General features: G+C 42.4%; 10 protein-coding genes and 1 long non-coding RNA gene across 41 annotated transcripts; 4 read left to right on the top strand and 7 right to left on the bottom strand.

Moving 5' to 3' along the window:
* Window positions 1-43,324: 43,324 nt before the first annotated feature.
* Window positions 43,325-69,985, bottom strand: LOC118237384 (matrix metalloproteinase-17-like). The gene is made up of 10 exons (XM_035436034.1): window positions 69,271-69,985; window positions 56,882-57,014; window positions 56,411-56,546; window positions 52,437-52,723; window positions 50,142-50,318; window positions 48,674-48,773; window positions 48,043-48,125; window positions 45,985-46,137; window positions 45,181-45,438; window positions 43,325-44,798 (listed from the first exon to the last, which is right to left on the bottom strand). Exons 1-10 carry the CDS (start codon window positions 69,415-69,417, stop codon window positions 44,476-44,478), a joined length of 1,797 nt encoding a protein of 598 aa, XP_035291925.1. The 5' UTR covers window positions 69,418-69,985; the 3' UTR covers window positions 43,325-44,475.
* Window positions 69,986-167,843: 97,858 nt separating this feature from the next.
* Window positions 167,844-221,424, bottom strand: adgrd1 (adhesion G protein-coupled receptor D1). Of its 4 annotated transcripts, XM_035436010.1 has the most exons (26): window positions 220,778-221,424; window positions 220,632-220,668; window positions 219,685-219,801; window positions 218,673-218,771; window positions 217,853-217,975; window positions 216,177-216,353; window positions 214,064-214,321; window positions 211,390-211,457; window positions 210,263-210,412; window positions 210,030-210,089; window positions 209,514-209,637; window positions 208,912-209,019; window positions 206,566-206,641; window positions 204,841-204,982; window positions 194,447-194,520; window positions 193,501-193,624; window positions 185,063-185,166; window positions 184,445-184,556; window positions 183,335-183,488; window positions 180,829-180,895; window positions 179,107-179,173; window positions 177,662-177,753; window positions 173,219-173,345; window positions 172,856-172,897; window positions 172,265-172,357; window positions 167,844-170,605 (listed from the first exon to the last, which is right to left on the bottom strand). In XM_035436010.1, exons 1-26 carry the CDS (start codon window positions 220,829-220,831, stop codon window positions 170,510-170,512), a joined length of 2,745 nt encoding a protein of 914 aa, XP_035291901.1. In that variant the 5' UTR covers window positions 220,832-221,424; the 3' UTR covers window positions 167,844-170,509. The 4 variants fall into 4 exon arrangements, with proteins under 4 accessions (XP_035291901.1, XP_035291902.1, XP_035291903.1 ...); XM_035436011.1 differs by lacking the exon at window positions 218,673-218,771 and having other exon boundaries at window positions 220,778-221,408; XM_035436012.1 differs by lacking the exon at window positions 218,673-218,771 and having other exon boundaries at window positions 219,709-219,801; window positions 220,778-221,408.
* Window positions 221,425-223,510: 2,086 nt separating this feature from the next.
* LOC118207101 (GTP-binding nuclear protein Ran-like) lies at window positions 223,511-230,008 on the bottom strand. The gene is made up of 7 exons (XM_035380401.1): window positions 229,914-230,008; window positions 228,317-228,372; window positions 227,669-227,753; window positions 226,183-226,308; window positions 225,413-225,600; window positions 224,943-225,113; window positions 223,511-223,926 (listed from the first exon to the last, which is right to left on the bottom strand). The coding sequence occupies exons 2-7, from the start codon at window positions 228,353-228,355 to the stop codon at window positions 223,882-223,884; spliced, it is 654 nt and encodes a 217-aa protein (XP_035236292.1). The 5' UTR covers window positions 228,356-228,372; window positions 229,914-230,008; the 3' UTR covers window positions 223,511-223,881.
* Window positions 230,009-231,729: 1,721 nt separating this feature from the next.
* On the top strand, window positions 231,730-246,003 carry stx2b (syntaxin 2b). 2 transcript variants are annotated; one of them, XM_035379517.1, is made up of 11 exons: window positions 231,730-232,102; window positions 233,604-233,678; window positions 233,781-233,880; window positions 236,881-236,955; window positions 237,923-237,996; window positions 238,520-238,628; window positions 241,129-241,202; window positions 241,434-241,571; window positions 242,401-242,511; window positions 243,100-243,220; window positions 244,079-244,163. In XM_035379517.1, the coding sequence occupies exons 1-10, from the start codon at window positions 232,073-232,075 to the stop codon at window positions 243,193-243,195; spliced, it is 882 nt and encodes a 293-aa protein (XP_035235408.1). In that variant the 5' UTR covers window positions 231,730-232,072; the 3' UTR covers window positions 243,196-243,220; window positions 244,079-244,163. The 2 variants fall into 2 exon arrangements, with proteins under 2 accessions (XP_035235408.1, XP_035235409.1); XM_035379518.1 differs by lacking the exon at window positions 243,100-243,220 and having other exon boundaries at window positions 231,734-232,102; window positions 244,079-246,003.
* A 6,586-nt stretch (window positions 246,004-252,589) lies between these two features.
* Window positions 252,590-372,066, top strand: rimbp2 (RIMS binding protein 2). Of its 22 annotated transcripts, XR_004761162.1 has the most exons (31): window positions 252,590-253,499; window positions 255,280-255,420; window positions 275,165-275,302; window positions 310,235-310,318; window positions 322,566-322,655; window positions 326,133-326,255; window positions 331,007-331,111; window positions 333,276-333,326; window positions 334,571-334,591; window positions 338,017-338,221; window positions 338,972-339,120; window positions 342,001-342,080; window positions 343,788-343,897; window positions 344,360-345,238; window positions 351,228-351,379; window positions 352,022-352,801; window positions 353,503-353,652; window positions 354,679-354,831; window positions 357,056-357,835; window positions 359,418-359,532; window positions 360,176-360,310; window positions 362,781-362,950; window positions 363,107-363,275; window positions 364,142-364,204; window positions 364,647-364,750; window positions 366,454-366,480; window positions 366,961-367,032; window positions 367,799-367,933; window positions 368,799-368,843; window positions 369,847-369,913; window positions 370,715-370,758. XR_004761162.1 is itself a non-coding variant. In XM_035378613.1 (30 exons), exons 1-29 carry the CDS (start codon window positions 253,401-253,403, stop codon window positions 369,886-369,888), a joined length of 5,322 nt encoding a protein of 1,773 aa, XP_035234504.1. In that variant the 5' UTR covers window positions 252,590-253,400; the 3' UTR covers window positions 369,889-369,913; window positions 370,715-370,845. The 22 variants fall into 22 exon arrangements, 17 of the variants coding, with proteins under 17 accessions (XP_035234504.1, XP_035234503.1, XP_035234505.1 ...); XM_035378613.1 differs by lacking the exon at window positions 368,799-368,843 and having other exon boundaries at window positions 370,715-370,845; XM_035378612.1 differs by lacking the exon at window positions 368,799-368,843 and having other exon boundaries at window positions 369,844-369,913; window positions 370,715-370,845.
* Window positions 372,067-373,001: 935 nt separating this feature from the next.
* Window positions 373,002-384,745, bottom strand: piwil1 (piwi-like RNA-mediated gene silencing 1). Of its 2 annotated transcripts, none has more exons than XM_035379192.1 (21): window positions 383,897-384,745; window positions 383,386-383,469; window positions 383,100-383,199; window positions 381,720-381,848; window positions 381,422-381,636; window positions 380,981-381,102; window positions 380,759-380,839; window positions 380,228-380,425; window positions 379,635-379,743; window positions 379,087-379,213; window positions 378,679-378,796; window positions 378,088-378,202; window positions 377,538-377,725; window positions 376,951-377,023; window positions 376,131-376,331; window positions 375,802-375,905; window positions 375,444-375,514; window positions 375,185-375,338; window positions 374,946-375,071; window positions 374,690-374,837; window positions 373,002-374,360 (listed from the first exon to the last, which is right to left on the bottom strand). In XM_035379192.1, exons 2-21 carry the CDS (start codon window positions 383,452-383,454, stop codon window positions 374,244-374,246), a joined length of 2,565 nt encoding a protein of 854 aa, XP_035235083.1. In that variant the 5' UTR covers window positions 383,455-383,469; window positions 383,897-384,745; the 3' UTR covers window positions 373,002-374,243. The 2 variants fall into 2 exon arrangements, with proteins under 2 accessions (XP_035235083.1, XP_035235082.1); XM_035379191.1 differs by having other exon boundaries at window positions 383,386-383,455; window positions 383,897-384,743.
* Window positions 384,293-511,102, top strand: LOC118206445 (transmembrane protein 132C). 3 transcript variants are annotated; one of them, XM_035379190.1, is made up of 10 exons: window positions 384,293-384,321; window positions 386,395-386,487; window positions 476,768-477,653; window positions 491,563-491,700; window positions 496,432-496,618; window positions 500,480-500,623; window positions 506,555-506,760; window positions 507,099-507,366; window positions 507,785-507,976; window positions 509,033-511,101. In XM_035379190.1, exons 3-10 carry the CDS (start codon window positions 476,818-476,820, stop codon window positions 510,305-510,307), a joined length of 3,246 nt encoding a protein of 1,081 aa, XP_035235081.1. In that variant the 5' UTR covers window positions 384,293-384,321; window positions 386,395-386,487; window positions 476,768-476,817; the 3' UTR covers window positions 510,308-511,101. The 3 variants fall into 3 exon arrangements, with proteins under 3 accessions (XP_035235081.1, XP_035235080.1, XP_035235079.1); XM_035379189.1 differs by lacking the exons at window positions 384,293-384,321; window positions 386,395-386,487 and adding an exon at window positions 463,196-463,565 and having other exon boundaries at window positions 509,033-511,102; XM_035379188.1 differs by lacking the exons at window positions 384,293-384,321; window positions 386,395-386,487 and adding an exon at window positions 463,196-464,053.
* On the bottom strand, window positions 391,085-394,553 carry LOC118206448. The gene is made up of 3 exons (XR_004761194.1): window positions 394,078-394,553; window positions 393,821-393,923; window positions 391,085-392,615 (listed from the first exon to the last, which is right to left on the bottom strand). It is a non-coding gene; the product is annotated as an uncharacterized LOC118206448 (long non-coding RNA).
* On the bottom strand, window positions 416,996-420,904 carry fzd10 (frizzled class receptor 10). Its single transcript, XM_035379193.1, has one exon. The coding sequence runs from the start codon at window positions 419,307-419,309 to the stop codon at window positions 417,555-417,557; it is 1,755 nt and encodes a 584-aa protein (XP_035235084.1). The 5' UTR covers window positions 419,310-420,904; the 3' UTR covers window positions 416,996-417,554.
* Window positions 511,103-514,790: 3,688 nt separating the features above from the next.
* Window positions 514,791-540,763, bottom strand: glt1d1 (glycosyltransferase 1 domain containing 1). 2 transcript variants are annotated; one of them, XM_035380006.1, is made up of 12 exons: window positions 540,322-540,757; window positions 539,883-540,034; window positions 538,182-538,287; window positions 535,947-535,998; window positions 534,095-534,131; window positions 532,982-533,038; window positions 525,653-525,751; window positions 525,446-525,495; window positions 519,996-520,039; window positions 519,476-519,596; window positions 518,181-518,279; window positions 514,791-515,544 (listed from the first exon to the last, which is right to left on the bottom strand). In XM_035380006.1, the coding sequence occupies exons 1-12, from the start codon at window positions 540,387-540,389 to the stop codon at window positions 515,398-515,400; spliced, it is 1,032 nt and encodes a 343-aa protein (XP_035235897.1). In that variant the 5' UTR covers window positions 540,390-540,757; the 3' UTR covers window positions 514,791-515,397. The 2 variants fall into 2 exon arrangements, with proteins under 2 accessions (XP_035235897.1, XP_035235898.1); XM_035380007.1 differs by lacking the exon at window positions 514,791-515,544 and adding an exon at window positions 515,551-516,690 and having other exon boundaries at window positions 540,322-540,763.
* A 317-nt stretch (window positions 540,764-541,080) lies between these two features.
* Window positions 541,081-574,973, top strand: slc15a4 (solute carrier family 15 member 4). Of its 2 annotated transcripts, none has more exons than XM_035379360.1 (9): window positions 541,081-541,294; window positions 542,017-542,640; window positions 545,060-545,355; window positions 546,305-546,446; window positions 546,675-546,761; window positions 550,074-550,257; window positions 555,825-555,983; window positions 561,123-561,281; window positions 572,056-574,973. In XM_035379360.1, the coding sequence occupies exons 2-9, from the start codon at window positions 542,065-542,067 to the stop codon at window positions 572,205-572,207; spliced, it is 1,755 nt and encodes a 584-aa protein (XP_035235251.1). In that variant the 5' UTR covers window positions 541,081-541,294; window positions 542,017-542,064; the 3' UTR covers window positions 572,208-574,973. The 2 variants fall into 2 exon arrangements, with proteins under 2 accessions (XP_035235251.1, XP_035235250.1); XM_035379359.1 differs by having other exon boundaries at window positions 541,081-541,639.
* The last annotated feature ends 1,743 nt before the right edge of the window (window positions 574,974-576,716 follow it).

Genomic DNA, 576,716 nt, shown 5'->3' with positions numbered 1-576,716 from the left:
ACAGACATGCAAGAATACAAAAGACATACATTTATTATATCAATAAATGGCACCATTGCTAAGGAAATAATGCTTAAAGTGAACTTGGGTTTTCCTAAAGCTTTAATCAGGTCAAAATGATCATAACCCATAAGCACACCAAAACGCCAGCTTAATGTTCAGCACACTGACACATTCCCTTTACAAATGATAGTTTATATGTATGTATACCTGTTTGTGTGGCAGTGGATAGACATAGGTAAACAGGTTATTCAAGTTTCCATCCAATCAGAGACTCCAGATTCAGACATTGGGATAAAATGCTGAATTTGAGTAAATATCCAGTGAATACTGAAACCGTGTTCTGAAACTTTCACATCTGCCCAGGCTGACAAGTGCAGTTCTGAATTAAAAATCCAAATTAAATCAAAACATAAGTCCTGGAGGCTCTCTGGGGCAGCCTGTAGGGCAGCCAACACTGAACTCTATGCAGATCCCCATGTGGCCAGATTCTTAGCTGTGATGCTTTCTGTACTGTAATACCTGCTTCATCTGTAACCCTCTCTGTGTCTCCCCTGTCTGGATAAAGTGGAAGAATATATAAGCAGAGCAGACTGTTCACGCTCCTTAAAAAAGCATATCAAATTAAATTGATATAGACATTGGAAACCACAAAAGCAGTTATGTTAATTGCTGCGCTGCCACTCTTGCACATTGTTTATGGATAACAATGTTGTTTAGGCACTCGTACAGTGACAATCTGAGCACAAACATTTCTCCACAAACAATCACGGCACAAAGTTTGCTCCTGTCAAAAATGCTCTGCCTAATACCACACCGCCTAAGCACATAAGCGTCTAGCCTCCCGAAACCTTACCTCCCGGTTCGAGAGCCAGAAAATGAGATTCGAAAGTTGACACAGCTTTCCTTTTTGGAGACACGAGGCAGTGCGGGCAGGAATCAGATCGAGCCATCTCGAATTGCATCTCATTTCGAGAGAGATACGGCCGAGAACAATGAATAAACCAGCTAGGCTGCAAACCACTGGGACATACATGACAGGCCTCTGAATCTCATTGGCTGCAACACAGCATTGATCCAGTTCTGATTAAGCCTGTCGAGTATTACAGGTGGTGGGCTGGGTGCCTCCGATTAAACAAGGCAGCATATCTGGGAACATCTGCCTGTAGCTGGGCCAGAGATGGGCTCCATTTTGAAAACAAAGCGTAAAAATTTAAAAGAAGATTCTTTCCATCTCACTCATGCATATCTTCAGTATAGTTCACAGCCCTACAGAGAGTCCTTGTGAGTTCTCTGGTATGAACAAGACAGCCAGCATCATTCTTTGTTAAGTTTTCTTATGATGTCTTAAATGCGTGAGAGTATGCATGAACTCTAAGAACTGGAGTTCTGCACTTTTTAAACTCTCACTGGTGAGTGATTTGTGTTTGTGATTTTTATTTTATTTTATTTTTTTCAGGTTCAAAGCCTGGAAGGGCATCATACCTGTCATGGTTTCAATGAGACTTGGAGGGAAAAAAAGTTGGTTGTGCAAGACAGTGCGGTGGCAGCAGATGAGCAAAATAGTTTCTTTGAAATGGAGGTGTTATATTCCTAATTCACACCAATCACAGGCACATATTACTCATACGTGCAGAATACTGTTGTGGCACCTTGTTTCAGCAGACTGGCTTTGTCTCTCTCTCCATCTCTGGTTTGCAGTCGGTGTATCTTCATAAAGCATTCAAAAGGAATGCATTCATTACAAAAGTATTGTTACAAAGCTATGCAAGTCACTTAAGATAAGAGTGCAAAGATGTATCATAAGTCAATAATTATTAAAATAAGGTGTTTATAGTAAGCGAATATTGTCTTTTAAATGGAGCACCTCTTCTGCACAGATTGACAAAAAAGTTTAAGGCTAATCTCTGAGAAGGCAGAATTGGAGTCCAAACTAAGTGGTATGAAGCATATCCTCGCAATACTATAACATGACATGACAACAATATAATTCAATGTGTCTACAATAAGACAAAACTCCACTCAGTTTTATTTTTACCTCTGTATGTTATTTATGCTTGCTAAACATATTTACACATGTTTAGAAAATATTTTTGAGGACAGTCAGGAAAGTCATTGTGTCATGTGTAGTGTGTAATAGGTCAAACCTACATAAGTCGACCGTATTCACTTTGCACTACAGAAGTTCATACATGCTGGATACATGCTGGATACTTTTACTGAGACCCCTTGAAAATAAATATGAAGTGCTTTTAACATTTCCCTTCCTTCCAGGTATGTAGGAGAAACATTTAAATGTTTTAACTAAATCCCTGGATTTTTTTGTGGCTTGGTGAACTAACCAAGCTCTGTTTAAGCTAACCGTGAGTCCAATCATCCAAACAGGATTTCTTATCACTGAGATCAGCAGAAATAATGGAGATGAACCCACGGCTGGAAAGAATGAGAAATTGATTATCCAGCTGAAGCACACCTGACTGGTCCTTGTGCTCTGATCGATCTGTGACTAATGCTGACGGACACAAGAGCTGATGCAGTCTGTGCAGTAATACAGAAGCAGTTTATATACACAGTGTTTCCATATTTTGTGCCAGTACTGCATATATTTCCAACATAAAGAGAGAAAAGTAAACGTTTTAGCTACTATAAAATCAGCTAAATAAAAATAAGCCAATCAATCATGAATGGTTGATTTTAATTCAAATTGAATTCCCACTATTATTAATTTCCGATTCAGTGATAAATATTTTTTTACTTGTGTGCTTTCTGATTATAATTGTGTAGTTTAGATTAGATTAAACTTTTTCAGACTGCGGGGGGGAAAAAGCCTCTCGCCTGAGTTCAGCTCACATCACTTTCTTTGGTCTGGAGGCTGACAGTGTCTTCTAATTTGCGATTAAATGCTTTCTCTTTATTTATTCTGTGTAGCATGCAATTTTGTTATCTTTGTTAGCATGTAAAGCTGAAACCACTTATCAGTGTTTCTAATACAGAATGTGTGGGGTTACAGCACTGTGATGTGAGATTACAAATAGCCTTTCTTTTTTAAGTTTTTGACCGATCAACAGATGTGGTGATTCCAATACTCATAAAAGGAATGTCACAATATCATGGGGCTTTGAGGTAATGCATTTTTCAAGTGTGATCTCTCAGATCTCTTTAATAATTTTCTTCAAAGATAAATAATGAGAATGGTTTTTGTTTTGACTGTCTCAAGACAGTCAAAACAAAACAACAGTCTTAAGCAGTTGAGACCTCCTTACAATCAAACATTTATTTTGAACATCCTGTACTCACACATGCATACAAACAACACATGCTGTTCCTCCTGTTGCTTTGTAACATGTTTAACATACTTTATATGAACACACACACACACACACACACACACACACACATAAGCCTACTGTTTCATTTTTTTCTGATCCATTTTGTCTAATGTGTAAAGGTAACAACAACAAAGACGAAAGACCATAGTGTAATCTAACATTCGCGGCAGGTTTATCTATTCTGCACAGATTGCTGCCAGGTGAAGCACCTGATTTGTATTAATGAAGGTGCTAATCACCCACAGCGTATTTGGATTGTTCCATGGATACAGTATCATAATTTACAGATGAGCTTTCCCATAGGTTTTTAACCATAACATTAGCAAACTAAAGTTTTTTGCAGACATAGCAAAGCCTCCATCAATGTCATGGTACTGATTATTTATATTTTGCAAACATATTTTGCGTGGTGTATGAATAAGACTGAAGTCCCTATGGACGTGCTGTAGTCATGTGTTTCTCTGAAAACAACAGATGGTGGAAATTTATTCTGAAAATCACTTATAATGTGAAATGCTTGTTTTAGTTAAATTGATAAATAATTCAGATAAACAAACCCAATGTCAGCTCCCAGTGCACAGCACACACCTCAAGCCCCCAAATATAGTGTCGTAAAGGGATACTATTTCTGAGCTATTTTATCACATCCAACTGTTCTATTTAAATCTGCTCTCGAAGGTTGACGCTTGGCCTTTTGAGTGTCTGATGGGCCAGTTCTGAGATGGCTAATTCATGCAATAAAGGTACTTACAGTAAGTGATAAGGAGATGAGGTGCCCATAATGAGTTCTTCTAAGTGCAGCCCAGACTCAGTATGTGGTAAGGGGGGGTTTGACATACCCCAGGGTTTCAATAAAAATACAAAGGTGGAATGAAGAAAGTGCAGAACCTTTCCCCTATTGGTGATTATGTTGGAAATCCAGTTTTTAAATAGACTTTAGCGTGATCAATGTAAATTGCACTGGGCCCTTCTAAATAAGAACTGACCTCCACTTTCACGTGACCTCTTCTGAAAATTGATCTTGGGAGAATAGCTCTGTTGTTGTTAAAAAATGGTCCGGATGTCTGACTTCCTGCTTTAAATAGCTGATGTTAATCTGATAACTCATCAGGAATGTTTCAAGCCATTTAAAACTTTTATTTTGCATATAGAACACAATGGAACATGAATAAGCTGTCAATGGCATCAATACAGTTGAGTGTTTTCCAGCTGTTGTCCACCGTTTACATTTGCTTTTGCAAAAAATAAAAAAATAAGCATGCAACAGATTGCAGTGCCTTTTATTCAGTCAGCACAGCTGAGTACCATAACGCACTGCAGACCAAATAAAATAAAGAGTAATGTTTAATCACAGTGAGAGGTCGTCCTGCTGGTGCAGCATAGCTGCAAATCACAGCGCTCTCTGCAAACTCCTTCTCACGGCAAGCTGGCCAGATGGTGAACACAAAAAAAAAAAAAAAAAAAAAAAAAAACTCAAACCCCATGCAACAAAAAAACAAAATGGTCACCTACTTTACCGACAAGCATAAAAGGCTTGCAGATAAATTTACCTCTGCTTTGTCATGCCCAGTTCTTCTGGGGGAGGTGTTCATTTGTGGAATCATACACTTTGCTGGTGCTTTGTGGGATTACTAATGAAATATAGCCATCTATATCACCAAATAGGGAATATGAGATGTTTAATGCATGAACCTTTGTGATGTTTGGACTCGATGTAGTTCATTCTACAGAACTCACTAACGATTATTTATTCCCTTTGTGATTAGTGAAGGGACAAAAACATTCAAAATAGTCACCAACTACCGAGGCACAGCAGATGTAATTTGAGCTGTCACAACAAAAACAGACTCAACCTTACTGTACTGTACATAAGTAAGCCCTTGCATTTTGCTATCATGCATTTCAAAAAATATCATATTCCAAGAAGACAGCTGGATGAAAAAAAGTGCAGAAAGCATATTTTATTGAGAACAGGCTCAATCATTGATGATTCATTTATGATAGTCCTCTGGCTATACTCCATCACTTAGATGTTCTTGTGTGTGTGAGAGAGTGTGTGTTCTTGAATGGAGGCCAGTGAAAAAGAAATATGCGGTGTGCACGGAACATCTCTTTAAAGCTGATAGCCTATAATTGATTATTTTAAATAAAAATGGCTAAATTCTTCTAAATTAAATCCCATTGGATGCTCATAAAGAAGCCAAAATTACTTTCATGAGCCCAGTGCGATCAATTCTAGATACTGTCTTTTACTATTGGAAAGAACAAACTTAGACTTAATTTAGAAATAATTGCTGTTACTTTTAACAATGTGCTCAGTTTGAATCGTCTCCAATTAGGCATTCCACCAAATTGTCACCAACAGTTGAAATATCACACTGTGTAGCAGCATAATTATTTTTGTTGAAAGACTTCAGTGTCACTTGCAAAGATATTTGCTTGGGTTGGCACAGTCCCAGGACTGCATGGAATTTATTTATTATTGATTTTATTGAGAGCTAAAAACTTATAAGGATGCTACAGGCATGATATCACTTCACCAAGGCAGTAAGTCGCAGAAATAAAATGAATATAAATAAACAATATAAACATAATAAAGAATATAAATGACAGAATTCCAAAGAGCCATAATCCCTCACTAGTATTGTCAGATGAGGGCAGAGGCGGTAGGCTATAGCTGACCGTAGACTGGTCAGTTCATATAACAAAGCAATGAGGTTAAACAGAGAGAATACAAAGATATTTTTCTGGCTGTAAAGTAATCTGCACGTATTTTTCTTTTTTCAGGAAGTATTGTACGTGACAATTTAGAATTTAGAAATATTAAGGCTTTAAAAACATAAAAATGCACCAGCACTGTTGCATAGCTTGTTCCGTTTTAATATTAGCTGCAATTTTCACGATCGCGTCCATGGCATGAGACATGAGACAAAATTACGTTTACATGTCATGTGAATTATTCCATTCCCAAGAGCATCGCCGTGGCAGCTCTTGCTCTTGGAGAGGACATTGGAGCGATCTGGGGTCACGCCTACTGGATAAGGGCACATGCACCAGGGTTGGGCCACTCATCAGCCCAAGTTTTTACAGTGTGCTTTGTTTTTGCAGAAGGCATCTGAGATGGGAATCGGCTCACCGACAGAGCATGAGGGAGGCAGCGAAGGGGGTGGGGTTAAGAGAAGCCTTTCACAAGCCCACTCTGCTTCATTCCCCCTTCACTGCCTCTCTCATGCTCTCTTGCTGTGCCCATTCCAGTCTCAGATGCCTACTGAGAACAGAAGCGCACTTCAAAGCCCAACCCTGATCTGTGTGCCCACTTATCTAGTAGGCGTAGCCCCATTTTTCTCCAATTTCCTCTCCCTGAGTGAGCCCCGCTACAGTCACATTCAGTTCCGTTCTTAATAGTGACTGGTCTGCACTCATCTGTGGGTGTAAAAAAAAAATCCATTGCTGATCCAGTCCTTTTGCTCGTGCAGAATTTCGCACAAAATTGATGTGCCATTTCATTGTTTAAACCAAGCCCGCAACATTCCTTTGCATAGCTATTATATGAGTTTATGATGCAGACGAATTGTGGAGCAGCCAGGTCTGTGCTGTTTAGGCAATCAGCAGGAGAATGCAATATGTATATACGTTGATTTATTTTCATTATTCATATTCCATCTCCTTCTCTATCCAACTCGTAAAGCGAGCGGCTGGCAAATTGTCCTCTCTGCAAATTGGCAAGACCCGACAGACGCGTGACACGGTGTTGGCAGAATCCTGAGACATTCTCAAAGAGCGGGGCTGTGGAACATTTTAATTTAACCTTGCCACGTGTTGCCATGGGGATCTCAGCCTTCACTATTGTGTTTATGAAGGAGAACAGCCACTGCGGTTTTGATAGTAAAAAAAATTTATTCATTGATTAATTGCCCATATTTTTTTCTACTGAATGTTTATATGTAATTGCAACCCACCTCATTGCTGAAATGTAATCACAAGTAGTGCACACACTAAAGCACGTGACTCCTGAAATACATGCAACCACTGAGTAGGGGAGAGCAGGGCAAAATCTAACAATGCAATGTAAAATGTGACAGTCTTTTTTGGGTAAATGCATCAAGCTTAAATGACTTATTTCAAGTTAAACATGCTTAGTTACCATCTCTTTGTCTCCAATGAACGACAGGAGAGTTTGATAAATATTTTTATAGATATTGCCAAAAGTCTGTTTTGTATTCATGCTAGCTCTTTTTTTTTTTTTTTTTTACCGGAAATGTTTTTCAGCAACTGCATTGTGTGTATGTCAAGGAATCCAAATGTATGTAATCATAAACAGTCTTTTTAGATCACATAGTTTTGATATAGCATGCTAACTTGCTGGGATTGCTAGCCAGGCAAAAGTGCAGACCCACCCCGCTGGGTTAAACCTAATGGGGTTGTTAGCCTGTTGTCAGTAGACTATTAATTAAACAATTGATTGGATTTGTTCAAATCAGACTGAATCTTCGTATATCATTCAACTTTAGCTTTAGGCTATTTGGCAACGTGACGTCGACTGATACAGCTGTTTGAATCGAACAGACATTAGACAGGAACTAGAGAATAATGTACTGTCTTCCGATAGATTTTCACTGATATAGGTAGGCCATCAAAAAATAAATTAAAAATTGCTTGTACCTTAACATTGAACGATATTGAATAGCCTTACTTTGTGTGAACTTTTAAAGCTATTAAGACTGCTAGGTATACCCTGCGCCACATTAGTTTTTACCCAGCCTCAGGGTTAAATGTAACATTTCACACTTGGTACTTTCAGTCAGATTGCTAGTGAATGGTATGTCCCAGAATTGTGGTGTGCAATCATAGCCAAGGGATGTAGGTTGTTTGTATTAAAAAATGATTAATCTATTTCCAGGAATATTTTCAGAATTGAGCCAAATATGAAAATCGTATTCATTTTAGAATCCACCAGCTGTGGGGTTCCAGCTGAGGCTGTGGAGCACTGTTCAGTGTGCAGGGAGTCCATCGGCTAGAGGAGTTCCTGATTGAGCGGTGAGGCAGAAGACCCTGCGGACTTAAACCTTGAAAAACGCCGTAGCCGACTGTTTGTCACCCTGCCAGCCTATTGACCACAGTCAGCACTAGTGCTGTCCATTTGAACTGAGAGGCACATCACTGTTTTAAGAACAGGTGACTCAGCATGATACTCCATTCCGCAGGCTCTGAACATGCTTCAATAAATACTTTTTTTTTTTTTAAATCTTCATTTTAAGCTGTTTACCCATTTATCTTATTTAAAGAGCAAAATTTGCCAATCCATTTAGACTTGGGTTTATCCGTTGCACTTTTAAGTAAACACTGTGCAGGAAAGTATATTAATACAGACTCACAATTTGCTTGATAATTGGTAAGCAGACATGTTAATGTGCCATTCTTCCAGAGGTTAGGGCTATAATGTGCTCAGCTTTTATTCATAATGAATTCGGGTTGCGTAGTTTGCTTGGGTTCTTGCTGAGGATGTAGTTCTGACAGAAGTGCAGACTCGTTGTGCACAAAGGAGGTCTTGGTCTAACAAATGCATGTCTTATTGTAATTCTTGGAATGAGAGAAAAGATTAATCTTGAATTCTGACTCAGTACTTCCCCATTCTCTATGCTAATGATTTTCAAAACATAAGGATTTAGGTACTTAATTTTTTAAAACAATCGGAATTACCTCCAGCTCCCTTAAGCTTAGGTGCTTAAAGCAGAATTAAAACACAGCAACGGCGGTCGGGGTATTTAGTGGTTATAAAACATATAAAAGTGTAATTTTCCACTTGTCTTTCACTTGCCTAGCCAATTTCCTCATACATCACTCCATCTTGTCTTCTGTATTGTTACCTGCAGACCACTTTCTCTTTGCCGGTGATTTTCCACTTCCTCCCACTCGATCTTTATCCACTTCTCCCCCTTGTCTCTGTCTGCTCCCTCAGGGATGAAGTATGGGACACAAAGCCCTCAATATCAGATTGAAAGAGTTCGGTCATGCTGTGCCATTCTGCACATACATCGCTCCATCTTGTCTTCTGTATTGTCTTCTGCACGTCTCACGACTTAGAATGCCCAGACTACTCACTGTGACAGTTAAATGGCACCTAAGTGCAGAAATATACTGCAGTATTTTAAAGTGGAAATAATTTGTACATTTTCCCATAGTGTGAAGTTTCTTGATAATATCATTTATTTCAGTATGTTTAAATAACTCAGTTATTCTCTTTTGGTTACGAATACAATTGCATTATAATACATTACATTACAGGCATTTGGCAGACGCTCTTATCCAGAGCGACGTAATTGCATTATATTGCTGAATACGGCCAGCTATCATAATTGAAAATAATATAACATCAAAGGATTATGAAAAATGATCAACAGAAAGAGTTAGGGTCACATCTCAATTTAAAATGCGAACAATATTTTAAGTAGTGAACAAAGCATGGCAGGTCTACCTCCTGGGTATTTCAATGGGTTTGAGAGCTGATTTGTTTAATTGCAGGGCTCTCATGCTGCGTCTTCTGTTCAGAAAACACAGGCACTTTATTTCTCAGTAAACCCTCACACCAAAATCAAAGGTTTTTATTGCATGAGAAATTTCAGGAGAAAACTTCCTGGTATTAAAGAGACTCGACTTTTTGTCTCTCAAATTACGTTTACTTTCTATTGGCTCACACAGTTGAGGTAGCTGGCGTAAACCACCTCCTCTTTGACAGAGTTGTCTATTTACATTTCCTTAAGCCGCACCTCTGCCTGTAATTTGTAGTGATGTTTTTTGTCATCAATGAGCTACATCAATTATCCAAAACAGTATACTAATCTGCTTACTCTCTGCTTAATTATGTATGCTATTTCCGTTTCTTACAGATCACACTCAAGGCCGTAATCATGCACAACTGATGGTACTTGCATTGCAATGCACACTGGACAGCCATTTATGATAACAGAAAGGACTGAAGTTGTCATCGTTTAGAGCACCAATTAACGCTGATTGTTATTGGTGAGGGGGAATGAGCCCTGTCGCAAGAATCATCGCTGCTGGGGAAGTGCACAGGGGTCGTATCAGTCCTGAGTCCTGAGCTCAGCTTTGTTTCCAAAGTCCACGGTCTTAATAAATGTGTCCTTGGTGGTTCATTTGCCCTTGGCAATGCTGCAATAGCAAACTGCCTAAACAATATACTTACTACCTTGAGAACCGAGTGGTGTCATGTCTGTCATTCCTCGGGGAAAAAACAAGCAAGTAAAAAAAAAAAAAAAAAACCCCTTAATGGTGCCTTTTTGCTTGACAGTTTTATAAGCCGTATATTTCAGCTCACTAGGGTCACACATTGACATTGCCCATTGAGGTATTTATGGACATCTCAACTGTCTCCCTTTACACACGCCTCCAGCCTTCCTGTATCACGCATTTTGAATGTTGCATCAATATTGCCCCCTGCATCAACATGGCATGGATGCACAGTACAGTACTTTGAAACAGGGGCAGAAAAACTTGGCTGTTAGCTGTGTCCCTTTGCAGTTATTTACTATGTTGTTCACAGCTGTCACTTATTGAAGACAGTTGTGGCTTCAGCTCTGTCCTCTCTTGCAATTAGCCATGTCGCTGTCTGTCAGCTACAGACTCTGTGCCTTGCTGCTGCTTCAACTCATTAGAAGTAAAAAACTTATTTTTCTTATTATTTTTCTTTCCTCAAACTCATTCCCAGGAGGGTCACAATGTCTGCTCGGTTTCTGACAATATTACCCTCCAAGAAAATTTGGTTTCACCACATTTCTGACAATGTATCTCCCCAAGAAAATGTGTTCCTTGCCTTAGAGTAAAAAAAGTTTGAGAAGCTTCTTTTTGAGAAGAACCTAAATCCAAAAATATATAAAGCTATCAGTAATGAACAGCATCATTTTAAAATGCATGCAGGAAGCTTGTGTGCTGGGACATTACATTAATAATTGAGTGAAGTATTGAATTTTGCAGGATAGGACACATTAAATTACTAACTTTTGATTCATTTCCTCCGCACAATACACATCACATTAGAGATAGAGGTCTGACATCGGTCAGTCATGAAGCAGTCCCAGCCAGCAAGTAACACCTTATTTTAACATTCCACCAATGTGAGGACCTCGCAACAACATTGTAACATTCTGAGACTTATCAGCAGTTTTTATGAGTGATGTATTAGAATGTACTATCGCCATGGAGTATCGTAAGTAAGTAAGTAAGTAAGTAGGCTTTTGGAAATAGGGAAGCCATTGCGTTCGCAAAGCACTGGCATCTTTTTCAAAAGCCTATAGCTGACTACCATTTCTGGTGTATTATTTATGCCCATAAGTACTGTGAGTAAACTACCTCTCTATGGAATTCAGGTAACAAGCTGTAAAGATTCAACAGGCCGGTTATGTAGAATAAATAATAGGTTTATTTGGAATATGGAACAAATAATTATAGGCAGTGTACAGATGAGTTATTTGTTTATTTCTCCATTGGTCTGAAGCTACTGAATTTTCATCTGTGTGTCTGTCTGCATATACCTCCATGAAGCATTTTATTGCTACACTGCATCAAGGAGATGTGTGGAATATTTCATTGACTGCGTTTAATGACTGTATTTGCAATTCCTGTCATTTGAATATATATATATATATATATATATATATATATATATATATATATATATAACAAATCCAGGCGATTGGAACAAAATACTAGGGAGGACTTTAACTTTCTGGACCTGGATTTTTCACCCCTGTTTGTGTCACTAGTTGGCTCAATGGTAATTCATTGTAGGTGGTTCTTTCGTGTTACATGTGACTTTATTCTACTCTGTTGCAGAGTCTCTATTCAAGCACCGTTCAGCCGTGGGTTTTGCATTGATTTCATACAGTTCATTCAGTTTCATTTAGGGCTTTCTGTTATGTAAATACTTATCACTGGACTAGCTGTTCTTTTGAAAAAATATTGACAAACGAGACAGGCTAGAACTTGTTTCTTGCATTCTTTATTCCGCAGTTGTTTTCTTTCTTCCCCTCTAAAGAAAAAAACAAATTCTAAAATGGCATTCTGTCAGACGTGATGAGACAACAAAACCATAATAATGGTAGTATTAAAAAAAAAAAGTGTTAGTCTGGCAACTTTTGTTTTGTATAAGCTCCTGATACAGTTTCAGTTGCTCATCTAGATTCCACTCAACATTCACTTCCTTGGCACTGGTTTGGAAATCTGCAGGTCTGCAGCTGAAGGTCAAGTGATACATAACATCTGCAGATTCAATTGCTCCAAATGTTTTTAAATGCATAAAGCTGAACCTCGCTTAAATTCAAATCAGGATGAGAAGGGGAAGCATTATGGGTGTGCCAAATGTAAAATGATTTAGCTTCAGTCTATTTAATATGCAACTGTTTCCATACTACATGAATCCTGCATGGATTTCAGTCCTACGTGAAAACCATGAGTTTACAAGAGATTCAGGAGAAAAGCGTGAACGTTTTTCAAAGGTAGAAAATTGGCTTACTGAAAGGTCAGGGGAAAGTAATGTTTTTTTGGACATCGTAATCATGGACTGTGCCTCAGGTGGACCCCTCAAAATGTTAAATAGTCCATGACTTAATTTATTGCGTAGCATGGATATTTGTATTAATACCGGATGGCTCAAATAAAATGTCATACCTGAGAGACCTGAAACAGGATCAAAATAAATGAGATGGTGACAAATGAAATTAAAGCAAGACACATGATAAGTGTTTCTCCATTGACTTTTTGTAATGTAATTATTATTTTGGTCAGTAATTATGCAGTTTTTAAGCAAGTTCCTTTAGGGGATGTGTACGTCACTTTTGTGTGTGTGTGTGTTTGTGTTCTGGTCTAACTTATCAAAGCTGACCTTTATGAAGAAAAAGAGTGAAGCATTTTTGATGTCAGTAGATCAGCAGACTTACAACCATTATGCTTCATAGGTTGTTAGTGTATCATAATGATTCAGGAAATGAGCTTGCAACTGTTAGGTTGTAGGTTAGATTCTCAGTTGGGGTAATGCTGTTGTGTACTTGAGCAAGGTACTTAACCTGAATCGCTTTAGTAAATACCCAATTGCATAATGAAAGCTGCAAGTTGCTCTGGATAATTTACATTTTATGATATGCGAGGCAGATTCTTTTCATTGTAAACAAGCCTGTGCAAAAAAAAAAAAAAAAAAAAAAAAAAAAATGGACAAAACTAAATTCTTACTAAAAACAAAAAGGTATACAATTATAGCACCCTTTTTTAAAATCATAAAATATGTATTTCAATGCATTTACCCCATGAGTGACAAGTCAGCTCTTTATGCCTGTCAAAAAAAGATGAGATTGCTGGAGAAAGAAACACTGTTTGACTCGTACACTTTTGTCTGTTTCATCATTTCAGTTTAAGTACTGAGCAGGACAAATGTGAGGTGACATTTCTGAGAGCAATCTATAATGGGGCTAAAAAAACGGTTATGTAATCGGGGAAATGGCAGTCCGCATAATACAGCTTCTGCATAATTCAAACTCCACGAAATGTACTGTCAGCTCCAAATTGGTGTTAATGGGTTTTTTTTTCTGATTCTTGTTGCTGTTTTGAGAGTGAGGAATTCACATTTATAAGTTGTGGGAAGCTGGAAAGCATGCTATCACACAAAAATGGCAGAAAGGAAACAAGACTCAAATAATGCTCCCATTATCTTGTACCTGTCATAAACCTGACATGGCAACTGTCTCAACTGTCTTTTGGCTGGTATTGATCCCGTCAAAAAACGATATCCATTTAATTTGCATAGAAGAGTGCTTAAAACACAACCCGAAAGCTGAGCAGAGAATTATTTAATGTTTTTTTAAATGTTGCATTACCTTTGTGAAATAGCAGATTGTGTCCCTGAAATCTGTCCTATGCATGTTAATCAAAAAAATGAAAGAAAAGGAAATAAATGTACTGTTGTTCAAAAGAGCCATGGCCTCAATTCAAAAGAGTAATTAACCTGGGAGGGTAGAGAAGGGGTTGGGACAGTGTCACCTCATTTCAATTTGAATTGTATGCATGCAACACAGAAAAAGTAAATTATCCCCTGAAATTATAAAATGATTCCCCAAGCAATGTGTAACATTGAAGAGTATGCAATTCTCAATATGAAGAAATACTGCTGCCCAATACTTTGTAGTACAACATCACCAAGAGATAAAATACCATGTTCTTTCACAAATGCCTACAAAAGATCAATAATTCAATACTGTACATCTCCCATGATCTGCATTAAATTATGTTTTACTGTATATATGTGTCAGAGACTGAGGCAACTGCACAGACATTTTAATTGCAGGTTATGTATTACCAAATATTGTGCCCCATTCCCACATTACCTTGGCTGCACAACAACCCCTCTGCTCCAAATTCCTTCTGTAGCTCACTCCTGCAAGCCCCTGACATATGTTGCTGTTATAATAAACTGGTATTTAAAACATGTCTTATTTGGCTAGGAACCTGACAAGCAGCAAAATAAACCATAAAATAGATAGGCACTGTCACCATGACCCATCTGGACCATTCTGTAACGTGTTATTAAAATAGTAATTACTAACATTTGTCCATTTTCCTGATTTTTTTTATTCCATTTCAGATATGCTGAACTGTCCTTCAAACTGCCTGTGTGCTAATCACCCGGGGAGCCCTGTCTGGAGTTTTGTTGCTAGACCAGAGTACACAGTGCTCACTTCTTTCTCCTCCACCATTATGGAAGCTTTCAAACAAGGCATGCTGGGACAGGAGACGCCTCAACCTCCAAGAATACTACCAAATCCTCCCATTTCCTATACACACAATCCCCTCCAACAACACTGAATCTTTTATTTACTGTTCTGGCAGAGGTACCCAGGTATGCATCAGCATATGCCTTTTCCTGGACATTATGAAAAGTAAAGCCACCGTCGAAGGGAACAACATTAAAAACGGATTGCGGCGATGGTAATACACTAATTGAATGTGAAGAGAGCCATATGCGAGTGGGGCAGTGTAAAAAGAATGTGACAAGCCCTGTTATCCCGTTTGCTGTGATTTAAAGACCAACAGAAAACAGAGGAGATACAGACAGGAGGGTGGTGAGACTCAAAAGGCTCTATTAAATCTCTTTCCGTAGTAGCGTTGGCTATGGACTCTGTAGCCTCAATTCCAAGAGCATACGTTTCCTTTTCTTGCACACCTCTTTGTGCTAGAATAATGATGTTGCAATTCCAGCAAGGACACCCAATGAGTTTGCCGATGTGACTGGAGGCGATGTAACTTGAAAGGGACATTTGGAGAGCGGAGGGGATGTGATTCGGTTAAAATGAAGGCGCTATGAAGGAAAGAAAGTTGAAAATGTGAAAATATAGGCCTTTTTGTCAACAAAGTGCTGCTGATGTGGTGAGTTTGGGAAAAAACTTCAACTTGTTTATTTTTCTTGATTTTCTAACAAGACACGGCCACACAGTATATAAAGACATGTCACCTCGGTAGGTTAGGTGAACCTGCCTGAACTGAGTGGGCATAACCAGAACTGAGTGGGCACCAGTCCCCAGAGAAACCGTTTCCATGGCCTCTGTAGCACAGCTCTCAAATAGGAAGCAATATTAAATGCAACAGCATATCTCTTAGTGAACATATTAAGACACATCTTGAAGTAACTCAAATTCAACATATACAACGACCATGAAAGCAACACAAAAACACTGAGATGGATATTCTAAATGGCTTAATGTCTAAATGGCCATCAGAAAAATCTTTAACATTTTTCTATTCTGATGTGCGGAAATCATGGCACTCTTACATTACATTTATTTGGCAGATGCTTTTATCAAAAGTGACGTACAATTAGTGCATACTGAAGGTCTTTGGAACAGCTACAAAACAGGTCCGATAAGGTACAATACTTATTATGTAACAGTTATTCATAGCCATGAACATATTAAGTCCAGCTCACACAGTAAAGCATAGGCTAGGTCAGAAAGTTATGGTACGTCAACCTAGGAGACATGACAACGAGCTAAAACATCGAGATAACAAGTGCAATATAAGTGCTGGATGGAGATACACGTCACAAGTGTAACATGAAAGTGCTCCAGGAACGAATTAGAAGGATTCAAATGATAAGAGCAGTCCTAGATGGGAATGCCCTGCAGAGTAGTGATAGTGAGTCCTGGTAGCTGCAGTCTGAATAGACGTTTTCTTCAGACCACAGCGAAAGATGGGCAATGACGGAGGGAGTTTGTTCCACGGCTGGTAAGCTAGGGTGGAGAAGCTCTGTAGTTGAGACGAGCAAAAACCTTTCACCCGGATGGCAGGGAGTGCAAGTCACCCTGCTGCAGCAGATTGGAGTAGTCAAGCTACTCTTGTTTTTACTTAATTTACTTACTTTCAGAATTTGTCAATTCAAACAATATTTCCTGCTGTGTTTCATTTTATTTATTTTACGTTTATAGCTTAACTTTGCAAGTAAATGCAAAGTTCCCTGAGAATGCAGGCTAATGTAAACACATCAGCATTTTACTTTGTATAGCATTTTCTCATTGAAAATTAACTACTCTCATTAAGCCTAACTGTTCAAGTAATTTACCTGTTGTTGGCCGAAATAAACAGGAGTAGGCCTGAACAATGCTTTTTCAGTTGGTCTTGGAGATCTCGCTCTGTCCCTGCACGCCAGTACGTTATGCTGTAAGGCACACTGGCACAGAGCACACCGTGACCATTTGTGGAAATTGGGTTTTTTCCAGGGTTGGGCTCAGTTCAGTTGTTATTAGTCTGGTTCGGGTTTGGTCTGGGGCATAGCTCTCTTGGGTTCGGTTTGGGCACAATTTTTTAAAATTTTTATTTTAGAGAAGGTATTGGTTTAGGCAGTGTTTAGCAATTTAGCAAGTACCATTTTAAAAACATTGTTTTACCAGTAGCAGCAAAATATGAACAATACCCAGTTAACCAATCAACACAGAGCATGTGAAAAAACAAATTCCCACCCAAAACACCTTGTTCAGCTCAAAAGTTGAGAAACCTACTTGATTTATGTATTTTTTAAAGCACATTACAATATTTCTTCCCCTAAAAGATGTCAACGTGTTTGGTAGACCTTGTGGGATAATATAAAATTGGCAAAAAAAAAGTATAAAAGGCTACTTTAAAAAATCTTTTTTTTTTTTTTTTTTTTTTTTAAAAAGACTTGAAACTTGACTTGGGGCATGTCCTGTAAGACTTGAGACGTGACTTGGACTTGCTCAAGATGACTTTAGCACAACTCTGGCAACTCTGCATATCCTTCCTTTCTAAGAACCATTTTCTCAGAGTGGTGCATGCACATAAATAATATCCACAAACGCACTTGCACAAAAACATGTACACACACTTCAAACAATGCCCCACACTAATCATTCTAAAGACCCTTCTTTTCTTCGCCTCAACAAGATGTCTAACTGCTTAATGTTGTTGATAGATCCCTGTGAATAATTGAATGGGCAGGCAGATTGCCTGTGTAGAATGCAGGAGGAAGGAAATGCCTCACGGATCTTTTCAAGGTCAATTTAAACAACCCAGTCAAGGTTCTCTGTGAGTGGTGCTTTAATTGCATGCTCTTGCCTTGTTCATTAAAAGGGTATCACTCAAGCTCTAGATCATAAGTGCCATATGAGGCATTTTCAAGTCCCAACACAACATCACCATCCTCGGACAGTATTGCTTTAATTGGGGGGTACAATAGATTGTGGAGCACATTGCCATTTCTTTCGTCATTTCATAATTAACAGGGTACATTTTACAGGCTTATTTTAATATGTTAAAACCACAGAAAAACAAGGAGGCAGAGGCAGGAGCCTTGTTTTAAAAAAAAAAAAACCTCTCAGACCATTCTCCATGCATTTGGGCCTCCTTCCAATTTCCAAAATTTGTGGAAATAAAATTACTTCTGTTGGAAGTCAAATAGAATGAGAAATAAGGAAAACAATAAGTCACCAAACACTTATTCTTTTTCAGATTCCACAGTTGTGTGTAAGCTGATAAGATTAAGATAAAGTTAATCAAGATAAGACACTGCATGACATACAAGCATGGTCAGATAAAGTAGTTCCCCTCCCAATTATGTTTTTACTTATTGATGTTGTTCACTCCCATCTTTCTCAGGCTCTGAAACATTCAATAAGCGTCACAAATTCCCGCACCGCAGAACTGATAAATGGCTGCGAGACTCATGCAGTTCCGGTACAGTAGCTCTAATTTTGAGCCTTCCCAATTGCCAGGAATCAATCCAATAACTCCCCTCCCCCCTCTTTGTTCATTTTTGTAAAGTACATTGCTTCAGCTGCCATTCACATTTTCATTAAAGAAGACCATCTTAATTAGCCAGCTCCTATCAGCAGGGCTCCATATATCAGTCTGACCTCTGCGACACATCTTCCCTACAAGTTATATGAAATCCACCCTTCTTATTCACCAACAGGAATAGCAGTGCACTGGCCATTCATCCAATTGTACAAGAAATTTGAAAGCTTCATAAAATGATCGTGGCTTCGAAATGGGGTTTCTGTAAAATCTACAATATTGGTTGCCTTTAAGATTACCCAGATACGATTTCAAGTAGATACATACAGGGGACAGGCAGGGACTTGAAATTGTAAGGTTGGGGCTGGCGAGCAACGTCAGAAGCGGACAATAAATCCACGGGGTGTCTAAAAGCGGACTGCGAACAGCAGTCAACCACTGAGCAAGGTAGGAGAAAGGAAAAAAGGGGAATAAACCCTGGCAAAAGGCCAAACAAAAGGCAATCCTCAAAAACAGGACGAAAGTCTCTTGACTGAGAACCAAACACAACACACACCCAAGTAGGCCAAGTAAGATCTCTCAGCTCAAGCCTGAGACTAGCTGGAGATAACTCTATCCACGAATGCCTTCTATGAAAAGTGATCACTCTCAAGTGCCCCGGTTGCTACGTGTTTAGCTCCCATACCAGATAGCCATCGAGTAAGTCACATCGAGCTCTCAAAATACCCAGAGCGTTACCAGCTGCTTGTACAATGCAAGAGCACCAAGCAGAGGGAGTGAGGTCCCTATAAAGGGTAGACTCCAGGTGGCCCGAATCAGCAATTAGCAGGTAATGAGTGAGCGAGGAGAATCTCCTCTGCTGCCACCCCGTGGCAGCACCACCGCAAGCACAGGCACATTACACTGTACTGCTTAGAATAAACTGAGAAAAACTCAGTTTTAGAAAAAATAATGATACACCCCATATTCTGGTATTGAATCCTGACCATGCAGTTACAAACTATGGATGTGCTATCACGTTATTAAGTACATTATGAAGTAAGTTATTAAGTTGTTTGTATTGTCTGTCTCATACCAAAAGGTGGTTTTTCTGTCAGATAAGGCAGTCGGCCTGTGCTAACTGTGCATGAAGTTTACCGCTCCGACACAATGACTGCGCAGCTCAGCTGGTGGACTGCGAAGCAAAAAGGAGTGGCTGCTGGGTATAAGTGCCTCAGATTAGAGAGTATGCTTGCAGCTTGATGTTTCAATACTGAGACAGTCTCATAAATACAATTAGTCTCTCTAAATTGGGACTAAAACCTTTGGAATAAATAACTGGTCAAAATAATCTCTAAGAAGCACACAAATGCAGCTATATCGTGGATGCTTTGGAACAAATTAGATATATTTGGCTAATTAGGTAAATGACCAACTCAGTTGCTGAACAGAATTTTAAAAAATCATTGCAGCCATCTTGAGAACAGAGAACAACACTAATGACTGAGTAATCTGTGTTTGTCTTGAGCATGTTTATTAGGTGAACTCTGCTATCATCATGTCCCTTTGTCTAAAACTGTGCCTGTTGTAACTAGTACCCACTGCCTGCCTTCCACTTTGCATGTCTTCTTTGACATTGTGGTGTGGGGATGGCTGGTTTAAGCAGCCACACCTGCCCTGGGTCAAGCTAATTAGACCTGGCCAATTGGATAATTGGTTAAGAATTAGATAATTGGCCAGGCTAATTGGACCCAGGAACAGGAGTGGCTGCACCTGTGCGCAGTGAGGTAATCACTGCGCACAGGTTAAATCTGCCATCCCCACCCACACAAGGAAGCTTCTCTGTCATGACAGTGTTTAAGATCTGCTCACTTGGCTGTAACATCTTGCCAAACCCTCGTCAATAAATGTGGACTATTTGAACATCTTCTTCCTGTGTCTCTGTGCTGGAGGGCCCCTAGGAAAGCCACTTCGGTGGCCTGTGGCAGGTGTGTTTGCCACAGACATTTACATGTCTAGCCTTCGAAACATCTCTTTTTGCATGAGAAAATGTGATTTAGCATGATCAGTCTTGAAGAATGCTAATTAAAGGCTAGAGAACAGGGCTTTTCTCCAGCTTCCATCAATGCGCATAATTGTTCTAAATAAAATATTCTGTCTCGCTGATTCAAATCAAAATGATGAAATATTCAGAAAGGAACACAGTCCCAAATATTCTGTGTCTCTGATTCAAATCAAAATTATGAAATATTCAGAAAGGAACATACTTCCAATCGACCACTTTCATAAAATCAATGCCCAGAGATGGTGGGATTAATAGAAAAGCCAAAAAGCCAGGACACAGTAGAACATTAATTTACCATTGAATTTATATAATATCCATAGTGTCCTTAGTCAACCAGTGAAGCAAAGTCTTCACTGTGTTAAAATGTACTAGATAGAGTTTCATAACAAAATAACTGATTGCCTATGGGGTAGTTATCTGTTCAATTTTCAGGCTTGGCATCTAGTTGTTAAGGAGCTCATTTGAATTACCTTAATGAAGCACTGTTCTCCCTTCATGTTTTACATTTTACCTTTTGCCATGAAATAAAAAAGTGTCAACACCTTGAAATGAGATTTGTGCTGTTTCCAGGGTCTTATTTGTCCAGACAGGAACTCCTTTGGATATAAGGATATAATACAACCCAGGGGTTACTTCCTTTTGGTATCAGCTCTTTTGTATAAAACTCAGTTTTGAAGTGCCCAAATACCAAGCGCATATTTTGTTCCTTATTTTGCATTGTGAAACAGTGCTAAGCCTTTTGCTGTGGCCTGAAGACTGAGCTGACAGTTTGCCACAGCTGAGGTAAGTCCATGTTCTGCCACTGTCATTTGGACAGTGTCACTGGCACACAATCCATACAGATACATCTTTTGTTGGATTTCTCTTTTTTTGCAAAAAATCTGTAAAACGCCGATAGAATTTTTTTTTTTAATATTTAAGATATAGGTTGTATTTCTATGATCAAAGGTAGAAACAGAAAATGAACAATCCTTTAATAAAGAAATACCTATTTCTTGTTTACTCATGTCATTTTAATATATTACATTTTAGTATTAATCAATAGAATTGCTGTTGGTGCAACCTTCCTTTATCAGATAAACAAGCAAGGTAAGACATGACAATAAAAAAGTATTTAATATGGCATGAAAACAAAAATGGGTGATGTTGTGGCTTTAAGTATACTTTATGCCAACTGCTAACCAATGAGGTGTGCTGTAAAGTTACTAACACATCCATGAAAGACAGAGGCATGATAAAACAACATATCAGCAGATCTGTTCTAGCAAGAATAATCCCCACAGGCAGGTAATTTCTATATCATAATTTTAAAGAATTTTCACCGTAAACCCCAAGATTAAAATGAAATTAGTTTTCCACTTGTTGCCATTAATTACAGACAAAATATGTCATTATCGGGTTGATTTTAATCCATTATCTGAGTGCTAATGTTTTTATGATAGCTGTTATCTGCCATTTGAGGCAAAAGGGAGAGGTTGTACTCAAAGGGCTCTTTTTGAATATTACAAGAATCTGTCGCTTCTGTATACACACCTGTGTCCCACAGCTGCTGTAAACACCAAGCAAAAATGCTAGCACCAACCTCAGGTCACCACCTCTGCAGACAGTGGGAGAGCTTTTATCTCCCAGTGCACAGGATAAGGCCACTATGGTGTTCAGATGCTGCATTTTGTTATGTTTAGTTATTCAGCAGCGAGGCACGCCTGGTATTAATTGTGTCTCCCTGGAAATCAATCACGGTAAGCAATGCGAGTCAAATGGAAATGGAATCACACCTTGAAGAATAATGGCACTAGTCATCAAAGTAAGGGAGAATTAATTTGCCTGATGCTGATGATAATCATCATCAATATTGTAATAAGGAAAATTAAATGTCTCACCTTCAAATCCCTCTGCCATATTAGCAGGAGGTTGATGGATGCCAGAATGCAGACCTTACTCAAAAAGTCATTTTGTTTATTTCACAATTATTCTATTCAAAGTCTAGTTTGAAATCTTACTTATGCACTAAAATGGCTTGCATGTGGAGCTACCTATTATGTGTTTGCATGCTTGCAGGTATGACATTATGCAGTACATTACTTATTTATTAATGTATTTAGTACGCCACCATCAGAAACAGCAGGATCTATCTGATATCTGCCTTGATTGAATACTTTCACCACTACTGAGGTACACTCTGCCATCCGGCATATAGGTCCCATTGTCACTTCTTTCATTTGGTACTCTCCTGTTCTGTGAGATAAAATACATTGCTTCACTTATCAGTGATGCCTATAGAGAAACTTGTGCATAATACATCTTCATTTACTCTTATTGCCTGCATTGTTCCGTTGTCCAAGACCAAGAGCCAACACCATATGACATCCAGTACAACAGATATTTACAGCTTTGTTTAAAATATTTATAAGTGTTGCTTGAGGACAACGCATGTTCTAAGGCATTAATAATATCAGAATAATCCTCTCTTTGAATTTGAAGATTAAGATAAATAAAAATACTGCCTGTAATTTACAACTAAATTCATTGCTGTTGGTCTTCGGCTAGATACAGATTATATCCAGCCCGAAGGGAGAGCACACACATCTTAAACCAAACTTGTTTTCTGCTATGTCAACCAATAATTTGTTTCCAGCTGTGTAGATAGGTGAACAGATGTGACAAGATATTTTTAAATTTTACATAGGGATTGGTCAGATGCAACAGCATTACCATATAGATTGTGTCGGTGTAATGTGGTCAAACCATAAGCTTGTAGTACACCAGTACTGAAAGCAAGGGATACAGCAATGAATAAAATGAACAGAAGGGGGGAGGGGGAATAAATATTATTAATGCTAACATGTGTTATCATGTGAGTTATAGTGAAAAAAGACATATCACTCTAGGGCTGCTGAATAAATTTTTTGTTACAATTCTCTAGAATACGGTCTCTCGTCTCCTATGGTATAATAAACAGATGACCCCCATTCCTGTTGGCATTCCTCATTCCTCATGAATTATTTACAGTGCTAAATGTTTAAAACCCAACAGCAGTGCATTGGAGTAAAGGATAGTGGAAACATGTGTACCAAACATACCAATTATGACAAAAGTCAACAACGAATTAATAAGAGCACCACCATGAATATTTTATCCACTTCTCTCTACTAAAAGACCCTATCCATCCATTATCTATACCCGCTTATCCTGGGCAGGGTCACAGGGGGGTGCTGGAGCCAATCCCAGCTTGCATTCAGCAAGAAGTCAAGCCACCAATCTATCATAGGGCATACTCTCCATTCACCCACACACACTCATATCTATGGGCAATTTAGAGTCTCTAATTAGCCTATCTGCATTACGTGCATGACTATGGACTGTGGGAGGGAACCAGAGTACCCGGAGGAAACCCACACAGACATGGGGAGAGCATGCAACCTCCACACAGAAAGGCCCAGGATTCGAACGCAGGACTTTCTTGCTGTGCGGCGACAGTGCTACCCACTGCACCACCGTGCTGCCCATCCTAAATTTGATTAATTTTAATGTATTAATTTACCTCTTTTACTTCAATTTCCAACCTGTATTCATATCACATCTGGGTCAAATGGGTATTTGAAACACTTTAACAATGTATATTTTCAATGAAATGGGACAAACCAAACTGTTATGAAATGATATGAAAGAATTGTGTGTGATACATTGATGTTTCTGAATACTTACAAACATTTTAATGGTATCAAATAATTATTTAGCCAGGCCAAATTAATTCTCATTATATCTGTGGACTTGTTTCCATGTGAAAACACTAAACAAAAGTATAGAAAAAATGAATATTAAAATGCATTAGACTCATCATATTTACATACATGCTGTAGTCTTATGGTGAGTCACTGAACACCTTATCTGCTATTATTATATCTCCCAAACCAAAGACTGTTTGACCTGTGGTGTGAAAAATTAAAGTAGTGTGATTCTCTGCCAATTATTTCTATTATGATTCGTGAACTGACCTGCAGCACCATCAAAGAAGCAATGAATATGTGTCAATTGGTTAGTTTTTTCTTCCCCAAATGCAACCATCACCTCCAACCCACATAGAAGCACATGCTGTGGATGTAGTGTATCGTACTGCATCACTGCTATGATCACATGATTTAGCTAGCCACTTTGATGTATTTATCGAAGCAAAATCCCTGGACTGCCTCTTGATGAACAAAACAATATGTTTTATGCAAAGCGGAGCAGACAGGATTCTGTCACAGACCTCAGATGTCAGTTTCCACTGGAATTAGCTTTGAACCTAAAGCTTCAACAGACTAAGACGTGTCAGCTTGGCTTCTTCTGAAGACCTTCGCTTTCTCAATCAAAAGGCATTTCATTGTTGTGAAGGGATGCAAAACGGTTTCTATTCTTAAATAAAGCTTGCCATTTTTTGTACTTTTTGTTGTTTCTCTTTTTTGCACGTGCTCTTACAGTATCTGTCAGCAGAATATTCACACAATTATACAAATATGGACGAGAAACAGAATGTCATTCTTATCTGTAGCCTTCAACCAGTAATTTACACCTGAATCTTAGCAAGTAACATCATATCATACGTCAACATGCTTCTTTTTGCCATTCCGGCAGGAAAAAGGATGGTAATTTCACTGTGATTTTATGATTGCATGATATAGATGACAGACCGTAACATATTCTTTACACAGTTATATACCGTTTTATTCCTCCTCATCCCACATTGTCACATTTATTTAGTTTGAAATACATGGGGAGCACCAAATAAAGAAGAAAATGTTAGGAATATATTTCTGTGGGATTTTATCCATTTACTTATTAATGAAAGCATGTGACAATTAAATCGGGGATAAATCTGCAGCATGGTTCAATATGGGGTTGAGATAACTGGAAAAAGTCAAAGCTGTCTTGTATTATTGGTCAAGGTTTAAGTGTGACTTTATATGCATGAACATATGACTGCGGCTGTATTCAAAAATCATAATGGAGATTGAATGTAATGATATCTTGCCAAGCTGCTGAGTCACTCAATCTCAGATATTGGCTTGTCACAGAATAGTGCTTTCGGTCAGCTACTTTGTTTGCATACATCATCACGAATTGAATCTTTGAAGACCCCCCCCCCCCCCCCCCCCCCAAAAAAAATAAGACAACAAACAGAAAGACGGTTCTCTGTTTTAGCGATAACACCAACAGCTGCCACCCTGCTTTGGGAAAACAGTGGAAGTGTTGGAATGATCTGCTTGGAACATGCTGAACTAAATTGTCTGTCCTCTGATGTGCATGGGGAGCAGCGGTGGAGGCCACACTCCATCGCTGCGGTTTCCGCTCCAAAGCTGGTGACCCATCGTCAGTCTGTCGAGAAGCTACGGCGGGTCCTCGAGCATCTGCCGGAGCCCATCGCGTACGGCCACCACGAGGACTCGGGTGCGATAATCCTGTTTCAATCTGCCCCCTCACAGCCACCATAATCTCCTAAAACAGTGGGATTCGGCTGACTGTGGCCTTAGCTGATCTGCGTGATGCTGTTTCGTGTGCGTGTCTTTGCGTGTGCCGGAGAGGCCTGCAGTCAGAACAAACCAGGCGTGCCCTTTATGCCAGTAAGATTCGCTTGCTATTCAAATTGGGCAGGACCTGTGGTGCTGTCTGTAAGGTCTGTCTCTCCAGGCATAAGCGAATTCCCCTTGCGTGTTTGTGGGCTCAGTCCCTGGTATGGCAATTTTTGCACTGCGATCTTATTTTTTAGTATCTTATTGGGTCCCTACACCCACAGATTGGATGCAATTATTGCATTTATTTCCATACTTATTCTAGGCTGAAAAGTTGTTGTATGCTTCAACTTCAAATTCATCACAAGTTATAGTAAAAGTAACAAATCAGTCAGTGTTGGCATGACTTTCTTCTTTATGTGTGCCGAGTTGCAAGTTTCATTACTAAAAGCCTGTGGGGAGAGGGGACTTGCTTTTGCTTAGATGCAGAGGAAGGAAGCCTCTGCATTAAATGGTGAATATTTTAATCAAGGATATTGAGTGGTTTGCCGGGTAATGTCAGCTGATTTAGTGCAGACAACTTAATCTGATTTACAGTTGCCTTGATGTTGAACCAATATGCATAATACCGTCTGTTTGAAGCTTTAGCAAAGTACTGCAGATGAAAGCTAAGGGTTGTTGAGTTTTTTTTTTTCTTCCATTCATTTCAAAAGCAGATATGAAATCAATCTGTTGTTGCCAGTGCAGGACATGCCACATTTTTGACAGGCATTTCTTTCCGGACTGTGAATGATCGTCATGGGGAGGGACAGCAGTTCAGTTTGATATTTTTAATGTATTTTTTGTAATAGTTCCATATTGATCCATACTGCTTACTTTCTGCAAACAATTGTCATATTGAATGGAGGTACTTCAAAGCTTTGTGCTAATTTTTTTTTTTCATAGTTTTGAGCTATAGACAGGTTTATTGCAGATAGATAACATTTATTTATAGAACCTACTCTCAAAATTACTTGCTGAAACTTGCAACATAACCAGCGAAACCCCAAAGCAATGTCAATGGAAATGGACTGCAGCCATTATTCACTCTTAAGCACTTATACTTATCTTCACCCACTGCACAGAAGAGCTGCGCTTTGTCTTTTTCATCTGTGAGTGAATTGCTCTGCATAGTGCTTCTACAGCTGCAGGCTACAGACTAAGCAATCTAAATGATTTTTAACACAGCTATGCCCAAATTACCCCACAAGTTCTTCGCATTACTATTTCAAACACCATATGAGTATGCTCTGGTTGTATTAAGCTCACATCCCTCCCCACCACCCACCCACACACACACACACACACACACACACACTCACACATCTACACACATATTGAAAACACCCTTTTAGCATAAGGATTTCACAGGCACACATTGTAGCAGTCAAGACAGATATCAGTTTCCATAAAAGATAGTGTATAGTCCGATACGAGGAATAGGCTATGGTATTTTACGGTATAAACTTTATTATATGATGTATATAATTTAAAACATATCCTGATAAGAAATTTGTCAAACATCTCAGAATGAGTGATGTAAAATCAATATCAGAATCCATTTAACTTATTAGCTGAGGGAAAGTGGAAGTATAGCAAAATATCTTGCACAGTGGTCCACAAAGCTTAGAAATCACAGATAGTGAAACAGGCAATTACATAGTGCTTACTGTGCTACAGATAGTTGTATTATTTAATGATACCATTAATTCATAGCCATTCTGCTCTATGCATATTGAATTAGGCAAGATATCAGGCAATATTTGAAAAAAAAAAACTATATTTTTCCCGGGCCTGTTATGACTCTGCACAATCTGCCACGACTCTGAGCTATATGGATGAATATTTTTTGTTTTCATTTAGAATATTTGAAGAGTTGCCTAAGTATTCTTGTCTAATCACGTGTGACTGTTGGTAGGTTTGGTATATATAAAAATATTTGGAAGGGCTAAAAATCAAATAATACAAAAACTCCCTCTGATGTTAAGTGTGGTCATTAGTGTATTTGGTGTGTATAATAAATATGTGGAAGGAATGAAAATCAAATGATTCAAAGAACATTGCCCCTGAAAAAGCAAGGAGACCCTTCACACCAGAATAAAATATGTTCTGCATTGACTTGTTCTTACTTTCATGACAAAGCTTACAGTGCACTTTATTTCCAGGTGACAGTGCAGACTGTAAACCTGGGCAGACAAGTTACAACAGTCCAACTTTGCCACCCACCAGGGAATGTCAAAATGGTTCACTTATCAACAGAAATACTCATGACTTCATCTCGTAACCTCCTGACAGAACTCTAACCTGCTCTCACTGTCCCATGCAACAGCAAACCCTAATGCTACAAAGAGAAGTGGCACTCCCAGAATATCAAAGTGTAATGGTTGAACCCCATAGTGACCCTTTGTTTCCACTATTCTGCTTCAGTTACTTTTCAAAGAAAATAAATCCTCCTGACCATGCTATAAACACTGATGTTTAAATACTGGTAAATTGCTGACTAAAAGTAAGTTCTCAAAAACAGAGGTTTCATAAAAAAATTACTTTGTCAGAGTTGTCAGTCGAATGATAATTATGTGTGTGATAGATAAGATATACTTTATTGGACCCTGTGGGGTAATTTGTCCTAATGCATTTAATCCATCCTAGCCACTTAGAAGCAGTGGGCAGCCACAGTGCAGCGCCTGGGACCAATTCCAGTTCTGTGCCCAGTGCCTCTGTCAACAGATATGCCAGGAGTATGCCTTACCTGAAATGCATGTCTTTAGGTGTGGGAGGAAACCGGAGTACCTAGAGTAAACCCACACAAACACGGGGAGAACATGCAAACTCCTTGCAGAGAAGAACCCGTAGCCTCCTTCTTGCAAGACACCGTGCAGAAGACGTCAGGGATAGTATGCACTCAGCTCCGTGCTCAAAGGAGAAACAGGAGCAATTATCTTTGAGTTTCTCGCAGAATACAAGATCTGCAAACTTTTGAGTTTCATGAGCACAGACATTAGCAATAGACTCTTCCCCAATGGATTGCTCTGTTACAATTTATCCACCAGCCATTACAGTAAATATTGCCCTCAAGCCTCACTGTTAATGTTAACCATGCGCTAAACACATTGTTAGTGGTAAACATGCATTGAACACACTGTAAGTGTTAAACATGCACTCTGCACACAGGGATTATATTCTGTTCCTCATCACCATGGAGCTTGAATTGCTCTCCAGGCATTTTAGCAATTCCTTTGTGTATAGACGTTACATATTTCTCTCCACGTATAAGAAATTACTGTTTGGAGTAAGTGAGAATTTGAACCTGCAAAAGATGAAATTAATGTATTGTCTTCACAACACTTGTTGTATTTACATTAGCATTTTTTCAAAGGAATATAATTACTGCCAGCACTTCACAAAATGAGTCTAAATCTCATCCCAAATTGTTTTATTTAGATGGCATATCACTATGGTTATACTGCATAGCTTAGTAAATGCTAAATGTATGCCCTTTTGTACATTTTATTCATAGACATCTATTTTTCATGGCATGGTTGTAACATCTCCAAATAGAATGTAAATAGAACATACATATACAGTGCCATGAAAAAGTATTCTGATTTCCACGATTATTGGATATTTGTCACACTGAATAAGTGAGGATTAGAGTCAACAGGGCTGGCTGCAAACAAGCATGGTTCTGTTCAAACAGCTGAATCTAGTTATCAATTAAATTTGGTTGATTGAGTAACTACAGGGGCAATTACTTTTTCATATGGGTGATATGGGTATTTGATAACTTTTTTTAATTAAATAAATGAAATAATTTAGCATTAAACAAAAAAATAAGAACAATACATTATGTCTAAAGGCCAGAAACCATTCAGTATGATAAATATGCAATAACAGAGGAAATCGGGATGGGGGCAAATACTTTTTCACAGCACTGTAGAAGGGTATAGAAGAGGTAAAAACCTGATTTGCACCTCACACATGATTATTCCACAAAACCCATTTAACACAGTTAATTAAGCAATACTCGGAATGAATGCAATACAATGCAGATGAACTACAGCAATTCCATAGAGGGGTTAAAGAATCCAACCCCTCCTGTTTGAAGATGAAATACTCATTTCCATTGTTGTATCCTTATTTGACCTGAGAAAGAGAGTGTGCATACAAGACAGTGTAGCGGCTACACTGGGTGTCGGGTAGTCATCTTGTGTTTATCGAAAGCCTCTCCCTGACTTTGGGCCACCTCTGCAACTGAAGACCTGTAACAAGATTAGCTGTTTTGTTTATTCTTTCCAGGGGCCTGTACACAAACTCTTAGCATGGACAGAATAACAAATGGCACATTAGGAGGGAGTTCACACAACACTTTGGATGTTTATGCATGCCCCTTTTCCCCCTGAAGCACCTGATATATGAGTTCCGAATCAGCTCGTCCTCCATTATTCCATTGAATGTCGTAATATAATCTGCTGTCATCCAGTTGAGGCCTTTCACTGATTTCCAATGGGTACAGGGGCTGGTGCTGAAGTAAAAGTTCTTGAGACAGGAGGACTGTCTTTGTATAAAAATCGCCATGTTAGAAAGTCATTGGGTCTTGAAAAACAATCCCTCTCTAAAACTTGAATTCCTTAAGTGTGAAAATGTGAGAAATTGTAATGTAATGAGACAAAGAGCATGATGAAGGTTTGGAAATTATAATAGATAATTGGAGATCCAAACACTGAGATAAGTATGGGCATTCTGTTGTCAGTATTTTCCTGTTTTCTACACCTCCTTGTTTCAAATTTCAGGTTTGCAGACATTAGGGAATACACAAGGTCACCACGTTTTTTAAATGTGTATATGCACAACTTTTTTCTTTTACAGGCATTGGTGATTGTTGAAGATGCAATGAATTCTTAAAATCAGCCCAATATTTCATAACACTGATGCATAGCAATCTGCCCACAGTCCTATGCACTGTGCAGATTTGACAAGAATGCTTCTCATCCCTCCAGAGACAAATGAATGTCTAAAATGCACTTTGCCATGTTCTAAACAGACATGTCCCCAACAAACACTTATAAGCAGACAATGTATGGAATAGATTGATACTATTTTCGATTAGTCGATTAAAGCAATCACCAAACATGCCTAGAACTCAATAACCACCACTGAACTAGCAGCTTTTCAAGTCAAAATGCATAAAAAAGGCAAATGCATGCTTTGAGCTATAACGACTTGAAAAATAAATAAATAACTAAAATAAAAACTCATGAAAATCATGTCTTTGGATGAGAAAAACATTGTGCTGGATTGTGCTTGGCATTTGATCAGCTGGGGAATGGCAACATGGGGTGGAGATTCATGGGACCCTGAGAGAGGGATATGTTTTTGCGATTTTTTGAACTGGTTTTCCGCATTTCAAGGTGGGAACACAGGGAAGTAAAAAAAATCTACAGAAACGCAGAGTAAAAGCACAGAAAGGAAATAGGGAATACAAATATCTACAATTGGGGTATAATATCTTATACCAACACATACATACTTTAAAATCATCAATGGTCCGACAAGATGGCAGCTCTATCTAGGTATTATACGGCCCATTATTATCTAAAATACAGCTCATTGTAAATATGATCACAGAGTAAAAGATGGAAATGTAAGTAAAGTACCATTAACAGTTCAACAACAGTTGGAAAAAAAAAAAAAAAACATGTTTCTCAAGCAATGGACATAAAAAGTGAGAGATATAAGACTTCAGGAACCTGACGTTTCTAGATTTTTTACAGAGAGAATCATGGCAAAAAAACCTGTTAGCATGAGTCAAGATTAGCTAGGTTTTAACCAGTTACTTAGCCATTGTTAATTAGCCAGCTGCATTGAGCTGTCACTGTCAGTAAGACCCATGTTCTGTGCACCACTGTGGTGCCAAGGAACCATAACTACAATGAGTTCCCTCACCCCATGCCATGCAAAGCCAGATACCTCTGAATCATCAGCAGATCAGAGCAGGCATCATCTGACAAGCCAAGCTTAGACAGAAGCCGTCGTAGCAGCAACAAGACAGAACTGATGCACCAGAAACTCTTGAGGGTGTGCTCACTGTCACCTGGGAAGGCAATTTGTGGGCCTTTTTAGTTTTTGAACGTACTCTTGATGCCAAGGCAAGGATTATATCAAACACACAATGCTATAACAGAAGTTTTGAATGGCTGTGTTGCCATGGTGCATTTCTGTTTGTGTTGCACTACAGGACAATTTTTTTGATTGGAAAATGCTAGAAATAGATGTAAAAAATGTCACATTCTGCTGACATTTCCATAGAAACAGGGAAATCTATAGCCAAACAGTGGTAGAACAGAATCAGCATATGATTGCAAACAGGCACACGGATCAACATATTAAACGAAACTAAAAGTAAAAATAAAAGCAATGCTACAAAAAATACTGTGTGTTTATTTAGGCAGAAACTGTGAGGATACAAATGCTAACAGCTTGTTTGTCTACAGTACCTCAATCCGCTGTATTAGCACTGTTCACCTTTTATCAATTGACTTTCTCTGTCCCAGAAGGTAAGGCAGTCCAAGACAGGAATTTTCACTACATGGTGATGAAAGTCAATGACAGAGGAAAAGTAGTTTCCCTTTATATGGCTTTGAGAACATAATTAAGATCCAGACAAGCATTACCGATAGTTAAATCCAAAGCAGAAAGGACTGAGGGAGGGTTCCTCTGCCCTTATTTTTAAGTGACACACACACACACACACACACACACACACACACACAACCCCCCTCCCGCTCTTTATTTTTCTCTCTCCCTCTCTGAATGTGCTGAATTTGATGTAACTGAAAAAATTACTTAAAACACTGCAATGTGTATTTCCTTAACTACTTCTTACATTTTGTGCTTTGTCTTGGTTTGCACATTTTTGCACTTTTCGCAGTGTGCCTGCATTTATGCATTTTTCCCATAGCCTATATAAGAAAACTGCTGGACCTATTATTTAGAAAGAGAACTGTTGAAATTGATTCAGTTGTGTCATTTCTTTCAAGAAAATAGTTTTGCAAAATATGGTTCTGTAATCTTTATGAAATTATGTCACTGTGGGCACAGAAATAGATGCTGTAAACTTACAAAACATACAAAAACAAAAGGTGCAGCCCTGGAGTGCAAATAAAACATACCAAAAACAAAAAGGAGCAGCCCTGAGGTGCAAATCACAAACATACAAAAACTAGCAGCCCTGAGGTGCAGATGCAACATACAAAAACAAAAAGGAGTGGTCCAGAAGTGCAAAACATTTGCACCTCAGGGCTGTTCTTTTTTGTTTTTGTATGTTGCATCTGCACCCCAGGACCACTCCTTTTTGTTCTTGTATGTTGCATCTGCACCTCAGGGTCGAAAGTTTTTGTTTTTGCATTTTCTTTTTTTTTTGTGTTTTGCACTTCAGAGCCACCGTACTACCACTTCAAGCCAAACTGTACTTCGTTATAAGGACGAAGATGATGGTCAGGAGGTGAAAGTGAAAGTGCACTGGGGATGTCTATTCTCATGAAAGAGGACATGCAATTGACGGTGAAGTAAAAGTGAAATCGACAAACTCACGTTATTTTAACGGGTTTGTGTAGTTTGTATGATTTTGTGTAATGAAACATTCCACTACTATATTGACAATTATAACTATAGGAATATAACCATTGTTTTGCAGGTATTACAAAGCCTACAGTTATTTTTACACTTTGTTTGAAACATTGGGATTCTGTAGGCTGTTTGTCACCTGCTTCAGTAGCTTGTTTTAGACTAATCATTCAGTTCATGGCAAATATATATATATATATATATATATATATATATATATATATATATATATATATATATATAATTAGTTATGCACAGTTATTTATAAAGGTATTGTGTATACAGAAATGTGCATAGATATCCAATGCACCCAGATAGTATAGTAACCAAGGGACTATGCATCACCATAATAAGCACTATAGTGAATTTAAAGGATGGCTACTTTCTCAAAGCAAGCCACAATTTACCCAGCGACTGAATAATGCCAGATAATGAGTGATGCACATATTCATACCCAGGGCAATACTCACAAGCTGCAGCAACAAGGTAGACAAGCTACATTTACGTTCCATTACCAAATCTCCACACCAAGGCAATAAAACAGTTTCCTTCTAACTAGAGAGTTAAATTTTAACAAGGATAGCAAAAACATACCATTTTCAGATCTTTCAGTGACCTATCAAGCAAGAGAACCAAGGCATGCACAGCTGAAATTCATTAAGAGAAACTACCTATGTGTCATGTTAACCTTTTGCTTTTACCTCCTTTGTTGAAACGCACCTGGGAGCCTACCGGGAATCTACTGGGTCTTAGGGTCCTACTGGTTACACTTCCATAATACCAGGGCCTTCCCTTTTTAATGAAGCAGGAATCTATAGTAAGAATGATAATAAACTGCAGTCATGACCCTTTTGTTGAAAGAACATTCATCACAGCAATGAGAAGGTATCCACTTCAACAGTGCCAGACTCTGCAAACTATATAAGACAGATAATTGCTTTCTCAAATGGGAACAAAGGTGCTGTAGTTTGATCTAATTAGTGGCAACCCTTGCCAACATACTACCATTAGAAAAGACAAGGCAAAATAAAACTTGACAGTTGGACAAGCATTGTCTTTCTCTATCATCATTATAAAACTCCAAGTTATTATAAAGTAATGCTGCATCTGGCAGTGACGATGTCTCTACAGAAGAGAAGGCTCTATTGTGATTTCCTTTTGAATTAAATTTTCAATTCAATTCCTAAAACTATGCCTTGTCTTTGGTATATAGAAACAAATCTCTGCAAACAGTCAACTCCTTTCATCAGCAGCATGTTTCATGCGATTACACATAACTGCTGTGTTCTCTTACCTGTGCTGTTGCACAGATATGAATAAGGAAACCAAGTAAAGCTGGTAGGATAATCGATTCAAATCCGATTAAAAAGTCTTAAGGGTTGGCGCATTTTTAAAATGGGAAAAAAAGGATTTTTGACAAACAAGCATGGGCTCCACAGATGGCTGCCTCTCTCACCCCCGTATTGGCTAAACAGATATCACATTCATTTATTTTACCTGTAAGCTGAAACCATTCATTTCCTCCCCAAGGGCAAGGTCTCTGTAGTGTTAGCCTTATCTCACACAGAGAGCTGAATCGCTTCAGACACCAGCAACATCTGTTTCTCCTGCTATGCCCAAAATGAAGACATTGTGTTTTAGTTTTTTTTGGTTTTTTTTTTGCACTTAATGCAAAGCTATCTTTTTTTTCCAGCTCTCAGAGTGTATTTTCATTACAAACGTATTTCGGTTAATCTGTAAATGCAGCATAACCACCATAATCTATTAAATAATAGATTATTAAAACATAATGCTACATCCTACAGGCAAAATAATTTTAGCTGAGCTTAGCAGATAATAAATAGTAAGACTAATAAAACTAAAGAAAACTAATAAAATATCATTCAGGGCCAAATTTTCATACTCAGTTGATGGTCAGTTTCACTCTCGGTGCCCTTTGTCAGAACGGTTGGTGCTCACGAATCTGTGGCATGACTGAACAATAGGCTGACAGCCAGAGGCATGCGTTGACTGCCAGATATCGATTTCTGCATGATGAGAACTTTAATGTGCATCAGCAAAAGTGCAGTGAAGGCCTGGCTGAGCGAGAAGCCGGGTTTGGTGTCTCTTCAGGAGCACTGTCCTGTCTGGCCCCCATCAGTACCAGGGTGAGACGGGCTCTCTGATCTCCTCCTTTACAGACCCTTCTGCTGAATTATACATCTCATTAGCATTATTTAATACTTTCAATCATGGCCATACAAACCTTTTGCTGTCAGTTGTATTTTAGTAAAGGTGCATTTGGAATGATAGCAAAGGAAACACACAGTAACCTTTGTAAGTGCACAAAGCCAATCATTTGAACTGTAAAACTCTTATTGCTATTTCAAAATATATGTTCCGCATTTTCTGAACCCTTGGTAACCTCCACACTAAATGAAAAAGGAGATATATGAATACTGAGAGTGTCCTAGATATAGTGGTGGAAAAGCAATATTCCAATTCACTGTTTAGAAAGAGAGCACAACCTTGATTTAACAAATAAAAAATAGATGAAGTATGAAGAGCTGATATACAGTCTGTATTCATGGATTCCATTGCATACACCACACTAAGAAATGCCAGTCTTGATGCTTTCAAGAAACAGCAGCTCATACCATTGACAGAATTCTCAAGAAACACTATGAGCACTATTGAAAATAACATTTTGGGGCTGTGATGGAAACAATACAAGCTGGGCTGCTGATTAGTATGGACTAGTGGAGGAAGAGATCAAGCAACAAAAGTTGTTCTGCAAGAAGAGTTAAAGTTAAAGATAAAATTGGTCCGCAAGGAATGTAATATTTATGTTCATGAGGGAAATGAGAGGTGAGATTTAGCTTGCGACTATTATTTAGGGAGAACATTTTTTGTTCAGTTCTCAATGTTGCTGTTTCTCATACCTTAATCAAACAGACCAAAACCAATTAAACGTAATTGGCAGACAGCTGCCTGAAAGTTCATATACAGTATGCACATTTATACTTGATATTGGTATAAGGAAATCTCCAGAAACTTCCTTTCAGCTTGAATGAAACCCAGCACGCACTATACTGCAGCTACCCAGTATCAGAGCTGTGGTTAAAGCTGTTGCATTTAATTAAACCTTTAAGTGTAGAAGAGTTAAATTTAGCCATTTGATTCATGGTTAGCATATGTACAATTGCCCAAGTTGTAAATTGCCATGCTCTTTGACTCTAGCTTTCAATGCAGTGTATTTTTGGGCTTTTTTCATGTAAAGAAAACAAAGCAGCCCAGTGATGGAACCTGAAGAGGCCTCTCCTCAGGCCCTCTCTCCGAATGATTGTTAGTATTCAGCAATTCAACAGCTGCATTAGAAGAGCTTCCACTGCTTTTTTTGGGATGCTTTCAAAAGATTACTTGTATCATGATACAGATCACACATGCCGCATGCTGTAATGACATAGAAATTAAATTACTAAAAATAGTAAAGAGCCCAGATTCAGTGATGCTGAAGTTGAGACTCTTCTCAGTACATATAATTTCATTTGAGCAGCATTATGAATGCTGATTTAAACTGCATTCTCAAACCTGGGCATTGTAGATTTGACTCCAGAAGAGTCATGACAGTTGGACCCTTGATTACTTGTCCATAAATATTAGATGAATCCTGCCATTTAAATTGGCTGCATGAGAGGTATAGTTTGTTAGAGCCAGTGATAAGGGTACTATAGTGATCATCAAAGTCGGCTCAGGAGAGATGTGGTGTTTGTCAGTTGCTGCTGTGTGCCATTACCTAAACAGGGGTTCATTGTTTGATGAATGCATTGTTGCCTCTCGCTTTATCATCTGGCTTGTGTGAATCAGAATCACTCTCTATTTTTTTAAAATGTCTGGGTTTGAGATATCACGGAGACTGCCAGACCCTAGGGAAGACATCAGCCACATTTCAATGAGTGAACATTCACAGCCATCTTACTTCAGTGAGAATTCAACTTGAAAGACAACACCGTGAAGAGAATGTACGTTTAATGTTGAGAGACAGCACACAGTGACAAGAACAGAATTTAAGAATGTCACAATTAATGCACATTTTAGCTGCATCCTTCCCCACAGAGTGCACACATTTTCTATTGTGAGAGAAATGTTGTTAGCGCATTGTTTCATTGTTTCATTGTTTTCAATGCATTCATGTCTGTGGCTGCACAATGACTCAAGATTAGAATATAATTTCAAGTATGAATAAACTTATAATTTGTTAATTACAGACAACCAATATAATAACAAGCAACAAAGTAATGCCAACATTCGGTGTATCTGGTTCCTATTTTGAATTTCTGGCTAATCTTGCAGACTGTACACGCTCCAGTTGTGTAAATTACTGAAACACCTCCTTAAATAAATCAGGGAGCTCTACCAACTGCTGAAATAATGCTTTGTCACAATAGTACCAGACCTCAGTGAATTTCCAGGGTCCTAAATACCACCAGCTTAAATGGGTAGTAATTCAATTGATTAACAAAATAGTTTTGTTTTCCTTGCTGTGGTGGGATCAACTTTACAATATAGTCCATAAATATGCATTCAGTCCAGTCTTAAGTGTTTGCATCAGTTCTACTGGTGAGGGAGACTCCATCTTCACACTGATAGCTGCTGGTAAGTTGAAGAGTAAACAAAAATATTCAGTACCACACTGTTTATGTTTGTATATCTTAATGCATTGTAATTACAAATTGCTGACAATAGTCAGGCAAAAAGATGCCACAGTATTCACAAAAACACTAGAGTGTCAAAACCGGTTCACAAGACCAGACTACTAAGCTCTAAAAGAAGCACATACATCAGATTTGTTCTACTTTGAACATGGTAATATAGTTATATTTGGTCTATGATGTGTTTTGTGCAACACAATTGCTTCTGAAACTGTAGGTGGGACCAGGGACTATTTCTTAGAATATAACAAAAAGGGTTCTCTGTGCCAGAGCAAAACTCAACACAGCTTGAGATACAACAGTGCATCTGGGTGCATTTATTTGTTTACCCTTATATATGTGAGGTGAAAAAAAAAAAAAACTTATCTGTATAGTAATGGCAGTTGTAAGTGAATCTGAAATTAAATTTGATCTTATTAATTGCCATACCGATCATAGATTGGAAGAAAAATGACCAGAAAAGCCCTGAGAGAGTGTCTGTTATTTTTTTATTTAATTGCTTTTGAACTTTTCTTGTAGACAGGCAAGTCATAGCCATATTTTGTTCTTCAACCCTAGCGGACACCTACAGGCAATGTAGGTACATGCCTCCCTGAAGAGTTTATCTTGGAATTGTAGGTCTGCACTATGTGGATTTTAAATATAGACAACTCTGGTTCTGCTTCAGGGCAAAGGACAGGGATTAGCAATGAGGAAACAATTTCTGTCGCAGTATATTCAAAATTGCTGCTCTCTGGGATGGCAAGGTTCTGTATTATGCATCATTATAAAGAACATAAACACGATGGGGTATCCGGGTTTTGGATAAACACATATGGAAAAGAAATCTATTACAATGAATTTAAGTTTCAATCGCATGTATTCCAAATGCACTGCAATACATGTACTCTTAACCAAATGTATCACTAATTGTTTCAGTTTAAACAGAATTGTTACTTTCCCATTCCGTGCTGCTGCATATGTCCTACTAGGAACTAACAAAAACAAAACAAATACCACTGTCAAAGACTAAAATAAAGAGAGGACTACACCAGCATAACCTCAGAGGGTTCCCTGCAATATGAAAACCACTGGTAAGGCTCAAGAACAGAATGGACAGAATGGTTAGAGTTTGCTAAAAAAAAAAAAAAGTGCATATAAAACTATACAGTTCTGGAACAAACTCTTATGAACATATGATGAGTAAAAAAGAAAAATGTGGAGAACAAAAGGAACTGCTCATGATCCAAAGCACCCCCCACATCTTGGTGGAGGTAGTGTTGTGGCTTGGGCGTGTGTGGCTGCCACTGGAACTGGTTCACTTGTCTTTATTGAGGATGTGACTGCAGCTGCAGGATGAATTCTGAAGTGTACAGAAATAGCTTATCTTCTCAGATCCAACCAAATGCCTCAAAGCTCATTGGGCGGTGCTTCAACTTGCATCAGAACAATAGCCCCAAACACATTGATAAGGCAACCAAGGAGTTTATCACAGCCAAAAAGTGGAGTGTTCTGGACTGGCCAAGTCAATCACATGACCTGAATACAATTGAACACGCGTTTCAGGTTCTGAAGATAAGACTGAATGCAAAAAATCCCCTAAAACAAACAGGAACTGAAGATGGCTGTAGTACAGGCCTGACAAAGCATCACCCAGGAAGATACCCAGCATCTGGTGATGTCTACAGGTCTGAGATTTCAGGCATTCATCAAACGCAAAGAATTTGCAACCAGGTAAATATGACTTTATTTAAGATTGTTTATTTTACTTCCAATTATATTTGTTCTCCTAAAATGGGGGGACTATGTTTTAAAAATGATGCAATTCCTTCATGGATCACTGGATATGGTATATACACGTAACAGTCTGCACTTTAATCTCATATGCATTGTGTTAATTCAAATCCAGTGTGCTGGAGTAAAGCCAAAACAATAAAAAATGTGCAATTGTCCAAATACTTACATTCTGCACTGTGTATGTTAATTAGTGGCCCAAGGCATCCTAGATAAATAAATTGGCATGGCTCATAAAATAATGCTTAATTGTGAAAGTAATGAATTAGACTTCTCCAATTTTTTAATAATAAGAAAAGACTACTTTTCTGTATCGAAAAAAGGTGCACTGAGGGGTAGATCATCAATACTCATACACAGTGCTAAATAATTTTCTCTTGAGGAGATGACTTCACAGCAGATCAGGCTTCATGATCTGTGAGCTCATTAATTTCAGGGATATTTAAGTTTTTGTGTTTTTTTCTTTTTCTTTTTCCCAAATGCTTTTTATGCAAGGAAAATGAATTTACACCCACTGGGATTGCGTGAGAGTAGAGCTGAGTGCCTTTTCACATTTATGCTACTGTGTGCATATTAGACATCTCATTGTCCTTGCCCAGGTATGGTGCTTCTCAAAGTTATGCATTATTTCCACATTTGCCTCAAGAGTACTTTAGGTCTGAACAGGAAAACAGTGGCAACTTTATAGATATCAACAGCATGCGGCGTTCCATTAATTCGGTTAACTGAAAATAACTGGTTGCTAGGTGCCAGTACACACTGGTATGTGAATTAGTGAGAGAATATGAAACCCATATCATTTCTTTCACAAAATATTGTGTGCTTTAAATGTTTATGTAAAGGAATTTGATTCCCTGTTGTGTTATTTACAGTCTTGTTTTTCATCTAGCTGTGAGTACCAACCAAACAAGGCAGCTTTCTGGATTCTATGGAACTTCTAAGGCTAACCCAGCTCAGAATCTTAATTGGTCTTATTACAGTTGCAAAGCTTTGAAGTCAATGTCAATCCCAAACGCACATTATATCCAGAAGCCACAGCAATGCAAATGCCTATTGAATCTTTCTTTTTTTAATTTTTAATTTTTATTTAATTCTTATTTTATCTGTAAATTTGTTTATTTTTGGTCTGGTTCTCAAATACATCTTAATGCTTTTATCATTGAAATATATGGACGCCATAACATTACTATAACATTGCTCACTGTATCATTAACGTAACTACATTTAGTTAATGAAGCTGATTTATCTTGTACCCATTTCGCAAATACTTTATTATCGACATTACCATATAACTCCAAGGGAGAAGAATGAGTACCAGTCCAAAATTATTCTTATTTTATTGTCTCGGCTCCGGTCCCTGATTGCCAGTTGCTGCCTGCATTCCAATTTTAGTTCATCTGTGTTCCTGTGTATTTCCTGTGTTTCGTGTCTCTAGCCTGTTAATTGTCTTGGTAATTGGATTATTGGTTTTCCCCAGTCTTCACCCGTCTGCCCACTTTCAGTGATTGTCTGCATGTGTCTCACAGTGCATTTAAGTTCCTGGTTTTCTTCAGCTCAGCCCTTGGTCTTAGTGTTCTCTTGCGTGTTTGTCCTAGCTGCTAGTCCCCTGTGTCTAATTTTACTGGCATCTTGCCTCCTGTTGCTTTGTTGCTGTTTTGTTTTTGCTACATGAAAACTTCAGTAAAGACTTATTTACTTACTGTGCGTCTGTGTTGTTCTCTGCGCCTTGGTCCTAATCCTTTTTGTGAGCCCTGATATCTTCTACTGATTTGTGATTAGAACAACGCATGTCCTTTGTCAACATGAGCTGAGGGAACTGCAAACTTTAAGCAATAATGATTAAGCCATCTAACATGGATTTTGCAGTGGGAAGAATGAAAATGAAAATACAGACCATAAATTATATGTCATAGAAAAATTTGGACAGCAACTTAGTACAAAGGGTTCTCTCCAAAACCCCTCCTGCCTTAGCCTCCCACTTGAACATTACTTTTTTATTACTATAATCCCATCTCAACAGTACATATTACGGAGTGACATTGTGTGGTGTGTTATCAATCAGAGGAACCAGGTATCATTCTTAATAACCTATTTGCTAACATTTCTACAATGTATGATTTACCACAGAAAACAGGGATTGAATAATACAGAAACACACCCAGAAAATACAGCTCCAATGCAAGCAAACAGGAGAACTTTGAATATTGAAAATTTAAATTTCTAGCTTTAATCAAGCCACAGACATTCATTCAGCATGGAGTGCTGTGGTTGAGTAAAGGTCTTACTCTGAAGATATCAGTCATGTTGAAGTGGTTCTGCAAACACAGCTACACGCTGAAAACATCTTAGGCTAAATTACTTTTTGGAAATCCATTTATTTGCTGTGTCCTTTGTTTCTTGCACTGGGTCCTGAAAATCTTTACGGGAAGCCACACATCTTTGTTATGTCATAGCTACACACACACACAATCTGTTTTATTGAAGTTTTATAATAAATAGCTCCTGAAGCATAGACGCATACCTTCATGACATTTCACAACATTATAACCTAATATTTTTCAACATGATGTATAAAGCAGTTAATGCTAATTCATTAGTCTTGTGTATAGCTGCACACTATTATAAAGCATTAACACTGCTCTTGAAAGTATTAGGTGGAATGAAGTAGAGGATATGAAATAAATTGTCAGGACCTTTGTTCTTGCTATCCATCACCATGTGTATTCTCTGTGAAGCAAGTGTGAGTTGGCATTACTGGAAATATTTTTGTTGTAAACCACGAGGAGTCTGCCTTGATTACAGCATGTTTATTTCACTAAGGGGAAATGATTGTGTAGTACAATAGCTAGTGTGAATGCAGCCCAGGCAACTGTTTGCTTTGATCTTACTGTCAGGTACACAGTTTTCTGCAGAAGCAGCAGAATGCCCATTTCCTCATGTGTAACAGCCAATAAGCTGAAAGCGACAAGTACCATCCTGTTTTTCAGTTGTTGATTTTGCAGAAATAATGAAACAAAAAAACTGCCCTCGTTCCTTTTATTTGTTCGTTTTATTGCTTCCCTTTTCGTATTTCAGAATATATATCCAAATGGCCTTCCAAAGCGTTGGTATCAACAGCATGACAGAAGAAATAAATTCCACTGCACATGCATATTTGTCTCGCTATTGTATAAAAGTCTATCTTCTAGTACCGCTGTTTTTCAGGTCGTCAGAGCTGGGGCTTATAAACTGAGACTTGAGAAAGATGACTGGAGTTAATCTATACAAAACACATAAATTTTGTATTCTATTAAATATTATCAAAAGACATCTTGACTGCATTAACTTGTCTTTACAGCTAGACTGTTCAGAGACATATGAACTCCCTGGGCCCTAAGAGGAAGTCACTGCTCTAAGAGCACCCGTAACCTTGGGGGCCCCACTTTATTAAACTGTGTGAAACACAGGACTAAACCTGAAGCTGACTTTGCAATATCTATACATATAGTGTAGTTTCTGTAGATTATGTCTCAAAGAACTGCTGCTGTTTTGCCACCAGAATGGAAATATTTACAAATATCTGCTCAAACCCCAATTTTGAATCCTAGGGCCCAACGAAAAAGGACATCTGTTTTTCCGTTCAGTAAAGTTGAGTGTACATAACAGACATACTGTTATGAGGCAGACCACTTTCTACAGTAAAATCATATGACAGCAAGTATTACACAGCTCTGCTGGAATGGGAGTTTTTTGTATGGAAATGTAAAATCATATCTATATATTTCCCCTGATATTAAAGGCTTAAGCCATTTTTAAAAAGTTTTCCTGGGAGTTCAATTATTGTTCTAATGGTTTATTATTAGGTGTACCATTACTATAAATACATCCACTGTTTTACCAAAGGTCATACAATCTGAAACTTGAAAAGTAAAAAAATATTTTGCATTTCTTCACAATATGAAACAACTTTGATTTTATTTATTGTATATATTTTTTTTCCATAAATAATACTGTTAATAATAAAGTTCACATCAGTTGTTGACTGTAAAAAATTACTATGTGGGTGTATTCACAAACGGTTGTGTATCACGTGGCTGTACTGTAATACCTAAAAGGAAAATAAAAGCACAAAAGAAAAAGGCAGCCTGATCCTCTTCCATTTTATGACTGTCTGTGTGTCCATGAGTCTCAGGCCCCTGTCATTATGACGATGTAGAGAGAGTCGCTGTGAGTGTCCAGAGGGGGGTCAGCAGCCACAGGGACGAGAGGGAGGGGCGGAGCGAGAGGGCCGTGGCTGAGTCAGAGGTGCAGGAGCACACCTCGTAGTTGTTCTCGGCGTGGCTGGCGTGGCGCTGGCCGTGCGAGCGGGTCTCTGTGCCGTTGGCCTCCAGGGCCGGAGAGTCAGACTGCATGTCGGCACACAGCAGCCAGTCCTTGCTAATGGGCCGTGGGTACCCCGACTCCACCTCCATGTCACTCCCCACCACCCTCCAGTACTCCTTCCCCTTGAAGAAGTAGGAGGCGCCTGGAATAGAGGTAGAGAGAAAGGGACAGAAAGAATGTGAGTGTGTGTGTGTGTGTGTGTGTGTCTGTGAGAGAAAGAGAGATGTAGGCCTACAGCCAATTTTAAGTGTTTGCTATGCTCACTTCAGGTTACAAGTGCATTAGTACAAATTAAATAGAATTAAATAGAAACAGGTGCATATATTGAATGATATTTCAATTTAAAAATCTAAATTAAATCGAATGTAAGGAAACCTACCTAACTCTGTTTTATGCCTTACCTTATGAGATATTCTTTCAGTTCCATTTATTTGGAACCGTTAGAGATCATATGGGCAACTGATGTGACATAATTGTTGATAGAGAAACCATCTAGTTTTTACTGTGGATTACAGGACACTCACCATCAGACCACCTCATGGCATCATCCAGCTGTGGAGGGACTCCCTTCCACAGCATGCTGTCCTTGGGGTAGCCCAGATCCATGCGCCGTAGATGGTCGTCATAGCGCCAGTACTGGCTGCCCTTGAAGAAGTAGGTCTTTTCATTGTGCAGCCAGACGAAGGCGCCGTCCACACCCTCTAGTGGCAGGCCAAAATCGCCGATTGGTCGGGGGTAGCCCTCCTCCACGTTGTTGTCTTTGAACACCCAGTACTTCAAACCTGATAGGCAGTGCATCAAAAAACGCACAATGAATCAAAATACAAGGAATATACTTCAAACGAGAAATGCTTTAAGCAATTATGTTAACATTTAAAATGTGGATTCCAGCTGGGTACTCTGACAGACATGAGTCTGTAAATACGGTGGTAAAAGTTAACATTCAAGCATAACACTGAAAAAATTAATTTGCTAATTTACATATCCACGCTGTTCTACCAAGACACAGGATTCATGCTGTACTTTTAGAGAAACATATAGACTGGGTTAGGAGATAAAAAATAAAATGAAATTCACTTGGAAAGCATATACAAAAACGAGCGAATGTACATCCAGGTTAGATGTGGATGATTAATGTGCAGCCTCATCAACATGGCTGCTTAATTCACTGAGGGTAAGCTGACGTGTCACAATCAATTCTAGGATTATAGCATGGAGCTGGACCCTATGAAGCTACAGCAGCCATCATAGGAGACCAGAAGCACACAGACAAGCCCAGCTGCTTAAGGGCAGTGGGTTTGATAATACTCAGGGTTCTGCTGACATGCCTTTGAAGAAGACGATCTTGTGGTCCCCGGGCCGCTCATATACAGCGTCCACGCTGTCCAGGTTGGCGGGCAGGCCCCTCCAGAACCGATGGATCTGGGCCGGGCGCAGGGACACCAGGTGCTTCTCTCGGGTCAGACGCCAGAAGTACTTCCCTAATATGAAAAACACATGCAAGGTTCCTATTCTTGTGCTTCTGTGTCTTTTCCCAGTTGTTATGACAAATCAACAGGAAGAAGAGCATTTACCAAGATCAATGATTCTTGACCTTGGTAGTGAGAATCTCGGCACTGAGCTAACGAACTGAACATTACGATTGTAAACCACATGCAATCTAATGAACAACTAATGAGAGACTCAGTGCTGTAGCCTGATGTTTCTTGTGTATGTTGTTTCTGCAGTTCGGCTCTGTTCATTTTCTATACATTTTGTGTATAGAAATGCTAGACTGGGAGAGGTAGGAGGAGGGAAAATGATCATTTAATTTCCAGAGGGATTGCTGAGATCTGTATCCACTGAGATTATGTGTACATCTGAGGGACCATTAACCCAACTGATAAAACTATTGTGGAAGTAAAGTGACACACAATTACTCTCAGGGAATTTTCCAATACTGGTATTTTATATTTAAGCTAGCACCAATAGCAAACGCAGGTTTGGGTGGCTGTGGAAATCTCCATATCGTCATGTAATGTTGACGCTAAACACATTTTTCCTTTTCCCTTGCTAACTAGCTTGATTGCTTGGTGAGTATCTATGGAAATGTTAGGCTATTGATAGTGTCCTTTGTCCCGTGTGTGACTGCTGCTGACCAACAGCCAGGTAACACTAGATTCTCCTGGGTCCTTACAGCTGGCAATGTGCAAACCACCAAATTATTACAGGTAAGCTAATAAAACCCGGACGATTACATTACCCAGCTGTTAATTACTTCATGAAGTGTTAATTTAGCGAAGGTAGAGGTCTGTCGATATGGACTACTGTGATTTTTTTAAATCTAAAAAAGCCCCTAGCAAGCCATGCAGAAAAAAATTAGCTTGGCAGCTAGCTATCTTTTTCATTCACCAGACATAGCATAGTGTTTTCGAAAATTCCCCATCTGGGTGTTTTAAGTGTTGAGCACAGATGAGGAAAGTTACTTGGCGAGAAACCACAACAACTGCAGAATACAGCTGTTGTAAGAAACTGGAAAACTATTGATTCATTCAAATTCATTTATCCACAATGGATCCAAATCTAATCAAATTTTAATTTATAAAACATTCTAGTGCTCAGCCTTTTGAGATTGGCATTTACCCTGAACATACAATTGCTTATAGATAGTGCCTTTTGTTGTAAGCACATTGTAGAGGTGTTACTTTTTCAAGAAAAAAAATTAAATAAATACAATTTGAATTCAATACAGAGTTGTCTGACTTTTGTAGTAAATCCTTCTAAAGGCTATTGTTATTGTGATTCACTTTCAAATGTTTTTTTCTGGCTCAGAGCCTAAGAATACATATTGATTATAAGTTTGACCTTCTGGGGCTCCTTTGAATGATCTATTTGTCTACAGCATCTGTGTGTATTGCTGAAGACACAGAGAAAGAGAAATAGCTCATTGTGCAGCTCTGTTTTCAGGGCACTTGTAACACTCAGCTATAGTCTCTCTCTCTCACTCAACCATCTCTCATCATTGTATCTTCAGGGATAAGAAAAAAAAAAACTGTTAGTCAGGTACATGTTATTTCATCTAGTCTACCATTGCCTAAATTGATGAACTAGGTTCATAAGTTTGTGTTTATATATAATACTCTGCATGTTTGAATGGAAGGATGGCAATGCCTGGTCCTTAGTGTACCAAATGTTGTAGTTACATGTTATAGGTGCCGAACATAGAATAGTCGGGACACATTTTTATGTTCATATTTCTGTGTCACCCAAAGTGACCATTCTGGTCACCCCATTGAAAATTTCCTGGCTCCACTACTGAACAGTAGATACCTTTTAGACAATGCAACATCTTGAAAAAGCTTCGAGACAGTTCGTAAAAAATCAAATTCAGTCCAGCTCTTTTTTACCTTTGAAAAAGAAGGCCTCTCCACGAATCTGGGCCACGGCATCAAAGTGAGTGCTGCATCTGTCTGGGGCATCACGAGCTGGCCTGAGACACAGAGACGGACACGCCCTGACATCATCAAGTGCTCACCTCAACAGAAGCTCCATTGCATTTATACATACAAGTGTGTGCCTGTGTGTGTGTGTGTGTGTGTGTGTGTGAGAGTGCGTGCATGTGTGTGTGTGTGTGTGTGTGTGTGTGTGTGCGCACACGTTTGTGCATGCGTTTTGGGGGATTATGCAGGCTTGATTGAGTGTGTTTTATGTACTGTACGTATCAAGATAAAAGAGTGATTTAACATGCTGCAATTAGGCAAACATCAAGGGAAATCATCACTATGCAGGGAAATATTTACAGTACACTTTTCTCATAGCTAATGAGAGATTTAAATCAGCTTATTTTAAAAGTGGAGCAATTATGCTGACGGTACTATTTATTTAATATTCTGGTAAATACAAATTTGTCTCATTGGTTATGAATAGAGCTATCTAAAGAGACTTGTAATCCTATGCCCACAAATGAGCCATGTACAAGCCATGCGCAATGGCTTCTCTGCAGAGCTGGAAAGGGTCCTGAAATGGCCTCTTACTCACGGGACGGTCGACCTGTTTTCGGGGAGGTCCAGTAGGACAGGGGGATCGGCGCTGCGAGAGGTATCAGGGCGTTCTGTGTGAGACACTGAGTCTCGAACACCTGGAAAGGAGTAGGAGACTACTGTTAGTGCCATTCTGTAGAATGTGCAGTAACAAACTGAGGTTTTAGTATTAGCCTCTTCCTAAAAATAAGAGTAAGGAGAACACACCCTGCTATTGTAAAAGTGTTGGAAAAGAAACTATTAAGATGTTTTTTAAGACAACATAGGACAGTGCATTTCAGTTTTTCCAGAAACATTACCATTTACGGAACAGTTTTATTAATACAAACACACTTATAAGAAACAGCAGATTCAAATAGCACTGTTCAAGACAATCTGTGATTTTCAGACATTTAACATAATAATGTATTTTGCACACGTGCATTAATTACACTAATTATTCAAGGCTGCTACATGTTAACAGCAGAACCTCAGAACACACATTCATTGCCTCCTGCACACCACTGCTCCAAATGCCAATTCTAAATATTTCAAATGATTAGATTAAAAGACAATCAATGTTTTAGGTTTTTTTTATAGCAATGAATCAAATATTAAGCAGGGCAAATGTTTGTAATCTCAAATAAATAAATTAAGAAAGATTAGTTACACCTGTAATCACATTAATGGTGGTAATGGCCTAACATCAGTGCTTTACACACCACTGCTCCAATCACTATTCTAAACCCTTAAAATTACTGAAAGATTAACATTTCTAAATGTCTTTAGTCAGAACCCTTATTGTGCAGTGTATTCTGATGCATTCACATAGTCTCTTATACTGAGGCTTGGCACACAATGATAAGCAGACCACAGACTCTGCTGGAAAAAGCCAATTAAACACTGTACTAATTGGTTCTAAACCCAAGTTATATAAGTAAATCAAGCTGAATCCCAGCTATCCTGGGCCTATTAGAAAAACAAACCTGTCATGGATGGGAAAGCCTCTGTCCCACTAGAATTGTGGGTAATTATAGACTCTTCTGATAAAGTTGTACACGCTGTGCATGACAAGCAGAGGAAGGTGTGCCCCAGCTGTATGTATGTAGGGAGTAAATGTGGATGCTTTTTTTACCATAAGTTCTACAGGACATCCTGTCTTTGAGTGGTGAGAGTTGAGAGTTGGCTCTCAAATTAAGTATCACTATTGGTATACCATCATCACCGCTCCATTAGACAATGAGATGCGTTCCCAGAACTTAAAACGCAGTTTAGGCACTTTGCTCCACAGTTCCACTTATTCCCTACAGAATGGAACCATCACTGTGCCAGTAACAGAAAACACAGAACCTCTACTATTCCACTAATGTAGAAAACAGAACTTAGGGACACTTCCATATATCATATATAACATCAACTTCCACATCCAAGTCTAATACACTGCATCTCACCTGGGCACTTCACATAGGACGAGAGGCTGCACCTACCATAGAGCTGCCAGACACGGACCTTGTCCTCGTAGGGGAGGCTGTACTTTAGCGGATCTCCCACCGGGCCCTGGTAGTACGGCCGCATGATGGATTCGATGGCGGAGGTGTGCGCCAGGCCGATGGCGTGACCGAACTCGTGCACGGCCACCGCGAACAGATCCATCCCATGGGCATCTGGGACAAAAAAGGGGAAAAACAATGATGTCAATACATTTTTTGCGCGGGAGCCGTGTAAGTTTTAGAAGCTGGCCACTTAAGCTCAGGGATTTATGATGCTGAATAGGTGCCAACAAACGTGGTTCTGCTCTGTGAATTCATTGGTTAAAGTGCATTGAGTTGAGAAACACCTATAATTGTAACCTCTTATTACAGAGTTACTTTAAAAATTTGGCTACATTGAAGATGTAGGTGTTAAACTTGCTATTCTTAAGAATAACACGGGAATAGAATAATGTCAAGAATGACTATGATTCCAGTTGACAAATGCAGTAGCGATGCCTAATCGTCAGTCAGTCACAGTGTCTGGGTAATGTTGTTTACAACAAAGCCCACTCTCATCCGCTGCCACATATTCCCAGCAAAGGATTCCACTCACTTCATCCTTCACACTTGTTATACATCTGAAGCAACAAGTTTAAAGTTTATTTGTTTACAGCAGTATTCTATTTAAATCCAGTAAATGTGGTTTTCTTGCACACAATCTTTTAGTAAAACTGTCAGATAAAGCAGGCTGCGAAATGACTCCACGCTTTCACAGCACAGTCCAGACCTGAACCATCAGTAGAGATTAGTGAGCTGCAAGAAACAGGATTTTGAGGATTAAGAATAAATGCATAACTGAAAGGAACACTTTAAGGGCATTAATGAGTGTTGCTGTGCACGTCCCCAATGGCTTCCCAAAATGAGTAACTGTTCCTTAGTTAATAGGTTGAGGCCTGTAAGACCTCAGGCAAAAGGCAACAGCAGCACAAACGTTCATTAGAATCTGTATCCACCGGTACTCCAGATGAGAATGTCTTTGAATAGCATCTCGGCTCAGTTTCATTAGGATCAGTCATGTGGTTAGTGAAAGGGGGTTTCTGGGGATAGCTGTACGATCAGAGCCTTTATCAGCAGAATGCAGACACCCAACAGTCCCTGTCTGCAACTGATAAGGGGAGATCGCCAACAGTGGGCACTTAAAACACACATACAAGCCACAGGGCCAATTTATGCTTATTGTAAGTTATAATGGACATTTTTTGTTGTTGTTTTGAAGCTGCTCTCAAAAAGATATTTGGACATTTGCAGGAAAAATGTGTTTAATTTCAGGATAACGTTAAATTCATTAAATTGTCTACTCAAGATATAATCAACAGCTGTGATACATGAATTGGCAGTGCGTTAATATTCATTATTTCATGATTCATCAGGATTAAAAAACAAACGTGAACGCGCTGAGAGGCTCAGCTGAATAATTTTTATGTATTTATTTTTATATTGCAGTGCTGCTTTTGTAAATTTTTTTTTTTACTAGCAATCTTATTGCTCAAAATGTCCATTCCAATCTTTTAATGAGTTAATGGGGCTTTGTTCCAGCCTTGATAATCAGTCTGTATTGGCAGAAAACTGTAATTAATACCAGCCATCTGGCTGCTGTCACAAACATTAATCCATCTGACCTGCAATAGCAGGGTCACATTCTTTATAAAATGGGCTGTAGTGAATTCAGGCGTGTGATTTTTTTCCCCCCACTGCCTCAATTAACCAGCAGGACACCAAAATTTTACTGGAGTTTTTTTTCCCGGAGCATCTCTATTAGCTAGGCACCCATTATTGTGCCAAGTTTCAATTAGATGAAAAATTATCAGAGCCTGTAGTTAATTCCAAGAAAAAATATCTCAAGCCAATATTTAATAGACTTAACACCAGAAAATTAAGTAGTGCATGATATACAAAAAGTCATTCATAAAACTAGGCATATACAGTAAGACTCTTTGCTATATGTGATAACATTATTCCGAAAAGATTAATTAGAGAAAGATTGTTTAAGTGTTTTTCTTCCGCGCTATATTATATACATAAAGGTACATTGAATGTAATTTCTTTCATGGGATTCTGCCAATGACCTGAATTTATAACTGTCAGTTCTTGAGTGAGCTTGTGAGGAAAACCACGGTTTCCCGGGCAACCTGGACAAGACATACACTTACACCACTATGCTAATTTGTATTTTACAGATATTTTGGAATGACTGCACAATGTCAGAAAAGAGATACTGGCAAGACTTAATGTCTTGCCGCACACCCTCACCTGGTGACCTGAATGTCCAGGCTTCATCATCATCAAAGTGCGCGTCACCCGCTGTGAATCGGTCACTCGGGAAAAACGCGTGTGCCACGGTGCCCCCGGGTCCATCGAAGGGGTACCCGTCATTGTGGTCGGCCTTGGTGAAGTCAATCTGGATGTCTGCCTCGCTGCCTGCCACCTCGTGGAAGTTGAGGGGCGAAACGTCGCTCCAAACCTTCAGGGCGTAGTACATCAGGGCCCGCACCGTGTCCCGGCCCAACAAGTGAGATTCCTTTGGGAACGTCCGTATTCTGAGGATGCAAACCCAAGAAAGAAGAGAAAGGTTTCCACCCATAGCGCATAACATCATAATAACCATCATCACAAAAAATGTATTAATTAAAAAAACATTTTCCATTTCAGAGGCACTGTTTGAGCAATGCCGTCGCTTTGAAGTTTATTGGTGTTTCTTATGTAATTCATGAAGGCAATAAACAAATGAATAATATTCCTGAAGGAGGCTGTAGTTAATGCATCCAATGCATGAACCATTTCCTCCTTTCAAAAGGCCTTTAAAGCTGTTCTCTCCCATTGAGCAACAACACAGAGGCTGGAAGTGAAAAAGCTTGTCCCAATCGGCGCACCTCAGATACTTCCTGCCACAGAGTTTCAGAGAAAGCAGCTCGGTGTCTCCCCACTCCAGTCCTAAACTCCGCTAGCTAAACCTTGGCATTGGTGATAACTGCGTGAGCGCTCTCTAATCATCCCACGATGCAAAGTGTTCTGTGATGTCTCAGGTACAGAGAAATCTCGCTCCCCGCATTTCAAATTGAACTCCCATGGTTGCTGCTTGACAAGGAGCTGAAAAAATTGTCTCTCACTCCAGTTTTTTTTCTTTAACGGTTCACCCCAGAGTCCATGGCCCATTGCCAAACAATATGGCAAGAGTATATTATATACAGTATGTCCTTTCCTGTTACAACAGAGATTCTAAACTGGCACATTGTGTTATAACAGAATTTGATAAAAATGTAGTTATTTCTGCAGTAAACTCTCCCTTCTCCTTTTCATTCTATGCGTAGGTTAAGGTGATCTTAAGGTGAACAGGTATTCAAGAGTGAGAATGTAACACTAACGTCTGCTTTCAATCGACATTTCTTTCATTTTCAGGAGACTGAAGCTTTATGCATTCTGAGCATCAGTAGCCGCCCTTTGACAGTAGCCGCAACTTTCTTGAATGTGTGCTCAAATTACAGTAAAAATCGGACAAATCACTGCCAAAATCAGGGCCTGCTGTCTTTCATCTCTCTTTGCCCCCAGCACAAACTTTATTACTCTGTTTAAATGTCTATGGTCATTGCTGTGCTTGCATTGTGCTCCACATGCATCATTAGAATGGAACTGCCCCAGTGCCACACAGTCACACTGAACAGCAGTAAAGACTTATGCCAGACCCTTAAATGCAACATTAAACAGAGAGAGAGAGGGAACAATCTCCTCTCCAAACTTGAATTAAACCTTTGATGTGCAAGACATTGTTACTCTTTGGTTCTTGGTGACAGACCAGTGGCCAGGTTTTGGAAAGCCTGACACGTTGAAACAACAGCCTCAGACTCCTGCCACTAACATCCCAACGGCGAAGGCCCCAGATGACATGTTCAGCTGTGATCATACAGAGCCCATTTGTCTGCAAACCAGAGGGGCGAGCTTGTTTTCCATCCGCAGAAACAAGAATCCCATTTATTCTGTGTCAACAGGGCCCTGTAGGTGTCGAGGACCTTGGGTATGAGGGGATGTTTCTTTCTGAGCATCACATCGAAACAATTAAGAGTGTGACCGAGAGTGTGACGTTAACAAGCATCAGCCCGAGTCTGATTTGCAGTGGAAGTTGGCACTTCAGTGTAGAATTGAGTCTATGGTTTGTGACATTTTTTGCTGGTAGTTTCAAGTTTCAGGGTGAAAATGATTTGCATGTGACTCTCCTGCTCTAGAAACTTTGCCTTACATTTCAATTTCATGGCTACAGGCTTATGCTTGTGTCATTCCTTGTTGGAAGGAACATAATTCCCAAGCTCGCAGCATTACATATAAAGCAGGCTGATGCTCGAAGCAGGTGAAGTGCAGGGTTGCTGTCATGCTTGTCATACAAAATACGGTATCAGGTGCTGCAGGACATGATTTCTGGGGCCTATGAGGGCACCACTGATCCCTTACTTCCTCCTGTCCAATGATCGCGTTGCTGTAGCATTCAGATGCACTCTACTTGCTGGAGCTAATAAATCAGTTGGGGACCGTGCAAGATCTAGCAACTGAAGACGCTATGATGATAGAAATACCACATGGAAGGTTCCCATAAAAAACAAAGCTCCTGTGTGCAGGAATGTATGTGGGCTTAGGAGATACACTGGGGGTCATTTTCTACAGGCTTAAGGGAGTATGCTACATTTTGCCTGCATGCCTGCTGGAAGTTTGGCTGGATCATAATTATGTATCTCCATGCTATGAAAGGTCCTAAACTCTTTGAAGTAAAACATATTCATTTGTTCATTTTGCCAGAAATTATTTATGACATTCGTTGGTTACTTCTCTTGATACAAGAGATAAGACAAAGAAACACACAAAAGAAAAGGGTTAAGAAATCAACTTATTTCAATTCAATTCATTTTTGCTTTACTTCTGCTTTTATGTTGGAAGAAATTTTACTATGTTGTGCAGAACAGAAAAATGATCACCTGTCATGGGCTGAAGCAATGGGGTGTATGGCCAAGCTTGGTTGGCCACTTTGCAAGACCATGGCGGGTTGTGCATTCTCATTCACTCAAACTTACTTCAATTTTCAGTAATGGACTTCAAGTAACTGTGCTTCTTCTGCAGCTTGTATTTTGGCTTTGAGAGTTTAGTATGTAAATCAGCTGATGAAAGTATGGTCTGCATCAACAAATCTCCAGCGAAAGCTAAAGGCCAGACTTATCAAGCCTATTGTGACTATTTTCTGACACAGTTATGTCACAGCTATGTTATACCCCAGAAACATGCATCTTATGTATCAAAGTGGGAAACGATTGAAATAACATGCACAGCTGTAGCAACAGTAACAAGCTTGAAGTTTCAAAAAATTCAGTGGGCAGTTGCCGCTACTAGGGCTAAATAATGCATTGAAAGACAGGTTCATTAAATTGCCTTTTTCCATCACGGAAAGAGCATGATTTTTGCCTTTGCCAGAACATTGTTAGAAACAACATACACAGCATGCTTCTGGGAGAAATAAAAGATAACCCAGAACCTTCCACACAATCCCATTCCATCCAGACAATAGTCAAGCTCTTTGTAACATTACACTCTATCACATCAGGATTGATTCAATCAGCAATTGTTGCCAACACGTGCATTTTCTGTGCTGTCTGTAGCGTTGGATAAACAATTACATGGCACCAGAAGATAAATCAACTTCCCTGCATCCAATGAAGATATACAGTACAATATTCTGTGTTAAATGTACTCTTCCTATGGCTAGAGCGGACTCATATAAACTCTGTAAAAGCTGAATTAGTGCTGGAAATTGTACAGTGTATTCAACCCATCAAACAGGAGTTTCTTTTGTTGAACTGCACCTTTTAAGATGTGCTTCATACACAGAATGTGAATAGCAGGTAGTACCATTTGCTGATTGCATAATTAGTTGTAGCCGTAGTAAATAAAGTTGATTTCAGGAAGACTGCAAATGCACCAACATACCCTTGTCAGCCTGCAATTTGTGCTGTGAGTTTTATGTGCAAAAATCTGGCCCTAATTGTTTGTGGTTCATATGTTCAGAACCACTGTTGGACTAAATCCTTTAATAAAATAAATTGTGCATTTTGTAGAAAGAATTGGCATCTGTGAAACAAGAATATATAAATATCAGATATAGCAAATATCTTAAGACTGTATAAACACATCAACAAGTATTATTTTAGGTAGAAGACGTGTATCCCATCATGCTTTGCACGTGAGCCTACCTCCAGGACAGGTGTCTTTTGCTCCACTTGGTCTGGGAGGGCACTGAACGTCTCCGTCGGCCTGAATGTGATTCTGGCTCTGCGACGTCTGGCAGAGAGCAGCGTGGAGTCTTCATCAGCACCAGGGTCTTTTCATCTGGAGGCAGAAAAGCAAACATGCATACACACATGCACGCACACACATACACACACACACACACACACGCACACACATACACACACACACACACACACGCACACATATAAAAGGCTATTTTTTACTCCATATTTATCCACTGGGCACATGCATAGTACAATACAACAGTACAGTACTAAATCAATACAATACGTGTAATCTGGACCACATACCCCACACACCCATAAACACATGCTTGTTGATATGTTGACAGGCTTTCTGATATACATATGAAGATACACTTCCTCAAAAACACATAGACAGACAAACTCACGCCAACACACACGCACACAGACCTAGCACTCCTGTCTCCTCCAATCCTCCATACTTCTGCATGGCTTTGATGGCTTTGGTCAGAGCCTCCTTGGTCTGCAGCTGTCCTGTCACAGGGTCCGGGGGTGGGAGGTACCCAAACTTGGTCAGCCAGTCCTGGATACAGAAAAAGCAAAACTTTAGGGGGTGGTTTATAAAAAATATCACCTTTAAAACATACCATGAGAGAAAACCCTGTTGAATTATCATTGTTGCATTTTCACTCAGTTTCCATTGTTATTTTTTGGCTCACTTTTAAGTGTAACGCTGGAGGGGAGGGTAATTACTTGTCATGAACAGCGTCAAATCCATCAGTATCCCTGAAATCCTCTGAACATGAGCCATGGCATGAAAGCTACAGTCAGGTTAATTTCCCACAATCCCTTTCGCTTCAATCAAAATATTCTCTTGCAGACAGTTTCGCTGTAAACCCCAGGTCTCAGTGGAGATTAAGTAATCCTGTAGAAGTGTAGTAATTGAACAGACAGGGAGCACTAAGAAACCCCACAAGGGGAAAAAAGCAAGCGAAAGACAAACATTGTAGGAATGCTGTGTTTCCTGGGTTTCAAAACTGTTCTCAGTGTGCTGAATTAAAAGCACCCCAACTCCTCCTTCCTACAACACTCAAAATACTTCTGAGTAGAATACAGAAGACTGTATGAATGCAATTCACAATTGCAGGTGGCACAGAAACATATTTTTAAATAAATTAAATAATATATAATTTTTTATGAGGTAAGGCTATGGCTAAAAAGAACATATTCCATACATCATATTGGGATACAGGAAAGGACCGTATCTAGGGATCATGAGATGTTTATCCCTATATATTTAATGACTGAAAAAATATGTCAGTACAAGTATTCATAGTTCTATAGCAAAAAATGTATCTAACTACTATGTCAGGGCTATACTCAGTACACATCCAAAACAGTGTGGTCCACAGATGAACCAAACGAGACATTTATCTAAGTTATCATAGAAAATGTCATGATATATAATTTGGATGATTGAATATTTGTAAGATCTTCACACAGATAACAAAACAAATTATAATAAAAATACTTTAATAAGACACAACACTACACCCAGCTCTCCCACAATCAACAGGCATTCATATGAGACCTGAAAAGATCCAATCATCTGAACTTTAAAAACAGCCTTGTTTTCAAGATGAATGACACAAAACGCCCTTCTTTAGGACGCATGACAAGCTCAGAAAATGCCAAGATGTCCCATAATTGCCTTATTTCTGGGGGGGCCTGAGGGGGGGCTGAGAGGGTCGGCACAGCTGGATGACAAGGGACTCTCACAGTGGCTCAAGAGATCAAGCACCAAAATCATATGCTAGAGCGCTTCCCCTCCCAAAAAACCACCATGTCCTGTCAGCTGTTTATTGTAACCTCATCTTCCCCATGAAAAGCAGGATTGTCTCTGTCCCCCCATCATCTTCATTGAGAAACCTCCCAATGTGGCTGCGGGTCTTTCTCATGGGATTGTGTGATAAAGATCCTTTTATAACCTTCTCCGGACAGGAAGTAAGTCATTGGCTTCTGTGCACTTTCACCATACCAGTAGCTGTATCCATAGAAACCCCTAGCCGCCAAGTACTCTCGTCACATTTTCCCTTTTCAAACAACCTAATTTAAATATAAACAGGTCTAAAAACTGCGCTGAACCAAATGCATTGTTTTACTTTACAGCTCTAATAAAATGGCAATTCAGTGCAATTTCTACTATTGTATAACTGTCCAAATACTCCTAGGAAACATGTGATAACTGCGAGTTAACACTGCAATGGTACAACATTTTTAGCACTTTTTAAAAATCTTCTAACAACTTCATCCTAAGTTATAATGTGGAACCGAGTCATAAACAGAGATTCTGGCTATACGACTGCCGGTATGTGTAATCAGTAAGCAGTATTCATATTCAAAACGGGAGTCAGTCAAGCTGCTATCGCTTTCTAACACTGTTCACAAATGCCAAAGGGCGAAATGTCAGAGAGGCTGTCTCGGAACAAGGCCGCTCAGCTGTGAAAGTGAACACGCACTCAAACGCAGTTCAGGCTCGCTCTCTCGGGACGCCCGTCTGCTGTGGGCCCCGGGGCGGACCGGCAGGAAACCGAGCTAACGGGGAGCTAAAGATAAGTGAGCTGCGTGATGGGAGCAGGCTCACAGGCAAGTCAAGCAGGTAATAGAGACTGGCAAGTGAGCCTCTGAGGCACTCGGCAAAATAAAACGGTTAAGGATCACCAACTGGAGGAGGGCCCGTGTGGCCCGAGCAATAAACCAGATGGCACTGGTCCTTAACCTACGGGGTGTGCTGCTTTTTGTCTCTCCTCAGTAATTCATTGTTTGATTATAGCGACTGACTTAACAGTTAACTTCTTCACTTTGTTTCATGGATCTGAACTGGTTGCTGGCCAGCAGACACTGCGGCTCTCAGGGTACCCCACTGAGGTCACCTGCATGAAGAGCACCAGGCTGTAGGAGATCGCGATAATGTGGGTGGAGCATCAGAACGGGTGGCAGTGATCTATGTGCTTCTGCAAGCAGCAGTAACTCCACTGTGGTGCAGTGATATAGAGTAAATCCAGGTATGGCAGTAAGGGTCACTATTTAAAATAAAATAATGATTGATTTACGCAAGCCAAACAGCTAGTCACTGAGACATTCATATACAGTAAGGCCACTGAAGAATCAGCTGACTATTTATTAGGTTCATAAGCACCAGGCAAAATCAGTCCATTTACTATACCACCACAAAATACGGCCACAAAAACCAGAAGTACGGCTCCATAGAAGAGGTTTCAGAAACACACAGCCACCGACTGACTGAGAATGTAGCCCGAGTGTCATAGAAAAGCTGTAGTAATGAGGCGCAAAACCAGTGTGGCAGTGTGACTTTGCCTGGTTTGTGATTTTCACAGCTCTTCCCCTTCTCAGCTAGGGAAGAAATTACAGGAGGAAAGGGTGCATCCCCTCTTTTTCTCTCTCCCTGCTCCTCTCCACTCCAAATGGGCATGCGATGTTTCTCAACAGCCTCTCACCCTCAGTCTATAAGTGGGGCAGCTCCAGACATGAAGAACATGCCATGCGTACACATGGGAACATCAACGGAAACAGTGAGCCTCTCATGCTTTGTCGGCTAAAGTAATAGCCTATTAGCGAGGCAGGCCTCACGTGGAACATAACGCTCGCCCCACGACGACAGCAGAAGTGCTCAAGGACACTGCTGAACCTCTGACATCACAAAGGGTAAGGGGATCTGACAGGAGGGACCTCACAGGCAGACGAGAGACCAAATCCCGGCACTGCCTGTAATATAAACAAGCAGAACTTGATCAATACTGTACAACAACATTCCTACAGAGAAAATTGTCAGCGTAATCAATCTCATAATGAACCAATGGCTGCTCAGAATGAAGCTTCTTATATTATGCCAGTAGAGTGCAATACTATATATATATATATATATATATATATAAAATTCAGATAACAAAATGTTTTTAATCTTTTAAAGTGTGTGTTTAATAAGTGTTGTATTAACAACACTGGCATGCAGTTAGCGTTGTATGGGTTAAGTTCGTTACAGACTAACACAACATTCATTCTCATAGGCTTTTATTATCTGGCCTTGAGCCTACAGGGTAACTGCGGATGGCTACAGGGATGTGCGCGAGCACCATAAATATCCTGCACTCCAGCTCACAGTTAAAGCTGCAAGCTCAGCTCAGAGGTATCTAACACTACTTAAACCTGCCCACAAGGCATGTTTTTTTTTGTCTCTGCATAATAAGCAGCATAATGAACTGCAAAGCTATTTTCTGACATTTTCGATAATTCCCATGTGTATTTCATATATGTACTGTATTTAACACTTTTTAAAAAAACTTCATATTTGCCCATCATGTCTCCTACTGCCTACTGACAAAACTGGCAAAAAATGCAATTATATGCAGTGCTAACCTGTATTTACAGCACTCTCAGATCTGGTGGGGATATGTGAATCTCCCTTACACAGTGTTTGCACAGCAGATTAGAGCGACGGCGTATGTCTGCACTGCATGTCAAAAAGGTCTCCGGTATCATGCCGTTGCTCCAGACAAAGTCTTAATATGCGGCTCGCTGATTATGCTTTGCCAGCTGAGAGATTTGTAACCTTTTGTGCTGGATGAAAACCCACAAGATCTTAGGCGCTGTCCATCTGTCTCATGGAGAGTGCTTTCTAATGCGTGGGATGCTGCTTGAGTGTGTGTGTGTGTGTGTGTGTGTGGGTCAGAGATAGAAAAAGAGGGGGGGGGGGGGCAGACAGGGAGAGAGAGAGAGAGCTTGTGTGTATTTGTGACACTGGATTAAAGAACAGCTTGATGAGCTGATCGCTTGGCTCTGATGCATGAACTGTTGATGAAGTGGAGAAAATAGCCGCCTGGCACTCAGTAACCAAACCAAAGCAGAAATGCTGTCTTCTGGGCTTTATGCTTGGTAGAAAAATGCCTGCCTAGGACACCCAGAGGTACGGCAAGAGCAACTGTAACAGCAAGGGATCTGGACATTTTGTTTTATGTATTTTTGCTGATATCACCTTACATCATAACTTTTATGGTGTCTCGTTGAAGAAATACTGTATTTTACATCTATTTCCTGTCCCTCAGCTGCAGAACAAGCCAAATGTGCTTTGAAAAACCTGGTTCAAAAAAATATTATGGACATTTGATTGAAAACGTTTCAGTTAGATGTTCTTTGTGAACCAAACACAGTCACTCTAATATAGATGGTACTGCAATCATAGCTTTCTTTAAGTGTTTTTGGGAGGAATCCTCATTTTTTCTACATATTTTTTATATAAACATAAATATGTCCTCCCGCAATAAATTGCTATTAGCAGTTAACAATTAATCTGCCCAGTGTTCCCAACTAACTGATCTTCTTCGTGACCATTCGGTTAGTTTTACCTCAACAGTACCGAAAATGAGCTGAAACAGTAAATATTTATGTTTATATAAATAATATGTAGGATTTTTTTCAACAACTATTCTACATTTCTACTATTCTACAACTATTCTGGTATTGTACAACTACTCTGTTTGTACAAAGTGTGTAACACTCATTTATTAACTTTCATGGTTCTAAGATACCATGGAAGAATCTTCACCCTTTTTGTTGTGGGTTCTCATATCAAGTAAATTGATGGCAAGTAGCTAATAGGTATCATACCCCATGAAATGATTGCCCAAACCTTTAAACACAAGTTTGTATTTGTTTAACAACCAATACATTACTTTTTGAGGGCAACCTTACAAGTGGTACCTCTCTGATTTTAACTGCCCTTTTAAGTAATCTTCCATTAGAATGATAACATTAATGTACAATACCTTCCTAAGCAAAATGGTGTGGCATATACCCAAGTTGTTCTCTGAAGGGAGCGTTGAAAAACTTCCACCACAAAATACATTCGTAATAATTGAGGATACTGTATCTCTTGAAAGAAGGAACATTCTAACAGATGCGTATGTTGGACTCGTTGAGTTGTGTCCTGAAAAACAGGGCACGAACTGAAAAACCCAAAAAGCAGAGGCTTCTGAAGATTCCAACATGCTCTTCATCTCCAGAGTTTGCTGAGGCTCTGCAATATTTATAGACAGCCTTGGCATCACAAATAAGTTGAAGATGCTGTGCTCATGAATTAAAATAAAATGAAACTTAATTCATTAGCTTTAATGTTTTTATAAATATATGGGTGGGATCGTAATGACCAAGACTCTAGAATATTTTCATGCACAGAATCCACCATTGCCTCCCCACCCCCACCCCCAACCCCCCAAAACATTACGAGTGGCTGGCAGTCTTGCAGGTCAGCATGTAATCGACCCAGTTTCATTTGGAGGTCTATTTCCAACCTCATCATGCAAGCCCTCCTTCAGTCTGTAGCAATAATCAGCTGCATATGCAGGGCAGTTCTCCTGACTGCACAGGTCAGCTGATCAACCACACAGTAAACGGATGAAGTGGTCTGTTTTGTGCATGTCAATGTCAAAGTCTCGAAATGATGGAAAATGTTGCACCAGCAGAACAGACTTATAAATACGCCTGGACACAAAGACGAAACACACACTCTCACACAGACACACGCACACACACAAAAATAACAGACACATCCCCTATAGGAACTTTATGCTGAAAAACTATGCATGATTACAGAACAAAATAATAATTTGAATTTCTGGGTTAAATGGGTTTTCCTCCCACTCCTTTAGCCTCAAAATGCAAAGCCTTCAATCTGTTTTCATGTAACTCCATAGCTCCCCAAAGCCGTCTCATATTTGCTTCAAAGAGTCCACGGTACACAGACAAACCCCTGAGGCTGCAAAAAATAAAACTGTCTATTGAAAGAAAAGTTGTTTATTGAAAAGTGACACAATAAAATATAAGAAATCTATACTGCTGAAAGCAAGTCAATTAAGTTCCCATTTAGAAAACAACACCCCCAGCCCCCATTTCCATCATCCCACCCTGTAAGATAGACTCTCTTTAGCTAATTTTGTGCACGTTCATTGAACTAACTGGTACAGCACAGGAAAGGTCTACGAATCAAAACACATTTCACTTCCTTTCAATAAAAACAAACAATATCAGGGCTCAGAGCATGCATGCAACGAGGAAACCCCAGGAACATGCCAGCAACAGCAAAAAGAAAAACCCCGGAGACAGGTATATGCATGGAACAATGAAACCCCAGGAACAAGAATGCAACACCAAAACTCCAGGAACAAGAATGCAACACCAAATCTCCAGGAACAAGAATGCAGCACCAAAACTCCAGGAACAAGAATGCAGCACCAAAACTCCAGGAACAAGAATGCAACACCAAAACTCCAGGAACAAGAATGCAACACCAAAACTCCAGGAACAAGAATGCAACACCAAAACTCCAGGAACAAGAATGCAGCACCAAAACTCCAGGAACAAGAATGCAACACCAAAACTCCAGGAAAAGTGCATGCAACAATGAAACCCAAGGAACATGCTTGCAAAAGATGATGTGACAGAGAAAGTGAGGTATTGGAAACATTGTTTTTTCCTCCTACTCCTCTGTGTAATCCCACCAGCATCCCCTTCAACAAATGTGCCAGTGTTTTTCTGTCCAACTGATATCTTTCGCACATGTTTGAACAAAAGCCCAAGAGATGGATCACGGACTGCCAGAGTGTAAAGGATCTCTGTCAGCCTGCCTGCTTTTTCAATTCCCTCTCTTGTCTTTACATCGACATGCAGGTCCACGGTGAAATACACATCTTCACACCAGTGGCAACGGCCATCGCCCGCTCACTGCTGCACCTCCGATGACCGTGCTTACACAAACAGGGGCCCTGATGCTTGCACAGCACAAAAGAGGGAACTTGATTTTCACATTGCATTCCCTATTTGCATTTTAGACTGCCCTTGACCACAGAAATAATACAAATTGAAAGCCAGTTTTACCAACTAGTGGATCATCGCGTAGTGTCATTTCAGTGGCCTCTGAGTCTTACATGAGATTCCAATATGAAATGTGTGTGTGTGTGTGTGCGTGTGTGTGTGTGTGTGTGTGTGTGAGATTGTGTGTATGTGTTAATAAAGGGCTACAAATCCAAACATTACTATTATTTAATAAAACAGATACATTTCATGAATGTAGTCTGTACTGTAACATAATCTGTTACCAGAATCACAGCATGAAATGGTACAGGGTATAAGAGGATTTTTCCTGCATTGAAATGTCTTAGGCGGGCCACCTAAGTATGGTCATGAATGATACTGCATTTAATATTTTTTAAGTTCTGTCTGCTTTCAAGTTTTTGTGCAATCTTAGACATCAAATTCAGTAGAACCTGCTTAACTGCATAAAAGAATAAGAGAGTAGGCAAAGAGTGCTCACTACCGTGCATGCAACTCAGGTGTCTGCTATTTTCAACAGAAACTGCCTGCCTTCATAAATTCTGGCAGTTTTGTTTCTTTATTAGGCAGCTGTTGATGTATTTGTGAGGCATTGTCACCAAATGCTGGCAATTACAATGTGTAACCCTTCAGTACATATTTAAATATTTAAATTGTTCCAATGCCCGCATTGAGATGACAGGGGCATTATAGCCAGACCATTCTGTCACGCAGTCACCACCTAAGCCCTATTTTGAGCCAGGAAAAAACCTGTATATTACTAAAATTGGCCAATTTTCGAGATGTATTTTAGTACACTCAAAATACACGGTCACATATTTTAGAATTCACACTGCATGTCCATGCTGCCTGTCCAACTGAGTGTCCACAAAGCACCAACAGCAGGCTAGCAATCTTATGGACTGTCAGAGTGAATGAGGTGCATGCATGAGTGTCACCTGGACTCAACCGGAATGGATTGAATGGATCTCTCTCCATACAACGCGCTCCATTACAATCGGCTATGGGCATAAGCCGTGCGCCTCAAGCATGAAAAGGAGATGCCTGCCAGAGGAAATCTAATGTCATCATCCAGAGAGCTAGCCCAGGAACACTGACATGCATCAGCATGCTCAGGATATGAAGAAATACATGTTTAAATCAGATCAAGGACAGCACTGAAGATGGTCAGTCCCTCTTGTAAGCACATATGATGTAAGAACAGCACTGACCCTGCACTTGGGACACACAGATTGTGACTATCACAAGTGAAGGTGTATTGCACGTGTCTACAGAATTGGGTGGGGACGATGTGACACAGCCACGACCACAGGGCTGTTCATTTTCTGCACATCATGCCCTTAAGAGACCATTAGCATGGCAACCCCACAAACCACAAGAAGCTCCCACACAAAAAACACTACTCCACGGGCAGTTCTTCTTGGCAAAGGAAGGGAAAAAAGCTTGTTTACCAAGCCTCTCAATGACAAAATATGCCTGCATGTATGTGTATGTGTGTGTGTTGGAAGTGGAGGGTATCAAAAAACGATACATTAAAGCACACAGATGACCCTAATTTAGGTACTAAATGTGTAATACTTCCCCAGCAGAAAAACAAATAAAATTTTAATGACATGATATTCAAGTTTGTTTTTAGAACAATTTGCCTGTTAAAGCTTAGATTGAAATAAAGAAAATAAGACTGAGCTATTAAATGTTCTTGCCACTGTAGCGGTCACATTCAACCATAAATGTAACCACTACGGTGAAATTAGTTTTAAATTGGCAAAAGAGAATAAGCAGCTGAGTTGCTCATAAACATTTTCTTAGAAGCCATGCCCTGCCTATGATCTTTTATTTTTACATCAAGGCTAATTCTGTTAGAAAATTAAATGGAAAGGGTTCTGAAAGGAGAGACAGGACAAAGCCTTTTTGCACAAAGAAGAGTTTTGGAGGAGAGCCTGCTCTCTGCACATAAAAAGCCTGTCTCTCCCTCATGCACCTGGTTCTTTGCTGCAGCTTGCCTCTGAGAAAGGTATTTTACTCCCTTTTGTGAATGTAATAACAGAAATATGCAAATGAGTAAACACATTAAAAAGAGACGGGGCCAATGCAAGAATCAAGTGCGGCTTTGAAATAATTTGCAAGCTGCGTCAATAATAAAAAGAACAAGGAAGCAACTGTGCGTGACACGACACCATTTCATGTCTTTTATGCTGTCTTTGGTTTTCTTAGTCATCTCACTTGTGATAGGGGAGTAAGAGAAAGTGAATTTCCTTTGAGTTTTCCTGCTGCCAATTTAGCTCAGTTCTGGGAAGTTATGTCTAATGATGACAAGAAACCAGTCCGATGCTAAACCCATTGTAACCGCAGGTTCCATTGAAAGACAAATACTTGGCTCAGTAAGACTTGGATAGGTTCACTTTATTTAGACAAACTTCAGTTCAGACCCCAAATGGGCAAGAGAAGAGGCTCACAATGATGTAAACAAAGGATAAAGACCATAATTATCATTGTGTGAAAACGTAGCTTATGAAGAAGCGTTCTATTTTTGTCAGATCAGGATTCAGTACCTATAAAGAGTGTCTTTCAAGTCATTTTTCTAGTTATTTTATCCCTTGTTCACACCCCCTGTGTGTCTAAAAGAGCTGCTATGTCCAAACTGAGAGCTTTCAAGATGTCCACTAGTGAAGGGGTCCCAGCCATGAAAACTGCTATACATCGACTCAGTGGGGGCCACAAATCAAAATCTAGAGTGTTAAAAAAGCAAAACCTAGAATTATACAGAGATGAGAAAATGATCGTTCCAGGCTACCTTAGTAGACTGCAACAGAAACATTTCTGTTATTAGGTTATCACACAGAAATACAATGCTGTTTGATCATATTCGCTGTACGATTCAACTCTTCCTTCATTGTATGTCTATAGTCTTGTATGTCTCTATAGTCCGGCTGATCAATTTTTTGAGGAAGAATGTTTGATTCTTGCCTAAATTGTACTAACTTTGTTTTCCCATCTTTTCTGGTTGCCAAAACCTATATTATCCAGCAGTAAATCAATACAAGAATCTTCCATCAGCAGCCCAGCATCAGTGATTCACGGTTCTGACAGCTATGGACATTCATATTGTGTGGAATACAAGAAACAGTAAACTTGTTAAAAAAAATAAGTTTAAAAAATAGGGATTCTGACACTGTAGGTACTTCTGGTTGCAAGATTGTTATTTGAATTATTTGGCATACAGTTTACAGCTAGATGTCTGGAATTCAAGTGAACTTTTGCAAACCGACATGACAAGAAAAGAGCAAAGTATGACAAAAGTCTAAAGGCTCTTGACATACAGTGTCGTGAAAAAGTATTTGCCTCCTTCCTGATTTCCTCTATTATTGCATATTTGTCACACAAAATTGTTTTTAGACAAAATGTAATACTAGACAAAGCAAAACCAAGTAAACACAAAACACATTTCTTCAATGATTATTTCATTTATTTTATAAAAAAGTTATCAAACACCCATATCACCCATGTGAAAAAGGAATTGCCCCCTTAGTTACTCAATTAACCTAATTTAATTGATTAGATTAAGCTAATTTAACACAGTCAGGCTTGACTGCAGCCATGCAGCCCTGCTGAATGTAAACCTCACTTATGTTTAACCTCACCATCAGAGTGAAGTTGTCACCACAAAGTTTCTCCAACAGAAGAGAGCCATTCAACCCTAATGAGACATGCACCTGCTCACACAGTAAAATGTCCAGTGTTAATTAAACAGTAACAGAGTAAATTTGATCCAGAGTATGACCAAATGTACTCTAGTAGAGTTGAATTAAAACAGGTCTTTTTACTATGTACCCAGAGCTTGACTGCAGGGAGTGATCAACAAGAGTGATCATCAGAGCATATTGTCTATATTAACAACATCAACAAAACTGAGGACCACAATGGAAATAAGCCTGGGGGCTTTATTGGGTATTTTAAATCCTTAACGGTTTTCTTCAATTGAAGCAGTATTATATGTATTCAATATTGTCAACTAAAACAACAACATCACCATTCTGTGGCTGTGTTTCGTGAGGTCTCCCTGTCTGTGAAATCCCTGTGGAGAATCTGAGAACACACAGAAATGAGAGCACCCAAGTGACACCTCAGAATTCAATTTCAGTAGCCAAGTTCTTTATCCTACTTTGCCACTTGAGCCTTGTGATTTAGTTGCGCATGGTCCGGTCTCAGCTTGCGACAACAAAACCATCATCAGAAAGATACAGCACATGGGGGGGGGGGGGAAGCCTAGGGTAAAATACACCAACAAACCAAAGCAAAATCATCGCGCACTCTCGTTTAGTGATAGCATATGATGCCTACTTTGCAATGTAAATCCATACTGAACTTGGGTCACAAAATGGTTCTGGTTCATGTCTGTGAATACCTATGCCAGTAGTCAAATATTTCTATGTATTCTATCCGTCCGTCAACGACAATTAGCGCCGCGGTGTGCGATACACGGTCTTCTACGTAAGAAAGATACAGGGTAGCCTAAATACAGGGTAATATTTACTGAAGACTGAACACTGCATTCACAATTTGTGTTTGAGGTAATTGGCGAAACAATGTATCGCTAAAACTCACACTGTTGACAGAATGTTTACACATATACGTTGTTTTCCAGTCTTTATAGGTGAAATATCTTCACAATAACTGAATAATAAATGCAAAATGATACACTGCTAAATTAAAAACATGTTTAATACGAAATGCATAAATAAATAAATAAATAAATAAATAAGCAAGCACATCATGCTTAATTGATGCTAATTTTTTGGACGGCGAGGCAACGTTGTAGAAATAGTGCTCACGTTAAATTCAGTAGCCTACTTTCTTCAGACGAATCCGAAATCCCTTAGCACAATCTGCAGCGGACCAAAAGTGCTAAGGGACAATGGTTTTGCATCACTTACCACCCCCATGTTGATCTGCTCGGCCGTCAGCGATGGTGCCGCGAACGTCTCTGAGAAAAGCCAAAGAATTGGTAACAAAAACATATCGGAGTATATTATCCAACGCTGTAGAGATGATCCCCACTTCCGCAAATTAAGAACAATCATTTCCAAAAGTTGATTTGGCGCATATGTTCACGTACTCCCGCCACATCCGAGGACAGAATATAACTCAATTCTTCGCATAGCATGCATGTGAAATCACATTTCTATACATGGCAACAAAATAAAACCTTGTTGCACGCGCACTCCGAACTTCTGATATAGCTATGCGCGGATGCTGTTGAGGATGTTGCGATCAGAAACTGCTTTCCTCTTGAAAGAAGTCTAATTCCGCTTAGAGTACACTGTGGTTAAAATATTTGCATTATGCGTGCTAGCATTCATCCTTAAACACCCCGGCTCAGAAGTCAGTTCAGAAGGCAAATTTCCCAGCTTCGGTAAACGCGGCTTCTGAGCAGAACGGAGGGCTATATTTACACTGGCAAAAAAGAAGCTCTCTTCAAATGTACAGTTCTTCTCTATTCAATCTGGCAACTCTATCTCGCTGTACTTTCAGGGGGGCGAAAAAGACCAGAAGCGCGTGTTGTGAAGGCAGAGGAACTAGTGCTCCAGCTGGAGGGAGAAAGAGAGTACCGTAAACAGGATATTTATGATGAGCTGCGTGTGTACAACAGCACAGTCATGTAAGAAAGGGAGAGAGAGAGTGTGTGTGTGTGTGTGAGAGAGAGAGAGAGAGAGAGAGAGTTGTTCTATCGGCATGTCGAGAACCCTTATTGCATTCTTTATTTTGATTATCTTGTCTGCCGTCTGCTTACACTGGATAATTTTGCGTAAGGTCTGCTGATAGAATTTAAGAATTTCAGAAAAATCTGATCTGCTGCAACTCTCTATTTGTGCAATATAGTCTATAGCCTGCAAAACAGTCCTCAGTTATGTACTATTTTGGAAAGACATATAAATGGTACCACTGAGGAAAATAAGATTATTTCTACTGGACTGTTCTTTAACAATAACAATAAGCTAAGCAACAACATACCGATATTTAATGTTTAGTTGTTCACATATGGAACTAATGCTGGTGATCGTTGCACTCCATGTAGCCTATTACACAACTATCAAAAGATGATCAACAACAAAGCGAAAACAAAACTGAGTAATGACATGCTAATTTAATTAGAGCACAAGAGACCAATTTAGAACAACGTGACTCGTATATCAATGGATGGCAGACTGTAGGTATTCAGCTGCCTAACAAGAATGACTACTATCCAAATGGCTGGTAACAGGTATGAGGAAGGTTACATTAACGTAATGAGAGATGCGCAACCCAAAGAAAATAAATGTGTGTTGTAGAGGCAGTCCATGAACATCTTCAGCAAAGCATTCATTCTCAAGTATTTCGGGGGGGAAATACAAAACACGACACAGCTGGCTACTAAGATCGAAAGGTATTGTAAATATTGCCAGTCACCAATGAAGCCTCGGTCAAGCCCTTAACAAATCTAAATAACATTTTTAAATTATTTATTTTGCAGGATGCCTTTGGTTTTTACATGTTTTTCATGCTATGCAAAAAACTTTGTATAGGCTATAGTATGTTGCTATTTTTGACAACGAGCAACTTTCATCTAAACGTATCATTTAACAAGGATAAATTACATTAATCAAATTCTCTAAATTCTCTTCTGATAAAAAAAATTTAAAAAAACATTTTCCTTTGATGATTTAGAAGGCTGCGCACAGTTGTGGTAACACAGCACTCCCTGGTGGTGTTTAGAGTAATAAATAAATAAATACATAAATACATAAATAAATAAATAATAAACTTTTCCATGAAATTGGTAGTGCGATCAGAGGCCACATAAATGTTCAGATATTAAGATGACTAAGCTGTCACATGCTTCAATTCGTTGAATAATCATAATGTATTCGTTCATCATAAATAGAACATTTTATTTCTTCTTAAAAATTGTTCAAAGATGATGGGACATTTATCTTTCTGTTGCGCGTGGCAAGACAGAGTCTAGAACTTTTTAGCGTTGACAATAGTGTCTTTAATGCTATTCAGCAGAAATACACATATTTGTATTCAACTCTGGTGCTAATTCACTCTAGTAGAGTTTATATGAGACTAATAGAGATCAAGTGTCCTCTATCAGAGTCAAATGCACTTTATCAGAATTTCTATAAGATTTAACATATGTAGCTCAGGTTTAACAAGCAGTGTTAAATAACTGGATCTGATAAATTAGGTTCAAATTTACGAAAAACTGACTGTTAAATTCTCATTGGTGGTTCTGCATGCTAGAGCAGCTGCTATAGCTGCCAGTCATATATTTTTACTACTAAGTAATACATTTTACTGCCAAACTTCTGGGAAGTGAGGGAAGGTACCATCCCATAATAGATTCAGCACACAATGTTTACCATTCATGGCGTCCCACAGAGACCTTTCTGTTCTCTTCCCTTGAGGATATCCTATTGCCTCTTCGGCCCCATCTCCCTCCCGGTCTGTGTTGAATTATGGCCACACAGACACACAATTGCTTAATGGAAGAGAGACATTTTGTTAAATGACAAACGACCTTAACGGTAGGACAAGAGACCCATTCCACAAAGTGTTTCAAGACTGTCAGAGGGGATGAAGACGATAAGAATAAAAGCTCGCAGACAACAGAGGCGGAAGAAAGCGAGGTGACTGGTGCGCAAAAACATCACGCCATAACTGATCCCGTGGACGAATCAATTTGCATAATGTATTCAAGATATCAGTGTTCTTCGGCCTCCTTTCCAATGGCCATGTTTACTTCCACATGCTAAGTGGCAGCTTTTAAATAACAGCAGCCGTGCAAAAATCAATTAAAAGATGGGTCCAGAAGCCCATCACTGATATCAGTTCAAGCCTTGATGATTGACCCTTGGTCCAGTCCCATTAAACAAAATGAAAGTGCTTGTTTGCGAAAAAGAAAATGAATTAAAGCGGTTGTATATGTCACTGTGCTACAAATGGGTAGGCTGTAACTGTGGTCAGCCTGTCTATATAAATAGTGTCCCATGGGATGGTGGGATATAATATTCTCCTTTCCTAAGATTAAACTTCCTTCTTCATTCATTTCCTGTCATTCATTCCAGCAGGGAAACCAGAAAAAAAATCAGCTGCAGGCCATCTGACATGGCCATCATCAGAGTTAAATATTAAGAGTAAGGACTTCATAAACAAACAATCAAACAAATGCGGCAGTCTATTTTCACGCCATGCATGGCTGAATGATATGCCTTCTGAATGCTTTCTGATACGTTTCACTCTGCTTGACTGTTACTGATACCGCTAGGCAGCAGTCACTCTTTCTACTCTGGTTTAAAAATGAATAGTGTGTTGTTCTCCTAAAATTGATTATGACTCCAGTATATCTTGGAGTTTACTACAAGTAGGTTCTCTAACAGTACAGCTTTAAACAGGTTGTGAAGATTCCGATCTCAATCTGAATGTCATGACGTACTCAGTCAACTTGTATCCTTAATTGATGTCCTTTAACTTAAAAGTAAATGTAATTCAAAACACATTTTAAATTTAGTTCTGGTGTTTGCTGAACTCACCACGTTTTGAAATATAAGGAAACATGTATTCATTGAGTCGAGATATATTTTGACTGGATCCAGGCTTATTTATGCCTATTGAGTTTTTACTTGAAAAATAACTTGATACTTGGACTAGATTGAAGTATGTCAGGCAAACTCTGAAAGAAATGTGGACAATAACATGATGTCCACCTTCCATTCCTTAGTCCTGAACATGTTGGACATCATATAAAACTTTTTGGCTTTTAAACTTGAAACTTAGTATCACTTGAAGTATAATCGTTGACCATTGTTTGGGGAAAATAAGGAGACATGTAAGATACTCTAATGTGCCCCTCCTAACACATCTCTCCTTGAATAAGGTCCGTCTGCATTTGTATTTATCTTTGTCAGAAAATGAATCCTTTACATGAAAAACCGAAAACCCAGCAACAAGCACTAGCAAACTTGATCAATAGCTTTTCTTAAAGAGCGAGATCTAATAACCATCAGGCAGTTTCTTTTAAGCTGCTTAGACTGGAAACCCTGGGTGGAGTAAAATGAGATCTAATTATGTCCACAGATCATTGCATAGGCAGTTTCACTGCTTGAGGTCTGTGACTGCAGCTAGATGGAGAAAGGTTTATTTTACCTAATAATTATTATCCTTTTCGGTCCCTGCTTTTTATCTGCCTCTTTAGTTTTTAACAAGGCAGTGCTTAACGATGCTCGTTAAAAAAAAAAAAAAAATTCAGTACATCCTGGTTATTGCTTAAAATTATGTAATGGCTACCCCCAGTCCCCCTTCAATTCCCTGGTCAATGAGAGTTGTCTCTTCACCACAGTAGTTTGACAGTTAAGCTGGCCTCTCTTTCTGTTTTTTTGTTCAACAGAAGGAGGAGAATGAGAGATTTTCATTATGTTCTGTCCTGCCGTAATTTGGCACTCAAGTATGAAATCTGGACCTACTGTACGTTACTTTTGCCAGCTTGTGATGTTTTCTTTTAGTTACTGCAAACACACAGTATTACGGACAATACACAGAAGGTCACTCAATATATGTTGTCTCATTTTTCCCAGACTTGACATTTGAAATGAATAATTTGATATTAATGGCCCTGTAAAATCACTGCAACATCATCTGCCATTTCAGGACAGCAAATACAAGCACATGCTCTCAAAGGCCTATTCTGCCTGCTGTCACTTATTTTCACTCGGTGGTCCACCTGCTGAGCTGCGCAGTCATTGTGCTGGAAGAGAACACTCTCTGCACGGTTGGCACAGGCGGAGTGCAGTTACCTAACTGACCGGATGCAGAGGACAAAAACACCACCTTAAACCCTCCCCCCCTCGGGCATAGTTACCGCTACTTAGGCCTGACCCAGAGCTAACAGCCACAGTCAGCTCTAACATGTTCAGGGTTTCATACCAGAGCAGGAGCATTTCCCACACTGAAACCCATTTTTAAGCAACGTGAATCGCCTGGCATCTCTTTTATTTATTTATTTGTTTATTTATTTATGTATTTACATAGTGTTTGTTGTTTGTAGTAACATATACACCATTAGTGAGATACTCCTGCTAACTGAAAGTGTTTTATCAATACAGTCCATAATTACTCACATTTCAAAAAAGCAATAAGGAAAGAAAAATGTAATTCAAAAGCTTTCCAGTCACTTTGCTAACGGTGAAATATGATTATGCCTATTTACATGAGCACTGACTTCTAAGCATAAATAAAGATGAATGCAACTAAGAAGCAGCTTATAGTATTATGCCAAGCATGCTTACACATATTGCATTTCTCCTGGTAAAGTATGGTTTATTGTGTACTTTAAATGATCTAAAACTGGAGACTAATGCCACCAGTGTGACAATCCAGCCATTCATCATATCCTTAGTGTCAATTATCCAAAACTTTGTATACTGAAATAAGAGATAAATATTACAATGATGTTCCAATGTATTTATCATAAGACAGAAAATAACAATGTACTCTTGCTACTGAATCTAATGGGTTCAATGGAATCTTTATTATAATTAATTAAACAGACGACTACAGGTCTTCTGCTATAGACCAATTTATTACATTAAGTGATTATGAAATACCATTGGATTAATCATTAAATGATGTTTTGCTGACAGATTCTGACACATCACAGAGTTAGCCTGCTTAAAATTCTGTTTAAACTCATGCAAAGGCAATTTGATATTCAGATAACTGTACCAAACAAAGAAATAGCAAGAAAATACTATGCATACGTGACATAAAAGAGGTTTCATAAGGGGAGTAAATGGAATAACAGCATTATCACAGTGCAATTAAGGCCAATTTAGCAATGGTAAGAAGAAAAGATTTTAGTTTGCTAAAGGATGCTTTAGTAATGGCTCTTTGGTATGAGCAAAGAAAACCACTCTGAATTCTAAAAGCGAGATGAAGTTTCTCTTCCAAAAAAACTTTCGCTTCTACTTTCCTTTCCCCGGACTCATGCGCTAACGGAGCGTTATAGCTGATTTGTCATGTGTATAATCGCAAGCAGGCCAAACTTGCCGCTTAGGCTCTATCAGTAGGCGGGACTCACTCAATCACTGTATATATCCCATATCCCTTTTGACTGCATCCCATTCATCTCACTGAGGCCTGGGCTGAGGTTTTACAGTGGGGAAAGTGGAGTCTCATTTGAAGTTTATTCAAGGTGATAATAGAATTTATTGGCAGGGGCGCACAGGTCCAGGGAGCTGAGGTAGAAAAATTCACCGCGATACAAAGAAGTCGGGGAGGGTTGCGAACGAATCTACATTGTGTAAAAAAAACGATGCGTGTTTCACCGTCTGCAGGTTCTGTCTGTCCGCTCTTTGGGGCACACTCGGAAAAGTGCTGTATTTGGAAATGCACAGGTATACAGCACACAGGAAACTGACGCATCCGTTTGATAGTTTGTTAAATTTGCTTGAGGCAATTTTACAATGGATGTGAATGTTTACTGTAGGGGTATAAAGCTCAATGGAGTGTTAGCTTGTGTTCTGTGTTTTTTGCCAACCCATTACTCTGACTTAATTGAACCAACTAATTCATTAGCTCTATGCATTTACAGTGAGGCATTCTCAAAAATATGCTGCAAGTTTGACAGCCGTGTTATACTGTGTGAACTCCTGCATGCAAAGTGGAAAGCCCTCTCACCCAGAAGTCCACCAGGTAAGCTCTAAGTTCAGATTTTGTCTACCTAAATGGTAATTACCCTTAAACATTCATGCACATTTCGTTACTAGTCAACAGGAACGATCTAGTAATGCACCCATTTTTAATTTCGCTAGATCCTTAGTCTCCTCCTTTTGTATAAAATGGCACAAGCCTGCAGATGCTTTGATGCCTTTACTAAATAATGGAATTGTAGGCCCATTAGCATCCCTGTTGGCTGCCTCCCACTGCCCCTTTCCTGCCCAAATCCATTTGGTTAATAACCCAGCCCCAGGCACTATAGCGAGCTCCTGTGCATATGCAGCCAACAAGCCCACTGTTCAATAATGACGGGATACGTAGCAGCGAGCAAATTCAGATTTATCTCTCCCCGTAGGCTACTGAGTAACCCTTTCAAAGCATTCCATTAATTAGCCGCTAGATTTATTGCGAGAAGCTTTGAGGCTTTTCCCGTGATTGCTGTTGTTTCAGTATGTTTTGGGGAAACTGAAATGGACAGAGGGGAGGGAGGGCAACTTGGTGGAGGGTTGGGGGGAGGGGGGGAGAGGGGTTGCGGTCAAATCGAATACAAAAACTCTATTATTGTGTTCTTTCCTTATTATTTTCCTATAGGCAGGTTATTGTCCGTAAACCCTTTCCAGTTGTTCCTTACATGCATTGAATTTTTTCATTTACCGTTAATCAGTTTTACTGAATCGAAAAAATGCTACAGAAGAGGTACTCCTTTGCTGCCAGCACAGGCACACTGGGTTGTTATGGAAAGGAATGCAACAGGGTTCAGAACAGTACCTTGCGGGTATTGCAATACCTCCTCCAGAAAATGTCCTGATGACCGTGATCTCAAGGGCCCCTCAGTCCGGGGGACATGTTGTGCACAACATTTCGCGACCACGTGAACAGTTTGACAAGAGCGCTGACGAACACGATCCCCCCAGGAAAACCTGACAGCCTGCAAACATGGGGTTACCGTATGTTGAACAGCAGCCGAGAGCTCCAGAGGGCTTTGGCGAGGAAGTGTCCATGTACACATTTTGCACAGCGTGTAACCAGCGAGCGCTGTTTGCAGTCCAAGCGTCGTGGGCTGGGAATAGCTGGTTTGTATACATCCTGACTGACGAGGCGGAGAGGCCGCAATTGATAGGTGATGCTTATCTTGTTGACAATTACCCCCATTGAGACTGCAGGTAATTTTCCATTCAAAATATGTACTGTATGGATCAGATCAGGCTTCCTGACCTTCATTTAAGGTTCTGCATGCTTGTGTCAGCCGTCTTGTCCCATCTCAACAAGCAGGGACTATAAGCCAGCCCACTGACTCTCAGTGCAGGTTTCTGTGAAGCAATAAATTAGATATTATTGATTGGCAGGCAATCTGGTGCTTTGAATAGCACTCAATTTAATTAAGTGGTGAGGGGGCGGTGGTACCACATGCTTTCACTCACCGGTCACATACTGTGATTGGTTAGAACAATAAGGACTGAAAGCTACACTACGTTGTTGAAGTAGCTGCATGTTTTCTGCTGCTTTGCAGCCACACACTTTAGTATGACTAGCGGTAGAAATATGTTGTTGCAAAGAAATGGAGCGTTATATAGTGAGTTAATTCTAACATTGTTGGTCATCTGCTCTGACCTTCCAAGTCTCTTTAATTGAAAGCACACTTCAGTTGGCAAAAAAAATATTTAATCTGAGTCTTCTTTATGAAGAGTACGAACTCAAGTCATCAATAAGGCATTATAGACTCCACAACTCCAAGTGTAATAAATATTCCTTCATTACATATCCAATCAAATAGCTCAATCAGCACTTTAGTTTACGGTATTAATATAAGAATATTCAAGTAAAGTGCAACTATAGGGCCTTGTTCAAATAAGGTTTTAAGTGTAAAAACAATATTTAATAATAACATAATTTGGAGATAATGTACAGTAATAGGAGCATGTGCAAATGTATGTGTCTGTTGTATGTGTCTGTGTTGAGGGGAAGCAACTTTGTATATGGAAACAGCTTTGTAATGCTATATATATATATACGGGCAAGTAGTGTCTAATCTAACCAAATCTATTTAACAATATAGCACTGGAAATTGCATATACTTTCATATACCTCAAAACATGTAGAAGACCCATATCTCAGTCATGTTGTATTCTGTAATCTACATTCACAATCTTTATTTCTGCAACTTATGAATTAAATTATTCCTCCACATTTGGTCTGATGTGTGCAATGTAACATTTTCTGCTCCAAATTCTCTATTGAAATCAGTCCAATTCCATTCATATGGTAGGTGGTTACAACTGTGTCATTGCTGTAGATTCAGCAAGAGCTCATCTGTTCTGGTTTCTAGGTGAACCTGATTTAAGAAGATTTCTCGAGAATAAATGAGAAATAAAGAACAATGGGAAAACAGGAAAATGTGGGAAGATGCAAAGAATGGGGAAGTGAGATTGAAGTCGAGGAAGACATCTGGTAAGGTAATATGTTGCTTTCAGCATGATGAAGCCTAACCGAGGCAGTTTCCGGAGCTCATGGACAAGCACAAAGAATGTCCATTAATGAGCTGGCAGTGTCTATTTTCTTCAAATCGATTTTTGTTCACACTTCATCTTTTTATCAACACACACAGACTAATGCCTTTCGACTGTATTTAGAAGTGATGATCGATAATTCATTGATATGTGCAGGCAGCTAACATGATGCCATGCTTGCTGGTGCCTGCAGTAAATATCCTGGCCAGAGAATAGCTGACCTTCATCTGAGGCATTAATTCTGTAGTCACAATGCACATATTCACTGAATGCTCCATCTGTCCCTTGACGTTTATGTGCACTTACATTTAGAGAATAATTTTCTCTTATGGTGGGTCTGTACCTACTTTAGGCTAATCTGATTCATGGTGAAGATGGGAATTCTCCTGAGGATTTGAATTTCATTATGTAGCAGTCAGGCCAATCACACAATGAAGATAAAGTGCCTGCTCTTGATGTGTGTGGCACTGGGAATGATTCCTTCAGCTGAAAGCCATGTACAAGGTATACATTTATCATGAAAGGGATTTTCTCACATAATGCTATGCAAAGGCCAAGATTCAAATGGTAACATTCCAATTTTAATGAATAACTGTGATAAAATGTACATTTATGTATACATTTATGTAGATCCTTAAAAAAATCAACTGATTAAATACATCATGTGTTCATCAGCAACTAACTTTCTGAATGTTCAGACTTCTGAAACCATACAGAAGGAAAAAAGCATCAGAAACCAGTGACATGTTCCTGCAAATTTGCATCAGGCAATGCAGTTGGATTCCATGCTCTGTCTTTTAGAGGCCAGGCATTTCATTTTTTATTATAGCAACAACTTTTCATGGATAGGTTTGTTGATATGAAATAAACCAACATGATCATTTTTGTTAGTGCCACCACTACCACAAAATATATAAAAGCCAGCATACTTCCAGTAGTTTTTTTATGTATTCCTAAACAATGATATTTTTACTTATTTTATTGCTAACGTGACATAAAATAAAACCTCTAGTGGCCACACCCCTAAACATCTTTTTGGGTTCCTAAAGACGATGTATATGGGTTTACATTATGGTGATGCAGTGAACACAACATTTGCTGGTGCTCCTTGCCACTCAGCTCTCTCCCCTCAAATTGATCAAATACATTTCTAGAAATGTAAAATGGCCGAGAGACTTCACTATAATGTCACTGCATGACTTATGGCCTCAGTCTTTCAGGGAAACAGCAAGAGGAAGACAGAAAAAAATGATGGCAGAATCCAGCGAGGAAACACTCTCTCGTGAAGCTGACAACCAGCGATCGTAGCATTTTGCAAGTGAGTAATTTGTGTCAGTCTGTGTGAGACGTGGATGTACTGCACACTTAGAATCTCTTGACCTGCACCTTTCTAAGCAGACAGTGGTTTGTTCACTGACTCACAAAGCTTTAAGAGATAAAAGGAAGCCCTTTAATGCCAGCTGTCCTCTCACTTTGGGCACTTTCATTCTTCTTCTTCTGATTGTTGTCTGAGAAATTTTATTTTATTTTTTTGTTGTTATCACTGTTTTGTAAGGTATATTTCTCACTTGTGTATTTCTGTCTTTGGTGTACACATTGTTTCATGGCAAATTGCCAGATTATGTGCTGCATGTACACTGTTGAACACAAAATGGTGCTACCTTCATAAAAATAAGTTGCACACTTGTCTTAAGGGAGAAATTGTTATGGACATCAGTAGAATGTTATGAGAAAACAGATACAACAGAATGCATGAAAGCAGAATCCCAAGGGGAATTTAATAACTGGAGTTGTGTAGGAAAAGTAATGATATAATATTCTCATATTCCTCTAGTCTAATCATTGAGTTCATCACTGAGAATAGCCAATCTAAAGATCAGTGCTGTAATGTGCTTCCTCCTTAACTTTAGGTGAAACATGTAATCAATTTTCACAGATACCACACTAACTGGTTGGTAATTTCTTCAATAAAATAAACAGAAGCATCTTCATAAATGTGAGCAAAGGGCAAAGCATGTTACAATTACAGTAGATTCAAAACGGGGGGACTACGTATAAAAAGGGCTGTAATTCCTACACTGATCACCAGATATGTGTGCAAATACCCTTATTAAATTAAAGCTGACAGCCTGCTCTTTAACCTCATATTCTTTGTTTCATTTACAATCCAGTGTGCCTGCATACAGAGCCAAAACAACAAAAATTATGTGACTATGTCACTTATGTGACTTTTATTTTGAAGTGTCATTTATTATGTTCCATTATTCACCCTGGATAAGGGTGTAATAAATAAATGCAAATGAACACATCACATTGTAAAAAATGTCTTTACTGTGTGTGCGTGCGCATGTATGCATGTGCATGTGTACGTGAGCATACACGCAAACATGCACATGCGTGCACGCACACACTGTGCAATTTATTAAAGCAATCTTCTTGTATGTTTTCTTCCAAATCATTTGGGTTTTTAAGGCTCCGCAGTAGAACAACCTTCCCCAACAACGAGAGCTCTTCCCCAGCAACAAGAGCAATTCTCTGGGCCACTCGAGAGCAAGTAAGCTATAGGTCGGCATTTCTAGGTAATAAACCCCACATGACTTGAGATCAAATCAGTAGCAGCAGAATTCAATCAGAAAACAAATACCAGTTTACAGACCGGGAAGGTTATATTCATCTCATTGCCCTAGCACCTCTAGTGACTGGCAAGGTTACAGCATATCAGTATAGCCCTAATGATTATTTTTAAAAATATGTCCCATTTATTTTGCTATTGTATATCATGTAGTATGCTAAGGGGAGGTATTATAATATAGATACCATGTTTTTTTATATATTTAATGTTTGTGAGATAATATTATGTCAAAGAGCCACATACATTCGCAGCTATTCTTAATGGGCGGCTCTTCATTGTGATCCATTGTTACTGTTAAAAAGGAGCACAACAGTGCATAATTGTACAGCTGTAATGATTCACTTTTTTCATTTTAAAGATGTATTCTGCAAATGAAAATGTTCTTCCAGAGACCTCACCATGATGAATGAAATAGTGGACACTCACATGGGAACTAATTAGTCAGTCAAAGCCATAAATACTTTCAATGAAAGGGTTTATAAAATGCAAGCTAATGAGCAGGGTAGTAGAAGGCAGTAAGTACCACATCACGAACAAAAAACCATGACTGTACCTCAGACAGCAGTTTAGTATGTACTCAAAGAAACCATCTTTAATAACTAACATATGCCTGTCAAAGCAGAGTTCCTCACTGAAGTTTATGTCAGGGCATTATTTCTTCACAAAAAGAGATTTTACCAAAAATTATATTTGTAAATGTTGGGCTGTGGACTCAGGGATGCACTTCACAAGCAAAGCTACCACTGAACTCACTGTTTACATAATAAACCAGCACTTGTACAGACATATTTCACATAATAAAACCTGCAAAACATCTATTTTCTTATGACAGAATAGTTTCACAACAATAAGTGCTATTTCCAGGGCTGCATGGTTGGCCAGTAAAGGGCTCCATTTCCTTGGATAATAAACTCTCAAAACAGCGATGTAAAAGCTGCTTGCAACAATGGCTCATTAGAGCTAATCGACAGAGCATATGTACAGAGACTCAGTTTACAAGGGAATATAAACAGATTCATTCCAATTCTCCGATGGGGCCCTCTCTCTGTGGTTTGCAAAATCAACTGAATGAACAAAAAGCAGTCAGTGAACAAAGAGCATCGACATGTACATCCAAAGAAAAGCACTGACACTTTGGGAGATTATAGGCAAGCACGCTCTCTCCTCAAAAGCATGGGCTGCCAGCCAATGCTACTTTTCAGTCTGTGGTCCAACAGCCGAGCTTCACAGTCATTGTGTTAGAGGACTGAAAGCCTCCCTTTAGGCAAAGTTGTCACTGGCAGGAACTGGGTTTGATATAAGATTATGGGGTACATCCCCATGCTGCACCCGTGGCTGAATAGCATAAGCCACTCAGCAGACACCATGAAGACTTTGGTATTACTGTAGACTGCTGTGCCAGGGACTTTGATACTCAGACACATGTGCTGTCTGATAAAGGTTGCTGTAACAGTCACAATGGAGTGAATAAAAAGAATGGTCTTTAAGAATAGTCCATTCCTGAAAATTATCTGCTTCTTCGTCTCAAACAGGCGGACGTAACAGCACTCAGCATATGCTGAAATGGTTTCCACAAATATCTTGTTCAAATGAAGTACTGTACAGTGTCTGCCACACAATCTGATTAGAATTACAGATACTCAGAAAAATGAAAATATCAATTTAAAGGTATATAAACGAGGACATCTATAAGTGCAGTGGAAAAGATGCTGTGTCCCTGTTACTTGTTATTTTAATATAAACAGCGGCTAAAGGCAGTATTTTGATAAGTTTTATGAAATGTTTATTTGCTTTGTCAAGGCAGACCCAGTGAAGCAGCCAATCAGGCCCTCAACACTGAAAATTGATTCTGCTGTTCCCAGAAAAGCCAACCAGATGTGACCCACATCAGAAATCCCAGCTGTACAAAATATTTATCTTTACCGCATGACGTCAGGGTAATGTTTAATATCACCGAGAGACTGAGAGAATGTGTAGGTCGGGTGAGAGAGGAGAGTTGAGAGAGGGACAAGAGTGCCACTGATATTTCATTAAAATGGTTTTTTAATAAAAATACTTCTGGACTGAGTGTAGACTTTTGATGTCCATGCCATTGTTTGAGGCTTTTGGTAATTCTTCTGTGCTACATGCGTTGACAACCACCCAGCACCCCTGTCTCTGCCTCCACCCTCCCTCCCAGATATACCCCATATCCCAAGACAGTTGTAGCAATTCCCTTGCAAAAACTTTTTTCTGGTTTAACATCAGTATCCACATCTCTGTGATTTGCACTTCATACAGGTAATAGAGATGTAAGCCCCATCACGCAGACTGCTCCACTCATTCCCAGTTGTATTACTCTGTTGATGCGCTTAGCAGGGTACAATAGCAGTGGCATACAGGAGATTGCTAAATTTTCACGTTGTCGGATTGCGTTGCTGCACTTCTGAATCTGTTTGAATGCTTTTACTTTAAACCAGATTTTCAAAATTCAACCTCTTCCCTGCCTGCTATTCCCTAGTATTTCCTGATAGGACCTATGTCCTAGTGGATTTGCTGTTGTCAAAGGGTTATTAGAGAAATGTGGTCATCAAAGTAAAGCAATGTGCAACTGAGCATCCTTAGAAAAAAATAGGATGTACCAAGGTTTTTTTTAACCAAAGGATTGAACTGTGCCCTGCTCTCTATAAATGAGGACAAACTCCACTCCACAAGGACAGTAATCCATGCCCACATTGTGGAATTAGAATGGAAACTGCACCAAAGCAATTAATTCACTCCTCTCAGCAGCATCTCTAGAAATATGCCCTTACATATGGTTGCCTTACTGAGATACAGAGCAAATTCACATTGCCACACTGGATCTTCCATAATGAAACTGTGGGTCAGTGTTTTAATTACTGCTAAGGGGTTAATCTTATATTACAGTGTCATCCCACATTATGATAGAAGATAACAATGAAAGAGGTAAAACATAATTTTCTGCTTTGCGAATGTACTTCAGTTCAACCAGCCTCTATAGTTTTAACAAAACGGCAACTTCCTCTACATACAGTTTAATCACAGATTGCATTCCTTGGGTACTTTCTCAGTTGCAAGACTTTAAAAGCATGATCCGTGCTAATCTTATTGTCATAATTTTGTTGCACTGACATTAAACAGTTATTTCTTGAATAGCTTGTCATTGAAATGCCTCCCACTGCAGAAACTGAAAATTGATCTGTCACTTGGGTGCTCACATAGGGGAATACACACACATACACACACACACACAAACACACTCGCATGCACGCACACGCACACACGCATGCACATACACACACACGCAAGCAGCTGCAGGACAGCTCATTGTACAAAAATGCCAGTTTAAACTCATAATCTGTGTCATGCCAAATATAGTGTATGACTACAAGCAACAGATGACACACCAAAAGTCCAGCTGCAATTTGTGAAGAGATTTCCCTCAAATAAACACACTTCAAACACAAATACAATGGACAGTTAAGGGGGATTGGGTTTCTCTCCCCTGCAAAGTGTGTCTAGACCCTGATATCTCAGCCATATGGATGTTACTACTCTCATGGAACTTGCTGAAGTTGAAAAGTTCTGATCTCATTAAGAATCGAGGAGAGAGATTAAAATGAAAATTGTATTTGTTATAGGGACAGCACATTTAAAAGCAGACACTTTGACACTCAAAGGTCTTGGTCTCTCTCTTTCACTTTCTCTCTCTCGCGTGCACACACACACACACACACGCACACACACAAATACAAAAAATGCAGTAGTTAAGCCCATTTTTGAACATCTGTATGGCAAGCCAAAATGAAGAATTTATTTAATTGTGATATTCTAAAATACACTAGGTAATTCTGTATAATCAGTGGGGCACAGTGGGGGCTACAGATGGGGCTACAGAATTTCTCCAGCAGAAAAGGTTTGCATCAAGCATAGTTTGAGCTCAAGACATGACAGGTTTAGACCTGGGTAACTTCATTAACTGACTATGACCTGTAGCCCAAAGTAGACACAACCATTCCACCATGAGTAGTGTGTACTGCTATTGCACAGGAGGCATGGCAATGTGGACGAGTTCCATTAAGTCCCGAGATATGTGTGCTGTCCACTTTCCCATTGTGCACTGTGTCCAATATCAAATTCAGTGGATAGGCTCTTCATAGTGCATGCACTCAATGCTGTATTTATTCAAAGTAATGACTGCTTATGCATTTAGAGAAAGTCTCTCTGTACTTTAGTCAGTCAGAGAGCTTCTCAACAAGTATTCTGCTTGTGCAGTCACAAAGAGATGGGTGATGGAGATTCCAAGGTACTGTAGCAGTTCTGCCACACATCATTCACAGCTGATTCTCACCCTGTGTGTCCAGGCAGAGAGCCAACAAAGCTTCAAAGACACAGATGGCAAAGTGAATTCTATTCCCAATTCATGTATTCCATTTTTCAGTATGACATTAAATAAATGCCATGAGTTTAATCGTGCATTTTTGGTTCCGTTCGCCTTTAGTCATTTATATGGCCATCTTAAATCCTTAACATAAACCTGAACAGAAAGGGTTTTTTTATGATTGCATTACCTCCCAGAGAATACATTGTCATAAAAGCACGATGGGTTATTGTTCAGAAAATTGCCCACAATGTGGAATTGTAATTATTGCTCTCATCAATGTTGCCTGAGGTGCCCATAGGAAAACATGGCTGGACAACGTCTGCATGTCTGCTAATGCTCATTTGTCTTCATTTGACTGTGCCATTTGTGACGGGGACTGCACTGTTTCTCACATCACTGATCCAGGCAATGTGGCAGTCTGTCTACACTCAACTTTCATAATATATGATCAAACACGAACACACACACACACACACACACTCACAAATATGGTATAATTGGGCTCAGACCACAGAGGTTGATCCCAAACTGGAAACATATGGTGCGTGTGGGTGTGCATGTGCGTGTGCGTGTGCGTGTGGGTGTGCGTGTACGTGTGTGTGTGTGTGAAAAGGCTGATATCCGGTTAAGGAATGTGTTCATTGCAGTGCTTAGCTTTCAGCACATAGACAGGATGAGGCATTCTGTAGTCAGATGCTTCCTTGAATGTCTGTTTCAATTCATCTAAAGAGCACCCTTTCTGTCTCTCCTCAGTCTTCTCCATCTTTTGTCTGTCTTTCCTTTTGCCTTTCTCCTTCTCTTTTCACTCTGTTTCTCCTGTCCCTTTTTTCACCCTCTTTGGTTTCTCTCACCCCACCCCCATGCTCTTTATCTTTTTATCAGTCCTCTCCCATATAATCCTACTCTCTCTGTCCCAGAAATCAGCTCTTGAGAGAATGGCTTGATTTTCCCCATTGACTCCCTGATTCAGACATGTGAAGCAGAGTGGATTTTTAGTGATTAAGAGGGCAGCACGTGAGAGAGGGAGAAAGGAGAAATGATTGTAGGATGTGAACTCCAGAAGTCTGACATTTACCCATATCCTGCTTATGGAACAGAGATGTTTTGGTTTTCTGTGGTCACAATTATTCAAACTGCAGTATAAACACAAACAAAAATTTACCACACTTATGCTGTGCAAATAATTAACATGAGAATTATATGATTCGGAGGACGGAGTGTGGCACAGTGGGTAAGGAACTGCGCTTGTAACCGAAAGATCGCAGGTTCGAATCCCGGGTAAGGACACTGCCGTTGTACCCTTGAGCAAGGTACTTAACCTGCATTGCTTCAGTATATATCCAGCTGTATAAATGGATACAATGTAAAATGCTATGTAAAAAGTTGTGTAAGTCGCTCTGGATAAGAGCGTCTGCTAAATGCCTGTAATGTAATGTAATGTAATGTAATGGTAATTTCCCAAATCATAAATTATGTAATTCAAGAAATACTTGGTGGTGTTCAAAGCCAGTGTTATATTGACATATTTAAGTCCTGTTAAGAAAAGAGATAACTATGAGTATGCTAAGGTTTACAAATAATATTTGGCATTCTTAGACCTTTGATTAATTTGGCTGTAAATCTAAGTATACTCATTTTTGGTACATTTTGGTACACGCAAAAACAAGTCACTGCAAAGAGATGTTACTGTCCTGAAAATATTGGTAAGTAGGTTAATTCTAATTATGTAACTAGTTTTATTTCACTCGTACCACAATGAATTTATTAATCAAATGGCAATTTCACGTCCTTATGTGTAAATGAATTAAATAAACCCCTCAACACCTGCCACCTTACTTGACTTGTTAATTGTTCCCCCTGCCGTAACACAATTCTCTGATGTGCTAACAACCTAGTGACCTACTTTTACCAATAACAGGACGATTCTGTCACCTTAACAAAATTATGGGAAATTTCAATATTCATGTTGGGCCAAAGAGCTTTTTAGCTGTGGACCTCAGGGATTTCCTTCCTCATTAGTGATGAGTGTGACCTTTTTTCAGAACTTCATGCTCCTTGTTTTAAACCTTCCTAACAAGGCTGTTCTGATTTCCTTTTCTGCTGGAGCAGACAGTTTCCTCAGCCAAGCCTATTGCTTTACGGCCCATAAACATTTATTACCTGAGATCCATTGACTGAACCCTGTTTACAGATTTGCCTTGCTCAAGCTTATGAGTGCAGTGAATTATTCTGCACACTCTTTGTGACATCATCAACTGTTTTGCACCAGAAAAGTCCCTAGCCCAAGGCTGCCCAACCCTGGAGATCTACCATCCTGTAGGTTTTCACTCCAACCGTAGCAAAGCACACATTATTCAACAACTAACGATCTTGTTGAACTGCTAATTAGTATAATCAGGTGTGCCAAACAAAATGAAAACCTACAGGATGGTAGATCTCCAAGAACAGGATTGGGCAGCCCTGCCCTAGCCCATCCCCTTAGTTTTATAGACAATTCTGTTTCCATGGCCAACACATTGGAAGGCACAGACAATGTGTGGCCTTACCATTCACAAGCTCTCTGTTGAATGAATCTGTTTGGGTGATGTCTGTTCAGATTGTTCGTGCTTTTTTTTTACTTTGATGGATTGGACTCCGGGCAACCACAGGCAGCGGTTTTCATCATTAATCATCTCCTGCTGCCATTTCTTCTCCCATGGCACTGTCACAGAAGATGTGTGTGGCTCCCAGTATTATTTAGAGAGAAAATATCTAGAATCATACATCAAATTTTATCCGACAGTAAGCTTTGTTAACAGTGGCTTTATGAACTTTTAAAGTATAAGATCTGTCTTATGTCACTTAAAGCTTTTCTGGTGAAATTTCCATAATTCACCAAAAATAGGACTGTTAGGATCCAAAGACAACGTATTCCTTGTGTGTCAGTTTAAATCCTGTTTATGTGACAAATGGTTTAATTACTTAAGGCCTGTCAGTTTCGGAGGGTGTAAGCTTTTGAGGAACTGAACGGAAAATTGTGGGATAACATAGGCTTTTTTTGTTGCAGATCTTCACCATACATTAAACTATGCATATGTATCAGAACAAGTCCAGTCTTCCCTGATTTAATCTGGGCAAATAATCAGAGACATGGATTCAATCAACATTTGTTCTTAACCTGGACTGATACATTTTTCTTTATACATAGTGTTTTATTTGATTGATTGCCAAACTGTGTGAGGACAAGAGTACACACACTTGCAAGAGAGCATTAAAACTTTCATTTAAAAGCGAGTTAACTAGGAGGAAAAATGTGAACTTCAGGCCATAGACTCCATAAAGACCTCCCATCAATTAAATGTTGACATTGATTCTTATTTTTTTCTCGCCGTTTTTATGTAATAATCTAAGATCAAGATCGTATTTGCTTTAGCAAGTACAGTATATATTTTTGAAAAAAAATACTTAAGCATAAGAAGTGTCTGGTAGTGGCTGATCCTTACAACCACTCAAAATTCTTCTGATATTCCTTTCACTTTCAAATGAATGTTTCAACATTTCTTCCAGTATTTTATATTTATTCTGCAATCATAACCAATCCTCTCAAAATTCTGCTGGACAGTTAGACGGGAAAAAGTGCAGGAGGCTTTGAACAAAATTTGAGGCAGACCAGGAGACCAAAATAGAAGCAGTAATAAACACAAGGCACTTTGATTATTTGTGAATTACTGCTGATGGGATGCGGTTCCTGCCGAGGACAGGGCATATTTTCAGGCAGCCCATTTCTGTTAACTGGGTGTTGTACAGGATTTTACTGATAGCAGACAGGGTATGTCAGTTGTGTGCTGAATAATTGCCTGGTCGTCATTCACTCTTGACAAATATTGGGCCTCAGCTTGAAACTTGGTGAGCGTAAATGCAAATGTAGGCAAGGGCGTAACTTTAGTTTGAATATTGGGAGGTTAAAATATATCGACTTTGAGAACTGCAAAAGAACTCGGTAGACCAACTGTCTAATTCAACTCTAACAGTATTGATTCAACACCTCTTAACAGTTAACATTTGGTCCCACTCTGGAATGTGGACCAAATGTTATCTATTAAGTGTTGAATTAACACTGTACATTTTACTGTGTAGGGGGTCCTGGGGGCAAGTGCCCCTTGAATCGTTTTTTTAATTTGAATAATTAATTTTTTTAAAATTATTATTTCTGGTGAATTCTCAGTAGGGCTGGGTGTTTGTCTTGGCTGAAGTTGTGGGTTAGACATGATAAAGTTGTTGAAAGTCATGGAAAACTTTTTAAAAAGCAGAAGAAATCAGATGTTTTTTTAATTTTTTAAAAATGTTAATTAATTAAATTAATAGATCTCATACGCAGCAGTGGGAAACGATTGAAATGCAGTAACATACACAACCGTAGCAAGAAGTGCTTGAAGTTTCAGAACAAAGAGCCGTTGCTGGTTGCTAGGAACAGCCAGCAAGTGAAATGCATTCATAAGCTGGTGCATGTACTCACTTAATTCAGTCCATTGTGGAAAGAAAGAGCATGCTTTTTTGCCTTTAACAGAACATTGTCAGAAATACAGCATGCTGAAATTGTATTACTAAAATAAAACACGGTTACCGCATCGTCTTTAAAGTTTGTTTTGGCACAATGCATTGTAGGCTACATTGTGAGGTTTGAGTCATTGATAAGCACCTGTTCTCAGTGATGTTACAATAATGGAGGAAGGAGTGCTGGGCATCAACATTGCTGACAAGGGCTGTCAAACATTTGATTGCACCAACTGAGAAGGGCAAGAATCTTGATCCTAGCGCATTCAGGAATCTGTATACAGGTTGTCACACTTTGTTTCTCCCATGCAGCATTTGGCAGTAGACTATAAAATGCATAGGCCTATGAAAATAAAACCATAGGCTGCGTTGAACTGGATAGTTACCATCAAAAACCGTCGCGAAATCATGGAAAGCACTAAATGGAGGAAATTACAGAAATGTCAAAAAATGGGGAAAGTCTCAGAATCCATGGCACCTGTGACTTCCGTGACAAACACCCAACCTTACTGATCACAAATCATTTTTTCTCATCATCATGCTATATAATTGGGGGGTTATTTTGTTTTATAATATTGGGGTATTATCGCTCCCAAGAATTACACCCTTGAATATAAGAAACGGACATACACACACACACACACACACTTCGAACACTCACCATTTCATCTGTTTTAATGGATGGTTTATCAAATGAATTGCATTAGCCTGAGCTGAGAGAAAAGTAAATGTACAAGCCGGGGGCGGTGGTGGTTCTAAATCAGGCTCTAGCACAGCATATTTCTGAAATGTGTTTTTGGATGTATTTCTTAAAATGGGGACCTTTGAGGGACAAACTGCCCTACATAAAACAGGAAAGTTTAATAGGGTAATAAACACTAAATCACATTTTTTGAGTTCTAAAGCTGAGTACCCTGTCTCAATTTGATATATCACATTAGTTCTATAGTAAAGAAAAACAAAAATCGAATTAAGCCGTGCCACCACATTTAGTGCAAAAAATAGACATGCACTGCCACCCAAAGGTGAAAAATTTGTTTCGTTTCACCTGGGGCTCAGCCTACATCCATGATGTAGAAGTAGGTAAAAACCTACTTTAATATAAGCAAGTCAAAGCCTCATCTCCACCCATCTTCTTGATTGATGGGTAAGTATTATGCATTCAAACCTATCTAATATGACTGCACAAATTACCCTGCTCAGTGCTCTCACTCACAAACCCAGAACTGAGTCTTTTAAAATTGTGAAGTGGGCAGAGACAAGCCAAAAGCTGGTATTGCTGCACTAGATTGTACTAGAGACACATCATGTGCTACAGGTACCACTTTATACTGCATTTACAAGTACCAAAAGACCATGATGTATGAATCATCCACAATGTGCAGCACACACCTGGGTGACTCAGCTCAGCCATTTTGCACCGGAACACTTACTACTGCTTTGCTGCTGTAAAGTAGATTTACGTGCATCATTTGACCGGTGATGTTTATGTGGTTTATATATGGAATCACAGCCGAGTCAAGATCTCAGTTTAATGACTCAAAAGTCCCCATCACAGCACTGGGACATTTGTTTTCCATCTGTTCAATGGCACGCATTTAAGAGCTGTAAAGAGAAATAGGAGCAGAGTCATTGCACAGTAATACTGGGCAGTAGAACAGTTCAATGCACATTTTTCAAGGAAAGCTGTGACACAGGAAACCTTTGGAACATTGAAAAAATTCATACTTTACATCTCAGGCTTGATGCAATACGAAATGTTGGTGTCAAATAAGAAAGAAGCGAACACAAAGACAGTTACGGACACATTTCTTTCCTCAGCAGGTTTCCAATCATGCTCTGGCTTTCGGATGTGGGGATTAGAAGCACACGTGTCACATTTCTCATTTCTACTCATGAGCATATAATCTTGGGCGTTTCACATAAGAGGCTTGACAGCACAGGAGACCTTTAATCCTGTGATGACTTCACGCATTTCATACTCCCCCTGGTGCAATTCAAATGCTTTGACAATAATCTACTGTGTATTTGATCGATGCAGTAAATTTTGGCAACAGTATTCCAGGGGCTAGCTTTGTAATAGTAGTGGGACATTCATGACTCTTTTTATATGACTCCCCGAACTCCACCTTTCTCTGCTTACAGTAGGTGAGCAGCTCTGACAGCTAGCTTTTTTGTGACAGCTCTTAATCTCTTCGGTGGAGAGGACAGTAGAGGACAAAACCTTCACATCTGTCTCTCAGTGGTTTAGGCAGATGGAGTGAATCCTCAGAAAATGCTTTGAGGAAGGCGCAAACTTGTACTCTGTAAATGTTTATGGTGAGCATTAACAATTCCTCTTCTCGTAAAATGAAAGATTGATGCACTGAGGTTCAAACAGGCATCACCTTCCCCATCCGGGAAGGGCTATTTATCCATCAGATGGGAGGTTGGTGGATACACTTGAGCGGTCTTTGCAATATTGTTCTAACAGAAGTGGGCTGTCAGTTAGCAGGACTTGAAGGACACAAGGTCTGAGAGGTCGGTTTTTACACACATTGTATTTGTACTCAAGGCTATCTACCCTTGTACAGTTTAAGGTCACAAAAACTGAAAATCTATGTTTTATGAGTATGAGTATGTTTATTCACTAATTTTGTTTTACACCTCATGGTATTTTAATTTTAGGCTTCAATTTTCCCCCAACCGGCCATACATATAAAATCTTTATTGGGTACATTTAATGAAAACCTTTGTAGAAGCATTTTGAGTAAATCTTAAGTACAATTGGTATCAATAATAGTATAAGGAATAGTACAGGGAGTATAAATGCAGACCAGTAGTCATCTGGAAGAGTCTGTCTGATTTGCCTTCACTGGAACTAAGGGAACCAGCCCAAAGCATGAAAAACAGCCCCAGACCAAGGGGTGTCCACATACCTTTGGTCATATAGCATAGCTTGTGATTGAGACTGTAGGCTACAGACAGAAAACTATTTAATTCATGCCACCACTCCATGGCTGCAATTCAGTAATTTCAGTATGTTGGCCTGGTTCCATGTCCTTGGACACCATTGATTTGGAGTATCCATCAGAGAGGAGCTGAGGTGTTACGCCTGGTGGAGCACAGATCCCTTATTCAGAAGAGAAACACTGTCCTGTGTATGAAAAGGGTGGTATGTGAGTACTTAATCTCATGACTGTCCCCTCCCTCCCCCACTAACATCAATCAAAATCCAAGCCACTGTAACTGACACAGATACCCAGAAGAGTCACTGTTTCGGCCTGACCCCTTCAGACATATTTTATTTAAACCAAAGCCCCTCAAACACAAACACACAGTGAGTACACTGCTTTCCCAGTGTCATGCAAGCACTCAGATGAGTAGATGTCACGCCCCACCTTTTCCTCTTTCACCCTAAAAGGTCTTCTCTCTTATCTCACGGCAACATGACACCACTCAAATCGGAAATGGGCTTTAAAACGCAGACGAGGATGGCATGGGGCTTTCAAAGGCTTAGCCCAGCACGTAACATTTCAATGTGGTGAATAAATAATCAGAAATGAAAAATTGTGATGCCCTGTAATGGGAGAACCTGAGCCATCTATCAATGGCTCACAATAATATGTCATATGTTTTTATTAAAAACATTTAAATACTTAATTGTATGACACAATGAATTGAGTTAGCTTTCAGAACTGACAATGGAAAGTACAATGTATCTTCTAGGGTTTATTCTGTTTTGCCATCAGTTTTGCTAGCCTCGTTAAATAGGCAGGGAATTTAGAAGCAGGCAAAGCTGGCACATATTTAACAACTTAGCTTGACTTTCAATTTCTCAGGCAAAAGTTGATTTACACAGTTGTCAGAGAAATGTTTCTCGGTGCTGAAGTCTTAGAGTTTTCAAACTTTCCAGTGGATTGAGACTTCAAATCCTATTTCTCCCCACACTGCACAATGATACAGAGCCTGAAATTTCAAATCAAGTCTGCCGGATTATACTGTTTAAAAAAACCAAGAAACAAAAGCGAAAGTCAACCACTAAAGACCTTTTCAATATATTTGTGAAAGAAAAACTGAAAAGAGAAGGATAAACAAATTGGGGTATGGCATAGTGCGGGAGGTTTTAAGCCGCAAACAATGTTGTCCAACATTGTGGATGTGGATAGAATTGTATTAATATCTTTTGCACAAAAAATATTTCTTGCATATTTTTATATTGTACTTCAGTATACAGGTATAACTATGGATTCAAATGTATTTAATTTATTTCCCCTTCATTACAACAGACTGCTGCGTAGCTTTCTGAGAGTAACATTAAACACTCATGAGAGCATTCAGCTGACTACCTGCAGTGCTGTGAAAAATTATTTGCCCCCTTCCTGATTGTTTTGATTCCTTTCCTATTGAATGGTTTCAGATCTTTAGACAAATGACAAAGGAAACCTAAGTAATCACAAAACCCATTTTTTATTATTGTTTCATTTATTTAATGAAAAAGTTATTAAATGCCATGTCACCAATGTGAAAAAGTAATTTCCCCCTTAAACTTAATAACTGGTTGTACCAACCTTAGCGGGAATAACTTCAACCAAATGCTTCTTATGATTTCATATCAGTCTTTCACATCACTGTGGAGGAATTATAGCCCACTTTTTGCAGAACTTTGATTCAGACAAATTGGTAAGTTTTCAAGCATGAACTGCTCGTTTCAGGTCCTACCTCTCTATTGGGTTCAAGTCAGGACTTTGGCTTAGGCCTCTCCAAAAATTTACTTTAGTTTCTTTTCAGCCATCCAGATGTGGTCTTGCTTTTGTGTTTTGGAAAATTGTCTTCCTGCATAACCCTATTACGCTTCAGCTTCAGCTCCCTGACAGATGACCGGAAATTCTCCTTAAGAATTTTCTGTTTCAGAACAGACTCTACACCTAATGAAAAAATAATATCCTGCAAGGAAATCCTTGACATTTCCTTGAAAAAGTAAGCTGTCTAGTATATCTATAAACCATATGCTGCAATAAGAGTTGACAGTTGACAGTGGGAAAAAATATCAGGTAACGGAAAAACAAGGGTGTGTTATTCCTTGAAAAATGATTACTATTAAACCAAACTTATGGCAGGCTTCTAACTCCCCAAAGGAAACCAGGGAAATGCAGGGAAAACAGAACTGAAATGCATTTTATGAATTCCGTCAATAAAAACTGAAAATATCAAGTGCAAGTGTAACAGTTTTTAAACAGCCCTCTGGGGGGTTGCCAAGATCCCCAGCAAACCTCCCTCAGCTAAACTCTCACTATAACTCACCGTTTTAAAATATCCCACCTGATATGGTAACCTGCAGTTCACTGCGGCAAAGCATAGATCAACACCCACACAGTGGCTCCAAATGACCACGACTAAATGCTGAAAACCAGGGTGCAGTTTGCAGAAACAGAGAGAGGCACAGCGATCTGTGAGATACCCGGCTCTGCCTCTTAATTGGTTCCTATTTAAAGTGCGTGTGCACAGTTGCCAGTCTCACTTGAAGCGCCTCTCTGAGTGTGGTCTGCTCCAGTTCCATCCTCCTCCTCCGAGAACATCAGACATGCGGGTACTCAAATAATAATGGCGCGATGCCACGCGTTGTGGATCTGCCGAAACTAGACAGAGGAAATTTATTTAGACTGCACAAAACAGCAAGCCTCCTGACCTTGTGCTGGTGTCTGCACCTAATTGGGTTTTATACATTTTTCAGAGCACAGACTGGCTATTCTAGAACCTGCCAGACATTTGACAATTAAACTTTAGTAGGCATGGCCTTGGGCGGACAATTAAACTTGAGGGCTTGGAGCGAGTATTCAAAGAGGGCTCCTAAGACATTTGATGTTTTTCTCACAAAGTAAAAGAATAATGTCTTGTATGGGATGTACGCTTCACCAGCAAACAATTGCATACATTCACTAAATATTATATCGGGAAGTACAGAGAGCTGTGCTCCTGTAGCAGCCCTACGGCTATAAATAGAAGAGCATTATAATTTGTCTTTAAAATAACAATTTGTCCTGAATCAGGCTGTTTCCATCATCACTTTCCATCATCAATAACAAGCCTGCCAATTTCTAAAGGGTCACTGTTCAATTTCTTTTTACTTTTGCATTTACTTTTACTGTACATTCCATAATTTTGTGAATAACATACAGAGTTGAATCAACAAATGATTTATTCATTCAAGAGACACAAACGTAATTCTGAAAAACCAGCTTTTGTGCACTCTTCTGGATTGATTTTTATAGTTATTAGTGTGTTCATGTTTTTTAAAACTTTAAAACAATTGCAGGCTCCATCCCCAAATGCAAATGGTATACAGCTGTGCTCCATTCTCGCACTATACTGGCTCCACCCTCTAATTCCTGCTCCATTCACTCCTGACAGCTCCTACTCCTGACATACATAATATACACTTTAATTGACAGATTAAGGAATGCCCACGCAGCAACGATTCTATTTTGTAACCATAGCCCTGGTGTTGTTTTATATTAAATGCAAGGTTCATTTTCAATTTAGTTTTAGTGAGATGACACATTAGCATTTTTTTCCCTCAGACCACATAGGCAATTAAAAAATAAAATAACAAGGACTGACTGATATTAAATACAATGTTGATAAATACTGCCTGCAATTACAGAGGCTAATACTCTTTATGCACAAACTTACAAGTACCGCAGCACTGGGGGGATTATTCCCGCTGTTTAAAATAAAAACTAATTGGATATAGTCCAAGTTGTTGCTGAATGATAATAATGAACTTTTTATGTGCTGCTTATATATGTGAGCCTTCCTGGCAGAAGGCTCACAGATATGGGCACGTTTAACTGTGGCTCCCATATTGTCAGCAGGGGCATTATGATCAGCAGTCAAGGGAATTTTTCTCACCATTGGATACTCATTAGGATTAGTGCTGCTCTCTCAATTCTCTGGCTGTTGCTCATTCTGCCTTGGTTTGAATTTATCAGAAGACTTCTGTCATGACCCAAAAAAATGCAGCAGCAGCAGAAAATGTATAGCTGCCCATTCCAGCAGTGTGATGTAACTTATCTAAATGTATTCGTTTAGATTAAGTGTTTCAAACAGGTGATCAGTCAAGCAAAATGCAAGGAAATCTATTTTACTGAAGCGTGCTAATTCTAGAGGCGAAAGAGCATAATTTTAGCCGCTGCATTTCTATGATCTACAGTGATCTACAGGGGTGAGAAAATTCTCACATCAGATTAATTCTTTACTGAGTCTGAACAGGATGACTTTTATTACTAAGCTGTGGATTTTCTATTTGGCATTGCTTATTTTTGAACACATTTGTATCCCGTGTAATGTTACACAGCTCTAGGTAGCGAAAAGCTCCTTTCAAATTAGATTTTACGCGAGTCTAATGCAGATGCTGGTGCCCTGATTTTGAAAGCTGCTGGTTCAAATCAGCTGAGATGATTCCAGGGCTTAACCCAGTGGCTATGAGGTGTGCACTGATTCACCCGCATCTGTTCCTGTGAGATATGGGAATCTGCCTGCCCCTGTCCTCTCAACATGAAATCCAGGAAGGGAAAGCCACAAAAGCCCACGGTAATGAGTGATGTGAAACCTCCCTGCCTGGGAGAAAGCAGCGGGCTCCATCTTTTGGCAATCAGCCTCTCTCTCAGTCAGATGCCCCTCCACACGGGCAGCCAGACGCCCCTTCACACGGGCAGCCAGACCCCCACTCCGCACAGGCTCCCAGACTGCACGTGCCTTACCTCATCCCTCCCGCAGCCATCTTCCACTCACACTGCACAAGAACATCCCTCACTGCAGTCGAGCATCAGACGTGCACGACTGATGGAAGGAGAATACAAGCCCTGTGGCAGTCTGGGAACACATGCTCTGTCAGGGAAACAAAACGATCAGACCAAATCATCTGCTGAATAATCATCTCTGGGGATAGGGACGTGCAGTTAATAGTCAGGGAGAGTTTCATCTGCGAGGAAGCAAGCACTAACTGATGGGCAATACAGAAAACAAACAAAAAAACATTAAGAATGACATCATTTTCAAACAAGCTTCAAAATAATATTTTGGAGGGCAGTAGTTTAAAAGGTTTGGGTAGTTAAATGACCTTAGATTCATGTAATGGTGGTAGAGGTTATACAGTAAAAGGAAAAACACAACACCCATATTTGCACACCATATGTTTGTTTTTTCCCATACTGCACAGGGCATACTTGTGAAAGAAACCTTGATCTCAAGTGTATCCCATGTATAAATAGAGGTTAATAAACAAATCAAAAAATTTTCTTTGCTGGGTCTGTGACCTGAACTCTCTACAATTTTTAAGCAGGTGAGCTAACATTTGGGGACAATGGAGAGGCGGAATCTTAACTCTAAATAGGAATGATTCAGTATTAAGACCAATTCAGATTGACTAACAGCAGGTAGGCACCCACATGAGCGATGCAGGACGTATAAGGCTGGAGGGTTTGAATGCACATGCCCTGAGCATGATTGTGCCGTTCATGAGATGAAAGGCACGAGATCGAGGGGTGAGTGGTGAGATACAAACTGGGAGAAGATCTGAAGGGTTCTTAGCCTTCGGCGAGAGGCAGGCTGATGGATGGAGACACACACAAGTTTCAGAAGCTCTGATGTCTCAGGCTGTTTGAGGTAATCGACCCTTCTGACCTGTCATTGGCCACTCGTGAACACATGTTCTGACACAGTTGTGCTCATAGCACAGTTACAGTTTGCACCATTGGGCTCTTGTTTTAATTTCTAATCTATTCACAATTGTTTGTTGGCAATACAGATTTTAATATTGAACTTGTTACTAATCAAAGACTGGATCATATTTATGCTGACAAAAAAAAAAACTATTTTGGCATAGCTGAATGCTTGTAGTGTGGTCCCCATAGGATAGGTAATGTCTGCTTGCTACTTGCAATAGGCAGCTACACAATAAAATGTACAATGTTAATTCAACTCTTAATAGACAATTTGTCCCCACATTCCAGAGCATGTGCCTTTGCCTTTGTATGTTAACAATACTATACACTGTATTATGTTAAATAGTTAATAATATGTTACTAGATGGCTAGATTATATTTCACAGTTATTTCACAGTTGTAACTGTGTTATGTACATGCATGACTGGCTTGCAAGTAAGATAGTGGAATATACGCTGCATTTTAGATTTAGTATGTGGACAACCTAGTTAGCCTCCAAAAGAAACCTCTAATATTGGTATAACCCGTCAAATTTCTGATAAAGCTGCAAAGTAGAATTTCAGTTTTTTGTATGCATATAATTCCAAAATGTGCGTTATTATTGAATAGATATTTGGTGAATGTGTAATGGATGCATCCCTTTGTGGTAATTTATGGTTCTCTTAACTATTTTCAGCCCCATTACTGTCACATTAAAAACTGAACTCAATACATTGAGACTTTCTACATGCAGTTTATGGAGAATATTCTCTCACTTATTGAACAAAATATTAACATAGAGGCTGAAACACCAACTGCTGTACAAAGAAGGCTGATGCATTTGACTTTCATGAGCTATTTTCCTCTCTTGAGATGCTGAGATAAATCCCCAGGAAAGTGTGGTGAGAGAGAGAACTTCCAGTTCAGCAAGGTTAATCTCTTTCAGCCCAGCATTTTAGAGCAGCACCCTCTAAGAGAGCTCCAGCCTAGTTGATTGAGCAACCAGATGATGAGGGGATTTGGGAGGCTTTCTTTCATACTGTATACAGAGGCTGGTAATAGAATTACAGCATGGCAGCCCTTAAGATCACCACCTACTGGGTTGGGTTAGATAGTACTAGGATGCTAGATAGGTTGGAATTGTTGTGAGGTTTTATTAATATTGATATTTATACTTATAGATATTGATTTATAAGCAAAAACATATGTTTTGTATGCAAAAAATAAAGACACAAAAAGCTTTTTTCCAACAATCAGGGGAAAAATAGGAATTTGTGGAAGGCTGTCACAAACATATAATGAACTGTGTATGTATTAAGGGCAATTTTTCAGTGGTAATATTCAAAGAACAGGTAAAAACAGCACTTAACGGCACTTACTGATTTATCACGCCCAGGCAAGAGCACTCTTGCAAGAGCAGAAATATAATGAATGCACATTTTTCCTTTTATTCACAGCTTGTAAGGTTAACTTACTCAACTACACTTTCTATTGCAAAGAAAACAGTCACATTTAAAGGAATACTATGCAGGATTTCTTTCCTTGCTTTACTCTTGTGTTTACAATCAAAAATGTGTCCTCCATTCTCAACCCCACCTACACCCCCAAGATGACAAAACTCACGCACAAATTAACTAGATATTTTGCTCTGGCTAGCTATGTTGGTGGCTGTGTAACATTATATTGCAGATTGTTGTAATGACATATGTTTAAAAATTACAGCAATAGCGGCATTCATAGCAGTCAGGCAGTCACAAGTATGCCAAAATGCTCGACTGACATATCCAACAGCAAGAACTCCCACTTCACTGCCATATGCAGCAAAGTTACAGGGCAGCTAGGTTCAGCTTAGTGGTGATGGAACAGACATACGCTAGCCACTGCTAGCACAGTGCCAGCCGGTTTAAGTCTGCTTTTGCCTGCCTGGAAGCACCGCAAAATTCTGTGACATGAGCACACATATTCACAAACGCATCAAATCATTGTCGATTTTACTTTTATTTTATTTAGCATTTTACGCAGTCTAACTTTGTGTATCTATTGCTGAAAAGTCGTATGCCTCTCCTGCCACATAGCCCCACAGGAGGCCACTTCCCCCTTCATGGAAGTAGTCTAGAATACCCCCAGGCTGTGGTATAACATGTTTTATTTTTATTTATTTATTTATTTATTTTTATGATACGATTATGATATGAACCAGAGATAGAAGGAGAAAGGACTATTTCAAATAAAACAGGAATTTAGCAGGTGGAAGTGCAATGTGGATAATAATGTCTTGCTCCTCAGTTATAGTAGATAACTAAAACTAAGACTTTCACCAGGGATCTGGCCTGACCATCATTATTAACAGAGAAAGTTCACAGAATGCTGTTCTTTGGGATCACAATTTTAATGAATTCTGTAATCTTTCCACAGGTTTTCTGTGCCCAATCATTCCCTGTATATAAAAAAAGAAAATGTTTTCTGTTATTTGATGCTGAAAAGTTGATCCCTTTAGTAGATGTAAGTAGATTATGCACTGTAGTTCTAGTGTGTGTTAGTGTACGTGCTGTTATTTTATGTGTTATAAAAGCCCTTCAAATACACAATGTATATATGGCACAGTGTATATATAGGCACACAGTGGCTATAGTAGATAATAAAAACTGTTGCTTCAGACAACATCAGTCTTGCCTAAAATATGAGCCAAACCATCTGTTTTTGTTTATATGAAACATCTGTGTGGAAGCCCTGCAAATTTGCTTTGATTTTTAGAATTGCTTCCTTTCCTTTTTAGGTAACAAATGGGACACCTGCCTGTACCTCTTTTGCCAATGTTACCTTCAAACAGAAGTTTGAATGATCCTGGTGTAGCTTCCCCCTGTAGTCAGATGCATATTTATATACTCTGGATAGGTTTCCAACAAGGCAATCAATATCTATAAACATATTTCCAGTCAGCTATGTTTAGAGAACAAAATGTTTGTTGAAGAGTAATGTTTGTAAAAAAATGCAAATGTATTTTGCCATTTGGATAAATAGTATCATATAGGATTTCTGGCAATAAAAGTAGATACATCAGGCATATAACTCATACAACCTATGCCTTTCAAAAACAATAAATACATTAAAAATAAGAATTCATCTTAATGCACATGATCAGATGTGTAGAGGCTTTACAGTTTCCTGTAGATATGTACATTTTAAAGATTTATTACTGCATAAATACACCTTTAGTCTATATTTACATTTTTTCCAAATTTATGAATTTTTCTTTATTATAAAATATGGAACATGCAATTAGCAGCCTCACAGGGTATCACATATAGTAATCGGCCGAATTGGGATGGAAGTTTGTGTTCGATTACAAACATCAGATGCCCACAGTTAAAAACCTCACTATTAGGTTAAGTGGTCTCCTTTAATTCAAGGTCTGTGGGAGCTTAACTGGTGGACTTCATGAAATGAAGCAATGGTTATGGTTGAGCATAGCACATTCATAGGAAGGTGCAGCAGTAAGCATGAACCATGAATTGAGCATGTGCAGTGTTTTATGTGCAATCCATGCGAGAAATGGGTGAAAAAAAACAACACATGGCTTGACCATTGCATTCTACAGACAGTCCTCCAAATTTATGATTAATTACATTACCATGGCTGAGCTTTATGTTTAATAACATACAAATATGTTAGTGGATGCACAAATTATTATTACTGTAGATCTTGCAAAATATATGGACAGGCTGAGAGAGCCAGACAGCTAGTCTTCAGCTCTCAGAATTCTAGGAAAATTAAATCAATTTACCAAAACTGATGCACTTCAAAATGACTGTTTAGCATGCAGCATGGTGGAAAGTGGAAAAATCAGTACATGAAAGCACTGGTGAACTAAAAATTAAAGCATCCAAATGTGCTGCTGCTTTTCAATATAGACGAGTATTATTTGCACAGTTCAATGCTCTCATGAGTCATGGGGGTTTAACAGCTCTCTAGAGATGCAGGCCAATGAGTATGAAATACTGACAGGCAAAAGGATCAGTTATGACCAGATTTACAAATGAAATGTTCATCTTGCCAAGGGTGGCAGGGTGCAACAGATTGTGAAAATCCATATTGCCCTTTCCTCCGTAAACTTATGGCATCAAGCACAGATTGGAGCCAAATGTAACTGATAAAAAAGCATGATTGGCCATCACGCCAATAGTTTCAAAAGAATACAGTTTATTTCAAATGTTTTCAGTCGTCTATGGATGCATTTTGGCAATCTTGCCTTTGTCAGTATAACACAAAAAAACTACAATAAGCCAATCAATTCCTACAAAACGTGAAAGGTTCTAATTGCCTTAGTGCCCACAGGTTCAAAGCAAGCAAGTTTCTAGCTCATACTCATATAATTAATTGGCCACAGGTGGGCAGTTCATTGACAACCTACACCTGTTCAAAAGTACAGTTAAATTGTTTTGTCAGGCAACCTCCAAGAAATATCAAATAAATATATGACAATATCATTATACATAATTAAATAGTTTTTACCATTGCCTGATTTTAAATCAGAAAGCATAAAAGATCAATTAGACCCTCTCATGAGAGAAAATCTTATCAACCACAAATACCACTAAATAGAAGATATTACAAATATTACAATGCATGTACAAACACTGAATTCAGGCATCTGCCCAGAGCAAGATCACTATGGATGGGCCTTCTTCTTTTTTATTTTATTTTCTTTGCATTGATGCTGGCATAGTTGTGCACTGTAGCCTGTCGATTCTGTACATAGCATTGCAATGCTGGCACCAGTAATGCTAGCTGGCTGAGCTGACACAGGTCATTACAACAAACACAATAACGGGATATCTATCCAGTGCTTGCACCTGCCAGTCCAGATCCAGCTCTGTAGTTCAAAGGTTTCACTCTGCTGGTGCAAGCATTTTGTGGATGGCGCCCCCCCCCCCCCACCCTTAGTACTAACTAGATTAAAACTAGTTGCCACTTTTATCCCTGCTAACACCGGGGCCAGATAGGAAAACCTCAGGATTCACAGCACGGAATAAATCATACATCAGGTGAAATGGGAGGTTGACGCAGTAAGCCGGGAGTTCAAAGGCATCAAAATGACATCATTAAGCCGTGCTGACAGCAGGGGGTCAACAGGCCTCTGGCTGTGTGTGATGGCTCCTTGGGATTCCTGGAGGATTTGGTACAGGAGGTGTGGAGGACAGAGCTGTGGACAGAGGGGAAATGCTGCAGTCATGTTAGGATTGTGCTCATACCTGAAAAACAGGAAATGGAAATGGGACCAAGAGTGAAATTTGGGTTTTTCTTATTTTGCGCTCATTTCACATGCTGTTGGACAGAAATATTGCGAGAGCGCAACTGTAATTAGTAATTTGTCATGTCGTCCTCTGAAGCGATTAATAAGGCTGTGATGGGGATCAGGGGCTGATGTACAGGTCTCTGCTTCATTAGCCCCAGGCCCTTTCACTCAAACACTGAAGCGAGACTTGCACTGACTCAATGAAGGTAGGACTCCTGTACACAAGTCTGCAGACTCACACACATGGGCCTGGTACACTACTATTACTACATGTATTCAAATGGGCTAGCACACTGAAACCACTGACCTGTGCACTGACACTGCTATGATCCAATCAGTTCTGGGTCAAAATGCAAATTTGAAATACTTAAACCCTTTAAGAATCCAAGAAAACGTCTGATGCCTGACAATTTTTTTTGTGACCTCATTTCATTATTACTCAGAACATAATTGTATATCTGGGAAAGTATCTTGGAAATATTTGGAAATGTTTTCAAACTTTCCCTGTGTGTGAACAGGTTTTCCAAGTATCGCAAACTGGGTTGGACCCACCGCTGCGGAGATGTAGAGGCATTCTAGCACCCCCAGCAGGGACTGCTGTTCGGCTGGGGGTGCCCACTTCATCCCCGGGGCATCACGCTGCTTCCCAGCATGCGACTCCATCTCTACATCAGCCATCCAAGGCCCGGATACAGCTTTGTTTCTATCCAGAGTGAATTCTTTTCTTCTTCCTCCTCAATTTGACAAGATGTGATTGTTGAAGTGTATCACTTTTTTCCCCCTCTAAAAATAGGCTTAGTGTTTTTGCTGTCGCTGCGGATCTTATTTGGCAAGGTGGAGGCACAACAGGGATGAGGTCAAAGTGAAACCTTGCTCTGCTATCCCCTCCTCTCTTACTTGTCTTTCCTATTTCCTTATCCGAGAGAGTGCAACTAGGCCATGTACCGATTAGCTGATTAGATCTTGGAATATGGTTCTCATTCATTACATCAGGAACCCCACAGAATAGAAGCCAAGAGGGTCTCCGTTCATCAATTCTCTAAGGAATAGTGGGCCTCATTTATCAAGCAGGATATTAACACATTTTTTTTGCAAGCGTTTGTACAGTGTACTGATGTTTACACAAGAAGTGTGTTATTCATGAAAGTTTTCAGGAGTCAAATTAATTCAGGAAAATGCTTGTATCTTGCAAGAGCTCCTGAGCAGTGACACTTGGTGAGTTGAATATTGGTGGGGCGGAAAGCTTCCCTCAAACTGATAACTGGTCTTGATCTGTTCTCAATCATTTTCCTTGATTAGCAATATAGCAATTAATTCACAAAATACTCAATACCCTCAGATATAGCCAGCTCTTCTCCATTTAAGCTATTTAACAAGTAAAAAAAAATAATTTTTATTTGCATTGCAAAATTGTGCACATTTTATAAACACCATTAATGGATACACGTAGACCTCTTCCTTATCCGCACTCACACTCAGAGAATATTCATGGCCAAGAAATATTGAAATTCAGGTTTTGTTATTGTTGGTTATGCTGAAAGCTAACATAGTTAACAGAGTGGTGTATCATTTTTCATTAAGTATTCATTAAGTGAATTTAATTTAATTTATCATTTAATCTCATTAACATGATGCTGTGTGTTACTTGCCAATTGAAAAGTCAGATTGTCGGTATGCTTGTTAATCAAGGAAAATTAATTAAAACAGGTGAGACCATTGATCAATTTAAAGGAAATTTGCCCCACCAATTTTCACCTCACCGTTGCTCCTGAGCATGTGTAAATGTTATGTAAAAGGAGACATATATATCCATCAGTGTTATACTTCCTCATTTGGACTTAAATGGAGGCTGTTAATCACACTGCTGTAAATTAATCCAATTAAGATTACATAAGGATGAAGATATTATCATTAAAATGATCATTTCATTGTATGCCTGTATTTGGTGAAAATTATACACAGTCCAACAATTTGGATGACATATGTTTTGATACAGTTGGTGGCATGTCACTGTCCCCAATAAAACCTGGCATTCCTGACATCAAAGGTTCTCCAATAATAGCACCAATGTGATCACTGACCTTCAAAAGCTTCATCATGCACTCCCCCAGTTGCAGACAGAATGCCGATTAACAGTTAGCCCCTTTTTTTTATTCGGTTTTCATGTCAAATCGTTTTCTTTTTGCCTCTGTTAAGCTGCGCTCCATTGACAAGACAGAATTAACCTCGTCTATGATTTGTTTCCAGATTTAGGTCTTTGCGCATGCTGTGACCCTGCTGATCAAAATAATATACTACCACTGCTAAAAAATATATTTTTTTAGTGGACATGATTCAAGATCACCTCAGCATCTGCGTCTGAGGCATTCCTCTTTTTCGGTGTTTGGATGTCAGGCATCAGGGGCCTGCCTCCTCTGTCTTTTATGGGGCATCACTGAATGTAAATCATCTGCACCATGAAAGCGCTTTTTACATTACGAGTGATTGGTATTTATCAGCTCATGTGAGTACGAAGGACATCAGTGTCCCAAGTCATCTGGTGAGAGTTTTTAGTTCGGTATGGCCTAGAAGAACATTTACACACTATCTTCTGCCTTTATGGTTGTTTCCAAACACACATAGAGTTTTATTGTACCAATGAACTAATTCTGAAAACAAAAAAATATTAAATGCTGAAATGATCATAGAAATGTTCTTACACGCAGTTTACGATCAAATCTGACCGTACATGTTTCATGAAGGAGGCCCATTGTTCTTATTCTGAATTTCTCCATCACTGAAACTTTACTGAAAGAACGCTTTCACATATGGGGTAATAGAGTATTATATTTTACTCATAACTAGTGTGTAAAATGTGGTGTGACAGATTACTGTAGTTTAACAGTGCGTGTATTTGTTTTGTGCCCTAGAGCTGTGCGACAGAATTTTTATATTGAACTGCAGCAGACAACATGAAAATACTCCACAAAGAATCACTTATTGTAATTCCTTCCAGCACTGAGCTCAGCTGCCATCGAATCAGCTTGCTTTTGCTTCTGTTGAAAGAAAGAAGGAAAGTGGCTATCCAAACTCCAATCCTCAAGTGTCCTGCTGTACATTTAGTGAGTCTGAGAAAGAGCACCATTTTCAATCCGCATCGACAGCACCCTGGTGTATCTCATGATAAAAGCATGGAAGAGTGTGTTATTATTTTATTTTTGACAATGATTCAATAGCATAAAAATTATCCACCAAATGTTGTATTTTTTTCTAACACAAAACACCACATTTGAACAGTGCTCATCAATATTGGAAAAAAAATTGTGGAACTGCAAGTGTGTGGTTCTAAAGCAACCTTGTGTTCTTTTTTAATGGATTTATTGGAAGACCACAGACATAACTCATTAATTTCTGTGGCTACAATACAATGTGATCTATAGTACTTCCTGCTGAGAATACACTTGCTGTGGCATGTTATATGTAATACAGTATATATAAATCTAGCTCCACAGAGAGCTAGTGATTGTATTCTTTCCATTTGCTCTATTTTCACATTTGCAGAAGTGTCCACATTCTTTCTGCAGACAGTTTTTATTCCAGATTTTCTTGTTCCTCCCAATTTGAAATGCCCAGCTGTATTTGTACTCCTGTCTCATTGTTGCAGTACCCTCTGTGAACTGAGAAGAGTACAGATATTGCACCGTTGTCATAGGGAATATGCAGTGGAAGGAAGAGGGCAAGAGACAGTTTTCAGACTGATAATTTACTGAAATACAGACAATCAGAGTAGAGGTCAGAGATGCAGTTAGCAAACAACCACTTACTACAAGTGCAGCGCAGAGGTCTGTCATTACCTCCCACACCCCTGCTGCCAGCTACAAAGCAAGATGTGCACCTCTTAACCTACTGTTTTTCATGAGTTACACATGCGTAGTGAGACAGGAATACCCCTGCCTGGTGGAATCCTCTCTCCCCTGGGAATGCTACGAGGGAGTATGCAACATCCTGCATGGCCGTCAGTCACCACAATCAGCACTGGCACAGGGAGGATTCAGGATCAGATAGTGTGGCACATGACACACATGAAACCCAGTGTATTTACAGGCCAAGCTACCTGGTGGCCTTAATTGTTCAGTTCTGAACATACATAGGTAAGCACTCAAAGGACATAAGTGTGAAGGAGTCTTCAGTCAATGACAAGATACGCAGGCATAGGGTTTCACAAATGGAATTGTCCTTGATTTCCGTTGAGTTTAATTTATTTACTTTCAGGTATTTAATGGTGGGAGTGTGGAATCTAATGGCTTGGTAAGAGATTAAAGAACTCATGCATGCTGTTTCATTAATTAGGTCATCTCCCAAAGCCCATTCTTTAGACAGGGCAACTCAAATGAGGACAATTAAAAACAATCTATAACATGGTGAGTGAAGGTATGGGAGGAAAAAAAAAAAGGAATTCTGGTGTAACTTTGGTGTCATTTAATTTTGAGATGGTGCAGGCTACACACACAGGCACATGCATGCATAGAAAAGGGGTATATGTTTAATATAGAAAGGGAAAAGCTGGGCTGGAGCACATTAAGTTGTATCTGTAATCACAGTCAGCTGCTCCAGTCATTTACTTCTCAATCAGGATAGATCGAGTTCCAGGTCCCTGATCAATACCAGGCACTCTCATTGAGTTCTGTCATATTTCATTATTCCATCATATATTTTTATAATCTGGGTCAACATATACAATGAGATTGGTTTAAATTGACTGTTTTGAACTAAATTTTAAAATGCTCTCCTAAAATGCTCTCTATCATTGCAATGCATATGTAAAAATGTAATCAATCCGAGCTGTGGCAGAAGGGGTATAATTATTCTACTATACTTCAAATAAAACCACAAAGTAGTTTTACAGAGGACCAAGAGAAAAATTAAGAAAGTCTGCTTCCATCTCCAGATTGGCTAATCGTGATTTTTTTTTCATCCTCATATGGCATAATTTTTAACCATTATTTATTTAACCATGCATGTTAAAGTGGTCATAATATTGAGGGTTGGCCGATCAGTCACCTATCAGCCAGCCCAGAGTAGTCAAGGGGATGTCACTGAGTGACAGGCAACACAGGGGAACTCCACAGCAATGAAAACCTCTTCTTTGTCTAGGAGTCATGTTATAGACCCAGTCACAACTTATACAAAATGGCACTCTAGGTATTCTATCAATTTGTACATACTGTACAGAGTAGTAGCAGTCAGAAAATGTCCAAGTAGGTAAGAGTGATGTCTCATGTAGGTAATGTCCAGCACCGTGGGAGGTCCTGGGCTGGTGAGGATAAAGCAGGTTTGATATGTTAAGAATGATGTTGTGCTGGTGGGCAGTAACTCAATAAGGCACCCCGGCTCAGGAGTGGGAGAGTATTTGTGGCTCTGAATTGAATTCAGAAGTCACATTTTCATTAGTCATATTGGAAGCCATTTGTGAACTATTGATACCATACAGTTATAGACAGTTGTGGCATTGACATAATGAAGACATTTCTGCATGTCTTCATTATTTATGCATTCCATCATGTTTACATCATTAGGACAATTTTTCTAGTGCAGAAACTTCAATGCAGATTATGCTGCAGAAGCTACAGTAACTATTTCTATCAAAAATGTTCTACGTATATAGAGACACCTGAATTACAGGCCTTATTTTGCTCAACCATCTACTGCATTTCATGATGGATTAGATTTGGCAGTCTCCCACAATGGACTGCAGGAAGAATGTTTTTGTTTAGTGTTCCATGACTTTTGATAATTTAAAATCAGTAAATCCTAAACTTGTCTCTTTCCTGCAACCCCTTATGGCTTTAAAATTAAATTACATACTATAACAATGCTCAAACATCTGTTCTGGATGATATAGTTCTGCTAAAGGCTGCTATAGACTCCTTTGGGCACACTACTAGCTACACTCTACACTAAGGATCTATCATTGTTGCTGTCATGCAAATTCCTCATACAGCATGTCCATTTTGTGAATTTGCTATAGCATCATTTCTCATAATTCAGCAACTGATATTTTGTCAAAGTCATATTTGACTGTACAATCATTTTTTAAATCACAAAGTTACTTTCGCTGTTGCACAGAATTCCATTTAAACTCTCATCATTTGGAATCACAGCAGGGGGTAAATTGATGCAACTGTTGAGAAGCAGATTAATTAACTAATCCAGAAACTGTACAGAGTAAAAGAACAGTGGGAAGGACTGTAAGGTCTTCCCACAATATGCTACCATAATTTATAAATAAAGGAGTGCCTATAGTTTTCCACTATAAATAGATTTCTATAACCAGATGGTATCTGCTTCTATAGCCACAGGATAGAATACTAATGTCCCGTTTTCACCTTGTCCTGAATGCACTGTTTGACAAAAGCATCTGGACACTCCTTGGTCTGTTGCTGTTTTTCATGGTTTGGTATAGGCCCCTTAGTTCCATCCATACATCCATTATCTATAACCGCCTATCCTGGGCAGGGCCGTGGCGGGTGCTGGAGCCTATCCCAGCATGCATTAGGCAGGAGGTTGGATCACACCCTGGACAGGCTGCCAATCTATCGCAGGGCACACACACCATTCCCTCACTGTTCACTCACACACTCATACCAATGGGCAATGTAGAGTTTCCAATTAGCCTACCTGCATGTCTTTGGACTGTGGGAGGAAACCGGAGTACCCAGAGGAGGCACAGGGAGAACATGCAAACTCCACACAGAAAGGCTCAGACCTTCTTGCTGTGAGGCAACAGTGCTACCCACTGCGCCACCCTCCGTTAGTTCTAGTGAAGGCAAATCTTAATGCTACAGCACACATTAGGGAAGGCCCTTTCCTGTTTCAGCATGACAACGCCCTCAGTAACACAGCGGGGTCCGTATAGAAATGGTTTTGTCGAGAACGGTGTGAAATAACTTGATTGACCTGCACAGATGCTGGATGTCTGGTGTCCACATGCCATGCACTGCATGCTGCCCTGTTTTTATGTCACTCATGTTGTCTAAAATGTGATCTATCACCTGTGCTCCAGATGTTGAACCACTGCAGCTTGGTTTAAGACCTACTTCCCAGCTTACTTGCCAGTTCTGATCCTTTTTTCTTCACTTAAACCTCTGTAACATGTTCTTAAAAATCCTTTATAAGATTCTGAGTACATTTCAAACAATGGTCACCACTTATTCAAAGGTGTTAGAATATATAAACCCTTATTGTCAACATATTCATTTTGATTTAGAGGAAAAGACATCGCCGGAACTAGTGAGGGAAGCTTATTTTGTGCTTACGGCATAAGCTGTTACATTATCCACTATTTTTATTTATATCTTTTCATCGCCTGCTTTTTTATTCTCCAGGTTTTGATTGTTCAATCATTTATACTACAGAAACCTCTGCCCATTTGTGAGTACACAGATAATCCAAAAAAGCAGGTCAGCGCTTCTTTTCCCTGTGCAGCCCACCAGCTGGGCTTTTGCACTAGGCCATGCTTTCAACATTAGCAACCTTTGCTTTTCCCATCACATGAAAAGGCTAGGTCTTTTAGAGTGTAGCCCGTGGATCTGTACCCTCAGAATGTAGGTGTCACTTGGTTGTAGGAGCATGTTGGGTTCCAACTAATTTTGCTGCCATTTAAACTGCTTATGCTATAAAAGCATGGATGCAGCAGTTTGAGAAATGATTTAAAATATTTTTTATTGTTTTCACATCCCTTCTCTACTAAGCTGATGATATTAATCTTTTTTTTAGGCCTGTAGATTCTTTAAATGCCTATGTTTCTTCTTATTTATACAAGCAGAGGTCAGTTTGACTTTATATCTGTCTTCAGAATTTCACATCAAAGCTGTCACCAAGATATCAGTTTATCAGCATTGGTTGAATACAGCTCCTCATATTCTTGTCAGGTACTTAAAACGTTTTTATCACGTCCAGATTGAACCACTAGTGTAAATTAACTAGTGTGCCTATTACACATTGATACCAGCCTGTGATATGTTGTTGTACTAAAAGAATGTAAAAATACACAAAACCACAGGAAATCATGACTCATCTGGTATGTGAATTGTACTGAGAGCATCAGGGTTCAATGTCAGCATGCTTACCCACTTTCTCCCCTTCACATCCATCATTCTGCAGCTTCCTCCATTCTGCAGCTTCCTCAAGTGAACCTGTGTACCAAAGAAGGACCAATTTTCTGCTAACCAGCCCCCTGCCTTTGGAACAGATAGTGACTATGAACAAGTACACTGCAGTGTTCTTTGACACATTTTTAAGTGTAAGTGTTCCATTTTATTTTGTGTTGCAAAAGTTCTTGAAATCAATAACAAAACAACAACAACAAAGACATTAATTTCCAAATAGATGGAAAGTTAACAAAACAAAAGCAGTACAGTGCTGTCTGTAAAAGGCAAAGCTTGCATGAAAGATAATACAGCAGCACTACCATTTATAAGAAGAGCTCTGGTCTTTCCTATTTTAATTAAAATAATTCAGGCTATGAATTTCAGAGACAATGTCCAAAAATATCTGCCGAGTTATCATTCTTGCTTTATGATCTTATTCACCGTCAACAGAAAACATGGAAAAAATACAGCACGTATGATTAATCACTGAGTCAGGCCAACATGATAAGTCACTACAAAGCAAGCACACTTTCAACTCCAAAAAACGGAATTTTTAAATTATAGTTATTTAACTGAGCACAATCATTCCCTCCAAACTCACTACCCCATCCGATCTGTGTCACAATCCACAATTTTTCATGTTTTACAGTTAAAAGGCGACTGCAAATAAGAATTAAATCAATATGGAGTTTTTGAAAAATCTCCTGACACACACCAGGTGTAACCAGATTACACCTTTAAAACAAAAGAATGTCCTTTCAGAGGCAACATGTGCTGATTTCTACTGTCAAAAATGTCACCTAATTAAAATATATAAAAAATATAAGAGTAAGAGTAGAAGTTGTTATAGCAGCAAAAGGTGTACCACCTCCACAATAATGCCCATAATTTTGAATGAGATGTTGATTGTAAGGTGTCCACATACTTTTTGTCATGTAGTGTATCACCATAAACTGCAGAAAAGAGTCCCTAAATGCACCTGCAGCGCATGTTCCCACATCTATGTTTCTTGCTTAGCAACTGCTTGACTTGTTTGAACAGACTCTCCAATGGTGTAGCTTCCAGTATGTTTAGAGCTAATCTGGGCCCGTAGAACCCCATTCATCCGTAAAGGGTGTGGACTTCTTATGCATTTGTTTTTTTGTTTTTTGTTTTTTTGGAGTGGGAGAGCACAGAAATGGATAGGACATAGAATAATACATTCATTGCGATCACCAATGACCCTTGAAATTATTTGATTCTGTATTTCATAGACAGCATGGGCCATGGGAACTTATGATGCCATTAAATTTAAAAACAGCATGTGTTAAATATATTGAAGTAATATAATCACTTAATTTGATATCGACTATTACTAGGTAGAAGAAGCAAGTAAATATTAGTAAGTAAAATATAAGGCTTTAGATGGTTATGGTAAACAAGTGAATGAACGTCCAGCCATTTCCAGATCAAGTCATTTATTTTCCAGGGTTTCTCTCTGGGCCTGACTTTTTAATAATATATACTGTATATACATATAATTCCTTAGGGGGATTTCCTTAGAATTCCTAATTCCGTAGTTTGTTAAACTGAGCTAGCATTGCCAAAGAAAGAAAAACAATGCCTTTTATCTGGAGAACATAAACTCCTTCCTTCAACTTATAAACTATTATAGGATAATAAATAGAAAAGAACTACATTCTTTCATGTGGACCTCAGGTGTTCATACAGTTCTCTCATCTGTTCCTGTCCGTACAAATACAAGATGGCATTTTTCTCATGATCACTTTTTTCCCCCAAGATCTCTGGAGATTTATTTTAGCAGGGATTTATTACAGGGAGGGACAGCTTGTACCAGGCGTTCTAGGAATTGCAGGGAGCAGAGAGGGGCGTAAACACGTGCGCTTGCAGGTGGAGTGGGGTGTATATGTTCTCTGGAGAGGATATAAATCTCATCTGGCTCGCGGCGGCAGAGAGAAAGAGTAATGTATTTTCCGACTGGCACATGGCATGTGGCGAGCCATTGCACTGGTGAAGTGGCATTTTCCTCATGGATTTTGATATGCCTGAGTCCTTTAGGTAATTTAGTGATGTATACTAAAGTGGGAGGAGAGGCACTATTGAGGGTGTGTCAAGGAAGATCAAGCAGGGCACTGCAATTTTGGAGCAGTGCATTGAAATTTTGGTGCCCTGGGTTTATTTTGTTTAATAAAACTTCAAGATACTGTTGTCATTATTTCTTAGTTTGGCCATTTTTCCATTATTTGGCAACAGGTTTAATGGCCAATTGGGCCATAATATTTATACATTTGGACTATTTTAATAGTTTTTCAATTTTTGGAAAACCTGACAGCCCTACTCTGCATCTCCTGTACGAGAATAGCAGTTTCCTCTTGGGAGAAGCTTCTTCTGATGTGTATACCTCGTCTTCCATTGCTGTGGTAGACCACATAAATTGGAAGTACACCGGGGTGTAAAGTACACAGCTTTTGAAGGAAAGAGGTCATTTGATTGGCTAGGATTGAATCCAGCTGCAACACGTGCACTGATATTATATCCAGTCTATTCCAACCCATTTTCCACCTGCACTGTGAGCTGTATGCTCAAACTAACAACATTTAGTAGCCACGCCCTGTGCGCCCATCTGCTGTGTGCCATTGATTCTGGAACCCTGAGAGAGCGAGCGAGATAGAGAGAGAGAGAGCGTGCTCTGGTGTGGTCGAACTAATAAAATCACTATCTCCCATGAGAATGGTGGAGCACTCATTCCCCTGAGAACACAGAGAAGAGGGCTGCAATGCACCATCAGAGCAGGTGGGGTTAGTACAGTAATCACACTTTCACCTTCTACTTGGAATTCGGAGACCAAAGGATGATTCAGTCATCACACATTGCGTCTGCCGATATGAGAAGATAAAATAGAAAAGCAATTTAAACGGCTCGTTTAAAATGATCTCAAAATCAGTGAACATGTACACTACACAATTCCCTTCTCTTCTGAAAAACGCGGAACACAGGAGTTTCAAGGTAGCAGGCCTTGTTTATGAATAATTTTCACAGGTAGTAAAGGAAGATATCACACGATATCACAAGATGTTCACATTTTTTAAATCCTGAAGTGCATGTTGTTCCGTAATGGGAAGACAAGCAGGGCACTTTCAGCACGTTTTGTCATATATGTAGTTGTCTGGAAAAACTTGAAACGTGCCACACAAGGCTTAGCTCGGGCTGCAACACTTGTTGTAGTGGTAAATAGAAGTGTCAACGCAAAGCAATGGGAAATTGTGCCAGTCCTTCCATCTATGTCTCATCTTGTGCTTCCTTTCATGTCTGCTTTATTCCAGACATCTTTGTGATATACTGCTGTTCATGAATAATAGGACAGAGATTTCCACCATAGTTTATCATTTTACCCTCAAAAACCTGGCAGTTGTGATGCTCCATGTAGGCACATGCACATGGGACCATCAAATCCATCTTTGTTGGCTTCACGCTTTGGACACTTGAGGAGATGCAACTGGTGGCGAATTTTGCCTGTTTGGCTATTTATTCATCTGACTCAGCTGCTCAAACAAATCTGTCACATGCAATTCAAAATAATAGTCTTACTATATAAGGGGATTTGCGTCTTGCCCTTCTAGCTAGTTTGCCCCATAATTTTGTGTGTCTGACCATTCACTCTAGCCCCTCTGCATTGTTGGCTGATTGGATTTCATGTTTTGTACTCATTCTCAACCTCGACTGTTGTTTTGCCCTCTGCTCGCCATATAGTGCTCCGGTTAATTAGTGTGTTCCAAGCTGGACTACAAATCCTTCCATCGGGACACTATTTAGTTATTTTGGCTTTGCTATTTTTTCTTTATTATTTTCGAAGGTACTCTGGGAGGAGTTTTATCTCTCCGTTGGGAGCCAGCAGGGGGCAATCTTCCCTTTGGTCAAATAAACCCCAATGTCTCGGTACAGTGATGGGGAAACTCTGCTGTAGGAGATGCTGAATGAGACATTAAATAGAGGTCCTGACTCACTGTAGTCATTATAGACCCCATGACACTCATTGCAAAGAGTAGGGGGTTCTCTGGTGTCCAGGCTAAATTCCCAACCCGCCACCTAATCATCCCCCTAAAAGGTTGTTCACTCCCTCTCCACCTCAGCTAATCTGTGGTGAGCTTTCTGGTACAAAATGGCTGTTGTGCATCACCTAGGTGGGTACTACACACTGGTAGTGGGTGAGGTACGTACCCCTACATCACTGTAAAGCACTTTGTGGATCTGGAAAAGTGCTATATAAATGCAATGTTTCATTCATCCACTTGTTTAATGTTGGCCAGTAAATAATTTCTAAATTAATTATTTACTGGCCAACAATAAATATCAGGATATGTGTCAAACTCTATGTGTGTCATTCTGTCAGGGACATATGACATCCTCAAATCTGCACCAGATCATAGGGGATCTCATTTACTGTGCAATCCTAAACAAAAATTGTGTGTAATACAAAGGAATTGCTAATTTATAGCCATTAACAAGAGCCTGTTGTTATTGCTATGACCAGAGAGGATCCTTGGAAGACATGGAGCTACCCTAAGAGTCAATTCAGCTCGGTAAATAGGTTGATACTTCAAACACGCAGAACAAATCCTCCTTCATAGAGAATTACCTGCGGCAATTTAAAGTTCATTCTAACAATTTCAATGACCTTGTTCCAGCATAATATCTTAAAGCAGCCTTGAGCAGTTTGCTACTGGGCCCGCATGCTAATATAGATATAGATTAAAAACTGCAAAATTACCTTTCACACTTTTTTCCTCAATCAAAAGGCAGGGTATGTAGCACTTTACATATACAGCAGGGGAAAATAAAGATAAAAAGAGCCAGTGAGCAGAAGATTGGGGCTCATGAATGGATGGAAGCCTATTATACTGGAGCCGGTACTGCGAGACAGGGAAACTTGTGAAAAGAAGAATGTTTTTGTAAATGGCTTTGGCCGGAGCAACAGAACAAACCCAAGGACATGCCGTGTTGGCGCCAACAGGCTGACACAACGAGAAGCAGTGGTGCGCACAGGGGAGGTATGGAAGTACCCTCGTTTTTTTAAAGCGTTATTTAACCAGGGTAAGTCTGTGCCCTAAAGGGACACTTCTATGCTTCATTTTTGCCGTAATGTCACACCAGAGAGGCACTTGCAATTCAATTCAATTCAATTTTATTTGTATAGCGCTTTTTACAGAGAATTGTCATAAAGACACTTTACAGAGTTGCAAGGCAAGAGCAGCTCAAACGCCTCTCTGGTGTGACCTTAGGGCAAAAATGAAGCACGTTTTTTTCTACCACAGGGACACCCTAGTAGCACATGAGATCTTCAGTTTTTCATCCAAAAGGGCATCTTAATAAAACACTTCCATGCTTCAGTTTTGCAGTGAGGTCATGAGAAACTTGGGGCAAAAAGTAAGCATGTTTCCTCTGCCATACGGGTACATTTCTAGGGCACTTTATAGGGCAAAAATTAAGCATGCAAGTGTCCCATTAGGATGGCCCTTTGGATAAAAAAAGTTCTTCTTATGTTCTTATGTTGAAGGGACTAAGTGAAATAAAAAATTATATGACATCATTTTTTTTCTGGGGGGGGGGGGGGGTGCAGAGATGCTAAGGTATTAACTAAACAACCATTGGCATGTCAGAGACAAAACCTAGAGGTAAAAAAGTGTAAATTAGGAAGTGCTGAGTGTAAGTTTAATATTATGTTTCTGAGCTGCTGCAGCTCAGTGTGAGGATAAAACATCCTATTACAGCCAGCCCTCTGCTGTCTACACAAACATGCATAATTGGGGTACCAGGGCACCAGCTGGTGCTTGGTACAGTTAGTTATTTTTTGTTGTTGTTACAGGTTGTTTAGAAATTTCTCTTCTGATATTCCTCTTGTGAAAAATAAAAAATAACAAAGCATAAAATATCACGGAACATTTAAATGTAGTGAGAGAACTGGTTGTAAAATTTCAACAGCAATACAGTAAACTATTTTCTGACCCAACAGCAAACGTGAAATCAAATGAGCGTTCATTCACGAGTCTGCCTGGTTCTGTGGTTGTACTTCGCGAACGCCGAGGCGTGTTGGACACAATCCTGCAGAGCGATTCAGTCTTTGTGGCAGTTCCAGGGATATACGACTCCATATTTCCCCCTCAGCACAATATCTCCCTACATGAGGTGCCTAAGTACCCGGCTGCCACCCTGCGCTCAGACAGCCAGCTCTTACTGGGTTTGAAATTCATTAAGCTGCAGCCAGGACTAGAATGGGGGAGGTGGGGAGAAACAGTGGCGTTTAGGCATTCAGCCTATATGCAGAGACAGCCAGGCGAGACGGTCTACAGAGATGCAGTGAACACAGCAGGCTCAGGCTGGTCAGCGTTATCCTGGAATCTCATGCTACGTGGCAGTGGATTTGGGAACTGGCTTGGATTGGGATGAAGGAAAGAGGAAGGGCACCTTCAGAGCGCTCACATATTAATGACAACCTTCTGTTGTTGGCCGTGGTTTGGAAATGAACAAGAATATAGAATCTACATCTTATATAAAAGTTAATATCTCTTTTGTCAAATTATTTGTGTTTAATATCTTGAAGGATTTTATCATTCATGCTTTGAACAGCCCATTGAATGTATGAAGTAGATTTTCTCTGTATTTTCCCAGTCATGAACGCTATTACATTTCTCTCTCTTTAAACATTTGCAGATTATTGCCATGGCCTCTCGGCTAAAAGATTAATATCTGTGTACCACTGTATCATTGATAAATGCAAGAAGGTGAAATTACAGAGTGAATCATTTTTTTCCATATGAATACCTTGAAGTGAATCAGCATCAAAAACACTACACTCAATTCATGGCTTGTTTCTTTTGCAATACTGCAAAGAAAATTCAAAAGTCAGCGCAACTTTGAATTGAACTAAAAGCTTCGCTTATTACCTCAAACACAGCCTTTTAAGCTGTTTTACCTTACCTGAATTGAACTCTGAGGACACATCTGCAGAACACAGGGTTCACACAACAAGTATCAGGAAACTATCATCTAGCTCTGCTCCACTGAGCTCAGGTCAGGATTACCTTCACAAAGCCTATGCTGAAACAAATGAAAAATAAACTCAATTGCACCCTCATCTATTGCATATATACGGACAGGTGACAAATTAAAGAAAAAACCAACATAGTGTCTTAGTAAGGTGTTGCACCATCACAGGCTGCCTAAACAGCTTCAATTTACTTTTGCATAGATACTACGTCTTTGGATCTCTACTAGAGGGAGGGAACACCATTCTTCCAAAAGATATTTCCTCATTTGGTGTTTTGATGATGGTGGTGGAGAGCGCTGTCTTACGCGTCGGTCCAAAATCTCCCTTAGGTGTTCAATTGGGTTGAGATCTGGTGACTGCGAAGGCCATAGCATACAATTCACATCATTTTCATACTCACCAAACCATTCAATGACCCCCTCAGGCCCTGTGGATGAAGGCATTGTCATCCTGGAAGAGACCACTCCCATCAGGATAGAAATATTTCATCATAGGATAAAGGTGATCACTCAGAATAACTTTGTATTGATTTGCAGTGATCCTTCCCTGTAAGGGGACAAGTGGACCCCATCAATGCCAGGAAAATGTCCCCCACAGCATAACAGAACCACAGGACCTACTCACTGTTGGGGGCAAGCATTCAGTCCTGTACCACTCTATTGGTGTACACCACACATGCACTTGTCCACTTGTCGAGAGGGTGAAGGATGACTCCTCTGACCATATCACTTTTTTCCACATCTCAATGCCTATAGTTTTTGCACGACTGAACTCTCAAATTTGTATTAATCTTCGTAATCAGAGTACTGCAACAATACTATAATATCCCTCTCTGTGTAGCTGTCAATGGTCTGATCTTGCTGACAGTCTGATCACGTCCTGCATTGACATTCTCAGTCTCGTGAGGAAGAGTTGCTCTTCTGTTTAAAGAAAGCGTCTGAAGTGAAGTGGACACATTGTTTTTTACATAGAGAGAACCTGGCAGCCACGGTGTCCCAGCCATTATTCGAGGTTGTGGGTGTTTGCAGTAAAGATATAAACTTAATCAGGAATAGTGCCCTGAACTGCTTGTTTCCTCATCACGACCATTATCTGGAATGAGGAAAAAGACCGCGATCCCCCTCTAGTGTATGGACAAAGGCATTAGCAATCGATCTAAAGTTAGGATTAAAAAGGCTTTCTGACAGATCACCGACAGAGAACTGAAAATATGTATTTGTATTTTGACTTTTCTTAAACCGGTAATGGATTTTCAGTCGTTCTACCATGGATTCTTACAGTTTTCCCCAAATCCAGTTTTCCACCATGTACTTCTGAGAATTATCTTGTGATGTTTTAAATTATGGTTTTAAATTCTCATTGACTTTATGAATTTAAATGTTTTTACGATTGAAGTTTAAGTGATAGCATTATTGTAACTTGTGACACATACCCAAATCAAGAAAAAAATATGTCTTTGTCCCAAACATTATGGAACTCACTATATATACTTAAAATGTATTTATGATGCCTGTAATCCCTGAAACATCTACTATACATTACATTTCCAGTAGCATTGGAAGAATGTTTTACATTCATCATCCTTTTTTACATTAAGAAGATGCGTAATGATTGCAGGTTTTATTCTAGGTTTAAGCTATAAATATCAATATTGAGTCCATATGTTGTTCAGCATTGTAAGCCTCACCATTTCTTACAGTAAATCCAGTCCAACAGCAATAAATATTTCTGTGCGTCCATGATGCAGAGCAGTTGCCTGGAGCCAGACTGTCATCACTGAGAGGTGAAATGATGAACCTGAGACAGGAAGAGGACATGTTTGCCAATTCCTGGACACGAGGACGACCGAGCCGAAATTTGCAAGCGTGGAAAACGGCCCAGCTCTGTTGTTGACATCAGCTTCGCTGCAGGATGTGCCACAACCCATTACACCGCTGCCCAGGGGGTGCCTGCAGCTGAGCTACAACTGTGGAGCACTCATCTGACCGGCAAACACGGTACGCTCTCCCAATGCCTCTACCACATAGTCATTTTACAACATGGTACTATGCCAGTACTGTGGTTTTTAATTTCCTGTGGTGGCAACAATTAGAGCTGCAGTTTGGTCAGGATGAAACGCAGGGCTTTCTGCTTTCCTCTTTCACAAACCCAACTGACAGCAGAGAATCAGAGCATATCATAGGAAGCACTCGGGGAGTGCTTTATTGTGCATAAGCTACACTGTATTTCTTTAGAGAGCCAGTGTTCTGGAGGTGATAATCTATGACAGGGAAGCAATGTCCATACATCTGACCTGGGAGCAGTAATGCAGCCACTGCAGGCTGCCCACAGGATGGAGCTGCCTTTTCATAGTTACATAAAGCCCATTACACCATATGACCAGGGATATGTATTCCTTTGAGAAAAATTATGTTTGTACCTCCCAGTCCCTTTAAGTGGAACCAATGGTGGAAGGTAATTGTGTGGGAAGGTGATGTTCCTTAGCTTATATATAGCCTATGAGAGATGTTGGTGAATGGGAGGGAGGACTCTATATTATCTAATGGGAGCAGAGAACTGAGCCATATGTGTATGCCAATTTGCTTATAATGTAGAACTAACATAATGTGGTTTCACAGTGAAAATGTCCTTGAAAGACAGCTTGCCACAGTACATGACCTCACAGTGACAAGCACCTTGCTGCACATAAAGGGCTAAATTCAGCTTTTAATTCTGAAGATCAAATTAATTATGATAAAACACCACCATCTACCATGAAAAGTGTAATCTGTCTGAGGTTGTCAGCACCCTTTGAAAGCAGTCTCAAAGTGAGCTGAGCCTGTAACTGGAGGCACTTTGATTTTCTTTCATCTGTAGACTTAATCTGACTGACACTGATGCTACTTGTGGCAGTGCTATGCTATGGAGAATGCTGCTGGCAGGCTGTGTTTCACAGCTCGGTCTCTAAGAGTTCATCCAAATGAAGGTAAAGGTGTATCTTGGGTAGTTGCTCTGCTGTGTCTAGAGATCAGATGCTGCATATATTCTGTGGTAGCCAAGAAACCGTTATTTTGCAACAGCCTAGAGCGGCAAAACACAGAGGGTAAAAGAGGACAGATAATGCAGAATAATTTTCAGATTAGTTCGATATCTAATAGACCTGTTAAATAAAAAGGTTTTTGTGCTGCACAGTCAACACTGTCATTTTAGAATTGATTTTACAATAAGATGTCTATTAGATCCCAGGTCTCTAGCAAGAAATCGTGTCTTTTAATAGCTGTGAAGAAAAACAGAAAAATGAATATAAACATTGGTGCTGGAATATACACATCCAGCGGTGCCTCCAGGGATTTTGTGCCCCGTTAAAAAATCTCACAATGGGCCCCACCAGCCCAAGCATCCCCATCTCTACACCATTACAGCACAAATTTGAGGGCCCCCTGTCAGTTAGGTCCCTTGGAAACTTCCTGACTTCACAAAAAAGATAAGAGATACAAAAATGATACAGTAAAAATACTAAAAGATTGAAAAATAAAAATCAGGATGAAATGAATAAAAAACAGTTACAGATAAATAGCAACCTAACTGAAAAGCTAATGTAGAACTGTTTTGAATGTTTTCAACTGACTTCTAAAACAAGCAACTGTCGGAGCCTCTGATCTGCAGAGACATGCTGTTTCACAATAGGAGCATAAAAGGAAAGGAAAGGAAAGTTGTGTTTTTGTTCAACTTTTGGGATACAGAGAAATCTAGCCACCTGTGGATCTGACGGCAGATTTGAGCTGATCTTTTTGGACGTGCTCAGTAAAATATTCCAGTGCCAAGCCACTTACAGCTTTATAAACAAGTAAAAGAATTTAACAATCATTTCATAAACAAACAGACCACCAGTGCTAAATGCAAGTACCGTAAGCTCTCTTCCTGATTTCAGTCAATAGTCCTGTAGCACAATTTTTAGCCAACTGTAATCTTTGTATACGGTGCTTTGGGGACAAAGTGCATTACCATAATGTTACTGACTTCAGAAAGATCTGTGATTTATTTTTTCAGTGACAGACTGTGATAGAAAGGATGTAACTAGCTATGTCCCAAAGGTTAAAAAAAATACATTTAAAAAACAAATTGACAGTTTTTAATTAGGCTTAAATCTCAAGCCTCAATCAAAGATTACTCTGATCTCTTTCACCTCTAGTCTACAATTTCATGCTATGTCACAAATACGTTTTTGTTTGATCTTTTCATTCTGATCATTTGAATGTCTGTCTTATCTTGGTTAAATTGGAGGAAATTGTTACACATGCAAATGTGTACACTCTTTATACACCTTACTGTTGTAACAGTGAGATATATAATTGTGTCATCTGCATAGCTGTTTAAACCAACATTGTATTTTCTTATTAGACGTCCAAAGGTATACATATACAGGGAGAATAGAGAAGGGCCCAAAAATTGATCCCTGTGGTACCGATTTTGGGATTTCAATTTTGGATGTGGTATTTTTTAGGGTAATATTGTCTCAAGAACTTGCACAATCTACTATATTCAAAGCAGTCAGTCAGATCCAATAAAACAAATATATATGTATGTCCAGTATCTACACTTGGTCCATGGCCATTTAAAACGTTACCCAGAGCTTGTTCCAATACTGTGGTTCACATTGAATACAAAGTGTCTGAGAAACTAAATAATTTTCTAAAATATTGCTTTAAAATGGGAGATTAGATATTGGTCTAAAATTACATAATACAGAACGGTCCAAGTTGCATTTCTTTTAGCAAATATTTCACAATTACAGCCAATTACAGTGTAGCGGGGGAATCTGCCCATCAGTAAAGAGCAGTTAACAGAAGCTATAACACTACCTGACATTGAGTTAGAAGCATTTTTAAATATATAATGGGAATTGGATCTTGTGAGCATGTTGAGGGTTTTACTTACAAAACTAATTTGCTGTGCATTGCAGTCAATCAGGGTGAAAAAATGGATAGTAGCCAGACATGTAGAACTTGGAGTATGTAATCAAATATTCTGCATATAAGTTCTTTATTTATGTTTGATTTAATTGCTTTTTTTCCTTGAAAAAAAGGTTGCATTTACTGTATAACAAACGTCTCAGCCAGAATCAACTGCCAGAGCTGTATTTAGTAACATATCAATAGTGGAAACCAGCAGGGATTGTTTTATTACGACTAATGACGTTAGAAAAGTGATATTCCCTTGCATTATTAGATGCAATTTAATTACCAAATTGTTCTTTAAAATGTCATCACGCATTTGCCGTTTAGTCATTCTTCATTTGTGTTCAGCTTTGCAGCAGTTCCTTTTCATCAGACCAATCTTCTTTTTCCCATGGAGCCTTATGTTTAGTGGAAACTTTCCTTATTTTTACTCAAGCTGTTGTATCAAGGGTAGTTTTTTTGTTAATTGTTAAAATTATTCATCAAGTTCATCACAGGACCATGACTTTGATTAAACAGAGGCAGCATGTACATGTAACTTTGAAAATACAGCAGCTGCTTCAGAGTTCAGAAAGTGCTCTTTAACAGCATGAATACATTCTTCACTGCTGTCTTGCTCTCAAGAAATGACCAGGTCATGGTTATGTTTGTCCAGCCACATTATGGTTAAATTCTAAAGAATCAAAAAGATTCAGAAAATCCTTTGCCTTTGGGGTTATCTTGTTCATGGCCAGGTATAATAAGATTTTTAAATTCTGTCAATTATATAAATTTATTTTAAAAACACTGAGGAGTGTTAATCTAGATAAAGTACTGCTTTTACAGTAGATGAGTGTTGGGACCAAATATTTATGTAGCTGAATATCTCCCTTCTAGAGAATCTCTGTTTGAAACATAAACAGAAACCGTGTTTATTCAGAGAGGAGGCCATCTCTTGTAATCTTGTAGCGTGAGCAATGTACCACAAGTAGTGAGAATGACAATGAGCAATAGCCAATGAGACCATGACTCGAAACAAAGGGAGGATAAGGAAGTGACTAAAATATAACATGGCTTCAAAGAAGGCTACTTTATTCAAGTTCTGTCAGAATGTAATAATTGTCATGTCATCCACAAATAAGACCGTGTAGTGAGCGTCGTCGATTACAAGAAACAATGTTGTATAAGGTGAGCAGGACAGAAATTTTGTCATTTTGAAAGTCATGCTCTTGGCATACTGTAAGGGGAAATGTTGTGTTTGGTGTGAGAGTGAAGGGAAGGCAGGTGGCAGTTATGAACACGCTCTAGCACTGACAATCAAACCCCACAAGGAAAGCATTCATAACTAGGCTCTTACTCACGGGGCATTATTGTGCAAGTGCAAAGATTAACCACAGTTTGTCAACATTTGAGGATGCTTCGCTGTCTTCATCTTGGCAAACAAAATGTGGAGTTAGAAGACATTCTTTGACATTTAACAACATTTTAAAGTTCAGCTATGGTCTCGGTCAAAATAGACTGTCAAATGTGAATGTCCACCGGACGTTGACCGGACAGCCAAAAATGACAAGCCCATTTCATCTGTGTGATGTTGCTTAATGTTGCCTGCTCAGTGAGTTAATGTTATTCTTCACAAAAATTGTTACGGCTACTGTACAGATATAGCAAAATCCTCTCATTAGCGAGTAAATAGCCAGACATTTATTTTTATTTTTTTATTTTGCTCTTTTAAGATGAAAAGTAGAAGGGGGAGCTCTTATCTTTATTGCCCATGCAATGGAGTCACCAGAGGCAGGATGCAGATATGCAGTTCACCGATCGGCTCAATTTAGTTACTTTCTCTTCTGTCATTGTAGAACTGGTTCATTAGGAGTCAATAATGCTCAACACACAGTAATAGCTGCTTACATGGTTGTGCCTTCATTGGCCTGTCATAGCCAATGTGTCTTCAGAGGCTACTGTATATTGGTGCTATATATGTGTGCTGTTGAAGTAAATAAGAACACAAGAGAGATAATAAGAACAGGCCATCAAGGCTTGTGCGCATGCAGCATGTTTGATGACTAGTCTTGAAGTGTCTGTTTCTACTACACGACCTGGCAAGCTGGCGAACCCAAGTGATGTCTTGGCCCAAAGAAGCTGCAGCACTGCAAACCTCCTCACGCCCATAACAGGAGGTCTGCCATGGTGGTTGTTCAGATCATTTCATGTATTGCCTCAATTGACTACCTGCTGCTGGTTGTCTCAGAACTGGGAGCCAAATCCCAACTGCCTTCCCCATTTGCACTCAGTGAAGGGAAAATTGTCCTTTTCTTGGGAGAGAAGCAGGTGGTTGCTAGGAAACCAGATTTTTTTTTTCAATAACATGTTCAGCCCTCTTGAGGTGTCTTCTCTGATCTCAGATAAATTCCGCTCTCCTTGGTGTTTTTCAGGGCCTCGCTGCTCTGTACATTCACACTCACGCATGTCAGTTCCAACACATCGCTCTAAGAACTGGTTCAGAAAGCAGAACTGCACATTGTGGCATGCATACACTGCATTATGATCTGGCAGATGTGTGTATCCAGGGAGGTGTAAAATCAAATTTATGAGATCCCAGGTTAAAAAGGTGAATGGCATGTGGGAGAGTGAGGTTTATAAGTGATTCAGTTTTCAGAGAGAAGCATAGGGTGGAAGGGATAGGAAGAGTTGGGCGATGGGGATGGGTGAGAGAAGGACCAGTTATTTCCCTGGCTATTAAAATGCTGTTTCTTCATTCTGTTCAATGTGTCTACTAGCTTACATACCCAAGGGCAAAGCATAACCTTGAGGTCAAGACTGTATTAGATATAAAATGAATAAACCACTATTTATATGTCACATCAACAGGATATATTTTTTATAAAATATTGACATTCTCATGAAAAATGAGATTAAACTATAATGATTAATATATTATTTCATAATTAAATTAACTCTTGGTCTACATTAACAGGGTGTGAAGGAAATCATAGATTAAATGTCTTGAGAAGGAATTTAAAACTTCACAGTTGTCACATGGTTGCATCCTCTGTTAATTATAAGATCTTAATCATACCTTTCCTCTCCATCCTCTTCATGGTGGTAAGGCAGGAAGAAGGAAAATCCCAAAAAGTATTTAGAGCATTTGAAAAACAACCTAAACCTTATCTTAAATAAATTGTTCCATTCCCCAAAGAGTTGGCAGCCTTCTTTTTTAACTCATGACTGTTTCATTCATTCAATTGTTTATTTCCAACTAATTCATTTCAAACTTTGCTTAACCTCAACTCCTTGTCTCCTAAAACAATGGAGTGCATTGGTTCTGAAACACCCAGTTGCATGAGTGGTCCACTGTTTAATCCTCATTAATCCAAATCTATTTATATTTAATAAGTACAGTCACCGCTCCTCCCCTAGTCCCGGCCAACTTCAACGGACCACTACAGAGTCCATCATGGAAGATGGAAAAACTCAGTCTTGTAGGGAAAGTTCTCTCTCCACACACAACACAGGAACTTCCAGGAAGTGTGTTCAAGTGTAGCTCAGTAGCATGGAGATGGTAGGGCCAATCTCCACGGCTTAACTTACTATGAACGAGGGCAAAAAAATACATGGTCTTGACAAAAGCGGATAACTATTAAATGCTAAGGCAACAGCCTTGATTTTTTAAGGTTCTACAGTCCATAAATAGCATACTATTTATATGTGCCAAAAATGATACTGCATTTTTTTTAACAAGACAGAAAGCATGATTACAAACACAGCATGCTCTAATTGTTTGTGATACAGAAATCTGCCACAGCTAGTAAATTTGAGTGTAAAATTAAAATTCTGTAAATCACTGTCCTGTTAATTAGTGGAGGGGAAAGTAAGCCAATAATATTATTTCAGGATTGCTTGTCCCAACCTTACAAATCCTTTTCTCTCGTCATGGCAGGCATATTTAGGAGGCATCATTGCACATTTTCAAGTCTGCCCGCAGACCATTACTATTAGTGATATCATTTGATGAGCAGGTCATTACTTCCTTGTCTGGGGTAATATTTGATTCTAGTGTGACATTGGTGATTTGAATAAGTTGACATGCAAGATTATTTTCTAAATTAAATATTTATGGAATATCATGGCATTATCAGTTTCCCAAACTACAGCTGATCAGAAACTATTCTGAGGAACAATTCTACCGGGGAGGAAACACCTCTTTAATATGAATAATGAACAAACATGTCTTCCATTTAGAAGGAAACTAAATAATTCCTTTTTAGTTTTTCACTCCCTTTGTAAATTCATTCTCTTCTCTCTTCAACAGAAAATGACATAAGGAGTTGTGTAGGAGGGGTGTTTTGCAGCTTAAGTTAAAAAGTAAACAAAATCAATGAAGCCTGCCTGCCAAGGCTAGGTCTACTAGCTACCTTAGCATAGGTTACCCAGCAAAGGTGTGTTTTGTTTTTAAATACAATGACCTAGAAATATCTATGCGTTCCAATACTCTGACTGCTACTCATCCATTAGTCTGACAACTAAACCAAAGAAAATTTCAAATAAAAGCCTGCTCGAGAATCTAACTAAAATAGGCTGCTGAAATTGACTCTTTTAATGCCATCACGAAGCTACACAACAGCTGCTCTCAATGATCAAATAACAGCCAGTCTCCAAGACACTGATCAACAGCTGATCCATATAGCCCTACAATTAATTACTTACTCAAAGGAATCTCAAAAACAGTGAATACATAATTGAGAAGAAATATCGAACTTTAAAAAATTAAATAACATACATCGAAGGGAACTAATTTGAAAACACTACAGGATTTGGGTGACTGCTACAATATAAATCAACTATATCTGCCTACCCAGCTCAATGGGAGTTTACTTAATGTGTCGAGAGGCCTGTCATTTCAAGCAGCCTGAAGTCATAAACAGTGATTTAAGGATTTTTTTAAAGGTGGAAACAAACAGGGTTTAATAACACAAACACAGGAAGACAGGAGACCAATTCCTTTACCTCTCGGTTCTCAAAGTACCATGAAACACAAATCAATAAATGTTATCCTTTGATCATGGCGAAGGTGCCTGCTGCCTCAACAAATTAAATTTTGGGGAAAGGTACCATCGCTGGTGGAGCTTTTGAAAGGGCAGGTCATCTTTTTTGAGAGAAATTGGTTTGCAATTCAAGAGGACATTTTCGGTTCATGCAACTGCCTGCATTCACAAAACGCTGTCCAGCTGCATAACAAACTCATTGACGGCATCAGAGCTGGCATTTAAGCACCTGACAGCACTACTATGCATAACCATCTCCTCCCTTTTTTGGAAGGTCCGAATGTCATGTGACCTTTAGGGCCATTCTCCTGGACACTGGAGAACCACAACCAAAACTCACACCTTCATTGAATCAAACTAACATTTGCAGTTATGTTTAACTGAACACCATGTTGACTGAATCCTGGCATATAACTCCTCAGCTTCCATGCTCATTACCATGTCTGCATATGTGACTTAACCCGGTAAAGGGGGGGGGGAGCGTAAATTTTGAGTTTCTGGGTTCCAAAGCCAAGAGCTTCAAAATTAAGTGCTTTTGTTTTGCCAGCATCCTGCTTTGCATCTTTGAAAGAAAACCATTTTTACATATAATATTGGCAAATCTGTACAGATACCCTTCCTGAAACCAAGGGGAGATGAGAGCATATCTGTACTGCTCAGGGTTAAAAAAGTAACTGTTAACAAACAGGGTCAACAAAAACAAAACTTCGAATGACACATTGGATTGCCTGAGCATGTACATCTCTCAATCAGAGATGAACAAATTCCTTACTGTATGTGACAAGTGGCTCCTAAAATCTCAAATAAAAAGGTAATTTCAGAATGTACAGGGACTCTACACTACACTGTTGCTGTGCCTTGCCGTGGATAGTATACATATTGTCTCACATTCTGAGTCTCCCAGAGACTCCCCACCACCTTTTTTGTATTATTTAAATCTGGCACAGCAGTGCTGGATGGGAACGTGTGGAGTGCGGAGAGATGGATAAGATTGATGAGGAGCACACACAGGGAAGAGGGAGAGGCAATTTCTGTCCCATCTGCTTCAGCACTTAATGAGACATGCCACTCTGCCAACCTCCTGCATGGCCTCCCTCAGTCAGTGGAGTCTGGAGCAAAATAAATGAGGATAATGTTCAGAAAGGGGGGATGATAACAATGATAACGACTTGCATTTATATAACACCTGTCATCCAAGGTTGTCTGAGTGCTTTACAGTTAGGAGAATATTCACGAAAGGGATCATAAGCACACACCCATACCATATGCCCCTTTGAGGAGAATTTGCCTCAGTGAGCAATGAAATGTGACAGCCTTGAGGCTAATTCTGCGCTAAATAACAACAGGGAGGAAAGCGGGGCCCCACAGCCTTATTGTTTGCATGTGTTGCGCTGGTGTTTGGCAGCAGCAATCTTGAAACAGTACAAAGCATGAATAGTGGCAGATGGTCCTGCAAAGGTGCACTGGGACAGGTGTACAGCCATACTTTCACAGCTGCGAAGTAAAACTAATGAGCGGGACCTGACAATTGAGCTCCCGTAGAGAAGATGATGTCATCGCTCGGGTATGCCCCCATATGAAAGTGTAATTATTCATAATTATGTAATTGGTATGTTGCACAGAGTAATGAGGGTAGCAGTTAATGTAACTGCAGTGCATCTGACACGAAAGAAGAATTAACACCAATGGCAAGGCAGTATTTGCATACTTTGTATTGCAATGAATATATCTACATTATGACTCATGTTAACAGATCAATGTTATATTCTATACAAGTATAGATTTATGCACATATAAAATATGTATACTGAACTAAATCAGAGTACACTATTACATGTATAAGTTTGTTATGGTTGAGTAATGAGAGAGAACATTGGTTGCAGGTTACTCAGTCTTACCTTAATTTTCCTGCCATAATACTTCCCAACCCAATGCCTGTAAAGCAAATGCAATGTGATTTACAACATTCAACAGTCACTAACAGTATCATGCATTACGGGAAATGCTCAGCGTATTAATTTAATATTGAATAATGAAATTATACAACTGAACCAAGTATATAACTAAGCCAAAAATCTTATTAATTGAAATTGAACAAATATGTTGGAATTAAAAGAACGATACACTACATTGCCAAAAGTATATAGACACCTGACATCCAACATCTCATCCAAAAATTTGGGCATTAATATATAGTTGGTCCACCCTTTGCTGCTATAGCAACTTCCACTCTTCTGGGAAGGCTTTATCCAAGATGTTGGAACATTGCTGCAGGGATATGCCTCCATTCAGCCACAAGAGCATTAGTGAGGTCGGGCACTGATTGGGCGATTAGGCCTGGCTCGCAGATGGCTTTCCATCTGATCCCAAAGGTGTTGGATGGGGTTGAGGTCAGGGCTCAGTGCAGGCCAGTCAAGTTCTTTCATATTGTTCTTGACAAAACTATTTCTATATGGACCTCACTGTGTGTCGTGCTGGGTGCCCAGCCCAAACCATGAAAACAGCCCCTTACCAAGGGGTGTCCAGATACGTTTGGTTATATAGTGAAACAGTCACCTTTTGGTGTCTAGTTACAAAACAGTTTGGTTTGGTACTTATGTAGCCACACTATCCATTGTGTAGTTCCAGTAATGTTTAAAAAGTTATTTGCAACAGAATTAGTGAATGTAGTGATTTAATTCAGTGGATGGCATTGTGTACATTTTAAACAGGACCTGATACAGGTTTTGTATTCTAATGCTACTACTTAAAGGAAATTGTGTTGAAAATCTTGAAATTTTGTCAGCTGAGCAGCTTAACGGAGTTGAAATATCAAGTCAAGCATTAAAAGGCTAAATGCTTTCTTTTTAGGTTTTAAATGATTTATTGACAATTACTGTACAAAGAAATATGTCATTCAGATAAGTAATGTATGGAAGCATAAATACAGCAAATCATAAATTGCATGATAAAGTACTTATGGATAAATCTTTATCTTCCAGAATATGAAAAGTACATGCCATTTTATGTGATTCTCCTGGAAAATCATTACAATTTGCCAAGGTAGAACTTAAGGTCACATTGATTATAAGTACAGAGGAAGGAACAAAAAAGATACTGAGGCTTTCAATGCAGGCCCCAGTAAATCAAAACAATAATCTTGGCCATATTTCTAAAGCAGAAAGGTTGCACAGTTAACAGAAGACTAAGTTAGAAGAGCCAATAGTTCCCTGCCCCACAGAGAATAATACCATAAAATATCACAACACAAAAATAATAGACTATTATAGAATTACATTTGAGTATTCTGATTTATCTTTTCTTTACTTTTTGCCAGTAAATGTTGGAAAGCATCCTTTACAAAAAAAATCATGTGAAATGTATCCTATCGCACAAACAGCATGAATGGTAAATGGACAATATCCTAAATTGTCTCAATTCTGTATGAAGACAATCTGAGAACATTTGAATTTAACCTTTTTAATAAACACATTTTTCAGGTGGACTGAAATGATTTTTACATTATGTGCAACATGCTTTCTATTAAGGTATTGGTTTTCATTATTCTGCCTTTTTCATTTAATCGTGTAGGCTTAATTCAAAAGGCGAGATTTCATGCTACTGCACTTTTTAATCATTTCTAAAGACTCAAGTCCTCCTATTATTAATCTGATTCGATTGTTGGGGATCTGACCTTCTGGTTATGGCTGTAATAAATGAATATAAATTTGGGAGAGAAATAAAACTGTATCGGAGATCATATTAATGCACACACCGGCTCGATTTGAGTGAATGCCGAGCAGTGTGACTTTAAAGGATGCATCAAATCTAATATGCATTTATGTGAATAGCAATTAAAGCAGATTGATTCAACCAAACAATAACGGTACATTAAAATGTCAGTAAGATGTGCCTCATGCATGAATTTGAATGCCGGCTCTCCTAGGAGTTGCTATGAGTATCCCTGTTGAGCCACTGATGTTTAATTAAATGGTTGTTATATATGATTATAAATGGTTTGTGCATACTGTATTAACCATTTATAATCAGGTGGAATAGTTTAATCCGTTTTATTGTGTTTGTATAAATATATGATCAGTAAAGATTGTCAGAATGTGTAAGCAAATAGTTTCAGAATCAGAATGATTCATGGTGTCAAATCATGGCTACGAGAAGTGATATCCTATCATTAATTGTTTCAATTGATTCACGAGTACTATAAGCCCTTTTGGCCTTTTTTTCTCACCTGCACAATCAGGTAGTGTATTTTGGAGAAAGAAGACTGCCTAGAGACAACGAACAATGTCATTTGACACAGTAATATTGAGCAATATATCAAACCTAATTATAAAGATGCTTTTTGGATTTTAGGGGTTTCCCTTTTGCATTTGTCATGCAAGTTCCTGTGTGTGCATCGTCATATTTGAATACTTGGCAGGACTGTCGCACTTAACACCACCGGTGGAAAATAACGTATAGAGGAGAAATTTCAGAACACAAACACATTGAATCAATATTGCTACAAATATGCCAGCATGAAAAGGTATCAAATATGAATTTGTTAATATGAAAAAATTAAATATGACTATTTTAAATAAAGGCATTGGGTCACTGGGCCCGTTAAGCTACAGAGATAAATTCAAAAAAGGCATGAAGCATATTGACTTTCTCAAGGGGATTTTGTGGTTACGCCATCATGAATCCTCTAAATATTCATACAGATGTCACATAGTTTTCATTTGGTCCCATGTCATGGTGCATGTCAAAACCAGTTTTGTGCCTTCTGAAACAAGATAGAGTGTGAGCACACACTAAATAAATCTGTAATAGTGCATGAATGATGGCCCTAAAAATTAAATACAGTGTGTATGTCTATTCTGTCCCCTGTGTCTGCTGTGTATTTTTAGACTGGGGAACAGGAGCCAAAAAATGTTACACTCCGTGGGCATGCTTGTTGGAGTCTGTCTGTGTCAAGGAAGCTCTCAGTAATAGAGTGAGTGCTTCTCTGTAAGTGCTTTTCTATCACAAATATATGCATGTGTATGGCTGAGTATTCTCTCCTCTATTTCCCAGAATGGCTACAGGGAGATATGCAAAGGCATTTGAAATGTGTGTGATTTTAGCAGGGAGGTGCCGGGGCAGCTACATTGTCCCCGCACCTGCAGCAGCTGTGATAACAAAGTAACAAGGAGACTTCATTTTAAAATTCACTACAACATGGGCAACATGAACTTTTTTTCTCTGAAAACAAGATCCATTAGCATCCATTACTCTACCATTAAAATACCTTTTCATGTGCTGATTTTTGCGTTTCAGAAATGAGATCTCCAGAGTTAGCAGTAAGCCGGTTAAACGTTCTTTTAAAGCATGTTTAAAGTTTACACCTGCGGTATACATCTGCGTGATTGCAGAAAAGTGTAAATGACTAATTAAAGATGGATGCTCAGTTACATACATTTTAGACCCAGGTGCTTCAGGGCTTGTGTTCCTTCTTTCAACCACATGCAGAGATTGATGTCAGTCCCTCCTGGGTAATGATTGTCTTTCATTTTTCCAGATTTTTTTTTTGTTTCATCACCATTAAAAAGTGTGCACCAAGTTCTAGAAAGGCTTCCCCCTCACACACACACACACACACACACACACATACGCGCACACACCCCACAAATGGTTTCAGCCTGCTCCTCCAGAAAGAGCATGTCTAGTATTGATTCGAGTCATGTAGTTAGATCCAGCAGCATGAGTGTACCGCTCTCTGTGGTGAGTCATGTATATCAGTTCAGCCATTCCCTGACTGCGTGTGTTTGCCACTCACAAAGGGGCCAAAAAGACAGTTTGTGTTGTTGTAAACAGAAGCAGTGGAGGATGGCGAACATCCAGATTTCTCTGGCACCTCCAGCAGCAAGCTAGTGGCTGTTTGTGTGGGCAGGCAGTGAAACAAAATGAATGGCTTTCTATGGAATGATTGAGTTGATAATTGCTTAATGTAATGTGCAAATAAAATTGTCTTTTAATACAGGCATAAGTTTGTTGCATTGTCTGATGCCTGAAAAAAATCTTGATAAGCGTCATAGCTTATTTAATCTTTATTTAACCAGGAAAAAAACTCATTAAGATATGAATCTATTTTGCAAGGGGGACCTGACATACGGTAAAACATGAAGTTTCAAAGTTATACAAGACAGTAGACAAACACGTCACAAACATCAAATGGGGAATGAGACAGCAGTGTAAGAGTCATTAAAAAGCAGAGGTTAAAAATAGTACCATATTTCAGTTGCAGTCATGAATAACATGTTTGAAGTCAGCAATTGAAAGTAATTTGTCAAGTTTAAGATTTGTTTGAAGATTGTTCCAACTCTAGATTGCAAATATCTGAAATCCAACTTTTCAAATTCAGTAGAGGGATGAGGTACTTTAAAGTGTATCACATCACTGGAGTGGAGGTGATAACAATGTGTAGTTCTAATTAGTAGACAGCTGAGGTATGAAGGAAATAAACTAATTATTGTTTTATAAATGAATGTATACCAGTTGAACAATCTTCACAGATGTAATTAAGTCAACCCAGACCATTTATATAGCAGATCATGATGGGTTAATGATTTAGCACCTGAAATGAAGGGCAAAGGACTATGGTAAACTGTGTCCAAGGCATGTAAAGTAGAGGAGAAAGCATGCATGTAAAGTATGTTCCATTGTCTAAAACAGGTTTTTTTTAACTAGCTACAATGACTACAAAATGAGTATTGCACCTTATCAAACCTGTGTTTTGTAGTTGTTCCAACAACATTGATAAGCACTTTTGTATGTCCCTTTGGATAAAAGCGTCTGCAAAATAAATGTAATGCAATGTAATATGCCAAATAAATGAACACGAAAATGATACACCACAAAAGATGAACCCTGAACACAAGCGACAATACAGGTCTGAAAATAAACTCCAGAAATCTAACCCTTTAAAACAGAAATTCGCTGTGTGTGGAAATAGAGGCTTTAAGAAATCTGCAAGAATAACAAGGATTGAACAAAAGGATAAAGCCCAGATACTTAGAGTACTTTCCCCTGGTGTTACTTCTCAGGAGAAATGTTTGGTGCAGAGATAAAAATTTTCATTTGTTTCATTTTTGAAAGAAGTATTGTGAGGCATGGCTAGAGTGGTTTCAAATGCAGGCGAACAGATGACTACGCAGGCTAAGGCCAGGGAAAAATTAGTAATATTTGATCATCTCTGTTCATCTCACTGCTTGACAGAGCGTAATTGCGATTGTAAATGAGGCCTGTTGACTACTTTCTACTCACAGAATAATGTATTGATGATGTCAAAGAAAAATATTACCAGGCTCATTTGCCTGAAAATTGGCCTATAACTCATACTTATATAGAAGAATGCCAAATAAGCTATTTTACATACTGTTTTGCAAAAGCTTGATCTTTTTGTAAATGTAAAGAATTTATTTTCAGACGTTAATTTTCTCCAGCTGTTCACCAGAAAATATCAACTCTGCCTGGGATTTCCAGCCTATTTTTGACAGAGACTTAATATGACGGAACTGAGGGCTTTAAACTTTTTCACAAAACATTTCAGGCTAAAAGTAGCTCCTAACTTGCCAATTTAGGAGAAACTTAAAGGAGTACCATGGTGATTTTCACACTTTCTCTGTTTTATGTGCTATTTGCACAAGAGGCATTGAAGAAACACAATGAGAAAAGTATTAAATATGTCCGTTCTGTATTTTTGGAGAAATATGCGTTTTAAATTCATCGTCCCATTTTCAACCGGTTGAGAAAGTTGTCATTTTTCTACGTCACGAATACAGTAACCACTCCTATTTCCACGCCCCGTAAAGAAATCTGACAGGACACACCGTCCTGCTGTTCAGAGAATGCAAATATTTGACTAACGTTAGGTTCACTTAAATTAGAGTTCCTTTAGATTATTTCTGGTTATATTCATTTAGCTAGCTAGCTAACGTTAGCTAGCTAGGAGGTTTGCTTTCATAAGGCAATGTTATCGATAACGTTAGCTTGCTAGTTCGCTTTTATGAGGACGTTATAGTTGTGCTTTTATCTTAACTTGGCTAGCTAGATAGCAAAAATTGTAACTGGATACAAGTCAACGTCCTTACCTTAGCTATCTATCGATACTTGATATACTACTAAGCTAGCTAGCTTGTGAAAATTCAGTCTCCCAAAGAGAGCGCGTATCATGGGGGTAGCTATGGTAACGGGGAACGGGCTGTCAATCATAGCTAACTGACAGTTCTCATTACCACGCCCAGACGGTTCGGGTGAATTTTTATAATGGGAAATTTAGGCTTAGAAAAATACGTTTTAAAGTACATTGAAATGACTGAAGAATAAAAAAATTATGCACATTTGTTTTGTTGTTGCCTGAAGACAACTGGGAAGTGTCACGTTCAACCACCATGGTACTCCTTTAAATAAAATGGGCATGTCACTCCTAACTTCAGTACTCCTAAGTTAGGGCTAGTCAAGAGGACTCTAAGGTAGCTAAGACCAAATCAGAAACAGTCCAAATGGCTGCTGCTAGCAATCCACCTCATAATCTGGTCAGTGTTTTAGAAACATTTAATGACGTAAAGCTTTTAAAAAGGTATCACCTCAGATCGCAAGGGTATTACCATTATAGTAGAATGGGCTGAAGTGGGAAAGCCGCATTTATGTGGAAGCATAAATGTTCCTACAGTTCTTTCTTGGTTTTTGAAGTGATCCCAACTCTATATTTCCCTTTAATGTCCTTTCTTTCATGAAACACTTGGGCAAGAAGTAAAGGCTGTTCTTGCATCCAGTTTGGTTTTAGTTTTAGTTTTCAGGGCAATGTAGTATGACACTCTTTACTCTCAGCCATGGTTATTCTAGCCTAAATAATTAACAGGCTCTTAGCCTACTTTGTTTATAAAAATCATTATTTTGATATGGAAACATGATTTGCATCTCCCGCTACAGCATTTCCATGTTTAATTTGCCGACACAAACCTGTCCCCTAGCCACCAATCACAATGGACCTAATAAGTAAACTCATTCATGAGACATGACATCATCCATAACGTATGCTCAATCTTATTCTTACTTTTGGCATCAGCCTAATTAGCCATGAATTGAAGGGTGTTTTTGTCTCCGATTATCTGTTTTATTTTGATATAGAGCTTCCTGTGCACATTAAAAATAACAGCCAGTCTTGTTGCTCATGCATCATAAACTCCTAAACTGCTTCAAAGTTATGTGTTGCTTTGACAAATTCCCACAGAACCACAACTGACTGTAGGTATGGGGGAACTGCAACATAGATTTAATAACTTATGCCAGACCACACTGGATACCATTGCTCCTTTTAAAATTAAGACAAAGCTTGTAGTAAAAATGTCCCCCTTGGTTAAATGACGAAATATGCACCATTAGGAGGGAATGCAGAGAAACAGAATGCAAATGGAAGTCCACCAAATTGCAAGTTCATTATTTTCATATGAAAGGCTTATTAATATACTTCAACAGGGCAATAAAAGATGCGAGAGTGGAATTGTTTTCAGATTCAGTCTCTCTACAGGCGATTATTTAAACATCTTGTAAATTCTGCACCTGCTTGTGTTTCTGCATTATCTGCTGTAGAGAAGTTTTTATCTTACTTTGTCAAGAAGATTGATAATATTAGATCTAAGATCTCTCATTCCACAATGGAACCAAAATACCCTGGCAATGCGTTCTGAATTCCTTTGTGCCTATTTCCATAGAAGATCTTATTGACACTGCATCATACATGAAACCCTTCTTCAGTTCCTTAAACGTCATACCTACTAGAAGCTACTGAAGTGATTGGCCCCCGAGTTGCCATCCATTTTAAATTGCTCTTTTTGCACTGGATGTCTGTTCCTTTTTTATATTTAAATGTATTATCTCTGTAAATCACATTGTGCTGTATATGCTTGATAAGTGCTATAAAATTAGAGATAGTATTATTTATGTAATAATATAATAATAATAACATAGTTTTAATCGATAAATACATTAGGGAGTTTTCAACATATGCAATACGAGAACATAAATAATACAACAAGAAGTACTAAGAATGTATATATAAAGATAAGCTCATTTCTAGGGGTTATTTTCTTAGTTGGCTCCTAAATATATTGATGGAAATACTGTGTTTGCTGAAAATTCAGTATGGCAGTGTAACTTATAAGCATTAAAAGAATGACAAGACAGTCTTGTTGAAAAGGCCTTTTAAAAAGTTCTGTGTCAAATTTTGTATTCCTTTAATCTGAAAGGTCCAATTAATCTATAAAGAAATGTTATTTTTTTATGTACATCATCTCTTCTCTTGGCCAAAATAAGCTGTTAATAATCATTCATTATCCTTGCCACATGTCCTGTGCTACTCCAAAAAGGTTTGGCAAAAGAAAGTGAAGTCCTCTTAAACCAAAAAGCAAGCTTTTTACAAAGTGCTGATCTATTGCAAATACGCATATAATTATGGTAGCAATAAAAACAACACAGCGGGCTTCTGTTTGGAAATAAAACTTTGAAGTCTTGTGTTCTCCACAAACTAAACAGTGCAGACTGGCAGCTGAACTGAACACAGCCCACCAAAGGCAGTCACTTCAGATTCAAGCCGTGTTCTGCTGCCAACCTCAGTCACTTTCACCCGTTTGACAAGCCATAAACTGGACCATATTGCCCAACATCTCCCAGTAATGGGAGGGAGTCTAAAGCAATTAAAGAGAAGAGAGATTTATGAAGTGGTGGTTCAAATTCAGCCCATGAAATCCCCTGCAAAATACTCAGATGTTTAATCTCCACTCAACCAGACATAATTAAGTGCCTCGTAAAGTATAGGAAGAATCCCCAACATCAAGAAGACAATGGCAGCTTACACTCAAGATCGGCCTTACTCTTTATGACATTTCAGTTTACACTTTGTAAAGTTTTTCATTTTTGAGAACAGTTAGAGTGCAGGCAGGATATTATTTGCTGAATTCCAGTCCATTCCAAAAAAAATGGCCTCTAGCAGCTTGTTTATTCACTTATAAAGAAAGATTTATAGCTGCAAAACAAAATCCTGATAATAATAAGGTTAGAGTAACAATTTAAATAAATGATTCAAATTAAAATGGGTGCATTTACAGTAAGTATCTCAAACTTTTCAGTCCCAAACCACCCCCATTCCTAAACGGTTCATATCTCTGAGGTTCTAATGTGATTCACCTTCAGGATGGTCTGATTTGTGAATCATAAAATGGTTGTCATGTCTCAGAATGTGTCAGACTGGCTGCTCTAGTGTATTCAAGTCTACAGCATTAAAATGAAAACTGTTTAGAGAAATCAGCTTCAATAGTGCACCATATTTTGAAAATACATTTTAAAGTCAGAATTAATACTACCTATGGGTTATTACATTTGAAAAGCTTGCTGGAGCTTAAGATATGAAATCTAATGGAAACTATAATGAAAACATGATGTCTTAAAAACCTGTAAAATATCCTACAACTTTTAATACAAGAAGGGAACATGATGTGCAGTCTATATATGTACATTTAATGGAGAAGCAGACCTTTTTTAGGGCCTAAAAATGCCTTTTGGTTTGTAATTGTTAGCCTATAATGACAATGGTGTCATAATTGATAAGGAATAAAGTTGTGGAAGTACAAATACTGGTTACAGCTTTGCATTTTATGGAATGGTAATATAGCATGACCTTTCTCTGCATGGATAGTGTTCTTTCTGTCTCATTGGAGCACAATTAATCTGTGACACTTCTTGAACCGCATTGCTGTAATATTAGGATGACCTTTTTCCTTTTGTTAATATTTATGATTTTGTTAAAGGTCGTGTCGGCCATTTGAGCTGTGTAGACATGTGTAACTCATCTGTTTTAACTAAAGAAGTATGGAGAAGTTGTCTACGACTCAAGATGAAGCAAATTCCAGGTAATGGCGCTACTCTTCACAATGTGAGATTAAGTGAGTTCTCTCTGACTTGTTACTTTAGTATTCTAGAGCAAGATAGAATATGTATATATTCTCATGCACTTGGATATATTTAGATTATTGCAACTGGTGTATATGGTCTGATATACAGTTAAAGGCAAAAGTACTGAAGGGACTGTGCATAAAAGGCCTGTAATTTCTACACATATCACCCGATATGGATATAAATACCTTGAAATAAAAGCTGACACACAGTAAAACGTTCAAGTGGACTCATACATATGTACTCTGTTACTGTGAAGTCTGCACTTTAACCTCATATAAATAGTTTAATTTCAAATCCAATGTGAGGGGGTACAGAACTAAAACAACTATATATCAGGGGAGCCATGGCATAGTCTGAGTTGTGTTTTCAGTCTGCGTCTGCAAATGGACAGGTTTTCTGCTGTCCTGACCACACCAGTAAGCTCATTCCACCACCAGGGGGCCAGAACAGACAGGAGATGTGACCTCGAACTGCAGGCATGCAAAGGGAGAGGGGACTGGAACTCGGAGTCAGCAGAATAAAGGGATCTGTCTGGTGTGTAGGGCCTGATGATCTTTTGAAAGTAATGGAACAGTCCCTGTAGTTGTCCAATAAGCTAGTACCAAGGTTTTGAATTTGATGCCAGCTGATATATGCAGTCATAGAGGGAGGTAAGAATGCGAGTGACATGGTTGGACATGTGGAGTTTGTATACAACCAGATAAAGTATAATCCAACAGATTTTATGTGGATTGTTTATGACAAATACAGGAAATCCTTCAAAAGAACCAATGGAGCCAGCCTATTTCCTATATACTTTATAGGTTTGGCTTTTCTACAGTGCTGGTAACTGAGCTCTTTTACCTACTGTGCCACTTTTAGCCCTGATTAACTCCCTCTTCACCAAAACTAGAGGAAAATAATTTCATATCCCACCTCAGTGGAGCAAGGCTGACATGAGTGCAAAATTAGATCCAGAAATAGCTGTACTGTTTCCAGTAGGAACGGTCTTCTGTTGGATTCCAGTCATTTTAAGACACAATATGTAGAAAATCATCTTAGCAAGATTACATGGTTCGCCTTCACCAGCTCAAGAGATAGAAGGAGTTCACTTGATTAATGTTTTGCGTAACTGCTAGCAGAACTATTAAAACATACATTTTAAATTAATTTAAAATTTAAGTATCCCAATACTCTATAGAGTTAATGAATGTCTGTTTGACAGCTGTGTAGTTATGGTAGTTCTAATCTTATGTGACACTGCCTTCATAATTGTAATCATGCAGGGAATCAATCTAAGAACTACTCTGCTCTCTGTTCAATTTTTCATAAGTGAATCGCCAGCAGCAGATGCCCAGATCTTCATTATAGGAGACCATCCTGATTAGCAGATGCCTTTGAATGCCACACCATAAATCTGGCTTGACCTCTGAACAGTGGCTTTCCCTTCAACTTCAATAAAAAATACATCCCTCTGATTTGCCTGCAGTGCATGCACTAGGTATTGTATTTTATAATCCAATTATGATAAAATGTCTTAAAGTTTATTAAAAAGATAATGGCACTATATGGCATTGGTTGAGCCCTGATGGATTGGTTGTCACGGAGATTGCCGACTACCAGCATAAGAATCACGTGGATGAGATGGGGGGTAAATCTGAACTACTGGGAAAGTGTAGCAAGGTCGTGTGTAGGTTGAATTACTCATGACCTGGAGGAATAAATGTGCCAGTCTGCAATTAATTTAATCCAATTTCTAGCAATGGCAGCCATTATGACCCACATTTCATTTGTAATATCTGAAAACCCAATTTAAATGTATCCAGCTGTTTACTCAGTGCTACATTAAATATGTATGACATTCTGCACAGACTTGAGAGACCTACTCAAATATATATATATATATATATATATATTTTTTTTTTTTCTTTCCAAATTAATAAAACTTGATAGAGGTTAAGGTCTAGATTATTGAGAGACATTAAACTACTACTACTACTAATGTCATTGGGAATGAGTAGAGGAACTAAGAGTGACAAAGAAAGACCGGCCTGGCATCACAGCTTGCCAAAAGTGTTGCACTTAATTATGCAAAATGTATTTATAAGCTATTCTTACCTTTCTGATGATACTCCCAGCTGTGACTGCACTGTCTGCTATCTAATGTTTGCTACTGTAAGATCTGTAAGTTCCCCACACCTCCATTTTACCACTTTCTTCTATATATCCTATTTGAAACAAGATTGTTTAATGATTCAGACTTAATATCTCAAACATTCACTTCCTCTGGCAGTAGACACAGCATGCTTTTCCTCAGTCATTGGCTGCTAATTATTGTGGAAAAGCAAGAGGTAGAGATCATTAGATATTCTATAGCTTCCATTTCTGTGAGAAATCATTTGGAAACCAAATATTCTATCGGATTGATTTCAACCAAAAATATGAAATATTCAGAAAGGAACCTACGATCAGCCTCAGGTATAAGACCAAGGACAACAGATGGTGGACATTGCCTGGATTTGTGGACAGTGGCATCACTAGGGTTGGTGACACCCGATGTTGTCGACGGGGGAGGGGGGGGGGGGGATGCTGTTGGGGGGTGCTGTTGGGTGTTGTCAACCGGGGTTATGCATTCAAACGACAAAGAGCTTCTCATCGCATTAATAGCGCTTATTAAATCAACCAGCAGTAAACCGCATCGGAGAAATTAGCTGTTTCAACCTGTCGCTACGCAAAACACTGCACAAAAAATGTATTGCCAGTCATTTCTGTGTCACTCCACTCTGATGGTGTCACCCGGTCCGTACCCCCCTAGTGACGCCTCTGTTTGTGGAAAATGTCAATGCATAGAATATTAATTTGCCCTTGAGCAGAGCTCATTCTATCAGTTACAGAGCGCAGTGTTGCCCTTGAGTTCAGCCCCTCATCAGGACTGAGTCACTACAGGCCATGTGCTTAAAAATACTTTTAATTTGATCTAAATTAAAACATGTTAGAATTTTGCCGTCCTTGGGCACATAATTATGAAAAGTTCTCCTTCTCGTTTTTCCACAGCAAATATGTTAGTTCCTTTAATAAAGGACTTCACAATCATGACCATCATTTTATGATTCATCATTTTATTTATGGGGACTTTCTGAACCAGAGAAATAACCATGGTCCTCGGGCACTCGCCAGATTTATTTTACTGGTTTGCCAAGCATTTAATGGTTGAATAACTATATTGTATATTTTGGGCATTGAATTATTAATGCACAAGATGTATAGAAAGTCACACGAGAGAGAGAGAGAGAGAGAGAGAGAGAGATCATTTTAGTAGTGACTTGAGGCTCTAAGTATTTGACTATTTTTTTTCAGATGCTAGAACCATGTGTACCTCTCTTTATATGTACCAGGTATTGTAATGGCTATTGTAACGCTGCAAAAGGCTCTACCACAACCACAACCATGTTAAAGGTTGTTGATTCAGCTCAGATGCCCAGTCCCTTCCACCAGGCAGATAGACAGGAGCAGTGCTCAGTGTAAAGAGAAGGCCAATTGTACTGCTGTTTGAGCCAAGATATTCATCAGCGAGACAAGTCCTATATTAATTATATTTATCTCTGCAAAAATGAAACAAGAGGAAGCAAGAGAAATCAGACATGTGGAACCACCTTGAAAAATAACAACTCTGTTCATTAGAATTAGGTGCAGCTCCCTCTCATAGGTCCTATGCTGATATGTTTTATCTAGTTACAGTTCTCCCCACAGATTACAAATAAATAAATGAATTAATAAACAAACAAATAAATAAATTTAAAAACAATTGTAGCATTATGTATTTCCTCCAGCAATTTAATTATTCTTAAAAAATAGAATTTTTTAAATCTAATTATAAAGAAGAGAAAGAAATTTAAGCCCATATTAGCATGATATTAAATAAATCATGCCTGTATATTGGCCCACATTTTACCACAAATTCATAAGGATTATAGTAGTGCCATAAGCTCCTTCATAATTGTGTTACTTATAATTTGAACAACCAGAAATGAAATACTGTGGTACTTTATATGGCAAGCTGTATTGTAATTTTTAATATTCAATGTCAGATTCTAGCTGACATAAAGTGTTTCCAAATGTATATACAGTGAGCTCCATAATGTCTGGGACAAAGCCATGACTTGGCTCTGGCTCATTTGCCTCATTTCTTGACTTGGCTCTGTACTCCACAAATTTAGATTTGTAATCATCCAATTCACAGGTGGCGAAAGTGCAGATTCTCAGCTTTCATTAAATTAAATTTTATACCTTTTGGTTACACCATGTAGAAATGACAGCATTGTTTATACATAGCTTCCATTTCAGGTACCATAATATTCAGGATAAATGGCTTCACAGGTGTTTCTGATTAGTCAGTGTTCTGATGTGCTCAGTTGCTTCCTTAGTGCTGGTATAAGCTTTCAGAATCTAGTATTGATTGCCTTTGGTGTTCGTTATTGGTGTTTTTCAACATGAGGATCAGATTTATACCAATGAAAGTCAAGGAACCCATTATGAGGCAGAGAAATAAGAAAAGAAAAGTCAGAGACAAACCTTAGGCTTATCAAAATCAACTGTTTGGAACATCATTAAGAAGAAAGAGAGCACTGGTGAGCTCAATAATTAGGAAAGGCCTGACAGACCAAGAAAGACCAAAGAATTCTCACCATAATAAAGAAAAACCCCTAAGTACCTGTCTAAAGATCAGGAACACGCTTCAGGAGGCAGACATAGACGTGTCAGGGACTACTGTCCACAGAAGACTTCATATATAGAACTGCAGAGGCTACACTGCCAGATGCAAACCACTAGTTAGGTGCAAATATAGGACAGCCTGGTTATAGTTTGCTAAGAAATACCTAAAAGAGCCTGTACAGTTCTGAAAGAAAGGTCATTAGGACAGATGAGATGAAGATTCACTTGTATCAGACTGATGGCAAGAGCAAAGCAAGGAGGCTGAAAGGAACTGCCCAAGATGCAAACTGTAGGAACTGCCCATCCTACTAGTGCATAACACAGCACTAACCACAATACCATATGTGCATCTTATTTTGGCTTTATGAGAATCAAAGATTACTGGGGGAATTTTCCAGTGAATATAATGTTACTGTGATCTCATTGTCTATTCCACGCATGTTGGCTTCTCTGGCTATTCGACAGATGGTTATGAAATGGAGGAAAAGATCAAGATTTGCCTGGTCTGATGCAGAGTTCTTTGTACAAGCACCAAGACAAAAAAATTCACTTTCAGATACATGCTATCCACTTCTAAGCACTCTCCTAATTGAAATTGATGGCATTTGCCATGTTTTTTTTTTTTTTTTGCATTTGAAATTGCAGATCTGTTGCATCATGTTCACGTTGTTTACTGTGTTTGTCCTCCTTCAGTACATGCGTTTCTGTAATGAAGAAAGCTTCACTCTCTCCATTCACTGATGCTCTCACCAAGTCCTCAGATTGTAATTGCTGCATATTATGCCCCTTGGGCAGTTCCAATTACAGTATCTTCAATGCATGCAAGTTACAAATCAAACCAATTTAAAATTACAGTATGAGTCCTGTCTTCATGCCAGATCAGACATTTGATTCCCACACTACCATGATTCCAGTGACAGAATTATTTTATGTATATGACTGTTGATGAAAACCTAACAATGGGAATTGAGGAAGAGAGCCAAATATTGAGAAAATCCTGAGAGGGCAAGTTTTAATATTCAAATAATCAGTGTTTCTCTAAATGAATAGCTTCAAGAGGGAAACCCCTCCCAAATGTTCTCTGAGTTGTCAGGTTATTTTGAATGATCAATCCTAAAAAAAATATCCTCAAAATATATTATTTGAATGGATGTATAGTGTACACCTTGGATCAGAGTCCTTGAGTTTCAGCGGTGAGGGTAGGACTATTGGATTTTTCCATCTAAAATAAATTTAGGAGGACCCCCAACAGGCTATAGTATGCAGAATTATGACAGAAACCACAATGGGGTAAGACTTAGACTTGGCAATTACCCCTATGTTAGCATGCTTGAAGGACACCTTGTACCGATTCATGTTTTCTCTTCATGTATGCCAGGCCAAAAGCAATCAGAAAAAAGTCTCAGCGAGAAGCAGGGATATAAAAACCGATCAAAGATGTTGGGACATTTGATAGGAGACATAGCTGAATTAATAACCTTTCTGGTTAAGAACCCTGGAAGATTGAGAGAAGGAAATCAGCACCCGCTATTGAGCAAACCATGGTAACTCATCAGAAAAAGATTCAGTTCTGAGAGCTTACAGGAAGGACGGTTTTTTAAATTTTACCGAGACGCTTGTGAAAATTCCCCTGCCAGATGTAATTTCACTTTAATAGGCAGGCCGTGAGTCCGTTGCCCCTGTGTTGTCAGCTCAATGGCCCTCTTTACTTTTAGACATGATTTCAAATGAGCAGCAAAGCAAAGAGCAACTCTGATGCACGTCACATGACTTTATTCCCCTCGTGATGAGGGCTATTTCTTGTGCATTCAGAAATCCACCATCAGCCTAATTTAAAATGGCATCCAAAACAATCAATGTACACTGAGCGCCAAAAGAACAAACTAAAAAGCTAGAATGTTAGCCTGCGGTAGGTGAGGATGTGGAGTGGCTTTTTCTTCCTTTGTCTATTTTTCTGTCTTTTGGTACGCATTCCCTTATTTTTTAATTTTCTGTATTGTTTGGTATCATTTATTCCATTTACATTTATTTTGTTTGTACTTTTTCCTCCATGTGGTTTTATTATCTATTGTTTTGAATTATTTATCACATTCATTTTTTTCATATTTTTACAGTTGTCATGCTTATTGTTCCTTTCTGCTGGTACAATATCATTCTTTCATCTTCTTTCAACCAGACACCAATTATCTCGCAGAAATAATTTGTTTCAGATGCACTTAGCTGCTTGCAATCTCTTCTGAACTTTGTACACTGCTACGGGTCCATACAAAATAAAATCTAAATAAAATCTTGGCTAAATTTACTCTAACAATGTCAATCAAGCAGGATATTTATTTTAAAAATGATTGGCTTCTGGATGATCAAGCAAGGAGGTACAGTATTTTATATGCAGACAAAGCCCTTACTATTAACTTACAAATGAAAGCATGCAACAATATTTTTATTGACAAATAAATGTTGGTGAGTTAACTTTGATGATTGCTGAACGGACCTAGTGTTTTTTGTGAACGAAAGGACACATGTTGGCTGAATCCTGTCTGTTAATGTGGTTCAAACAGAAAACCATATGTATTTTGCCACACATTAAGCTGAACACATCTCTCAAAATGTGCTCTGAGGACATCAGTATGGAATACAAATTTATTAAAAATAAAAGACGGGTTTATTAATAAAATAACCAATATTACACAATTCAGAAGTTTAAAGTAATAAACTTGAAGATTTTCATTAAAATAAATGTCTTTTAAGTCACTATCTATCGCTGCATTGGGTAACACAATGGTGATTGAGCCTATTTTTATATTAATTTATACTATTATTATTATCATAATTCATGATTAAAAAACTTGGTGTCTGTGGCGACATTCCCGGGAAAAAATCACAAGCAGCGCACAGTTAGTGACACGTTTTTCATCACCCATCAGTGGTTGGTCCGCCAGAGAGGTTAGGCGGTATTAACGCAACAGGCTAGCTCTTCAACGCACTTGTGTGTAAGCGGCGTACTGTTTTTTCTGGTGTCTGCATGCGTTACAATAACAGAGAAAGGGGGGGTTGGGGGAGTTATGGAACCCTAAAAAGTTTTTGTGTAACATGAGAGATCATATTATTTGTTGATGTAGATTTCGTATTACATTTAATGACAATGTAACTTTACTAAATTACATAGCTATTTGCACAGCTAACGCTAGCTACCGGACCATGTCAAGAAAGACAACATTAGTTTAGACAACGTTGCGCACAGTATCCATCTCTCATATCAGGTAACGTTGCGTTAGCTAGCTAGGTAATGTAATTAACACGATCTAATTTCGCCTAACAATTAGAAAAAAACGCTAGCTAACGCTACCGACCGGTACCGACCTCGCAAACCGTCTCTCGAATGCAATGCTACCTTGTTGCAACGTTGCAGTGTAGCTAACTTAAGGCCAGTTCAGATCAATGATTCGCAACGAGACTGGGTGCAACTTGCTAAATTCCAAGACGTCTGATTGTAAAAGTTTTAAAACTGCACTTGGCGATTTGACAAGGACGGTCTTTTAAAACCTCAGGGCAGGCAACGGCTCTGCTACTAGCCAGTTCACACAGCTGCAATTTTCTCTGCAACATTCTGAAACGGTTTCGCCTTGTTGCGAATCATTGATCTGAACTGGCCTTAACGTTACCGTTATTTACATTGCCATCGAGTTCATCAATATATTATAATGATCGGAATAAAGCCGGGGTATGTGGAGCGGAGCCGGGTCTGATTTCTGAAGACGTCATGCAGGCGAAAACTAAATAAAATAATACGGCAGTATGGATTAGCATTGTTATTATTCTATTACGCTTCCTCATATGCTCCTTATGCGCCGTTATGCCCTTTTTGATAAAATCTCCTTTGTTTTTGTTTTATTCTTCTTGTTCTGATTGCTAATTTAACACCCAGCTCAGCTTTATTCTCGAACAGTTTAGCTAGCAAAACCAGAAACACCAGGGGTAACATTTTGCAAGGCAGTTGTTTCAAAAATACCACACAACAATCATTCACGAAAAAGACTGCTTATTGTGCACGAGATACATAATTGCACGAGCCACAGCGAATCCCGCAAATTCTTCTCTGCAGTGTAAAGATGTTCATACAGGGCAAAAGGTGGATAAAGAACGTTTGCAGAAATTGATCATCACTAATTCTACCCCAGGTTTGCTATGGCATTTTAACCCAGCTCGGCAGTGTAAAGACATCTTGAGTTAGCCTAATGTTAGACAACGAATGAGTATGTACATAACGTTACTTTTATAACAACCGTTTTTTATTCAGTAAATAGTGGCGTGCCAACTGACTGACGTCACACAGGCGACACTGGTTGGATCCGGTTGGATCTATGGGAAGTGAGGTCCAAAAACACACATGCAATTACCGCTTCTCGCCATTGGCACTGCCATAGAGAACAAAACTGAAATCTTCGAGATTGTCACTTTAAGAGTGAGCTTAATACAGCAAATGCAGTTTTCCACTGTTGTTTTCCTAATGGCTTTGAAGTTATGCTTTTCTGTTGCATAAATAGCGAAAGCACGTTAGTCCAAAGAACATGATACCATTAGAGAAAAAAGATTATTGTTTGGCATGGTTAATTTCACAAAATATTTATTTTCATCTTCAGGCAAAGTAGGGGTTTCAGTGCAGAGGGCATTTCAGTCAAGCTAGGACCATCTTTTCACCGGCCTTGCCAAAGCATGCTGTTACGATGAACTATTACCAATATTAATTCTATTGCTGAACATTTTCAAGATACACATACATTTCCTGATTTACTGCTTTTATCGTCAGAATTCTTCATAACATTAGTCTTGTTCAACACTGCACTAAAGATTAATGGAGATTCATAGGTCACATAAAACCCTTACACTGGAATAGTAATATGACTGCCTTGGTGGGGAGCTGACAGCTGCATAGACTGCAATTATGTTCAACCAAAAGATCATCAGAGCCTTGGGATTTATTGCCCGTGAAAAGACAGTTATGGTTGCAGTCTACAGGGTAGAATGGCTGCTGTGTTACCATCAGGAAAAGAAATATGCAATTTGACTGTGTGGATGCATTTATACGTGCACATCTTGTATGAGTGGTGTCATATACATTCATTTACCAAGCACGTGTAAGATACATGTTGATTTCTAGTAGTAAGTAGAGAGAGAGAGAGAGAGAGGGAGAGAGGGGACCTCTCTCAAAACTGTTTGTTGTAAACAATTTTGCATTATACAGCAAACATAGTTCTGTTGATTTGTTTCTAACTTTTTCCAAATTGCTGTATCACCATTGGGATGTATCTTTAATTCCTTAGAGCACAAAGTAATTTGGCTTCAGAAGTGCCCCCAGCAGCAAAGCCCAAGCAACCTGAATAGAAAAGTATTGCTCTCATTATTCACGCTTATGAAGCCTTCCACTCATCTTCATCTATTGCAGAGAATGGTGTGTTTTGTCCCCCTGCAATTCAAACTAAGCAGAGCTCTATCTCTGGGCAAAAGCAACAGGTCTGGAAAAAAAATTATCAACTTAATTCCCATGATAAAGACCATAACAAAAAAAGAATCATGTGAAATTTGTCTTTTCAAATGTAAAAATCCCAATTTTTTTCCAGGTTTGGCTCCAAAATGAGGGGGGCTCAGGATTGTCATCAATAGAACTTTTTAGTTTTTTTTTTTCAGTATGCAAAGAAGTTTTTTATTTGTTGAATTTTAAGTTTTTTTTCAGATTTTTGGTTTATTAAAATCATTACACCTTAATCACAAAATGAGAGTCAAGGGATTTTGAGCACATTAATCAGTGCAATTAATGCCACTCTGCAGTATAAAATCAAGAATAAATGATTCATATACGTGTTTTGATAACAGTTTCAATGTCAAAAACATCTCAGAGTTCCCAATGACCTACATTACCTATGCATTAGTATCTCTGAAGTTCCACTGAGATATGAATTAAACATCAAAGCGGTTCAAAGCTTGTAGTTGACATATTTTTCACCCAGCTGCTGATTTGTGGACCGAAATATTTTTAGAAATGCTTTCCACACTCCCCGTATTTTATCAAATATGAAAGGCTCCATTGCTTAAACCATTGTTGGGCGTCATACTCAAATCATAATCAATGCAACCTGACAAATTCTGGTGATGACAATCTGTGATTTTGGTGGGTGGTTTGGGGGGATCTGACAAGTTTAACCTCTTTCATAAATATGCTTCAATTTGATAACCAAACTGTCATCTCATTAAGAGATAAAGTAACCTAACCACCGAGTTTGGTTGCTACAGACACTGCCAGCGGAGGATTTAGATTTTTCCATCAAATTAAGCAACTGCCTTGCTATGAAGCGTTCCTTGTTAACTCCAAGAACTATAGACTCAGCATTTTCTCAGTGTCGCTGCTTTGCATCGATCAGCCTTTTCAAAACTTTTCTACCCCGCTTCCATGTAATCTCTCTTAGCTTTGACAAACCTGGAAATAGCACCGTGGCCCTGAGTAATAGATAAGTGGGTAGGAGTGTTTTCTTAGCTCCCACAGTGAGTTATTGACTCATCCTGTTACAGTTTTTTTTTTCAAAAACCAGAAAAATAGCCATTAAGACCTGTCCTTGTTTGACAGCTTCCTTTACCGTCAGCAGAAACCAACAGGACAAACAACATAGGTGGTGTGACTGACAGAGAATGAACAGGCCAGAATCTATTGATGGTGTGGTTATTACTTACTGAGCACTTGTACTGTGACACATTAAATTGTTGATGGTCATGATAGTATGGAACGTCTGAAAAATAACCTTTTAGGCCTCGCTGGAAAGGGCCACATTCTTTTAAAACTACCATGAGTCAAGGCATGGAAAATAAATGGATTAGTCACTTAACTCTCTTCTGTGTGCAATTTGAATTTAAGGCCCATTTCAAAAGGTTTACTCACTGAAACTAGCCAGGGCTTTTCATGTGTTCACCAGCAGCATCTGTGAAGTCACAATAGTCCATTTTTACTGAGCATTGAGAGGAGTTGTGGCTCTCAATAGCAAAACATTATTGGTGTTCTCACAGTTGTTTCCTGAGGTTCTGGTATTGTTCTGATATTGTTGAAAATAAATTTTCAAAATGAATATGCGATGATGTTTGCACCTTGCAAAATCTATTCCCTACATCAGCTAGCCAATTGGATACATAAAGCATGTGTGCTTATTAAATTAATGTATCTTATTAAACCACAAAGGAATAACACATAGCCAGCTAGTTAGTTTCTCAGAGAGAGAGTGGGAATTGTACAGTCGCTCATTGTGCTGGTATGCAATCATATGAAATGTCTAAACAATGGTTATAATATTATCTAAATAACAATATTTATTTCAAACAACTAACATGGTCATGTGATAGATATAAGGGACCCAAATTTCAATTTTAACTAGTGTGAGGAGTTAATGCAGCTATGGCACCATTGTAATTTTCACAACTCCTTTGGCATCAGTGCATAAACTGGTCATAACTACAAAAATCAATTGATTTTGTTTATCATGATGATCACAGAGTTTTGCCTCAGACATACAGACGCTAATAGACTGTCTGCATGTTACATTATTGTTTCCCCCATTTTTGTAGAAAATGTTAATGAAAAATGTAATATTTAGTGAAACACTTCTAGCATGCATATGTTGAACTATGGGATAAATCAAGCATCAACATTTGGAGCACAACAATAACTGAATTACAACAAAACATTTTCTCTGAAAATAACCCAACCATTCAACAGAACAAATGTCTGGGAAAAAATGTTTTAAATATACAGTACTGCGCAAAAAGCTTATGCAAGAAATGTATGTTCAGAGCTATTTATCAGGCAGTAAGTGTTTACTCTCTTGTAAGAACACTATATGGCATTAAAATACATACAAAACAATATTAATACAATAAAAATTAACAAGAAATTCTTGTTTTATCCAAAAAGTTAAGTATATCTTGTGAGATGGCTAGAAGAAAACAGGCTTGGTTTCCAAACATCTCCTTGAGGCAATCCAGCCATTCCATGTATTTTTAAAATGGCCTACTACGAGCACACCCAATTCAACTTACTGAAACGAGGTATTGTTTTGCTGAACCTGGTGTGCTGGTGGTGGAGCTCAATAAATACATGGAATAGCTAGGGGAGGAGAGGTTTGGAAATGGCTGAGCAACTGCAGTTTGACGGACATAGCAGCATAGTTTTTCATCAAGGCAATTCCCAGCGAGCAACCGCCTAACTCAATTTTCGATATGTGCTGTTCAAGCTGTCATAAAGAGATTTGAAGAAATTGGACAAGCTCAAGACAGAAAATCCAGTGGAATACCCCAAAAGCTGTCTGCGTCTGATGAACAGTACTTAGAGGTCACTTCCTTGAAGGACAGAAGGAAATCCAGTGAAGTGCTTGCTCAGCATCTGGCAGAGTCTTCTGGCACGGAGAACACGCTTTGACTGTAATAAGTCTTATAAGAAATGGTCTCGTACGGCACGTTGCGGCTAAGGAACGATTAAGCAGAATGGATTGCAGTACGAAACAGACCATGAAGTAGAGGGCGACAACCAGACGCAGTAAGTCTTATGGAGCAAGGAGTCCAAATTTGACATTTGTGGTTCACAAAGACCAGGATGTCAGAAGAAGAGTTGGCAAGAAGTACATTGATGCCTGTCAGCAGCCTTCTGTGAAGCACGGTGGAGGCTCTGTCGTGGTCTGGGGGTCCATTTCAGCCAACAATGTGTGGGATCTGGTCAAAATGGATGGAATTATGAATGCCGAGAAACATAAAAAGTATCATCACACTGAACCTTTGGGGAAATGGCAGATTGGTGGAAACTATCTTTCAGCATGATAACGCCCCCAAATACTCTGCAAACATGACCTATCAGGAGCAGAAGTCGGATGGAACCATATTAGACTGGCTACCTCAGATGGTCAGACCCCTACCTCAACATATTGAAGCTGTGTAGAATCACTTGGACAGGGAAAAGAGCAAAACGCAGGCAAAGTTAAAGAGGAGTTATGGATGTAAAATCCTTCAAAAAGCTTGGAAGAATTTATCACAGTAATACAACAGTTTACCAAAGTGAATCACTTCAGTTTTGGTTTCTAAGAGAGGCCACACAAAATACTGATTTGTTTTCATTATGTCAAGGTTTCTTTGTGCTTACTTCAGCATTATATCGTGTTTTTTTTAACAGATAAACACTTTCTGCTTTGACAAATCAGGATTTTTCAGTGGCCATGGCATTTGCATAGTATGTATGTACAATATATTTTTGAAAATAGCCAATTTTGGTCAAGCAATTTTCTGTGTCGTGAAGCTTATTTGTTTTATTACAGTCACACTGCCCCGTTTTTTAAAAGAGGTTTTGAAATAGCATTATTGTCAAGGTAACACATTTTTAAAACCAAAGAAAGACAGAAATTCTGAAATGTTGTTCAGGGAATGCAGAAAAAACTATTCCTATGTGCACAATTGTTTATGCATTACATTAAAATCAAAAACAATTCTTCCACCCATATGGTACACTAACCAGGAATGAGACAACAGATTTTCTCAACCCTGTCTCGTTCCAAGTCGAATCCATGCCAGTGTTCAGAGCATTCAGTCGAAATTGATACAGAGGACCTAGATACATAATTTCTGTTCATTTTTATATGTATGAACACTGCATCAACCTCAGCAAAACACACTTACCAAAGGTATGCTTTTTTCAAAAGGATCATTAAAGTTGGGAATATGATGCAGCTGTCCCCTGAAGTAAGCTTTAAGAATTTCTGCACAAAAGCAACTGCTCTTTTCCATCCACTATACAGAGTTTGTGTGTGTGTGTGTGTGTTTCCGTATATGTTCATAAGCCCCAGGTTCCCTACGTGTGGAAGTGGAAGTGTGTAAGATTTAAGAATGACTGAAACAAACCTAAAAGTCAACAGACACCTGCAGTCCGATCGTACTTGCTCATCACACTTGTCCTAAACAGACTGGTGGCCAACATCAGGCAACAGAAGACTGCCTTCTCCACTAGCTGCCAATGTCCTCCTCAAAACATTATCACACAAACCACCATTTTATTTCTGGGGTCATGAATTCATCTTCAAAGAACCTCCTATGACAGCCTACGGGCATCATCACTACTCAAACATAACATGTCAGAATGTATGGGGTGAATAAACACTGAGTTCTGGTTATGGGTTACATCTAGAACACTCATGAGACATTTGTTACACTCTGTCAAAGGATTTTTGTTATTGTTGTTTTTTGTGGGTTTTTTACAAGCACGGTATATAGACTCAGGGGGACTCCCAGAGTAAAATGAAGGATGAATTTAAAAAAAATTCCTATGAAAAATAAACTAAGTACAAGGAGTCACAGGACCTCTAGAGCAGAGAAAAAGCAGAAATGTCTCCTGTCCCCGTCAGGAAAAAGCTTATAATGTGCTTTTATTTACTGCCAACAATGCATTCTGTCAGTCTGGGTTGTTTAGTTGCAATAGTTCAATGTTCTACCCTCCAGTAGCTGTCAATTATTTTTTCATCAGCAAATTTGCCAAAGTCTCCACTCTAAGTGAATCAGAGTTTGGCCGTAGTACAATCAAAACGGTCTCATAAAAATGGAAACTACATGGATTTGTTGATTAATTTCTTCGCCAGGCAAATTACCCTTACCAGGTGCTTGCAGAATTGCATGCATAAAGCACATACTGTGAAGCATTATAAAAGTACATTTTGTCTCATGATAGAATGAAAATCCCTCAACACTGAACAATATGAGTACTCATGCAATATTTGCATAGGATAGCCTTTAAATATGTTGTAGGCTTTTTCTTACCAGACATTCCAGTATTTCTGAGATTAATTGGACAAAGAGTACAACAAGTTCAAGAGGGATTGCAGACTCCCTGGAATCTAGCTGCACTGGACACCTACAGCAGAATGCATGGCTAAGTTGGTAAGGGCAATCACTGTTACCACAGGACGGGATTACTTTCTTAGACATCTTGGATTGCACCTTGGGCTATTATACGAGTCGACTGTGACTTAAGTGCACAGGGTGGGGCGGGCTTATGTGGGTAACCATTGTGTGGTTGCCATCATGTTAGTTCATGCTAATCGGATGGCCACAGACTACGAGTTCCCATCAGTCAGATATTTTTCTCCCCTTACCTCTGCTAGATGTCTTGTTGTGCTGATTGGCTATTAGGGCTTTATTTTCTGGAATCTATGTCACACGGCGCATGAGTGCAGTCAATGGTGCAGGACGTGGGTGTACTGGATGTGGCTAGTTAATGTTGACATTTTCAGGACCACAGGCGAGGAGCGTACTGTGCAAAACGCATGGTGCACCTAGAAACAGGGCTGGGTTATACTGAATATAGTATCAGTGGGTGTGGTGGAGCTTGATTTATTAATAACCATTCAAATGACCTTTTTTCATTCCCTTTAAGAGCCGTGCACATGGCACAGGGCGTGCTACGGCTCCCCTCCCACCTCGGCACGCAACGAGTTGCAAAATTACCAAATGGCTCAGGCGCATCAAAATCCATTTCGCCAGTGCGACAGCTCACAACACGCCATGCACCGATTGGAAAATACAGCCCTTCATGTGTAAATTGATTGGCCCATGGTCAAATGCATCAGGAAGTGAACACAATTCACACTTCACCTGCAGTGCTGCATGTGTGAGCATGAGTGAAAGAGTGATGGGTGGAGTAAGAACTGCTAATTGCTAATAAATTCAAAAAGTGGGTAGGGGTTAAATGCCTTCTATATAACCTGAAGAGGTTGAGTATTCTGTTGAGTGAACTTTTGCCAGTTTAAAGAAAAATCTTCAGTGGAACTGAGTCCTGAAACCAATTGGACGTGTGCTTGAGTCAGTAATATGCCGTTTATTGTAATATATCCACATGGAGAAGGTCAGAAATTGCACTCTCTCCCTGCACATGCAAACTGCATGTCTGATTTGTCGGTTTGTGTGTGTATGTGTTAGAAGGAAATTAGCAATTCGAAATGTAAGTAACTTTGCTGGCCTCTAACCCTCCATTCAATAGCTTTTAGTCAATTTTGGTTTAACATAGTTCAAGACTATATTATAGACATAAATCTCCAACCTAATTTTTTGAATTGTTGGTTGTGTCTAACCTCTAACAAATTGCCTGTTTCTTTCTAACGTATATATTATACTCTGTATTATTCTACATTAACTGCCGTGCAGTTTTAAATTTGACAGCATGGTTTAGTTATACTTATCACTTATTTTATCTGTTTATACTCATAATGTTCTACTTTCAATACAGACTCAACTTGATGAAATGTACTGTATCCATTTCAGTTGTCTTCCCATATCATTATGTAGTAATTAGAAAGAAAATCCATCCTGATTATTGTCGACCTGCTATTACATAAGTTCAGCAGCATCGTAATCAACAATAAAATGACTGCGATATAATAAAATGGTAGCAAGCTCTCTTCCACAAATGTATTTTTAATGTACTCCATATGCATGAGGTCACACTGTAATCTTTAGCAAAGCTATGCCTAAGTATCAGGAAACTGGCAACACCTCACTCACTTAACATCATGGCAAAGAGGCTTTATGTAACATGCCTCGTGATTCTGAATATTTGTGTCACCGACAATGCTCAGACAGCAAGGCCTTGTGGACAAGTGTAATTCGAAAGAATGACATGGCCAATAAATCATTTTTTAACACCACTGCTGAACAGTTTTTAAGTTATGGTTCCTGTTCACGTCAAACCCTAAAACTCATTATTTCCAGTTCATGAAATTTCACTCTTTTCTGACACCCTCAAAAAAAGTATTTATTTTTAAATGTATGAATGTTCAGCATGCCAGGTTCCACACAAAAGCATGAAATGCTCCCCTATAAATTATTCAGCATATTCAGCTGGTCCTGAACATATTGGAAAAATCAAATGCATTATATTTAAAGTTTGTTGCTGTTTATATGAATGCAATATTGATTGATTGTAAGGAACTCCTAACTCCAATTATTGCTGTTTGCATTTCTTAGGCATGTCATAATGATTTAAAGATTAGCAAGACATCTTTAGTGCTAGGCCACAACTTATGCCATGTTCTTTAGTCATGCAATCTAGAGTCACAGTCACACATGTCACACCATTTCCATGGATTAAAAAGGCAGCAGCAAGTTCATTTTATTCTTTGCAGGTGGAAAAAATGTTGTGAGGCAAGTGCTTTAATTCACAACAAATGGACAAACGTTGCAAAAATAATGACACAGAATGTAACATTCCTCCATAAAATGCAACACATTTTTTATTTTAATGACCAAAATGTTGGCAGTTTTTCTATAAATTATTTATCAACATTGTGTCCATTCTGGTTTTTAACTGACTCATCAGTTGCCGGGAACAAAATGTAATGCTGTCATACAGCTGGAAAAACCATTATTATAATTATCAACATGGCTCAGCCGCAGAGCTACAGTCTTAAGACGCACATTCATTTGGTGATGTCGCCTTTAATCCTGTTGGAAAAGCAGCCAACGTACAAGTGGGAATAAAATCAATTTGCGTCTGCCAGCTGCACGTAATATATGATGGAGCAGATTTTGATCCTCTTCTCTGGCCGGCTTTATGAAATCGGTAAATCACAGGTGCATGGCTCATCCTTCTGCATCCTTTCTGCATGTGGAAGCAGAAAATAGGCAACGTTAATTCATCTCAGAAACACAATAATATTGGAAGTGTTTAAGGCAGTTGTATTTCCTCTGCTTGCTGTGAAACCAAAGGGATGAGACCAGAAAGGTCGGTCAGCCGATGCTGTCAGTCTCCCTGAAGCTTCTTTAGATGCTTCCCGCTGTTCCTTTAAAGCCTTGGAAATTCTGGAGTTGCCAGTTTCAGTAATTCTGTAAAACAAAAAGTTCTACACTTTCTCTTGGACAGTTTCTAGAGTTTGGAGTTTACTTTTTGTCTGTAAACAAGCTCCGAAACCATTTCCTTATGCACAGAAATGATGGGAATAAAATATGAAATAAAAAATGTTGGAATAAAATGTGTGTGTGTGTCTGTGTTTGTGTAATGTATATTACGTATTATGTTATAATGTTGTCACTGGTGAAAATAATGAAACACATTCAAGAGCAATACATTAAACAGCCTACACACGTTCACTGTATAATCACAGTAACAGATGAAAATAAATAAATAAACAAATAAATAAATACAAACCCGAATGACTCTCTTAGAAAATCCCCCTGTGCATCTGGGGGTTCAATTCCCTGTCCTGGCATTTTTCATATTGTGATCCCATTTCTATATCCAACCCTCTCTGCTTCTCTCTGTCTGAATGAAGTGGAAAAAATATGTAAGGAGGGCAGAATGTCTGCTCTCCATTTTTAAAAAAGTTCTGATGTTTTTCAGAGTTTCTTGTTGTTGTCTGCAGAGTCCCTCTGAATCTAAATGGTCCAAAGTACTAGTCAGCTGAGTGAATCTGGTTGAATAGTAAGTCGCATCGGAGTCTGAGCTACTGTTTTTCGTTAGCTGCTTGTGAAAGGGATCAATGGCTTCCAACTGGCTTCCTCCCAAAGGGGAAAAGTGAGTTTCCTACATGTTGCCAGTCGTCGACAGTGAGAAATGTCTGCCCGTAAGCATGCTGTGAAGCTTGCAGTATAGAAAGTAGCCACTGGCTTGCTGATGAGAGTAGATAAAGGATGCCCACCCTTCAGATGCGGTGCTTCCTGTGTGGCTACAGATGACATTATAGTGGTGCAAGATCACAGAAGTCAGTGATTCCAAAATTGAAGATAAAAAGGAACAAATCCAAAAAGGCAATAGTCCAGTTTCCTTAGGTTAATGTGTATTTAATGTCAAAGCTGTTTGTGGCATTCAGATTGCCAGAGGGGCGGATTGGTCTCGGCTGCGCCGGCTGGTGGAGAGAGCACACGCACCTGGGCTGCGTTAGCTAATCAGCCCAGGTGCTTAAAAGTGTGCCGCTCTCCACAATTCGGCCGTGAGGCCGAGACCTCACAACCGAAAGCGTGGTTCTTTATTTGAGTTGCATTTTTATTTTAGTTTTGTTTCTTTTAATAAGACTGAGAAAACTTATCTGGCAAAAAGGGGAAGGAGCTGGTCTGCTGGAAAGCAGTCCCGCTACAAAGTCGGGAGCTGAAAAGTTTTCGCTCTGTTTTACTTTCTTTTGTCGTTGTTATTCTAGTTTGTTGTTTTAGTTTATTGTTTTTGCCTGGAACCCGTGAGGGGGAAGGGTGAAGATGGCATTTATTTTATTTCATGTTTGTGTGGGTGCGCTCTCTTTCTCTCGCCATGCGACAGACAACGGTGTTCCCCGGTACTGCCGCATCTCCCTCCCAGGGGTGCTACACTGGCGTGTGACACTGTTCAATTTCGATATCACTACCAGTTTATTAATTAGATTGCCCTTAACAAAATGAAGTCCGCTTGACCAAATGTATTTCCCTTCATCATTCACCTGCAGCACATAAAAACAGGAGTAGGATCATGGATTGCTTTCGAAAGACTTGAGTTCTGTGAGACTCTCAGTTCCATGTTAGCGGTTTCAGGTCACAAAAATGATAATGTGCTTTCATTTCTTGTTTTCCTTTACTGCACCATTGATTCATTCACAATTTGTGTTGAACTTTTATTCACCATTAAATGCAAGCAACTTATGAAAGTGCGCACAAAAAGATTGGGAGAAGCTATCAGTACACAGTTATTAGTACATTAGTAAGTTATAAAAAATATAACATTAATGAGCATAGTAACTAGTGCAATCTTTCCTTTGCACCTACTATTCTCTTAATTACATATTTTTTCAAAAGTATGTAAGTAGCAGATTGATTGGGGTTATGAAGTTAAACATAATAAATACAGGGGTATTCAACCTTGAATAAATGGGTTTGTTGAACCAAGAAACATTTTAAACAGTTTCCAGTCTGCAGCAGAACATAGTCAACTCAGCTGTCCTTAATGTTGTGGTGAGCTCAGTTCCAATATGCTAATTGATACCACATGGAAGGCACTGGAAGAGCAGCGACTGGCTCTGATTGGATGAATCATGCAGCCATGCAGCTCAGTGCTATGGTAACGTCGGTCTCATCAGCACTAGCTCAACTTGCACTTAACATACTTGATCTTGTTCTTGGTTACCTTCAAAAGCTGTGTCATTTTCTTAGCTTTTGAAGGCAACCAAGATCAAGATCAAGTTCGAACAAACAGAAAGCCGCATTTCACTGAAAGATAAAAGTGTAGTTTTCCGGTGCTTTCTCCCTCACACCTGTTTTTCACTGTGTCTGCTGTTTTAGCTCTCGGTAATATTGTATCCACTTTCCTTATACCGTAAAAAGAATATTTATTGTGTTCCTGCTGCAATTTTTTTACATCAGTAAAATAAACAAAAATAGAACACTAGAGCAGTTTTGGCGATGGAGGTCACAGGCTGTTTTCAGATCACAGCCATTCGATTTTTTATAAAACAATCATATGAAATAAACAGGGTGTAATTAAGCCTAATCATAAAGTGGTTTGTTTCATGTTTTTGATGATAAGCCTCATTATACAGTATGTAGTTTGTTTTTGTTACTGACATAAGCTTTCACTCACTGCAATTTCACAAAAATATTCCACAAGTAACCAAAATAATACAGTAACATAATACAGTAACCTTTCTTTTTTTTGTCCTAGTGTATTTGTGGGGTCGTATGATTTCTGTAATATCCCCTGTAAATTTGGGAGAGTGCATTCTTCTGTTTTTTTTCTTTTTTCTACTCTCTTTCAGTTGACCAGGAGAGCTGCAGTCATTGGTAGAATGAGGGCTGCTCATGCGTAGCTGGCACAAGCATACTGCGGGGTCCCAGAGGATATACTTTCATGCAGTGAGGCAAGGACAATACCACTGATTGAGCCATCCCTGAACGCCATTGGTCAGGATTTGATGTCGACTGAATTCCACCCTGAGAGCTTTGCGCTATTATTCTCCATTAAAGAAATCCTGCCACACAATATTGCATTTGCTTATAACAAAATTTTTTTTAAAAACTAGACAGAGATATGAAAGAAAAGGCATGTTTTGAAGAAAGATAACTTTCTAAACAGGAAGAGTCATGTTTTGTACCATGCAGCATTAGTGTATATCAAATAGCATCTCCATCTATAAGAAGACCTATTCAATCAGTAAATAAACAAACTTAGAGCAAAATCTTGTCAACAAACATAAAAGCCATAAATGTACTGCATTGCATTAAAATAAATTCATTTTACATCGCTTGCCATAGCTTTGTATTTAAACAAATAATTGCATTAATTATAATAAACGGAATTTGCCATGTCATAATTGGACATACAGAGGATGTAATAAACAGGTCTGGAATATGAGTAGGGAGCACATTTATAATCTACATTACACAGAGCTTGTAATTGTCTCACTGCATCACTACAATGCTCTTGAGCTGAATAAGCCCGTATTATATTCATTTTTAATTTAGCTTCATACCGCAGAACAGATTTAATTATCCCAAGCTCACCCCACTTAATGGAACAGAGGCTTCACATTCAGAAGAAAGGGGCTCCTCAGTTAAAAGTTGAAAGTACAGAGGAATAAGTGTAGGGGATGAATGAAAATCAATCTCAGAATTCGAAATGATATTCAAAGTTCTGCTCAACTCTGACTCAGTCTTAGAAATTATAGATAATTTGAGGATCAAAACTGTTACCAAGAAAGATCAGTTTTTAAAATCAATGTCTCGGTGTTGAGTCTGCTTGTGGATTAGAACATATTCCTCTGAATTACTATACCATCTGTACGAGACAATCATATTCTTATAAGAGGAACATAATTTGAAATGTACTGAAGTGAATGAAACAGTTTAATTTCTGTCAGAAAAATGTATTTGTAGATGACACGTTAAAGGCACATTTTTAGTAACATGATGAAAGAATTTCTGGAATGATTCTCTCTTCCTCTTTACATATTATAGAAAAAACGTATTGTATCCTTAAGCAATCTCATGCAAAGTGGGAACACACAGTACCATTTTGAATAAGTCACACATTAGTGGCCTTGTGAGGCACAGGGATCTCCAGCTTATTCAAAGTGCTGCTGTTTGACTTCAAGCCACCACTGAAGCAGGGGACCAGAGACTGTGGATCCGTTCAGTTGAATCATTCCGAAATCTTTTCAGGAGTGTTTTCTTTAGCCCCCGCACAGTGTGCTGTACTCCGGGCAACAGTGTGGCTGCCTGAATGTTTCATTTTTTCCAATTTCATTCCTTTACTCACAAACTAAGAATACGCACATTTTCAATTGGTCTGGAAATCCAGACAATGCAGTCAGCCATCTTCTGAGCACAGTTGAGTGTTTCCACTTGCCTGCACAGAGGGGAGCAAGGTAATGGTCAGAATTCACAAAAAATCATGCAGGTAACAAGCAGAACTGTGGATGAATAAGCTGAGGTAACTCGAGTGAATGCCCTGTACAACTGAATGGGCCTGCTGAAAATTGTCCATTCTGAGCTCTGTTGGAAGGATACACACCCATTGCTCATTCCGAACCATGACCTCGCCATCTGCTTCCGTGAGATAGCTTATGCAGTGAATAAAAATTTCACCAGACAACCATTCAGCTGTGTGTGCCTAACTTCTGTATATTGAGTCTACTTGTCTAAATAATTATATGCCCTGGTTCTTCAATTCCACATCGCTTGTCTCCCTTTCTTGTAAGTTTTCATTATCATGAAAAAGCACAATTGAGACGGTGGCAGGTTTGTGCTAAAATATAAAGTTAATGTAAAAAAAAAAAAAAATGAAATAATGGCAAATGGGCATTACATTGCAACGTGCTTGTTTGCATATGTACACATTCGCTCTGCATTGAGCTCTGCAAAACATTACAAAACTGATGTCTCAAAAAAGCCATTGCTAATAGACATTGCTTTATTCCTTCATATTGCTATTAATGTCATGTTTTGTATAGTGTTGTATCCGTTTTAATTTGAATTGTATTTGCTCCTCAGGATGTCTGCCAGGTACAGCTCAGGGACAGGCACAGAGATGGAACTGACTCCCAGAGAGCAGGATCGTATGGCTCAGCGGTGTGTACGTAGCTTATCCCTCTCAGAGAGAGACAGAGTTATTCATGAATCACACAAATACGAGCAAATATAGCTTCCTTGTGCAAAAAATTAGCATAGAAACATGATTTTGTGGCAAGCAGTAGCTGTTACAATCAGTTAAGATTTAACGTTTTTTTTTTTTCAAATAGAGTGGTTGTCAGATGGGAAGGCTGATAAAGTCTTTTACTGATGAGCTGGAGGATATTCACCAATAAATTCTTCTCGATCGTGGAAATGGCAGAAGAAACTGAGGTGCAGACAGTTGGGCCCACTTGCACCAGATGTACTGTGTGTATATATGCATACAAAGTTCCAATTAACAATAAAAAGCACTTGTGCATTCATGCTGAGGACATCTCTGTAAATGCAATAAAAAGAACATGAAATTCACTAGAAGCAGTAAGTGTTGATATATGATTTCATTTCATCTAAACGCTGAAGCATCGCCAGTGTTGGGTATTCCATTAGCTTCTGTGCTATGGTTAATTGGCAAATGCATGCTCCTTCACTATACTATTTACTAAGCCATGATCATATTAAGCATAGTAGTCTTCTTGGGCTTGGGACCAAATTTCTGCAAGTGGTATAAAACCCATCCAGGGAGAGAGAATGTCATCTCAATGCCTGTCCAAGTGTAATAGAGCCAAATTTACTTGGGAAACAGTTGCAGTGCAAAACATATTTGCTGTATTCTGGCTCTGTAGCGGCTGCAAATACTGTACATTAATGACCGATTTACAAAGACTGTTCCTATTTACGCAGTCAAATCAATTAAATGCCCTCATTCACAATTTTGCAGTAGGAGACACCCATACAAAAATGATCACAAACAATATGTATTCTTGCACATCTAGATTACAAGGCACTAAGAAATAGGTACGGACCAACCAGACACAAGTAGCATAGGAACCACATGAAAAAGAAACTTAAATTTACAGATCAGGAAACGGTCAACGAGGTAGCTACAGCTTTTTCATGACATATTACAACATAGGATTACAACACTGAAGAGGACAAGGAGGACAAAATTTGGAGTGACATCACATACAAAATGCATTCTTTAGGTATAATAAAATGAACAGTAGACGATGTAGAGGATGTTAGGCGGATGTTAGGCGGAGGATGTACAAAAGAAAATACCTATGAGAGCAAAAGACACAGGTGGTGACCCAACTAAGGAAACAATATTAACACCAACAGAACAACACGTGGAAAAATCCCAGTAAAACCAGCAAATCGTGGGGGTTGAAATAATGTACATGGATTAACTTGTGATGGGAGAAGGTAACGTAACATCTGAAGGTAAAAAGGTATTCACAGTTCATTATGTACCCTACGGAATGCACACACAAAACAGCAGTTTAAATTGTTTAAATTCACTAACTAGCTGATGACTTCAATAGAAGTCTTGCATCCTTGTGTATGGGCTATAGGCTACCAATAAAATGCTAATGTTAAAATCAGTACACCAGTTTAACAGCAGGTATTACCATATCATTTTCTCTCCTTTTGGCGATCACTGCCACCCACTGGCAGACTCCAACATTGCATTTTTTTGATCCCTTTATGACATTTACAAAATAGAAGTATTTTGTGTGCTCAATTCATATTTTAACAAACTGCAGTCCCTGAGGAAAGCCTAATCAAAAGCCAAACTTGGATGTAAATTTGTTTAGAAAAAACACGTCCTTTCTCATTTTTTCCCTTCATTTATATTCGTATGAGTAAAGAATCAAAGGAATACCAATGAATACTAATGCAGTAACAGTCTTCAAAAGAGATGTAATAAGGCTCTTCATTTTAAACAAAATAACCAAGAATGCTTGGTTACAAGAGTGAAAAAATGAACAACTCTGAGGTAAGAGAAAATGTGGACAGTAGAGGATTTCATGGTTTCTTTGAATATAATAATATAAATATGAAAAAGAATTGAAAAGGACACTTTCAAACACTAAATATTAATAATTTACTGCATGAAAACCTTGTTTCATTTTAATTATTCACAGTAAAACATGATGTATGCCCCCTTGCCTTCATTATAGTGTATTTTTTATATAAATCACATCATCACAAAAAATCAATGACTCTTTCATTGTGATCTAGAACAGGAAAACGGCAACCATTGTATTGTCTGGAATTGAGATAATGATGATACATATTGAGTATTTTTGCATAAATTTAATTTTATCTGTTGTGCTTTACAATCCCAATCATGTCCTGGTATATCTGACCCAGGCTAACAATTTCATTGGTGCCAATAAGTAAACAGAACACAAGGGTTAAAACTTCAGTACAGAGTACAGAGTAGTAGTAATGGAACTCTCCATTCCACAGTGATTGAGTCTCCCCTCCCTCCATAGTCACACGGTCTGTCTGTACTGGCCCCCACCCCCCAAATGTAGACCAACCTTCCCACAGCGGTTAGGATAGCAGAATTATGGTCCATCATCAGAAAAAGACCAAAGACCCATTTCTGCAGCTTGATTACCCTCTGATCCCCAAACCCGCAACATGCCTACCTTTGTACTAGTTATTGTTATCATATTTATATGGTTTTTTATATTATTTTTAGAGATAGTTATGAATGAGCTATCAGATTTATTTGGGTTAACCTTTATGAGGTGCTCAAGCACCCAATGAAATACTATATGTCCATCCCTTTCTATGGATGTTAGAACAAATCAGAATACGCTAGCCTCCAGTATATTTCAGAAGTTGGAAAAATAAAAGATAAATTCAGATATACCCAAAACAATCAAAAACAAATATTTAAAAAAAAACGCTATGAGTAGCAATAATACATTCCCTTTTTTGTGAGATTGTACTTTATTCGACAAACAGCAATACAGGAAATAAAGGCAATACTAAACACAGATAGTACCTTGAAACTGACACAAAAAAGCTTGATAATGTACTGTACAGGATGCTTAAACCCTTTTCTGTTTTTCTGAATTTAAATCATACAAAAATACTACATACAGTGAATCATATTGTGGGAAAGAGTGGTGGTACAGTGTCAAAACAATTACATCTCTACATATAAGATGACAAATATCACAGTGAAGTTTCCTTATAAAAGATAATGTGTTGGACCCAAATAGAAGTCCTGATCTGACACTGGTTCGTGTATATAAATAAGAAAACTGCAAACTAATTATGATAAAGGCACAGTGTTCCTGATTGACATAAATAAAACATTCACAGAATTGTGTCTGACTGACATGCATATATTTTTCTTCATGTATTGACCAAAAAAAATAACTGCAGTTATCGGAAATGTGAGGTATAGAAGACAATACCTTCATTGAACAGATCTTCACTTCGCAAGTGAACTATGGCTTTTACATAAGTTCTTATGGCTGAGAGTAAGCCATCCTCACAACAACAACAGAACATACAACACAACATACATTCCAGATTTATCAAAGTTTGTATTAGAATGAATGCACATTCTGTGTAATAGCCCTTTTGAGCTTTGCCATTTTACTCTTGCTGTTTTTTTGGGGTTTTTTTTTTTTGCTGGGACAAAAAAGCAATATTTATAATAAATATTGCATAATAAATCTTTAATGCTTAATATGCAGAACCTTATCAAAAGGAAAAAGGCATTATACTCACAAGTGAAAACTATGTTCCCCAGTGAACAAAACACATACTGCAACATTCCTTCAGGACAAGGAATCACAGGTCACCTAGATTAACATAGCTGTTAAACCTGTGACTTGCAGTACAGTCACACCAGAAATAAAAGCACACATACAATCAGACGTAATTAATACACCATTTATACTGAAACAGATATGAATAACTTAAATTAGAGTTATTGCTTGATTTCACATAAAATAAGCCCAGTGCCATTTGCAAAGGGCATACTGCTTAATTACAGCTTAGAAATGCATATAAAGTATATGAAAAGCATTGGTTTGTTTTATACCAAATTCTACATGAGCAAAACGGAGAAATCTTTGGACTGACAAATGATGTCAATGGCATGTCCCCATATCTATGCTGAGATTGTCCCTCACACAATAAACCCATAATTCTGTCCTATGAACAGATAATTAGTTTGTACCAATTATAAGAATAAAAAGGTCAAAGCTACCTCTTAATTTTACTTGTGATAACAAGCTCTCTTTTGCTCTACTTTAGTACAGAATCAGCAGATAAGAGTGACTGTTTTGTCATTTTAAAAAAAAAGATTTAAAAAGTAGAAATATTTTCAGTAACAAATAATGCCAAACAGCTCCATATTTTGACTTTCATGGTATTGCCTCAGTGACTTTTGGGTATACAGAGCTATACATTTAAGCTATTCAGATGGAGCAGTACCAACGGTGAATACCTGTACTCTTACATATTTCCCTTTGTAGAGACAGAAAACTGCCTCTGAATATGGAATTTCACTGTGCCTGCACATGACCTGGATCATTAATGAACAACCTTCTCCCATCTGCATGCACATTCTGACTGAACAAGCATCCTGCAAACAGAAATACATGTACATGCAGTGGGCAGTGAGTTATTACAGGGAAAAACAGAATACTTTTTCTACCAGCAGCAAGCATGCTACAGCTGCCCCCCACCCTCCCCCCATCACCCTATTTTAAGAATCTGACAAAAAGAAAACAGGGGGGAAAGAGTAGGTGGGAATTTGGTTTTACAAAGACAGAACAGCAACCCACACATCTTTCAACAGGTGCCCAGAGGCACGGTCTTCGATTCATCAGTTCTGCACAAAGGAGGGACACACCTTTAAGACATGACTTTCATCTGCTGATAGCACTACACTGAACGATCTGGCAGCGAGGGCCCAAGGAGAGACGGAGGTTACGGTCTGCGGGGAGTTGTTTAATGGGCTGTGAGATGTTTGAGATGATGAGTGTTTTCTCACAGAGTTCAACGGGCAGCCCTGTCACGCGAAAAGCAAGTCTCACCGTTCCTCCCAAAAGCAAACAGAATTTGATTCAAAATGATAGCTTTCGTGAATTATTTAGTTGCTCGGTTATTGTTTTTCGTTTCATGTGTATCCCTGGTTATCTGATGATGTCCATGCACCTGTTAGGTGACATTTTTTTTATTTGCCTGCTTGTCTCTTCTCTTAAACTGCTCTGACAAAGAGTTTTTGTTGATTCAGCAAATGTTTGAATCAAAAATGTCACAGTCCAAAATACTTTAAGGTTTATATATTCCATGACATTAGAAACATTCTTTGCAAACATGTAATACAATTATTTGGTCTTGAAGTGTAGATAGTACTGTATCAATCCATTTTCTTTCACTGTGTCCATATGACCTTTCAGTCTTGCATTTGGTGAATGAGAGGGAATGTGTGATGTGGTCAGGGTTGGGCAAACCACAGTGGGATCCTCACATAAATGGTTGATTACCTGAAGTAGCCAGTGTTAGCTATTATGTTTAAGCAAATGGATTTTAGCTGTTGTCCTCCATCTTCCATTGATGGGGGGGAGTGTTACAGGTGCTACACTGCTGACAGGTCAATGCGATTGGCCGAATTTGTGCTTTTGTCCCACGTGTGCATCTTTGTTGGGGTCATGCATGCTCTGTTTCCATTCATCTGTGAGGGAAAAGGGAGAAACAATTTAGCACATTAAATCACAGAGCTGTGTACTGCAAGGTCTAAATGGTAGAAGGGTTCCAGAATAATGACTTCTGAACTTGGACTATTACACAAAAATGTGCTTAGTTCACATAAAAAAATTAACTCATTGTAAACACACTGCTTTGTTTCTATTCATTTATCTCACAGAGACAGACCTTGGAGAGCCCCAGCAATCTTTGTGAAAATCATAATTTAAAAGAATGAAGCGTGCATGAATAAAATATATGTAAATAACAAGGGCACAGTGATGGAGGAAGGAGTCAATATTTATAATCATAGAAAATGGTCCCTATCTTCACGTAAATGTAGGGCTGTAGCAATATTCAAGAAACAGATTTTCTCTTTTCCACATACTATTCAGCACATTTGCTGCCTCAGTGAAAGAATATTTTCCGTTCAGTATCTCATTACAACGAGAAACTTCATATAACAAGGAACTTTTCATTATTTCACTTTTTGAATTATAACAAGAAACATACACTTTGATTTCTTGTTATAATGAAATACTTCTCATTACAAGGAGAAAAGATCTAAAAATGAGCTGAAAACGTAACAAAAATGATACACAGAATTTTTCCAGTGTGGGCAATAACTCCGAGAACAGCCCAAGTTTTACTTGAGTCATTGGTTCTTTGGTTGAGACACGGTGAGACTCTGCTATCCTTGAGCACTTTAGATGGTATTGTGATGAGTATGCATACTCTGAGAATTATGATGTTTATGGGGCTGTACAGAAGAAAGAATCAGTTTGACCCTCTTGAAGTTGTGTCACTCTGCTTTGGTCAGCTCGAGGGGTACGTCAGATATCATGGCGATCTGGGATCATGGGAGGGTTCACAAAATTTCGACCTGTTTGTGTTATATCAAGATGTTTTCTCATTACAAAGAGATGTTCAAGCTTATCGTTATAACGATATACTGATGGGGAAAACATTTTCTCAGACAATGAGCTACCTTAACATTCGGAGTCCTTTTCAGAGGCAAAATAATATATTGGTCTTAAAATATGTACTGAAGGAACATAAGCTATTTCTGTAAAATAACAAATTGGATTATTTCCCTGTGCAAATGGAAACACTATGGCCTGCCTGAAAGATGGGTTCTTTTAATGGCATTAAGCACTGTGACATACCAGATGCTAGTAAAGAATGTTCAAAAGTGGTGTGGCATGGGTGAATTTAGGCAGTTTGAAGACCAGGCAGGCAGTAGCATTCAGCTGCAGGCCGGCAAGTCGGCCAGCGAGGTTTTACAATAGTCCAGATGAGAGATTGCAAGGGCTTGTACACACTCACATAATAATAATAAGAGCGCAGGGAATGAGGTTTCTATCCAGTGCTGATTTCAAGTGAAGTATTATGTTTCTTTCACAGAACTTCACTGCCCCCATTGCCATTCTAAGAAATAAGGCTGGCATGGGTGTTAGTAGATGGCGCTTGATCCTACCCTACCTGTTACCCTCAAAACCAAAACAACTCACAAAATAAGCCAGGCGGTCAAAGCACCACTTGCTCCAGTACTTCATTTTATTACAGAGCAACTCTGTAGATTTCTTTGCTTCTTTGATTTGTCTTGTACACGACAGCCTCTGAAGGCACCGGAGAATTGAATACTCACAATATCTGAATTGAAAGGCTTCACGTGGATGTTGCGGATAGAGCTGCTGGTTAGGGACCACACCTTGGTCTTGTGCTTGAAGGCGGCTCTGACCTAAAATAATGACAACGCGACAATGTAGATCCAGCACAACGACAGCGAATCAAAACCAATCAAATTCATTTGTTAATCCCAGTAGGTTATCTCACAGATGAGGTATCACAGTCAAGATGAGACATTTCTTAATTATGGGTATCCAAGTGGCACTCGTCACGAGAGATATGATCTCCATGTTTACACAGTCGGGCCTTCATTTGTTAAGCCCTGTAATTAAATTATTGAATAATTATGGAAATGTGGATTTGGATATATAGACCTATTTATTTCTTTAAACAGCCACTTTGATGCGGCAGATAATGAACCCAAATCAAATTTCACGAAATAATTAATAACCTTTTATACTCTATTTACATGAGATTACTGTTTTAATGTATTACTTCAGCACTGCTGTACAGCCAAATACTGAGCAACAGGCACCTTTTTTAGACTGCAAGCAGAATGTAACATGAAGGCTATATGAAATACACAGAAAATGGTGAATGACTACATTACCTCTGAGTTGAGAAGACAGTGGAATAAAAAGATGAAGAATCCCTTGAAAACAAAACAAATTTAAAGTCATCTCCACTGCCATTCAGAATACATTGCGTTCCAAACATGTTTTGTCCTCCTAAACTATTATTTCAGTTTTTCATATTACTCATGTTCTGAAAATTCATCCCTAAACTGCAGTGTAAAACATTAAGGAGAAACAATAAAATACACAGTAGCTGCATTTTTTCGAAACAACTGTCCCTTGACATTTTCTTTATAGTCAGTTAGAAAACCAATTAGAAAAGGCCTTCTGATTAAAGCAAAGGCTAAATACATGGATTCTATAACCTTGCCATTAAAGTTCAGAATAAGCTCGCCCACCTGTAAGGAATTGAACACAGCAAACAGGTACTGGAACAGCAAGGAATGGTCATTGATGGCCAGGACTCCAAAAACCCAGGAAATGCCCAGAATGGGGAGGAGAACAGCCACAGCCTTAGCGGTCAGTCTGGGGGGGGAGGGGGGGAAGGGGCACATACGCAGATTATATGATCTCATAATCTCACCAGCTACTAACATGCAAGCAAAGATGCACCTACTGTACACAGTTCTGCAAATAGAGAGATCAGATCAAAGCGTGTCATCTCCTGCAGCTGAACATGCCTACCCTGCTGCTCAATGGCTGGCAAAGACAGCCCTTCTGTACAAATGAACATCTGCCGCTTGCCAGACCATCTGCATCTGCTGCTCCATAAGGTGTGTGTGTGTGTGTGTGTGTGTGTATGCGTGTGAGGAAGTAAAAAGGCATTTGTGTGTGTTTGTGTGCCAGTGAATGCGTGCAAGTATTCTGTATATATGTATACCTATGTGCTTGTGATTTTGTGCATGTTTGTGTATATATCTGCTGTTCCACACAAGCCACTCCTGCACTTGCTGTCTGTCTCCCTGTCTTCCTCCTCAGCTAACCACCCCACCCTGGAACCACCACCTCCTGACCATGAAGGTCACAATGAACATATACCCTAAACGGGCCAGAGGTGGATGGGGCCCCCCTATTGAGTCTAGTTCTTCCAAAGGTTTCATACTACATGTCAACAAGGGATTTTTTCCTTGCACCGGTTGCCTTTGGTCTGCTTTGGTGGGGGTTTAAACCATGGATTTCTGTGAACTTGTGACAAATTCTTTGTAAAATGTGCTATTATAAATATAAGATGTGCCATTAAGCTATCATTATTAATAGCATTATTAACAGAGTCGCCATTTTGTCTGTGTTCATTCAGAAAAGAGTTTTATACCAGTCTTAACAAAATATTTGCTGAACCTTTCAGTTTCAGATGAACAGGTAATACAACATGTATCTCAATTACACTGTGGCAGCCTTCATAACAGGTATTTCAAAGGGAAGACCTTGTGGCTTTTTTGAAAACTCCAAGAATAGCATTTCATGCCACAGTTAAGTTTACCTCAGTCTCTCCACACTTTCATCTTTCTACTTTCTACATAAGAGCTTTATATAAACATTGTATTGTGACCTTGCTCTGTCACGAGTACATTTACTTCTTAGATTTAGTAAGCCTTTACATTCAAAATGGCAAAATCCATTAATATAGAGCTAAACTATTGAAAGTGACAAAGGGAAAGATCTGGGGCTTTAAGAAGGCTGGTTTATGTCCAAATTGCTTTTGAGAGTCTTCCAAAATATCGTGCAGGAAAAACTCCTTTAGATTTGTGATACTGAGGCATGAGGCAAACTGAGGCATTGCTACAGAGTGTTACAGACATTCATTTGAAACAGCTTTGTGTGTGTGTGTGTGTGTGTGTGTGTGTGTGTGTGTGTGTGTGTGTGTGTGTGTGTGCACGCATGTGGGGGAGGGGGAGGGGGAGGGTAAATGATTCCATTTTGTTGGTTTAACTGAAACTCAGATATGAAAAATGCTATATCTCAAGTATGCTAGGTTAGAGTAACCCAATTAACATAAATGGATGCACAGCAAAACATCTCATCTTTCAATCCAAACATACCTGTCCTGGACTTTATTACAGCATAATTCTTTTTTCTTAATTTCATGGTGAATTACACCAAATAAGCAAGATGCACTAACTGGATCTGTCTCTTTGATTGAATGCTTTTAAAGTAAATTGAAAAAGGCCTTAATTTTATGATTGAGTGTACTGATTTAGCATGATTATAGTAATAATGGCATATTTTGTTCGAAAAGAAAAAATGATTTCAGCAAATAGGTTGCTCATGCCTGTCACTTGTGCTATAGGCCTCTGATTGGAAGGACTGGTTAGATTTGCTTCTTTCAGAAAAGCATTATTGTGAATACGAATTTGATTATACTTTTCAAAGAACTGCTTTGATGTTTCCTGACAGGAATCAAACAATTTTCGACTGCCTTGTCGTGCGCTTTTATCACTTTGCTGATATTTCTCTTTATTCCACATGCAGCTCTTTTGGCAGGGGGAGGAGTACACAGAGCCCCTCACGCCCTGGTACTGACAGAGGCCAGACAGGACAGTGCTCCTGAAGAGACACCAAACCCGGCTTCTCGCTCAGCCAGGCCTTCACTGCACTTTTTGCTGACGCGCATTAAAGTTCTCATCATGCAGAAATCGATACCTGGCAGTCAGCGCAGGCCTCTGGCCGTCAGCCTATTCCTCAATAATGTGACAGCTTATTGCAGACAGGCCTCTCAGACGAACCATATCCTTAGCCCTTACACAGAGTAAATCAGTGTTGCCAATATGACATTTTTATAAGGGTATCCATAATAACATTTTTGCGCGGCACCGGAACAACAGAGCCTATGGTCTTCTATTATGAAAGTACTTTGCTAGGGGCCAGTGTAATTCTCTGGCTGATTGATTGCCCTGCATAGATGTAAATACCTTGGCACTGTCACCTAATCACAGCTAAAGCCACAGTTGCTTTATTTCATGTTTTTGCTTTCTGTTAAGCCTTTGCCGATTTCCTTTCTTTTTTTTTATCACAAGTTCGTCAACACCAAAAGGTCACAGCCCTAGCCGAGAAACAAAGATTTTCCATTAGGACAGAATGAATGAACAGAATGCATTCAAAGCCTGAGGTGGATTTTACACAGTGGGTACCTTAAAGAGGGTACCTTACGTGACTCCGATCACAGTGTATGATAAAGCCAGTACTACAGAACATATTTCCTGCTCTCCAAGGCAAATCCATGTTTTCCGGTTTCAGATAAAAGAAATTCATAATCAATTAAATTTCAATTTACCTATAAATCTGGTTATGACGGATAAAGCTTTGTTCATAGACTAATCATATTTATCAGTCTATCTATCCCGTCATTAAAATAAGCCAGAACCTTGCGGTTTCTCAACTGTTTCACATGTTATTCTTACTTTAACTCCTTGCTCATCCCTTGCCACAGAACAGTTAAGTAAACAGTCACTTTTGAATCAGATGAAACAGGCCATGGATAAAAGCTGTTGGGTGAATTTTAGAGATACAGGGAAAATAATGTGAACTGAATCTGTGTAGTCGGCTATGCTGGAGGGACATTAAAATCAGATCTCAAGTTCTCTCCCCCCTCGCCCTTTCTTTTCAGAAGGGACAGTAGTGCAGCCAAATAATCAATTTTTTGTACCACAGACTGGAAAAAAATGAACTCATCCAAAGCTCTGTTTTTCATGAGAAATTCTTTTGCTCTGAAAATGTTGCACTGATAATGCTGCCATCCCTAATTTCACAAAGCCGTTTTGTATGTTTGAAAAAGAGTGAGCTGTCACTGCGCTGAGGCAAATTGCTTCCCATTGCTGAAGTAAATATCCATTAGATGAAAGGAAGAGGTAATAAATAAACAATCATCCTGACCATGGACTCCGATTGGAAAGGCCTATTTCTAATGCTGAGTAGATATGGACAATTATTCTTCAATCAGCCATCACAGACAACGTCTAATGAGATTGCTGTACATATTCTCTGCCAAACAATGACAAATGTGGGGTAGACTGTGAAAGGTCCATCTTATCATAATGAATTTGTGTGATCTGTGCATATGTAATGTAGTGATTCTAGGGCCATGAGTCCAACTGAAGCATCGATGAACCACGTGGCCCAAAATCTGATCATAATTCTGCCAGCGCTGGCTGTGGTCAGCAGCAATCAGAATTAAACAGAGGGGGTTAAAATGAGGTTGTCTGTTGGCTGTCCCCCAGGCCATTCCATTCTCTGCACACAGCTACATGTCCATTAGCAGGTACGGATCTAAATGCTGATACAACGACTCAAAGTTGGCTCTACTACAGAGCCCATTCAGGAAGGGCATGCTTTTGTCCCAATGATGAAGATGAATGGTAATGTCACAATCTTCAGTATGTGATCCGCTGGCTTCTCACACACACTGGCACAGGGAAATATGCATAGGTCCCTACTAACACAGGGAAACATACAACACACAGGTCCCTACAAACACAGGGAAACATACACACATCCCTACTAACACAGGGAAACATACACAGGTCCCCACTAACTCAGGGAAATACACACAGGTGCCTACTAACACAGGGAAGCATATACAGGTCCCTATTAACACAAGGAAATATACACAGGTCCCCACTAACTCAGGGAAATACACACAGGTGCCTATGAATGGAATTCACCAGAACTCCTCTTATCACTGCCGAGGGCTATGAGCTTCAGATTGGCCCATATTTCTGATAGCATCTCGATAGGTTTTTAAATCAAACCCATGTATATAATGACATTTATTTGCCCTTCAAGTCATAAGCGAAACTCACAGACACAGGCACAGCAGTAGTATTAGTTTAGGAGTGAGGACTCACTTGACTGAATTGGCATCCCCGTGCACCTTGTAGTTCTCTGCACTGATCCTGGAGATAATCCTGGTCACAGCGATTAGAATCCCGATGTTCACCTGATTCAGACAGATGAGAGCGCACATCAATTTCAAACCGCACTACACAGATAGTGCATTCATCGCAAGAGCATCCCACTTACACAGATTACCATCAGCAGATCGGAGCTGAAACTTCAAGAGAACATTAATGGGGAGCCTCAAAGTAAAATGCAGATATGGGCTTCCACTGGAAGGGGCACTGGCAGAACAGCAGGGGGCACCGTTACACCACTGCAGTGATTGGGCTGCAGTGTTATGTAATACCTTTAAGGGCAGATTTTAAATGGGAGGCTGAGTTCCCTTTTTCATTAATCAGCTCTTGGAAACCCCAGTCTGGAGTTAACCTCAACAGCTTCAGGACATATCAAGATGTCAAATGCAAAAATTGTATGACATGTACACTATAAACACAGCCTTAGATTAGATAAGAGCAAATGCTAAGCAAAAAAAAAGAAAAAGAAAAGATTTAATGGAAAGCTGTCACTGAATCTGAGCATTTAAAGCATCTGTTACTGATATGGAAATGCAGGAGGGAGAACAGGCATTCAAGTACAGCCAAACACAATTCATGCTGCCTGCCAGATGGGCTATCTGCTCACAAAAGCAAAAGAGAAAATAGATTTCAATATCAATTTTTATGGTAATGAAAGCAGCCAACTTATGCAGTAACTTTTCCTAACTGGAGATATTTATGTCACTCAAAGCACAAAGGGCTGTGGGTACTGGGGGCACGAATACTATGGACATACTGTACTATCACTACTTTTAAAAAAGAAAAATTGAAAAAGTTTCTTTGTCAAAGAAACTCTCTCTCTAGTCATCAGCAATTGCTGATGCGAGAATGTAGTTGTAAACAGAGATTTTTCAAATCTTTATTTTGTGCATGTGGGCTCTGTAATGGTGCACTAAAACATTGCGTATGATTACCAGGGTTTCTACTTGAACTCAGCTGTAGATACATGACTGCAGGGGGACTTCATGTGAAGCGAGATAGCATAGCTGCAAAGACGTTAATGCATATTCCGACATTTACTGTCTCCCACAGAGTTTTAAGAACGACCCTCGCAAACTGACCCTGGAGGGGAGAGCACAGGGAAATGCTGGACTGAAGAAGAAATGGAAGAAACAGCAACTAACTTTGGGAAACAAACTGGAAAACAAGTCGGAAAAAGGATTACAGACAGAACAAAGCAATGAAGGAGAAAATTACCGAAAGAGAAAGAAAGGGTAGAGGAAGGAGATATGTCAAAAAAAACAGGAGGGACAATTATCTAAATATGTAGAGACAAAGAACACCTTCCAACCTTGTGAAAGGATCTAGACGAGGGACAGAAGAAACAGACAGTAAAAGATGGGCTTTGGTTCACTTACCACGATGACAAAGAGTGCAGGAGCCACAAAGGCCCAGATGGCTCCATTCTCCAGAGACAACCAGCAGCTGGAGAAGAACAGCCAGATCACACACAAATTCTGAGCTCCCCTAACATATCTTTACACTAGTACACTCCACTTACCATCAAACAGGCCAGAACCAAAAACCAAAAAACAACAAGAGAAATCATATTTTATCAAGAATTTTGATTTTACAAAATATATTTGAAATGATAATCATACATTAAACTGATTAACTTTCAATAAGTTTGATCAAGGATGCCATTTTGGGTTGATGGAGTTCAAGTGAAATTCATAGTGTTCCAGGTTTAAGTCATTCACACCCAAATTCCATAATGGATTAGGCCTGCTTGCTTCAGGTACTTTGCTAAACTGTGTGACCATACCAGACTGAAAACCATTGCGATCAAGCATGTTGCATTATTCATAACATTCAAGCACAACTATAATCTTTTAGAAATGTTTCCTATGCGTTTGTGAAGGCATAGGAAACCATACCATGTACCATGCAGAAATACATACAGGAAAACATTTAGATTAAGGTATGTCTATGGTATGCATTTTCCTTCATTTTATTCATCCTTTATTTATACAGGAGAGAGCCTCATTCAGATTCTCATCTTTTTTTAATGCATGAAAAAATAAGGCATACTTAAATAGGAAAGGCTTCTAAAGAAAAGTTTAACTGAATGTCCTAACTCCTGAGTCCCGAATCTTGCATCATTAGTAGCGAGTCACATGTGAAGGAAATGAGACGGTTCCTAAAAGAGGGAATATAGGAACTACTGATATTTATACAGACTGGTATTTCCTGCTACCATTCCGATTTAAGGACTCTCATCATGTCCAAACTTGACTGAATTATAATTATAGTTCAAGATGAGTGGCAATGAATGTCCTCATTGAGGAGAGGGAGTATCAAATACAGAATTACTGACTTTTCCCCACAGTCCACAAAGCAGAACCCACCTGTTCACAGAAGCCTGCACTCCTAGTGCTAGATGTATGTTGTATTTCAATGTGAAGAACACTCACAGACAAAACTGCAATTCAGACAGGTTCCCAAGAGGGTTCAATTGTCATATTTATTTATTTCTGTCATATTTAAAGCTAAAAAAGTTCCAAAAGTCCTTCCAAAATAAGCCTGAAAATATAAGCCTAAAGTAGACCACAGCTCATGTTTGACACAATATTACAAAACTACTCTCTACTTCACAGATTAATGAGCCCCTTCAAATGGATATGGGAAGCCCTTGGGGTTGCATTACCGCAAAGGACAAAGTTTTAAACTTTAATGAAGAGTTTGGATAAAATAAATCCCTATTTCAATGTTTGCTACTCAGCAGAGTTACCAGATTGTGGCTCTCCCCTTAGAGATATTCCTTAAGCATTGTCATTTGTTGTCTGATACCTTGAAAAAATGCTACTTCTTTTGAAGAAGTAAAAAAATAATAATAATAATTGAGCATAGAGCAAATGTGGCTTCTAATTCATTATTATTTAAAAAAACACAAAAACAGGTACCGCTGGATGTTTCAAAAGCTATAACAAATGACTAAAAAATACCTGACGGTCATCAGTTGTCATACCCCAATTCAAATTATTTTTATTTTGTGATCAAAACTACCCCAGGACTCTATAGTCCCTGAATGGGAGTGATTTGCGCTCCGTGCGGGCACGTCTTTGCACCCTGATACTTACTTCCCCACCTCACCGTAGCTGTCTAAGGCCGAGGTCACGGACACCACACAGATCACCAGCGGAGATCCTGGGGAGGAAGAAGGCACAGTTCTGAGACGGTGACATTTGAGAACCGGTGGGAGGGCTTCACTCCCTCAGTCTGCCGTCATAATGAGCTAAATGGATTCCCATGTTCCTGAAACACATCTCAGATGTACGGTCTTTCCCAACACTGCAAGGTTTTGCAACAACAAGGAAAAAAAGAAGGATCTAGAACATTTGCTGGTCATCAATGCACACTTCAAAGGGCAACCCATTCATCAAAACCACCAAGAACCATTAACACCGATGGTCCCACTAGCTAACCACTAGTAAGTGCGCCTGACCGAAAGCCTGCTCGTTGGCCATAAATATTCAACATCTGTTAGCCAAAAAACATAGAGCACTGGAAGAGGAAAAAAAGGAAAGCTGATCTCCCCTGGAAATAATCAGGGGAACATGTGGAGGAGGTGCTATTTTCCCAGACCAGTTGCCAAGCTGTGTGCATTCCTCTGCCTGCCCAGACCCGGTCCCAGAGAGACCCTGTTAAAGCCCCCTCCCCTTCCCCCCATTCACACATTCCCCCCGTTTCACAGTGATCTGAGCCCACCCCAGCTGGGGGTTCATCTGCACCATCTCGTCGTAATCAGGTCAGGAACATCCTACATGCCCCTCTCTTTTGGCTGAGGTGAAGACACACAGCCAACCCTAGATCACACAGCTGTTTGTAACTGGTACATTATACTTCTGTGATTGGAAGTGTGGATCACAAAAAATATAAATAAAATTGATTAAATCTAATAAGAAGACCACAAAAACGTCAGTAGTCAGCAGTTACTATAACTCTACAATATACTTATTATAACTATAAATATGTACAAGATATTAAAAACAGCAGCAAGTACTTTGTCCTTTGGTAAAGCATAATTCATTTCAGTGGATATATTTAAAAAATAAAATATATCTTACTTTTCTTGTGTACTATTATACAAATTGTACTTTATATTTATGTGAAGGATAACCATATTTCAGTGAGATGTGCTTTGCATGAAAGATAGCTTTTTTCTTTTTTTTCTTCCTATAACTTCATTGGTTTATTCGAGTTTAATAATACGCAGCACACTGCAGATAAACTCAATTGTTTCCTTAACGTGTCTTTAATTTAGGGCCACATGTTTTCTGTGACTCAGTTACTGCCAGTGACATAAATCTGGGGGATGACTCGGAATTAAATAAATAAATAAGGAATAAAGACTTTATTGACAAAGGAGAAATGGAACAGGTCAAAACTGCTGCTTGATCAAAATGCAAACCAAATGCAGAACATCAGTGTGCTGCACATGTGAGGATGACTCAATTAATAAAGCTTTCATTCAAAACAGAAGTAATGTGAAAGCCACACTCCAAAATCCCCCGTGATCTACTGTAGTGACAATAAATCTCCATGACGTCTTCCCTCCTCAGGAATATTGAAAAGAGAAAACAATGAGGACATTCCTTGCCTGGTCCAATAGGGTTCTCTTGCGTTAATCAAATTTTTTTTATTATTTAACATTGAACTTGTTTGAACATGTTTTGAATTGAACATGTTTTCACTGATCCTGAGGAGGAAGAGGAACCTGACTTGAGCCAAGTGAAACAGATGCCGATGCCGGTGTTTACCACAGACACACTGAGGTCCATATCCCACCAATTAACACCGTGAGCTATGTCACTTACAGCCACACTCACTGTCAGCTGCTTCCTGTTAGCCACCAGCTGTAATCTATCTACAGCATACTGGAAACTCTTAACACGGTACCTGTGAACATCAATCTTCCAAGAACAGCGTTTATGCACTGTCCAATCAGAGAGCATTTTGGTGTCAAGTGACTCTCATCTGTATGAATGATACTGAGCCACCTCCTCACAAATTTCTCTCACCATTTGTCTTGAAGCCCAATACGTCTAAAACCAACACTGAGAGCTATGTGTGACTAGCTTTTCACTGTCCGTTAAACTGATTCATAAAATACGTGATTTAGAACGCAATGGCATCATTTCTCATATGCAACAGGATATCTTCACTGTGATTTACCCTTTGGTATAATAGTAAGAGAGCATATTAATAATATCACATCTGTTTACATTTCTTATGACACATATACATGTAATGCAACAAGTCCCATGCTGGTCTGTTTTGTAAAAAGTTTTTGGTTTTAATACAGTAATCTTTATTTTCCATACTAATTCTAAAAAATAAAAAAAACTGAAAAAACATGTTTTATGTAGTAAGGTTACTTCTTGTTGTGCACTTTTAGGTAAGCACCCTGCTACAATACTTTACAACATTTACATAACTTACAGAAAGACCAGAATCACCTCATTTTCATAGAAATAACTCAATTTTTCCTTTATAGTAAATCATGAACTAATAAAAAACAGAATCAGAATGTTTCAGTGCAGTCACACAGGAACCACAAGCGGTCAAATGAGGGGCGGGACTTACCCCAGCCAATCCCGTAGTAGTAGAAGTGTTTGCTGCCCTCGGATCCAAAAACTTTGATGACCATGCTGTAGAGGTGCAGCCCCTCCACCAGCATCCAGGAGAAGGCACTCAGGAAGAAGAAGTGCAAGAGGATAGCCATAACTTTACAGGGGAGCTGTGGGATAAGAGAGATGACTCATCGGTTAGCCAATAATAAGCATGCATGTCAACCGCCTGCACGGAATTCATCAGAAATAATCAGAAACAAAGAAAACGCAATTAGCAACCGACGCAAGCTGCCGTATTGTTTCCCGGTCGACGCACGCCCCAGACCAAATCACGAAGGTGTGAGAGAATTCATTCAGCTTGGCAGGAGCTTCTGAATGCAGCCTCTCTTAATGAGTCTGGGGTTCCTTAAGAAGACTCAGCATATGCTGATAGATCTTATTATCTTGTCAAAGTCTGGTTGATTCGATCAGCGCTTTTTCACCACCTGCATAATTGCCGGGTCTGATTGAATCACCATCTCAGCGTACTGTTTATGGCTTCGCAGGGTCTGATCTGGCCAGAGAAACAGGAACAAGAGCTCTAACTTCTGATAATATATGCACATACAGGAAGAGAGCACAGGAATGGAGGGAATAACATACTTGCATAGAAATAGACTGTACTGGAATACATGAGGTGAAAAAAGTACATAACACGGGGATTCATAAAGAGACCCTTGCTGAGTGTCGGGTGAGCTGAACTAGTCGTTAACATTGAGATATTTGAATGACATTTCCATGGCTGTAGAAAAGCACCGTGGCAACAGAAACACACCCCCCCCCCCCCCCCCCCAGTCTTCACAACTGCCCAGGCAATGCTGCCAGTCCACAGCACAGCATGCCAGTCAGAGAGCAAAGCTTAAATATAACCAGGAGTTTGCAAGCTCGAATCGCCCACTGAGCACTGTTGTATCCTTGACCAGTGTATATTCTGCTTAATAAAGGGCTGTGTGAAAAACGATCACACTTGAGCCATCACACGTAAATCACTGTGGATAAGTAACATCCTTAATTATCGCTCGCCCAGTAGGGCAGCAGCGAGAGGGCTTGGCTACGAGCCCGGCCGCGGCGCTGGAAGGCTCACCGTGCCCGCCTCGAAACGGAAGCTGATGAGAAGCAGGATCTGGGCCACCAGGATGGAGAAGGACAGGTTGGCGTGGATGTGGTAGCGCTGGTTCCGGATGGTGCTCACGGATCTGTGAAGCGGCAAGGGACAAGGACAGCTCCCATCAGCCGAGTCAGATTAAACGCTGAATACTTCATGAGCCATCACATTAATATTCTGAAAGGCAGGATGCCACACTTCTAAACAGGTCTGAAGTATACACTGCGTAAGGGCATAATTACATGGCAAATCCTTATAAACTGAAATCTCAAACTGGACCTGCAGCATAGCACGGCTTTATACTTGTGTGAGCATTGTCTATAATCTCATGTTTGTTCTTGTATTAATGAGTATACAGGGTGTTTATAAAGAGTATAGGGCAGTTATAGCCTGCAAGTGGGCAAAATACAAATATGAAATGAAGTGGTAGGTATATAATGCAGTAAATTATTGTTTACATCTTTTTCAGACATTTTGCAAAACACAATGTTTCCCTTTTGTTGCTCCAGTTTCCACAAATGCCTGTAAAAATGTGGGTTTAGCATTTGGACACTGTTGCACACTTTAATGAAGTCGGAAGTACAACAGGACACTCACGAAAGGATGGCAAAGGTGACCAGGGTGATAGCCAGACAGAAGATGGAGATGGAGCAGCCAATGTAGCTGATGGTGGACAGTGCCACCTGGTGGGCCGTGGTGAGCTGCATAAAGGGAACAAGTGATGGGAACAGGTCAAACAGTAGTGAAATCAAAGGCTTTTTATAGGTATTTTTCCTGTTCACTTCTTAACATAAGAGTGCCCTGGACACATGTAAGCCTCTATCATCCATATTTTCCTCTTTTGTTCAAGATTCTTAAGAGTGAGCTTTGTAATTCCTTTTTTTTTTGTCTTATTCAATTTTCCTCTGGTTGAAAGAGCACCTCATTACTTTCCTTTTTCATTTGTTTGATCCACTAAGCACTCAGCATTCTTTCATCACAATAGTGAAAACCTGTCCCTTGACAAACAAAAAGCTTTAATCCAGCTAAAAAGATTCATTCTGACCCTCTTTTAGCAAGCTTGTCAACACGCCCATGGAAGAACTGCATTTCACACATTGTACTATGTAAGCTGTGAAATTCAGTTTCCTCATGCCAAGGGGGGAAATGAAATACTCAGCAGACTGACATCCAAAATATAAAATCAACCAAATGACAGTTTTGTTTCCATAACACCATGAAATGGAATTCACAGCCTAAGCCTCCAATCAGCTACATATTCCTCCACATAAATGTGCTACCGCTAGCTCGTTAAGTAATCAATATATTTCAACTATATTGTGTCTTTTCACATTGAGGCTTTTTGTTCCAATGTTTTCATGTCTTCCATTCAGTTGTTTAGGGAGCAATAAAATAAATGTGTCTATGATCCAGCACAAAATGTTACATAAGATCATTTCAGTGGATTGACAAAACAGCTCTCCACAGGACTATAAAGAATATTTCGATGTTTCTGCTTTGTAGAAGAAAAAAAAACTTTTGAGCAAAGGCACAGACGGGACTATGAAAGAGAGCATAAATGATCCTAGCAGCCAGGTGATGCCTCAAACCAGTCGACCGTTATTTCTGAAGAACTAATATAGTGTAGTACCATTCACTCATACAGCACCACATTACCCTCCGGATGAAAAAGTGTTTATGTCCAACTAATGTGGTTATTGTCCATCTTCCTGCCAGTTTAATGTCAGCGTCCCTGTGCTCTTTGGCATAGCTGGAGTATTACGGTAATAATTAATCATCCCCCTTGCTTTCTTTTTTACATTACTGTACAATTGCCTTGACTGTCTTCTAATCCATTTCACTTCACTTAATTTGATAAATTACAGTTATTTGCTTGTGCTCTAGCCATAACAGATACACATAAGTATCTTAGTTAATTATAATTATGCTACGTTGGAGCCCTTTAGTAATATAATATTAACAAGACTGTAAAACAACTCCAGTGGGCGCTTGTTGTCCCCACTGAGAACAGCACAAACAACAACCAACCAGCCTGCATACCCAGAGTTGAGTCTGTAGGGGGTGTTGATGTGGTGATGGAGATGTTCATGTACAGACCAAGCATCCCAGAAGTGGTTCTGGGACATTATTCACTTCATGTTCTCAGTTGCAACCAATCTAGTATCCTTCTTCCCCTCTCCGTATAGTGCTGGGCAGACATCTTTAGACCTCCAATAATACAGGCCTGTGCTCTAGAAAGTGCAAACTGGCCAAGGGGGATGTCTCAACAGCACAGAATGATTTGGGGAGACTGCAGCTCATACTTAAACAGCTAAAACTGTGAGCAGGTCTTTGCTCATTTGAATGGCTGAGCATTGCTGTTACTGCATCCACATCTACTTGGCTTTTTCTCTGAGCCTCACATTGGTGGCATGGCCATCCATTTAAACCCAGTGTTGCTTGGAAATTTTTATCCTCAATATTCGTAAAGTGTAATCATCGTAATGCACACCTTCAAGGCTGTGTGTGACTGTGTTTTATTTTAATTGTCAAATAAAATCAATTTTTCATTTACTGCTGTTATGCTCCACAGTGCTTATTGAGTGTCTTGATTTAAGCATCTTTCCAATCATGGTTATCATCAGCACTTGTTCACTCGGCTGCATCAAAGGACTGCATGTTTGGATATCCCCTCTGAGAAAGGGAACAGCAATGGCCCCAGTCGATTTTAGGAACAATCAACAATCCCACCATTTTTGGGAAGAATCACAGTCCACAGCATTTTAGGACCAATCACAGAGCCCACCATTGTTGGGAACAATCACAGTCCATACTCGTTTGGGAACAGTCACAGTCCTTGCCCCACTTGGTGCATGGTGCCAAGCTATTACCTCAAACCACCCTTGTTAAAATTGAGATCAGAAGGAGGCATCCAGCATTATGATATATACCCTGGCTTTGCCAGTGCTTCTCTATAAAATGAAAAGTGAGCAAAGTAACACTGCACTGAGCGAGGAAGATTGACAGTACATCTCAAAACTCTCAAGGAAGTGTTCACTTCTAATATGAGAGATCGCTGCACTTGATCGCCCTGTAAATATCAATTGATGAGGGCAAGCAGAAAATTTTCTCATCCCGTTTATCCGTGCAATCAAACATTTTCTGTGCTCTGAAAACCGTCCCACTAGCAATATCATCAATCCTGAGGCCTGAAGCCACTTTGCTAACCACTTCCCTCACTGAATAACTACCATATTAGCTCAACATACAAGCTTAGGTAAATTGTTTAAATTTCTCCAAATAAAAACCATCCTTTTAAAGCTTTTTTGAAGATATCTCTAAGAAAAAAAGAGGTTTTTTTTTTTTAGAGTATCCCTTCCAATTCTGACTGTGGACCCTGTTTCTCTTGAGTCACCTCGGGATGAATGGCACACCATTTTGCCCAGACTTATTTACAACAATAAATATATCTACCTAATCTAAGTACACCACTATTTATCAAAATAAGAGTGGAAGCAGAATCTCTTTTTCTTTAAAAACATTTCACAGTTAGATGGGCAGGCTCCCATGGTTTCAATTAAGAAAGACAAAATTGAGAAACAGTATTGTTCTTAGTCCCTGTATCCCTACATTTATTTACTTTTATCTTAGATGCCATGCAGATTCAATTGTTTTACATTCCCTTCACGGTAAATAACAGGGAAAGCAAAAACAATGCTTTTCTTAATGGCTTCTCCTTACTAGTAATGAGGGGAATGGTGGTTTAAATACACATTAACTCAGCATCTGGGTAAAATGTGCATTTGAACTTCAAAGTTAACAAAATGAGTTATACCAAGCATTGTGTAAAATGTGCATTTGAACTATTTATAGAATTGCTTGGTATAACTAATTAGTTATACCAAGCAATTCTATAAATAGCTCATTAGTGATGTGAAAAAGCACCGCACTGAGAACAATACATCTAAGGTAAGCTAAGGTGAGTAACATAAATCTCTCAGAGATTTATTTTTTTTCTAACAGAGTTACCTTTTTACTCACATAATTCAGCATATTAATCTTGATAGGTTAATATATTGCTTAAAACAAAATAAAAGCACAAATAAATTCAGTGAGTTTCGACAGTATCGCTCTATTGGAAATAAAATAAATAGTTTTGTTTTTTTTTGGACTGGGAACAAAAAATTTCTGAAATGTCCAACATTTTATCTAACTACATGACATCTCAGACAAACAGAAAAATAATATATGCTCATTCCAAAAATTTCCACATAATTCTGCTTGTGCAATAGTATTCGACATAGTTTGAAATGTACAGAAACCGTCTTGCACAAGGAATGTCTTATCTCATCTTGACTCACCTGAGCTGTCTGTGCACTATGGGTAGGCAGAACTTTAATCGTGGACACACAGCGCCATCTGCAGGACTTCAAGAGTATACAGCAATTCACCACACCTTAACTGAACGCCCAATCTAAAATTTCACATTGTAAACATTGCAATCGCACAAAAAATGTCTCTCATCCTCTGCGCAGCCTTGTCCAATTCAGGTTTCACTTGCCTTTTCAATCTCGACGACAATCGTCAAGGGTGCGGAGGATGTTAAACAAAAGTGAGGGAAATGACCAGCAGTGGAATGAGCATGTCCCTGACCCAATAATATTCTGAGCTAAGAGCCATACCACTGTCGCTGCATATAAAATACACTGACAAGTGCACTTCACTGGTGACATGATATCAGCCTCTGATTGCTACACTTCTGTCAGCCATCAATTCAAAATGATGATATTTTTAGAGGTATTGCAGTGCCACCGAGCACAGAGACAGAACATTATTTGCGTATAGTTTAGTACAGATACACACACACAAACGCACATTCCCACATGCACACATGCACGCGCACACACACACACACACACACACACACACAAATTCAACCTGCCACCTAATCGTCAACCAGTTTATTTGGTTAAAAACTGGTCTCTCCCTCTCTACCTCAGCTAATGTGTGGACAGCATTCTGGAGCAAATGCACATTGGTGGTGGCTGGGGTGAGTTCCCCTTATTATTATTATTATTATTATTATTATTATTATTAATAATAATAATAAGAAACAAATATAATTAAGATATTGCATAAAAATTTGCATTTGGGGGGAGGTGATTTATGGTGGAAAAAATAATTTGTGAATCAAAATAATCCCTGGAAGGCTAGTCCCTGGTAACCAATGACTGCCTCCACCCATAGTTAAGCAAGGCCTCACTATGTATATGTGTGTGTATGTGTGTGTGTGTGTGTGTCCTTTGGCAATACAACCCTGGTTGTCCTGCCAATAAAGCACCATTGAACTGAACTGAACTGCACTGAGAGAGAAGGAGAGAGAGAGAGACCGAACATTAAGAAAGAACAGTAAGAACAGTGTGAAAAACAGATTGTTTGCGTGTGGGTTAGCCCTAGATGTGGAAGACTCTGCACAGGAGGTAATAACAGTGTTGGCCTTGTCTCTTTCTTCGCTTTGGCAGTATAAACGTTCACGGGTTCCCCAGGGGAACTTACGCACATGGCCCTGCTGTAGCTCCACAGGAAAGACCCCCACGATGGCTCTGCCACGGTGGGCCAGGTCAAAGCACAACTGCAGCGCTTTTCCCTGGCCTTATTTAGGTCAAACCACAAACAACGTTTCTGGACTTGTATTGTAATAGTAGCTCACACTGCTAGCAATGACCACATTTGTTTGTGCACATTTTTTTTTTTTTTTTTTGGCAGTAAGTTATTTTGAGTCTTTGGCATAGATGTATACATTTAGATATTACATTTAGGGTGCCTTGTAATTAAGTCGACCAAAAAACCGAGACTTTCTCGAAACGGCAAGCTGGGGGTGTTCACTCGCATGGGTAGGATGGAGATGGCCGCTAATTAAAGCCCTTTTCGAGGGACAGTGCATCAAAGCTGTGGGAAGTGGTCACATTACTGAAATGCAACACAGCTGAGGTTTCTCTCTTAAGCACCCCAGTGAGAGGCAGTGAAACAGCACGGAGAGATCTCCAAGAGGGAGAACCTGCTTGCCAAACCGATTAGCTATCTTGCTGAAAACTATTATTACCGCCATAGAAACACACATCAGAGGTGAGGCTCGCACACAGGAAGGCTAAGAGGATGCAGGCCTTGCTACCAATTTGCTACTGATGAAAACGGATACATCCTCAAAGTATCTTCAGATACTCTGTGACCTCTGTTTCGATGACAATTATCCTCCAAATCAACATGGGGCAGATACAAGGGTACTACAATAAACAGATTACGAAATGAGGATGTAAACAGGAACCTGAAATTTAAACAAGCATATTGTCCTAGAATGGAACTGGTTTCCTTTTTTTGTTGGACCACATCTAAACTGTACAAAACATATCAATCTTGGACATCCGAATAAAACAAAACCGTATATCAACTTCATTGACAAATTACTGAACAGCCACAACTAAACTGTGAACAAAATGAAAACAAAATAATTATCTGATGTTACCTCAGATTACTACTGTGCATTGCATGTATTTATGAAACCTAATATCCAATGCAAATAAATAAGAGCCTTATGACTAATTGAAACATTAGCCACTGCGCCACAGTGTTCATGTTGTTAGCTTGCCTTCTCCAGCTCTTCCACCCTTGAGCACCTGCCACCGTTCACTTAGCAAGACAGCTTGCTGCTTTTCATTCAGCTGCTGTAGGAGCAGATCTTAATGCTACTTTCTACAGAGCATGCTCACTCTGTGCTGGCTTTTATGAAGTCAAACATTACTCCATGTTCTTTCTCACAATCCGACTCACGTTTGTGAGTAGGACCACTACCCCTCTTCATGACAGAGACACTGGATAGGATTACTTTTTTTTCCTTGGTGATGTAATTCTTTTGCCTGGATTGAACCAACATTAGTCCTAAAATTGACTTGCAAGCAAATACAATATTTTTTCTTTTCAAAAATGTTTTTTGAGAGTTCCACAATCGTTCTTTCATACTTAACAGTTAAGGACAAATGTTGACAGAGTCCAGGCCTAAGAGGGGAGGGCACCTGTGCTGACAGTTGCAGTGTGAGGGAGAAAGGAGCCTGGCACAAACTGCCCCATTGGGGTGGGGGTGCGGTTTCAGGAGTGGGCAGAAAGTGAAACCCTGAGACAGGCACAAACAGCTGGTCTCTGAACAGCAGGCTTGCCGGAGTTACGCATCTTCCCATCAGATATGAGGGAGACCAGCTGCCAGCTGACATCTCTTACCGCATGCTCAGGCACGCTTCTCAATGTGCTTTCATATGTACGCACTTAACCCCAAATTACCCATTTTTACAGAGTGCTTGCCTGTTATACCGACATACATAATTTGTATTTTGTCATTAGATTTTATATAGAATTATATTTATGTAGAATTATTAGGCTTAGCTGGTAAGTATACCACATACTCAGAATGACAGTGTCAAAAGTCCTTGACTTTCATAATACCAAGCTTCCTGCTTACAAGATCAAGTCCAGGACAATGGTTTCCTAGTGTTAGGTCATTAAGCTTTCTTATATGATTAATGTCAGCTAGCTTGAAGGCTAGCAATTGTACACTTTTTCAAAGGATGTTTCCCTTGGCTTAGCTCCTTGTGTCTGCCATAACACTTACTGATTCTGTTCTGCATATACCTCCAAAATATGCCCTTCCTGCCCCTCCAATAAAAAAATACACTTTCATTCTTGAAAGAGATGATTGACATTTTAAGCTGAAACCAGTCTCCTACAGTCATAAATGCATTCCATTGCATTGACCCACATCTTTAGCCATAACTGTGAGTGCACCATCAGGGACCAGATCTGTTGGCTATGCCTACCTCACACACCATGTGGTTTCTATCCCATCGCTTGCCTGTAATAAAATCCACTTGTAAAAACCTACACAGATTTTAGTGCTTGGCAAAGGGATTTGTAAAAATACACAGTTCCCCATTCACCTAAGCGTACTCACCTGTGAAAAATTTTCCACAAACCTTTCAGTCATCAAACAATGTAGCAACTACACAGTGATTTTATGGTGTCCTCAAACTGAGTGATGGTAGTTCTCTGTACTCTAGATCCATGTCAGAAAAGAATAAGATATTTCTGAGCAGGAAAATATCAGGAGAAAAGGATGAGAGGAGAGAAAAATAGCCTCTGGACCACACCAAGGCCCCTTGTCCACAGGCAGTCCACACAGAGCCCCAAACAGCACACTTCATCATGGTAGACCACAGCGATTTAATAATAAACCACCACTAAAGCGGAGGCTTTACTACGTGGTCACAAATGGCCCAAGGGACCTGGTGGACAAACACGCTGGGGATTCAGTAATTCCCAAGCAACAGCGCCATCTAGCTTTGTCCTTGTTCATCATCCCTGCGATGCACTGAGGTGCAACTGAGCATAAGATTTACCTGCACGGTCTACACCAGGGGGAGGTAACCTTGGCCCTGGGATACTTAAAATCTGAAAACCTTTTCCTATGTCTTCTCTAGTAATGAAATAGTAAAACCCTCTTGAGAACATAGCACTATTATGGCCACTGACCTACCCACTGACCTACCCAAATACAGAATTAAGGAACAGACAGTGTGTTCAGCAGCATAAAAGAACAGGGTAGCTTAGTCATTGCCTACAGCAGAGGTTCCCAAACCCTTTAAACTCAAGGCCCCTAAAATCACCAGCTTGTGACTGGGGACAGCCAACTCAGTAAAATGGATAACTTTTGACACTTAGCCAAGACCCACTACAGACTAGAATGTATTAGATATTTAAACCACAAACATATGGAAGTATGTAAAAATCAGTGATATACAATATCCGTGTTATTTATAAATTACACTAATAAAATGGAAATTCAAACTCTTAAAGGGTAAAATATTTTCCCCATTTTGTTGAGGACCCCTGGGCAAGACTCCTTCAGGTTCCCCATAGGTCTCCGCGCCACAGTTTAGAAATCCCAATTCAGGAATTAAGCACATTGCTTTAGCATATCTGTGGGATGACATCACGAGAGAAGCTCTTACCTCCACTGGCACCACCTGCATGAGAATGGCAAAGTTGGTGAGGTGGTTACACAGACAGATGGAGTAAGACAGGTTCCCGCCAGACCGGACACAGCCCTCGTTGGACCACACGCCTTCCTTGTTACTGATGGATAACACAGACATTTGGCTGAGTTCACTCACCACTCACCACTCCAGATTCAGCCTCCAAACATACAGAACTGCTCCTCCAAGACCAGCTAATGAGCGTCAGAATTCCCTCCATAATATTTGAGAACAGTTTCACAAGGAGAGCGCTCGTCTCTAACAAGCGTGTCATATTTTTGGAATTGATTTCATGACCCACAGGGAGAGAAGCACGGAATGCCATGGCCCCAGTGCCAAAATGCATACCGCAACGTTTGGTTAATTTTTTTTAAAAGCAATAAAAAGAGCTCTTTCGTCAGGTTATTGCTACTCCAAGCACAAGGCACAACTTACTGAGCCAAAGATCAGGGCCTTATCTAGATCATGCAAGTAACAGAAGCTTGTGTGCACAACAGAACAGAGACCATTTAAATTAAAATTAATGTAGACTTCCTTCCTTACATTACATACAGTCTGTCTTTTAGTGAACATATTTTACTTAACTGCAGGGTAAAACATCCAGTCACTTTACAGCAGGGTTGTCCAATAGTATTAAAAATAATTGTTTTAGCTCAGCACCAAGACACCTGATTCTACTCATTAAGTCCTTGATTGAAAACCACAATTAGTCAGTTAGTTGAATCAGATGTCACAGTGCTGGGCTAAAACAAAAACCTGCCAACCCTTTGTGGATAAGACTGGACACCACTGCTTTAAGGGCTTCGTACACCCCTAAGAGGGTTGGCCAGCTTAAATTTGCATATGATAATGCAGGTATTTTTATAGACCAATATCTCAATCATTACCATATGTAAATCAAGAACTATCGTTAAGAACTCACCTGTAGTCTAGGAAGGCGCAGTAGAGGAAGACCTTGTTGCTCTGATTTGAGGCAATACTGTACTGTTCTTTATTCTGGAAATAGGAAATATCTGTCATTATTTTGTTGTCTGTACAAACTTAATGGGACCTCCCCACACAAAAGAATGGTTTTCCTACATGTTTCTCATTGCTCACATTATGTCTGTTCATTTTCCATGCCTTATGCATATTGAAAGGTATTGCATTCTTCAGCATGAAATGCACCTCTTTAACAAACTATTTTATAGCATACATTTGCTAAAGTAATTATCAACGAAAGACAATAAACATAAACTGTCAAAAAATATGCAATTTCAGTAATTTTCCCCATCCCACTGTACGCTTGATGTTTAAACCATTACCCTGTTAAAAGGTAATGCTGCGAGTGACTTTGACTAATTGCTGAACTCCAGTTGTGTCTCTTCTAACCAATGCCATAACCCAGCAGGCCTTTCCTGTGGTATTATAGGAGACCAACATAATTCACCCTCAAAACCATTCCACTTTGAGGGAGTTGAGTCAAGCGAGTAATTACCTCAGTTTCAGCCAGTCAGAAATGGCTTGGAACAAACACAAGATGCCCCTGAAGCACTGCAGTTGACTTAATTGAACCAGCGGTTAGCTAAATGGATCGATGGGTGAAAGAGCGTTCCAGGAGAGCGGAGGTAGGATTAATTATGCGATATGTTGTCTTCGTGAGTCTCCTAAGATTGGCCCTCAGGCCCGGCGATGACCCTCTACAAGTCTTGTTGATGTGCATGTAAGAGTGGCATGTACACTGTACACAGCCATGAAGGGAGGGTGGGGGGGGGGAACAACCGTAAATTCCCCAAAGGGCCCCACAAAGAGCAAGCTTCAGTAACGCCCCACAAATCAGAGACTCTTGGCAATCCATTGGCTCAGTTCAGTGAGTCCCCCAGTGCTAACACGACAGTTTGAACCAGTTCTACGCTCCACACAAGTCGCAAGCCCTTTTTAGCTTTGGATGAATAAAAGATTTTTTATTTTAATTTTAAATTAGCTGGTATTGCTCAATCGCTGCTGTGAGACCAAAAAATATCTAAAATGGCCATCGGCTTTAACTAGGCCACAACAGAACCACATATCCTACACTTTGCGATGGTGATTATTGCATTGTGTGCCATTGTAGTGAGGATCCCCACTGTCTTAAAGCATTCTTTTTTACGACAACTCACTTTTTCCATGTAATTCCTTGAAACTGATTTTGACTCCCCCGTGACAGTGAGCTAATGGTTTAAAGAATGTGAACATGGTAATTGGGGTTTGGCCTTCGTTTTGGGTTAAGTCTTTTTGGCTCCATGGTCCAATCTTTGAACAAAAACAGGATTTCTAAAAGGCTAGTGTATAGAGCCATCCTGTTTTTTTCCCCTCTCGTTATATCCCATGCCTTGATTGAGAAAGTGGATCACGCGTTTTGCGAGACGGCCTCCATTTGAGTCTCTCGCTGGAAAACTTGAGAAGGACAGAGCGGCGGAATGCCTCGTCAACATCATCATCATCATCATCATGCCTGCAGCCCCACCTCGGTCGGTGGCTCATCCGCTCGTCACGAGCCTATGAGCGCTCTGTTTTTTTCACAGTCGCTCGCGCATTTAACCTGCTTTCGCTCTGAGGCGTCCGATGCCGTCGGCCGCCAGCGGGGTGCACGAGAGAAGAGAAGCGGAGCAGGGCCACGTGCTGCACATATGCGCGCCATCCGCCCAGCGTTAGGCTACGTTTAAAGAGGTGCTAGAGACCCCGGCCGATTTCCAAGGGCCCGGCGGGACTTAATAACCAAGGTTTCTGAACATTAAAACAAATTAAAACAGATGGGCGAAGCAACTCGGTGCATTTCGCGAAAGGAGGAGCAGGAAGAGGGGGAGAGGAGGGAGGGAAAAAGCCTCGCGATCAACTCTCTCTCCGCTCACTAACGCCATTGTTTTTCCACTGTTTCCAAAAGCCCACAGTGTGCGTCATCAGGAACTGATTTTCCACATGAAGACCTCCTGGTTACAAAAAAATGAAGCAACAAATGTGATGCAGGCCGGCCGAATACCCATTAGGCCGTTTGTCGGCACGGCACGGCACGGTTCAGAGCTGCGAAGGTGTGGCACGGCGGCTACGTCATTCAGGAAACGCAGTATTGCTGAAACAACGCGTGCCGACGAGCACGTAAGTGAGAGAGTGATTCTTTTCCTCAGAAAACTTCTTCTTTGAATTCTAACTGAAATTGATGGAGGCCTGTTCATTAGCAATGTCCTGTGCCCTTTTTTCACCATCTTGCCAAATAACCCCTGACTGCGCCAGCAGTTTATAAACAATGGAGGTCCTAACAGAAATACTTAGAAATTACTTCAAACCTCCATTACAGAGAAAGAGAGAGGGAGGGGCTCAACTCCTCATTTATACCCCAAGAGGAGGGAGCAGAGCTTCTGCCCCTCCCCCCTCTGCATCTCAGATCTGCTGCTCTTACTGTGTCTGATTAGGTTCATCAATTAGCGAAGTGCTCAGGCGTAACAGAATCCCTTACGACACAAAAGCCCACCAGGACCAGGGCTGAGAAAGCACCGGTCGGGAGGACGTGCACACACACCAACACGGCTCTTCGAGGGTTAACGATGATGTCACCCGTTTCGGCCGGGCATGTGGCGACTGTCAGCTGCAATGACTTCATGTCTCCTTCGCCGTCACGTAGCCGCCTGTTGCTTGACCTCACGGCGGAGGGACGTGGGGCCCTGTGTGGCACGGAATGCGCGGCGCGTATTGGTAATTAGCAGCGGAGTCGTCTCTCCATCTCTCGTCAGCGCACAGGAATGGCACTCAGCCGAACGCACTGCCAACTGCAAAGCGCCGGCCGACTCCGGTGCTGATACTGTACGTCCACTCCTATCATCTACAGCGGAGTTGTGCTTTGCCAGATCTCTACATGAAAAGAACAGTAAACACGGTGGTGCAATGTTATGGGGCACAAAATCCACCTATCACACACACACACACACACACACACGTACACATACACACGCATGCACACACGCCATCATACTGCATGTACGTGAGTTCAACAGCAATTTGCTGCCTGTTCGCACAGCCGAAGCCACTTTCACATCGCCTACCGTGGATTCAGTGAAGTCCCAGTATGGGCCTTTTTTGTGTCAAAGACATCTGATTTTTGCAGCCTATTTTCGGTCCCAAGTTTTGATTGCAGGGAGAGAGCCTATATGCGCTCAGATTCTGCAGGTCAACACATTCCAGCGCAATCATGCATCCCGTTTCCTGAGCATGGCCCAGCATAAAAAGGAATAACAGTCCATTACTGTCTGGGGAGGGGGGCGAAAGTTTTGAGTTGGCGGGGTATTCCGCCAAACGGCGGCTCCCCTCGACTGGGCTCCATTGGATCCCTAAGGCCTGCTGGCGATCCACACTGCACAGTCCCCCAGGACAGAACTGAGCAGTTCTGCAGGGGGACTGCATGGGGGGATACCTGCATGACTGCTGTGTGGAGTAGGTCCTCCAAAACTGATGATGCCGAGGTATCAGGACGGGACTACAATTACATCTAGGCGAATTGGGGGGGAAGGGGAAGACAAATAATAAAATTAAGGAAAACCTAATTGTATAAATTGTCCTCTGTTGTAGAAGTCTCTCAAATGAGTCCTAACACAGTGGGAAACACAGTAACCGCGAAGTATTCGGCCATGTAATCATCCGCTAGCCTAGCTTAACCGGGTAATTAAGTTTTACTCTCTCCATCGCAGCTGATGTGTGCTCAAGATTTTGGCTTAAAATTACTTTTGGCTTGAAATGAGCTGTCACTCCCATTTCTGGTCTTCTGCAGGGGGGACACTGTGGGGGGTAGTGGGGATATCAAGAAGAACAGGAAGTAGGAAGAGAGATAGAGACAGAGAGAGAGAGGTGACAGGGGCTGACTGAAATTTTGCTCCTTCCAGACATCCACTGCACCCACATGGGCCCACAGCCTGAACAGGCAGCACCAGCACTGCGGTCACCTTGGAGAACAGTGGGCGACCACACTGAGGTCAAACATATTTTCAGAGCCCCGGCGTCTAAATAAAGTGCGCAGCTGGTCTAAATTTGAAGGGCCGTTGGATCCGTCTCCCAAATATGATGAAACGGAGATAAATGTAAAAATAAACAAGCCGCCAATCTGCTTCCTCTAGTTGTCTCTGCGTGCTACGCGCTGCGTCCTCTAATTATAAAGACGCGAAGCCACAGGGTGTAATTTCGTGAGCATTCATTTTTCTCCCGGATAATTGTGGGAGAAAGATGCTGTCCTCCCTTCGGTGAAACCTCGCTCTAGTCATCGCATTCACGGCACGATGCATTGTGAGCGAGCACTGAGGCTCGAGAAACCTGCAATTAAAGCAATTTCACGTTCTGAATATTGTCATCTATTGAGACAGACCACACTCATACGCTCAAGTAAACAAAAAAAGAAGTTTTATCGAGTCAATTTTCACTGTCTGCAAGAAAACTAGAGAAAAGGGCCATTGCATACGGCTACATTATACAACCCTGGCAAAGTGAAAGCTCTTGCATGTCTCCATAGAGACATTTTACAGAGTTTGAGTGAGCTATAAAAGGAAATGTTTTATTGTTCGGTGTCTGGGACATAAACGCAGGGGCGTATTGTAACACAAGCCCGAGCGGCGGTCTCAGACCAAAGAAACAAGTCAGGTTATCATCACCGGTGAGGCGTTTTCGGCACTTCTCCCTCGCCCCCGTGCTCGTTAACGGTTCTGACGGGTCCTCGGAGAGAGGTTACTGGCGGCTGAACCGACCGAACGTAAAGCGAAACGCGGCGAGACTCCCAGAAGCGAGAGGTCGGCTCAATCCGCGATGAGGCGCGAGGGGCGGGCCTGGACGGAACTCGCAGGCCCGGGATGAGGTCATGGTGTCCTGGGAAATGTAGGCCTCACAGCTGCGACTCGAGCGAAACCTAGTAGGTAAGCTGAGAAAACATTCGAGTCGTGTCGAAAGACATGTGGACGGTGCAAAGGAAAATGAGGCGAAATCGCACGCCTCAAGGTTTAAGTTTAGAATTTCTCCTCGGATGTCGGGAGATCTGGAACTATTTTATTCCAAAAATAGCAGAGGTGTTCCATGGAGAAATCAACATAATAGAGATATTCTATTAACACTGCTGTCCAAACAGGAAATGATCTTTCATTGTGAACAAAACAAGCTATTGCACTTAGACTAAAATACAAAATACCCAGGGACAGGAAATTGCATTTTTTGGGAGTTTCAGGAACTATTGAAAACTGTTTCAAGAAAAAAAAAGATTTCTCTTTTTTGTGGCCACACAACTTAATTTACAGAGCAATACATTCCTGGCAGTGTTAGGCACTGTGCAAAATGTTACTGACCACATCTGCCTCTCCACAGCTGAACTGGGGATTGACTTCTCAGTCACGAGCTAGAGCACATTAGCACACATGCATATGGCTAATGGAATCTTTGTCCTCAGGAAATTTGCACATTTTTGTATTGCTCTTCTGCTGGTTTTGTTTAAGGTCATAAAAGAAACCTCAGCATATTCCATGCTATTTTTAAGATATGGGTTAGGCTCCCAAAAATAACAAGGGAGCTGCAATTGTAGCCTGTAAAAATCTCATATTTGCCCTTTTTGTGGAAGGCACAGGTTTAGTACACCGATGGCAAATGGTTCCAACAAACCAGCGCTTGCGGAAAAATGCCACAAAAGAGTGATATTCATGCTGCTCTCTGACAGGAAAGAGGAATGCAACCCCAGGTGAGCAGGGAAGGAAGAGATTCAGCTTGAGATAAGAGAAAAGGGGAAGGGGGCAGTGAGTGAGTGAATGAGTGAGTGAGTGAGAGGGGAGGTTCTCTGTGCAACAGCATGTGCAAGAAAGCCAGGCCTCCATCTGCAATTGATCAGCTCAGTCGCCACAGAGAGAGAGTCTTGCCCACAGACTTTGGGTGTGTTCTGGGAGTTATAAAAAGCCCTTGGCAATAAAGGCTAGTTATTATTGTGATAAAATGATGACTGATACAAACTTTGGCTTGCTTGTTCAAGAAAAAAGAGGGCATTTACAATTCTTACCTAAACCATTAATCTAAAATTAGTACAAACTACCTGCTTAAAAATATTTTTAGCTTTTGATTAAATCTTTAACTTGTCTATCTGTAATTTTTTCATATTAAAAAATAACATTTCATACTTCATCACGGTGGAATTTTTGTAACAATATCGATTCAATGTGTCTGCATTTGTAAATTGCTCCTGTATATGCTATTTTCCAGTGGTGGTGTCAGGTCCAATTATTCAAATGTGATGACGCATGCACAGGAACTTGCATGCCGAATGCGAAAGAGCAAGGACCTAAAATCCGAAAAACGTCTTTAAAATTAGGTTTGATATGTTGCTCAATATTACTATGTCAGACGACATTGTTGGTTTTCTCTAGGCAGTCTTCTCCCTCCAAAATATGCTCCTGCTAGATTATCTAAGAAAAATAAGAACTCAATGTGCTTCTCGTTATAGCTTTGTTTCAAATGGAACACCAGTCACCACGGATGTCGCCAAATCCACCAAAAGTGGAAAATTAAGGTTAGCCACACTAAGTCAATAAGCACATTTCTCTGTGTCACTGTCCCTATGTGAAGATGTGAAGAGATAAAACAGTCAATTTAAAAATCTAAGGATCAACCCCACAACCCTGGACCAGCCAGAACTAGTAATTTATGACAACTCAGCTTCCGATTTGGAAGACCCCAAGAGGAAAGAGAAGTTGTACCCGGGAAATGAAGAAGAAGAAAGAAACAGAAAAGTTCTGTTGCCAACTCAGCACATTTGTTACCATAATTGTCAATTAGGAAGATAAAAATCTAGAAACTTTTCAAGACCAGCTCAGAGATGTGGATTTTTTTCTTCTGCATCTGTGCCATTCACTTTCCATATGCCACAGTATCTGTTGTTTGCGTACTGACTCCAATACACAAATGAGAGCATGAAAATACCATGCCCGCCCCTACTACAGCTATACTTTTCCATCGCTGGGGCAGCAAAAAGAGAGACAGACATGCAGACAATGAGGTCAGCTAACTGCAATTAATGATGTCATGACATAAATCCAGTGACCTTTGGTGAGAAATGGAGATTTTTCTTACAAAAAATTAATCCATTTCAATGGTAAGAGTAGGAGGATACAACATGGTACTCTTAATTTATTTCTGAATAGGCACACGTATCTTAGTCCACACAGCAATCTTTTTTACTAAGGAAAACATGTTTTGTCACAATATTTTTTTAAGATCTTGACATGAGGCAAGAACAGGCACAGGATTGCTGAAGCGGTTTTGGTTTACAAGAAAAAGTTTCTGGTTTTTTTAATGGTCTATTCCACCTACCTTACGAACAGACAAAATGATCAACCGGGGTGGGGGGGGGGGGGGTACGTATGATTACATTTACAGTTTTCCTTAAGAAAACATACATCTCTGACTTTTTTGGTTTGTTTGTTTGTTTGTTTGTTTTGGGAGGGGAAGCTGAAACCCAAAAATAATCCACTTGGATTTGTCCCTGTCCCACACTGTGAAGAATCCAACGGAAGAGAAAGCATCACTAAGGCCATCTCCACTTCTCCAAGAGACGGTTCATCTGTGTTCCTACATGCACCTCAGTTGCTGTTTTATAAAGCCATAAAAGTCCCTGCCTGTCAAAATCTTTTTTTGAATCTGTCCGTTTGTGACAATAAGCAACGCCGACATTCCCTGTGAAATCATTTTTTCCATTTCCTCACCTAACGCCTCCTCTATAAGGCTTCGATATACACATTACTTAACTACAGACCCTATCTACCCCTCCAATCCACTCACACGCACACACACACACACACACACGCTCATCACTGAGTAATAAATCACATTTGTAGCCAAGGCTAAATCAGCACCACAGGAGAATGCCGTGGGAACGCTCCCAGAACTTGAACGGACCTGATAACGCCTCCCTTCAGATTGGGGCTGGGGTTACTCCTGATTGCACCTAATGCACCCCATCACTGCCTGCAAGTCGGATCAACATTTGCTCAAGATCTAAGTGTCAAAGAAACTCCAATGATGCTCCAAGCTCGCTCTGATAAGAGATGTGACAGCTGACCGAATGTATAAATCAGCTAAAGGTCTGTCCAGCCATACATGGGGCTGCCATAAATTAAACTGTGCACAGTGGTAAATGGATGTCAAGCTAATGACTAAGAACTGGGTGGCCAGGTCAGAAACTTGGAACAGCGCCCAAATGAATTACAAATACGGCCAAGAAATATATAAATGAGCAAAAGCAAAAATTCTGTTGCAGAACTTAAAAACTCATTCTTTGACAGGTATCAACTTGACATTGCTGATTTGCTTAGCTGACATAAGATCAGAAGTACCCCTTTGAGATGTTTTGAGACTGGAAAGGTAAGACTGCGCAAGATTGACGGTGCGTTGTCCTTCTGCGTTATTAATTGTGAAAGGCTCCGGTAACCATGGCGAGGTGAAAAAGGTTGAGAAGCATGGGATGGCTACCCGAGGTGTGCCGGCAATACAATAGCCCTCCTCTGCTTTAATGAAGTGCTGAGATTTGTCCTTTCAAGCTCACAGCCACCAGGACTGCAGAAGGGGTCAAAATTAATCACTTTCCTCTCAGCAGCAGGCTAGGGCACAGGACTAAATGTCCATAATTTGGACAGACGGAACAGAGGGGAGCGCACAATGACTAGAAAGGTCTATCCCACACTGGGAGAGCAGCTTTCCCTTTCTCATCGTTCGAAGGGTGGTATGTACCCCGAGTACAGGGAATTCTGAAAATAGGCACACTTGGCTAATCTTCCACTGCCTTAAAACTCAATGACAACATATTTTTCACATCTCCCCCTACCCCCGACTTTCTTTCAGTCACAACAAAATATGTATGCATGCTCACAAGTAGTTTTCAACAAGTCTCATATGATATCTTCACTATTTATTTAATAAATAAATAAAATGCTAGAGTCGCTGCCAGAACACTTCATCCCCCTCACGTAAAATATTCAGGTCAGTGAGATGTTATGCCAATTGTAAATCAATCTGTTTTATGAGCATAACATACTCTGAAGCTCTACGTGTGGCTTATTAAAAAAAAAAAGCAAGAAAAAGAACAGAAAGTTACATCATCGGATTTTTTAGCAGTGACAGACACCGGACAATCACTCTGGAGGGTTCTCCTTGTTCCTTTCCGAATATGACGCCTTTCATCATGGTGGGAGTTGTTTGTAGTGACCTGGTCCTATTAACCCCAACGGCCCGGAGCTGGAACCCTTCCCCAACCCCCCTAATGAGGGCGATACACACTGGCGCTCCCTCAAAGAGAGGCAAGGGGTGTCTGGTAAAACAAACACTGTAATCATCTAACAGGAATCAGGCCAGATAATTGCAAAGTAAACATTTTCTCTTGCAGGGTAAAAAACGAGGAAAGCAAAACCTATTGCCATGGTTTCAGGCAGTCGGCATGGTTTTCATTTAAACAGCGAGGAACGTCTTAACTGGGGAAGAAAAGTGGTTTGACGGCCAGTCATTTCAACGGCGAATGAATATCTAATGTCTGGAGGCACTCATGTCAGGAGAAGCACATTTTCAGCGAGCCAATCTGACAGAATCTGCCATGCACTGTTAGTGTCCAATGCAAAACACAAGACTTTTCTGGTAGAAATGTAGCTGTGTGTCTGGTTAGATCATCCTTGTTATTTATACACTACAGATTGCCTTATATTAATTGTTGAAAAAATGGAATCATTCGATTGAATCATTTCTAAGCCAGTCAAGAATTTACGTCTCCCCCAATTGGTGCTCGCTGTGCAGCAAGTAAGGACTCATGTATGGAGGATAACCATGTGGTGCATATACTATTGGCTCATGAATGCTTTCCGTTCCAGGTTTCACATGCATTTCCCATGGAAAACTGGCAACTACAAATCTAACAAAACAAAACTTCTGTCGGTGAACTAAAAAACACTCTTTTCAAAAAAAGAACCAAACGCCTTGAGTTCAAAGGGGAATCATTTTCGCTTTTTTCTGGGAAAAAAACAGTTTAAGGAAAAAAATGAGCTAAAATACTGAAGGTTTCCACTCCACTCTATCATGGAGAGTGCTGACTGAAAAAGTACACAAGGCTTTTGTCCCCGAAATAATGTTACCCTTTTGACTCTGAGAGAGAAAAAAGCAAATGGCAGAAGAAAGGGAGAAGTATTAAGAAATGATGACCTCAAACACTCAGCCAAAACAGCTTCACCAGGGGAAGGGGGGGCTGGGGGGAAGGGGGGGTAACACCTCCACACTCAGAAGCCCCACATTCACCCAATGGGCACAGCTTACCAGGAGATGCGTGAGGACGATTTTTATCAGAGGGGCCCCCGACAGGTTAACGGACAGGGCGGGGGAGGGCTCCACCTTCAGGGAGATGAGGAAACTGGCCACCTGGATCTTGTGATCTTTAAAATCGGCCGCCTCGTTGATCCTGTGGGGACGATAAGGGCGGAGAGTCAGCCGAAAGCCCATGGCAAAGCAGGCTCCGCGCGCTTCTGCGTTGAGCACCGTTACAATCTGTGCCGTAGCAGGGGAGTGGGACTTTGATACCTCAGTCAATTCATTCATCATTCTGACTGTGAAGAATGCATCCCCACCTTCATTCTGGGTCAGCGGGTAACTGGCACCAGGCTGTTAAAACCTCACCCTAACATCAGAGCACAGGGAGCCCCTGAGTCTTCACCCCCCGTACACCTCCCACTGTTATTGGGAGTCATCCTTCATCAAACACTGTCGTACTGTGAAGGTGCAATGAGTGACTCGTCCAGTAGTCATACTCCAGAGGTCATGTCCGAAAGACAACACAAATGGGCCCAATGTTATGTTTAAGCCAAGAAGAATTTGCTTACCCAGACTCACACCTCACACCTTTACATTAAAAGCCCCTTCACAGCAAACATGCTAAACATGGGCATTACAGAGTGCAGATGTTAGCATATCAAAATAGATGATCACATATCTAGAGCGAAAGGCTACACTATCAATATTATAGTTTTTTTCTGGCGTGATCTTAAATTATCACACAGTGTACAATAAGGCATCTTTGTGACTGTGACACAGCCAACATGGCTGTCATCATGATTGTCCTGTAGCACAATGATAACACTGCTGAGTGTTGAGGGAAAGGTGTGACAAAATGACTTACCAGTGTGATTATTTATTTATTTATTTTTTAATCTGATAGGAGAACCAAAAACATTCTATGGTAAAACCATGGTTAGTTCCCACTGAGACCACCGTAAACAACAGTCTCTGAGTTAGACCGTAGGGAAGGTGTTCATTCACCCTGTTCTTAACGGTGCCTCTCGGAATGTACAAGGCTTGGCAGCGATAAAGGAAATTTAATGGCTTGCGCTCGCATAGCGTCTCTGACCCGAGGGGTTTCAAAACACTTTACATATGGCTGGGGAGGGGAGAGTGCTCGATTCAGCCACCACCAGCCCCACGGTAATGGGGACAATTTAACCGATGGTTGCCAGATACAAAAATTATCCAGTCCATCTAACACAGAGGGAGCGAGATAATGGGGAAGCTCAGTCTCACAGAGGAGGGTGAGCAGAGAGATGAAAGGTAGTCGAAGACTGATAAAACCACCAGCCCCCGGGCGCACTCTGTACCAAGGAAGCAGGGGGCACGAGAGGACCCAGTAACTCTTATCCAGACGTACAGGAAGTCATTCCAGCAGGAATTGCCCGCAGACAGCTTCAGGAAAACTGAAGAGGAAGCCAGACCTGGGATGCAGCTAATGTGGACAAAGTTTAAGCGACCATTTATTGCCAGGGCTGATTTTTTTTTTTTTTTTGAAATGGTCTTTGTATGTAAGGCCTGATGCACACAACTGAAGAACACACAAGACACCACATGTCCCAGTTTGGTGCCACTTACGGAACCACAGATGACAACCCAACTCTTAATTATTTGTTATGTTGAGTGAATTAAAACACCTTAATCATCATTAGTAACCTGACAGGGCAAGATCTGACTGAACATAGCTGCAGGTGTGACGACACTTACTTGGTTTTCAGCGGGCTGATTTCTTTGTAGTAGTTGTGCATGGTGTGGTAGAACAGGCCTACAATGGTGGTTTGAGCTAAGGCAGAGAGAGGGAAAAGAGAGAAAGACGTGAGTCATGAAGGAATGGGTGAGAAACACGGAGCGCTCAGAGACCTGTGGCTAACTTCTTTTTTTTTTCTTTTTTTTTTTGGTGTACTGATAAAATGCTCCCGAGGACAGGAAATTCATTAGCGCTCCTACGCTGCTTAGCATTGGCACTGAGAGACTAATGGGAGTGCTGTTTGCTCGCACCCAGGTGCAAGGGAGGGGTTGTCCGAGGGCCACGTGTGTGATGGGAGATTATGCAAGTCACACAGCCTCAGCAGTCCAAGTCAAACAGTCAAAACTAACACAGCAGGGTGGTCACTTCAAGACAGCACGCACCCTCAGATTTTGCAATACACAAGACTATGGCAATACTCTCCTAAAAGAGAAATTATGAATAATGATGACAATAATATGAAAATCATAAATGACTAATTATTATTATTACTACATGAAAATGCAATTTACAGCATAAATCAATCAGTGTTTTTCATAATAAGGAATTAGTCAGAAATGGATGTGGTCCCAGGCGACTACAGCACTGGAAGAAAGTGCAAAAAATATTTTAAGAAAATTTTGGCCAATACGTCCCCCTTGTGTTCAGCTTCAATGCATCCCCACCTCCAATCTCTCCGTGTCTTTTAAAAGCTTGGAATTACCTTGACACAAGAAAAACAATAACCTCGCAGCTTTGTGTGTGCTTAATTGCGTTATAAAACCTCCACGGGGTGCTTTTAATAAAGCACGCCATGTGTTCAGGCTTACATCTTAAATATTGGACACATTTCACCAGCAGCCATGTTTATATTCCATTTCTGATAATTGTGTTTTAATGGATCATTAAAATTGTTCATTCAAATGTTAGAGTAACAAGGAGCGGTTTGGAGGCCAGGTGGAGCCAAGGGAATCCAACTTCTGCACAAACTCCAACAAACAATTTTAATGTGATCTGTAATTACTGACCCTCTGCATTAAAACAAACTTTAACAAGTAGGGCCTCCAAAAAAAGTTAATAAATGAGTCCGTCTTATGAAAAGAGCATTCCTGTCGAATGAGACTGTTAAGTACCTGAAATCAGCTCTCATTTTTTTCTTTCTTTCTTTCTCTTTATCTCTGCTTTCTCCTTACTTTCTCCTGCTTTCTTTTCTTTTCCCCCTCTCATCAAAGTGGGACTTCTTTAGAAAAGGGCTCCATTTCCCCAAAGCTATTTCCATTTGCCCGTATTGAACAGTGGGTTTGTCTCTGGGTGTGGTCTTTACTATGACCAGTGCTGTGTTTGGAGTGCAGACACCACAGAGAAAAGGCAAAAATGCAATTTCTGAAATCCAGGCAAAAAAGAAAAAAAAATGTGTGAATATGTCACAGTAATTATGTGATACAAATACATGTTAAGTGTGCTTTTTATAAAAAAGCACATGGAGAAATTCAAAAAGAAATAGGAAGTACTATAAATTATGTTATTTATAATACTGAAATGAGATAGATTTGATGTAGCAGATGACTTATTTGTTTTACTTTCTGCTGGTGATTGGTATATCTGGCTGTAAACAAGTTTAAAAATTGTCATTTTAAATGTAATTGTTGTTTCAGTCTTAAGTTCCAGAAAGTAAATGAGCCTCAGAACTGCTTTAAAGCATGATGGGGGATTGTGTGGTTCCATGTGCTGTTATTGGCTTCTGAAATAATGAACAGGACTTCGCCAACAGCCGTGAAGCTGAGGTGCCAGAGACACACACATTCCAGGGCCTGCCTCCATGTTAGAGTGCGCTTATTTTTACATAAACAACTGCCCAATTACATGCTTTCAGAAAAGGTAACCACAAGGGTCCTTGTCCTTAAAAAAAAGCTTTATTTTCTTTATGTTGCTGTTTCCACATTATTTGGTCACTGACCACCAAATTTGTGTAGCTTGACTAGTGGCCTGAGCTTGGCAGTATACCCAGACAGCTGTGTGAAACATGTATTTCCTGATTTATACTGTGGTGGCTGTTTGATGAAGAAAGCACCACAGGAAAGTGAATACAACCAACAGTTCGCAGTGCTGATCATGTTCTTCACAGAGAGTTCCTCCTCTCATGTGGACTGTGAAAATTTGGCACCTCCATGTTGAGAAACCATTAAAAGGTAAAGTACGTATTTCTGTACTGTAGCTCCAGTGCTGGGGGACATGGTTCAATTCAACCACACTGGAGGCAGATAAACTTGGATTCAGAGCAGTGGGTGGAGAAAAATGAATTTTTGAAACAGGAAGTCAGCACTCACCCTGTTGGGTGAAGGCCTCCCCAGGGACAGAGATGTAGTTCTTGCCCTGCGTGGGGAAGCGGTAGAGTGGCAGATTGTAGTTCTGCGGTATCTTCATCAGCGAGTAATCTGCACAAGAAAATGGAAGGGGTGGAGTTAGCAGAGTACAATTTATGATAGAAATTCACTGTTGTGGGGGAGAGCAGGGGCACAGTGAAATTACGTACAGAAGGGAATGTAATGTTCTATCTAGGCATGTAAGATTGGTTATCTGTGATTAATGGGAACATCAAAGTAGGGACAATCCCAATCAGGAAAAAATATGGTTGTTTACAAATAAGGAAACTTGGGACAAAATAACCCTCTGCCTGCACATACCCATGGGTACATGTTCCTGTTAATGGTTCTTAATTGTTCATCTTTCCCCTAAACAGGCAAAACGCTTTTAAGCCTTTGGTTTTCCAGTAAAAATCCAGATAGTTTAACCAGCTTTATCATTTGCTTAAAGAATGTACATCATTAATGTTTCTCATGCTCTGAGCCTCTTATGGAAGTTCGTACAGTTCGAAATGCCAGCAAACCATTCAAAATGCATGCATGTTTAAAGTTTAGAGTCTGCTGACCTGCCACGGAAGATTTCCCACCAATAGAAATAACTGATTGGGAACTGGACTCCAGGTTGGACACCATGTGGATCATGACTCTGTCCACAGTCTCGATCAAGCCGCTAACCATAGGGATCGACTGCTGCAAAAACACAGAAGGCATACCAAATTTTCTTAGTAAGACTGAAAGGCACAGGTACGTATATTGGAATATTCATAAGCACACAGAAGAGATAGCTATGGGAGTTTGTTGTACTTGGGAGTACCCTCTAGTGAATTTCTGCTAGAGATTTTCCTGTGTTGTTTGGCTGGAATGTACTCAAGGGCTCCAACATCTGGTTCAGAGTTTGCGCATGTAAAAACAACTGAACTTGTTCATTGTGTTAATCACGCTGAAACCACAGCCTCTTTTCAAAAGTGTCTCTCTCTCGCCAGGCATTCCAGTCTTCATAAATCTGTTTGTGTCGAGCCATCATCTTGTAAGGCAGCTCATATGCCAAGCACATCTCACTCATCTAGTCTTCTCGGCCTTACCTCCTCCTCTTCAGGCCACCCCGGCGCGGAGAGGACCTCTTCCACGCTCTTCAAAAAGGCCTGGAACCAAAACAGTGAAAGACAGCATGGTACAATATAACCAGCCTGTGTGTGTGAGTATGTGCGTGTGTATGTGTATGTGTGTATATGTATGTGTGTGTGTGTGTGTGTGTATGCGCTTTAAGAGCCTTGTGAGTGTGAATAAACTGTGTACACATGCATGTGCACATTACCAGGGTGAGGTTGTTGGCAGTGTCCTGGCCAATGTTCTTTTTAGGAAGGCTGATGGACACAGTCCCTGGCATGGAGACGGGGTATTCATAAGTCTGGAGTTCTTCCGGCAGATCGGTGGCCACAGGGAGAGAGGCTTCCGTAGGTGGCACCTTCAGCAGGGACACAAGACACTGCATCACACCAGGTTCAAACCTGCCTCACTTATCTATTAGCACAGTGCAGCATGCTGTCACAGCTCCAAGCTTGAAGTCTGCGTTTGATTTAACAGCAACTATTATTCCTCCATAAGGTATCGATGCGAATTAGCATCAATTTCGTAAGGCTATCGAAATTATTCACAGATAGGTTCACACAACTCGGAGATTCGAGTTCCAATAATGCAGCATTTCCACTGAGGTGAAGCAGTAATACGACTGGACAAAAAACAGAAGCAAGGAGTTCTGAGGAGAAATGTAACCATAACCTAGAAGAGGCATTCCCCGCTGCTGAGCTGTGGGCTCTTTTCTCTTTCAAAGTCAGATCCATAGCAGCTGTTTAATAAACAGCACGGGGGCCCCACTGTGCACTGAACACACCCATTTTTTTCCATTTCCTCAGCGAAGACTCTTTAGCAAAACAACGGTTACATAAAAACAAATGTTTGTATTTACTGAGATTTAACCGGGGGGTCTGAAGGCCCTCCTCCTCCCTGATTGCCACCCGTAGCTCACTTAATCAGCCTGGGAGTCTGCAGCTGATCATTTGAGCAGGCAACCTCACTTCAAACCAGTATTTCATTTTGAGGAGAGCACAAGGTCCCTACATGAGATCAGATAAATTCCTTACGAGCGTAATTAATGCAACAGAGTGTGTGTTCAGGGGAACACAAGCCCATGGAGACAGGTGAAGTCCTCCAGTTTGTCTTTTTATAAGTGTGCGTTAAAATTATCTACTCTTATCTTAGTTTTTACAATGTTTTCTCCTTGCGCAATCCCTTAAAAAAACACTTCGGTGCATTGCGATATGTCATAAATAACTGTGCCCACTGCAATTTAACAGACTAAGACGGATTACCATTAGGGGACAATATAGTCTATAAATCTACAGCATTCAACATCAGTCCACAACCATGTGGATTATTACTTACAGGAGTATCCACCAAAGTAGTGGTGGAAGTAGGAACAGATGCCGTTGTCGGAGCAACCCAAGATTCACCTTGAGGGGGAAGAACAAATTTGAAACTAATTTAAAAAATACGGTCCAGATTTAACTTAATTGAAATCCACCGAGTTCCACCAATTCTGAGTGAGGAAATACATACAGCAGCACTTAATTTATAGACATTTTCTCAGTGGCAGCTTATCTGACAGCATTTCAGAGGACAGCACCTGGGCCAAAGAGAAAAACAAATAGTGCATTCCATCCACCCATCCATCCATCCATCCATTATATATACCCTCTTATTCCTGATTAGGGTTGCAGGGGGAGCTGGAGCCTATCCCAGCATGCATTGAGCGAGAGGCAGGAATACACCCTGGGCAGGTCGCCAGTCTACAACAGAATAGTGCATTCCAAATCCATGAAGTTCCATCAAGAAAAAGAGGTGGATGACACAGGAACAATATGTGGCTGAAATTTTCCTTTATTTATTCTGGCGTTTCCTTCTTTCATATTTTATAATAAATCAAACACAGAATTTACATCTGAAATTGACCATTTGCCCTAGTATTCAATTTACTGATGGGGAGGGTAAACTGTGTTAAGTAATTTGTAATTGAACAACCCTTTCAAGGAGTATTATCCCAACACAAATTGTTTTGGATGTTATTGTCTGGAAAGATGTTGACCATTCCCAAAGGCCAGCGAAAAAATGTTTCATAGCACTCACCCGGGATTTGAAAGATCCTAAAAAATAAACTATTCCCCAGTGAAACTGAATTCACAATCCTGTCCTTACAGAGTCCTGTTTCCCAAAAGCGCAAATATCCACATGACCTTATTAGACCAAGAAAAAACTGTCCCGTCCTATATTTAGATCATTTATTAACCTGTCGTCCAGCTTCAATGCTCTGGTATTGTAATAACGCAGACGTGTAACTGTTGTAACATTATACAAGCCCTTAGCGGACAAGCTTAAAATAGCAGGAGGTCATTTCCAAAGGCTTACATTTGTTGACAAAAATATTGTCAGATTAAAAAATTTTCTCCCCACAGATCACACTTTTGGTATCTAATCTCTTCCTTGAGCCCTCTAAAAATTTATCCATAGAGAACCTCAAAAACGTCTATCAAAATGTACTGTATTTAAAATCTATGTCTTTACTTGAAACCACCCTTAGCGCAAGAGAAATATGCTTATTTTTGGCCCACTCCTGAGAGAGCATTTAACTGACAAGGGTTAAGTGTTATGGCAGGCCTCTCAGTCTTGCATTCGGTGCTCAACCTGAATACCTCCGTTGATAGATTCAACAGACCGGGGCCCTACGGTAGACCGCTGTGTTTTGGAGTGTTTGTTTCCACAGTGCCAGGATACAGGGTCCACCAGCCATCATTCAACCTCTCATCGCAAACTCATTAATGCCATAAGCTGTTAGAAAGAGAATTTTCTTAAATCCTCGGTAATCTCCTGCAAGTGAACTGATGAAGAAAAGTGGACTCTTTTACCTCCTGTGCACCTACATGTAATCCATGTGGAACCATGAAAAGGAGGAGGATTTAAATGCGGTTTTCAAAACTACCAGAGCCAAATTTGATGGATGTACTGATTGTGAGGTTCCCCTCATCTCCTTTTTTAATGCTTTTTCCCCACTTTTCCTCCCAATTTGGAATTCCGAATCATGCTCACACTACACGGCTTATCGCAACCTCTGCTGTCAATTTGAGAGACCCAAAAAAAGGCATGTTCTCTCCACTGAAGCATGTGATGTTGCTGCCATTTTCTTTTTTTCTATCGAGAAGTTGTTTTTACGCAGACAAGAGTCTGAGGACGAAACTCCATGTACAGCTCAACAGGTGAAATGTGAGTGGCCAATCAGCCAGCAGGGGTCACTGATGTGCGATTAGAGGCTCTCATCCAGTCCGACTGAAACCCTCATCTTTGGGCATCTCTGGAGTCAATTACGAGTTTCCCTGATTGCATTTAAGCATGGAAATAATATTCAAAGGCTAAACTTTCTTATTTCACAGGGAAAATAAATCCCCCACATGAAATGTCTTTTTTCACTGAGTAACACATCCGCTATTTTATAATACAACCTGGTTTCCTGGCGGAGCTTAGAAAATCTCCCTGTTAGCAATGCTTAGAAAATCTTCCTGTTAGTGGAACCAGACCCTGACAAGAACAGGTATGGAAAACACATGTCCTTTATTTATTACAAAACATCTTTCTGTGCACATCTCAATCCTGTTTACCAACATACCTCATCAAAAAACAAACACAAAGTAATAGAAGGGTTAAATATTTTCTATCATTTAAAACAACTTGTTAGGGCCCCATTGATTCCACAAGAAGAAGAACAGAAGGATTCTTAGAATTGAATTTCAGTTACACCTGTCCAGCTAATCCTCCTCATTGCTTACATTGCCGCCATGAAAACATGTTAAAATTTTGTGCAAATGTTTGTCCATTTCACCCGTCTTTTGTTATCAGTGATACACATGCATGGAATGTGGCTGAGCTCCAAGAGGAAATTACAAAATTCAAACGCATCCATATGACGTGCACATAACTTCTAAGGAAATCAACAGCATTCCAAAAATGTCACAAAACAGAACAGCAGAAATAAAGTTTTTTTTTCCAAAACATCCAAAAGCCCCCCTACCTGTCACGGCCTTGTAGTACAGCATGATTTCTTCAGGAGAAAGGGCCCGTTCCCAGATGACAAATTCGTCAAAGGTTCCGGTTGCGTAGTACTTGTAGGACTCCTTGTTGTCGGTCCCGATGACTAGGTTTTGATGAGGGTCCCCGTAGTTTTTGGACACGTTCCCCTCCGGGTCACTGATGCTGAAGGTACCATTGACGTAGACGTTCAGGCCATCCTTCTGGGTCCAGGTGAATAGGACGTGTGTCCAGTAAGGCCCTATGACACACAGCACAGCCCACATGAGTCAGTTTGTCTGATATGCTACATGTTATGAGTAGAGTATAGCTGTACAGTCTGGGTGGTGATTTGCTTCAATTCACCGCATGCAGAGTGGGATCTGAATGTTGTGAGTTAAACTGAATTTTGAGGACAGCTGCTCAGTTTAAAAAGGGGTTGAGTACTGAGAAGAACTGACTGAGGAAGCTCAAGATGGAAGTCCATCGAACACCACTGTTGTTCTGGGTCTTTTTCTTTTCCCCTCTGAACACAACTTACTTATTTTTAGAAGCTCTTTAAAACAGTCAGATCTTTCATTGACCTTCTATTTCCCCTTTTCCATACCCCCTTTAGCCCATTCTCCTTATTCACCTATCCAGGCTCCCTCCACCTTCCAATAGCGGACTAACATATGTTCCTGGCTATTTTGCAGGGCAGTGAAAGACTCCCAGGTGACGTCCAGCGTCTGGGCACTGACATCAGCAGGGACCCAATATTCCCTGCAGCCACTTCCTGCCCCAGCATGTTCTGTCCCCCACTTCCCCCTCCCGGAGCTCAAAACATAGTCACACACAGGCCGTCTGGGCCGGCCCCACCCAAACACAAACCATATGTCCCACCACCGCCGCTCACGACTCGAAGCCGAACTCATGTAAACGTACACATGTGTCGTCTGTTTGTAAGTTATGTAAGGCCAGACTGCTGAAAAACAATGTCTCATAGTACAGTATTTGGATTAGTTTAGTGAGGAAAGGGCAAATGAAATACGTCATTCTCTGCTCCTATACTCTCCAGCAGTTTTAAGCATTCTACGCAATCAGGTGAAATACCAGAACACAACAGCCTGAAGGTTTGTCTTTTATCAACTGTTTATAAACCAAAGTCAATGCAAATATTGATTTATTAGTTACAGCTTCCAGACCAGCCCTTGAAGTTGAAGATGGGGGTGTACAGGAAATTTGTATGTCAGCTCAGTGTTACTTTGTTTACTTTAAAAAAAAAAAAAACACTTTTCCACTTAAAAATAATTGATTTCGAAACCAGCTTACGTTTGATAATTCAATTTGACTTCTCTCTGCAACCTTTTTACAACAGCAATAATAATAATTACACAAACAATAATAATAGGTTTATAAAGTTAATTTCATACACCACAAGATACAGTAGAGTGACTAATCATAAAACATATAGCTCAACTTGGCGATATACAATGCCCGATAATGGAGGAATCGCGGAAGAAGTCTGTCGTCAGGATGGCAGACAAAGCATGCGGCATCAGAAGATAACCAAAGACTTATATTACAATCATGCAATCAATAAATTGTGAATAGACAGCTAAATGGCACTGCAATAAATGTCTCACTCAGTGCCCTTTACATAAGATAAGCAATAAAGCCCATGTTTATGACATATTCATGTGCCTCAGTGGCTTCAGTTAGAAATATGGACTTGTTATGAGGGATCTGACACAAATTTCAAGCTCTGTGCATTCTCTTTCTGCGAGGTCTTGTTTTTGTGATTTTAACCAGACGCATAACAACGTTTAACATATTTTCAATATTTTTAGTGAAGCTCTGTGGTTACTTATAATATTAGTTGTTTGTACAAGTTTTTTTTCTTGCATATTATATTTATATTGGAAAATAATTAACTATCGCTCTATGTTTCCATGTTGCACATCTGTGTGTATGAAACGTGTTAACAGTCAGTGAGTCAAACTTAACCTAAATAAACAACTGACAAAGCAGACTGTTAAAATTATTTAAGCCCATGCTCCAAGAGACCAGAGCTGATGCAAAACACATTCTAGATTTGGCAAAGGCTACAAGTATTTTAAAGCCCTAGAAAGGGGTACCTGGAATCTCGATTTTTGCTGTCCATCTCTTAGAGTCTCCCCTTGTGTAAAACTCCACATATCCCCCATGAGCATTTGTGTAGACAGAGAACCCATTGGAAATGACTTTCCCCCCTGAAGAAATGGCAAAGCGGGACCCTGCCTCCTGGTTCTTCCAAAAAAAGGAAAATGTGATTCCTGCATTGGAGTAAGAGAAGAGAATTACACACACACACACACACACATATATGTATTTATATCATACATACATGCATACATATATTATATATATATATATATATATATATATATATATATGTATATACATACATACACAAATATAAGTACATACATTTACATCTCCTCCTATCTCTCTCTCTATATATATATATGTATATATATATACGGACCAGTGACAAATTAAAGGAACAACCTGAATAAATGAGGGGAGAAATTATAACAGATGCAGATGCTTCCATATAGATGTACTGCATGATACAATTAAGCAATTAACGTTGTAGCGTACTGTGGCATGAATATAAATGCTGAGCAGGCCCAGTTAACCTCAATTTTGGATCAAGATGGCGAGAGGAAAATATCTAAGTGACTTTGAAAGAGGGTTCATTATTGCAGCATGGATGGCAGGAGCTTCAGTCGCTAAGACTGCTCAACTGGCTAGTGTTTCAGTAGGAACAGTGACTAAAGTGACATATGCATTTAGATCTATGGGGAAAGCATCAGTAAATAGGGTCAGAAATTGTGGCCGAAAGTGCACATTCGATGACAGTGATGCTTGTGCATCAATGCGATATGTAAGGAAAAACAGAAGAGCAACTCTTCCTGAGGTGACTGAGAATGTCAATGCAAGACATGGTCAGACTGTGTCAGCAAGAACAATCCGTCGACAACTACATAGAGAAGAATATCATAGTAGGGTTGCAGTGCATAAACCCCTCATTACAAAGATGAATGCACATTTGAGACTTCAGTGGTGCAAAAAACATATTCACTGGTGTACAGAGATATGTAAAAAAGTGATATAGTCATCCTTCACTATGAGTCATCCTTCACTATATTCTCGACAAGTGGGCGAGAGCATGTATGGCGTACACCAAGATAATGGTACAGGCTTGAATGCTTGACCCCTACAGTGGTCACTGCAAATTAGTACGTAATTTTTTCTGAGTAATCACCTTTAACCTATGATGAAACATTTCTATCCTGATGGAAGTGATGTCTTCCAGGATGAGAATACCCCCATCCACAGGGCATGAGGGGTCACTGAATGGTTTGATGAGTATGAAAATTATTTGAATCATATGCTATGGCCTTCACAGTCACCAGATCTCAACCCAATTGAACACATATGGGAGATTTTGGACCAACGTGCGAGACAGCGCTCTCCACCACCATCATCTAAACAACAAATGAGGGAATATCTTTTGGAGGAATGGTGTTCCATCCTTCCAGTAGAGTTCCAGAGACTTGTAGAATCTATGTCACGGCGCATTGAAGCTGTTCTTGCAGCTCGTGGTGGCCCAAAACCTTACTAAGACACTTTATGTTGCTTTTTCCTTTAATTTGTCACCCGTGCATTAGGTTCAATTCAGTAACAAATTTATATACATTTTCTCATCGCCCCAAGACATTCCTGTAGGAAGCGAGAGAGGCAGGGGCGAGGTCCAGACAGGACTTACCTTCAGAGCCACACAGGGTTGGGTCACTGATGCATGAATTCTTGTAGTTCCCAAAGTGCAAAAAGGTGGCCCCGTTATCTCCATTCAGATAAATCCCCTTGTTAACCATTCCTTCTACGATGTCTAAAGGTGGGGATGAAACACATTTATTTGGTCTGAACATTTTTATTTAGTTTCTTATCAAGCAATTTTACCAATAAAAAGGTAACCACATCCACGCGTCAATAAAAAGGATGATTCAATAAGAAAAGTAGATAACAAAATAAACTAAAACCACAAATGACACTAGGATGCATAGTTCACCTCTCTGTACACACTATGAGTCATTGTGCTGCAAAGAAAGCTAGCCTTCAGAGCAAGAGTTCAGCTCTGCATTGACTGATCAGTGGCTCGGTGGTTAACCTATTTTTCCTCCTCAACTCATGTGAACAAATCTTGACCCAACAGAATTTCTGCTGGTATTAAGAGTCTAATTATTACTGTACTCCAGGCATATTTTCAAACCTCAGTGTTGGCCACTGCATCATTAGAGCTGTGATCTTGGTTAGTTCCCTGGCATGGAACTCCGCACTTAAAAAGGGGCTCAGGGGGAGAGAAATTCAACGTCTTTGGGTGGCAGCGCACAGCTATGGTGACACGTTAGTGTTGACGGGCTGGGCCGGGACGACAGGGAAAACAATCCTGGCTGCCGAGCAGGGGGTGGCAGGGGTTTGAAAATACACCACGGAAGACAGACGTGTATGTTTTGACACAAGACAGGGCATAATGATATCACTGTGGACCTGTACTGCAATTTTCAAGGAACAGGGATGATCCTCACCTACAGTTGCAGAAATGTTAGTGTAGGCAGAATCATTGGTATACACAGAAGAAGTGTTATGGGAGGAAGGGAGCACAGTGTGGTTGTGGATTCTGAGAGCTGGACGGGACATGAAAAACAAACAGACAGACAAACAGGGTGAAACAGGTGATTCACATGAACACAAACGCAACGCTGGTGACGCAGTGATGGGAGACAAAAGACACACAGACCGTGGAGAACAACCAGGCATGAGAGACTGAAAGCAAAGGGAAACCAAAAGGGCGTAACCCATACACAGTGCTCAACAAAATTTTGCCCTTCTGTGAAGGGAAATTATATTGAAGGGCACAATATCACTTCAAAATATTTCACCAAGTAGAAATGTCTTGTCATACAAGCAAATTTCTTTATAGGGGATGCATGTTATCTCCTTGGCTTAATAAAAATTGTGCCATACAGTTAATGTCTAACCTACTCACACTGCTACTGTAATATGACAATATCTGAATATGAGACAGCATTACAGAGTGATGTTATTTGCTGCCTAAGTAAATGGAGCAAACATTCACTCACACAATATTAAATGTAAGAGGTAGGAATAAAGCAGAGCACCAAAAGGACAATGCTATTTCAACAGGGATGTTATGATAAGTGGTGCCCATAAATTCCCCAGAAGGTTCTTTATTCAATAATACCTTGATCTCTGTTAATATAAACCACACATGGAAAAATCTGACTCTGTTGCAATCTGACTTATTGAAAGCTAAGAGCATTTCTATTGCCAGCTCTGTGATGTACACCAGCCCCATAAAAGTAGAACAGTATTCAAATTGCATACATGTTTCTAGTTTCAGTCATCTTCTAACAGCCATTTCGTGCAACTATTGGCTCATTCAATTTTGAACACTGCATATGTGCATTGGAAAAGAGAAATTGAATGGCAACTGTGGGAGTGAGGTGAGAACTGATGGACAGGCAGACAGCAAGAAGACAGTGAGTTATATTCTGAAGCATACACCTGTGCACATACTTATATTACTTCCATTAACATAACCTGTTCTGTTTCCAATCTGGTCCCAAAGTCCGTGAATCCCATCCACAGCATCCAGAGGCCAGTAGTGCGAGGCAGTGGCCAGCAACTGGAGGCCTGTGGACAGAGCTGGTTAGTAAAAAACAAAAAAACAAAAACAAAAACAAAAAAAATCCATGCAGAGGACTGTACTTCAATTAGCATTTCGCTAGGACTTCGGGAACTCGAGAAAAGAAATCAATATCAGAATGGTTAATTTCTTCCGTAGTCTATTACACCACTGTAATTAAATGAACGGTAGCGACCACCATTGGACATTCACGAAAATGTCATGAGTATATCAGAGATTTCACTGATATTACTTAACCAGGGTGGATAGATGTCGAAAATAAAAATAAGGGAATAGCCTACATTCTCCTATAGCCTATTCTTTAAATCAGGATTGTGAACGTTAATTTAAAATCGTCATTCACAGTGTAATTCATAGGCTTCCTAAATTGGGATTTCAGAATTTAGCAGTGAATAGTTCTTACTATTTCGCTAGGCCTAGAACCCACTTAACTCGGTCCAATATGAGAAAATAACCAGCAAAATATTATTCAGGCTGAACCCTACGCGGCATTGCCTAAGGCTACCATTCTGGATTGCATGTTGTAAATCAACATTAGCCCATAAATCTAAGATAACAAATTAAAGAGTTTATTTTTTATATTTGTACTGGATTATTTGAAGCAACTTCATTAAAGTGAACCTATCAGGAAAAAGATATAGGTCAGCTTAAACTGTCTGTGTTTGATCTAGTGCCTTTAATGACACCTGTTGGCTCTGTAACTCCAATAAAATGATCAATAAAATAAAAGTATATAGAAAAATAAAATAGGCTACAATTATAAGTAACCATGAATATAAAAGTCAGTCAAATGGTAAGGAAGGAAGCATTACGTTACCTGGATGCTCAGACGGGATAACAGCTTTACCATTGACCTAAACAGAAAAAGACATTACCTGATTTGAACATCGAACCCATTTAACCAAGTCAACGCCGAATTGTTTTTGTCAATCATACTTTTATTACTAAAAATTGTAATATTACCTGGATTAAAGTTACAAATGTGGTTAGTGACAGCACTCTGCAAAATTGCTCCATAGCTTGCGAAACGGTTATGACAACTTTTCTTGAATTAATTCCTTTGTCCACAATACATCCAAAAACGATTGAGCATTTTTTGCACCTCAAGAATAATCCGCAGGTGTTGGAAAAAGCAATAGCCTAGGCTAGCAAATTCCCGAATCACTAGGCTATTTAGAATTTAGAACCACCAAAAAGTTGCCGCCTGCGTCAAAAATGTTAGTCTATTCGCAAACTCAACAGAATAAAAACGCTGTCAAGCAAAATCTTCAAACTATCACATTATCTTTTGCAGCAAACTCTGAGATCCTTTGTTAGGTTGTTTCCCCAAACTTGTAATCCACCGCCCGGAAAGCGAATTCTGGATCCAGTCTAGAAATTGGCAGCAAGTCTCTTGATTCCCTGCGCTTGTTGCTCACTGCGCACTCAACAGGTCTTTGGTAAAATAACTCACTCAGCCGGGTCCTGAGCGCTGTCGGATTAGGTGTGGGAATTCAAATTGTGGTGTCATTTGCTTTGAGGGATGGGGAATACCTAAAGCGGGAACTAGAAAGGCGATTCCACCACAAATGTGTGCGCCTCATCCATCGGCTTCCAAAAATTATAACAATAGGCTAGGCTTCTTGGCAGAAGTAACGACGGCTAATGCTCCGAAAAAAACATTTAGTCCGACGAGTTCCTCATTGGAAGGGATAAACGTTGTTTAAAGCGCAAATCAAACAGAAACATTTGACAACATGCGGATTTCAGAAATAATCCACACATTTCAAAATTAAAGAAAGATTAAAGAAAGTTTACAGACTACAAACTAGATCGTATTAGGCTAGCCTGCCATATAAAGCAAATGGGTGAAATCTGTTAACGTTTGTGCAGACATAGTCTATGGTGGATGAAAACTTTTATTTTTATGAACGGTGCACGTCTCCTTGTCTCCATACCCTTTTCACGGAGTGTGATAAGATGTTCACTCCACGCAGAGATATAGGCTAGTTTTATTAAATTAGGCGAACTAAAAGTAACAAAAAATAAATTAAAACATTTACACATGGATCTATCAAATACATAAATAAATGGACACATCCTAACAAAATTGTCATCTCCATAAACCATACCAATTCTAGGCTTAGGCTATATGCCACCATACAAAATTAAAGCCTAAATGACTCAAACGGTGAATAATTCGGCGTGTATCATAGCCATGGTCTTCAGTAAACTTCAAAATAACTTCAATGCTATTTCTAATAAGTAACTGTAAATTGACGCCAAATGCCGGCCAGTGTATGTCCAATTCCCACCATAATTTGGAAAGCCCAATTGTCACCCACCGCGTTCATGAAGCAACCCCACTCCACAGGACACAAGGGCATTCCGACCTGGTCAAGATAGCCATAATGGCAATTTTTGGCCATAATGACAGCTGTTGACGTAGGCCTACCTTAATTATAAATTATATATTAAATACGGCAGAGATCTAAGTCTAGGATGATTAATACATTTCTGCATTTGCGGGGTTTTCCATAGGCCAAATCGAATTACGGCATTTCGCACACGTTTTTATATGCATGACCGTTCACCCAGATTATTTTTTTAAATACAACGCATTTATACGCCTAGATATTCTGATTTGGTTCATGTTAAGTAGGCCTATTTTTCTTAAGTGTATACGATTACGATAATACCCTTCATCACATACAAAAATTGTGAGTTGTAAATCAGACATTCACACAAGCTCATTTACCTTAAACCCCAGAAATAAGACACGCCTTTTACGGTATTGAGGTGTACGTTCAGGATTAACGCTAAAGAAGGCTAACAGCGCCATCTTGTGCTGTATATATTAAAGGCTATATTTAACGTATATGCCCATGGAAATGTAAGGGGTAGATATACAGAAAGTAACATTTAAAGTCGGTTTCAGTGGAAATTTAGAAAAACACAAATTTTCATTTTGGGTTGCATAATAAAGGAACCATCTCAGATAGGCACAAATTATTTTTTTCATGTAAATGACAGGCAATTGAAAGGATGTGTGTAATCAGAAACGCATATATTTTCCAGTCGGCCAATAAGAACTTTAAAAATCCCCAAACTCCATTTCTTAATTATTCTAAATCCAGTTATTTCCCAAACTACAAAAACGTCACTACGCTCATTAAACGGAGATTACAGAAAACATTTAAAATGCTCAAACTAATGTACTCTTAGATTAGATATTCCAGTGTGGGTGGGGTATGATGTGATAATTTTCCTTGCCATTTATAAACCAACTATGGTGTCCAAGAAATTAAGCGACAAGCAAAAAGTGACATTTTCATTAATAGCATGCATTGAATTGTGTAATACAGTGGTAAAATTTAGATTGAACTAGCCCAATTATAGGAATGCCAAGTATTCTACAATTGCCAGCATGGACACAGAACACAGGGTTCCCTCTTTTCCAAGATATTTTACAGGGGGGTGAGATTGAAGGTTAAATTTAATTGCGTTCAGAAATATAATCCTCATTAATCAGAGGTAATAACAAACTGTCTGTATTTTACCAAAAGTGCTTAAGCTTCATGTGGACATTTCAAATTTGAACCAATTTTTTATTTTATTTTATCTTTTTAAACAATTTTTTAAAATAAGTTCCAAGTTTAACCTACTGACTGACATGTGAACATTACTATGAAGAAAAAAATAAATTCAGAACAAAGGTTTTGTGCTTTCAAAACAACTTTATTATGACAAATAAAACATGGGAATGAAGTGCCACACCATTTGATTATAAATTATGGAAATGAGGGAACCTAAACCAAAAACTGAGACAATTGCAGTCAGAAAAAAAAAAAAAAAAAAGCCAAGTAAAGCAGGTCCAAAAGGAGGAATCGTTTCCGTCCGCCAGCCACCACAGCTCTTGTAAAGCACATATGAATGTTCTGCTGAATTGCTGTGGGACAAGGACGTGCGCCTCGTCCCACGCCTCACTCTCCCATTCCCAACCCAATAACCCCCACCCCCACCCACACACCCCCCTCTGCGCACAGCAGCCTATAAAACTAGACTGCCAGAGTCAGGCTGCAGCAAATTCACAGGTCATCATCTTCATCTGGCAGGGCAGTAGACTGGGCCACCTGTGGAGAGAAGATGCGAAGAGATATTAGCTACGTCAGGGCATTCAGTTCAGGGACAAAAAGGAAACCACTTTAAATATACCAATCGTGAAGTGCACTTCCATTACAGTATTACACTGCTCCTTTTTTTCCCCCCTAAGACTGAGTCTCGTTTGACCTCGTCTGCCCCTTCTCCTTAAAACACTATGAAACTCCAATCGCTTAAGTATTCGCACAAAGCAGCTAACTTTTTGATGTTAGTGTATGGGTGTGATGCAGCTACTGGAGGGGATGTAGTCAGGTCACAGAACCATCCCTGAGATCAGGGGCGGCCCACCCTGATCTCAGCAAAACCAGCTAACCCTGCTGATTTTCATTGCCATTCAGAATATAAATGTTAAATCAACAGTTGATTATAGTTAACATCACATTTCTCCCCACAATTTCACCTTGGGTCTAAACGGGATGCAAAACTAAACAAACATAAAAAATAAACTAGCTGATTCTGTGGCTTTCCAGACCAGTGCCATAGAATTCCCAAGAGGACGAAAACCAGCACACTCCAATATGGGCTTAAAAGGTTTAGTCTGAAAGCTTAACTGGCAAGACTTCACACATACCAAAATATTTTAGTTTATTTAAATCTAAAATTCAATCTATTTTCACAGAAGGACATTTACCAAAACAACTCAGCCTTGCTCAAAGGTATAGTGGATGAGCTCAACTGTAGAACTTAACCTGCAACCAACTGCTGCTGCAGGCTCATCAACTTGTAATGGCTTTTCCATTTGCATGGTTATTAATGCAACTTGCCAAGATGCCTAAAGACTCAAGCTACTCCAAATATTCAGTCAAAAACACAAATCCTGTTTTAATCATACAAAATGTCAGTTGCAACAATGTTCAAATTATAATAGTTATTTTCCACCCATAGAAATTGGGAGAAAGCAAATGTATTAAATTCTTAAAGAGTTGCACAACGGTCAAAACACCTGCGCAGTTTCATAACCCTTTAGTCATGACCGCCTGTGCCGTACCTGTAGTTCCTCCTCGTACTGTTTGGCCATCTGGGGGTCCATGACAACCTCTGGGGGTGCCAGGGCGGGCATGGCCACAAACTCCAGATTTGGGTCACCAATCAACTTCCTGGCCAGCCAGAGGAAGGGCTTCTCAAAGTTGTAGTTGCTTTTAGCAGAGATGTCGTAATACTGAAAATATGGACAAGCGACAAGATTAAGAGCTCTGCAGAAATTCATCTGCACAAGCCAGACATACCATGTCAACAAATGCTACTCTAGACTAGTGGTTCCCAATCCCAGTCCCAAGAGGGTTTTAAACAGGATGCAAATTGAAAAATTACTTGCTGAATTCACACCAGTCAAGAACTGTGCTTTTTACAAGAAGCAAGTCACAGCAAAGTCATTTAGATTGTGGAGTCAGCAAATTCTGGAAGCACTGATGTACAACTGGTCTAGATGCATGCACAATGGTGGAGCGGAGTCTGTACCTGCAAGTTCTTCTTTCTGTGGAAAACGATGGCCTTGGCTTTGACTTTGCGGTCTTTGATGTCGACTTTGTTTCCGCACAGAACGATGGGGATGTTCTCACAGACACGGACTAGATCTCTGTGCCAGTTGGGAACGTTCTTATAAGTTACCCTCGACGTCACATCGAACATGATAATGGCACACTGGGCTGAAAGAACAAATCTGGATGTTAGACACAAATGCAGCAATCAAACCAGGCAAACTACAAAAATAAAAATCAATCCAATCACCTAATTTCATATTCATTACGGTAAACAAACCAGACAATTTATTTTGATGTACAAATTGATGGACAACAACTTTTCACATATGGCTTTGTAATTGGTAGTTTGCTTGTGATCAATGACAGAAGTAGTGGACATGTCCAACTAGGCAATTCTCATTTTGCTTTGGTTTTTGGAGTGAGATTTGTATTACAGCAAACACTAGAAGGCTGGCAGTTTGCATTTGGATACCAAACTAAAATTGGAGCCAGTAGAGTGAAATTTGACAAGAGTACCCTTTGGTTTAAATACTGTACAGCACAAGGAAGGACCTTTATAAGCACCTTTATAAGGTTAGCGATTCCAAAAAGGAGAAGCATGGCTGTGTTCTTCAGTGAAGAAAAGAACAGCCCGAATTTCCCCTCTAGATGTAAAACAAGCTGAGACACTCAAAGCTTTAGGATGCACTCTTCACGTCGCATAAGGGCACCAGCAAAGCACAGAAAGGAACCGTTTCCTGTCCTTACCTTGAATGTAATAGCCATCACGCAGACCTCCAAACTTCTCTTGTCCGGCTGTGTCCCACACGTTGTATCTTATAGCTCCTCTGTTGGTGTGAAAGGTGAGTGGATGGACTTCAACACCCAAAGTGGCTGCAAAACAAAGGAAAATCCATTTGACAATGAATGCTCAAATCTGATTTAATGCTCAAGAAAATGCAATTGTGAAATCTTCTGGTTAAAAAAAACATAACTAATGTTAGAGTACAAGGAGTGGACTGCAATAAGAGCAGATTTACAACTAGCGTAGAAGTTGTCAATGTACCAGATAAGTTTCACCATAGGGACGCCTTATCACACAAACTGCAAAGAATGAGGTAACCAACATGAACTTGACATTTTCAGGAGAAATTTAGTCTGTGTAATTACATAAGCCATTAAAAGCCTATTCACTTGTATGGAATGCATAAGCAGCCACAGTATAACCTTGTGTTATGAGATGATTTAAATAACTGATGTTAGTCATAAACCTTTGCAAGTTTGAATCAATTCATTAGTAACGCCCACATTTTGAAATTGCATCACACAGATGCTCACTCATTTTTAAGGGATGCAGGAGAGGGAGGGGTCTTTCCAAGCAGAATTGCTTGAGTTGAAAAAGTAGTGACGTTATGAGTGTCAATCATGCCTACACCGTGCCAGCATTGGCTTGGTTCCAGTTCCTTGCATTAAAAACTGCAGTGTGCTTAAAAATGCCTCTGAACTTGAGCTGCAGCAAGATTTTATTATTTTGAAAGGAGACAGCAAGTTTGTCTGAGCTGCGCATGAAGTGTCTTCCTCCAACTCAAGTGTGTGTGTGTGTGTGCGCCCAACTTAGGGTTGAGTGATATGAAGCAGCAGCAGTTTACATCACATGCTTTGTAGGAGAGAACGTGCTCTTGTGCTCTCTCCATTTGACAATGGAGGTTACAATGGTGGACTATCAGATAAGTGTGGCTGCATTCTGTAATAGTTGCAGAGGTTTATGAGCACAGTGAACTGAGCAATCCAGGCATGAGTATCAGGGCTTGGACTAAAATCTGGGTACAGAAGATGGCGAGAAAGTGGTGGATTCTTCGCACGTTGTACAGAAACTATCTGCATTCCGAGCATACGGCTGCAATATGGCAGGCCAAGGAGAGGTGACCGAGGGTTATCCTAAGGCCTCTTACAGTAGAAGTGTTCAAGTGAATTTTCATGTTGCATCAAGCCCGCGGGAGTGATGTTAGTTATTCAGACTGGGGATGGGGGGGGAGAGAAAAAGCCATTCCAGAACTAACTGCTTTTCATTCCCTCAGGGGGATCATGGGAGCCATGGTACAGTCTTAAAAGGTGGGTCCTCAGTCTGTCTATAGAGAACTCTGCTGTCCTGATCATTGTAGGGAACTCAGTTCAGAGGTCTGACTAGTGTAGGGTTACGGTCATTTCAAGTATTAAAAACAGCAACTGGAGTCATTGGTTGAGATCAACTTACCCACATATTTCTTTTCAAACTCTCCTGTCAAATGTCGCTTCACAAAGGTTGTTTTTCCAGTGCCACCATCTCCAACCAGGACTAACTGTAAGGAAATGTCACCAAAAGCAGGCTTACATGTTTTGCACAAACCCAGGCAAAGGATTCAGTGCTTCAATGAACACATGAAAATGCAACAGGGGACCAACCTCAGTTCAAAAGTTGAATAGATGAATCAAGGTTACAGCCTTCAGCCGAGACAAATTATTTGTCTGTGGCAACTTACATTCCAAAGCAAGGTTCTCACTCAGTTCAAATTTATATTAATTACATGTTAAAACCGGTAGTTCATGAGGTTTTTAATTATTTGTAATCACCTCCCACCCACATATTTGCTAAATAAGTCCAGGCCAAACATACACCAAAAGAAATGACAAATCTCCCGATTACATTCCAGGATGAGAACACTTTCACGCAAACCCAAAGCCACTGAGGCACCACATCTTTTTTACACAGTCATTACATCATGAGAGCAGTTATACATCCTGGAATCACTACAAAATGCCACATCCGGGAACAGAGAATTTACTCTACACTCATCGCCAAACATGCCAAATCAGAGAATAACTGTTCATAATACACGGATTATTTGAATAAAAACAAGCTTACTTTAAACTGGACTTGAGGCTCTTGCGCTGGCACTGCCATGACTGATTTAAGTTAACCTGAAAAGAAGAGAATCTGTTAGTTGACCAACTTGCTTACATTGTAGCAATGATAGGAGGGGCTTGGTCAGATCTGCTTTAATCTGAATATGCGACACAGACAGCTTTCAGTTGTCTCATGTTCATTCAGTGTTAGAAGTGTCAAGACGGGATACAGGAGATTTCGGGAAGTAGAACAAAATCGTGCCTTACTCCTTATAGGACAAATTTCTGACCTCATTTTCAGCTATACTAAGCTCGCTGGGACATAAAGGTAGCGGAATAAAGAGTGGGAGCTAGTAACACTAGGTAGGTACCTAGCGTTGCTAGTTTCCGCAGGTTTTAGTTGGATACCTTTCCGTCAGGCAGGTTTATCCTTTGTTTGGCCAACAAATAAGGTCAAAAACCTTCCACGATTTAGCCTACTTTTAATTCTATCGGGGCGAACCTATCGTATAGGACACCACTTCCTGAAATCTTATGTCTCTCATCTAGACACAACCGGTTAGAACAGGGCGAGGCAATGGGACGGTGAGGCCACGTGTTAGAAACCAGAAATGCTTATACTAGCTAGCTAGTACAAAAGGATCGAAAAGTTAGCTAGCCAGCCAAATACAGAACTGAGATAGCAACACGACATGGCTAACCAACGTATCTACAGTTCAACTTGCCATGGTGGACCCATCTTTAACTGTAGCCACAGTCACACCAACCGACATGGCTGTCTTGCTAACAAACGTTAGCCAGCAAACTATTGTCCACTCGTTCAAATTCGAAGGGATGATGGGCCTAGTTGCTCAACATTAAATAAGTGGTTGGTTACCAAAAAAAACTCGGAAAAACGTCACTTTGGTACGTCAATGACACATTTGGCAAACTAGTCTTTTCATCATGATGGACAGCAAACGTTCGTTAGCTCCGTTACTTATTCGCTAGCTAGTCTTTTTCATTGGGCCCTTTCACCAGCTGCCTTGGCTCTCCACTTTCCGGTAGCTACCAAGAAAGCTAGCAAGCTCAGTACTATCTTATTTGTAGTGTGGGTACATCTGCAGCTTTTAAAGACTAAAGTTCGTCAAGAGGCTCTTAATATTAGTTTACCTTAACAGTACATGTACTTAGGCATAAAGCGTACAGATAGAGCAGCCGATTCACCACTTAAAGCGAACTGATTTCAAACAGCGTCAGTCCTACCCCAGGAAATGCAATATGCTACGAAGTTGGCAATAAATGATATCGTTTGCAACACAGCAAACAAAATTACTATGGTGAAGGCTTAATTTATGACTACTAACATTTCTACGACTGCGAGGAGTGAAAATTCAGCTGTTAAAGTGCAGTCTCATTGTCACATTAAAAGCCCGCCAAGTGGTTAGCTAGCTAGCCACAATAGCGACCATTCCCATAAAAGTATAGACGTAGCTACATCCAAAGTTCGATATATGGCGAGAAAAGCGTAAAACACGAGTCTACAAATATCCAGGTCAATACATGCACACACATATTATATAGCAGCTTTGCGGATGTCTTTGATTGCTGATGGATTCTCTTTTCTAGTAACTTACCTTCTTTTACCGCACAGCAGCCTTTCGGGGAATGTTCTGAAGAAAATGGCTGATTCGCTTTTGAAGCTGTAGTGTACACCCCTATCACGTGATTATTTTTCTCCATGGCAACTCGCGGCAAGATTCGTGCGCGCATCAGCATACTTGTCTACTATTGAGTATACAATGAAACTTGTGTAGGCTACTCAATAGTTGGCAAGAACACTGCCTTAGCGCATGAACACTTCATGGTTTGAATCAGTCACCACTCTCCACTATTGAATTCTATAGCTGTGTTTCAAACTGTATATACTTGTGTTCTGTCTGGACTCTACAGCATATAGTAGGTATGGGAGTAAAATGCTCACGTGATCAAGTGCGTTCCAAACTCAACCACAACCATGCAAGTGAGATTTTGCCTTAAGTCATTATCTTGGAGTTCTTGGGAGGACTAAATATCATGCTTTGAACACTGAAGCCAATGTTTCTATGCTTTGCCTTCCCAAGTAGCCTTTGCGTTTTCTGATCTGTATTTGAGAGTGAAGACACCATGCTTTACAGCAGGGATGGACTTTGCTTGGTCGACAGTGTTATGTGGGTGAATGGGCTGCATTTGGTTTGTGTAAAAAATAGTGATTTGTTTTCAGGCCAAAGAGCTGAACTTTTGTCTCATCAGAGCACAGAACATTTTTCTAGAATTCTTCTAGGTCTCAGGATCTGTCACATTGATTCTGGTATGACGATGTTAATTGGCCTTTCTTGGCAGTGGCTTCTGTCTATCCACTCCCCCAAAGAGGTGAAATCTGTGAGGTGCTGAAGAGATTGTTGATTTGTTGATCTCTGGACAGTTTATCCCATTCTAGCCAGTGAGCTCTGCAACTCTGTCAGTGTTGTAGCTGGACTCTTGGTCACTTCTCTGACAGTTGCCCTTCTTGTCCGGTTGTTTGGTAGGATGACCTGATCTTGGAAGTGCTTCAGTTGTGCCATATTTTTCCACGTTACAATGGAATGAACAGTGCTCCTAGGAGGGTTCAAATCTTTTAATAACCTTCACAAACATTTTGCCTTCTAACAACTGTATCTCAAGTTCCACAGGCTGTTCCTAGCTGATGTGACAGTTTGACAACTGGAATTTCATATAAGCATTGTGTTTGTTTTAATTACTTTAACAACCTTACTCAACCATATCATTACTTTAAAAATGACTCTTGATAAGTGGCTTGATGCTTAGGCTATACAGTGTTATGAAATTGTGTTTTCACCATCCATATTCAGTAACTCTAACGCGTAGTCTCTCAAAACATGGCTTTAAACATGCTAGAAATGATATACTCGAGATTCAAACTGCTTTCCTGCTTGTTTGTTATTGTTGTCTATTCAATTATCCGTGTTCTCACGTATCCAATATGCCTCTTCCCAAAACACGAAGAATTGTTAATATGAGAAATTTGTATAGACATAAGGTGGCATCAGAGAGCTAAATATCAATTAGACCATTGCACAATTGTCATGCTATATATGACATACATATGGCCCACAGACTAGAATAAAACGTCTATTAAATAACTGTCAAAAAAGGATTTGAAGATAGCAAATATTTATAGATTTAAATATTGTGGTTTTGCGGTAAATGTAAAAGGCTTTATGTGAAAATAAACTATTGTAAAGCAGCGTGCAACATATCATACAAATATTTACTAACGAAATCGAAATTTAGAATTATAAGATGTTTATCGTTGGCCCACTAGCTAGGACAAAGATGGGCCAACTGCGGGCACAAAGCGGACGGGTCTCAAAGTTTCTGCTCCAGTGTCTCCAGCTTTATTGATGCGTGTGCGAGTGCACGATCGTGACCGCGTAGAGGCGTTTCCGAGGGTACGCCGCTGGCTAGTTTTGAGGAGTTCTGAGTTCTGAAAGCTGGTTTTTAAGCAGGCACGCGTTAAGGGAATACTTGATAAAACTAGGAATCATCACCAATTTGCATATACATTATCTGTATCGGTAATTTAAAGAGGTACACATTGACGTGGAAACTTCAATACCAAACCGATCGATGTGTCCTTGGATATCTTTCCGACTTACTTCTATGGAATAGTGCCAAGACATTGGACATTGTGCGTTGACGTTAGCTGGCTAGCTAGCTGATGTTTTTTACCTAACTGTGCTGAAAAAGAAGGGGGATGAGGGACCGGTTGGCCGACTTGACAGCCGTAAGTAATATTCAATTTCTGAATAACCATCTTAAATGAGTACTGGCTTGCCTTGTTTCAGTCGGCGAGCAGTCAGCTGTTAGTTAGCAATTATACTACTGGCTTGCCATCTAGCGTAAGTAACGTACAATTTACTGGTTAGCTAGCTATCATAGCTACTTGGCGAATAGGGTATTTTAAAAAACTTTTTCCTTTAACATGAACTAACGTAGAAGATTGGTCTGCTGTAACACCGAGACAACTTTTTAGTCTACCACCACATTACGTAATAAAGTATCTCGTCAGTCAAGAGATACAAAAATTTACGCTGTAGGCTAACAGTTAAAATGATGCAGTTTATTCAACCAGAGTGCCAGCGAGCTACTCTAGTAGCTAGCAGTCGGTTATTAGTTTTCACTGTAGACGAGAACTTGGCTGGCTACTGCTGTCTTAATTTTAATGTCTGAATCAGTGACTCACTTTATGAGATGTAATTGATCCTTTCACGTGTTAGCTATGGTATTGTTATATAGCTTTAGTTACAAATTAGCCTATCTGTTTCATAAAATACTGATGTTGCAATTTTACATGTAAAATGACATGTTTAGGAAATAGTAAGCTAATGTTAGTTGTAGCTCTAGTCAGAGGCTTGTAACGCTTAAGTAATCTTAGCCGAGCATTTTAAACTACCTAAGTTCATTGACTGAGTATACCATGAGCTGGCGGTAACAACTACAACAGACAATAAACTTCTAGTGACACATGAAAATGGATGAATAAATAAATTGTGGATTTTGGAAATCTGGGCTATGTCAGATGTAACATTAACACAACATTTCCAATATCATAACCTAAAGTGGCGGTGCCATACCGGTGCTGACTGAGACTTAAATATGTGACTGTAGCGTGTGAAAACAGCCTACTGTTTTTGACAGGCACAGTCTGTTTATACACATAGGAAGCAATGGCATATGGTTTCCCAGGTACATAAACTGGGTCACCGTTATTTTCCAGAAAAGTAAGGAGGGTCCTTTAAGGTGTTGGAGAATACTTCCGCGTGAGATTAAACAAACAAACAAAAAAAAGTTAAAATGTATTGAATAGTTTCCTAATTTTATTTCTCATGGTGACATAGAAACGATTTGGATTTTATCATATCATTTTGTTCAAGTTAGCTAAGTAGTGTCCTGTAAGTCAGTTGGTGACAATCAATTGCTGTTACATGAAATTCACGTGTCTTGTCATGTACTATTTTTATATTGAAAGTAATCCCAAGATGGCTTTTTAAAAAAATTTTAGGCTCGGCTATAACATGCTGTCGAAATGGTTTATTTTTCAATGAGTTATGTCTAGTAGGGCTTAATATCAAAACCCTAAATCGTTTACACTCCATGGAATATATGTCCATATTAAAGTCTGATGGAAGGGATCCACTTCTGTTGTTTCTGAATACCTTTCTTTCCTGAATATTTCAATTTTATCAAAGCTGGACTTTGACACGGAATGCTTCTTGTCTCTGCAGAACAGCAGACATGAGGAGGAGGAAGTCAACATCACGGTTGATAAGGGTGCATTCATGGAAGATTTCTTCCGACGGGTAAGAACGACTTGAATATATTGTAAGGATGACTTGTCTATCATATTGTTACCCTGATGTTAGAAATATTGATGAAGATGAACAAATAAGCTTGTCCTGTAGGTGGAGGAGATTCGAGGACTCGTTGATAAGATCTCATCTCAAGTGGAGGAGGTGAAGAAGAAACACAGCATGATCCTGTCTGCACCTAATCCTGATGAACGTGAGCACACATCTGCACACCCCTCCCCAACCCAGTCCTCCCCTGCCCAGCCAAAAATATGCACCTGTTAATATGTTCTTTCCTTATGGCACCTGTTTAAACTCATTCATATCAGTTTGCAGCTAATCACATCCACTTACTCTTCATTCCATTAAGTTTGTGTTGCCTTCCTTTTGTTTTGCTGTTAGGAATTAGATTGTGTGATGTTTGGATGCCTGCAACTGTTTTTGTGCTGGAGCAGAAAGATGGAACTTTGGTTGACACTGACCATCCTATGATGAAGGAGGTCTGCTCCAGCTTAATTCATTTACGGGCAATATTCTCTGAAGAGGCAATCTAATTAAACGGTTAATGAGGGCTGCCATGTAGATATAGAAGACATTAATTAGTGATTTAAAGTTTGGGCTCCATGCTCTTTGGTTCTTTGGGGCTATAATGGTAATCCGTTTTACATTGAATTATTCCTCAGTATCTGTGTAGATAAATTGTTACTAAGCTACCTGTCTACATACTGTAGACCAAGTTCCATTGGTCCACAGGACACTTTACCATTTTATATTTCACCTTGATTACAGGTGAGGAGTAAATCGTAAGATCCTTCGGAGCAGCGTTAAACGTAACCAGAACACATACATTTGTTTGTGTGCAAAACCAAACAATTAAAATATCAGCGTTACTCTTCCTTGTAAGCTGAAGGGCTAAATATAGCCACTGAGATTCAGAGGTATGGTTGGGCAGTTGTTTGCTTGAGGGAAACCAATAGCCGCAATTTCCTGGTGAGCATTGTCCTGCATCAGGAAATGTTGTATCTGTCATAATACAAATACATTGTGGAGCAAACAAGCCTGTGTAGGAAGACTGCCTTTGACCAGAAACCTCTTGTGTCATTGTTAACCAGGGAAGGTGCAAGGTTGAGAGGGAATGACATTGCCAGCTTTGTTAATAGTTTGTCAGTTACACTGGCCAAACCATGTGGTGGAACTTTAAAAAAAACCTTTAAGTTTGTGCATTTTCACAACCTAATGTCTAGAACTTAAATAGGCCTTTTTTTAAAAGTTGGTGTTGAGAATAAATGGTATAATAGAATAAAACTGAATATTATAAAAATAGGGAACTGTGGTGTATCTGTGTGTTTGTGGTGATTGTGGTGGTATGTCTGTGTGTTTGTAGTGATTGGTTGAGTTTCTTTTGTATGTGCGTGCTCCAAACTGTTTTGAACTGCAGCTGTTCTTCCAGTGGTTTTTTTGTTGTAAATTAGGAAGCGTGGTCTCTCATTTTAATGTGGGTCAGATTTGTCTCCACGTTTTGTGGCTTAATTGGATCAGGGATTAGATACATGGCGAACGGCCAGTCTGTATTTTCACATGCCTAAATAAATTTCACATAAATCATAAGATTTTTTTCACTGGCGCAAGTACACTTGTTTATAATACCTTCGTGTTCATGATGACTGTATTCAGTTTCAGTATGAAGTTTATTAGACAACCAGTTGTCAGATGCACAGTCCCCGAAGTTGACTAATTGAGAATTAACTCACTGTATATGTTAGAAAAGGTTGTCAAGCTGTTGAAGCGTTAGGCTACTTAATTCACAATGCGTTGCTTGAAAAGACCTTTACTGAAAACCAGCATTTGTGGCGTGTGTCGTGGTTTTGTTATGTACAAGGGGGCACTCCTACTGGCTACAGGTGACCAAGTCTAGAGAATGATGTGCAGCAGCTGTGGATTTTAAACATTGAAGGTGTGATTTTGATGAGCGGAAAGGTCATGGGTTTAAAGTTCAGTTTTGAGAATCATTTGCATTTGCAGTGTGAAGGAAGTAGGCTAATTTATGTAGCCTAGTTCTGCTTTTGTCATCCTGTTGCTTTGTCCTGTTGCTGAAGACCTTTTTCATGTTGCGTTTGAATACAGAACTGTGTGTTGAAGTCTGATAATGAGGAAACATACTGTAGAGCTGATGGATTCCTAGGCTCGATAAACTTCTCTGATCTTTTTTGGTTTTGCCCTAATATGGAGTATAAGCACCCTTTTGAAAAGCCTCAGTGATTGCACATGTTTGTGCTTGTATTTATTTCATGTTTTGTCCATCCATGAATTAGCCTAAACCTGCCTGCTCTTGTAGAAGTAGTGAGGGAACCAACAAAGCTCTGGGCCCTTTGCACTGACCTAAGAACTCCCTGACTGATCTTTTTTTTCCCCTCAGAGGCAAAATGCCTACGTTCGTCCAGTATGACACCTGCCCTACTGTACAAATATTAAAATTTGATTGGTTTACAAATACGACAATCAAAAATATTACCCCTCCTCTCCTTTCCCCAGCTGTGGGATGAGGACAGTTCCCTGCAGAGGAGCTACCTCCCTCTTTTTTGGGGTTTTTATTTCTTTTTGTTTTTCTATTGCTATACACATACCACAGATTAGGTTCATCGCCCTGGTGTTCTGGGAGTTTTCCGTGTTCAAACCCCTGCTCCCATTCTCCGATATCTCCTAGGCTTGGTTCACTGTCACCGAAAACTTCTGGTTTATTAATAATTCAAGAGAAATTCTCTAGTTTACTCCTCTATTTTCTCAAAGATTTGGCCTTTTTTGTTTGCACACCACAGTTTCCATTTATCCAACCTCGATATCCACTGAACACAAATGGAGAATATCATCCAGTGAGTGTGACAAGTAAAGTCACTGAGTGATGACAGCCTCCTGCTGTGAGCCACTTGTTCTCTAATTCATGCTTTCATCTTGGTGGTTTTATTTCAGCGCACAAGTGATCTAGCAATAACAGGATGTACTGTCTCACAGCTTTATAGCTACAGTAGCTTAATAAAATTAAAGTAATGCAATTAAAAGAGCAGCAGTGTGACATCTGATGGAGGAGTCTTCTTTGGAGGCTTCTCAGAGTTAGGGGAAATGATGGTACTTTGATCCGTCAAAAGGGTAATTTTCTCCAATCATATGCTGTGCTCGGAAGTCGGAAGTCTGTTCTCCTCTCTGCTTTTCTTCACAGGGACAAAAGAGGAACTGGAACAGCTGACCAACGAAATTAAGAAGAATGCCAACACTGTGCGGGCCAAGTTAAAGAGTGAGTGGAGCAGCGTATTTGTGTTGAAAGGACCAGAAGCATCGGCTAATGTTCTTAGCCATGTCACAATTTGGATTGCAAAAGGGCCGAAAGCAAAGCAGATGGATTGTAAAACAAGTGGCGAGGTACACAGTATCCAAGCTGGGCAGCCACATCGCATAGGACTAAATAGCAAGTTCTGTTTATAATTCAGATTTGACACTTTACCGAAAATAAAATGCCTGTGATTCTAAAATGGCAGGTACTGGTAGTTGCATACAGTTTTTATATGTTGTTTTTATAACTCTAATCCCATAGTATTTTTGTTTTAAAAACTAAGTACATTTTCAAATACTCACAGGATTTGGTTATCTATGATCATGAGTCCACAACAGACATAATTGGGGGTTCATGTCTGTGGGGATTCATCAGATGAGTGCCCACCCTTCAGCTGCACTTTGTGTGGGTGCAGATGGCAGTGACTCAAGAAGCACAATCGCTGATTCCAAATTTGGAGATAAAAATGGGAAAAGATTTACTTTAAACTGTGAATTCTGCTGAAACGTGAATTCTAAAGTGTTTTAGGTTGAGTTCCGGAAAGTTTTTGTTTTCTTTTCTCGGGTAGAACAATTTAGGGTGTAAGTGGGCCTTTATTGGTGCCAGCACTGCTTTTAGTCTATCCCCATATTTCCATTATCTATCCCCACTTACTCCTGGTCAAGGTCGCGGGAGGTGCTGGAGCCTATCCCAGCACGCATTGGGCGAGAGGCAGGAATACACCCTGAACACAGGGCAGCTGCTAGTAGTGACGGTTTCAGTTTTGGTTTTCGTTCCATTCATCTTAATGACTAAGCAGGCTTCAGGATCATTACTAGCCTCAGTAGGCTGCTGTGGTAGGAGCGTGCCACACGGTGTCAGGGTGATGTGTGGGGGGGGGGCAGATGGGTTCGCTCGCTGTCCTAACAACAGGCCCGTTGTGGTTCCACAGTCATGCAGCAGGACCTTCCGCCGGACGAGAACGCTAACAGGGCTTCTGTGGACCTCCGCATTCAGAAGACCCAGGTCTGGCCACACCCCTACGCTTCCCTGCCTATTGTATCGCTTTCATTTAAATCCTGGCTCCCGGAGTCATTTGCATGTGAAATAAAGTGGTAGGGGTTTTTCAGCTTTGAACATGGCCTGAATTTTGCTGTGTTACATGAATGTATAAGTGAGCAGTTTAATAACCTGGTCCCACTCCAGTGCGCATGAACCTGAAATGCATTATGTGTTCAGACGTCTGCGTTGACTGCTTATGCTGGGTGAGCTCTTTTCCTCCTTCCTCCTTTGTCTGCCCTTTCTTTCTCCTTCCTCTGCCTCCCTGTTTCTCTCCCTCTTTCACTTCCTGTACCCCCACTCCCTGCTTTATCCTCCCCCCTGCTCCCTCTCCGTCTCACCCCCCCACCCCACCCCATCCTTCCTCCACTCCCGCTGTCACTCTCGCCCTGTTGTAAATATGTTTCCTCTTGTCTCCCTCGGTCCACCTCCTCCCTGGCCGTCCCTCCCTCTCTCCCCCGGCTTCCTGGCCCGGCTCTCCGGCCCTCAGCACACTGTGCTCTCCCGGAAGTTTGTGGAGGTCATGACTCAGTACAACGAGACCCAAGTGTCCTTTCGGGAAAGAAGCAAAGGAAGGATTCAGAGACAGCTGGAGATAAGTGAGTAGCTGACCACACCCTAGGGGGGTACAAGGCCCTTCCTAATACACAACCCTCCCCCCCTCCCCCCCCAGAAAAAAAAACTGTTGTACACACAATTCCACAGTGTTACAAATGTGTTGTTTAAGTGTTTGAATTCCGCCCTCTACGGGAATACTCAAGCCAACTAATGTACTGGAATGGCAGTTGTTTGTGACAGTCATAAAAAAAAAGTTCCCCAATGCTTTTTTTCTCTTTTTTAATTCAAATCACCATGGTTCCCTCCTCCCTCGCAGTTGATTGAATATGACTGAATGATCGACTGATTGGAGCAGCCTAATATTTGAATTTGATCAACGCTCTCTCGGTTGGTATTTCGGTTGAGTGTTTCCCCTAACCTCGCGATGTATTAATTAAGTCGACCTCTGCCTCGGAAGAGCCTGTTGTTTTGTTGCGTCGCCGCGGAAATGGCTGCGCTGCGTGTGCGCCTCGGGTTGCTGCGCGGCGGTCTGTGCGGTAAAACCCTCGTCCCCGAGGAGGCGCTGGAGTTGTAGCAGCCCCCCCCCTCGGGAAACGGCGAGGAGCCGGCGACAGGAGACACCTGTGTTAGCGTTTCCCTGGGAACGGCGGGCGAGAAGAGAGAGCCTGCCGTTTACCGTTGCCGGGGCCGACCGGTCACGTGACCGGGGGTATGTCCACAGCCCTGCAGCAGGACTGTTTCTGGTTGGGAGAGCTGTGGGGGAGGGGGAGGAGCAGGGGGAGGGGTGGGGGAAGGAGGAGAGGAAAGGGGAGGGAGGTATGGGTGTAGAAGGTCAGTTGTTTGACATGATTTACACCAGGAAAAGTCTTATCTCAAAACATTAAGGAAATGTGAAATTTCCTGTTTCAGCAGAGTTAAAGATTTCAAATGAATGATTTCAATTACTAACATTACAGTGGCTGTGCACAGAGAAAATGAGCTATGTAAAACCATAGGCAAACAACCATTCTGCCTCTAGACCTGAAAATAACGCAAATAGTCTGAGCCGGCCTGGTGCTGCTGTTCAGGTCTTTACTGCTGTAAGGCAACAGTGCATTCGGGATTAGCCATGGGAATGCGAGGCACGTGCTCGGACGTCGGACCCCGGCGTGGTGCTCTGGCGCTCCGGCCCGGATTTCGTTCGGAAATTGCCGGAGATGACCTACAGGAAGTCACCCCCTGAGCCGTGTGGTTTCACGGCTTCCCCGCGTGCATGTGCCCCTCTAAAAACCCCACCCTCAGCTAACCCCCCCCCCTGCTCGCACCAGGCTGCAGGAAGTAGGAAGCTGGGGAGTGATACTGTATGGAATGAAATTTGCAACACTTGGCTAAGTATCTTTTATTGTTTTACAGCTACAGAGTTTAAGAGTTTTGCAATAGAGTTTAAGAGTTTGAGTGTTTACAGTTGAGTTTTCCTTACTCAACTCCCTCCCCCCTCGCACCAGGTTGCTACACGGTCGGGTGGTAAGAACTGATCTAGGATCAGTGTTGATGGACAGGGAGTAGGAATCTGGGGAGCGAAATTGTGTGGAATGAAATATGCACCCCTTGGCTAAGTTTCTTTTAGTGATTTGCAGTTACGGAGTTTAAGAGTTTGAGTGTTTACAGTAGAGTTTTCCTTACCCCACCCCTCCCCCCCTCAAGGCTAAAGCTGAAGCCTGTATTACCCTGCCCGGACACGTCTGCTGTATCCGGTGAGACGCTGCCGCCCGTATCAGCGGGTTGAATTTCGGCCGCGGCCACGCCCCGGCGCAGCCTGTCTCCGCACGCGTACGGGCGGTCGGGAGCAGCGGATCCCGTCGGCGGCCCGCGCGGCAGACCCCCGCCGCGCCCCCCCCCAGCGACGCTGCCAGGAGCAGAGGGATCGTGGGCGCTGTCGGGGGAGGGAGGGCTTGTTGTGAACGTGCCGCTTCCCCCGTCCCCCCCGTCCCCCAGCGACAGGCAGGCAGGCCCGTCTCCAGAGCCCGCGGCCATTTGTAATGGAGGCTCGGCCTATAAGCGGACTGCCTCGCGGCTCCCGCTCTGGAGAATGGCACCAGTGTTCCTGCGCTGTTGTGAAAAGGGACGGAGGTGGGAGGGGGGGGGGGTGGTGGTATAAAAGCGTTTGTTGTCTCTCCTGGGCAGTCCATCGCTTAGACGTTCAGTTCTGTGAATTGTTCTTTTACCCCGGTTTCATTTGTGCATTGTTCCCCTGTTTCTGGTAAACCCAGCTGAATTGACATGGCCCTTGGGCCTGATTGTAGGTGCTTTCCTTTGTTTCCTCCTCTGTCTCTCTCTCTCTCTCACACACACACACACACACACACACACAAGCAAGCGAGCACATGTATGCAGACCTTAATGTGTGGTTTTTGAAAAAAGTGTCGGGTGATATGCTTTTTTTCTTTGCTCGTCAAGCTACGATCGCCTTACCGCATCATCATGGAGACAAATTATAGCCTTCGGTTTGTTGAGCTTGTGAGGTTGTCAGTCAGTAGTAAATATTCGGTGTTTATTTTTCAGCTGGAAAAGTGACCACGGATGACGAGCTGGAGGACATGCTGGAGAGCGGGAACCCTGCAATTTTCACATCTGACGTGAGACCCTTGAGTCATGCACACAATGGATGTAAACAATCAAATCCCACAGCGGAACGCTGCGTATAATTACATTACTCTGCCTAGAAGTTGGCTGTAGCGCCCTCTGGTGGACGTAAAGTATCACACTTCTGGGCTTTTGCCTGGCAGAAAGGGAAATGCTTGCTTTTGCATATTATGAAGGCAGAGCGGCAGGACAGTAAGGGGGCCCTTTTTTAACCTTCCGCACAGATCATCTCGGACTCCCAGATCACCCGGCAGGCCCTGAACGAGATTGAGTCGCGACACAAGGACATCATCCGCCTGGAGTCCAGCATCAAGGAGCTTCACAACATGTTTGTGGATATGGCCATGCTGGTGGAGACCCAGGTGCCTGTCCTCTGTACTGTCATAGTCATTTGGGTCCGGAAGGACACGGTATTATGTCTGAAAGCAATACCCAGCCCAAATAAAGTGTTTGATCGCAAAGCACATTCACTTGGAACTTAATCTCCAACATCTATGAATACATTTTCATATTTGAGCACTTAAATACACTATATGAACAAAGGTTTGTGGGAACCCCTTGGTCTGTGGCTGTTTTTCATGGTTTGGGCTAGTTCTCTTTGTTCCAGTGAAGGCAAATCTTAATGCAGTGACATTCTATACAATTCTGTGCTTCCAACTTTGTGGCAACAGATTGAGGAAGGCCCTTTCCTGTTTCAGCATGAGAGTGCCTCATGCACAAAGCAAGTTCCGTAACAAAATGGTTTGCTGAGTTTGATGGGGAAGCACTTGACTGACCTGCACAGAGCCCTGACCTCTACCCTATCAAACACCTTTGGGATCAGGTGGAATGCTGACTGCGAGCCAGGCATTACGCCCAACATCAGTGCCCGACGTCACTAATGCTCTTCAGGCTAAATGGAAGCGAATCCCTGCAGCAATGCTCCAACATCTAGGATAAAGCCTTCCCAGAAGAGTGTAGGCTGTTATAACAGCAAAGGCTGGACCAACTCCACATTAATGCCCATAATTTTGAATGATATGTTTGAATTCAGGTGTCCAGATACTTCTGGCCATGTAGTGTACTTTAATATGAATATGGGGACTAAGGAGAGGAAAGTAAGCAAATAAAAATATAAAGAAAGAAAATGCTTTCAGGGAAATATTTTAGGGGCCCTTTGTATGCATTTATTTTTATTTTTTATTTTTAAAGGGAGAAATGATCAACAACATTGAGAAAAACGTGACCAATGCAGTGGAGTATATCGGCCATGCCAAAGAGGAGACCAAAAAAGCTGTGAGGTATCAGAAGAAGGCTCGCAGGGTAAGACACCCCCCTCCCGTTTGCCCCGCCCCCCTTTGAGCACAGCACCACTCATGTGTGATCAGGGCCCCAAGCTTAGTGACGTTCTAACATGGGAAGACGAAACACGTAAAGGTATTCTAAAGGGTTTGATGTGTCTTGCTGGGAGAATTTGGCAGTCATCAAGGAAAGCTTCTTGTTCATATTCTAAAATAAATAATGCTCTTTAAAAACTGATCCTGGATCAGTCCCTGGGATCCTGGAAAAGCATTTCTTTTCAGGACATATTTGTACGTTACACCGTTGAGTCACATGTGGCGTTAGCCTTTTTTGCAGCAACATGCAGCTTTTACTCAGATTCCTGTGGTCAGTGCGGTCCCTCTATGTCAAACGATGTGTAAAGTTCAAAATAAATACCCCTTTGCTTTGAATAGACTGATTAAATGTCTTACCACCAGTCTGCATGTATGCCTGATGCTTTTTTGCAAACCACCGCATAACAACCCCAGACGATTAACACATTATCATTTTTGCACCCCTGACTCTGTTTCTTGCACGTTGTTTTGTGCCAGTAGCTGAATGTAACCCTCTCGATCTCTGTTTTGGCAGAAATATTTAATTATTGCCATCGCTGTGTTCGTCCTGCTTGCTGTAATTGCACTAATCGTGGGTCTGTCTGTGGGGCTGGCTAAAGCCCCACAATAAGTCCCCTCCCCACGTGCTGCTCTAGGTAACTACCACGTCATCGCATGCTGCTGCTCACCTGCTCCGTAGGTCATCAGTGTTTTGGAAACATTCGTGCCGATAGTGAATTGAGTGGTTTCATGAAGCAGGATTGCTGAGTCATCTGGATAACTGCACCGAGTAAAACCCGGAACCCAGAACCCTCCCAAGTCTGAAACGTGGCCTGAAGCAAAAAGAGCTGTTCCGGGTTTTGCTCAGCGCAGTCATCCTCCTAACTCGCTAATTCTGCTTTGTGAAATACACCCCAGGTGTTGTTTTGTTTCTAGATTAGAGCATGCTGGCTGTGTGCATCCTGTGGCACATCACCCACTGTGACTCTCTTATGCTGTAACAAGTGCTGAAATTCAGAAAACAGAGCACGAGCTAAGCTAGTAACTCAGTGAATGAGGCCACTGACCATGTGACTAACAGCCTGCTTCTGACTTACCCATCAGTGCTGTCATTGACCTCCGTTAATCCATATTGCATAGGCAGATGTGTGATGTGCTGTTGTATAATCATGGAGTTGAGCTCTTCAGCTTGCAGTCCAAGGACCAGATACAGCCCACAGAGACATACTATTGAGGAAATAATAGATTCTTATTCAGATGTTTCAAAATTTGTGACCGAGTCAGGAAGGCGTCTAACTTGTGTACACGTGATCACAAAAATAAATCAGTATTTTTATTTTACATTCTTATGAATTGTTTGTAGAACACAATGATCTGCATGTCACTATAAATACAAAAAAAAAATGTCATTTTTGTAATGGTGTGTGCATACAAAGGTTTCCTGAAGCCCTCTGACCCTGTTTCTCTCTCCTCTTTTCACTCTCTTCCTCCATGTGTTGTCTTTGGTTTTGCAGAAAACTCTTTATATTGCTATCTGTGTGGTAGTGGGTGTCATTATTTTAGCCATTATCATCGGGACCACGGTGTCTTAGTGCTGACCACGCTCCCCCAGTGAAGGAAGAAAGGAGAGGGCCGTCGAGGGGAACGCTCGCGTCCCAAAGATGAGAACGAAACGACTCGCACTCCCCTGAGCAAACCTCAGTGCAGGTTTTTACAAAGTAGATGATTTGCTCTTTGGTGGTACCTTATTCTCCAGCCTTTTCCCTGTTTGCTCCACATTTTCCAACAGGGCTTCTCGCTGTTTTCCTTGATTCACACTCAAGGTGCCACCAGTCGTGCTCCACAATCTCACCTAAAGAGGCCTTACAGCTTTGTATTGCACCAGGACTCACTCCAAATTTTTAAAAAATTATATATTAAAAGTTCGTTTTTTTTTGCATAGAAAATCTCCAGCTTTTCAATCTTTTTGTGCCGTTACAAGATGCTCTGTGACCCCCAGCATTAGCCTAGCGCTTAAACACACAAACTCTCCCTCACACATACACTCACACGCACAGTCGCACACAGAGAGTTGTAGACAGACACACACACACTCACACATGCACACGCACACACACTCTCTCTCTCTCTCACACACACACACATACGCGCACACACTCCAATCCTGGAACTGCTGCTCTGAATGAATTGTCTCCTGAGAACTGTGTTACTTTTTTCTATTTTATCCTTTGTACCCTGACTGCGATTCCCTTCATGTCACCTGAAAGCGTCCTTTGAAATGCCATTTTACAGAATCGCCGAGACACACAAGGGCCCATTTAGGGAATCTCTGCCAAGATGTACTGTATAGGCCAGCTCTCCAATGGCCCATTTTAATGAATGTGTCACTGTTCCAGCACTGGCTGTCAAGCCTTCAAGAATAGTCTTTTATTTTAGCCTCCTTGCTAACCTCAGTATATAAGCTTTAAAATCATTCCTAGATCTATGTTATATTAAATATTGTTTTATAGTCTTTTTAGTTCGCGTGTATATGATCAATTTTTGCACTGTAGACAAGTGTTTTTTTTTCTTCTTCGTGGTTTTTAAAATTTTGTTTTAAATTTCCATCGACAACTGTGATCATGACCAGAATGTGCCTGAGATTTGACTGAGTAACAGAGAGTGCAATTATCTTTTCGAATAAGAGTGATTTAATTCAAGTTACAGTGGAAAGAGCCCCAATTAATGTCTTGGGAAGGGTTTCATATTAGTCTTTCACATTATAGCATTAATACTTCTATATTCCAAAGGAAATATTTCTGAATACCTCAAGTATCACTATTAAAATACACTAAAGGTTTTACCCCTCTCTAATAATAATAATATGAATAATAATAATAATAATAAACAGAAAAATTGTGCTGTAAAGAATGCAGTCTCAACTTATTTAGTCACAACTAAGAGATGCTCCACGTATTTTAATAAATGATATAAAATATAAATAATAAATCGAATGAGAATGATTCTTGAAAATGCATTCCATATGTAGAACGGAGTGATGCTGCAGATGCATTGGAGTTTGAGACTGAAAGCCATAATTAGTATATCTGGATTTTTTCTACTGGTTTCACTTTTTGCTGTACATACGTCTCGCTGTGTGAAACGGCACTTACGTAATCATGGGTTATTATTTTATTTGCAATGTGATTGTACAAAGCAAAAAGAATGTCTTCAGTTAGAAGTAAACCCTATTAGGTTTTATTTTGATTGGGATCATAAAACTCTGCCAAAGATGAAGTCACATCTCTTAGCCATTGTGAATCCAGTTTTTTTGTTCCCCCCCCCCCCCCCCCCATTGTTCATTTATTTTGACATACCCTCTGGGCGGGGGGGTCCTGTTGTGTTTATGATGTGATTACACTGACTGAATTTAGCCGAAATAAACAAACCGGTAAAAGGATATGCCTTGTGCGTTTATTTTCAAATCCAGTGACAGCTGTTCCCTCTTTGTGTTTTGTGCGGAGATGCTGAGTTGTATATCCCAAGGGGGAATAAAATGATCATTTTTTTCTTTCTATAATTTTGACGGTGCTGATGAAAAGTGCTGTTTGTGCCAATAATGAAAACATTTTTCACGGAAAATATACCGTATGTTTGTTTCTGTCTGCTGTTTAATATCTATCACATAGATGTTTTTCTGAAAGGATACGACATCGGCATTGTCATGGCGCTGAACTTAAAGTCAGGGCGGAGTGTAGCACAGTGGGTAAGGAACTGGGCTTGTAACCGAAAGGTCGTAGGTTCGATTCCCGGGTAGGACACTGCCGTTGTACGGTACTTAAGGTTGCAAGGTACTTAACCGAAATTGCTTCAGTATATATCCAGCTGTATAAATGGATACAATGTAAAAACAAATGCTGTGTAAAAGTTGTGTAAGTCGCTCTGGATAAGAGCGTCTGCTAAATGCCTGTAATGTAATGTAATGTAAAGTATGAGCTTGAATATCCACAGTGCTGAACAGGCTCCTCGCAGAGGACTGTGTGTTTGATTCCCATGACGTCTTAGTGTTTTGGAGCCTGGCTGCGGTTATGCTTTCTGTTATGTAAAAACCGCCCTTGCGCCCGACCTCAGCCTCTCCCGTTCACCGTGCCAGGCTGGTCGTGCCGCGACGTTTCTTCATCCCACTTGACGGTGCGGAAGTTGTGAGTCAGGGCCTTCCCTTAGCAGCGCGGCACAAGAGCCGGCCTGTTCGCAAAGCTGTGAGGACCTCGTTCTTTCCCCCGAGGTCGCGCCTGCGTAACGGGGAACGGGTGCCGTCTCCTCGTCTCTTCTGCCTTGTTAGTTCTGTGGGAATGTGAGCTGGCCCAAATGGGCAAACCCCCCCCCCCCCCCCCCCAACACAATCCTTCGATCATAGCCTGGCCATCCCAAGCGTTTTCACTTGATTTGTTAATTGCTCTTTTACGTTAATTTTGATGTGAAACTGCTAGCTGTCCATTTGTTCAATGCTAACACCATGGTGTGTCAATATAGCTTTAGTTTTCACAAGCCTCGTTTTCTAGCAAGTTAGCTAGACTAAGGGTCTGGGAGTCCTCCTAACAGGTCATCAGAGATATGCTTCACTAATGCAGGACCAGTGCTTTTTGCGATTGGGCTACCCCCTCTTATAAATTTTTAAATGCAGAACTGCCCCATCATGTGTTTTTCCAGTCCATTCCAATTTTATGAGTGGTACGAGGAGGCCGACCTCCCACGATCTTACTTTGTCTAGATGTTTGTTCCGACTTCTGAGAAAGCCCTCCCATGCAGTCCACTACAGCCCAAACTGGCCAGAGCAGCCTGAGTCTCCACAGGCAGGAACTGCAGGTATATATATAGTAACACTACCTACATGCCTTTGGCTTAATGAGTCATTAACTGGCTTTCCATTCTAGCTTATTCCATGACTAAAACACTTGCTTTTAATAGATCTCCTTTTATGGCCAGACTTGAGATAGATGTTCCGTATTTGAGCCCATAATTTGTAAGGCAATTTATAGACATTATTATTTTACAGACATTATTATTCAGACTGCTCACTGACCGCGATGAAAAACTAAAATAGTGTATTACGCCTTGTAATAGACCGTGTGTTGTAGACCTGTAATCCAGCTGACTGGTAATACAGTTTATTCTGTTCGGCTTAAAGTTTGGATTTGCATGAGCAACCGAAGTGGAAACAATCTGTGGTGGTACGTGCGCATGTACAAGATTAATGATGTCATTAATTTCCTGTTCATTTTAATGTGTTCCTGCTATATGTGTGTTTTATTATCGTTAGGGAGTGCAAAAACAATGGATCTTGTTGACATTATGGGAATGTGCCAGTTCCTCCCTGTATGTCTGTCCTGCCCCTTGGTGCCATATGGCCACTCAGCAAGCGGTGCCTGACACAATAACAGGAAGGAGCGAAGGGGACTGATTCTTTTCCTCCCAAATGCTTGTACGTGTTGCTTTACAATTACACTACACAAAATAAGTCTGCACGCATGTACTCATGAGTGCGCAGTCTGCAGCGATACAAAAGCAGATTCCCAATACACCCCTCAAATATGGAAGAGAACAAGCTCTGCACATGCTGTTTGAATCCTGACCTCTTTCCTCTCACCATATTAAAACTGCCTACTTTCCTGTGGCTCTTCAGCTAAGGATCCTGTGGTTAAACCATACACAGGTTAACTACAGGGATACTGTGTGCCAGGGTAGACGGATATATCAACAGAACAGAGAAAAGGGTGGTGTTCCTGTACAAGCTCTTCTGTGACACGTTGCCCACCCATCTGTGGCACTGCGCTGGTTCAGAGCTAATCTCTGCACGTTCAAGTATGAGAAATGGAAGATGACTTCAAAATGAATTGGATGTGTGCGGTGCTGCTGAAGTTTGGATATAGTGTCAATCTTAATTGCCATCATGAGGAGAAAATAATTGGCCTATCATGACAAAATTTATAGAATCCTCTGCTTTCATTCCCTTCAACGTGGGACAGAAGATCTTGCTGATTTTTTATTTGATAACAACCAAGTCCTTCTATAACCAATCATTAGTATTTCCACCCAAAGTACCTGGAACTTTTAGTAAAAGGTTCCTTCAGCCCACTGTTGTCTGCGTTTCCACAGCGGTCTAAAGTCCACTGACGTATGAAAATGCGACGTCGTCGTCAGTCTATCTGTCCTATGATTTCTTCTGTAACTCCATACTGCCACCGAAGTACGTTATTTTCCAATAACGGGACAGCCCGGAGGGGTTTATTCCACTTATACAACGGGTTACCAATAATGACTATATATGGTTACTTTAGTAGGCTATTTATTGATTTTTATCGACTTAATCACCTGAAATTGAAATATTTTTCCGGGGCCGTTTGTGCATATTATTTTACCGTTGTCAAGCAAAACTCTCGTTGGTAGTTCGACTTGGACCGTTGTTATGCAACAAACAGGATATAACAGACCAATATACAGATTGTAACTGTTTTATATATCCTCTGAAACACATTCATTATGTTTTTATGCGAACATTCACTTTAAAGTCTTGACATCCGAGGTGACAGAATGCATATTCCACAAATAACTGGTAACATCATATAGGCTATATAGCAGAAAACATGCACACGTCGTAAACAATTGGCTGTTGAATTGATTAATTCGACTCTCATCGTCATTTCCATATAATTGCAAAATGACAAGAATAAATAGAATGAAAACTCAGACTTGCGTGAAAATTTTAATTAATATTGCAGTGGTACAGCCACCGTTTGCTTTCATCTTTTAAAGTTACTGCTAGCGGAGCAGCTAAATAGCTACTTCAAGCGTGCCCTCCAGATGCGAACCATGCACCATAAATTAGAGTCCATATGTCTAGTCTTCCTGGTCTTTTTGTGGAATTGAAGAATCGCAGAGTAAAATTGTGGCAGTTTGAAAAAGCAAAAGGGACGATTACTAGAATTAACCTGTTATTTTACCCTGACAAAAAGTGCGGAAGGTGATTTCTTCCAGTTTGCTTTTACTGTATCCCCAACGTAAATTACGCAGAACTACCGCATACCTCACATAACTGTGTCAGGTGTTTTGAGTCAATTATAACGGGCTAACAAAGAAAATCCGGACGAAAATATTCAGCAACCGAAAAATCGTTTGAATGTTTTGGTACGTAATATGCTGTCCCAGCACGAATGCTTAAGATTTTATAAAACAGACTGAATGCTAAAGCAAGAAAAGAACAGAACAGCACACGAAATAATCCTCAATCTTAATTTCTCATCTGTAGACGTTGGCAGGCTATAACCAAAAGTAGGCTACTGCGCCGCATAACATAATATCTGAATTCAAGTTATTTGCGGCTGCAGATTTTTAAAAATGGCGGTTGAAATAAAATGCTGCGAGTACTCGACCAATCAGAAATGTTCAGCGCTTGCGCCCCACCCCAAAAGTTCCTGTACTTTTCGAAAGTACTACCCCCCCAGCAGGGACTTTTTAAAAAATAAAGTTTAACTTTATTTGGAACTTAATTTGGACCCTGGTTCATGCGGTGGAAACCATAGAAACGCACTGAGTTCCTCAAAAGGTTCCTAGTTCCTGGGGAAAGTTCCTGCGGTGGAAATGCGGCTTTTGTAATTTCCTCTTACTTGAATGAGTCATTTGTAATGGTGGTTTCTATGAGAAACAGAGAACAGAAAGGAGTGATTTGCCTCCATTTAATATATTAAAGAGGTAACACCTTACAATAAGGTCACATGAATTGGCATTAACTAATGTTGCTGTTAACATGAATAAATGACCTACAAATACATAACAAAACTGTAGGCTACAGAAAAACTTTTCAGTAGTAATTAATGTAGTTAATGACAATTCATGTGACCTTATTGTGTTACCATTATAGTTAATATTAATTATTATGAAGTGAGATTTACCTATGAGTACAATATAGCTTCAGAAGATAAGAGAAATTACAAAGGGAGGTCAGAATATCGGACAACAATAATGTAATCCCACACCTGTCATTTTAAGGTAAAATGGCTTTGCTGAGAGCCGTGTCTAAAAACAGTATACTAAGACTCAAAGTCCATTCACACCATTGTCTTTAAAATTCCTGTCTGAACATGCATGCACAATTCTAAGCTAATCTTAAATGCCAGTTTTTAAGGTGTTGATGAGATGTCTTTTTTCTGCATCTCAGAGTGGTAATTAGAAGACCAAAATTGATCTCATTATCATGTTTTTAACAGTCTTCAAATGAGTGTGAATTACTGAGAACGAGCATCATATTTTAGCTACTTGACCACTTAATAAAACAGGCCAGAAATGTGTACCTTCTCTTAAATCCTGGCAACTGACCATAAATCCATTCACTTGTTCACATTTGTCAGAGATGGAGTCACCAATTGCATGGGGGCACTGCTGATTGGCTTCGCTCTTGCATACACCTAGATGACTTGTTTACCCATGACTACACATTTTGTACTTGCATTTTTTGAAAGTGCTTCAAAATGCAAATGATGAGTATATCCCTTCACGTTGGCTGTTGCGATTCAGGCTTGATTCAGTTGCAACCATAATGATGTTATCCAGGACTTAACACAGTGACAACACAGAGAATGGACTTATGGGAAATAAGTGCTAGGTTTTACTGCATTCACAGTATATAACTCTGCCATGTTCGGTAGAGTGTAGGATTGTGCCACTGAATATCTCCAGAGTCTAATGTGCCGATTGCTAAAATAGTGAGAAACATTAATTATTCACTCAATCAAGTACGACTAATAAAAGACAGCTGTCGGGGCAGTGAGGCTACCAAGCATGAGAACACGATATGCAAAACTGATTCAGGTTCTTGCTCAAATGTTGCAAAATTGTTAAATGAACTTGAAAGCAATGCTGTACACAGGAAGCAGACGTTATCAAGGAATAAATGGGGCTCGTCACAGGCTAATTGTAGTTTTCTCAGTCGCTCCTTTCATGCGACAGTGCTCCACAACAGAGCACCTCAGAAAATGAGCTGCAATGTGCTGTTTTGTATTTATCAGTTGCAAAAATCGAATAGCCTTTTTCTTTAATTCATCATGGGCAAATGCTTTGTACTCTCTCATTAGAAACAATGCATGCAGATGTTAAACCTTGTTCTGCCTCCCTGCAATAGCACTGCCATCAGGGAGAGCTGCATCATTGTTACACACTTGAGCCAGGTGCAGTCAGGCTCACGAGGGGGACCATGAAAGCCAAATTTGGGACAACAGTGAAGGGAGCATTTTCTGTGGTAGGCTACCACAGCTGTGCATCAATTTTATATTGTTTCTCTCACAGCAAGACCATGCCTTCTCTGCCAAATGAGGCATTTTTACCAGCTCATTACAATGATTTATAGCACGTTATATTTCCTTGTATATGAAAAATGCTATATAAATTAACTTGAACTGGAACTTATTCATTAGCCTAATTTTATGATACCCACCTGTGGGATAATTCTTTCCTAAATGAGAGAAGCAACAGAAGGGACAATCAAGTATTGTGACTAGCCTATGAAGAGCCATCCAGTCAATCAGTTATACCTCAATTTTCTCTGGCTGGAATTAAAACCTAGCTCTATTGTGTGCTTTCACCAACGACGACGCCAGTAACATTCCAATTATTTGATTGAGCAGAATAGTCTACATGACAGTACAATGAGAAATCAGTTTGTCTTTTTTACATGTTGTGCGAATGATGGGGCTCTCAGACTAGAGGGTGGGCTGTGAGACGTTTGGAAGAGCAGACGCTCGAGTGACTCTCCGGCTCAGGGGCTTCGCGTAAAATCAGCCGTTCGACGCGACTTTCTCTACCCAGACAGATGGATAGTAATGCGGCGTATGCTCCGCACAAACTGTTCTCCACAGGCCTGCTCGGTACATATGTTTTGCATGGAGATTTTTAAAAGATTATTGAGTAATAAGTTAGTCAGTAGGCCTACATTATTGCCATGTTAGCGAAGTTTAGTTCCTTTAACAACTGCATGAGTAGCCTAGCATAAGTAGTGTTCGACAATCTTCCCCCCTTCCTAAAAGTAACTTTGTCTGGATAGATTACCAGATTTCAGGAAGTTTGTCTGACAAGACATGGAGGCAGACTTGTAAATATTCTGAAAGCACAGTCGTTATTTTTAGTTGCTGCACGGATGTTGCACTATTGTTGTCTGAGTTTTGATTCATTGCATTTGAAAATATTTCTCTAGGAGAAACATTTGGCAAACATAGGCTACTCTTAGACTTGATTGGCCATTTTGAAGGAAAAAGGGAGGTAGCGAGTTCTCTGTATCTAGTTAAGTGAAGCTGTTGAGAGCGGTTAAATTTATTCGGCTTGGAACAACAGCAATGAGAGGATAATGTTCATCTATGAAAATAACAAAACGCATACACACGGTCTCCTCACGCTACATCTAATATTATCGTTTAATGATGCCATTTATTTGTACGCTATATTTGATATTAAGAAAACCCCACTGGGGGCTCGAGGCACGCTGCCCAGTTGCATTAGTAGGCTACCCTAGAAAGAAAACACAGCTGCTCCGTATTAGCGTTCTCATGTGATGCACGTTTTAACCAGGAATCATTACGCATTTCTTATTTTCTAAAGATTAAAAGAATTGTTGATTAAACGAGAACATTAACATGCAAACACATTCATGACAGATGTAACCACCGGAGCAAGCACAAGGAACAACCGGCCAATTAAAATATGGATTAACTAAAGGGATATTTGACTACTAGACTAATTGTGTGGCCTACAGGTTGGACGTGATTCTCAGGCATCAACACACACTCACATCGCGAGGATATAGCTTCGTAAATGGAGGGGATTTTCGCAAAAGGAGTCCACCAGAAAGTTAAGACGGGGGAATCACGAGAGGGGTACCAGAAAATGAGGGTGCGACTGGGATCCTTAAAGGTAGGTCTTGACTGCTTAAAATGTGCAGCCTCTTTAGCCAAAATGGAAATAACGTAGCCTAATTTGAGAATGTATTTCCCACAGAAATCCCTACAGTATTTCTAAATATTAGAAATCGCCTACTGGAATGTATTAATAACATTTTAAATGTGTATGGCAAATGTTGAATGTTACTTAAATATTTGGGGTATATTTACAAATGTAGCCTACATATTATGTGCAAATGTGTTTTCTGTTTGTATTTAGATATATTTATGACGACGTGTATATTTAACTAATAGGCCTGGTACTGCCAGAATGCAGAATAATGTCAAAGCAAATATGTCATACTGCATGAAACATTAAGTGACTTCCAAATAAATGGTTCAGAAGAAATGCATGCTCTAAATGGATGTATTGTTGTTTTGAATTAATCGTTTTGTCAAGTGTTTGATACTGGCAATAGGCTACAGTAAACTGAAGGAAAGATAATGGAATGTTAAAACTGGAGGTTTACCATTTATGGCAAACCTTTCATAAACCTATTATCCATGAAATTATGGTTATCTTTGCTCTGTTAAACCGATGTGTTTATTTAATTAACAATAAACTTTGACAATCTTGTGCTCAAATTCTCAAAACAGCTACACAAACACCAATGAATATTTGGCAAAATAGATGGTGCAAATGTATTACAATGCATTTGGCAAATGTTCTGTTAGACTAAATGCATTCCAATGCGTTTGGAGTACATTCGGTTTAAACCGAAATAAGTTGTATGAAATACATACTAGCACAAAATACATTGTATTATGATCAACTGCTCATTGGTGGCTGGGGCTACTTGGCACATTTTAATGTGGGGCCGGCTGTGGCTTATTAATGAGTGTTATTTAAATCAAAACAATCTGACACACACACACACACACACACACACACACACACACACAGCCATAGCAATAACAATAACAGAAGACTTCGAATATTAGCCTACTTTAAGGCTGTATAACATTTCTCAGAATCTCATGCACAGAATTTTCATTGCAAAAGGGAATTGAATCACTGGTAAAATACGTTTCATTTGAACAAAGTTTCGCGTGATACTGAAACTCTTTCAGTGGCGCAGCAGCCACACCGTGTGGTAGAAGTTAGACATTGCAACATGTTTTAAACGGATTTTCGAGTGCCTGGTAGTAGTAGGCTTCTCTATTTAAGAAGACTTACAGGGCGATTAACAGGACGTGTGAATCACCGTTTTTTTTTTTTTTATTTAAAAAACGTATTTTAATTATTTTTAGATTCATTTTCATTTTTTACAGGTGTCTATTCATCTGGCTTATTTTATAATTGAATATTACAGCTGGTTGCTTTGAATAGTAGGGAGGTGGGATTCGATTTGTGTGGGAGAACAGCTGGCCACGGTCCAGTCTCTGCAGACTTTCCGTACACCAACAAAATAATCCGACAGCAATTGTTATGTAACTCAGTGGAGAGCGCATATTAATAATCCCAGGCCGGGAGCAGCACGCGGCGTCCCAGCTTAGACGCAGTCATTTGCAGCCGGCCGTGGTCAAAGCGCATTGGCTAAGCATGCTAAAGGCACAATCATGGTAGGTCCTGCCACCATGAAGTAAAGCCATCTCAACCCAATTAAAGAGCAATTAAGTGGAAAGTAGAGGGCAATTGCATATTCTGTTGACAAGGACATGCTGTAGAAATGTAGCTGTTGCCTTGGGGTTATTACATGAGGATGTTATGCAAACAACACTGATCTGTGCCTGTTTGTGTGTGTATGTGTGAGGTGCAGGAGGTCATGGGAGGTCACCGGTCTTGTGACATTGAGGAGCTTCTGAAACAGTCCCAGAAGGAGCTGCTCTGGATCCAGAGGCAGTTGTCCATCATTGCGGACAGGAACTCAACGCACAGGAAGGCCAAGGAAAAGGTGAGTGGTCCTTGCCAGTAGCAGTGACACAGTTGCACTCTCACAGATAATTTGGGTAGGCTGCAGCTTGCTTTTGCACAGGGGTCCATTATTTTAAAGTGTTTCTTATTAGATGCATATCTTGACTTGTAGTCACCAAATTATGTTATATTCTGATGTGAAGGTACTACTATTGTACCCTTAAACACAGTATAATAAAAATAATAATAATTTTAATAAATTGAATTGCTTCTGTAAATATCCTGCTGTATGAATGTAGGTTATATAGATATAAATTATATACGTTCCTCTCAATTAGAGTGGCATTCATCAGAGTGACAATTCATTTTGGTCCATATGGTAACTTTATATGGTTTAGTATAGTGCAGTGAGCTCCATAATGTTTGGGACACATACTTTTTTTTCTTCATTTGGCTCTGTACTCCACAATTTTATATTTGTAATAAAAAAAATTGACCACATGTGGTTAAATTGCACTTTATCAGCTTTTATGTAAGGGCATTTGTATACACTACAGTTTCAGCATGTAGAAATTACTACACTTTTCATATACATTCATAGACCCCCATTGTCCATGTTTGTTTTTTCTATGGGTCGCAAAGTGCAAAGGCAAAAAATAAATAAATCAGTCAGTCTCTCACTGAGACAAGCATCTGTTGGAGAAAGGTGAAATGTGTCACCACCATCTGTGGAGGAGACTGAGGAGAGGCAGGCCAAGGTGTAATGAGACTGCCACCTCACCGGCCTGACTGCCCAAATCCTAGGACTGAACTCTCACTCCTGTCACTCTCACAGTCATGTCATAGACTGAATAACACTACTCCACTTGGGGCCATGTAAATACCAAATGGAAGGGCCTCTATTTAGTTTAGTGAAAGATAAGCCATCTGAAATATAAGTCATTTTTGGTTTCAGTTGGCCACGGCGTGCTACTACTCAGTTGGCGCATGGGAATATGTTCAGAAAACTGGAATGAAACCGAAGGGTCAACAGAGCCAGAACTTTGTAAGACCTAGAACTGGAACTCGGAACCGCGCTTCTGTAATTATCTTCAAGAGTAAGCATTCCCCTTGTTTAACCTCTATTTATGGAAGCATATTTTCTGTACCAGTTCCAGACTTTAAATTTCAGCACATTTTATCTATTGAAAATATTCACCTCGTTTTGGGATCTATGCCGCATCATTTTCACAACACGCCAACAAATCCCCTATGTGTTACCCTAGCTGAGAAATAAACATCTCATTATTTGGATTATTATTCATATTGCGTGTACAGCATTTAATTTCACTTGTATTGCAGAGGACGGCACAGTATTGTATTTTTAAACGGGCAGGTTTCTCTATTGGAACTCCAAACACCAAGCTGCTCGGCAGCCTGCGCTGCGTCTAAATTGGAAACGCATTGACTTCCTAAAGGCTTTGAGGATCAATACCTTGGGGCCTTTTCCAAGGACCTGCCTTTGTGCTGTCTGACTGATCTGGGGTCTGTCGTTATCAGCAGAGGGCTTCCCCCCCCCCCCCTTACCTTTTTCCTAGCTGATTTTTTTTTTTTCAAAGTGCAATGTAAGGATAACCCCCGTCATGACGGCGATGTGGGCTTTGAAGGCAGGCGGTGGAGTTTGACCCAGCGGGTCTTTGATCGCCAGCCGCCCACTGAGCGTGAAGCCTCCTCCCTCTCGGCCATGCCCCAGACAAAAGAAATGCAGCGTATTTAGGGCAAAGAACCTCAAAGGACAGAGGACATAACCGTCAGTTGGGGGTAATGCGCCGTGTGTGAAGTTCCTCAGAGAAACGGCAATCCGTTTGCACTGCCCATGCTTTTCATCCTCTCAATTATAAAGACTTAAGCATATTAATACTCAATGCTTACGAGAGAGGGGAGATCGTATTATGATCATATTAACTGCTTAATTGCTCTATTCAGTGCCTGTAAAGTACTTTCTTGGACATGATTAATACAGATTATTTTGGGCTTGTAAATATTACTTATGTAGCAGCAGTCTCTATTTTTGTTCCAGCATATTCCCAAATGGCTGTGAATTGATCAATTATATTTTTAGATCTACCCAGACGCAGCATATTATGAAGTAATCAAAGTAGTTTTGTGCCATATATAATCAATGCAATATTTTTAAAAGAGTTATGATAAGAGGTGAACTTACATGCACCCATTTACAAAGCAACCTCATTTGAATACTTTGTGTGCATCTTTGCTGATAAAGCACCTTTTTAACAGCACCCATGATAATCACCTAGAGGCAAGAGGCAGATTATAACATAGACAAGTAGATCTAAAATGGTTCAATAGCACCGTTTTTTTTTCACAGTATCTAAAAAAAGTGTCACCTTGACATTAAATCACAGCATGTTTTTGTCTGTAATAAGCGTGTCCTGAAACCTTCCCCGATTGGACAGTTCCTGCTGCTCGTCATCTGGGTGCCTCCCCCCTGGTTTGCTCTGTGTGTCCTGGACATGAGTACGGAGGCTGTGCCATCAGCTGAGTGCAATGTCGCAGTGCCAGGGCGTCATGCGCTGGTTGCGAAACGGAAGCTTTAAAATGGAATCAGAGGGAGGTGGAGCATCCCGGTTGGGGCAGGGATCTGGGGGCGGGGGTGGGGGCGGGGGAGGGGGGCATGAGAAAAGAGCCGCTGCGGTTGCTAGGCAGCAGAGCAGGGGAAAGAGGCACCGTACTCGGCTCCCTTTGCGTCCCTCTTCCCTTCTGTCTGCGGTGCCGCTGATAGCCGCTGATAGTACCCTAGCCACTGAGGCGCCGCGCTTCATCACTCCAGCTCTGCGCCCAGATGAAATCTGCCTGCAGGGGGAAAAGAGCCCGGCACTGTCCGAGTAATCTCTCTTAATACCCTTCTGCACTTGATTTCCCGATCCGTGATTGGACGGGAAATATTCCTGCCAGTGTGGGAGGCGATGATTGGTCCGGCTGGCTGAGGGGATTCCGAGGGGTCCCGGGGTCTGGTGTCGGGAGGATGTTTGCGGGAGTGATGACCTACGAGGAGGCTGGGCAGGCACGGCAGACCCCGTGTGGGGTCGCTGCACCTAAAAACAGTGGGATGGGCGAGAAGAATGCGAGGGAGGGGGGAGCCCAAATAAAAAGAACCTCATTTGACCTTGTCAGTTTCCATCAGTTTTCTTTGGCTTAGAGGAGGAGGGATGGGGCTCTATTATGGTGCCAATGGTGGCGTGGGGGGTGGGACGGGCGAGTCTGAAAGCAGGCAAGGAACAGTTTTTGGTCATTTGAGAGTGAGTCAGTGAGAGATGCTTTTTAACAAGACCGAGATTGAGAGAGAACCATCTTTTTGAGGCATCTTTGCACTCCACTCCGGCACTGTGAGCTGTACCACCTCTGCGTCTGCTAGTCTGTGTGTGTGAGTGAGTGTGTTTGTGTGAGAGACAGAAAGAGAGAGAGAGGGAGCAAGAGAGAGGGGGAGAGAGAGAGTGAGTGAAAGAGAGGTGGAGAGAGAGAGAGAGAGAGAGAGAGAGAGAGGGGGAGAGGGAGACTGAGAGAGAGACAGGGAGGGAGAAAGAGAGAGTGAGTGAGGGAGGGTGGGAGAAAGAGAGAGAGAGACAGGCAGGGAGAGAGAGGGGAGAGCGAGAGAGAGAGAGCGCGTGTGTGTAAACGTGTGTGCTCTGCTGCACTGCCGCTGTGCGAGCTGAAGGATGCTCTCTCGCCGCTTCCGCACCGCTCGGCTGGTCCGCTCGCCGCCGCCGCTCGCTAATGAACTGCGCTAAGCCCCGGACCAGCGCGGCAGAAGCGTCTCGTCGTTACCGTCCCGTCCGTCCCGCCCGGCGCTGACATGACGCGTTAGGACGCGGCGCTGCCTGTCCTGGAGCAGGGAACAGGGAGTCCCGGGGACCGCTGCTCGCGAGGTACTGTCACACGCGCTCTCCGCCTGCTACAGCGGACTGCGCTGCGCTGCGCTACGCTACGCTGTGTCTGCTGCTGCTGCTGCTGCTGCAGAGAGCTGGCTTCCAGCGCTGCTGCACTGTCTGTCTGTTAATGTTCGGCTGTTTATTACTAACCTCTGCAGAGTGCTGCTGCTGCTCCTGCGTGTGTGTGTGTTTGTGCCTGTGTGCGTATATGTGTGTTTGTAATATTTAATGCTGACGATAGTACCTTGTGTGTGAGTCATGTTGGACTGTAAAGGAATGCAGTTTTCCACCTTCGATCATTCTGAGAGACAAATGGCAGGATTTGGGGTGTTTGCTGGATGTAGCAGCTGGACCAGGCAGGGTGAATATTCTGTGTGTGTATGATTTGTTCATTTGTGTTTATTTGAGTATGTTTCTTTTAGTATGTGTGCATTTTTGTGTGCTCATATGTTTGGGATGTGTTTGTGTGATTGTGTGTGAGAGTATGTGTGCGTATTTGTGCGTGTGTGTGTGAGGATATGTTTGTGTGTGTGTGCATGTGTGTGTCTGTGTGTGTGTTTGTTCATTTTGGTTTGCTCTCATGTATTTGTAATTTACTCCTGTGCTTAGACGCTTTTTTGTACATCTGTGTGCGAGTGTCTATGCATGCATATGAAGTCTGATACACTAGCCTGTCCTCAGGCTCTCATGGGCCAGATGAAAACAGCACTTTTTAAAGCTACAGCCCCTTCCAGGAAGCGGAGAAGGAAGGTCCCGGGTTTGTTGACGTTGCTGTGACCGTTGCCAAGGCTGCGCATGGGGAAAGGCGCCGCAATTAGGTCTGATGTTTTTCCCCTGGTCTCCCCACCACAGTACAGAGTGCCTCTGTGACCCTCACATCCTTCCACCTGCCTCGGCTGACATGCCTCGGAGACACACACTCCGCATGTCGGCGGACATGTTTGACTTTTCGCATTAACGAGCGCTGCTGCGTGCCTTGTAGGTCTGTGTGAGATGGGTCTTAGACAGCGGGTGATTATTTGTGTGCTGTTCTGTGGCCAGAAAGACACTTAAGTCACTGGGGTGTGTTTTATTTTTTTTGCCACTGCCGACCGGTTTTAAACCCACAGGTCTGATGTTGTTTTCAGTCATGACCGTGTGGCTTTAGGGAGTGTTAGCGAGAGCAGTAGCGCTGGCATGAGACGTTTTTCTCTAACACTTATTTTAACTGCAGTGCTGCTGTTGACTTGACTGTTGCCTGCGGTGATACTGTTGCCTTAACTAGGGTGACACTAAAATTTAATGTTACCACTGTATCCTTTTCAGAATGAATGTCATACTAACCCAGACGGTTAAGTTTTATTATTTCAGACATTATAGATGTCATGTAACAGGACTTCAGAGTGCATGTTTTCCACTCTACCCCCCCTGCCCTTTGCTGGCCAAAGTGGGGCATTAGGCATCCATGTCCGTGTTTTAAAAGGGTAACTGAGTTTTCGGACGTAGCTACATCACCTCATTCGGGTGCGGTAACCGGGTAACTGGCGGCTGACGCAAGGCCATTCCCGCTGCCCAATCGCAGAGGGACAGCGGACGCAGTCGTCCGTGGGTGGAGGATCGTGGGAGCGCTGGCCCAGTGACCCCCCCCCCTCCCCCCCGCTCCTGTGACTGTGATCTCCCACCAGCCCTAGCGGTGACGACGCGGGGGACCGGCTGGCCCACGCACGTGACTGCCCCGTCATGACGGGAGGTTTAGCGGTACGAACAGCAGGCTTTGTGTCAGGATTACGTAACAGTATCTTTGGGGGGGGGGGGGGGGAGTGGGGGGAAATCTCTGCAAAGATAGTCTCACACATCAAAGTAATAGTGTAGTATTGCTGAATATGCTTTTCTGCGCTGTGAGTTTAACAAATGGAAATGAAAAGGCTGGCATATTTTTCATTTTAATGTTTTTTTCCTCATTTAAGATCTTTCATTGTAGCTTTCTCTGAGAGCAGATTTTGCCTTTGGTTCAGGCATCGTGTTTATCCATGACTTATGGATCTACTTTTTATAGACTGGAAACAAAGCATTTGGCACCAGTGCTAAGACTGTCATGTAATAGCTGTGTACATGATTTGTATCAAAGCCAAATGCTGGGACAGTCTGAGTGGTATTAGAAAGAGGAAAAAGATCAGCAGTCAAGTATTCCAAAAAATGAAATTTGCCCTGTTTCAATGGGGAAATCATAGATCTCTCTCATAACATATGGCTCTCACGATTATTAACAACATTCTAATCGCAGATGGACTAAGTGTCGGCGTGTGTGTGTGTGTATATGTGTGCATGTAACTGTGTGTGTCTGTGTGTCAGCAGACCCTGCAGACTGTGTTGTTAGCTGCACAAACAGAAGTCAGGCAACTGCAGTGGTGGTAGCTGCTGGAGGCCCAGGCTCAGGGCCTGTAATTGATTGATTTCATTGTGATCAGGGGTTTTAGCTCTCTCTACACAGTGAACTCTACTGCAGATCTCCCACAATACTGAAAGAGTTGAGCAGTGTGGATTTTCCATGGGCTTGTGTGGTCTGGGTGAAGATGGTTCTGTCTGTAGTGCAATGTCATTCATTCTATAATGAACACAAATAAACACAGTGTGGGGCAAGTTGAGGCAAATTATGCCATTGCCTCTAACAGAAATAAGCAGTTACCTTGAAACCCATTGCATATTAGCTCTGGAGCATGAGGAGTTTCAGTAGAGAAGCTTTCCTCCAAGTATTGTTAATCTTTGTAGAATTTACTACCCTTCATTTTTTGGAAGAAGTAATTTAGTTGTATGTAACCTGTATAACCTTGAGGAATGTATCAGATCTTGATATTAATTTGCCAAGTTATAACCAAGTTTTTAGAAATTGATCTTCTTTAAAATGGTGTCCTTTTATTTAATTATGAAAGGGGATTCATTTATCACGCACATTGATGGGTCACGCACAGGTTAAATGAGAGTTTCGGAGAGAATAGTTTGACCGTTCTCATCCTCACATCGAAATGAGATATGTCAGCCCGTTGGATCAGAGAATCCAGACCTCTGCAAAAACCCGGGGAGCAGGAGAGGGGAGGATAACGGCCGGGCGGTGCGCCTGTCCTCAGCTGGCCCGGATCCGGGGCTAAGCGCTCGCTCGTTCACCTTTAAATAGGTCGCGTCCCGCCATTCATGCCCGTCGCAGACCGCGCGCCGTGGGCTAATCCCAGCGACCCTGTTTTCGCCGCTGACATCTGGTCCGTGCCGCGCTCCCGTGAAGCGCTCTGTTAGGAGGTGCAGCTGCCCCGACACGCCGGATCGGGCGGCCTCCTCTCCCATGCCTGAGCCCTCCCAAACTTCCCCCGATCTCCCTGCTACGACTTCCTTTATTTTTCTTACCGCAACCCCTGGGATTGGTATTCCCTCGTTCCGTTCTTCCTTGTACTGGTGATGTTCGTGACCTTAGTGAATTGGGGATGACAGTCGATTGTATCGGGTTTACGTTGTGAGGTATGCACGCGGACCCCGTGTTTGTCATAAGTCATACCGTATTAGGTAATAATGTGATGAATGCTGTCCGTCCGTCTGAAGATCAGAGCACTGCAGCCCTCGGCTCGCGCCCTCTGCGCTCGGAGGCTTGTTTTTCATCGCTGTGGTGAAATCCAATCGTGACACCGGCACGTTCTCTCCTTGCGTATTATCGTGCTGGGTAAACAGTCATGCATCATCTTTTTAAGGGTGGACTATTTGGCTTTGCAATCATCGCCGCAGAGCCCTGCAGACCCTCCGGTTCAATTTGTGTCATGCCGTCATCAGCCCATTGATTGTCCTAACGAGTCGTACAGCGCTGAGTAGGAGCTCGAACCGAGCAGGAAAGTTTAAGTGATTGTAGCAGGAAGCCGTTTGCGCGACTAATCTGAATCCGTCTGTTTAACTGTCTTCCCTTGGCAAAAATAATGTTCTTTGTCACTTGTGTTGTTACAATTGCATATTCAGAGGGGACTTGTAAATGCACTTTCCTGCAGGGTGAGCATGAGCATTCATTATAATTTCAAGGGACCTAATGCTGCTGTTGTGGCTGAGGCAGCCCTTGAACCGAATGGGCCTTTGTGTGCAAAAATGTGGAAAATTACATTTGTCATAATTTCAGAGGGGACAGGACCTGTAGACATGTCAGGGCTGCTGTTATTGTCCTGATTGTATAGCTGCTTTTGAACTTTGAACCCCATCAGATCTCCCTTGCTGCTTTCCTCTTTGGTGAGCTGGACTGGAGCCCTGCATCTGGCCTGGCTGTATCTGTCCCCACCAGTAAAAATACTGAACATTCCTGATTGTGTTAGATGACGTATATGTGTTTGGCTGATCTCAACTAAATTTAGAGGTGTCAGACAACCTATCTGGCAGAAAGAGTTATTCTTGGAGAAGTGACTGCTTTGGAGGTTCATTACAGTACATGGATCCTATTTTAGCCAGCTCCAGAATGTTCTTGAATATCTTGTCAGATTTGTGAAATTATAGAAAGTTGTAGTTATCTATAGCTGCAAGAGACAGCACATTGTCTTTCGCTCCATGTCGCAAACACAGTCTGCATCTGTCTTTTTGGCAGCCTTCATTTTTAGCTCCTCACCTAACCCTACCCCCCTACCAATGAAGAGGTATGTAGCAGTAGTCTGAGAGAATACTGTCTATCTCCCTTGAACCTCTGAACTGCTGCCTGAAACTAGGGCTAAGTTCTCTAATGCCGTGTAAGACCGGGCTGGAAATGGCCTAAGATAAGGAGACGATGAAGTGGTCCAGCAGGGAATAAGCAGTGTTTCTGCACACTGCCCGGCACCAAATGAGAATAAGTCAGTTTGCTGCTTCCTGGCCAGGTGCTCATGACCTCAAGAGCAGCTACCAATGGTAGCCATTTCCATATTTTTGTCTTTTTATATCTCCTGTCATTTATTTAATTCCAAGTGTAGCCAATGCAGGAGTGGGGTAAAAGACCATGTGTGATTGGGCAGAGTACACATACAGTCACATACAGTACATACAGTACATACACAGGCATGAATGCATTTATGTATGCATGCCGATGCATAAATACTTTCATATATGTACAGCAATATGCATGCACAAGCACGCACACACATGCACACACACACACACACACACACACACATCTATTAGCAAAACAACTAAAACTGAGTTACACTGGAGCTCCTACTCTGCAGTTCTGTACTGGCCAAAGTGAATTGGTTTTTCTTTACAGGGAAATTGTTGGGGGGAAGAGTAAAACATTGCTGAGTAAAATCAAATCAAATCCGACAACAAAAGCAATAGCAGGTAACCTTTAGAGCTGAGGCAGAAGCACATTAGGATGAGATAACCTTTCAGTATCCTAGTCTTGTAGACTAAAAGAGATTTGTTCAGATGTACAGCCTTTCTAGAAAGACTAAAATGTACCGTGTACTCGTTTGCTCTGGGAATGATTGGGCTGAGGTGTTACCAAGCAAAATCAATGTGAAATAGAAAGGTAAAAGGGGAACACTGATGATAATACATGCCTTATCTATCTTAATCAGCACCAGCCATCTATGACTATGTAATTAATACCGGAGCTCGCAATAAAGGGAGCCTGGAAGTACGTAGCTATTGATGGAGATTTGCAGTAATATAGGAGCAGTTGAGTCGTCTGCAATCTTGTGGTATTACACAAGTCTATAATGAATCTGTCTGAAAATGATTGGCTGTAGGAACTGCGGGGGGGGGGGGGGGGGGGGGTGCTTGTAATGGAGACAGCCAGGAGGGCAGGTGATTGTGGGAGTATCTGTGCATAAACAAAGCAAGGAGCCAGATTTTAGGGTCACATTTTAACAAGCCATGTTTGAAAATGCAGCCTTGCTTTTCTGCCCTCAGATGGCTGAGAGATTTATAAAAATCAAATAGATTATTTAGATTAAACCTCTATAAATGGGACAAGAGCAGTGACAACACTAAGCTAACAGCTTCTGCCTTTCATAGTTTGCACGTGATAGTGTGTGACCGCATCTCCATCGTCTGGTTTAGTACCACAATAAACTCCCATTTATGTACTCCAAAGTGTCAGCAGTGTGGAAGGAACAACTGGGCCCACGCCTGAGATGGAAAGCAGAGGGATAATTAGCAGAGTGATGGAATGGGGGGCCAAGGGAGAGCGCTGGGAGGAGAGGGGGATGGGAGGAAGTGGACTGGGAGTAGGGGTGGGGGGTGGGGAGCGTGGGCAGACAAGCCGACAGCGGACGGGGGAAGGTGGCGGTGACGCTCAAGGGTGGCGGTGCCAGCTCGCTGCGAGGACTGTGCGTGCTTGTGCTCGACCGTGGGCTCTGGCCGTGCTCCAGCCCTGATTATGGCTAGGATTTGCATTGTAATGAAAAAGCTTATCTTCGCAGGTTCAATCTCTCTGTCTTTGGCACAATATTGCTTTTTACGCTATGTGCTGACTGCATTCTGTTTGTCTGCCCTGCCTTAATCACTGCTGGCTTTCTCCTGATGCAGTCTCTTCTATAAAGGCAGTCCTAGCAAACTACTCTGAATTGCAAAGTAGCTCCGTGTCCTCCGTTGGAACAGAAGGGTGCCGTTGCTGGAACATTTCAGAAATTGCAGCACATTAGGCCCCAGCCATGTCTAAAATTAAAGGAGTAAAAATCTGGTCTTTTATCTGATTATTTGAGTAGCTTTTTACTGTTTCTCTCTGATACAGGTGACTTGATAATAGCTGAAAGTAAAAGGAACACTACCTGACACATGCAGGTACCTGACTGTTTTCTCACCAAATTTCAGTGTTTTAGATAATTTACGTGTTTTTTTTATTTGATGTGTGAATACTGAATATCTGAGGGTCTTATACGGTCTCTAGTCTTCCTTCTGTTTCAGGTAAATTGCACACACTAGACCTGTTTTTGATAATATTGGCTTTGGTTCTGGTGCCCTGTGCCAGTTTGTTACTGTTGGCTTTTTGCAAAACACATTTTGAGCAGAAAAGTGTGTGTGACCTCAAGGAACCTTTGGAAATATAAAATCCAGTTATGCTCTGAACTGCTTTGGGACAGATTATTTCAAGTTTATTTACTAAACCTTTTGATTTGGTGTCTGATGAAAAATGTACTGCTACCACAGATCCAAAGCGCATTCATAATGTTATTTCATAAACAAAAACGCTATCCAATTCAAACCAGCCTGTATTCTTCTGATTGGCTGGCCCCATTCTCCAACCAGGAGTCTCACTTTACAAGGCGGAGGAGCTTATGGTAATTGTGTAAAGTAGCTTTAATAGGCTAAATTAAATAAATCTTTCCATGGTTCAATTGAATTAAGATAACAGAACATGAGATGGCTAGCTTCTGATTTGACCCTCTGTACTTGACATTTGATGCTTGTGATAAAGCTAAAGCACGGTCCATATTTACAGTATTATTAAGAAGGTTTTTTTTAATGGGGAAAAAGATTGTTTCTACCTCACACAAATTGCACACGGAATACAATGATGGCTGATCTCATCAGCTTGCTCCAAAATAGGCTATTAGCATGTGGTTGTAATCGTCTCAGTTCAAAGCAATTTGCACCCATTCGTGAGGAAAATACTTGTGCTAAATAAAACTGGTGTTATAATTCTGCCTGTGTACGCATTAAACACCATCCCCTCATATTTAATTAGCATGAAATTATCTGCAGCTACGCACTGCTCGCATGGCATGAGAAGTGGATGCTGAAAACCAAGCAAGGCCAAGGTCTTTGTTGTGATGTAATAAACGGCGTGTGGAATGTCAAAATTTCAAGTGTTGTTGGGTCCCAGTAATTGAAAAAAGTATTCTGTAGCAGAAAGCAGTCTGAAGTTTGTCTGTACTCTGTGTGGACCCAGATATGCGCACAGCATTGGAACCCAATTTCAGCTCATCCTACATACCCGGGGAGAATTATGCCGTGTTCCCAATCCCTTCTCCAGAGATCTGAGGAGAAATAAGCTGCCTGTCCCAGACCACAGATGGCATAAATGTCCTTTTGTGTGCACTGAACAGAAATTTGTGATTTGGGACTCGTCATCCTACCCCCCCCCACGTTATTCCCATGTTTGGGTAGAAGCTATAGTACGAGCGCTCCGGCTGGAGTGTCCGACAGCCAGCCAGCTGCTGGGCGTTGCATAATGAGTCTGTGCTGTTATGGTGAATGCTCTTGCCCGAGGAGTCATCGATGACTCACCGTTAAAAGCACCGATGCACCGAGAGGAGAGCATCGCTGCAGCTGAGTGGCGTGTCCTATCGCCGGAGTGCAGCGGAGATCATACGTGTGCATGCGCACACGCACCCGCACGTACGCGCACGCAAGCCCGCATCCATTCACGTTTATACTCACATGCAGGCTCATGCATTCGCACGTATGCACACGCGCATGCTCATGCACACCAACTCATCCACGACCATATGCATGCACACATGCATTCTCTCTTTGTTTTAGCATCACTGCTTACTGTATGTGTGAAGAGAGCTAGGAGGTCTGGCTAGACCCTGTGTGTGAGTGTGATTGTCACTCTCCGTGGAGTAGGTTTGATGACATAATCAAAAGCACATTCTGTTTCTCAGATTGAACTGCTTCGTTCCCCTGATGTTCAGTTTTTCATTTTTGTAATTACAATCAGAATTGCATGTTATGTAATGAATCAACCCAACCGCAATGCCTGGAGAGTACAATCCGGTGTATGCATAAAAGTTTATCATTATGCTAAACATGACAGAAACACAGATGCCATTGATTAAGATATGCATATACACATTCACTGGAAGTGTTTCAGCATGCTTTGGCTTTCCAAAGGACAGCTAAAAACACCCATGTCTTTTTCTTAAAATTCAATAAAACGACGTGGCCATAATTCCACTGGAGAAATAAAAAAATTGGCCGTGCCTCACCACAAGCAGATGGAGAATGAAAGTCCAACTGATTATATGACATGGTTAGATATTACAGTTGTTAATAATTGTAGATTTTTTAAATGGCTGCTCAGGTGCTATGGCATTAGATTGTGTTGCTCTTCACCCTGTGATAATGGGTTTCCCTCTATTAGATTTGAGGTATTGGACACCTGAGCACCTGTAGGTCAGGGTATGAGACTTCAGGCTTCTCTCTTCTTTAAATGTTTTTTTTTTTGTCATTGTTACGTAGGTAATGCTACTGGTCTAATGTAATTTAGAGTCGGCCATCTTATTTGCATAATTATTTGGATCACTCATCCCAGATGTATGGAAGGATAGGATAAATTACTCCGTTCAGTGTTGTTCCCATAATATTGCACGCCCTTGAATTTGCATTACGTCCGGATGTACCTTCATATATTGATTTTTAAGAAGGAAATGGAAATTCATGATTTAGATGGCTGCATACTGGGAAGTTTTATACGTGCATGTGAATGTGTTTAAGTGAACACAAGCTCTTTGCATGGCAAATAATTCCATGTGTTGGGAAGTTTTATGGGAGATTACTTGCGTTGTTTGCAGGGACTGAAAAGGGGCTTGTGATCTTTCAACTGGTATTGAAAATGTGCTGTGGCCCTTTAAGTGCTCGAGAACACATGTTCTTTTTTATGGCAAAGGCTCAAGACAGACCTATTTGTGCTGTGAAAAATTGAAAGAGATCAGCTGGTCAAACATAGCAAACCTCAGCTGGAGTGGCACATTGATTCAGTGTACAATAATCAACCCCATATAAAGTGTACTTCCACTTCCCTCCCTACATGCTTTAAAAACTGCACTTTGTATGCAAATTTGATTTGTGTTTCACCGTATTGAATTTTCAATTTATTGTATTTTATGGGTGCTAACAGCCTGAAGGGAGCTACTTGCTTCACAGTGCTTACTGTGAGCTGGAGGCAGTCATGTATGCACTTAATCATAAGTATGACAGTAGACCTCGTTCCATGCTTTTCAAAGCGTTCTCATTAAATCTGTAAGGTAAAGAATGGCTTGTAAATGTAACGTTGTTTTAACTCCAGCCCACACGGCTTTCCAGAGCTTTCCATTTATTCTGAGGAAATGGCCGACATTAAACTGCTCAGGGCATAAAGAAGGCCTGTGGAGCATAACAATTCTTTTATCTGAGGTTTTATCCAAGACTTTTACCATAATCAAGCAAAGGAACCTCTGTCTCCTGTTTTTGAGAGAGACAGAGCTGCTCTCTCATGCCTCTCATAGTGAATGACAGTCCTGGATCAGAGAGGTGAGGTGCGGGAAAGGCAGTCACTTTGTCTCTTCAGCTACCGCAGATTCAGTACACAGTGTGGGAGTCCGGCCCGGTCAACGGCATACAGCGCTAGTGTAGAACCTCAGACACACTTCAGAGCCTGGTATTCTCTCAGGGTAAGGAGCGAACTGTAATGAATAACTGTGGACTTCTGGTGCTGAAGGCCCTTGTAAACCTACTGACATATTAGCAATTGAAATTCGTAATGGCTTGTGCATAAACTCCCACAGTGGTATGGGTAGATTAAAATTTAAACACCATTCAGTCCCAGAGCGTGTAATCAATAATGTTGAGCTCTCCTCACATTGACAAATTCTGTACAGCAGAATCGAACCAACTTGAGGCTTCGCCATTGTGTCTTCTCTTTAGGAACGCCGATCTATGATTCGATCACGTCCCTTTGAACCTGTTCATGGAATTACACCTGCTGGAAGTGTCCGACCATTATTCTAAAATGTGCGTGCAAGCAGTGTCAGTGCTATCTCAAATGTGCTGTCAGGATTTGTATACTAACTGGATGCATGTACACAAGTATGCTACCGAGGGGCTAGATAAATATGCAATAATAATAATAAAAAAGATAAATTGCTTTTTTGGTGATAAATAGTGACGTAGCCTAAAAATGTTGCTATTTCCTGGAAGCCGCTCTTACTATTTTTGCTGCATATACAGTCTTTGCCAATCACAGTGGAATCATTTGAGGTAATATTGCGAGCAATAAACTATTTGCAGTTGATTTTAGTCCGAATGACATTGCAAGGCTTTGGTCATCATGGATCATGTGAATTTTATTGTAATAAATGAAATTAATTACAGCTTCCACAAAATGGTGAGAATGTAACAAAATGACTATGTTCAGCAGTAGTCATCTTCTCTGAAAAGGTTGCTAATACTTGTATTAGCAACAATAAAGACTCTAAGCTGTAATTTGAAAAGGGGTTGAGTCTTCATATGACTGAGAAGGATTCCTCACTGTTGGGGATGTTGATTTTTTTCCCTGTGCAAACGGTGTGAAAAAAAACTCATTGGTGCCCAAATGCTAATTTATTTATTCAGTTTGTCAGGCTTGAAATGAGCTTCCTTTTCATGTTGTTTAGCAGCAGGGTATTTTAAAATGCAAGCTAATAAGAAGAGCTGGGTTTTGGGGCCTGTGGTCTTTCTAGTTTGTCACACCCACTCTCGGCTGCAGGTCCTCTTTTCAGCATGGCAGTGTGATTTGTCCTGTCACAGTTAATTGTTAACTTAATTTGCGTTTTCCATGAAATGTACAACACTGCCCTCTTGGCTGGAGAAATGATGTGCCCGGTCCAAAAGCAGCACTGAGGTAAAAGGCCTGTTTTCATGATTGGTTAAACAAAAAGGCCTGTGTGACACAAAGTGCAGTTTTACTTGAAGTATTGAGGCAATTCCTGCTGTTTTTCCTACTCTCCCCTGGGTAATGTCTGATATATATTTAAAAGGTGTAGCTTTTGGGTCTAACTGCAGGAACCGGTCATAAAACCGGTAGTGTACCCCACATTTGACAGTGTGGCTCTCCCAAATTATCATCAGTACCTTGTTTTACCACTAGATGGGGAAAGGGCAAAAAAAGTAGACAAAACGTCTTGGGGCCTGATTTACCAAGACCTTTAACACGTTAAAAACCTTTTAGCGCATGCAAAACCAATAACATGACCGATGTTTGGTCATGGTATTTTTTTTGCATGAATTATTGGTTATGTCTAATTTAATTAATTAATTTTGCATTTTGCAATTTTAGACATCCCACATTTACAGGACACTACTATATGATGGCTCTATCTTCAGGTTGTAAAATCCTGATCATGTAATTGAATATTGGAAATTGTCGGGACGCATGAATAATTTGTGAAGAATGGGAAGTCTGTGTCATGCTGATAGATGCCTTTCCATTGCAGCCCCAGTCAGTGCATATCAGATGAATCAGTTGTAGAATAAACTCTGGGTCTTGGTTGGCATTCGCACAGGCACCACAGTTCATATTTGCAGGGTTGTCTTCATTGGAATTAATAGGCTTATCTTAGGCCTCTGCCTTAGGAGCGCATGTGAATGAGTTTGTCTAAAGGTCTTTTTTTTTCTCTCCACCTGCAGCCATTTTGATGTGTTCTGTTGCTGAGACAGAGAGATAAAGAACAAGGGAGAGAAAGAGAAACATATATCTATTCCCTTTTGGCTTGCATTCTGCTCACCCTGGACTCTGCATTATAGATCAGAACATGTGAGCAGGGTTCCCTATGTATCAGTAGAGGCAGTGGGCAGATGTGTGACTATACTCCAGAATACCCCCCCCCCCCCAATGCAATGATGTGACCGCTGGAACGTTGAGAAAATTGTCAGTATTGAATGGTTTCATATGAGGAGAATTTAGCGTGACAGCTAGAGGGCTAAATCATGTTCACATTTATAAAACACATTAAAAGATAAAGCATTTATCATGGAACTGTGACATGTCATACTGTAAATTCCCAAGGCTCTTGATGATATGGTGAAAACTTTGAGTGCTAGGTTCAATTACAAGAGGCTCTGCTATGGGAACCTGTAAAGTGCCCTATCACAAAGCCTCTTTTGCACAGACAGCCTTCAAGGGGCTAATACATGTAATTCCTTACTCACGCACCTCAAAACTGACCATAACAGGGACCATTTTAAATCCAAACTGAAACAGATTTTGAGGAACGAGTCATATTCGAGTTCTTCTTTCTTTCTCTTTTCCTCTCATTCTTTCATTTTTTGCCTAATTTTACTGCACTTTGTAAATGTTATATATAGCACTGACACCAGCATTTTTATGTTGATGATGTTTGTCTTCATGATGTTGTATACTTTTTTATTGAATGTGTGTTTGTAACAAAAGCCCATATCGGGACAAATTCGCAAATTAGCTTATGCGATGAATGTTACAATACATGTCATCAGACTGTTTATTAAATTCTCTATGTTACATTAAATAGTGTAAAATTAGGAGAAAAAAAAAACATGCGCCAAGACGCAACCAAATATGGAGACCCAGGCATACAGGCAGACAATCCAAGCCCTGTGATAAAAACAGACGTGTACAGGGAGCGGAGAAGACGCTCCAGTAAAGGACATTAGCGACATTAGCGGGAGTGACACGGTGTTGCCGCTCGCAGACCCGCGGTCTGAGAGAAAAGGCCGCGCAGCTGAGGGTCCTCCGCCCGAACGGCAGGCAAGGACAGCCTCCGCCCCCGATGTCAGCTTGCGTTACGAAGGTTACCAATCAGCTCCCCGCCGGGGGAAACGCACGCTAATTGCCCGTTGGCCTCGGGGTGGGTGTTGTGCAGCTGGGGACATTTGGCTAAAAATATCTGTTGTTCTCGTGAGCGGTGGGCGACGGAGATGCGCTTTAACATTCAGCACGGGCACAGACGAGAAGGTCAACTCCTGGCCATTCCTGAAAATGTCAGGTCAGAGTGGAAAGGGCTTTGTGCATAGTGTAAGAACCTTTTATGTTGACCTAAAAAAAAAAAGAAGAGAAATAAAAAAGCACCATTATGAGGCCCCATACATGCTGGAATCCCTGTACATCCTGAAATCTTTGCAGTACGGGGAAAGGTATGGCCCAGAGATTTCAGTCTGGGTCGCCCTGTCCGCTGATAGGATAGCAGCTCTGCTGTAGGGAGCCGTTTGGGTTGTGGCTGGCCGCTCGCGGCGTGCTCCTCCCCCTTTCCAGGTAGAAATCGTACGGAGACGAGCTCCCCAGGCCGGTTTGAATTACAGCTTCCTTGCGGAGGCACAAAGGCAGCAACTGGTTCCACCTGGCAGAGATCATGAATAAATAAAGCGCTTTTATAATTCCGAGCAGCTCCCCGTGGCCAGGGAGAGCGGCCGACGTTCAGGCGCAAACAGAAGCTCCGCTGTTTGATCACGAAGAGCGGGTGTTTTTTTTTTTTTTTTTTTTTTACCACGCCAGCCTCCTGTGCTCCTGTGGGTTTGTAAGTATTGTGGCGGTCTACCGCTCAGATGTGGAGGTGCCCCATTTTGGAGCCGTCTCCTTTTTGTGTCTAACTCGAATGGAAACGGATGACGGGAGGACGCAGTGGATGCTGTCACTGGGCACTCAGAAACGGATCTGCAGACGGTTCTGCTCAATGTAACCCGAGTGCGGCTATTTTAGGTCTTAAAAGCGATAGTGTTGTCAGTGACCGTATGGATACATGTAACCTAGAAACAGACGTTACGCTTTCTGCCTTGAATAAAGACCATGTTAGTGACACCCTAGTTGTTGGTATGTGTAAGCTATGTGTGTGATGAGGAACACATAATTTAGACAGTAGACAGTGTTCCAGGGGCATCATAGTATATGACAGTGCAGTGAGTAAGATGGTACATACTGTAAAAAGTTGAATGAAAAAGATCAGGGAAGCAAAATGAATCTGTCGATGGATTTTACAGAAGTTTACGGTGACAGCTGAGTTCACTGGGTTTGCTGTCTGACAGAGACTTTAGCATGCAGCATGCAGCATCAGTGATTTCTTTTTTGTGCTGGTGCTTTTGAGTCCTTTTTTTAAACTGCAATTTTTGGTTTCAGTTTAAGTGTTTTGAATGGCTTTGCAAAATAAAAAGCAAGTGAACACACTAACAATACGGACTTATGCATAAGTGTGTGTGTTTGTATGTGTGAGCACCCGTGTGTGTGCGTGGTGCGTGTGTGTGCGTGGTGCGTGTGTGTGCGTTTGTGCACGTAGCTGTGTGTGCATGTGTGTGTGCGTGTGCACATGTGCATCTGTGTCTGCTGGATGTGTGCGTTTGTGTGATTGCGCATGCGCCTGTACGCTTATGTGTGTGCACACCTGTGTGCGGTGTCTGTGTTTGCTGCAGTCAGCTTGTGTGTGCTGAGCTGGGCAGGTGCTCCAGCGTGGGGGCTGGCTGGCCACAGCCCCCCCGCTGGGCCGGAGCAGTAAGCTCTCTCTCTTTAACACTGTGCCACTGACACACTCAGAGGGGATGCTGGGTAATAAGCAGGTTGCTTTCCACTCAACCTACCAGCTGGTCCCGGGCTATACAATAACCCAACAGTGCTGATGGAAGCCTTCTCAGGCAATCAGGAGTCGCCATGCAAACAATGACAGCAATAAAAGCCATGTTATTAGAGCCCGCATTTGAAAGCATTTGTGGAGAACTGTGTGACTTAACGCAGCAACCACTACTTAGATTTCTCGGCGGGGATCAAACAGAGGGGGATGGAGCTAAGTCTTAAGTGTGTTAAATGCACAACAAACACCACTGCTTCACTTTCCCTCCAGAGGAAAACTGTAGTTAAGGTTTTCTCTGCAGATTTCATAAATATATCAGTAAAAATGTATATATTTATATTTATATTTAACTTTAAAAGAAAAAATTGAAATGTAAATGATCGGAATATGGAACTGGTTTTTATTTGTGTGAATGTTATTTATATGTGCGTAACATTAAGTGTGTATGCTCTGGTCAAAATTTGGAAAGCTATCTCTGACCTGGTAGCTCTGATGATAATATTTGTGATTCAGAGAATAAATTGTAGTTGCTGAAAATACTGTCTGTTTGATTGAATCTGTAATGATGATAATAATAGAAATGACTGACATTTGTTGTCTCTTTCTTTTTCATCAGCTGAGAAGTGAAGTTTTGCCACTGCAGCTCCCAACGGCACAAAATGTGGACCACTTCCAGCTTCTAGAAGACAAGAACCGTGCCCTCAAGCTCGAGGTCCTGACCCTCAGCCAGGATAAACTGCAACGCAAGTTACTGGTGAGTGCAGATCGCTTTGGTGGCTTGCTGGTGGTTTCTGTGGGGTGTAAGAATTTTGCAGGGTGGCATTGCTTATTATGCTGTTTATGGGCTCGCGATCTGGACTGTTTTACACGACATCGGGCAAAACCGCAGGGAAGCTAAACGGTTTATTTTCAGAGAGGCCCTGCGTAGACAGGCCAGGCGTCGGGCGGAGGCGCTTCTGCATTGGCAGCAAGGAGGAAGCTGTGTTTAAAAAAAAAAAAAAAAAAACGACCTGAAACAGCTAGCTAGCCCCCGTCTCCTCGCCGTCTGGAAGGCTTGTACCTCGCAGCAGAAGCCTCTAGTGAGTCTCCAGGCTTCCCTCTGCGTCCGCCGATCAATACGGATGAGTTGTATCGATTGGGCTCTCAGCCCTGTGCATCTGTGAGGGGGATTAGAGTGCTGTGGGGGCGGGGGTGTCCTCTCCTGAGCCTGCTCCTCTTCAGCAGCGACGCCGGTGTCGGCCCCACCCCCTCGGGCCTCTTGCTGGCGGGGGGAGTCGTACGCCCCCGCCCCCTCCGCCGCTCGCTGTTGATTTACAGCCCCCCCCCCCCCCCCCTGTGCTTGGCCCTGAATTGTCAGCATCAGCGTTTGTGTCACCGTGTGACAGAGCGCCGGCCCCCGCTCTCGGTCGGGGGGAGGGGGGGGGGAGTGGGGGCGGAGTTTCCCGTGCCCAGGGTGCGATCGCGATCTGGTTGGTGAGCCTGGCACACATGAGCAGTGTTTGTTTGTGCAGGGGAAGGTGTGCAGGGTTTGTGTACGCTTGGATTGCCTGTCAGTAGACTGCACAGCGGGCGGTCTTGTGCACAATCACTGCTTCTTCTTGGCAAGGATTTATTCCCCCTTTCACTGTGGCTATCTAGACTCGTGTCTCTTGAGTTTCTAGCAGCCTACTCTGCATCCAAACACTTCATAAATAAAGATGTAAAACGTAAATAATTAGGCAAATCCTGTCCAAGGTGTAAATATGATTTGCATGCGGATGCATTGAAATAATACTGATGTTTAAGCTTGCCCCAGACGGTGTACCTGTGTAGGACCTTAGTGGCCTCTGAGACCCACTGATGTGTTTAGGGAGAAGATTTTTAAAGGGTTTCATATTCTACAGTAGTATTCTGCATTAATTGCGACACATTGTCATCTTTTGGTCTTCGGATCACACCCTGTTAACAGCAACACTTTACGCAGCAGCAGCGGCGACACAAAACAACTAAGCTGTACACTTTTACCTTTTAGTTGCTAGGAAACCAGCACTTGTGAACCCTGCGTACTCCCATGTCGATAAGGAAGGTTATTTTTCAGTGTCGCTCAGTCAACCGAGTGAGGTGGTGTGTGTTGGTGACGGTTTTGCTTCGGGTGCCATCCTCACCTGCAGTGGCAGAGCTAAGGATGAACTGAATGCAGGAGGTGTTGTCCAGGCGACACCAGTTACCAACTTTCTCACGGGTGAAAAGCAATGAAGCAGTTGCGGAGAAGTGACCGACCATTAAGTCAGCTTTCTAACGAGTCCCTTCACAACATGCTCAAGATGGAGATTTAAAAAGCTAACCAAAGTTGTTGTGGGTGTTTATGTGGGTGCCATTCTCCATGTGGACAGCTGTCCGTCCTTATGGCACCACATCGAGTCATAAGAATTGTCTAAGCATTCATTTGAACTTCATAGCTTTTTCAGGCTAGTTGCTGACAATGTGCACTTCTGACCTAAGCCTTTTCAGGTGAATTATAGGGAAAGGTAGCATGGCTGCCACATTTATATCTTGGTAAACTGCAGCTACTGCCCCCTGCTGGATTTAGAAATCTGTATTATTCACACATGCAGTGCAGAATAACTGGTTTGTACCAAGAACACAGTGTTGCAGGATGACAACCGAAATATGTATTTAATTCCAGTAATCATTTATTTTTATGCTTTATTAAAGTACTTGTAATATATAGGATTTGGCCTGAATGTGCTCACAGAATATTCTCCTATACACTCCATTACCTTTAATGTGAAGCTAAGCTTTTGGTCTGTTGTTAGTGCTTTTTTGAAATTTTGAAATGACGACATTTAATGAGAATGGTCACAGCCTAATAACGAGTTGAAGGGTGAGAAGAAAGGAGGAGGGAAGTGGGACTAGGGGAGAGCTTTCGTGAAGGAGAGGTAAGACGAGGTGCAGAGGAGAGCGAGAGGGGAGGTGAGACGAGAGGGTGACGCTGGGAGGGAGGGAAAGAGAAGCGGGTGCAAAGTGATATAGCTCAGTTGCACTGTGTCTCTCTCAGGCCCCGCACCTCCTTCCTCTATGAGAGGACAGACACTGTGCTGTCAGCAGTAACCCATGAGGTCACTGTCACTTACTTAATGAGCCGTGCAGCTCAAACATGCAGGGATCCATTTCCCTCATTTCAGACAGTGTTCTGGAATATTCCAGCTAACGCATACGCACACAAACGCTTAAGTTGCCTCCTACAAGGCCTATTCCACTGGCAAGCAGATCATACTCAGAACCATCTTAGTCTGGCTCAGTGATTCAATGTCAACCTAGTTGTTAAGCTGTACTTTCTTGATATTGGGTAACTTAGTAACTTGTGCTTTACCAAAACTGTGCAGTGAATGTTCTGTGGCGTAGTTGACTGTAGGCGCAAGACAAAGTTTGCAAACCCTTTGGAATTACTTAATTAATTAATTATTAAATGTGGTCTGATCTTTAGTTATGTCACAATACGACAAACACAATCCGCTTAAACTAATAACAAATAATTGTACTTCTTGTCACTACTGAATGCAGCATTATTTAAACATTCACAGTCTAGGTTGGAAAAAGTGTGTGAACCTCTAGGCTAATGACTTCTACAAAAGCTAATTGCAGTCAGCTGTTCCAATCAATCAGATGAGATTGGAGGTGTGGGTTGGAGGTGCCCTATAAAAAAGGCACACAAAGTTTGATTGCTGAATAAATATCTCTTAATGTGAACCATGCCCTGATATAAACAGGTTTTGAGGACCTTAGAAGGAGAACTGGAAAAGGCTACAAAAGTATTTCTAAAGGCCCGGGTGTTTATCAATCCACAATAAGGCGGGTTGTCTACAACTAGAGGAAATTCTGTCCTGCTGCTACTCTCACTAGGAGTGGGCGTCCTGCAAAGATCATGAGTAGAGCGCAGCGTGCAATGCTGAAGGAGGTCAAAAAGAACCCTAGGGTAACAAAGGACCTGCAGAAATCTCTTGACGTCTTTGTTCATGTGTCCACAATAAGAAAAACGCTAAACAAGAATGGGATTCATGGGAGGACACCATGGAGGAACCACTGCTCTCCAAAAAAACATTTCTGCACATTTAAAATTTACAAGTTTACAAATAGCCAGTATGCCAGTATGCTAGCAGTATGTCCTTACTGGCCAGTATGCAGGCAGGTTACAAAAATAATTTCAAATAGAGAATTGTGGGAGAAAGGATAGCAGTCATTTATAGCCTGGATATTGTAGTGAACAGGTGGAAGAATCACACATGAGAATTTCCCATTTGGAATCTTTCTATATTCCTATTGCTTTTCTATATTCTTATGCCTACTCCTCTGTGGAACTGTAATATAATAGTTGCCTCTCCTCTGTGGTTAGTGTGTGGGGTTTAAGTATGTGTGACTGACTCAGTGGCAGCTGTTGTCTTGTGCTTGATGCTTTCTCTGGGGGGTGTGTGTGTGTGTGTGTGTGTGTGTACGTGTCTGCACGCGTGCACACATACGTGTGTTGCCTGGTGACCCAGCATGATGGAGTGTGGTGAGAGCGGTCCCTCAGTGACGAATGACCTTCTGTGTCTTTAAGGAGCGTCGCGCTCCGAGCACTGGCTGGCTCCCCCGCGCCCCTCCATGTGAGGGGGCGGGGCTCGCCACGCGGTCCCCCTGGCGACACCTCATTAAGGGAACGCCCCCTTCTTCTCCAGCAGGGAAGGCTTTCTGCTCAGCCCAGTGCTCCTGGAGCACCAGAGCCCTACACCAATAACACAGAAGACAATTAAACACGGCGCTAATAAAGTGGCTGAGAATAATTGCCGATGATTACGGGCAGTAATAACTGCAGAGGATGCTGCTAGTCTGCAAGGCGCTCTCTCATGCACATCTTACGTAATCATGAATCTGCGTTTTGTTTTCCTTTTTATTAAATGAAAGGACTGACAGCAGAGGGAGAAAAGGCTTATGCAGCACTACCAGTGGCATCACCCAAAGGTCTGATTATTAAAGCTCCTTCTTGTGAAAGCCGTTCCTCCTCTGATGTTCCATTAATGTTGCAGTAACGTTACGCGATGGCGGGGCGGGCGTTTTCACATGGGCGGCCGAGCTGACGGGAGAGAGCCTCAGCTGGGGGCAAGCCTCCATGCGCCCTTGTTTACATCCCTCCTAATGAAATTAGGACTGCGCAGCGTCCAAACTGCAGACCCTCTCTGCTCGCATAATTCAATTACCCTCTGTATTAACATGCGGCTTTCCAGCCCTGACTGCGCTCATTTCAGAACCCAAACAGACGTGTCCCGGCCTTTTTTTCCCCCCAGTACATCGATTACAGAATGTACTGTACTGAATTGTACTGTACATGTTATGGTTACAGCTATTCAGACTTGCTGAGTAACGCCATTTAGCATTCTCTAAAGGAAAGCATTTTAACATTGTACTGATGTGGTGTTTGGTTCAATGGGTATGTCCCATGCGACTCGGGTATATTCCCCCTAATACTGTTCTCAAACTTATCAATTGCATCACTGAGTATCATTCTGAGTATCCAAGTGGCCAGAATGATTTATTTTGGTTGCTTGTGATTTGTTTGCCACGATTACTTGTTTGTTGGCATTAATGTCAGCACGACTGAGTTGCATTTTTAGTGTTGATGGCATTTGTTTTCTTTTTTTTTGGGTCTATGTATTGATATGTCGTGCATAACTCCATCTGTTCTGTCATTTTCCCATGATGCATTGTCATGGGCTGAAAAAAGCTCATGTCCTCAGGACTCTATGATATCCCCTGAAGAATGGTTTATTGCTGGAGCCAGTACCCTAGTAAACAACACATCTTTTAGCTAGTCATATCTGTTAAAAATATGAAAATATTGTCTTGAGTCTTAGAGGTGTTGTAGGCAATTGATTGATTAACTACGATTAAAACGAATACGTTTGACTTTATTGGAGAAAAAATATAAGTCATACTGAAAGATACATTAGTTAAACATAATTCCATACATTTGCATTTTAATGAGTTGAATGTAGGGCTAAATGTGCTGTAATTTTATTACTAAAGGAGAATGATTACCTGCGTGTAATGCTCATGGGAGTTGCGGTTGCAGAAGAGCTATGTTGCTGTTAAAATGGCTGGCTGGATACAAATATAAACAACCTGAAAGTTCCGCCAAAAGTTCATTATGGCAAGACCCACACAGCTCAAGTTGTAAAACTGTAGCCTCTGCCAAAGTTTCTGACAGTGAATTTTTCTTGTTACTGTAAACTCAATTATTCATCTCATCAGTCATCTCTGGGTATGGGCTTTAGCCTACCTCAGATAAGAATGTTTTAGCTGGTATTTTATTAATATATATTGTATTTATTTGTGGTACTTTAAATCTAGTTGAAAGGGGTAACCTTCTTTCAGGTGTTATTAATATAATGTCATTAGTATTATGAATAATGTTATTAAGGTTATTAATAGAATGAGCCATGCCACTTTCTGAGGAAATACGGGTCAGTAATCAAACTGTCAGTGAAGGGAGGTAACTCTTTACTCCTGCCCACATTCAGACAATTAGGACAGTCTTCTGTATCTCAAAGCTGTGGTTTATTTAATATATTACAGAGTATACTGTATAAACTGTATGAGCTTGATTCTCTGTCCTCTAGAAGGCAGAAATTTGAAGATGTGTATTTTTATCCCTATATTTCATGAACTTTGGCAACATGCAGTGATTCTCACAGCCTTATTATTTCCTCTTATGTCATGGTTCAGTGCAAACCAAATATAGGAAATGTCTTTCACTACACTGGGGCTTTAAATCATCTTAAAATCATCAATGGAAGCACAGGGTCCCATTATTTATAAGCAGTCAGGCAGTTTCCATTACTGGCTTATTTTTTATTAAATGGGCTTGTATTAATGGCCATCTTATCATGGTTTTATAGAAGGAACTCTGCATATGATAGGCTGTTTCATTTCTATGGAACATTATTCCTGCTGAAGGCGAACAAAACTGCCTTGCAAATGATTAGTCATAATGAACATGTGATGTGCCACAAGAGCTTCCATCGCTTTTACATTGTCAACCATAGCTGTCCTATATGAAGCAAGGCTAGACACATATAGCAGCCATATTTTCAGGTGAATATTAGTGAATCTGTGTTAATATTTGTGAATACTTTTGAAGGTCACATCGGCTAAAATGTATGTTTGGCTTCAAGGCTATTACATTTCAGCTAACATGGATTTGCCTCAATAGAAGCGAGCATAACCCTGTAAATGTTTTTAGAACGGGTGTATTTACATAAACTGTCATACTCATTACTCACTACACTGCATGCCCTGTTATTTGACAGGTCAGCTTATTCTTTATGAAGAGTTTTAGGAAATGGTCTAATACCATGCACTATTTTGAATAAGTGGCCTCTAAGTCCACTGTGAATATTGCAGGGTACATATCGTATGATTGCAAAAGTGCTGAAAATGGTTATGTCACAGTTGCATAAAAGAGGATTGGGGTTAAGGCTCTGGGTTAGACTGCACTTTCAGGGCGGGTCTGTAAGTAGAGTAAATGACACGGCATGTAATTTTGCCTGTTCTGCATTAGGGACTTTCAACCGGAATAAGCGATACACAGCACTTATGCTATTACTTTTTAAATTGGTTATGGAGATTTCCCATTTAATATTAGGATGGATCAAAGCAAGCTTCATATGCTGTATTAGGAGGAGCTTTATCAAGAATTAAAAAAGAATCTGTTTGGACGTTTGCAGATACAGCCACAGTCCATTCCCCAGCCAAATCATTATGCAGTCATTCCATGTGCTTTTTCAGTGTTTAAAGCTAGCAGGTCCATGGTGGGATAATAGTTCTGTAATGGAGACTGGAGCCCTTTCCACCTGGCACAGGTACCTCCCAGCCCTGCCCAAACTAGCAATGCCAAGCAGAGCCTCGCTTAAGCCTGAATAAGTCATTAAGGCACTCAGTGGGAAACACAATAACAGACATGTCCCTGTCTTCTGAAATAGACAGCTGGACAAACTGGGGGGATTTTTATGCGCTTTTTATTATGTTCCTTTGTTTGATTGCCTTTATACATTAAGCCACAGCCACATGCAGCTTCAAACCTTCAAGCAAATACGAGAAACATGCAGGATTATGCAATGAACAAATATGCACAAGTATATTTCCTTCCATTTGTGTGATTTTGCTTCTGAACTGACTAGATGTCATCAGCATACGTATTTAAGACTATTCTCAGAGGCCGTGTTTCTAATTATGGCATGCATAAATGTAGATCACCATTCTTCCTTCAGCATATAGTTCAATTGCATGCGTGGAGGAGCGGCAGAAAGCATGAAATCACCAATGAATTAAATAATTAACTGTGAAACAGTCTAATTTATGCAAAGCTGCTAAGTCACCAAATAATATAGGCTTCTATTCATTTCTTTAAAATGTAGTGTTACAAAAGCTGAAAAACAGATTACAATTTCCTGTATTGCTGTTTTTGAATCACAGAACATGAGAGAAAATGTATTCCAAAGCTTTACTTTGGAGAATAAATGCTATCCGATGTCGGATAACCTAAATAACAAGGTTATTGTGCATTGTTGTATAGTGCAGAAGAGAAATGTGATTTTTGGAGAGCAATAATAAAGGCGATGAAGGCTGCTGCTGTTCCAGAGGCACTCTGCTTCCCTTTGACACTGCTGCCTGTCGTTTTGGCTCCTCCCCCTGCCATTAGCCGTAGCGTACCGCTGCAGCTGTCGATCTGAGCGCGCACCTGTACTCAATCAAGCAGGGTTAATGGAGGGGGAGGAGCCCCGTCTGATGAACAGCCCGGCATCCACAGGGAGCTTCGGCCTCACGGACAGTGTTGGGGCTGCTCCGATAAAGCTTATCTGATGTCCATCAGACAGCTGCGTGGGTCCACTCCAGTCTCTCCCCGAGCCCGTGATACCCTCCAGCCCACATGCCTGGGCATGCGGAGGGGTAGCCTACCGCGCGCCCAGGGAGGGGCTTCTGAATTAGCGGACCCGATAGAACAGTAATGCTATTAGAAAGACAAGCAGATGTCTCTGCCTGTTATGGTGTCCCTTTGAAGGAGAAGGGATTTTGACAAATGAACAAGTAAAAAAAAATAAAAAAGAACCATATGTGCATTTTTGGCAATTGGGAGATAATTTAATTTTATTCTTAGTCTTAAGACTGATAATAAAGCCATTACGTGTACTGGGGAAACTGACATCACTGAGAAGTGTAATATGTTTTCAACAATGGACTTTTTACTTCATTTGTGGATGTTGAGTTGCTTTAAAAGAACTGCATCGCTGAAGGTTTCCAGAATCCATACTCTGTCAGTTTTCGCTTGAAGGGTGGGGATGAGGTCTGTGAAGGTTCACACAAAATGAAGTGACAGTCAGTGAACTGTGAAGGCTATTAATGCTCCAGTGACACACGTGATTTTAATGTGAGATCTGTTTTGTGGGATGGAACGGGCGCGTTCGATCACTTCGGAGCTCCTGAGAGGCTCAGTCCCGGTTTTGAGTAGCGGTCGAGAGTCACGGTCACAGATTCCCCTCTCCACTGCATTGTGCTCTTCGGCCTTCCTCTGCCATATCGAGGTTAATAAAGTTCTCGTCTGCCGGAGGTTCCCTTTCTCGCCTTTTTTAAAAGATGAATGTGGCCTTTAATAATGTAACTCGTTTTAACAAGATTGTAAAACGTTCATCTAATTTTTATAAGCCTGTTAGCCTGGTGACAAATTCTAGCGATTGCAGGCTGGTTTCCCTCTGAGGAGCGTTATAAAAAAACCCACTAGCCCTAGAATGTGAGCCGCAAGCGTGGCCACCCAGCGTCGAACCCGTTTCCGTGCGTGAAATACTGGGCAAGTCCCTGGGCAAGATGGCCTCACTGATGACTGATAGTGTTTGTCAGCCAACACCCTCGCAGTGAAGCCCACTGCTTCTTCATACATCACTCAGAGGACGCGCACAATTCGAAGGGATGGGATTGGGATGTGCCTCGTAAAATAAGGATGTTCCTTTCGCACGCTGTTAAAAGTTCACCTCTCAACGCTGAATGACACTTTTGCAATTTGCTGTCTCCGCTGTAGTCTAATAGTGCGCGGCAATGATGTAACTGATTTGCAGTAGTGTCCCGTACTAATTCGAGAGGTCCTCATCGTACGCGCGGAGCGAGAAGGAGAAAGATGTATTAAACATGCATTGATTTTCTGGCTCACTACTTGAGATTTATGAGCTCAGAGAGTGTATCTATATTGATATTCGGCAAAGAACATTCAGCGGTGTGTCATTACTGTGTGTGTGTGTGTGTGGCTGCGTGCATGTGAGTGAGAGAGAGTGCGAGAGCAAGAGCAAGAGCTGTCATCATGCTCAGTGGTCATTAGAACTATCAAATTTGTACGGTATACGTTCAGAAGGATGTCTGTTCATTCAGGAATATATGTGTAACTGAACTCTTACGTGGTTGCTGCTGTTATCAGAAGAGACTGATGAACATGCTTTGTCAGCTTGGCCTCAGTTCATCTCCCCTGCTGACAGACTGCAGGATTCTGTCAGGTCATCAGACAGAACAAGATATCACAGGGAGATTGCATGTCCAAATCTACAGCATCTTTACAGCATTAAAAGGCATGGCACAGGCTATCCAAGATTACGCCGATTAAACAGAATTTCCTGACTGGAACAGAAGGCCAAGGCTAACTTCTACTATGCAGCAGACAAGCAATACTTTCTTTATCTGTGTTTGTTTCTTGGAGATAAAGTTACGGGAAAGGAAGGATTCTGCTGAATATTTTTCAAAAAATGTGTTTTACTGTCCATCATGCATGTCGGCTGAATGTTCCTCCACGCTTTGACTTGATGTAGCATGTCTACTAGTACCAGGGAGAGGGTTCTTGAAGGCCAAAATGGTTCTGATTTTTAATTCCACCCCAGAGGGTGCTTAGCTAATTGAAGTTCTTTTGTGGGATGGTGGTGAATTTGCCTGTGATCCTGGCTTTAAGTAGACCCTGCTGGAAAGGCAGAATCAAATCCATTCCACCTCTTGAGGATCAGAGTTGACTCACTTGAAAAGCATTGATCTGACTGGCCATCCCGCTAAAGAGTTGAAGTGAGAACACCGGATAGTGTGCTTGCAAATGAAAGGCAGTGGGCAGACCAGACTGCAATTTGTTTTTACCTTGTTTTTCCTCTTTCAAGGGGAGATGAGTCATAGTTAACTGAATTGCTGTTATTGAACAGCAGTCTGACATCTTTTAAAAAAAGTGATTCCAAAGACAGAGAAAGTAGGCCTATGTGTTTGGGAGGAGGGGGGGGGGGCGTGTAGAAATGGGTTTGTTCTAGTGATTGGATGCAAAAGCTTTCAGCCTTTGCCAGATCACTCATTTGGAAAATGCATTCTCATGCTGTAAGTCGCTGTTTCTATTAGCACCAAACTTACTCTGGGATTCTTTAAAAAATTAGCCTCTTCCAATGAATATATTGCATTCCCGTAACATGCAACAGTTCCAAGCAAATGTTTATGTCAATTTAGAAAACTTTATAACAAATGAGAAGTGAGTCGCAGTTCGTGTCAAACTTGAGCTTTATCTGCGTCAGTGGTTCTCTTGCAGTTCTGTCTCTGTTGTCAGGGTGACGGTGCATTATGGATGGCCGTACAGCAGGCATTAAGGTGTAATTCGATCAAAGGGCTTGGATGGCATTCGTGGACTTCTTGTGAACTCCGGGATTAAGTTACTAACTTCTCCGCCCCGTTCAGGGCTTTCATTATCCGTACTGCAGAAGTCTGTTCACCTCTGCTGCTGTGCGGGACCTGCTCCATGGGTTACAGGCCTTCTTGCTGTTCCAGAGAGCATGAGGGAGATAGCCAATCTGTGGGAGCAGGTAGGGAGTGAGCTTGTGGAGCCTGCTGTTGGAAATCGAAACTTAGCACAGGTTTGTGCCAATCGGTCTGAGTTATCAAGCAGCAGACTGCGGCTTTGGTGCAGTAATCAGTCGCAATTATGTCGAGCAGCCTCCGCCGTGGCTTTTATATGTGCGTGTCCATTCAGAATGCTTTCCTAGCAGAGTGTGGTGGGAATTCATGGGAGCCATTTCCTTTCATAGTGTTGTCTGAGAGAAATCCATTTTGTTCAGAACTGTTTGCATTCGTGCATGTGGGTACATTTGTAATCATTGTAGACACAGTTGGAAAAATACAAATCGTGCTTTGCCTTTCGGAAAAATTAGGCCAACCCAATTGTCTAATTTGACTGTTCTGTGTTAATAGTTCTCTTGTATCAATACGAAAGGTGTCTTTCTATTTGTGTGTTGACACTTATGAGTATCAGAACATATCCTTCTTTGGCACTAGTGTTGCTAGAATTAAAATTGCCAAAAAAATATAGTATTGGCTTTTAACCATGTTCAGACAATTGCTGATAAAATGCAGCAAAGCTTTGATCAGTCTGAATGTGTGTGTGTGTGTGTGTGTGTGTGTACATGTACATGCACTTCTTTGTTGGAAATTTCCCTTTATGTATGTCTTTGTGCCAAACAATGTGCCCTTTCTGTTTAGCTTGGCATTCTGCATTCAGACTTCTGAACTGATCTTGGCTACTTGGCACCTATTAACCTTCTAAGGATTTAGCCGGACTTCTCTGAACACAAATGTGTAACCCCATTCTCCCTCTGTCTTGTAATGCTAACATTATAGCCTCTGTGATGTGATCCAGGTCGCACTCTCTCCTGAGCCATCCACATTACAGTAACCTGACCGCTGATGTCAGTGGAAACTCTGATCAAGTTTATACGTAAGAGAGAGGGGTGGGCAGATTCCACCATGATTCTCTAGGAGCATCTCACAGGAGTCAGTTTGGGTGTTTGCATACATGTTCAACTCTTGAATATTTTTGGAAGTGTAACAGTTTTTTATTGGACATCGAGTGTTCAGGGGTTGTGTTTGTTTTTTCCATGTTTTGCCTTGCCAGTTGGAGCATTCGCTTTTGAGTTCAGCAGGAGTAAAGGAGAGCTGGAGGGTTTTCTCATCTGCACATATCCCTCCCTCTGCGATTCTGATGACTCACACTCAGTCACGTCCCGGAGACATTATATCTGCCAATGTATGCTACTGAGAAGAGAGAGAGGGAGAAAGGGGGAGAGAGAAAGAGAGGGAAAGAGAGAGAGATAAAATGCATGGTGTGACACATGGATCTCTTATGTGCCGTATCATCTCTGTCTCTGGCAGTAAGGATCATTACATTACTTTAATTTAGAAGATGTTCTTATCCAACCAGCATACAATATAGGAGAAGCATAGGCACATTCACTTGATTAACATGAGCAGTAGGCCTAGACCAGCTAGTAAAGATGTAACATCAGTAAAGCACTAGTGCAAGTTAACTATGCTTGAATATTGACCTGAGGTGTGGAGGAGCTGTCACATTAACTGCCCTATAGGTTATTACCAAAGTTCTAACCTTGATGGGAGGTGAATGAAGTGAGATGTGGAGGAGGGTGATACAAGTATGCTTGGGAAGCTTGTAGACAGGTACTTAGAGAGAGAAGGAGAGCAAACTCAAGGATATCTTCCAAATAAAAAACAAAAGATTCCCACAGCAATTCCAAGTTTCCATCCCACATTCCTTAGATTAAATCCAGTCAGCGTTCCCTATAGCTTTGGCCAGGATGGGCTTGCTGCAGTGTGCTTGTAGGCTACTTCCTCAGCTGAAGACATGTAGGCTGGGTGGGATTTAGACTCTGCTGCATGTGAAGCTTGTGTTCTCTCTTCTTTCTCCCTGTCTGGCTCTGGGGCGTGCTCAGTGAGATGATGTGGTGTGACATTTACAGTGACTGCAGCAGCCAGCTCTCGGGCGTCGTACTGGTATAGAATCCATCCTCCAGGCCATTCATTTTCTAGAAATGCGAAGAGCAAATGTGGCGTTCGGTGGTTGGTGGACTGTAAAACCACAAGGCGCTTTTGAGTGGTTGCATGGACTCTTACCCACACATAGATTCAGTAACGTTTTGGTCAACTTCCCTGCTTCTTATTTTTATTTTCCAGCTATCTAGGGTGTCAAGCTAAAGGCTTCCCATTGAAATTGTAAGGTTTGGTCCACCATGTTGTGGTGTTGACCTTTGAAACGTGCCCTTTGCTTTGGTTGTTTCTTGTGCCTGTGGATATGGCATCAGCACCCCCAGGACTTCCCTGTTTTTTTTATTATTCAGAAATGGATATTTTTCTCAGCTCCAGGGATCATTTGACTGGTGCGCTGTTCTTTACAAGGATCTGCCTATTATTAGAGCATTGTGTCAAAGCAAGCCCATCTTGCTCTCCGCGTGCGCTCGCTAAAAATATCCCCACTTACCCGGAAGCAAGAACTGTTGTTTTTCCCACTAAATGCAGCCCAAGCGCGTCTAACTGCACTGCGAACGGCAAGCGGCCCGATTACGCAACCCCACGCGCGTGTGTGTCCTTGGGGCGGGAAATGGCCCACCATCTCCCCTCTCCTGGGTAGTGTGCTTACTGAAGGGAGGAACACTTTGTATCCCGACCGCAGCTTCGTAGAGTCCTGGTTTGATTCGCCCTCTGTTGAAGGCCAGCTCTGTTGCATGTACGCGCCAATCGTTTACTTGTTTTAATTTATTGATCATAATTGTGCCAGATGCGTGAGCAGTTGCTTCTGTGTTTAACTGCGTCTCTTGATTCCAGGAATGCACCTGTTCGTACCCGTCAGGTATCATATTTAGCGGCACATTATATTTCGTTATTTTGTACACAATTGTCTCTGATTTTATTAATTGCCAAGCTCTCAGTCTTGTCTAAGAACTGGAATGAGCGAAGACAGCACGTGTTACCATTAGATTTAAAATATGCCATTCTCCCTGACGCCGTTGGTGAATTATTCACCTATTCATACACTTTTTATCTTTATAAAGACAGTTATCCTTTAAATGGCAAGATGAATGCTAATATATAAGGACATTAACAGTCATACTTTTGATGTTCAGAAACAAATGCCTTTGATCCGTACTGCATTCATTATTGTAATAAACTTTGTAAAAACAGAAGACTGTTATTTGTGAACATGACATTTGCTAATGCATATGTTACTGTAGCACTTTTCAATTTAGACAGTAGGTGGCATTTTATCAGAACAAATATGCATAATGCTAACCTCCACCTCCACATTTAATATCTGATGTCACAATGTACTATTTCTGTTGCATACAAGCTTCTTTAATGTGTCTAAAAATCCTCCAGTCAGCCAGTGTATTTTTCAGTGTCCCGTCTACCTCCATTGGCAATTTTAACTTTCCTGTTTTTTTGTCATGCTAATTTTCTGCTTGCCCGACATGAAAACTGCTAAACTGCTTACATATTTAGAATGGAAAATAATTTTTCAGTAAAAATGGGCAAACCTCCGTGAGGTCCTAAGATGATAAGACAATCAGGGGTGGTTGATGAATGACAGGTTGTGACGTGCATCAAGGAAGTGATTAATCAGCACTTTTCCCTAAGGGATGGGGATGATTGGTGGATTTTTCCTGCCAAGCCACGAGAACACAAAGCAGTTTTTTTTAATCTGGCGATCCAAAGTTTGCACCTTCAGAAATAATATCCTGTTCTGGTCATTTGACTCAAGGTAACAATTTTGAAGACTGACTGGAAGGACTGGTATGTTATTTGCTGCATGTGCTGCCGGCTAAGCTGATCGGTGCCAACCTCACAGGAAGAGCCTGTGCAATTGTATAGAATAAGAGGCTCAGATATGCTTTCCTGTAATAGATGAGGTGCTTTCCTTCTTTACAAAGCCTCTCAAGGTTTCCCCAGCAACGCCCTTATAAAAACAGAACTGGAAGAATGACAATGAATACTATTTTTATACTATATTTATACTAAATACTAACATGTTTGTATACTGTACCTCCTATTGGACATATTGTTTGTTTATTGTAAGCATGGATGCTACAGTAATACATTTTCATATAAAGATTTTTAATGACTAATTTAAAACTTATCTAAATTTCCATGTCATATTCTACTAATGAGAGTTAATGGAAGCGGCGCTATTTAATGTAAATTGGTTCTCCTGTTTTTGAAGATCTGGAATGGAAGCAGTGGTGACGCCCAGGAAGGTGTCATGGCGGTCTTCAAACAACCTGGGAGGCAGGCACTATGGACATACCCCTTAAGTATTTCACCAATGAAATGTGTATTTGTGGCATTTATTTCAAGATTATGCAGCGGTTGTGTTGAAGATCATGGTGCGTTGTGCAAAGATGAAGCCCAAACACAGCATCGGGGGCAAATTGAATTACAGGATAGTGAAAACCCACTTTGAATTTATTAAATGATTTAGCAGTTATTTATTCCCAATGGCATGATAATAGATGGCTCTGTGCTTGATGAAGGCTTTTACCGAGCATGCTCAGTTGGTGTTGCAGAGGACAGGAATTAAAGCCATGGAATCATTGATGCCCAGAGAGACCACCGACGTCTCCTGTGGCTGCTGTCCTCTGTGAAATCAGAATGGCAGTGATCTGATGGCTCATAAGCAACTTTGTACAGTGTTTAACGCATTGGAACCCTGCAGGCTCCATGCAAGCACTGTGTATGTGGAGCTGCCTACGCCCGAAAGGAGGCCACTGCATCTAGGGACAATGAGGAGGAAGGGCAACTGTTCATGAATGTGGGGACAGACAGGAAGCTGGACTCAAGTGGTCCAACCAACGACCTGCCATCTAAGTGGGCGTCCTTCTCCTGGCCTGACCTTTGACCTTGTGCAGGCATATCTGAGACTTTGGAATTTGTTTGGTCTCCAGAAGAAGGGCCGGACCATCAACTGACATCCTACAACCCAGCACTAGCATAAAGCTCTGTCCAGTTTTTATTCTCATTGCCTGTGCCAGCCAGAGCTACCATGCTGAATCTCAAATAGGTTTGAAGAGTATTCTTTCAGACTCAATAGACCTGAGGACACAAATGCATGGATTTTTGTATTAGCAGTACGTTAGCGATCTTCTTTGCATATGTGTGTGCGTGTGCATATATCCGCGCATGCTGGGTGCAGAGCTTGCAGCAAGAAGCCGAGGCACGCGGTCCGGCCTCCACGCAACGTCGGCTGGTAGCGCTACACTGACGAAATGAGAACAATTGATTTTTCAATTACAGACTGTCCGGAGCGGGTGGAGATGAATGTGGTCGGGTTCGGGGAGGCAGCTGGTGGAGGGGACGTGCTATCTGGAAAGTTTCCTCTCAGGGTGCTGGGCAGAGAACGAGGCGGGCTGTTCCCGCTCTCCAGCACGCCTGTTTGAGCCCTCGCTAAACCTGGCTTCTGTTAGAATCAAATTGCTGGGCCGTCTGCAGACGTTACTTATTGCTGGTATCGTTTTAATGCGTGGCTGTCTGCTAATTCCATGATCTTCAATTTCAAACTCGGGCAGTATTGGGTTGAACAAATATACTGCGTGTATCAATTCTTAATGCACTGTGTCTGCTTTGTATCAATATAGCAGAATGTGACGTAACCTGATTTGAAGTAATCTTAGGAGCCGTTACATATCATTTTCACATTTGTTTGTGTTCACTGTCTTCTCAGTGTAAATGCACTACAAGCTGCTGCAGTAACTGACAAAAGCTGATGTACAATTTGTATATATTTTTTTGTATTCTGTAATTAAATGTGTTTGAAGGCAGAGGAACACTATCCGTCTTCAGTTAGGCGTAGGTTTGTTCCTTTTCAAAATATTGAAATTTAGCTTAAAAAAGCTATGTGAATGCACTCCTCTCCAAAGAACCTGCCGTGCCTTAAATATTTACCTCCAAACTAACACCAGAAAATAAGGGCAGAGAAGGAAGAGTGAGGCGCTTCATCTAAGAAGACCAATTGGGTCATCTGCAGGCCAGTATGTTTGGCCCCTGCAGAGAAGATTAAATAACTAATCCAGTACAATAACCTGCTGGAGGACGACAATGAAGAGCAAATACAGTGGTTTTTCCCCCTGGAGTGATGATGCAGTGGGACTCGGCCTGCCCTTCTCAGGAAATGAGGTAGACAGCTGTTTCTCAGTAGAACTGCTTCCTGGGTCAGGCAGGGGTTCTTTCTCACTGGTTTCTCACCGCTTAATAGGAATTCAGGCAAGTCACCGCAGCAGGTTCCAGTCAAGCAATTTAACAGCTCTAGGGATGCTAATTTAAATCTTCCCAGCATTCATAAGTGCTGATATATTTCCATTTTAATAACAGACGTGAAACAAATTACATTTTGTAAAAACATAGTACCTCTCAAATCACCCTTCATTTCCTCCCCCCAAATTTCCCAAGTTATTAACATTTCTAAAGCACTTGTGGAAAATACTGCACATTTGTTTCAGTAAGAATGTGAGAAGAATAAAAATCTGAATATATTTTTTTGACAGCGATTGGAACTAATTTGTTACATAGAAAATGATAGTGATTTTGTGAAAAATAGCAAATATTCCTACCTCAGCCACATTAAAGGGTAGTATAATAGAAATCTGGAGAACTCTAAAGATAGCCGTACATTACGCCTGTAATCCTGATGAGATGCACTGCCCGCTCATTAGGATCAGTTGCCATTCTTGTGTAATTCAGGCCTGACAAACTACAGCTATCCACCAGTCTGAATAGGTCTTCTCACTGAATCCATAGCACACAAGATAAAACTCACAGTACCCCACAGTATCCCTTCCATACTTCTCTTTTCTGTTTGGGTCAGCAATTTCTGACAAGTTTTTTGATTCTGTGTTTTTAGTCTTGAATGAGAGGTTCAGTGACTGTTGCACACAGAATAGATTCAAGGAACCATATCATTGAGATGCTGTACTTCATAGAATAGTAACAATTTTACCTTGACCATACGAACCGCTTCTAATCTTGCGGATGACTGGAGACAGTCGTTATGGCAGTATGGTATGAGGGTCACTATTCTGCAGGATTGGCAGTTTTTTGTGTGATTTTTGGAAGGGAAGCTGTCCCTTGCTGTAGACAGCTGGTGCGTCCCATTGACTGAAGCCATGCTGCATCAGCACTAGCGGTATCATGTAATCCTCTCATAGCCTTTTCACAGAACAAAGAGCAACGCTGCGCTGCTCTCAGATGGGCCTGCTGCTGAGTCCGGGGGTGGTCTCTGAGCACATTGTAATTTTATTACGACTAACATCATTGTCGAAATCAGCATTAAATGTGGGTTGGAAGCACAACTAAACATGTGTCCTTTGTGGGGTGGGGTGAGGGGGTGGGGGCGGGAGGGGGAGGGGGGTGATGTAGATCTCTCTCTTACACTCTCTGTCTGAAAAGACAAGGGCTCACAGGAAATGCAATTAGTCCTGCCGTCAGCTTGCATTCAGTCAAGAAGAGTCGGGGGAGGGGTGATGGGAGTGGAGGGTCTGTCGGTCACTCACCTGTTCTGACTCAGCGCTGGTCTCCTCCCCCGTCATCTGAAATCACAAAGCAACTGTGCCTCTAACACAGCAATAATCCTCAGGTCAGAACTGTACAATACACCACCAGATATCTGTTCACCAAAAGGCTCACATTGGCTCAGAAAACCAATGATTTCTCAGCTTGTATAAATGAATGTTAACTTCGTAAAATGAAATTCTCTTTGTACAGCACAAATTGCATGGTAGCAAACATACAGTAGCTGATTGAGTTGGATACTACTGAACACACACTCATGTAATGTTATAATGTTATTAATCTGTCATTGGGAAAGGAATTGAGAGACTGAGAATGTGGACTGACCTTTGATTTATGCGCCACCGCGGTGAAGTTATGAGCTGATTTAGCTCCCATTTAAAATGTTTATGTCGCCCCTGGAATAAGAAGTGGTAGTTCTGGCTTCTGTCTTCTGATGGCCTGTCCAGTGGTCTTAGAGCATGAATTACTCACAGACTTCCATTGCCTTATTATACCTGCACCGCTCAGCATGTGTTTCCTTATTAAATGGTGAGAAGCAGTCTGATCACATGGCTTCCAGAGGGACATCGTTTTTGCTGAGTTCACATTTAAATACTGTATATCCCACCTACTGTAATTGCAAAATGCAGGCCTAATGTTGATTCTTTTACCACCCCCAAACCACAGCTTTCCAGCAATGTCCATATTATCCAGAGTTTAGATTTCCCCCCCCCCCCCACAGTAGCACAGTTTACAAGACATGTTTTCAACCTGACAAAATCTGGGGGACACATTTACTTTCAGTAAAAAGCTTTCAGTGGTCTAGAGAACATTATTTTATTAGCTGGGTTGTAGCATTTCTGGTAGGGCTATATCCAGACACCCAGTGCTGGCTTTTGCCGACAGCACAACACCTACCAGCCATCTATTATGTGGATCTGGCGCTCTGTGTTACTTTCAGTTATTATAGATAGTATCATAAAGCCTTAATTTAATTTCCTCGTCCTCGTGTTCTACGTTGTCTGCTTATAGCTCTGCTTTTCGTTGATGTCCATCTGGCGAGTCGGCTTCTTCCTTAATAGAATCTGTTTCTTTCTTACGGAATATGATCATTTTCCTTGAGGGGGAGAAGCTGCTGCTTCTCCCCCTGTTGGAGCCAGAAGACGGAAACGATAGCTCAGGTCACTGTTTGAGGCTGAAGCTGAAGCTGAAGCGAAACGGCCGGCGCGCGCGTTTCGAGAAGGTCAGCGCGCGACAGACGCCGTGCTCGGTTTCCTCCGCGCGTTTATCTCCCCTCCGGCGTGCGTCTCTTTAAGCCCCTCCCCCCGCCCCACCCCACCCCCCAGCACCGCTGCCCCCCTCTCTGACCGTTGGATAAGGACCAGCGAGCGCATTGACAACTGTGTCTTCGGCTGGAGCCCGTAGGGCTATGCCGTTTATATGCTAATGCGTGGACGTGACACCGCCACGTCGCAGGCTTTCCCCGAGCTGGCGGAGTGCGGCGCATACAAAGCGTCCCGTAATCTGCATTTAAAACGCCGCGCAGCCATCCGCACCCGAGAGTAGGTGGAATGAGAATCGTCATTTCACGGTATGGTTTGATTTTTTTTGTGTGTTCTATACACAGTGTATGGGGTGTCCACCCAGAACTATAGAAAATCGGTGGGGCCTGGGGAGTTCATCTGAGGTTCCTGTTTTCCTTTTCCCCCCCAAAGGAATCCTGCATACATAATTATAAATCCCGGGTGAAAATAGCCTGACTCGCAGTACTCGGTATCCTGGTACCCCGGCAGTTCCTGGTCTCCGTATAGTGGGAAAATAAAGCAATTTGTTTTCAATTGAGCCCCTGCAGGGAGGGTTTCTCTGTGTTTCTGCACAGTGTGTGGCTGATAAACAGGCATTTGTGTGTGTGTGCATGTGTGTGTGTGGGCGCATGTGTGGGCGCGTGTGTGCTGCTCTAGTTCTCAGTAATCGCATTGTGTTGTACAGTGTTCGTTACGCTGCATTAACTTAATTGCTCCCATTACTTTCTTCTACCTTTTAATTTAGGAAAAGACCAAAGAGGGATACAATTTAAAGGGCACCCTGAGTTCTGGATGGGAAATTGGAGCATAATTGTTTCTTCCACCATGAAATGAGCAGTAAATGCAATGTAAATGTTCTACTGTGACTCACTGTTCTACTCAACAGTGAGTCACACTGTTACATTTCTTCCATCAGTTTGGGCTTCTATCAATTTCTTCTGTCAATTTCAGTGGGTGCCGAATGTTACTAGACCGAACTTCAGACGTCTGACGTGTTATTACAGGAGTCTTTAATATTGTGACCTTGACAAAGATAGCTACATTGATCAGTAGATTAATTTAACTGTTCCCCAAACATGTAATCTTTCCATATTGCATCACTTGAATAGTCATTATTTAATCAGTGAGTCGAATGTACTGTTTCTCAGTGGTGTTTATACTTGGAATCACCTCAGAGCCAGAGTGGAACACAAAGATTTGAAAGCCCTTCGAGTGTGACCCTCTCGCACTTTCTGTTGTTGTTTGTGGCTGGCATTATCGCCCGTTCTCTCTCATAGTGTTATTTGGTTGAATATTGGAGCAGTAGAAAATGTTTCCCTCTGGTCCGTTGGCTGCAATGTGATTGGGCAGCCCGGATGTTGGTGGCGGCGGTTGCCCCCCTGCCCGTTCGATCCCGCGCCACGTCTGGACTCCTGCGCCCGAGCCAGCTCCCAGCGGGCTGAAATCGTGCCTCTTTATCCCCGCGATCTCCCCCCTCGAGCGGCACCTGTCCTCCATTAGGGAATCTGTGTTCCCTCCCCTGACCTCCCCGGCTACGGCCCAGCATGCCGCGGGGGCGTCCCGCGGTACGGCACCCCCGCCAGGCGGGAAACGACACCACCCCGACTGTTCCTCTTCCCCCTGTCCCCCCACACCTTGTGTGCCCTCCCACAAGTTCGCAGGACCCCCCTGCATTCCCTGGTACTGCCGCTCAATCAACCGGGTCCAGATCTCGGCAAGATCCTGCTATCACGTAGCCAACCATCCAAAATGACATCATTTTCACGCACTCATCAAGAAGGATCTGGGCCAAATTGCAGAGCAGCTGGAATTTTATTATTTTTTGCCTCTGTAAGAAACAGCCTGGAGGTTGTCTCCAGTCTGGGACATCGCTGCATGCCACAGTGAGCTGTGAGCAGAGCCAGCTCTGGGCCGACCTTGGGCCATCCTCCAGCAGTCAGCTGCTGCCTTGAATGAATAGGGTGACAGAATATGATATCATCTGCAGTTCATCATCTGTTTATCGTTTTAATGAAAATAAATTAAACCCAAAATGTTCAACATGTTTTAAATTTTGCGGTAACCATATGAAGATGACGATAAGCCATGAGAATCGCAGAGCGTTTGCAGAATTTGCACAAATTTTTTAAATAGGCATCTTTTCAATTTTGGGTCAGTAAACCTGTAGAGGCTGGAAGAATTTCTGTCAGAAGTACCTGTCTGCCAGGATTATGATCACTTATGAAGTCGCTGCGCTCTCATTCTTGACACCCCCACTCCCCCCCCCCCCCCCCCCCCCCCCACCGTGCACTGCCAGCTGCACTGCCAAACGATCAAAGAGAAATGCTTACTGCTGCAACCAGCGAAGGGGTGTTCACCTTTTAAGCACTGACTTACACTCTGTTTGTAGTTTGAATTCTAGACGTTAAAAGTGACATGTTGAAATAGCGGAGAACTGTCTATTTTCTAGTTAGAAAACGCATTATAATCAGTTACGCCGAAAGGAATAACCTTTTTGAGCGAGAGCAGGTAGGCACGTTGCATTAAAACGCAGGGCTGCAGCGGTGATCTTCAAAAGTCGGCGCTCCTGTGACGTGAATTTCAATTCGTATCAGAATAGCTGTGGAACACAATGAGAGCACAGCAAGGAATATGGATGGGATGTTAGGAAACAGCTATACCATGCAGCGTAAAGTTAATTTTCCTTAACTCTCCAAAACCCTTTTCAGAGGACTGTTTGTTTGCTCCTCACCTGGGAAGTGTAGTCCCAGGTAAACTCAGCAGTCGAGGAAGCTTCCTGACGTTTCCCCAGGCCGTTTTCACCATCATTTTGCCCACCATTTTTGTCCACTTCTTGAGAATCCATTGGAGATTTTCTTCAATTTTCCAGAAAAATTTGGGACAAATCACTGCAAAACTTGCAAATGCTTTGGACCCATTTATGAAGTTGCTTAACAGTGCTGTGCAAATACTTCACTCGTAACATTTTTTAGTTAAGATTACAATAATGATCTTTTTTTTAACATTTTTGTTCTAGGAGTTGAATTTTTTATTTATTTAAGTTTGTCAATGTCTAGTACTTGTTTTAGTGGACATTAACTCTGGATTATAAATGGAAGTTATGTCACAGGACAAAAGGAGCATATTTAAACCCTTTTCTCTTCCCTTTGGTCTTGTGCCTGAGCTGTTACGCTACTACATTCACTGTGCGCTATGTTTACTTGTAAATAAGAACAAATGTAAGTGATCTAATTGAAACATTTTATAGCTTCTAGCTCTAATGCCCACTTTGTATAATTTATTGTAAGCCCATTGATAACAACATCATTAATTGACTAAGTCATGGCTCATGATAAATTATCGCACTGTTGTATTCCTGAGACGGACTCCGACGTTCTCCACTTTTGCAAGTCACTCTGGATAAGAGCATCTGCTAAGTGCCTGTAACGTAATGTAAAACTGCTTATTGTGACCTCACTGGTACTGGCATTTCGGCGGCATTAATAATGGAAAATGCCAACCTATCAATGATGCGTATGTGCGTTTGCATAATACGTACGTGCTGTGTGCGAGTACACAGATTTAGTGGGAGTTCCTTGGAAAAAAAAGGTTGTCACTGCAAAGGAGAAACCAAGGGATTTATGCTCACAGAGCCGATATTATATATTGCACATACACTCACCGAACTGGGAGTGTTGGTAGTCATGTCTGGCTCTATTTAACTCAGGTGAATGCACTTGTGCTCTCTAAGTTGATGTAATGTAATGAGTTCTAAGCCGACCTATCGGGTTAAATGAACGGTGAATAAACAGGAAGCAAGCGAGCGCCAGTACTCCTGGGCGTGTATCGCGTCCCGAGCGTGGCGGATGTGGCGGGTGGGGGTGGAACCCTGCATGTCACATGCGGAGTAATGGAAATGAGCGGAGGAGGGAAATGCATTTTTGCTTTGATGGGGGGGCCGGCTGGCTTAATGCATTCTATTGCAGTGTGGTATTTGGCTACTTTAGTGGGAAGCTGCTGAGGGATGGATCAAAAGGAGTGCAGAGAATGCATAGCGGGACGGCTCACCGCCGCAGACGAGTGGAAATGCCCCCGTTAATGGAGGCTGGGATGCCTTTACTGTTTCCCGTTTTTTGGTTTGCCGTTGATTTGACCCATTTTCATGCCAGATTTCAGTTTGGTTTTTGGTATGAGACATACTCCTGCAGTGCGGATAATTATCATAATCATATATACGCCTTTTTTCTATTGGGACAATATGTAATATCTGCACAGACATATATTGTGTATTGTTGATTTCGAATCTAACAGTGTCTTTTGCTACAGTCTATGCGCCATGTCTGTTTTATTTGACTGCTGGTGCCTTGTTTTGCTCACATTTCATTTTTGTTTTTGCATGCAGTTCATACATATTTATGCAGTGCAGATTCACTGATCTTCATAGTTTGTGAATTGACTAGTATAGGCACCTCAGTGAATTGTATGAGCCACCAATGCTGGACAAACACTCTTTCCCTCCTGTTATTCTCTTCTTCCTCTTGTGTGTACAGGAAATTGAACAGATTAGCACTTCTGAACCTGGAGTGTGACATTAATGGGGGGGTCTTAAAAGCTTTGTGAGGATGCCAGCCACGTGCCAAATCCAGCCATGCGGAAGCGCGCAAGGGCGGACATGTTGTCCCCTTTCAAGCCCGCCATTTTGGTCAACGTCTACGGCCTTTGGACCTGTGAGCCCACAGGTGTTGCACATGCAGCAAATTACAGTAACCTGGTAGAGGTGGGCTAGCTGTATACGCGTGTGCTCCCTCGTGTATGTGCTTGAGCTCGATCTATTAAATCTGATGCCGGGGAACGGTGTCAGTGTGAGAGGCTGTTTTGTTTATGATGATTGACTCTTGACCTTGACACACTTCTGTGTCTCAGTCTTCTGTCACAGTGATAAGTTGCTCGCTGAGTGCGGAGCTCTATAGAATAAATGGAAGGAGCTGAATCTCTCGTGGCGCCTCCCTACGGGCTGTTCTTCCCCGCTAATATCTAAGTTTAGATTCGCCCCGTGCCCCCGTGCGCAGACCTCTGGCTCTTTATGAAGCACGTAGGGTAGCTGTCCTTAGATAAAGCATTCAGTCCCCAGGCTGACTCTCTTGCTCCTGAATAAATAAGGTCTCATTGTGGAAGGGGACAGCGTGCGTTAAGGCTCCAGGCCAGAAAAACCGGCAGATTTTCTCATTAGAAAACTGGTGTTGAGTGTTCCGCTTTGGAGCGGTGGCTTACGGAAGCTTCCGTGCTCTGGCTCCCAATACTTTTCCAATTAAGTCTGCTCTCATAACAACTCAGTGTGTTGCGCTGTATTTATGTTATATTGAAAACGAATGATTGCTTCCTGTTGTGAGAGAACGGTGTTTTGCTCTTTTAATACTTCAAACGAGTTGATGACAATGGCTGTTTAATTGAATGTTCTCCTTGACTCCTGTCTGTGAGGGACAGAGGGTCCACTATATTTCGGGAGCTGCACATGTGTTCAGTGCAGCACGCCCCCCCCCCCCCCCCCCCACCAGCACTAGCAGTTAGCTGCCTCTACACTCCCGCTGACAGCTCCGCTATATGACTTCTATAAGCAGTTTACACGCGAAGAGACTCTATGGTAATGAAATAACTCTCCACTTGACACACCAGTGTAATAAACTAACGGCTTGACTGCACAACAATATGAAATACACACTAGCTCACTGGGCCCCAGATCCTTAACTATGCAATTTTTACTTTGTCTGAGAGAGAGAGACAGAGAGTAAATAAATAGTCAGAGTGCTTGTTATTGCATTGTTTCTGAGGGGCAATAACTGTCTTTATTTATATATTTATTATCTTTTGTGGGGTATGTCAGTACATGTCAGTCCAGGGCAGTACAGTAGTAGGCCATGCACATGCACGCACACACACACACACACGCACACTGAGCTTTTCTAAACCAAGGATGCCCTACTACTGCTTCAGGATTGCTTTTCCCACTTAAGCAATTCTAATATAAAACATTAATTTAACTATAATTGTCCATTATTTCACATGTCTATACATACTATTTTGCTTTTGTCTCACATAATATTATTATATCCATAGTTATTGTGCTTAGGGAAGATGTCTAATCTAACCCCAGTTCCACTGATCTTTTTTTAAACATTAAAAGAGTGACGAGTGGAATGTATTCCAGATAGTAGTATACTGTGTTGGCGTGGAAATGGATAAGGCTATTACCTAATCACTTGCAATGTTGGTTTACAGTTGGAGTATTCAGTATCTCCCACCCAGGGAGTATTCTGTGTCTGTGTCCATTGACATCCAGCATGGCCCCAAATCATATTCTCCATTGCCCCAGACACCACTGCTGTCACCCCAGGGCACAGTCTGCCTCTCTCGCGGTTAAGAGGTGGCTGTATTTATGGCTACGCTCCCGCTCGTGAGATACAGCGGTGTGCACTTCCCACGCGAGGGGGAAGCCTTGCATACATAACGCTTTATTTTACCCGCGCGCGTTCCAGACTCTGTGTCACACGTTCGCCGCCTACGTTCGTCACGCAGCTCCGCGCCAGGCGCGCTGGCAGGTGCCGGTTCGGCGGCCGTGAGGGAAAGAGGCCGGTCTGAGACGGCTGCGAGCGGCCCCGGGGATTAGCGGCATTGGCGGCGTCTCCTTGGCGATCCCCAGGTAAACGGCATTAATCACGCTTTCACCCTAATTAGGTAGCCTTTATTTCACGCGGCTCCTGCCTCGCATCAGCCTGACAGCATTCGGGGAAGAGAGGTGGGGATGGGGAGGCGGGAGGGGGGAGGGTGGGGGAGTGAGTAGTGGGTAGGGGGGGAGGGGCCCAGGGCTGAGGAGCTCCTCCTTGCCCCGCCCCCTGACCCTCCCCTCCCCTCATCTTCCAGCGCTCTCTCCTCCTCAGACCCAGGGGGACGGGCAGCTCATCGGCAGGCAGTAGTCAGGCGCTGTAAGGTCAGCCCCGGCAAATAGCGGGAGATTAATTTGGATTCTGCAGCATGCCAGAGCCCGCGGTCCCCGGCGGAGGCTGCCCCACCGTTCGGCTGCTGCTACCGCTGCCACCGCTAACGCCGCTGCCGCTAACGCTGCTGCCTCTAACACTGCTGCTGCTGCCTGCCTGCTCAGGAGAGGAGGAGACCAGTGCCCAGGGGCTGCTGCTGCCGGTGCCTGACATTTTACACCGGTAGAGAGTGCACGCGTGAGAGAGAGAGAGAGAAGAGAGGGAGGAAGGGGGAAGATATACAGTCGTCTCAGTCAGAGTGCTGCAGAGCGGGGGAGCTTAGCCGGTAAATCCTACTCTCTCTCTCATTCTCTCTCTCTCCCTCTCTCTCTCACACTCTCCTTCTCTCTCTCATTCTCTCTCTCTTACTCTCCTTCTCTCTCTCTCTCTCCATCTCCAGTGTTTGAGTATCCCAGTGTGTGTTTCTGCATGTGCACCGTCGGTATGGACACGGAGAGGCATGACTATCACGGAGCACGGAGAGCTTGAGAAAGTACCCACAGAGGAAAAGACTCTGTGTGTGTGTGTGTGTGTGTGTGTGTGTGTGTGAGAGAGTGTTGTGTGTGAGAGAGTGTTGTGTGTGAGTGTTGTGTGAGTGGGGGAGGGGGAGGAGGGTGTGAGGGAGAATCCGTGTACAGCGCTGTGGGCTTCATTGCGGCCGCGTCCGTGCAGGGGAGGGTAAAGCATTAAAACCCGGGCGTCCGTGCCGGCATGCTGACTTAGGCTTTAGAGCAGATATCTGCTTATGTAATTCCACTCTGCCTTTTCAAATGATTCTGACTGTTAGCGCTGGGTTTTAAATGTGCTTGTGCGTTTGTGTGTTTGTGTGTACTGTTTTGTGAAAACATGCTGCGCTGCTGATGTGGAATAGCGTGGCGATGCAGAGCAGGGGAGACCCGCTCTTAGGTGCACTATACCTGCTGATCTAACCGCTATCGAACCGTAATCGATCCATCCCATCTCTGTGGTGTCCGATACCTGTTCAGCTCCGGGAATGGGGGGTGGGGGGTGGGGGGGGGCGGGGGTAAGCCTGTAGCCGGCGCATCTAAAGTCAGCTGGCTGGCCTGCAGTACGGGAGCGATTCAAGTAAATGATGAACTTGCATTACAAGGAATACCTAACGTCTCATTGCTGAACAGTGGGTCCAGAGCTGTCCTCTGCAGAGGAGGAGTGTTTGAAATGTGAGAGAGAAGAAACTGATTCTAAGAATGAGAGGCAAGGTGGGCTTTGAGCAAACAGGGCAGAAGTTATTCTGCAAGGTAGCAGTCGGGCAGCGAGAGGGTTAATTTTTTGGCTGTACTGGAAGGGGGGCTGGGAAGGCTATGGCGGATCTTTATTGGATTACCGTGAGCCACTGTTGTGTGAGTTGAATACGGTTCCTGTGTGCAAACATGCCAGCCATGTCGACAGCTGACCGAGCGGTAAACGGCGGAGCTTGTGAAACTCCGGCGACTAACCGCTTTACTGCGAAGGGCTACCGCCAGGCGTTCGCCTGTAAAGCGCTCAGGCGCCTTGGATCATCACTCCGTCTCTCACATGGACTCATACCTGCTATGAATTCACATCATGACGTCATCCATCCGCCCACAGTGAAAAGTACTGAGGTGCAGTTTTGGAGTCAGAAATTTGTTTTCCATTGATTCCTTGAAAAGCTAAAAGCGTCTGCTGTTTTTTGTTCATTTTTTACCAGTCCAGGTTCTGGAGATTCTGGTCATTTTGACACTTGCTGACATGTCTACAGTGTGAAGTAATTACTTGTAGAGGACAATGTTGCATTGCTGTATTGTTGTATATAGCCTATAAGGATTTGATGCAAATGTCATGGCAACCTTTGTGACACTGAAACACAGAAGGGCCTATTCTAAATAAAATTTAAATGGTATATTGATTGGTCACTTGATTGATCTAGGTGTCACATCTACTCCTTTAGCACTGGATCCATTCGGCATGATCCACAGTAATCACCCTTCAGCCAAGTATCAGTGTGCATTTAAAAAAAGTCTAAATATATAGTTGCTTAGTCTCAAGCAGCTGAGCAGCTCATTTCACAAAGACTAATGTATATACATTTTTCTCAGCTGCATGTATAGGGACAGGACAAATACGGCAAGTCCACTAGAGCAACAGTGGTCAGACACTGAGTAGTGTAGGTGGTATAACACACACCTGAAACACAAGTCTGAGTCATAAATTCCCTTTTTACCAGACAGGGTGTGACATCACAGCGAACAGTTTGTCCTCTTGCCTGGCAATATTCACTTGCAGCGATGCTCCTTTCAAAGAGCCACCGCTCAAATTCAAATGCACCGGCAAACCCAGTGTATTCAATTTCAGCTTCTTTGATTGTAGAGTTAGGTGTAGCATTGGACGCGTGATCTTCTCCTCATGCTCTAGGATGCTGCTTTGGTTAGACGGTTAGTTTTAATGTGCATCGGAGCCGTGAACGTTCTTGCGAGTGTCTGCACGTATAATCCAAACAGTCTCGCCGAGCTTCACAGACGACAATTCATACATTATGAAAATCTCTGGAAAAATGCAGGCTTGCAAAAGAAAAAAACCTGCTTCCTGTTTCTGACAGAGCCGGTCTCTGAAGCAGCAGTCAGTCCTAGGATTGTGTCCTTCTGAAGTACATTTACTGACGGGGAGCGGGGGGAGGAGGGTGGGGGGATCGAGGGAGTACAAAAAAACCCTCACCCTTGAAAGCGGGCGGGCCCACTTCCCCACCACGAGAGATTAGCAGAGAAACATCCTGGGAGCCGAAGGAGGAACGTCTCCGCTCCGGGGACTAATCCAAGTGTTTCCAGAGCAGATAGGGGTTTGAAAGACAGAACGTCTGAATGGGGAGCGGAGCCCCAAATAGAACCAAACGCCGTCTAAATATACAGCTGTGAGCTGCTGCCGTGTCACATGTGCTGTGTGTGTGTGTGTGTGCACGTGTGTGTGTGTGTGTGAATCTGAGTTCTGAAACTGCTAGAGAGAGAGAGAGAGAGAGATAACATTGGAAAGTGTGTGTATGTGAGTCTGTGTGTTTTCTTGTAGGAGGAGAAAATAAGTGGGGGGTGGGGCACCATGCAGGTGTGTAGGAGAGGAAATGTGTGTATCCACCAACATGTGTTTTGCGAGCAAGAAAAATTAGCATATCTATGTAGCCTATATGTGCAATAATATCAGTGCATTTTCTAACATTGCTGATACACCTGATATTGTTGCTTTTGATAAAACCAATGGGGAAATGTTCACAATGGAAGTGGCCTGTGTATACAGTTTATCTGTAGAAGAAGCATCTTACATAATTTTTTAAAATATCAAGTTTTGGTGAACCAAATGTATCATCTAGGCTACAAGTGAATCTTCTTCATTGTTATTTTTGGGAGCCTGGAGCATGCACATAGACTAGTCGTGTGGGGACTGAAAGCTGCAGGCCTCTCGCAAAAATAAGTGAAACAACTGGCTAGGATCTGCTTCTGTAGTTCAGGCATCGTGGGCAGCCTCTCAGTGTGAACAAGGCCTTGCTTTTTACATCCTTGAACTGCACTGAGGTACTTGTGTAAACTGATTGATTAATCTACTGCACAGTCTTTCAAACCGGGTCTGGGTATTGAAACTGACTAGAAACAAGGTCTAAGTCCTTTCTGACATTTTAAAAAATCTGGGGGCCTTTTTTGTATGTTTGAATGCGGTCTCAGATAAGGAATTACAGTGCGTGCTGCTTTGGCTACCTTCCGTGAGTTATGTCTGAAGTGTCCTCACGCAGAAGGGCACGGCACATAAAGTCTGTCAGTGATGAGTGCGTGTGCTAGACCAGGCGGGGTTTATGAGGGAGGACTGTCCCTCAGCCAGTCTCAGGGACACAGCCGTGGAGAGCCGCGGTCCTTCACGCTGTCCTTACTGACTCCATTCTCCTCTTTGCTTTACTCTTCCAGCTTCTTGTTGTTTCAGGGATGCTGAACAGAGAAAGGAACCAGTAATCATAAGGCCTATAATGGCTGAAATCCTTTTTATTATCGTGTTTATGGGTTACAGACGTGGCATGTGCAAAACCTTTTAGCGCACGCAAAACCAATAACACGACCAATGATTGGTCATGGTATTTGTTTTGCACCAATCATTGGTTGCGTTATTAGTTTTGTGTGCGCTAGAAGGTTTTGCACGAGCTAAAGGTGTTAGTAAATTAGGCCCATACAGTAGAGCAAAGCTGGACACGTGATGAGCGAGCGAGCGAGTCCTCATTTTGCATGTCACCGATGAGTGGCAGCCGGGGTTAGACGTGCGACGCCCTGACAGATGGCGTGAATGATGCTTCCAGCCTGTGGAGTGGAACTGGCCTGAGGATGAGGACCTCCTCCCATTCACCCCCCTACCGCTCTCAGAGCACCTCCCACCCCCGTCCAATCAAACTGAAGAGCTGAGCGCTGACCTTACACGCTGCATGCTGTAGGGTAGCGGCAGGACAGCTGCTTCAACCCCAATCGCGACTGCAGGGAGGGACAGTGCTGCAAATCAACCAAAATGAGGCCATCACCCCTGTTAGCTCAAATTTTAAAAAGCTTCCCCTTAATATTTGTAAAGATTACAAGCCATCCATTTAAAAAATTATTTTTAAATCAACAAATAAAGTATTATACGTTCTGTACGTAAAATTTGATTTGTGCAATAGTGTTGGTTGCTTGTGTTTTTTTGATGTAAATAATAATGATAAGCTATTGATAAAAAGCAGCTCGTAAAACTACTATGTTCAGTGCTTCTCCCTATGGACGCAAAAAATGACTCATTGGTGTTTGTACCTAAACAAGTGTAGCTTGGCCTTGGTGACACATAGGTTAACAACTTATAATGGCTCCTTGTTTGATGTCTTTGTTTAAGCTGTTACATGTGTAGGTGAACTGTTTATCTGTCACCTCATGGCAATGCAACGCAGGAATACTGCAGTCTTTATTGCGAAAGAACCGTAAATGTAATTTGCTTTATTGCCTTGACCTAAGCAGAACAAATCTTTTGGCATAATAAATAGTGTTTTTTTTCTTCTTCTTCTTACAGCTGAATAGTTTATGGATATGTTTTACATTCTAGCCACATAGGCTGTTTCTATAGCAACCGTCCAAGCCTCCCCGCCCCGTCCCCTGTGCAGACTAGTGCTGCAGTGCCTGCTTAAGATGCGCAGTTAGGCACAGACCTGGCTGGAGGATTTTCGTGAACCGATCGCAGACAGGGTGGATGGCAGATGGGGAAAGCAATCGGGACCCGGGGAGTGGTTGTCGTCGATTGCGAACCGGAGAACTGCCGCAAGAACAATAGCATCGGAAAAAACTACTCGCACCCTGTGAAGTGTACGGTACTAAAATGTCGTCCAAAAAAATTAAAAGCGTTTAAAAGCTGAATTGAGCGGCCCAATGGTTGTTGTGGCCCTAAATGACCGCATAGAGCCAGCAGCCAGCGCTGGTTAGGCACACGGTGCCTGGGTTCCAGGGCCTCCTCCTGGGCTATATGCCCGTCCTTGTCCCCGTGGCCTCCTGGCTCCATCATGTACATGACTGCACACGCGTAGCTGAGCCGTGTGCTGTACAGCGCACACAGCAAGGCGGGAGGGGTGGGGGGGGGGCAGGTTGTTTTCTGAACATCCTCTACACGCTCCCGTACTCTCTCGTACATGACTGGGTTTTATGTTTGACGGAGGCTTTTATTTTCACACTCAACCAGAAAAAGAAAAACAAGCCAAAAAAAAACACATGAATCATAGAGAGGACGTCACCACTTCACTTAGGAGCAGCATCAACCAAAACGGCGGCTATGTGTAGATGTTTGCTCGAGGAACTGTTTATCCACTGCAGGCTGTTAATGAAAAAACAAGAGTCCTTCGGTTGATTTTCAAACTAACAAGGAGCATGAGTAAAATATTCACAGCAACACTTAGAACAGCAGGCCTTTACACATAGACTTTGAACAAAGATTTACGGACACTGTTTTTTTTTTTTTTACCTCCTGGTTAATATAGCAGAGCCAATACCGAAATAAATCACCTGCCCCCACACACACACACACACACACACACACACGCACACACACTGCAGTAAATACAAGGTTATGTTGATGATGTAATGGGCGGGGCCTGAGAGAATGGGCATGGGCGAATGGGAAGATCGAGGTAGTCATCATCCTGTCAGAAACCCTAGGGCACAGCGGCGTGCACCGATCAATGCTGACCCTTCCTGGGCAGGGCCCCTCTGCCTCTGCCTCATCACTCTCTCTGATTGGCTGTTTGGATCTGCCCTCTCAGAAGCCTGTTGCCCGTCTCGCTTTGATGTCAGATTAGTCCGAGGTGCCGCTCAGACGCTGCAATTAAAATGAGCGGCACGCAAAGTGCGCAGCCTTTTAGCTTGTGAATATTTGCAACTCTCCGAGGGATTGTACTGTAATTGTAGAAGATAGTTTACTCATTGTTTACTTCGGCTGATAAAGGCCGTGAATGAACATAATGGCAGCCTTAGCTGACGGCCCTGGAGTGATATGAGCCCAGTATGAGCTGATGAATATCCACATGCTTTTGTTTGCTGTCAGGCTTGGGTTCTCCCCTGGGAAAGAGGTTCCTTCTCATTAGAGAGAGCGGTGGAACATATTGATACAGATGAAATCCTTCTTATTTCTACCCCACTAATGAAAGTTCCCAGCTGTTCCCCTTCACCATTTCCTCTTCGTTGTATAGTGCATGGATACCTCACCTGTCCTTATTAATAATGCTGAAAGAAGCACAAAGATGCAAACTAAGGATGCATAGCAGGAAACCCCCCTAGAAATCCAGCCGTGATTTTGAATAGGGTGCTTTTGGAGAGCAATGGCTGGGTCATCAGCAGGTGCATCTGGACGGCTGCTTCAGCATTAGTTTCAGTGCTAAAGGCTCGGGCCGTGGAAAGGAGGGGCAAGTACGGGAGAGAAAAAAAGCAAGTGGAGAGAAAATGGGGAGCTTTGTTGTTTTAGCAGGAATTAACACCTTTTAAATAGCACAATTTTCATCATTCAGCAAGGGCTGGGATATATTTCTGTGGAAGGCGCTACATTAGCGCTACTGACAACACGAGAATTGGGTGCTGTGTATGTGTTGTTTGTCACTGCCCTACCAAAACCACTGGCAACAAGTGCCTCTCAGCATGGAGCAAATGAAAATCTAATTAGAGCATGACATTCTAACATCAGAGACAAAAAGGTTAATCTACCTGCGCTTTAGGGAAAGCCAAGAGAGAGCCAGTGCCTTATTAACAGACGGACTGTGGGTTGTGTGATTTCCAAGCTAATGTTCCATGCTAGTTTTCATCAAATGATAATTTATCAAAAACCTATAACATATTACTCTTAACGCGTTTAATTGTGAGAGGGATTCTTAGGTTATCGCTCTCGCCTTTAAATGTGTTATTTCATCCAATCTTAGGCAACATATCAAAATGCTCTACAGATTTATCAAGATAGTGCATCCTTTGTTATATTCAATGGCACATTTTTTTACATTTTTTTTTTTTACATTTTGTTTGGAACATATTTCCTATTCACTCGTCTTGATCTTTCAGAATGGATTATGGAGTGTGTACCTTTGGTGATCTGATATGCTGCAAAGAATTATGGGCTGTCTATATATAGGCATCTGCTAGATAGCAGACTGACGGCGGTCAAATGTGTTTTCACAAATTTTCCATCATGGGCTTTTAGTGCTCGGGAAAAACAGTCCGAAAATGGGTTCTTTTTAAAAAGAGAAACTAAAATTGTCTTCAGCACATCAGAAGTCAAAAGGTTGATATGTTCTACAGCTGGTTTTTTCTTTAAATGTTTTTTTGGGATGGAACAGAACATAGGTTTTATGTATCTTTTTGAACCAGGGAGTGGAAGGTTATAGATATTTTGTCTCTGCTAGCTGCCATCGGCAGCAATGGGAGTCATTAATCTGCCCAAAAATGCTCACAGCCATTTCCTTTTCATTTCTGTTCCACTCAGGAGACAGAGGTTAACAAAAAACGGAAGGAGTGCGAAGCCCTTGAAGAGGAGGTGACGAAAAAGAGTCAAACATGTCAGACGTTGGTAAGTGCCGTTAAGATTCATGAGGGGCCTTCTCCATCCTGAAAAAAAAAAGAACTGAACATTTCTCATACATCATACATTTTTTATACTACCAAGTCAATTTATTGTTGGAGCTGGCCAGTTTACTCAAGTGTCTTGTGATAAATCTGACCCATTTTCAGGGGCTGATGGCTTTTCCACTGTGTGGATTTTTACCAAAAGGCACTTCCAGATGCTTAGCCAGGGTAAATTATCTCTGTAAATGTCTTCCGGCCTTTCCCATGGACGTGCAGCGTGCACAGTCCGGATCCCGCTGGCAGAAAGGGTAGGTTGCATACGGTAAAGCTCCAGCCCAAGTGCCTTTGCTCTCTGCTGAAACAGGTCAGGGGTGCGCGGCCCCCCCCCCCCCCCCTCCTCCCTGCGCCCCCAGGGCTGCTTCTGAGAGCGTGCCTTAAATGTCACTCGCCCCAGGGGTGGCCGTAGATCTCAACAAGGGGAGAAGTGGTGGAAAAAGGCGAACACAGAAAGGGTGCGAATATCGAGGAAGTTAATCCTTCCTGACCACAGCGGCAGCCCCTTTAAAGTAGGGTTTTATCTTCTCTTTTTCCACTGTGGTCTTAAACATTACAGTACAGTTTGCTCTTTGAGTTTCCTTAAACCCAATAACAGGAGATTTAGCAGTTTCTTTTAAATTACCAGTGCCAAAGTAAACCTAGAAAGGTTCATTCCAACAGACTGAAGCTCATTTAATACATTAAGTTTTCATGTTGCTGCAGATAAAATTTTCTGATGACCTGCTGGCTAGCAGGGGTTTCAAGGGTTCATAGTCTACAGCGAGAAAATACACTTCAAGGAAATGCAAAGTAGGTTGGACAGATATGCTATGCCTCCAGAGATTGTATGTGTGTGCATTATACAATTATACAAAACTTTTGTAGACTTATGTTTGGTTGGAACTATTTCTTATGACTACACAACCCCAAGGAATTTGTGTAGTGGCTCCCTGTATCAACATCAATATATTGGTCCAGGGGAGTGACTAGGCCTTTACAACAACTCACAAACTGATTAGCTCCTGCTACATTGCTTGGCTAGTTTGAGCAGGGAGTCCCTTCTACTACATCATTGGCAAGGTATTAAAGAAGGCATTTTTATGGGGGCATGGCTAAATAAGACCTCAGTATCTCTGTATTTATTTATTTATTTAAGCCCGGTGTTGTTAATCCTTTAAAAATATAGCCTAGACATTGCTCTTTATAATTTCTTTAAAGGGTCTATCATTGTATGGTCTCATATAGCTCATCCTAGTCTGTTCTGAATAATGGTCTGAATAAGGGCACAGTACAATACAACTGAATCTGTGAATCTGCGAATCTGCCATTTTGTGAGGATAATGTGCTCCTCTGCTTGTTGTGTAATTTATGTTGTCCAAGTCAATACAGGTATGTACTGCTCAATTACATACTTGCCACAAATAAGCTTACCCCAGCTGTATCTCATGGAAGATGTATTTCTGAATTGATTCTGAGCTAAATTTAAAAAAATGAATGGCAATGTTCAATAGTGCTGCATATTAATATTTATTGTCTAGAATCTTTTTCTCAACCAAATGTAGTTTCATACAGTATGAGCTTATCTAACTTATATAGGCCAAATACTTTAACGTTATAAAATATGTTTTAGATACGCATTTGTATATAAAACATTGACGTATTAAATCCGTAAAATTCGTGTTCAGTTTAATGTGTTGTTTTAAGGATGAGCAGTTTCTGTCTTTAATGGTCAGTGTCCTGCAGATTTTGGAATTATCTTTCAATTAGCGGCTGATTAAGACCTGATACTGTACAACAGGAGGTGACTTCCTGTATAAGTAATGACTTAATTAAGCAGTTGAGGTTAATTAAACAGCTGAGGCAAAACAGAAGCCTGCAGACTCAGTGACCCTCTCTCGATTGCTCACCCATGTCTTAATGCTCCTTGCAGTGCTGTCAGCCATTTAACCATGACATCAACAGCCTTAATATTATCAGTTATAATGAATGCCATCCCATCATCCATTTCTCACCAAAGGCACGAGTTGTCATTACTCTGAAGCAGGATGATTTTAGTTTTCATTTTTTGAATCAGTTTCTTTTTTTTCTATTCTATTTAATGTTTCTTTTCCATTTCAAGTTTTGTTTCAGTTTAGTTTGAGCCATTTTTATTTTATTTTTTTGACATCCAGGGTTATTTAGTTTTAGTATTAGTATTAGTTTTAGTTTTGATTTTAGTTAAAGCTTAATTTTTGAAAGAAATCCCTGCCCTGGCCTGTACCAGCTCTCCTATGAAGCACCAGAACTTATTCTGTGCCCTTACAGAAACAATACAAAAATTATTTTGAATACATCCTGGGAGCTGTCTGTCCTCTGTTTTGACATCACAAGCTTCGCTAACAGCTGCACAAACCATTCCGAGGTGCGTTCAAATTAAACTCTTTTAAACAGTGGAAGTTGAATGGTTGAAATGAAAATGCAAAAAAAAGAAGTTTGTCCATTTATGTTCACCACACACTGAGAAGACCCTCTTAGCCTCTTAACTGCCACACATTTTGTATATGCACTTGCTTTTATCAGTAACATTAGTGTATTCGAAATGTTACCAAATGCTACTTTCTCTTTTATGACCACAAGATGCTCGAGAGCTTGTGGCTGTCTCCATTATGAAAAGTGTTGTATCTTTACTAAATCTATTTGCCATCGGGATCAACAGCTAGCATAGTGGCGAAGGCTGGGAGATTCTGCTTTTTTGATTTAAAAAAATCTCAATTGACTAAATGAAAAACGACTGCAATATTTCTTCAATATTAATGCTATTTTATTTAGTCTTAAAGCAAATATTTCAGTTTAGTTTTAGTTTTTCCACACAGGCTTAGTTTTAGTTTTCATTTTAATTAACAGATTTTTTAATTGATTTTGTTTTAGTTTTCATTAATGATAATTGCCTTGCTGTGATGTCTGCTGGCATTATCAGTGGGAACCACCAGGAGGGGCTGTGTTAGGGTAGGGACAGCTTATGATCTGCTGGAAAGCATGATGCTACAAATGATGTAATTAAGGGAAATCAGTGCTCTGGTAATGTTCCAAGAATAGGACTGATCTTTGGATTCAGTCACCATTCATGATTAGAATCATAAGCAAAATTCTTCACAGGCACATCCAGTGGTCACCAAAATGAACAAATGACTGAGCATGTGCCAGTATCACTGGCCCAAGGAGACGTTATCATTACCTTACATTGTTGTGTCATCCTCAGTTCCCCTCTGCAAATGAATTGCTGTTCACCATGCTCCCGGGGCACATCGCCATATGGTTTAATTTAGTAGCTGTGCGGTGCATGGTGAGAGTAGAGCTATTAGCCTGCCTGTCCATCCCAATGCTACTCTCCACAGTGCCATCACTGTAATTAATCTGAATAAGGGTAGCCTGAAGTGATTTAGGGAGAGAACCATGCCATTATGCAACATAGTGGTGCCATGAGCCTGTAAGGGTAATCAGATATTGGGGTTAAAGTTTTCATTCTTTGTGGATTACAGTGCAAGCTTGTAGCAGCCTAGGTGGGCTTCAGGAAGATATGGAAGATACATGGAAGATATGTTTCATTTCCCAATGTGGGGAATGTTGCAGTAGGAACAGTACTACGGTATAATGACTGATGCCTTGTGTTGGGGATGTAGGGGGTTAAAGGATTTTGTGTGATGGGGGATGTTGGAAAATGAGTGATATACTTCCAAGCTATTTATATAGGGATGCAGGGAGGTGGTGATATGGTGAGTGGGTTCTTATTTGAATACAGATGATTCTTACATTTTTTTGTATTTTGTTTAATAATTAGTTACCTGCATACAGATTGTTTGTGAAAGAAATTAATTATTGAAGTTGTGGTCGTGGCAGTAGAAAGTTAGGAGGTCGAGGTCTGTCATCTCTTCTTTTGGTAATGTGTGGGCTTTAATATAATGTTATGTAATGAGCAACACAGGGAGACAGTTTTTCATCTTTAAATCAGCTTGACATCTAATTACTGCACCACAATAGCCTGACGGGCAAAAGCTGTTCATGATACTCCGGACTTCGGTTAACCTCGTACTTTAATTCTATTTCTGAAGCATGTACCAGTGCTAATGACACTTACTGGGTTTGCGTCATTAGTATCTTAAATATTTCTGGCATTACATCTCCAAGTCTGGTTCTTTGCTTGGGCCTTCTATTTTACCAGCTAGTTTAATACCCCCAGCTATAATCAAGCTAAACACTAAGATTATTTGATCTGGTAAATTCCCTATTATCTCCCTAATACCATTTAACTATCTTTAACAGTTGACACTGGACTGGCTGATGGAGGGTGGGATTTCTTCCCACTTTCTTCCAACTGTAACTTTTTTTGCTGTTGTGTTTTTTCCTCCTGCTGGGCAATTTATTTTTCCTTCAATATCGCTATTTTCTGTAAAATGTCTTTTTCTGACAGTGTCTCTGTATATGCGCAATACAAATATAACTGCATTGAATTGAATCGGATTGAGTAAATTGTAACTTGACATTCTTATTTCAGTTCTTATTTAAGGCAGTGATGGATTACACAAACAAGGCTATTCAAGTGAGTTCAGCTAATATTTTAAAATGACTAGAAATATGTTATGTATCAGTCTAGTTTTGTCATGCTTGATCCCCAGATGACGCACACACGCACATAATTGGGTGTGGCATTGGTTAATGTTTTTCTAATGCTAAAATGTAAAAAAACAAGGTTAAAGGCTCTGCCAGCAGCAGTGGTCCGGCCCAGTGAGAGTACAGACTGTGACATTATCTTAACAGGTAAACAGAGAACACTTTGACAGCTTTACCTTCGTACTCTGTTCCGCTGTCGTGTTGCCGAGCTGTCATAGCAACCAACTTGTTATTCTACAGACAGATAAGGAGCTGTCCATTTCAGCTCCTTCATAACAAGTTTCACATTTGCTTTTCATTTTTCATACAAATGCAGTCTATTTTAAATTTACTTATAAGATGTAAGCAATGCTGTAAGCAGTTCACTGTGCAGTTGCTGCCCTTGTCGTTATTTGTATTAATCCTCTATATACAATGCAGGTTCATTTTTGTTGTCATGGTAACTATGGACAAGCTGTGGCTCAATTGATTCATTTTCTCATAATTAAAGGCAGTGTGTGATAGGTTAATGCCAGTGATGCATTTTACTCAGGCAGTTCGGCTGTTGTTGACTACACTTCTTATTGTACATTGGTTATTACATGACCGCAGCACATTGTAAGGAACACCTCATTGATTTTGGTTTAGCATGGTATGCACATTTATCATGTACTGTAACAACTCTTTGTTCACTGAGAACAAGAACACAGTGTTACTATTACAATGTAGCCATGGCAATATTGACAGTGGCCACAAATTAACTCACTTATTATTTGTCACCTAAAATAGGTAATTTGATTTACATTTTAAAGATTTATCTCATTTGGACAGGCATGAAATGCCCAAGTCTGTTCTGTTTTTGGCTGCGGCCTGTGCTTATGAGAGGAGGACAAGCAGAGAGAACTCTCTAGAATCACTGTGTCTCTCAAAAGGCTGATGATTGAATTCCCAGCTGGAGCCAATTATACCATGGAAGTTATTTTTATAATATAAAGTGGAGAAGGCCCTGCACCGTTGGTGCATCCAGCTGGTGGCATCACTGGCTGAAGCCCTGGATCATTTTTGCACAGCCCCAAAATTTCTGACAATCAATTTATGAACTTTTGGAAATAGGAGGCAGCCACGGGGATCACTGAAATAATCAAAGATACTGCACTTGGTGTCTGCAATCCCAGCTCCCCCCTCACCTGGTCGACGGAAATTGCGATCGTAATCTCTCCTACCTGGTCCATGATCACAGTCTCCCCTCACCCCGATCTGCAGTTCATTCAGAGAGTTTCCCCGGGCACCCCTAGAGGGCCTGAGCCTGTAATCTTGCTAGAAATGCCCCTGTGCAGTACCATCTCAGTCTAGCAGATTCACCCAGTACTGAAAGGTGTGCCTCAGCAATTGGGCAAGACCGTGTTTTCAAATGAATCACACGGAAATCACACATGCACTGGGTATGTATGCTACAGGCACATTGCATGCCAGCTTGTACAAACTGTTACCTTGCATCTTGTAGCACCATACCAATGCCAGCAATAACATCCAAATAATAGTGACATCTGTGCCAATGCGGAGGACCGCTGTATTTACATTGATCTGTTTGTTGGGCGGGGGGAGGGGGGTGTAGGAGTAGGTGGTGTGTTTACAAAAGCATCGCTGGTGTTTCTTGATGAAAATAGTTCTTGCTGTACAGTACATTTTCTGTTCTTCACTGACTGAATATTCAGAGTAAGAAATGCTCTCATGGAATTAGACTTGCAGTATAAACGTTCTCACCTGTCACATTGCTCAGACACTTGACCTTACACTTCTGGGTCTTCCGGCGTTCTCGCGGTCATTCAGTGCAATACCCACAAGTATTAAAAAGCAGTGAAATGCTGTTCAGTGGAGCAGGATTTACCTAAATGGCACGGCCTTGACCTGTAATGCCTTAGCCAATCCCGAGGGGTGCGCGCAGTCGCCTGCTTTGGACGGACTCGCCGGTCGCTCCGTGTCCCGCTAAGACCCAAGCGAAGCCGCTAATCCTGCGTTCCCCCCTCTACTCCAGCAGACTGCCCCCGTTGCCTTTCCTAATCTCTCTCAAAGCCACTGAATTACTTTCACCTGGGGCCAAAGGAGCAGGAGCGCCCTGTCCCGGAATGACATGCATGCAGATACACATGCATATGCCTCTCTGTGCCATGAACACACAGTACAGCACAAAGCGGATGCACTGGTCCACTGGACTGTTTTGGGGGTGGGCGGAGGGGGAGTAAGACAACCATGTCGTCTTGCATTATGCTTTTCTGACTGCAGGACATCTTTACTACTGTCCATTTATTTCCAGGACACTCATTCCTGTACCACATCAACATTGTACTGAATTGTGGTTGCCCGAGTACTATGTGCAATATGAAGTCTCTGTTATATGTTGTAAGGTCTGCATTGTCTTTATCCTACCGCAATTAGCAGTTCCCCAAATAAAAAATAAAAAACACCATTGCAATATAACTTACTCCTATCAATGATAATTTCATAGTCTGTGAGGGAAATAGCTGTTTTACTCAGAGCAGCAAACCTCGGCACACAGTCCATGTGGGAGGAAACTGCAGGTTCCATAACTTCTGCAAGTAAGCTTAAATTTTGCTGAAAGGCTAATCAATGTTGCAGCCATTAATAACAGATAGACATCAGTCCTGCCCCCCACCACCACCACCTCAAAATTAATGTTATATTTATGCTTTTGATACACTGTACAAATTTCTGTCATTTTTAAAATCATCCTTGTTCAATAAATTATGTAACTGGAGAAGATGACTCGTGTCATTAATTTCTAGTTATTACTACAACAGTTCTTACAACAATTCTTACAGCATATCTACTGGGAAGGAGTGGGAAATGAAGAGGACTGTTAAATGATAGGGTGATAAGATGTCCTGGCCAAGATGGTCAGAACAGAATTTTGGATTGAACGTTGATTAGATATCAGTTTTACTCAACAGAGTGTCTTCTGTAACAACTTCAGGTCACAACATGGTCTCCTTTCACCTCTGGTCCTGAATGACAGAACCCACTGAACCCCACTGTGCTTTCGATAATTTTAGGCTTATGTGTTGTGTAAGGCTTTTAGGTATGAAACAACCTTGTAAACAGTGGAGGCTTTCAAAAACCAATGTGCTGCGCTAGAATACGCAAATGCCCAATTAAAGCTAGAGAGAGAGATATTCTCTTTCTCATATCATGAGCCGGATGCCAGAAAAGCCTCTCGGATTTTGCCTGGGCTGAAAGTTAAATAATGGAGACCCAAATCAGAGGTAGCATTTAATACACAATAACATGTGGATTATCTGTGCAAGAACAATCTCCTCAGTCGTATCCGTGGGATTTGTGAATCAGCAGGCTGGCTGGATGTGGAGAGAATGGAGAGGATTGCGTGACGTAATAAACTCTGCATGATAGGTAACACATTTCCACGGTAAGGAAATTGCTCCCTGCTCAGTAAATTTCCAGGTCAGGAGTGCGAAATGGAAGGTTTTCAGGTCCTTACGGCCTCGCTCTGTTTGTGTGCAGAGTGCTGGGCATGGGGGCAGTGGGGGGGGGGTGCACTGTGGTAGACTTCAGGGTGTTTGCTCTGGAGAGTGAGATCAGTGGATGGGGATGGTTTTCACTCAGCTGATTGGCTGCGATGTCAATGGAGGATTCAATAGCAGAAGGTTTGATAATGTTTTGTCAGAATGTTGTCAAGCATCTGGCCAGATAAGACCATTTCTAGTAATAAATAAATAGTAATAATTCTGAAAATGGTTTGTTCCACCTGTGTGGCCAATTCTCACCTGCAAGTTTAAATTTTCGTATAGTTTTGCTGATGCAGCAAATGATGCCATGGCAACTGTACATAATTAATCCAATTGGAATCAACTCCGTCAACAAGTCCCTGTAGATCGAAGGAATGTAAATCACAAAATGTGCAGCAAGGGCATGTTTGTCGCTCCTGTTTGTGTTCAGTTGGGGTAAGAAAAATAAGCCTTGGAATTGCTGAATGAATTCCAGTTACTCTCCGTTCTCTAGTTATTGTGATTATGGGAAAAAAACCTGAATTGTGCAATGTTCCGATATAATTGCGTGCAGCACACTGTCAGCCCACAGGAAAATCAATAATATCCTCTGTGTGGAAATGGAAGGGGAAAGATTGGATGCCGGGATTTTCCCAGCCAATCCCCTTCGGAACGGAGTCTAAGCAGAAAGGTCAGCGGGGCTGATTTTTTTTTATAAGGAACCGGCCGTCCGTCACCGCCCACCCTCCCCCCCTTCTAATTGAACATACAGTGTAGAACAGTAATGCGGACCTGGGTCCTAGCACACATTGCCTTTTGCCATTCATCGGCAGTTGAGAAAGGGATTTCAGTGACATAAAGGCAGCACACAAGTGCCTAATTAATGTATACTCTCATTGAAATGCATTATTTACGAGGCCCACTCGTTTCCCACTGCTTTAATAGGACAAGACTTTAATGACCTCCCTCTTCGCAAAACAGTCAGTATATTTATTTATTTGCGCAGAGACTGGCTGCAGTAATGACCTACAGTGCAGTCAAATCCATCTGCTTCTCTGTTTATTTTTTAAAATTCTTTGTGATTGACAGCAAGCGATGCACCCGTATAGAAAGTGTCATAGCAAAATATGATGAATTGTGAAGTGTGAGCTTGGCGAAGCGTTTTGTTTTGCACCAGGATTTTCCCCGATGGACCCAAAGACCTCACGCGTCACTCAGTTTTGCCACTTGTCAGCTCTTGTTTTCAGCAGTAATGGTGAGGTTGTGCCCCACCACCATCATCTCTGATAATCACGAAAAAAATCACGTACAGCGTATCTCCCTAACCCACTTTGCCTCAGAAAGTTCAACAAGTAGAGATAATGTTGTGAATTTAATATAATCAGTTTAATTTAATCTAATTCAATTAAAATAATTGGTGGTACCCACACACAACTATCAAGCTCCCAATTACTGACTTTATTTCTTAGTGTGTGGGAGCTGTGGACTCTTTCAATTCATATTCTGAATTGTACCTGAACAAGTAATGGACGTTTCTTTTGAATTTGCATTACATTTATGCACCGGCTGAAAGTGGGTCTGAGTGACTCCAGATTTTCAAGGAATAATTGAAATACATTAAAATTCTAATTTAGGCCTATCAGGCCTACAGTATGCAATGCGAATCATTATCTTTTTTGAAATGGCAGGGGAGTGCATTGTTTATAAACCGTAAAGATTATCAATGAGACTTGGTCATGCTCATCCCCACCTCCCATAATTTTAAATGCTGAATAGTTTTCAGCTGTATCTGGGATAGATCTAGAGCACAGGTTTCTCAAATATGCAAGCTCAAGATCCACGTAATGAACAAGTGTGTTACTATGACCTGCCCCTTAATAAACTAAATCCTGACATGGATCAAAAAACTGCAAGTGACAATCCAGACACCTGCAAGTACACTATAACTACTGCGGTTTACATTGCATTGCACCACAGTATAATACATTATGTTCATTTTGCGGACACTGTTAGCCAGAACGAGTTAAATGAACAGCATTTTCCAGGCCTGACTATCAGAATTCCCAGATCAGGGAGAGTATTTGCTACATTATTCAATATTGACGAGTACCAAATAAACACCTGATATGATTATGTAAACGCCTACAATGCCCTAAGAAAGATAACTAAACTTTCTACCATACCCCCTGGTTGGTGTGAATATCAATATAAATTGTATAACATAAGGTACTTACAGATTTATTTTGTGACTTATTCCAACCCCACTCATGGCCCACCAGACCCAAAGTTCAGGAACCACAGACATGATGGAATCTGGCACTTGGCACCTGTGGACATTGGTGGAGCCCATCAATTTGTGGTCTGCATCTCCTTCTCGCTCTCTGTCCCAGTTCCCAGTCTGCCCCTAGCCACAGTTACTCTTTCATACAGGACATGTAGTATCTTCTACTTTCCACTATAGGGTCTGCAGCGGAACTTGACTATAGCCTCCAGATTCCTCAAAAACACCTCCCTGCATGTTGCTAAAGAGGCCTGGGCGTCCCACTCTAAGAGGAAGCCAGTCGTAGTTGCGGTCAGTGGCAAATTGAATTGATCTGCGGCGGCGTATTGTCAATGCAGTGATATGTTTGTGTGAGGAAAATGGGAAGTGACTGGAGGGAACGGAGGTGAATTGAAATGACGATGGGTTTACGGTGAGAGGTAATTGGAAAAAATGGAACTTATCCCAGGCCTGTCAGCCATAGCAGAGCCCAGCAGTTCTCTGTGTTCTTTGATGTTGTGTGTGTGTGTGTGTAGGCGTGCGTGCGTGCGTGTGTGTGGATGTGTATGCTCACTCTGTGCCCCCCTCCCCCATCCCACCAGCGCTGACCTCCATAACACTGTCATCTAAAAAAACACGCTTAACCATCAGGACTGATACAAGCACAAGTTACATTTTAAGTAAGCCTTCCTGCAGATTTAATTATGTGTGACAGTTGCAACTAGGCAAGACCTGTTCTGGTTTTTGTTGCTGTTTGTTTTGAAATGCTCATCGCTACCCCCCGGGCTCTCCTGTCTCAATGTTAAATTGCATTGGCAGCTCATTACATGCATGTTGATGAAACATAATCAAGTTTTCCTTCCCAGCAATTCAGATTGCCTCGGAAAAATATGTGGGCGAGGGAGTAGGGCTGAGCTCTTACCTGCTTTTTTAACACTTAAACCGCATTCATTAAGGTAAAAGCACATGTTTTTTTTTATAGAGGAGAGGTGAGGTCTCTGTTTTAAAGACTGCAATATAACAGTGAGAAATTACTTATACCTCATTAGTATTTGTTCTTTTTATCCTTACACATTGTTCTTGCTGAATTTTACTTGTCTGGGAACAAACTTACAGATTATTCTATAAAATATCACAACGTTGATGATGACGACCATTCAGCCCATCTAGGCTTGCCCTTTGTCTACAGACTATAAACTGTTCACAGGATGGTGTGATGTACAGGTGTAACTGTGATACAGAGAGGTGTTTGAGGGGCCATGGGGACTCCTGAGGGTGATGTGATGTGTCAGCCACAAGGCACACAAATGGTCCTCTACTGTCTCACACACACACACACACACACACACAGACACACACACACACACACACACACACACAAAAAAAACAGACAGACATCTTGTGGGGAAAGACCTTACCAGTGCCAACTGATCCTGAGTCCTCGCCCCTGTAGTCACATTTTGTTTTTTCAATCGAGCTCCAGATGGCCTGTTTAGAAAGCTCCCTTAAAATGTAATTGATCAGCCAGATCCTTCAAGCTGCTGAACCTTGGATGTACATGGAATGTCGCAGAGCCTTCAACTGTGGCTGAATCCATGAGGAGGAATCTTGATCCAAGCTTGCTCCTCTGTTCGAGCCAGAAAGAGGTTTCCACCCTCAAAAGTCTAGCTTTCCAGGACAGATGACTGCTGTATATCTGTATGCATTATGCATCGGCCATCTCTGGCGACATTTTAGTCAACTCCCACGTAGGCCCTGCCTGGAGCCCCGATGGAATTTGAGCCTTGCTTTGCTTATTTTCCCCACAGGAGACTGAGCTCCAAGATGTTCTTCAGGAGAAAAATCGCCTGAGTCTTGAATTGCTCACCCATAGCCAGAAGGCAGTGCAATATGACCAGGTAAGAGCAGCGCAGTGCTTTATGGATCAGACATTGGAACGCTTTCCCCAATTCGTCACTGACTGACAATTACCTTGGGCTAATAGCTCAGGGATATTCCATTTTTTCACGGGAGCCTGGCCCCCTTAGCATCTTGTGGCATTTATGATTCATGTGTATGTGAAAGGACTGCTGCATCTCTTTTTTAAATTCACTTTTATTTCATTTTTTTCAAAAGATACTATTTGATCTTACATCATTCTGCCTTCAGAATCCATGTTTTATTCTCATAATGGTTTACTGTCCAATCAAGGGAGTTTTTATTAGCATGTGTCCCTAATGTGCACTAATTGCCTGCTCCAGCTGTACAAAATGGCTGTTTGTCTACACGGGGCGTATGCATGCAGAAATTAGTTTTACACCCCACAGCTCGATCCATACTTCTGCTGCCCCAGAGATTCAGATTCTATTATAGAAACATCATCTGCCTCTCGCCCTGTGGATTTCACAAGCTCTCCATGCAGATAAGAGAAAAGGAGAGGAGATCAGCAGGCCCAGACTGTGAGGCTTCACCATCGATTACTTTAAAAAAAAAAAAAATTAAAAAAGGCAATTTCCTGGAGGATTAGATTGACAGGTATCAGCCACACACGATTAGCAGGCATCAACAGCCTGTCTCTGGACAGCATATGGGGCAGGTGGGGGGGGGGGTGGTATGGGACTCTGGGTAGTGTTATCTAATCTGGAGTGTGAGCTCTCAGACAGCACCATCCATCAGTTGGATCAAGGAGCAGGATATGAGAGCCTTGCTCCAGAGATACCACCCCCTCCCCCCTCCCCCCTCCCCCCCGCCACCCCCCAACCCCCCAGCCCACACAGTGTTTCGATCCTTATCGCCATGGCAATCCGGTCAGCGCCTCACGTGGGAACTACCCCCTTAGATCCACGGCCTGATTTCATTTATTCTCCCTGCGCTTTGGTTCCTCCGCAGAGCACCGCCGCTGTTTGTTCCTCAACAAACATCCCCCCTCGCTGCACCCGAGCGTTTCGGCTGCTGGCGCTGTCGACGTTCCAGAAAAGCGCCCCTCCTCTCTCATTAGTCATTAATGAATGCGTTCTCCACAGTAAAGGAGAGGGAAGCCTCGGGCACAGACCCAGCGGTGCTAACCTGCCCGAGCGCAGAAACATATCAATGATCTGCACAACACGCTGTGCTCTGAGAGTGCAATGCCTCCTTTGCTGAATGCGTGCTGCTCCACGCGGCAGAACCTCTACAGAACGACTCTTTTCCCTGCATTGTCCTTGGGCTGGATATCAGGGCTCACAATTCTCCATCACTTAGCTTTAAAACTAGCGCTCAGCCTTAAAATTCTTTAAAAGGCGGTTGCGTTTCCTTCATTTCCCCTTACAAGAATCACAGAGTGTTCGCAACCCGCTGCAGCTGGGTTGGAAATAATTGCGGTACAAGTGCTGTGATTGCCGGCCCTTAATCACCACCCATTAATAACATGGCTTTATTGCCATACTTCTCTGAAATGCCCAGCAGATGCTCGCTCATTGCTCACCAAATTCCCATTCTGTGTGTGCTGGAACAAGATAGAAAAAAAACAAGTGCGTTGCTGAAGTGATTATAAAGTGGCTTAAAATAGTTTAAATAACCATAAATGATCACAGAGGGAGGTATCCACTAAGCATTCACCAAATATCTATTCACAGTAATGTCAATAACTGTAATAATGCACATTTCAAATCAGGCATAAAATCCACGTTGAAAAAAACCTCAGGATACTGGTTGGGAGCGTCCTGCCACCCCACCTCCCCCCTCAACTCCTCCCAAAAGTACCACCCACAAGTAAGCGAACACACATGGCTTGCAGGGCTGCAAGTGCAATGAACTGGACAGTAAACCTGTCAGATAACAAAACAAAGAAATTTGGATCGCTAAAAATAGCTAACTAGCATAATAGCTTCAGAGCATAACAGATTTACAGGACCTGGAGGTAGTAATTCTACTAACGCTGTCTACAGTAACCAACACGTAATTCCACTTCACTCAGCTTGACATGGCACTCGAGAGCTTTTCACACTGCACTTAACCCTGGGCTTAATGGGTATAATTGTTTTAACCTTGGATTAACTATGTACAGTGTAAAAGAAAGCGTAAATGTCAGCCTGTCATCAAGCACTGACAAACTAAGGTGTTGATCACCCCTCAGAACCACAGTACCCCAGCCTAAACACCCATGCCCACCCGCCAAAACGAAGCTAGCTGGCTAAAAAAGGCAGGTCATGCTGCTCATAAAAAGCAGATGAAAATAAATATAGTACAATGCCAGCTACATCAAACATATACAGTAGAATCCACTTAATTGCATAATGGATTATCACGTAATTCGGGTATTTGCACAGAATTGCCAAATCCCAAACCATTTTGAATTCATTGTATTGTAAAGAGATCGCAGATTTGCGTAAAACATCATCAAACATACTTTTATTAGCCTCAAACTGTGTGAGGAGTTATGCAATGAGACTAAAACATTCATTGGCCATTACGTCAGGTCCTTCATGACATCATGACATCAGCTCAGAGCCCAGTAATAAATTAAGCTCTTTTGATTAAATCTGCACATATGAACAAATGTTAAGACTGATATAAGTCAGTATTGCAATGCAATTGATGTCTCACCCTGTTGCTGATGCTTAATTCATACCACAATAACCCCATACAATATAGTCTGAAGCCATTCACTGATTTATTGTGACAGCCAATTAAAAATGTAAAGCAAGGTTTTAGGATGCAAGATGGATGATCATGTTGTAAGAAGACTGATGTCACTTAGAGAGAGCCCCTGGAATCAGACCATTATCTGAGCATGAGTCTCGCAGGATGCTAACGAGCTTGCTGACGTAAAAACCGGCGAAGACGCTCGCCCTCATCCGGTGCGAAGATGAGTGGCTTCTCCTGCCGCAAAAATCAATATGGAATGAATAGCCTCCTGTCTCAAGGAAAAACAATATCTCAAAATGAATAAATATCATCGCCGACTCAGAATGAGTGTGGGTTTGATATAGTGCCTAGAGTAAGCACAAAAATATTTCACATATCTGGGTGTGATCAAATAACACTCTGCGGTGCATCAGATTTGCTCTGGCTCGCCTTACAGTCCTATCCCTTCCTCCATGCACTCAGAATAGCTGTTTATGCGTTGAAAATATGTACATCAATATCTAGTGGCCCTTCCCATTTGATCGATAAGCAGCTATGACACATGCTGATGAAGACTTAGGCTAAAACATTCACTGAATTCAATAAAAAGCCATATTGTATTTTTCTCTTTTCTTTCGATCAGTAGCAACACTTACAATGTTCTTTGATGTAGGAAGGATGTCCCACAAAGGTCTTTGTCCACAGCCCAGAAGTAGATATAGGAAGGCAATCTTCTCCTTCCATCTTTGTGCCTACAGAAGGCCAACACTGCCCCTCTGTTCTCTCTGCAGGTGAAGTCAGACTATGATCAGCTCAGAGAAACCCTTCTTGCTGTGACTCAGGAGAGAGATTCGGCCCTGCAGGAGAAGATCCATCTCCAAGGCAAACTGGAGAACCTAGAGCAGGTGCTAAAGGTGAGCCAGCTGCCCTTCCCTTGCGTGGACCAATGGGCGTCAATGCAGTGTTCACAGTAAGTGCAATGGGGATGGTCAACTCGGATAAGTGGTGGGGCTGAGAGGCTGGCAACAGGTGTTCTGCAGCATGGCAGACTGAATGCTGCAATGTCTGGGCAAGGAACAGAGTGCTGGCTGGAGATATCAGACAGAGGGGACTGCTAACCCCCTCACTAAGGAAGGGGAAGCCAGGCTCCCCATCCAATTTCCCAGGAGCCCTTGCAGGTCCCACAGCCAGACTGGACGGAATTTAAATGTGTCCAAACGACGTGTGACACACTAATCTAGATTAATTCTGAACAGAGGTAAAGGTACATAAATGAAGGTTAAAGCATAGTTTTCAGCCTGAAATATAGGAAATGCCCAATGTAAACACATTGAATGTTGTCTGAGGTTATAAAACATAGCATCCGCATAAGCATCCGCATTTGGGGGATTGTGAAATGTTTTGAACTGCCGTAGGGCAGGGGTATGTAAAGAGAGAAAGGAACACTTCTCTGTTTGCATTCTAATTGCTTTGTTTACTTACTTGGCAGTCATCCTTTCTCCAAATAGCATAATTTTTGCTCCGAGGGCAAGAGGGGCCTTGAAATCAGCTGCTGAAACTAAATCATTTGTGAATTCTGTGTGTTTTTGTTTTTGGAAAACTGCCTGCCCATGTCTGGTTCATTGCTATGCTAATGACGTGTTCTGGTCTATGAGCAGCACTGAGCTATCGTGGCTTGAGATATGCACATTAATTCTGGGGACATCCTTTGTGCTTGTGCATCAGTATATTTAGCTCTGTCTATCATTTCCATTATTACTGCTGTATTTTTCCAGGTTGGTGTTATATTGAGGTTCTCAAACTCAGTCGTGGGTCAAACTCCACTGTGCTGTATTTAAGTTATTCTATCATTTTTTATGTGCTATTAAAAATAATGTACATTCCCACATTAGATGCGTAATGTTATTACACAGAATGGATAGTAGCCTATTAGAAACACAAGTATTCCCCAAATGGGAAATTTTATAATTGGTGTGATTCTCTGGGCCAGTTCATTGCCCTACAAGACGGAATTACTTGAAGTTCAGCCAGTGCTGTAGCCCTGTCAGCGAATGCAAGGAACAGTTGTTTGAAAATAGATTTTTCTTTCCCTCAAGAGAAAAAAGTGTAATATTTTCTGACTGTGTAAGCTGTGTAAGGGAGGCAGATACAAACGTTTTGCTGGGTCAAGTAACATTCAGGAACTTGAACAATCTTGAAACCTCATTTATTCCAGAAGAGTGAATCACAAACGTGTTACTGGGACCAATCCTTCCATACACATAAAATTAGCTTACGTACCATAAAACGGGATTTGATATGGCAGCGCCAAAAATGCATAATTCATATTTTTCTTGCACTATTCCATTTAACCATGTAAACTGTAGATCTGAAGGCAGAATCTCAATGTTGCTTACATCAAGAATTGTATTTGTAATGATGCCAAATTCTATTCCATATTTCTTTTCTTTTTTATTTACCGTATGTAAACGAAAACTGATCAAAAGTTCTGGGGAAAGTATTGGCTCAGCACAAGAATAAGCAGTCACGCATGGTAGATTGTTATGACACCGCTAAACATTTTTATACCATAATTACAGTATCAATCAATTACCACATTTCTGGGGAATTCCTTATTGCCGTCAGCATATGCCTATTTCAAGGCATCTTGATTTTGTCACACATTATTATTTTGTGTCCATTATGAATTTTTCTTTTCCTGGTTTTATGTCAGGCTTCTGAATTTCTCTATTATATGAAACAAAATGTGGCTCAAAGTGACTCACAAATCAGAGCTGAATGTTACACCCAAATAAATGGAAGCGCTGGAAGAAAGTGCTAGCTAGCTCACATACTAGTAAAAATCCCACGGTGACTAGCAATCTGGCCTTGCTTGAAGCGAGATGATTTATATGCTGCCTAGCTAGCTGCCATAGGTAGCTAGTGTGTACTATTTCAGTGTAGTTCTATTCCATGTATTCAATGTGTCTTTGGGTTGTAAAGGTCCATTTTCCAGCGTGATAGATTGCTCGCTAATTTCTCAGCATGACGTTGCTTGTATCTCCTTGTTTGGGGGACTGACAGGACTCCTGACTTAATGCTGTCTTGTGGTTGTTAAAAGTTGCACTGGCTTTTTGGATGCGTCGTCTTGCTTCTTCATCAATGACCCAGGCAAGACGGTAGGAAAAGACAGAACGTCTTTCTTTTGTCCAACAGACTACAGGGTACCACCAGGTAATATCGACTGCAGTTTCTTTCAGGCTAATGGTGACATAAGAAAAACTTTTCACAGTAGATCAGCTCTTTATTCATTTCCAGTTTGTGAAATATTGGAAGTAGGGATTGTGCGGTAATTTCTTATTCCTTGTCCACCAGAAAAAAAGGATGGATCGTTAGTCTTGAACAGTGTAATTTGGTTATTGAAAAGACATCTTCCCACTTGTCATTAATGCATATGTGCTGGTTTAATTGTCAGCAGCCTCTTTAATGACATGGTTTAGGTTCAGATTTTTCCAGGAGAGAAATGGGTCTCTGTATCCAGTCTATTCCCCCCCCCCCCCCCCCCCCCCCCCCCCCCCCCCCCCCCCCCCCCACCCCCACCCCATTTGAGAATGACTCATTGGGGGGGAGTGGGGGTGCACTGGACGGATGGAATCATGCTTCCTTACAGCTGGTTCCCAGCACTGCCCCAGATGGGTTGGAAGCCCGTCATTATGGCCCATCAGGAGCGAACCAGGGGATCTTCAGAGACAAAGGCTCCTCCTCACCGGTCTCTCTTCGATGTTCCTGGATCTGGTCTCTTCCTGTTATCTTTGCCAAAACCCCAGTTTTAATACAGTTCATCCATCTCGAAGTAGACCTCAGAAATAGTCTTCTTTTTCAGTCAAACTTTTTATTTTTTTAAAGGTCTTCGCAGATAATAATTGACTGACACACAAAATGTGAGGAGCGGCGCATCGAAATGGAATCGATGACCGCTAGAGCCGACAGAACGTCCCCAGCCGACCCAGAGCTAGCCATGCGCGGCGTGTCACAGCGTGTGTGCCAGCCACCCCTCTCCTCCGGCTGGCTCAGCAGCTGGGTTTCCCCCTCTAGGCCGGAGCAGGAGCCTGACCTGCATCCCGGCGGATGCTATGGTTCAGCATTTCTCCGGCTGAGCCGCGTGCAAAGCGTGTGCTAATCCTGTTAACCCCTCGCCAGTGTCCGTCTCTCACGTGCGGAGGCTGTGGCGGGCGGATCCCTTGTCCCACTAACCTTGCTCTGCTCCCGTGTCTGTTGCCTTCCAGTGCCTTGGGTGGGAAGTCAGACCTGCCGCTGTGACTGACTAGGAAGACTGGAGCGGTTTTCCCCCCTCCCTACCCCCTACCTCCTCCCAAACCCCTCCTCCCCTTCTCCCCGTGTTAGATTCATAAGGTACCGCTTCTGTGCATATTATCTGCATGCACAGTTCCCCCTTCCCCCACCAGTCCCACCTTTCTTTTCAAATGCTTTCCCCCCACATTGTCGGTTGTGTCACGTTGTGCCCGCCCACCTCCTTTTCTCCCTCCCCCGTTTTCCCAAAGCACGCCTCAAAGGTCACCTGGCAAAGGCCGCCACACAGCAGAACTGCGGTTGTGCATGTTGGGATGAGGTGCTGGGGACCGAGATGGGAAGGGGGCACTTGATTTGACTTGCCGATGATCACAACATTGATGGTTTCCCCATCGCCCGCGCACAAAGCTTGGGACTGCCATTGACATTGAGTACGACTGTGCTATGGCAGCATGAAGTTAATTTATATTTTTGCTATCTTTCTTTTGAAATCATGCTGCTTGTTTGTTTGCTTTTCTGCCGTTAGGTCACATTCTGGGCAAGAAAACATCTTAGAAAACGCTGGACCTTTTCAACATTTATGCATTTTGCACTGCAAGGTTGAGCACTCCACTTTTTGGCTGGGAAAGGCCTTGCATTTAACCTTGCGCTTGTATTGCTTGTTACCATGGAGACCACTAACAAAGCAAGTTGTGGAGTTTGCACGGTTTGGAAACTAAAAGCCCTGCTGTTTGTCATACTAAAGTATGGTCATGGTGCTGCTTTGAAAAATATCTCTTTGAAAAGCCTCTTTTCTTGTGAAAAAGAGAGGTAGCATACTTTGCAAACTGCTGTTGTTTTTTTCAACAAGCTCTGAAAAGCATTTCCAGTCCTGCTCTGTGTGCCCCAGTCAGAGATCCGTTCAATTCTGCAGGTGTTCAGCAATGTCTGGTTGCATTTTTTCTGTCTGCTCAGTGAAGCTATTTTTAGAGGTTCTCTTCAAAAGGCAGAATAGTACGTGGCAGTGATGATGTAGTCTCAGCTCACTCTTGTTAATTCTCTCTTGCTGTGCATGAGAAAGTTAACAGAATTGTTTGAGGCTGTGACAAAACATCATATGCTCCCTTTGACCTCTTGCATCCTTGAATGCCTTTCTAATAGTATTCGGCTCATAATCCTGACCAATCGTATGAATAAATACAGATGAAGAATAGGGAAAACGTGTGGATACAGCAGCAGTTTCCCTAATCGAGATGACCACTGCATCATAGAGTTGGGATCTGTGGGCTGAGAGTGGAGAGGTCTGGAGACGCGAAACGCTGTTTTTGGGTGTGAAGGTTGCTAACGCATACTGCTTCCTGTCCCCCCCCCATCCCAAAACCTCTCCCTCCTGTAGCATATGCGAGAGGCTGCAGAGAGGCGGCAGCAGCTAGAGTTGGAGCATGAGCAAGCCTTGGCTGTTCTCAATGCAAAACAACAGGAGATTGACCTTCTTCAGAAGGTAAGGGCCACCGCGCCGTACCGGAACCGCTGTGCGGGAATAGCCTAGCGTTAGCCTCAGCCGCCTTCGGCCTTCAAAGAACGCGCCAAAGAACGCATTTGACGCATTGGAGAATGCTTTGTTTTGTCCCGTAAGTGAATACTTCGACCCGTAGTATGAGGTTCACTCATTTACAACCCATCTAGTTCACAATAGTTTATCTGACCCCAAACTGCATAATTGGAGCAATCATTAGGGATATTAGGGAAATGGAGGCCTGAGGTATTGTGTTCCCAGGTCAACCTGGTTCGCAGCCTGAAACCATCAAAGATTCATAGGCACACTGTTGAAATGGGAGCGTACCTGAGCAGACTCAACATAGTTGGTGCTCACAGAAATGCCCAGAAGAATTGATATTTTGCCTGCACATTATGGAACGGAGAGGTGCGTCACGCAAATGGAGCAATTACTGGAGACTGAAAACAGAGTTCCTGAGAGAGTCGCGAGCCGGTGCTCCGTCCCAGGCACAGAATTAATGGGGAACCCTTCAGTTCCCCAGCCTCCGTGTCATTATATTGGCTGCTTGCATTTTTCTTTAACTTCTGCCATAAACGGGGAGTCTCTCTGTTTTCCCATTAGAGGATTCATTATGGCTTGGTTTTCCCTTGGCTACAAAGGGAATGCTTTTTTTCTACCTTGAATTAATTGCTTGTACAGTGGATTCATGAAATTAGAACTACAACAGATGTTATCTTAGCCATGTGGAACAGGATCTTTCTTAGCAGATGTTGTGAGTCAAACAGAATAAACTGAGATACGTTGCATTGCATTTTAGATTTTACACTATTTTTATTTTTGTCTGGCACATACAGTAGTTGAACCTCCTGGAATTAATATGATTTATATAAGATTTCAGCGGGTCACTTCTCTTTAGTTAAGAACATTTCTCAGATGACATCCAGACAAATGGTTCAAACTACCTGAAACATCCCGTGAGAATCTTGTAGACCAGCTTTAACTGAAAGTCAGTACTTTAAGTTGTTTATGGCCCCATCATCAGTACTGATGTCCCAGCAGACCCACAATTCCATGTAAATCTCCTCGTCACAAGGCTGTTGAATACGAAATTAGAATTAATTTTAAAAACTCGTCATACAGCCAGTAGGTTCATTGGCGGTGGAAATTCTGTGTGATCTGGCACTGGAAAGTGGATATATATTCTGTTATTAAATATGGACATTAAACTACTACGACCTGTCTCGGTTTCTCTGAATCCCTCAGGTGAGATGGGGTGATTTAATGTCTCTTTATCAAGATATCTGTCTGTCACATGCACATACTTCCCCCCCAAGAAAATATCCATCTCTCCTAATGAGCATACAGAGTGGTTTCGCAAGATCACTGCCTTCTCCTGAGTTCCATCCTCGTCCACAAGTGCTGCTGATCAATGTTTCCTATTATCACTTTCAGGCACCACGGGCCATGATTTAAACCACATTACGGTCCTGCTGTCACCCACCGGAGGCTCACGAAGGCTCAGGCCTGTCTGTCTTACAGCAGGAGAGGCCAGCTTGTAGGAACCAGTGTATCAGAGACCCCTCAAAAGAAGACAGCACTGACATTTTGGTTTGAGCACATATTTTTGAAATGTAGGAGAGGTTGCACAGGCTATAATTAAACTAGGCCCTCAAAAGCACACCACCCCCCCACCTCTGTTCCGAAGTTTCATTTTGAATCCATTCACATCTTCCAGAAGCATCACCAAGCATATTCCTCACCCTGACACGGAGGAAGAAAACACATATCGTGAAGGACAGATAACTGTGGCTGCCAGGGCCATGGTGGTAATTGCGTTCTCCCTTGAACCTTGCTCAGGTTTCCTCTCGGCCTACACGCGGAACAGGAAATGAGGCTCGCCTTCGCGCCCCCGCGCCTAATAACACGACTTCATTTTTACGCCATGGCCGCCGCTTCCAGAAATAAATGACGTTCGGTTATCAGCGAAAGCGTCCGAGACAGGAAACCACTGTGGGATCTCACCACTATCTGATGTATTAGGGCAGTGCCAGCCCATTCCAGTAAACAAACATGTTTTTTCTATCTCTCCATCGTGTTCATATTATGATGGAATGCAAATGCTGACATTCATGTAACAGTGACTACACCTCTCTGTGTATTTGCGAAGGCTCAAGTTGAAGCTAAGAAGGAACATGAGGGTGCAGTCCATCTTTTAGAGGTGAGTCACTGGGGGGTGTGGGGGGCTTGATTGTGTGTGTGTGTGTGGGGGGGGGGGGGGGGGTGGCAAGGGGGGCATGTGTATCAGTGCCTGGCTTGCATGCCAGCGTAGGCCCTATTGCGGAGGCTGCATGCACCTCTTTCAAAACAACATTTTATTTATACCTGGATCTGCTAAAGAGTGTAGCTCAAACAGCTGACTAGGTACTTAAAGACCATTGGCCAGATTAAGAGAAAAGCTGCAAGTAGGATTACAAGCTTTTATTTGATTTCATTTGTTTATTTTTGCTGAAATTTCACTTGAAATGGATGCCCAAGTGACTATATAGGCCGTGGCTGCATGTGCTAAACAGTATACAGTGCTGCAGAATGGAGTAAATTCAATATACATTTTTTAGAATGACTTTGAATTGGCACACATGAACGGCAAATTTTTGTCCATACTATTGCACTTGGAGGTTGAATGAAAGGCACAATACTTCCTTGAAGGAAAATGTTTGCTTTACTGTAACATGTTGCAATCAATTATTGCTGGGTTTTCTTTCTCATTATCATGTAAACTTTCAATGCATCTAACATTTATTCTCCTTCATTATGTTTTCATTCCATTATTGAGAATTTCAATGACAAAATTTGGAAGCTTAAAAGTCCTTCCTTGCAGTAATTGTATGAAAAGCAAATGTACAGCAGGTCAGACTTGTAGCATGAAAGATATCTCGGCCATTAAATCGTGGTGTCAAATGAACAACTTAAATATTGGTTTCAGTCAGGGAAATTTGATTTTTAGCTGGGGCAAAAGAGGAGTTTGGCCTGTCAAAGAAATTGGAACTGCTGATTAATGAATCTTATGTGCCTGATATTATCATTATATTATATTATAAAAGTGTGGTTTTTTTTTCATTATAATTTCCTTGAATAAGAAATTAGATATTAAAGACCAACCTCTGCTTTCCCTTTGGGATTTGTCCTCATGCTTACATAGACCTTCATGAATCTCATTGCCTAAATTATGTTTGGTTCAGTAGATATTTTCTGTTTAATTTAAGGCTTATATTTATAAATATAATATATCCATTTATCATATTGTTTAAGTTATTTTGCATGATATAAATAACCCTTTAATTTATCTTATTGTTTTGAAGATGTTTTGAAGAGTATGAGTGTTCATATTTGTAATGGTGCTTTAATTTCTTTCCTCACATCTCTTGTCGCTGTGTTATCGGTGTGTGTTTTATGCATATACAGAACCACTTGGACAGCATGCAGGTATTTCAGAACCGTTTCTCCCTAACATTTATTCATTTCTCTATCTGTAAATCAACAAACAAATTAGGATGAATCCCCTAGTTTATTTTAGCTTTTTCGGAGGTGGGTGCATCATGAATTTTCTAGAAAAAGTTATCATTTTGGGAATGTTAAAATCATTATGCTAATTTCAGTCAGTTTTTTTTTTTCTTTCTTTCAACAAAGTTCAGTGTTCAGTGACTGTCATAAGTTAAAATTAATTTGGGGGATACGGTAATCTTGTGTGTGTGTGTGTGTGTTTTAATGGTATTACATGATTCAAGAACTGAAAAAAAGCTTTCTGGCCATAAGGCATGAAGTAACAGCATTTGTGATGTAACCTGTTCGGTGTTATTTTTCTTTTGGCACCATACATCTCCTTCACATACAGATGGCAACAGCACAAATTTCAGTTCTTGAATGCATACGCGCGGACATCTTTGCAAACTGTCACGAAACACATACTTCACCCAGCTGCCATTGAATCACGCGTGTTGATATATAGTACGCTCCATTAGCTGATTAGTCTGTTGGATCCAGCGTCGGCCAAGATTAGCGGTGACACGTACAGAACGACGTACACTAGAAGAAGGAGGCAAAGGGGACGTTGTGACATTCAGTGAAGCTTTCCTTAATCTTAGGAGTGCTTCTAAAATCGCTTCATGGAGGGTGGTAGTTACATTATTTTTTAGTTCTTTTCATGTCAAGCATTTCTGACGATAGCGTGCCACCCCACCTTCCACTATAGTTTCGTGTGGCTTAAAATGCACCCTATCTGATAATGGAAAAGCCTGAAATTGGAACCAAAGATTAAAACCACAGCATATTTCATGCATTAAGAACAACTTTGCCTTTGCCCTTGTCCTTGGATGTGACCAGTATATCCATCTCTTTTCTAATGCAAGTTTTTGAAAAATGTGCTCTTTACCACTTCCATCTTGATAGGATTCAGGGTTAATGTATTCAGAACAGCCTGACAGAAAAAAAAAAGCTGGAGGAGGAAATATTATATATTATATAACGTCACATATGCATCATCAGCCATTAACATTGTCGTCAGGCATAGGGGTGATATATTCGTTTTTGATATATTCATTTTTGTCTTACAAAAGACCTGCACATCTACCAGCTTTCCATAGAGAGATTTTAGAGAGTCTTGCTTCTTTTCACAGCCATGAGCCTTAATTTTGATGTTAAGGATTAATGTTTTATGCAGTTAATTAAGACGTTTAATTGCCTTGGTTTGTTTTTGAGGGAAAAGGGACTTTTCTTGTTGTCGAAAATGGCAGAAGCGAAATAAAATCAACTTACTCTCTGAAGGCACGTAAAAAACTGCAGGTTTGGATGGATTAACAGTGGCGCACTTGTTCCTGATTGTTTTTATCACCGCAGTGGACGTTTATTGCTTCAGCGCTATAGGGTTATTTCAGTCAGAGTGGAGACCCCTCTCCCCAGATTGCAGTGCGTGTGCCGGACACGCGTTTCTACGAGGTCACTATTTGTCACACGGTGCGTGCTCCTCGATGGTAATTCACTAGCCTCGGTGCTAATGCAGCCAGCCATTGAATCATGCGCGGGGATTGGAAAGGTCACCTCCCGTGCAATGGCGTGCTCACGCAGAGCAGGAGCGGTAACTCGTTTGCATGGAAATAACCCAAAGCTCAAACAAATGCTAGATAAAATGAGAACTTTCCTACCCTTAAACGACAGCAAACCAATTCCCTCAATGTGACAGCAAGCAGGGATACAGGGAATGACCACTGTGGACAAAGCTGAGTGGTCTGTAATCTGATTTATGTAGATGGGCATCCAGAAATTATTTCTAACATTGACATGTAAAAAGCATTATTGCAACAACAAAAAAAAATATTGTTAAAAAAAAAACAATATATATGCACAGTTGACTTTGGATGCCTTGATATTGCACTATAGCAGACATTTTAACATGTCTTATCTGTGTGAATGCATTTCAGATAAAAGGCTATGGCACAGTTAGTTTCTGTGCTGGAACTGCACGTATATTGTCCAGCAGAAGCCACCAAGGACAGATATGCACTGTTGATATGCAGAGCCAACACTATGGCCCTTGCCTGTAGAAGAGTAGATATCAGTAGTGGTAGTAGCACATATCGATGAATAGTATATGAGTTAAAAAGTGTTCATTGGCAGAAATAAAGCAGTTAAAGATGAATGCAGACGGGGATTTCTGTGTGGCCCAAACTACTTTAGTATTCATAGTGAAAGATTGTCTCCTGCAAAGTTAGAGGTAAAGGACATTGTCCTTTATATTAGGGTTATGGAAAGGTTCTGGAATATGAAAAGAAAAAGCCAGCCATTGTTCACTTTGTATTACCTGACAGCTCGCTGATATTAACCTTGGCCCTAACCTTCCTGCAGTGCTGAAATACAATAAGGAAAGACGGGTCTGTCATCAATATAGAAAATCCCAGCTGTCTGCTGGTTTTGAGTCGGTAATCGGAGGGAGTTACATGACAGAGGGGATCAGATAGGCAAGTGTGCAAACCCAAAATAAACAAAGTATAATGAAAACCGGGCAAATATTTAACAAATATCTAACAGTGGCTTTCCAATCAAACCCTCATCAAGTTTTCAGCGACATTTTGCATTTCTTTGTTGCCTTCTAGAACCTTCTAGACAATAGCATCTCCCTGACATCGTCGCCCCGTAACCAAAACACTCGTGACAGCCCAGCGACATGAGCTGCTGACCCCAAATCAATCTCTATGGAAACTAACGAGCGGGATGTCTCCGCTTGCGTGCTGGAGCCCCACTCTTATCTCCCCTAAAGCAGGCCAGCATGTGGGAGGCTTGTTCTCCTCATAAAACCAAGGACCCGACTGCATGGTTAAATACCGCTATTAATTAATATTGCAGCATATTTTTTTTTCTTTTGTAAGAACAGTTCTAACTTATGATGATTCTTGCCTTTATTTTATTATATCTTCGAAATGAAGTTGAGGAGCATTCCCCCTGCTCTGAACACAGTTCAGATTTTGGTATGCATACCTCCTCTTAGCAAGAGACAGCTCTTTTAGCAACTGTAGTCTTGCATGTGGTCTTCATACTGTGGATAGAGTACAGTAGGTTAAGAACTTTATTTCATTACTCTCAGGAAATACACTGCTAAATACATTAGCAGTTGTTGAATTTCCTGTTATCGTTCAAATTCTCAGTTACATGATCCCAAATTCTTGTGAATTTCTTGCTTTTTTTTTTTTTTTTGTAGTGGTGAGGTTGAGTGCTACTTGAGGCAAGTTGAATTGCATGGTGGCATACCAGTGCACCAGGGCTTTGGTTTGGATGGATTTCAGCGGCCTTCCTCCCTCTGTCTGTGCCTTGTGCCCCCCCCCCCCCCCCCCCGCCTCCCCACCCCATGTCTGTGTCAGGCCAAAGTCAGAGAACTGGAGGAGAAATGTCGGATACAGAGTGAGCAGTTCAATCTCCTGTCCAAAGAGCTGGAGAAGTTCCGCCTGCAGGCTGGCAAGTTTGACATACTCAGCACCAACCCGTTGACCGTGTGTGAGTCACCCGGGTCCCCCAACAAATCCCTGTTCCAGCTTCTCAACGGACTGGCCGCCCCCCTCGGGAAAGGTGAGCACGCCCCCCTTTCGGCCGTCCTGCTGTCGATTATACTTTCACACTGGAACAGTTTCTGTCCTCTCTGTGCTGATGGTGACATCTCAAAACGTGTCTGCAACAACAGCATTCAAGAAATAGCAGAGTTTCAGATTGGTGGGAAAGTAGGCGTGTTGTGGTGGTGGGTTGGGGTGCTGGTGTGGGTGAGGGGGCATTGGTTTCGCTGGCATTTTGTTTGAGCATGAAGGCAAAGCACTGCATATCCTCAAAAAGATGTACGGAACACTAAGTATTTTGCCCGAAGCTATAATTTAGCTAGATAAAACTTTTTTCACTAATTTTCACTAACACTGTCTTTGATTATGAAATAAAATATGCACAAAGTTGATTTAAAAAATTGCGGAAGGAGCTCAATATGTTCTTACTGCCGCTGCCTTCTCATTTCTTATAGCAGTTCTCTTGGATTATTGTCATTACAGTTATTATTGTTGAACATGAAAAAAAAAAAAATCAAATGTCATTAAGTAATTTTGCCTTGTAAAATGTTTGCCTATAGCCAACAGGATGGGAGGTTATGGTTGATATCCCATGGATATTAATCAATGCCCTCATGTTGGAGAATTTCCCATTCAGTTCACTCTAAATGAAATAAGTGAGATTATCAGTCATATTTTTTTTTTTGGTTGGATATTCATTTTGTCACAGCAGGCGTATGATCTTACACTGTGCGGAGGATTGTAGAACTTTCTCCTTGTTTGTCCTCAGGCAATGAGAGTCCAGCGAGCAGGTCGGTAATATCAGAGTTCATCCGACCGCTGCAGATAAGCGGAGACAAACCCGAGCTCCTGTCTGTCAAGCCAACATTCCTCACCAGGAGTTCGGCCAGCAGCCCCAGACGGGCCTTCCTGTCCGAGGTGAGCGTGTTCATTACGCCATTTTGTTTTCAGGTATTTCACTTCTACATTTCTAAATTTAATCACTTCAAACATTTAAAACAACAAAAATATGCATTTTATATATTTAACATATAACATATTTTTTACAACAATGAAAAAAGAATGGGACAGGAATATTAATGCATAACTTGTTGGACTTCCCTTGAGGACTGGCTGGGCCCTTTAGTCTAGACATTACAGGTTCAAATCTGGGCGGTGTCCTTAGCTTTTGTTAGTTCACAATGACTGAGAGTACCACGTGATGGGAAACAATTGGTTTTGTCCCACCAACAGAAAGGGAGATTTAAGTTTGCCTGGGGCAGTTGCAGCATTAACTCCTCCCAGTGACATGCAAACTGCCTGTTGTGATCAATGTGAAACATGCCTCTTGTTGCACTGGATTATCTTTACTGCAGTATATCCTGTAGTGTGAAAAGCCATGGTTTCTGGGGTAGTGTAACACACACAGCAGCTGCCGCCCTCCTTGCTCAAGAGTGGGTGGCACAGTGGGAATGTATTTGAAGTCTTGATCTACCTGTTTTCAAATCAAAGTTGAGGCGTTACGTGCCTTTTGACTTTTTAAATGCCCTACAGGAATACTGGAAATTGGTTAGGCTCACACACTTACTTATCACGATAACTGCACAAAGCCTTTTCCATGTTTATTTTGCTTTGATGGAAATGACTTTCTGTTGGCTTTGCAGCCAGCGTGTCTGCAGTTTTTGTGCATTAGCTTATGAAAGCCAAAGTCTTGACATTAGTGAGAAGCAATAATGAGGGAACTCACAGCAGGGGCCATTCGGAGTGCCTCAGAAGCCAACTCCTGGGGTGCGAATGAAGCAATCTGTTGTTTTTTTAGCATTCGGCTGTTGTGATCGTTCTCCAGTCTGACAGAGAGACTCTGCTGTAGGCCAGTTAGCATGCGCTTTGTTGGGCCAAAAAGCCACGCACTACATTTATATTTACCATGGTGCCAGTGCTGGCCTCCACCGTAGGAAGGGGTATGCAGCAATACAGTATCCTGTCAGCATCAGATGTGGCATTAGTTCCAGTGACAAGTATGTCACCGTAGCAGTGTGAATGGGGTTTCGTGTCACCACAACATAAAGACATCCGGCGGACAGAAATTTGCTAATGGCTTTTCAAAGGGCAATGTGTTTCTGACTCTGAGCGGGACAGAAATCATCTTCCACGAGAGCAGAAGAACACTGCGTAGATAACGTTTACATCACGCTCGATATCCCGCCGTACAGAGCGTACCCCTCTGGTCCGTATTGGACGGAACTTGCAAATGGGAAAACTAATGACTGCAACCCGACCGCGTTGCGCCTTTGTTATCACGTAACCGTTCATGAAAAATTGAAAAAGGAGGACATTTTATCTGAAGCGCAGAGGATGTGAGTCAGTCTTTCTGATCCCAGAGTTTTTCATTTAGGAATCTGTGTGCACTTTGAGGTTGTCAGACTATAATTAATATAGTTGGACCCGCATTAGTCTCTTCTGCGTAATGACTCCCTTGGCTGATTCAGAGCACAGTGAATGCATCTCCGTCGTGACCCAGGTTCCCTCGCGCTCGTCTCTGAGACTAACAAGCGTAGTATTTGCAGAAAAAAAAACAACTCAATCATATGATTACGCAGCGTTTCTCTGTTCCTGAACAGATCGTACGGGCAGTGTAACGAGATATCTTTTAATACGCTGGCCATTTTCTCTCGCCTTGTACAGCACTGTATGAACATGATTATTGTGATTATTCAACAATCGCTGCAGCTAGCGCATTTCATTCAGAGAGAGAGAGAGAGAGATCGAGAGAGCGGGAGAGAGAGAGCAAGGAAGAGGGGGAGGAATTGTTTTGGAAGCTTGTGCCAGGTTTTGATGCAAATCAATACAGACAATTTGCAGAGGTAGCTTAGTCTATTCACTATCAGGTTACATCCCCATTTTTTTTATTGAGTTCCAAGTACGTATCATGTAGTCTTGCGCACAAGACACAAACAAATCGTTAATCATCAGGAACCTTGTGATGCATCTTTTGCCTTCTTCAGTTTTAGGTCGATGGCTCCTTTGTGTTGGTTTGCATGTTATCTGATGGGCAGCTTCACGCTCAGGCCAACACACTTTGAATGCTAAAGAGAGGGAGCATGCCATTATTCAACTACATTGTCCACCTCTATTTGCCCTGTAAGATATAATGACATGGTTGAGTTTTTTTGCTCCTTTCTTTAAATAAATAAATAAATAAATAAATAAATAAATAAATAAATAAATAAATTTAAAAAAAAATCAGAAATACCGTCATTTGTTTCCATGTTGAGGTATGTATGTGTGGATAACTGTTTATGAACATGTATTGTTCCATAGATAAGGCTTACTTATACCTCACTTCCTTATACATTGCATGTAGTTGTGGTCCAATATTGTTGCATATTGCATATGCATAGCCTATTATCTAATGTGCTCCCAAGTGAAGTTGCTGGTCACTTGGTGGTTGTGAAAATTGAAGAATTTATGGCCTTAGCTTGGATGGATCACAAGGGTTAGAGGCTATTTGTCAGAATAGCAGAATGGCCGGATATAATGATGTGAAAGTACAGAGAGGAGACTACAGTGCCCAGGCTTCCTGCTACCCTTGTGGCATTTTCCACTGCCTTTCATTAAAGAAAAAAAGTCTCCCAAACTCCCACGCAGTTTTTTTTTTTTTTTTGGCAAAATGTCACAGGTTTTTCATGAAAACTAAAATGCTTGAGCTTTCAGGTCACTTTTGGGTTTCTTCTTTCCTTGCTTCCATCTCATTGTGAGTTCAGTGTGCGCTTCTCGTTTGAACATCTCTTCAGTAAGGGGCTTCTTTCCCCCATTCAGATGGACAATGAACTCGGTTCCACGACCAGGTCCAAGGCCAGGTACACGGGGAAGGTCCGGCTCTGCATCGCTCGGTACAGGTGAGTGGCGGCCGCTTGCCGCGCCGGTCCGGGCGACGGTTCGAGCTCTGCTCTGGCGCTGGCTCCCGCCTCGCGCCTCATTTATGCACTGCAGCCCTCCTCCCAAACCTCCTCCGAGCACATCTGCGCTTAATAAACCGACTTCCCAAAACGCAGCTCTCGCATGTACGCGCTAATGCTAACGGGCCAACGCGTATACAGGCTAATGGGAAACGCCTGGCCGAATACCTGTTATCTGCAGCGTGCGTCCCTACTATTGGTTTTAGGGCAGCTACGTTTTGTTTGCAGTACCAGTTAAAGCTAATCAATAGATCAGGGAATCACTCGACGAGTCAGCTGCGTGGGGGGCGGGGGTGGGAATCTCGGGTGGCGCTCGGCATCCATTGATCATGAGAAGGCGGGCCTGTGAAAATGTCAGCTGTCATTCGTCAGCGGTTGGCCAGCGCGGGGCCGGGGGAGGAGTGGAAAGGGTTAACGCTGTGCGCCACTGCAGTGCTTCCCAAGCTCTGCGGTCTCGCGCTGAGGTTCCCCCCCCCACCCCGCTTTTATTTAATCTCTATATAATGATGCACTGCCTGGCTTCCACCAAAGAAAATAAATTGTCAGCAAAATAATTGCAATCCCCTGGAACACAAGGCGAGTGTAATTTTTATTCATGAAACACAATACTGTCCACCCACACTGTCCACCCACACCGCCACTGCCTCTCTCTCTCTCTGTCTGTCTCTCTCTCCCCCCTTCTCTCTGTTTTCTGTTTTTTCTCTCACTCTGTTTTCTCTCTCTCCTCTTTCTCTCACTCTCCAAAATTTATTTTTAATAATGGTTTTCTAGCTCCACCTCAGTGTACACAAATAGCCCTCCTCCTTGTAGACTCTGGTGGACTGGAGACAGGGGCATGCATGGTGCAGGGATCCAGCTTAGCGTAACACCCGACTGCTTCTGCACCTCCATCACTCCCTTGTAATAAAAAAATACAGATTGTTGGAGAAAGATCGATGTGCATTGCATTATGCATGGCCCAAGGCCCACAACCCAAGGAACTCTTCATTTAGATTTATTTCTACCATAGACCTTTTTTTTCTTTAGTAATCTGGAATGGTCTGTCTCTGCTCAGCACTGCGGATGAATTAACTAAGCCTTTTAGATGGTCGCTATCTTCAGACAGTGGTTATACCATACACTCCAACCAGACCACTCCGTGCAGCATCTTCTCACAAATTTGCTGTCCCATCTCTGAGTTCCCAGAAACCGGTACATGCTAAGTGTACTTTTGTGAGGTGCTTCGGCTAAAAATATCTGCCACGTGACTACATTTTAATAGAAATTGTATATTTATAATGTGTTAGTTCATATACAAAAAAGATTTTCGTTCATTTAGCTTCCACAAACATGTAATAGTTCAGTCCCTATTCCATATTTTTTTTAATAGGCGTATAGATGTAGAAGTATGAGTGAGACACTTACTTGCATTCATGATTGACAGAAGACTTTACCTCAATTATACCAATAAAATCAAAAAGGAATTTTTTTGGTTACACTGAAGGTAAGTATAATTCAGAATTTCAGAACAAAAAAACCACACATTAATTCACATTTATTTACTGTTAACATAATAAATCTTATCTTTATCTTTTATATCTTAAAATATTCACTTTGCTTCATTGCTGGTTTTACATAAAAATATATTTGATCTTACCCTGTCATCAGCTATAACCCTTATGATGGACCCAATGAGAACCCTGAAGCAGAGCTCCCCCTTGTGGCAGGGAAATACCTCTATGTCTACGGGACCATGGATGAAGATGGGTTCTATGAAGGTTTGTTATATCCCATCAGCTGTGCTGTTGTATGTATAATCAGTTAATCATAGCATCATTAGCTATGATTTCCCATTGCCAAAATTTCTAATCCCCTGCATTAAATTCCATTTTTTTTTGCCTGTAGAACAATATGTGTGACACAAATTTGCATAACTTGGGGATTTTGCTGTGCAATTTTTTCCCAGTAGTGCATAATAGCTTGGTAGCAGCTGTCTAATAACAAATCTTTTGATAAGCATCATGATAATCCCTTAAGAACCAATGTCATCATAGACAGGTAGGTTAAAACAGTGGAATCCATAATCATTTTGTGATCCACAAAGACAGCTTATATTTTTAATATAAGCTGCTTGCATGGGGTAAAAATGTCATTTTTATCTCAGGTAATGTATTGCTTTTTACAGTGTTTAGGCCTTTAAAAAATGGCAGCTGTTGACTCTTATTGTGTCTGTATCTCAGGAGAGCTGTTGGATGGGCAGAGAGGCTTGGTCCCCTCCAACTTTGTGGACTTTGTCCAGGACGAGGAGCTGCCCCCTGCCCAGCCTGGGGACAGCGCCAAGGAGTCGGGCTACCTCAACCACAGCGGCATGGGCCTGCAGGGCATGGGCGTGAGCGCGGGCATGGGGGTGGGCAGCCTCCTGTCCGATGGAAAGCTGGACAGCCTGGGCAGCTTGGGCAGCTTGGGCAGCTTGGGGAGCCTGGGGATGGACCTCTTCAGCTCCTGCAACAACGGGACGCTGGACGTCAGCATCGACGAGATCGGCGAAGACATTGTGCCTTACCCCCGGAGGATCAACCTAATCAAGCAGCTGGCCAAAAGCGTCATCGTGGGCTGGGAGCCGCCGGTGGTGCCCCCCGGGTGGGGCTCCATCAGCGGCTACAACGTCCTGGTGGACAAGGAGGTGCGCATGACCGTGCCCTTCGGGGGCAGGACCAAGGCTCTCATCGAAAAGCTCAACCTGGCCACGTGCACCTACCGCGTGTCCGTGCAGAGCATCACGGAGCGCGGGCTGTCGGACGAGCTGCGCTGCACCCTGCTGGTGGGCAAGGACGTGGTGGTGGCGCCCTACTACCTGCGCGTGGACAACATCACGCAGATCTCGGCCGAGCTCTCCTGGATGCCCAGCAACAGCAACTACAGCCACACCATCTTCCTCAACGACGCCGAGTACGACGTGGTCAAGGCGGGCGGCTACAAGTACCAGTTCTTCAACCTGAAGCCCATGGCCGTTTACAAGGTGAAGGCCGTGGCCCAGCCCCACCAGATGCCTTGGCAGCTGCCCCTGGAGCAGAGGGAGAAGAGGGAGATCTCCGTGGAGTTCTGCACCCAACCTGCAGGTCTGCTTCTCTTCCTGCTTGTTTCAGCTTTAGTTCAAATGTCCTCATGGCATGAAATCATAGAATGCATTAGCTTAGCAAACAGCGAAAGTATTTTGTTTTAACACACAATTACCGTCTTTCTCCCCCTTCCTCTCTTTCTCTCCCTCTCTCTCTATCTCTGATATCATCTTACCCTTCATTTTGAGATTTTGATCTTGTGATCTGGACAACAATTGAAATTATAGGGTTGACGGAGGATAAGGAAATAGGTTGGGAGTATTGTGAATACTGCCAACATCAGCGTGTTCTGTGAAAGAATATTTTTATATTAGAAGGTTATTCATAAGCTAAATTGTAATCTGAATTCTGGCTGGTTAACATGGCTATCTAATGATTGTAGATTTACAGCGTGCTTATGACAGTGCACACACGGTAAATTTCTCTCTCTGCTTCCGAGAGACTGTAAGAGTCTGATTGCATAAAAGCTGATATCTCGTTGCTTGACCCTGATTTACACCTTGGTGGCCTGAAATGGCAAGAATGTAAACTGGTTCATAAATAATGGCCCTAGATTTGTCTTCTCAAAGTGTGCAGCCATTAAATGTAAATTAGATTAGCCAGCTTTACAGTATATTAGCTTTTTATCCCCCAGAGCATAGCGCTGATCAGAGATGGAGAATTAATTCAGAGACCCCCTCTGCGGGCTGTGAAAGTCAGGAAACCAGCTAAATCAAAGTCTCTCGTCGTTTCTGCCGCAGCTGAGACATAATAGCATTTCACGCACATATTCTCCGCTCGCGGAAGACTGCAATAATGGCGTTTTGCCGTTAGATCTGCAGATGGTGCGTGCTCTGTAGGATTTCAAGGGTCCTTCATCGAATCACAAGGAAGTGTTCTTTATGACTCCCCTGATTATTCATCTTAATTCGGCGCCATTTTAGCGCATTTGCAAAACAGACACTTCAGATCCTAGGTGGCAGTCATTCTTGCTTCGACTTCCTGCAGTTGATGTTATTCCAAGCGTACACAGCCGAGAAGAGTCCTTATTAAGATATTCATCAAGCAAGAAAGGTTTCTGGCTGAATGGCACCAGGCAATTTAACAGAGTAAACGACTTGCTGGGGTTCTGACAGGCTTTGTGCCTGTAATATTAACCGGCCCCATGGCCCCATACCTCTGCTTGAGTCTTAGCCTGGGTTTCTTTTCTTCTCGTTTTAAAATGAGCTGCACAGACCCTAAGGATTGCTTTGTTCTGGCTTTGAAAAAAAAAAAAAAAAAGAAACTGCTCCATATAAATAAATATCTGTAATGAGCGTTTCCTGTGGTTGGTGATATGGATCTTTATGAGGATGGGAGCAAGATCAGCGAGGGAGAGGGAAACACAGGATGCTTAACGCGCGCGAGTAATTTGTTTCGCTCACGGGGACTCCCCTCCCATGAGACTCCCCTCCTTCTGCTTGGCAAACCGGGAGATTCTTCAGTCATCGCGCGTGGGAGCGCTTGCCCATTCAAAACCACGCTGCCAATTCACAGCAATATTTACATTCATCTATCCGTCTCTCGGATTTACAAGGAACACCATGTTATGAGAAATTTTCGGAACCCTATAATTCACTGCCAGTTTAATGACAGAATTGTCCTTTAATTGAAGGCTCGTTTTCTTATGCGGATCCAATAGTTACTATACAACAGTGACAGTACACGTGTAATTTTTGTGTATATCTAATGGCTTGCACTGGAATCGCAGTCTTTAAATGGCTGCAAAAAAACTGAAATTAGCACAAAATGAAAACATGCATTTCAAAATTGATTAAGATGATAACAACTGTCTGTATTAGGTAGAAATCCACAACAACTAAGAACTGACACACCTGAAGGTTTGCCTACCTTCTTTTACCTGAATATAGGACCCAGTACTACAAAGATATGATAATGTTGGTTGGTAGGGTTGCTGATTAAATTATTGACAAGGGAGTCGTGAGGGTGTAGGAACGGGGGTTGGTGTAATGCTATTAATTTCATAGTTTTAATGTAATACTATAATTTTAAGTAATTATATGTAATACACTGGTAACATAATACTAGTAATTATATTTGTGGGTCATACTAAATGTGTAGCAACCCCAATTTGGAAAGCGATTCACCAAAGTGTTAAACATATTTGAGTTGTCTGCATCCCACCCCCTTCCCTCACCCCCCCCCCCAAAAAAAAACTACTGAAAAGATAATGTATATGAAGCCCAAGCAACCTTTGTATCAGCTATTAATGAACAATTACGCAATAATAATATCAAATGTATTTTCACTCAAATGATTTTCTTCTAGAGAAAATGGATAATTACACACATTACCCTGTACCACTGTTTGCTCTGTACCACCAGTGAGTCATACATTTAAAGTAGTTATGCATGTTTCCTGCCCTGCCATTGGACTGCCAGTTCAGTTTTTCTTTCCCCTTATTGTGCCTTCCTTGTGTAGTGGGTTATCAGTGATAAACCGTTTTCGGAAAAGTAATTCAAGGACAAGTCACCATCCTAAAATGACGCAAAGGATAATCTGTGCTCAGCCCACTGAAAAATAATTCCAGTCCAGTGGTAAACTGGCATGTACTGAAAGTAATGTCAGAGCAGAAGCATGGAGCCAAGAGTTGATAGAGACAGGCAAGGCTAAGTGTTATTGGAAGATAAGTACTCCATGTTTGGGAGTGGACCGTTTTGTCGAAGCAGTTGTGTTTTTGTGCGGGCGGGTTTTTAGAGGTGAGCCGGGTTGGCCTGTTAATTTGCTGCTTGAAGGCAGCTAACATTAGGGGCATTGACCTTGCCTTGTCACCGAGGCTCTTGATAAGATAAAGATGGCATTTGAGTGCCTCTCAATTACAGGGAATTGATCTCGTTCATGTGGATTAAGCTGCAAATTAGTTTCTGAGTCCCGCACCCTCTCCTGTACTTGTCGCGCACCATGTCCCAAATCTTCGCTGTCTTTGGCCAGAACTCAGAGCGCTGATAGGGAACAACACTGCCAAGCAGGTAATTTCCGCATTAGAAACAGACACAGGAAATGTACTTTTCCTTCAGCATTCGAAACATCGGACTCGGTGACCTGGTCTGTGATGAGTAACAGAAGGAAGCCTTTCCATGACTACAAAATGTAGTGAACATAATGCAAGGCAGTCCTGACCTCAAAATTGACAGAGAGATATTGGAAGTTGATGAGAACTGAATTTTATGTTATTTTTGTTACCTGTAATTTTCATGGGCTTCATGGTCTGTTGGTAACTGGGCTGACCTGAAGTACGGAAATATGGAAATTGAGGTGAATTTGAATGTCTGGATTGTTTATTACCCTGCATATTTGTAGGACATAAGACTACTTGGCTTTGGGCCATTTGACCAGGTTTATTTGTCTAAAAACAGGAGTACCTGGTTTAGAATATGCTACAGTAATGATTATAAGTTGCAATAAAAAATATAAAATTGTGCTTATTTTTTTCATTTATTATGCCATGTTGCATAAACACATCAGCTAAACATTTTTGTTGATGTTCTGATGATGTAATGACTGAACACACAATGTGTTGTGATTGGGTTTCCTTGCCATTTAACCTCATAATCACTGCCTAGATGATGGAGAGATCGCGTTGCGGCTATCCAAACAATGCCACGTGACCTTGTGCACGCATGCGCATGTAACAGTAAAACAAACAACAAACCCTGGTTAAGATTACAGGATAAGCAGAAAACCAGTTTTTCTCATGGCCTGAAAGGCTGTCTAAAATCATATTATAGGATCCATACGTTAATCACTTAATCCACATAAACTGGCGGATTAGGATGCAAACTATTCCGTAAACATGTACTGCAGTCCCTCGGTTGTTTCATTCTAGCTGTTGTTTTGTTCTTTTTTTGAATCTGTTTTTTTAGTACTGCTCAACCATCAAACCAAATGAATTTCTAAAGACTGCATATGCACAGGGAAGCAAGGAAGGATTTACAAAAGAAAAACATTTTAAAATGCAGTACGGCTAAGCAATTTGCCTGTACTTTGCAAAAGAGAAAGGCGTCTTGTTCTGGCAATTTCCTCTGCTTTACAAATACGTAGATCCTGACAGATCCATTTCCTCATGAACTCCTATTCATCTGAACTGCCTCCTGTGAATATTTCTTCACGTCAGCCAAAGAACGCAGAGGCAAAATGAATAAGGAAGGAATAATTCAAAGACGCGCAGGAAAAGCTGAATGTTCAAAACGTTTGCTTCTGCTTCTCGAGGCCATTTTCCTCTCCCTGCTCCTCGTATTTCTCCATTTAAAAAAGATGTGTTGATGAACATATTCTGACAGCGCCCGCACAGGTTTCCCTGAAATTGTGCTGAGCCGGCAGCTGGCTGCGTCTCATCGCTGTTTATCACCATCAAAGCGCAGGTGCGCGCGCGGCTGCGCAGATGGGAGACCGGACGCCATGGTGCTGCGCAGACGGACTTCATTCGGCATTAAAGACCGTCCTGCACTGCAGAGAACGGTGGTTTGTTTTAAACACGCATGAATGTCCGCTGACCGATTGCGTGTACTCGATGTAAAGGGGACAGTGCATGGGTATATGATATTCAGAGTAGCTTTGGGGCAGAAGTGTGTGGTCCTGTTGACGGTGACCGACATCCACGTTCTGTTAGTCCCCACTGCCAGGAGGCTTGCAGTTGCAGTGGTGGAATACTAAGCGTGGAAATGGAAGCATATATCAGCAGCCTGCAGTGCTATGAGCAGACAGAGAGAGAGAGAGAGAACGAGAGAGAGGGAGGGAGGGAGAGAGAGAGTGAGCGAGATAGAGAGGGAGAGAGAGGTAGAGAGAGAGAAAGAGAGAGAGATCGTTTAAAGCAAGCAGCTGCTGCATTTTTCACCAAGCGTCCCCATGCTGTGGTCAGCTAACGATTAAACGGTGTCCTGCGGATTGGAAAGCAGTGCTTTCTTATTGGGTTTTCATTATGTTACATAAATACACACACACACGAACCCAAACACCCGAATGCTTGCATACAAAACTAGGAAACAGAGAGGAAACAGTCCTCCTCTAGTCATGTGTGAGTGATGTAATCAATGTTTCGCGTTTCACAGGATATTTGTATATTTTAACACAGATCATGTATAATTTAACACAGATCCATATTATGTGTCAGGGTAGGACAAGCATGGATGAGATTATTTGTGTGCATTCTCATTGGGAGCACTGCAGCATAGTTTTTAATTGGGACTTGTGTTTGCAGGTTCCATTCCCAGACTAGTACCACGTTGTGCCCTTAAGCAAAGTACCTGATTTCACTGCTTCGCTGAATATCCAGTGTGTAGTACAGTGTGTAAGCTCAGTAAGTTGACCTGGATAAGACCGTCTGCCAGGCTAATAATAATTCCATTTGATCTCACCAGCCACAGGACTGTAATGAATGGAGAAACGTGAAGGGGTGATGTGATACTCTGCTACCTAACCTGTGGCAGTGGCTTAAAGCGGAGTTCAGCGGTACAAAGCGGCAGCTGCGCGGCATTTAACGGGCCAATGCAGACGTGACAGAACTCTTACATGCCAAACTCTTCTCTCTGCTTTCTCCTTTGTTAATATCATCTTGTCAAAATATTTTCCCCTTTTATGTCTTATTTTTCCTGTGGCCATTACCAGATTTCTTGTTTTTTTCTTCTTTCTCTTATCCTGAATTAAACGTTTTGATTCATAATGAACTTGCACGCGTAGGCATGCAAATGCAAACATGCGTAGCCTGGAGTGCCACTGTCCACAGCCATTTTGAGGTATTCATTTCGACCGTGGTCACATGCATTCCCGGTGGCTTCACAATACCCCAGTGGAGTGGAGACCTTGTGGAAACAGACTGGCTTTTCCATGAGCGACTCGGTACCTCAGAATGGTCTCCTGTGAATGTGAGTGGGAGGGTTCTGTCCTGTTTGTTTGGGCACTGACTCCTGGTCAACAGCGCTGACGTGTGCCTGCCCTGTTTGTCTCGTCCCAGGACCCCCGTTCCCGCCCCAGGACGTGCAGGTCCAGTGCGGACAGACCCCGGGGGTCCTCCAGGTGCGCTGGAAGCCCCCTCCCCTTACCCCCTCGGGAACCTCCAACGGGGCCAGCGTGATCGGCTACGCGGTGTGCACGAAAGGACAGCGGGTGAGCGGGGTCGCCCGGTGCTGAGCCGCTCTCCAGCGCGTTGAGTAATGTGACTCCTGATTGGCTCTGGCGTCGCTAAAGCGCGTGAAGCTCTCACGTCCTCTGCTGGAATAGAATGGATGTACAACACTAATCATGAATTTTTTTTTTTTTGGGAGGTTGGAGGCAGTTATATAACATGGGGGTTTCATACCAAGAGCACAGAGACTCCCTGGCCACTGCCTGATTTCCCTGAGCAAAATGAGGTTGATCCATATATCGCCCTTGGGAAATTATGCAAATCCCGTATTATTGAATAATGATCTGTTCGATGTAAAACCCACTGCTCTGTGTCAGATATTATCACATGCATGTTTTGTCATGTTGGCTTGATCCTTATTGGCAAGATTGTAAATAACGATCAGTTTAACAGAATTAACCTATTGTGCCCATATTGGTGTGAGGTGCATTCATTGATCAGAGTACTTTATTTTTCTTTAGAGAGAACTTTTATCTTTTCAGCTGCTCATGCTTGTAATTGGTACCATATAATTGTAAAAAAACACAGTTTTTTGGGGCAGTCACTTCCCTGCTTGAACGCCAGTGATGACATGGGCGTCTGCTCGAGTTGATGCGGTTGTTCTCAGTGCTGCTTTTTTACAGATCGCAGAGGTCTTGTACCCGACGGCTGACTACGTCATTGTGGAGCTGAAGAGACTGCAGGGTCTGGAGGCTCGGGAAGTCATTGTCAGAACGTTATCAGCACAAGGAGAGTCTCAGGACTCCTCAGTCGCCTCCATTCCGCACAACCTCCTGGTGCCTCTGCATCCCGCACCACACCCCCACCCCCACCCGCAGGCCCACCCGCAGCCCCACCCAATGCCCCATCCACAGCCCCACCCACCGCCCCATCCGCAGGCCCACCCGCCACACCTCCAGCCGCACCCAACACCCTACCCGCAGACCTATCCGCCATCCCACCCCCAACCTCAGATCCACTCTATGCCTCAACCCCAGCCACACCCCCAGGCCCATCCTCCACCACACCCCCAGCCCCAACCACTTCACCACCCACAACCCCAACCCCAGCACCAGCCGCACCCCCACTCCCAACACCACTCTCAGCTGCACCCGCAACCCCACCCTCACCCCATGCCCAAGCCCAAGCCATTAGCAAGTGCCAGAGAGCCAGAAACCAAAGAGCAGGAGCCGGGCGTGGCTCACCACGGCATGCGGCTCAACCAGCCCTGGGAGCCGGCTCGCTCGCCCTCGCCCCTCCCCCCGTCGCACGGGCACACCCTGGAGCCCCCCCACTTCCAGGGCCGCCGCTCCCCTTCTCCGCAGAGGATCCTGCCCCAGCCTCAGGGAGCCCCCATCCCCAACACCGTGGCCAAAGCCATCGCCAGGGAGGCGGCGCAAAGGGTGGCTGCCGAGAGCAACCGGGTGAGACCCCGCCCCCCTGAGATCGCAGCCGTGCCACCTGAACACTCCTGAACACACACAAACACACCTGACCACACCTGAGTTTCGTGCTGAAATTCACAGCACAAGAGCTTGATAAAATGCCTCAAGGTGTGAGAATAACAGACATGATGGGATTCCCTTTAATATGACTGGCAGTAGGCTTTCATTGTTCTGAGAACATCCGATATTTAAACTTTTGTCTAATTTTGTGAGTGACAGTACTTTCCATCACAAATGGTGTGACATGGACTAGTACTAGGATAGTATTCTGTCATTAACACTGTAGTTTACAGTTTCATTTTCATCCACATGCTTAGTAGATGCTGTACACAGTTTTCATTTTACAGCCTATGATTTACATAGCTGGATGGTAACTGAAGCAAGTCAGGTTACTTACCTTATTCAAAGCACCCCTGCTGGGAACCTTCCGCTTCTGGTTTACAAACCAAGCTCATTAACCCTGGTGCATGTAGCAACTCGACTTCCCGATATGACACGACAGGAAATTAAAGTTAGCGCGAATTGAGCTGATAGCATCACTTTGAATTAGTACACGATTGTCAATCAGCCTTTATCAGCCTGCCTGGTATGTAAATTAAGTGAATGGAGTCTCATTTGAATGTATGTATGATGTGCCTTTACTGTACTTGCAAGAAGGCTGTGTTTGCTTTTGTTTGCAGGTGGAGAAGAGGAACATCTTCAGTGAGAGGAGCAATGCCGTTCACCCCCTGAACTCAGATGAGGAGGAGGAAGGGTACGAGTCGCCCCACGCCAGGCGGCGGGGGGCGTCGGTGGACGAGTTCCTGAGGGGCTCGGAGCTGGGCAGACAGGTGGGCCCAGAACAAGCAAAAAAAAGGGGCAGCGGCGTCCACTTCATTCACTTCACCCAAAAATATGTACATTACAGGCATTTAGCAGGCGCTCTTATCAAGACCAACTAACACAACCTTCTACCTAGTATTTCCATTGCTGGATAAATACGGAAGCAATGCAGGTTAAGTACCTTGCTCACTGCAGCATCCCATCCATAAATCAAACATGTGATCTTTAGGTTACATGATCAGCTCCTTACTCATTATACTACAATGTACAGATGCTTTCTTTGAGTATTAAAGCCCTGCCTAATATGTACACTGCTGGATGGGCCAATGATAGTCTGATTCCCTGTAATATGATAATTAATTATAACTTCATTTTTAAATTGCGTTGTTTTTATACATGTGTGTCAGCGCAGCACCATTTTGTTTCCAGTTTCAGCTGCAAGCTCTCAGTTTATGAGCTTTACTGCATAACGGAAACACATTTGGCATCCCACACGCAGTGCTGAAGTATGGCTTTGATTTGTTAATGACTGCTGCCCCCGGCCTTAGGAAAGGGGAAGAGGAGAAAGCAGAAAATCCCAATTCTAACATCCTCATTTGCATATTAGTCAGCAGGACTTGTGTGTTTTGCAATTTGTACAGGGCACACACTCCAAATCCTGAAGGTTTTGGAGGGGCTATTTGCATTTTTTAAGTAGACCTTATTCGTTCTGTGCCAGAGTGTATAAATATTTCCTCTGAATGATGCAATGATGAGCACCAACAGGCAAGAATAGGTCAATACAGATGGAGTGTTTTATGTATGTTATAATGACTGTTATTTTACACTGGGCGATCTGATGAACAGATTATGATTTAATTATGCTGGCAACTCAAGATCAAAAAGCTTATAAAATAACCAAAAAAGAACAAGTCCTCCCTCTAGTGCTGTAACAGGTGTATTGCATTCTGTTACCTTACCAATACTTGGCTGCATATTAGTCAAAAAGAACGGTCAACTGATTTTTTTTTTTTTTTTAATCCCCCCCTCCCCAGCCACACTACAGCCACAGCGAGGAGTACCAGACGGAGAGCAGCCGGGGGTCGGACCTGTCCGACATCATGGAGGAGGACGAGGAGGACCTGTACTCCGAGATGCAGCTGGAGGAGGGCCGGAGGCGCAGCATCAACTCCCACAACACGCTCAAGGTACAGGCTTAGCCCTGCCTCTTGGAGGGGGGTTGGGTGGAGTTTGGGGTCCCGTCTCGAATGCCTCCTGGCTTCGTCCCTCTCTCACCTCCCGGACGGGCGATTGACTGTGGCCCCGCCTCCGTGCGCGCCTGCTGTGTGCTGACAAAGCTGTCTGCCTGTACCTGCTTTATCATTCACAGCATAACGCATCCTGATGGCTTGCATACTGCACATACATGCAGCATACACACACGCACAGGGTCCTCCTCCTCATGTATTGTAGGACGCTGGTAAGCTCACTGTGACTGATCTGCAGGTGAATGATCTTATACTATGCAAGATGCAGCAGTATGAGCTTGCCTCTTGTGGGGTATTATGTGGACCTGGTAGAAAGTTTGAGTGAGTACAAAGTACTCATTGGTGTCAAGTGGTGGAGTACATTTGAATAAGATGGGTATTAACTCCATTGTAAATGTTTTACAAGGATGTTGTTCTGGAAAAGTACTGTGCTTAGCTTTAAAGTGAGAACTGAGATATGTCATCAAATAGAATGCTCATGACTTAACTCGGGAATCTCATTTAAGTGAGTCTGCTTAAATGAAATGGTTATTCATTTTTTTGTTTGCGTTTGTCTCATGTTATTCCTCGTTTGTGTTCAGTTATTTTCAAGATGTGGATGATTATTTTGTATTGTATGTAGCCTTGTCTTCAGTCTTCACTCAGTATGATATTGGGGCAAGTTTGTAGGGTAATAATCGGGACTGACGGGGCTCATGCAGGTTCCAGTGCTTAAAAATTGCTCTTACACAAAGAAATTCAACAAAATGGGGAAGAGAGTTTGTGTGCAAAACTAACTGATGGCAAATAGAAACAGGAGAAGTTCTATGAATACCTCTGTATCTATTGGCTGGAATATTGGCGATGTGAAACGCCTCCAGTTGACTTTTGTGTGATTCCTTTCGGTACATATACCTGTATCTGCACCCAATACTAACGTTCTTTCAAAGTTTTGGGCATAATATATAAGTGATTGAGACTCTTCCTCAAATTAAGACCATTGTGGCAAAACAGAAGATTTGTGTCTCATAAAACAAGTTCACTATGTCCTGAAAAAAACATGTATTCCAACTTGATACACCCAGACTGCATACTGCATCACGGTTTTGTTATTTTTACTGTATCTTTTTTCACCACAATATCACAGTTCACAATTCCATCTTGTCACAAAGCACAGGGGCAGTAATCTGTTCATACCTATTCATATGGTGTTAGAGATGATTTAATTAAAATTAAAAACAATATTTTTTATTTTATTTTTTTGCCGTGGAATTACAGAGCATCTCTTTAAGTGGAGACGCCGGGGTATCATTGTATGGTGTGGACTGCAATGGGTGATTGTGTAGAGCAGCTAATTGGTTTATTAGATTACACCATTTAGAAGGGCTCTGCCTGGCCTAAGCATTCAGCGCTAATGGAGTATAGAACAGCAGGACTTTGGATTCAGCAAGACAGCAACAAAAAAAAACTAAAAAACGCACACACAAAGAACACTGCCTATCATGTCTTTAGTTTTAAAACTACTTCTGGAAAAAACTTAGCTTTGAAACTGTTAGAACAGGAAACTAAGATAGTAATGCTAAATAGTTGTGCTGTGCTGCCCTTATCCCACTCGGCTGGGTAAATCTCCGTTCTCTCTCCCTGAATGTGCTTGGTACTGTACACTTTTTCAGTCACTGTTGTTCGTTCCTTTACTTCAGCATTTCTGTGCACCTTTCACCACTGTCACGGCATCCCTCCATTTGTCCCTGAGGATTTATTTTGGCAGGTTTATTTTTTTGATTTTGAGATCTCACTGGCTGATTTCAAACCCCCCCACCCCCCACTCCCCCACTCCCCCAAGCTGGTAAATCCTCTTTTCAGTGCACATCCTCAGTGTTATTACCATTTCTGTTTCTCTCCTCCCACAGATTCCCGTTCGAAGCATGCCATTTCGCTCATGGAATGAGACTGCATGCATTACGTTTCACCATTGCCTCGAATAACTAATTCTGTCTTTATTTTGTCTTTTTTTCCCATTTTATTTTTTATTCACACACTGTGTTGTGTCCTGCCTGTTCTAACACCTTCAAAAAAAAAAAAAAAAACGAAACAAACAAAAAAACTTAAACCAATTGTGTTTTTTAAAAAAACCGACAAACTAACCGAACCGCTGCAACCGACCCACCCCGGGAATGGCTCAAAGGCCTACTATAGGCGCGCGGATTTTGTGGAGGAGCGGGACAGCTGGGACTTGCAGCGGGAGGTGGTGCGGCAGAAGTCCCTTCGCAGCAAGAGGCTGCACAGCATCCCCGAGGTGGCGGAGGAGGAGCTGGACGGCGGGGAGGCACTGGGGCAGCGGCTGCGCTTCGAGGAGGCCTGCCCCGGCACGCCGCGCCCCTGCTGCAGGACCCCCCGGGCCTACTACCAGGAGCCCCCCCAGCTCCACGCCCACGGCTCCCCCGGCAAGTGCTGCCGGAGGCTGCAGAGGCAGCGCTCCTCCCCCCGCTTCCCCGACAGCCGGCCGGGCCCGGATGAGCGGGCCCCCCCGGCGGGCTGGGCCGGCCGCCAGACCACCAAGAGCCCCGACAGTGGCCTGGACTGCGGCAGCGAGGAGGAGGGCTCGCTGGGCCGCCGGGGCCACCCGCACGGCAGCCCCCTGCGGGGCCCCGTCCGCGCCGTCCACTGCGAGGGCCCCGCTGAGCGCCGCGCCCTGGCCGGCGGCCGCAAGCGCACGCTGACGCGCCAGTGCAGCGTGGAGGAGGACTTCTGCGACGTCCCCCCGCTGGCCAGCAAGACGGTCCACGTGGCGGACCTGCGGAGCCGCGAGCTGCACTGCCGCCCAGGCAGGGAGGCGGGCCACCGCCGACTGGGCGGCGACGTGGCCCTGAGCGAGGGCAGGCTCCACGAGGTCGGGAGGGCCTATCACAGAGACTGTAGGGCTCACTCAGTGGCTCAGCTCAGCAGGGGGATGGAGGAGCCGCTGGTGTGTGTGGCCTAGGCCCTCATCTGCTTTACACGCGCATCTCCAATCAGTAAAATCATTCCTTTTTTTTTTCCCCCTCTCCTCTTTTCCTTGGTGTTTCTCTTATGGGTTTTCTCTTTTTACATTCTTTGTTCTTTTTTGTGCGATGATTTAACTCCTTACTGCTGTGCATTGCGTCATTGTGCCAAATATTGATGACTTATTTTGTAGTTTTTATGTTCCTAGAGTGTGCAGTGATTTTTATTATTTTAAGTATTTTTGATTACCTAAAGGCCATTTGAGAAAGTATTTGTTTCTTGTTTCTGTTGGAAGAACCCCAAAAAATAATTGCAATGCAACTACGAGAATGAGGTCCAACCATAATCGTTTCTCCCTGTGGTGCATGGGAGAGCATCTGGTGTTTCCGTACCCCCTGGCCCCTCCCCTTTCTGCTCGCCCCTCCCCTGCCCTGCTGGCTGTGGCCACTGCAGACACCTTGGAGCTCCGAGGACTGTCCTTCCCTTCTCTCCCAGGCCTACTGCTTCTCTTCTCTTTCATAATCTCTCCATTTGCCCAAGAGTGGCTCCCTCCTTAGATCAAAGGTCAAACCTCTGGGATATTTTTGCTGTTATTTTTTCCAGAAGATAAAAATAGCAAGGAAAATATTCTTCAACTGCTGGTTTGAACATTCTAGATGAGTTGACTTGAAGTTCACATTGCTGCTTTGTTTTAATTGATTCATTGATGTATTTTCATTGAGTCATTGTTTTTAATTGTTCCAACCCAATATGTCAAGGGTTTGAAATGTGCTGACGGCATCTGACGGGAATTTGTCTGCATTTCCTTTAAACCCTGGCCCCGGGATGTTGGTTAGAATGCCTGGTCTATCCTAGCATGTGAAGGGAGTCCTTACCCGAATCACTACAGAAGGACAACCAAGTCTTTCCAGTGGCCTCTAATGGTTTGCGCTTGGCTTGCTGTTGCTCGGACTGTTAAATGCTGGATTAGTCATCACCTTGGTGGTGGTTAAACATTGCGCCCCTTCCATACAGTGCTCTGCCCCATAATGACTTGATTCTGTCCTCTCCCTGATCATCTCCTCTTCCTCAAACCTCAGCGTGGCCTCTTACTCTTCCGTGCTGGTGCTCTTCCTCCATCCTCTCCCTCCATCCTGTACACTGTTATTCGAGTCCGGGATAGGGACTCCAGGCCGAAGCCATTATGGTTGAGCCCAATCGGATATCTGGGTGACAAAGCATGTTTCCATCCCCCCTCCTTTTCTTTCACTCTCTTTTTCCATCGATCCAACAGACATGTGCAGAACAAAAAACAATGGCAATGGTCTTTAGCTAAGCATCCGATTCAGCCCAAACCTGATCCATATCACCGTTGGGCCTTCCTTTTTGTTGGTTCTGTTTGATGGTTATTGGTTTGTTCTTATTGGTTGGTTCATTGTTTTGCCTCCTAACAATTCAATCGAAATGACATGATTTTTCGTTTTGGTTCGTTATGGTTTTGGTATTCTTTTTTTTTTTGGTGGGTGGTCTCCACGGTGACGAGCAGGCAGTGGGCCGTAACGTGCACCTGTGTCTCTCCTCTCAAGATTTTAGGGAACTCCCCCTCCATGGGACGCTCGGACCGGCTGGATCACTCAGGACGGAGAATGACCCACGGCGGGGGCCCCCCCCAGCGCCGGCCCATGATGGTTCCTTCCATTGGTTAGTGCGGTCACCGCGAGAGGGACACACTGGTGTTGTTTTTATTTTCCTTTTTTTTTTTCTTTCGTATCACATGTGTACCCATGTGAGCTGGACATCTCTCCATAGAAACACCGTAGATCTCCATAGGCTTTGACAGTGTTTACCGCCCACTCCTATTCAGAATCATGCCCATACAGTGTTTGTTCTCAACAGAAAAAAAAAAGAATTGTGTGGGGAAGGATAACGCTCAAATAGTTGCCTGTAGGCTGGTAAGGTCACAGTGTTTCCATCAGCAACAAAAACACACCAGAAAAATATTATTCTAATCGTTAAAACTATGATGAGAATACACTGTTTGTTCAGGTTTAAAAATCAGGACCGTTTTCAGATATTCAAATGAGCATTTCCTAAAAAGGCGTAAAAGGAGACTTCTCCTTGCTGTTATCCTTCCCCACGTCACAGCGGAGAGTGCAAGCATTGCTGTTTTACAGCGGACCGCTCAAAGCTCAGTCCAGCTCCCCGCTCCGCCCTGCCCTGCCCCGCCCCGCCCAGTCTCAGGAAGTCCGGACGGGCCCCAGAGCACAGTAGGACCCAGGCCCAGTCCGCGAGGTGGAGGGGGCGGGGTCTGTGAATGTAACGCTCTGATTGGTATCTTCTGTAGAGATCACCATGGAGAGTAACAGTGAGGGGAGTGAGGGGAACCTCTCACCTGTCAAGGAGGATGTTTACTATGGCAGTGTAGCTCGGCGAAGGATATGGCCCGTACAGCGAAGTATGGCCTCAGATCGTCGATATGGTATGTGGTGCGGCTCCTCTCCGGAAACCAGAAGAGAAAAAAATAGTCATTTAAGAACACATGCTTCCTTCCTTGCTCTCGCCAAAGCACAACTTGTTTTGTCAATTTTTTTGGGGTGGATGCTGGTAACATCAGCAAAGGACCCCCATAATTTGTGCAGCTTTTGAGATTTTGGTGTCAGTTTGCTGAAGTGTGTGGTGAAGGGTGGGGAAGACAAGATGGCCGCTTACTGTACCTGCAGAATGAGTGTTCCCTGTATGCTCCTGTCCTGTCCTAAATTGCCCCCCTTGCCCCCCCTGTGAACGCCTCTCTCCGTCTGACCCCCCCCTAACCCTCTCCACACCTGTCCTCTTAGCTTGTTTATTTTGCATGACTGGTTGCTTATAATGAGAGGGCACCTTTGAGATGAGTAAATAGACTCCTATTCTCCATATAAGAGTGTCCACCCACTCGTAGTGAAATAGTATGAACAATGCTCTTACCCATGCCAAACAATAAGTATTTCACATTCCACTTAATGTCACTAAAGTAGTACGACATATCTGTGGAAATTGGGTTATAGTTATAAGGACCTGGGTTTGTAACTGAATGCTGCAGGTGTGACGCTGAGGTTTAACCTGAATTACCTCATTAAAAATCCAAACTGCATACATAAGGATTTTTAAAAATAGTAGACTGTGTCGGTCACCCTTGGTTAAAGAAATATTTCACCAATTTATAACATAAGTAATTTTATAGAGCCTACCACCATGTATTTGCATAGCGTGAACACTAGCAACATCAGAAGCTCTTGTTTACCATTGTCAGCATATTTTCGGGTTGGCTTCTGCATAGAAATATAGCAAGCCATAGTTGAATTTATTTTAATGCATACTCCCATGTGAATCTGTTGTGTGCAAGGATACATCACTTTTTGCTGGATCTTCTTTTTCTTTTATAAGGAAATAAAATGTTGAGAATACGTCTGATATTAAAACGAACAGATGCCATTTGTCCGTTGTGCTCTCTTTTACGGATCTATTGCTCTCTGTAGTTTGTGCTTTAAAACTATTAATTATGGTGAGGCCCTGAAAATGAATGGGAGTGTACTGGGAGCCTGACGACTGGGAGGAACAGTCAGCAGGAGCATCTGATGTTGCTAGCATTCGCGCTATGCAAATACAATGGAGTAGGCTCCACAAAATTTCTTGTTCTAAAAGAGTGACATATCTTTAAGGACATCTGATGAGCTAATTAACTGATAATAATTTTAATATCCAATGCTTTTGTACTCGTTTCTATGGCTTCTCTTAGTGCTCCTCTACTTTACCTATTTAATTCAGTGAAACCCAGCTGTATTGATGTGTGTTTCAGTTGTGCAGATTTAAGCGTTGATTGCAAATGTGTTAGATAGGGAAATACGTAATTATTATTGATATTGTTAATTATTACAAATATATAAATGGATAACATATAATACTGGGGACGCCATACAGAAATGAATAACATAACTACTTAACACAGGTATAAGCTGTTTGAAGGTGCTGTCCTGCATGGTGACAAATTAATTGCATGGTCCATTCATAACAGATCTGTTCGTCTGTCCGGTGCTTTGCTTCTGACGTTTGTAATTTTACAGGTAGTCACTGGTGTATGTTGTCTTGACTCCTAATAGTACCTAAAACATGCTCAGTACCACTTTCCCCTTACAACTAAACATAGTAACTGCCTTTAATAACAGCATGAAATCAGTCTTCTGACTTGAACAATAAATACCTTCATGCATACAGGCGCCTCTTCCAAGAACGTTTGAATTGAAACCTGAAAAGCAGTGCATGCACGCCTATGAAACTGTAAAACCGTTTTGTGAAACAGCAATGTGTGTTTCCCCCTGTCCTCATCATATGCATGGCCTTTGAAAATCTCCTGCATCCCACATCATTGCTTGAAATGACCTTTTGCCTTCCCTGATACCGTCAAAATGTGATTGCAAGCAAGAAACAAAGCAGCTTCAGTATCGCTCTGCGATTTCCGTGTCTGTCTTGCTGGTCTGCTCGCAGAGGTGTGCAAAAAAGGGCACTTGTCTTATTTGACATCTTATTTGTCATAATGACATATGTCTTTGATTATAAAGTGAAGAGTTTAGGTTTGCTCTCCATGAATATTCTAGTGACTTCAACTGCAGTTTGACAGATGATGTCTTCCTCTCTACCATTAAAAAACTGGCACATTAGAAAAAAAGAAATTCTGCAATCCCCCTTAAAGTGAAGTAATCACTGGAGGCAGTCAGTTTAAACTGCACCGTCAGTTCAGACTGCCTCTCTATTGAAGTCTCTCTTCTTTGCACACGTCTCCCCGTGGCAGTCTCCCCCATCAGCTGCTAAGTGGCATCTTCCTCCCAGAATGCCCTCTGTAGCCTTGAGTGCGACTGGCGCTTGTGGCACCGAGGGCCTGAAGACTCGAGCGGGCGTCTCTCATCCCTGTGTTACAGACGGCTACGGCGGCCGCGAGCGCCACTCCCCGGAGTACTACGAGGAGTCGGAGCCCGAGGACCTGTCCCGGATATTCGTGGCCCTGTTCGACTACGACCCGCTCTCCATGTCCCCCAACCCGGACGCGGCGGACGAGGAGCTCCCCTTCAAGGAGGGGCAGATCATAAAGGTGCGGCACACGGCTCGTTATTTTTTTCCAGTTCGCGCTCAATTAATTTTCCTGTTAGCGCAGTTAGCTTGTTGCGGCTGCGTGCAGAGCAAAGGGTGCAGATGTTTGCTAAGGTATCTGTTCACTGATGATGATGGACTGCAATGTGTCCCACAGATCTATGGGGACAAGGACACGGACGGGTTCTACCGGGGCGAGATCTGCGGCAGGGAGGGCCTCATCCCCTGCAACATGGTGTCGGAGATCCAGACGGAGGACGACGAGATGATGGATCAGCTCATCAAGCAGGGCTTTCTCCCGCTCAACACCCCTGTAGAGAAAATAGGTAACATGCCATGCTCCTGTCTCTTCTCTCTCTCTCTATCTCTATCTATCACCCTTCCTCTCTTTCCCTCTCTTTTCTCTCCCTTCCTCTCTCCCTCTTTTCTCTCCCTCACCCTCTCTCTTTCTCTCTCACCCTCCCTCTCTCCCTCTCCCACTCTCTGTCTCCCTCTCCTTTTTTTCTTGCTCTCTCACTTTCTCTGATGTTCGGCATCAGCTCCTTACCGCCCCCTGGCCATGCTCTGCGGTCCCTGCAGCCTGCTCGAACCCACTGTCACGGCTCTGCTTGTACAGCTGCAGCATGCCGCTGCCATCCCAAATGCTGTCACACGGGTATAACGTGCGCTTCCCACTCACTACAGGCCACAATAATGGTCTATTCACAGACCACCACTACAGCTTTTCCTCTTATTTGTCACTTCCCAGTTTCACATTATAGGAAGTAATATTTGTTGAACCAATGCTGGCAGGAACTACAATCAGATGTGTGGAGTTTTCTTTACAGCCACATTTAGCAGAAGACTGGAGTTTATTTGAGACTTTTTCTAGTTGCCACTGGTGGGTTGTCAAGATGTATTATAGCAGTAGACATCATAGTGCTTTCTGAAATATTTGACATGAATCCCAATACAAATCTATGCTATGTTGTTCACATGTGATACAGACAGGTGCCATTTTGGATATCTGCAGCCACGTATCATTTTAGAGGTTATTGGATGGTATGTTTATATGAACTGCCCTTCGATTCCGGTCAGATATCTGTGAGTTTGTGAGTGCACAGGAGGCTCTGCTGCAGGCAAGCCGGTCGCTTTTGGGCTTCTTCACTCTTTTCTCTTGTTCTGTTCTGTTTGGCTTTCCTTTCCTGTGAAGTGAACTGCGATCGTTTCAAAGACGGGCGTTCAGTAAACCGCAGGTCCCGAAAATCCAAGCGAGGTCTGTGCTTCTTTTCCAAACTAACTTTCCTTCACCTCGACTCTTTGTTTGTTTCCCCCCTCCCCCTCCATCCGTCTTCCTCTTTGTTCGTTTTTCATGGAAACCTCAAATGATTTTGCCATCGACGTTGTTCTCAGAAAGTTCATACTAATAGCTGGCATGCTTGTCTTTGCACTTCAATATCACTCATGCGGTGACTGCTGGGGTTGCAGGCGTTAACTCTCACTGTATTTGCAGTGTTACAGCTGTTACAACAATTACAGCTGCAACAATTACAGCTGTCACACCATACTGTATGTGTGTAATGACCATGGATTAGTGAACCGTGTCAGGGAGAACTTTGGAAAGGAAACCTGCGTGTTTTTGTGTTGGAGAAGGAGCGGCAGGCAAACGTTAGGCTGACCAGAGCCCGCGCTGTCTTGTCTGTCCCTGCCCGATGCAGAACGAAACAGGCGGAGCGGGAGGCAGCACCCGGTGGCCACGCGGAGGATGGTGGCCCTGTACGACTACGACCCCAGGGAGAGCTCCCCCAACGTGGACGTGGAGGTACTGCCAGCGCCACAGAGTGACCCCTCAGTCTGAATGCACAAGCATGCTTTTCCTGCCTTTCCCTGGAGACAATCACACACACACTACTATAACAGACCGGACACTTTATACCAGGCTTGGGGTCATGTCCACTTCAGTTTGGTCACTTCAGGAACTGAATTGAAATTTAATTAATTTGTTGTAAATTCCACATAGAATATTATGGCCATTTCTGATCCATAAATTGGATTTCTCATAATTTCCTGAACTGACTCTATACCCTGCTTAAAATCTGTAAATGTTCATGTATAAATGCCAGTCTTGTGGCTGTGAAACATTTTCAGATTTATTTTGGGGGTATCACTCAAGACTGTGGTCATAGTGCCACTGCTAAGTAATTTGGTTATATTTCATGGAAAATTACCAGTAATTACTTTTATTAAATTAAAATTGTAATTGTCAAAAGTGGAATTTATGTTATTCTGTTTATGATGCACTCAATCTTTTGGCAGTAATGGCAGAAAAGTGAATGGATTTAAGGCAGAAGGAAAAACTATTATCTGTTAGCAGGGAAATGAGTTCCCCAAACTGTGCCATGTTTCCCTCATTCTCCTTCACTACTCAAAGCAATGGGACATTATTGTGCTCAAAGGGCCTGCAGTAAAGGTGAAGTGGCCGATAAGGAGTGATAATTCCCAATGTCTTATTGCATTCATACTTCAGTGCTGTGCTAGACTGTATTTTAGATTTTACAGTATGTAGTGCAGGCTCTGATTAAATTTGGTTCGAAGTGCACGCCTGCATACGACATGCACTGTAACACTAATGGTAGAATGTGTAGAATAGTTTGACTGCAGAACAGTTATGCAAAATAAATGCAAATGTTTTCAGACTGCAACAAGACATTAAAATTCATAATGCTGTGATAGAATAGATCAAGCTGGAATATCTTTTGATGCAAACACTGTTGGCTACAATACGCACTTGCGCTGGACGGAAAAACCCAAAATATATAGGTGTTTCAAGGGTGCACAGGTGGGGGGCGGGGTGGGGGTTCGGGGGGCAGGGTGCGTTGGAGCTGGTCATACACAGTGCTTTTCCTCATCTATGTGTGTAGTTCAGTCACGCTTCCTTCTCCCCGTGTTTGCTGGTGCAGTGAATGAACCCTGCTACTGCCTATGTTTCTACTGTTGTGTTTCATGATGTGGATTTTCTCAGTGATTCTTTGGGTAAATTACAACTTATTTTACCATAGAACTGTTAAAAAGAGTGGAGGATATAACAATTATACCGGCACAATTCAAACATAACTGAATTGTAATACTATGATTGTTTTATTCGTGGGTCATCTTTTTTTGGAGTTTTAGAGTGACTGGGTAATCCTTTCTGCAAGATTTTGATACCTCTGTTGAATTCTAATTTGCTAAAGGTTTGGCACCTATTGCTTGTCAACTGATGTCCTCTGGTTACTTGTGAGAGTACTCTCTTGAAAGAATAAGGGATTGTGTGGCCTTTTTTATATTTGTTTGAAAACCCTAACAAGAAACAATTACCATCTTTGATGGTCATAGGTCTTCTTATGGGATGTGTGTGTGTGTGTGTGTGTGTGCGCGTGCGTGCGTGCGTGCGTGCGCGAGTACGTATATAAACTCTGCCATTTGCTTCCACTTCCCCTTACTCCTGGGCGGTTAATTGCTTTCACCTCTGCATTGATGCCACAGACAGAGTTTGGGAGGCTGGATCTGGAGGTGAGTGGAGTAGAGAGGCCCCGTTGATGAGAAGGAGTGATTTCCCGCCCGTGTTGTTTTAAGCCCGCCCCTCAGTCTTTGATTGACCTGCCTGTTGGGTGTTAAACTCTAAATGGTGCTTGAGATGAAGTAGGTAGGCAGTGTTGTGTTGCGTTTATTGTCCGTGTTATGATGCTCTCTTCAAAGACCCCACATTTGGTGTGCAGAAGCTTTCACAGTCTGCCTAGCTGGACTGGCCATTGAAGTATAAAATGCATCTGGCTTGGCCGGTAGTTGGAAGAAATATTTTATACTCTTATACCACACAAATGAGGGAGGGGGAACGTTTTATTCATCACCAATATGCTGGTGTTTCTGGAATAAAATGAAGGCATCATAAACAGATTTGGCTTGTTTTTGTTATGTTCTTGGTCTTTTGCGTATTCAAACGTCTGATTGGGTGCCTATACACATCTGAGGACTACTTTGTTTCTGTCGCAGGCCGAGCTGACGTTCTGCGCAGGCGACATCATCACTGTTTTTGGGGAAATCGATGAAGATGGGTTTTATTACGTAAGTATATGATGAGTTGCGCTGACTGTGGGTGGGGCGTTTCTCATGGGACAGGCCATACACTGCTCCTCCCTCACAGCTTTTTCCAAATAAGATGATTTGTGGGAACTCTCCCACATGCAGTAACTCTGTGCTCAAGATATTCAATCACTCATCATTTGGAACTACTTGCCAAACTGTCATGTCAGGGATTCTCCAGGAGAAAAATCTAGAGTAATTGGATTCATCAGTAGCTTATATATTGCGTTTTGCATTCATACAGCCAGAGATTTTACTGAAGTGTAGGGAGTTTAGCTGCCCTGCCCTTTTAAGAGGGATTGCAATTCTTGTGCCTTAACCATTGCTGCGCACTTAAGCCTTATTTCTTTCCTGTACTGCTGTTTAATAATTGTTCTTATCCTGGGTTCAATCAATATTTGACCTTAATCTTGACTTACAAGGAAATATTGTGTGTTATTTTTTGTTAGCTAACACATGTTAGTGCAATTATTGATCTGCAATTATTGAAAATTAAGAATACATTTTGATCGGAGCTACCTTCTATTTTGTAACTTCCAGAATAATAGCAGGCCAGGGAGAATGCAGAGAAGAGCAGAAACCAGACAAAATGAATCAAAGTTCCCTTTTGAACGCTTATTGCAGATATTTCTGCTGCAGAGGAGAGTAAACATTTTTTTAACAAGAGACTGCGGTAGATATACATTATGGTTGTGTACATTATGGTATACATTATGCAGGACCTTCTCTCCATACTTATCCTCCGCAGGGTGAACTCAACGGACACAAAGGTCTCGTTCCTTCAAACTTTCTGGAAGAAGTGCCTGACGACGTAGAGGTCTTTCTCACAGACAGTCCGTCTCGATACGCCCAGGACACCCCCGCTCGGACAAAGACCAAAAGGGTACATCCTCTTTCGCAGTACTAGCCCTTTGTCATCCATTTGTTGTTTTGATTTGTTTACCTCGCTATTTATTCACTTGAACGTGTGCATTCGTGTGTGAAAAACAGACGGATTTGCAATGGGGAATTTGGAAATTGGTTCAAAACCACTGTTGAAATTAGAGCAGTGAAGAGAACTCCATTGTACTTGACAGAAGTACATATATGTATATACTGTTAAGGGGGGGGAAGTGTACATTGTAATATTTTTAAATGGAAATATTCATAAAGCCTTCTGTAAGAGGATATTTAAAAAAATTAAAAAAAAAGTCAAACTCACAAAGCATTTTATTGTATTTTCACAAGGAAGCATGTAAATTTAGCATTGTAAGTGCTTTATGAATATAGCCTGCATTTGATATAAAATAATCACCGATAGAACAATTAATTTAGATGGGCTGGATTGAGGTTAATATACTATGTAGTCTCTAGCAAAGCATGTCATTTCCTTTATAGGATTGAAACTTACATTTTTACCTGAACACAAAATATTATGTTAACTATCACAATTTTTGTATATGTTCCAGAAAACTTTGTTTTGTAACATTGGGTACATTCTAAAATATATTTGAGCAATACAAACAGCAAATAAAGCTACTGAAAATAGTTACAACAGTAATATTAACAGTAGAAACAATACTGTAATAACTGTATGTAAACAAATTGCAAATTAATATGTTTGCTTATCAACAGGTTTCATCTGAGATTTGTATTTCTTTGTTTATTTTATTATAATCCTTATTATTTTATTCATATTCATAGTGCGGATTATTGAAATGCCATCACTGCATTTTTTTATTTCTTTTCTCACCCGCTTGGCAAAACAGAAGAAGAGTGTTCATTTCACACCTTAAAGGCACTGTTTCCGTCACGTAAGTGAGCAACTGAGGATACCAAGAATACGCTCTCCTGGTCTAATGCAGATGACATGGGTACCCTAGCTCCCGGTATGCAACAGAAATTCTTTCTTTTTTTCCCAAAAACATAAACAATATTTTCAGATTTTATTTTCAAATTGTTCGTAATAACATAACACATTCAGTGCTCCACACGCACACGCGCACACACACACAAACATACGTAACATTTAACCAACATATGTGACATGGAGTTTCTTTGGTTTTATTGGATCTTTTTCCTCTTACAAACCCAAATATTGCTAATCAAAGGTTGGGAGTATTGTATTAACCTGAGAGAACACCCCGGCCAGTGCATTAGACAAGAAGTATGGTATCTTCAGTTGTTTCTCTGGGTGTTGTAACATTAAAATGTTCGTCCTTCATGATAAGTATCCCTGCTGTAATTCATGGTAAGCTAAAAGGCCATTGTTGCACGCCAAGATTGCCTCCTTATTGTTTGCAGTTTATTACACTCTCTAACATCCAATAAGATACCTTCCCTTTCCTTGAAGTAGTGCACCCTGCCACACTTAATATAGAAAAGCAAAAACAAAATGGTGACCCAGTGGAAAATTTCTGACCAGCTAATTTCTTCTAGAGGTTTCCAGATAAGTGCATTGTGAAAAAGTATAACCACATTAGAACTCCAATGGCATATCTTCACCATTTGGCCTTCAAATCGTCTTCTTAGCCTGGCTTCAGAGAGTGGTTGCACAGCGTGTTATTCAAAGATCCTGATTAAGTCGTTTGTGGGGTGCACTTTTTCGTTGTCACTTAAGGAATGATGCGAAATGGCTAAAGAGCTACTAACAATTTTTTTTTCTCATAGAAAATGGCATCAGTTAGGTTTTCAAAATTCATCACTATATTAACATGAGAAATGGAGAACCTTTTTGTTTTATTTTCTTATTTAATTTTATTTAACTATTGTTAAATGCTTGCAGACAGATTTGTAAATAAAACTTTTTTAAAGCAGGTTGAATTGATTCCCACAACCTTGATGAAGTTACCTTGGTGAAAAGTGATTAATTGCATCAAAACTGGTAAATTAAATACTTATCTCCTCTCTTCATATCACTTTTTATTATTCAATTATGTGCAGAATATCCCTAAAATTTTTCATTTGGACTCCTAGATGGTCGTAACTCATACTAGTAGCTACTGTCTCATGTTAATGATATTCGAGGGCACCAGTCCTTTCTCGAGTGCAATTGAAAAGAAGCCTTTTAGCTCATGATTACAATAAAGGAATATTTAGACTCTAGATGTCTCATTGTAACCTGGTTGTATTACTGATTTTACAAGGAGGTAATTGAAAGACTTGCACATACTGTCATTTTCTGTGCCTCACTGGAGAATAATCTGATAACTGTGTTCAATCTCTTGCTTATGCTGTGAGGAAACGTCTAGAGCTCAAGCAGCCAGCAGCAAAATGACCAAGTGTGTGCTAATGATGAAGTGAATACTTGATTAAAGTCTGTACTAGACCTAAACATGCACATTTACTTCTGGGTCCTGGAAGTGCTCTGGCTTTTCCAGGTGTAGCATTTAAACCAGCTTGATTTGAAGTCTGCTTTTCCATGCTGGGAAGATGGAAGGGGAGGGGGTAGTCTTCAATTCACACGTTGCGTGTGGAGGTACGCTTGCTCTTAGAAATGTGAACTTAACCTATGTGTGCGAGAAGAGGCACTTGACTTCACTTTAAAGGGAGATAACACATGAATCCAAAGGTATGGGTCGCCTCCTGAGACAAAAATGGACGAAGTGGAGGGAGTAGGGACTTGGGGGTGCGAGAGAGCTGGCTTTGTAATCCCCTGAACTGTCCCTTACGGGTCTCCCATTAGGTTCCACTGGAAAACACTGGGCCGCCCAGAAGAGCCGCCTCCCCCACTGTGCGCCAACACCTCCCTGGCTCCGGGCCCGCCACCCTGGGGCCCGGCAGCCCCATCAGGGGCCCCCGCGACATGTCCTCCAAAAAGAAAAAGGGACTACTCTCCAAAGGGAAGAAACTGTTGAAAAGACTTGGCGCCGTGAAATAAAGCGATATACTTAACTGAAGTATATACCAACCACATTCATATTACAGAAAAAAACAACTCTATTCTTTCATTACTGTAATTTAAAAAAACAAATGGGAAAAAAAATAGCTGTCAAAACTAGGATTTTCATGACAACTGTCAACTAGTCAAGTGCTGTACACACATCTAACTCGTGCTCGCGAAGCACACAGTTCATGCTCAGTTTTGACTGTATTTGTTTGATCTAAATGCAGGGACTTTTACAGGGGACGGCAGAATACCAGATGTCACTATTTTTATGCAACCTCTCCAGTCAAGTATGTTTATCGTGGATTCCAAGTGGATCAAAATGTTTTCTCAGTTCTGAATGTAGGTCAGTCAGAGGGCATTCACAGTATTTGTTACCTCTCTCTCTCTATAAAACACACATTATTAACTCAGTAATGAAAATGCTATGCCCCCCTACCATCACTGTTATTGTTGTTCTTGTAAGCTTGCCTCCAAACAAATTGGATGGCGGATGTTTACAGCCCATGACTGACTAGGATCAACGAGGGCCTTAGTATACACTGTAAACACTTATCAGATTGAATTTTTTATATATATATTTACTGGCTTTGGCATAAAAAAACAAAGCATAGGTAACATCATATTGAGTATATAGTGAAATTAACATCCAGAGAAAAGAACTAAATTCACATTTCAAGAGCATACCGTTTCTCTAAGAGGAATTGGTAAAACACGGTTTTCTTTTGGCTGCAAAAAAATACACACCCATCTGGACCAACAGGTGTCAACACTCAAGTCTTGGCTTTTTCAGCTTTTCAAAAGGGAACATGCCCCCATCACTCACGACTAGTTCATCAGTATTGAATGGTCATGAAATGCCTAGTTGAAACCAGCCTCCATGTATTTGCCTTATTGATGCACAATGGTTTGTATTTTGTCCAGTAAATGGAGCAAGAGTAGTTTGTATGTACTGTGTGCATTCATGTTAATGTGTTCCTTCTCGAAGAAAAAAGAAATGTAGTTTCAAGTTCTGTGATGAAGTGACGTGGTACTAACTACATTTCCATGTATATCTGATTTTGTTGGAGGGCAGAAGGGGGTTGGGGGGGAGAGATTGGGCTGAATAGTCCTTTTTTTAAAAATCCGAGGGGTCTGGGTCTAATTTTTAAGTCCCAAGTTTACTCCAGATTCTGCACAAAAATGTGTTCATGTGCTTACGGGGCTAATTTCTGGCCATGACCTTCATTTAAACATTTTCCTGTTGTGACAGGCAGGAGCAAACATCCCATTTTTTTCTTTTTAACTAACGGGCTGTTTCTGCATGTTCCATATTGTTATATTGATGGGAAGCCTTGGTCATTTTAACCCCCCAAAAATGTGTATTGCAGTGAATGAGGCGCAGTATGTTTTGGGCCACCCTAAAAGTTATTTGGTTTCATCATGTACACCACACTTTTGGTCCAGAGCTGATATGTGAAATGAGACCTTTCTCCTCCGTGCTTTTCCTTTACACATCAATCAAAGCCAACATTTCACACCGTTGTCACTCAGACCATTTCATTACCTGTTACCACCCACTTCCTACTCATTTTACCTACTTTTGAATGAAAGAAAAAGAACTGAGACTGCCAAAAATGGAATGTACAATAAGTTGGGTATAATTTGCATAATTGTTCGCCAAAATAAAAAATATAAAAGAATTCTGCATTTGATCCATTTAGATGTACATTTTTTTCTCCCAGTTCATAAAGAATCAGTGATTGGGCATAGCTTCTATACATATTGTTTTGAGTGACTGTTGCTCTTTTTGTACTTGTCCATTTGTAAATTGTTTTTAAATGTTTATACTTGATTTTCAGACTGCCTTTTTTGTAAATTAAGATTTATAATCAAACAGTGCAAGCTTTCCCCATGGTGTCTTCAGAAACATGTTTAAAAGTCTGCAATTGTGTGCTAGCTTTATGAATCAAAAATATATATCATTGGCCTATATTTGTGGTTATCAAATACTGTGTGGGTGTGCATGTGTACAAATTTTTTATCAAAATAAATTTGATATTTTGTAATGTTTGTCTTGTTATATTTTGAAAAATGAAATGCACTATTCCTTATTCAACAAAGGTTTTATTCACACCATTTCAGTACACCATACACATAGGAAACAACTTTATCTTCTGGAGAACTCTTCCACACAATTTAACTGAATAAGAACCAAAGTTTTATTTTTGTTTGTTTTTTTGACCATCCTTAGCAAAACCGTCTTAAGTCAAGTAACTTCACTTAGGGCAACAAAGATGAATATAGTTGCAAATGAAAAGTAGGCAGACCAGCAGCAAAATGAATACTCCAGAGTTTTCACTGTTAAACCAAAAACGGGCCTTCTTTACCAATGGTTGGTATTCAAAGGGAGCCATACTTCCACTTGTGTGCCCATTAAAAGTACTGATTAACAGCAAACTTAAGGAAACAGCTGACATTATGGCTCAGCCAGCCAACTTATCAGTAGTTTTAGTAAAAAAAAAAAAAAAAAAAAAACTCATCATAGACCCTTGTGTGCAACTATATATACACATATATATATGTATGTGTGGGTCTGTCAGTATTCAGTTTATAAGTGCTGCTGGTGGTGACTGTGCCATTTAGTTCAAGATAATTCAACTTGTTCTTTTAATTTACATTTGATCAATAAAATAACTTTTTACCTTTTTCCTTATACTTCATACTGATATACCACCTCATGAGTAACTCAATGATAAATGGCTCTTCCCAACTCGAAAGCAGGGATAACTGCTGCAAGTTTCTAGAAAAGAAATTGAAATACGTGCCAACGACCTGAAAAGATGAAGTTACATTCACATGTATACATGTGTCGCCGGTGTTGAAGAGAACACCGCTCAACTTTCTAATATTGCTCAAAGCAACTGAAAAAATCCTACCACTGACTGAGTAGACCTTTTACTAATGACCTTTAATGCTACTGTAAACACCGAAACAAGCCTGTGCACACAAACATGTCCACCATTACATTCAAATGAACATCTTAACAGAAACTGAAATCAGGTTTTTACATTCCTGTTCGGTGTCCTATTTCTGAGTTACGCACACTGCCAAAGAACTTGGCATCATTATGTAGATGCAAGGGTTGAAACAGTAAATATGAAACAAACTTTAGTCCGTTTAACCAACCATCACGTTGCTCCCAAAAAGCAGTCAAACAAGTCTTTAGGTACCTTAAAAAAAGATTTTCTTTTTAAATTAAAAAAATAAAAAGGATTTAAAACAAGTGTTCGTAAAATGAAAATTTCAAACAAATGCGCTCGCTGAATGAAAATTCTCCGTTCCCCCATTACAGGTAGTAGAGGAAGTCATCCAGGTGCAGGCTGGGGGTCCTGTGGATGCTCTGGCCCACCAGGAAGGCCAGCTTGTGGGCATACTGGCAGGGTGCAGGCACCCGGATGATCCCCTGAATTAATGAGGGACACCAAGTTACAACCTGAAGACCCAAATCCTAACGGGCTTGGATGGGAGTTAAATACATTTCATATTTCTCCAGATGAATTCAGATATTCTAATTCAAACCACGGACCCAGGTTGAGACAGATGTCGCAGTATCAATTAAAGCCATGCCTTCGTTTCAAGACATTTTTTGATCTACAAAAATTAGAATTTATTATTTTTAGAATTTAATCTTAGGGTGAACTACCCATTAAATACCCTGAAAATATCAGTTGTAAATAATTTTAAGACCAACCAGGACAGGAGTGTAGAATGTAGAACGCAGCGTTTTGTTACCTGCCAGTTGTAGTAGAGGTGGCACAGTTTGTAGGTCAGCCGCTGCATGTGGTCCGGTTTGAGCCCGTTGCTGTCGAACACCACGTTGTAGTGAGTCGGGGAGACGCTCCCCATGCGAACGGCCTGACTGATGATGAAGAAGTCGTACCTGAAAACCACACCGCAGCACAGAAAGGAATTGGACTGGATGACGTCTTCGTACCGCCACACTGAGAGCGCTCGTGCACCGCGAGCGCGTACGCCTGGCGTCACGTACCATTCGGGGCGCGTCACCTCCGTGTCGATGACCGTTCCTGGCGGCGGGTTGGCCAGCTTCCCGTCCAGCCGGGCGAAAAAGCGGGAGCTGATCCGCTTCTTCACCACCACGACCGACAGCTTGGGCCTGGGGGACAAGCAGGCGTTAGCGTGGCTCTGCCAGGCATCGCTGGGGAGAGAGCGAGCGCTAAAAGCAGGGGTGTGTGTGTGTGTGTGTGTGTGTGTGTGTGTGTGTCTCACGCGTAGTCCTGCCCCAGGGCCCGGATGGAGTCCATGATCTGCGGGACCTCGTAGTTGACCACGCTCTGGAGCATGCCGTCGCCCACGCCGTCCCGGTACACGATGATGCGGGCCGGCAGGCAGTTGTTGTACTTCAGCCACGCCTTCAGAGCCTCTGGAGATGGGAAAAAGGCGCTTTAGGCACGGGCCGCACCTCGTAGCAAAGCCTGCGCCAGGCTAGCGAACTGCAGTACACTGCCAGACCACTGACTCAACTTGCCTTGCAGCGCCACCTTCAGGCCGTCCATGATCTCCTGCCCACGGTCCTGCATCACGCACTTGGAAAACCATCTGGAAGATGAAGGGAACTTCACTTGCATTTGACACACAAGGACGAAAGAAATGGACCAAGTACACTGGGACACTTGCTTTTCAAGAAATTACATTTTCAAATGACTTAACATGAAAAACCAAGGAAAAACACAGATCTTACATCCATTTAACTTGCCAAATTACTTAAAAAAAAATTTCAACAGTAAAACTTCAAGCGCCCAAACTATCCCCACCAGTATAATCCCCACCAGTGCCTTTCCTAGGGGTAACTCCCAGCAGAGCCCACTCCAGTGTGGAACCCCTACCTTGACATTCCCTGGTTGAGGCTGGCCACTAGAGCCCCGATGGACCTCTTCCCAGCAGCGGTGTCATGGTAACAATCAATCCCCACGATCATCAGATGCTTGAGCTGGGGAACAAGTGCCAGTTACAGAGCATAGCAGGGTTCAGAGGTATGAGAAGTGTAACTGTGATTTATTAAACCTTTTAGCACACGCAAAACCAGTAACATGACTGACGACTGGCCATGGTATGTTCTGCACCAATCATTGGTTGTGTTATTAGTTTATGTGCGCTAAAAGGTTTTGTACATGCTAATGCATTACTCGCATGTGTGTTTGAACACGTTTCTTACCGGGATTTCCACGCTCCACAGCTCGCCGCCCATCTTGCAGTTTATCTGCAGAGCGATCTTGGTGGCGATGGTCATGAGGGCCTGAGGCCGGCTGAGGGTTCGAGCCACCACGCACTGGCTGGGAGTGGGACACTCCACGCACAGGTACTTCTTCACGCAGTCGTACTTGTCCTTGCGGTTAGTGGGCAGAATCACCACCACCTGGGGAGACAGGGTTCGTTCAGCTTGAAGAGGCGGGTCGTTGTGGTCAGTGCGCCCGGAAGCACCACCTGAACAGGGGGGAGAATGTGCTGATCTGCTGTGGTCAGCACAGAGGAGTTTTCACCCATTTTAATTATTCAATTCCCACCTAAATGCAACATCTGTTTCCTTTGCAAGATTTTAGTCAAAGTTTTAGCCGATTCTGAATCAACGTTTAACGTCAGACTCAAACCTCATGAAATAACACCTTAGGCCTGCACATTACTAGAATAAGGATTAAGCGCACATGTCACAAACTACAACTGTTTTATTTCAGTTATTTACAGAATGAACTCTGATGCTTTCCTGCATCACAAAGACACAATTCGTAATAAGGAGCACAAACAGCAGTCATGACAGCGGCGTGTGCTCACTGACTAAAACAGCTAAACAAACATGTAGGATTGGTTTTGCTGTGGATTTCAGTCCTTTGATTGGTATATAATTTGTGATGGATAGAATAATAGACACCTGTTCTGGAGTACTGGCAGATGGTGTAGCCTGTTGGGTTTTGCTAAGATTTTAAAATCTCACCACATGATGGCAGTCCTGCATTCTATAAGGCTGCGTGCACACCTACCATCTGAGTACCCGGGCCAACGTTCTGCTGCAGAGACCTGAGCAGAGCGTCCTGCCTGTCGTCATACTCAATCCTGCAGAGAAATAAGACAACGGCCATTAACTGCCTTCTGGAGCGGAAGGCTTGTAACACAACGCTAGTTATGCTTATGTCTGGAAGACTGTGTCATTTCTGCCAGCCTTGCTTGCCCATATCAAGCAAAATTAATTACCAACACTTCTTTGATTAGATTACAAAGACTCAAGTACAGTACACATTTCCATGAAAGGTCAAACGGATTGTGAGATGTCTTTTACAGACTGTACTGTTTAAACATTCAGTAAATATGCTGCATTGACATTAAACACTGCATTAACCCAAACAAAAATAAATCTGTCATTAAAATATTCATCTGACTAAAATATTCAAGCACTGAACTGAAGACTTCACTTTGAAGATTTCACTTTGAACAGTTTCTTCTGTTCAGTCATTTTAAATTGTATTTTTTTAGGAAGGCTCAGGGGCAAGTCATTTTTTTAGCATCAATAGCCTCTAAATCTGCCCTGAAGTTAACCCTCTGGCTCCCCCCACAGTCAGTCATGGCTCACATGACTGCTCTCTGCATCTTGATTCCCAGGGGCTGGGACACTCGACCCAGAGTCTGCAGCAGGGACTGTGCCATGTCGCCGTTGCGCCGCGTGTAGAACATCACCCAGGACTCCAGGGGGCGGGACCTGATCAGGGGCAGCCCCCTCATCTCCTTCGACCAGTCCGCCATCCAGGGATTATACTCATACTGGTAACAGGGTAGGACAGCATAAGGACTTCACAATACAAACACATTACCCTGACACTGTATGTATAATCACAAATAAGCACATTTACAGCATGCATTCATTATATATAACAGTATCTTAAACAGCTGCCTCTCTAATGTGCATATGCTGTGTCATACTGGCCCATCACAGCCATAATCTTGGTATCGGGCTAATACCGTTAAATTAGTTTTAACCCCTTGCTGGTCGATATCCCTATGACACCAGTATTACTGTGCACCCCTAATAAAACCCACACATTTAAAGAAATTGGATGCTTCATTTCACTGCTTTAACAAAAACCCCTCCCCACGTGTTCCCTCTCCCCCAGGGCATCACAGACCGTCTTGGGCCCCTGCACGATCCTCTCTGCGGGCAGGACGCGGGCCTGGATGTTCACCAGCTTGTTGTCGAAGTTCAGCCCCCAGGTGTTGAGCTCCGCCTGAGCCTCCGTGTTCCTGGGAGGCAGCGGGGAGCGCGTTAGCCTGCTCTCTCCCTCTACGCTACGGCAGCGCTACTTAGTGCAGGTCACAGGGACCCACTGAACACGCACTACACTGCTAGCTCTGCTTTAATTATGAGCACTAACCAGCATCGGCTCCCTCACAGAAGTATTAAATATAGATTTAAATAGTTCATCTTTTCCTTAATTGGCACAAACACCTCTCCCTCGTCTCTTTCATAATGGGATGCGCACATCCCGTCTCTCTAGAGGCTGACTGAATTGTCTGAACATAAGCCATCTTTACACAGTGGATTCTGAGGGCCAGGGCTGACAAACTTTACCATTTAAAGTTCCATGACACAATCGGTGATACTAATGCAGCTAATTTAAGGCAGTTCAAAGCATTTATCACTCCAATTAAAGGCCGCAAAGGACAACAGCTAACCTTAAAACAATTACAACTGAGTGTCGGCCTTGGGAAAGTCATACTTGTGGATGTTGTTGATGAAGCGGCTGAGTCGGTTTTCTCTCTGCTCCGGTGTAAGTCTGGTGTGGGATGAGAGATCCTTCATGATGTTGAAGTCGCTGCGCATTTTGTCTGTCAGGCCTGAGTGAAGGGAAGGGGGTCAGTAAATGTGACGGGGAGGTCAGGGAAGCAGCAGGCAATGTGCCGACTCATTCAGGCTGGGGATTCCCACAACACGCTCAGAAAAATCCTGTGTTTTTACCCCTTTCAAGAACATTTAGCCAATATCTCATCCACTACATGGCTACATATCTAATATAGCCCCATAGACTCAAACATGACTCAAACAGCACGGCAGGCCTGTGGTTGGGGGCCAGGTAAAGGTGTCACGTTTACTGACTCTTCCTGAATTTGACTTAGACCACACCCACCTGTCAGGTAGCACAGCTCAGGCACCAGCATGGCAGGCCCAGGGGGCGGAGCTCCCGCAGGGCCCAGCCTCTTCACGTGACTGATCAGCAGCACCTGGTTCCCGTCGGTGATGTCCAGACCGTATTGCTGTATAGTACGAACATTGAAATTTGGTGGTTACAAACAGGAAAAAAGAAAACAAAAGAAAACAAAAAAAAAAATTGCAACAATTCCTAAAATGTTCACTTTAATGAAGCTTCATAGACTTTTCCTTTCTAAGTGCAATCAGACAGCAATGGTTGTTGTAAATTACGATAAAATTAATTTATGTAAAATCTTTGGCAGATGCTTTTATTCCAGAGGGACTCCAGAGCTTAGATCAGCATTTTCATACAGAGAGCCAAGTTAGCTGGTTCATTCAAAACAATGACTGGGAATTGCACTGCAATCTCACCCTCAATCCCACCCTGGGGCTTAAGATGTCTCACACATGTAACTTGGCAACAGCTGACTGGAAACAAAATGGAATACATGGCATGGTCGAGCAGGGACTCCAAGGTGCACTCACGGTCTTGTAGTAGTTTTTGAAGGAGATCTCAGAGTCCCCCCTTTTGAAGGTGTTGTTTGGGGTGTGATCCCATGCGATGTCGTCAATTCGATATGTTTTGTTGTTGTACCTAGAAGAGCAAATACAGCGTACAAAATTTAATTCCACATTGTTTGTAACATCCTTTTTCTGTACACCAGCATAAATTCCAAAAAAATATTTTTGAAACATGTTAAAACTTGCGTGGATATAATCAAGTGTCATACTCATCAGAATACTTAGTGTCTCTAACAGAGGGCTGTCAGACTGCAGTCCTGGGGGGCAGCAGTGTGTTTCAACACTTGACTGACCTAAGTACCTGATTGGCTGAAGAGTTCACACACCTAGAGTCCAAAACCTCAGAAACCTGCACACTGCAGACCTTCAGAACTAGCATGACAACAGCTTCAAAACATTAACACGTTTGACACCTCACCTCTTTTCAATCCAACAGAAGCCATTTGTGAATTCTAACCTTCAGCACCCATTACGAGCCAGTGAATCTGGCAACACAGTTCTCAGTATCAGCCTACAGAAGAGAAAGGGTGCTAATTGCTCCATTGGCCGTGCCTTACTTGGTGAGCACGATGAGCCCCACCAGCTCCTTGGTGCAGGCCTCGGGGAAGTGCTCGGGCCCGCACTCCTTCCTCAGCCGGCCCATCACGCTCAGCACCGTCTCGCTGCGCAGCACCTTGTGGCTCACGTCCGTGCACAGCATGATGCTCGACTCGTACTGCAGGATGGTGGTGGTGAAGCCCGGCCAGATCGTCAGCCTACCGTTCAAAACAAGTGTACGGTTATAAAACCTACACCGGGGATTCTGAATTTACAGTTCCGCAGGGTCACTCTTGCATCGGTGTGTGTAGTACAAACCTAAATGGACTGGTAAATGGACTGCATTTATATAGCGCTTTTATCCAAAGCGCTTTACAATTGATGCCTCTCATTCGCCAGAGCAGTTAGGGGTTAGGTGTCTTGCTCAAGGACACTTCGACACGCCTAGGGCGGGGTTTGAACCGGCAACCCTCCGACTGCCAGACAATCGGTCTTACCTCCTGAGCTATGTCGCCTCCTCACAAACCTGTGCTCCCACGAGCGACACAAACCTGTGCTGGGGGATGTTGAGGGGGTCGCTGGGGTTGTAGTAATGGCGGCCGATCTGCTGCATGTTCAGCATCCTCAGCACTCTGTAAGTAGAAGTACATTTATGGGGTTTCTCTATGCAGCACGCAGGGGCTCTGCGTGTCACTGCCCTGATGCCTTTCATAGCCTAAAGGAAGACTGCCTAAAGTGGCCGGTGAGCAGCTGCAGGGAGGCTCCAGCCTGACCTTCTGAAGATGATGTTGTAGAACTGAAGGCACACCGGGGAGGTGGGGGGCAGCTCGTTGGTCAGCGTGACCGTGATCTTCACCTTCTCGCCGTGCCTGGTCTCACTGTGCAGCACCGTCTCCTGCACACCACACGCATTTACAGCATTACATCGTCTGCACAGCTGCTCCGGACAGGGACTACAATCCCAACAATTCTTACCGCAATACATTAGCACAGTATCATGTTCCGTGGTAAATCGACTCTTACAGAGTACATACGATCGGACTCCTAAGTACTCTGCTAGAGTTTAATTAACACTGCACATGTGCATTACCTCCCATTAAACTATAATCATATAGTGTTCCCCATTGGTTACTCTCACTCTGAGCTAGGAAACACTAATGAACAGCGTGCTGGGGGGACGGATGTGCGGGGGACGGAGCGGCGGGATGCCGCACCGTGTTGTGGAGCCTGCGTGGGAGGAAGAGGATGGCCCCGTCGAAGGTGCGCGCGGTGCCCAGCGTCTCGTCGTGCTGGAAGAGGAGGGCGGAGCGCAGGCGGCGGGACTCCATGGGGGGGTTGTAGTCCACGTGGTACTGGAAGAGCACCCACTGGGGCCGGGACAGGATGCGGAAGAAGTTGGCCCTCAGCTCGATGGGAGCCCCGGAAACACCTTTGGGAGAGAGAGTCGGCCGCGTTCAGCGTGCGCCGGTGCAACGCGCCCGTCCTCCCCACAGAGCCGGGCGGCGTACGCACCGGACTTGGACTCCTTGACGTGCTCCATGGCCTGCCGGGTGTTGATTCCGGCATCGTGAAAGTCGCGCCGCCGCCCGCCCCTCTCCCCGATCTTCACCTGCGCGAAGCCAGCCGAGATCTGGAAGATGGCTGCGCAAGGGCAGCACAAAGAGACGCGTGAGCTCGGCGAGAACTCCACAAACGCGGCCATGGTAATCAGCCGACCTTGCTGTGTGCCGGGGATTTCCGTCACCTAAAATTCCCCCTATCCCTTTACATACAGGGCTGTTTCTCAAGCAACTGCGTGGTTTTTCTTATTAACTGATAAACTGAATAAAAAGAGCAGTTTCTGTTGATGTTCTCTTAGCAGAACTTCATATAACAGAAAATCTAATTTCCCCAAAGATCTAAATATACTGTTTCTGCTTACTATTCTGAACAGGCTCTAATAGCGATTGGTCTTGGTCAACTTTGGATAAGTAAATTCTGACCAATTCCAACTTAAAATCACAAATGAAGAATTTCAGCACTATATTTAAAATGTACCCAAAAAACTATGAAGTATAACATTTTCTAGAAAGCATCAGATGTCTGTACTTTATAGCATGAGATTACTGTTCTTTCTTCTCTGACTGAAGCATTATTTGACTGCCAGCAAGATTCCCAAGTGGGAAGAACGCCATGGGCATCCTGAAAGATCACAGATACACTGCATTATATCTTAAGCTAAACTTCTTCATTTCCCATTGTTATTTTAGTTATACCAGTGTGGATGTGGATTCTTGATACACTTAATTGAAACACTACTGCCTTGTATTTTTACCAATTTAACTTAGTAGCCAATACTTCAGATGTCAAATTATAAGTATTCACTGACGACGCAACAATGATAGTCTTAGTAGGAAACCAAGGTTAAAATTTTAAAAACACATTGGTTAAAATTCTAATCCTTCCTATTTTCATCCCTGTTCCCTATGGCTTCTGACAGACAGGTCCACTTGATTGACATGAAATGTGGTTAATCTGCTGCTTTTGAGAACTTTGTTACATTAAGCACGTCCATTCATGATACCCACACGATTGTGCACTCAAAAGATTGTGGTATGTTCATGTAAATGTCCAATATTACCTAATAGTAAAATGATAACTTTGACAATGCATTTTATGTGGGGCAGTGCAATTGTGGTGGTGGCATGAATAAATTTGGTTGTAGTTTGGACATGCAGGTGGGCCAGTGTCATTGTACACTTCAGAAGGAACTACTTGTTGCCTGCATAGTACCAACCTAAATCTCAAGCACAGACAGTATAAAAATCGCTGCTTGGACCCCTAATTAGCTACGTGATTGGCCAACAATCCTGCTCAGGACAAGAGTTAAGATTTATAGCCAACATTTGCTACCTTCCTTAGCAACAGTTCCCGGAGCTGTTCTCTGCCGTCCACGCCCCACCAGCTCACCGGCCTCTGAAGGAACTTCCCGCGCCGGCTCCTCCGATGGGGGCTGAAATAACATTGGTACGTTTAATACACATTTGTCCCTGCAAAACAAACATGGAGCGCCAAAATAGAGATTATATGGCACGTCACCCGTTTCAGAAAATGCGCTGCTGTGCTTCAAGAAACTGGGCACAGCTAACCACGGTTCAGTCGGAACTGTTAATTACATAGAAATGTGGAAGATTCTCACCACTCCTGGAGGCCCGGTCTCCTGTCCACGGGCTCGTCCCCTCGATCTAGCTCTAGCTCGGCCGGTCATTCTGTAATGAAGAAACTAAGATTTGCCCTATTTTTTTCCGTGCCTTAAGTTCAAAACTAAATTGTATTGCCATTAGACAACGTTCACCGTATGAAATTGACCACATTGCTACTTAACTAGAGGCCTATACACGTGGTTAGGCCGTAAACATTAGCTAGCTACCAAGCTGCCCAATGTGCTGACAGGGCAGCTGTTTTCCATGCCATTTTGTAAACTTTAAGTGAATTATGTAATCAGCAATTACTTTCGCCAGGCGAAATTATTCTAAAGGTTAGGTAGCTAGAAACTAATAAAGAAAATCTACAATTATTTGCTAAATTTGAGCTAATAAACATTCCGTTTGACAAACTTAAACTAGTCAGCTATAAAATTTGTAAAGTGAACGCTCACTTTATGATATATACATATAACATAAACAATACAGTATTGTATATTATAATACCTCGTAAGATGATGAACTTCTAATTTTCCTCGTTGTGCGCCTTCAAAAAACTTGGAATGTACACTAATTAAACCACACCCGTCGTTATAAGGCAACCATTGGTTCGTTAATCTTAGTATCCCTACGCGTGTAATACAGCAGTGGTCTGCTGCATAAGATGTAAAATGATGTTACACTAATTTTTCTACTTAATTTTGCATTATTATTAATATTCAGCAGAAAGAATGTCGATAGTTTTGTTTGTTCATAGGTAAATTGGTTTCAAAAGTTAAGTGGATCTACTTTTTTGTACGGATACTGTGCACATGAAGATTTTTGCAACTGACTGTGCGCAGTTTGCAACTTTGCAACTTGTCGTCGAGAGCAACATGATGACTTTCCACTAGATGGCGCCGGAAGAATGGCCTGACTTCTAAATCGCAGCGGTGGGATTTCGTTTCTTAATGTCAATTTTATTCACACCGTTATAGCAAGTGCATTCACAGTTACCGAGCTGGCCACGTCGCTATGGCAAATGATTTATAAATTTGTTGAGTTTCTAACATGTTCTCTTCATCTTAGTTTAACTAGGTCACTTGTTTTTTTTTAACTACCTTTCCAATTGAAATTTGTATTGCAGCTCTTTTTTGAGGTAGGAAAATGTTTTATGACTAATACGTAGCCAGGAATTTATAAACCTCTCAAATCATGACAGCACTGAGAAAATTATTAACTGGGAATTGCTTTTTGCGGGATGTGTTTTCGTGTTACTTGATTTTTGTAAAACAAACAAAAAAGTAAGTGTATAAAGGCACTTGTGTCTATTATTGAGAGTGCCTCTGCAAAAAAATAAAAACACGCTATTTGGATAAAAAGCATCTGAATATGTTATATTAGGAATTTTAAGTGGACAGACGAGCGCGCACTTTCTCTCTCTCTCTCTCTCTCTCTCTCTCTCTCTACTTTTGTTATTAAATAGAGAGAGTAAAAAAGTAATGTAGTGTAGTAAACAGTCTCGTGTATCAAATACAATGTGCAGTGCCTTTGCATGAATGCATTAGAATCCACTGGAAGAAGAAAGCTAATCGTGTGTGCCTAATGTGCTCTACACCTTTAAGCCCTGTACGTTCACCATTGCCTGGGTTTTGCAGATAGAAGTTCCCCTACTGTGCCACAGTCACTTGTTTATTCATCTCCTTGTATTTTGATGGAAACAACATCAGTGGACCCCAGAACATCTGAGTTTACTGGGAGACACATGAATCAGCAAGAGCACAAATTCAAAGTGGATTTTCCTTCTAATTTTCTCTGGAAGCCCACGGGGATTTAGGCCAGTATCTTCTTGTGTGATTTTACGCAAATATGATAAATTGGCATATTTGTTAATTCAAGGTCTCTCAATTGTGGTTTTATTTGCCGCAACACCATGCTGCTTGGTTGCGCTTGGTCGAATGTAAAAAATAACCATTTAAAAGATGTGATCAAAGAATGCCAATTCCATAACTCATTTTTCATTTGGATGTTCCCAGCCTGAAGTTTGTATGCTCGGACAGTCCTTTGAGCACCTGGGTCCAAACCACAGCTGGTTTAATCTGCAGGGCAAAAAAAAACAAAAACATCAGCAATGTTTTGTATACAAAGGTGCTTTACATTTATTTTCCTCACTATGTCAGATCTGTTGTGATTCACATTCTTGGTTATGTGACCTTCCATTTTGAGTGCCTGTTTACACCAGAAGGCTGTGGGTTCTGTGCCCAGCTGTGTCACACCATATTTTAAACAAATTTAATTGCCTCTCTGGTTGGCACTTATGTTAAAAGAGAGATTTGGGCAATAGCTGCATGATAGACTGGTGTCTCGGGTGTGTATTTGTGCATTATGATGAATCTGAGCAGCTGCAACCTGTCAATCCTCATTTGTGTCATCTCATAAACCACCCAAGTTGGAGCATTATTATTTACCAGTTGTGTGCAGAGGCCAGTTTTTAACTGCAATTTAGGGAGCCAACAAGTTTCCTAAAGAGCGTGCAGGGCTTGTCGTTCCCTTCCTTGTTTCGACGCCCCTGCTGAGTTTGCTGAAAGATTAATGATTCAGATGTTGAGGATTCTGCGGCAAAGTCACACATTGCCTCTCTCCCGGTACATTACCATGCCCACATTATGAGCCACCATTAAATTTTTCCTCTCTCCCTCATCTCGCCCCACTCTCACTCTCGGTCCTCAAAAAAAAAAACGAAAAAAAAAATCACTTGGCACCTTAGAGGGCATTCTAAGGAAGATGTACGTTAGTCTTTCATGTCTGAGATCTAAGACTGATTACAGATTCAGACCTGAGGGACACGTCTGATAGGAATTGCACCAGTCACTGTTTACCTGCCTTAAAAGGAGAGGAGGAATCAGACTCTAAAAAATGCAAAAGAAAAAAGATTTTAGCACAGGGTGATGCACATTTCCAAGCATTGTCATTACCTTAAATATTCACCTCTTTGTGTTCTTTATTCCTTTTATTGTTTGTTTTAGATCCAAGTCTGCGCCCTTCGGTGAACTACAAATCCCAGAAACCTTTCTACACATTACCATATGAGAAGAGGACGTCAGACATTTTGAACTGGGGTAAGTGTTTATTTCTGGTACCAGTGATCTGCAAAAAATAGTGCCCATGAGTATTCAAGTATATATGCCTTTTCACATTCCCCAAGTTTACTTGCTGCATTTATAAACACAATTCACAAGTGAGTTCTAGATAGGTTAAGAAAGACACTGTGATAAACAAACTTCAGCTAGCCAAGCACATGGGTAATACACAGTTATGAACCTTAATCCTTTCAGCAGGGGAAAATAGTGAACCATCTTGTAGAAGGCAAGCATAATGGCATTTTGTTCTCCTGGGGCTTTTGATGCCAAGTGTTTCTCTATTAACAGTGCTGACACATTTTATAAGATCTATAAAATGCAAATGAGAAATGAATACTGTATAGAATGTGCTGTTGCAACACCTGGAGCACTGAACTCATCCCCAATGGCAACACAATGTAAAATGGGCTTGTGTTCCCCGATGCGTAAACATACCCCTTTTGTCACTCAAAGGATGGGTTGGTTGGCCCTCAGTGATGTCTCCTTACTGATGCGTAGCAATGTTCAGAATCTAGCATTGCTATTTTGTCATTCCTTTTTGTCCATTTTTCAGAGAAACTAAGACCTTGGTCAGTGCAGTTGGTCTGCTAGAGAGGATTATATCCTCTCTAGTCTTAGTGTAGCTGCTTCTTGTGTGCATCAAATTAGTATGGTACTTAAAAACAGGCAAAGACTTTCTGTGAAACACTTAAATATGTTTTAAGGCTTCAAAATTGCCGAATCACTGCCCTAGAATCCCGTCAGATTATATCTCGTCTGAAAAAAAAAATGAAATTGTAGTCTTTAAAATGTAATCGGAGAAAATAACTATTCAGAGAGGAAATTGAAAGTAACGACTGTGAGAGTAGCTCTCAACAGAGAGAGCGGGTCTGATAAAGAAAAAGAAGGGTTATGTTTGCCTCTGGTATTAAGCGTGGGCATCCAACAAAAACTCATTCATTCCTTAAAACCCAGCATGGGAACCAGCACCACGGGGCACACACCAAAATGAAAGTGCAGCTAATTTGCGCCTTGAATGAGAGAGGCCCTTCTCCACGTAGATGTGGGAACGTCAGAAACACTACTGACGCATGTGACTGAGTGACCACTGCGAAACTGCGTATGGATGTCGCTAAGCCGCTGAGAAGGGTTCTTCTATCTTTGTTCAATTTTATAAATCTGCTCAATTTTTGTTTATTTTCACACCGCTGAAAATGTCCACTGTACACCACAGTAAATGCCCCCCCCCTTTAATGGCCTGCAATGTAAGGGTCAGCTTGCATGAAGGTGATGCCCATTACCAAAGCTGGGATTTCAGCCTTTTTTTATCATGGAGAGAGAGTGATGAACCTCTAACTCCACAAAGACATTGGTGGTTTTTGTTTTGGCTGTAATGAGGGCACATTGTCATTCAGAATGCCATATTACTGAATGTCACATATCAGCTCTCTGAACCGCTTCACTCAGTGACCTTTCATTGCAGTATGCTGATTGTGTTGATTTTGCGTGAGAGACTGTGCTGCTCTTTCAGCCCTCGCAGTCAGTGTTTCCTCCCAAGTGTGGCCATTTCTTGTTTCCCTGAAGTCGTGCTTATATCTCCTTGGCAGCAGAAGCCTCTCGCTATGCTCCGTGCTAATCCATTACCAAGATTCATCTTTTAAGATCTTTTAAGTTCTTTATATTATTATGAAAAAGAGAAACATCACAAGTTTGAAAACTAACCCCGCAAAAAAGATATTGTAATTTCTCCAGCACTCTGTTACACTGAGAGAATGAACATAGCCCCCCCTCCCTTTTTTATCAATGGTTCATTAAAACTTAAAGAGATTTATTTCTTCTCTTTATGTGCATTTGGGCCGAGTCCAATTGGGGTTCATCTTCAGAAAGATGCCTATCAGCAGACTCTGGATCATAATTAAAGTAATTATTACCTTCTCATGTCTCAATGTGGAGCGGTTTCAAAAGACACAGCAGCAGAGATATTTTCATCTCCGTCCACAATGCTGTTTATCTCAGGTCCTTCGCTAGACTCTTTTAGACTCTTTTAGACTACAATTCCCTTGGTGACATCAGAACCGTCAGACCACTTTAGCTTCCGACCCACCTGCTTGAGCCACCCACTTATGTTATAATTTTGCCTAATACTTACAGTCAAATCCACAGTCTGTTGCCTGAGTAAATATAGGCTAGCATTAGCTTCAAGAGCCCAAATGATTCCTGCACTAGACTCTGATGATGAGTGCTCAATGTATTTTGGAGGAGCAAGGCTTTTTAAAGAAGGGAAACACTCAGATTTTATGCTCATAAATTCAAAATCCTTAATATATTTTTTCTTCTTACAGTACCAGGAGGGGGGTTTCAGAACCAAGAAATAAGCGATGATTAATAAGAAGCTGGTATTTTCATTTGCATCAGAGAAAGAAAAGTCAAAAGGAATATTAAATAAGCATGGCTTTTTGAAAATACTTTTCTTGCTCGTCATCACACCTTTTATTGGAATGAGATAAGCCACTGGACACATGAAAACCTTTTGAAAAAGTTTCTTTTCAAACGTGCCCCCCCTCCACCTTCCCGAAAAAAAGGGGGGAAAAAACAACAAAGACTGAGACCAAAAAGAGCGAGTGAAAATGAAAGAGAGAGGGGGGGCTACAGAAGAAAAGCGAGGCAGCGAGCGAGCAGCGGGCAGAGTGGGACCAAGCGTAGAAAGGTGCCCCCCTGCCAGGGAAGTTGATGAATACGTTTCAGGCCTCAAGCTGGGCCTGCAGCTCTCAGCAGCTTGGATCCCACACTTACACTAATCAACCACTGCGAGACATCCATTCCACACACAAATGAGGGAGGCCAGGAAACGGGGGCTTTCAACCAAGACCAGACACTTTGTGTTCTTAATGTTATAATAATAATAATAATAATAATAATAATAATAATATCATCATCCTCCTCTTTATCTTCATCACTATTATCATCATCATCATCGTAGAAAATATAACAGCAACACCATCAGCGATGATAATAACAATTATAATAATCATACAATTCATTAATGATGAAAACAGGCCATTCTGCTTATCAAGGCTCATAATTTATGCATCAGTACTTATTATAGGCTAGTAATAGTAGTCAGCATAGTATTGATAGCCATAGATTTAACCACAGTGGCAAAAATGATAGTCTTAGTAGTAAAAGTAGCTGTACTAGTAATTAATATTTTATATATACGTGTCATTTTGGTGTTTGTGAATCAGTACTGAATTTAAAAGAAACGTCTCAGTATATCAGTTTATGGAATGTGGCATGATTTTTTGCCAAAGGCTTTCACAGAAGTGTCCACAGGGAAAGATTAAAAATAATCTATAGATTTCTTTTGCCTGTCACATTGAGTTGCTATCAGTATTCCCTCTGGTAACCACATATAGGCTAAGCTTTGCAGCTTTCAACAGAGTACTTTTTGGGATCTGTTTCGCTGACAAGAAAAACAGGTTTTTAAAGATGCGGTAAAAGTCATTTTCTGTCAGATGACGTGTGTGGTTACAACATTAGTTTTTTTTGTGTGTGTGTGTGTGTGTGTGTGTGTGTGTGTTTTGTTTTTGCTGGTTATAACCCTATTTCAGCCATGATATATGAATGAAAGCAGAATAAAATCAACCACCCCAACAGCAGTGGAATCGTGAAGCTCCTATATTTGATTACAGAAATAGAACAAGAAGGAATTTTGAATAATAAGGGTACTGTGGCATGGCATCAGTAAGCGGGTTATGGAAATTAGATTACTCTATCGCCTGCTGTGGAACTTAATCTCTTCAGTATCGGCAAGATCCCTTGGTGAAACGGAACCGTGTCCTTCACTCGCAGGCTGTTCACGCCCCTGTCACTCTCAAGTTATGAAAATTGTTTTCTCAGCCCGGACAGAATAAACAATTAACAAAAAAGCGTGCGTGCCTTTGAAATCCTACCTGAGCATATCACCATTAAACCGTAATGATACCAGCAGATCAAGCCCGTGTCTGTTTATGAGGACACAGTCTTGGTTCTATGATTTGGGAAAGAGCAAGGCGAAAAGATTAACGCCGTGGATTTTTTTCTGCGTATTTCAAAGCACGAACATGAAACAAGAAAGCCAACACAAACAACCTGGCTAAGTGATTGTTAATCCGTTAAAAGATGCAGGTTGACAACAGAAATTTGTCCATATCATGCAGCACGCGACGAGGCGTTGAAAAAAAAGTGTGATTAATTTTGTTTTAGCGCGGCCGGTATTCTGCTGTCTTCGTCGGTGTCAGCGTCAATAACAGCATGCCCAGTCTGTGTGGGATCAACAGTGTGGCATGGACCCACTTTAACTGACAGGAAAAATGTGTCAACCGTTGTCAAGCTCTAGATCGTAGTCCAAGTTTATTTGTTTGTCATCATTAGTAAACCGATGACACTTTAATGTGTCTTAATGTGCTAGCAGCTGCGGGGGATTTTCGGTAGATCTCTGCTGAAATAATGTGACTGAACCACATCTGCAGCGATTCACAGTGTAGTCACGGTAAGGCAACCTCACGCTTGCAAACACATAATGTCCCCAGTCTTGTTTTCAAGGTAAATGCAGATATGAATGCGCTGGTTTTTATTTATTTATTTATTTATTTATTTATTTATTTATTTATTTATTTATTTATTTATTTATTTTCTTGGAAGCTAAGTTATGTTAATTATGAAGGCTTATAAAAATAAATCCAAATCTTTGGGTATCCATGCACAAAGACCCCGCCTACTTCAGTCTTCAAGAAGGGGGTAATCAAAAGCTGAATGACTTAAATACAGCAGCCTTCCCAAACAGAGAACGCACATGGAAAAGGCTCATTCCATCCATGATAAACTGAAGGGTTTCTGCCTTTAATCTTTAAAAGCCCTAAATAGCACCATTATCTCCACTTACTGTGGCCTTGACCAAAATTAAGGAGCGTCTTTGAACTAATAAGTGGAAACAAATGGATGCAAAGATAAAGATCCTTCAAAAAGCTGACAATGTCTGAAGTGGACATCATCAAAACTCGCCCATTTCTGTACAGGCATAACATGTACATAGACATATTTGGTTACTGGCAAATGCATATGGGCCATCTGAAATTTATGTGATTCAAACATGTAAAATAAGTCATGTAAACAAGAGTGATGCCTCCTGAGTTGATGAATAGGTTTCATAAATGATCTATACCTGTGCATTATCTATGATTTCCGAAATTCATTCACCTAGGAATCGGAGAGAATACTCTGAGAGAAAAGCAGGTTACATAATGCAGATATTGATCAACAAATTGATCTGTTTCATTCGATAAATAATCATGTCGCCGACCTTGCACAGTCATTATGCCTGAAGGCCAAGGAAATATCTTCAGGTTTAGTCATGCCCAAAGCTCAGATTATGAGCCTTTCTTTCGCTCGATGTACTTAGAGTTCGATTCAATTAACTTTTTTAGATGCAGGGAAGCTTTGAAGTTTCGGCAAAGAGCAGAGGAAGTGGGGGCAGAATTTTCTCTCTGCTAAGTGTTTTTAAATACACACAGGCACAATTTTGACATAGTTTTAAAAGCAGCACACTGGTGGTTCAATGTGGTTTATAGTTTTAACAGCAACACACTGATGGTTCAGTGTGGTTCATAGTTTTAACAGCAACACACTGGTGGTTCAGTGTGGTTTATAGTTGTAACAACAGCACACTGGTGGTTAAGTGTGGTTCACTTTACACCTGGCAGCAAAAGCCCAATTTATGTCAAATGTTTTATTCTTAGCTGACAAGCATCCTGTGAGCCCACAGTCAGCAGAGCGAGCTGGGAGGACCAGGGAGACTGAGTAATCATGACAGAACTCAGCTATCAGAGCACCGTCAGGGTGCTGGGCAGATTAGCCACACACTGGGGGGGAAAGGGCTATAACTCACTGGCTAAGTCTGGTTATCTCCTACTGTACACTTTTATGGAAATTTCAACGTGGAAAAATGAGACATTGTAACTTGCTCATGCTGAAGCTATTTTATCCCACTGTACACCTTGAGGTTGGTTCTCTTTTGTCGTTTTCTTCCGGTAGACAATGGCGGTGTTTTCTTACTCCGTTGAGATCGGTGACTGGATGGACAGCTTGAGCTGTAATGGGTGTAAGTATTTGATTTAGAGTTCTGGGTCAGCAGTTGCAGGACCGGATCATGTTTGCTTTTGTCTGATATGGCTTTGAGGTTTGCCCAGCAATCCCTTGGAAATGGGGAATGGAGCAGTATTAGAGATGTGCTCTTTATCCCGTTAGCCTTGACCTGCAGCAATACGGCTTCTCTGCATCGACAACTGGAAACACTGGTTTACAGACTGTATTTACTGAATGTCGTGTCGTCACAGCCCTGCTGGGACAATGGCAGGAAAGCCTTGTGTTCACAATGTGCTCCCGTTGAGGCGAAACAATCCCGCTACTGTTTTCTGTTCATACCATGAGAACACCATGGCCCTTGTGAAATGACAAAATATAAAGCAATGTATTGTATGTAAAGTGCTGCCAAGAGGCGTAGTTGATAAATGCACTTACGTAGACTGAGCCCCGAAGCCTCGGGGTCGAGCCTTGGTCTTTACTGTATGACCCCGGTGATACGCTACCCGTTGTCATCAATGAGAGGAACACTTCCTATCCATTCTGTGCTAACTCTCTACTGTAGGCAGTAGATGAGGAAATAGTCACTGGCTCATGGCCAAGTGTATTGGAAGAGTCCACAAATTTCAGCCGGAGTTACAAGTGCAAGTATCATACTGTTTAGGATGCTGTAATTCATCCCGCCATGTTTTGTCTTCTATTCTATGGTCATTTGCCCCCCGTAGCCAGCAGCAGACTCTGTTGAAACCAGCCTTTCACTCTCTATCATTGTACTGTTACATCAGAGTACTCTCAGAGGATGAAGGTGAAGCTCCCTATGTGCTCCCAACACGAAGACTACATTCACTTCCAGCACAGTGCTAAAATGTTTGCAACTACTACTTCCTTCTTCTAGAGTAGTGTTTGGCAAAGAAGCAATCCCTTTGCTGTCAATGGATAAAAAACACAAGTTGTGTTTAAATCCTCACCTCAGCTGAAGGCTAAAAGTGTTTTGGGAGTTGTTAGTTGAAAGAAGGCAACGGATAAACCTCAAGCCCTCCCAAGGTTACAAGGATTGAAACAACCTCTGCTTTTTCTGCACAAGATATTATCAGTGTCGGACACAAGCAATATGTAACACCACGATACAAGCACTACCAAAGGATAGTCTGTTTGGTTTGTACCTTACTGCTAATTTTTAAAAACTTTAAAAAATTTATACTCATTAATTTACCTCTCTAATTGGTAGGTGTCACACACTTGATTGGAGACAGACATCTTCTCTTCTCTCCCTCTCAAGTTTACAAGCCATTTTTGGAAGGAGAGGGAAGCTTCACCTGCCAAAACAAGAGAGAACATGATTTATCTATCCAGTATGTTTCTGAGGGAGACCTGTAGACACAAGGAACACACAGCCTTGGGTCAGACAGGGGCAAAGCGAAAGCCTACACTCAGACAACAGAGCAACAGATCACAAACTTCTCCATGCACCTTGAAGAATGTGCTTTGCCTGCGAGTGTAAACACGAGCGGGCTGTTCTGCCGTTCCGTGTGTTGAAACCGGGGCGAGGAAGAACCGCATGAGCGGAGGAGTTAATGTTGACCAGAAAAAATGTCCTGCAGAGGGGCTCCCCCCCTCCGAGCAGGTCTCCAATAGGACGCCATGTGATCTTTCTAAAGTCAACAAAGAGACGGGCCACAGCTGGGTTGCAGGGGAACACAGAGCGGACGCGTAGCAACACCCTCCCGCTGGGCTCACCGTGAGCCGAGCGCCATTCATTCCCACACGGTGCCTTTGGTTATTTATCTGTGCCTCTGTACCTTTCAGAGGGAAAAAAGGCGGGCGCTCGGTATCGGGGCTGCACAAGAAGAAGAGGGGGAATCCTCTAAGATTGTTTATGTTTAATTGCACAGGCGGTCAACCCAATCGCAGGAAACCTGAAACCGGGCGATTTCGCCTCTCTCTCTCTCTCCGCTTTTGGCTCGCGGTCGGTTCGGGGGCGGCGTGGAGCGCTTTGACGCAGCCGCCGCCAGATACGTTGACGCCAACCCTGATGATGCAAGCTTTTCATCCCCCCAGCCTCCGCCACCCCCTGCTCCCCCCTCACCCCCCCCCCACCCCAGCCAGCGCACACACCCCTTCTCTCCTCGCAAAAAAAAAATCTGACAAAAAGCCCTGCCACAAAGGAAGTGCTTCTGATTTTGCTGCCACAAAAGATAAAGTTGCTCTCTGCGTCGCCGAAACTGTGTCAGGTTTTAGGCTGGGGTTTTGCCCTTTATGCCTCTCCTTATCCGAAGCATGATTCTGAACAAAGGTGCATTGAAGCATTTTCTTGCAGCAAGAATCTAATAAGGAGGAAGGGGGTGGGGGGGTGGGGGGGTGGTGTGGGGGGGAGGCGGCGGGGGGGGGGGCGGGGGGGGGGGGGGGGCTGAAGCAAAAAACGAAGTGAGCATCAAAGGCGTGCAGGCTCAGCATGACTGGCATCGGTCTGAACTTCCAACCCAAGACACACAGCATGCTCTTCAGCGATCCCTCTTTGCGGCAGTCCTCGGCAGTAATTAAAACCATCATTCCCACCGCTTCAGCATCTCATTAGCAACAGGACCTTCTCGTTTTATCCCCTGTTTGTCCCAAAACATCACATCTCCAGATTAACAAAGGAGAGCTGTACCAAAAACACACTTTTGTAACATCTTCAGGCCAATTAAAATATTTAGCATTTAGCCAGGGTGTACACAAGCTGCTCCCCCGCTCAGTCTTCACAGAGAAAAAGAAAAGACCCTTGCGGTCAAATGTTCTGTGATTCCCCATACATCTGACCTTTTTTTCCCCTTAATCACTGTTCTGACATCTTATATCTTGAAAGTCTGAATAATAATATCACCATCTTTTCAAGTTCTGAGTGTTCCAGTCACAGTGGATGTTGTGGTGTTAGTTTAGATAAGAAAAACAAAATGAAAAGAGCAATAGCAATTATAGTTCCTCTGTGCTTGGTGGAGCCCTCAAAGAGCCCAGTTTCTTTTAACTCACAGACTTCCAAAAACTTCACAAGTCTCACTTTTAAATGATGTTTAACCGTCCCACTGTGACCAGCATCTTAAAAGCCAGCTGATGACTTAACAGACTAAATCTTCTGAGATGGAATCATTCAGTGCACAGATATACAGTATGTTACTGCTGAACATGCCAACTGAAAATAGACAAACTGTCCCATGTGAATCAAAATCCTAACTATTACAAGAGTGGCCTACGTTGCACATATCTGGAACAGACTGTGTGAAAAATTGAGCAGAGTAAACACAAGCAAAGCCATCTGAAGCTTGGAGAGTTTGGTTCTGAAGGCTGCTTTGAATGGTGTCAGCACTGCATACTGTAGCTCTGGTCAGACTGAGTGCTTTGGCTGTAAATAAAAAGGAAATCATCCGGCTACATTTAATCCTGTAAGAAGCATGACTTCGTCTGAAATACGTAGGGTCTGGTGAGTATACATTTCCATACGTTTCCCTATCCTGCCCTACACAAATATTAACCTGAATTACAATTTCACATCCCCCATGGATGCACAGGGTGCCGCACGAGACTCAAGCTCATCGAAAAGAGGTTTTAGTTGTTATTTTCCTCCGCATAAATCAGTTACACTATGATTCAGCTGCGTGTGGAACTAAACTGAAACCTTAATCCACTGCATGTTATTAACCTACTTGACACCCCAGCCAAGGCATTCTTCCATCTTCAAACGACAAAAAAGGAGACCAAAAATAAAAGTTAGAGAAAAGGCAGGAGATGTCACCGACGGCAGAAAATGGCTGCATTCACATTAAAGGCCAGACTCAGAAAAAAATGCTTTAAAAGGAGGACCATGGGGAGAGAAGATATCGTACTGGAATATTGTTGAAATAAGCATATCAGCATAAAACATTTTTTGCCATCTATCACTTCAAATTCTTATTTGTTTTTCTTTTGTTTGTTTTTTTTATTTTTATTTTAAATGAAACTATGCATACCGAGTGTCATTCTGTTATCCGACAGCTTACAAATGACGGGTTACGGTGATAGTAAACTGTCATATCATATCACGGATATGAATACATTTGTGCCATAGTGGAAAAGGAGAGGGAAGAAGTTTCTGTTGAACTGCTTGTGAACTCCCGGACAGGTTGTGACAATTCTGGCAGCGCAGACCCATCAACTTCACAGCGACTGTTCAAAATAATATCACCTCTGACACAGTGAACATATACTTTATGGTACATTTGTGACTGACAGTGGGGCCCTCGTTCTCTCTGAAATGGTACTAGTATCATTTGTGCAGAGAAAAATCATTCTGTATTCACCTATAGGTCTATGTTCAGTGTAGAGTTTGATAAAGCATACCTATCCTACAAACATTAGTCTACAGGTTAATGATGGCGATTAAATGACCATGATGTATGATAGCGCTAGTTTGTAATTATTTTTTTGTTGTGTTGTGTCGGTGGTCGATTGCTTTGTGCTCTGCAATTTCAATGGGGGGGAGGGGGATATGCGGGGCTGAATGAACTATGTTAAATAATTACCTAATGAGTCCATTGTCCTGATAATTAACGTCTGATCTTGTTGTTCATTAACGCTACGGGCAGTCCGCGCCCCGCTCATCTGCCCTTTTCATCCGCCGATGTGTTCAGCTCAATTACCGAACGACGGCTCCGTCTCGACGCCCCCCTCGCAGAGATGCGGCGCCGCAGTCAAACAAGGGGGGGGGGAACCTCCCGATCGGAGGGGGCATCCGGGCCCCCGAGAGGTCGGAAATCGGGAACACGCTCGTCTGTTCCCGACGCGACGGCGGCCGTACGCCCGCGCGGCCGCCCCCGCGATTCCGCGTCGCTTCCCGCTACCTGCCCACCTCACTGGATCAGCAACAAAGAGATTGCTTGATTCGGATCATATCGGCCCTGCGCAGGTGTGATGAGATTAAGTGCTCCCCTATTGCTTCTGTCAGCGAAACCAAGGCTGGCATTTCACATTTTTGGCAGTCATAATTGTGGCTTTTGCCTACCAGTGGCATGGCATATTTGATTTACATTTTTAATGATGCTTTGTGGCAGGGGTTCAAAAGGAAGGGCTGCTGAAATATGTGATTGCCTCCAGAAGCCAGTATGTGGCAAACAATCCCCCCTCCTCTCTCTCTGTCTCTCTCTCTCTCTCTCTCACTCACACACACACACACACACATGTACATACACAACCCCACAACCCAAATAGCGCCCAAGAAGATGAATGGCCAAATGGCGGTAAACGGATGAAATGTCGAAGCGCAGCTCGATGTCATAAAGAGTAACCTGAAATATCGCCTGAAATATCACCCGCCACTTCCCGGCCCAGCACCCTCATCCCAGAATGTGACGCAGGAGCACGAGGGAATCAAAGAGATGCCGAGCAATCGCTGAATCTCCTTGCATTGTTTGTTTACCCGACACGTGAGCGTTTCTTCTGTCTTTTTTTTTTTTTCAGAACAGGTCTGGTCTTTTCTGAAACCTCCTAGTCCTGCTTTTCTATTTCCTCGTCCCCGTTATGAGTCAGAGAAAATTAAAACTGAACTACAAGCTGGTTCCCAGCCAAACGCCGTTAACTGACTTTCTCTCTCTCCCTTTTTCTTTTGAGAACCCTTTGATGTTAGCAGGGGGGCTTGTGCTCTCTCAGTGATGGTAACGAATGATACTTTAAGCGATTCTTTTTTATCCGGCTAGCTTAATGAAAGATTAATGGGTTTGATATTTTTCCTTGTTTATGTTTTATTTAAAAAGTAAGCCATGGTCCTTGGAACCTGTTAAAAGCTCCTCTCCAGCCCGTCTGATGATTTTACGCATCAGCGGAGCCCCCGTCTCTCTCCCCTTGCATGTGCACCCAAACAAAAGCATATGCGCCAGTTGTGTCTCACAAGCGCGGTCACCCCCGTGCAAGGGGGTGTCCTGGTGCACACTCTGAGTTCACCAGCGTGCCAGTGAGGACAGCTGAGGGTAGCACGTGCACAAGGGACACACTTGGGTCGCATTGTCTGATCCTTATTTGTCACACGGTCCCACTGTAGCTTCCCTCTGTCACTGTACTCCTGAGCTCTGCAATCAAGGAAAAATACATGTTATTTTACACACAGGTGAAGAGATGAGATACTATGTTGATGAACGATATATGATCATGATATGAGTCGTTACCATGCGTCATTTGATCTTAATGCTTAATTTTCTGTGCACCTGCTCTTTTTTTAAGGAACAGTGTAGGGCAAACTCATGTCTTGCCATTCTGGGTCATGTCCTGTCTCTGAACTGAGGGAGATGTTGTGTCTCCCCGGATTAAATAAAATAATAATAAAATAAATATCTTCCCCCAGCATTCAAAACCTCCTTCTATTATCATAAACTGCCTGAGTGGTTTATGGCAAAGCCGGGGGAAGTTGTGTCTAACTGCTTTCATAAGCCTTTCATTTGAACATGGTATCCCATGGTAGTCTAACATGGTCCTTAGTGCCACATTTTTGTAATTAGAAACAAACAATGGTTTTTATTGGAACAGCAGCAAATGTTACCCAGAAATCATACATACACAAGCATTTTTTTACATATGGTCCTAGGACCGTTTCACATGCAGCCTTAGTGGTGTTTAAAGTTATTTTTGGAACTTTTTTTAACAGAAAAATTTACATCCCATGACTGTTGAAAAAGAGCCAGTGACATGTGGAACTTATGCCTATGGTAGTAACAGCAGTAATAATAATGGTGGTAGCAATAGTACTATCATTTAAACTTCTCTGTGGGCTATGAACAGTCTCTCAAAAACCCATAAAGTAACACATGCAGTACAAAACCTCTAAAGTATAATAAAATATAAATATACAGTATGTAGTACAAGCCTTAATTAAGCTCCCATATTACCATGATAAATTTCTTAGCTGACTTTGTATGTATACAGTGCTGTGAAAAAGTATTTGCCCCCTTCCTGATTTCCTCTATTATTGCATATTTATCACAATTAATGGTTTCAGATCTTTAGATAAAATGTAATATTAGACAAAGGGAACCTACACAAATCACATTTTTTAAATTACTATTTCATTTATTTAATTAAAAATGTTATCAAACACCCATACCACCCATGTGAAAAAGTAATACCTCCCAAAATTTAATAACTGGTTGCACCATCTTTAGCAGCAATAACCAACCACTACAATTTGATATCAGTCTTTCACATTTAGCCCACGCTTCTTTGCAATTTTTGTGCATGAACTGCTCATTTCAGGTCCTGCCACGGCATCTCTATTGGGTTCAAGTCAGGACTTTAACTAGGCCATTCCAAAACTTTAATTTTGTTGCTTTTCAGCTATTCAGTTTTGGATTGCTTTTGTGTTTCGGATCATTGTCTTGCTGCATAACCCAATTATGCTTCAGCTTCAGCTCATGGACAGATGACCGGACATTCTCCTTTAAACTTTTCTGGTTCAGAGCAGAATTCATGGTTCCTGCAATAATTACACATTGTCCAGGGTGCAAGGTAGCAAAGCATCATTTTTGACTGTTTTTATGATGTTCTTACTGTATAAATTCTGTATTTGCTTTAAGCTAGACATAAAAGGACCCATGTCACCCAACTTTTTCCACTTTTGACTCATTTGTCCATAGGACATTATCTCAAAAGCCTTGGGGACATCCAGTAGATTTTTTGCAAATGTAAGATGAGCATTGATGTTTCTGTTGGTTAGCAGGGGTTTCCACCTTGCTACTCTCCCATGACTCCCATTTTTGCCCATTCTCTTTCTTTTTGTGGAGTCATGAACACTGACCTTAGCTAAGGCTAGAGGGCCTGCAGTTCTTTTGATGTTCTTCTGGGATCTTTGTGACTTCCTGGATGAGTTGTTGCTGCACCCTTGGAGACATTTTGGCAGGCCGGCCACTTTTGGGAAGATTCACCACTGTTTAAAATGTTCTCCATTTGGAGATAATGGCTCTCCCAGAACCGTAGAAATGGCTTTGTAACCCTTTACAGACTGATATGTTTATTTTATATATAACTTTTTTCTCATCTCTTTTGGAATTATGTTTGATTGTGGCATGGTATGATTCGTTGTATGATTGTAGAAACTTTGTGGTGACTATTTTCGCTCTGATGGTAATGATGATGGTGGCTGTAATCAAGCCTGGCTGTGTTCAATCAGCTGAATTTAATTATCAATTCAATTTGGTTAACTGGTTGATTAAGCAACTAAGAGGCCAAATTCTTTTTCACATGAGTGATATGGGTGTTTGATAACCCTTTTCTTTAAATTAAATATTCAATAATAGAGGAAATCAGGAAGTGGGGAAATACTTTTTCAAGGCACTGTATGCACATTATGGTAACATGCTTTAGTCACATACATGGTAACAGAAGACTATTGTTCAGTGTTCATACAATGTATTTCACTGAATGGTACCTTTAAAGAGGTACTCTGCCTGTTTTATATAATAATGTGTTGAACAAGAACATTGTTACCATCCATTCTTTCGTATCTAATCTCTAATCAGTTGAACCATCACACTTCTAAGTGCCTGTGTAACCACTTTCTCCTTTCTTCATACAGCTGTATTGATAATTGGATATATGGCTTAGGCCTAAGCTGCATACCTTGCTTTTGTAGAGCAATCAATTCTGAATCTGCCCGTGTACAGTTACCCCATGAGGACATTTTTGTTATTTAAACATTTAACTTGAAAGGACTCTCTACTTATCTGGTCCCCTGAGGGCCTGTGTGATTGTACGGCAGGCCACATATTGTGCATTCTCTCGGTGAAAATTCTAGAAAATTGTGCAAGAGCCTGCAGCGTAAAAAGAAAAAAAAACACGTTGGGAGACCTTTCAGTGTTTTTTTTTTTTCGGAAAGAGATTTACAGAATTCGTATTTCTAGAAATTGTCCACCTGCATTGGCTGTAACAAAACTACGGAAACATGTTTGGAAACATTTTAACACATGATTACTCATGACAAAGGTGATGATTAGTGTAGTTTCCACTCTTAAATCGTTCTGACTTGCTGCAACCAGGTGCAAAAGAATGTTTGTCTCCGTATGTAATTTGAAGCAGAAATGACAGTGAATCATCTGATGGTGAAAATTTAAAGCATCTCCTACCTGCCCAAAAAAAGTATGCGCGTTTGTGTGTGCCCTCATTTGTGTTTACGATAACTGCTTTCACATGCTGAAATGTGAATAATTACATATAGCCTAGTTAAGCTGGCGCGCAATCAAATGAAAATGGAACCAAGCTTATCTAAACAATGAAAGCCAGTAGGAGTATATCTCGTTGACCCATCAGTACGCCCCAGAGGGTGAGGAAGATAAGGGCGTTAGGGTGTGTGGCAGACTGCCGGTAACTCTGAAAGTTTCACGCCGGCTGTTTTGGTCAAGCTAATTGAGCGGTTCCAGTGTCGGGGAAGTAATGGCTGCCACATGGAGATTACAGGGGCCGGAAATAAGCCTCAGCGCTTATCATCTGCATAGCAGGGGTGGTAAACACTACCAGTAGAGCGGTGAGGTCCTTGGCTCGTATCACTTACTGGGAGAGGAAGACTTTACCAAATTAGAGTCAAAGAGCAAATGGCTCCCGTCGCCTTCCTCTTCTCTCCAACGTTTCTGTTGTTGCCAAATTATCTGTTTACGAAAGCGTGATTGGGATTCGAAGTAAGACTCGCCCTGGAAAGGAATACAGAATAGTATGAAAAAAGAACGTGGAATGTGATATTGCAAAGATTACAAAGATAACTATAGGCATGTTGCAGACATTTCTTTCTTGTCTAAATGATGTTGTGAGATACTTCTGAGTAACTGGCATTTCCTTTGAAATGAAAAAGATCATACAACTTATGATGAGAATCAGAGTGCGCCTGTGCTAAGCTTTATAAAAAAAATGGAGAGAAAGCACTACTGATGTGCTGGAATTCTATTCTAGAAAACATAACATCTGAGAGAGGGAGCGAGGGGGAAAGAGAGAGACAATGAGCGAACAGTATGTGTGCATGCACATGTGTGTGGTAGAACAGTGTGTATATGGATGAGTGGGTGTGTTCGTGAGAGACAAATGAGCAAGATCATAAATGAAAAACACTTCAGAGTTTGTGTGAAAGTGACAGGTGACAGTGTGTGTGTATGTATGAGAGAGAGAGAGAGAATGAGAGGTAGAGAGATATTGTGAGGATAAGAGTATTGGGAGAGAGACAGGTTGAGAGTGGATATGTGTAAGATGGGGAGGGAGAGAGTGAGAGAGAACAGCTTGGTAAATAGCACATGAGAGAGGAGTGGAGCAATGGAAAGAGGGTGGTGCGTGTAATTTGTGTGCAGCTTTCAAGAGAAGCAAATCCTGTTTTTTTTTCCGTCTGTAGCAGAGAGCTGATACTGTCTCTAAAGCCATGTCTGCTTTTTTCAGCGGAACAAATGATGTGTGAATCTAATGGTAATAAGGATTTCTTTTGCCTTTAAGAGAATGTGACAACGCTGCCAAACTCACAACTTTCATTTCCTTTGTCAGCACCCTTTTCTCCCTTCAAGTAATGTGCAACTCAGCATTTTCTCTTAACTTGCTGGTGAACAGGATCTATCATAGTGGGCACCTTGCAGAGTCTGTGTTAGGGTCAAAGGATCAGCCGACAGTCCTCCAATCTGCTTTGAAGAGCTGTTCAGAATTTGCCTGTGTATTGCACATTGCTCAAGTGGTCTATTGTCCAAGAAGGAAGCCAGTCTTTTCAGAAAACACAGTACATCCGAGATAGGGAGATAAAGGTTTTACTACTGCTGCTACTACAAATATTTCTTATGTTACTTGTATTGTTACTTTAACTGCTAGTAGTACCACTAAAATCTTGAGTAAAACAACCTAATCAGATTTAGCAAGTATCACCAGTTTGATAATCAGGTAATCCTCCTTACCCCATTTTCAGAGTATTAACCTTTCTGATGTGTTAAATGATATGATAGCAATGACCACAATACCTCTCGCAAGCAGTCTCTGTTAACACTTTCATTTATCTGGCAATCCGTTTTTGTGTTTGCCATGGCTCATTGATAATAGCTGTCAAACAAACAAAGAATGCTAGCTATGAGGCTGGCATACCTATATCACACGGGACTCACATTGAAGTCAGCGGTAACGCAAGTCTCGAGAACACTGCCGGTTGACTCATCGGCGCCGAACCGGTCGGACCGGGTGCGGTCCTTGGCACGCCGGTCTCCGTACGCCCATGGCGGGGCCTGGAACGGCGCGCAGGGGAACGTGTCGCTGTTCGCGCGGCGCCCGTCAGAGTCGCTTCAGGGCTCCTGCCGCGCTCTCTCCTGATTTACGCTCCGGTCAGGTGATCGCCGAGGTGCCAGCTACCGGAGCTGACGGGTTCACCTGGGGTGAGGCGGTGGAGCGCGGAGGCATGCCCCGCGTTGAGAGTCGCCCTCTCGGATCGCAGCGATCACCGCGTTCTCCTCGCGCGGCTGACATGAGGTTCGACGGCATATTTTCCTGTCAAGATGTCACCGTCGTCTGGCAAGCCGGCAGTGATGCCATCAATCAATAGCGACTTGCGCAACGTATGAAACAAAAAGAATTTGTGAGCACAGAATGGACACGGAATGGAATGGAGCTGAAATAGAAAAGTGAGAAATGAAGTGCGATGGCACTTTGTGGCACCCAGGGCAGGTTTCTGAACACAGGAAGTGAGAGGGATAATCACTTCCTCCTCTGAGGAAGAGCGGAGGATGTGATTGGTTGTCACTTTGCGCTCCTTTGCCGCGGCAGTTCGACCTCTTTACGTGGATCCCGAGATTCTGGGGACCCACACCCCACGGACAGTGGCTCTCTCTCTTTTCGTGAGGGGAGGGCGCTCGTGTTTTTCTTTGTGCGCGAGCTGACAAGCCCCTGTGGGGAGATGGCCGTTTTTGATCTTTCCCCCATAGAGCGCGGGGCAGTCCGAGTCCTCGCCGCGGCGACTCTGAATCCGCGGGGCCTTTGTGTGGGAAAAGCAGCCTTCCTCGCCGGGCCCAGAGCGAAGCACGGGGGAGGCGAAAAAAAAAAAGAGAAAGCGCCCACATGACTGTGACGAAGTGCTGCTCGCTCGGCGTGTTCACCATGACAACCTCGCGGACGGGAGCGGGCTGCCGGAGACCCTTCTGCTTTTTTCGCGGGGGACAATGGGGAGAGGCAAGGCTGTCTTAACCCCTGTGACATCCCCGTTGTCACCGGGTCAAATCCTTGAATATCAATGAACTGACTCGCCCCCTCCCCACACCCTCCAAAGTCCCTACACTCACATGGGAGTCCCTCTGAGTCCACTCTGACCTCCCTTGACCAGAGCCTTCTACTCACTTCATTCATCTCAAAAGGCTATTTTCTTTAGAGGAAAAGAGCCCTTAATGGGGGTACATCCATCTCTCCTTGCTTCACTTTCAGTCCTCTCCTTCAATAGCGGGAATGGGAGTTGCAACCTTCTTCTCCTCACACCAGGGCCCAAAGCAACACCACCGCCTGAGGAACAGGAGTCAGACATTTTGTGTCAAGTTGTAGAGTGCTTTTTGCCCTTTGATAGAACTTTGCATCAACAAATAGCGCATGTGCTTTTGAAGGTCAACAATGGTACTTCAGTGCCTTGAGGGGGAGTCTCTGGTCAATATTTTGTGTATCCTCTGACACACACTCGCACACACTTTTAAAGAACGTTAGCATAAGAAAAGGTGAAGCGGGGAATGGCAGGAATTTCAAAAATGTTTTTTAGCGAGCAGAACTATTGGAAGCTGGATTGAAGGAAATTTTACTGAAAGGTACTGTACAGGGAATGTGCCCTAGGTAACAGAGAACAGCATGCGCAGGACCTGCCCTTGACTTTACTCTGCACAGCTGTTGTCCAGACAGACTCTGAGTGTGTTTTTCATGCCGTTGCCTTGTGCGATAAGTTAGCGCCGGCCAGCTCTTAGCAGATTACTCGCTCCCGCCATTGGCTAAATTGTCGTTATCAGGAACAGGAAATCTTAGTGTGTGCCAGCTTTCGGAAAGTTTAAATCTCCTCTTTTTTGCACTGATTATTCAAGACCACACAATCTTTTTTTAATCAGACATGTTCAAACTCAACCATGTAGGCCTACTTCAAATTCGCAATTCACAGATATCCATGGCAACTTACCCAGATGACATTTTTGCATACAATCCATCTGGACATTTACTGAAGTACTTCAGGTCAAGTACCTTGTTCAAAGGCACAATGACAGTACCCCAGCTAGCAATTGAACCCACAAGCATTGAATTATAAGGCCAGGGCCATAACCATTAGGCATCACTGTCACCCCAGTGTTAGCAAAGAATATTCTCTCAGACTCGAATCCTACCCAAATGGCTTCCTGCCTGGCGTCGGTCACACATCATTTTGGGAAACAGTTGTAGAGCAATTTATGTTGCATAATGTAAACACTGTTGACAGTTCACCAGTTTGTTCTGTAAAGTACTGTGTTTTTTGAAGGGATTTGTACTACCTGACTGCATCCTGCTAAAACCCTGGACACCAGAGATATGCAAAGCGGACCTATGCCCGGAACCCGAGGGCGAGCGAACACAACCGCTCGAGGAAACTGCAAACGACTGCGTTCTCACGGCGTCCCGCGAACAGCCCCGACGCCGGAAGGGGGCGACGTGCAACGTGCGACACGGCATCGAGGGGCCCGTGGCTAGGAGCCGCGATGGCTGTTGAAAACAGCGCTTCAGTCAGGGACTCGCTGACGGACAGGGTTCGGCGCCGCAGCCTGCCAGCGCCGCTCCGGAGAGCTGTCGCGTTCCGAGCTCTCCTTGTGCTGCGCTGTCATCTGTCACGCAGACGACGCGGCGTCTGCGTCGCGGAGGAAACGCGGGAGCCCTCGCCCCGCGCGCGCTGACAGGACTTCAGTCAGCCTCGCGAAGACGATTCCTCGCCGCTTCTCCACCTGTCCCGCCGTACGCTTACCCGCCGCGTTTAGCGACTCATCGCGCAAAATGATAACGGACAAGGAACATCCAGTGATCCTTATCTGCGCTGTTAAGCACTGAATTACACTGTGGTGTAGGGGGCCAATCATGTTTGCGATATGGTCTTGCACAAACGGTAAGCTAAAGTTTTGCTCAGGTGTGTTTGTGGACCAGTGTCTGGTTTTTATAGCTTTTTTCCCCTCAGAGTTTGTATATACTTTGACAGTTGAATGTGTAGCTTCCTTTCATGTGATCTGCCTTTGCAGTCTGTTGAGAGCTGCTTTAAGCACTCGTCTGTGTGAGCCATAGGCATTCTTCCTCGGCTGTGCTTGGGAGTGGTGCAGACCTCCCGGTGAGCTCTCCCTCCCCTCCACCGCGCTTCTCACACTGAGACCTGTCAATGGAGCCGCACTCCATTTTCAGGTCACAATGTCCCTTTCATAGTGTTCCTCGCACAGCCAGAGCCAGGCACAGCGCCCCCTGGAGCTGGGAGGACATTCTTCAGCTGGAGACATTCTGGTCAAACGCTTGGAAAAGTAAAAGGTTAAACTTGTATAGACACACCACCTTAATTTAGGAAATATCTGCTATTTAAATGGGATGGCTGGTTATATATAATTTACATTTGTGCAAGCCATTGGTATAGGGAGGAAAAACAAAAGATATACCACAATCCCTTACAGTTATTAAGGATTTTGGTCATATATTTAACATCCATAATTTTGATGTCACCATCCAACCTGTAAATTAAGGGTTTAAAAGGTCAAAAGGGGTTTATGAAGATGTCACCCAGTATTAGTGCCTAGATGTACATACTGTTTTTGGGGGAACAGGCATCAGACAATTATCACTGGCAATTAAGAAGAAAAACTTTAGAACTAAGAAAAAAAAAAAGATTTAAAACCACATTCAACAGATGGTGCCTATGGGGCATATCAAAATACAGGTTAAATTTTCCACAAACAAGTCCAGTATATCTAAATATCTTATTTGGAAGTGAAAATGAATCATAAATCCTGTTCAAATAAATGTGTGGCCATCAAAGTGAAGAGAGTCAACAGCATCCTCGTAATAGTATAATGAATAATCAGCCATTACAACAGGTTTAGGTTTTGGATTTTCCACATTATCTTATAAAGATGAGCTACACACCACTGTAAACAATATATTTTCATGTGCACAGAATAGTGTGCATAAAGTATGGTGGTGTTGAAAAAAAGGACCCAGGTTGAAAAAAGGAATTATCCTTTAAATAATGCTCTGTTGTTTCTTTGTGTGTTTCTCTGTTGCTTCGGCATGTGCTTGCATGTGTAGCCTATATCTATGTGTTTGTGTTTGCCGAAGAAGGTTTGTTTGAATGTTTGGGTGTATATGTGTACGGCCCTGTATGACGTGTGTGGTATACATGATATGTGTGCATGCTCATATATATTTGAATAAGAAAGTGGGGTGCCTGTGTGTGCTGTGTGTATTTGCATTTGTGTGTGCATGCATATCATGCATGTGGGGTGTGCTGTGCATGTCAGTGTACACCTGTGTGTGTAATTATGTGTGCAGGTGAGTGTGCCTGTTTGTGTGTGTATGTGTGTGTGTTATGCACATGCACAGGTGCATATGTGTATATGTTTCTGTGAGTGTGTATGCGTGCATGTGTGTATATGTTTCTGTGAGTGTGCATGCATGCATGTGTATATGTTTCTGTGAGTCTTCATGCATGTGTGTATGCTTCTGTAATCCTGCATGCATGTGTGTGTGTATGTTTCTGTGAGTATGCATGCGTGTGTGTGTATGTTTCTGTGAGTATGCATGCGTGTGTGTGTGTATGTTTCTGTGAGTGCATGTGTGAGAAAGAGAGAGGGTGGAAAACCTTCCCCAGCAGCAGCAGTAATGAGATCCTGGGCACTGGAATTCTGATGGGTTTTATTATCTGAACACTTTGCTGTGAGGATTAGGAGGGTGGCAGATTAGAGAGGCACAATCCTGCACTGCTAAGTCACCATGGCGAAAACCTTGCTTCCAGCTGACACCAGGCTATTCACATCCCCCCTCCGCACAGAATCTCAAGTCACTCTCCTTTGTGGATTCCACCCATTCTGCCTCATTTTAGCGTACGGGTGCCCATGAGTATTAGTTATACTTCTCCCTCATTTCTTAACGCTGCATTTCCTTCCGACTCCTCTCCTCCGTGATCAAACGCGCCGTGCGTGCCGCTCTCTGTCATAAACTTCCTGTCCCATTAAACCCCGCGCTGCTATCGCGGGTTGTTTTCCCCTTTGTTGCAGTGGAAGGGAGTTGCACGTTTACCCAGAGTGACCACTTTCTTGCGGTCTTTTTCCTGCAAGATAGATTAAAAAAAATAAAAAAACATTGTGGTGAAGGGGTGTATGAGTGGGAGTATTCGCCCTAACAGAAGACTAAAAAAAGCTCAATTTAGTCTCAAACAAAGCGGCAATACCAATACCGGTGCTGTGATGTATGCTATGTTATATTTGTGTTGTAGCCCTCTTTGCCTTTTAGCATTTTTGGAATGTTGTTTCAGTGGTGGAGACAAACATGTTTGTTGTTGCGACTACTCATTTGTCTCTTTGCCAATTCATTGGGTATTGGTAAAGAGACAAATAAGACACTGCAACAACAACTGCAGTTGCAACAATTGCAATTGCAGGTGCTTCAGTTATATTGTTTGAGAGCAATTCATCCCAAAAAACACTGAGAGAGAAAGGGAGATCCTGTAAGAAGTCTGCAAAGAAAGAGAGAGAGAGCTCCATGCAAATGGGGGAAAAGAAAAGAAAAACTGGTTTATGTAAATAGTGTGCTCTCTCTGCTGTTGATTCTGATCTCACCGCTTAACCGTCGAAAGAGGTAGTGCCTAGGAGCTGCTGCTGGAGTGTGTGTGTGTGTGCTGGGGGGGTGGTAGGGTGTCTGTTTGCAGTGGCTCTGAAGTAAGGGTGGATCTTTTTCCTGTGGACTGTAATCTGCCTGATCTCTAACTCCCAGCTGTTTGTTCCTTAACAGGAGAAAATGCAAATAAACATATTCGAGGCTCAGCACCTCGGCCGCTACCAAACGCTTGTTTGATCAGGAGACAGCATGAAAGACAAAGCACTATACATTTGAAAAAGGTGCCCCCCACACCCCCCTCCTCACACTCTGTCACTCCCCAGTCTGCCCCCACCTTATGGGGAATGTGCTCATTGTTGTCAGTGGAGAGATCAGATTCTTATGTAATTACCGTCAACTCTGACAGTCAAAGGGCACCGTGCTGCGGTGCAAAGAGAGCAGTGGGTAGGGCGTGCGTGGCTGCCGGTGGGACAGAAGCAGCACCTAGCGCCGCAAGCAGTGCGCCATCCAGACGTGCAAGACTGCAGCGTTCAGTCCGTGCGAGAAACACCTTTTCGCGTATTTGAGGTCAGTGTCGAAAGCGTCCTCTCGCGGTTTAAATCGGCCCTGTCCGTCCACACACACGGTTTTGAGCCGAACGGGCCCTCCGCGATGTTGCGTCCGCGTGCGCGGGCTTCCGCACGCAGCCAGGTTGGGTGACGACGCGAAGGTGCTTGGCAGGGAGAACGAAGCAGAGCAAATAAGTGGATTTACTCCGCGGCGATTCAGACGCATTTCTGTCACGCGAGATCCTGCCGGAATATTCCGGGCACTCGTTATTGCTGCGTCCCCACGCCTCCGCGCATGCAGCTGTCGCCGTCCCTGACTGCGTTAAATCCGACGGCCTGTTATCTGTCTGTGTCGCATTTCAGTTATTAAAGGAAGTGCATGCAAGGCATGATCTTGGGCCAGCTTCAGTACCGAGGCCTGAAAAATTATACGCATAAATAAGAGATTTCACCATTCTCATCATACAGCTAATGGCATTATCATGAATACCTTTATTTTCATTATGATTTAATTTTTTTCCCTTTCTGGTAAAATTATGGAAACATTGAGGATGCAGCATATCAAATGCTTCAACACATGCTGGAAATTCAGTTTTGAATGTTGTTCCCCATATTTCGTTATGTTGTTTTCTTTTAATCATGGTGGCATCTGCACTGTCATTTGTACTAGGGCCTCACAAAGTGTGATACATGCTATATTATTGCTGCTTGGTCGCTGATATGAGCAGAATTCATATCTGATCAGCTGAAACGCTGAAACACACTCACAGGTAACCTGCCTGATTTTTTGTTTAAATGCTTGTTAATACTCACAGTGTTTCTAACATTTATAGAATGTTTCTGTCAATTAAAGAGTTCTTAATACTGAGGCTTGAATAAAACAATTTTGACAGTCGATAATTTGGAAGGAGCTACTTCGGTTTCGAGCCACAAGCGAATTCCGGGTTTGTGCCTTAGTTTGACTGCCACCAGGTAGGCATAGGGCATTTCAATACCACCGCAAACCACCAGAAAAGTTCTTTATTTTTGTTTCATTTTGTTTTATTCTCATTTAATTGCGCTAGTGATCAGCCAGTAGGCTACCATGAGTGGTCACAGAAATGGCCATAGGCTTGGCATTCTCATTGAACCAGCGCATCAGGACGCATACAGTCGCCCTTTCCCCCAGTGACTGCTGGGATATCTCCCGCTGGCGGGTACGGGAGCTCGCATAGCCGCGCGCGCGCACAGAGAGAGCCGCGCAGGCAGGCAGGCCACGACTCGTAAACAGGTGCTGCGGGAGCAGAGGTGGATGAGGGCGCAGGCCGCCTTCAAAAAGCCTGATCAAAGGAAGCAGCCCCAACCGCCAGTCAATGAGACGCGCTGATTTATGTCACCTTGTCCATGTACTTTACAACTCAGTGGAGCGGCGAGCTCACAGCTACGCCAAAAGGTTTGGGTTTCACAGCTTCACAGCTTCACTGCCCCTCACCCCCCAAACCAACCCCCCCTTTGTCTTTACTGCCCCGTGCAGGCTGTGAAACAGGCAGGTCTCCTTTATTTTTGTTGTGTGTACGCTCCCCGCGCGATGACCTTTCTCCTCCGTCAGATACCAACAAGTCGGCTAGCCTGTAGGTTAACCTGCATAGTTCAGGCCTCAGACCAACAGGTCCTCACAGAGACAGAGAAGACTGTCAAAAGCACCGCGATAAACATAATCTCCGCAGTGCAGACTCATCGAGTTTGGAAAGGGGAAAGACAAAAACAAAAAAAAAAAGCTGTTGGTGAAATAAACTGAGGGAAATGGCTTGAACGGGCCCTCACTTTTTGAGGGAGGCCTCCTCTCAGTTTTAATTACACCGGCAGTTGCAGCTGAAGCCGGGCGCGCAGCTGCTGGAAAGCTAGCGCTTAGCTTAGCGGCCTACGGAGGGAGCTGCGCTGAAAGAGAGAGAGAGAGAGAGAGAGAGGCGTCAGCGGGGAGCAGCCGGCGGGGCCGTGGAGACGCGGATCTGAGGGCCGTCAGCCCCGGCCCAGATGCCTGCTGCCAGATCCCCCGCTAGGAAAAGACAAAAACCGGTGCCTCTCGCACAATCGCCAGGAACCACCGGGGGGTGGGGTGGGGTGGGGGAGAGAGAGGGCTGCAGCACTGACAGCATTTAATGAGCCCCTTGCCCCGTCTAATAATCTCGACCCTCCCGAAAACATTCCCAGTCAGGGCAAAAATAATAGCGGCAGCGCGAGGCGGAACCAAGCGTCCGCGGCGGCGGCAACACGGAGAGGACGGCCCCATTCATCACCGCGTTTCAATGCCGCGACATCTGAGGGGCGAGGAGTCGAGATATCAACCGCCTGGCGGATCCAGCACAAAGCATCTGCGACGCTAACTGTACAAACCTGAGAGAGGGAAAGAGACCTGGGCCGCTCATCGAATCGCTGGTCTCAAATGCCCTTCAGTTTTTACTTAGAAAAATATACGTTAAAATCCGCAGCTGAAGTGCTTTGAGACACAGAGCCGGATAACCTGGGGAAGGAGGGAGGGAGTGTGTGTGTGTGTGTGTGTTTGTAGGGTCGGGGGAGAGAGGAGGGTGGAGGGGAGCACTGTCATTTATATTTACAACCTTCTCAGACACCTCCGGGGCTGTAATCCAGGTGGCCCAGACTGAAACCCTCCAAAACATTCACATTTTTTTTGCAACACAAAGTATCTATAGACGATGCTCCACTTTGATTGGGCAGCAGCGTGGCAGTGAGTCATGTGTGTTTGACTGTTAAAACGGGTTTGGCTGATGTTGGAACTTGAATGCCCTGTGGGGGAGAGCACATATTTAGACTCATCCTGCAGTGCAGTGCATTGTACCGCGCATATACGATTTTATTCGCAGAGAAGCAGCTTGCGTGCAAATTGTTTGTTTGGGTCGAAAAGTAGTGCTTTATTTATTTATTTATTTTTAAGTAGTTTTCCGCAAGGAATGAGTGTGAAAATCTCATTTTCACACTCATTCCTCGTGAAAAACAAATAAACTTTGGTTCATCAAAGTGTGAGTAAAGGTTATGGTGGAGTGGAGGGTGTGGCCTAGCCTGGGGACAGTTCTGAGACGCCTGAGAGCTGTTGACATCAGCACAGTCAAGACACTGTTGCTTTACTCTGAGCAACATTTTAGTCATCATTACTTTTAATAGCAGAAAGGAAGTCATACCACATTTTTAGTTATTTACAGCTGTCATCCCACTTGAAATAACACCTCAACTGCCATTTTGTGACAGAACTATTAAATTCCGATTTGATTTGAATGCCTCAGGCAGGGTGTCTGGGCCAATAGTTTAATATTGATTTGGATTCCCTGTGCAGTCCAGTTCCCCAGTGAAATTCAACGCAAACGGCGCGGAAAAAGTTTCCACAGTTGTAACATCACCTAGTAGTAAGTGATTCCTTCTTGACATCTCTCTTCCCCTCTTTCACACGCCACTTAGCATGTTACCCCGTGCGCCAGTTATGCAACAGAAATATAATTTTTGTCAGTTGTAGATATTATGCAATATGAAATGTGCTCACACGCAATGCTCAGATGAATTTGCTGAAAAAAAATATTCAACGATTCAATCATATTAGTTGTTTGTGCAGTTTTTAGCTAACATATTTCTCTTGAAATATATATTGACAAGACTTTCAACAATTTATTGCCTGAAATATATTACATGCTGGTGAACCTCAGGAGATAATCTAAGGAAACAGATTAGATCAGAAAAAAAAGTACTGAAAGTATTTATATAATATATTGAAAGGTGCGCATTGATTCATTCAGTAATAAGACATTGTAACTGTATTTAACTCCCTCTTGCCATGTCTCTTCTCCTGCAGCCGTGGGGTGCCTGAGTCGAACAAAATCTCAACAGCATGAGTTTTGCTGTCAATATTTTGTTTCCCACTATCAAACACAATGATCCATTTATAAAACTGCCCATAGATCACACTGCACAATGATAAGACACATACATACCTGGAGATATGCAGCCTCCCTTGGCAAAGTATCTTTTTGATAATGCACATTTGCTGAAAAATCTCAAAAGCAAAAACACACAGTATATAGTCATCTATTTTAGAGAGACAATGCATATTTCAAGATCATTTTGACAGAACATAAAATAACTGAAAAACTCACATTTAGAACACACACAAATATTCGAATCACACGTTATGTAGCTACATGTTATCAGTACATTTTATATAGCTAGAAAAGCCTGCTTGGCACAGCTTAAATTTTAGAGCATGGTGAAGCAGAATACACAGTTATTGGAAGCTTTAACAATCACATAAGTACAGTGATGTTTAAGCAGTTTTTAACCTAGATGTAGGCAAAGCTGTCAACCACATGAAGAGGACGTTATTGAAAAACCTTGGATTAGTTTATTACTACATGTGGAATGTCTTGTTTTTTTAGCTTCTTTCTATGAAGCTTAAGTTCAGTTGTGTGTTAAATGTACTTTGCTAAAAAAAAAAATCCTTACAAACCTGGATTTGAGAGTGCAAAAGAAGACATTTACCTTAGCCTACATTTAAAAGCGACAACAAATGTTCTCCGCCAGTGGAATACAGGTGTTTCAACAGAAAAGACCCAAAGGCCCAAACAACACACAACCCGACCCAAAGTGCTATTTGCACACATGAAAGCTGCGGTTTCTCTTCAAGATGGGGCACGCAGTTCTCAGGAGATTCATAACACATTGTTTCACACAGTATGTACATTTGACTTTCCCAGGCTTGAGACTGCTATTCAAAATGAGATCTAGTCACATTTCAAAGGGAGGCCTCAGAATGTAGCACCAGATGTGCCTATAGTAATATCTGCCAGAGTACGAAAAAAAAGAAGGGCAAAAATAATGCATTTGTTTGTAATTGTCCCCACCTGAATGCCAGACCCAGGCAAGCAGCATAATCCTCTTTTGAATGGATGCAGCTAAGCCCACACACACATAGCGGTTCATTTATTTTACTTATCGGATGTGCTTGTTGTTTGTTTGCGCTCACCGGCACAATCACGGAAAAGGCGCCCTTTTGACCATCCAAATCAATGAACTTTATGTTTGACATTGATGCAAACTTCCTTTGGCTTCCAAATACAATGTTATTGTGAATTTCTTTCATCGGTGCTATGCAAGGCAGTGGAAGAAAACCCATTTGTTTAGTTATTGACTGCTGAACAGATGGGGAGACGATTATTCAGTCTAATTCTTAAATACAGTAAATGATTGAGATTACAAAATCGGATTCATAAAACTCAGGCCCATCCAGCCAATATACTGACAGGGTATATATATCAAGATTGTATAGAAAAAGTGTTTTTCATAATCTGACCTATAAATACGGCTGGTGTCTGTGTGTTTAGATGTTTTCATCGTAACGTGAGAATGATTCAAAGTAAACAGAGCGCTTGTTTACTTCATAAAGATCTAAGGTAAAAATTTTAATAAACCACTGAGATAAAACCGTTAATGGAAGCACTGAGCAGAGGCTATGAACAACTTGTGTGAAGATACACTTTCCAAATTTAAGCTGCAATTAACAGTCACAAAAAGGTGGTTAGGTTTTACTGATTAATTCTCATAATTATAACACCAAAATAAAACTTTAACGTTAACATAACACCCAAGTTTGCGGAGCAAAAAGGTTAGTGGACCATAAAGGTAATGGCATGAACCTACGTAGCATAGAGCTCTTGTTAGTGCATTTGAATTCCAGACATTTTAGGGGGAAAGTGTACTTTAATCAAAGCCTGCACATCAAAACTGACCTAATTTGAAGTTACAAATAAATGGAAAAACAGGAAAACAAAACCAAGCAAACTTTAAAGCCTTCATTTCTGTATTGTTTGTATATGCAACATGGAAGTGAATAGATTAATTTTAATGGGAGTGAAATATGAAAGCCTAGCTCTCAAAAGTGGTTGGTTCAAAAATAATAAAAACTGCTTTGTTCATAATCTCTTTGATGTCATCAAACTTTTTTTATTAGTCACCTCCCCTCTTTCTAATAAACAACCTCAGAGTGAGATCCCACCTCTGCCAATTCCAGTATTCACACAGTGATAACTGACAATTAAACACAGTTAATCTCCCCCAGGACATGGCTGGGCCAGGGTTTCCAGGAAGCCAGTATACTCTAATCCGGTGTCCATACATTCTGAGCGTGTCAACCTATGCTTCCCCGGGCAGAACCTGTATACAGCGGGTCCTGACACATGCCCGCATCCGCATCAGTGTTTACATTAATCTAAGCAAGTTTTAGACCGGGTTCTTACGGAGTTTCTTTGATCAGAATGTTATCTACAACACAACTGACATGAGCATCATTACACTTCATCCTTATTTTTAAAATGCTCAAACTTCCAGTGAAATATGCTTATATCCGATGATCAATTCCCACCAAAGTTCTGCCATTTTATGAGTGACCATACTTTATCAAAATTAGCATAATGCTCTTAGATAAACTCCTTAAACCTCAACACAACATTACAAGAAATAATCAGCGATTCCTGTAAACGGTGACCGTTCTTAAATGATCATTCATTTTACAAATACGCTATGCATTTGCACTGTGGGCTGAAATTAGACAGAGATATAGATTAAGGCAATGAAATGGCAATGTATACCTAAACATAAACAATTTAGTCCAATTAAATAAATCTAATTAGAACTCAGATTAAAGAATGAATCTTTCCAAAGTGAAGTGTAAAGGAGGTTGTGTGTTCAAAGCGCTCACTCTCAAAAAAAATATAGAACTAAACCACCAGTAAAATATATATAATATAGTAACAAAAATATATATAGGAAATTCTGAAATACCAACATTTAAAACTATAATGTTTTTATTTCTTTATAAAATAATGACATTTTTTAGAAATATATACAAATATTTTGATGTGCCACAAAAAGCACAGAAAACAAATCAAAGGAAAACTGTCTGTACAAAAAGTTTGAAATATCTAGTGCTTGTTGTTTTATTTATGGCTAGAATGTGCTTCATAATAGGCAGTCCATACGCTCCTGAGCCCTTTTCAACTGCAGCATTCTTTCTTCACATCAGTCCAAACATGTATGACACTGCCTTGATTTCCATTAAAAAGCCACAAAACGCAACACAAGGGCCTCCGTCTCCCAGACCATTCATTCCCTTTGTCGAGGGGAGTCCTTTCATTGTCTTTAATCTGTTTCTACAGTACTTGTGTCTTTTTGTAACTAAGGAAAACATCTATTGCACATTATTCAAGCAACCCAGTGGCACATCCAAACTGTTTATTCCATTGTCTTTATCTCGAAACAAAAGTTTTTTCCCCCTCTTTTTTAATATCTTTAAAGTTTTTTTTTAACAGTTAGAGAACCACTATTTTCCTTTTTATTTTACGTTTCAGCAAATTTTGCTCCCATTGCTTGAGATAAATCATAATATGAAAAGAGCATCCTGTTTAATGCACTGCATTTTCTTCAATGACATTTGCATAAAAAAATAAATATGAACCTGTAATGTTTCCCTTTAGACAGTACTGTAATAACAAAACATCATCAAAGTCAGGGCTTAAATGTTGAAAGAACAGAATGGGTTTTTTTGCACTCTTTGTAGAGAGAAAAGGCTCAAACACACGTTGGAGGGGGCCCTGCAGGTTCGTACTTAGTGTTATGGCCTTTGAGTGGCGGGTGAGGCTTGATGCCGGGTCCGCTACTGGTGAACACACTGGCGGGCTTTCTCCTCGCCCTCTTCTTCAGTTTCCTGCTGAAGACGTTCTGCCAGGACTGGAGGGTCTTAGAAGTCCAGATCCACATGCCGCTGGTGATGCCCACCACAAGGAGCATAAAGATCTTGACCATGAAGATCTCCACAGCCGGAATGGAGCTGCTCATGAGGCAGTCCTCGGGGTCCTGGGCCCCTCCGCTGTCCCTGCATTTCTGCTCCCCAGCTACAATCTTCCAGTAGTCCATGTTGAGCCTCTCGTAGAAATAGCAGGCGATGACGCAGGTGGCGGGCACAGTGTAGAGGACGGAGAAGACGCCGATCCGCACCATGAGCTTCTCCAGCTTGTCCGTGTTCTCGCCCTCGGTCTTCATGATCTTCCGGATGTGGAACAGGGCTACGAAGCCCGACAGCAGGAAGGAGGTCCCGATGATGAGGTAGCAGGAGAGGGGGATGAGCACGAAGCCGGTGAGGGCCTTCACGTCCATGCTGCCCACGTAGCAGACCCCCGTCAGCTCGTCCCCGGCCACCTTCCTCATCACCAGGATCATGATGGTCTTGACGGCGGGAATAGCCCAGGCCGCCAAGTGGAAGTAACTGCTGTTGGCCTCAATCGCCTCATGGCCCCACTTCTTCCCCGCGGCTAGGAACCAGGTAAGCGTGAGGATAACCCACCACAGGGAGCTGGCCATGCCAAAGTAGTAGAGGATGAGAAAGACGATGGTGCAGCCAGTGCTCTCCAGGCCCTCCTGAATTATGTAGTCAACGCCGTTGTCCCTGTCGCAGGCGATCTTCTCCGCCCCGACAAACAGACGGATGAGGTACCCCATGGAGTACACGCAGTAGGACATGGACAGGAATATTATGGGCCTCTCCGGGTATTTGAAACGCTGTGGGTCGATGAGGAAAGTGAGCACGGTGAAGGAGCTGGAGATGAAGCAGAGGATGGACCAGATGGCGATCCAGATGAGGGAGAACTGCTTGTCGCCCTGGCCCCAGAACACGTCCACCTTGCTGTGGCACCTGGGGGCGCACGACTCGCTCTTGTGCACGTAGTGGAACTTGCCCGGGTTGCTACAGGCCTCCCGGTTGCCGCTGTCCTTGATCTGGAACTCCTGCCCGCTGTTGGGCCGCTGGGGCCTGAAGTCAGGCGGCTGGGTGTGCGCCCCCTTTGGGGGGTCGTCCGTGCCGTTGTTGGGAGCCTCCATGCACAGGTAGTTGGGGTCATTCTTGTTAGGAAGCCTGGAGCAGTCCAAGGAGTCAGGCCAGCGGAAGCTGAACTGCTCCATGATGGGGGAGCACTTGAGCCTAGCCTGCTCACACATCACCCTGCAGGCTGGGATGGGGGCCGACACCTGCTCTGTGCACATGGGCGCGTACAGCGAGCACAGGAAGAACTTCAGGTGGCTGTGGCACCCAAACTCAATGAGCGGGGCAAACTCATGCAGCTTGATGGCAGCCTCCCCCTGGTCCTCATGACCCATGAGGTTGGGCATCCTGGTCATGTTGTAGCCAATGTCCTTGCACAGGGGGATCACTATGTGCTGGCATCTTCCTTCCCCGGGTCGATCCGGGTCTATGGAGCTGATGGCAGCACAGCCCCCCAGCGCAAAGGCAATGAGCAGGCGGAAGAGGCTCAGTTTGGCAGAGGAAGGCATTGTCTTGTCAGTGTTCTCTCATGTAGAGCTCCACCAAATACGGGTAAACTAGGCAATGTTTAGTTGTTGTTTTTTCTTCTTCTTTAGAATAATGTCTGGTGTTTTAACTTCCTCCAGGCAAAAAATAAAAAAATAAACTAAGCGACTGTATGTACTTTCATGAACATGTCCCAAGAATTACAGAAAAGTAAAGAGAAGAGGATTTTAGAAACTTAACTGTCAAAGTAGCATAGCGTATTGCTTATCAATTTTTACTTCCATTGCCTGTTACAGTAATTCCTGCGAGATCTCCTAGAACTAAAATGTAAATAACTTGCGTTGAAAATAATTGGAGCTTACCATGAGAGTCCGTGAACTGTTATTCAGTCTGTTGCTGGACATCCGAAAATGCTATAGGGGAAAGATCTAACCACGGTGTGGTAAATGTCCACCTCATCCAATGTGCTGGAGGACGAACCAGCTGCCCCCCAGACGGCTCTCTCACAGGGAAATGTTCAGATCCGTTAAAGCGGCACACAATCCAGACAATTTCCAAGCAGACGCGTGTAAAACCAGGCAAACACTTCTCGTTTCCAATCACGTTATTTCGGCAGGCTGTCCTGCCACCGTCCTGCAGCATGAGCGGAGACGAGCAGCGCTCTCAAACTCGTGCGCGACTAAAAGCTTTCGCAAAAAAATGTCAAGTAAGCTGTTGTTTTCCTCCAAATGCGACTAGTCTTTGTGCGTCCACAAGCAATATTCATGCGCTCACAAAATTTCTCTACAAAATTAACTTTACATTTGTTGCCGGTTACAATCCGGAGCGAGACCTAGCCAGAGCGAGTTGTTAGTTGCACTGCAGATTTGATTCTGTCTTCACCACCGTCCTGGACTAACCTGCCAAAAGATCCGCCTTCAAAGATACCTATTTTGCATAAGAAAGGTGAAACTGACACGGTGATTATTTTCAAATCGTGCGGAACAGCCAGCAGACCTCCTTAAAAATCCTCACAGCCTTTTACATTGTGATCATAGCAAACTACTCATCGGCCATTTGTTCTCTTTTCCGACTTAAAAAAAACTTTCTACTGACCGAAAAGTGTTAAGAATTTAGCACGTTCCGTAGTAGGTATGAGCCAAACGTCGTCAAAGACAACCAAATGGATTCTGCGGCGTTCCGTCGAAATGTTTATTTTTCCTCTGCCACAATTGACGATTTTCACGGTCGGGGCATTGTGTGGGGAGAGTGAGAGAAAGAGAAGTTTCTGTCGCCCCCAATTTTCCCTCACAGTTTAGTGAGAACAGAACCAAGTGTATAAATTGTTGTCATTTATATTTATTTTTAAATGAGTAGGTACGCCTTACGTCCATGCATGAAAATAGCTTTACTTCGGTAAATTTGTTTATTTTTATATGCGCTGCAATACACAGGCTATATTTTACGCACATAATTGCAAAATAAATATCAGGACATTGTTGGACGGGCTACCAAATGTAAGGACACAATAGCAAGTTATTCAAAAGATCCAAACCTGATTTCGTAGAAATTGCTTGAGGCGATACTTGACGGATAATAGGAGATGATCCTGTTTTGTTTATGTCTCATTCCTCCTTAACTGTACGGAAAAGGAGAAATAAAGTATGGGCGGGGCAAATTTTAAAAGAAGCAATCTTTCATCAAAGCAATTGGGAGTTTGCCAGCTTAGTTTAAGCTGTTAGGATTTCCTTTTCTGTAAAATAAAAGCAACAAAATTAGAATGCTCATCCTGCCTTTTGATATCTTTCTTTTCATACACAGAGCACGGCGTGCTGTGCAGATGCGACTTCAAGATGTTTGGAAAAAAACATTATTATTCTTTGTAAAAGATAAGGATATATTAATCCTAGTTTAATTGTCAAGCTTCCAGCATATTGCAGACACTTGCGCTGAAAAGATGCTCTCGTCATTAAGTGAATTCCAAATGTACTGTTAATTATATGTGTTCATTAGGAGAAAAATACCCGTCGTCTGTCAGCGCCCAGATATATTACCATTTCCTTTAATAGTGTGTTTCTTGCTTCAGACTCTCCCTAGGAGACCCACATATTTCTTAGATGCAAGGAGTGACTCACCCACCGTATTTATAGTTTCCTCAAATATTAATCCATTTAAAGCACTTTGCATATATCACATTACTCCTCAAAGCTGCGATTTGTTCAGCTTGCAATTTTGCACAATTAAGCCCTTCCAGAGCGGAGAAGTGCTAAGCAATGAGAAATTGCCCTTATTACCCGCGGTTTGTTTTAACCTCCGCGCCACAGTCTGGCGTCTTTTGAACGATTGAAAGACCTGTTAGCGCGACGCCTGCGTATAGGCAGTTTCTGGCCCACAGTAGTCAGCTATTTGTCCATATCTATAAGTAGGCCACTAATACTGTCCTGAAGGAACTCACAAGATTGTTGTCCAGTAGCCCTCAACTGCTGTACATACAGATAGTTTTCACTGTTTTTTATTTATTGTGGTGAATTTTATTATGAATTCTTACAAATGAACTCATGTATTTCTTTGGGATACAATTCCACATCTATAATACAAAGTCATTGATTTAACTCATTAATTTTAGTTATTTAAAAATTTTCAGAACAGAGAACCATCAAGTGAAGACATGAGTGAAGAAATGAGAAAATACAAGAGATAGATACAATTGTGCCCACATGACCCTTTAGCTGCTGAGTCTTTTTTTATTGAATTCATTCAATTCTTTTGGTTCATAGAATATATATGTGGGAATAGACTACATGATATATCTGATCTTCATTTTTGGCAGCACACATTGTTTTTGGAATGCTTTGCATTTGTTTTCCTACACGCTTTGTAAAAACCGACTGCTCACTTTGTGAACACAGAGAAACCAGTTAATCATTAGGCAGTCAAATATGCAATGCAATTCATGTGAATGCAACGCAGCTGAGAGCTTGATCCTCAAAACTCTGTGCCTTTCGGTTCAGATCACTGCGGAAATCACAGGGGACACAAACATAGGGAGGAGCTGCGGAGGGCCTCCTTTCTGCGGGAAACAGTTTTTTTGTTTTGTTTTGTTTGTTTCGCTCATAAATTTTCTGACGAAGACGGAGAGGAGCGCCCGGAGGGAAGAGTCAGGAGGCGAAGCCCTTCCAGCGTGGATCGGAGGGGATCCGTCTTCCTCAGCTCCTGATGTGGCTCTGACCCTGCCATCGGAGATCCGTCAGGACATTCCAAAGTGCGGGCCTTGTCTTGCCACTTGTCGGCGAGCAGCTCATTTGGAGTGGCAATAAGCTGTGTTGAGCGAGGGCCCATTGTCTTTCTCCCCGTGATTCACGGTGCCGGCGACCGCGCTGGCAGAGCGAACCCGAAAACGGCCAGGTTGTCAGAGTCTCCCTCTGAGGTCATAAATACGCCTCCAGGAACATTCCTCGGGACTCTTACCGCCGGGTTGTGTAACTACTGACTGCTGTGTCATTAATATGTCCATCTTTGTCCGTGAAAACAAGCAAGAAAGAATATGAAAGGGCCGCGCATTAATCTGCCATTGGTGCTGTGTAATTTGCCTGCCTGGCCACTGTCTTCATTGCTGGGATCAGTGTGTGCAGTGCTGAGCTGGAGGTGTCATCGCCAGCGGCATTCCGCAATTACTTTTACTGGTGAGGGGCCCCCAACATCCCTTACTCTAGCTATGTCTGTGTGACTCTGTTGAGAACTGTTATTAGCGCTCCCTTTGAATCCTAGAAATGAATAACTGAGCTGACTGCATGAGCCTAAGTACCCTCCTGATCATGTAATGGAGAAAGCTTGTGGGAGTTGGAGTCTTTAATTGGAGGTTGTCAGGTCACGTCGGGTTATTTGAGAAATTTTCCGAGCCTATAAAACAAAACGTGACCTTGCTGGGGGAATTCATATCACTGAGCGGGCTCTCCTTCTGCGACGACGGGCTCCGACGTGCTTAACCGACAGGAAAACGCCAGAGCAGGTGTTGTGCGTTTTCCAATGAGGCTTAACAGAAAAGAAGTCAAAGTGGTTTCTGCCAGAGATAAAGTCAGGAAATGGTATACCATCAAATGTGGTGACCTTGAATATTCAAACAAGCCTATCAGGAGCTCTTGATTACAGTTTGTAACCGACTCTCTGCATAGACCCACTCCTCGGCTACTTCCGTCATGGTGAAAAGCAATGTCAACTGGATCATGCCCTGGGGCCTGAGCTGAACTGCGTGCTATGTGCTGTTGGACCGCTTCAGCGAGTTGATGATTGTTTTTTTGTGAGCCTCACAACCACTTAGTAGACTTTTTGTTGTAAAAAAAAAAAAAAAAAACACGCATGACTACATGATAGAGGCGAGAGTCCTGGTCTAAGATGGCAAGACGGTTTGTTTGCACCATAACCCCTGTGTATTTGAAACATGAACCACTCAACCTTGAAATTTTTTTTTCTTCTTCCACCGGGGCCATGTGGGAGAATCGAGGGCCCCACTGACTGCAGCAGACACCAGATCCTTCCCCGCCCGCTCACATTACCTTGTAAAACAGTTTAATAACATGATTTATTCACAGACCTCGCCACGGTCCTTGCTCAGGGTGAAATTAGGATCACAAGTAAATAAAAATGCTTTTAGTGCATTTTTATTACAGTCGCTAAAGTGCTCTTCAGAATATTTTGGAAATGTGCTTCAGTGAGATGAGGGTTCTCACTTCTAGAGCACTTGTGGTCTCAGTTTGCGCCTTTCTGCAACAATCTTCGACCTTTTCGATGTGTGGTCTTTGCGCTTTGTTCTTAAACGTACGCTTGGAGTTGGTCATCTAACAGGAGCCAAATATTTTTCATATTAATACGAAAATGTCGCTTACAAGTCCAAAGAAAGATTTGCCTTTGTTCCTACAAGGCCTGAATTGTCTGGACATTCCTCGATCCATACAACTGCACACGCGTGGGGCTCTCATGTAAATGCATTTTTTGCACGCAGAAAACAGCTGACCCACCACAGTCCGTTTGTAGCCTCTAGCGGTAGAGCCGACGCTCAGTCACTTCCATGTAGGCGCAGAGGGGAAACGACAGCTAAAGGTGGAAAGCCATTATTTAATGTTATTTGTTCTGCTCGCTATCAACGACAATCGCTGCCCCTGTTTACCCATCACATAGCTTTTTGGAAAACGGCATCTGACACCTTTAAAAGGCGCGCATCCACCCCTATTATCTGCCTTGATTGCTCGTTTAATAAAACATACAAGATAATATTGTCACACTGGCTAATGAAAATACACAGGCTGGTTGGTTGTTCTAGCTCAGAGCCTTTGTTCCTGTTTTTTCTCTTTCCCTACTTCTTTCTCGTCCCTCTCTTTTATGATTGTTTTGCTGGTCATGATGATCTCTCTTTGAAAGGGAGAAGAAAAGGGAGAAATCATTGCCGCTCAATCTTTAGCATCAGTAGCCTCCGTAGCTCCTACTCTCTCTCTTTTATCTTGTTTTTTTCAGTCTCTCCCCCCCTCCGTTTCACACATATGCACCCCCCCCCACACACACACACACACTGACACACACATACACACATCAACTTTATCTCATCTTTCCAAACCGCAACAACACTATAAAGAGGAAAAAACACTGTTCCATCTCTGAGAAATCAGTAACTGTGAGATAATTCTGTAACTAATAAAGTGAAAGGGGCCCTTTGATGGCTCAAGCTGAAAAGATATTTTATTTTTTGTGTGTGGGATTTGAGATGTGCGATTCTATGGAGCTAGCTGGCTCCCCTGCTGCTAGGCTCTGGCTAGAAGCTGGCCCCCCTCTGGCTAATGTTATGGAGAATCGGAGGAATTTTATGGCTGTCTTTTCCCTCAGCCCCCTTCTTTCTTTTGTTCCCCTTTGAAGAATGACTTTAGACATTTTATTTACATATTTAACCATGGATGAAAGAAAAGAGGGGTGAAAAAAGAAAGCTCCTAGGGCCCTTGTGGGAATTTTGATAAGTTTAAATTAATGGAAATCTTATTAGCTATTTTCTAAAGAATTTGAAGCTTGTGTTTTCTGTTCGAGAAGTTTAAAAAAAATAAAAAACATTATTTTTAAGATGATCATTGTATATGTTAAAAACAATAGTGATACCTATGTAATGGCAACTGAAACTCTGTGACCGCCGACAATGCAGTCTGAATTTATTTCTTGTAATATTTTACGCCATCTTTTTACTTGTCACTGGAAATATACTTGATAGTATTTGTGATGACATCAAGTGACATGAAAAAAATAAACTTTGAGACCATCTGCAATTATTGCTCTGGCACTTTCATTCAACAGAATGAACTGGTTCGACTCTGTGAGTGAGCAGAACCTTTCAGACATATTTTGTATTGTTGCCAAAAAAATAAAGGGCTTGTTGATTAAACGGACGGGGTGGGGCAGAGGCATAATCGCCTTACGGGAGACCCCCTCCTTGTCTCATTCATGACCCACAATAAGCAGAAACAACATGCTCCGTTGGAGGGGAGTCTATTTATCCGGACAATCTTCACGAAGCCTGGGCCTCTCTGGATTCACGTTCCTTTTATTTATGTATTTCTTTTTTTACTTTATTTATTCCCTAATCATTGCTTTTGTGGGAAATTTGCAGAGGAGCATTGTTAATAAAATAAAAAAAAGTGAATACAGCGGGAAATGTGTTCCCCTTCTCTCCAGAGAGCGGGTGAACAGTCGGGATGGGATGAGCAACAGCTCTCTTGATAGAGAAGAGAGCCATTGAAAATAATGAGTCAAAATGAATCGAAAGGGGCGGGTAATTGCCTTGTTCTGGTGAGAGAGGGGAAAATGCAACCAGCCAACCAGCCAAAGTCACAGAATGTGTCCGCAGTTATGAATTAAATTGTGACCTGGGAAGGGGGTTGAGAAAAGGTGAGACTGTGAGCGAGGCAGTCTCATTTGTCTGATCTAGTTTACCGTCTGCCCCCGATATATTATTTTATTTCAGTATGCATTCCCTATAAATGTTTTTATTTATTTATTTATTTTTTGCATTTGCATTTGCAAGCGGTTTAGTAAGATCCTCCATTTTAGCAAAGGGTCAGACGTTTTGAGGAAATGCGTTCGAATTTGAGCAATTAATTATTTAAGAGCCCTGCAACATCAAAGCCTTCAGTATTCTGTGCACATACGGTTTTAATAGATCAATGAAAATAACTTATTAATGAGTACTAATTTGTCCTGGTCTTCTGATTTTTTTCTATGACACAAAACTGAGGAAAATGAAAACACAGGGCCACAGAAGCCTACTTTTCATGAAGTTATTCACAGCAGAGACGGCACTGGGAACAGAATGGACGCTCAAAGTGTCTGTGCCTGCAGATTAAAGCAGTTTAACATGGTATCTGTTCTGATTTGCTGTGATGCGGATTAGGACTGGAAACGATACATTTTCACAATTCCAGGAGGTCACTACCCCCCCCCCCCCCCCCCCCCCACCCCCAGTGTGTTCCGTCCAGAGGACTCAAGTTTGTTACAAATCCAGTCACATCTGTGGTCACTTTGAAGTCTTTGCGTAGGTGTGCTGGCTTGGTCTCATTTGGGATCTGCTCCCTTCCTGCCTCCATTTGGTCACCATCAAACAGCGCCCGAGAGAAAGAATGCGCCTGTGTGTGTTTACCAGACTGAGACCAACCAGTGTGGCTGAAGAGTCCCTCCAGTAACTGATCCACACAGCACATCTTTGGGTCGGCATACAACACTTAATGGAAGGAGGCGAGGGAGACATGGAGCCGTCTAATGCTCAACGAAAGCAGTATATATTTTTTAAAAGACTACTGCAGTTACTGTAAGAACCAAAGAAGATTGGGAGATAGAACAAAAAGAAAGAAAGAAAGAAAAACACTTTTTTTGTTCCCCTGTTTGGAAAAGAGCATTGATTGAAATATTACCCAGGGTCCTTGTTGGGGCACTTGAGTGCGAATTGCAAATGAGGAAGACCCTCTCTAATCCCTCTTTGAGTGGCTGGCCTGGGATCAGTGGCGTCTGGGGGGGACTCCCCACTGGTTCTGGCCCCGGAGGCGCCATTCAGCTGGGCCGCCTCCCCTCGCCATTCCCACACTCCCACCGCACAGCGCAACACAGGCTCGCACACAGGCACCCTCCAACCAAATTAGATTAGACTCCTTCTCTTTCTCCACAGCACGTCGCTGGCCTTTTCTCTGCCAGGCCTTTATCCTCGCTTTCTTCTGTCTTTAAAAAAAAAAAAAAAAAACTCCACAGAACTTTCAAAAACACATTGATTTTTGAAAGAGTTTAAAAAAGGAGAGACAGCCACTTTTTTTCTCAAAGTTTTCTAATTGACCCGGGGTAATTTCATAATTCTCGTAGCCCATTGTCACTCTCCCAGAGTGATGGGCCGCCTGTGGAAAAGGGATGGGATGGGGTGCGGTCGGGGGAGAGGGGGTGTGGGTGGGTGCGGTGGGGGTAGGGGGGGAGGGAGTGAAGCGGTGAGAACTTGGCCAGCTGTGCTGCATGTCAACCTGTTACTTTAATGAAAATGAGAACCCAGTGAGCAATGGGGAGGATGTCTTTATAGCCTGCCCGATATTGTCTGGCTTGCTTTGCTTGGTCATGAATCCTCCCATTGAACGACAGCAATTAATTTGCAACTGGCTGGAAGCTATAGTCTGCCATTTACTATGCATGTCTGGTTTACTCTAAACACAGTTCACGTAGTGGATCTATTTTTAGTCAAAGTGTAATATAGAACTGGGGCACTGTTGATGGTAGAAGCTTTTAAGAGTACCCCAGAAATAATTCCCAGGTGTGTGTTTACAATGTGCATGATCCAGGAAGCTCAAAGTATCAAGTGGACAGTTTTAGGTCTGTTTGTTTCTTTATTTTTTCATGCTCCCTGTAGTTGTTCATTGACAATACTCAGCTTCAGATGAGTCATTTTGAGGAGTTTTAGCAGCTTTACCCATGCAGCTATATTTTGAGGTTTATCTAGGCCAACAGTACACTAACTGATTCCTAGATATGATCTGTCTGCTTCATTTGCCCCAAACCCAGACAACTGAACATACACTAGGAATATGTACCCATTGCTAAATATTGCAGCGATTACTTAAAACAGTGCTTACTTCTTTGTGGGTAGTTCAGGCTGTTTCACAAATCATCAATAGTTCACAAGAGAAAAAGTTCTGCATGTGCTCAGCATCAGTATTTCACAACAGATTTGTTGTGGTCTCGTAAATTACAGATACTAAAGTCATAAATATATCTGTTGCATGCTAGTGGGGAAGTTCCAATTCGTCAAGTGCCTTCTCTTATTATTTACAAACAAATACTATAAAATGCTATAAATCTATAAAGCATGGGCTCATCTCATAACTCCTTAGCCAGGTTACTTTTGGTAATATTTTAAATAAGATGTAATCTGAGTGGAGGAAAGCCATAGTGATCTTAAAATATTTGTGAAAGTTAGCCAGCTAGCTCCTTAAACCCACTATGTGAAATCCCCCCCCCATCGGTTAATCGAAGCATTGATTATCGGTCAATCAAAGCAGTATTAGATGTGTCCCAGTGTCAGCAGTAGGGTACTTGATCAAGTAGCCGTGTTGGATTGCTTCTGTATGTTGGGTCACATAAAAAGGGTGCACTCAAGAGGAGGGGCACAAAGACATTATTCTCAGCAATGGGGTGGTCACATTGACTGAGAATGTCAATAAAATGTGGAACGCAAGCAGCGCAACATCAACACGCAATATATTTATTTGCTGCTGTTGCCAGCATTGCAAAAGGTAATGACACTGCCAAAGTTGTTTTCCTTCTGATAACTACAGCATGGCATCTTGAAATGGCTGCAACAGGCATGCTTGATGTTGCAGATGGTAATTCAGTAACCTTTGTGCCATTGCGCTGAAATGTGTAATATGCTGTGCCCAAAATAATTAACTGGTGTCTTTATAAAGTAAGTGCTTGTGTGTGTATGTAAGAGGACCTTTTTCGACTGTAGGTTGTCCCTGAAACAGTCAGGGGTAAAACCATTCTCTGGGTTTCGGTCCCAGTCTTTTCAGCTTGTGATTTATCTACTTCCTGCAGAGGGTCCAACGGCGGGCTGAGAGAAGGAAGTGGCTGGCAGGGAGGGGGGGGGGGGGGTTTGGGGGGTGGGGTGGGGGGGGGGACCCTGTGATGTGATACCCATTCCATTCCCCTTATTCCCCTTGGTTTTGTTCCGCCCCTATCTGCGACTCGAGAAAGTTGCTCACTTCAAAAAAGAACGCCCTGCAGTAAGATCATAGCAACCTGATTTATTCCTCCATACTTGGGCATTCCAGTTTGCCGTCTTCAAAAAAAAAGGGGGGAGAGAGAGAGAGAGAGAGAGGGAGAGAGAGATTAAAAAGAAGTGATTTAGCTGACGTGAAAGTTAAGCCGCTGTCAAGTGCTATCTTACAGTGCCTAGAGTAAGGCTGTCTTGGATTACAATAAGGGACAGCGTTATGAGTGAAGCAGAAGTTCAAGGGTTCACTTGCACTGTGTACTCGGGCAAAAGCATGCATGTCTGAACAAATCAATGCAATGTAACACTCAAAGCTCGCCCTAATCACTGTAGGTTAAGAGGTGCTGCATTTTAAATTGTGATGTTCTTTTTAACGTTTTTTAGCGTGCTTTCTCATTTGGAATGCACTGGACAGTTTATATTATGTATCATGACAAGATGAGGAAAATGTACTTTCTGAAAAGGATGAATAAATCATGCGCTCACTTTTCAGCCGAGCAAGGGGTTTAAGTCGGTCAACACGTCGCTTGTTCCAAATTTGTTGTGCTGCTCGCGCCCTCGTCCGCTTGTTAAATCACACAAACTGCCCATAGTTTTGTCTAATTGTCCGCCTTTAGTAAGAGCCCTCTTCATGAGAACTTCTATTAAGTTCACTGAGTAGCCGAGCCGTCTGAACAGACAATCTGTGCTGCAAATTGAGATCAAAGCAAAATTAAAGCTGACTCGTTCAAAGCCAGATAAAATGTGTGAGCCTGCAGCTATATTTTCTGTATTGATTTCCTCCCTTTCTCCCCCCCGTTCCCTGGGACTGCTGCAGCTCTGTATGAAGCTCAAGCGCACCCTTTGCTGACGCCGAGCGTTTCAAACCACACGCCGATACAGACAAAATGCCGACATGGCGATGCCAGATAAACACATGCGGAGCGCGATGGAGATTCTCGCTTCCCCCTGCAAAGGGGCGCACGGAGGGCTTCGGGGCACGTCATTGGCTGCCGGAGATCATGTGATCCGTCATCATTATATCACGCGGTGCAGCCTTCCCGGTGACCCGCGTACAGACAAGGCAATGCACAGAGGCCCTAGAGTGATCATCCCCACTTAAGCACATCTAAACTCTTACAACAAAGACCTACCAAAAGCCTGCTGACTTTGCGTGAACACAAGAGGCAATGCATCATATTCACTGTACAGTGTCTAGTACCATTATGTTCCCATTGCATCACCCTGCCAATTTTTGCAATCATATTAACATGTCATAATAGTCATTCTATCATAATCATAATATTAATATTTATAGAAAGTATCATTTTTTTGTCTTTGTTATGAAATACAAAGACAGAAAAATTGGGACTGGCGTACTCTTATTCAGTGTGTTTAGTGTAGCTGTCAAGGTTTAAACCGGGAGAAAAATGAGTAAGAGATAATAGCTAAGACAAACAGAATGGAGCTGTCTTCTGCTTATTAGTCGAGATTTTTAAAGGAATGAGAGAAAGTGAAATTTTCTTAGCGCCTTTTCACCAGAGGCATCCAGCTTTTCTTGCAAGGAACCACATGTGGAGCCTCTTTTATTGAAGTTTGTTTAGATTAGTGAGGACGTTGAAGTGTGCTTTTCTGAAACGCTTTCCTTGGCAGTTGTTATTTGCTTAAACTCCTGCAGAACAAAGAACCGAGCTTGAATCAAGTCCCTCTGACAATGTACGGTAGAGAAGTCGCTTATTTGTTTTTTTGAAACATGTCAGATTTAATTAAAACAAAATACCCTAAACTTCACGTTCCCCAAAATAACGCGAAACAAAACAAAAAGCTCCTTTCATGGGGCTCAAAACCGGATAATTATGTGCAATTATAAAAGCTGGCTGCGCTCCAGGTCATCGGCAAGGTGTGAGGGGTTGAGTGAGTGTGAGGATGAAGCAGTCGCAGCCTCCTTAGAAGTCCGGGAGTGATTGACGTGCCTGTCGGTGAAACCTGAACAGCTCCGCTCCAGTTATGAAGACAAGCAGGAACCGTCAGAGCTTAATCATAATCATTGCCATTATCAGCAGTTCTGTCATTTATCCCAGCAAGAACGCCTCAGACACTCCCAGACTGTCATAATCTTCTGTCTGTGTACACACAATCCTTCTCCCTCTGGTCAGCAAGTGTAATAACTTTTGCAAAAAATAGTGTTCCCATATTACTCGTATTGTCACTTCCTGGCCAGGATTAGTGTATATGCATTTTGTATTGTGTATTATAATAATAACATTATTATTATTATTATTATTATTATTATTATTATTATTATTATAGTAATCCCAATAATACGACATTATTGGGATTACTGCAGTATAATCATTTATTTGCAGTATAATATAATTACCAATAGTACAACACTGTGAGCATTTAGGTTCTTCGCTTTCCTTTGATGTTTTTCACTAGGCTCAGCATTCAGAAGTTTAAATCTCTTACACAATGTCCAATCACCTCACAAACTACTGAGGTGACATAGTGCTTATGCAACTGCCAATGTCTTAGAGTGTAAAGGTATCACAATCACCAATTAAGAGTCATTTAATCAAATGGACACCAAATTGAAAAATCCTTTTAAAAATACCCGAAATCTGTAGAGTTTATTCTTCTGAAATGTACCTGCATAAATACAGTAGGAGGTTCTTTTGACGCTCAGTATTTATTCTTGAGATAACCAGGCAGCGGCGCAACTGTTTTTTGCGAAACCCAGAATCACACTGTATGCCTCTCCCACACTCTTTACATACGAACTGAGTTGTGAATGGTCCTCTACCAGACAGAGGATTGGGGCCAAAGCAAAAATAATTAGCATATGGCTTTTCCAAGTCGTCCGTGGCCTTTTTTCAGTTTGGCTAAAATATGTTATCTCTCATGGCCTGCTACTTCCTTCTGGAAAGGCAAAGCGGGACCTGAACCGCTAACAAAGGACTACTTCCCACAGTCATGTCTGCATTTGTTTACTTCCTTAGCGCAGAGCAACAAAGCAAAAATCCTTCGCCTTGACACATTTGAAGATTGTGTCAGTAGCACGCTGCTGCCAAACATTCAGACAAATCAGCTGACTCCTCTGTTTTTAATTTATTCGAAAATGGCTTTCTAGGTTACTGCATTTTTCCTGCGTCTGCATTATTCTCCAGAGTGTCCAAAGAGGGCCTCCTCCGGTCCCTTGTGTTGAAGTAGGGTGTGAACCAAGACACCGGAGGCTTCTCTCAGCAGGACTGAGGCGTATTTATCTGAGTGCCAGAACAAATGAAAGAATTATTAACGTAGATACATACAATAAATGCACTCTCACACGTACACACATAGACCTACACATGAACTCACACAGATGCGTACACACAGAAACAAACACGCGCAAATGCACGTGCACATGTAACCACGGATACACATATAAACTAACACACGTCTATACAGGTGAACGCATGCGCGCACACGCATACGCACAGTTCTGTTAGATCTAACACCTGGGCAGGCTGGAAGGTGTATGAATCAAACTGAGCAAAATGGCTTTTAATCTGTTCAGGTTTTGTTTCATAGCTGTGAGCACTCTTACCTCATTTCTGAAGCTTCCTCCACGGACTGAAGGATTACTGTATCTTTAGGCATTCCTCGGGCTCAGATATCAAAACAGCGCTAAATAACCTGTCATTCTCTTCCCCTGAATACAGTATTTCATACGTGTAGGAGCTTGTGGGCCATTCTTCAGAAAAAAAGAAACCCACAACAATGACACCTCTCAGAAGGCTAAAGCATTTAAGCAATTTCCTATAACTGTTTGGTGTGGGTTTTTGGAACATGCCGTAATTAAAACATAAAGAAGCTGTTGCCTACTTAAGGATAAGCCGATGAGAAAACATTTTTGCAACTGTAAAATAACTAGGGAATCTTAAGAAGTTTGATAAATGAATCTCACAACAAAGACACTTTTGCACCTGAAAGTATCTCACAAAAGATACACCTGGTCTTTACCCAGATGTCACCTCTCCCAAAGGAGTCACAGATGCAACTGCCAAAAATCTCGTCATTTAAAAAAAAACCACGCCCCCCCTCCCCCTCCTGCTCCTGAATACACATGAAATGAACATGCCATTAAGCGCTTACTTTTGTTTCGAAATCCCATTAGAAGTGGCAGGTCCAGCGTTGCAGTGAATTATTATTTTATTTCAGCACAGAATTTTCAAAGCTGACGGGAAGAAAAAACAGTGACTCGATATGACATCATGTCAAAAACAAGACCCTATTGAAACTATCTTTTTGAAATTTGTTTTCATCTCAGAAGTGTGTGGTACTATGGGGAATGGCTGTTTTTTCCTCTATGATTAAACAGCATAGCAGAACAATATGCTCTGTTCTGTTATTCCCCTACTCTTTTTATTTTTTCCTCTGTGTTTGCTGCAGACATGGTTGTTGCAGCTTCTCACCAGGGTGAGAGGATGTGGGCTTATTACCCATAAAACACCTTTTGTTGAGGGATTTGAAAGCAATTTTAAGGACGAGAGCTCTCGCATAAAGTCACAGACTGAGAAAAATAGAAGAAAGTGGGTGCATTAAATATTCTAATAAGATTTGTGTGACTCTCAAAAACAAAAAAAAAAAAAGCCTGTTTCACTTCCTTGTAGGGAAAATTAGCCCAGTGGTGGTTCTTAAATGATGACCTCATCAGGATGTTGAGAAATAACCAAGTTGGAGACCCTAATTGCTCAATAAATAAATTATTTGGTTGATTAGAGACTAGCATGCTCACAGTGGTGAGAATATTCTGTTGTTAGGAACAAGCAGGTGTTTGGTAAAAATTCAAGGTTCCTGTACCTCTGTCTACCACTTTGTGGATTCAGAACACCAAAACAAACACTGTTGCTGCATACACTGTGCCACAAAACCAGCAGCAGTGCACCAACACCACATACACTGTTACACAAAGCCAACAGCACTGCATCAACACAAATGAGCGACCCACAAACTCCTTCCCAAGATTCAATCTTCATACTGTAATAACGTTTTACCACGCCGGAATCCTACAAAGAAGGCCTTCTAACTTTCAAATGATTGCTTCCAATTACAATTCCGTTTCATCTCCGCTACACATGTTGAGGAAATGTGTGCTTTCAAGATCCAGAGAGAGACCAAACGGAGTAAACAAAACTCCTGTCATTCCCTTTGAAAGCGGTGTCAATTGCTGTTGACGGTCCAGGTACGTGCGGGCAGACTGTTAGCCGTTTTTAACAAGGTGACAGCGGCCCATTAAAAGTTCAAACAGGGAATCAGGAGAAAAAGGAGAGCACTCTCCTCATTTCCTGTGCGATGAAACGGCCTCATCGTCGCCTCGCTGGCGATCGCTGACACTCCGGTTCTGCAACCCAAGCGTGAAGGACGCCACGTTCCTCACGAGGACCTCTCTCCGCGCCCGACCGGCAGCCAATGGCAGCTCTCCCGGCCCTCCCCAAAGAAAGCGCTGTGATGCAGTCATCTCCAGCGGCACCTTTTTGATGGCTTCTTTCCGCTGCAGATCACCGAGGGTGAGTGTGAAACTGTCACACTTACCGAGTCGGCGGAACACAAGGCAGAAGATACAGAACAAAGCCCCCAAAGTGCTAAATGTAACATTTGTTGTTTTTGGGGTGGGTAACACCTAGCCATGACATGAGACTCAGAGGGACTGGGCCACACATCAGTGTGTTCACCTGTGTACCCAGTATGCTAATGTAAAAGTGATTAACCTCCAGCCTTTAAGTACCGAAGTTTATGTGAGCATCACATTGCTGCTTTTCTAATTGGGAATGTAACTATGATCTCGATGGTGGTTCTCTGTTTACGTTAGCATTTACATCAGATTCTGGGCTCTGCAGACTGGGCAGGAAGCACTTCATCTTAAATGGACTACATTTATATAGCGCTTTTATCTTCTTAATAGTATGTGCAAGATCAATAGCCCCATAAACAGACCCTTGGAGAGTTGGCCTGTTTGTTCACAATCATTGGTGTTCTGTGAGCTTTGTGCTGATGCCATCTTTTTGTGTACCACAGTGGTGCATTCCTCTTTTTAGTTTTTCACTATAAGAACATGTATGAAAATACAGGCACAGAATTGGTGTCACGGTATAAATGTTTGCCATTTTTGGTAAGATTTGAACTGCAGGAGTGATGTTTGAGTAAACTGTTGCAGTCACATGGGCTTCTTTTTGAAAATAACACTGGTTTTGTAACATTGGGTAATCATTACCAGCTTGATTTTAGATTTCACTCCTCGCAGCTGACATTACACTTGGGAGACAACTGGAATTTCCTACGGGGTAATGACTTAGGCAACCGTGAAGCGGTTCAGTGTCAGTGTCGGGACAGCGGCAGCATCCAAATCGTAATGCATCACAAATGCTGATGCTCCCCTGGCTCTAATCAGGCTTCGCCAAAACATGTGGGTCATTAAAGAAGCGCTCAGAAGTAGATCATTCTTTTGGCCGCGCGGTCCGGTTGTGTGGGGCTGGTAGGGACGGACATGCACTGAATTATCGTCATGCGCAATCAATGCATGTGGCAGCAATCAGGGGCATGAATAATTAATGGTGGCCGCCGCCTCTCGGCTGAGCTCCACGCGCCCACCCCCTCCATCTGCCCAGGGTCAGGCGGGGTCCGTCCATCCGCTCAGGGGAAATGTGTATTAACGTGTTTACAATGCTGCGGCTCGCTATCATTTCTATACGTTCCCAGACACAGACTTGTTGAAGAAAACTGTTCTCCCGTTATCTTGAACGTCTCATGTGATTTCGTTCAGATACAAATTGAGAAGGGTGGTGAATGCAATGATTGTGGGAGACAACTTGGCTTGAAAATAGTTATAGAATCTGAAGGCATTATTTTAAAGGGTGATGGAACAACCTGGAGTAGTGAGCTTGCTTATTTATTTATAACTCCTCGACAACAGCATGAGCACAGTTTTTTGTCCACTTTTCATTGGTTGGCAGAAACGCAGTTCAGTCTGTACTGTATTAGCTCTGTGTATTGCCTCTATTCTGCCCCGTGTGTTCAGACCAGGTACATAGATCTCTATCAATGGATAAAAAGCATAATTAAAATGGCACCTGTTTATTGTGTACTTTAAAAAAAAAATCTTGTTCCCTCCACTTCCGCGTTAGAGGAAGTGAAAATCAACAGCACTCATTCTGTTTGTGAGAACTGAAGGGCCATTCAGCCAAAAGCCACAGCACACAACAGAGACTCAAACACACAGAAACAAAACAATGCCTCTTCCCAGTACGGCCTCTTATTACACGCAAAACAATGCGAAGCTGGTGGCACTTTGCCATGCACAAAAGAGAAATGGCATTCTCTTATAGTGCTCATGCGCTTTTCTTTTCTTATTTGGGCCTCGGTCTTTGAAATTAGCTGGAACTAAAAAAAAGGCACAAAACAAGAAGTCCCAGATGCATTTTTAAAAGTGTTTTAGGGGAGGTAATTAAAAACGGACAATGGGACAGCTCTGAACAGATAGTCCTTTTATTTCACATGGCCATAAATCAAGCTTGATGCTTTAAGCCCACAATATGCAACTCATAAACTACAGTAATTGCCACTCATTACAAGTTGGACTTGAAGGGGGGGGGGGGGGGGGGGGTAAATGGGCACGCTTGGTCTTCATGAGAGCGGTCGCATAAGAAAGGCTCAAAGTGACCACTGCAGTGAGTTTGCGGAGAAGCTTGTGTTTCCTCCTTAGAGCGTTTAAAGAACTCGGCATGTGGCTCACTGATTCTGAATAAAACCGCACTGAATTCCTGGCTGTTTATAATCTTTAGCCATTTATTTGCTCTCATTGACAAATTTGATTTGTGCATCCGCGTTTCATTCTGGCATCTGCTTTCCTGCTAAAATCACAAAGAGCATATTAAAACAAACACCATGAACAAGAGACTTGAGTTTTTCTCATTTTGATATGTGGCAACACAGATTATATGGCCTGCTGTACAAAATATGGCAAGCATAAATTAGTAATCACCCCCTAAACTTGCATTAGTGTGACTTTATTGCAGTATTGTTTCAATGATTCCTGGAAGAAAATAATTCAGAGAACTTGCAGTATGGTTAGCCTCTCTACCCGACAATTATAGATTTGTAATCAAACACTTGGGTTTCACCATTTAGAAATTACAGCAATTTATGCATTGCCCCCCATTTCAGGGCACCATAATGTTTGGGACAAATGGCCTCACAGGTGCTTATGGTTAGTCAGGTGTGTTCAGTTGCATCTATAGCGCAGGTAACAGTATTTGGTCTTGATTCTAGGCTTTTGGTTGCCTTTGGAGTCTGGGTTTTGGCTTTTCTCAACATGAGGACCAGAGTTGTGCCAATGAAACTCAAGGAAGCTGAGGCTGAGAAATAACAAAAAACAAAGAGTCAGAGTAGGCCAAACCATATGCTGACCAAAATCAACTGCTTGTAAGAACATTAAGAAGAAAGAGGGTGCTAGTGGCTCAGTAATCGCAAAGGCCTGGTAGGCCAAGGAAGATCTCTACAGTTGATGAGAAAAAAAATTCTCATTCTTTATGTTCATTTGTGTGTCATAGCTTCAGAATCAAATCAGATTTGACATTTTTGTGGGACCCCTTAAGGAAACTGAATATATTTGATGTATAGAAGTAAATATTAAAATATTATCAATATATTGCAACACTTCAAAATATATTGGCAAATATATAAATTATTCCAGCTTTAGGCATTTTTACAATATATTGTAGCACGTTCAATTTCCATAAGGAACAATTTCAGTCATGTTAAAATTCATTATTTCTATATACGATACTACAGTAGTCCTCGTTCTACATTTGTGGGGGAACTCAGCTATTGAGTTATGGGGTTTAAACCTTGTTTGGACATATTTGTTTTGTGCTATATTCAGCTGTGCTACACAGCAGTGCGTTTTCAGATTGGGAGTCAGCGGATCAGAAGAGAGACGGTGACTGAAGTGAGAAAGTCGTGTTGTGTTTGTCGCTGCCAGCCTTTGATCTCAGGAGGGGAATGTCCCACCGCACACATAGACACACAAGCGCCATCACTCACTTCCCTCTTGGTCAGCACTTCACAAAAGACCCTTACACACCCACGGCTCACTGTTTCAGGAAGGAAGGCCTGGTCACTGTGGGGAGTATAGAGAGCCTCACAGTTTCTACACTGGCAGTAAATAAACCACGGGCAGGCGTCACAGAGCTCAGAAATGGGAACCAAACTTGTGTCGTTTGTGTTTTATTGTCGGCCAGAACTGGCTGTCAGTCCACAAGTTTATTTTTGAGTGTTGATCAAGAAAGTGTGAGTGCCTCTCCATAAAACTCAGATGTGACGCTCTCACTAAACAGGTTTATACTTAACTTTAATTTTGCCTGAATTTTTGCTGTAACCCCTAGCAATACGGGTCAATCTGCAGCTTCCCAGTACAGAACGAGGCCTGTAGCCCGAGCATTGTGACGGCCCTGTTGAACTCTCCTCCTCGGCACGTGACCCCCCCCCCCCCCCCCGCCCCTTTAAATCGACCTCCTCATGTCCGCCATCTATCCGTGAAGGTCTTGGCCGCTGACCACCAGGGTTTTTTCCGCCCACCCTCTCGTTCGCGGCCCCTGTAGAGGTTACCGGATGTGGATGAATCAAGCCTGTGTGTGCGAGCAGGAGGCACAAAAGGCTGTTGTGGAGGACCAGCGCTCCCCTCAGCCGTGCTTCTTACCCACATCATCGGCGGCCGTGAAAAAAAAAAGGGGGGATAGAAGGCAGCAGGGGGAAGCAGGCTCCCCTGTAATTAGTACATGGTCTTAAAATCCAAATACCGAGCCATAGCAACCTCCATGAGGGGGCTGAGAAAAAAAGGGAAGAGGGAAGAGGGAGAGAAAAGGCGAGGGGAGCTAAGCAGTGCCACGGAGAGCGACCCCTGACTGACCCCGGCTCCCCAACAATCGGCCGCTGGCAGCTGGAGCCGGGGTTAGGGGCCGTGGTGGGGAGGGGGGGGGACCCCCTCCGATTTATGACTAACTACAAGGCTCCTGAAAGAAACCCAATCACCTAAGATTCCTGAGCAGCATGCGTCCCGCTCGCAGAAGAAAGAGAGGGGGAGAGAATGTGGAATTACGGCCCGGGCTGCGGGGGTGAACCGCACAAAGAGGGGGCTGGAGCTCGGGACCGGTCGGCCGAGGAGAGGCCGCCAGCGCCATTATTCCCAGCTCGCCGGCGCGCATGATATCATTAGAGCAAGCCGGCGCGGCGCTCTCAATTAAACCTAGCCCTACCTCCGCCGCGCGAGCCAATCCCGCGCTCCCCTCCGTCCTCTTTGATTTAAGAAATTATTTCAAGCAAATTACTCTCCATGTCTAATTAGCAAAAAATGAATCGGGCCGTTAAATTCCAACCAGCTATTTAATACGGAGACGGAATCAGAAAGGGAAGGTTTGGGGTGTGTAGAGGGGTGAGGGGGGGGGGGGGAGAACAGTGAGGAGGGGAGGGGGGGGGGGGGTGGGGGGTAAAAATAAAAAGAAGAAAGAGAAAAGGCAGCTGTCTATTTTAAGCGGGGTAAGCCATGCTCGGAGCTACCCCGCTGCTCCATTAGCATATCTGAATGATCGCGTTCCTGCGCCGCCGCGCGGCAAGGTAGCACATCTGAGGGACCCGGCCTTTCAGAGCGCGGGGAAACTGAGGAAACTTGTATTTTCCAACCGTTTGAAAAACCCGGAGACAACTTGAAGTTACAGAAGCCGCCGAAATAAAGGCAGAAAGAGAGCGAAAAAGTTGCACTTTTTTCATGGAAGACGGGGGTTTTCACAGGCTATTTGAAGCTGGGTGCTTAATAATTCACTCGCTTGTGCATACAACCCCGGCTGCATGCTTAGCCTGTGCACTGTGTACTGCATTTATACTTCAGACCGCCACAAAGCCAGGGTCATTTTTAACTTCTGTTAAATGTGTACTGCATTTTGTCTCAATGAATATGAGTTCAGCTGCATGCTTAATAACTCGTATTTCTTTGGTATTATTTTCATTTTTTGCCATTTGATATCTCACCTCAGGTTTGTTAGACATTATATACATCAAATGTCAACATAAAAATGAACTTTAATGTTGTAATTATGAGCTGCAAATATGCAGACGAAACTTACACAGTGTGCCTTAACATTGCCTCTGAATACTAATGCGGCCCACATCCTCTGCCTCTGCAGGTTTGTTCAACATTATACATCAGGTTTCAACATATAATGAACTTTAATGTTGTAATTATGAGCTGCAAATATGCAGACGAAACTTGCACAGTGTGCCTTAACGTTGCGTCTGAATGCTAATGCGGCCCACACCCTCTGCCTCTGCAGGATCCGTCATGCCCCTAATTTGTTTGTCAAAACAGGGCCTGTGCGTTAGTTATGCTATTAGGAATAATTAGCGCTCTGTAATGCGGGCTTTAAAGACAGAGCGCGCCGCGGCGGCTAGGTGCTCCTCTGCCCTCCTCTTCACAGCGACTGCAACGCATTAGCGCCGGCGTCTCTCGCCATCGTCTCTCTGGGTGTGCAGACAAAAAGTAAACGGCGTTAAAACTCTCTCGCAGCGCTCTCCCGCAGCCACGACACCAATCATCCCACCGAAGCCAGGAAGCCCCGGCAACACTCGGGCTTCTCCCGCGTCTGACGTGTCGCAGCCCCGCTCAGAATCAGAAGCGAGTAGCATCGCGCCGCGTAAACGTTCGGCACGCCGAAGCCGGTCTCACGTCCTAAATATATCCAATTTTACATCTTTTTTCCTCTTCCCTTTTTTTTTTCTTTTTTTTTTTTTTTTTGCCTGCGAGCCGGTCTCCCGTCAGTTACAAAAGCGGAATTCTATTGACTGGTTCCAGGGAGAGTATTGATGGTTCCATAATTTGGGCACGGGAACACAAAGCCTCCCGGACCCCCCGCCGGGCTCAGCACGACAGTGCAGTCAGCAGGGAGGCCCGCATTCATTAGCCTGGGAGAGGAGCTCCCGCGGAATTAGGGCACGTTCGCCCATCCGTTGATCTCCCCTCCCCCGAACAATGCGCGCCTTTTTCTGTCGCAGCCGGGCGCCGCACGCTCATGAGGCAGCGCTCAATGGCGGAAGGGAAGTCTGTCGCCGGCGCTTTTTGAATGGACGCTTTCTTTTCGGTTAGCGAAACAGTAGCGTCGCGGACCCGCGCCCTTTTTCGCCCGCCGCTCACGGCTTTCGGCGGGCCAATGAAAGGCCGCCACCTCCGCCTTTTATGTCCCTGCAGCGTGTTCCCGGTGGACGATTACCGCCGGCGCGCATCGCGGCTGTGCCGCGGCACCGTAGCTGCAGCATCGTAGCCGCGCTGGTGGGGAAAGAGAGCGGGAATGCCGCCCAGCGTTCGCTAGGAATGCGGGTTTTTCAGCCTGAAGTAAAGGACTCTGATGCATCCGTGCAGGATGGCGAGGGGGAGGGGGAGGAGGAGGGAGGGGGGCACCTGGCGGTTGGCACTACGCCAGCGCATCTGGGTTTTGTTAAGTTGTCACAGGAGAGGCGGAGGACAGGGAGAGATGTGCTGCCATGCTGCTGCTGGCATCTCCACCGCCACCCCGCCAATCGCGGTCTTTATCGCATCCAGATATACGATTCAGGGCACCCGCATGTCTGAGTGGGGCACACAGAGCTGCCACTGTAAACTAGGCGAGACCACATCCCCCTTATTCTAATTACATCTCCCACATCTGCCAAAACTGGACTCAGGTTGCAGGGAGAAACAGCCTTCCTGTCGGCTATTGTTTGGGGAGGTCCGCTCTGTTTGAGTTGCATGACAGCCATGCTGTGTGTGCTTGGCTTGGTCCGGGTGTCAGGTGGTGTGGTGGGGGGTGCCGGTTGCCGGGCGCGGAGGTGTCGCTCACAATACAAGGCTTTGTGAGCGCGCCCAGAGTGAGCGCACCTCCCGAAAGCTCCAAAAAAAGGAGCTCGCGACAGATCAAGGCTCGGGGGGTCGCCATGCCTCCTGTGGAAGGAAGCCGGCCGCCCCCGCCACCGGGAGACGCCGTCGCTTTGAGGAGGTGCCGGGGACCCGCCCACTCCACCGCGCCTCCGACCGCGCTCTGGATTCCCTTTGGCGCCGGACCGCGGACGGGCCCCACAAAGCTGGCGAAGCCGGGCTCAGGGGCGGGGCACGAGGGCCCCTGGAAACGGAGGAGCCTCCATACTTTTCGGCGTGCTTTTTGAAAGGAGCGGCCCACCTCATTATGCCACCTAGAGCTCCTTTGTCGAAGGCTTTTGATCTGCGGAGACTGTGCGAGCTACGATATGGGGGCTGCCATGTTTCAAGTAACTGTTGCGAGGAAGCCTTTAATATTTACACTTCTCAAGAAAAAAGCGGTTCATACATGTATGTATGCATGCGTGTGCCTGCGTGTTCTTGTGTGTGTGTGTGTGTGTGTGTGTGTGTGTGTGTGCATGTGTGCGTGCACGTGTGTGTGTGTAAAACACAAGGGAGGTCCTTGATTGGCAGCCTTGATTTTTTATTGCTTAGCACATGGCTTTAACTAAGAGGAACTTCCCGCTCACATTTGTCATTTCAATCACAGTTTCCAAAAGTGAAACCCGCCACTCTGCCTGCACTTTTTTTTGTTCCCTTACGTAAACTTCCTTTAATGTATTCTTACTCAAAAAAGCCTTTCAAACATCTTACATAAATTATGCTCTTAGTATTAAAATCAAAGGCCAACACCACCATTCTTAGTGCACTGTTGAAACTTCCTGATAGACAGATATAGACAGGCTTATGGAGTGTATGCCAAGAATATTGCTCTCTATCGGCAATGCCCAAAAATATTACCAACAAAAAGTGTGATTTCTGCACTTAAACACAGAACGTAGGGTAGGTGTGAGTCAGTTCCATTGCAGCCTGTTGTTTGTCTCAAGGGTTCAAAGCCAACAGTAGATTGAACCGTATGCTGTAAGCACGGGCAATGACAGAGCCACTGTATGCATAATGACATCAGTCCACTGTTTGAAGGTTATTGAATAAACCAAAGGCTTCCTCTTGCGAGGGGTTAACCTCCCTGCCTAGCCACTCTGCTCTCCAGCAGCACCTTCAAGTATTCAAATTACCAAAGTGTATAATCCTCTTCTGCTTGGCCTAATTTAGGGTCTTTCAAAAATCCTATTATTAAAGATACCTTACAATCAGACTCGCACAAAAAAAAGTTCCTTTCATAGTCTCTTCCAAAGTCCTTCATAGTGATATCAAAGGAAAAAAAACCAGAATTTTAAATTTCGTTTGAAATAAAATGTAGGAACTCCACATTTTCAAAGAACCGCATTACCCTAATTTATCGTTGTGATTTATAATTACGGTTATGGGGTAACAGCCGTTTTTTGAAGAGCAAGGTGTTGATTTGGGACCCGCTCCAAGACGGCATACCGATGCGCGTCCTGTGAGCTAATGATAAGCGGACCGCCTGATTGCATTGTTACCACAGCTGGAGCGGCAGGCATTTTGACAGCGTAACTACCGCTCACACCCGCGCGTTAGCAAAGGCCGAGCTGCCGCTCTGGAGCGAACGCGCGGCTGATCCCCCGGACCGCAGCGGACTGGAGCGGGGGGTCAGAACGGTGCCAAGGGCTTCTCCTGCTCTGGGCGCACGACGCGTCTTTCAGCAGGCCGGAAAGCGGCCGGGGCAGATAGAGAAAGGTTCCGTTGTGTGACCGAGCCAGAGCTTATCGCTGTTCAAACAGCAGAGAGGGTTGGGGAGGGGGGGGGGGGGGGGGGGGTGAATATAAAGGGGGTGAAAAGAACCTGGAAACAAAAGCAGGTACAAGATAATGACAAGGTCAAGTGTGCGCTCAATGCCTCAATTCGGGGACGAGAGATAAGGCAGTACCTGCTGACAGCGCCGCCGCTGAAGAGGGAACACCGGGTCAGGTGCGGCTCTAAAGATATATCCCCTCTTTACAAATGGCCATTGTGCGGAGGAAGAGACCCGGACCGCAGGGCCGCCTGTAGAAATGGCGGATCCTAATACCCCGGTTAAGAATAAAAAACTGCCGGGCTTGTTCAGCCCTTTCTTTACGGGCACAAAGCGAGGGTGCGAGAGGCAACAAGAGGGGAGGTGAATTCATGTCTGAGTCGCAGAGGGGCCAAATATGAAGTTAGGAGTCGTGTTGCCACTGATGTCTCAGTTTTGATTGGCCTTTAAAATCCAGGCCAGCTGTGTTATTTAGCCACGGTCACACACATAGACAGCCTGTGGGTGGTAAGGCACGCAGGTCACCGTAACAGCTGTATGTCCAATTGAACGAACAGGCAGAAAACCGTTCATATAATCAATAGGTAGAGAAATAACTGAATGTGTGACATTGCATTTTACTCCAAACAGTATAAAAATACAGCTCAGTCAACAGCAAATGTGCTTTTGCTTACTTAGAGTACAGCACGAGGTTACAGTACATAAGGTGAGGAAATTTTAAGATGACATGACTTATGGAAACTTGCCTGCATGCGTTGTGAATGTTATGGAGCTTTCATAACCTAGCCTCCTCATTGTCTTGTTCAAAATGGATGGACTCTCACAGTGCCCTTCTTCTCAGACCACCCTCTGCCACCTTTAAGGCATTTCTGAGGGGGTTGGCACAATCTCAGAGAGGGAACAGCTTTTTCATAAATAACCTATTTAAGTGCTTGTCAGCTAAGGCAACAATAGGACATTACATTTTGCAGATGCTCTTATCCAGAGCAATTTATTCAGTTATAGTTTTTAACAATCCATTTTTACAGCTGAATATTTACTGAAACAAATCAGGTCCCGTACCATGCTCAAGGGTGCAAACACCTGGCAGTAGGGCACTGGCTAGACTGCTGCCACACACTACAATACTACACTCAGCAGTCTGAACTGTACATTTCAAGAACCTTCTTATAGAAAAGTGTAAAATGTTCATTTAAAAAGTATAAAATGAACATTTTACACTTGATGTAATGAAAAAGTTCTGGACCGCGTAGAGTGTGCCTTGTGCCCCCCGTTCTCCCATGATCAAAACCGTGGAGGCTGTGAAAGAGGGCTGGGGCCAGCAGAGCTGTGAAAGAGCCGCCCGGCCTTCCACTTTCCAGAGGGGGAGCGAATCCAACTGCTCAGGGAGGGGGGCAGCAGAGAGCGGAAGAAAAAGAGAGAAAGAGAGCAAAAGAAATAGAGAGATCCACAATGATTCCCCTGCCCCGCTGCTAAGAGATGCGTGCGTTTGGTGGACAGGGACCCTGGACGGGGGGGGGGGGGAGCAGTAGGATGGGAGGGGGGGGAGCAGTAGGATGGGAGGGGGGGAGCAGTAGGATGGGAGGGGGGGTTGCAGGTTCACGGCAGACGGCACTTTGACCACATCAGAGCTGCGAGGGTCCAGAAGCAGCCCCGCCTGATCTGGCGGCCGCGTGCGCGCCCGGGCAGAAGGGGGAACCCTGGCCGACGGCCTTTGAAGATGACAGCAGGTAGCGCCCGGGCTCCATTGTTTTGATTAATGCTGAACCAAGACAACGGGTCAGACTTTCACCACAAAGCCCAGAGCTTCAACCCTTTTAGAACATTTCACTGCCCTTCTTCAGCAGTTTATCTGTGTACATATTAATGTGTCTTACTGCCCAACTGGGAGAATGACCCATGTCTTTTCCTTTTTTTCGCTTAGACAGTCCCGTCACCTGCCCTATTACTGAGCTCTAAGTGCCCTTTTGATTGAGGAGGTGCCCAGTCCCTCCCAATTGTGACCGCGTGAATTAAACATGAAATGTTTGGAAACATCTTTCTGAAGTTTGTCTGAAATGAATTATTTACAAAAATACTGTTGCATTATAGGCTGCATCAGTATGATGTGATGCAGGGTATCTCCCTTTATTATCTCTCTTTATTATATAAATGTGTACTCTTTAGACTATGAACATAGCCCTGTCTCTGTAAGTCTATTACTTGTTTTAACAAATATGAATACACTACATATTTCTGACAGTGTTCATAAAGACTCTTGCATTCAGGAGGCCTTCTGCTCTCTGCTTTAGTATGGCTGCCACCTGGTGGTGTAATTTATATATTTCCAATAAAAAATAATGCAGCACATAAAAAAGCGTCTACTGCAGACATATTCCCAAACCAACCACAAGATGGCCTCAGCTGAAAGGAACTCACAAACTGTGTGTCTACGTTCTGAATTGAAGGCCCTGGGCACTGTGGTTCATTTGAATAACTTTTAAGAGAAGCAAAGTTGTTTATGGCGCAAATAAATTCTGCTGTCAAACATGAGACCCCCATTCCTGTGAGAAATGACTCGTGAAACTCACTCCTGTTGAATAATGGGTCGCAGTTCATAAAATTCCAGACTGGTCTCTGTCTTATTTTTCACCCGTTTGAGACCCAGCGCCTGTCACATCTTTACTACATTTCAATGTACGTAGGCCCAGGGACATAAACACTTTCCCAGTATCTTCTCTTAAATATCATCTCTTGGTGGCAAATGTCTTTAGTGCCAATTTCGCTGACACAACGACTTTGCGGTACACCTGCAAAATTCACATACGCAGTTAAACCTGGAACAAACCGCAGCGCCTGCGTCCTCCTGCTCGGTCCCTTAATCGTGTGACGGCGTCTGGAAAGAAAAACGCCCTCTGTGCGTATCCTGGTTGCGAGAGGACAGCCCCAGCCCAGGTCGCTTGTTTTCCCCTCCCTTGAGCGCTTTCCCGCTGATTCAGGATTAAGCGCGCGTCGGACGGAGAGGGCACGGAGCGGGCGCGGTCCCAGCTCCATAAATCAGAGCGGGGGCCGCCTCTCCCAAACCAAACTGACCTGCCCGCGCGCCACTCGCGTCGGCTCTTCTGTGAAAATAAATCACATCAGATCAGCCATATGTACCTGTCAGCCCCAGTAAGGCCAACTGAACCCTGCTCTGTCTCTCTCTCTCTCCCTCTCTCTGTCTCTCTCTCTCTCTCTCTCTGTCTCTCTCTCTCTCCCTCTCTCTCTCTCCCTCTCTCTGTCTCTCTCTCTTTCTCTCTCTCTCTCTCTCTCCCTCTCTCTGTCTCTCTCTCTGTCTCTCTCTCTCTCTCTCTCCCTCTCTCTCTCTCTCTCTCCCTCTCTCTGTCTCTCTCTCTCTCCCTCTCCCTCTCTCTGTCTCTCTCTCTCTCTCTCTCCCTCTCTCGTCAGGCATTCAGCATCAAAATCTAATTTTTGTATCGTCTCCAGGGAGTCATGTCGGTGCTGAGAGCAGGCATGTTTAACATATTAGTTTGATGTTTCTTCTATCTGAACTCACCCCTAACAATCACAAATGATTCTGCAGGAATGTCTTTCTTGAGAAGCCTCCTACAAAACTAAAAAGAAAAATCAGAACCTATTGAGTGGTGGTTTGCCTGTCATGTCCTTTATACAAAGACCAGAAGACAGCAGGAGGCATGAAATATGCATTCAACAGTGGAGTAATGTCCTTCAGCTGTACTGTGAATGAGGTTACATTAATAGTTTTTTTTCTAGGAGGTTTTTACCAGGAATTCTTAATTATCTTTATCCATTCTGAATGACCTGCCATTGATTTGTCAGGTTATATACAATGTGTTTGTAAATACCTCATTATCAATGGTATGCATTACAAAGCATCTTTATTTCTTTACAGATATTGCCTTGTGTGAATTAGAGCACTTTGGGCAGTGGGTCCAAAATGAGGCAGTTGAAAAGTGAGACGAGCACACACTGTCCAATAAATGCTGTTGCTCCAACTTTACACTTTCGTTAATAAGATGGACAACCCAGAGAACAGAGTAGAATCAGAAAGAAGATGCTGTGCAAGGTCCGTGAGAGTTTTCCCTGGGTCCTAATCTACTGTTTGAAAAATTACCTCAAAACAAATACATCAGTATAATTGCAAGCCCTTTAACTTCTTTAGGAAGCAATCTCCTATTCATTTGCAGTTAATCTGTGCTTGTCTTCTTCGCCAAATGAGCACCCCGATGCACTGTATCTCTTCCTCCAGACAGAGGATCTTATTCAGCACCACGGCTCCTTACGCTATCAAAAGGCAAACTAATGGATACGCGAGACTGTAATCGGTGTTCAGTAAGCTGGACAACAGCCCCTTCCTGCTGGCTGACTGCTGGCTTGTTGGAGGCATGAGAGGAGTTTCCTCGCAGCTTAAAATGAGATGATGAGGGGCACAGAGGGGCACAGAGGGGAACATATTTCCCAGGTCCTCAAACCCCCATCACCCCATTGTCTAATGGATGGCCGGCTCTAGATCATCACCCTGCGGTCCATTCTATGCCACTGAGCTATCCGTGGTACCTGCCTTGATTAGACCTTTCCCATTTCATCTCCCTAAAGTGTATTACTGCAAGCTGGGTCCATCTAGTAAAGACTGTTGTGTTCTCCACTACATGAGCTTATGCTGGAAGAAAGGTACTATACAGAGTTTGAGGGGTAATACTTCCTCACATTCACCCTGATTTGGGCCCAGATGGTGGGATTTGTCCCTAAAACATCATGTGCTTATGTATAAGCCTGGAGAATGTTTTTATTAGTGCATTAGTGGAGATTCCCCATAAATGTAACAGTTTTTGTATTTTGGTCATTTTCTCAGAAAATACTTAGCTTAGCACTATAAAATCTAGTTTCAATCAACTTTGACATGTCACTAGTCCTCATCCATCCATCCATACATCCATCCATCCATTATCTATACCCACTTGTCCTGAGCAAGTTAGAGGCGGGTGCTGGAGCCTATCCCAGCGTGCATTGGGCGAGAGGCAAGAATACACCCTGGACAGGCCACTCACCATTCACTCACTCATACCTATGGGCAATTTAGAGTCTCCAATTAGCCTACCTGCATGTCTTTGGACTGTGGGAGGAAACCGGAGTACCCAGAGGAAACCCACGCGGACACAGGGAGAACATGCAAACTCCACACAGAAAGGCCCCAAGCCGAGATTCTAACCTATGACCTTCTTGCTGTGAGGCAACAGTGCTATCCACCAAATTAACTCTGGACGGTTTACGGTGTAGAGGGCCAAATTGCACATGTACTAACCTAATCTGAACTGGCTAGATTGCAGTATTGTACATTAAGTTATTGACTGCGTCGCATTTAACAGCCGTTCTATTTATGGCGACTCTTACATCAAGGTTAACATACAAAAACAAGCTTGAGAGAGAGTAGACGCCAAGAGAGTAACCTTATTTAATCACATGGTGCGCGGCAAGGAGGAAACAAAAGCATTAATGGAACGAATTGCAAGGGAAACGTGGGCCTCACCCCCTCCGGTATCCGTTGTTTAGCTCATGATTACTTGGGGGCAACTCTGCGCACTTATTTGATTTCTCTGGTTTTTCCACCGGCTTATTTTCTGAGTGCTTATATCTATGTTCGTCGCCAGACTAACCGCCATTATATTGGTTTCTCCCTCCTTTAATTATTTTATCATAAAGTATATCGAATATGTGTAACTAAGTGGCAGAAAAGACATCTGAGTGTTATTGCATATTGAGCTAAAAGGAACAGGATGCATCCGACATATCCATCCAACTCAGAAAAGGACGCAAAAAACAAATGGATTTCTGTCCTGCGGAATTAATGAGGTCGCGGTTAACGTCTTAGTCGATGTTCAGTGAATAATTGTCTTGGTCGAGAAGTAATGTCGCTGTAGAAAGTAAGACCCATGTGAAAATAGTGTGCTGATGTGAGGTAAACTTGATGTGGTCTTACTGTTTTATGCTTTAGAACACAAATGTTACATAAACATACTTAACCTATGCTGACGTGCAGTTGCATATGTAGGCCACTTGCATATGTCACTTAAATAGACTTGCTTATGTAGATAAAATATGCATTTGATGTAGATAAGCAATATCCGGGTGCTGAGGTTACCATTCACAGGCGGATCTACAGTAATATGTTAAGATAATAAAATAGATCAGAAAACATGCATTTTGTTGAGTTTGTGTTGTTCACTGTCTTATTGGCCTAATTTATAATATGATAAAGTCGAGAACTATACGCAGTTAGTACTTGTTATTTTATGTTAGTGCTTGTTAGAATGGTCATTATGGATAGATCCAGTCAGACTGCCCTCGTGGGTATGAAATTTAGACAGTGTTTCTCAAGGTCTGCAACACTACTGCTCTCAATACGTGTACAGTAAATTAGCAGTGTATTCTCCACTAGATGGCAGCAGTTAATCGAGTATACCATCATTAATCACTTCGGGGTTTCATTTAGATGCATTTTTAATGAGAACATTTCTTTCGACTGGGACATGTTTGATCTTGTCCTTTCGTGAACCTTTTACGTGCAATTGTTTTAGCCTTTTTTTTTGCTTGCTTGTTGCTTCTTAAAATAATGGGTTTTCCGGGTATGTATTAACTGAAATAGGTTTACTGTAATCTCAAATGTTGTATATGGATCAGCATACCCAAAATAGATGAATGAATGAATGAATGAATAACATGAATGGCTAACTTCCTTTCTTTGACCTCATGCTTTAATGAGCATTTGTGAGTGTAAAATACAAATTAAATCCAGTTGCCATCACCAGAGCAAGCCACACTGGCAGATCAATAAGTGTGCAGTGTCTTCTGAGAATACACCCTGCTAGTCCACAGGGAACTGACTGGGTGGTGCAAATAGCAGAAATATGGCTGCTGTTGGAGGTCTGCATCCCGGACTACTGCTGCTCTTCTGTCTGCCTTCAGAATGATTATGAGAGCAGATGTACAGCTGCACACCTCAGTGACAACTACATCCGCTGGATTTACATTGCAGTCCATGCAACAGAGCGTAATAATATTTATAGTGCAGTAGCCACGTTTACACCACCGTCATCACGTTTACAAGGCAGTTACATTCACACCGCTGACACTTGTTTCAGGCTGCTTTGCATAGCAATGTGTCATTCACGCTACCATAATGATATTCCAGCTGCAGTTACTGCTTCGGGTTTATTACTTTAATACCTGAATCTATGCATTCCTGCAGAAAGCATTTACTGCATTCACAACAAAGCCCCTACACACACACCCACACAAACACACACACACACACACACACACACACACAAAATGAGAAAGAGAGAGAGAGATTACCTTCACTCCATTTGCACTGTATTTACACAATGATCATTCATATCCAACTGCTGTTATTACTACATTGGTTCTCACTGTAGTCACCTTTTCACACCATGTAATGTAATTTAATGAGTTAGGGTTACACTTCAATCGCTTTTTTAACCATCTAGTTACCACATCCACACAACGGTCACTGCAATCCCACTGCAGTTACTGCATTCACTCGACTCTTATCTGGCCACTGCATTCACAAGGAATGCATTCTGGCCACCGTGTTCACACGGCAGTCATTACATTCACGCTGCAAGCGCTGCACTCTCACTGCAGTCTACACAAACAGTGCAGTGACTGCATTCACACTGTGGTCCCCAGTGCACAGTCCACCACAGAAACCAGTGTAAAGCTTCCCAGTCTACAACTTCAATAACTAAAAATCTAATAGCGCTAATAGTAGTCAATCATCATGGTAAATGGACTGCATTTATACAGCGCTTTTATCCAAAGCGCTTTACAATTGATGCCTCTCATTCGCCAGAGCAGTTAGGGGTTAGGTGTCTTGCTCAAGGACACTTCGACACACCCAGGGCGGGGTTTGAACCGGCAACCCACCGACTGCCAGACAATCGGTCTTACCTCCTGAGCTATGTCGCCCCAATCATTCAATTCCTATGAAACTAAAGGTGAAGGTATTTGTGTTCCTGCCATTTTGGTCCAGTTTTCTCCAGGGTGGGGGAAGGAATTGGTCTAAAATGCCACAAACCCAACAGTGATTCCAAGGGCCCTCTTGCTGGTTTCCTCTGCCCTTATCTGCTCTAGATTACCATTCGTTCTGGAGCTCAAGTGCTGTCTAAATTAGGATGAATGCCTTCAGTTTCTTGCTATTGTCACTGCTGCCTCATACATTACTGATAGTATCCCTGAAAAAGCTCTACAATTCAAAGAATCTTTTGCTTGGCCTTTGCAGAATCTGACTTTTTTCACTGGTGACTATACAGAGGCACAGCAGTGATATGAAAGTGGTAATTATTTCACTTAAAGCCTTTGCACCTGAATGAGTAATATCTTATTAGGTTAGTCATAGTCGTTAACGAGGTGACATAACTTCTCCAGGAATGTCCTTAAATATATCTTTGGCAGAAACTTAAATTTAACATTTGCCTCTGTGAAAGGTGCTAAATTTTCCCACACACTGGGTACCTTGGAAACAGTAACTGTGTATTAGTTAAGGGCCATTTGGTTCTCAGCTGGTTTGTCGTGCTTGGCATGTATCATTCCAATTCTGTATTGTAGCTTTTTATAGTTTTTTTTTTTTTTCATTTGATTTTGGGGTCAAGATTACCTCTTGGACCAACTGTGAAATTCAGCAGTTCCACGCAGGGAAGCAGTCAGGCCATGACTTGGGTGAAGTTCTACTCACTTCAAAAGTTAAGGGCATTGATTGTGTAGATAATAGATATTACCTGGAGTCTGAAAAAAGGAAAGGTCTGGACTCAAAGCACCGACGGGCAATGTTTAGTTTCAGTAAAAAAACAGAACATACAATCTGTATTTCTCTCTCTCTCTCTCTCTCTCTCCCTCTCTCTCTCTCTCTCTCTCTCTCTCCCTCCCTCTCTCTCTCTCTCTCTCTCTTTCTCTCTCTCTCCCTGAGAGCTTTATTGATTTATTGCTTTCCTGCACTGACCGTTTCTCCTCCCACACAAAATAGGGCTATTCCTGTCATATGTTGGCCAAGAGCTGAAAGAAAGGAAAAATAAGACAGAGCAAAGAATGGCACAATCAGTACTCTCACAGTCAGGTAAGGAAGGCAATCTTTCCAGATGAGGTTGTACATACATTTGAGCCTGTCTTGACCCCTTGGGAGAGTCATCATTTCACATACCTGAAGGCCATGCTTACCTTTGAGCCATTCCTCAATGAGGAAAGAGCCATTGTGGACTAAATGAGGAGCGTGGCGACTCCCTACATCATGGACATCTCACTGCACCAGGGGCTTTGATATTGTTCACATTACTGGCACACAGACTGCTGCAGTTTAATTTCAATTGAATTATTTTAATTTTAATTTAATTTTAATTTTATTTGCAATAAATTAAAAGTGGTTATCTCTTAAATATCTCCAATATGCAAATTTGGCACTATTTTTAGTCAAAACAGGCAGTTTGTACCTTTCTCATGCTTTTATTATGAATTTTGTTCCTTTTTATGATATTTTCACCAAGTTTGAAATTCTCAGTTGTTTGAAATTGCACTCATGCTGGAAGCTGCACCGCCTATGCAGGGGAGCATGTGCACTGAAGCACATGATGCCACCAGCTGCTTATTTTCACACTTCAGCACACAAGCCAAGCTTGCACAGACATGAGTCAGATGAAGACACCTGATGCAGCATTAGCAAGCAGACCATAGGTGCCTCATTGACCAGCGGGGTCTGCTAGAGTAGTGAGACCAACTGACTGCGGATTGCGGCCGATGTTTGCATTCGAATCCTGGCCCATTGGCTAGAACAGAGCACTGACAAGATGAGCTACCCAGCAGCCCCTGTTTGTTAGGGTTCCAAGCACATAGTGCTGGAACTATATTGCTGTTTCTGGAATAATTTCTTTCTTTCTTTCTTCCTTTCTTTCTTTTCCTCAGATAAAAGTGTCTGTGCCTCAGAAACTGTAAGTCCTAGAGCAGGGCTGCCCAACCCTGTTCCTGTAGATTTATCATCCTGTAGGTTTTATGAAAGCACACCTCATTCAGCCGCTAGAAACCTTGCTGAGCTGTACAATCAAGTGTGCCAAATTAGGGTTGAAATGAAAACCTGCTGAGCAGCCCTGTCCTAGAGTAACCATATTCAGCATGCTATGGCCCCCCACTAGTCAAGAAAGGTGTCACACACATATTGGCCAGATGGTGGCACTATAATCCATATACTGTATTTACATTTTGGTCCATACCACAAGGCCAATTGATGACAAGCTTCACACGCACAGACTTCAGGCATTCCAGATCTACAACTCTGCCATTGTGACTACCCATGTGTGCTCTGATCCCTATTATTGCTGCTTGCATCTATATTTATGTTTATTTTCTTGTCTGCCAAAATCACCTCTATGTATATTTTGGGGAGATGTGTACATAAACTCCAGTTAAATGTAAACCAGCTAGCAGCATTTTATACATCCCCCTGCTTTAGGCTGAAACAAGTATGAAGCTCTATTAAAGGAAGATCATTTCTTATTTTCACCTGACTTAAATACTAAGGGTTACTGTGTGGTACAATGGCTAAGGAACCTAAAAGGCACAGGTTCAATTACTGGGTAGGACACTGCCATTGTACCCTTGAGCGAGTTACTGAACCTGCATTGCTATATCCCGCTGTATAAATGGATGCAATGAAATGCAATGTAAAATGTTATGTAAGTTGCTCTGGCTAAATGCCTGTAATGTAATGTAATATACTAAACAAACAGGTCAGAGTGATGGGGGGCAATGGACTTACTTCCAGGCGCGTTTTCCCCTTTTCCGCGTAGGATCGTTTTTAGAGTATGTACATATACCTTTAATGCAGAAAAGGGATGTATTGTTGAACTTTTGAGCGATCTCCCGAGCCGTTGTCGCACTACGACTGGCTTGTTCTGTTTGCTGGCAAGCGGCGGATTCACGGCGGCACTGATCTACCGCCGCGATGCTTTTTTGGCACACTGGGGAAATCTGCCGGAGATGCCAGAGGTTCGGCTGCGAGCCCGTTCTACTCCCGGAGAGAAGATTGCTCTCATATATTATTGAGCATCACCATTGTCGCGGTCTCGGGATACCTGGACCCGGAAGGCACTTACCGGCCCGTAATGTTCTCGCCGGGGTGTGTTTAAATTCACTGTCGCCGTGACCCCTCAATCACCACTCGGCATTAATAAGCATCTCTGGCAAGATGTCAGGATCCATTTGTCTTTGGAACGATGCATAAATATTTCAGCGGCTGTAACGACCTCTAATGGCAGCGGTGGAGACTCACACCACCGGCAACTATCCGCCGACTCCAGCTGTGCTCAGCAGATTGTGAAGAAAGAATGCGCTTCTGAGCATGTTCCCCACATTCACCTGAGCACTGTATATTTTCGTGCAGGGACTCTTAGAAACTTGCCCTTGGCAACAGTAGTAAAGTAAGAGTCATATAAGTCAAGGTAATGCAGTAATCATAGCAGAGATCATACGATCCGGCCATAACCTTGCCTTTCCCCTGAAAAGTGCTGTAGAGCAGGACTCCAGACACGATTTGCCGTTTCTGTCAAGGTTACACTAACAAGGTGGCAACCTGTCCATAACCTCTCCAGAAGTGCCACAAGGATTTTTTTATCACTCCTGGGGGCTGTGCTTATAAAATGGCTGCCATTGAAACCTGACATATATGAGAAGGAATGATTTGGTGGCAATGCAACATGGTGGTTTTATAACTTGACTAGCTATCGGAAGGCCAGGTCCAGTTCCCTGGTGGGGCATGACGGCTGTGTCCCTGTGCAAGGCACTTAATCTGAATTGTTACTGTAAATGTCTGGCTGTATGAATGGATAATAAGTCAATGTGTAGGCAACAGAAGGTGTCTTGGATGAGGGCATTTGCCAAGAAAATAAATAATACAAAAATGTGTAAATCATGATGAAGATACAGTAATCAGAAACCTTTTAAAATGTATTTTCATGCAGGTGTTAAACTATCAGCATAGCAGGTAAAATATGTTATGTATATTCAAAGCTGTATGTTCTCTCTCTCTCTCTCTCACACACACACACACATACACACAGCAGGTAAAAAAATTAATGTAACTTCAAAGCTGTATGTATACGTGCTCTGTCTCTCTCTCTCTCTCTCTCTTTCTCTCTCTCACACACACACACACACACACACCATATGTGTGTGTGTGTGTGTGTGTGTATGTGTGTGTATACCACGTCAGCATGTGTTGCCATGAACTATGAGCACCATGAGAAGGCTGTTGAACAAAAGTCGACAATATATATTTTTTAGTTTCAGTTAAATAAACAGTGCTAAGATTCCAAATCGAATGCCTCTAAATGTTATGTTAAATATTGTTTAAAATATCAGCTTCTCTCACTGTGTAATCAGCAAGGTGTTTGCATACGGTAAGCCAATAAAAGCAGAAAAGACAAGCATAACACAAATTTATAAAAATTAAAATCAAACTCAGGTTATAGTTACATTATCTGTATTGATCTGTTTTTTGTTGTTTGTTGTTTGTAATAATTGTTATTGGTAATGTAATGACCACTCCTGACAGACTCTGTGTATCAAGAAGTGTGTATGACAGGAATTCTAAAGTAGTTCAGTAAATGGGACTACTCCTCTTCGCCTGGATGTGTATTAGTTCAGTGCCAGATGTGGCTTAGGTCCCTGCCATGAGCTTCCAAGGACCGCAAACATGGTGGCCAAACTGAAAGATGATGCTCGGTAATCATAATTTAAAAAGGGATCCACAACAGATTTATGGAAGAGGGTAGCATGTAGAGGGGGAATAGGTCAGCGATTAAGAGCTCTGCAGTTCTTACAGCTTTTTATTCCTGAGGTCCCGTATTCTCAGTTGTCTGTATATATGTGCCATGATACAAGAACACTACAAAGAGCGTGTCTTTCTTGTACATGCTATTATACTCCTGCAGAAGTGAAGAGGTTGGTCACACTTGAAGTGACCTTTCAAGTGCCATAAGATTGCATTGAACCTGCATTCACTGCCTAGGGTCCTACTTAAAGTTTAATGTATTTTGCTACTGGGCTTTGTAATCTGTAATTCTGTAAGAAAACTTCAATGCGTCTATATACAAGGCAATTAGCTGTGATTAATATTATGAGATTGAGACAAGACAAGACAAATGGATTATAATGAGTTTGACAGTCCAGAAACTATTGTGTTACATGAATGGATTAGACTGAAATTCTGTCAAAATGACAACATCTAAATAATGGAGCAGATTTGTTGAAGTGTTGTTCATTTAAAGACATAAGCAAGTATCACACAGAGATATACCAAGTACCAGGAAAGGGACTGGGTACCAGGGACCTGTTGCCAAAAATCACTGATGCTTGTTCTGTGTGTGAAATGTGGTGCTTGAATCAAAATGTACAATTACAGTGAAAATGCCCCTTATCAGCGGCACTGAATCAAATAAATAAACAAACCTTAAACAAACTTGCAAAGCAATATTCCCCTAGTGGATTGCAGATTGAGGGATATTTTGCATGAACAGCAATTTTTCACAACATTGTGCCAGTCCAGTTTGTTGAATGACAGTGATTAAGGTAAATACAAAAATATATTGCATACTTTCCTTTCTTCTTTTTAAATGACACTTGCTTCATACCAACAACCCTTTTTTTATTCACAACTTCTCACTAGATTGTAGAGGCTGTGCAGATAAACTACTGAGAATAATGTAAGTATTGCAGACAATTTATCATAATACAGATTATTAAATTTTTATATACATGCTTCAATAGCCGTGAGCGGCATTCTCGAATCAATGTCTAATTGCAGATACCTAGAGGTAATTCAGTGACAAATTGAGAGAAATCAAATAGTGCAATATATACCATGTTCTATTAAATATTGCTCAGCAGGTGGCTTCATGAAAACACTATATGTAACACTGGATTACAGGCTGTGTGCTTTCATTGCTGAAAAGACAGGTCCTTACATATATGCATGTGCTTTCTCTTATCTTTTTCTAAGAAGCTATTTTTAAGCCTATATTTGTTTCATACTCAGAAGTCATATGAACATGTTCTTTTATGAAGCTTCTTTTTAATGAATCTTGGTAGTAGGCTTATGAAACAGATGTGACTAATAACGATCCCAAGGGGAGGAGGAAGAGAAAAAAGGGAAGGGGGGGGGGTCTACAATCCATCACATTGCTTCAGGCTGGATTTGTAGAAATGCAGGTTTTTGTCTGTTGGTGACTCATTTTTGATGAACTGAGCTTGTGGGCTGACATATTTTGACATTACTTCTCCACCTGTCAAAGAGAAGGATGGTGTACGTTGAGAAAGCATTCCTTGCTAGCATGGCATGCTCATCTATCACAAACTTATTGATACTATTCACATAATAACGAATCACTGTTCTGCTAACTTTGGCATCCATCAACGACAGTGATATTTTCTTTACTTACATATCCTGAGGCATTGTTCTCCTGCAGTCTTTTTGGTAGATTGCTTACTATTTGCTGAGAACAACCAATAGGGACATGGCTTCTGCAGGCCACACATAGTAAATATGGAAATATAATTGGCTGAGAATGACCAATGGCCACATTGACTTCTTCAGGCCACACACTGTAAATATTCAAATACAGTGAATGAAAAAGCATCTACAGAAAAATGCCCCTGACTGTGTTTGAAAAGTTTTCATAGGAAAACTATTCTTTGGCATTCCACAACTTTTGGACAGTTTGTGTGACTGAAGTATTACGCTCTCCACTGCAGTGGCATTCAGATGAGGTGATCATTGCGCATGTGTATAGTTTTATCCAAAAATGTTTGTACAAGTTCAGCTGACATGACATACACTTGTAACACAAATCTGAGAGTTTATTTTCAGTGCTACAAATATATTTTTAAATACAACGCGCCCGAGACAATAGTACCTTGATTAACTATTGACATCAGATATTTTAATTCCCTAATATGCAGGAAAAAAAATATTCCTGTTCATGTTGTCTTAAGTGACCACAGAGTTCAACGGAGTAGACCGACAGGTAGTAGTGCAAGGTTGGTGCAACTGCTCAGTGCAATAGAAACTAAATATGGCTGTTTCTGTTCATTCAATGCACACCAAGCTACACTACACCACTTACTCTTGCTTTGCACCATTGCAAATTGTGCAGGCAGAAGTGGTATTACACCTAGTTGCCAAAAACAGAAAATATAAACCTGGAAAAAAGAAAAAGGCTTATGACGTTTTAGGATATGAGGGGTTGAGGACAGCTTCTGAGGTTGGCTCAAAGCATCACAGTTTATCTTTCTAAATAAAGCAACTTGCTGTTTATTTCCTGCAAAATCTGATTGGGAAATGAAAGTTAAATTTAGCCTTTAATCCATTTGTAATCTACAGATGCACTTCTGTCACAGTCCCTGAAAAATAAAAACAGAACTCTTAATCAGGTCAATCAATAAACCTATTGTCACGTGAACCTGTGCCTAAAATAACCTTATTTTATTTATTGACTTTTTTTTTGTGTCACGCCATCCAGATGAAGCCTTATATTTCCATTATGCGGACATAAGCTGTCATATCACTGCAATATCTTTGCAAATGTAGCCGGAATGGGCAGCAAACCTGCTTGTGTAATCCGGACATTAGGGATTGTAAAATAGCCTGAATTGCCTTGTTGGACAAGAAATTATTTACCCCTTTCGCTTTAGCAATCCTGTTGAGACCACCCAGTGGGCCCCGCAGAGCAAACACATTATTCCAACACTAACAAAATATTCAAATGAAATTCTTCAATCGCAAACCCGTAGCAATGCAGACATCAATTATTTGTGTTTATTATACAAATGCTTCGGGTTAGGATAGGTGCAGTTTCCTTGTTATTTTGCATTCGCTAGCTAGTCCCCCCACCCCCGAAGAAATGCCGCATGCCTGCACAAGATATGTGCATTAGCCTTAGATGAAGGGTCCAGAATCTTAGTCTTTTATTGTTTCTCTGCCACCATTCAATTAACATTGTCATTGTTTAGGACAATTCCCTTCAGAAAATTCAGAAATAATTAAGAAGAGACAGAAGTGAAATGAGTTCCATACAGCCTCATGCAAAAACATACTTCCACAAAACATACTTCCATTCTTCCACATTTCTCCAGAGTGAAATATCAGGAAGCAGAAACATAGAGGCATCCCCACACACTAGCAGGTCCCAATCCTGCCATGTTTCTTCTCCCCCTGTCTGATTTATCTCACACATAAACTTCTGCTTTTCATGCCCATCCTCAGGAAAGCATGGTGCTCTTCCAGCCACAAGGTATTAAAATCTCCAGCAGGTGCTGGAGATGGAGAAGAGTTATGAGGTGTTGCTCGATATGACACCTGTCAGTGGATGGCTTTCAGCCCTGCATACTGTAACTCTCTAGACCAATGGTAACCAACCCTGTTCCTGGAGATCTACCATTCTGTAGGTTTTCATTTCAGCTCTAATATTTGCAGCTCAATGAAATCTTTAGCTGTCGAATGAAGTGTGCTTTGTTAGGGTTTGAGTGAAAACCCACAGGATGATGGGTCTCCAGAAACAGGGTTGGTTGCCACTGCTCTAGACCCTATGTGCCAGCCATGTGTCACATGACAAGGTCCAAATCTAGTTAAAAAAAAAAAATAGCAGGAAGGGACTAGGGCAAAAACCTCCTCCTTAATGGTTTCAGAGTGGCGTCTCAGCGAGCATGGGTCACAGGGTCAGACCCTAATCGCAATGCTGTGATTTCAGTGGCACGAAGTGACAGCATCTGCTCCTTGACACAATGCTAGTCCTAGCATTCATAGCCCTAGCAGCAGCTGAGTGCTTTGCTGAGTGACATTTGTGTCACGGCCCCATCTGGGTTCAGAGCACATACACTGAACTTGTGCCAGTAACTTACTGTGTCAGAATTACTCAGGGCTCTGGAGGAAAGAATGCTGCAGCACACCTATGCTGGAGAGCCGGTGGACAACAGGCACAGGCAGTCATACGAAATCACTGCTCCTCTGGCGTTCGCGCTGTACTGTAGCATTCTTCTGATGTACACAGCTAGAGGCGAGACAAGCCTGTTTGATTGTCAGACCGACACAACAACTAAAATTACTTGAATTCACTTTGTGACAGTGCGAGAGTCGACAGTTCTGATTTTCCATCAGCACAGCGGAGCAAAACAGGAATAATTTTAAATATAAATTTGCTTTTTTCCCCCCTCCTCCTCACAATCCATCAGAACTGAATTTTTATTTGTTGGCCTATCTATTTTTTTAATGCAATAACAACTTGTAGCAAGGCTGCTAGAAGGTTGTCAGAGATTGGCTTGCTGTGCGGTGTGCCGGTGCGCTGGGAGCAGTCATAAGACTAGAGAGTATCACGGGAGCCCTACAGCCACAATACAGCGGGCCCCTGTAAAAAGCTTATCGCGAAGCTGCAGCGTCGAGGTGCTGCTCGTGGCGACTTCCCCGCGACTCTGAAGTCTGGTGTTCCAGCCATTAACATACAGCAGCGGTAGACCCCTCTCCTCCCAGCACGGTCCTTAATTCACTGTTACGTTGGTCAAGCAAAAATAATTTTCTCTGCCTGTGCCTTTGTGCACATGGCCAAAGAGTAGAAATTATTATTACTGATTGTGAATATGATTGCTGAGGTTGTGAATGATTTCTTTTCCAATTTTTCAGTAATCATCTTCTGTGCGCATTTGTATTTTGGGTGTTTCTCACAGCCAAACCTTGTGGAAATAGAATATACTGCAAATTATATGTGGTAGTATGTGGAAAATATAGGCCTAAATATATTTCATAGAAGTGTGATATATTATTATATTTTATAAAGTGGCAATATTTAGTATATTTTCCAATATATTATTAAGTATTGTAATATATAGATAATATATTTATTTCAAGGATGTATGCACTTATGTCAAGAATGTTGCCTTGTATCAAGTTCTGGTAATCCATCCGTTGACGAAACAAACGTTATAGCACTTATTAAATAGACAAACATGTCAAAGTACTTCACCCTTTATATCAACAACTAATTTTAAATGAACGCCGATGCTCATTGAACTTTTCTGATGAAACTATCTGCAAGGAGTGTGCAGTCAAAAAGTCGGATGTTTCCTGCAGAAATCACTGCACAGAAACACAGTATTTGAACGTGTAGGTGACCACTAGGGGGCACTGACACTCCATTTCCGACCGTGTTCCCAAGCGTCTAGTGACTGTTTTAGGCTACTACCGAGGCTACTACACGTCGTACTACACACAATCTGTCTAGCACAGAAATCCAAGTAGCCCGCCACACATTTTCATTTTACAGTTTAAAAATATGTCTAGTTTCACAAACAGTTAGAAACTCGGAACTCGGAATTGTAACATGTTCTATTTTATATGTCTGTGAATGACAAAATGTGACAGTAAATAGTAGGCCAAATTGTAGTATAATCCTGAGGGGAATTTAGCCACATGTCTAATCCTTTTTCTGTGGTGACTATACTGGACACTATATCTATCATGTTATCTTTGATAGCTGTACATCACTGTAAGGAAAAAAGAGTTACGAAGGCCTGATGAATTGAGCATAGGCTAGTTTACTTGGGACGAAAATCTAGGGCTAGGCTACAAATAGCTTAAAACATAGACAAACTGTTAAGAATTAATTTAAGGAAACAAATTCATGTTGGCTGTATAAACCTATTTTTAAGTGAAGAAGACAGCAAGACGGAGTTAAATTGATAGGCTATGGTTTCTTATTAGTAAATTAATTAGGACTAATTAGTCTGTCTTTAATTACAATTTAGACTAACTAAATCGTTTATTTCTACAAACTGCATTCAATTTATTTAGTGCTGCATTTTGTAGTCCAATAGGGATTCATACAGCGAATCACCGAAAACGTTTGGGTTCATTAGTCTTCAGGTTGGATGACGTATTCTGTTGGAAACGGCTATGGGATTATGCACGGTACCCTTTCTTCTCCGTAGAAATGAACTACTCAATCGCACGATGTTCCATCACCATGCTCTCGTTTGTTTAATAATTTTATGACAGTCCTAAATCCCTGAGCTCGCGCACTGGACACTTTCCAGATCAGATTGTTGACTGACTTCAGGGCTTTGGGTTTTGTGCGCTGCTCCTCGTAGCAAACTCAACAAACGTCACCGAGAACTCGCAACTGGAATTAGCAAAGTTGTCTAAAGTTGACCGCTTTTCAAGTGGACACGATTCTTTTTGTTGCACATGTGGGGTAGGTAGGATACACATTTCGGACAATGTTGATATCATCGTTCATATCTCAGATACGAACTGGTTTGTGCGAATGTTATTTGTAATGCGGAAGGTTAAACCACTGAAATGCATTGTACGGACTGTTATTTAAGACAGCAGAAAATATTTATTTTGAATCTATGAATGCGCACTGCCAAAACAGCGATAGACATAAGGGTTCCGCGAACGGGACGTTTCTAAATCGTGGTGCAGGTGTTACTCCACACAAGGAAAGTGCCAAAGTGGAATGAGCCCTTGTTTGGATCTTCAAGAGTGCTGTGGTGTCCCATGCAATGAATGAAATGTGCAAAAGAGGATTTTCAGCCCTAACTATTTAAACTGAGATCGACCTGGAACTTCCATGGAATAAATCCAGAGCCATTCCGGCTGTCAAAATGAGCCTTTGTTTTTACTTTTGGAGGATCTCGCAAATAATTTTTGCTATGATTTCAACAGTAGTTACACAAGGTAAGTTTTTCCATGTATTTGCCAGTTTTGCCAAAAGAGAGGCTACAGAGGCTACCAGCGAGATAATAAAGCATAATTGTCTCACGAAGCGGATTTAGGACAATTCCTGCAGCGGAAACAGTTTTTAAATTTCACAGAATATTTAAAATCCAATATTCAATTAGATGATGACTAGATCTAGTTACAGAAGTTGTAACTCTTGATCCAGAAGTATAGCAAACGGATTTCTGCTACTTCTAGAGTAGCCTGTCGTGAGTTTAAAGCAGTCATATACTGTTGAACTTGTACCTTAATAAAATTAGTGTTTTAGCCACGATTAACAGTGGCGGCTGTATTTAAAATATTGACCAATTAATTAATTAATTAATTAATTAATTAGAAAGGACAAACACAGTATTTTAATTTGCAAAATTGAAATACTATTAACTATCACGTAATTACACATATGCAAAATATTAGGCCTAAGTGTTCTAATGTGTTCTAGTGAAATTCAAATATCAGTCCTGTCAATCACATGCAATTGCAGTGATTACTGCATGCCTACAGAAATACGAAGGCGTTACATTTTTTTTGCTTTGCTTTACTTCTCTTTATGGGTGATTTATCCTCTTCTGGCTGGGAGAAGACTTCAACTCTTATGTGACCCTTAATTAAAGGCCGTTTACTGAATTGGCCTATTTTAAAGACCACTTTCATGGAAATACCTTTACCTTGAAAACTAATTCAGCCATGCAAGTTTACTATGCATTGAAAAGAAGTTATTTACTTCAATCCACCTAAATGTCTCAAATACCTTGCAGCTAATTCAAACAAAGTGCAAATCAATTCGAGGTGACATTTTACAGTAGCCTAAAGACTGTTGAGCAAATCAATAGTTTTTTATGAGTCAGTCAAAGGGAATTTTAGAAATACTTCACAGCTAGTCTGTACACAACAGTAAAAACTTTGTTTCTCTTGGGTGGCCTTTGTTCTACCTGAATTTTGCAGTTAAAACATGTAGTTGCAGTGAAAGCAGGTTTATATTTTTGAAATTCTTGCTAAATAAAGGTGTCTCAGGTCTTAATCAAACAAGTGTCTTTGAATGTACTTAATTCAAAGTTTCACTTTGAATATGCTTAAGGTAACAAAAACCCACTGGTGGCGTGCACTAAGATATGGATTTAGCCATCTGTGGGAAAAAACTGTAAATTGGCCTATTATTTCTCAAACTAGACTGCTGCTGTGAATAACAAGCTCTTGCCTAGCTCTGATTGGAGAAATTCAAGGTGATACAACTGTCCCTGTTAACAGTCCCTGCTACTTCAACTGACCCCTGTTTGTCCAGTATAAACATGGTGGATGTTCAAGCTCCATGAAGTCTGATTCTAGTATTGTAGAATTTTCTCTGTTTTACCATTCATGGTAATTTTCGCCACACTTCATTTAGCCAATTCTGACATTTCACTTGACCTGGTCAAATGAATGTATAGAAAATACAATCCCCCCACTGCTTTTAAAAAGAGCTTGTCCTTCTCTAAAACATTCGCGTGGCATGGGCCATTCCATCCCCACTGTAGTCTTCCAGGTTTTGCTGCAAATATCACACCTATAGTTTTTGTTTCATGACCCACGGAAGTCTCATGACCCACTGACATTCGATTAAATACTCTAAAAATGCTGTGGAACAATAACTCTGTTTTTTGATGGCCTAAACACATTTATAGAGGAGCTTGTAACTTCCCAGAAGGCTGCTATTCCCAGACTATGAGGTTCCCTAACTTACAAAAAAACTGACTGGATTAAAAGATCATAAAAAGAGAGAAAATCAGATAAAACAGATTTTTAAAAGCAGCTTTAAGGGTCTCATTGGGTATAGCAATCCCTGCTCTCTCTCTCATTCTCTCTCATTATCTCTATCTCTCTCTCTCTCTCTCTCTGTCTTTCTTTTTCACCATTTTTCCTGCTTCCCATATACATTTCTAATTTTCCTCTTTTTTCCTCTTTTCACTTTCTTTCTCTTCCCCTCTCACATCTCTTTCTTTCCTACTCTCATATCAAAAATCTTACAAAAACTCACATTCTCTGTATCCACCAGTAGTCTATATGTAATGATTTCCCATTTTAGTCTTTGATACAAAGACCTATCCTTGGTGTAGTGAGAATATAGTGGCTTATGTCATGTGAAGACTCTTAGCTAAGCTAAGCCATTTGAACAAGATCACACAAACAAGTATCCTCTACTGCCCTTGTTAGAACAAGGATTAAATGGCCTTTCACTTGTTAAAACTGACCCTTTGTTGAGTGCAAATGTGGAGACTTTGTAATAAAGTCAGTGAGTGCAAAATTGCAAGGCTTTGTAATGACAGTTTGTGGTAAGATCACGTAAAAGCTTCTCTGTGCAGATATCATCATACTGACAATGTTAGAGCTTAACGTGGCCCTGAATTATTAACAGCGTCACCCCATCCTTTACTTTCTGTTACATTCATTAAACATAACTCATAAATATTATGGTAGAATGAGACCGTTTCTTTGCATGTAAGACCGGGCATTGAGCCAATGGCCGTGAGCATTGTGCTTAACGAGTATTCCAAATCTCTTATTATTTTTAGTTCTGTAAACAGTAAACCCCAACTTGTAATATTGATCAAGTAGTGAAAAAAATCATCTGACACTTGATGGAAGATGCTGCTCAGAATTAAGGACACTTCGGTTTAATGAAGCTTACTAACAGTCATCTGGCATACTGTAAATTATAAAGCCATGTAGTTTTATTATTAGAAAGCACCTACTTGTGTTTTTTTAGTTCTCAGTATTTCTGTATGCTGAGCAGTGTTGCACACAGTTGGAGACTTATGTGACCTTTGATGGTAAAAAAATATGCCCAATATAATCAAATCAGCTGTCCTTTACTACTTTGATTGCTACCAAGAGCTTTGGGGGGGGTTGGGTGGTGGGGGTGCACATGAATTTATTTCTGTGCCATCTGCTCCACATCACGTACTGTACATCAAGTCCTGGAAATGAGTTTGGGAGTCTGTAAGCTTGGTTTCTATTTGTGTGGACCAATCATTGACAATGAGAAATATCAGAAGCTCCAACCGCCAGAGATGGTTGGATCATTAGATTTGCTATGAATGAGATGGGTTGAACAGAGCACGATACAGGCGTGAAAACTAACACCTGCGCTGTCCTGTCCAAGTTTTTTTTATGCCCCACCCCAATATAACTAAAGCAACGTTCACAATCCTACACTGTCCTGTCCTCTCAAAAATGTTCCCTGTCCCATCCCTGTGGAGAACACAAATTTTCTAACATTGTTTTCGAACGAGATGCAGACAATGAGTTTACGTCTGAACTTGTTACACGTGGATGGCAAAGGCTACACATAGTGCACCAATTGCCAGGTCCCTTATTCTAGTAGAAAAATTGAATCAGACTAAAATGAAACCAAAGGTGGGAGGTGTGCTTGTGCAGCATCTGTAAAGCATGTCAAGCAACAATAAAAACTCTGGCCTATCTGTTACTGAGCCTGGATAAGACTCAGCTTCTGGGGGCATTTCTTTTCATTCTCTTTCTCCTGGCTTTAACCATTAACCCACTTAGGTTCTTAATGTTCTTCATTGTACAGCACAAGCTCTCCTGTTGACAGGATTTGTTTATAATCCTCAGTGCTTTATCTGTCTGTGAGTCAGTAAAGCACAGATGTATACAGTAGTAAGAGTGTAAAACTTGCTCTTTGTTTTTTGAGATGATGAGATCAAAGAAGGGTGGTTGTTCTTTTTGTAAGCAATACACGCCATCTTTTTCATGTTATTTTTAATATGTGTATCGAATGTTCAGCCTGTTTCATTAAGTCAGACTCCTTGAATATACTAGTGTACTGCATATTTGGACAAACATTTTGTGATCAATTAAAATGTACAATCGTGAATCTGGGAATTATGATTTCTGTTATAATGATTTCCTGATTATATGCACACATCTTTAGTGCTTGATCTTTCCCTAAAAAGATGGATGTTCTTGGCTACACGACAATTCAAATGATTCTTGTTCACAAATATTAGGTTCATGTGGTCAAATTAGCTCCAAACTGTAAATCCAATTTCCATTTCATCCAAACTAATTATGCAATAACTTACTGCCCCACAATTTACTGCCCCACAAACTGAAAAGCTAACTGTATTACACCACCGATGGAAGCAAAGGAGCCATTGCTAATCATGAAAAGCAGAAGTACACCCTGTTCTCATCTTAGAAGCTACGGTGAACGATGGTTTCTTTTTGTTCCTAATGCTTTAGGCCATGCAGTTAGAATAGGAAATGTAACAGTATTGATAGTTCAACATCAAGTGAAACTATGCCTCTTTCTCCTGGGTGTCAGAATTCAGTATCTATCCATACTATTAGATGGCACTCAGCATAAGGATAAGCCAAGGAAAGATGGTATTGTGGATCCAGTGCTATTCCCAGTCGCTGACTCTTGTGAATAGGTTTAAAGAGTTTTCTCTCGATAGCAAAATGGTGTGAATACGTTATCGCAGGGATTGCTGTTTCCTGCCTGCAAAGACATATTTTAAAATGTATGCTGTCCTGGTCCTTTCATACCTTCAGGTGTTGTGTTTGTGGAAAAAAATGAGGTAGAATTTAAAAAAATCTGTGTTCTTTCAGTATTGCACGGCATATAGAAATTTGCGGTGCCAATGGTTAAATGAACTGTGTGCAAAAACCTTATGTGCCCGGAAACCTCAAACACTCTTCATTTACCCTGCTTGTAGCGAATGTGTTTTTTCCCAGCTTGCTGCTGTAACTTTTGAAAGAAAAAGATAGCTCTGGTGCTGTTAAATGTCCACTTTACCTTTGTGAATCGGTGTTCTTTTAATGAGCACTCACCTAGAAAATAGTCAGCAAATCGCTGCACTATTCAGCTGGAAAAGACTACAAATTGATCCAGCTCTAAATGATTAGCTTTTTCAAACTTCTGTTGAGGAAAAAACAACCTTATTCAATACCGTGCGTAATAAAACAAAGAAATTAGAAAAATTCCAGAAAATGAAAGGAGCCTGTTCATGCGTCTGATCAGATTTTATGATTTATTTGAAATGACATTTGCCAGAAAGATCCAATATAGGACATCAGATCTGCTGCTTATTCTGTAATTCAGACTAATGTTGCAAAAGAGTGTTATGTTATTGCTGTGAGAATTCTATTTCCTCTTTATTTGAATAATTATTTTACTGATTAGCTGTTGCATGATCACTAAGGTTATTACATTATGTTTATTATGCATGTGCTCTTGGCAAGGAATTACCATTGATGTTTCCTATAACACAACAGAATTTTGTTGACATATAACACAAGGAAGAATTGTATTAAGTGTAATCTATTTTGGTTAATATGTTCAAGAGTTTGGCAGAGACAGGTGATGATTTCAAGTCTGGCATACATTTGGACAGGTTTTTCCTCAAGTGCCTTCGAAAAACATCCCTCAGTGAAATGAATGTTGAAGGCAAGATAGTGAAAAAGCAAAGACTCTTAAAAGTCTGTCTTTCATCTGGAGTTCTGAACTTGGCAGGGCATTTTTTCTCCCTGTCTTGCTGAGTTGGTCTTGTGGAATAGCAGTGATTTTGCATTCTTTGGTGAAACAGCTGATGAAGAGATCTGTCCCACGTTTGTCTGAACTTTAATCGGTTCCGTATGATGGGTGGGTGTTGCACACAATTTTGGATGGTGTGCACTTCTCTATCGATTTGCAAACATCAGAATAATTATGTGTGTGGTCTAGATCTGTAAGATCCACAAGTCACCCACATAGCCTGATGGGCAAAGGAGGTTATCTAGTACACCAGACCATTCAGCAGAATTTATCCTTGGCACACAGCTTCCTTACTGGGTTGTTTTCCTTAACTGCTCCAGTATTTTTCCCATACTAATGACCACCGTCAACCTTGAACAGAAAATGCTGTGATTGTGGACATGTAGGCAGCACATTTAATAAAATTGTATTTATTATTATTATTATTTTTTAAATTAATTAATTAATTAATTATTTTTGTTACGTTACATTGCCTGACATGATATTAGACAGATGACATCTGCCATATAGTCAGGAGAGTGAATGGGAAGGGACCCGGCTGCTCTTTCTTGCGATTGGTGCAGGTCCTGATTGACGGGTATGTCAGTGTAAAATGGTTTCCGCCCACATCCACCCTCTGGGAGCTTGGCAGACATTGTGGGGGATGTGAACAAGCTTCCCTCTCCTCAGCTTTGTGGGCTCACAAGCCCAGGTGAATATATTTCAGGTGATGAAAACAGTTGTGTTTGTAATATGAAACCCTGTTAAACACTGTAGGCAGTGTGGGAAAGGCTGAGAAGGGATTCTCAAAAATGATATTCCTGAGAGAACCTAGGACATACCTGGATTTATGAAACGTTTTGTTCACATTTGCAAAAGTGTTTTTTTTTTTTTAGTAAGTTTAAATTTAGAGTACAATCCTTTAATGATAAAGCAGAATGCTAATTTATATTATAGGTATTCATTAATTAATGCTTAATTACTCTTTAATAATAAGTGGCCCTCGCATCATGTGAATAAAGTGAGATAGATGAGGATTAATCCTCAGATATAGACGCTACTGAGATACTGCGGAAAATGAAAAGCAAGAGAAAGGTCATTTGAAATTGTACTGCCTTACTGCTCCGAGTCGGTGCTCAGTGTTCCTCTTCCTTTCTCAGAACGAAAGTCCAATCACAAATCTAGTTCTAAGAAAAACTAAAACGAAATGCCAACAGTGTTTGGCTTTTTTTGGACAGGTTCCCATCCCACTGTTGTGGTTTTCTGAAAATGTCCAAAAAAATAGCTGCACTCGCCAGAATCCTTCTGTGAACCCAACACGCGCTAGACGCTAAGGAGCACTACCCCCCAAAAGTAGCATCCTGGCTATGGCGAGTGAGCGGAGACGGCAGATCGCCCCGCCCGGCCGGTGCTCTTCTGCTCTTAATGAATTGGCTGCGGACGTCAGCAAGTTTGCGCGCATTTGTTCCGCGGGCCGTGAAGCCACTGATGAGGCCGGCGCCGCGGTGGATGCACTAGCGGGGCTAATTACGCTTTTAATGACCCCCATAGTTCACACAGCGCCAAATATGGGCGAGGGACGGTCTGCGGAGGCCGGCAGCGGCGGGGTGGGGGGGGGTCGGGGGGGAGGGAGAGGAGGTTATCCTGCCGAACAGGTGTTTAAATCTCCCAGCAGCTAATGAGAAGGGGCAACTTAGCGAAGGAGAGGGAGAGAATAAAGCACGGCTCGGGGAGCAGCCGTAAAGCACGCGCTCGCTCGCCGAGGCGCCAGCTGCATAGATAATGAGGGAGGATCACAGCTGCCTGGCTGTACTGATCAGAGCAGAGTCTCTCAGCGTTTCCCCCCACAGTCACCACACCGCTACATGTGCATAAAACACCACAGTCACAAAGTATGGCAAACGAGCATGCGTTCACATGGAAGTTTGGTGAGGACATTAGTCAGGAAACTGATGGAGGAAACCACAAACACTATACATGTATTTGGTTGGGAGTATGTAATATTATATTAAATCATATTTAAATTGACAAAAAATGCATAGAAATATAGCACATTATCTATTTAAAATATTGAAGATATGTACTTCTTAAACATAGGAAAATTCGGTTTTAGATGCAATTAATCTAGCGTTTTTGAAAATGAAAGTTAATAAACAAATGAAAACCATTACATGTCAGTACGTTGATAGCAATGGGGTGGAAACATTGGAATTATGATGCTTTGGATTAACACTGGCATTATAAGCCAGTTTGTGAGCAGCTAAATGTGTATGGTGCTGCCTGTGGTGAGATGCTAAATCTCCTGGCTGTTTCAGTGCTTACCTGAGCCAGCCTCACCTGTTTCATCCACAACGATGTGTTCAAATTGCTAAAACTGAAATAAGCAAGAATCTTAGGGTCAGGATCCCAAGCTGTTTGACGCTGCGCGCTCCTTGCGTGACAGACTGGTTTCCATGCGCTAAATTGCTCTCGACCGTCTGCTGTAATGAATGCATAATGGCCCCGGGTTGTCCTTGTGTGTTCTTGTGTTCCCAGCTCTCCAAGGGAGCTAGTAAGTGTGCTATAGACAGACCAAGGTTGCTGACCCAGGTCAGCAGGCCGTACCGAGCAATTCATCAACGCAGCTGTATAATGGATGTATAATGAACATGAATGCTGGTCTACGTGACCTCTGTGCTAATAATCCTGACCACAGCTTGGCCTCTGGAAGACGGGCACGCTCACTGCCTTCTCTGTGTCATGGGAGAAGAGCGGATATGCTACAGTCATTTCCACCTTGCCCTCCATGCCCGTCCCCAAACACAAAGGCTTATTTGTTCCATTGCAAATGCCCTTACGTTAGATGACCTTGGCAGTTCTGTGTAAAAGGGATAATCAATTAGCCTGTACAAACAGGGCAACCATGGAAGTGGTTTGGGGTGAGATGGTGGTTTGTCAAGTGTCTCCGGTAATGGGAGTAATGTCGGTTAAATAGCTGTTACCTTATAGGTTTCACAGCCAGGGAGAGTTCCAGCTTCATGGTTTCAAATGATGAAATTAATTATTAACACATATCACAGTGTAGTACTAGTAACCTTTTTTTTCCCTTGACAATGCATCATTTAACCATTAGTGCCGCAATAGATTGGTGTTAAGTAGTTTAGATAAATTATTAGTTTGTCCAGCTTCGCAACAAGGTGTCTGGGAGGGGGGAGGAGGGTTATTAAATCTCACTCTATATAATCACACGGAATTGATCCATGAGAAACTCCTGACTCCGTGAAACTGTTGTCTCACAAATTCTGAAATCCATGTTTAATTAAATCAAGTCAGTCTACCAGTCACTATTATTGGCTGAGAAAAGTGGCTAATGCAGCTTTTGAAGGCCAATTGGCACGCCAGCATAAGAAATAATGGGTCAGTTCCATCAAGTTCACGTCAAACCATGCCTTCCTCTCAAGAGAAATGTTTCTCTTTAAAAAAGTGTTCAGCCTCAAGTCCTGTGTGACAGATTTTGTGCTAAATGTGGAACATCCCATCAAAAAAGTACATTCGGACTGTATATTGCCCCACGCAGCATCTACCCCTTGGCTCAAAATAGTGAAGTGAAATAGTTTGTGTCATTCTTTACATCTCTGCCAAGCATAATGCTTCCCATTCCACAATAATACTTTGTGTTGCTGTCAGAAGGAGACAGGATGGGTTTAGAATTAGATTCCCTGTGTGGTGCAGTGTGCTACTTTCAGCACTGTCTCAGCAAGGACAACTGGTCACCTGCAGGAAGGCTGAGCATCGCAGTATGAGTACTTTCAAAGGAAATGGGCTGTTTCCCCACTATTGAGCGATGACACTGATCCTTTTGAGTCAGAATCTTTGTCTTATACATACATATACGGCTAATAGCTAATAACAAACTAATGTATGTTTTTATATCATGGCTTTGCTAAATCCTAAATTCTGATTGGTTGACAGCCAATATATACACTATACATATATATATATATATATATATATATCTGAGTGTGTGTGTAGTAATTTGCTCTTTCAGAAGTCATTCTGCACAATTCTGTCTCTATAAATTGTGATTTTCATTATGTAATCAAAAGGACAGCATTTCGACCTCACAGGTCTTCACCTGGTAAAGCAAATAAATACCGCAGATATTTATACATTCGCATGACATCATGCGATTCAGTGAATACCACAGGGCACATGAAGGCCAGTGTCAATCAGATGCCTCATTGTCATCTGAGGTGGGGAAGGTTGCATGTTAGACTGTCATTATCATCATTATTTATCTAACACACATGTACATGCTCTATACAGAACATAGGGTGTATGATGGACTACTGTGAACAAAGGGGTGGATCGTAAGAACAGCACGGGAACATGATGATTTGAGCCACATGTAGATCCATTACATGTAGATCCATTATGACCTGCGTATTGGGTTTTCGAGGAGGCCATGGTTACTGGTGACAGCCAAGGTCTGTGAAAAATGAATAGGTTTCAGCGTTATTATTCAGAGTCTTGGCAAAGACTGTAATTCTCTGCCAAGTCGCCTCTCATATTTCCTCCCTTCCTTTAAAACCGTTTCTTAAATTATCATCCTCTATCCTTGGGTGATATAACTTGGTTTTTATTCAGAAGTTGATACTATTTTGAATTATTCAGTAATTCGAAAACCTTTGGTCACAGCTGAATAACTATTGGACCGATAAGTACAAGTCCCTGCGGGACTCATCTCACGGAGACGCATTTGAACATATAATGACAATCAGTGTTGAATTTTACCCTAGCAACATCAGTTTCTAACTAAACTGATAAAGGAGTTTAACACCATTGAGCACAGAGTGATTGGATAAAGTTTAGATGTGGGTGGCGCGGTGGTGGAGTGAATAGCTCTGTCACCTCACAGCAAGAAAGTACCGAGTCTGAATCCTGGCTTGTCTGTGTGCAGTTTGCATGTTCTCCTCATGTCCGTGTAGGCTTCCACGGGTACTACAGTTTCCACCCTCTGTCTAAAGAGATGCAGCTAATTGGAGGCTCTGATTTGCTCATACATATGAGTGAGTGATTCATATGTATTCATTTCACTCATTCATATGCCCCCCACCCCACAATGTCCCCAACCAGGAGGCAGTGTAGAAAATGATGGAAGATAGTTTAGATATGGTCTTGGGTCATATGGTATCCTATTGAGCTTTAATAAAAAAGAAGATTTCAGTACTTGTTTGGCTGGGAAATCCCATTATGATGGTTAATTCAAGACAAACCATTCTTTTTATAATCAGCACGATTTCAGTTAACCCAACATCTATTATAATTGTGATCTTAACTATATGGTTCAGATGAAGATGATAATGATTATGATATGATGATGATGATGATGATGATGATGATTATTATTATTATTATTAGTGGCAGTGGTAAAAAAAAAAGAATAACTAGGGCTCGACAGTGAAATTATAATCATACACGTCTTCTAAGGAATTTGTCATTATATCATAATTATAGCTAATATTAGATGATAGCTGTCTTTATTATGACTGTACTGTGTTTGTAGAAATGTATGCTAATGAGGCCTCGGTGTTCTGACATTCAAATAACACCTCTGCCCATCAGAATTTTCATGTGAAACAGCAGACAATGTGACCTTTATAATTGATTATAACTTTTACGAATTATTGCAGAATAGTGGTATTCAAAGTTTGTCCGCATATTACAGCAGCTGACAATCCATCCTGACTTCCAATGAGAAGGAGCCTCGCTCAATCATACCTTATGGATTTCTGTGAAAGTGCGTCAAGCAGGATGGCAGCTGTCAGTTCTAATGATTGCGAAAAAAACATTTAATCAATGTTTCGCTATGAAATCCAATACCAGGGAAGGTGTTGAAAGAGCACAATTATGCCGACACAGAAATAGACAAACACTGCTAAATACTGTTGTGAAATGTAGAAGACGAAGTCACTTGTGATTCATACCTGTGGTGTGGATAATGTAGAAGAGAGCTGGCAGTTTGTGCGTGGTTGAGTTCTTGCATATGTAAGTATATTTTTCTCGGCAGTGAAATGTAGATTTATGTGTTTATTGTAAATACATGGAGAGGAACTCTTGAAAGCAAACCAGAAATTCAGCTTTTCTGACTGTTCTGATGCACATTATACATTAATATATCATTGTTTTACATTTTTCCCCAGAGCAATTAGTTATTCAGATGAAAATTGTTGTATGAATCACAATGGTTATATTCATACATCAATGATTATAACATGAATGGAAATGATTCTATTGTGTTTTTACATTGTCTTGTAAGAGCAGCTGACTGTCGATTTGCAGTATTTAAGAACATTTATGGACCTTTGGTGAGGGTGCTGAATACATAACAAGTGATTTGGTTGGAGATCCGAGATTTTCCTGTTTTAATCCCACACTGGGCACCTGAACTGAGCTACTTTATTGAACACTTAGCTCCTTCAAGTAGGTCACTCTGGATATGTCAAATGAGTAAGGTTACAATAATGGCATTTACATTAAAATACCCCATAAGTTGTGCCCTATGATCCCCACAGCCATAAAAAGGCAGCCTTGCTATATTCTCTATCATGGAAGCTTTGTTTGGATTAAACAAAAAGGCAGTGCTACCCTTTCACTTTAATTTGTTTTATGTCTAATCCACTATATAGATTTTTAGCTGTTGCTTCCTAGAAAACCAAATATGGGACCTTTTCATTTTAACATGCATTGTTCTGCAGTAACCTAGAAGAACCTTACACTAGCAAAGCCCTTGCTTACTTCCACTTTTCCAATCACTGTCTAAATGACTATACTAATCACTCTAAACTTTTGAGAGGAATTATCTATAAGCATCTAGATGTGAGATACTAAACTGTTTCTCAGATAGGTGCTTTGCCTTTTTGTACTTTTATCTTTGTGGGTGCCTTAATTTGGAATGTGGCAGACTTCTGTTTTATTTCTCTCTCTGCAAATAATAAAATGGAGACTACTGAAACTTAAGTATGTCTTGAATGTATAATATGCATTGGTAGCTTACATTGCTTAAACAGCTTCAACTGTTTCAGTTTATCTTAATTTCTTCCATTTCACTCTTGCTGTAATGTGCTGGATGTTACTAAAATAAAAATTTAATGAATGTAATCTTCCTCCTGCTTCTGCAGAACTGAGCCCGGAGCTGGGAGAGAACACCAAGAGCCCCCCTCTGTTCCCCATGTCCCTCCCCATCAGCTACCAGGTGCTGGGTGCAGACTCCCTCTTCCTGAAGGAGGCCAACCAGGACATCATGCAGAACTCCAGCATGCAGACGCACTCCCAGCCTCTCGTCCTCCTGCAGGCCACCCGGCCGCCCTCCATCAACGCCAGCTACGGGCCGCTGTCCGTGGCCCGGGCCGTGCCGCTCGACCTGGTCCAGACGGTCCGGCTCTTCCGCTCCCCCAGGGCCTCCGCCTTCAGCTGGAAGATCCAGGCCTTCGTGCTGACCCGCCGGGTCCTCTCCTCCGCGCCGAAGGTGCGGGTGCTCTTCTACGTGGCGGGGAGGGAGTGGGACGGTGGCGAGGCGGGCGCAGACGACGAGCTGCCCTGCGTGACGGTGTTCGCCTTCTGGCAGACGCAGGAGGTGAGGGGCTCCTGCTCCCTGGGGGGGCAGAGGGGGACCTGCCTGGCGGAGCTGGAGCCCCCGGCCGGCTGGTTCAGCCCGGCCGAGGAGACCTCCAGCAGGGAGAGGCAGGGGCCGGAGGAGGGCAACGCCGTGGAGCTCTACTACCGAGCGCGCCCAAGCTCCCGCGGGGGGTGCAGCGGCGAGGGCGGGGGGCGGCGTGGCGGGGCCCGGCCGCCGCCGTCGCCCGACGAGGATTACGCCACGCCCATGCTGAGGATCGGCAGCGTGCGCCTCCTGCAGGTGGCCCGGGGAAACGCGTCCGTCTCTCAGCTCAAGCTCGGAGACTCGATCATCATACAGACGTCCTCCAAGCCGTTGAAGAAAACGGACATCGCCACCTTCTACGTGTTCATGTCCAGCTCCTCCTCCTTGGACAAATTTACGCTCAAGTAGGTCTCTCCTAGGGTTCTTTCTTGTGAATGGTTTGGTCTGCATTAATGGGTCTACAATACTTCTGAAAGGCATTTGTGTGCACCGTGCAATTCAGGTGTCAGTCTTCATACTGCACACTTATATCACATTTATATAGAGAATTGTTTCATTACAGATGAAATATGGTGTACTATATAAGATTCTGCTTGTGTTTCCTGAAGTTAAGGATGTTTTTGTGGACCAGTGCAGGAAATCTCCCCAGCTCAGTAGAAAATCACCTAATTTCATACAGGAACGATTTTGTATGGGCCCTATTATAAAAGCACAGGAAGATTTTGCAATGATAAAATCCAACTGGCTAATGTATTACTGGCATTTTGGACTCCTTGCTGTTCTCTAAGTGCTTTTTTTTCAAAGTTGCTTACTTGGATAGGGTGTGAAGGGATGTAACATTTGTTGGGGGATTTGGATGTGATTTGGAACATGCTGAGTTGTAATACTTAAATGGTCATAAAAATCTGCCTGGAAAAGGAAATTTTAATGCAGTTCCAAGACAGCAAGCTTTTAGTCTGGCAATGCCTGACTGAATGTTTAAAGTAAGAAAAGTGTTTTTCGGGTGATTGGGTTGGTTGGGTGGCGTGCTCCAACCTGACATTTCTGTGATGCAGAACTACATGGGCTGGTGGGAAGAAAAATAGACACTGCTCTAAAAGTGTAGGAAAATAATGATAAATGTAACGCCATGGAAAAAGACCATTTCAGGGGTGCAAAGTCTCGCTTAATGTTTATGCAAAAGAACTCCTGTCTGGCCAGTCCGCAGTCATGCAGTCTTCACATCTTCAGCTTATTGTAGAGTTATTAGCCACTTATCACCTGCATTACTTAGGCCAGAGCTGTTAAAATACCAAACTGGTCCAGACGTGGCTATTTTTATGGATCCCAACCAATTATGTCTTGCATTTGATAACTGAATTTCCTCTGCAAAGACAGAGCTCTGTCTGACTGACATGCTTGTATTTCAGGCATATTGATGACCAGACCACCCCAAATGAAAATATGTGTGGAAGGAAATATGAGAATGAATGAACCACATAATTCCGTCGCAGAGAACTGGCCACTGGCCAAGATGTCTTTTCCGTGGAACATCTGCAGTTTTAGCAGTCTGGGTAAATCCAGCCCTCATAGAAAACATAGAAAAAATTGGGAAATGGGATTTATCCAGGATTACAGCCGTTTTCAGGAAATATGATAAATGTTGTCGTTGTCGTAGTTCTGGGAATGGCTGATGTTAAAGAGAAATATCTATGGTGCCGATAGGTTGATAGGACTAATGGGATGTAATAGTAATGGGACTTCCCAGCTTCACTCAGTTTTTTTTGCTCTGCACCATGTGATAGCTGGTGTTTCTTGCCTATCTTAACAGCACATACAAAGGCATGTGTTTATCTCGTGTCACATGTCCTGCACGCCAAAGGATATTATATCCAGAGTGGTATTTGGAGATGCACATTCACTCATTCAGTCTTTGGCTTACTGTAACCCTTTGAAAAGTAGGTTTTTTTGGAATACTATTTCAAAATTCTAAGTCAGAACTCCATTGCTTTCAATTTCCAGTAGTCATGGTTACATTCAGTTAAACACCTTAAAGGGTTAAGAACGCAGTGGTGTCAAGGAAAAACTCACTGGGTGAGATAGATAGGAAGAAACCTTGGGAGGAACCGGACTCAAGAGGGGGAGGCTGTCCTCCTCTGGCTAGTAAGGGTGTGTGTTTTAATGACCAACGTGGTCAATCAGTCAATGTTCACATTAATGAATCAGAGGCAGCAAGGTGGCAGTCCTCAGGAGGAGGCTTGCTCTCTTTTCTGTTGTGATCTATCGCGGTAATATTATGCATTCCGATGCCCAGCGCAGATACACCATGCGCTGAAGACAAGATTTATTGCTTTTTTTTTTTTAATGATTATTCGTTTGTTTATTTTATCTAATATTATTTGTGTATCTAATTCTGAGTCTATTAAAAAACACAAATGTATTTCCATGCCAGAATCCTGTTCGGTCCTAGCTTTCCCAGCTCACTCACTGCTCAGACCATAAATATTAAACAGCAGTGTCCCAGTTCAATTAACTTTAGAGCTGGAGGATGTTTGGGTCTCTCTGCAATTAATGGAGAAAAAGTGAAACAGTATTCATTTGTTTACATTGAATTAATCCTTAACCATGGATATCTTCATTGAACGTGCATGAATAATGCATCACCATCACGGAATGATATACAGAAAACAAACGTACAGATAATGAATTACTTATTGCCTAGAAATTATAGCCAAAAACAGAAACTTGTAGCTGTTAGCTCATCATTGACTAAAGAAACTCTTGTAATTCCAGTGAAGCTGGAGTCTAAAGTACACTGTGATATGGTGAAACAATCCGTACAACTCAAATGAAACATATTTTACTTGTCACAACAGCTTTGTATGTTTAATTAATAGAATGTAGACTGTTGCAGAAAGCCTGCTAGCTGCAATGGTAGGTTGTAAACATTTGAATATTTCATGCATGAATCTATTTCTATTTTGAATTTTTTTAAACACCAATTTTACAATGCTTCTCACACCTTTCTGTCAGCCATACCTACACAGTGAGCTCTGCAGCTGAAAAGTGTGCACTCTTCCAAAACACTATTTTCTACATTACTATCCAGGTACACTGCAGTAGAGCACAACAGGAAAAAACAAGCATCCTTCTAAAAAAAATAAAGTTTCAGTTGCCATGGCAACAAATTATAGCCTGGAAGTTTCTAGAGCAGGGGTCTGGATCACGGGTCCTGGAGAGCCACAGGGCCATTTGATTCTCATTGCAACGTCAAAGTTAGCAACCAATTTGGACCCAAGAAAGTTAAGACAAATGTAATGCTTTACTTTTAAGTCCTAATAAACAAAACCAGTGACCCTTCTGTTTTCCAGGTCCACGGTTGTGGATGCTGAATCAAAAGGGAAGTCATTGGCTATGTAGCAGATTACGACATACTGTAGCCACAACTTGAAATATTAACGTCTAGGCTATAAAGCCCAACCTGCACTCACCACAGCTGTGCTGACTGTGCCACTCTGGAACATCCTCATGTGGATCAAATTATCCTTTAGGAGATTTCTATAACTTATTTGACAGGAACGATTAACAGAATTCACATGTCATTCATTGTGTCGTGTGACAACATCACTTATGCTTTTAAGTGGTTCCAGATGTCAGTAAAGAGCAGGCCTGCTTTTGGTGCTAAATTCTACTTGCGGCTCTATTTTTTTCTCAGTCCTTACAAAACTGAATCCAGATAAATGTGAATACTAAGTCAAAAGGGAGACTTTGAGCCAGTGATCCTATAATGCATTTCCCTAGTATCAAAATTAACCAATGCCTTTTTAAACAGGAATTATGAAAAATGATTTTGCACAGTCAACACAGAGGTGGTTTTCTTTAAAACCACTTGATTTGGAAAAGCCTGAAGACCTTGTGCACAAATGTTATAATATCAGTAAAAAAAAAAAAAATCAGTAAAATCACTGCTAGCATTATTCCAGATTCATACAGAAATACTCCTCCAAAAAATTTCCTAATTGTTTTGGATCATATTTCCACAGTGTGTACCACAGTTCTTACAGGAACAAGATGGCAAGAGATATATAGTACATGACAAAAAGAGGAAGATTTGTATTGTCTTGGTATAAAGGTGATTGATAGTGTTCCTCTGGTCAGCTGGGTGCTTTTGGTTTGTCTTTGTCAGCTGGGTTGATTGTATCATCTCCCAGCACAATGACGACTCAGTTTAGCCTCACTCAGCCCGTACTGTCTGTTGCCAAATGAAAAGAAGCAGCAGCTTGCTACGTGTGCTTTGAAAGACAAGTGGTGGTGAGCAAGCTCCCAAAATTCTAGCACATTTCTGTGATGACACAGGCTGAGAATTTTGAATAGGCATTTGTAAAAAAATGGATAAAAAACATTGGTCATTAATGGAAGAAGTAAACATAATTGAACCTAGTGATGATTCTCTAAAATATATTTGATTAATTATCTTGGTGCTTGACTATTTCTGAATTTTCAAAATGAAAACACATTTTTATGGTCATTTAACAGAGGCGAAAGACTATGAATAGCTGTTTAGAGTTGCAACCAACTTAACATGATTACCTGCACACTATGAATATTACATTGAGAGAAGTCAAAGCCCACAGTGCAGTGAACACCAGAAGCAGTGTGTGTGTCCCTTAGGATGCTCAGCGCTTGTAAAGACCGTGATGCTGAAATGGAGACCCTCCTGACCAAAGCATGAATAATTCATCCATTCACCAATCTCCCTCATTCATTCGTTTATGTATGCTTTTGGGAATGTTGGAACCGGTCTGTGGAATGGGCATTAACTGAGAGGCAGGCTGTGCCTGTCTTGAGCAGGCTTACTTTAGGAGAATATTAAATTAAGAGGAAAACTGAAATTTGGGCAGGTGGTGTTAAAATCCCATCTGGGTGTCCCTGCACAGACCAGCGGGAACGCACATGGTCTGGCTCTGCTGCTTCAACCAGACTTACTGAATTCAGCCCAGAAAGTCAGAATAATCTGATGCCATCAAGTGTTTCTGGAGGAAAATTCATAAATGTAACAAAACCGTTTAAATCGAGTGCTTTCGTAATGTTTAGTAAGATGCATTTGTGCAGCTTTATATAATTAACTATGCATTAACTAGACAACTATATGTTAACTAGTAACATTTGGGTAAGTTGCTAACAAATGTTTTTTATTATGTTTGATAATAAATGTTACAGTATTTGAAATCTAGGTTCAGTGTTCAGAATATCTCCAATACTGGTTTTCATCAGGGAAGGAGCCAACCGTCCACACTGTGGCCGGTATGTGCTTTGTTCTGCCGTGAAAAGGAGGATCTCTTATTAAATTTTGGGGTATAGGTCATCATTCATGCTTTGCTAAACTGAACTTAGGTGGCTAGTTATATATTTTTTTAAATGGTAGAAAAATGCTGTATGGAAAATGATCCTTGGCATACAATTCTGTGTCATGGTGTGTCACCCACTACCAGTGCCATGTCTCTTACACTAACTGACTGGTTCTATGGCTCAACCCTATTTGCTACGTATGTGAATCACTGATGGATGCAGTCACTGTAGTAGGCTGGCAAGATAGCTGCCCAGTTTGGTATATTTTTCCCCATGCAAGTACATCATCATGCAGAACATTTTCTCATGAATTCATGTATCTTTCATTGTGCATTTAAAGCATAATATACGCACTTGGTATTTAGCTGACGTTTGGTGATGGAGTAGGCCGCATAAATAGGGACCATAATAAAAGGATGTGAATATGTTTAGCCGTCTATGTACTGAGCAAATTTAAATTAAATTTTAAATTCCCATGCACATTGCCAGTTGCGGAGACGTGCAGACCTGACATATTTATGCAAATGAATGTTGTCAGTCATAGGGGAGGGTCGTATAATTTTTTTCAAAGGCGAGGCGAGGGTTATGTAAGAAAAGATATAACTAGACAGAGAGTCATTAAATTGTTTTGGAACATGCTCAGGCTTGCTCTTCCCTGCAGAAAGCGGTTTCTTTCAGGATGCCCTTGTGCACACAGCACGCATAATCACCCATTGGTTTGAGGAGCGTGACACTGGCTTAATGGCTAGTGTCATGCACCTCATTGCCTTCTCAGCCAGGTCTGAATCCAATCAAGCGCAAATGGAATATTCTGGAACCCATGCCGGGCACATTTTCCCACATCAACTAGGCACGAGTCGATTCACTTTGCTACGGAAGAACGGAGTCGTGTTCCTCCTGCAGAATTCCAGATGCTGGTCGTGCTGGTCACATGATGACCAACACCTTGTTACCTGTTACAGCTGGTGTTTGATTTTTTGTAGACCGCCTGTATTGCATGGGTATTGTAATGTAATGTAAGTTTTAAAAAAAGAGTGGAAATAGGGTAGAAATGACAAGCCTTGTGATAGATTAGGTTTCCATATTAATAGGTTTTCCATATTAAAGAGAACTGTAGTCTAACCTTAAGAACCACTTCTTTGTCTGTACATCTCACAATGCACCGATAGATCCTGAATTCAGCATGTTGCTTCTGCCTTTTCAGATGGGGTTGTGTAGGCTACTCAGTGTGAAAATGTTGGATGTGAGCGAGTATGAAAAAAAGCCTTTCCCAGATTAATGCTGTATTTTGCGTGTGTGGAAGGATGCACCCAAGCGTACATGTACCCCGTACTCCAACATTACTTCTCCAAACTCATTTAAGCAGCGAGGGATTTATTTAATCAGCGACAGGCCCGACTGGCTCCTCCCGCCCGCCCCGCCCGCCCCGCTCCCGCACAGCACAGTGTTTATTTAAGCAGCGGTGCTGAAAATAGGGCTTTTTTTTCTCTCTCTCCCTCTCTCTGCTTTGCTACTTTCTCACCCCCTCCAGCCTCGTACCTTAATCACTGTCAGCGCAAATCCGTCTCCCCATCTCTCGCTTACTTTCGCCACTTCGTCAATCACTCGCCTGCGTGCGGTTTATGCGCGTGGGGGGGGGGGGGGGAACCGTGGTGCGGAAGCGTAGTCGAGCCGAAGCAGCGGACCGTTTCTGAGCGGTCCTGCGGGCGGAAGACAGTCGCTCGCCGCTCCGCCGGCTTGCTTATTACGCCGAGTTTTCTGCGGCCGGAGGAAAGCGTCCGTCCCTGAACGGAGCGCGCCCGCGTGGCTCAACACTTTCACGCTCCGTCTGAGTTCTCCTCCTCATCGTCACTCCAATCCCAGGAACCTTCTGTTTTTGTGATGGCCAGGGCCCAGGCAGCATATGTCTGCGCTATTATTATTATTATTATTGCTGTTGTTGTTGTTGTTGTTACAGTAATGTTGTCATGTCATTTGTAGATCCCGGTTCCTCTGATTTATGGTCTTTCCATGTAACAAAACCTTCAGTGACCCAGGCAAATTGGATGGAGATTAGCAAGGGACCGACTGCGTATGAGCGGCACTAATATCTCCATTGACCATTTATTTTATCATTCTTCTGCTATTGTCTTAGTGCCGTCCCTCCAGATGGTCTCGCGTTTCCCTCAGCAGGAGCGCCACTGTAACTGCCGTTTTACACTGGCAAGTTTTTCGCCCTGATTGTAGATGGGTGCTGGCGGAGACCAGATGGTGATGCAACTGTTTTTTTATTGTGACTTTACGGGCATCGCTAAAACAATCCAGAAGAAACTTCCACCAACGTGCTTTTGATCAGCCAAGGGGCGTAGGCTCCTCCAGTGGTGAGAACTGCAGAATAAACTGCATTGAATAAGTATATGGGCGCTGATTCCAAGGCAAAGTTGAACTCCATGCTACTCCGGTTGGAAGGGATGCAAATTGGACTGTTATGGAGGGACCAGTTAGCAGACAGATCTTTTTTGTGAACAGAAAATGCACCAGCACCGAGGGCTTTGAAATGCTTTTAGATTGTTGGCAATCCCACAGTATGCAGGTCTGGTTCTACCATTTAACTCCAAAATCAATGCCTATTTCATGCAAACAGTGATTTCAATGAAGACTGAACATGATTGTGCGTAACGGCTATTGAACTATGTATTTGTATTTATTAACACTAACTAAGCATGTCTGTGGTATTAGAAGAATAACGGCACATTAGTGCTGCAGTCGGCTGCGTTCCTGGGTAGTCTGCTATGCGGACGTCTGGGACTGTCTGTATGGCCGCTTACCGGTCATTTGAGCAGCACGTGATTTTTTGCCTATTAGCCGAGTTCTTCGACCCGGCCATCTGGCACTGCCAGCTCCCTGCCATGCCTAATGGCGTTTTTGGAGAACGGCTCCGCATACCTAAGTCACACGTCGTATGCGAAAGGCACGCCAAGGCGGACACCGCCGAGCGTTTGATTGGATGAGCTGACGCACTTACCCGCATAATTGATAAGCGCGCGCGTTGGCTGTGCCTGCGTTGGTGGCGGATCTAGCGTGTTACACGTCTCTTACCGTACGGCGAGTGCTGCAGGGTATCGGTCGCTATGGGGACGGAGAGGTAGAATAATGGAGCAATCAGCCGTCAGCACTCCCTAACCCAGGCGATCTCGGCACCGAGAATGGCAGAATAGTAGAATTAGGAGACATTGTTTCATACTGCACACACTCTTCTAGCATTACATACAGTTAAAGTTCTGTAAAGCCGCTTTTTCTCTTTCTTGTAAAGTATTCGCAAGATGCAAAACAAGCTGATGGTGCTGTTTTTCCCAATATGCGGTGTTGCTGTTGGGTCATGCTAATTAGCGCAGTACCATGCCAACATACACATTGCACTATGCATAGCCATGTGTCAGGATTTCAGCACATAACCAGCACGGTGACTGTACAGCCATACAGGGGTAAGGGATGGTTGGAGAGCGGCCTTTGCGTTTTGTTCTAAAAAGTATCATTTTGAGCTCAAATGCAAAATGTTTCATGACCTTTCTGTAGGTGGGAGTCTGATGTTTATAGCATCCACTTCACAGAATGATTTACTGCCACGAGGAGTTGAGGAGACAGGGAACGAAGAAAACCCGAAAAGCTTTTGACTGGAGGGGTCAGGGGGGTCGGTGCGGCGTGTGACGGGGGCAGAGGCCGCGGGCGACGGGGCCCGGTTCCGGGGCCTCTATGCAGATCACACCCCGCCTGTCAGCGGGACTCCCCGGCCCGAGGCGAGACGGATGGCAGGCGCGCCACCTGAGAAACAAGGCTTCTCACACCCCGTCAGCTCCGCCCAGCGCGCCCATCCGTCTTCCCCGCCCCGCCGCCCCCCCCTCCGCCGCCAGCGCCGCTAACCAGGGGCCTTTCCTCCCCTTACCCACCCCAAAAAAACACTGCGCCCCCCCCAAACGGGACATCCTCCATGGTCCCCCTCCGAGCGGCAAAGCACCAGGTTCCGCGGAGTGAGGAAAGAGTATTTTGGGAAGAATGAGTGATGTGTGACCCTCTGTCACCACACACTTCATTCTGCGTAAGGATTCACTTTTTTCCGGGATACCAGCATTCTCATTTGCCACAAAGCCCATTATGTGAAAACATTTCCACAGATCTTGACACAAACTGCTTTCAGTTTGCTTTTTTCCTTTTTATGTAAACTTACTTCATTAACTCAACTCAGAACCTTGCAAAATTTTACCTTGATCTGAAATGTTGATTTGTGTTGTTTCAGAGTAAGAGAACAGAAGTCATAATAGTTTGAGGGGGGGGTTGTTTGTTTATTCCCCCGACGGTGTATTGACAGATGTTATTTGGTGAGGAATGAAGTTTTTTTATGCATATTTCAGTTACATAATAGCACACTGCCACATTCTTCACGGTCCATGAAGGAATTACTCGCTGAGCGAAAATAATCTTTCTCACCTCTAATTACTGTGTACAAATTATGAGGTGTGCAAATTAATCAAATAGAGTTATGACATAATTATTATGTAAATATTATGTAATTGTTACTCCACGAAGAAGCCGCAAATGTATGAAAGCCTTTGCCGCGTTAAAGTTTTTTATTCGGACGGCTTGCTGTGAGACAGTTGCATCCCCATCTTTGCATTTGGAGGCTCCATATCGCCCGTTTGTCACATGCCTCTCGGCCGCGACCCTCGTCACCATCGCCGCTTTAATCACAGGCCGCGGCGAGTCAGTTCCCTCCGTCCCGTCCTCTCTCGCGAGTCCCGCGTTCACCCCGACCGCCCTTCCCCCAGAGAGTCAGCCTGCTTCTAACAATAGAGCCAGACCCAGACGAGCCACCGCTCTCTGCACCACTCACGTTAATAGACAGCGCAGAAGCGTCCGGTCACCTTCAAAAGCAGCCCAGCCCAGCCCGGTTCAGGGACTTAAATACCCCGCATTGTATCACTGGCTCCCCTGCACCCCGGCCTCCCTCTCTCCTGGCTTGCATAATGCACCATCTGTTTTCGTTTGTTTGATATTTTTAATTAGACTGACGTCACATACTTTTTCCATAGTTTCACTGAAGAACGATTTTTTTTATTCCTTTTGCATTCCCAAGCTTAAATGTGCTCATTGATTGTATTTGCGCTGTCAAATCACAGACTGATCTTGCCTGTAATAACTTGTCATTTAGAAATAGACTTGTCACACAGAGCTGATTCACGAAGTGCCTCAGTTAGTGTGGCTGTTTACCGCGAGTGTATGCGTGAGTTTTTGCACAGTGGTCGTAGTAATGCATTTTTTACACAGAAGAAAGAGACAAAACACAAGAAAAAAAATGCACTGCATTCTATAAAGGCAAATATTCCAAGGCTTTTTTGAAGATTACAATGGGCTATGTCCCAAACTTGAACTGCAACAAACTGTTTCTTTGAGAAGATTGTCTTTCAGTATCTGACATTCATGTTGTTCATTGATCACAATATTTACACAACCGTTGGTAGCATTGAAAGATTCAAAGAGATATTTGAATGAAAAGTCAAAAATGTCAACCACTAGCTGGCTTGCTCAACGTGAGTAAATTAAGAAAATAAATCTACCCTAGGGTTTTTTAATATGATTAGCCTGTGTAGGAAAAAATAGTTTTGATCAAAACGGCGAAAACATTTTTTGTAGCTTATTTCATCCCTCTAAGCCCGCTGATTCCGCACAAGTGGCAGAATAAAATTATGAGCTACATAGATTTATTGGCTTATTATTGTGAGTTGGCATATTTAGGAAAAAACTTATTTTATCAGAACACGTGAATTAGTGTAAAAGGCAGATAAAAAATTTCCCGTGTTCCAAAGACGGGCTAGCACTACCACTGCTATATGGCTGGCTGCCGAATTCATCGTCAGCTAAGTCATTAACCGACTACAACCCAAGGTTCACAGTGGGTGAACTCAGTTGGCCTCATCTCCCCAGGGATAAGGTGTATTTAAACCAGACATGGTCCCCCAGACTGCTTTGCTGCATTAGTCCCTCCTAATAACACACCAGGCACCCAGAGGCTACCAATTTTAGCAAATGAGAAATATGCTGCTCCTCTCACTGGTGTTAGCTTAACTGTACTGCTTTGTGGCCTGTTCTGTGTAAAACAGCTACTAGCCCACAGGCGATCACATCAGAGTAATGCACATGCTTAAGCTGAATTGCACCTTGCGTGAGGACTACAGTTCACAGAATCAACTTAAACTAGTTTCTGTCATATCCCTGAGTGTTTTTAAAGCTATTGTTCCAAGCACTGTGTCACAAGAATGTAGTGTTGTAAATGTTCCTAAATAGTTTTCCTAAATAGTTTTGTCAGAATAAGATTACAGGGGTGGGGCACATTGAGCAAGGGCTAAAGCACAGGGCAGCGTCCCCTCCATTCTGTCCCTTCGCGCGTTGCAAGTGGAGCTCCTCACGTGGGTCAGGAAACCAGCGGCGCCTCCTCCAAACGGAGCGGCGGGCCAGGGGGATCAGATCCTGCCTCTCCGTGCCGTGTGGCTTTGTCAGCAGGAGATCAGGCGGATGTTTGCCAAGATTAGCGCTCCCTTGAGCCCCCGAACCCGCGCGAGGGTCGAGCTGCCCGTACGGATGCGCTGAAGCGTTAAAACATGCCACATGTACTGTGTGTGCACACACTGTACACATACGAGCATCCGCGCGTCTGCATGCGCATGCACGCGCACGCACGCGCACACGCAGTGAAAATCTCACTTTAGGCATTTGAAGGGAGATGAGGCATCGCTGACGTTACGTGAATGCGGTTGCTGGAACAAGGTGCGCTCTTGTGAGTGTCCTTTGGAAGTGCTGGGCAAACTCCAGCTGGGGAAATACTCTGCGTCAGACCGGCACTCGAACGCCGCACATCACAACCCCGCTGAGGCCCATAGTGCACGCAGCATCGTTTACGGCTTTAATGTTTATTCCAAAGATACGGGCGTAAGCCAATAAGCATCGTCGTAAGATTAAATGAAAAATATTGGACTTAACATCCTACACGCTAGCTGTGGGCTTCATTTCATTTCGTTGTAATGGCATTTTTTTAACAAAAAGAACATAGTCGGCCATTTAATTGTGCTGGAATTATTCTGGCACGGTTAGCAGGGCGTCTGTGTCATAACAGATGAAATTGAATAAGTGAAAAGAGAGTCTCCTGATCGTATTGAGCCAATGGAGAAATAATGTTGGAACATCATGTGATAGGGACATTATTATAGCTCTACTGCGAAAATCTTATTCATAGAGTTGCCTTGATAGGGGGGTGGGAGGGGCTTAGAGATGCTTTTCAGATTATACTATGACATTTATGACTCTCAGAGCTGAGACCTAAGAGAAAAAAGGCTTACCCCTCACTGAAAAATGTGGGGGAGGGGAGGGGAGGTTATGGGAGGTGTTTGTAAGATGGTAGGAAAAGGCAGTTCTGACCTTGAGCCTCCTTCGCATTTATTTTATTTTCTGTTTGTGATAGGGCGCAAACTCCTCCCTCCTGTTCTCATTGTCTTTGTTAGGTCATCAAATCCAACAAGGGAGGGGGGGGGGCAGTTCAGGTTTCCTTATGTAACCTTACCACTCAATTCCCTCTGTGGCCCATCTGGAGTCTAGCTAGGCCAGACACTCCAATCACACCTACCTCTGTTTGCTTTTAATTCTTGGAGTCAGTTTACCATTAGCAGTTGGCACCCCCAGCAGCTCAACTGCATGTCAGAGCGGTGTGTGTATTTAGCTCCATTAGATAATGTTTATCCTTTGAAAATTAGAGGACAAGAGGCCAGCCACCCATTAGGATAAATAAATTGTCAGTACGACAGGAACAAAGGAGGCTAAAGCTTGCTGATGCATACCAAACAACTTCCCCCATTAGAATCTTTTTATTCCTTCGCCACTGCCAAGTTCATGACCGAGATCCTGCCTGAATCTGTCAGACATTAATCTTTATGGATAAATGGTCAATTCTGATTGATTGACAGCCATACATTATATTTGTGTATAGGCACGGTAAAGTGTATGTTACCATGGTAATCTGGGTACTTCACTTCATTACAGTTCAAAAACAGTACTACCAGGAAAAATGTTTAGCTGTATGCTTAGAAATCAAATAAATGTTTTTGCATCCATATCCCCAAATAAATTAAAGGAAACTTCACCATAGCCAACTGGTTATAACAGTTGATTCCCTAAACCAAAAGCTAAGGTTAATATTAATTAAATTAATAGTGATATAGTGTGTGCCATGCAGCTAGATATTCGGTAATAGAAGCTATTAATACAGCATTCTATTAGTTAGTGTTTGCATTGTTTATCATTCTCTTTTCTCATGTTTTTGATAGCTGATAGACAACTGTAGAATCAAAACTCAAGTTAAAAATTTTTCATGCATTTTAGTTGTAGCCATGGTGTAAAAGATTCAAACGACTCCATACCAGTGCATACGCAAGAATATATAGGCCTAGTACTTCTGGGTGGTTAATGTGATCGCCACCCTGCCGTGCCATATGTTGTTGTATATGCATGGCATGGTTTATATCTCGCTTTTCTGCATTAAAATATCTGGCTTCCCTTTATGTTCTGTTTTCAACACCACTGTACTCTTTTCACTGTTATTTTCTGTGCTGTATGCTGATGTAATGTCACTGTCCTAGGCAATGCTCTGCTCAGTGGACTTTAGTTTACTGATATAGAATTTGTGTTTTTCATGTGGTGAATCCTGGAAACAGTTATTTCAGAGATAGACACCTGTGTGAATCCAGCTTCCTGCCCTCACAAAAGTTCAACTGACACTGCACTTTGGAGAAACCGCTCAGGGGCGATGTCTGTGTTAAGCACCCTGCAGAAAAGCTAACTATAGAGAACAAAGAACATAACATCAGCAGGCTCTGTATGGATTTTAGAATTATGCCACCATTGTTTTAGCTGACATTCAGAAACTTCTTTGACAATTTTCGATGTCGTCTTTCTCTGTAACAGAGCCACTGTGAAGAAAGGCATGTCTTTCTGCACAGCCACGCCCAGCAACTCACTCCTCTGGGACACCACCCTAGACACTGGGGCAGATGGCACCATCTCCATTGTGTGCCAGAAGAAGACCACCACTCCCAGGAAAAGGTAAGTTATACCTCTGGTTATACTGTTACTATGTTTTAAGAATCTCTTCATTTTCAATCGCAGGTCTGTCTGTGTCTGTACTGTGGGATCGGGGTGTGCAATTGGTCAGTGGATATTCCCAGTGCATGCTGGGATAGGCTCCAGTACCTCCCATAAACGTGGCCAGGAATAAGGGGGTATAGATAATGAATGGATGGATGTGTGTGGGTGTGATTTCTTTTATGTACCTGTGCTTCAACATTCAAAAAACGCGAAGGGTGTCACCTCCCTTTTCTCACACACACTGGGTCACACACTGTCCACTTGACCAGACACCCAGCACTGTGTAACTGAAGGGGGAAAGGGCTGAGTCTATAAAACCTTGTATTAGTCGGGATGGGTGGGTCAGTCACTCAGGCCTATCTGTATGGGTCATATTGAATTTCACTATGGCATTAAAATGCATAGTTAAAACTTACCATTCAAACTTAGCATCTGCCAAAAAATTGGGATTGTGTGTATGTTTACCACAGGACAACACACTTCTCTTCCATAGTGCAGGCAGTAATATTAGGATAATAGGACACAAGGCTGTTACTTGCATGTAATGACACAACCTTGCACATTTCTCGGAGAATAGTAACTAAATATAAATGCAAACCCCCTAAATGCAAAAATATTACTAAAACAGTCTGATGCAACTTCTTTGCTTGCTCTGTAAAATGGAACAGAGCAGCAGCACAAGGGGAACTGTGGCATTAGTTGAAGAGTACAGAGCTGCACTTCTCCTCACGGGTGGACAGACTGCCAGAAAAAGTTGGAACTGCTGATGCTGTCGTGTTAAAGGGCCAAGGGGGATAAGGCATTCTTCCACCTAGTTGTAGTTGTACCTGCTCTATGCTGTGTGTGCATACAATTACAGCACATTTCACGTTTCAGCCCAGTATCACTCACCATCTGTGACTGTAAAATTCGCATTTAAAATACACAATGTAGAAGAATGGGGAAATAGACTTGCTGATGCAAGCCTGCAGGGTGAAATAGAGCTGCCTTCATTTTCTTTCTGCATGATTATTTCTTCCATTACAGGAGACATGAGAAAGTACACTGTGTTTAGTTGTATTACAGGGTCTCTGTGGATCCAGGATTTCTAGAAAATGACTTGGAATTGAAGAAACAAATTGGGTCTTGTTTATGGTACTGTGCGTGCGCCTGCTGTATGGCCGTGCAGACTTGGATGTAATGCTCTTATTGAAAACAGGCCAGCATAAAATTGTCGGAACCATGATGTCAGCAAATTCTCTTCTCAAAGTGCAACAAAGTGATCTTTCTAACAAAAGTTCTGTCACAGTAATTCCGTCAGAGGACTCTTAAGGAAAAAGTAATGTATTCTGTTTTACTGCTGAGACTGTGGATATTTTCATTTCACATTTCATCTACATTTTGTTAGGTAGACAGGTGCATGAATAGTAGTCATAGCAGATAAAAAATAACCAGGTACCTGACTAGGTAACACTACTAAGAGCATGTCTGGCTTAACTAGATGCAGAAACAACAGATTCTGAATGTTCTAGAAGTGATAAAAACAGGCATGTCAAAAAACTAGAATCAAGAATGTACTGTATATAACAAAAGATTTAAATTATTTCACTTATTATTTCTTTGTATTTCGATTAAAATACGTTCACCATAGCCTTTTATTGATTAAAAAGTAGGCTGAAATTTATAATTACATAATTTCATAAATGATAGTCAACAATAAATGATAGAGGTCTGGCTACAGTACCCAGCTATTGAGCCTACTGGCACTTTGTCCATTGCCTGACAGGATGTACTGTAAAACTATGTAAAGGGGAGCAATGGCACATAGCTTGTAAGCAAATGGGAAGCAATTGAATTCAGCTATTTCTGGTTGTCATTCATTTTACTTCATACTAAGCCAAGAAGGGAAGCTGTTGCCAGTTTAACAAGGACGCTGCCATAACAGATTTGGATGACCTCATGGTGACCATAAAATAGGTCCTCGTGCGATACATGTTGATCTGCACAGTTTGGAGTGTAAATGTTGAGTTAATCCATCTTAAAATAATATGCAGCCTGTTTTGCTCCCTGCTGAGGCTTTTCTGATGGGTGTTACTGCAAGCCCATTTTGTGCCCCTTGGCCCTTTTGTGTTTGTGATATTTATGTAATACTGTATGTAAGTATTACGGTAATGTGCAGCAATGTCAACCACTTAGTGACAACAACCCATCATATTTTTAATCTGGGTGCAGTTGTGCTTTTTTGTTCTCTGGAATAATGTTAGTATGAAAAATTAAGCATCTGTACACCTCCACTGCATACTTATGCTAACAGGATGAGTTTAACTGTATGCTAGAAACATGGCTGTATGGTAGAAAAATGGTACAAGGCAACTTACTCATGCAGCTCTATATTGTACTTTCTGACCTTAATTTTGACTGTACTTTACTATGCCATGTAGGGCTACCAGGATCTAGAATCTGATAATGCTAAACTAAATAATCCTAAACGATTTGTGATTACAAAACAGTAAGATGTTAAGTTGAGTTAAGTTTAATTTGTATGACATTTTCTCAATAAAGTTAAGTAAAATACTGACGTAGCAAATTAAGTCTAGGCTCTGTGTGCCATCTCTACAGTAGAGTGGGAAGTCTGGGAGTTATCAGGATCATCCTACAAAATGATCCCAGTCCCTCCCCAGTCTTAATCAGAAAAAGACTGGTCAACCTCATCCTCCCATTACTTCTCTACTGACCCCCTATATATGGCTTGACCTACTTAAGCTTTTAAAACAATTCCCCTGAATTCTTATAGCTCAACCACAAGGCTTAAGAGCTCCCTGCTTGCTGAAAGATTCTGGGATGATTCATCAGATTAACACAGATCCTGCATCCCATTCAAAGCATTATATACCGAATGGAGCAGATTGTATTATTACTGTGAAACTGACGGTGCACACTGGAAATGTGAGATGGTACCTTTTGCCCTTTAGCCCTGTGCATGATCTGCAACACAGATGGATTCTAAATAGTCTCTCAGACGTAATGAGCTTCAGAAGAATCGGAATGATGAGATGAGATGGGACTGGAGGGGGGAGAGAGTCCTTCCTCAATCTCCATAGTTGACTTTTCACATCCACCGAGTGCACGTCAGATCACATTCCATGATTGCTAGACATTGCAGTGAGGTACATGCACTTTAATCCTAGGTTACTTTAGCTCAATGGGGAAACTCTGCCTGTGGATAAAGCCTTCTTTTGTTGAGGAAATGTGGTGACAGACACTAATTATAATGGTACATTTGCGCAAATGAACGAATGATGGTGTAGATGTAATCTTTCATTACCTGATGTAGATATAATGCATTATTTTGATAGCAGTTTGTGGATCAGTCTCTACCAGGTACGTGCAGAATAATGAAATTGTATTTTTATTGACGGAAATAGTTTGAAAATGTTAGATAGATTGACTGAATCAAGAGAGGATGAACTGAATGTTGTATGGATGGGTTTAAGACACCTGTGGGATGTTGTTGGGTAAAGACAAATGGATGGATATGAAGATAACAGATGAGAGGCTACTGAGGCAATGGTACTACTACTGTTACTTATTATTATTATTGTTATTATTATTTGTAGTAGTAGTAGTGGTCATACGAGTAGTAGAAGGCAGCAGCAGCAGTAGTAGCAGTAGTGATAGTACTAGTATTGACAGACTTTACATTCGCTATACCAGTCCCATTACCAGCACGAGACCTCCCATTGACTTGCCTTCCGTTGGTTGCCTTGGTTGCCTTTAATCTGTTATGCGCACAACTAAACATTTGTCTTAAGCCCTATTCGCACAGGACTAGTATTACCTGGGGACCTTATATGATTTAGAAATTACCCCCCCACGTCTGTGTTTTGTGCGGCCCATTCACACGGGGTAAACAAAGTCTGTATTTTACTAGAATTTACTGACATTATCCCCCAGGATATGATTGAAAATGTCAAGGCTCTGCTCTGCTTAACAGTAAAATACGACCCCAAATCACCGAGATTCTGATTCACACGGGACTAGTATTATCATATGACCTCTGTGTTTGGCGAAATATGGTAGGTAATTTGCGGTGGAATTTTTACTTTACAAATTACGGACATGGCAGATTCGCACGGGATTAAGATCACAGACGACCTCCGCAATTATTACAAGTTACTAGAGGTCCCCAGGTAATACTAGTCCCATGCGAATAGGGCTTTATTCTGTAATGGATTCAAATAATGTATTGAATGTACAGTATATTGAACATTTTAGGCTCTCAGAACACTTTGCAATGGGGATTTACAGCACCCACTCGGGTGCTATACACTCAAGGGTGATGCAGGATATAAGGTGGCCATTCTGTGGAACAGCACTCAATAAACATCAGCCAGGGTGGAGAAGGAGGGATTTCTGCAGCAAGTTAAACCAAGGAATGATTAAATGTCCAATCTGGGAATTTTGCACTGACGCAGAAGGACTCCAAACTCTTTGTGATCAGCACCGAGGGACATTTTATGAAAACGGCAAGTCATTACCAGATGGTTCCAAGAGAACTGAAATGCTTCCGAATGTGCCCAGTCGTAAGTGAATTAGAACAGAACAGTCCAGGAAACAGACTTTTATAGAAGCAATTTTATACAATGTTCCCTCCTACAGCTATCTGCTCTTTCCCCGCTAAAGATATGCAGTTCCCATCTCTACTTCTAGGTTGGAGGGCAACCTGAGGGAGATCCTGCAGCTGGACTTTGAAGCCGAGGAACTCAGTGGGCATTCTGAGAGCCAAGTGATCACGTGGCGGCTGGAGTTGCCAGGGAAGGCCAAGGCGGGCCATGAGGGCACCATGAGGATCTACACCACTCAAAGGGACTTTGTGGGCCTGGCTCCACTTGTAACGGTGAGCACGGAACCCTGGCATCTGACATGTCTCCAATTCATTCTCACCATCAGGGCAGGTTCTAATGTTCTGGACCTCATGAGAGTTGTTATTGATGTATATTAATTATCCTTGTACCCCTGTTTCTCTGGCTCGTTGAGCTTTTACTGTGATTAATAATTCAAGTGACTTTGTATAAAGTCCAGGCTGTTTGTATAGGTCAAACACTTATCCCTTACGCTGTTGATTTCCAGAGCAGATTGGATGTGCTTGAAGTGCTGTGCTATCTGTGATGTAGATCAGCTAAGCCAATCGCAGCTCTCTATCTTTCTACCAGTGTTTGCTTCCCAGTTCAGGCATCAGTCTGACCCATCTGCCCTTTTCCCTGCTTTTCAAATGTTTACTGCTGTGTTGTACAGCAGTCTTTTCCCTCTCTTTTGTGTTTAACGTCCTACAATTAATCTGTGAAATAATCTCATCGCTGAATATGCTCAGAAATCTGTGAAGCAATTTGTATTATGGTTTTTATCCGCGTTGTGTGCTGTTATGATCAGCAGAATGTTCCTTTCAGCTGTAGTTGTTGAGAGAACAGGGAGATCTTGCAATGGGCTAGACATGATAGTAAGTGCTGCAATCAGATTTTTGTCAGCAATGCAATTTTCAAAAATGGAATCTGAGTTTGTTACTTCCCCCTTGCTCAAAACTCAGAAATGGGAAATCTCTGCACTTCAGTCCAAGAGGAATACAGGAGTCTTAGTCCCCATGATACTCTGACATTTCAAAGTTGTTTTACTTTAAGAAAATCCTCATTCCTTAGGCTGGAATTATGGAAAGTCAACATTGTGTCTGTCCACTGAATAATAACTGTGTTTTTGACACCTGTCCTTAGTATATAGGCTGGCTATTTACCTGAAAAAAGATCAGAATATGTACCCATCAGCGGACAGTTTGTTTGATTATTTCTTTTGTGTTTCATGTTTTCAAATCAAAATTCCTGACACGGAATGCTTGATTTATACTGCTGGCGACTTATCAGTGTCTGGAAATGATGTGTGTATTGTAGCTTTGTCCCAGTTTCTGGGCCTGGTGCTTGATCTGCCCCCAAGGTGTGAGAGTTACTCTGATGAGTCACCCTGAACAGAAAACAGAAAATAACCTGAACCTCTGTCTCCCACCTACATTTAAAGAGAACAATGAAGTGGTGGACCTCAAGTCAAATCTGACTAAAGGCACCAAAGGAAAGAAAAATTCTCATATGGATTAGGTAATAGAAAGATAAGGACATAAAGGAGAAATCAGATTCGCTCCCGTTCTCCATAGAAATGTTCATGATTAAAGATGTTTTTTTCAAGAATGTAGCCTGATCTACCCTTCATCTGAACCATTATAACCGAGGCTGTTTTGAGGACAGTGTGCATTTTTTTTTTCTTAAGACAAAAGGAGGCCAGCTACTGAACTCTGTCCTTGATCTTTATCTCCATTATTTAGTTTGTTTTCATGGAGGATGCTGTCAAGCTCAATTTGAATATCTCATAATGTATTTAAATTGACTGTGCAATTTTGATGATAAACTCTTGCTCGTACTGTGTTTTGCTTGTAAACTCTCAAGTGACTTGAATTGGGAGAATGGGAGATGTTTATGTACCATATAATTTGCATCCTATTGTATTGTCTAATTAACTCAGTGATTTGCTTATGTAGACTCGCCCTCTAAGTATATGATTTAATACTCATTGTTGAAGGGCTCTATTCAAATCTATTGTGATATAATTTCAAGAGCAAAATTTGAGAGGTGATAAAATTCAGCACTTCTAGCCACATATTTCTTTTCCCATGGTATTATTTAATACTCGTGTAACAGCAAAACATTCATTGAACTTTAATTTGAATTTTAATTAAATTTACACATCTTATTCCTTCCTCCCATAATTTTATATTGTATATGTTCTTAAGTAATGTAACATGGTCATCTAAAACCCAGGTTGAATTTTATTTGAGTGCTGTTCGAAGGTAACATTAGAGCAGATCTGTTTTGTTATATTAGATTTGGAATATTGCTTGATGAGAACCTGAGGCATTGGTAACATCAGTAATGAAGAGTGTGTCTAGTTATTAAATAGGTTTAATCTCATTCGAACCCAATTATACATCTTCTCGGCCATGTTCTACAAAACCTACAGTACGCATTATATTTACTAACTTTATGCAAGGATGAATACCTTTCAGCATATATTTATCATCCCGAAAGCTGAAAAAGAACTCTTTCACTGTGATTGGCAAGATATATTTTAGGCAAGGGAAAAAATGTAATATCCTTTGTGTCTTGACCGGGACCACAGAAGGGTTCATGCCACTGTGTAAACCATGGTGATAATGGTCAATGCACTGGCTGATTGTGTTGAAAGTTTTGAGCTTTTTTCTGGCATCGGTGGTCATGTGGCTGGCCACAATTACCATCGAATTGTTATTATGGGGCCAGAGGAAGTATTAAAATGCAGCTCTGCTTCTGCCCACTGGTCCTGCCTTCTAGGATGTGAATCCTAACGGCAGTTAGAATTCAGTTAGGATTCATTCCCACCCTCGCACAACAGATTGCGTCTATGGTGATCAGCGCAAAATAGCCATTGAACTACCCATGTGTGATCCTGATGGGAGTTTAGCGGTGAGAGTCACAGGGAGAAAGGGCCCATGCAGGGCCCCCGCGTAGTAACGCGTCCCTCCCATTCATTCAAGCGACTCTTAAATCTTCAGGACAATGCGGGTGCATATGGATCCAGTGACCCGGAAAGCAACAGTAAGCCCTGTTGTCAACATGGCCGGCAACGGCACAGGTGTCCGCTCCGGTTCAAGGGGTTTCCGCAATCCGATCAATGCAAAGAACATTGCTCTTGTTTAATCGGCTTCTGTATGTCATAAACAAATATGAATGAATGTGGATGCGTAGAATTCTGAGGAAGAAAAAAACGTGTTTTACGTGTCATAACTGTCCCATGATTAGTGCTCATCACATAAATTATATAAGTATGTAAAACTTTATGGAGAAAGAACATTTTCTGGGGAAGAAAGCTGGGAATCACAAAATGTCACGTGTAACACCAGTGGGGATGTATCAGTGTCTGTTGAAGCAGTTTCTTGTTCACAACATAGACTGGCCCTCGTTGTATTTATAGTACGCTACCAGGTGTAGCATAGTACACGGAGTTTGTGAAAGAGAAAGCGTGCTCATTCCTTTTCTGATGCTAATAGACAGAACAAGCCTGTTATTCCCAGTAGCACGTACACTGTGCAGAAACTGTTCACCTGTCCATATCAACTCCGTGTATCTCATTCCTCCTTGTTGGTTGCAGTGTGAAACACAGCTTTTGCCTTTCCCCCTGCTGACTGAGACAGCTACAGCTCAGGCTTTGTTTAATCAATCCTAATTGATTTTGCAATAGACGATATTTGCCCAGTAATACCATTATTTATCACTGTAGTGTTTAAATAAGTTCTTGTATGTGACAGTATAGGAGTAGGTGCCGAGTTAGATCCTTGTGTTTGGCAAAATAGCTGGATTAATGCAACTCTCACTAGAGTTATACAGGAATGTGTGCTGGTCATATGTATTTGATATTAGTCGTAGTACAGCCTGGGAATGCACAGTATGGTGTCTTTATTGGTGATTGTGTATAGGAAGTAGGTGTCAAATAAGAGGCATTCTGTATTAACTGTGGCAGTTGATGTTGATATTAATTAGAACATGCATGTGGCTTGTCTTAGATCAGGCTTTTGTCTTCAGTGAGCTGGTGCCTGAGGTGTGAAAAGGAATACTTGCATTGTATGCCGGGGCATAAGCCATCTTTCTCTCACTGAACGGTGTGCGCTCTGTGCTGCCCCCTACAGGACACAGAGATCCTAAACACAGCGGTGCTAACCGGGAAGAGGGTTACGGTGCCAGTGAGGACGGTGGCAGTCGAGCAGGATGGATCTGTCACTGACGTCTCCGAGTTCACAGACTGCCGGTCGACCAACGAGGACATCCTGAAGGTAGGACGTCTAGCCTATTTGTCTTTCACATTTGTTAATGGCGGATGCGATCAAGGAGACGAAACAGAGCTCTATGTGAAGGACAAATCCCATGCAATTGTGCACCACTTCAAGAGGAGTTTGGTGTCATCACTGCCACCAAACTCATAAGTTTGCGTGGAAGTGCTCCAGATTTAAAGTGATACCGTCCTGTCACATAGACTGGGAAATGGGAAATGGTGGTTTTGGAAAAGGGGAAGGGTTCCGGTTTTGTGAGAGCCGTCATGCCAGTTCACTGGCCTAAGGCTGATACGCAGGAGGCAGGAGGCAGGAGGCAGCGAGGGCAGGGGGACGTCTTATCAGAGCCACCTCACTGCTCTCCCTCTTCCACATCGCAGAACAAACCGGAACTTTACATGCGCTGACATTTCTCCTCTCCTCTGTGACTACACACCGAGTTGACCCAGGGACAGAAAGTAATGGTTAAGTTTACTGTCTGTTTGAGATTGATAACCCTGAGTGCCACTCTGAAGAAGAAAAAAGTAAAAAAAAGTTTCTCCTGAAAGTGTTGCCCTCCTTGAGCCAGCTAGTCGCAGTGGAACGTCGTTACTGAGGGAAAATTACCTGATACCAAGCGACTGCGACGAAGCAGAAAACAGGCCAGAAGGTTGTAAGTTTTCAGAACAAGAACTTGATGCGTGCCTACACTTTTCAAAATTCTCCACCCCTATAGTTGCCCCAAGAACCTGGGTTATGTGTTCTTTATGAAACAGATAATTTCTTCATGAATGTGCAATATGACATGTCATGAAGCAGTAGAATCAACAAAAATTAAACTGCATGGCTGAGCACAGATATGGTAAAAAAAGAAAGATTTAATCAGTTTAAGTCATTAATTAGACTGCATAATGCTGCCAACAAGAACTCTGACCTAACTACAGTGACTTTCTCCTACTTTCTTACTACTTGAAGTCTAACAATATACAAATATACAAACAAATCCAACCCAATGCAATAGGCTGTTCTCAGAATGCTGAAGTAAAGGAAACCGTACAGCAAGCTGTGTAAACAGCTGGAGCTGTGTTCATCTGAATGCTGTTTCTGTTAAAGGAGCTCTGTCGACATCTTCACCATTCTTAATCTTCCCTACAATAATGCAACTGTACTGTTTTCACAGGGCAAACCCCAAACTCACAATACATACCATTGCCATCCTTACCAATTAATCTTACCTTGAAAGATGATGCAGCATATATTACAGCAAGGGTAGACAACTCTGGTCCTGTAGTGCCAAAGATATTTCTGTTTGCTCTCTCCAAAATTGATTGCACAGTTTGATGGAAGCTCAGTACTGAGCTTGCATTTTCACAGTCTGAATGGTGAAATTCTTTGTCCCTCCAGCTCAAGGTCGCCTACGTTCATGAAGCCTTCATCTAGTTAAGGATTTGGATGAAGCAAACTAGAAAAACATCTTTGGCACTCCTGGATCAGTGTTGCCTACTCCTGTCCTACAACACACCATATGAAGTAACACATTACAATGCAATCTCAAGGCTATGAAAAGTACTTCCAGGTCAAAGCAAATGTTATCCTAACGTATGCATTTTACCAAAAAATGCTAACTTTAACACTCTAGTAGTGGCATGGTTAATTGTGCACACTCTGCCATGTCTGCGCCCTTCTATCCTGCTGTATTAATTGAGTGTAATCCTCTTAAGTAATGTAGAAGCAGCTGTTGGGGAACAAAGAAGGAGGACTGCAGTGCACTCATCTGCGTGCTAATGCGCCTGATCTGGTGCACGCCTCGTGTTTCTCTGCATTTTCTGCAAGAACGCTTGAGTGACTCATCATCACACCATCTGACAGCCAAAATGTCAGGGATTTTAGCTGAAAAAAGAAACGAGGTTTCTTACATGAATGAGCGGTGCACTTTTATAGAGGAATAATATGCATTTATTTATTTATTTATTTATTGGGTTGTACCTCAGTGTAAGGCAATATTAGGATTGATTAAACAAAGCCAAAGCTGTAGCTGTCTCAGTTAGCAGGGGGAAAATGCAAGAGCTGTGTTCCACACTGCAACCAACAAGGAGGAATGAGACACACGGAGTTGATATGGACAGGTGAACAGTTTCTGCACAGTGTACGTGCTACTGGGAATAACAGGCTTGTTCTGTCTGTTAGCATCAGAAAAGGAATGAGCACGCTTTCTCTTTCACAAACTCCGTGTACTATGCTACACCTGATAGCATAACATAATCTGCATCAATCTGCTTCTCTTCCAGAAGGAACCAGAGAATGAACAGCTGCTTTTTAAAGGTGTTCTGTCTCGTTTTCTTTTTATTACAGTATACCAATGAGTGTAGAGTCTTGTACATGAAGTGACCACCCTGGTAGTGACAGGAACTGAAATATGAGAAAGTCAAAATTGACATACTTTCATGACACTTTTTATCAGCAATAAATTTGGTGCGATGTACCACTAGTCCCTCGGTAGTATTTGTCTGTCAGGCTCATTAAGTACTGTATGGCTGAAATGGTGTAGTTCGCACATAATGCAGTACTTGATTGAAGATGATGATGCATGTTTGCTCAAAGGACTCAGTGGCAGCATTCCAGTAACCCAGATACACAGTGATTATCTTGAGCCAACAGAAGAGCTTTTTTTCATATACAGTATCTTGCTCTAGCAACTGTACAATGTTTAGTGTTTCTCAGAAGACATTCTGCAGAGACAACATAATTAAACAATGCTGGCCTTCCTGTCTTGTGCATTTTATTTACTTTGTACATATGTCTATCAATCAGAATGCAATACATAATAATATCTGTCCACGGCAATGTCAGTTTAGAAATATCCAGCAATATGACAAATTGCAAAGTGAATGAACCTTAGTATAGTTCATTGAAGTGCCTTCTACATACACAGCCACTTGTAAATTTTAACTTGGAAAGGAAAACAAGGAGAATGTTTATAAAATGTTCAGCATGACCTGGAATTCACACATTCCGAGCCTTCATATTGAAACAGCAGTTAAAAGGCACAATTTGTCATACGGTATTATAGCCAGTGTATACTTCAGTCACTTTGTGTAAATCATGAAGTGGTGCTTCTTGTACCTTGCTGAGAAGTGTTCTTTGGAGTCCTATCAGATTTTGCATCAGCGCATCAAAACGCTAATGTCTTTGAAGGAAACCTTTACGGAATATTATTTGATACCGCCCCCTGCGGAGAAACGAAAGGCTTTTCGCTAGCGGTGAGCGTGGCTAACGGGGCGTAGCTTCCAGGCGTGCCACTGTTAGCGGATAGCCGCTGTCTCGCGGCGGGAGAATTGACACCGGCCAAATTTGAGACCGATCGAGTCTCTCCGTGAGGAGCCAGGGCACTTTCTGGTCTGTTTGTAACACAGGACTGGCTTATACTGTTGCCTCGGCTGCTTTGCAGGTGTTCAAGTTTGTGGATTTGATGTAGGCCGAATACATTAGGCCTTTTGATTTATATTTCACAGCCCATAAAATGTAATAAAGCAGTAATGACAGAAAATTGGCAATTCAGGCAGGCGTGCCTTTGAGTGTATTCTGGAGACTGTAAAGAGCTCGAGGGAAACAGATTTTGATCTTCTATGTGATAAAAATAAAGTCTTTTTGTAGAAAAGTACAGCACTTAGAATAAACTCTCCTAACTAGCTAGCATATGGGCCCAGTAATCACTGGTAGCACATATCATAAGTTTCCTATATAAATCCAGGTTCACAGTAACTCCTACTGTGTGATGATTCACTCTCATTTTTGAACATCGTACAGAAAAGATCCTGGTGCAAACACTACAGTCTTATTTTATACGCAGGCTGAACTACAAGCCGCACGCAACCCCCGCAATTCTTATTTCAGTTAAAAAAATGAAATAAAATAAAAACTGCCGCTGGAGCCTCGCCGAAAAAGTTAATTTTACCTCTCTATTAGACAATGGCTTGGCGGCCCGCCGCGAGTGAAGCCCCGGGGGTTTGTGTACCGAGTCCCTCCACGCCGGCGCTTTCCATTAATTACGCCTGTAATGGGGGAGCCGAGAGGGGAGCGCCTGGAAGTAAACTCTGCCGAGACGGGACGTGAAATTAATGAGGCCGGGAGTCGGAGCTGTCAGAGACGAACGACGGCGTGTAACGGCGAACTGTCATCCCTGTCCCCCCGCTCGCGTAGCTGTGTGCACCCCGCACGCAACCCGTAAAGATCGCATCTCGCTATCAGCGCGGCGGAGGTTGTAGCTGTCATTCTAACATCAGTCTTTCGGATTTGATTCGCCATGCCTTTGTTTACTAGTTATCCCTATGTTGTCCCAGTGTTATCCCTGCTTACACAGAAGATAAACTATCTTCTCTGTACTATTTTTGCTGTGCAAGTTTGGGTATCTAGGAGTACACCCATTCCATTTTGTAAAAAATGGCTAGCTGGACAGTATATTCTTTATGAGAGCAATTAGAAGCAAAACAGTTGTAGTAACTGTTATTGTAATCTGGGCTCTCAAATCAGCAATTAGCCACCCTGTTGTCTTGACTTCAGACACTCCTGTAGTAAGGTTATGAACCTGACAAGTGAGGCTAGCCACCATACAATCTGCTGCTTGCTTCGAGGTGGCAAGTGTCATACTCAAGGGAGGGAAGGTAGCAATCCGCCTGTTCCTGATGTTTTTACCAAGCTTTGTGAAGCTGTGTACGTAGCATATGTAATGGATCTTGTCATTGGCAGAAAGTGTTTATCATCGAGTATTGTCATGTTGTTATTTTTCTTAGAGATTTCCTTCAAACTCCTCATCCAGCACCCACTCCCCACCCACCACCCACCACTGCTAGGAATTTGTCATTAATCTTTTATCCAGGTCAGATTTAGAGACTTCCCAGGCTCTCTGGAAAATACTGAAGCCGGTGTTATCCCTGTGAAAGGCTTAACGCACTCATCATAAACACAACGGCTTGCAGGATCCCCTGAGGTTCTCTCAACACCGCGACCGTGCGACTGTGACCACCCATTTTGTGACTGCCGAGGCTTGGAATGGCTGGGAGAAAAGTCTACAGCAGCATTCCTCCTTGAGTCCTCAGTCAAAGTCATAGCCTGTCCCCTCAGCTCATTCGAGCACCTGGGGGGTGGGTGGGGGGGGGGAGTGGTGGTGACAGTAACAGCAGAAAGTCAATCATCTGTAAATTATCATATTGATTAAAGAATGGAATATTGACTGGGTTGGTGCACAGCAGAGAATGCCTTTTGGCAATTTGAAAGCGTTCTGATTTTTTTTTTTCCTTTTTTTTTCTTTTAAGAAGCACCCAGAAACTCAGCAAGGTGACATCAGGAATTGAAATTCAACAAATGAGTTTCACTGCAAAGGATTGATGTTTAATGCGGCGCAGTTTATTAAATTAACGGAAAGTCTCGGCGATAACTCATTATGGCGGTTTAGCCTAGCGTTCAGTGTCTTCCAGTTTATTACCTCTGCTTGACTGCATTACCTCAGTCACCCAGCTGCGCTTGTGCAATTTAAGTTTATTAAAGCATTTGAAAATATTTGTCTTGTGCTCAATTAAGAAGTGTTTTGAGCTTTATGTCCTTATTTTCCATTCATTGCCCATCCAATGTTACTACAGTACAATCTGCGAGCAATTTAAAGGGCATAATCATCTCATTTTCATTTTGTTGATGTAAAAATAAAACATGAAGCTGTCTATTTACAAAAGCGACTGTGCGCATAACAAGTCCGGTACGTAAGATAATCAAGGGCAAAGGGGTGGTTCATGCAGTCTGATGGGTATAATGTGTTGAGTGATGTTTGGTGTCTGCAGGCGCAGCAGTCAGTCTAGGCCTAAATATAGCAACGTTTCGACTCAAAACAAGCTAAACATAATGTTCGTGAAAACAGCATCTCGTTTTAATGGGTTTCCTGCGGGTCTCCCTGTTCCCATTCAGGTGTCCGACAGGTGCGACTACGTCTTCGTGAACGGGAAGGAGATGAGGGGCAAGGTCAAGATGGCGGTGAACTTCACCTACAGCTACCTGAGCGCCCAGCTGGAGATGACCGTGTGGATCCCCCGCCTCCCCCTGCAGATCGAGGTGTCCGACTCCGAGCTCAGCCAGATCAAGGGCTGGAGGGTGCCCATCGTGGCCAGCAAGAGGTAGGGCCTGCCAGATGGCCCCCTGCCAAGCGCACAATCAAGCACTTACCCCTTCAGACATATAGCCTACAGGGTTATCCAAAGTAGACATGCTTTTAAAAAATGGTCAGTTTAGCGTACGTTGAAATTTCAGATGAGAATTATGATGACACAAAAGCTACAGCTTCCCTCTTTAATACCATTGCCAGTGTATGATGCAGAAATGAATCATTTCTGGGATCGAACTGAGGTGGAGGGCACAAGGGAAAGAGAGGACAGGAATCTGGGGAGCGAGCATTTTCAATGTTCTCTGTGGCGTGTTGGTCGGTGCCGAGTGCCTCTGTCGTGTTTGACCTCAGAACCGGCTGGGACAGCGAGGAAGAGGAGGACCGCAAAGGGAAGGGCTGCATGCTGCAGTTCCAGCACGCCCTGGTCCGGGTGCTCACGCACTTCGTGGCCGATCGGTCGGAGCCGCGCGAGCAGCTGGCCTACTTCCTGGGGGAGGACTGGCAGGTGGACGTCACCAAGCTGGTGCGCTACTTCCTGAAGGTGGGGGACCCGCTCGTCGCCCGGCTCCAGGCGGGGAGGGTGCTGTCTGGCCGGGATTTCGGGGTCACCACCGTCCAGGTAAATTTGGTAACGCGGACTCCAGTCAGGGACTGAGCATCGAACCCGTGGCTGTGTTGTCTGAACTGGGACCTGGCCTCTCTGTCTGTGTATCACCCTGTATGTCTAAACCAGGGTTCCTCATCAACTTCTTCCGGCATGTTATATTTAAATGTGGTACAGAAGTCATTTTTGTTATTCCACAATGGAAGCTATGGAGACACTGTGGAAATGTAGATGAGGGCACATTCACGATTTCTGAAGCTTTTGAATGTTTTTTTTTTCTTTCTCGTTGAGAGAGCCAAGAGTTCATCTATGAAAGCCAACAACTGGCCCCTGGGGCCCAGTTGAATAGCCTTGCTCTAGGATTTAAGTAAATGACAAGCCCAGGTAGGCTCATGATTGTGTATTTTGTGTGTGTGTTTGCATGATGGATCAGGTGATGTCCCCCCTATCAGACTCCATCCTGGCTGAGAAGACAGTGACGGTGCTGGATGACAAAGTGACCATCACAGAGCTGGGTGTGCAGCTGGTCTCTGGCCTCTCCCTCTCCCTGCAGCTCAGCCCAGGAAGTAACAGGGCCATCGTTGCCACGGCTACCACGCAGGAAGTGCTGCAAAGATCTAAACAGGTACTGCCTCATAAATGGAAAAACGGTCAAAGCCGGATTACAGTGTTTGCATGCAAGTGATTAATGCCTGCCAGTCAACTGAGGGTACTGTCACAGATGTTCTACATACAAACCAGATGGTCAGCTCCTGCCTTCCATCCACTGTACAGTAATTACTTATCCTGGAATGTTTTGGATAGTAACATCATGTGATTGTGTTGTAACTGTTGGCATTCAACCACACCCTTTCATAACAAGCCAGCAAAGAGAGCTACGGCAATAACATTTTAGAGCTAAGAATACAGGAGGTATCTAGCAGGAACAGACTAGCTGTGGTAGCCAGTTCAGCATGCTTTGAAAATATGATGGAAACCATCAAATGCCTGACCTCTGTACTGGCTCAATACCATGATAAACATTCTCAGTTAAGAGAATGAGAAATATATCCATTAGAATATTTCAGCTTATACGGACTCATTAAGCCTTTGCATACCAGCATTTATGCTATTCTTTTACATGATTAAATGTTTATCTGTGGTGAAATGATTGCTACGATAATATGATGATTTCATTTCATTGATGCGAAACCTTTGCCATTCAGTGACCTTTCACTCTCAATGATATGACTTATGTATATATGATGAAGTGATTCTTTTGACGTAATGATATGATGAGTCTATTTCATCAATGTGAAATCTTTGGCATACAGTGACCTTTCTCTCTATATGGCAGTCTGTGGTACATTCTTAACGATCATCATTGGTGATTATAATTGCTGATGGTTATTGTCCCTTTTATGATTCCTTCCTGATTTGCATGCAAAAAAGTGAATAACAGTGTTAGTGTGACCGTTGTTCGGTAAGTTCTGAAAACACTGGTAGTTTTAAAGGCAGTCTCATAAGCACTGAATGCAAAAATGCAGACCATGATAATGACATCACATAAAGTAAACCATGGAAAAAAAAAAAACTCTTGCTCAAGTAACTCAAGTATTCCCATTATCCACATTTAGCCTCATTTGAAGTGGGTAAATTGCATTAGCATATGCGTGGAGCGTTCATTTTGTTTCTTTCCCAGGAAGCAGTGATCAGCTCCTGGATCCAGTTCAGCGACGGTTCCCTGACGCCCCTGGACATCTACGAGCCCAGCTGCTACACGCTGGCGGTGACGTCGCTGGACGAGGGCGTGGTGTCGGTGCGCAGGTCCCCGGCGGCGGTGGTGGCGGAGGGCGAGGGCCAGGGGGCGCTGTTGAGGGTCGAGCTCTTAATCACGGAGCCGTGCCAGAAGTCCAAGCGCAAGAGCACGCTGGCGGTGGGCAGCGGCACCCTCAAAGTAAGCTTCCAGCCCGGGGGTCAGCGCCCGAGTAACCGTAGCAACAGCGGCGGCGGCGGCAGCGACTACGGCAGCGACGGCGAGGAGCTCGGCGCCGAACGCAAGCGGAAGCCCCAGAGGGGCCCGACCAACCGCTCGGCGACGGAGCGCGAGGAGAGCGCCATGCGCAAGGTCACCACCACCGCCCGGTCGGCCGCGCCGGACGTGGCGGCGAGCAGGGAAACGGGCGGCGACGGCATGGGCGCCGGGGGCAATGTGGGCAACATCGTGAATGCAGGAAACACCAGGCCTGGGAGCACTGCCGGGGGGGGGAACGAGGGGGTGGGCAACAGAGACGGCAGCGTCGTCGGGCGGGGCCCGGGAAAGGGCCACGGCAACCTGGTGGACTACACCGGCTTCCCGTCCCAGGTGGAGGTGCCCGGGCAGAAGGAGGCCGGGGAGGAGGAGGAGGAGGAGGGGAATGGCCTGACGCAGGCCTCCCGCCCCCTCACAGACCTGGAGATCGGCATGTACGCCCTGCTGGGGGTCTTCTGCCTGGCCATCCTGGTCTTCCTCGTCAACTGCACCTCCTACGCGGTCAAGTTCGGGCACAAGCGGGCCCCCGCGCAGGACCAGGAGCCGCGCGGGCACCGGCACGACTGGGTGTGGCTGGGCACCGACGCCGAGCTGGTGATGAACGTGCCGGGCACCCCGCCCCCCCAGGACAGCTACAGCACCACCGTCATCGACATCGCGCCCGCCGCGGACATGACGGCCTCCCTGGGCCGGGGGGCCGACTGCGAGCCCCAGGCCGAGGCCCCCGTGGGCTGCATGGGGTCCCTCAGGGCCAAGGCCGGCGGGGGCGAGCCCGTGCACTCCCCCACCAGCAAACGCAAGAGGGTGCAGTTCACCACCTTCGCCTCGCTCGACCGACGCCGCACCTCCGACGCCAAGCCGAAGGAGAACGCCCAAGACATCCAGTGGGTTGGAAAGGAGGAGGACCTTGAGGAGCCCCAAGTGCCCGCCGTGGACCGCCTATGACCGTCTGTGACGGTCCATCCAGTGTCCAGTGTCCATTCACCTGGATGCCTTCCGTCAGTGGGAAAGGACAGGAGCACGTGGCTAACAGCAAAGATCACCACCCCTGGGGATAAGAACATTCACTACAACGACCTCTCTGGGAACCTTGCTTTGCCTGAGTCTGCCTGAGGGGCCTGCTGCAAACAAGCTGCTCTGCTCTGGGACCCTGAGCCGGCCAGCCTGTCTGTCACACGCTGCATTTATAATGTAATAGGCTTAAGACGGAGTCATGTCAGTCATGTCGGCTGCTGACTGGTGCGCAGGACGGGCAGAGGGGAATCTGATTCATGTAGCAGAGGAGTGTGCTGGAGGGGCACAAGCGCCAATCACTCTGCCAGGACCACACTGTGTTGACATCTCCCCTTATTAGAACTGGACACACGCACACGCGCGCACGTACACACATGCACAGGCACACATATGCGCACAAACACGGACACACACACTCACACACCCACTCACTCATGCTTGTATCCAGTTTAACAAAACTATGGTACGCATGACAGTGTTAACACCAACAGTACGCAACCAGGAGACACGGCTAAATAAGGGATTGTTTTATATCTGTAATTGTCAATATTGTATAGGATTATTTGCTCTTTTAAATTTATTTGACTTTCTGACATTGCTACTTTGTGTGTACAGCCTGATATGATTTCTTATTAAAACTAGAAGACTGAATAAATTTTACTTTCTTTGCTTTTTGATTATTTCTGTGATGTTTTGGGTGGAGGATATGCTGCGTATGTTTCAAACAGCAGAAGTAAGGTGTAAAATAAAAGGATTCTATTCAGGGCCAGGCATTTTGAATCTGATATACTGTAGGGTGGCTACTGGTACCATGTTTTTTTTTGCTTGTTCCCCTTGAATGCCTCACCCTTGTACTGTGACAGGGGCATATCTGCCCACAGCCTTGCCTGTGAGTAATAAATGGTCTTGGCTCACACAGGATGAGATAGCAATGCATCAGCTCTACAGCCAGCTGTGAATAAGCCTTCTGCTGCGGCTGCCAAGAGACACCATTGGAGCCGCAGGGAAGATAATGCGACTATCAATCAGTCAATCAATCAGTTTCGCCACGGCGCTCGTAACAATGGGGTTGTCGCAGCGTGCTTTGCAAAGCACGACATGGCAAGGTTCCCGCGAAAAAATGGAAAATAATTAGGCCTCGTTTAATTGAAAAATGGTTTTAATGCGACCAGATTTCTGAGGCTGCTATTCTCTATTGCGCTAATATCTTTATGGCGCCCGACAACTGAGGCTGTATCTCAGTGTGAAACAGTGGGCCCAGCCACCTTTGCCCAAGCCCACAGAAAGAAGCCCTGAAGTCTAAATCATCCCAGCCCAAATGCACAGAAATATGAAGTCTTCTTTAATTCTTTGAAAAATGAAAATTTCATGCAGAATGAGGGCAACACACTTTCCTTTCATTACAAGTTTTTGGAACTGCGGCATTACCTTATGCAAATATACTGCTGATGCAGTGCTTTATGATTAATGCTCCAGCACTGAGTTCAAATAGGACACATTTGTTCTAGCACAGTAAAGTTTGGGTATTTGCCCCTATCACGAAGCTAGTCATCCAAAAAAATCCACCTGTTACATTTTTAGTTACCCTGACATACAGACAGACAGGCAAAAGTGAAAGGGTGGTCACGTAATCAGCTCCACCTAATGGTGGCAGAGGTAAATTACATCACAGTCAGGCTTATTTAAAGCAGAGATTAAGTGGTATGTCATTATGAAGATGAAGACCTCTTCAGTGCAAATGCGCTTAGTGACTAAAATGTTTCAGTGTTATACGGGGACATGGATTTTGTTTTTGTTGATAATTTCAGAGTGCTTTAAACTGCTGATAGTCTCAATCTGTGACTGATTAAGCCCACTGGCACACCTGCTGGTGATTGCAATTAGCTTGTCTTAAAAACAGGTGTGCGAGAAGCAGACAAATGGCCATTTTGCAAGAAGTGGGCCTGAGGTTTTGTCTATGAAAGGCATGCAATTTCCCCATTGTGGTTTTATTTTTTTAACGAATGTCTTTTTTCGGAGTACTCCCTATCTCCAGCGTTTCTCTTAAATCATTTTGTAAGGTAAAATAATGGGCTGCTTTGTCTCAGTCACGCATTCCTGTTTTACATTACTGAATGCAGAAGTTGTGGAAAGGCGAATTGTGTAAGCTATAAATTTGAAGATTAGGGCAGCTTATTATCTTTGATAGGATTGTAACAAATTGTGCAAAGTCTCCAAATGATTCAGGTCTTTGAACTTGTGCAATGCTCCTGCATTACGGCTGGTTTAATTCTATACAGGGGCGTGTGTGTGTGTGTGTGTAGAATTTTGGTGTTTACTGGATTACAAGCATAGAGTTTGTGTGCCAGTAATGTGTAAATGCAGAGTTTGTGTGTTGGTCAGTGTAGGTGTGAAGTGTTGCAGTTCATGGCATGTGTCTGTGTGAGAGTTCTAAGCACATATAAGAATTGAATTTGAAAGGCGCTCACTTGTGACCCAAAGGTGTGTGCAAGCGGCATGTGATATTTGTCGCGTATATGTGGTTGAGTTTGTCAGCCAATAGCAGTGTCACTGTGGAGTCAGCCTATAATGCACAGTGTGTGGGCATACAGGGCGGCTGGGTGGAATTCCCAGGACAAAATGATATTGTATTATTCCTGGGCCTGGGACAATATTTGCAGGTTCACAGACCATTGCCCCCCCCCCCCCCCATCTTTTTCCAGGGCACAGGACAATGAGCCTGGTTGCCTCCCCTCCCCCCTCCCCTGACGACAACCCTGTAGGCATGTGATTATATTGGTCATGAAGGAGCTGTGCTTGGTCTGCTATAAAGTGGGTCTGTTTCACTGTTCACAATATTACCCGTGTAGTCATCACATATATATTCCAGTCTTATAAAGAAATGCACCAAGTTAATATTCAAAAATATGTGAATTTCCTTTTAATAGATACCACCTGATGCCTCAATGGATTTAATAGATAATAAAATCTGCGATCCCCGGTCAGCTGAAATAAACATAAAACCAAAGACGTAATTGCGAATGTGATTACACAGCCACTGTGTTTGCCAAAACATTTGGTGTATAATGGAATGAAGGTTTGTCAATTGCAGATGAGGTTCCAATTATCGCTGCACAAAATTTTAATTGAATTTTTTTTTGTATGCATAAATTACTGCAAAGGTGCATTAACATTTGTGGAAAAAAACAAGCAGAATCAATGTACTAAATGCCAACAATAAATACTGTTGAAGTGCATTTTGCAATTCAAATGTCAGAAAAGATATGGGGTAATATATATGGACACACAGTCATAGATCATTAACATTTGCAATGGACCAATTTAAAGTTATTAGCATACATTTTCTTTCTTCCTGGGCCCACTTCATCAAACCAGATTATAAGATCTATACCCTCGTCAATCTAAGATCTGTAATAACAACATACAAACTGTACTGAAGACGACCTTTCTCCGATAATGTGTTTTGCGCTTGGTTTAAATTGGTTACAGCGATGACATTTCTACCGTATGAAAACCGAGATGGCGGCTGGTAGGGGCTTTGCCCTGAGAGGCCCACTCCTGCTGGGTTTCCACGTCTCCGGTCATCTGTACAGATCATAATCACTTAACGCTGCGCTCCCGTGACCTTTTCAACCGCCGCCCTTTCCAGCACCTCCACGACCTCTGCGCGTCAGCTGCCTCGCTCCACGCAATTCCCTGCCATTCATGAAAACTTAATGCCAATGAATAGCTGAGTTGATTAGTTTTTCGGCTGTTGTATGGAGTCAGAATGCCTGTTGGCTACACAGCAATGGGCTGCAAACAGCCTGAACGTTCAGACCTGCACACAGAGAGCAGCCGTTGAGGGACCGAGTGTGAACCGTCAGTATGAACAAAGAGCTCAGAAAAAGGTGAAATGTTAACAAACATGACGGAGCCCCATCACAGGAAGACGCTGTTTTTCTGTGCTGTAGAGGATAAATGGCGTGACTCGATTGAAGTGCGATTCTCTTGGCAGAGTACAGAATCCCAAAAAGTCCCTCAAGGGTAAACAGCTGCAAAAAAACCTTTATTTCCCCACCTCGTCCTGCTGACGGCACCCTACTTCAAAGGCTGCGGCAGGAAGTCTTAATTACAGAGGGAATGAAAAAGCGCAGTGTGAAATTGGAATCTGAAATCAACCAGTATATTAGCGTATGGAAAAGACCAAATTTCAGCAGAAAAATAAATTGCACTGACGGATTGAGTACTCCGTATTAGCTTGCTATTGACGGGTGGGTTAAAATACCTGTGCACTTGTGAACATGTTTTATCGTACAGAAAAATAATATATATACGCAAGGGAGCTTTGTGGCTGCTGAAATCGCCGTGGCTGGGTCAGTGTGGAATAAAACAAGCACAGTGTAGTTGGAAAACATCACAAATGGCAAATCAATCAAACTCAATCATGAATAATTTTTACCTCGGTATGTCAAAAATGGCATACATAAAACAGCTATTTGCACGCCAATTTATAAAACAACATCAGCAAATACGGTCCAAAAGTACATAAGGGTTTTTCTCAAGATTGAAAATGCTTGCAATAAACACTACAGTAGCACCATAATAGATTTATTCAGCTGCTTACGCATTTAATAGTGAACTGTTTTCATACACAGTAGTCCTATATTGTCTTGCATCTTGTGTGTCTTAGAAATCAAGTTGTTTTATTGTGATGTATATTAAAAAATATCAATTGTAAGATAAAAAGAAAGTTAGAGCTACATTTCCTGTCATTATCCCTGGAAATAGAGACATTTTACTGTACAAAAAAGTCCTTGGACACACTACGGTCCACAGTGACTCTTCCCTGATATGACACATTTACAGCTTTTTAGTGATAGGGAAGGCCTTATCCTGAGCAAATGGTGAACAACTGACTGCCCCTTCAACTGTGTGTGAATGGCCATCGGTACCCTGTTGTTCATGCCAGGCAGTGATCAGTCTCGAAAGGAGCAGCGCTGTGAAGAGTAGGTAAACCGTTTTTTTTTTTTCTTCTGTGCTCAGAGAAGGAGCTCCACCAGCTTCTGGTAGACGATCCTTTCCTCCGCCAAGCTGTGGAACTTCTCCACGTACCGTTTCCCGTTACTCACGATGCTCTCCAGCAGGGGGCGATCTTCCAGCAGCCTCTTGGACATGGTGACAAACTCCTGCCGGGAACGGAGAGAGGACAATGTACGTTAGCACCTAATTACGAAGAACAGAACTGCGACTCGCTCGAGTTTGTTTACTGAAACTGTTCACTGAATGGAAAATGCTGACTCAGACAGCTACCGGGTCTCTTGCCTAAATTCTCCTTCACTGTGTTTTCACCATTTTTCAAAATGTGACAACCTGGCTTAATGGCAGTTTTGGACAAACCTTATCAAGACAGGTAGTGATATGAACTTGAAGGCTGCTTTCATGTGTGATGAGATTCTGTGAAGTGTGATATGTACAGAAGGAAAAATGAGAGGGTGAATCCTCAGTGGATGATGCGTGTCACTCAAAGGATTGATTGCTCACTAAACAGCTGATCAGATGGCTTCACTTTGCTTAACCTCCACCTTCTCTACAACCCTGATAAGTTTGTTAATTATTTAGCCCTGAGGTGTCAAGAAAGGCCATCTGTCAGGTTTCTTCTCACGACTCTGGGCTCTCACAAACACAAAGACAAACACAAGGCTGGTCAGAGAGGGAGGTGAAACAAAGACAAACTCATTAAAATTAATCACTACGACAACCCAGAACAGCAGTGAAAGTGTATTGCACCCAGAAGTTTGGCTTTTTTTCCCATTTATTTTTCAAGTCAGGAGCAGGGCATTTCTTAAGCAGGTTTGATTTGGCTCCTACAGTACATCCCCACTCTGTAAGCTTTCAGCTCAGACCGCTGCTGCAGAACGGACAAATCTCCTGGCCAGCTCTGGCCAAAGCCAGGCCAACGGCCACTCGGTTAATTCTGGATGAGAATTACAACACCCAGACCCCTCCCCTGTCAGCGTCTCCTGGGGGCCGCTGGATTGATGGCAGAGCAAGAATGCACTGTGTTGAGAAAAATAAAAAAACCACCCAAGAGGTCTGTTAGCATAGAATCACATGTACAATGTGTTTTTAACTACCACATCCATATGACTGTGCTCCAGGCTGCACTTGAATCTTGATAGTACATTGTCCTAATGGCCCATAATGCTGTGTAAATGAAAGTTTGGTCTGGTCTGAGAGAACGTGAAGACGATAGTGTTCTGGTATTGCCACTTCATGGCTTCCACAGTCTTGGGTAGGGGAATGCACAAAGGAGGCTTGGACCTGGCCATTCACTGTAGGCAATTAAAACACAAAAAATAACATTTCTTTACTCGAGGGGGTCATTTGTCATAGGATAACTTGCTTATATTCTAATTAAGGAAACACCACTTTATGAATGTCTTGCCTAAAAAGAATATGGTTATACATCATAATGGGGAGAAGCGCAGGCAGACCTCTCTACTCCCCGCACCACGCTTGTGAAATTCTGCTCAGTAAAGGCACACTGAAGACAGCGACACCTCTGCAGCAGTGTGTCACAGTTCGGCCCAGCCTGCCTCGACCCGCGTGTTAGCCTTATCCATCAGGATGCTCCAGTGCGGCTCGACACTGCTGAACACCAGGGCCATTCCCTTTGACCGCCGGCCGTGGGGGCCTCGTCCCTCGGCGCCGGGGATCATGGGAGTGTCACGCTAATGTCAACATTGCTCCCGGGTTACACTAACGACCCCTGTCTTGTCCCGGAACGTCACCACCTCTCCCCCGCCGCATGGTGTCACGTCGTGTAGACCTGAACAGATTCCCCAGTGCTCTCTCTCTCTCTCTCTCTTTCTCTCAATCTCTCTCTCCCTCCCTACCTCTCTCTCTCTCTCTTTCTTTTTCTCTGGCTGCTCCTCTGTTATTCACTGGAAGCTGAGTGCCTCTGTGTGAGAGATGTTCTGGCAGTGATTATAACAAGGCCCCTCCGGCAGAACAGCTACACCCAAGGAGATGCCTCCTCTCCAGCAGCAGCGTCCTCAGAGCTAAAACTGTTGCATGGCAGTATACCTAATGCCATAGCTGAGGGCGATTAGGCGATCTTTTTTTTCCGTGTTTAGAAAAGAAGAGGTTTCAAAAGGAAACAATAATGCATTGGAAAGAAGTGCTCCAGAAGTTTCTGGAACCTAAAACAGGACACAGTATCTCAGGTAAATATGGATCGGTGCAGGAGAAAATATCCAAAGGCGAAAGCTGGAAAGAGATTTGACCAAATGGCCCTCAGTTTCTCAATTTCACTAACTGAACTAGCCAGGACCATCCTTATGTAGTCTTTTTAGACCACCATGGTTAAAAAAACAAACCAGCAGCAATGGACACAAGAAAAAACAACAGCAATAGCTACAGTAATAAGCGCTGCGTCATTTTGAACATTTAGTTTCACCATGTAGGACATTTTGATCAAAACCCATGCAAAGCCAAACCATTTAGTTTCTCTCCAACATGGACAGCTCACCTTGTGCTAGAACAGGAAGCAAAATAACAGGGAAATCATTTGGAAAGTAAATATAGGTGTGTGCTTATCTAAAGTGCTCTCAGCTGCAGCACAGGTCAGAGAGACGGCGGGAAGCCGTGTATCTGACAGTGTGCTCTGAGGGGAAAGCGTACCGCGGTCGCTAAGAGCTCAGCGAGGCGGGGGGGGGAGAGGGTGACGGGGGGGGGGGGGCGGTGCTACGGCGCACGCAGCGGCGGCAGTCTCACCACGCGTTCTCGAACCCGCGCGCGCGTGAAAGGTCACCGCACTCACCTGAGGGGTGGCGAACAGCAGCCCCGTGTCCTCGTGCCGGATGATGGCGGCGTTCCCCGGGATGTCCCTGGCCACCACAGGAACCCCCAGGTGCATGGCCTGCGGAGGGGGGAGGTGGGGAGAGGAACTCTCTTAACCCAATCAAAAAGGTCCACCCAAGTTCCCTCACTTGCACAATTCCATTTGAACACCGGAGGGAGAATTAATTGCGCCTATCGGGCGAATACCTCGGCGTCAGGTTGGGGAGGAAAACGCAGACAGACTCATCAGTGTTTTAAGCTTTCTGAGGATTGATTTAATCTGCAGTGTTTAAAAAAAGATTAGCAGGATTATAGCGCTGCTCTGCGGTAAGTACGGAAAGAAAGGACGGCGTGTTGGTTGTTTTGGTGATGAAACGTGTGATGGCCACGCGCCAATGTGGCTTGCAGGCAGGACCATGGGGGTGTGACGCCTTGGAACCCAAAAGAGAACACGCACTATCACAGCAGACGAGAGGCCGTCCGTGCGGTTGGGAGAAATGCTTCATCTGCAGCCAACCGTGTTCAAATAACAGATAAGTGTTCAAAATGTGACTATTCCCCTTCAATCTGAGGAGCCAGAGGGCAAATTACATCAAAAATGAAGCAGCGGGAAAATCTGGTGAATGAGTGTGTTTGATGTTTTGGGAATGAACATGAATCGCATTTGCTTGTGTGTGATGTTTCGTGACAGTTACCGCTGCCTTTGTCAAACTGTCAATAAAGCTTTATGTGTTACTGATGAAAGAGCAAGGCCATTGTTGCATCTGAAAAACTGCTTGTTAGTTAATTATCTATACGCTCTTCTACTGGTCGTTAAGTCTCACTTTAAGGGTAAAGCCACACATCCTGCGAGGACAGGTTTCTTTGTAATCGCCTCCATTCATTTCAATGGGAGCCTATTTTTCAAGTCCTCAAGGCATGCTGGGATAGCTGGTGAAGTGAGGCGGAGTGACCGGAAAGAAAGGAAACATGGTGTGATAACCAATCAGATTAAAGGTCCAACAAGTAAACTGTCTCTGATATAATTTTTTTTCCCCCCCATTCAACATAGTACTGTTAAGGTTAATTATTGCTGTGTGGGTTTTGCAAAATATATACGATCGATATTCATTTAAGGAACACTGTTTTAAAGATGTAAAATGCCCACAAGCGGCCGATTGTGTGAGGAGAGAGCGATGCCAGGTGATTTAGTAGGAGGATGTGCGGCTTTAGCCTAAGGAGGGTGTCTTGCCACATAGGCACTCCCCCACACCCCCCAGGCGTGAAAAGACCCACCTCCAAAATGGCGGCCGACATCCCTTCTGAGACGGAGCTGTTGACCAGTGCAAAGCACATCTTCAGGGCAGCGTGAAGCTCCTCCTGACTCCTTTCCGTGGTGAGGTAGACGCCCCGCGCTCTGATGAGATATAAACCAACGTGCACAGCCTTTCATTTCTATTACTAATTTACAGCATGTCAGAAATGAGAGAAGTAAAAAACATAAGGACCTTGGTACAGGTTTGTTGAGAGCAGGCCACACATAAAGTCACCCACAGGCACCTTCATTCATCTCCCAAACAGCACTTTGAAAGCTTAGTACTGGTTTACTAAGGAAAGTATAGATTTTGCACAATTTGTTGGCTGTCCTTGGTGGCAGATAAATGAAATTATCAGACAACTCTTGGGAACATCTCTGAAGTACTTTCAGCATTCAAAGACACAGGTTCCAAAGGCACATGAGCAAATTTCAAGTCTGCGATATTGTAGCATTGGAACTTACAATAAGTAAAATAAAGCTGAAACTAAAATGGTTTACCTTTCAACATTCACTTCCACCTCCCCAGTGAACACAGGATCGATCTGAAACAAGATGAGGTCCGTTTTAATAAAATTCCACCATTTGCCCTTATTGATTGCACCGCTTTGCAATATAGATGAATTCAGTTTTCTTTCTCCCCAGTTGATGTTTCTTGTAAGCACAAGTTAGCAGAATATAGATACAGTCTTAAGCGTGCAATTCACTATTGTATGACTGTACAGTATCTCCTCATCAGTATGCATGGAGATATATTGCATATTTATGACCAAAAGTATCGGGACACCCGGTGTTGTTTTTCATGGTTTGGATTAGCCACCTTAGTTCCAGTGAAGGCAAATCTTAATGTCATTCTAGACCAATGCTTGCAACTTTGCGGCAACGGTTTGGGGGAGGGCCCTTCCCTGCATGACAGTGCCCCCGGGCACACAGTGACGTCCATATGGAAATGTTTTTGTCAAGATCGGTGTGGAAGAACTTGATTGGCCTGCACAGAGCCCTGACCTCAACCCCATGCAACACCTTCGGGATCAATCGGAAAGGCAGGCCTAATCACCCAATCAATGCCCAGCCTCACTAATGCTCCTCTGTCTGAATGAAATCAAATCCCTGCAAAAATGCACCAACATCTAGTATGAAGGCTTCCCAGAAGAGTGGTTGTTATGGCAGAAAAGAGTGAACAAACTCCATATTAACGGCCTTAATTTTGGATGGGACGTTAGATGTCAGGTGACCACATACTTTTGGCCATGTAGTGAATATATGCAGTTCAGGGATGCTGGGCAGATCAACTACACTGCAGAGTTGCAGAGAAGTCTCTTTTTGCACAGAGAAATCAGCAAAAAGATGTGCAACTGTCACCAAAAAATACACAAGATATCTGCCACCCCCCCGATTTTCCAAATAAAAACCTCCCTTTTCTGACATCTAGTCCTTGCCCACCTAGCTTGCTGTGACAGGGAAGATCTGATCCAATTACACACCCGCTTGGAGTCAATTCGTGCACGGTTACTGGGGCCGACATTGACAGACGGAGCCATGAATGCAAGCCAAGGTCCTTCTGCAGAGTGACAAGACCAGTGGCTTGCTTTCAAAGGAGAGATTACTGACAGTAATTTAACTTGGACGTTCTTGAGGAGGCGAAAGCAAATGTGTACAAAGGACAAAAGCATACACAGGCGCCCAGGTTGAGTTTCTGAATCACTGCATTCACATCTCTTCCCTTCCGAGAATTTTGATTCCAAACTAGACAAGCCCTGTTCACCTGTACACCATGCTTTACATAAAAAATCCCACAAAATCCATCTTCAAAATTTCTGAACAAATGCAGCTGTTATTATTATATTTATTACAACAAGAATTTCTTTATATAATGTGAAAAGTAATGTATCAGTACATATCAATAAATGTGGGTACAAAATTTTGTCAGTCATATTGCATCCAAACAAATAGATGTGATGTGATGTCCACATTTTGTGGCTAATTGCCTCTTTAGCACTAGGGCAAATCTTCATCATGAGATGTGTGCTCTACTGAGACAACATAGAGAAACAATACTACCGCCTAGCTGCAGATAAACCCGTGAAGGCAGTTCTACTACTGTTTCATGACAAAAGAACGGAGAACTCGGAATGATGCTCAGACTGGTGATGTAGAAAGGCAAGTTTTCAGGTGGAGTGGAAGAAAGATTTCACTTGGAGTAAGACGAAGTTAAGGACGAGATGCAGGCTTCAGTGGAGCCTGCCGGATTTGCCGCGCCTCACAGAAAAGCAGCACAACTTTTCCGCTGGTTACAACGCATTCTGAACGGCGTCCAAGTCCGTGGAAATAGCTTACAACACAACACCTGCTGCTGCCAGCTGTCCAAAAATGCCCCTGTGACCTAAACTAAACTAAACCAGCTAAACTGTAGGAGGTGGTCAAACACTGCCTGATCAATATTTATAACCCAGCACTTCATGCTGAAGAGTGAACCTCAGATTATGACACTGCTCACTGCTCACTGCTCCTTGCAGGGGAAAGACTCACAGGAGCCTTGTGAAACAAAGATCTTTAACATTTCATTCAAGGAAAGCACTCGTTCTGGTTCAGCTGGCTAAATTTACAGCATATGAAGAGTAACCTCTGCACTGCATTTGGGATATTAAATGAACATGAATGTTGTGGTCTGGGCTGGTTGTACGAGCACCATATTGCAGTAGTAATATCAAATATACATTCTATTCCAATAAAACTAAAAAGAAAAAAGTTCAGAGGTTTACAATCTTCAATCTTAATTAGCATTTAAATTCACAAAAGATTTGTTATGGCACTGCATAAACTTAACGGCATTTCAGCCATTTTATCTGAAACTATAATTCATAGATTGTTACCGATTGTACATTGTCATATTATTTTGCCAAACAATTCTCATCATCTTGAAAGGATGACTGACTATCCTTGCATTTATGCAAAGTTTTTTGGCCCAAGATCATACATCCCACTTACAATAAATCAGTTAAAACTCGTTTGCCTTTCGTGCACGAACATATGCATGCCAAATTAGATGAGTTATTTTTGAGAGACTTTTAGTTATTTATTAGTCAATGTCTACAGCTATTGCCTATTGTCTATTATCTATAATTATTATTGTTCTAATAATATTATGTGATGCTGGACAATATGCAATACCTCATAGCCCTAGGTACTAAGAAATGTAATGACTTTTTGCAAATTCCCTTGCCATTTTAATACTGACCATAGAACACGACAGGACAATACCACATCATACCTTCAAACATGCTCCCTCCCCGTGTCACTTAACACCAAAAAACATTTCAAAATCCCTCTGATTTCCAGAGATTGGGGTCAGGGTGGGGTCCTTTCCCAATCTGATTAATTGCAGTGCGGGATTTACATGCATTAACTGGCCCACAACACTGAGCAAATCAGGTCAAATAAGTCACAAGCAAGCTGCTGTTCGCTGGTTTGTTTTTTATTCCAGAGTCCATTTGTTGTTCCACTGAAAAATTATATTTTAATGACTCGCTTCTTACCTATTGACAAATGGCCTTTGTGTGGATTCTGGGAAAATGTGCCTCGCTAAAGCTACAAGCTACAGGGACGCAGCAAAATAAAAGTGACACGGAACAAAACAGACCAGTTGTTCAGTTTAATGTGACATTAAATGTGAAGAATATCTGTAGATATTCTATTCACCCCCGGAAAAGATGAAACAAGAACACAAATGGACAATCGAGAAATGAGGTAATGTAAGAACAAGCTCAGGGAAGGGAAAACCAGTGGTGCGTGAGTATTCAATAAGAACAAATAATGCTCTCCACCCTGGCAGACACTAACATGTAGAAAATGAATATGGCAGTCTGTGGATGCCAACCTATTGTACAATGCTACCTTGGTTACATTCATTCCTTCCTTAATTTCTTACATAAAGGCAAACCCAGTTCCCTCCCCTCTGCATGTATTGACAGCAGTCACATTGAAACAATGCAAGATGAAGCAACCTGTTATGGTTGAAAATGGCCACGTACTTGACACAGTCCAAAACGGCTAAGCATCATCATGATTATTGTGAAATCATTTTTCACATTGTCAGAGTTTTCAAAAATGAGGTTGCAGTGGGAAGCTTTCATATGTGGATGGCTAATTTGTATTATCAAACAGCTATGGGCTCCAGGCAATTTTACCTGAATCACTATTCAGTTTTTTTTTTTGCGTTTTGAAATCAGATTGGTAGTGTTGACTTCAGCGTCGTTTCCTCGGCAACCCCGAAAGGCTGACACGACTCACAGCATGTCAAGCGTTTAATTTTATGTGCTTTACATGGATCACAGCAGAAACCGACCTCTCCGAGATAGCTTATCAAACAGGAGTAATAAAGCCAACTGGGAAAGGAGTCACATGGAACGGAACGACTCAAACCCGAAGGTGCCAAAAAAAAAAAAAACGAGACAAAATGTATGCCTGACAACACCGATGACTGAAGACACAAGGAGAAAGCGTAAAGAAAACAAGGTAAAATCCAAAAAAGAATACCAATACAAGGGTCTGTTCGATCCTGTAGTCAGCACTAGGGATGAGCATACACAATTCCAAACTGGGAGAAAAAGGGAAATAGAAGATGCAATATTTTTTAAAGCAGCAAAAAGGATAGCCTTGAATTAATGACCCACTGCTCAGGGAGAGAGCCCCCCAAGGACACTGTTGGCAGGGCCATAAGAGATTTGGAGCAGAATAACAGGGCGTTTCAGGCCCACTTGCTGGTTCTACAGGATCAATATTCAGGCAGGAGAGAGGAATGCAATTAACTCAATGGAAAACAACTTTTTGGTTTCAGTGCTCAGAGAGCAAGAAAAGAACCTCATTTATTTTCTTTGACTTGTGACTGAGGGCTGAGGACATCACACACACACGCGTGCAGGCGCACGCACACACACACACACACACACACACACACACACACGCCATAAGCTAGTTAACGGAAGGACCATATACTGTATAAAACGTAATTCATATTGGCATTTTGCAAAGTGCATAAAATGAATTTCAAGCCCCACTTGGACCTCATTCCATTTTCCCCCCACTGGCCTAGATTCAATCCATGGCACTCTTCCTGGGGTTATTTGCACCCTATAAGTGCATGAAAAAAAAATCAGAGGCTGCTGCTATCTGTCATCGGATAATCCATCCAAATAACACCTGCAGATTTTAAGGGCAAAAACACGCTGACCGTTTTTTTTTTATATCACGAGTACCCTTGTGTACTGTGCAAAGTGCAAGCCAGGGCTGACCAAGACAGATTTATTTCCCCTTGACCTTTAAAAAGAATAAAAAATATACTGATCATAAGGCTAATGCAGTAGTCTTTAATTCAAGTCTTTGAAGGATCTCTGCTCCTTTATTGTGAACAATCTGAAGCAACAGACCTGAGGAATAATAGAGACCCTCAACAGGAAATCCTCTTACTGTTTCCCACTCCCCTGACTGTAGTAATACAGGCTAGGGCTGCTGTCCTTCTAACACCAAACCCAAATCATGAGCGTTCACAGGGCGGATCGTTTCGCAGAAGCCTGGCGAACGTCCAAAGAAGAGGCCTCTGGGAAATAATCTACAGTGACAGATGTCGCCACGTTCAACCAGGGGCTTGACTGCCACAGGGGGCCAGCTGCCTGCAGCCTATGGCACGCAGGTGGGCAGGGTAACTCCGCCCCTTCCATATCCAACTAGTGTTGTCACCCACCTGCACGGCACACCTGCACTCTGACGGCCAGGGTTCCGCTCGTTAGCCCAAATGCAGTTATCTAGGCCGCGTCCAATTGTTACGCGGTCCCTCCAACTCATAGGCTACACTATTGTGCACCTTGTGCATGGAGGTGACCACGGGGAGGGAAATGATAAATATAAAATCAAGTGCTGTTTCATGCATTCAGCCTCTCACCACGGTAACTCACCTTTGGTCCGATGATGATCAGGATGACAGATGGATCCTCTGCATGCCACTCTGAAAGAGATCAGCCGGCATCAACCACAGAGTCTACTGAGTAGGACACAGGGACTTATTTCCTAGTCACCTGTGCCCTGCAGATAAAGGGCAAAGTGTTTGAGAGTTCTCTGTGTATGCGCCTTACCGTGATGTAACACACAGTAGGATCCCGTACCTGAGAATGCCTCCACTAGGTAAAGAGGGTCCTTCACTCTCCTAAGGCCACAGACCAGGAGGAAAACGCGCAGATCCTCCACACCTGTGCCATTCACACCTGGACAAACAAAACACAATAGCCGCCATCTTAATAGCAACCAGTGCTGATTGTGCAGATAACCTTGCCATTGGATTGACTGGGGAATGGACTACACCCCCAACAATAAAACAAAGGTTTTAGTGAAACTTGATGCTAAAGGATATCAGCAACCAAGCAGCGCTGAGCTGATAGTTCTTTTAAACCATAAGTGAAAGTTTAGGCCATGTGTTGGTATCATTAATAAAAAACAATGTTCTGCTTTACTGCTTGCTGGCAGGAGCAATTTTGTCTCAAAACTTAAAAGAACATAATACATAATTTTTTGCTCTTACACTTTGGCATTACAGTCTTATTATTCTAGTCAGGGCTGTCATACGACAAACCTGCCTGGAATAATAAGTTAAATAAATGGGTGTTTAGGCCAGTGAACACATTTCCATTGCCTATTTGTTTTTCAAAAAATGATGGCCATTCTGACAGTTGCTTGATAATTTTCTCGCTCTTCATCTCAGCTGATGTGCAGTGAGTGTTCTGGCACAAAATGGCTGCCGTACATCACCCAAGTGGGTGCAACACGTTGGGGGCAGAGATGAGTTTTCCCTTTTTCACTGCGAAGTGCTTTGAGATGAGATTGGAACTCGCCATATAAAAAATGCAAATGCAATCGTTTTCTTTTGAGCCATCGGTTCATCGGAAATCCCTGGAAAACTCACACGGGAGGGACACAGAGGGCGTGCTGGATCAACGAAACGCCCATCGGAAAATCACAGACAGAACTGAGAGCCTCAAATGCAAACCCATATATGATAATACGTTTTCAGCTGTGGGCATACAGTAATACAGCCACAATATCCTGACGTTGTTAGGTATTGAATTCATCTTTGGGCATTGAGGATGGCCTACAATACATCAGAAGGCTTTTTAAAGCCGTTTTCCTATCCGAGGACAATCAAGCGTATCACATCCAGTACAGTGCAGCTTAAGGTTAAGCTCTCCAGCTGTGTATCTAAAATGGGGATCACCGCAGTTTAGATACACACCGAAAACGAATCAAACGGCAGAGGCTGCATCCAAAAGTGAAAGACTATCTCACAGCCTCAGTAGCTCCCTTCTGGAAAAGCTGTTCTTTATCAAATCTGCGCTTTTATCGATCTCCGCACCCTCGTGTTCGGCCCTTTCCTGAAACACACACTGGGCATGGGCCAGGCAGCCGTGGGCAGCCCTACCAGCAGAGTCTGCGCCCACAGAGAAGATAAGAGCACAATCTACCCCGTCGCTTCTATTAATAACTTGCCTTGACCGACTTGGCACAACATAATTTTAAGTGGAATCTGAATTTTTCTCCCTCTCTGTCATCGTAATAAATAATGCAAACGAGCGATACGTTGTGGGGGGGGGGGGGGGTTCCCCTTGAAGTAAGGATGCAGGGGAGATATACTGTAGAGGATGAACTTCATGTGGAAAGGATTGTGAGGATTAGTAATCAGGTACTGGAATGCTAAAGGCTTCTTTCATGTCGAGGTGCTCAAGCGCTCACCTAGTAGCTGGAAGCGCAAGTCAGCAAAGAGGCTATTGAAAAGCTGGATGATTACATTACCTATCTGGCACTGGAGGCTCAGAGGGTTAAACTGGGAGAGGTTAACCTAGAGGCCGTTACGCTCAAAAAAACCACCACGGTGCTATGGCAGTTGGCTGTTAACAGGTGAAATTTCTCTAGTTCGGTATGGCAAACTTGGTTGGCTGCTGGCAAAATCAATTGAACTGCTGAGCCACTAGCCTTCACACTAAGAAAGAAAGCATGATAGCAGAAAAGCTACATGAAGCCCAATTACAATCCTTTGTAAAATGACTAAATAAAAAAATATTTTTTAAAATGATTTATTAATACATACATGCAGAAATACAAACACAAGCAGGCAAAATAACTATTTTGCTTAAGTAGTATTTGAAACAGATAGTTTCAGCTAAGTTAAAAAACTTATTTTGCTAAATTTCTGCTAAAATTTTAAAAAGTTTAACCAATGCTCCATTCTAAAGCATTTGCATCCACTTTTTAATGTAGAAAGATAAGTACAAACAGAAATGTACATAAAATATTTTTAGTATAAACTTGAATTGTGTAGATAACAGCAAAAAAGCAGCTTTGCTATCTTCTACTGTTTATTAACTTTTCCTTGAACTTTCAGAATGCATTCAACAAAGCACTATCAATCCAGAGTACCCTTTCTGTCGCTGTACTTTAAAGAATGCTAAACAGGTCCCCAAAAATCACCCTTCCAGTACAGACAGGGCCCACTGGCTCAATGCGTACAGACCTTCAGGCTTCAATAAAGGGAAAGGACCTCTAGCACTGCTGAACACACTATGACCTGCAGGCTAGCGCTAAAAGATGGAACGCTAAACCCCTCAAAGCTCTATCTCTGTTTTGAACATGACCCCTCATCGTATGGCCTTTTCATGTGTATTCTGAGGTAGGTGCTGGGTGACAGTGAAGGAAAGAGAAAAGAAAGCGGCAGGAGGTAAATTAAAATCGTGGCAGAGCACGGTGTCATTTCAGAAACAAGAGGAATAAAATGCATCAAACATCGAGTTACAAAGCCCACACCTGACCTGATTACTGAAAAATTAACCCTCTTAGAGTGACAGAGGAAACGTGCGAGTATTCTGAGACAGGTGCTAATTACACGACAGCAAATACAATTACAAACTGGTGAATGTGACTCAACTTTACGATGCCTGACCAAATGGAACATAAAATAAACGGTGCAAGGAATAAAAATGTTCTCCGGTTGTGGCCAAGCAAAAATGCTGAAAGAAGTTTGAAATCTACATTTAGATCTTCTGATATGGATGTCACTGACTTGACCAGAACGATCACAGTCAAGGGAGATTCCTTTCTGTGGTGCAGTGCTCATTTATACTATATCAGTGACATTCAGCTTCTATGCACTCAACCAAAAATAAATAAATAAATAATATCAAAATTTTAAGAAAAAAGCAACATAACAATCATATAGACTTGCACTGGTGTAAATAAACATTGCACCCCTGAAAAAGAATAAAGGAGTTTTATGTATGCAAACATGTTTGAGTATTACGTTTATGCTTATTGATGCTGCACTAATGATTCAGTATGTGTCGTGCCACACCACATTCACGTTGTATTTTCAATGCAGTATGCAGTACTGTGTTTTGAATGCAATGCATTACATTGAGGCGATTTATAGAAATTGTTGTGGAACCTTCTGCTTACAAGTTCATTTTTCAAACCACTGCACAACACTGCTGCGTGTATAAAAAATATACCGTTTTTGTATTGAAGCTCAGATTAAACGCCCCTAGTGCCTCTACTTCAGTTACACGCCATTCACTTCATTTTTAAGCACAGATTTGACTGGTTCCAGTTTATTCTATGTTCCTGGTTTTATCTGTCTATCTATTTCCCTGGAGAGCCTCCATATTCAGCCCGGCTCTGACCTGTACGAGCCATTTCTCATTCTTATTGGCCGCTTAAACTGAGCGAGACTCACACAGCATCGTACAAACGCTCACAGGACCGCGGCTTCGCAGTCCAGTCCACAGTGAAATGACTCTGGCGCGTACGCCGTTCTGTAAATCAAAACCGCCGCGATGTTCCTGCCGCTCTGCACGGACGCGGGAGAGAACGGCGCCGAGGCGGGCGGAGACGGCATCCGTCTCTCAGCGGCGCGGGAACAACCCGCCGCAAAACCCCTGAATTCTCCACGCTTTGTGTTTTCTTCTTCAAACAGACGCCTGGGAACCAGTGTGTGAGATGCTGAGGAACTCTAACAGTACTTGGCTATTCACTTTCATTTCAGGGGGGGGGGGGGGATTGGCTGGTGTGTAGTGTGTTTACAGTTCGAATGAGTGTGATGTAATTGAAGAGTAAATATAATTATCCTGAAGTGGTTAACTTCAGGCCAGTAAAAAGTGGGGGGGGGGGGCAGTGTCAGTTGGCTGAGGGTAAAATGTTCTCTTCACTATTTCAGACCTAAGGACCAGAGGAGGAAAGAAGATGGAGGGGCCAGGTGAAGAGAAGCTGTGCTTACAAGCTTGTCAAAGGATGGAAAGATCAAGGAAGAAAAGAGCCTCACGGGAGCGTCGGGGAGGCATCTTTGTTCCGGAGGGGAAACTGATTCGGACAGATCGCCTGTCCAGCCAGCCGCATTTGTTTTGGGCCCGTCTCCTGTCCCTCGCGTGGCCATCCCCGTTCCTGTTCTTCTCGCCTTTGATCTCAGGTGGCACCTTCTCCCGCTGCCCGCGTCATCGGCGCTTCGGTGGCACGGTGCCAGCGCTCCTGTCGCCGCGGCGGCGAAAGGCCACGCCCTGATGCGCGGGGACGGCGCGCTGGGCCCCGTCCCAGGCGCAAATCGGCCCTTTTCCGCACGTTTATGCGCGTTAAGATATCCGTATCTTATGCCCAACGAAGAAGCGCTCGGAGGGGTCTTCAGACGGCAGGCCGACCCGAACCTGAAGGGTGACTGACAAATTCAATTTAGACCATTTCCAGGGTGCGGACCGCCGAGAGTAATTTTAATTCAATTCATTTAAAGCTGAAAATGCAACTGCTGACAGAAGCCTGTCTTTACTCGTTTGTATCAGTTGTCTCCACTCACCCTTAACAAACAAAGAGTCCATTTTGAAGCATATTTCACAGCTATAATCTCCTGTTTGTGACTGTTCAAGTGTGAACTACAGATATAATAGGCCAGCTTAGGAAGGGAACCCCAGGTGTAAAACTTACAGTATCAGTTGACAATGCAAAACACCCCGCTCCCCGCCTCCAGAAAATAAATCGAAAAAACTTATCTGCTCTTACCTGGGGGGGAAAAAACTTGTTTTTGTACGAATGCAGAAAGATTAAATATATGCAAACTCAGCTGTTATACTTCTGCAAATTCATCATTGGCAGATTCAGATCTCTCACAAAAAAATTTAAAATAATACATTTTGCAATAACAAAGGTCAGACCAAATTTTGTAGCAGATGTTCAGTTTTAAAATGAACCGTGTTGCCATGTCCTGTTTCTTCCTAGAAACCACAGAGGCAGATTAAATCAATGTTCTATGCTCCTAATGTATTTTTCCACAGTGTCTGTCCTGAATAGACTATTTGAGATTTGCAGGTGGGCTGAATTTTTTAATGTGTCTTACGCTCAGTCTGCCAAACTACAACAGGCATTAGACTGGCAGATTGGTACACAAGACAATGGTTTCCTCAGGGAACTTGGACTAAATGCATCTTCCTTTTTACTATCCAATTTCCCCACAAAAGCCGATATTCATAGTTTCTCTCTACCTCATAGCGACCACGACAGATTAACCCACATAGGAAAAAAAACTGCTTCTCAGTTTGATCGTGGCTAAGCTACGAGAGCCAGGAGAATATGGCGTTACCTGAAGCTAGGCTACCAGCAGCCTGACTACTCAAAGCAGAGACACATAAAGTAGCTTCAGATACTGTATGTGGCTGCGTGACGGCGTTATGATAAATCAGAGAGGGAATCCTAGCGGGTGCATTCCCCGTGGAAAGACCGCCGCTCCACCCTAAAAACAGGACACCCGCCTGCGTTCCCCTCCACCTGTGACCCCCAGCACGGCGTGTCACTCATCGCCGGGGCTCCTGGGGGGCCCGGCACCTGCCCTCCCCCCGCCCCGCGCCGCACGCTGAGCGCAGCAGGGGGCGACACGCGCGCAGACACCGGGCTCCTTTGAAGAGGCGGCCGCCGCGGAGGCTTTCCACCCCCCCGGGCCTCCGCGGCAACCAAAGACGAGTACAAAGGAACATCTCGCATCAGCGTTACCAAAGAAGAAGAAAAGGCCCCTCGGTTTCAGCCGCAAATCCACGGCTAATTTACCCTGCAATTATTTCTTATGTTGATTCATACATAGTGCATATTATACAAAAAAACACTATAAATGAATGCTTTAGCTTTTTAGCATCAATGCTAACCTACCTACAGCAGACATTTTGCCTTTCCTTCCATTCGTAGATTAGTCTACGTTTGGATGCTACAAAAGGCAGCGTAAAATTGCGCACCTTGTAGATTTACGGACTTAAACAAAGGAGGGATTAGCAGCACAACAAAACAGCCGACATGGGAAATTATGATGAATTTAAATAAACGAAACTTGGTATTAAAGAAGCACCAAATGAGATATGGACCCCCCTCTGCGAGAGAGTGTTTGTGAAAAGAGAGGGGACAAGTGCTGACAAGACGGGCTGCGGAATTGATATCTTTTTAGTAAGAGATTCCCGCATTCTGGGGGCGCATTCTATTGTGTCTGAGGAGTATGACAACCGAAAAATAATTACCTGCAGAGAGGAGAGAGTGTCTCGGTGCGCCACAGTTCAAAACAGTTCATATCACGACACATCTGGAAAATGACAGGGTAGGAAAAAAAACCTAATCTAATCAAATCAAAACAACCTGACAGGACAAAACACCTTCGGTTTATGTCAAAAGGAAATAAGACAAACTGGACTGTATCGTTTTCTGCCAGTCTGAAAACTTGCAAAGCTGCAGAGAGTGGGGCTTATGTCCATTTGTGACTCAGAATCACAGTATGAATAATTCCACACCTTCGGATGAGGACTAAAGTAGCGCAAAGCAGGGTTTCAAGCCCCCCTCCCATGTATATTTTATCATCAAGTGTCTGGCCACAGGCGGCAATCAGTATTATTCATGCTGGTTTTGGGGGGGGGAGGGGGGGGAAGGAGATGACAAATGGCTCTGTTTTGGAGAGTTATTAATCGGGGGTGCTCTGCGCTCTGTGATGTAGCAGGGATGGAAATTGCCTCACAGTGTTCAATTTAGAATCAGGTCTTGGGAAGGCTGTTGAATAATGACGCGCGTTCACCGTGGCAGAGGGACGTGGGGCTGCCACAGCCGGGACGCAGGGGCCCGGGGAGGAAGCGGGGCCCGGAGACCGGAGACCGGGGGGGGGGGGGGCTCCCGCAGATTAATGCCCCGCCGCCTTCCCCGCGCGGGGGAAAGAATGCAGCCGGGCATTTATCTTGAAAAGAAACACCGAACGAAACGCGCCTGACGCGCTATGAATAATCACCCACCGTTCCCGCCTCCTCCCGACCGGCTCGGAGGAGGAACGCGGGTTGTTCCTGAGTGCCCCGTTTGCTTATTTTAAGGAGGTGGTGCAACCCTCGGCGGTTGAGGGGGTGGGGGGGGGGGGGGTGGTGGGGGGGGTGCAACGGGATGCGAGGCGGTACCTGAACTCTTCAGGAAGGCCCTCCAGCTGAAGCTCGGCGCGGCCCCGGTCTCGATCCCTGAGGCACGGCAAGAGAGAAGAGAGGCTTGAGTTTACGAGGGCAAAGAGGCAGCGGTTTCAAGACATCATATCTGCAGTGAAGGGAGAGGAGAGTGACGTGGCTGCGAATGGGATGCGTGGGATGCTTCAGTGAGCTCTCTCCCAGCCAATCGCTCGCCGGCTCGGGCGGCTGCCCTTACCCTGCCCCGCCGAAGACGCCGTGGCAGCGGGCGGAGCGCTACATTGGCGGCTAAGGGGAGGACCGGAGCCCTGGGTGTAATTATCGCTCCCTGACATTTCTGACTCCCGCCGAAAGGTCATCCCATTCATCATCTATCGGCCCCGACAGCAGGACGAGCGAGCGCGCTCCGTGCTCCGCTGAAGCGACGTCCTCCTTCCGCGCGAAGCCCAGCGATTAACCCCTCACCGATTGGCTGCCGCAGCTCCCGTGCGCTCGTTTGTGTGATTTTTCCACCTGCTGCCGTGCCCCGCCCCAAGATGCCTACAGTTTTAACCAATTACGATAGATCAATGTTGCAAGCCCCTGTGGGCCACCGGTACACCAATCAACCCCTGGGCTTCTTGATTGACAGCTCCCCTTTCTGAAAAAATCAGGCTGGAGGCATGCTTTAAGGATCCTGGTCCCTGTTTTTGGGAAGGGTGTTTCTTTGCGCGGGGACAGCTCGCCTTTGGCGCCCCGCGCGGATCGGCGAGGGGCCCGCGTGGGCGATGGCGGGAATGAAGGGGGCCCTCAGAAGCCGAGCGGGGCAGGGCAGAGGACAGCTGGGCTAAAGCTCAGGCGCGGTGGCGGCAGCTTAACGGCCTGAGCCGCGAAAGCGCCCCCCCCCCCCCCATCCCCCCACCCCCCACCCCCCTCCGCCGCTCGCGCAATCGTTCATCTTGCTCGGCGCCCGCGCCAGCGACCCGGCAGCAAAACAAACGGAGCCGCGTCCGAGTGCCAGAGGAATGAGAATGGAATAGCGAGCCAGGCTACGGCTCAGCCATGCGCAACTGCAAACACAGCCATGCCAAAAAAGCCATTAGCAGACGCGCAGCACACAATTTCAGACCTTACCTTGGGGCTGGATATAGATTTTGCTGCTCTGGGACAGCTTTGAGAACAAGAAAAGCAGTACAATGATTAGGTTATTAATTGATTGCTTATTGATAAAAAAAAGAACAGGTATTTTATCCTTTTAAACCATTTGTTATACGTACATGCATTTTGCTTTGAACTGTATGTATGTGTAACACATGGTTTGATAAATTCATACTATAAAGGCCCATTTCACGTGGCTCAGAAACTATTCTCACTCTTATAGCACAATCTCAAAGACTGAAGATATAACACAATATTACAACTAGATGAATGACTAGGACAATAATCTATTATTCAAAAATAATACTAAATTATATTATTCTAACATTAAACATTTCAAATCATACATTGAATAATAATAATAATAATAATAATAATAATTATTATTATTATTATTATTATTAGCAGTAGTATTACAAGGAGCTTTCCCACAGCTATATAGTACTACTACAGACAGAACTCTATGAAAGGTTTTATCACAGTAAAATGCATTGACAGTAGTTACAACTGTACTTCGTGAAAGAAATCTCATATGTCGGGAAAATTTCTTTAGATCATCTCCTATGTCATTAGCTTAGAAAGAAACAGCAGTGGTATGGTGTTATGAGCAATTACATACAAACAATGTTAGCCACTGTTAGAACAATTCAGCATTCACAGAATAATAAGCAGCACATTTGAGCTCATTTATAAATAGACGGGGAGGCAGCTTTTATATTTTAAAAAAAAAGAAGAAAAAAAAGCAAAACGCTCCATGTTGGTAATAATTCTGCTGATGAAAAGGAAATTGGGCAACTCTTATCACGCGGAATTTAGCCGGATAAATTCTCCCACGCTTTCAGTCTCAGTAAACAGCGCGTGGCAGACGTGTCCTGCTCCGCAATTTTGACTCCTGACTGTGTGCTGTCACCGCTAAATTGCAGAGATAAAGTGCGCCAGTTTCCTTCAATCTGCAGGCCGCGGGGGAATCTAATCTGAAAATAAAACATGGTAATATTGTTTTAATGCCGCGCTGCTGAGGGACGGAGCAGGATATTGTGTTTGCGCGCAGTAAAACCCTGCTGCTTTATTTATGCCGGCTGTCGCGCCCTGCTGTCTCGCGACGCCGGCTTCCACCATAAATTGCGGGGCAAAATGTTTTATCTGCGAGATTGCAGTGATCTACGTCCCTCCTTGACCCCCGTGCTCTTACGCAATGTAGCCTATCTCACGGTCCTGCAATGTGGTCGGTTGATTTTCGCCAAATACAATATCCTTCGCTCCCGTTTTACACTGCAAATCTGGCCAATCACCGAAGCCTTACAAAGTGAAATATTCATTTAAGGAGACAAGAATATTAGGGAGACAATAAATATTTATATTTTGTTATGGAGAAAATTAATATTTATCTTGGGCAATTACAATTACATAGCCTCAGTCACTATAGTTAATTTACTCGTTCAGTCCCAGTTAACTGTACGTGAATGCAGGTTGAAAAAAATTTCACTGTGATTGTGACCATAATTCATGGATTATAATAATCTGTTAATCTGGCTGTCAGCCATGTAAGGCTGTCTCTGCATAGAGAGAAAACAGGGGAACTGACATCCTGTTGAAAAGTTATTACATAGGCTACCCCCAAAGCATAAACAACTTTGGAGCAGCGTTTTTTATTAAGTGAATGCTTCAGTGAATTCTGAAGGAAACGACAAAGCTGTTTCTGAATGCGATAAAAGGGTATGGTCCCAGCCACCCATGGGAAGCATTCTTGAGTTACTGTAGCTCTTGAAATGTTGGGAACATTCTTAAGTATATTACTATAAAAGTAGTACAAACAGACAGATCCTACCCAGAAGACTTCAGCCTCTTCCTTCATTTTGTAGGAGAATGCAACAGCAAACCTGAAAAACATCATGTTGTCATTTAAGCTGCAGGGAGGATTGCACACCTTCTGTACAGTCTAAGACAGCTCTGGGCCTCCTTGCGTTTGATGGATTTTTTTTCCAACTGTTTACAAAGAACATAAACTCTTAAGGCCACATTACATCATAAACAGAGTTGCACTGTTAACCCTGCATAATCAGAACTGCTCATTAACTGAATCAGTCCTAAATGTATTGCCAAATTTTTAAAAATACAGTATATTCAAAGAGGAATTTTATTGATTGAATACTTATTCCCTGGATTTATTAACTGATAGGCCGACTGGGTGACTGATTGGTGGTTTGATTTATTTATTTATTTATTTATTTATTGAAATAGCAGAAGTATGTCACTGCAGCCCTAAATTTTGAAAATAGGCATCTAGCTGTGCTCCTTCAGAACTTTTGAAAAATGTTCATAAACGAAGCATATAGTAAAGAGATCAAAGACAGAAATGATCATGGAAAAAATCATATGGATTTTGTCAGTCATGAAACAAGAACATGGCTGGAACAAAAACCTGACCATGCACTGAATTAAAGCCATACTGTGCTGTCTCTTTAAATCTCTACGTCGCGCGTCTTTTCACAGCCCTGATGTTCACGCTTGGAGCCCCGCCTGTCACTCCCTCAGAAGTAATCAACAATCTCAAAAGAGCCTGAACAGAAAATCAAAGACGAACAACAACTCCTTAGCATCCTCAATACTAAAGAGAGAAGGTGGGAGTGGTAGTTCACTGATGGTTTGGCAAAGAGGGAGGTGCGTGTACCTGGAAAGGGACAGATTTCGAGCCAAAAAAAGAAGGTGTGCCTTCTTTTGGGTTTATTTTCTGATTGTGAATAAGGCCAACGGGATCTAGTTTTAGAGGCCTGAACTCCATGATCAAGGTACATCTGTGAAGGCAGGCTCAGCAGGGGGTTCCCTGACAGAGACGTTTGAAGTCGCAAGCCTGCACTACACTCGCAATCCCTAAAGGCAATTACAGCTTCAGACTCCAAGATGGGTGTCTTGCTGACAGTAAAATCAAACAGAAGCAGGTGAAAATAGAAACCGCAAACCCTATTTAAAGTAAGCCATATGCCTAGCGCTTATAAACACCGATAAACATAATGTTAATACGCCTTCAGACTTTGGAACAAGAGGTCTGATGTCAGCAGCCGAATATCCCAGGCGTCCTGAATGGGAGCTTTACAGTGAAGAGACCCCGCCTATGCAAAATGTGCGTCAGTAATCCAAGCCCTGTGAAGGCCTCCCACCAGACGCTCAGTGTAACCTATGACTTCATTTTCCCACCAGTGCTTTCCAGTTCATCTGCTCTCATCAGTCAAACCATCACCTTGTTAATGTCTGTTAATAAATACACATGAATGGTTGTTTAAATACAGACAGGTATTTATTATTCAATTATTTCTCATCTTTCACATCTATTATAAATGCATTATATAGATCCTAATGTAGCTAAATACTTAACCCTTTTTTCTTTTATTAAAGGTGTGCTGCGATTTACTAACAGGTAAACAACATATGTTCTAGTACCATGCCACTGCTAGAAAACAAGAAATGAATGTGTCATGACAGCAAAATAACAGTTGGATCTCGGTTATTCTTTGGAATTGTTAGCAACACATCAATCCATTTGAAAAGTGCTAACAAAAATGAAAAACGCAAGGCAAAAGGTCAATTACTGCAAGCTTGCACATATTAAACGTGTGTATATGTTCTGCACTGATGCAAATGTGTCACCAAGCTGTTATTAGTGTGCCATGTGCTGTGATGATTTAGAGACATTCACGATAAATTCCACAAAACACTTTTACAACCCATTAAACTACACTGTCATCCTGTCAATACTGATTCAAAACTATTAGCAAGCACATGCAATATTGCTTACATATGCATCATTCTTAAATACAAATAATTTTAGCTTTAAAAAACAAATGTTATTTTGCATTTCAGCCATCTTGTTCAGCACAGTATTGTTTTCAATAGATTTATTTCAAGAGATTTATTGCATACATTATGCTGAAAGGTATATAATAACGGAGGTGTTGCCATGTGTCACCCTTTTTAAATACTGTTGTTCCATGAAACCAGTTTGTTCTGTGTTGTTCTGTGCAATCTCCCTGTTACAAGTGTGTAAGGTAGGACGCATAAAGCTTACCTTGCTTTCTTCAGCACCTGTTCCATCACTGCACGTTTCTTCTCATCTTTCACGTCCTGGTTGAGGTCTGTTCCTCCAAAGATGATCCCGTACGGGGCCTTGCTGCCTGGGGCAACATAAAAAAAACAGAAAAAAACGTGCCACTTCTCTGTCTCCTTTTGCTCATATTTAGAGCCACCAGAACGATATTCTCAGGCTCTGCCGGTTTCTCTCCGGTCCCTCGCGTAAAACATTCATCTTTCTTGATGCAGCTCATTAGGCAAGGAATACTGTCTTTAAAGCCAGGGAAATGGAACCGCTCACCCACGCAGATTACGGCCACACATTCAGGAGACACTTCTGATGAACGGCTTATCCTCCAGTCATGTCTGAAGGTACGCTTGCCATGTGATGACAGGAACCTACCCAACTGAGTCTCTTCTGCAGAATGCCTTATTTTATTATGTTTGTAAATAATAGCCATGCTCGTTTGCTCACACACGGGCTCTTTCTCACTGGAACGGTTTCTCTCACTGAAATAATGGAAGTTATGTTACTAAATCTTCTCACTTCATCATGTTATATGGCGCAATTGTGTTGAGGCCAATTATCATGGTGCCATGATAATATTTATGCTAGGTAGTCAGGAAGCAACTGCATTGGTACATGTACATGGCAAACATAATGATTTTTTATTACTCACAATTTTCTAGACAAATGGAGATGAAAATGATACTCAAAGTTCATTGATATAGAAAAAGTAAGGAATAAATTCTAACACATATGCATTCTTTAATTATAGGAACCTCTACAGGTGGGTAGTGATGCAGCCAAGAAAACTAAATGTATGCAAACTTGTGCATATCTGTCATCAACAAAGGGTAACTGTGGTCACAAGGGCATATGACTGTATTGTTATGTCCATGTGCATTAGTTACATTACATTACAGCCATTTAGCAGACGCTCTGTGAACTTCAGGTTACAAGACCAGTTCCTTACCCATTATACTACACTGTCATCCGGCCCAGTTCAATGTGCAAGCTTACTTGGAAAAACGTGATATGGTCAGATGAATCAACTGTCCTTGTCAAACAGATGTGTGCCCATCTAAAGAAGCCTACAGACTTGAGTACTTGATTATAACATGGAAGTGTTCCAGTGGTTCTGTAATTGTGCAAAACGCTTTTTTTTTTTGGTAAAGTGGGTGATTTCATCCACTTAGAATCTAAGGTCAATACTAATCACTACTTAATGATTCTGTATGATCCCCATCCTCCCATGTTTTTAAATATCTTTCAAGCCAGGAAGGATGTAGTTCAATGAGCATGACAACACTGTTATCCATATGCCATAGCCTTCTCAATCGCCATATCTGAACCCAAATGAGTATTCATGGGGCAGTGTTTTCTTGTGGGAGAATGTCGCCACATCCCTCCTACAGAATTCAGATGGGTGCATTCTATGCCACAGCGGACACCAGCTGTTCTGGTGGCACGTAGAGGCCCAATGCCCTATTAAGGGAGTTTATACTGGCGTTTCCACATACTTGGCGACTATATACACGCATACGTGCACATGAATTTTGAGGGGAAAAAATATATGTCTGCATTTTTATTACATTTCATATATAAAAGCCAACCGACGAAAACAATCTCCCAGTGGGTTTTATACCAAGCCCTCTTACAAATCCGTCATGCATATTGATGAAGTAAGCTTTTTACCAAGGAGAAGTCTGCCTCCTTTATATAGGTGAATGGCAAGTGCCCCTTCAAAAGATGGCTCTCCCGACACCAAACTTGTAACGTCAGCGGGAGAATGGAAGTCCACTATATCTCGAAGAACACATATGTGACCCGCTGATTCTATGTGTTTCCTGAAAAGCAGAAATAAAGTAAGTGTCGACGACGAGTCATATGGACACAGACCGAAACATGAAGCTGTAAGCTTGTTTCATCATTTGAAGAAGCAACCTTATTCGGAAAATGTGTATTATAATTTGAGCAGTCTACCATTGGATACGACGCAGAGTAAAACGTTACCCCTGACTAAAGCAAGCAATGGTATTTGATTTAGTAATTGAGGATATTGAGCCTGCTAAGTAGCTAGTAATCGTTTCAATAGAGCAATGATAGCTCATTAGCTAGCTAAGTTAGATCATACCTGATCCTTTCGGCTGTGGTACAATTTCCTGTTTTTGGACTTAAACAAGCCAAAAATAGCAATCTCATATCGATAACTAACAAAAGAAAATAACTACGACAATTTCAACTCTCAGTCAGAATTAACAGTTGTTTAAAATCTTCTCACACAGTAAACAAACGTGAACTGTTTATTTAAAACTAAAAGAGCAAAAAGTAACAAGTTGATGCCCATGTTGTTTGATCTGTGTCCGCCTGCAAAATCCTTCCCTTGGAAACATTTGCTTAAAGGTACCGAGTCTAAATATGTCTAGTTGATAAAAGAAAATGTAAATTTTCCGTTGAACACTGCTATTTTAGAATTCGTAAGGCAAAGTGATATGCCCAGTATTTATACTACTACCATCAGATATACTAGATAGAACCAACTGGCTACTCGATTAACCTATCACAATTTAGTAAAATAGTATCAAGTCAGAGAGCTAGTTTTTCCTTCTAGCCTTCTTGCTACCGAAGAAAATAAAAAATGAGATTGAAATTATTAAAGCAGAAGCCATAATTTTAATTAGTGTCAGAAAATATGTCCACAGCTGTTGCTTAAGCGGTGTATGTGCCCCTTTAAACGTCCATCTGTATGTCAATAAGTGTTTACTGGTTTACAGAGGAAATTGACGGATCATCCAGGAAGTTTTTGGGAAATTACCAATGATTGGCATAGAATGTATCCAGTGGTTCTAATTCCGTTTCACCTTTATAGCCAATGACATGCTAATATAAAGGAAGTGGGCTGACTCTAATGTCACGCGGCAGTACTGTGACTGAGTTAGGCAAGTTTATTTCAGGAATTGTTCAGAAAGTGGGCGAACTTCGACAAGAGTTCCTATTTTCCGTCACGAAACAAATATTACTGGAAAAATAAATGCCGATAAGAACAAACCAACATGAAACATAGCTAGCAATCGTTAAATGACAGACGTCTGGTAACGAAATCAAAGGTAGCTAGCCTTCATTGTACTGTTTGCTAAATTGTCAACTAGCTATTGCTACACCATTTATTTTAGCTTAATTAACTTGTAGGTAGGCAGCGTTAGATAATTTTGTCAACTAAGCCAGGTTCTGTGTATTGTAGGTAGTAGCTAACGTTAGCATTCTAGCTGTCTAACTAGCGTTATCCATGACATTACATGGTTTGAGCTAGTTAGTTCTTTTCGGGAGGATCTGGCTACATGTATTTGATTGATTAGGTTGAGGAAACGATAGCTGGCTGTGTGTTGCTGGCGCTACTAGTCGGCTAACTAAATGACTTTGCCTTCTCACCTAAACGAGCGCATAGTTGGCTGGTAAGTTTTGTTGTGTGACGTTATCTATTCGATTGTAAACATGCAAGCTAGCAAATTTATTTGATGTAGTAAGCAGGCGAATAATATGTCTAGCGAGTCGAACTTGGCTAAAGCCATTCAGAAATCTAGCGTTGATTAACTTGCATTAGTTGAATTAAAGAAAAAAATAATGCACTTTACCTAACGTTACATTTGTCTGTAGATCTACAACAGTTTACACTAAACGTTTGCAAGAGGCTAGCTTGTTTATTAGCTAGCAGATACTTTGCCAGAACGTGCTAGCTTGGTAGCTACCCAAATGAAAACTAGTTCTATGTGGCATCAGTATGAGTTTTGCCTTAATGCCTATATTTTGTATTTGAAACTTTCATTCACAGGCTTTGAGTTTCCCTGTTAGAGGTTCGTCTTAATCTGCAAAGTGCATCATGTCAAGTAGGGAGGTCGGCGAAACCACGCCGCTGTTGGAGAGTGCTGCAGCTGGAAACAGGTTTCAAGGATCAGTCTTTCAGGGCAGAAGACTGGCATGTGCGGCAGTCCTTCTGGCCGAGTCCTTTGAGCGAGTGGCATTTTACGGCATCATCTCCAACCTAATCCTCTTCCTCAATGGGAGCCCTTTCTACTGGGAGGGTGCGCAGGCCAGCCAAGCCTCTCTACTTTTCATGGGGGTCACGTATCTGGTGTCTCCGTTTGGTGGTTGGCTGGCAGATGCCTACTTGGGGAAGTTCTGCACCATCGCCTGCAGTTTATTCCTTTACCTCATTGGGATGCTGTTTTTTCCCATTATTGCGAATGAGAGCACCAGGATTGGACTGTGTGGGGAAGAAATGGCTTTCCCCGTACTGCCCCCGGAGTGCCTGAGCAACAACAGTACTCCCCCAAGCAATGTGTCCTGCCCTACCCGCAAACCCTACTGTGGACCGGCAATCTACAGCGCCCTTGTCCTCGTCGCCTTGGGTGTGGGAACAGTGAAGTCCAACATCACTCCTTTTGGGGCTGACCAGGTACGATCCAGTTGGCTGAGGGACATGGTGCTATCCGTGCTCCTTTATGGCATCATTTCTCTTGGCTGAATTTCTGAGGTTTGAAAGCACATTATCTTTCCTGGGGCATTGTAGTTTTATCAGTAATGTTCTGAGGATTTGGCCTTCAAGCACGTTTTGCAAAGAAAGCAGCTCAAATGGGTATCTGTGACTGTGCTGTGTGCCGAGGTAGCTTTCATTTTTGAATGAAGTCGAACACTGAACTGTGGGTTGTTTTTCGGTGAAAGGCATTTCCTTTGATAAGCTGTCATTCATTCCACACACAGACTGATAGCAGCATATCTAAGCTTAGTTTTAAAATCCGTTCTGTTTCAAATGTGCGTGCCGTCCCGGTCTTGGGACACGTTGGTGTCTGCTTAACTGTTTTCTGTGCTGATTTTTACATTCTGGCTATGTTATGCTCCAGTCCCATTTAAAAAAAAAAAAAATGTAGCCGCTGGGCTAATATCCAGAATTATTCATTTAATATTTGTTCATTGTAAAATTTTACAGGGAACAATGCATTTTCAGAGCACAGGAGGAAATGCGATGAGTGGCTTTCACAACAATTAATGAAGTTACTACAATTACTGAATATGCTGTACGGCTGCCGTACATCATTGATGAGAACTGACCCCCAGCACTGTTATTCATGTGCCACTTCAAACACTGAAGTGCATGAAAGCCCCATTTCATGTCCATTGAAAGCATGCGTTTATCCAGCATCCATGCTTAGGGTTACTGTTGACTCACTTGACTGCATTTGTGTTGTTGTAATTATGTACTGGGGAAATGTATTTGATGAAGTGTACACAGCCAGAAAATCTTGAACCTCAATGGTCAGTAAGTTAATCATAGATAAATTGGCGTTAGTTTATAGGGGCGGTGATTTAATAACTGTTAAATGAAATGTTGAGGGTAAAGTAACCAACCGTAATCAAGCTCCCTTTTGTTACCGTGGAGATATTAATACTTCTCATTTCCCATTTGTCAATGGTAAGTGTTAAAATTTCAAATATGATTGTGATTCGCATCTGGCCACTTCTAGATATTGTCCTCATAATCAATAGGCTTTGCGGGATGAGGAACTGCTTTTCTCCCCTCTCAGATGTAGAGTGCTGTGCACCTGGTTACTCTCCACCCTCCTGTCATGGTCCTTGATTAATTTAATTGCTTATGTACCAGATGCCAAATGAATTGAAACTTGAATATTGACTGGCAAAATTAGCTGGATCTGGAATTGGTGTGTAAAATGTGCATAAAGAATTTCGGATGATGGACAAGGTAAAAAATTAATGCTCTTAAGTGAAACCTCTTTCATTGCAGCACATTTTGATGCTCGATTCAAACTGAAAGGAATTAATTGGTTTGCCTGTTGCAGAAGCCATGCTAACACGCAGTGCGGTAGTCATGCATAATTGAGTTGAGCAATTGGACGATGGGCTTTTATATGCATTCATAACCATTTTAGAAACATAGAAGCACAATCTGACTGGAATCCTTACTGGATTTCAGTCAGATTGTGACTGATGAAAATTTGGCTAATGAGGCTGACATTTCAGTAATAAGAATGGTTCATGACGTCAGTTGTCTGAACTTAAAACGAGTAATGGACACAACATTGTTCACATTTGTTTCCAACAAAAGGTCTGGAATTGTAATGACTTTTTAATCAATGCCTTGATTTCAGGGAAAGCTTTAAAAGGGTTCTTTGCTGTTCATATCAAAACCTAAACTGGCTGAAAGATGTCTTAAATTAGAAGTCCTTTGGTTTAGCAGAACACTTCCACCATCATGTGATTATCATGTGCTTGTATATTGAACAGTTTCGTCCATGCTTATTTTGTGGTTGGCTTCTGTAAAAATGCAAACAGTCAGTGTACTTTAGTTTACTGTTACATAGCTTACTAGTTTTCTTTATAATCCCTGTATTGAATCCCCCCCCACACAGACATCAGGAGAGGATATTTCACAAATTGAATTATATGAGAAAAGATTCATATTCCGTAATTTTAATGTCAGAAAGATGGCTTTCTCTGAATCTTGCATTATTTGATTCTTGTGAATTTTGCTGTCAGGACAGCTAATTTAATTTTACAATTTATGTACAGGCATTTATCAATAAGAGGTGCAGGTTAATTTGTTTGAGTTGAGACTCTTCCGCACTGGTATTTTCAGAAGGAAGCACAGAATTGCACAATATTGCTCATTCATGTTTTTTTGCCATAATCTTCAGCGATTTCATAAGGAAGTTGACATTTGTGCAACAATAGAAAAACCTTGAATCAAATCATCATTTGCCCTACAATGTATTTAAATACAATGTATAGTGTATAGTGTATTTACATACAATGTATAGTGTAATTAAATGCGTTTTTTATCATGAAATGGCGGCTTCTAGGTAAAAGACCGGGGTCCGGAGGCGACACGACGGTTCTTCAACTGGTTCTACTGGTGCATCAACCTGGGCGCCATCATGTCTCTCGGGGGCGTGGCCTACATCCAGCAGAACTTCAGCTTCCTCGTGGGCTACATCATCCCGGCCGTGTGCCTGGGCATCTCGCTCGTGGTCTTCCTGCTGGGCCGCACCGTCTTCGTCACCAAGCCCGCCGACGGCAGCGCCTTCACCGGGGTCTTCCAGATCCTGGCCTTTCTCTGCTGCTCCTCGCGGAGGCCCAAAGAGCCCGACCTACTCCGGTAAGAAAGGGAGCCGTTTTCTCTCTGCGCTGCCTTCTCCAAGGCCAGAGTGCTAACAATGAGGGGGAAATAAGTTGTAATACAGAGCGCTACTGAGTTGGTAGTTTCTACCGTCGTTGAATCGTAACTGTGTCCTGGAATATGGGCTTCCACATTTGAACTTCTCAGTACTTTGTTATAATAGGATAGCCAAATGTATTAGTTGGTAATTAAGCTGAATTTGATGGCACCACTTTATGACCAGCGTTGGACGCCAGGTTGTAAGAAACCGGTGTGTACAGATCAAGATGGGGCATCTGAGACATGGCGTATGAACGAGTGAGAGAAATCTTTGAGAGAAGAGCAGCTGCCTTTTCCGATTGTTATGCAAGCTTCTCTGTGGACTCAAGAAGGTCCATCTGCTCGAGTACCTGAATTTAAAAAAGTAGTGTTCTGGGGATAAGCAGTGCCCTGTATGGGTAGCGTGGGATTAGCCGATATCCCGTAGCGTGAGCCTGAAGAGTGAAATCTTCCCCTGATCCGCTACTCTGCCGGAGATTTACGCGGTCTTACTATTCATCATTTTTCTCAACGGCGGAAGGTTGTTCCCACGCGGCGTACCTTAACTTTGAACCAGAATAGAACAATCGGCTTGAAAACCTGACTGATTTTTTTTTTTTTCCAGTTGTCAAATCATAGGACCGTTCACAAATTCCTTATTAAGAGACAGTGTCTCCTGGAGAGGGGATTACGGTCTTTGAAAAATTGAGTTTTTTTCCCCTCGTTCTAGAGTTACTGTGTTTTAAAGCAAAGAAGAGTTGTCAGTTAGAACCGTCTGTGCCCGTTTTCTTGAGGAAGGAGGCACCGGGTTCTCTAGTCCCTGCTTCCCACTGCTTCGGCTGTCTGGAACTTAACGGTCGTGGTCAGCCGGCCGAAACAAAATTTATTTCTTGATTTCTTGTAAATTGAGGCCCAAGCCAACACTGCTGGACGGTGCCAAAGTGAGCTACGGAGGAAAATTCCCAGAGGAGAAGGTGGAGGAGCTGAAATCCCTGGTCAAAATCATCCCCGTATTTCTCGCTCTCATCCCCTACTGGACTGTGTACTTCCAGGTAAAGCACATATGTCCATTACATACGCACACATACACAAAGGAAGTGCTGCTCTTATCTGAATGCTCTGACTGTGGAAATGCAGATGTTTACTTGTGAATAACGGTATGAAATGTTACTGCAGGCTGGTCGTGTTTACTGAAGGAGGGGCCTTTGGGGAATATTGTCAAAGTGTACTTTTGCAACAAAAAAAAAGTTCACAACACTACTATTCTTTATGTGAAATAGATGCAGACCACCTATAACCTCCAGAGCCTTCACTTAAAGATCCCAGAATTTGCTGGTAACAGCACCAACGCCAGCACCCCAAATCAGGTAAGTTCTGGGTAAGCTTGTCAGAAGAGCCTGAGATGTGAAAATGTTATATTTCATCAGCCGATATTGCTTCTGGCTGATGCATCTTTTTGTGGTACTGTTTGGCTGCCTCTACAGAGCCACTCAGACAGCCTTACAAATTTGCAGCGCATTCAAATAATGTCTCTCTGCCACATTCTCATTAAGCCGGTACTGAAGTCTCCGCATCTGTTTCCATTCAGTTTCTGTTCCTCTCGGTGTGCGGCAGGTTTCTCCTTGAGGTTTTTCGCTGGAGATTTGTGCAGGCATTCTTAGCCCTCTGGGGAGGGAGATGGGTCCTGTACGCAGCGTAAAACAGCCAGAGACAGCAGCTGGAAGCAGGGAGGGAAGCCAAACCCTGTGGGATTACATCAAAACTTTGACCCTCTCGCTAATCACAGATTAACAACCTGCTGTGTGTGTGTGTGTGTGTGTGTGTGTGTGTGTGTGTGAGTGTGTGTGTGAGAGAGAGAGAGAGAGAGAGAGAGAGAAAGTGAAACTGAGAGAGAGACACTGTATATGTGTCTCAAAAATTATTGGTCGTGACACAGACAGGAATCCTTTATTTGCTAACAGTCTGACCTTCCTGAGCTCCACCATCACATGACTTGTCATTATCAGTATGTCTCAAATGAGTAGAAGATTTGTTTGAACCCACAGTTTGTCTTTGGCCTGAGGATACTTTGAGATCTATTTGAGCAAGTGCTCTGTTTTTGATTTCTTCCGCATTTATAATTAATTGTCATGACAGTTAAAATTAAAAGTTCTGTGCAGGGTTAGAAAACCTGTGACTTGTTTAATTCCTTTTCCCAACTCAAGGGCAGTGCTATTACCTTTAAAATAGTGTTTTAATTGGAAAGAACATCAGAACTGTGTGTAGTGAGAGTCAAAATGGAGTGCAGCGGGTTGTGATTTACAATAAGATGTATGAGAGCATTTTCTTTATAGGGGAAGTATGCTGGATGAAAAGTGAACTGAAACTCTTTAGACTGTGGTACTAAGCCCCTGTCTGCAGACTAACAGGATGTTCAAGGAGCAAAAAAAGGTGTGACATCAGTATTGGTCTTACACATTTTTGTCTGTTTCACATAGTTGTTGGACCAGTACTTCTCTGCAGAACGTGAAGCCAAAACCGACTATAAAGTGCATTGTTAAATGCCTTTTAAATACAGTGCACAAGTTGCTAATGAAAGATTAGAATGAACCAACTGCTTTAGAAATGAAATTACTATTCACAGATAGGACTGAAGGGAAAATGTACTACAAGACCATGTACATGAAAAGGGCATGATTTGTGTATTGTCCGTTTCACTGTGGAGGCTAAATGAACTAAAGATGTTATTTTAAGTCTTAAATTCCACGCAGGCATCTGCAAAAGCGGAAGCATGTCCATATTTCCCTTTTAGTAACCAACAAGATCTAAGGAGAAGTGAAAGACCTTTACTGTTTGGTGATAACTTAACGCGTGCTTTTAACAATGACTTGCATTAAGTTGCATAACACACAACATTTGTACGGGAAGAAAGTTGTTTTTCCTTTCAGAGAGCAAGAGTGAAGTTGGCCCCAGCAGGACAGGATGAGTAAGCAGATATGCTGGTACAAATAAGTAGGATTTCCAGTGACTGACAGGGGAAGGGAGCTTACTGACAGTCATTTCCTCCAGCACTGCTGCAGCCTCTCTCCCAGGGAATCGGGCTCGGCCAAGTGTGCAGTTTCATAGTGACACTGTCTGCCCAGTCGGTCCGAGCGCTCCAGGAAGATTGTTCATCCCGCGTTCAGACCGTTTCAGAGTTGGCGCTCGACAGTTGGCGGTGCGAGGCGGGGTGGGGCGGAGTCACTCCCCTCACGTTGTCGTCTCCTCTTAATGAACAATTAAGCAGGCAAATTTGCTCCCTCCACGCTAGGCTCTGTTGGGACAGCTCTGCTATTTAAGCTTGGCTGCGCTCGTTGGCTGATAATATCCCAATTAGGACGCATTGATGTTTGGGATATGACGGCAGGTAAAGGGAGCGGAAGAAAGCTGAACAAACAGGCCCCACTCAACCCACAGTGGCGCATGTTCAAATCACTTGGTTAAATTCAGCTGGGGAATAAACTAAACTATTAGCTTTTTCAAGGCAGTGCTGTTTAGTGAGTTCTTTCAGTGTAAAAATTAAATTTAAATTGCAAAATGAATCCACGGCGATTCAGTTCGCTGATGAATATTTTGTCTTTTATTTATGCATGAAAAACACTTGATAGGACCATATGCATAATGAGCGTGTTGTTCCGGCATCTTTTGACTAATCTCCAAGTCTCATCAGACCCTTTTCCGCAAAGAAGTCCTTAACCCGCAGTGCCCGCCCATTACCAAAACAATCGAGACGAGGGCATTAGGCGGCTGCTCTGCTCAGTTTTACTGCAGGTCATCATCTTTTAAGCACCGCACACCCCCCTTCCCTGTTCCAGGTTTATGAGGGGTCATTACCAAGCTAGGGCAATTCGCATTTCGAATTTTCAGCATGTGTTCAGAGGTATAATTTGGTACAGAAAAATACTGTGTGAAATGGCCTTGACTGCATGCATTGGACTTGCAGTGCATTGCGTTGGCTTCATTTCTGCACAGTGGGCTCAGAGATCTGTCCTAACGGAGCGGGTCGAACCAGGAGGAAGTGATTTCTGCCCTGCCAGTCCGAGTTCATTAATCCAGTATTACATTCCTGTAGCTGATTAAGGTCACTCATTGCCCAGGGTTGCAGACAGAGGTCACGTGTAACAGAAAGTCTTGTTGCGAGATTAACTGTTGTTGTGTTAAATGTATAAAAACAACACCATTATTGCTGTAATCTCTTGTTTGTGACCATGTATGCAGGGGTGTGCTCAGTTCAGCTGTCACAGCTGAAGACAGTATGCTTTACACTCCCGAAAGGCCTTCTTTTATTATTTCAGGTTCTATAGGATTTGGTTTTTATGAACCAACATGCTAAATGATTCGTGTTAGGACAGTCTTCAACATAACTTTTTAACTGTATCAGATTTTAATTTAGTTATATCAGTTTCAGGGCATCAGTCTAATGGCTGCCCTTGAAGTTTTTGTAATATTTTGAGTTGTATTCACTCTTATCGTGTTGAATTAAGTCCACTAATGTTCTAGTTCTGACCACACGAGGGAGCTAGCACAGTGCTGGAGTTCAAGTAAGATAACGCTCTCTCCTCCGTTATTAATCTCTCTGTGTCGATGCGGGGGCGCCGGCTTTGTGTACCCTTCCGTCGCTTTTGGCACACTCCATGTATTTTTTTTCCTCCGATTCCCAGAATTCCCTGTTCCGCTTTCCGGCGGCCTGGCTCACCATGTTCGACGCGGTGCTCATCCTCATGCTCATCCCCCTGAAGGACAAGGTGGTGGACCCCATCCTGAAGCGCAAGGGCCTGCTGCCGTCCTCGCTCCGGAGGATCGCCGTGGGCATGTTCTTCGTCATGTGCTCGGTCGTCGCCGCCGGTAAGGGTCCGGTGTGGGCGGGGCAGGGGTACGTTCAAGATTTATGCCACTTGCCCCAAGTCACCGATTTGAACTGTGGGGGGGGGATGTGGGAGTTTCTTCTCTGGAAGTGGAAGTGTCTTCAACTGTGTGGCCAAAGTGGCAAAGCCTTCCTCCTTACCTCGTGCTCACATCGACTTTGAAATGCGTGTGAGAAACAGCGAGGTGCATTGAGGAGCTGGCTTGGTCAGCTGACTTCATGTTTAGTGCCAGGTAACCCGAGTCACATGCCAGTCATTTATTCCTCATTCTGTGCAGCACGGGTCCTTCTGTGGCTGCCAGTTACCAGCTTAACGTGGTTAAATTGTCACAGTAAATTACTGGGAAAAAGTTTGGAAAGTGGATTTTGGAGTTTTTATTTTTTGTTTTTCACATGGGGTGAGTTGGTAAAATATAGTTAACAGTTTTATGCTAATATATGTGCGGTGTCCTTTCAAAGCTCGACGGGGGTCGGACGGGGAGGGTGAATTGGAAAGGTGTTCGAAAAAATATGAAAACGATCATTCAGAAGGATTTACATCTCCATTACGATTGGCCTGTGAACGGAGTTTGAAGCTGAACTAGTTTGACCAGTCCTGCTGGCCTTTGAAGAGTTTGAGACTGACCTTCTGTGTCGGGCGTGTACTCTGAAATCCAGCAGGGAGGCTGTTGGAAAGGTATTCATATTTCTCCCATCAAAACGCAGCTGGCTGGTTGGCCGGCATCCTGCAGATTAAAGCAAAAAAAAAAAAGAACAACAAAAACAAAAAACAAAGCTGTGCTTTGTTTCCAGACTCCGCGTGGTGAACGTGGGAAGCTGTTTCTCCCCTACCCCCCGTTTAATTCTGACTGAATTTCACAGGATACCGCCCTGAAAACTAAAAAAGGCAGTATCCTGCAGCAGCCAACAGGTCTGCTTTGAAAAACTAATTCACCCCACCTGTCATTCAATACTTAATAGCTTGACCTAAGGTTAAAACCTTTTTAGCGAACTCTTTAGTACCGAACCCTGCCGTGGCAGGTAGAGTGTACTTTTGAAGTGAACCACAGAATTCTCTCGTGATGATATCTTAATTCAGGACTAAATCAAATGGGCGTATGCAACTATGCATGTGTTACTGAAAGCTTTAAACAGAAACCTTAAACAAGCCCCTCTGGTGTCAAGTCATTTGATCTATGGTACCCGGTACTTTTAAGTTGCTGTCATCCTGTATAGGCCTATTTTCACTACTTCTTTCTGCCCAAACTATGGTCTTCAGATGTTTTGTCATTGTGGTGGTTTTGGGCTTGGTCTGCCCAGCTGGTGGGGGAATCCCAGAATGTTCTTCAAGAGGAAGTAAAAGTAAAACGGGCCGTGTGCTGGGAGGGTGGTGTCTATGGTTACAGTGAGCCCACATTCCTTGCTACATGGTCATAGTGGGCACTGCCTATACCTCTCCGGTGAAGAGCTGCTGGTCGTGTGCACTGAGAGTGTCACATTCTTCTATTTTACCTTCACCCGTTAGCCTGAATGCTGTCATATTAAAGGGAAAGGAAGTAAAGCATTCACCGTGTAATTAGTTTTTTGTGTGTTTGTGTGTGTGTGTGTGTGTGTGTGTGTGTGTGTGTGTACGCATGCATATGTATGCATGTGTGCGTACGAGTAAGCATGTGTGTGTTTGCTAGCGTGTTCGCCTGTGCGTGCGTGCGTGCCTGTGTGTCCGCATGCATATGTGTGTATGTATGTGTGTGGGTGGGTGGGTGTGGATGGAAATGAGCTGCCGTACCTCCACCAGGCAGCCCTGCTCACCTGCGCTCATGAATACAGATGTGCGTAAGCGCATGGAAATGCACACGAGCGCGCATGTAAATGTGTGCATTCGCAAGCTGTCGAGCCGCTCGGCGGGCCCTCAGTCAGCAGGGCCGCCGTGTGATTGGCCCGCCCGGCCCACACTGGGATGAGAGGGCCGCGTAATGACTGCTCCGGGGACGGGCCGCCCTCCCTGGGGAGAGTCTGGCTCCGCCGGGTCCCGCTCCTCCTCCTCCTCCTCCTCGTCCTCTGTCTCTTTATAGCGCGTCATTAATAAACCACACCCGACCAGGGGCGCTCCTCGAGAGGTGATCCGCACCGTGTTAACAGGGTTTGCGCCGAGTCCCAGATCCCCAGCCGCCCCCATCACCCTACCCCCCCCCCCCCCCCTCGGCGCTAAACGACCCTACCTTACGCCGCTCGTTACGTTCGCGGGACAAACGTTCGAGAAGCCTTTCTCGCGGAGACGCCGGGAGGAGGCACGCGCCCGCGATCAGGCCGTTAAAGACGCGACCGTGAGCGGTTATTTTATTGATCAGACGCTGCGGGAGCAGCAACCGCGATGCATTCGGTGCCCCCCCGTCGCGCTTTGGCACCAACGTTTCGTCCCAATCGCGCCGGCTCGGAGAAGCGGCGTTTCCTCTCGCTTTTTAAAATGTAAATCAATACATTTCCAAAGGGATAAAGCGCTCGAGCCGGCGAGCAGATTCGCCCTTTATTTTCTCCCACCTCCATCCCTCACTCCGTATTTATCCCTCGGCTAAAAACGTGCGCCCTTTTTTAGCGGGGTAATAAAGGGTTTGGGATGTGTCGGGAGAAAGTCATTGAAAACCGCCGTGGTGTAGAGGAGGGTTTACGGCGGTATGCGCGGGCTGCAGTTGCGCACCGGAGCCGTCGCGCGGCAGCGGCCGTCACCCTTTTCCCCGCGCCGCGCGGCGGGGTCATACGGGAAATCCGCGCGACCCGGCGACCCGCGCAAACTCCGGGCCCTTCCTCCGCTCCGCCTCTCGGCTCCCTCGCGTCCGCGCGCTCTCTGAAAGGGACCGCGGGAATCCGTCATCCATTAGAGCTCTCCGCATGGCGGCCAATTCCCATTCCCATTGTTGCCGCCGTGGCGCCTAACCTTTCAGAGGAAATTGCGCTCGCTAAGACGGCGTGACACTTTTTTGTTCGGCCGCCACGCCACCCGGGCGCGGGATTCACGGCGCTCCCGAAACGGAATCACTCAGGCCTGTTTTCAACGCGGCGGCAGATCGGGCGCAGATTTAGCGCTGCTGCCGCCGATCGCACGTCCTGCAGCGTCAGCAAGCGCCGCAAGGGAGCGTCATCAGTGCGGCTTGCATTTATGCGCATCTCTGACAGCCGTTTTAACACTGCTGCATGGGTAAAGAGATCAACGCAGCCGTGAGAGCAGGGCTCCATTTTGGCTCATTTGGTTTGTTGTGAAGACGTTTCTAATTGGATGGAGTTTAACTGGGAAAGCCCACTCCTGTGACACTTGTATTGTTAGTACCAGGCTGTAATTTGTGCCACATCCCCATACCCAAGGCCGTACTGCTTTAATACAGTAGTGCACAAGGCCCTATGCAGCACTTCAGTACCTGTTGCGTGTGGTGAGGTCCTCGCTTCAGGTTAAGCAGAGGCGTGCCCGGATGCTAACCTGCTGCATGGCTTCCTGTGCCAGCTGTCTCACTGTCCACGCCACCCGCAATTCACCAGCGGGCATCGGCGTGCCAGCCCCGCAGCCCGGGAGCACTTCGCCGCTGAGCCGTCAGCACCAGACGGCCGTTGTTCACCGGGTGTTTGAGGAACGGCAGAGCTCTGCTGGAACTGTCTTTTCTTTCTTTCTAATCTCTAACCTACTGGACCCGGCGTGGAGTTTTACTGTGTCACAGCCCCGAAGCTCCGAGCGGTTTTCCTCGTAGCGCAAGGAGCCAGAAGTCACCGGGTCGGCGCGGAAACACTCCGCGGCGCGGTGTCAGAAGAGGACTTCCTGCGCGGCGAGCCTCGCGCTTCCTCCGGGCAGCGCCCGCCGTCGGGCGGCGGAGAGACGGACGGTTATTGCGGCGGAGGCGGGATTACAGAGCTCTGTCCGCTCTGGAGCGGGGCATTACCCGCGAGCGTGTGCGATGGGGCCGCCGCCGCCGCCGCCGCGGGGGTTATCTGCAAATAGCCGCCGCTCCGGCGATAGTGGTTATGGAATAAAGCCTTCGGGGGAAAACACAGGTCCCGGCGACAGCCTCGCAGAGTCATTGTTCTGCAGCCCCGTCTCATCCGTTACAAATGACTATAATCTCTTAACTTTGTACTGCGCTGATTCCATCTGGGCGAAACACTGGCTCCGGCTTGACACTTAATCCTTAATGGTGCACCCCCTCCCCCCCCCCCCTCCCTGTGCACACCCCCCTCTGGGTCTTGTCATTGTGTCTTGGGTGTTGGTGGATTGTGGTAATCTTACAAGTGCACTTTTTATCTAGAGCGGTCCTATCTGCGTGTTCCTTTTTTACCCTTTTTCGTGTGTGTGTCTGTGTTTGTGTGTGTGCTTGTTTTAACTTCGCAAACTTAAATGAAGAGCATATGCGTTCAGGGAGTGTTTTAATTGATAAAATCAATAGCAAGATTGAGATTATGGGAAGCACTACCTGAACAGTTTTGAGAACACTGTTGGTACTGTGTTGCTTGGATGGATCAGTTTAATTGAAGTGACATCACCTGTTTCTCCTCAAGCTGACAGACGGCTGATAAGTTTTATATATTACGTACATGTGACATGCGCTGTCCTTCCTTTTTATCTTGTTACGTTTGGGTTTAATCAAGTAGGTTAAGTAGTGGCACATGGACCATGCGTTATAGATGTGATATGAGTGTACTGGACCACTGTGTTGTACTTGCAGGGAAAGGTGGGTTATGTGCTGTTCTTTCTCCCTCTCTTTCCCCATAAAGATTTCCTCCTGCCTTTTTATATACTGTGATATCTGAGTTCTGGAAAAACTCATTCTGTATCTGAGCGGAGACTTGTGCAAACACGCTGCCTGCTGTCTAGACGGCGAATCTTAAAATATGCGCTTCGCATTTAATTTACTCCGTTTAGACAAGAAATCGCAGTGGCCTTGACTGCAATCAAGCATCAATACGTTGCTTGCTGTCTGAACCCTTTGTCAAACCCAGACCCTTTGAGCTGTGTTTATCATGTCTTCAAAACCGGGACTAAATTAAGCCCAAGAGTTTTGTAATATGAATTTTGATCATAACATAACATGCTACTAGTTCAATTTCAAGGAGGATTTATACATTTATACGTAGTGCATGCAGAGTGTATGCAATCCATTTTAGTCCTGAACAAAAATCAGTTAACCCTTCTTCCATTACCTTTTTTTAATCCTTTCTTTGACCGCACTCTTAAAATTCCTCGGTACGCGCGGCCGTGACCTGTTCGGTCACGGTCAACGGTGTGCAGATGTGGGAGCGCCGCCGGGAGTTTGATTAGCGGGGAGATTATCTCGCCCATCGGTATGGGCAGGGAGTGAGGGGGCCAACGCGAAAACGAGGTCACGCGCGTCTAATAGCCAGCCGGCGCACCGTCGTGCTCATGAGCGATCGGACCGCCCATCGATCAGGGGGAAGCGAAATCCCGCGGGCCGTGACGCCCGCACGCAGGAGGACGGACCGTCCGCACCCCTGTTCAGACGCCGTCTCTGTCAGCGAGGTGTACCGGGGGGGAGACGTTTTAACGATGCCTTTTCTCTCCTCTCCCCCGCAGGGATACTGGAGACCAAGCGACTGGAGATCGTCAAGGCCTACGGTCCCGTCAACCAGGTCATAGGCGGGGTCACGTACCACGCGGCCGACCTGCCCATCTGGTGGCAGATACCGCAGTACGTGCTGATCGGGATCAGCGAGATCTTCGCCAGCATCGCAGGTAAGGCGGCGTCTCGGGGGGGGGGGGGGGGAACAAGCGCCAAAACGAGGTGGTCGTCACGCCGGTCGCCAGCTTTTCCGCCGTTGCCCTGACAATGAAGCGCGGCGCGGTCGATTTTCCGATGAAGTTTTTATCCGAAGAATAAAAAAAAACCGGTCGCCCTTAGGAACGAGCTCTCGAGTCGCCGGCCACATCAGCATGTGATCTGCGATCTCTCCGCCAGACGGCCCTAATCCTGGACTCTGCGTCAACTCGATACGGAGGATATCCTCCCTCCCCCCCCCCCGGCTCATCAATCCGCCCTAACGACTCGGCCAATCAATGGCGGCCCTTTTGAGACGCGTTAAATTTTTTTTTTTTTAAACCCTGCGCATCACGGCTTTTATTTGGCAGGCCTCTCCCCGCGGCATTGTGGGAGGAATCGCTGGTTAAGGAATCCACGGCGGTATCAATCACCGAGGCATCGATCCCCGGCGTCGCTGCGTTGCTGCGGCCGCCTGGGTCAGATTTAGCGCCGCGCTTTAGGGAGCGTCGCGCGACGCGGCGTCCGTCGCCGGTGGACACCTTTCCGTGTCGCCATGAGCGTGTAGCACAATTCGCCGCCGTGACACGAACCCCCCCACCCCCCAGGGAACCGGTTCCCGTCGCCTATAACGTTTACCGTAACAACGTTCGTAACTGCGAGCCCCGATTCGGGCTCATTCGGTTTGCGGTCCATCTGTGTTGACCGCTCCAGGTGACGGGGCTAAAATTAGCCCCGTCACCTCATCAGTTTCCGAATCGGCGGGCGCGGCGATGAATGGCTGCCCTTTGCTCTGTCTGGGGCCCGGGCCGCGCTGGACGCTGCAGCAGGGGCCCGGCGCGGGCTGACACTAAGGGCTGTCAGCTAAAGCGCGGACAATCGCAGCGTAATGATTAGGGTTATAATGGTCGGGGGGGGGGCCGGGCTTGTAACTCAAAGGTCGCGGGTTCGATTCCCTGCTGGAGCGCTGCCATTGTTCCCTTGAGCAAGGTACTTAACCTGAATCGCTTCAATAAAATATCTGACTGTATAAAGGCGTCGTATGTTAAAGCGTAGGCTGTGTAAGTCGCTGGAGAAAAGAGTCTGCTAAATCTCACAAAGTAACGTAATTGGTGCTGAGGAGCCATTTTTGTGAAGATGTGAGATGAAATCCATGATACAGAATTTTTATGAGATTTAGATTCTTTTTTTTTAATAGTTCTTGACTTCTGAAAACTCTCTCTGAAACACAGCTGCTGTGGAGCTTGTAGGCGATGTTGCCGTGTGTGAGCCTGTGTCTGGAGAGTTTTATCACAGTTGGAAAGGGCTGTTTTTTGGCTGGCTCCTTAAACGCCGGCCTCCCGTGGAGGCCGTGGCATCCCATCCACCCCGGGGCTCGCTGCGTGGTGCTGCGGAGCGTGCGTCTCCGCTACTTTGTTCGCGCGGACACGGCCTCCCTCGGTTTTTGTTTTCTTCCTCCGGTGCCCGCTGCCCCTTCTCTGCCCTCGCCTGCGTCGCCCCCATTGTCCCCCCTGCCAGGGCGTCTGAAATTCCCTCATTTTGCCCACCCCCTCCCGTAGTTTGTCCACCCTGCTGTTTACGCCGCTTTTCCTGGAAGCGAGTGAAACGCTCCCTGTGTCGCCCTCCTCCCGCACCCCCCACCCCCCACCCTTGTTTCTTCACACCGGTCCCAGTGCTAATTAGAGCCGCGGGTGCTGCAGACGGCCTCGTGTTTACCCGCAGGTCGGCCGAGCGAGAGGAACTAGCCGTCCGGTCGGGCGTTAAGGGGCAAAGGGGTGAGTTCGGGGGCAGCCGTCCTCACCATCCCGCTCCCACGGGTCTGGGCTTGGGGGGGGTGGGGGGGTGGGGGGAGTGGGAGTGTGTGGGAACCGAGAGACGAAAAACCATTAAAAAAAGTACAGCTCTAATGGGCAGTTCCACCTGTCAGGCTTAGCAGCAGAGCTTCAGTGGCTTTTTAGATGAGACCTTTGGAAGGGAGAGGTGTCAGTGGGCCTGTGATAGGGAAAGGTCAAAGGGCAAACTGAAAGCGAAAGTCACCACAAATAGCTCCCATCAGTTTCACCGGGCAGTTAATGGTTTATGCTTGTAGTCAATGCACAGTAGGTGTAAGTCCCAAGTGGGGCACCACCCTCCTGTTTTGGCAAGGTGCTTGATCTAAACCGTTTCCTAAGTATCCAGCTGTATAGGTGCAGCAGGCTAAATGTATATTTTTTAAAGGCACGCTGTACGCTGTAAGCGCACCTGTCAGACATGCGCGTGCGTGTGACATGTCTGACACCTCCGTTTCCAATAGCGTGTCAACCTGCACAGGAGCCGTGTGTGTTCCAATACCTCGTTGTTCTGAAGTGGCGCAAGGTCGGTCCACGTCCTGTGTTCTCATAGGGTGTCAGCCACACAGGTGCTAAAGCACAGGGCGCTGCTTCCTCCTCTGGGACACCTGCTTGTTGCTGACAGGAAGCGGCCGTTAACGTGGGATTTCTCTAACGTTACGCAGTTGATCCCTCTGTCCCTTCCGGGGAATGCGTCCTGGCGTATATAATCCACCCAGTGCCGTTTAACCTCACGGGAAGACTGTGATTCCGCTGAAATCCAGTGCGTATTTCGTACCGAGCGGAGACACAGCTATCCAGGTATTGCTTTTTATTGCCTTTGTGTGGACGTTTTGCTGTACGCAGAGCTGGCTCCTGCTCCATCTCCAGTGCTCTCCCTGCTCATTATCCAGAGCATTAAGCTTTATTACCGTCCCGGGGAGTGGCTCCCCCCCCCCCTCCCCCCGTAGCTCTCCTGGAAACGGCGGAATGATCGTTTTGGGCGGAATGATCGTTTTGAAATCTTTTCTTCATTTTTTTTTTTTGAGCGAGATGCGCCCGTAACTCCCGCAAAGGTATTTCTCCGTGACCGGCGGCCTCTACAGCCCCCGCGTTTGATCTCCGTGACGTGGAGGAGGACGGTTTTGGGGGTGGCGCTGATATGGAGGCCGGGGTTGATGGAACCCTCCCGGCCCGTGGGTTCATCGCTGGGCCATCGCCATTGCCCCCAGCCTCCCTCCCTCCCTGCAGAAACTCGCTCTGTCCAATGGGCTGTTTTCCTTCCCTTTTTTCCCCTTGTTTTGGGTTATCTCTTTAGCCTCCTTCTGATCAGCTCCTGTGTGTCGCAGTGTTACTGTGAAGGCAGAGTTTCTGTAGACATGTAGCTGATTGGTGTAGCTTAAATTTGTGTTTTCGCATCTTCAACATAGTCTAGGATGCTAATAGGACCTCTAGAGGAATGCCTGGAAATTCAGTGTACCCGTGGGATTGTATTTCCTTTAACATTTTATGGGGTCATAGGTGACATCATATTCTCCCACTATCCTGTACTGCAGAGGAGTGAGGGCAAATTCCTGTGCTCAGACCACTAGATAACCGCTGTCCTCTGGTCACCAGGACTATGATAAACACTGTAAGATTTTCCCCTTGGGGATTTTTAATTATGAATTGCTCTTTGGGAAATGTTAAAGGCTAATGTTATTTCCCGAGAAAGAAAAATCAGCCTTCTGACACAGCCGGAGGGGGGAAAAGAGAATAAAATATTTCAGCTTGCTCGCCTCTTTTTAAGTAATTCGGTTTCGCAGTCGGCAAAGGTCAGTCCGCTTGTTTATGCGTGTTGGCGGAAAGTGGACAACATTTCTAATTCCTCTCCTTTCCTGGCCGGTTTCCCCGGCCCGGAGGTTGAGGTTTGCCTCTCCGCGCGCGCACTGGTGATGAAAACGTGTCAGTGAAATAGTTTCCCCCCCCCCTGCAATTGCGCCATACTGACACTCTGTTTTCAAGTATGCTTTTCCTGTACGTCACACTGGCCACGCCCCTTGACAGACCTGGGTGGAATATTCCATTAAAAGGTTACCTGAGGATACAAATAATTGTTTTGTGTGTTTTTTTTTTTTTTTTTCTTTCTTTCTTTTCTTTCAAATGTGAGTGCAGACAGGCAGCAGTCGGCTTGGCGCGAGCACGGAGGCGGAACGGCGGCGTGCTTTTCTCCCGCTCGCCTTCTCGCCGCTCCTCCCGTCGCGGGGGTGCACTTTTTTATTTTTTATTTTTTCCCTTCTCCTCTCCACCCTTTCCCTCCTTCCCTTCTCCCTAACGAGGCGCATTAGTTCCGGTGCAGGCGCTTGGCGGGGAAGCCGTGCGTCTCTTTAATTTGTGGTAATGTTCCTCTCCCGAGGAGGGTCTGGAAAGGCACCCTTGCTTAACCATACAGCTGTAATCTCTCCTGACAGCTGCAGCTATAGGGCGTAATTTGAGAAATCACAGGTTTGAGGCGCCATGAAATTACCCATGTCACCCGGCAGGCAGAGGCGGCCTCTCTCACACTGACAGAAAACGATTTGATCTTTTTTTTTTTTATGATACATTAAATATTGAGAGACCTTTCTGGAAACAATTCCAGCCGCAGAGGTATGCTTTTACCCCCCACCCCTCACCTTCGCAAAGCAACCAACCAAACAAACAAACAAACACCTGAGCTGAGTCGGAGACCGCAAGGTTTGGCGAAGGTTTTGGAGTGAGGAGCGTTAGCGCCGTCGACCTGTGTGAGCGACTGGAAAAACAACGGGGCGCGAATCAGCAAGCGTCCGGTCCTCATACGAATCGCTCAGGTTGTTTTCAGGGAGCAGAGGAGGGTTGTTGTGAAGAACGCTCCCTCATAGTGAGTTTGGCCAGTTTTGCAGCGTGGTGCTTGAGTGCTGTCAGTGTGGTTCCTTCCTCCTCGCCGACTGGTTTCGGTGTGACTCCAGTGGCGGGAGATCCGCTGGTCTCCATAACGGTAGATTACAGCAAGTCTGCCGCCCCGTCGCAAGCACGCTGAGGTGGATGAGCAACAGAATCATAAAAAGAACCTACAACTTGCCACAAAGTTTAGCAAAACTTTACTAAACTACCCCTAACATGGTTTTATTCTGCAAAATGTCCCGTGATCATAACAGCCAGGTATTCATGAAGTGATATAATTATAAAATGGTGATTGTGTTTACTTTTTTGTTTACTGAAGCCATCCACATTATGGCCTGTTATGTGTATGTGTGAGTTTGAGCGGTGGTGCAGGTGTTGACGGTCCTGGACGCTGTGTTCTCCCCGCAGGTCTGGAGTTTGCGTACTCGGCCGCTCCCAAGTCCATGCAGAGCGCCATCATGGGCCTGTTCTTCTTCTTCTCTGGTATCGGCTCCTTCGTGGGCTCCGGCCTGCTCGCCCTGGTCTCCCTCGAGGGCATCGGATGGATGTCCTCCCACAAAGACTTCGGTAAGGTCGCCGGCAGCCGCGGCCAGGGAAACGGATGAGCAATGTCAAATGCCGTCACAGTGATGAATGGCTAGCTTCTAATTAATATTATTTCCTGTATATAGTGCATGACAGTACAAATCCATGTTTTCGTACCTTTGAAAGTAATTTTTTATGGACCCAAAATGGATACTTTTGCTGGGGCATACTTTGTGCTTTCACTAACGGTTTTGTGAAATGATCTATTCCATTCCTATTCAAGGCCGGAACGCGGAGCGTAAAAACCGTTTGACTCGTAATGTGTAATGGTAATGACATGTAATTATGTGAAAGGTACAATTGCATTCATTTTCCCAAACCCAGGATCAAATAATATGCCTCGAATTTGGTCCGAGTTTTTCAAGGTAACTTTAAGATGAGGAGTCTTAAAGATAATATTTTCGGAAAACAATCGCGGCCGAATATTGCGAAGCGCTGGCGAAATAGCGGGCGAAATTGCCGGTGGCCGTTTTGGCTCCGCAGGTAATGGCCGCAAATTGACGTGGCGGCTGAGAAGGGGAGCTCAGCCTGGGCTTACGGCACCCTCCGGCCCTTGGGCCGCGAGTCTCTGGGATCTCTGTGCCGGAGCCGCCGGCTGGGGCCCTGCCCAGAGAGCGTCCTTTGTGACGGCTGAGCTGTCGGCTCGGATTCACTCCCCGGGGACAACCCCGTTGACTCTGAGATTTAGCGCCGCGAAGTTTGTTAGCCTAGCGCTGATTTGAATCTCTCGGAGTCGCGCTCGACTGCATTAGCGCGGCCGGGTTGACTGTTATTGACTTACTGATGTTTTTTTTTCTTCCCCTCCATTTCAGTTTTTGTGCATGTTTTCAGCTGACCCCCAATGGTTTCTGTGCTCGATGGATGCTTTAGACATTTGCCTGAGTTTCTGAAGGCCTGCTGGATTTATTCCGGCTGAAATAAGGACTTTGGGGATTTGTGGTCTGAAGCAAAGTACGAGCAAAGTCTCTCGTACAAGCAGCTTTGGAGACTAAAATGTCCACCAAAACTGAAAATGTCAAAAGAACTTTAACTTTAAACTGTCCCATTAGACTTGCAGTTTAAAGCCTTCAAGCAGTTGGAAAGTAGTCCTTTGGTGGGCAGAAACAGTCTGCCTTGCCACCGCTAAAGCTTTACAGCCTTCTCAGTAAAAACACGTTTCTTGTGATGGTCACATTTCAGGGTTTCCCCCAGGTATTAATAGCAAAGACCCTTACCTCCACTGAATTCACGAGCACATCCGCAAACACTGGAGAGGAATCAATAAAACTTCAGAATCAAATTTCCGTGGAAAGGGGAAAAGGCACGGTGGTGCTATTTCACGAAATTGGCATCATGTGGTTTTCACCAGGTCTGGTGACAGCTACACCGTGTGAATACCTCGGCTCACCACTTCACACCACCTCTGCTTGCCCTCTGAGGCACTTCCCCCTTCACTGACTTCTGTATTTTCTTGGGGGAAACCCTGCATTGTGGTTTTTTCTGGCTTGGATTTTGGATTGGTCCATGATATGCTGTTGAGTGGCAATACATTGCCACCCTCCTTTAAATCGGCAATGAGTGGCAATTAAAAAACCATTTTCAAAAACCCCACACATTCACCACTGAGCATGTTCTGTAGATGTCAGGCTGTGAGGAGGAGGTGGATGTACACACAGTAATATCCCCTTTTTGGTTCCTCAACACTGAGAAAGGTTTTCAGAGAAGGTCTAATGTGTTCTTAGGATTTCAACATATTCCACTAGAAATGCAGCATGGACAGTGTATGGCTGATCTCACCCTGAAGTTCTCATCCCATTGGCTCATATGATCGGTAATGCATCTGATTAGCATATGATATCCTTGGTGGGAGTGGCCCATCTCCAACTCTGATTAGGCTTCAAGCTTTGTATGTCTTGAGTATAACTTTGGAAACTGGGACTTGGAATGAAGTTTGTGATATTAAACGTGTCGAGTTACAAATAAAGCAACATGGATACCAAGCTTTGCGCAAATGGCCACGGGTTAATTACCCACACTGCAAGCTTTGAAACTAGTTTCATGCAGTCACTTGTATTTATTGGCACCGGGTATTGACTTGTGAGGGATATAATTTGTTCCTTTTAAATGAGTGCATTTGTTGCCAATTTTAACTTTTATTCCAGTGCCAAATTATCGCGGTTAATTTAGCCACACCTGTTGCATCTTCAAATTATCCACAGATGAAAGCTCGTCAGCTTCGGTGAGGTAAATGCGGCAAACGCGCGGAAAACGGTTCAGCCGTACGCGCGCGGGGCGGAGGAGAGGACCTCCGACAGACCGGCGGAGACCGGTGCGGCGTGAAAGCCCATTCCGTCAGGTTGCTCCTCGGCCGCAGAGTAATGGGTTTCGGGGGGTCAGCGCGTACGGGAGGGGTTAGCCTAGCCTCCCTTCTGACTCCAGCCCCCGACAGCCTGCCTCAGACACCTCCGCCCGCCCCGCTAGGGATGAGAAATGAAGGGGCGGGGGGGCTGACTGAGAGCCACGGCAGCGGAGGGGGGGGGGGGGAGGCTGACTGAGAGCCACGGCAGCGGAAAGCAATCGGGGTGAATTGGACTGAGGATGACGGAGCGACGTATCGACACCCCCGCCCGTTCCCCACGGCCCTCGCGCGACGGGGCCAAATGCCCTGTGTCTACAGCCTGCGCCAGCGCTGATCTGTGAGAGGAGCTCCAGGAGCAGGAAAAGGCCTAACTTTACAGCCTTTTCTTTCCTTTTATCCCCCAGTTCTGTCCGTGTGATCTCTGTGTTACAGCTCTTCGATTGTTCGCTAATCTACAGGAAAACTTCAGATAGGTTCATTAGATATTATGCCTCTCTCCCAAAAAGGTTGATAATAAGATGTTAATGGATGTATTTTCCCATTAATTGAAAACTATGTTCAGGTGTTGCGTTTTGGAGAAAGTCTTGGAGCCCTTCTGCGAATCTACGCGCATTCAGAGAGTTAATCTGCGTTTGATGAACCTTCGGGAAAGAAAGAAAGTCTCGATTTTAAATTACCGTTAAGAGTTTACGAATTAACCGGGCGGGGAGAACTCCTCCACAATCCCCTGGTTTTAAGAGGCCTTTCCCCTTAATAAATAGACGTGTCAGGCCGACGACAAAAGGTTTGTGTAAATCTGTCCGAGCGCAAAGAATAAATGGAGCGGGCGGCGGCGGCAGATGGATGGGCCTCCCCTGGCGAGCCCGAGCGCGCGGCGCAGACGCACTTCACTGTGAGTGCGCGGTGAATAAGCGCCCGCTGTAAATTGTTTGCCCACAGACGTCGAATCGCTCGTTAATACAGCGCGGCGACAGCTTCCGAGGCCCTTTCTTCTTTTCTTTTTTTTTTTCCCCCTCTCTTTTTGATGATGTTAGCAGCGGGAGAGGTCCGGCGAAGGCCTTCATAAATCGGGCCCCCTGGCCTCGGCCCCGAGGAGCCGCGCGCTCGGTACGCGCCGCTTCGATCGCGGGCCCCGCCCACGCCCGCGCGCCTTTTGTCTCGGCGGCTTCGAGGCGTCGTGTAAGGAAGATATAAAGGGAGACGTTCGGAGGGGGGCCTTCGGGTGCTTATCGATGAAGGCATTACACGCGGCTGCCGTCTGAATAGCCGTCTGACATTCCAATTGCCTTGTCTTTCTTTTTTTTTTTTTTTTTTTTTTTTTTTTTTTTTTTTTTTTTTACACCCGCCATTCATTCTCTCCTTTCACCTCGTTTTACCTTGTGTCGGCCCACCGGCGGTGGCGGCGCTTCGCGGGGGGCGGTATAGCTGTACTCGAGCGGCGGGGAGGGAGAGCGGCGGCGGCGAGCGCTAGCTGTCGGAGCAGAACGGAGACGCCCGGGGGGGAAGACGCCCGGCGTTAATCGCTGACCGGGGGCCTGATTACACAGCCGGCTCCTCTTAAGCAAAGCTGGGAGAGTGCTGAGGGAGCGCTAGCTCCAGGCCACCGCTCCGCTCCCTCCCCCCTCCTTCCCTCCCGCCGCTCGCTATCTTCACGTCCGCCGCGGCGCGTGTCCACTGCCGGCGGGGGCCCGGTTCGGCGGGCGCCCCGAGGCCGGGCCCTCGCGGCCCCTCTATCGACAGACGCGGCTCGGCCCCCGACGCCCCCGGGCGGGGGGGCGCTCTGGAAGCGGCTACGCGGGAGCCCCGGGCTCCGGTCCGGGGGCCGTCCGCCTCGGGGCACTGACTCCGCCGCGGCCGCGAGGCGGAAAGGCTCCGCCCCCTGCTCCCGCTTCCTGTTCCCGGCCCCGCCGAACAGACTTAGCGAAATGTCAGCGCTTTAATGAGGTTCAGCCGTGTCAGCGAGGAAGAAAGGCGGGAAAGGAACAGGAGACAGATGGAGTGTAAAATCTCAGCCGTTATTCCACAGGACTGTTGAGCACGTACTGCTAATGAAGGCTTTCTCTTCTCAAGTTCCCCGTTAACGTTTTCACTTTAATTTGAGACTGCAATCTAATCTGCGATTTGTTCTCTGTGTGATTTCAGAATTACCTGAATCCTTTTTCTATAGGGATTCCGAGTCTTAACGGCATTTTATGCCGAGCTTCCCATGTGGTTTGGCCAAAGCTATAGTAGGTCCTTTGAAGCTCTTGCGCAATTTTGGGCAATATAAAATTCTCACACTGTATTTCACTGTATGAATTGCCTTTAACTGAAAAGCTGAAATAGCGGCTGAAGAATTTGTGGTGAGATTTCCGGGCCCAGCTTCATTCCAATCACACGTTTGTACTCCGTGCCAAAAGCAATCTGTCACTATGAAGGGAAAAATGCTTTTAAACCAATAGCTGTAATTTTTTCCCCCTGCAATGGGAAGTATTAAGGTGACTGCTGTCCACCCTCTATAGGTGCACTAGTTGCGTTTCCTTTCATTCAAGCGTACATTTGCTGCTACTCCTACCTCTAAGACAGGTCCGTCCCTCTGATTTATACATAGAATTTGCCAATGGAAGTGTTTCAGGATAAAGATGCAAGGTATTTTTTTATAGATATAGATTACGCTAAGACATTTATAGATTATAGCCATTTATAGACATATGTCCAGTAAACAGTTATTTGGGTCACAAACTTTATTTAATACACGATTTTAAAAGCGTAAATGAAAATATTTGAGACTAACCTGTGTAATTGAGGTGCATGATGGGATTTTGCCTGATTATGTGCGCTAATGCCGTTTCGACCCTGCTGCGGTACATTTGGATGCACGAGCGAATGTGGCGACACTGATTGATGCGTTCATTCTCACCACAGAGTCTCTTCAGCTACAGTCCAAGGACGTGTGACACAAATTGCGAAAACACGATTTTCGCGGTGACATCGGCTGCTTTCTCCGGCGCCGCGGTATTTTTCGGTAACCCGGGCGGCGGCGTACGTCTCTGGGATCGGCGTGTTCTCCGGCTTTGCTCCGGTTCTGAATGATTGAGCCGCACATTTCCTCCCCAGCTCTGGATTCGCCCCTTAAATCGCTGGCCGGTATTTGTGGGGTTCGTTAATGGCGTCACTGCGAGTTCTTGTTTTGCCTTTTGCGACCGTAATTACCGCTCATTCTCGCGAGCGTTTGGCTGCCACACGAAGCCCGAGGGGAGGGGGCGGGGGGGGGGACACGGTCTGCTCTGATGCAAACGGACAATAAAATTTAAGTGGGACCATTAGAAAATGGAAACCTTGCAGAAAGAAAGACCCAAGCCGAATTCATAAAACGAGGCGTTGGAGGCGCCGTTTCCCGGAGCGGGACGTGTCGGCGGGACTCCGCGTCGGGCCGTAATGGCGTTTATTCGTCCGGGGGAAACGCCGCGCGGTTAAAGAGCGACGCAGGGCGGATTCCCTCCCGCTGTTTATCCAGCGGCGCGCGTACCCTTACAGGAGTCCTCCTGCAGCCACTCGCCCGGTTTTAATTAAGGCTGTGGCGGAGGGAGAGAGTGCGCCCCCCCCCTCGCGGGTCCCGGGCGCGCGCTGGTTAGGAGGAATTATCGATCCGAAGCGCAGGCGGCCTCACGGGAGGCTGACTGCAAGCCTGCTGCGAGCCTCTCATTATTTCCCCTAAATTATTTAACTCCGGGGGGGGGGGGGGAGAGATGGGGGCTAAGATCTCCCCTTTGGTTGCCTGACTCAGATCACAGTCAGTCCTGAGTTTGAACATGTGATCGTCGTGGGACAATTGCCACACTGTAGGGAGCGGCAGGTTTCTCTCTCTTTTTTTGGGATGCGTCTCTCCTTTGATGGGACGCACTACTCTTATTTCCCTTTTGTAGTATCACAAGTGGGGTTTGCCACGGTGTTGACTTCATCAGTAGAAAGGGTACTTTTTCCTTGGTCCTTTGAACAGGAGATGAAAGGCCTGTAATGCACGTCCATTCTACAGATGTGCAGGACTGCGTGCTCTCCTCAGAACCAGCATTTTGCCTCGTAGGGTCTGCGGCACAGAGATTGCTCATCTTTAATCTTCCGTTTTCCGATTTTCACGAGCGGATTTGCGCACATCGTGCAGCAGGAATGTGTTATCGCTCATCTCATTTGATAAGGTAGCACACGAGAGACTCATTATCAAAATGAAGACGGTAGGAATCACCGGAGGCATTTCAGAGCGGGTTCGGAACGGGCTGCAGTGTCTAACACAAAGAGTAGTAGGAGGGATCTTATCTGAACAGGATATTGTGTGAAGTGGAGTCTCACAAGGATCGGTGCTGGGACCACTGGTCTTCCTCATTTATATACGTGACCTTCACGGGGACATTGAGTGTACATTAGTTAAATTTGCAGATGGTACAAAACTGGGAGGTTCTGCTAACAGTTTGGAATCTACTAAAGTAATTTAAGAAGCTTGAAACAGAATCCAGAAGTGGGTGGAAACCTGGCAAATGAAATTCAATATAGCTAGGTGTAAAGTTCTACATGTGGGAAATTTAGAAAACATGGCAGGACTACTTTATGGGCGGAACACAATTGGAATGTACTCAATTTGAAAAAGACTTGGAATAATGGTCGATCAAAGACATTCAGGTTCTAGGCACTGTGCAATAGCAGTAAAACAACAGGATGCTGGGTTATATAGCCAAGAGTATTGAGTCCAAAGCCAAGTTATAGTTATCTCATAAAATGCCTTTGTCAGACCATACATTATTGTGTGCAGTTCTGGGGACCGTACTACAAGAGAGATATAGAGGTTCTGGAAATGGTTCAAAGACGTGGCAACCAAATTGGTTCCTGTTCTGAAAGATAAGAGTTATGAGGAAAGACTTAAGATGCTTAATCTCTCCAAGGTTTGTAAAAGGAGACTTGCGGCGATTTGTTAAAGGGATTAACAAAGTGAACTACAAGAGATTCTTCGGGTTGAGTTCTGTTAGGGTTAGAACAAGGGTGCATAGATGCAAAAAGTAAACATTTGGAAGTATTTTTTCACACAGAGTAGTTACTGTGTGCAATAGCTTGCCAGGTTATGTGGTAGAGGCAGAAACTGGGTGTTTTCAAGACCAGGCTTAGTACAGTGCTAGATACTATCTGGTTTGTAGGTAAACCGAGCACTAGGAACACTTCAGAAGTAGGAAAGTGGTGAGCATCGGTGGACTGAATGGCCTGTTCTCATTATTTTATGTTATGTTACCATATGATAGAATTTTTTTTATGTTTTGATAAGCGCCCCTCCCACCGTGGGGGGATTAGGGCTGTCGCTGTGTCCGTTAGCAGAGTGGCATTGTGCGTGAGGGGGGGAATTCCCTGTGTCCTTCAGTGCAGAGGAGGTGAGAGAACAGGACCGACTGGGGAAGGGAAAGGTGCAAATTGCGCCTCCGCTTCTGTGGTCCTGATGGACGTTGCATATTTGTTACTTTAAAGCAAGACCCAGGCAATCTCACAAGTCTGGCGCTTTAATGCATTTTCAGAGGTTCCTGTGAATAAGTAGGTTCATAGACCCAATTTCTGTTGTTTTGCAGACAATAATAAAATCATTGGCTTATTTAGTCCTGAGGAACAAGGCTAGGGAGAAAGTACTTTAATTACTACATGGGCACTACAGCTTTTCTTTGTTTTTACATTAATGCCACTGTATTGATTAGCCCACTTCATGCTCAGTGCTTTGAAATTGTTTATTGTTTACCGGTTCTCAGATTGAAATTAAAAACCTTAACTTTGTCGATGAAATTGCCCTGCATCTCAACAGGATGGCTTTGCATCCTTTCTGCATGCTTAGGTTCTTTTTCTATGGTCTTTCATTGTGGAGCGTTACAATCTCTTCACAATAAGAATCACGTTCACGTCCCAGAGTTGGTCGTTCCATCACTGGCAACCAGCCCTGTACCTCGATGTTTTCACCATAACTCTTAACAAAGCACACCTCATTCAACAGCTAGATATTTGGTCGAGCTGCTATTTAGCAGACTCAGGTGTGCCAAATTTGGGTTAAAATAGAAACCTACAGGATCTCCTGGTAGATCTCCAGGAACAGTGTTGGTTGCTGCTGTGTTACATTTACTGCAGGCAGCGGTAAGAGACGGGGGTGGTGGTGGCGGTTGGCGGTGGCGATGGCTGTGTGGGGGGGAGCCCTGTTCCGTGGTCCGCGGGGGCAGCATTATCCCTCCCAGGCCGCCTCGCAGAAGGACGCCTGGCGTAGCCACAGCGGGAGCGAGTCTGGCTTCCAGTAATGGGCGGGAAAAATGAAGAAAGTGCCACACAGCGTGTCTCTTCGATCTGCGTGTGCATTAATTGACCCCCCCCCCCATCCCCCACCGCCCCTTATTTTGTGTCACCGTGGAGATGACCTCGGCGGTGCCAGAGAGGCCCGGCTCTTTAGGGACAGCTGTAATTAGAAGCCTCCAGCTCCGGACCCTGGAGCCTTCAACGCTCCGTCTCCGCGTTCCCCCCTCTCTCCTCCTCCTCCTCCTCCTCCTCCTCCACCTCCACCTACAGCCGCTCAGAGAAATGACAGGATGTCTGCAGAATTACCTCCTCTCCAATTAAGCCTCCAGCCTTTCCCACCTTCCCTCCACCTGCCGCCTCACACTCCCACCGGCAGGATTTAATAGGTAGATCGTTTTGACAGCGCCGCCGCCGCCGCCGCCGCTGAGAGCTTGGCTACCGCTCCGCTACTTCAAAAAAGTACCCCGTCCGTTTGGAACGGACCGGAATCAATTTTTACAGCTTAATATATTTCGCCAGCTCATTTTGCCAGGCATTTAAAAGCTGCTTTTGTAGTGTAGCCCAGTACTTAACTGAAGCAGTTTATAAAGTAAATTGGAAAAATAAAGTAAAAAAAAATGAAGCGAAGGGAATCCACCCAGCGGGTGCTGTTCTTGGAGGAGTCGTCAAAGGGAACCCGGGCGGGTCCTCCGGCGCTGCGGGCCGACCAATAAGGGGCCCCGGTTCTATTGCCAGGCTCGGACCGCGGGCGGGCCTCATCTCCACCGCCGGCACCATCGACACTTTGTTGCTCAGGTTTCAAGTCTGGGAGGGAGGGGGGAAGGGGAGGTGGGGGGGGTGGGGGGGGATTTTGGCGAGGCTGTCTGCTTTCCTCTCCGCTTCAAACTCTGGCTGAAAGTGCAAGAGGAAAAAAATCAAAACAAAAAAATGAAATTTAGTTTGGATTTCGCCGCGAGTGTTTGTGTGATTATCGCAGACGTCTCTCTTCTCTGCGCGTGTCTGCTTTCAAGATTCAGAGCCCTCCCAGGGAAGCAGACATCACAGTGCACATACAGCGCGAGGCATGATGGGAAAGTTCAGGAAAAGATCGGGCTGTGGCCGCAGACCGTACTGGCTGGTCAGCTCTGGCTTTCCTTCAGTTCTCCCGTCTGTTTGGTCACAATAGCTAAGCGGTGCTGTATTGCGGTTCATGAATATTCATGAGGAGCCGCGTCCGAGGACAGATGATCAATCGCCCCCATTGTTGCCCGTGGTCCTGCCCTTAATGAGATGCGTCAGGTCGCAGTGTTTCAGCTACCTTGGCAGAGAGGCTGGACCCTCGGTGTTAAGAATCCAGAATTATTTTTTGTTTATGAATACAAATTTCTTTTGGAGGGAAATGTTTGGCCTGCTCCGTAATTAAAGCATGCTGGTCTGGCCTCTGGCCTGCGAAGTGGAGGGTTTGTTTTGTAGCCGGCCCCCGCGGTGCAGGTTCTCAGGTGCTGGTTGGTCTCGTCTGCCGGCACCGACCGCAGCTTGTGATGCGGATCCCGCAGTGAGAGCCGGGGTCACGACCCGCAGCCACGTTCCGCTGGCCGAGCGCGGGAAGATTGATTTGTCCGCCGCTTCGACCGAGATCGGCGATCGATCGGCACGGCACTTAAGCTTCTGCAGCCGTGCCGCGATGCCGAAACGGCCCTCCTTTCAAACCGCGCCGAGTCGGAGCCGGGGTCGGCGGCAAAGCGAGCCGCGGGGCTGGCCGGCCTGAGCCCCCCCGCCCTGTCCCCCCGAGGTAAACCGCCAGCGCCCCAATCCCAGCGCTCGGCTCCGCGGGCCTCATCCCAGCCAGGCGCCCGGGTCACACGACGCACTTCCCAGAAGTCAAACGCCGTTCATTTAAAACCCCCCCCTCAAAGGGGATTGATTTGAAGAGCGGCCGTCTTCGTCTTCGGAAGAAACGCGGCGCGCTCCTTTCACTCTGCGGAGGCCCGGGCGGGAGAGGAAGATGTTTGTCGGCTTTCGTTTGGAAGCGGCTGACAAATTGCGCTCGTTCCCTCGCTAAGTGTCTGTATTTATTTTCCCGCGCGCCGGTTCGCGACGCTAACGTCTGCCATCCGTTTCTCTCCCTTTCTCCCCCCCCCTCTCTCTCTCCAGGCAACATCAACGACTGCTCCCTGCATTACTACTTCTTCCTGCTGGCAGGTATCCAGGGAGTCACCCTGCTGCTCTTCATCATCGTTTCGGTGAAATACGACAAGCAGAGAGCGAGGCCGGGGAGCCAGAGGCAGACCAGCATCACCTCCTGACCGGGGGGGCCGGACTCCTAGGGCCCTTCCCTGTTATCGCTCTCATCTCCTCTCCAGCTTTTTTCGAAACAAAGATTAAAAAGCCCGCCAATTTTTGTTTTATTTTATTTTATTTTTTTTTTACAATTGACCTACATAGCAAAGCGGAACATAAAAAAAACATTTTTTAACTGTTGTTCCTGACTTCAATTCTATTGACTTTACAAATCTTTTAAAAAGTAAAATATCTTAAAATATTAAGAATTTCTAAATCTTAACCGACTTACCTGAGGCTAAGTCTTATCACTTATGATTTGATAAGCATAGGTGATAAGATTTGACTTGCTGTAATAATCTGACCTGTTCTGGGTAGTACTGTATGTTTGCCCAGGACAGCTTGTGGTGTGAGTTCTGCATAATGCAGACTGGTCTTTGCATTGTAGATTAAAAAAATTCATTTGCACAAGCTGCAACAGAAAGCAGGCGAAGACGGTTGACTTTGGCGTGTTACGGTAAATTAAACGCGAAGACTAGCGATGTTTGAAAATGCGTGTCTGAGTTTCGGAAAAGCTGCACATCTTGAGTTACTGCTGTGCAATTATGACAGATCAGTACAGAGTCAAATTTATTATCACCAAACAATATGAAATCTCGACTTGTGCATCTGAAAAGTAAGCCACGCATTCTCTCGCGTCAGATGTCAGATGCAGAACGGGTTTGTTAGTGATCCTTTTTTTTTTTTTTTTTTTTTTTCCCCCTCGCACAACTTGTCTTTGCCTGGTTTCTGTTTGATCAGCTGTGCCACCTTCATGCTACTTGTGGCATTGGCGTTAAACAGAAACTGGAGTTGCGTTATGATGGGGCCTGGTTTTTTTGGGTTGTTTCTTTTTTTTTTTTTTGTTCATTACCAAATGCTCCTCCCCCTTTTGTGAAGATGAAATATTAACGATTTACATGTTTCTGTCCTCTGGTAATTCGGAGTATTTACCTAATTATAATGTGTGAAGTATTTGAGATCTGAGTATTGATGTGTCGAGTCTTGTAGCATTTAATGAGTTTACATTGGAGAATTCATTACCCATGTTTCTATTAATTACCAAAACCGCTGAGTCTCTATAGGCTTCCGGAAGCAACAGGCCTTATCACCATGTACACTTGGAAAAGGAGGAGCAGTACACGTTTACGAACCAGAGCATGGCCACTTGAGTACTAAAATAATGAAATTTACAACAGCAAAGTGTTGGTGAGCATTTGTTGTTTTCTACGATAATTGCAGTTATTTATGTAATGGTTCTTCAAGTGGGTAATGTTTTGGCATTTTAAAAACCAAATATGGTTGGCTATGAAAAGATAGGTAGCTTCTGTAGCATAACATTTAGTAAGTGTGAATTTAAAAAGATAAAATGAACACTGAAAATTGGTAAATATCCGTGATGTTGAAGGATATAAATTTTTTGTATTTTTAGTCATACTAGATTATCGGATACCTCTCCCAATTGCATGAACTGTGGTGATCACACAGACTGGTGACACATCTCAAATTTGATGGATGCACTTCAGATAATTGCATTGTAATACATTTTAAGTATTTTAATTATTATTAGTAAGGAATCAGAAATGGAAAATGTCAGATATGGAATCTGTAAAGTGGTTGTCTGGCTGTTGTAAATAAATAAAAAATTAGCTCGGATGCATTTGCATTTAAGCACCTTTAAATGGAGCGATCACTTTGCATATTAAGAGTCTGCAGCAGCGCTCTATCGTGCTCCCATTTTAGAAGCATTTGCTCCTGGAAATTGATGTGCGGTAACTGGAAAAAATTGCTTAGGAGCATATCTACTAATTGGGATGCATTAATGCGTTCCTAAATCATTTAACTTGGGAGCACATGTGCTTCTTGGGAAAACAATGTTCAAGTAGAGACCTGTGTGGCCACTTGTTTCCCTGAACACAATGCATTTCCCAGTCTCTATAAAAATGTGGTCTAATTTAGTGTTCCTTGGTGCAGTCAGAGGAACTTTGATACCTAGTGGGCATATTTGAACATTTTATCTATTGTGTTTTGTTTTTTCAGTTGTGTTCTAATACTTATCTAACTGTACTAAGGAATCTGCCATATTGAAATTCTACATTTGGGTTGTGGTAATTGTAATATTGTTATCACTAGTGAGCAGATTTAAATGGAAAATGGCATGTACATAAACGGTAGCGTAATATATGTTTTATTGTACCTTTAGTTTATATTCATTCGCTGCAGTCATCCGGTTTTGATGAGTTCTAGCTTTTAAGATAAGTTGGTTGAATTTGTATTAAATCCTGGAAAGTGCAATTGAGAACTCTTCAGATTGACCTATGGATGGATTTCTAAATGGGTTCTTCTTTTAAATGTTGTGTAGATGGCAACCGTAATAGAGGTATGACTGTTAACCACTCCTTAAGGTTCCAGCAGCTTACAGCCATCTGGATGCTGCTGTAGTCTTGTTAAATGCAATTAAATCTCTATGTGTTGAGCCAAGCATGGTTTCCTCTCTAAATCAGCATTATTACGTGGAGGAGATCCTCTGCCAATCTGATTCAGAAGTGTTCGAATGATTGTTTGGAAGCCTGCTTCTAGCACCTGCTTTGTCATGATGAAGGGCCATTAATGACTGTTGTTTTTTGCAGTTATGTGTCTTTTGAAATCTAACAACCTTAATGCATTTTGTGTATAAAATGTGTTTCAATGGGAGTATGCAAAAGGACAGTTTACTTAAGATTTTTTTTTTCTATTAAAAAAATTCAACTGTCTTAAATGGCTTTGCTGTCTGTTTATATATTCTTGATTGCCTGATATGATGTGTCCCTACCCTTTAAGGCCTATTTAAATAGCATTTCAAGTCATTTCAGAGACCGGGTGGCTTTGTAAATGCTGAACACTGGCTTAGCTGAACTTTTGAATGTCCTTTTTGCGTGTACCACTGTGTATGAGTTTCTAGAAGGGGGAGAATTGAACAGATTAAAAGCAGAACTGAGGGAAATTGCTGTGTACTTCTAAGCCATCGGCTCAAAGAGAACCATAGTTACATTTCCTCTGAGCTGTGGACAATCTGAGCGATAAGTCTATACACTATTTACATCCTTGCACGTTTGTTTTTGTTTTTCCATAAGCTTGCCGAAGAGACGCAATTATGTCCTAGTGGAATTCCACGCGAGATAAATGCGAAACGTGAAATTCGTAAGTTGTTTTGGAAAACACGTTGAATGCAAAACGTGCGCATCCGGACACGGTTGTAGCCGAACTGAAGGTTCAGCGATTCCTCACAGTTCCATCGTACCTCAGAAGCTGTCAGAAGTGGGATCCGCGGCAGTGTTGTAAATCGCACCCTTGGAAGCGGCGCAGCTGTAGCTACATCAGAGGGCGGCTCACCGCAGATGGGAGTCCGTGCGAGAAGGAGCTCGTCAGAGAGCTCGCGCGAGCGTGACACACAGTTTGATGTTCAGACCGCACGCAAACCCTCCAGGTTACAGCTGCAGCTTTGCCGGCACGTCCATCACATTAATGGCAATTTTCAGGCTGAGAGCTCGGTGGATATGGATAAAGCAAACCTGTGTGTCCTTACAAGAATGAAAACTGCCTGCAGTCGTTCTGTTGTTTCCACACCAACCGACATCCCATGATCGAGTGTCGAGAACGAAGCACTTTCATCGTTTTTTTTCCCAGGTCAACTCGTATGCCATTATGCGTACCTTTGTATGTTGCATCTGTTTTTTCCTATGCTGTACCTTGGAGGAAGGCATAGATTTTTTTCCCTTTTCTTCTAAAAATACATTTACAATTAGGGTGCACTGCAACCTCTTAAATCTATAAATTAGGGTTAAAATTAGGCTTGAGGTTATGGTCAGGTGAACACTAAACCGTTAGATTGAGGCAAGTTTAGGATTATGTTCAGGAGCTAGAGAAATGATTAGCACACTGGGGACGTTAGTGTTCGTACAAAGGGATGCCAAATCGGCAGGCAATGTTTTTCACTGTTATCCTGCAATCAACTGAGCACGCACAAGCAACACCACAAATAACCGAACTGTTAAACAATCCTTCAGCAATTACTCCTCAGCAGAGACGCTTCCTGCTTCTCCTGCCTGATGTCCATTTAGATAAACTAAGGCAGACATGGTGCGACCGTCACTTTAACCGGCCCGTGCGTGTTTGTCTTCCGTGTTTAGCGGCTAGCGTCGATGCGTATCAGTCGTTCGTGAGTCTGAATTTACGTGGAGCCGTGGGACTTCTCTGCACCGTGGCTCACAAAGCCAAACCTCCAAAGCCTTCTGCCCAAAGTGCCTTCCCTCCTTTGGGATGTTTAGGACTTGGCGGGAGGCAGTAAGAACACATGTCCCCGCTCTCTGTAAATCTGCAGCGACAAGATAACCAGAGCTCGGGGTGCAGGAGATTGAATCCCCCATGGCTTTGCACGGTCGGCGGGGCGCTATTTCTCCTTTATCTACAGTAGCCCAAACTTAATTGTGTTTTGCGTTTTAATGAAGCTTTCAATC

The sequence above is a fragment of the Anguilla anguilla genome, chromosome 10 (assembly GCF_013347855.1).
Source record: "Anguilla anguilla isolate fAngAng1 chromosome 10, fAngAng1.pri, whole genome shotgun sequence".
Classification (NCBI taxonomy): Eukaryota; Metazoa; Chordata; class Actinopteri; order Anguilliformes; family Anguillidae; genus Anguilla; species Anguilla anguilla.
The sequence above is the reverse complement of the archived record's forward strand: the minus strand, read 5'-3'. Positions and strand labels throughout refer to the sequence as shown.

Excerpts from the sequence above, each read along its gene's own strand:
- piwil1 (XM_035379192.1), bottom strand. The coding sequence starts at position 383,454 with ATGACCGGCCGAGCTAGAGCTAGATCGAGGGGACGAGCCCGTGGACAG. Across the intron at positions 375,339-375,443 it reads CCTGAAGGTGGCGCTGCAAG|AGGCTCTGAAGGCGTGGCTG; the intron begins GCAAGTTGAGTC and ends TCCCATCTCCAG. Across the intron at positions 374,838-374,945 it reads GAGGTGACGCGCCCCGAATG|GTACGACTTCTTCATCATCA; the intron begins GTACGTGACGCC and ends TGTGGTTTTCAG.
- slc15a4 (XM_035379360.1), top strand. The coding sequence starts at position 542,065 with ATGTCAAGTAGGGAGGTCGGCGAAACCACGCCGCTGTTGGAGAGTGCT. Across the intron at positions 545,356-546,304 it reads AAAGAGCCCGACCTACTCCG|GCCCAAGCCAACACTGCTGG; the intron begins GTAAGAAAGGGA and ends TTGTAAATTGAG. Across the intron at positions 555,984-561,122 it reads GATCTTCGCCAGCATCGCAG|GTCTGGAGTTTGCGTACTCG; the intron begins GTAAGGCGGCGT and ends TTCTCCCCGCAG.
- LOC118206445 (XM_035379188.1), top strand. The coding sequence starts at position 463,981 with ATGAGCCTTTGTTTTTACTTTTGGAGGATCTCGCAAATAATTTTTGCT. Across the intron at positions 496,619-500,479 it reads GCCTGGCTCCACTTGTAACG|GACACAGAGATCCTAAACAC; the intron begins GTGAGCACGGAA and ends TGCCCCCTACAG. Across the intron at positions 500,624-506,554 it reads CCAACGAGGACATCCTGAAG|GTGTCCGACAGGTGCGACTA; the intron begins GTAGGACGTCTA and ends GTTCCCATTCAG.
- LOC118207101 (XM_035380401.1), bottom strand. The coding sequence starts at position 228,355 with ATGGCAGTGCCAGCGCAAGAGCCTCAAGTCCAGTTTAAA. Across the intron at positions 227,754-228,316 it reads AGCCTCAAGTCCAGTTTAAA|TTAGTCCTGGTTGGAGATGG; the intron begins GTAAGCTTGTTT and ends ATTTCCTTACAG. Across the intron at positions 225,601-226,182 it reads TGATGGCTATTACATTCAAG|CCCAGTGTGCCATTATCATG; the intron begins GTAAGGACAGGA and ends TTGTTCTTTCAG.
- LOC118237384 (XM_035436034.1), bottom strand. The coding sequence starts at position 69,417 with ATGATTGTTCTTAATTTGCGGAAGTGGGGATCATCTCTACAGCGTTGG. Across the intron at positions 48,774-50,141 it reads CCGTGTCTGGCAGCTCTATG|GTGTTCGAGACTCAGTGTCT; the intron begins GTAGGTGCAGCC and ends ACTCCTTTCCAG. Across the intron at positions 48,126-48,673 it reads GAAAACAGGTCGACCGTCCC|GCCAGCTCGTGATGCCCCAG; the intron begins GTGAGTAAGAGG and ends TCTGTGTCTCAG.
- glt1d1 (XM_035380006.1), bottom strand. The coding sequence starts at position 540,389 with ATGAGATTGCTATTTTTGGCTTGTTTAAGTCCAAAAACAGGAAATTGT. Across the intron at positions 540,035-540,321 it reads ACCACAGCCGAAAGGATCAG|GAAACACATAGAATCAGCGG; the intron begins GTATGATCTAAC and ends TCTGCTTTTCAG. Across the intron at positions 534,132-535,946 it reads AAGAGGCTGAAGTCTTCTGG|CTGTCCCAGAGCAGCAAAAT; the intron begins GTAGGATCTGTC and ends TTGTTCTCAAAG.
- adgrd1 (XM_035436010.1), bottom strand. The coding sequence starts at position 220,831 with ATGGAGCAATTTTGCAGAGTGCTGTCACTAACCACATTTGTAACTTTA. Across the intron at positions 206,642-208,911 it reads GGAGGCCTTCACCCAACAGG|CTCAAACCACCATTGTAGGC; the intron begins GTGAGTGCTGAC and ends TCTCTGCCTTAG. Across the intron at positions 184,557-185,062 it reads GTCACCTTTGCCATCCTTTC|ATCCGTGAGCACCATCCGGA; the intron begins GTGAGTGTCCTG and ends GCCGCTTCACAG.
- stx2b (XM_035379517.1), top strand. The coding sequence starts at position 232,073 with ATGAGGGACCGGTTGGCCGACTTGACAGCC. Across the intron at positions 238,629-241,128 it reads TCAGAGACAGCTGGAGATAA|CTGGAAAAGTGACCACGGAT; the intron begins GTGAGTAGCTGA and ends TTTATTTTTCAG. Across the intron at positions 241,572-242,400 it reads CCATGCTGGTGGAGACCCAG|GGAGAAATGATCAACAACAT; the intron begins GTGCCTGTCCTC and ends TTATTTTTAAAG.
- fzd10 (XM_035379193.1), bottom strand. The coding sequence starts at position 419,309 with ATGCCTTCCTCTGCCAAACTGAGCCTCTTCCGCCTGCTCATTGCCTTT.
- rimbp2 (XM_035378608.1), top strand. The coding sequence starts at position 253,401 with ATGGAGGGGATTTTCGCAAAAGGAGTCCACCAGAAAGTTAAGACGGGG. Across the intron at positions 310,319-322,565 it reads GTCAAACATGTCAGACGTTG|GAGACTGAGCTCCAAGATGT; the intron begins GTAAGTGCCGTT and ends TTTTCCCCACAG. Across the intron at positions 353,653-354,678 it reads GCTCGGAGCTGGGCAGACAG|CCACACTACAGCCACAGCGA; the intron begins GTGGGCCCAGAA and ends CCCCCTCCCCAG.